This window comes from Typopeltis vanoorti, chromosome 23 (genome assembly GCF_054136105.1).
Source record: "Typopeltis vanoorti isolate ZY-2024b chromosome 23, IOZ_Tvanoo_1.0, whole genome shotgun sequence".
NCBI classification, from domain to species: Eukaryota; Metazoa; Arthropoda; class Arachnida; order Uropygi; family Thelyphonidae; genus Typopeltis; species Typopeltis vanoorti.
In genome coordinates, this window is record NC_143571.1 from 23,687,580 (window position 1) to 24,258,051 (window position 570,472).

Here is a 570,472-nt window from a genome sequence, read left to right on the forward strand (position 1 = left end):
AACCTATAACCATTTTCAGAAATGGTTTAGTCTTCAGAAGAATTCTTTGTAATAATTGCTTATTTCTGAAGTGAGTGTTTTTTGAAATCTAATCTTCCACTATACTTTTATGAAGTGATCCATATTTATAATGATCAGTTGTTCATTTTATGTTCACTCATGCAAAGAGAGAGAGATTAATTTATTAACGTACAGAAAAATCTAGATAATGTTTATAAAGTAGTTTTGGGAGAGTTTTTGATGTCGTGAAAAGAATGAGTAGCAAATTTACTGTAAAATATATACTTTTTATACATATATATTCAGCATATGAAATAATAAATGATAATCCATGTGTGAAGACAAATCTCGACAGAGCATTTTTAACAGTCTGTAAAGATAACTTTTTGCTGAAAGCATAGTGCAGTATATTCGTATTGTGCATATCGAATCTGAATATGTAATTTTGTTTGTGTTTTTGTGAGCTATATAACTGGATACTTTATACATATCTTGCATCGTAAAAGATGTTGAATTAAAATCAAGCAATAAATTATATTTTGGTAATGCCTTGTACAATATTGTAATTTTATGAAGACAATAGTATGCCATCAGATGTTAAGTGAAAAATTAAAATATATTTTTATGCATCAGTTGCCTTTTTAAGATAGTTCTTCTTATAGAATCACACTATTACATCCATTTACATTTTGAAAGTGGAAAAAAAATCAACTGTATTTTCATTTGTCTTATTTTATTTTTGAGTATTTATAAATTTTATAAATGTGCCCCCTCTCCTTTCTTACACACTTAGAATTTTGTTTTTGTTTACTTCCATGTGCACAGATGGTAAAAGGTTTTTCAGGTATTAAACTTGGATACATAATGTTTAAAATGCTACTGATTGCTTGCTTGCTTTCAGATGATGTTTTAAAATATAGTCTAAGTTATAGTGACCAGATTATCCAGGACCAATGCTGGACATGTACCACTGGTTGCATAACTTTTGTTTCCTGCTTTGCAGGTTTGCCTTCCCTCCAAGGACAAATGCTGGACACATTTTACTGGTTGCATAACTTTTGTTTCCTGCTTTGCAGGTTTGCCTTCCCTCCAAGGACAAATGCTGGACACATTTTACTGGTTGCATAACTTTTGTTTGCAGTTTGCCTTCCCTCCAGGCGTATATTCTAAAATTGCTGTATTTCTTCTTATCCCAACAGAAACATAATCATACCTTTTCAATAAAATATTCTGCTTTTATTCTTGTTATTATTACTAATTAATAATATTGTTACTGCTAAACTATCAAGAAATTTTTATTTAAATTCTCAATAATGGATACAAAAGTAAATATCCCCAAAAAACTAATTTTGTTTTATTTATACAATGAATAGATATTTATTAAAAGCAACTTTTATTTAAATTCTTAATAATATATGCAAAAGTAAATATCACACAAAACTTATCTTATACAATGAATATCTATTAAAATTCTCCAAATGAACAATTTAAACATATTTTTCGGAAGAATGAATTATTTTCAATAATTCATCATGCTCTGATATTTCACTCATAAAATCTTCACAGGAATCAACCATATTATATTTCACAATAAGAATGGCCTTTATTGTCTCAAGTTTTAATTGTGTTTTCTCTGCAGTCCATAATTTATTCACAACTGAAAATACTCTTTCTGTAACAGCATTTGTCCCAGGTAAGCAAAGGGCAAATTCCACTGTTTTTTTATATTACAATAAGGCACTTTTTGTTTCTCAAAAAATACAAATATCTCAACCCATCTATCTCCTGTAGGAGTTTTTTTCCTCCTTCCATTCTTCAATTTTTGAATCAATTATATACTTCTTTAAACAAGAAACCTCATAAAAAGGTTATTTTCATATATTCTATGATTTTTTCCAAAATTAGAATCTATATACTCCAACGATGCCTCAAAATCATGCCATGAAATCCTAGTTTTAAGGTTCACCCATTTGAATGTCTTAATTTCCAGGAACTGGGATGACCATATGTCCAAATATTCCAAACAGTTACTGTGAAAAGTTTTAACATGAGAAATAAACAATTTTTTTTATGCTTCCCTCATTTTCTAAAATTCTCAAATCTCTTCTTATGCCAATAGGAACGTAGTTTGATTTGAGACATTCTCTGTATTTTGCTTTTAGCATATCAAGTTCCTCTGAGACTGCCATTATTGTACAATCATTTCCTTCAATGTTTCTGACTACTGTCTCAAATACTGATGCCTGACTATGAAGAAATGTTAACCACAACTGAAGGGTATTATCATTGAAGAAGAGTTCAATTATTAGTGGACACTTATTAAGGGATAAGAAATACGACTTCAATGGACTATATAATGTCAGAATCCTCTCAATCCCAGACATTAAAGCTAGCCATCTAGTTTTACTGTAGCCTAGTATTTTGTGATATTCAATTTCTGCTTTTTCACAGAGTTCTTTCAAAGATTCTACTCTGATAGTGTAAATGTAAAAATGGCTATAAATTTTTGTTACAATAGACTATGTCTAGTGGTAAAAGATCAGCAGAAGTTTGAATAGCATTGTGAACTATATGAGCTGCACAACCTACTCCAATATTTTGCTCTAAACTTCTGTTCAGTATAGCAAAGACATTGTTAATACCCTTTCTAGCTACACCACCAAAATTGGTATTTGCATTATCAGCACAATATGCAACAACCTTCTTAGATAAATTGTTTTTTTCAAGAACATTTAAGATAGAATTGCTGATAAGCTCTGCAGTTTCCTCAGGTAGGGACAAAATCAATAATCTTATTCTTCACACCACTTTTTGAATCAAAATAACGAATAATAGTAGGAAAAAGTTTTACATCTTTATGGTTTGATGCATCAGAAAACACAGATATAAAGTTTGTATTTTGTAATTCCTTACCAAGCTCTTTCAATGCATGTGGTGCTAATACATTCTTGATGATAGCTTCTGCTTTTGTCCTTGCACATGTGAATTTGCTGTCGAATAATTTGTGGATCAGTTTGGATGTACAGTCCATGGATCTGAAAGTTTGATTGTGATATATAGTATGGAAAGAAAACACAGCCTCCGCAATCGCTAATTCTCTTTCTTTCATCCCAAATTGACGTCATTTCAGTTTGACGGAGAAAATTGGTCATCTTTACAGATAAAGAAGCTGCCTGTAGAGCTTTCTTATGCTTATCAGAAGCTAAATGCCTTGTGATATCGCGCTTTCCTCCAGAGGTCACAGAAAATTTTCCCGAACAGATTGTACATGAAACATCCCTCCTATTCATACTGAATAAATGGATATTCTTTTTTCAAATTATCTGTCAGTTTGCAATCCCTTCGTTTTCTTTTTACTGGCATGGTTTAAACCTGATTATTAAAAAAATAATTAAATATTTTAAAATAATTATAAACTTTCCAATTTTTAAACATATAAAAAAAGATATAGCAAAGTATCACTTTTGCGAATACCTGGGATCTATGATATCAAAAACAACAATTGTAATACTATGTCTACAGGTAAAACTTTGATTTTGAAACATACAACAAAATATCATTCTTTAAATTACCATTACTATAACCATGGTCAATATATTGTTTCGTGGTTTCCTTTGCTCCACAATAGATTTTGTATCGACATGAGTGAAGTACTGAAAGACCTCTAACTAACAATAACTTAAATTACCTTTATTATTAAAAAAAAAAGGGGGAAAATACAGCTTTTGCTGTCATGCGCAATTGTTTATTTTATGAATGAAATTTAAAAGCAACAGTATTACGGGCATTATCCCAGTTACAATTTGTTACAGATGATTGTGAATTGCACAGTAAAAATAGGTAAAAGTTTTACAAAACAGAATACAAATTACATGGATTAAACATACACTATGTAAATTATAGTAATAAAAACAAAACATAAAACGTTGGTATTACATAAATTCAGATTACATTGATTGACGATGATAATTTTGTCCAACTTTAAAAGTTTGGCATATAATCAAAAAATAATTTTACATGAGAAAGTTCCTCAGAATAAACAACTAATGTATGTTCATAGTTTACTCTTTCTGTTAAGATGAATAAAATATTTCAAATGCTGTACATTTTGCTGTACACATACTAATGCTGTACAGGACTGGTAAATGCTGTACAATACAGCATAATACTGTACATCTGGTCACAGAAGTCGAAGCAGAAGTATAAAAGTTGGATATTCTTTATGCTCTTGGTTATTAGCACTGTATGTACTTTGACATCCAGTTCACAACTAGTATGATTTGGACCGTTTTTCACGTAGTGGATGTCACAACGCAATGGGAATTATGGATATCCCTTATGCTGTAGCCCAGCCTAAGTGTTCCCACCCATTGGATTTAAACCTTGAACATAATGAGCCAGAATGCTATGTGTGATAGCCTTAATGAATAAGTGCTAAATAGAGGGTAACTATTATAGAATTTTTCCTCCAAAATGTGCATGCATCTACTCCAGGCAAGAAAAATATGTTGCAGAATTGCATTCCACACTGTGCCATTATATGGTGTGAATCTGGAGATTTATCTGGCCATAATATATTCTGTTATTACTCCATGGACTACTGAATGATGTAAGGGATTTACAAAATAGGCATGTTGCTGAACAGTTTTCAGTATGTATTCTGGTAAACAAAAAACAGGTCTAATCGTGTCTGGGTAGTTCTCATTTGGTAGTATCTGTTGTTAGTAAGTGCTTGTTCATACACTTAAGATTTATCAAATCTTGAATCAAAAGAGTATATGAAAGATATTTACTGATACGTATATCTCCCTCCTACTATAAGAGTGTTCGCTTAAAATGTTCCTTCAAAAAAAAAATATATATATATATATAATACTGGGATTGGTGTTGTGAATGTTCATTCTGAATCCTTGCTAAAATATATATATATATATATATATATATAATACTGGGATTGGTGTTGTGCATGTTCATTCTGAATCCTTGCTAAAATGTTTTGCTGTTTTCCCTCTGAACAATTTTGATCAAGTAGCAAATTCTTTTGTAATAAATAGCCTTTTTCATGATTTTACTGGACTTAGTAATACAATGGGTGGGGAAATAGAAAACTTAAAACTACCAAATGATCTTTCTGACTGTACACACTCATTTTACCCACTAATGAAAGTTCAAGTTTACTCTTATTCCTCAAGTACACCAGAAACAGTTGATAATGACTTCAGTGTCACTCATTTCTTACTCAAAGAAAATAATTTACATTTTTTTAAAAAACCAGATCTTCAGGCAGAAGCAACTCTTCTCTTAGTTAATATCCAGCTTTTCTTGATATAAACATAACACATCTATATATGATGCTTTAGCCACTGGAAAATGTTAAGCTGTTGCTTTCATTGCATCTGAAAATTTCTTTACTCCATGGCTCATATGTCTTAGATTATTATTTTGTAGACTTGTTCCGAAATCTTTCCGAGATGTGAGGAACAGAGGTAACAGCTTTATTATTTTAATAAAAAAAAAAGGGGGGGGGAACAAGTAATCAAATTTGGCAACTTATCAAGTTTAAAAACTTCAACATGTTTAGGCCTACAAAATTTGCTGATGATGCTTTTGTATTACATTATTAAAATTTGATTTGCAGCAACGGATTACCTTGCAAAAATCGTTCTTGTGACTGAATAGTTTTGCCATTTGCTACTTTGATCAGAACTCACATTTATGAATGTAATACATGCAAAATACTGGCAGTGTTGCCCATCAAGTAACCAAGTACAATAGTGAATGTGTGAGTTAAAATTTTGAGAAAAAGTTGTTTTTGGGATAGCCAAATGCAGTATATACACATACTGGCCACTGAATTATTATTTTATTTAATATTGTAGGGGATATGTAGGCATGTGACTGCCAATACCAATTCTCTTCAATTCCCAGCGCATAGCTTGCTGAGATATGGGTCATGAACAGTCTTCAATAAATGCTCAGGTCAATTGCTGTACATAGGAAGTTCTGCTTGTCTGTAAAAGCCTTCTCAGACGAGGCCAATCATTCCTGATAGGATTACAGTTATGCCTCTTAGACAAGCAATGTGGGTTATTTTCCCACTGATTAAATACCTGGAATATCTTAGAAACCAGTCAGCTCTATTTTCACAATAGTGATTCCAGCCAGATGAGCATCCACAAATAGACCTTTATTGAACTCTGAAATCTCCTTTATTTTTCCTGTTGTGATCAACACTATTGATGATTACTGATCAGCAGCATATTTTGCATATACATTGTATAAGTGATGTTTACATATATTGCATAAAGATTTTCTAATTCAGTGGCCAGTGTGTGTGTGTACAAGGTGCATAGAAGTAATAGGACAATTTCTTTACTTTTTTGCCAGAGCAGTTATTATTACAGTTATTTTTTTATTACTTTTTTGATTGATGTTATCAGAATCCCCAATAGTAGAAGATTTTGAATGTTTTTTCAGCTTCAGTGTGAATCTTTACTGCCCTGTTACTTCTCGGCCATTCTGTATACACATTTGTGTGAAAATCATTTAAAATTATGTTTTTAGTTATGAATTTCTTTCAAACCATATCTGAAGTTAATTTTGGAAATGCTGAATAATTTTAAAAATGAATCATTGCAAGATGTGGTTGCTTGTCTAGCCTTGAGATGACCTCCAGAACCCTAGAGACTAGTAAGAGAAACGCTATTGTTGCTTTTGATTCTAGTTGTCAAATAGAGGACATTTTCTACACCTTTCTAATCATTACTTAATTGACTGATCTTGTACACAGGTAAGCATGACTTTTTAAACCAGAGAAAGCTAATTCCCCTTTTAACCAGGTTTTAATCCCACCAATTCAGAAAAATCAACTGTGAAATCTATTTCATCATATAAGAGCATTTTTTTTTTTTTTTTGTGCCATACTCTCATCACCTGTAAATGTACAAATCATCAATAATGATGAACTCCACTGTAGGTGAAAACCAAAGATAAAGCTGAGCTTCCTACCAGTTTCCAAAAGTTGGGCTAAAATAGTTTACCCACTCCTTTTTGGATTTGTTTAAAAAGAGAAACAAAGGCTTGCTTGTACATAAAGAGCATGTAATTTGGAAATGGATATTAGGAGGTTATTGAGGAGAGAAAGATAACTGATTGGCGTGTTGCCTGGGTATGATAATGCTGAGTTGAGATGATGAACGAGGATCATGAATGGTTGGCAGAACTGTGTAAGGAGAAGGGAGTGGAGTTTGTGAATGGGTTGGAGGCATTTGAGGAAAGGATGGAAATGTATAAAAGTGATGTTGTATTTGAATGGATTTGGTGTGAATCAGTTAAGAGAGACTTGCTGCAAGGAGAAACAATGAGCGATGTGAGCAAGAGCAGAGGAAGTAAGAGGTGAAGCAAAAGATCAGGAGAGAGGAACTGATGAGAGTGAAGTGATTGTAAATGAGAATAGTGCAACTGTGAGTGATAATGATAGAACAAGAATGCAAGATGGACAGGGAGACAGTATAAGGAGAGTCGATATTGGAAATAATAGTGAACATGTGTATGAAGTTGGTCAGAATAGAATGTACTGAGTGTAGTTGAGTCTGAAAAGATAGGGTAACCAGTGATAAAGGAGTTGAGGTTGGTTAGGTGTGGGGAAAATCACAACCTATAAATGGCATGGGCAAGACTGGTTATAAGCCTAAAAGTGAATTGCTGTTTATTTACAAATGCCAGGCACATCAGTAATAAGGGAAATGAAATGGTTTCATTGATTGAATTTATTCGTCCAAGAATTGTTGAAATAAGCGAAACATGGTTGGATAAGGATATCCTGGTGGGAATAGAAATGGAAGGGCATGTTTTCCGTGACGATAGAAAGGACAAGAAGGGAGGATCGTGTTGTGCTGTTGATGATAGGCGAATTATATCAGCACAAAGTGGAGATGCGAGATGTAAATAGTGGCAATGGTTTTGAGTCAGTGAGGTGGAGGTTGATAGATAGTTGGATGCTATTATGGACCAGAGAATGTGGAAGGCAGTGATAAATGTATAAGCAACTTCGGTTAGTGAACAAGAGAAGGGCGATTATTATGGACGATTTTAATCATGGCAGTATAAGTTGGAATGAAGAGATAGCATTTGAAAATATGAAAAATGAATTTCTTGAGATAAACTATCTTGGGCAACCTGTAAAGGAGGGCACACGAGGATCGAGAGTTTTAGATCTCATAATTTCATCACAGGGTGTGATCCTGAGTGAAGTTTTGTACTTCCCTGTAGTTAGTGATGCCATCACATGATTTCTGACTGGCCATATGAAGATTTCTGTGAGGAAAGGATATATGTGGAATTACACGGCTGGTGATTATGGTTATTTAGCTTAGGAGACTGCCTTGGAGCTATAGCATGCAATGTGATAAATGATACGTGGGAACTGACAAAAAAAAATTAAAAATTAACGACATCAACAGGCAAATGTATTCCGAAGGTGTCAAAAGAGTGAATAAAGTAGGTGTCAAATGGACGAATAAATGAATGAAGCATTAAATTTAGAAAGGATACTGTGGAAGCAGTACACGATGAATAATGATAGCAATCAACTGCATAAGGAGTATAAAGAACAAGCCAGGAAGGTGACTTAGTTGGAAAGAGCAGCAAAATTACAGTATGAGCAGAAATTAACAAATCAAGCCAAGAAAAAACCTGGAGAGTTTTTCAGATTTTTGGAAAGAAGAATGATTATGATAAGATGATAATGGATAAAAATTGTAAATGCTACAGGAGACACTGTTCAAGTGTTCAGTGAACAATTTGTGTTTCGTTCTACTCACGATAAAATTTAAACTCGAGTGTAGAGAACATAGGAGAATATAACTTGATTGTGAGTGAGCAGCATTGGTATGCCTGTTTATTAAAAGTCTTACAACAGCATGGATTCCAAGGGAGTGGAAAGAAGGTAAAATTATTCCACTGCATAAAGGTGATAAAGCTGTGGCTACAAATTATAGGTCAGTGGCATAGCTAGGGAGGGGAGGGTGGAAGGGGCGGCACTTTGCACCTTATCCTATATGACGTGTGTATTGAGAGCGGCGGCGAAAGCTCTAGCAACACCACTGTTATAGGTCAATATGGAATTGTGGTGAAGGTACTAGAGAGATTGGTGAGAAGCAGGATATAGAAATGGATTGATAACAGCAGCATTATCTGTGGATGTCAGCATGGGTAAAAGGAAGATCATGTCTTACCAACTTATTTTATTATTATGGCCAGTTTGTTATGCTGTGCACTCGGGTTTTTGACTTCATTCTCAAAAATCTACAGAACTCATGTTATTACAGATAATAATAATTACAAGTATTAGAGTTAGGACCAGGAGATCGCGGCAACTGTCTGCGTACTCTTTCTCCTGAAAAGCCTTCATTCATTGAGAACTTGGACTCACTATCAGTGGTCTTAAAGAATGGAGTGTCTACTGTCAATGGTCTTTTTCAGATAGTTATGACTAAAAGGAGCTTCACTTACTTCAGTGGGAAAAAATGCGTTTTATTTTATTTTATTTATTATTTTTTTATTTTTTTCGAGTTTCTTTTGAATCGCATGGGACATTATACTGTGATTGGTAGGACCTAGATAATTAACTAATTGTATCTCCTAACAAGATGTTATTTTACAGTGATTTTGGCACTATTTTAATGTTAATGCAATTTAATATCTTAATTTCCATGTACGCTTCAACATTTCTGTAAATTTGAAGACTCTTCCCTAAAATGTTTCCTTAAAAAGTCAAGAAAAAAGGCAACAACAACAAAAAAAAAGTGTATCTTCTTTTACAGTGCCTTAAACATATGTGGTTGTGATCCACTCATCTTTGGAACTTTTAGCTCATTCTGTTGCCGCCTAGTTTAGGATGGTAGTTTCCAAGCCACATACGAAGCACGCAAAATATGGTAGCGTCGATCCTTCATCATTATCTTCATAATTTCCCATTGAGAAGCAATTGCCAAACGTATTGCAAGCAAGCAGTGCTCGCTGTAACTTTAGTTTTGCAAGTAGTGATAAGTTGTGTACAGTTATTTGGGTTGAAATAATACCCTTAACTCTGATATCTAGATTATGATCAATGCAATAACGGAAACTGTATCAATTCCTCACAACTCTGTGAATCAATAAAAATAAAATCATCGATTCACAGAATATTCTCCCTGAAGTTTTTCTACTGGCTATGCCAATATCATTAGTAAAAATTTCACGAGACAGTTGCATTATTAGGAAAAGCCTATTTTGTTGTTTGGATAGTGGGCACGCTGTTCACTCGTCCTAGTACTCTGTTGTACGAGAGTAAAAAGTGACGTCACTCACCAGAATAGCGTAAAAAAATTTAGAAGTATCTTGTGTGAATATGTAATTGAATTAAGGGAACAAAAAAGATTTAAAAGGGTATGGTTGCTATAACCTTAAACTTAACAAGTTGTTTCAGTTTATACACTTTATCTGATGTGTAGGGGAAGGTGGCAAGCCTATTTAATTGAAATAATAATAAAAAAATTAACAAAACAAGAAACGTATGTTTTCTTGCCGTTATGAAATAGAAATTTCTAATGCTTAAAACAAACGATCAGTTATGTGAGAAATTGTAAAAAATTGCTAATTGCTAAAAAAATGTATTATTTATTTAACGCGTAATTTGAGTTTCGTCATTAAAAAAAAAAAAAAACAAGCAAGCAGCGGTAGAGATGAATAATTAATTTATTTTTATAACCTAAGTAAGCTTTTGTTGTGTACGTGCAACTGGAAAAGCAATGTGAAAGAATAAAATGGATCTCATTGGTTAGGGATAACTGCTGATTAAAATTCTTACACGAGGGAGAGCCTTTCGTAAAATAAGACAATAATAAAAACCTAATGAATGAAAAAAAGGATATCGAGACTAATGTTAAATTATTTTTGTGGCTGTAGCTTTGTTGATGTTATCCCGAGGGAAGAGAAGATCAGTGTGTTTTTCTTGATCGATTATTTTCGAATGTTTGCAATTATTATTTTTTTCCCCTACTTAGTTATATTTATCAGTATTGTTGTAGGTATTGAGTTTAAGGATTACGGTATTGGTAGCTTCGAAGAAAGAAATGATTTTTATTACTAAGCTAACTTTTATGTAAGCAGAGAGAATGAAGCGAAATAGAAATAATATAATTAAATAATAAACACTGGATTGAGGCTAAATAACAAGCGTTTGAATTATTGATCTTTTTTTATATGCAGTTATTGCCGAATTAATTTTATTTGCATCGCAAAAATCTGATGTAGTGTATTTGTTAAGGTTTCATTCCTATTTGTTAAGGTTTCATTCCTATTTGTTAAGGTTTCATTCCTATTTGCTAAAGGGGTGTTCAATTATTTTTTTTAAAATGTTTTCAGATATTATTTGGTTAGCTAATTAAAATTAAAATTCTCATTGCGATGCAAAGAATATACAACCTGAACGACAAAACACTATAGAAAAACTATATCAATAAATTATGTTGGAGGTTTAATGGATTTTTTACAACACTCAAAAAGAATTAAAGTAGAATTTAATACTTCCTATATTTCATGCTAGTCACTAGGACATCTACGGGGATTACAAAAACAATTAATGTAACATGCACACAAAAACTTACAATACTAAGCCCAACCACGTGGGTGACACTAAAGTCCTATCTAGGTGGAGCGCCCTCTAAGGGCGGTAGTAGGTGGCCTGGAATGTAAGGTCCTCTGGTGATGAGTGTTTCCCAAATCTTCGGAAGCTTAATACATATTTATTAAGATTTGGTTGGTTACTGAGACCTGCTGCTTCTAAAAAAAGTCTCTCTTTCTTGAATTTGCTGTGGTGGAGCATGGTGGTTTTCTTCCATGATACTCTGTGGGTGGTGTCCAAAACATGGTCAGCCAAGCCTGAATGGCCATAGTTGTGTTTAACGATGTACGACTTGTGTTCCTCCAGGCGGATGGATGCTGATCTGCCTGTCTGTCCAAAGTAGGCGTTTAAATCCCCAGCAATAATGATGGGCTCTAGTATCTAGGAATGCATCCAGATCAGTGTGCAGTGGTGTTTTTTTGCAGTGGGTTGTATGCTGCATAAATTTTCAGTCTGCCAGCCGAGCTAGTAAGAACCTCCACACCAGTAACCTGGAGGTTATTGGTTGAGGGGTTGTTCACTGTATGGTGTTGAATATAATTTTTAATGAAGATTGCAGTGGCACCACCTCTGTAATTTGGCCTGTCAGTTCTGTAAAGGTGATATCCCCTAATTTTGGGGCTGTCCGATGGCCTCAGATGAGTTTTACTTATGAAAACGTCTGGCTGAAGTCTCTGAGTGAACTCTTGGAGCTTCATAATCTTGTGTTTGAGCCCATTGGCATTCCACATCACAATCTGTAAAGAGTCTGCAGTTAGTTCATTCCTGTTCATCAATAATTGCTAAGAGGATTGATCGAGTTTCATATAGGAATCTTTTTTAGCAGCTGGTGAAGGATTGAACATGCTGAAATCCTGTAGCATATTTGCCAGCTAGGCAGTAATAACAGTTGTCAGGTTTGAATGCACTGCTGATTGATTCTGATTTTGTTCCTTTGTTGTCATTTTGGAACGGGCCATGTCCGCATAGGTTTTTGCCTGCCATTGGTAGTTTGTTCTCTTAGGAGCCTTAAACTGAGGCGGTGAGACTTCTTTCACATGTTGTTGAACACTATGAGACTGTGGTGGCAGGTGATTGTCTGTTTTGGACCGTCTGTTATTCGGGTGTTGAGCACATTCTTTATAGTTAGTTGGGTGAGGGCCACTGCAGTTTGCACAACTAGCTGGGGTGGTTTTTGCCTTTGTGCAGGTGATAGTGGGGTGACTCTTGGCACATTTCAGGCATTTATACTCTGCCTTGCAGAGTCTCTGAGCATGGCCAAATCTTTGACACTTGTGGCACTGTCTAGTTGAAGCTTTCTTCCTCAGAGGCTCTGGGGTGATCCGAAGTCCAGAGACTGATCTTAAGTCATATTTTTGTAAGCTTTATGGATCTCCACCAAAACCAGACGCATAGGGGTTTTGTCAACTCTAGTCATTCTACTGGCCTTAATAGGTGGCAGGTCCTGATGGCAGAGGTCAGCCTTTATTTCATCTGTAGTTACAACCTCTGTAACACCTCGGAGGACCACCTTCAGGTTCCTCTCCGAGACGAGAGAGAGAGTGTGGTATTGAGTATTACTTGAATCTAACTCTTTGATCAGTTTTCTATAGTCCATTACGGTAGCAAGTACTTACCTGGATTTTGATGCCATCATCCATGTTCTTAGCTGAGATATATTGTATTTGTAAGTTTGTCATGGTGGACCTTAAATGTGTCCATTTTTTCTTTTCACGGAGGACGATCGGTGGCATCCTCTCTTTGGGAGAGGCTGAGGGATCGGAACAGGGAGTGTCATCTTCCATACTGGAATCCATGGGAGGTTCTGCATCGGTGGATTCGCGCTTCTTGCGCGCACTGACCTCTTCAAAGTTTGGGGGAGTGGAAATCACCAAATCCAGCTTCTCCTCCATCTGAGAAGTGTCTTCGCCTTCCTCAACTTCTCCTGGCAAGGAACAGAAATTAAGGATGCCGTGCCACTCGCGTTCAACTTTTCTTACAATCTTTTTGAGAATGCTGAGCGTTGAGAATGCTCAACCATTTGTTGAGCGATTCAGTATAAGCGTCATCTTCCTCCTCGCTTATGGTGACGATGGCACTACAATAGTTAATCTGTTATTTATAATATACAGGGTGTTCGGGATAAATTTGACATATTTATAATTAATTATATTTTTCCGTAAGTTACATGTATTAACACACACTTCTCTTCATTTAAAAGTTTGGACCCTTCTTCATTCATATACAAGATGTCAGAAAGGATGGATAGCTGGAACCCACCTGAATCATGGAAGAGAATAACTTGTATCATGATGATTCGTGCCCGCCATCAAAATAAGGATATTACGACTGCTGCCCAATTCTCCCTGAATACAGTAAAAACAATCAGGCATGAACTAGACTTGCAATGGTGACTACGAGGATGTAGCAAGAAGAAAGATCCCTAGCAGACGATCTGATTGCGTTCGTACAGCAGAATTCCTCGCAAATCTGCAGGAACAGGTGTTGAAGAACCCTGGCATTGGAATTCGGGCTTTGTTCGTGGAGTTGCTAACTGTAGTCAAGCCCTGGATAACAAGGGTAGCCAATGGTAGGCCGTATGTATGGCAGCAGGATTCGGCCCCTTGCCACACCTCTGGGAAAAGTCAAAAATGGTTGTCTGAAAATTTCTACGACTTCACCAGTCCAAATGTTTGGCCTCCAAACTCCCCAGACCTTAACCCCATGGATTATTTTGTATGGGGCGCAGTTGAAAAAGACACCAATCGCACTTCCAGTAATACAAAAGCCCAGTTAATGGATAAAATTAAAACAGTTTTTGCGGCCCTTCCCAGGGAGACTGTAGCATCAGCTTGTTCGAGGTTCCGAAGCAGAATTGAAGCTGTGATCGATGCTAATGGTGGTTATTTTGAGTAAATCTTGTTGATAGTATTGTAATTAACTCTGCCTGTAATGTTTTTTTGTCAATTCATTAAATTTAATAGATACAAAGAAGATTTTCTTTTTCCTTACGAAACTGTCAAATTTATCCCGAACACCCTGTATATATATATATAAGGCAACAATGTCGATTCTAACGACGGTGTAACGGAAGCAAAAATTAGGCCTAGCAAATCGCCGTATTTGCAATTACAGTTTTCGAGAGCAAAGTACTTACATAGAGTAACCAGAACTGCACGTTAGATAACAACACTACCTCAATCATTCTATGCACATACAAACTCCAAAAAAATGAAATAGTCAAATACTGATCGAATTCACTCACAATTCATAATCGTCGTAATACAATTCACAACTCAAATTCGCCATCTTGTCCAAAAACAGTATCTAAATATGATTTTACTATTGGAATTATTATTATTATTATTATAAAAACCTGCTCCCATATGAGGAATATATCGTCCACATATCTAAGCCAAATTCTTGGTTTTAAACTAAAAGAGGAGATTGCCTTTTGTTCAAAATCCTCGAAAAAAATGTCGGCTAATATAGGAGAGAAGGGGCTTCCCATAGCTAATCCTTTGACCTGTTTATATAGTTTACCTTCGAATTCAAAATAGCCAGAGTTTACACAGTGAGATAGTAGAGAGAACATTTTATTTGAAATTTTGTTCTTTAAAATATGGAGAACTTCTTGTGTCAGAATGTTGGTAAAGAGTGCTACCACGTCAAAGCTCATCAAGATGTCAGAAGATTTGAGTTTAAAGTCCTTGATTTTAGAGACAAAATCTGTTGAGTTTTTAATATATGAAGAAGATTTTCCCGCATAAGCTTTTAACGATGACGCGAGATATTTAGATAATTTGTAGGTGGGTGAGCATGGCATTGAGAATCTTCACAGGTTTCTCAACCATTTAAAAACCTCCATCAGGATATAAAATTGACCATGGAGATTGAAGAAAATAGTTCGCTCTGTTTCCTTGATGTTAAACTCGCCAAGATGCCTGAATCAATAAAAGTCTCTATATTTAGAAAGCCAACACACACGGACAGATATTTGCATGCGTCCTCACATCACCATCCAGCGCAAAAGTTGGGTATTATATCAACTCTTGCGAATCGTGCAAGATTGTACTGTCAGATGAAGAAGAACTAAAAAAAAGAACTACAACATCTTAAATGGACCTTTAAAAGCAATGGCTACTCTTTAAAAAGTATCAACAAACAATTATCTCACCGTCAACGTAGCAACGTAGAGACACAGAACGACTCCAAAGGTTTTATCTCATTGCCATATATCAACACGCTATCCAAAAAACTGAGTAGAATATTAAAGAAATTCAACATACAAACGTGCTTCTCGACTCTTCCAAAAATAAGATCAAGTTTCAGAAACTATAAACAACCTCACAACCTTCTACAATTTCCAGGTGTATACAAGGTCACATGTGAGTGCGGAAAACCTTACTATGGCCAAACGGAGAAATCTATCCTCCTACGTCTCGAGGAACACCAGAGAGACATTGCTTACAAGAGAACCAGAGCTACTGCCCTATCAGGCCATGTCCTGTTTTCAATAAACACGAACAACGAAAGCCGCCAACATGAAGTAAATTGGACAACAACTTCAAACCTACACATTTGCCATGATGAGGTAGAACGCCGCATTGTAGAGTCAAAAGAAATCACCTTGGACCCTCTTCATGTGAACAATAATCTCAGCTATAATTTGCCTGACTCTTTCAGCTCTACTATCAGATACTGGAGATCGCGTGGTTCCACACACGCACAAGTGTACAAAAATAGAACTTTAACACTGACTATAGCACAAGTTCATAATAACTGTAATTTACAGTCGAATATTATGGCTTTATAATTGTATAGCTTTAGAGTGTGTCAATGTTATTTTCAGTGTCTTTTAATATCTTTCTATGTTCTTAACGCCTGATGAAATCAATCTCGACGAAACATGTTGCGTTTGCAAATAAATCTCAATTTGTTATAATTCTCGGGTTTATAGTCAGTTTATATTAAAAATGAACATATTCCAACCCCGAGTTAATAATAGTATTCATCATATATATATATATATATATATATATATATATATATATATATACTGTATATACTGTATATATACAGTATATATATATATATACACACACACACCTAAACTTCTGTTTACGCGATAAATACGTTCCTAAAAATTACGCGTAAATAGAATTCGCGTAAAAAGAACTACTGACTCCATAGAAAAAGTGAAGATTGGTTCCAAATCTGAAATATAAGCAAAATAATGAAAAAAAAAAAAAAAAAAAAAAAAAACATTAAATTCGTTAGGATCATAAGATTTATATTTACATTTCATGGAGAACACACATACATATAATGAAGTTTAATAACTTAAAAAAAAAACATATTCATTTCAGTTGTTTGCTAAGGATTCTATAAAAAAATTGTTATTCGCTATCAGTTTCTGACAATAAACGCGAAAGCTTTGGTTTTCATGAGACTGTAATAGTAATGGTATTATTGTAATGGTATTATTGTCAAACGTACTGAAATGTTCGTCTGACATAATATGTTTTAAAAGTCGCAATTATACCCTGATCTAGAGGTTGTAGGAATGATGTGGTATTGGGCGGCAGAAAAAAAAAAATTGCACATTTGGGTGTTCTATGGCAGGATGACGGGGTGCATTATCAAGAATCAAAAGCAATTTAAATTCGAGACCCTTGTCATTCAAATGGCGTCTAACTTCTGGCACAAAATGTTTGTGGAACCATTCAGTGAAAATATCAATGGTCACCCAAGCTTTTTTGTTGGCCATCCAATGAATTGGCAATTTTTGAAAATCTACGCCTTTCATTGGCCGTAGTTTTAATGATCGATTTATGAGCAGTGGTTTTAACATCCGATTTCCTAAAGCGTTCGAACAAAATAGGAGTGTTATGCGATCCTTTGAACCCACCAACCGTTTTTTGCATTTTTGATACATAACTTCTGTTTGGCATTCTTTTCCAGAAAAGGCCGGTTTCATCCATATTCCAAACCTGTTCACGGGTGTAACCTCCATCTTCAATTATTTCAGCAAGTTTTTGTAGAAATGCTTTAGTAGCTGTTTCATCAGCAGAAGCCGTTTCACCTTTGATTTTTATATTATGAAGAGCATCTTTTAATAAACTTAGCCAGCCAACCATTGCTTGCATGAAATTCATATTTTTTTCCTCGATGCAGCCAGATCGTATCTGGCTGCAGATTTTTAATCTGTTCATAAAATCTCAATGCTGATTGCTTGATGGAATTTCCGTCAACTGGCATTCGTTTTTGTACATTATCTTCTATCCACATCACTAAAGGCTTTTTCGACCTTTTCTAGAACAACATCTCTTGTGTATGATGATAATCTCGCACTCGATTTCGTACCAGAACATACCGCTTTTCTAATAGCCTCTTCAGTTTTCTTTATAGATCTGACAGTTGATTCACGGACTCCAAAATGCTTACACCCACAGCCGTCCCACCTTCCCCAGTTTGAAGACGATCTAAAATTTAAATTTTTATATCCAAGGAAACGGCTTTCCTTTTTTTTTTTTTTTTTTAGTTATCGGCAACATCGTGTGAGGGCTAGATTAAAATCTTCGGTTAATGAAATGAAAGTCTGAAAATTACATATAGCTTATCATTTATTATTTCTTGGCAAAATTATTAATTTTATGAAGCGATTTTTATTTTGATTTCACTTAAAAAATGCAAATACAAAAAATGCGGTAACTGTGTTGTCTACTCAAACACCAAATTCAAACTAGTAAGAACTGCTTTTTTATGCGCAGTCCGTTATGTAATTCGCGGAATTCCCAATAAATGAAATTCGTAAGAATTTAGAATTTTCTTAATTGAAACGAGAATGCAATTCTACAAAATTCTCAGAATTTTCTTGAATTACGGATTGTGTCCTAACTTAGGCTTTAGGTTGATCGCGTAAAAAATTATTTTTAATATCCCAATTCGCATAAAAAGAGGTTTAGGCGTGTGTATATATATATATATACCAACTTATTTTCATTTGAAAAGCCCTTCTAAAAATTCCTTGCATTTTAGAAGGGATTCGAAACCTACATACAGCATTTTCAAATAAAGGACATCGTGCCACTGACTGCGCTAAAAAAGTGCTCAAAATATTTACCTACTAAAAACAAACAAACAAACAAACAAAAAAAAACATGCATTCTGCAAGATGTCTGTGATTTGCTACCTGTTACAAATCTCAATGTCAAGAGAAATGCAAGAAATAGTCGCCCTGTTTTCAAATACGTTTCTGTTTTTATTTCCCTCGTCATATTAAATTGAATTAATATCATTCAGAAAATAAAGCGCGCTAAGAATACCTGAGGAAGGCTGTTATAAGCCGAAACTAGTCGTATTATTCTTATTAAAATCTTTATAAGTTATCTCGCTTTTTAGTCATTAAATCTATGTTTTTAAAAATGTATCACAACAACCGAGTAAAGGCCGATGATCACACACACACACTATATATATATATATATATATATATATATATATATATATATATATATGTTATATATATATATATATATGTTATATATATATATATATATGTTATATATATATATATATATATATATATATATATATATATATATATATATATATATATATATATATGTTATATATATATATATATGTTATATATATATATATATATATGTTATATATATATATATATATATATGTTATATGTATATATATATATGTGTGTGTGTGTGTGTGTGTGTGTGTGTGTGTGTGTGTGTGTGTGTGTGTGTGTGTGTGTGTGTTAGGGTTTTATTAGGGTCACCAAGTAATTTTATAAGCTTGGTTATTTAACTCCTAATCTCAAGTATGCAAACAATAAAGTTTGCGCCTGAAACAAAGTTCAAGTCTAAAGATGGTATAACACCAGATTGTTTCTAACATACATTGTAAAGGTGAGTAAAGCTCTGATCACTATTCTTAGTATTTTCCCATAATGTAAACACATCTCACTAGAAGATGTATACTGCAATGCATTATGGGTGGGGTCACTACCCAAACCGGTTTCAACCTTTTTTGAGGTCTTCTCAGTGAGTAGCTAGACCCTAAATACCAAGGTTTGACAATTGACAATTGACATTTATGTCTTTAGAGGTGAAGCAAGATGCTTTTCATATTCCCCGCTATCTGTTGTGGTTACAGTGAGGGTAAAATTTATGAGCAGCTTGCTCGCCCTGAATGGGCATGGAGATTATGCATCGCTATAGGAGGCTAATATAGCTTTTGGTCTTCTATATTTGAATATGTCCGTTGGATCGTATGCTGCAGCTTGCTGAGCCAAATCGTTGAGATGTGTGGACGTCTTGAGGAAAAACTTGGATGCTAAGGATTGTAGAAAAGAGAAAATATAGGGAATATTTATGTCTCTGTGGAGTTGATTGTTTCTAACATACCACGGGGCGTTCAGAATCATTCTCAAGCACTTGTTCTTCACTCGCTGTATTTTGATAAATTTAGTATTAGAGGTGTGGCTCCAGGCCGGAGAGGCGTAGGTGATTATAGGACGAATCATCATCTGGTATAGTTGCAATTTGATTTTGTTGCTGAGCTTGCTATTTCTATTAATTAGCGGATAGATCTGAGCTATGGCTTTAGATGCCTTTGCGCACGCAGACTTGATGTGTTGGTTGAAAGATAGCTTTTTGTCGAGAATCACACCCAGGTAATTTGCTTCTGTCTGCCAGGGAATTTTAGTATTGAATAGTAACACATCTCCTGCAGGAAACATTGGTCTTTTTGAGAAGAGAACAGCTGAGCTTTTCTGGGGGTTGACTTCCAATCTCCACTTAGAGAACCAGCCCTCCAGCTTTAGAATGTTTTCTTGGAGCTTTCTGGTAATGAGATGAAGTCTGAGAGATCTGGTTAGTATTGCCGTATCGTCCACATACAGGGCCAAAATGGAAGTCATCGGATTGTGCGGGATGTCTGACATGTATATAGAGAACAGCAATGGAGCCAGTAGAGATCCACTGCGACACTCCAGCAAAGATGTGGCGCTGGGACGATGTAGAACCGTTGATTTTCACTTGCATTGATCTGTTCTGTAGATATGAATGGATTATATGAACCATATTTAGTGATGTGCCGGCTGAGATAAGTTTGTGCAGGATACCAAAATGCCAGATTTTGTGAAATGCTTTGGATAGGTCTAGCAAAACAGCTCCCGTACCGAAAACCAAACTGTTATTTAGGGAGGATGTTTAGGTCATTTACTGAGGTTTGGAGACGTGAGAGGATGACCTTCTGTGCAACCTTACCCAGATTAGAGATAAGACTGACTGGACGATAATTTTGCGGTAAGTGTGGGTCTTTGCCTGGCTTATGAATAGGAATTACATCAGCCAGTTTCCAGGTGGAAGGAAAATAGTGAAATCTTAAGATTGCATTTATTATACTGGTCAGGTGCGCTACAGCTTTCCCTGTTTGAGATGCCATCTGGTCCAGGAGCTTTATTGTTCTTAAGTTTTTTAATAATATCATATAATTCAACAGGTGATGTGGGTGCAATATGGTCAGCGCTGGTATCTGGGAGATTTAAAGCGTGTCTGACCTGTCTGTGGATTTTGTACAAGTGATTGAAATCTAAGTTGTTATAAGAGGGTTTGCACTGCTCTTCAAGAGACTTTAGTATGGCTTCTGCCTTATTTACATCTATGTGAACTAAGCCCTGGTTTGAGATTATGGGACGAACTGTTTTTATAGGGGATATAGAGGATAACTTTTTATCCCAAACTTGGTTTCTATGAGTTTTAAGTGCATCTCTTACTGCCACATTTATCCTGTTACGTTGTACCAAGGTTTTAGTAATACAGAGCCTTATCAACTTTACCTATAGAAGCTGCTGCAAGGTGTTTTTATTTTTAATAAGAATCTCTGGAGGAGATATGGATGTAATTAATTTTTTAACTTGGGGATATTATATATTAGGGTTAACAAGTAATTTTATAAGCTTGGTTATTTAACTTCTAATCCCAAGTATGCAAACAATTAAGTTTGCGCCTGAAACATAGTTCAAGTGTAAAGATGGTACAACACCAGGGCAATTCATTGTAAAGGTGGATAAAGATCTGATCACTATTTTTAGTATTTTCCCATAATGTAAAGCGCATCTCACTAAAAGATGTATACTGCAATACATTATCGCCAAGTTAAAAAATTAATTACATCTATATCTCCTCCAGAGATTCTTATTAAAAATAAAAACACCTTGCAGCAACTTCTATAGGTAAAGTTGATAAGGTTCTATATTACTAAAACCTTTTTTCGAAACAATCCAATACCCTTGGAGGGTAATGATGGCAATGCTGCCAATGAAGTTCTAACTGAGTCTCGGCTATTGCTGTTACTCTCCTACCGTGACAGAGCTTTAATAGCTCAATTAATAGTAAACCTTTTTCCAGTTGATGCAACCGGAAAAGGTTAACCTTTTTCGGTTGCATCAACTGGAAAAAAGCCCGGTGATTGGTGCAATACCTATAATGTATTGCAGTATACATCTTTTAGTGAGATGTGCTTTCAATCATGGGAAAATACTAAGAATAGTGATCAGAGGTTTATTCACCTTTACAATGAGTTGCCCTGGTGTTGTACCATCTTTTGACTCGAACTATGTTTCAGGCGCAAACTTAATTGTTTGCATACTTGGGATTAGGAGTTAAATAACCAAGCTTATAAAATTACTTGGTAACCTTAATATATAATATCCCCAAGTTAAAAAAATTAATTATATATATATATATAGTTATAGTTGCTTCAATTCCAACTAAAAAAAACTTCATATATATATTGCTTCAATTCCACTAACTGGAATTTTCATATATATATATAAATATCATCATCATCATCAAATTCCTGCCATGTACCCACAAGGGGTGTACAGGATATGATAGTACTACACGAAAAAATTATATCATTACTAACTTCCTATTTACAATTTTCCTCCAAATCAGTCTGTTACTTGTCAAGATTCCAACATTATCAGATCTTATATTTTTATCGTCTAAGGCACTTTGTACCGTATCAATCCACATATATCTTGGTCTTCCTCTGGGTCGTTTTGCTGCCAACTTCAGTGGTGAAGTATGGAAATTTTAACAAAGGGCTCGCATCGTCGAGCAAAAAAAAAAAAAAAAAAAAAAAGCCGTATTTCACACAAAAACTTATTAATACAGCTTGTGTACAAATGCCAATCAGAAAGTATGAGAGGACAATCAACCTGTAAAGGCTAACATTTTTAAACAAATATTTCATGATTTAACATGAAATATTTGCACACAATCATCTGTGTTAATTTATCTTACATAAGAAAAACATTTTTTTAACTATCAAAATATAATAAGAATAAAATCTTTTATAATCGCACATATGAAATAGTCCGCAGTTTTTATAAACAAAATAAGTTTCTTTTGTTTGCGATAGAAGCTTTTATGACAAACAATCTATAAAGATCAAATAAATATTATCTAAACACAATAATATTGAAGTCCTGTTATATTTCTCTTTTGTTTTTATACTTCAAGTGATAATGAACGGTACCAATCAAGGGGCATTATTTTATAGTCCTATTTATTTATATGCGATTACCAAAGTAAATTCTTATTTGTAAAATGGTTGTAACAGTAACTATAATATTTTATTTAATAAAATCACTTTGTTAGGTTATCGTATGAGTTCGTCGCTTAATATATTTCAATTTGTTGTTGTTTTTTTAAAAAAATAAAAGAGTAAACAAGAAAACAAGGGGTTCGCAAATTTGAGAAAAATTTAACAATGGGCTCGGGGGAGCCCCTTATAGCTCACCACTGGTTGTAGTCTTTAGAGAAGACAGATTTGTTGTATATATATATGCAATTCGTGACTAAGAATTACTGAACGTTAAGCCTATTATTTGTCCCAGCACACGAAATACCCTTTCATAGGAAGTGTTGTTAAAAATGGCTCTTGAGAGAGAGAGAGAAGAATGTCTCGTTTCACTACTATTTAAACGATTTTTTTTTTTTTTTTTTTTTTTTTTTTGGCTTGAAAAATAAAACACATCAACTTGCTTGGACCCTTTGAATGTTCGTTCATATTTCCTCTTGCATCATTAAAAAAAAAAAAACTCTTCCCCGAGTTAAAGCAGAAATATGTGATGTGATTAATGTTGACCTTCTGAATTCAAATATGAGCTTATAATTGCCTAATCACTCTCCAGTTTTTCATTGATTAATATCACGTGTTGTAATTCATAATGAATCCACAGAATACATCCTGATCATCCAAATCCTAATATGATCAGGCAGAATACCCAGACCCAGAGGTGATACCAAGGTTGAAGCAATGAAGAACTCATATTTCGATATGCCAGTTGCCAAAAGGTGTCACAGCTTATTATTAAATTACTCTGGAATAGAGAAAGATGTTGGAAGTTTTTTTTCACTTGGTTAGACTATAAATTATATATTTAGTTTAATCCTTTGTTCATTTCCTTTATACTAAGGAAAGTGATCAGAACTTAGTCCACCTTTGCCACGAGTTTGCCCAGACTTGAAGATACTTCAGGCGCAAACTTTGTTTGCTTACACTTGGATGAAGGATTAAACTAAATATACAATTTATAATATGCTATTTGTCAGAAATTCAATAATGTCAGATCTTATATTTCCGTCTTTTAAGGCTTCAGTCTTCTAACTGCATCAATCTACCTAGAACGTTGTCTTCCTTTGCGTCTTTTCCCTGCCATTCCCATAAAATTTACTTTGCTAATCTTTCCTTTCCCATTTCGTTTAAGTGACCATAGCACCTTAAATTAGTTCTACTCAACGCCTTCTCGGATGGTAACACTATCAAATTCCCCCCTGTTATTGATTTATTCTGATTAGTTAAGGAATTCAGCAAAATGCACTGGATTCATCTATGAGTATTACATTATTTGCATAAAGCAAAGAGCTGACATTAACGTCTTCAATTTTGATATGAGAATTAACATCTCTTTCCTTCATAATGTGCTCCACATAAATGATGAATAAGAGTGGAGATAATGTGCACTCTTGTCTTATACTTGATTTTGCATCAAACCGTTTTCCTTCTCCTAATTCGGTCGTTAACTGCTGATTTACACCTTGAATAGACTACGTATTACTCGATATAAGATCAAATATCATCTAGTCCAGCGCTTCTCAAACTGTGGGCCGCGGCCCCATTGGGGGCCGTAGGTTTTGTTGAGGGGGGAGGGGCCGTGAAATAATGAAAAAAAATTGAAAATGTTTTAAGACTAAGTAGATTTTTTTATCTTAAGAGAAACTTATTTAATTTTTATTATTTCTTTTTTGTTATTTTAATGGGAAAAAAATCACACATTGGTGCAGGTTCACAAATTTTGCTTCTTGTGTATTTCGGCGCTTAATGAATATTAAGTAAATATATGCTTATTCATATAAGTTTCATTTCAAATCAAAAATCTAAGAATTGCAGTTTCAAATATTTCACCTGATACTGACTTTTTTGTGTAGCAGTATTGAAACATATCCATCACATTAAATCGTTATTAAACTTCTTTTATGTTTTTAATTCTTTCTTTATTTTCGTTTTACGTTTCATGTGCTTGTACTGCAAATGTACAATAACAATATATCTATCTATCTATATAAAAATATGAGATAATGTGCCTGTAATGTGTATGTAAGAGGCAAAAAATGTAATATTTGCATTTGATTTTTGCAATATTCGCTGTTTTGTATTGAATATAAATACAATAAAAATAATAATATATGTCTATATTACGGTTTTTTTCGAGGGGGGCCGTGAAATATTTTAATCTTTCTAAAGGGGGCCCTAACATCCAGAAGTATGGGAAGCACTGATCTAGTCCATCTGCCTTCTATTTTTCAAGTTTTCAATGGCATTTTCTTCCTCGTGTATTGATATGTAATCCTGACTGCAATCCTCTCAAAAATGTTCTAGTATTGTTCTGTCACTTCTTGTTTTAATTAACAGTCTTTCAAAATAATTACTTCAGATATCTAGAATATCTTCATATTCAGTTTTCTTTTCACTTTCTGTCGTATCTGATTCCTTGTACTGCACTCTTTCCTTCATTTCTAAGCTTTTTCAGTAGTCTGCTTAAAATTTCGCCACCTTCCTGATATCGATCTTCTATGTTCTCACCGAAGCCTTCCCATGAATTTTCTTTATCTACTTCTTACACACTTCTTCGCTTTCTTACATTTTCTTTGTATTTTCTCAGAGCACATGCTGACTTACTTGCTAGGAACTTTCTATATACTTTCTTCTTTTCCATGACTGCCTCTTTAACTTTCTGAGTCGACCATGGAGTTCTGATTTTTCTATTCTTGTAGACAAACTCACCACAAGCCTCTTTGGCTGAATCAATCAATGTTTTCTTCAGTCTTCCAGTACGTCTCTAAGATTCCATTCTTGATTTCAAACTCTTTTATTTTTTTTTCTCCAATAATATTTATATAGTTAAGTCTTTCGTTCATTTCTGAAATTCGCTTGAATTTGAAGCGTTTTAATTTTTTTTTTTTTTACATATCGTTCTTTCTATACCAGTCTTTAAAAATAAATAAATAAATAATAAAAGTAGGGATACCTCGCCTACTCCGTTTGTAAAGTAAAAGGAGTAACAGATTTTTTTTTCGTAATATTTATTTTTATCTTGATCAAAACCGAATAAAATGTAGTTATCTTCATCACCATCATCATCAAATTCCTGCCATGTACCCTCAAGGGGTGTACAGGATATGATAGTACTACATGAAAAATTTGCATCATTACTAACTTCCTATCTACAATTTCATTCTAAATCAATCTGTTACTTGTCAAGACTCCAACATTATCAGATCTTATATTTCTATCGTCTAAGGCACTTTGCACCGTATCAATTCACCTATATCTTGGTCTTCCTCTGGGTCGTTTTCCTGCCAACCTGGCAGAGAACACCTGGTTTGCTAATCTTTCCTCGCACATCTGTTTAAGTGACCATACCACCATTGATGCCATCTGTTCACGCCTCTAATCTTTCTCAGAACTCTCATATCTGCGGTCTCTAGTCTTTGGTCAAGTATTTTACTTCTGACTCAGCTCTCAGATCCATAAACACCGTCTTGTATACAACTAATTTAGTGTTCTAACTAATTTCTCTTTTATTCCATATGAATTTATTCAGTTGACTTCCTACCTTACCAGCTTTGTTGATTCTGTTGTCTATTTCCATATTTAATTTACCATCTTTACTAAAAATCGTGCCTAAGTAGCTGAAATGTTTTACTTGTACCACAGGTTCTCCATTCAAAACACAGTTGACATTTTCAACAATTCTACCAATTTTCATTGTCTTTGTCTTTTTATTGCTGACCTTCATACCATATCTATTACAACAGTTATTCAATTTAGTCAGGGAATCTTGCAAACTTGTAGCGGATTTATTTAGAAGTATAACATCATCCGCATAAAGCAAAGAGCTGACATTAACATCTCCAATTTTGATATCACGTCTAATACTACTTTCCTTCATGATATAGATAATGCATAACAGAGGGAATAATGTACATCCTTGTCTGACACCAGTTTTGACATTAAACCATCTTCCTGTACTTCCTTCAATTCTAACTGCTGACTTACAACTCATATACAGACTAAGTATTGCTTGATATAATGCCCCATTGACACCATATAAATGTAGTGTATTGAATAGCTTCTCTCTTGGCACCTTGTCGTATGCCTTTTCCAGATGGACAAAACTTAAATACAGATCTTTGTTATATTCCCATGATTTCTCAACTATTTGTCGTAAAGTGAAGATCTGATCATGACAGTCTCTATTTGGCCTGAATCCAGCTTGTTCCTTACCAAGCTTTTCTTCCACAATTCTTCTCAACCGTTTCTCGAGTATACTGACATAAATCTTGCCCGGAACGTAGGGAAATACCTCTGTAATTCTCATATTCAGTTTTATTTCCCTTTTTATATATGGGTATTATTATAGCTCTATTCCAGTCATCAGGAATTCGTCCCTCTGTCCAGGCCTTCTGAACTATGCAGTGCAGCCACTGAAAGACTTTTTTACCACCATACGTCAGCATTTCTGGTCGAATATAATCTACTCCTGCTGCCTTTCCACATTTCAAGCCTTGGATGGTTTTTTCTACTTCAAGTATGGATATGTATTCCCGACTGTATGCCTGTTGAGTGTTTTTTTACCACTGTCTATCACTGCTTGTTTCATTTAGCAATTTTTCGAAGTAATTACTCCATACTTCAAAGATATCTTTTTCTCCTGTTTGCGTGTCACCTTTATCATCTCTAACTCCTTTTACAGCACTCTTTCCTCCATTTCTAAGCTTCAACAAGCTCCAGAATACCTTACCACCTTCTTGATATTTATTTTCAATGTTAAAATGTAGTTATGTATTTAATTTCTGATAACTTATTAAAAATGAAATAATACATTTAGAATAATTAATAATATAAATTTAGAAAAATAAATAATAATATAAATTCAGAATAATAAATAATATCAATTTAAAATAATAATTTATATTATAATTTATTATTATAAATAATATAAATATATTATTATTTATTGTTCTAAATGTGTGTTATTAATTATTCTAAATGTATTGGAGGTGTCACGTAATAGTAATATAATTTATTATTCTAAACTCTATTATGATTTATTATTATTATTATTATTATTATTACTGACTGAGTGGGCAGTTCAATCTCCACTGGTACCAATCAGAGATAGATGGCCCAAGGCTATCACTAATTAAGCGGTACACAGTGAAGAGAGACGGCTCAAATGTGCCGCCATCTCGTGGTCCCTAACCCTAACACAATATATTTAATGTCTGAAATAATGTGGGTTCTACGGTAAGGCGAGGAGTAGGCGATTCTACGGAGTAGGCGAGGCCATTTAGCCTCGCCTACTCCCCGTATACGGGAATAAAAAGGCGTTAGCCGATTTATTTATTTTATTATTATTATTATTATTATTATTATTATTATTATTATTATTATTATTATTACGTGACACCTCCAGGTAGTCCAAGGAGGACTCATCGTGAGAGGGCACATTACTCTACTTCGCTAAATACATCTCATCCACTCCACTACTACTTAATTCTTCAACTACGACACTACTACCATCAAAACTATTGTCCTTCATCACCAACAACAGTATTTTTTGTCTGTAAATTGCGTGTGTTCTGATGGCCAATGTGTCTGTATTATTATTCCGCGATGAGTCTTCTGACTCCATGGAGGCACCTTACATAATAATTATTATTATAAATTTAGAATTTTTGATAACTTATCAGAAATGGAATAATAAATTTAGAATAATAAACCATAATAGGTATAGAATAATACAAATCATTATTATTTAAATAACTATTAATAGATTTGAAATAATAAAACAGTGACCATTTAAGAAGATATGAAAATATTTCAAGGTGGCGCGACAGCTGTTTTACGAAACATATTTGAATTATATTAATTGTCAGATGCGTTTTGTCTAAATAATAAACGAAAAACAAGATTTTATGAAAACACAGAAAAAAAAAACAATTCAATTGGTAATAGCCCCACAAAATTCTTCTTGCTGTCGCCTTTCAGAAAAACATAGTTCTCTGTTTATTATTTAGAATCCAAAAAGGTACAGTATACAATGGGATAAAAAAAAATGTGCATTCTATGCTTCCTGCTTAAGAATAGCGTACCTAAATGGTAAACGTTGATAGTTACTAAAGGTATTATTTCTGAAAAAAAATTAGTAATTGATAATTTTTAATTATTTATTTATATCGACCCCCAGGGGTCGATATAACATTGTTAGGTAGATTCAGGCTTAGGGGTCGATTGGGGTTCTATAGAAAAATATAAGACATCATTGTATGGGTAATATTTAATTCGGTTAACTTGGATTACCTCCATCCTGAATGACAACGCAATTAAGAGTAAATCGTGGGAACAGTGACATGAATAGGACCTGTAAGATGGAGCAAGGTCATGAAAATAGTTACGGAGGCCAATCAAGTAGGCCAAAAGGATGTATTTACCAATAAACGGATGTCGTTGGTTCCCGCCCGGCGGTAGCGAGACTGCAACACGTGCGTGGTTGCTTATTTACTTACACTTACACGTATTCGATCCCATTCTCGACGAACAAGTGGGCGTTAATGTTCTAAAATTCATCAACATACACATTATAATTCAATCGTTATTCATTCACGAACTAAACTTCTCTATGTTGAAGAGTTGAGCAGGGCTGGTAGTTTTGTAAATCCTATATATACCTATAGGAAGATTGTATTATTGTTATTTTGTTATCTAAATTAAAGTTTATATTTTATATATTATTTATCCTTCCTATCAAATATGTAATGTTAAGAAGGACGTCAAAAACAAAAACGTACCCCTTTGACGTTAAGCCAATATAATAATATATACTATATTATATATACAAGAAACACAGTAACTATAAAATAAACAATCTAAAAACTCACATAAGCGTCTTTTTTCCTTGTCCTATTATAATTACGTAATAGTAAAATAAAGGGGGTCGATAAAAAGTCAAGAAACTCTTGAAGGGGTCGACGGTCAAAGAAGTTTGGCCACCACTGGTCTATGCAAACACATCAAACAGCCACCTAACAAAATTAGAAACATTACACAGGAAAATTGTGTCAACAGTGATTTGGACACCTTACACACAACAACCAATATCCAACCAGCACATGGCGACACACAGAATCCTGAGCATTAAAAACCTGAAACACTACATGACATTAACAAGGAATTACTTCAACATCACCTATAGAAACAACAGAGACACATATAGTATATAACACGACCTACAACAACTCTCTACATCCCTACACCCTTCAACAACTCATACGGTTCTTTTGTGAGATCACATCAGATACCAACGCAACTGAACAACCTACCAAAAAATTTAAAACACATAGATAACTACAGAACATTAAAAAACGAACTCTGGAAAATATACCAACAAAGTTAATATACTATTAACACTAATATACACATCACAAATCACCAGCATCCAATGCCTACATCCCATGCATAAACAGTAACAACAACAACATAAATAGTGAAGGCTAACCCAAGCTTCGAAGTAGGTGGGATTAACTTGCCTCACTCATCTACACGTAATCCTTATAATCAAATGCAGAAATGTAACAAAACAGTCAGCAAAGTATATAAAACAATAAAGAAGATACTGATTATTATGTGATAATATCATTAATATAATATTACTATGTAACATCAAAAAAATAATGTAACAAACTATTCTTATTATTAAAAAATATGTAAATAATGAGTTTACATTGTATGTTTGTGAGAAATAGGAAATACAATAGTTTAATTGCACATGTGTAAAAACTGTTGTATAATCACTCTTTCTCAAACTTTGAAAAATAAAAAATAAAAAATAGTAAACTATATGTAATATTATATAACTTGTGTAACTCTGAACACAGTAATAATTGTAAATTATTACTGTGATTGTTATTTTAAAAGATAGCAAAAAAACTATGTTATCATCATTATTATTGAAATTTTATTATATGTAGCACTTAGTGCTGAACCTTATAAAATAATATACTGAATGTTACTCAAGATGATAATTGTATATACACAGTATATGTAAAATATTTGAGAGATCAATAAAAAAAATTTTTTTTTAATTATTATTTAAAATAATATTATTATTACTATTATTATTTATTTTTTTAATTATTTATTTAATATAGTTGATAGTTACTGCGCACAATTAACTGCTTACCTGTTATGCGATATGCACAGAGGTTCATTGAGCTTATCGAGTAGTACTTCCTGGCTCGATATGTCATTCTACATAAGTGTAATTACTGTGTAGTCAGCTTACAAAAAATGCTAATTTTTCATCGAAAATGTCATGCAACCAATCAACAAAATATGCTAAAAATAAAGATGCTAACTAGAGGTATGCTTAAATTATATATCGAAATGTATTTAATAACCAAAAGAAAAATTATAGTTTACTGATAGGAGGAAAAAATAAGTGTTCCTTGCTTCTGATGCAAACATTGGTTTATTGATATGTTCGTCTTCTCCTGTAAAAGCGTTGTTCTTTTCTGCACAAATGCATAATTTTCTGGATTTGAAACTAACTGTATTTAGTATTAGTATTAAAACGTGCTGTATTTAGTATTAGTATTAAAGTGATTCAAGAAAGCAAACCTTATACAGCAGAATGCAAATAAGAATCGTCAATTACGAGACTAACATTGATAATCGTCAATATTAGTCTCGTAAACCCGTTTACTTAGAATGTCTTTGAATTTGTTTATGGCACTGCTGCTAAAATATTTTCTGGAAGTTTAGTATTTCTAATGATTGTTTACTCTTTAGCTAAAATAATGTTTCTTTAAATCTAAACTACAGCGATCCTTAATGAGTTATTACTCTCTGACGTAGTATGCAATTCCTGGTAAAATGTAAAAATATCGCTAGGAATGCAATATTTTTATTCCCTTAATAAGTTGTTAATAAACTTCCCTTGAAGTTTATAAGCTTTATAAACTTCAATATTCTCTTACTCGTTTTGCCTCGAAGGTTCCTAACCTATAAAATCGAAATATTTCAGAGGAATAACCACTCATTCCAGATATCAATCTGCTCGCTTTCGAAACTGCACTTTCGTCAGTATTAGTAACTTCTTATATAGGAACTCCAGGCTTAGCGATTTTATGCAGGAGAATATAGGTAATTATACGTTTGTGTATACTAGCAAAATTCCTGCAGATTATTGAGATTTTATGCATAACCCATTTGTTTTGTCAAAAATGATGATTTTTTGCAACCATTCTATAAAAATATAGTGCAAACTATAGGTTTTGCAATGTTTTGTTTGGACTATCATATTTATTTTTGTATATCCTTTTAGGATATATGCAAAAAATTTTCAAATATACGCCTAGGTAAAGTACATCATTCATGAATCGCTACTGAAAAGAAATTGTAGTAGAATCTTGGGAAAATATATTAAAAAAAAGAGGCATTTTTAAGAATGGCTAATTGAAAATTTAGCTTCAAAATATAATAAAATCTGCAAAGCGAATCGTAGCAAGTTTAGGAATAATTACTTATATATTATAGTTAATATTTCTAAAAGTGAACTATGTCAAAAATTTTAAAGAGTTTTAAACTAATTTATGGACGAATATCTTGAAAGTATTTATCAATTTCTTAACAGGTTTTTTAGTAGGCTTTGGAAAAGCAGGTTACTCGAGATTCATATGAGCTTTGGTATTTTATTTTATTTTAATTTTTTCTGATTATTTGTTGTACATAAATACGATTTACCACTTACAATACTCAGAGTGGTAGAAACAGTTGACATTGGGGTAATTGTGTGCGCTAATTGTGTAATTGTCAACACCATAAAAGGCGCTTAGCTACATAGTTGCAAAGGGCACTGAAACCGTAGTTACGCTACTGGTAATGCTTCAAAGATAATTATCAGATCCAGAATTTGTTCTTTCACCTTCCTGGATGACCCAATCGATTGCCTTCTGTCCTTCAACCAACAATCATGGACAACACTGATGTTTGTGATTGTCTTTAGGCGAGTTTAAGTACCCAGTGTGCGACCACCTACTTACTGGAGATCAGAAGTGGCTTGAGAGAGGATTATTTTGGCCCACCTACTTGATTACTACACTGTGATTTCACTCATGAAAGGATTCCTGCTTTTCATGAAAAATAGTTGTCGTAAGAGATATTGAAAATTTTGATCTCACATTGATTAACAGCAAATGAATTTTATTTTATTTATTATTTTTTTTTTTGTTATAGGACTTATCAAAACAAAACAAACAGGTCCTTATACATGCATTTTGTTTCATGTTTATGAAAACATCACATCTTTTTAATAATATTTCATTCATATGTATTTTTTGCGAGATATATACATTATGAAAATATCTCTAACAGGAATTGTTAGCGTAGCAATGGCGCCTACCGGAATATGGCTGAACGAGCGAGCGCCCTTATTAAGCCGCGCAATGAGGTAGGCTGCCTCTCTATTCTACACCCTGTGGACGGTACTGTTCATAACACACATTCACATTAACTACGCTAGAATTAATCAGCATATTAGATTACTTACTACTGAATAAAAAATAAAGAAAATGAAATAAAAAATAAATAATAAAAAAAAAACCTAATGCAGTAATCTACCGGTATCAACACGGAAGAGATAAGCTTATCATGGATAGAGGTACACACACACTCCTTAATTATTATTATTATTATTTATCATTGTAATTGGACGCACAATGAGTTCAGAAAAAAGGCTTTTTGGTTCCCTTGCTAAAACATGTGGGAAACATCGATGTTAAATCCTAATGCTCACACTATTACGCGAAATAAAATAGATACAATTTAAATGCTGTTATGTTTTTAACGTACAGGATGTTTGATAACTGGATAAACATTTTCTACTAAATGTACGCTTCAAGCAAGGTCGGATGCCACCTCATTTTTTCCAGGAAAGCCTTTAAACCATTCTGCTATCTTATCGGTATTCGCCGTTCACTGTAAAGATAGTGGAGGAGGAGGTGATGTTTGCTTAAGATAACTCTCACACTTCAGTTGACCGTACATTCTTTGCGAACTTTCTTTGCTATTTTAAATAATCTTTTTAGCTGTTTAGGCTTAAAACTTGCGGAATTTCCATTCATATTATTAAGTGACTTTTATCAAATCCTAAGACTGTTTATTTGGAAAGAAATTCTAATTCTTTCAGACTCTTCCAGTGTGGAGCATGCCCACACATAAGTAATACACATCCCGAACAGAATTCTGATGTAACCTACATTTGCAGACAGTCCGTTTTCATGGCTTCTCTATCGACAAAGTATTATACAGAACCACATCATTTGAGCAGTCTATTTTGTCTCTACGCCTGACCAGCCACTCTCTCGATGAGCCTTAACCCTGTGCATGACCCGTGACAGATCTTCTGGATACAGGAAAACCTTTCTTTTTTCTTTTCTTTTTTTTTTTTTTTTTTTTAGCTCTCCTGTTTAACAGTCAGATCACTAGTTCAGATAAGAAGTGGAGTGTTTCGTTCTGCACCCTAGAATGACAAAGACTAAGAGAGAAAGAAAGAGAGAGTTCTTTACAGCTTCACAGACATTTAATGATAAGAAGTAAATACTTTGATCTACTAATGTGCTTCGTCTTCAGAAAAATAGCCCAGAGCACTCAGTATGTCCCATTAACACCCATGTTTCATCAATGGAAGAAGAATTCATATATCCACAAAGCAGTGTTTATTATGAATTTTACAATTTTACGTTGCATTGTACGTTAGAAGCGATTTGTGTAATTTCTATGTTCAGAACCCTTCACCATTTATGCGTGTATTGGCAAAACATTCAACCGTGTCATGACGGGTAATTTAACTCAAGTTTTATGCAGATGAATTAAAAGAAATTCTAATAGTACTGTATAAGCATTTCAGCGACATGGAGTGAAGTGTCAAAATCATTTACGAATGGCTTCTGATTACGTTTTGGTCTGAATGCATAAAATAAAACATTTTTTCAAGTTATATAAATTAAGTGGATATTAAATCCAACATCATTTCAAAGCCGAATACAGAAACTACTGTAAAAGTTTCGTGGAAAATTGACCATAGAGCTTGCGGGAATTTACTCGCCGCCATACTACGAGTTGCCCAAGCCGAACCTTCGAACGCTCAAAGCGCCCGTATATTCGCCTCCTATTGGCCCATTTTGATAAGGTTTCACTGGTCTGACAGCTGTTTCAAACTCATTGGTTTTCGTACTGAGAGTTTTTGCTCTCTTAGGTTTCTACCTAGTCTCTGACGAAAACCAATGAGTTTGAAACAGCTGTCAGACCAGTGAAACCTTATCAAAATGGGCCAATAGGAGGCGAATGTACGGGCGCTTTGAGCGTTCGTGTTTCCTATAAGGTTCGGCTAGGGCAACTCGTATGGCGGCGAGTATATTCCCGCAAGCTCTACGGTCAATTTTCGCACGAAACGTTTGTAATTTCTGTATTCGGCTTTGAAATAATGTTGGATTTAATATCCACTTAATTTATATAATTTTGCATCGCCAAAATGAAGCCTTTTGGCTCTTTATTTTAGTAAAAACATTTTTTAAGTGTTTTCTGTTGATTACTGAAAATCTTGGAACGGAACCTAATGTATTTACATATATTCCCATTACATTTTTGATTAAATTTACACCACTTCATTTTGCGCCCGGAAATCGCAGGAATCTAACCGCCGCGAAAACCCAGTCATGGTGTAAACGAAATGTTTATTTTCTTATGTCTGTGAAAATACTAGTGGTGGTGGTGGTCGGTGGTAGATGGCGTTAATGTAGATGTTGAACATAGTAGTAGTTGGTGGATTGAGTGGTAGAGACGGAAAGTTGTGGAGTAGGTGCCCTCCCTCGATGAGTCTTTGGACTCCCTGGAGGTGCTATGTAATAATAATAATAATAATAATAATAATAATAATAATAATAATATGTATGTAATATCTTTATCTTTAAAGGAAGTTCTAGTGCGCTTTTTTCTCTTATCTTTTCTCATTTACTCTCCTGTATTATGTTTATCCACCTTCCGTATTTATCAGTCGTATGCCTATGAATACTGAATAATTTATTTGTCAGACTGCACCATCAGTATATCATTTAATTAGCATAAAACTCAATAATACGGCCGGCAGATTTCTCTCTCTAACACAAATTCCTTCAATAAAACTTTACACAAACAGTGGTAGTCTATTCTTTTACTTAACTTGACGCTTCAACTATTTGACTTAGTTTCCCGCTCACGTCCAATTTTTTGAGGAACAGTGCAGTTGTAAAAATAAACAATCAGGCATCACTCTTTAACAAAAAAAAATCAAAACACATTTTATTTACATTACTATGAAATATACATATATTAAACAATAGGGAGATTGCTTTCTCTATCTATCTATAAAAATTCTTTAGCACAAATTAGAACCTTTTTACTTCAACATTAATTAATCTCTTTAACTCAAAAACTATTAACTCCCTGCTTACAAATTTAACTTATTAAACTCCTAGTTTACTTGCAAAGAGGTTAGAGTTACTTTTACAAATTTGACATCAATTTCCAACATGCCAATTGACTCTCTTAAGGACACTTCTTATCACTATTAAACAAAAATCTTAAACCTCCTTCTATAACAACTATAAGAGGGAATATACAAAAGTGTGTACAAAGGCTCTGTATCGTACATTTAGTCAAATATCTTTCACTAAAAGTTCTATGGCAATTCTTTCATCTCAGATCTTGAGCTTCCTTCAGGAAATTTCGCTTCAGTAGTATCTCATCGGAAAAAAAGCGGGCTGTAAATAGCGAACCTGTGGTACTCATACAGCTCCAGCAAAATGTTGTTCTCCCACAGTGAAAAGAAAAACTTCAGAGCGAAACTGCTTCGGGTAATTTACATCACCTTTTCTCCTCTGCTTTGGCTTGCCGAAAATGCGTGGACGACTCCCATCTCAAGTAGCTTGAACATCCACCTCTAAGAAACTGTAATTGCCGCTAACTGTCAACTGGGATCCCTCTCTGGCCTGGAAGCTTTTCTCCAGCAATTGAAACTTCTCCTTTCAGCAACTCGAAGCTCTCTCTCTAGACCGGAACCGGGAAGCCTTTCTCTGGCAACTGCTGGAAGCGGAGAGCTCCGTCTGCTGCTTCTGGAAACCCTCTCTCTAGTCTAGAAGTCGTCTCTCTCTAGCGACGTCTTGAACCGGGAAGCTCCTATGCTTGGCTCTGTCCCTTTTTATTATGCCTTCTCTGAGACCTCGTATGAAGTTTGTAACCCCCAAAGAACTCGGCATGACTTTCATCTTCTTTCAAGTTCGGCCCGCTTTCTGTTCTCCTCCGCTTTCTTTTGATTGTAAGTTGCCGGCCATCAGAAAGTTGTTTGAACCTTTCTGACTGACTTCGGAGGTGTTTATGCGCAGAGCTTGTAAGTCTTTGTCATACACAAAAAAAAAATCATAAGCAACCTTTCTTATGCCGTCATGGAGAGCGATTACATAAAGTTCCGGCAGCAAAACATTGCCTTGTTTTTTAACATTTTTAATATTCTTATTAAAGGAGTATATACAGTTAACTTCTAAAGGGTTATTTACAAAAATATCTAGTACAAAACATACAGAGACAAACAAGTTATTTTTACAATCTTCTTATGTTGTAAAAATAACTTGACCTCTGTAAAAAATCGATGTAAAGCACTTTGGTATTTTTAAGCTACATCGAGATTTCACAATGGCTGTATATTAAAATAATTCAATATATAACGTTCAGAGGGCATTCAATATGCAGTGGCAGATTACCCATTAAGGCAATGAGGCATGTGCCTAGGGACCTCAAGCTTTGCGGGCCCCAAAACCAAGACATTTTCCTATAGTGTTTTTAAATAGATTAATGTTTTCATTAAACTTCATAAAAATCTTGATTATTTTAAGCGAAAATTTTTTCAAAACAATTATTACTTTTAATACGTATTTTGAACAGTGCGCACTCTCTACGCTTTAAATAATGCCGCAATACCAATGTCGGCACTAGTTGACAAGCTTCGTATTTTGTATTTTGAACAGCGCGCTCTATCTACGCTTTGAATTAAACCGCATTACCAATGTCTGCGCACGGCGCTGTTGACAGCTTCGAGGTCACGAAAACTGATTGCATTACCGAGATAGGAAGTTTTGCCTGGTTGCTCCTTAACTTCGTTTGTTATTGAATCGTGTTAGAGTGAGGTGTTTGTTTCAAAAATAACTTTTTAGTGTGACTTTTTGTGTTTTCATTATTTGAATGTAGTGCAAGTAAAAAAAAAAAAACTTTGTAAAATTGTAAAACAAACTGATAAAAAAATTTCGAAAAAAAATTAAAAAAAAGAAGTTTTATTATTTATCATCCTTTAACCCTTTGACAAGCAGAAAAATCCATAAGTTCAAAAAATTCAAAAGTACAAAATTTCATTTATTTGCCACCTAACTTTTATTTTTTTAAATTATTATTTTTTTTTGGGGGGGGCAAATATAATTTGCCTAGGGGCCCCAACTATTCTTAATCCACCACTGTCAATATGATATGCAGAATGTGGATCATCTACACTAGTGTTTCCTAAAGTGTGGTAATTATAAATAAATACGAAGCTTAAGTGGTAATCGGCGAAAATAAATCACTAAAATTTTCCAAACAATTAAAATCTGCAATAATTCTGGTAGGCAAATTTTAATTAAAAATCGGTTTCCGCCTTTAAAATGATAAATGATAAGATAGTTTAATGAGGATTATACTTCCGAAGATAGCCCGAATGTTATCATGAATATTACTTGCTTTTTCTATAATTTTCGAAAGTAATTCAATTATAAATCTTTTAAATAAAAAAAATCATTAATCGTTAAATTAAATAGAGACAAATCCATCCTAAAGGATTTTTCTATGGCTCTAATTTTCCATATTATGGTTCTCTAGAAATCTATCAGTTCGTTTCCCAGAAAAGTGATACTCGAGTGTTGTGACTTTGGGAAACATTGACGTAGATGAATGAGAATTCAGAGGAAGCATGAAAAGCAGCGATATTAAACGAAGATATTTCTCGACGAGGATCCTAATTCTTAGGAACTGCATTACAACGAAAGACTTCTTATCTGATTAAGCTTGGGCAAAGCATTTTCAATTTAAATACACATAAAACACATCAGGAAAGCGAAATATTTTGATTCAATTCGATATATTAAAGATAAGCTTCAAAATCATGGTCGTAGATGATCAGCAAATGATGATAGGGGAAATTTTCATTACTGAGGGAAAAAAAATAATGTTATTATTCGCAAATAACAATCTTTGATTCTATCTTCCTTAACAAGATGATTTAGGTATTATGAGACCGAATTAGGGTTACGTCAAGAACTTTCTTAATGCGATAATAATACTCAGGGGCGGCTCGTGCATGGGAACTGCAGCATCCCCAATTTTTCTCGCTATATAAATATTTTTATTAATTTATTTAAATTGCTTGTAATATTTAATTTATCATCAACAATCCTATATAATTCTCTTATTTTGTATAAAAAATAATAAAAATTCATCTTGTAGCAGCACTGTGTTTACCACAGTGTCATATTGCATACGCGCGCAAGCATATGCACATCATAGTGAGATGCGAGCTAGTAAAGTAATGCGGCACTGTCCGTCGCACAGTTCCACTGTTGTTTATATGCAGTTTGCGCCAGTAGTAGAGTGTTCGTAGCGCTTATCGTGTTTACTCCGTCTCTTTAAATATTTGGACATTACAATTAAAGGATTTAATTGTAATGTCCAAAAAGTGTAAATCCATTCCTTTAATTACAATTAAAGGAATGGATTTTATTTTTAAGTAATTTTGAATTATACCAAACTGTATAATTTGATCGATAATAAACAATATTTTTTCATGTTTAATTTTTTTTAAAATTTTTATCATAATTTTGATATTTTATCCAAACACGTATACACTGTACTCACCGTGCGTATGTATATTATGAAAGTTGCACCACTCCCACGATTTCAAGCCACGAGCCGCCAATGATAATACTTGTTCTGTATAATATTCTATTTACACTATAGACTTGTAACCGTTTGAGCAGTTTTGCTCTTGGCACCTTCTCATATGCCTTTTTGACTCCCACTTACACAACATAAATACATATCCCTCGATTATTTTCTCGTAATTTCTGGATTATTCGACTTAAACACAGGGCCGCCCCGTGTAGTAGCACATTTTGCCTCCCCTTCTCCCTTATTTTTCGTATAGTTTATGCCAACCTTGCAGCCCCAAAAAAACTTGTCGCCCAGTACAAATGCACGTCTTGCACCGTCGGTGGAGTCGGCCCTGCTTAAACATCTGATCGTGGCCACATCTACAGGTTGGCCCATAATTCACGAAGGGGTTTAAACATTTAATAACTTTATTTATTTATTAACTGTTTTTTATTCTTTTTTGTTATAATGATAAACAGAACCTGGAGATATTTTATTATTTATGAAAAACCACATTACTTAAATGCTTTCCATTTTCGGCTTCATAAAGACCGACTCTTTCTACAGCATGTTCCATGATAGCTGTTAATGTTTCTGTCTGCAGCGCCCCCTAGTTTCTACACGAATGTCCTCCTTCAGCTGTTGAATTGCCTGGGACTTGTTCACATACATCTTTTCCTCCGGGTAACCACATAGAAAGAAGTCTGAGCTGTCAGATCTGGAGAACGTGATTGCCAATTAATAATAATTGAATGTTTGCATTCAAAATAAAATTGCACGATTTTGGTTGTTGGAGTGTGAACTTTTCCACGATTAATTTCCTAAATGTTCTTTAGAATACCTGTAAAAATAAACTGATAAAATAATAATCAAAAACGTTATTCACATTTTACACCCCCTTCGTGACTTATGGGCCACCTTGTATTCCAACGAATTTCACTTGAACATTTTTCTTAGGCCTCTTCTTGAAGGCTAACAAATCCAAGATTTATGCAGGTATGCTTCCATCAATGTTACCTGGAATGCTCATTAGGAAAATTTATCTGCAATTCTCATATTGTTTTTTTATTTCTCTTTGTTCTAAATGGGCATGATGGGTATTAATCCGATAGGCCTTGCAGTCACTGTAAAATTTATATACTGTTATGTTTGAGTATTTATGGTTGAATATTATCTTCCAATTTCTGTGTTGGAAGTTCCGATAACCAATTTAGAGCTGTGTGTGTGTGTGTGTGTGTGTGTGTGTGTGTGTGTGTGTGTGTGTGTGTGTGTGTGTGTGTGTGTGTGTGTGTGTGTGTGTGTGTGTGAGGTTTTATCTCGTGCTTATGCTACATTTTTGTTGATGCTGTGGATGTGCGTAGACATACGTAGTGTATGATAAAGTTTTTTTTTTCCTTGTCGTGAGAGGCTATATTTGAATAATCCACCTGCTTCCCAAAAAAAAAAAAAAAAAAAGAAAAAAAAAGAAACATTTCAATGTGATAGTATGGAATCGTATCATTTTAGGATTGCCGTATTGAAGCAAGTCGTTTTCAAAAGAGTAATAATCCTAGTAATTGCAGTAAAGCTATACCTTGCAAATTTTCGCTTTCTTAGTGTAAAATCTACCTTTGTTTACTTAAAAATAACTATTGTTCTTCGCTTCTGCAACATTTGCAACCTTTCGGATTAGTATCTTTCAATTGTATACAGCCTGGCGTATTCATAAAAGGAGTATATTTAGTGCACATATGGCCGTCCGAAACGAGTCCAGTGGAATGCGAATCGTGCATTTCTTCAACTAAGTAATAGAATGGCAGAAAAAAGTACGATTCTTTTATTTCTTTAAACTCTGTTTCTTCAAATGCGAACTCTTTTGATGGTTGTGCGAACACCATCCAATATTCTATTCTTGACCGCATGCGACCTGGCATGTCTTCCGTCAATGTCATTTCAGCTTCTGTAATCCTTTCTTTTAGCGTTTACAAGTCACGATTTCTTTCAGCGTAAACAATGCTTTTGACATGAACTCCAAAAGAAAAAAAAAAGTCCAATAGAGTTAAATCTAGACTTCATGGAAGCCAATGCAAGTGGGCAGACTCTTTCAATCGACTGATTCCTAAACTAAACTCAATGCTTCGCGAACAGCTAAAATGTTGTAGAGTTTTATGTGATTTATTTATTCTTAGTACGACCCTTAATTGGTTCATTTGTGTATTTTTTTTTTTTACACAACAAGAAATGAAGTCTTCGATCACATCATAAAAAAAAGCCATTTTTATAGCATTCAGTAAAGAACCAATTTCCGGAACAAGATACTATGTAAACTGTTACCATGACATCACGTGCCTCGTGCTAAAGTGTTAACCAATAGCTGTGCGATAAGTTTTCGTCTCCTTTTGTTGTAAATGGTGTTTTTCTCTTACACATCGCAAAACATCGCAAAAATGCCAAATAAATTAAGAAATTATAGTAATAAATATGAAAATAATCTGAACAAGTAAATTACTTTTGTATATTTTAACCATTTCTCTTTGAGGGAAGATAACGAATTTCGAATTATAAAATATGTACACAAATGAGAGAGGACTTCGAGAAATCTGTATGAATGGGATTTTTCTTATCCTTCCTATAAGAACTCTCCAAATTATTAATCCCTCCTTGAGGGATTATCCTTCAGTGAAATAATACAACAAAATTATTATTATTATTATTATTATTATTATTATTATTATTATTATTATTATTATTATTATTATTTTATTCATATAATTGATACACAGTCAAAACAAGATATCATATAAATAAAAATTTGACTGGTGATACAGAACAATTCAGATTCCGCCCAAGAATCTAAGAATAGTCCGTCAGGTAGCGTTGTAAAATATGAACTGCTCCAAGTAATGCTGTTTTTTGTAGATCATAAGGGGTAACTTTTTGGTGTAAATAGTTGGATAGCTTCTTTGAAATTCCACCAAGTGCAGCCGGCCAACTTCGATTGCCAGACCTCGATATTTAGTAATTTTTTCCAGTTCTTTTTTTGTTTAATGTTGTTATCACTGGGTACTGCAATATCGATAATCCAAACCTGCCGATGTTCGATAATTGTGATGTCAGGTCTATTGTGTTCCAAATGCCGATCCGTTTGTATTCTAAAGTCCCAGAGAATTTTTGCTGTTTCGTTTTCCAATACTGTCTCTGTTTTATGCTACCACCAGTTATCAGAAGTAGGAAAGGCATATTTTTTGCATACATGCCAATGAATTATTTTGCCCACTTGATCTTGGCGGTATTTATAGTCAGTTTGGGCTATTTTGCTGCAAGCACTGATTAGATGTTCTACAGTCTCATCTTTCTGACCGCATAATCTGCATTTGCTGTTATTATTGATGTTCAAAATTTTAGCTTTGATTGCATTAGTTTGTAATGCCTGTTCTTTAATGTTCTTTAATGCCTGAGCTGCTAGAATAAATCCTTCTGTTTCTTTTTTTAATGTATCCGTATTGTAGCCATTGCCGCGTCTTGTTCACGTCAATTTTGTCCTCAGTATCTCAAAGAAATTGGCCATGCAAGGGTTTATTTTTCCAGCGCACATATCGGTTATTTTGTTGTTCCATTTTGTAATCAGATTTGTTTCCTGTTGCTTTTAGAAGGCCCTCTTGGTTCAGAGCTATTATTATTATTATTATTATTATTATTATTATTATTATTATTATTATTATTATTATTATTATTATTATTTTGTCAGAGGGCGCTTTAGCAGCAAGCGGTCGCAAGCACGTTATTTCGATGCTCCCATATTTTAAGTTGCAAAGTAGATTTTTTTCTTGTGAATTAAAATTTAAAACATATCAGTGAATTCCGTTCTTCAAGACGAACATATTGAAGTAAAAACTGTATGTATCTGTTAAGTAATACGTAAAATATAAGTATTCAAAGTTCGAAGTATACGTTGGTCAACTACGCGAGAAGAGAACAAAGGAAGACGCCATATTAGAAATTACAGAATGATCGTCAAACAAGAAATATGAAGTGCTACAAATGCCAAGAAGACTTAATGGAGGAAGAAAACCACATAACATGTAGGAACTGCCAGAGAAACATTTTCTATATTTGGGATTGTCCGAGGCCACTTGGCAGCAAAAATCAAACAAGAATCGTGACGAGTGGAAGTGTCCCCATTGCAGAGACAACAAAGGAATGTGGCCTTCGACCGCAGGCGGAAAACAGTTAATGCAGAAAACAACAGAGGGAATTAAAAACAAAGAAAACAACAATGGAAACCCAGGTGAGCCAAATTTAAATGCATTACTTGAAAATAGATTAAAAAACTTAAAAGACTGCTTAATCGATTTTGTTGGATAACTATCTCAAAAACATACCGCACAAATTACAGAAAAATTCAACCAATATGAGGAATTTATTAAATTTAATAATAACTCGGTAGAAGATGTATTACAAACAGTTAGAGAAATTAAAAACGGCGTTAAAGAGCTAACGGAAAGACAGCATAATGTAATAAAAGAGACAACGGAACTACGACAAAACTAAACTCTTTAAAGCAACAGTACGAACTCTTAAATCAACAGCAGTACAAAAATGATCTAATCATAGATTGTCTCCCAGAAATTGCAACGGAACATCTAAGAGACATTGTAATACAACTAAGCCAAAAAATTGGTGCTCTCGTTGAATCAAAAGATATCCAGTCAGTACATCGGTTACCATAAAAAAGGAAAAGAGAAAATAATTCCCGTCCTCCTCCCGTCATGGTGCGACTCACCAACAGCCCAACAAAAACTACACTTATAAAAGCTAGCAGGATTAAAAAACTAACAGCCAAGGATCTGAAAGGAGACCACGACAATACCCCAATATACCCAAGAATACCTAACACCATATTATCAGAAACTATTCTACCAAGCAAGGAAAGTAAAAACATAAAAAAATTACCAGTTTATATGGATAAGAGACAGCAAAATATTCCTTAGAAAGAAACAAGACGCAAAACTAATCGAAATAAAATCCGTAGAAGACCTCAACAGGCTGCCACATTGAAAGGAATATTGACAACTCGTAAAGAAGGAACAGCACACACCAACCAACATGAATGCAGACCGTCAAGCAGACGTAATCACCCCAGAACATGATAATTGCTACATTCTGAAATCAATAACAGAATGGAAACAAGTGACAATCCCCCAAAAAAGGCTATCTATTCTCCACGTCAACATCAGAAGCATTCAAAAATATTGGCTGACCCTGCAAGCTTATCTGAAGGAAGATATAGACGACATAGACATTTTAATACTGACTGAAGTATCTACGACAAACGAAGAGGCATCCACCTACCAAATGCCACACTTCCAACAACACAAACACTACAGACAAACAAAACGAGACGGTGGTATAATAATATTTACCAAACATAAACTAGAAGTAACAGAAATAAACTATAAATTAGAATACGCAGAAAACATATGCATCGAAATTAAAAACATCAAACAAGAAAACTCCTTGATATTAAATGCAATATACAGACCACCCAACTTAAGCACCACAAAATTTCTAGATGAACTAAACAGATGGCTTTCAGCCACGGAAGTAGGCGCCTCAGAATACTTGATAATAATAGGAGACATGAATATAAACATTAGGAACATAAATAATAACACAGAACGATACCTAGACCTCTTATCGCCATACAACATAACCCCATCCATACAGTCGTATACAGGAGAAGAGATAGTCGGAAACACAACAACCTCAACCTGCACTGATCATATAAATATAAGGACCCCCCTACAAACAGCCACACAGCAGCCGTCATAACATGCAAACGCAGACCATATAAAACAGAGATATAAAACGCAGACCATATTATATACTTTAGACTCTGCTGAAGCTGAGTCTAAAGTATATAATAATCTTAAACTTGCATTTAACAAAATATATAACAAAGCATTAACAAAAATAAAAATACGTCCCCAAACGAAACGAAATCCATTGTTAACAGACATACAAAGAAAAGATGCCCTATGGAAACAACTTAAGAAGTCACCAAACAATATCGCTTTAAAAGCTAAATACAAAAGAAAACGGAATCTCCTAACAACACAGATTAGAACGACAAAAAGAAACTATTACAGCAACAAATTAACAACAGCTCAGAATGACATAAAGGAAACCTGGCACCTGATTAATGAAATGCTGGACAATATACACAGAACCATTGCCTCAGAAACAATAAAACACGGCTTTGCCTGCGATCCCAAATCCCTCAAACAGTTGGCAAACAACTTTAATCAGCACTTCGTGAACTCTGTCCAAAAACTACAATAAACAACCTTTCCTCACACAAACGAACATTCTCCACTGTCCACGAGCAACCCAGTTGATGTGGTTCCCCACACTAACAAAAGAAGAACTATCACTGGCAATTCAACAAATTAACCCTAACAAAGGACCGGGGATAGACGGAATCAGACCAAAAGACATGAAGAAACACTCAACCAACCTACTTCCAGTTATACAAAAACTGTTAAATAAAATCTTCGAAACGGGACACATACCTGAAACACTAAAGACTGCATTAATCACACCCATACACAAACATGGAAAAATAAACATTATAAGTAATTACAGACCCATCACCATGTTGTTTGTAATCAACCAAATCATGGAGCGCATCGTACATCACAAACTCTCCACATGCGTTGAAAAATTTCAAATCATACCCAAAACACAATATGGCTTTCAAAAAAATAAAAGAACAACACTCCTGGAAGATTTCACAGACCTAAAGAACGCTGCATTGGATAAAAACAGAATATCATTAGTGGTACTCATTGACCTAACAAAAGCATTTGACACACTAACACACAAAACCTCGTTAACGAAACTAACGCATATCGGAATTGGAGGTCGTCTACTCCAGTGGTTTAAAGCATACATGAAAAACAGAAAGCACACCACATGTATAGGATCAGCGTACAGCAAAAAGGTACAGGTAACCTGTGGAGTACCGCAAGGAGCTGTCCTATCTCCCATTCTATTTAATATATACACACACGATATAAGCCACCTTGCCCTAAAAAGTAAAATCTTCCAGTACGCAGACGACACGGCCATAGTATCCATTCACAACAACGCAAATATCGCTTACACAAATATGCAACACGACATCAATCGAATCACTAACTGGTTAACCGAAAACGGCATATATATAAACCCTGGAAAAACAAAGCTAATGATATTCAAACCCTTCCCATAGAAACTAAATATCTCACTATCCGACATTCATCTTCCTATACACAAAGCGCAGAACCTAAAACCACAACCATCACACAGGTAAAAACAACACGCTATCTCGGACTTCACTTCGATGCTGATCAAAGTTGGAATAGCCATACAAACAACCTACATACCAAGCTTAGGATAATAGCAAGCAAACTATACAGAATAAAAGACATTGCCTCAACCCACATAAAAATACTAATCTATATATAAAGCATTATGTGATTAAGATATGCAATCACATTATATGCATTCTGCGCAGACTTCAGACTTAACAGGTTACAATGGTTGCAAGACAAAATGGTAAAACTGATATTCTGGGAACAACCCACTCTTATGCAGGCAGCACGGACACAACACAAAATATTTAAGGTGAAACGCTTATGCCACTACTAAGGGGGTTTGTCATAGTAGTGGCATAAGTGTTAAAACATTACTACAGCCCAACCTATAGAATAACCAGAACAACATATCACATAACAAGACCCCAGTCAACAAACTACATAACATATAAGTACAACGATCATTACGGCAAAGCCACCCGAAACTTCTACGTACCTGACATGATAAACAAACTGCCGTTCGACGACAGAATCCTAGAGACATTCAGAGAACTGAAACAGGCGCTATTATAGAGAGAATGAAAATTAGAGCAATTCCTGTTTCTCTCTGTCTTCCCCCCCACAAACCTATGACAAACCCCCTCTCAAAAACCATCACTACAAGAACACAAACAAACAAACACACCATGTCTAAATCCAACTCTACTTGCAAAAGAAAAAAAAAAGTTAAACTGTAATAGCAGTAAAGTCTTCCAAGCACGTACCAACAAACAGTAAAATCAACACCTGGCTTGCGACCAGTATAGAAACATTATGTGAAACACCGCCATCTATTATCTCCCTCGGATAAGCTCTGCTATGCTTCGAGGAAGAAATCAGAAATGCCACCCAAAGAAAGAATATAATACATTATACAGAAAAAAAAGAAAAAAGAAAGAACTAAACCTGTTGTAAATATGTCATATTATGTGTTGTAAATATGCAATCAGAATATACAGTCATAATTTCAATAATAATAATAATAATAAAATTATTATTTAAAAAATATTAAATAATTAACTCCATTTAAAATGGAGTTAATTATTTAACTCCATTATTTTAAAATTTTTATTTATAATAAAAGTTCCATAATAGTGTTCTATAAGAAAAGAATCTTATTAGTGCATGATATAATTTTAAAAGGCATCGTATTATCTATTAAAAACAAAAATGTACTGGACTCTATAATGTCCTAATTTGCTCTAAATTAGGACATTATAGAGGAATGAAGATCAATACAGATGATACGAGAACATATAGAAACTGCAACAACTGCCCCAATACGGAACTGACACCCACTCACATCTTTACCTGTCCAGCAATTACAGCAGCCTTGCAAGAAATAGATCCTAATCCTGAACAACAGCTCTATACAAACAAAATCACAGACATAGCCAAAGCAGTACGAGGAGCGCACGGAAACATCTAAGACTCTTCAAAGGACAAGACAACAACAACAACATATAATTTTAAAAGGCATCGTATTATCTATTAAAAACAAAAATGTACTGGACATTTTTGTTTTGGGAAAACTTCACCTATCTCTATATGAAAAGAGTTTTATTATTATTATTTTAAATGTGAATTCCACCGACGAAAGTGTTACAACGGACTCTAATCCTCTGCTGCTTTTTTAATTAACAGTTTAAATTATTTTTACCTTAAAATTTTAGATTTAGCTTTTAAATACAGTCATCCCTCGACTTACGTCGGGGTTCCGTTCCATCAGGCAGAACGTAAGTCGGTTCGGACGTAAGTTGATACATTAATTCAACAGAGTTTTAGGGGTTAGGAACTTAACCGTAATAAGTTTACTGTTAATTTTTAAACCTTATAAAACTCTGTGCTTTACTGCCACTATAAAACAAGAGAACAATCACCCAAATCTTCCCCCACAATCACATCTTCATTACTTTTGCTATGTGAAGGACCAAGCTGCAGCTCTTCTAGTGTAGCTTTTTTTTTTTTTTGGGATGAAAGTGTCCAATGTGCTTTTCTTATTCCTCTTATTCTTTTCATCATAAATTTGTTTATAGCAAGCAAACACATCATGTACTTTCCTTTCTACTAATAAGTAACGTTCAACATTGGGGTTCATGTCTTCAGCTAATTTGAGAACATCGCTAACTGCAAAAACATTTCTGCAAGACGCTTCACTGTGAATTGTTTAACTATCTCTCTTTGTTTCTCTTTTTCCTCTTCCTTTTCTTGTTCTTCCTCTTCTGCAACAGGTTGTTTCTTCAGTTCGACCAATTCTTCGTCGGCCAACACTTCAGGGGCACTTTCTGTGAGTTTTTTTTCAAAACTTCCAAAATCGTGCACACACCTTTTTAATGTATTTTTCCATATGCCACTCGTATATTGAGAGATCACTTCGTGTGAAAAAGTTCTCCGTGGATAATAAGCCTTAAACACTACAAGAACTCCCTGATCCATCGGTTGGATCAATGAAGTAGTGTTTGTAGGGAGAAACATGATCTTGAACTTGGTAAAGATCACCGATATAAAACGGATGGCATGGAGCATTATCTAGAATTATTAAAATTTTAAATTCTACATTTCCTTACACGCAATAGCTTTCCATTTCACTCGTATTACAGTTGATTAAGGCATCCGCAAACAATTTTTGAGTCATCCACGGCTTCTTATATCCCCTCTAATGAACTGGAAGAGTATGCTTTTGAAGGCTCGTGGATTCTCACTTTTCCATATCACAAATGATTTCACTTTATATCCAGCCAGATTATTATCCCCTAACAGAATCTTAACACGATCTTTAAGAGCTTTTAACTCAGTCATAGATTTTAGCTTTTGTGGATGAATGTCCGCTCGGGCATTTTTTCCCGAAACAAGAAGGTCTCATCCATATTAAATGTTTGCTGTGGCAAATAATTTTCCTCCTTAATAAGTTTATCCAATTTCTCCACAAACTCCTTGGCAGCCTTCTCATCGGAACTTGCAGATTCACCATATATTTTCACATTATGCAGCACAAAACGCTGCTTGAATCTCATCAACCAACCGGATGAAGCGTTGAATTCATAGTCCTAATCGGGTTCTGCTTTCTCCTTCAACGTGTTGAAGAGACTTAGTGCCTTAGCCGTTATGGTCATAGTGCTAAGAGGTACGCGCTTTTGGTTCAGATCCTCTATCCATTCGTCACTATCGGTGAACTTGCAACTTCGTTTCAAGATCAATTGCTCGCCTCTTTTTCTGTGATTCTTCACTAGGTTTTTGAATTGGGCATGTACGGACCATGTTGCACAAAATATCGCGAAATATTTAACGATAAATACACATATAACATATTTTTGAAACACAAAATCAACAGAGGAATTGTTGAAGCCACGTGCCGACTGCCGAGGGAGATTACCACTGAATGGGCTGTTGCCACTGAGCATGATGCATTGTTAGAAAAAAAAAAAAAGAAAAAAAAACCTTTTTACTTTAGGCTCGCTTGTGTCTTGTTGGAAAGTATAGCTGAAAATGTTATTTATTCCATTATGGGATCACGGACGTATCTTCGAACGGACGTAAGTCGACGGATGACTGTATTTAAAAAATTCTTAAGAAATTCTAAAAATATAATATATGCCTTTATTAGTATCATGATATTACAGTTAAAACATTTAGGATATTATTTCAAAAATGTTCTAGGAATAGAAATTATTATTGCTAATAATAATATGCGAAAATAATATGCTAATTTCATTCTTTAAAAAGTAAATACTTTTACTATTAATAGTATTTATTAATTTATTGTATGTATTACTGCCCCCATTTATTTATTTTTATTACTATTGTAGCGGGAGAGAGATTTTATTTTTCACGATTTTAGAGGTTTCTGAGCATGAAGATGAGATTTATTTTTGGTAGTCCTGCTAAAACACTTTGTGATGAGACAAAAATTCCTTTAGACTCATTTAAAGATTATCCTTAATGCTTTTTTGTTTAAATTAAACACCAATATTGAAAATATCATTACTAAAATGCATTTAATATCCTGAATAGCATTTAGGCTGTCAAAGCGAACAAAAAGTTCAAGCCAAGTGGACAAGACTCGCATGAAATACGTACAACAGTTAAAATTTAGAATTCTTAGTCTGAAAAAAAACAAAACAATTTTTTAAAAGCTTTCCCCAACATTACTGCTGTTATTTTATTTTATTTCCCCCCCATAGGGTTTATCCTGTATGATGCCACTTTTACTGCATATGGGGGGGGGGGGGGTCAATGCGATTGCAATAATCTTATTTTATAGTTCGATACTCACGTTTGCTGAACATGCTTCCTTTGTGATTTTATTTTATGGGGTTAAGCGAAGGAAGCAAGATTTAGAATCAAGGTTACCGATATCAGCAATTCGAAAAAATTTATTTGATTAGCACGCGCAACTCAGGTCGTGATGGAAAATCATACACGCCATAAAGATTTTTGGAGAATGCTAAAACGTTCATATCAGCAGCATTTATTTAATCCAATTTTTCATCTCAACAGTGGTAAGAGCATAAAGATTATTTTCCATCTATATTATCATTAGTTTAACAGGAATGTTTGGAAATATGACCTTTTCGAGACAGCTTAAGAAATTCTTTACAAATTAACAACAACAACAACAAAAAAAAAACTTCTTGCATGAAATTAAATAATTTTCACCTGATTCAAATTCTCAGTTTTGTAAAATATTTACAGAAATATTTCAGTAAGATTTGGGGAAAATGATAAAAAAATAATAAAATAAAATCAGCTATCCAAGTAACTGAGTAAAACTTTATTAAAATAATGGTAGACTTTTTCTTCTTTTTTTTATCTTTTAAAACTTTCTCCCGTGTTGAATTTCAAGGAGGAGAAATGTGACAACATACTTATTATTATTATTATTATTATTATTATATGGGTGGAATAATGTCTTGAACTTGGAAGAGTTTTGCTGCGATGATCCGGAGTTTGGTGTGTAGGTATATAGATTCCCACCTTAAATGGACATAACATATTCTATATGTTATGTCCATTTAAGGTGGGAATCTATATAGAGACCGAGGTATTTTGCGTGTGTTACAGGTTTGATTTCGATCACACAACTCAAAAAAGACAAACCACCAACGATCAACAAAAAACTACCGACACAAAGTCAACAACAAACGATGTATTTTCCACCCATAACAAAACAGGAACTGAAAGAAGCAATCCTACAACTAAAACCAAAGACCACTCCAGGAATAGACAAAATAAGACTCACAGACCTTATAACACACTTTGAACAAATAAATCCAATACTTTGGAAATTCGTGAACATAATATTCGACACAGGCATTATTCCACAACAACTAAAAACTGCAGTAATTACGCCAATATACAAACACGGCAAAAGAAACGATACTCACAACTACAGACCAATAGCTACACTACCAGTCATCTCAAAAATTCTAGAAAAAATGACACACACCAGACTACAGAACTATTTACAGAAGTACAACATCATCTCACAAAACCAATACTGCTTTCAGAAAACAAGAAGCACCATCACTTTATTAGAAGACATCGCCGACACAATAAACAAAGCTCTCGACAAAAACAAGTACCGTCCTTATACTGCTGGACCTAACCAAAGCATTTGACACACTTGAACATGACATACTACTCACCAAACTATACTCAATAGGTATAAGAGGAACACTGCATACATGGTTCAAGAACTACCTCTCAAACAGAACACAAGTAACAAAAATAGGTACATGTCACAGTCGGGGTATACAAGTAAAACACGGTGTACCTCAAGGTGCCATATTATCACCCACTCTATTCAACATATACATTAACGATGTTCATAACATATCCATAAGAAGTCAAATATTTCAATACGCAGATGACACTGCACTACTAGCAATCCACACAGACATCAACACGGCTCTCTGCAAAGCACAACAAGACCTAAACGAAACCACAACATACTTCCACCAAAACGCAATTTTAATCAACGGCACCAAAACACAGATGTTGATAATACACAACCCAAGAATCATACGTCCCGCATCACTATCGATACATTGTCACACATACCGCTGCATTAACAACAAAAATACCTGCCAATGTTCCGAAATCAAACCTGTAACACACGCAAAATACCTCGGTCTCTATATAGATTCCCACCTTAAATGAATAAAACATATAGAATACTTACACACCAATCTCCGGATCATCGCAGCAAAACTCTTCCAAGTTAAAGACATTATTCCATCGAACATAAAAAAACTCCTATATCACGGTATCTGCGAATCCTTATTCAGATACGGAATAACAGTCTATGCAAATACATCAAACAGCCACCTAACAAAATTAGAAACACTACACAGGAAAGTCGTGTCAACAGTGATCTGGACACATTACACGCAACAACCAATATCTGACAAGCACATGGCGATACACAGAATTCTGAGCATTAAAAACTTGAAACACTACATGACATTAACAAGGAATTACTTCAACATCACCTATCGAAACAACAGAGACACATATCGTATAACACGCCCTACAGCAACTCTCTACATCCCCACACCCTTCAACAACTCATACGGTTCTTTTGTGAGATCACATCAGATACCCACACAATTCAACAATCTATCAAGAAAGTTAAAACACGTAGATAACTACAGAACATTAAAAAACGAACTCTGGAAAATATACCAACAAAGTTAAGAAACCATTAACACTAATATACATATCGCAAATCACTAGCATCCAATGCCTACATCCCATACATAAACAGTAGCAACAACGCAAATAATGAAGGCTAAATCCCATTCTCTTCATAAAAGCTAACTCCAAGCTTCGAAGTAGGTGGGATTAACTTGCCTCACTTATCTACATGTAATCCTTATAATCAAATGCAGAAATTTTTATGTATAATCACTCTTTCTCAAACTTAAAAAAATAATAATAAATAAATAAATAATTATACAAAAAATTCTGTATAATCTTCATTGTTGATATTAAAAGAACATGCGTTGTAAATACATAATATAAAGGCAAAAAAGTATTATTACAAATTTTAATTGAAATCCAATGTAGGAATTGCAGCACTTAGTGCTGAACTCTGTAAAATTATAAGGTACAATGTCACACAAGATGTTTATTGTATGTATAAATATTTTAGCAATCAGTAAAATAAATACATATGATTTAATAAAAAAAATAAAAAAAATTATTATTATTATTATTATTTAAAAAAATCGGCATTCCACGAGGAGTATTATGACTATTAGGGCGGCAAAGATGTTATTCAGTCATATTTATACTAAAATATACTCAGGTTTATGTTTATAATGGGAAAACCAAAACCAATCCTACAGTCATCGTCTAAGACCGACTAATTTAATATGAAAAAGAAGAAGGGGGGGGGGGAATGAAAGCAGGTGAACATGCTGTCTAATCACTTCTGTAGCCAAGCTTACCACGAATTTTACCACCGGGGCGTGTAGGATAGTGTGTGTAAATTCATTCAGCTTTCTTCTTTTCCTCATTCATTCTCTTACGTTTTTCATTTTTTACAGTTTTATTTATTTATTTTTTCTACAAAGTCGGGTTTTCTCCGGCCAAACAGGATTTCTCCGGCAATCTGGGCAGAGAATATACACACAGTTAAATAAATAAATAATAATAAAACACTGTGCATTGTTTATAGTAAACGGAAGATCGCAAGTGGATTAAGTGTGTAAACATGTATTGCACTGTAGTGTAGAGTGCATCCAGCGATGGCTACTGAAACTCCACAGAAGTGTTATGTAATAATAATAGCATATGTATGTTCAAAGTACTTCACGTATAGTGCGTTAGCCACGTTTAAGTATTTTTAACTTGAAAACCAGCTTTAAAACCGGCTAGAAAACTCAAAGTTCCTCTCGTCGCCGTAACTCTAATGGAACCTTCTAATTCAACAGAACAGTCTTTTAATGAATGGCTTAGCATTATGATATAGGAAATGTTGCGAAGATTATACCGTAGAATGGCAGACTTTATATTACAGCCATTACAATTATCATTATAATATTATTGTCTATTAAATTAATTCCCAAAATATATTGCAGTATAAATTTAATAAGTAACTCTTCCTAACCTAAGAAATGTTTAAACTTTAATTTGTTTTATAATAATTATATCACAGAATTCAGCATCCCGCGAAAAATTTATCATTTTGGCCTCACTTACGAAACATTAAATGGAGTAGATTTTTAATAATAATACCCACAATCCAATTAAATTGTTTATAATATTTATATATCACAGATTTATGTTTTACGTTAATCTCGTTCACAAAAGTTTGTAAATCTTTAATGTATCAATATGATGCATTCTTAACGATAAGTTATGAGTTCAATAATAGTTACTCTTGGTACTATTTATTTTCTTCTAGGTTAATTATGCAGTGAAAAAAAATCTCTGATATTTCGTTTAGTTACTTGATGATTTTGCTTGACCTCCGGACTCCTAACCTGTAACGGTATGCAAGCCAGAAATAGTAACATCGAGAAGGCGTTTTATGTTTCTTACAAATGTTGTTTTTATTGGTTTTGTGATTCGTTTCCACTCGAAAAGTCATGTGATTCAATAGCAGCAAAAGGAAACATTCGAAACAGACGACGGGGGGTGGGGCTGAAAAGTTCTGTTGAACACCTAGAACAAAAATTTTATTAAAGCAACTTTATTAAAGGATTTTAATAATATGGGGATTAAAGGGTTTTAACCCTTTAATCCCCATGTTTCATCAAATTGTAATAATTTGTTCTTTTTTTCTTTTAGGATATATAAGAAGACATATCATCCACCTCAATTCCTTCATGGTGATTATTACAACTTTTCAGCACACCCTCATATACCGCCATCTTTATACTGAGATGCAAACGATAATTATTTCTGTCTGCTTATAAAAAATAGGTCTTAATATTAACCAAAATAAAACAGAATATTTAAAAGTATCTAGAGATAATGATCTCAATAAGCCATCAACTATTCAATTTGCTGACACGATATTGTAAAACTCCATACAATTTAAACATTTAGGTTCTATAATAACTAAAGATAATAAGATCCAAACAGAAATAAAGATGAGAATCCAAGCAGGTAATAAATCTCATTTCTCACTTCAGCACCTCCTCTCGTCTAAAAATCTGTCATATGAATCTAAAATAAATACCTACAGAATGCTAATTAGACCATTCGTATTATATGGTGCAGAGACATGCAATATAACAAAAGCTGATGAAGATCAATTACAACCCTTCGAAAACAAAATCTTAAGAAAAATATTTGGTCCGGTGAAAGATCCTGTGACAGATGAATAGAGAAGGCGAACGAATAAAGAACTTTATGAACTTTATAAGACGTCACTAATAATAAATGAAATCAGAACTAGTCGAATGAGATGGTTAGGTCACCTGGAAAGGATGGAGGATAACAGACTAGTGAGGAGAACCTTTCTACATCACCCAAATGGAAGACGTCCTAGAGGAAGGCCCCGCAGAAGATGGATGAATAGCATTGAAATCGTCATAAAAGAGCTGAAGCTGCAAAACTGGAAGGAGTTGGCTAAGGAAAGGGAAAAATGGAGAACTGTGGTGCTTGCAGCTAAGAACCTTAAGGGTTCGTGAAGCTTAAGAAGCTTATGTGTTTTAATATGACAAAAAGGTTTTCTGCACCAAAAAAGTCACGTGGTTCATAACAACAGGAAAAAAATAGAAACATCAACCACTATCTCTGCTAAGAAAGTTGTGAGCTATGTTATGTTATCCGGATCTACATATCACAGTTCGTATGAATAAAATATTGAAAATTGTCAACTACGGGCTCATGTTCGTACATTTTCGTATTATTAAGTGAAAGTAGGTAAGCAGGGACGTTAATAGAGATACAAAAGAAATAGGAAAGCAACACCACTGAATAGGATCGACAAGCATCAAAGCATGCGGAGGAACTTTCTGTTACAGAAGGAAAAACTTCTCTTAGGGAGGTTTTGTTTCTCCTATAACACAAACGAAGACTGCCATAGTTCGTGCGATGTTAACATAGTCACAAAATAGATTTCAGCAAAACAGTCTTGTTATCGCAAAATTTGATTTATGAAATCTCTTAAATTGTTTCTTGGGGGGGGGGGGATGCTAATGAATTAAAGGCCCATTCTGCAGCCTTTAATTCCTAACTTGACTTTTGTAATTAAAGAGGAACTGTTTCCTACCAATGGAGCACCGTAAATGATTACATGAAGAACAGCACGCAAAAGCCACATTTTTCACGCTTTATAAACTTAATCTTCCTATTTAGAGTTATATTTAAATACTTAAGATAACTAATAAAACAATTCCCCCCCCCCCTTTCTTTTTGAACTCACCATTTTTCGTTTTGAGAAATAATACCTCCCTAAGAGAAGTTTTTCCTTCTGTAACAGAAAGCTCCTGCGCATGCTTTGATGCTTGTCGATCCTATTCAGTGGTGTAACGCTTCTACAGACACCAGGAGGCATAGGGCTAGCCACCTTATCCTCGGGACGGGTACGGCTTAGAAGGGCTAAGGATAACCTGGTAACAGGCCACTAGGCCTAATACGTGAAGGGAAGAAGAAGAAACTATGTATAGAAATATGCTATGTATCCTTACATTATCAATGTATGGAAATAATATCTATTAATTGAGATAACAAGAAATCAATATAATAATAATTATTAGAATTATTGGTAACTTCAGAGGGAGTCAGAGTCAGGAACCTATCGTTGGTCCTTCTTCGATGAGTTCCTGAAGGGTGTAATTCCTCGATACCTATCAAACATCTTAAAAACATTCACTGAACACTCACTAGAACCTCACATTCTTCCTGAGTATCCCCTTAATCTTCCTCAGGGATGATCCTGATTCTTTGCCCCCGCACTTGCCATGAGCTGCAAAATTTCTGTATCTAGAGTCGTGTAAGAACCCCTGACTACTTTGAATGCTGCCACATTATTCTTCTCTTTATTCATCATTATTCTATTATTCTCTTCCTTCTTTTGTTCCTCAAAATTTGAGAAAAAGAAGGAAGCGAGGAGATAATGTAGAAATGCTCCTTCTGTCGATTTTCACATGCAAAGTTCTATAAACAGTTATGAATTTGGTTAGCTGGTATTTGCTGGATCTATTCAACTGTTTCCTCATCTGGATGGAACCTAGGCACTCTCTCCCACTCTAGTTAATCAAGTGTAGTATAATTTGATCCGTATATTTATCATTATCAGTATAATAATTTTATGGATATTTCGTTTTACTTGGAAGTTTTTACATTTCGCCGAAAGATGGCGTGATCATTCAGTGGAAGGACGAGGATATCAACAGAATATTCCAAAGCTGTCTAGCCAAGGCACAAGAACTTAAAAAAAAAAAAAAAGATTTTTTAACATCTTTTATTCGTTGCCTTTTTTTTTTTTTTTCATAAATAATATAAGTATCAAGTTTCTAAAAAAAAATATTCCCGATCTGCATGGATAGCTATGTGAGTAATATTTATTGTATACAATATACCTAATATCATGGCAACTCAGTGTAGATATTATAATCATTAAATTTTCAGTCATATCATTAAATCTTTCCTCCCTTGAATATTTCATTAAATGAACTTCACGAAACGAAGCCCTCCAAAAATGCTTTAAATATTTTTGTGTTAATTTCGCCTTTACTGAATTTTGATTAACGAAAGCCCGAGAACTTTCACCGAGAATTTATATTTTTTAATTTTCTTCAAGATATAAATCGCTTATCTGAATAACTTCGCTGAAGTGACGCACGTGCTAGGCGCGTATCGAACGACATCTGCAGGCATAAACTTACAACAGCGAAAAACTAAAAGATATTGTTGGAGAATAAAGCCGTGTAACTAGAATGGAGTAGACTGTAGCCATTTATGTCACTTTTTTTTTTTCCCTGCTATTTTCTTTCCTCGCCGTTAGCTTGCGACAGAGCACTAAAATTTTATTGGAGTATTTTCTTGTGCTGCCTCCGTGCAATAACACAAGTATATCGGCTCATGGTTTATATTCTTTTCTCTGAGCACTAAAACTATGGATTTGCTAGAACGCTCAGAGCTGTTAGTTATTCGTCTGCTTTTATTTTCAGACGGAGAATGCATAGATTTAATATAATCCATGTCAAATAATAATCGCAAACGAGACAGTAAATAACATACACATACTAGATTTTTTGAATTTCAAATTAAATTAAAAATGGTTATAAAAATTTCTTCATATTGTTAATACTTAGACAACGATGTTAGCTATAGTAGTCAAATTAAATAATGCGAGTAATATGAAAACCAGTTATTCGGATTATTACTGAAGCAATTAAGATCATATAGTGTTACGTGTTTAGTAACCTGTAAAACTACTATTAAATAGTGTTCGAGATCGGTTTTATGTTTAAATAACATAATAACAGTTGTTTCAGATATTTGGTAAGAGATATAGAAGAAAAACTAACAAATAAATTCTGTTCAGGCTACTACGGGCAGAAAGTTTTAGCTCAAACCTTTTTTTTTTTTTCTTTTTTTTTTTCGGAAGATGGACTGAGTCTGACTTTTCATCCCTTCATCTGACTGAAGAAAATTTGTGTTGATGTGGTGTTACTGAGCTATTAAAGCTCTGATCATGGCAGGAGGGTAACAGCAATAGCCGAGCCTCAGTTAAAACTTCATTGGCTACAGCATTGTCATCCGTTACCGCTTTCTAACCTTCTCAAACCTATCACGCAGAACGTAGAACGTTACTGGTTTGATGGATGATGCATGTATGCTTTTCATATTCCCCTTTGTTTGAGAGGGAAGTTCTTTGAGTGGAGAGTTATTGAGCTTTAAGCTCGTCCTGGAAGGGCAGTGAGATTAGTTGTGTTCAGCTGAGCATAAAATTGACTTGGGTCTTTTGTATTTGTAGAATTCTGCTTGCTTGTAGTCTGAAGCTTGCTTGATCAGCAGGTTTGGATGATTGCTTGTCTTGGTGAAGAACTAGATCATAAAGGGGGGGGGTGTGATGTAGGGAATGTTGACTTCTCTGTGAATTTCTAATGAACCATGGGGCGTCCAGAATCATTCTCAGTCATTTATTCTGTTTCCTCTGCAGTTTTTGAATGTTTGTATCCGAGGTATGGCTCCATGCAGGAGATGCGTAAGTGATGACTGGGCTTATATTACCATCCTGTATATGAGTAGTTTGTTCCGAGTATCCAGTTTGCTTCTTCTGTGGATCATGGGGTAGAGTTGCACGATTACTTTGGAAGGCTTCGAGCTTATGCGTTTTATGTGACTGATGAATTGGAGTTTTTTTTTGTCCAGCATCACGCCGAGATATTTGACTTCAGTCTGTCATGGAATCTTGACTCCTAGCAGGTGTATATCCTCCTTGGTCTGGACCTTCGTTTTGGAAAACAGTATGGCTGAACTCTTCTGGGGGTTTGCTTGGATCCTCCAGTCCATCAGCTACTTCTCCAGTGTATGAATACTGCTTTGGGGTCTTCTGATAGCCAGTTTTGGGCTGAGAGCTCTTGCTAATAAAGCAGTATTATCTGCATATAATGCAGTGATTGTTGAACTTGGGTTTTGAGGGATATCAGCTAGAAAATAACAGATAGAAAATAACAGGAGGGCCAAAAGTGAGCCCTGCTTTACACCTGCTAGGATCTTGCGTCTAGTTGATACAGTTTCATTTATTTTGACCTGCATGTATCTGTCTTTGAGGTATGTGTCAATTATTTTTATTAGATGAATAGGTATATTGAATTTGATGAGTTTGTAGAGAAGACCCTGATTCCACACCTTATCAAAAGCCTTCGCAATATCTATAAAGACCGCAGCTGTGGGGAGATTACAGTTGAAACCTTTCGTGATATATTCGACCAGTCGATGTATTTGTTGTACAGTGCTATGGTTTTTTCAGAATCCGAACTGCTCATTTGGAATAATACCTAATTTATCCGTTGCTGATTGAAACCTTGTAAGGACGACTTTTTCCGCAACCCTTCCAAGGCTGGATAGAAAACTTAAAGGTAAGAAAAAAAAAGAACTCTCAACTGTAGCGTTGAGAGTTCTTTCCAATCTTTTTGATTGGCGTGATATCCACCGTCTTCCAAGTTATGGGAAAATGTTTGAATCTGAGGATGGCATTGATGTTTTTCTGGAGACTCAAACCTATCCTTAAAGCCTTAAAAGGACTGGCTAGATGGGCGAAGCAAGAATGCTTTTCATATTCCCCGTTATCTGTAAAGGACAATGTGAGGATAGGGTGTTATTGGGCTATAAAGCTCTGATCATGGCAGGAGAGTAACAGATAGCCGAGCCTCAGTTAAAACTTCATTGGCTACAGCATTGCCATCCATTACCCTCCCCGGAGATACCCATTTTAGTCGCCTCGTTATAGTCCTTATAAGGACTGGCTTAAAAGGGCGAAGCAAGAATGCTTTTCATCTTCCCCGTTATCTGTAGAGGACAGTGTAGGAATAAGGTGTTATTGAGCTATTAAGGCTCTGATTATGGCAGGAGAGTAACAGCATAACGCATAACGGTACTGACTTGATGGGTGAAGCATAAATGCTTTTCATATTCCCCTCCATCTGAAAAGGAAAGTTCTTTGGGTGGAGAATTATTGAGCTTTAAGCTCGCCCTGAAAGGGCAGTGAGATTAACTGTGTTCAGCTGAGCATAGAATTGACTTGTGTCTCTTGTATTTGCAGAAATCTGCTTCATTATAGTCTGATGCTTGTTTGATCAGTGGGTTTGGATGATTAATTGTCTTATTGAAAAACTTTTCAGCTAGATCATGAAGAAGAGATGTGATGTAGGGAATGCTGATGTCTCTGTGGAGAGTAACAGTAATCACCAATCTTTCAAATACATCTGGTATGTAGATTTTTAGAAGGTGTATTAGGTCAAAGATAAACTTCAGAAAATGTAAACTGATTTAGGGGAGAATTTAAAGTACAAATGATCACTAATGTTCATACAACAAACAAGTAGAAAAAAAAAGATGAAAAATTAGGAAGTTTGGAGGAGTTTTTTTTTTTTTAATTTTTGGGACGACCACATCTCTACGTTCTCTGAAAACAGCACACAACTGTATTTTTTCACATCCGACTTTTAATCTAAAATACAGAATTGACTATGCCTTTTTTAATTTTTTACAAAAATTATTTTTTGAATAACTTTTTTTGGAAAGATATGACCTTAAAAAAGTTTTTACATAGTATAAAAATGTAATGAATACAGTAATCTATTCTGCATGTTCAACTGTTGTGATATATTCTCATCGAAAGAAAATTCAGTTGAGTTTTTCAGAGCGGCAAATGTCTTTTGATTTCATAAAAATATAAACAAATAACATCAGTAAAAAAGTGGGAATTCTCTTGTCATAAAAAAATCCATGGAATAGCTCCGCTATTTATGAAGAAATATTAATGAAAAGTCGCAAAAACGCAGTTGAATCGATATTTCCTTCAGATTTCATATTCATATTTGTCATCTGTATATTTTTTAGAAAAAAATATACAAAAGTATCACTTATTTATTTACATAATTGGAGTGTCTAGTAAGACTACTCGCTAAGTGTTCATTGGAATAGCAGACAGCTTATTTTTCTTGACTATATTATTCTTCCACTGTGCATTGTACTTCTATGTTGTTTACTAATTTTGCTCGAATTGCATTTCAAATGCGATCCAATGTCCAACATTGGCCTCTTCTTTCCCTGTAGCTACAAGCATTGCAAGTTATCTAAATTTTGGCTAACATTTTTTTTGCAACTTTTTTTTTTTTGGTAATGAATAATAAATTCGCGTTCTGTTGTTAATGTATAATTGGAATATAATAAAAAATGTATATTATACACATTTCGTTTTCATGATCATGAACATATCCATGGAATAGCGGAGCTTCTTCAAAAAATTAAAAATTAAAAAAAATTAAATATTCATTGCACACATCAAAAATAATAGCGAGAGATCAAATCCATTTCAGTGCTACTACATATTTATTGAAAATTTTCAAATTCAAAATATTTAACAAGCTATTTGAATCTAAAATCACTCATAACGATACTGTTGCAAAAGGTGAAGCTTAACGCTTTTTATATTTCCCGTTGTCTGAATCAAAGTAAAGGTTGGTAAGAATGATTTATGAGCATTTAGCTCCGTCCTGTGAAGGCTGAGGGATTAAATGATATCATTGGAATGTAAAATGGCTTTAGGTCTTCTGTGCTTGTAGAGATCATATTCGCTGTAGTCTGCAGTTTGTTGTATCAGTTGATTAAGGTGCGTAGCCGCATTTGAAAAGAACTTTACTGCTAGAGAGCGAAGGATTGGGGATATATATGGAATATTGGCATCACGGTGAAGCTGTTCAGCCTCTGTAGCTCAGTATAGACGAAGTCCTTTGGTCGGAAAGAGGATTTTTTCCGATACGGAGGTAGAGGGTTTTTCTCCCGGAAACTCGGGTTTTTCGTCCTCACAGAGAACAGGCAAACCGGACCGTGAACGCACGCATATACAGACATAGGACATACCGGGAGGCATAGAGCTATCCTCGAGTTACGGTTGAGGTTGCGAAATCCAAGAATACTTGGAAAGGTCGTGGACGCTTAAATGCCTGTTAGGGCCACTGATAGGATAGGTGAATCTGTTCCTTTCTGATGAACCATGGAGCATCTATCTGATAGAGTAATAGTTTGTTCCTTGTGTTTAATTTGCTGCGTCAATTAATCAAGGGATAGAGTTGAGCGATAGTTCTGGCCAGTAGTAACCCGAGATATTTGGTTTCTGATTGCCATGGGATTTTGGTACCAAACAGAAGCATGCTCCCTTTGGGAGATACCAGCCTTCTGGTCAAGAGTATGGCCACGTTTGTTTGAGAGTTTACTTGCAGTCTCCAGTCTGAGGACCATTTTTCTAACAACGAGATACTGCCTTGAAGTTTTTTGGTTGCAAGGTGAGGACGGAGTGATCTAGCTAATACTGCCGTGTTGTCTGCGTATAAAGCCGTGATGGATCTACCATATAGATTGCAAACAAAAGCGGGGCCAGTAAGGATTCTTGTGAAACTCCAGCCAAAATTGTATTGGGTAGAGCTTATTCCATTAATTTTGACCTGCATTTTTCTGTCGGCAAGATATGACTTGATTAAGCGTATCATATTCATTGACATGTTGGCGGTGATGAGTTTTTACAGCAAACCGTAGTGCCAAATTTTATCAAAAGCCTTCGCAATGTCATGGAATACAGCACCGGTGTGTTACTTCCAATTCTATCCCGTAGTAATATACTCTACTAAACGATGAATTTCTTGAGGGGTATTGTAATTCAGACGAAAGCCGAATTGTTCACATTGCATGATATTTAATCTGTCTGTTGATTCTTGAAGTTTAGAGAGGATACCTTTTTTCGGCAAATTTTTCTAGATTGGATAGCAGGCTGATTCTTGTCAGCAATTTTCTAGGAGGGAGGGAGGGGAATGTTGTATTTTTAGGATTGCATTCATGATGTTGACAAGGTGCAGTATAGCTTTGCGCGGTAGCAAGTTGATGACTTTGTTTGTGATGCCATCCGGACTTGCAGCTTTTTTTAAAATTAAGGTACTTGATGATGTTAATTATTTCTGCTGGTGAAGTAGGGATAATCAGATTTGAATTATTATTAGGTTGTTTTAATGTGCGTCTGACATGACGATGCACCTTGTAAACATTATTGATGTTTACATTTTTATATGCAGGACTGCACTGTTTTTTCAGATTACTTGCTATAGCTTCTGCTTTTTCAGCGTCAGAGTGTGCTAAATCCTGATCTGATTGTGGATGGGGAGGGAGATTTGTGTTTGTTTCAGATATTTTTTTAAACATTTTCAGATAGAATGATCTTCAGGACTATGAGATGATAATTTATTTTCCCACAGCTAATTTCTGTGATTTTTGAGAGCTTCTCTGACTGAACTGTTCAATTTGTTGAGGAGTTGCTTATCTTGTGGAGCACGAGTTATGATATCTTTTCCTGGCTTTGTTCTTCTCTTTAATTTTGTTTATATTATCTTCCGGAAGACGGTTAGGCTTGAATAGTTATAGTTTTGGTGACTGTTGCTATCGATTTGATTAGTGAGGTTTTCTATTGCTTTGTCAATCTCTTCCTCTGATTTTATGTTGGATACTGGACCAATGTATTCAGGGAATCCTTTTGATAATATTTCCCAAGCTATGAAAGAGTGAGTGGGAGATAATTGTTCTTGATTGTCTAATTTGAGTAAGATAGGGTTGTGATCCACGAAAGCTCATTCACAGTTTGTAACTGGTATTGATGTTTCTAAATTGGCAAGGGGACCATGTTGACTATACTCAGTGGAACCAGTCACTGCAATGTAGTTTGACCCTGTATAATTATATAGGAAACAGCCATTTGTATTGGTTGTTTTGTTATTCCAAGTTGGGTGTTTCGAATTCAGATCCCCAGCAATGATGATGGACTCCCTGATGCCTAGAATGGTGTCTAAATCAGCCAACAGTAAAGTTTTGGTCGGTAAGTTGTAAGCAGCATAAAATTTGAGCTTACTAGCTGTGTTGGTATGCCTGTAATCTCTAAATTTGTGGTTGGTGGGTTGGTTATTGAATTGTGTTTAATGTAGTTTTTAACAGAAATGGCAGTGCCACCGCCTATATAACCAAGTCTATCATTTCTGTAGAGCAGGTGTTCTCTCAATTTCGGATTGTCCGCAGGTCGTAAATGAGTTTCATTTATTAGTATAATATTTGGATTTATCTTAGTGAAAATTCTTGTAGCTCAATAGTTTTGTTGGAGAGGCCGTTGGCCTTCCAAGCGGCAATTAAAAGGGAGTTTGGAAAAAAATTATTTTGATTCATTACTAATTGCTGTTAGGATAGAGTGTATTTCTTGAAGGAATCTTTTTGTAGAGGTTAGTGATTGGCTTGATTTACTGAACTCTTGGAGCATGGTAGCGAGAGAGGAATTAATAACCGTATTCAGGTTAGGATCTGTTTGATCCTGGCATGTTGCTTTCTTGGGGCGTGCCTCTTCGGCATACGTCTTGTTCATTTGATGTGTACTTCTTGATTTTTTAATATCGTTTGAGTCTTAGGAAATTTTGTTTCCTTTAACTGTGTGAGGTAAGGAGGAAGTTTGATAATTTCTTACTGCCAATTTATATTTTGGGTAGTAGCTACATCCTTTGTAATTTGCAGAATGAAGGCCCTTGCAGTTGGCACATCTGGCCGGTATGGTTCTAGGCTTGACACAGATGTTAGTAGCGTGGTTCTCTCCACATTTCAAATGCCTGTAATCATCTCTACATAATTTTCGAACATGACCATATTTCTGACATTTGTGGCACTTCCCTGCTGATGTTCTTTTTCTTAAAGGCTCTGGCGTTATCCTGAGTCCACAGATCGATGTTAATTCATAAATATTTTTATGATAGTTATGAATTTCCACCAAGACATATGGCATCGGTGTCTTGTCAGCTCTAAACATTCCTCTCACTTTGACCAAAGGCAAATCATGATAGCTGAGATCTGTGTTGATATCCTCAGTAGCTCTCAGTTCTACCTTTAGTTTTTTTTTTTTTTTTTTTTTTTTTTTTTTTGAGAGCTGAGGGAGAATGTGTGATATTGTGAGTTGAGGTTGTCCATTACTTTGGTTAGATGATGATAGTGTCCGAATCAGGGGCGGCTCGTGTATAGGTACTGCGGCATCTCGACTTTTTCTCGATATATAAATATATTTATTAATTTATTTATATTTGCTTGTAATATTTAATTTTATCATCAACAATCCTATACAATTCTCTTATTTTGTATAAAAAAAATAATAAAAATCCATCTTGTAGTACTTAGGAGAGCGAAAGACGCTAGCAGCTGTGTTTACCACAGTGTCGTATTGCTACGCGCGCAACCATATGCACGTCATAGTGAGATGCGAGCTGTTAGCGTAATGCGGCACTGTCCGTCGCACAGTTCCACTGTTGTTTATATGCAATTTACGCCAGTAGTACAGTGTTCGTAGTGCTTATCGTGTTTACTCCATCTCTTTAAATATTTGGACATTACAATTAAAGACATAACATTTGTTATAATTTTTATTTTAGAATAATTAATGGGGATTTTATAATATAATTTTATTTTAGAATAAATAATTTTATCGATAATAAACAATATTTTTTCATGTTTAATTTTTTTAAAAAATATTACCATAAGTTTGATATTTTATCCAAACACGTATACACTGTACTTACAGTGTGTATGTATATTTCGAAAGTTAGCAGCACCCGCACGATTTCATGCCACGAGCCGCCACTGGTCCGAATCTAGTGGGCTAAATATTTATGCCCTCGTCTGTATATTTTGTCCATGAGTAGGCAATATTTTGATCCTTTATGATTGATATAAGCGACGTTCATTTGCTTTTGTGTCGTAGGATGATCGGAGGCACCTTTTGTTTAACAGAGATTGAAGTATCTGCATTAGGAGTGTCATCATCCGTTTTGTCCTCTCTGCCTACCTCTTCAGTTCTGCGTTTTTTACTTGCATGTACTTCTTAAAATTCTTTTGGTGGTGAGACCACCAAATCTATCTTTTTCCCCCTCTGTTTCCATGCTATCACCTTCAAAGTCACTACTTGTCACTGAATACAGGTTTAAATAACCTGGCCACTCGACTTCAAAATTCTTTAATAGTTTTTTTAAGCAGTTCGAGCGCTAGGTTTTTGTCCAAGTTTAGGATTAAGTCTCTGTATCGAGATTTTCCATAATTTAAATAAGCTACTTTCCTACTTTTCCTTCCTACTTTTTGTTGAACAGCTACTGCTTTTTTCAAACACTGAAGTAAAAATCAACTCACTTCTAGAATATAAAATGAATTATTTCACCTAATAAATTCACATGACGACTGGCCAATAGCACAATTTCACACTAATCTGAAAGAAATTCAGAAATTTTCAGAAATTCGATGAATACAAAATATAAAATATATAAAATATAAAATAATTTGACAATTGACATTTATGTCTTTAGGGGTGAAGCAAGATGCTTTTCATATTCCCCGCTATCTGTTGTGGTTACAGTGAGGGTAAAATTTACGAACAATTTGTTCGTCCTGAATGGGCATGGATAAAATCCATGTCCTGAATGGGCATGGATTTTATGCATCGCTATAGGAAACTAATATAGCTTTTGGTCTTCTATATTTGAATATGTCCGTTGCCTCGTATGCTGCAGCTTGCTGAACCAAATCGTTGGATGTGTGGACGTCTTGAGGAAAAACTTGGATGCTAAGGATTGTAGAAAAGAGAAAATATAGGGAATATTTATGTCTCTGTGGAGTTGATTGTTTCTAACATACTACGGAGCGTTCAGAATCATTTTCAAGCACTTGTTCTGCACTCGCTGTATTTTGATAAATTTAGTATTAGAGGTGTGGCTCCAGGCCGGAGAGGCGTAGGTGATTATAGGACGAATCATCATCTGGTATAGTTGCAATTTGATTTTGTTGCTGAGCTTGCTATTTCTATTAATTAGCGGATAGATCTGAGCTATGGCTTTAGATGCCTTTGCGCACGCAGACTTGATGTGTTGGTTGAAAGATAGCTTTTTGTCGAGAATCACACCCAGGTAATTTGCTTCTGTCTGCCAGGGAATTTTAGTATTGAATAGTAACACATCTCCTGCAGGAAACATTGGTCTTTTTGAGAAGAGAACAGCTGAGCTTTTCTGGGGGTTGACTTCCAATCTCCACTTAGAGAACCAGCCCTCCAGCTTTAGAATGTTTTCTTGGAGCTTTCTGGTAATGAGATGAAGTCTGAGAGATCTGGTTAGTATTGCCGTATCGTCCACATACAGGGCCAAAATGGAAGTCATCGGATTGTGCGGGATGTCTGACATGTATATAGAGAACAGCAATGGAGCCAGTAGAGATCCACTGCGACACTCCAGCAAAGATGTGGCGCTGGGACGATGTAGAACCGTTGATTTTCACTTGCATTGATCTGTTCTGAAGATACGAATGGATTAGATGAACCATTTTTAGTGATGTACCGGCTGAGATAAGTTTGTGCAGGATACCAAAATGCCAGATTTTGTGAAATGCTTTGGATAGGTCTAGGAAAACAGCTCCCGTACACTGGCGCCAGTTATAGCTGATGGTGATGTATTCGACAATTCTGTGGATTTGCTGAGTAGTACTATGGTGTTGCCGAAAACCAAACTGTTCTTTAGGGAGGATGTTTAGGTCATTTACTGAGGTTTGGAGTCGTGAGAGGATGGCCTTCTGTGCAACCTTACCCAGATTAGAGATAAGACTGACTGGACGATAATTTTGCGGTAGGTGTGGGTCTTTGCCTGGCTTATGAATAGGAATTACATCAGCCAGTTTCCAGGTGGAAGGAAAATAGTGAAGTCTTAAGATTGCATTTAATATACTGGTCAGGTGCACTACAGCTTTCCGAGGTAGCAGCTTGATCAATCACCCTGTTTGAGATGCCATCTGGTCCAGGAGCTTTATTGTTCTTAAGTTTGTTAATAATATCATATAATTCAACAGGTGATGTGGGTGCAATATGGTCAACGCTGGTTTCTGGGAGATTTAAAGTGTGTCTGACCTGTCATTGATTGAAATCTAAGTTGTTATAAGAGGGTTTGCACTGCTCTTCAAGAGACTTTAGTATGGCTTCTGCCTTATCTACATCTGTGTGAACTAAGCCCTGGTTTGAGATTATGGGGGGAACTGTTTTTATTTCTGATGTTTCTCAGTAACCCCCAGATAGAGGATAACTATTGCTGAGATAGAGGATAACTTTTTATCCCAAACTTGGTTTCTATGAGTTTTAAGTGCATCTCTAACTGCCCCATTTATCCTGTTTAGAGCTGTTTTATCTTGTGATGCACGCGTGTTACGGAATCTTTTCCTAGCCCTGTTTTTGTCTCTGATTAAGTTCATGATGTCTTCAGGTAAACTATCTACCTTGCGGGCAGATTTGAAGGAGGTAACTACGTTTATAGCAGAATTAATTTGTTGTGTGAGATTTTTAACTGCAGTTTCTACTTCTTTTCTGCTATGTGAGGAACAGGTCGAATATAATCCTTGAGTGCTGCTGACAGTCTTTCCCATGCAATTTAGGCGTGTGAAGGAAGACACAGGTATTCTTGATTTCCCAGCTGTAGTAGAATTGGATTGTGATCGGATGATAGTTCATCCATAGATATGATGCTGTACTGAAGTTTAATATCCTGCAGAATAGCTATATCCAGGATGTCAGCAGTGCCGAACGTACTGAGATGAGTTGGTTCGGTGGGGCCTGCCACAACTGCGTTGCTTGATCCTAAGTAATTGGAAAGGATGCAACCATTCTTGCTTGTGGTTGTACAATTCCACGCAGGATGCTTGGAATTCAGATCCCCGGCAATAATGGTGGTCTCTCTGACGCATAAGATGGCATTTAGGTCAGAGTGAAGTAGAAATTTTTGGGGAGGGTTGTAAGCTGAGTAGATTTTCAGTTTGCCAGTGGAGCTGGTGACTACTTCCACGCCTGTGATCTCAAGGTTAGTGGTTGTTGGATTGCTCACAGAGTGGTGCTTAATGTAGTTTTTAATGAAGATGGCAGTTCTGCCGCCTCTGTAGAGTAGTCTGTCATTTCTGTATACGTGATAGCCCCTTATTGTAGGATTGTCTGAGGGTCTTAAATCAGTTTCACTGATTAAAATAACATCTGGTTGATACCTATATGTGAAATTTCGGAGTTCCAGAATTTTGTTTTTGGGGCCATTTGCATTCCAAGCAACTATCTGAAGAGATGCTGGAATGCGTTTGTTACTATTCATTTATGAGAGCTGTGAGGATGACCTGCGTTTCACGAAGAAATCTTTTAGTGGAGGTTTCTTAGGGTTTGATAGGCTGAAATTTTGTAGCATGTTTGCTAGTGAGGCCATAATAACAGCTGTTAGATTTTTAGGTGCTTTTGGTTGATTTTGTTCCACTATTGGTCTATTTGTACGGGTCACATCGGCATAACTTCTTGTTTGCTTTTGGATGTCTCCGACTGTGGTCGCTGAGTCTCCGGTTTTGATGCCTGGGCCTCTGTTGTTCTGATACTGTAGGAAGAGGGCTGATTTACAAAGATTCTGGGCATGGCCAAACTTCTGGCACCTGTGGCACTGCCCAGAAGATGATCTTTTCCGGAGTGATTCTGGTGTGACGATGAGACCACAGACTGTTTCCAAGTTGTAGATATCCTTGTATATTTTATGAATCTCAACTAGGACTAATGGCATGGGAGTTTTGTCTGCTTTTTACATTCTGCTGACCTTGACTGGAGGCAGATCCTGATAATTCAGGATTTGCCTCCAGAAATTCTGTTGAATTTCCGGAGGCAGATCCTGCCAGCAGAAATTCTGTTGAATTTCTGCTGTGTCAATGTCTTCACAGACACCACGAAGGACCACTTTTAAGTTTTTTTCGGAACTGAGCGCAAAGGTATGATACTGGATGCCTCTGTTGTCCAGTTCTTTGGTCAACCTTCTATAATCTGTCACTGTTGCTGACTGGATCTTTATGCCTTCATCCATGTTTTTGGCCTTATGAAGCCAATGTGCAGATTAGACATTATGGATCTTAAAGCTGCCCACTTCTGCCTTTCTCTAAGGATGATCAGAGGCACTTTTTCTTTGGGAGAAATAGCGGCATCTCCGAACCCTGAGAATCCTGTTCCATTTCATTATTGTCATTGTGTGGTTCTTCTGTTGTTCTTCGATTTTTGCGTGCTCGCATTTCTACAAAGTCTGAAGGAGTAGAAGGCACTGAATCTGACTGACCTTCTGCGATAACGTCTGTGACACTTTCTGGGGGAAATGTCGTACAGTTTCACTTTTCCTGGCCATTCGAATATTGTCTCATTTAGCTGTTTTTCCATGACTATCAATGTGAAGTATCTGTCAATCAATCAAAAAAAAAAAAAACACGCTTACTGTACAGTTGTAGTCTTACCGGCACTGCTATAGGACTCTGTACTGTTTTGGCAAGAGCACTGAATCAAAAATTGCATGATATTTAAGACACATAATATAATAAAAGCACCACAATTCCAAAACTGACCGAGCGGTGGTCATCACTATCCTGAATTACATAGTCACTACCTAATCATAATCTACTTCAATATCTCGCTAACAGCTATCATAATCATTAAAATGGCGAGTTATAAACTACCATATTTTTAAGTTCTTAAAAGAACTGGGCGATGGACTGAGTCCTTGACTCTATCCCGTCATCTGAATGAAGTAAATCTGTGTGGATGGAGTGTTATTGAGCTCAAAAGCTCTAGTCATGGCTGGGTAACGGAATAGCCGAGCCTCAGTTAAAACTTCATTGGCTACAGCATTGCCATTTGTTACCCTGGAAGTCCTAAAAAGGACTTTTGGCGTCGATCATCTTCCGCCATAAAACCGACCCACCATATTTTTAAAAAGCAGGAGGCTTTTATTTGAATAAACTTTTATTATATTAATTTATGATGTATACATCATAAGTTTCATTTTATTCTTATAATTTTAATCAACAATTTCACGTGAATTTACGTATCTTTTTTGAATTATAATACGATTATATTTAAACTGCTTTTTATAAATGCATTCTATGAAATTTATCGATGATATTGATAAACAAGACTGAAAGTTCTGCGAATTATACGCAGTCTATTTCGATTAAGTATATTACATCATATAAGAAAAAAAATATAATTAATTTTTTCCAACGATCAGTTTTATCTCTTCCCCCCCCCCCCCCGGTAGTAAATGTTTGCCTTTTATTTGGCATCGCCATTCTTCAACTAGTTTGGCGATCAAAGGAAGCAAATTCACTTCATTTTTTAGTCCAAAAAAAAAAAAAAAAAAACAGCAAAGAATTCCGAACTGATAGTAAATTTAACATGAAAACTGGAAGATAAGGAGAGAAATGAATCTTCATTTCCTTTTCAGAAATAGCTTATCTTTAACATCTTCGGGTTTGCGGGCGAAAGCCGTGAATGTATTCCAACTTAAATGTTCCGTTTTATTACTGTAATCTTTGCGGCCTCTAGGAAAACAAATAACCGGGCTGGACCTCAAGTTAAAAACATCATTGCAACCAAAGAAATTACTGGAAGCTACAAATTTATTTAATGCAAAATGTCTTCCCTCCCTCTCATGGCTTGCTTGCTCCTCACTGTAATTACTGATACCGAAATGAATTTTGGAGACTTGAATAATGGATCCCTCAGTGCCTACCGAACAAATTATATCGGTAAGTTTAATGATTCTCTGTGATTTGCAACGGTCATAATTAAAATTAATTTTATAACCCTGACAAATCCCGAAAAGTGTAAGACTTTGATTTCTAGGCTTATTTTCTCCATATCGGATTAACAAGGATGAAACAAGGGATTAAGTTAGATATATCGCAAAGTGACAACAAAGCTAAAAGCTAATTGACAAACAGCGACATCTGTAGTCAATAGCAGAAACTATACATGATCGTTTATAATTTGCGAGTGGAAAGTTGTTCACGTGAACTAATTAGATTTAAGAGATATGTAGATTACAAAATACTGATTTTTTTTCTACAAGCTGCATACATTATTGAACAAATAACAATCTTTCCAAGTATTGTAGAATATTTGCGATATACTTACTGAGTTCGCCGAGTTTATAAATTGATTTGCAAAATAATATTTAACTTGAAACGCACTTGTGATAACGATTTCGTAGCCAGTAGCCCTTCTTTTCTTATATTAAAATACAAAAGTATTTTCTGGTATACTTAGTTTCTTGTTGCCATTTTTACGGAATAAACAACACGCGTCAGCAGAAATTTTATTTCCAACATTTCGCCCTTAATCTAGCTCATATCACTAGGGAGATTTCCAACACTCGCAAAATTAAGAGCACGCCACGGCATAGAAACGGGGAAACATATTACAGCATGTAAGTCCAAGAGAAAATACTTTGTCACTTTATAGACTCTTTTCGGAGAAAGAAAAAAAAATGTTTTCATTTCTGTTGAATCTTTAATCTAAACTTGAATTATTGAAGAACTTAAGTTGCAAATTATTATTATTATTTCTACCTGAATTTCGTTTAAAATCTTGTATTATAATCCAATCAGTGAATACATTACAGTTATACTGTTTTTAGTTTGTATGTTTTGCTGTTTTAAACAAAACCAGTCAAATATATGCCTCGAACTAAGTTATAGTTTGTATTAAACTTTATTAAATATCTTCTTCCGTCTCCTGCGAAATTCAACAAATTACAGCAAATACTCAAATCATCATAATAACTCCCACATAATAACTTTCGTTTATCAGCATGTGATGAGCAAAGAGACAGAATATTTTACTCTTAATTCTTGGATCAAAATAATATTATTTTATTTAAAGGATAAACATGTTAAGACAAGAAAAATTAACATAACAAAAATTAATGTCATTTAAGCCAACGCCATCTGTGAGTCTAGTGGTGAACTATTATAGATTTTCTTACTTCGTATAGGCTTAGTTTTCAGTAGGGAATTTTTTTTAATTGGCGATCTCTTTCTTATCCTTTCTGCCATAGGGCAATTTACCGCAATAACAAATATATTAAAACGAATTCATTATTATGGGAATTAAATTCAGGAATTTGATTATATTCTCATTTTTAATATTACACTTCTATTGTACGGTAACTTGCAGCTTACTTAAAAAAAAAAAAACATTTTCAAGGTCGGAACGATATAAGGAATAAAGTAATGAATTTCCGACTATTCGATATGCTATCACGCACATGAAGTAAATTATTGATCTTTCACGACTTTAATTCCAGTTACTCCAATTTATAGGAATATTTTTTCACTTATTATTGAAAGTATATTCATTTTCATTTACGTCATACATCACTGGCTGAGCACCACTATTCCAGAAGTAAGTAATTCGCATTAAATGTTAGTTCGTTAGCATTTAATCCCTCGCAAGGATAAAATGCTCATCAATGTCAGAAAAGATATTTCTCTATAGAAAATACTCTTGATAGTCTCTACTACTAACCATTCCTAGTGAATTAATGTGGAATAAAATAATTGTTCAGAATTTCCTTGAATTCATTTAGAGCAGGGGTCGCAAAAGTCATTTGCCCGTCGACCCCTTCAAGAGTTTCTTGACTTATTGACCCCCTATATTTTACTATTACGTAATTATAATAGGACAAGCAAAAAAAGACGCTTATGTGAGTTTTTAGATTGTTTATTTTATAGTTACAGTGTTAATTGTATGTATAATATAGTATATATTATTATATTACTATTACTACTACTATTACTATCACTAGTAATATCACTGGTATTACTAGTGATATTAATAAACTACTGGTATTAATATCACTGGTATTACTACCAGCGCTGCTCAACTCTTCAACATAGAGAAGTTTAGTTCGTGAATGAATAACGATTGAATTATAATATGTATGTTGATGAATTTTAGAACATTAACGCTCACTTGTATGTCGATGCGCAAAAATGAGACTGGGATCGAATCCTTGTAAGTATCAGTAAATAAGAACCACGCACGTGTTGCAATCTCGCTCCTACTGCGCCGGCCGGCAGGAACCACCAACATCCGTTTATTGGTAAATACGTCATTTTGGCCTACTTGATTGGCCTCAGTAACTATTTTCATGACCTTACTCCATCTTACAGGTCCTATTCATGGACCTGTAAGATGGAGGTACTGATTCCACGATTCACTCTTAATTGCGTTGTCATTACCTCCATATCTTTTGTCATGGAGGTAATCCAAGTTAACCGAATTAAATATTACCCATACAATAATGTCTCATATTTTTCTGTCGACCCGAATCGACCCCTAACAATGTCATATCGACCCCTTTGGCGACCACTGATTTAGAGCATCTTATCCTAAAATACTTTTAAGGAGTTTATTCTTAGTTAATTCTAAAAAAAAAAAACCACGTTAAAACTTATCCGTTTGTACATGGATAAGTTTAACGAAGTAGTTTATTGCTTCAAATTATTTGTTTAACATCTCTATTACCCAAATTCAAATTCTACTCTCTCTGCCTGTCTTTTTTCTAAATTGCTCTAATATGGCCGTGTATGGTGGAAGATAAAGGCAACATGATCATATTCATGGATACGATTGAATATATTAAGGAAATATCTCTTCTCTCACGAGATCACAATACCTTCTCCGTTATCAGCATTGACCTCACTGACTGTCAGATCTCGGAGCGTATACATTATTAGATCAAGTTACTTCCTCGGATCAAGAAAGTGTCAAGAAACCAGGAACATTATCCACTTCATCTCATTATTAGGATTCGATTGGCACTTCCACCAAATGTGTATTCGGTTTCGTTGTTTAAATCCTTTTACATGTTTTACAAGTTTAATTTTTTTTTTAAATTTGACCTCTAAAATGAAGAATATAAAACTATCTCCTTCCTCAAATGCTCATCAGTTTCGACACTGCATCTCTTTTTGGTAAGAATATACCTGAAGTCTACCAAGTTCCCTGTTGGTGACATTTGTCTTACTTTGGCTGTCCAGTCTGAAGAAAAGGTGGAATAATTACCGAACATTAGCATTACACCAGACTTGTCAAAGTGCATAAACGTGGTCATACACAATAGGAAGTGTACAATAGTCATACGATCCTTTGAACAAACATTTAACTACTACATAAAAGAGTATCGGGATATGAAAGTTTATTACATTTATTGTGTTATATTAGATTGTATTAAATGAAGAACAACTTCATTCTAATTCCAATTAATCCGACTTTATAAGTTTGTAGACAATTTATTTTACACAACAGCATTTATTTACTGTGTTATTCGAATAATATTTTTAGTAACTAGCTTACACCATCATGCAGATAACAGCCATTGTTCGCATGCCGCTGTTCTAGACAAAATTTATCAATATTTGTCATTATCATAATTCAGTGATTAAGCTAATTTTCATTCCCAACTGTGGTTATGCGTAAAAGCTGTTCCAGTATGGTTTACCCACAAGGTCATCATTCCTCCTCCGCCAGAAAACCAACTTTACTGGGATTTCAGTGTTCCTGGATAACGTGTGTATCAATTATAAAATTGACAGATCTTCGAGTCCTTATGAGGCTAGTAACTGTCGATATTAACAAGTAAATAATGGAAATTTTGCTTCCTTTACATACATTAATTAACACGACTTCAATTTTTATTAACATTGAAGAGGAACTGACAATGAATACTGACAAAACTTTGACAAACATAATTTCGATGATTTTCATATTAGGTCTCTTATAATTATCACGATGTAGTGGTATGGTATCCTACCTGAAATTCATTTTAATTTTATTCCAAACTGGTTTATCAGAAGAGAATGGAATTCTTAATCTTTAATCTAGTTTTTCGAAATTATGCTCCCAAAAATCAATTTGTTATGCTATCGTTGCAAGAGACCACGGAGTTTTTTTTTCTTTGAGGAAAATATTTTAATAAAATAAATTAAATTTTCAAAATCAATCGGAGTATATTTAAAAAAAAAAAGAAAAGAAAGCTAGACTGTAAAATCAATTACTATGTTCAGAAAATTAACCCTCCACAGGACACACACAAAGAGAGAGAGAGAGAGAGAGAGAGAGAGAGAGAGAGAGAGAGAGAGAGAGAGTGTTTTGCTTTTGAATTGTCTAAAGAACAAAATTCTTCACAGAAATATCACAGGGTATGTTTGCTGTAGTATATGAAATTCATCCAAGAGTATTGGATGAGCATCCATGCAACTTTCTCTACAAAGGTTGTTTTCTTCGTTCTCTCATTATCACAAAAACATTGGATACACGTGTAAGTGTAGAATATAAGAAAATGTAGCCACTATAATAACTAGGAATCGGTGGAATATTCTTCGTCGGCAGATGCATTCCCTGTCATTCAAAATGGATGAGTTTCTGTTACACAAGGACATGCGGTACATCCAAAGTTGTCAGTAGTTATCAAGAAACACGAACAGTGTAAACATATTTTCTTGGAAATAACGCACAGTTGGGCCTACTGATCATTTCAACACAACATTTGCTTGCGTTGCCCATACACGCATTCTCTTACGTTTGCACGCAATATGATTACCCACAAATCCTCTTTCAGAGAATAAAAGAATAGAAAAGCCACTAGGAAAAATCATTCTTTGATTATTCATTTATTCAGTACTAGTAAAATTGAATCGGGTCCTAAAAATAAAAAAAAATTATTAAGAGGCAAATTATCGCCAGAAAACACAGTAGATATTATTATTATTCATACCCAGTATAATATCCACTGGGATATTAATAACAATAATAAATGAGTTCCAATTTTTGAAAGCCATTTAAAAAAAAAACAATTTATTATATTTATTACTAGAGAAATGTAATTGTTATAATTTTGCAGAAAACAAGAAAATTTTGAATTATATGGAATAATTTCATTAATGTAATGTGAATTTTCAATTAAAATTAACATTTTAATTTTTGAACTATTGTATTCCCTATTGTCAGGTAGGATTAAGTGAACGCCCTCTATGAGAACTATAAAACCTCTGTTAGGTTGCTTTATTCAGCTCCTTAATTGAATGCTTTTTTTTCTGACAAGGTAAGATGCTTAGAATTTTAAAATTAAAAGGACCAAGGTGTAAACAAGCGAATGGAACTTGTATGTTGTTCTCACAGTGAGGGAAATATACGACAAACAGACGCAGTACAGTAAAGGTGACAAAAAAAGTGATTTCCCCTAATTTATTTTGTGATAACAACGACTCGAGGAAATGGTAGAAGACTTACTGAATTCTCAAATGGCGCTGATCACAAAAACTTTCAAGAATACGAAGTCTACTTAAATTTAATAAATGACTCATAGAGAAGTATTTAAAATAGTTCAGAAAAATAGTACAGAATTGACAGAAAACCAGGAAAACTTACTTGAATAAAAATTACAATATGAAGTAAACCTAAAAATGCAAGTAGAATACGTAATTCAAAAAATGAAAAGAGAGAGGGAAAAAAGAGAAAAAAACCAGAAACGAAATTCCTGCTGATTAAATAATATTAATAAAGAATATCATTTATGAAAAAAAGATGATGGACTCAAACACAGTATATGTAGTCTGATACATCTCCAATACATTTAAACAACCATCAAACTAATGTTTTCAAAACATGGAAGACTTGAAAGGTCACCATGCATCTATGTGCCGAAATCATCACCATAAGAAGTATCAAGAAAAGTAATCACCATATAAATCTGTAATTTATAAGGCCTTATAAATTATAAAAAACTACCCAGATTAGAAGCTAAAGTAAATGCTCCTTTTACTTTAGCTATTTTTGATTTTATTTCCATAACTGTTGTTCCATCTTCAGTGATCATTACTCCTAAATAATTATAAGCCTTTATAATTTGAACGAATCCTGTTGATACTCTTAAATTTGTATTTTGTTGCTGTTATTATTATTTTTTTGCTTATTACCATAGTTTTAGCTCTATTTAATTTTTTTTATTAGTATTTCAACCACATATTTTGCAACTCAGTTTTTGATTTCGCTATGAACACCAAATCATCAGCAAAGCTAATATTGTTAATTCTGTTGCTATTTATTTTTATTCCAATTTCTTTCTATTCTTTAATCATTATTTCACTATATACACATTGCAAAGTATACGGGATATTTTACACCCTTGTCTCTTTCCTCTTTTGATATCTATTGTTTCATTATTAATGTTTATAATTTTTGTCTTCTGATTCCAGTATAATTCTATTATTATTCTGAGGACTTTCATATCAATTTGAATGTCTTTTAATATTTTTATTAGCTTTCATGGCTTACTGTGTCAAATGCTTTATGAAAGTCTATAAAGTATGGATGTCTTTTATGTTATTATTTATTTCTACTGATCTTTTAATAACAGTTTTTAATGAATAAATTGCATTAATTGTACTTTTTCCTGGCATGAATCATTTCTACTGTTCACTTCTATGGCATTTAATTATAGAAAACATTATATTTTTTATTATTTTTAACAATAGTTTTGAAGAATGGGATATGATGCCAATTATTCTAAAATCTTTCCATTCTACTGCATTATTCTTTTTTTTAGTATCAGTATTTGCAAACAGATTTTATGACGTCTTCTGGTAGTATGACTATATATATTCTGTATTATTTCTAATAATAATTTCTTCCTTTCCTCCCATCTATTTTATTAACTTAGTGATATTCCATCACGAGTTGTCATTTTACTATTAGGTAGTTCTTTTACTGCGTTTACTATTTCTTCTTTAAGTAAACCTCGATTATTTGAGTTAACACTGATCATAGGTTTGCCAGGTCTGAGGTCATTGTATAGTTCTGTTAGGCAATAGTTTCACCACTGTATCTTGTCTTCTGGATTTATAACAACATTCTTCTTCTTATCTTTTAACTGTTGGCTTGTTATTTTCTTTTGGTTATTAAGAAATTTTAATTTTGAATGTAACCCTACAATGTATGTTCTTTATGTAATTTCTCTAATTCTAAGCAATTATTATTGCTTAGAAGTAGAGAAATGTTAATTTCTCTGGTTAATGTTAAGTCCATAACATTAACCCGAACCAAAAGTTCTCAGTAACTAATAAAATCATTCTCGATGATATTAACATAACAGTTCCTATCAACACATCGTCACTATAATAACAACCAAAATTGACGTAATTACTACCACTTCATACAGAACACAATAGGAAACATCCTACACATTGTTCAATCTGAGTAACCTATTCAAGTCTGTTCTTATTAGATCATTTACGATGGATTTTTTTTTTTCAATAGTTTTATCGAGTTATATTAGATAAAGCATCATAGGTGATCTCATCTTTCCATCCTATTTAGGATGGAAAAATATCGGCTACCGAAAGAGGTGGATAAATATAGACCAAAAGGAAAGAGAGGGAGGGAGAGAGAGAGAGAGAGAGAGAGAGAGAGAGAGAGAGAGAGAGAGAGAGAGAGAGAGAGAGAGAGAGAGAGAGAGAGAGAGAGAGAGAGAGAGAGAGCAACTGCAAGATGGAAAGACCAGTGAAGCCCGAACCGGCAAATACCTAATCCTTGAAGAGAAAAAGAAGAAGAAGATGATGATGACGATCTCATAAAAACAGATTTGAAAAGGTTAATCAGATTGGAATGATCCGATAACTTTATACGAAATATTTCTGCTTCTCTTGACAAATATATACCAAAAAAAGTCAACAGAAATATCTGAAAAAGAGAAAACAAATAGTTAATGATAATTGTTAGATGAATAATGATATCTAAACAGCATTTCCTTCCACAAGAATCTATGGAAGAGATTAAAAAAATCACGTAACCACATCCAACCATAAGCAATATATCGATTCATGGAGCCACACTAGCTCGCAGGATCTTTGAACAGTAACTTTGTAAATATATCATATCTCTCAAAAGAGATGTCCTTCCATTCATGCACCACACAAACTCAACACGCCACCAGAAGAGCTGACTTTATATTTTCCAAGAAATGTTTTGTTTATTTATTTTTCGCAGCTGAATCCCAAAATGAGTATGCTGGTATCAAAATCAGATGACTAACAACACACTTTGAGCAACGTCTGATACGTTGAGATAATTAATTATACCTCTCTCTCTCTCTTAAGGATAAAATAAATAATACTATAATTCATATACCAGTTATCATAAACATTCTGAAATGCACGATATTACAAGACTATTTGAAAGAGTACGATCTAAACTCTCCAAAGAAATGCATATTTCGTATAAAAATACAACTAAGTTAGTAAAAGACACCATAAATGTAATCACCGATAAAAGCAAATTGTCATATTGTTAGACCTAACCGAAACATTTGATTTGATGTGCACTTGAACATTAAATAAACAAAATAAATTCTCCAATATTCCTTATTTCCCAAAGTGATAAAACCAACAGCAAACATTGACGAACAAATGATAATTCTTGGAATCTGAAGAAGCAAAATTCGTAATTCAAATGAAATAGAGTCAAGGTACTCAGATAACAAAAGTACAACAAAGCATAGCAAAGATATTTGGAGTCCCTTTAAGTGCAATATATTATCCCTGGATCTTTACAACACATACACAAACGATATTCACAGTCGATATGCATGTATATCGATATACAATTTGTATATACATGTATATCAATATGCACGCAAGATGGCACTTTTAGGATTCCGAACATTTACTCCGCCTTTTCCACAGCACAAGACATAAACTCACTAATGATTTATTTCTACAATAAGTCGATTAAAAAAATAACCAAAACTCAAACGCTAATTACTCATCACAGAAATAATGACCACAGTACGAAATCTAATAGATCATCACACACACACACACACACACACACATTGAATACCATTCCATGGGCTAAACAGATTGAATACCTTCATAACAAATCGTGCCATTGCCGGTAAATTTTCCAAGCAAAATATATTTGTACTGATTCAGCACTAAGAAAATTATCTGAAAATATTAAACAATTAATTCAATAACGATTGCCGTAGAAATAGAGATAAATACCTCGTTATGCGGCTTATCACAAGTCTCTTTATAACAGATATAAAATTCGATATTTTATATTTATTAAAGATAAATGTAAACATTTTGTGCTGAATTTGTACCCTAAATGTCGTTCTAATTGTAATATTGCATACGATAATATATCCACTTTTACTGCTGAAATTATTGTGTTTATATACGTACTTAGCATTTGTGCTGAACCTCAGTCAATGTCAAAATTAATCAGAAGGGCATGTTATTTTGCATGCTGTAACAATTAAAAAAAAAAACATTTTTCCTTATCCTTATAAGGACTGGCTTAAAGGGGCGAAGCAAGAATGCTTTTCATATTCCCCGTTATCTGTAGAGGACAGTGTAGGGATAAGGTGTTAATGAGCTATTAAAGCTCTGATCATGGCAGGAGGGTAACAGCAACAGCCGAACCTCAGTTAAAACTTCATTGGTACAGCATCGCCATCCATTACCCTCCAAGGGTATTGGATTGTCTTCGAACCTACACGAGGAATAAAACCATTTTTATTCCTATCCGTGATTATTATAATTAATATATTCAAGATTATTTATACTGTTTAATGATTTATTAACGAAAAATAGTATAATTTCAAAGCTAACTAAAATTAATTATTTTATTTAATAAAATTATAATAATTGCAGATATATTTTATTCTTATTATAATTGTTTTTTTTTTCTTAATTTTTATTTATTAGAATGATTCCTTTTTTATTTGAATAATAAACACTTTCAATTAAGTTATGGGGATAATAAATCCCTCATTATTTTAAAGCCGGATACGAAACTCGAAAATACGTATCCGGCTTTAAAATAATGAGGGATTTATTATTCCCTTAACTTAATTTACGCCGCCAGAAAAATAGCCTATTGGCTCTTTATCGTAATAAACACTTTCTTTTATATACAGCATTTCACCACAAAAAGGTGTAAAGTCATTGTATATTTAACACGCTAGATGCACTGTAAGTTATAATAAGTTATAATATAATATATAATATAAAATAATATATAAAATAATAAGTTATAATATAATATATAATATAAAATAATATATAATATAATATAAAATATAATATAAAATAATATATAATATAATATAAAATATAATATAAAATAATATCAAATAATATATAAAAGTCCTTTTTAGGACTTCCAGGGTAGCGGATGGCAATGCTGTAGCCAATGAATTTTTAACTGAGGCCGTTACTCAGCCATGCCTAGAGCTTTTAGCTCAATAACACCCCATCCACACAGATTTTCTTCATTCAGATGACGGGATAAAGAGTCAAGGACTCAGTCCATTTCCCAGTTCTTTTAAGAACTAAGTTATATATAATCTAATATAATAATCCAGTTCCCTGATTGTGTCATCTACAGGTCAAATGATGAAAGTCTGTCATAATTTCAAGTTATTGAATATTTCATCATACATTTGTATGTATTTACCGGCTTCGCTGGCCCGCCATTCCCTTTATATTGAAGTTAGAATAATTAATTGTTTTTCCTTATGTTTTTTAAGTTTTAAAAAGTATGTAGTTATTCATTTTTTTTTCTTCACGGATAAAATTTCTGTGTTCTTTCTGCATATTTTAATTTAAAAAAAAAAAAATCCTTAGAAACAGTTGAATTTTGAAGACTTTTTCTTATTAAATCAAGGTCATATTGAATCGTTGCGTTAAGTTGAAGTGGTATGAGCCAAGTAAGTGTCTTTGGTCTACTGGAATAGTACGCTCTTTTATGAGGCCGAGTATTTCAGTCGTGCCGTAGATGCTAAAGAGTCTCGTGAAGAGCATCCTCTCTACGGCACTCTGATATTCAAATTTTAAGTGTGTTGTTGATATCTTCTCCCACGCGCGTGCCGACAGTTTCCTAAACATACCCGTATCTTTTTCCTATTTTAAAGAAGAAAATTTTCTGTTTAGAGTAGCGAATCTCAAGTGCATCCATAGCGGCAACATGAGTCTACCAGGGATTTATCGCAGCACCACTTACCCCTAAGAAAAAAAAAATTATTTTTATAAGTGAAAAGGCATTTTTGGGAGATCACTTTTTATGTCTAACTAATACGATTAATATTTGGAGACACTCATTGATGCAACATGTTTTAAAGTATATCCAAATAACTTTAATGTTTGTGTAACGGGGAAAAAAAGATTTTAATATTTTTTTATTAGTGCAGCTGTTGTAATCAGTTGATTTTAAATTGTATGCTCTGTTTTATTCTTATTTGTTTCTTAGAGATTTTAGAAATGGCGTTAATGTACTATATTATCGGCCTCGTTTTTCCTTTTCATATAGCATTTATTTTTCGATTCTGTCAGTCTCAGAAGAAAATCAGTGGTTTCCAAAATGGTTGTTGTCTTCCCATGTTGTGTATGAAGTCAAGTGTGTTCTCTTCTGTCTGGTTCCAATCGAGAGTTCTCTGTTTTCTCAGAAGTAAGACCAAGATTTTCCTGGAAGCTCAGATAACGCTACAAGGGCTGGAGGAATTGGCTTCATCATAAATGGAAAAGTAACTAAAACTATTATTTCTTGCACAATCCATTCTGAACGATTAGGACCAATAATTATAAAAATAGGAGAATCAGGAACAATAAAAAAAACAGTAGTCTATGCACCTACTTCGACAGCTGACAAAGAAGAAATAGAAAACTTCTATGAACATCTATGAGAAACATTATAGAAAAAAAAAACATACACAATAGTGTGTGGAGATTTCAATGCAAAGATTCGTACAGGATTTACTGAAGAAAAATACATTGGACCGTGGGGGGGGGGGAAAGAAATGAACGAGGTGAACTCCTGGCAGAATTTGTAGAAGCAGAAAGGCTGTCCATTATGAATAGTTGTTTTAAAAAGAGAACCGGAAAAAGATGGACTTGGCAATCACCAAATGGAGAGACAAGAAATGAGATTGATTTCATTCTAACATATGGCAAAAGAATAATAAAAAATGTCGAAGTCATTTGGAAAACCTACTGCGACATTCATTCAGACCACCGTCTAATAAGAGCCATCCTCAAAATACAAAGAAAAAATGAAGAACGCATACGAGCACAGTCCAACCATAAAAAACGTTCAAAACAGATAAACCCAGAAGAATTTAGAAAAAATGTGGAAGAAACTGACTGGAAATTAAAAAATGACATCGACGAAGATTTAACAAACTTTAATAATCAGTTAGCCAGTGGCGGTGCGCTTCGCAACCATATGCCTGGGGAAGGAGTGTCCTAGGTTCGATTCTCGTCGACGACGTGAGGAGCTGAAGGATCTTCCTCAGCCATAGCCAAGTTAGCCGGTCTTGGGCGTGGACAGTAGGGTTTTTTTCCCAGTTTATCCTGGGGTTTTTCATCCCGCAAAGCAGGCAAACCGGCCTGAGAACTCAACACTACAGAACAAAGGATACACCAGGGTGTTGACCACCTTGTCCTGTGAACGGTTTGAGGTCCGATGACTAATAAAACCCTTGACACCGCAAGGTAAAAGAGAGAAAAAGGAAGATGAAGATGATGAGATAATAATCAGTTAATGAACTACAAAGAAAGAACCTCCTATGAAGAAGCATACTGAAAGATACAGGAAAAGACCGCTTAGAATATAAAATTATCTGTAAACAACTGAGGCAGAATATTAAAGACGACTATAACTTATATAGAACGACAAAATTGGCAGAGGCAGCTAGGCTCCGCAGTAGTTTAAAAAAGTAGGAAAAGAAATAAATCTATAGCAACCACTACCGCCAACCTTCATAGACAATTAAGGAAATAGAGGTGAAATGGATAAAATGGTAAAATCGTTTTATTAGAACCTTTACTCATCTAAACAAGTAATCACAGCTCCAGTACCAGACGAAAATTTGGAAAATTTGGAAATACCATCTGTCCTACCTGAAGAAGTAAAAATGGCTGTCCACAATATGAAAAATGACCGATCACCAGGAATTTTCGGTATAAAATCTGATGATATTAAAAATGGGTGGACAAATACTCTTTAAAGCTCTAGCAGAAAGATTTACCTGATATATACAATTAAGGAAAGTACCTACTGAATGGAAAACATCAAAGACCATAATTCTGCATAAAAAAGATAATAAAGATGGCATCAGTAACTACAGATCCATCTGTCTATTAGCGCACACATAAAATATTCGCCAGAATCATCCTAAACCGAATACAAACCTCCATCAACGAAAATAGCTGCAAAGAACAGGCCGGTTCAAAAAAGGCTTTTCAACAATCATTCGAACTATTACTCAGCTAACAGAAAGTTGCAGAGAATACCAGATCCCACTTTGTCTTCTTTTTATAGATTTTAAAAAGGCATTTGATACTGTTGAGCATAACGCAGTATTCCAAGCTTTAATAGAACAAGGCGTAGAAAAAGCATACATCCAACTCAAATCTACAAAGAAGGCACAACAAATATCACCCTTTTCAATCACCCTGTTAAAATTAACTTAAGTACAGGAGTACGTCAGGGTGAGGTCTTATCACCTAATCTCTTCACATCTATTCTGGACAGCATCATTCGAAAAATTGACATGAAAGGTGGAATAAACATTGATGGATGGTGAAATGTTAAATATCCTACTATTCGCCGATGATGTGGTGTATTAATATCTCACTCACCCAGACTCTTAGAATCAATGCTGAATAACATAAGCCAAAACTGCCAAAAAATTGGATTGGAAATACATCCGGACAAAACAAGATGGATGAAAAACAAATACTGTAAAGATTATACAATCACTCTTGAATCCCACACCATCGAAAAAGCTGAAGATTACATCTACTTCGGCCAGTCCATAACATGAATAATGGCATATCAAATGAAATAGCAAGGAGAAAAAGAGCTGCTTGGATAGCCTTCAACAAAATAAATTCAACAATTACCAACCAATTATTTTTTCAATAGTCACATCTTACCAGCATTAACGTATGGAAGTGACACATGGAACACAACTTTAAAAGAAGAACAAAGCTTAATAACAACTCAACGTGCAATAGAAAGAAGAATGTGCAATGTAAATAAAATAGACCACGTAAGACACACAGAAATCAGGAAGAGGTCTGGACTCAAAGATGTAATAAAAGCAATCTACAACAGCAAAAGAAGATGGGCAGGACATCTCGCCAGAATGAGAGACAACAGATGGACAGTGAGCGTGTGGGATTCAAGAGTGATTGTATAATCTTTACAGTATTTGTTTTTCATCCATCTTGTTTTGTTCGGACGTAACAAACTGATATCCGAGAAATACCAAAAGGAAACCTGGAAGACCAGCCTTAAGGTGGGAAGACCCAATGATTAAGAAAGTCAGAAGAAAATGGAGAAGAAGAAGAAAGACAGGAATAGCTGGACTCTTTACGACCTGCAGTCATGGCGAAATCCTGACTGAAATCACAGGTCCATCAAGGTAAAACCAAGAACTGCAATTCTTTGAAAAGACATGGTAATTGAGGCTACCCTCCTCGAACCCAGTTCACTTGCATTTGAGATCCATATAAGGACAATGTCTGCAGTTTCTGAATGTTTGCAACGGCAGTGTATCCGGGTAATAAGAAGTATTAAGCCAGTTTACATTTCTTTATTTACAGTTTTGTGGAACACTGCTTCATCACTCTTTACCACTTAAGTTCATTTATTGATAAAATACAATAAAAAGTAACATATCAAAATATATTAACCAAGTCATGAACTTTGTAATAGGATTAGCATATTATTTATAAAGTAAATGATGTGTGCTAAAGTATACCAAGTCTCTTGTATTGATTTCTGAGATAATGAAAACTAGTTTTCCTTTTACACTTAGAAGAAAGAACCTATTTTATAAGGCGTATTATTTTCTGCAGATATCCAATTGTGTATATCCTTCCATCTATCAGTGACTTTTAACAGGCACTTAAGTGCCCATGGCCTTCCAAATATATCCTTGGACTTCCCAACCTTAATACGAGAATAAGGCGGTTACCCCTATGCCCCTAAGTATTGTTGTCTGTAAATTGCGTCTGTTCTACTGGGGTTTGTCTGTTTTGAGGAACGAAAGCCCCTAGTTTTCGGGAGAAAAACACTCTAACTCCGTGGGAGACCGGTTAACTCACCTAACAAAATTGATCATATAGACTACTTGTTTTGTGTTGTCGAATTAATGTTTTCTGTCTCTCTCTCTCTCTCTCTCTTTTCCTGAATATTCGGGTTCGGGCTTATAATCAACATCATCGTCATATTATCCTAGATCATATTCTCTTGGACGGACACAAAGACGATGTCCAGTAATCTTGGTGGAGCACAGAACGATGTTCTGTTAAATGGGAACAATTCCAAGTTACATCTTTGTCATTTGTGGAATATTTTCAATGTTTCTCATTTGATTTGCTCTTCGTATGGGAAACCTTCCTTCGAATTTCGGAGAAGCCTTCTTTCAACGATAACCAGTGATTCCAACAATTGGAGTAATTAAGAGTATTTATTGTAATTAAAGACGATGGAATGGAAATAATCCCGTATACTTAAACCATTCTGTGTAGACCCAAACAAAATAAAAGAGATGTTTTATTGTACTATCAACGTATTTCAAAATAATTGATAAGAGAAAGTTAATCTAAAATTTTTCGACGATCCCACATCCTGTTCTTCTGTTCTTTTACCCCAACAAAACAAATACTTTACACTCGGAGTTTATTTCCTAGAAATCCAAGAAACGTCGTGTGTTGATCCTTTAATCTTTTCCCCTTTTACGATAAAAAGGTGAAAACCAGAAATTGTGAAGATTTATTAAAAATCTGTATTTCGAATTTCTCAGTTGAAATTGGCTGAAAAATGGTAATTTCTGCCACATACATTTGATGGCGAAATATATTCGAGATTCCATATTACAGGATTTTAAATTTTCTTTCGTTTATATAACTTACAATCATATAGCATTACGTCGATACAATTCACAAGTAATAACATACTCTTGTACACACACACACAACACACACACACACACACACACACACACACACACACACACACACACACACACACACACACACACACACACACACACACACACACACACACACACACACACACACACACACACACACACACACACACACACACACACACACACACACACACACACACACACACACACACACACACACACACACACACAGTATATACCTTGGTGAAAAGATGCCCATGTGATATGGAATGAGCATTAGCAAGTTCCCACTAGACGCAACATACTTATGAGACATCATTACGGTTAAAAGTTTAATAGCTAAAGAAAACATACTGAGTGAAAGAAAAAAAACATCAAATTTTGGATGCTGGAGATTTGATATTATAAAACATTCTCAGCGCTCTTGGCATAAACATATTTGTAATACACTGGTGTCCATAAGGACGAACTATGTTTTTAACCTTGAAACAATTTTCATGACTACAGCCAGTGGTGAGCTATAAGGGGCTCGCGCAAGCCCTTTGTTAAATTTTTCTCAAATTTGCGAGCCCCTTGTTCTTCTTATTTAATAATCTTGTATTTAATTCCATGGCGGGTTTTTGCTTTGCTTCCTGGCAAATCAGAATTAACTTACAGCAGATTACTCAATACCTTGAAGGGCTTACGTTCATCATTAGATCCCGAAACATTAATGGTTGACTTCGAGAAAGCAAATATCAACGCTTTTTCTAACATATTTACGTCAACAACTATAACAGGTTGTTTATTTCATTTGGCACAAAATATTTATTGCGAAATTGTTGCCATTGGTTTGAAGTTACGCTATCAAACAGATGCTGAATTCAACACGAAAATTAAATGCTTCACAGCATTAGCATTCTTCCAATGAAAGATGTTACTGATGGGTTTGTTGCATTGACGATCCGCAGCAAAAAGTTTTATTTACGCAGCATCTCTTTTAATTTGCACAATTTTTAAATGATTTCATTATGTTATGTATCACTGACATTAACCTTAATAAAAATTTGCATTTTTAATGAATTTATAACATCATCCATTGATTATTTACAAAATTTAATTTACAAAATTTACAAAACGAAAATGTCTTACCGTGAAATTTTCGGCGTAAGATATTTCGTCGGCAAATTTTCTTAGAACCATCTTCTCCAATATTTATAGATAAAACACCATTGAAAACGTAATCTACGATGAGCTCTGAATAAAAGGATGCAGACCAGAGGCCTTCGGACGTATAGGCCTCCTTGTTTCAGACGTCTTGGTACAGTTTGTCGAGATATCCGCGTACCTGTGCTTGAATGGGGCCGATTTGTAAGCTGACTTGCCGTGGTGTGTCCGTTACGTTTTGGTGTTATAACCAGAAATCTGTCTTCATGCTCCGTGGTAGAGCGAGGGCAACCTCTTAGCAAACATCTGGAACATATGCTATTAATATGCAACTCTGCCTAGAGCTTGAATACAACGCTTTGTGAGATTCCAAAATCTCTGGAAACATCAGTAATTCTTCTTCAAGCTTTCCAGCAATCATCTAGATTCCAGATGATGTCTTTGGGATATTACAACATCGAAGTTTGCAGCTTTATTCGTTTGCGAAAAGACGTTCCTTCAAACACAATTCGCTAGTGCAGCCTTTTGTCTTTTATTCTGTTGAGTACTACCACGTGACCTGTTTGCACGCGATTTGAAAATATGAATGTGCGTACCCACTTTCTACTCGAAATCGTGTCCGAGCGGTTAGCCTAGTGACTGTGCGCTTCGCAACCATATGCCTGGGGAAGGAGTGTCCTGGGTTCGATCCCCGTCGCCGACGTGAGGAGCTTAAGGATCTTCCTCAGACATAGCCAAGTTAGCCGGTCTTGGGCGTGGACAGCTGGGTTTTCCCCCAGTTTATCTGGGGTTTTTTCATCCAACAAGCAGGCAAACCGGCCTCGTGAACATACGGATCTACAGCCGTAAATACTTCACCCCCCCCCATGAAGGGGCTCAACTCGCCCCAATAGGGACGGGGGAGAAAAAGGGAGGAAACTCCATACGAAGAAATAAATAAATCAACTCGAAATCGTCAGTTATACAAATTGCCACAAGCTGATTTGTGTGAATTTGCCGGTGTAATCTTCAGGAATAGTCTTGGTACAGCAGTGTATGGTGTATATACCTCTTGTGGTTCATTTATAAACATAAATACAAGGAACTTCAGCGTATTTATATGTTCATGCCGAGAGAGAGAGAGAGAGAGAGAGAGAGAGACTGAAGTAATTTCAAGAAGGGAGATTTTCATCTTGTCAAGAAATATGCGTGTTGTCAAAAGTAAGGCTGGAAGTAAAGAGTTCTATTTGCGAACAATAAAACAGGATTGAGTTTTACTAGCATTAAAATTGACAAAGTTATCTCTATCCATTTGGTGATTTGTTTAGCGCAAGGTTTGTCAAATGAGAAAGAGAGGTGTGGTGTACCGTTATCAATAAAATATGTATAGGATTTACAGTCTGAAGAAGATCGTAGATATATTGAAGGAAGAGAGTAGGCCAAAGAACAGAGCCTTGGGGAACACCAGCGAATTAGTTGAAAAGGTTGAGGATAAAGAACCAGCTACCATAATCACGCGTAACTGTGACCAGAGAAAAAAAAGCTGGCAATCTACATGCAATAAGACTTGCTTCAAACCAGAACAGATACATTTGACTTATCATAGAGCTTCCAAAATGTCTATCATATTTGTTTCAGCGTGAGTGACATATGCAAGAAAATCGACATTGGCAGGTTCCATACTGGGGATCATTTATTAATTGATAAGTTTCCAGGTAGCGTAGATGCCAAGCTTTAATAATTTTCTCTGTCTTGGCAGAAATATATTGGATACGATTTAATTTCCAAGATACGAGATGAATACAAACCTTCAGTACATCTGGGGAAATTCCATCAGGACCAAAAGGGTCACTTGAAAACGATTCCTCAGATTTCTTTATGACAAAAGCAAAGGACGAACTGAATTAAATTTGATGTTTACGAAGACCATCTGTGAGATAATTTGAGGAAAAAATAAGAAGTCGGAAGATGAAGAATAGGTGATTATATCCAGCCATTTGAAAGAAAAACTACTGACCGCACATCTTACTTTGGCATCTAGATGTAAATCAATAATTCTTGATTGTTATGTTGATTTTCTTAAATGTGCACTCGAAAAAATGGATTCACAGATCCATGTGGTTACAGTGATGCATAATTCTTATGATGCTGAAGTGAGCACCGGAGATTCGTTTATTTTTAAGAGATGTGCCCACATCCTTAAAGTTAGATCTTCCTTTAAAAGGCAATCAGTTTGACTTTGAAGCAAAAGCATCTTTCAAAAAAACGCCTGTTCAAAGGAAGTACATTTTCAATCTCTAGACATAACTGAAAATAGAGGATATTTCCTAAATTCAAATGCATCTCTGAACTTGTCAGAATTCCAAAACGGCGTTCTTTAAATTTTGTTTTCAGATTCTCCATCCATACCGAATCATATGTGCAAAGTGTGTGAAATCTTGATTTCTTATATGTGATATATAAAGTTTTATCATATAAAATTCCATACGGAACTAGCCAATTACAAATCAACTTGTCCTTCCCCCCGTCAGTATTTCTTTCGTGGGAAGGAATCTGCTTGCAGTTAATAAGTTGAACATTGCATAATCTTCATGATACTTCATAGCATTACCATTAATATAACTGATGAGTACCCTCATAGCATTTTTCAGTCTGTTGCGGATATTTAAGCACAAGGATTCTCATGGATGCATTAGAACCAAGTCAAAATATTCACTGATATTGCTGTTTCCGAACTATGACAAATCAAAATTTTTGTCTCATCATCGTTGGAGTCATCCGTCGTGACAGAAACTAATTTTGTCATAACTGATTCATACTCTGTAGCAACATCTTTTTGACATTAAAAATATCGACACCACAAGTCCGGTCTCTTAGACCGCAAATTGCCAACGTTTTCGTCATGAATCTGCAAGTCTTTTGCAATAAAATGAAAACCAGAAAAGTAGTTGTACAGTGTTTTCGATATCGCATGCTTCGACACTCAATTCTTCAAGTGATCAAACAGTTAATGTTTTAATGTTTTGAGCCAAATCCAGGAATTGTACGTTGGCTCAAATGCAGATTTTGTACATATTTTGCATATTGTCATTTTCTTCCATTTTAAAATTTTCGTCTAAAATCTCAAAAATCTCAATTACAGAGCAGATAACTTCTTTTTACTAGTTCTCCCTCTGAAACGCTCTAAAATTAGAATCTAAAAACAATAAACATTGACGAGTAATTTCGTCTATTCTGTTACTGTTGCCAATAGAAAACTTCCTATCAAAGTCATTGTACATATTTTGATTTTTTTTAAATTGTTTACTTCTTTGATACACGGGAAATTTTTATTGACTTCTATGAGAAACAAATGTAGACCTACGCTAAACCAATTTCTTTTTTCCCCTATCCTGTTAAAGAATTGCCTTCTGCATTACAAGCTGTCCCAGAAGAGATAGCATATTCTCATTTCCAAGATGAAAATTATCCATTCCTAGAAAATGAAGATAAAAACGAATAATCTGATATTTAGTCTTTAAATTAATAACAAAATATGCGAAAACGAAGTATAGACGAACTGGTAGTAGCAAAACCGTGATAGAAGTTGTTAATTATCACTGCCTATGAAGGTTAAAATACCACTGTTTCTTTCTCCATTCCAAACACATCACTACATCACTGCGCAGGTGTGAATTATACAGAACAGAAAATACAATCCGTTACATATGAACATATTGGTATTTTGCTCTTTAGTAGTTGAAAATATAATTTGAAAAATTTATTTTTATTTATTCACGTGTAATGGGTGATTTGCCATATGTAGTGGCGGTAGCTCTTTGGATCACTATTTGGGAACCCCTGTTTTACTGAATTCACAAAGGAGGTCAACCATTGCACGCTGTTTAAAATAAACATATATGGAGAGAGAGAGGGGGGGGGCTGTCATAAAATAATTTGAATTTCAGGATTTAAAAATAATCATTAACTGTTCATGACTTATTTTTCACGGTATTAACAACACCACAAACACTTTTATCAACAAAGATGTTTTATTAACGCTTATATTTCGCTGATTTTCAACTCAGCATCACCAGAGCACAGATGCTGAGTTGAAAATCAGCGAAATATAAGCGTTAATAAAACATCTTTGTGATAAAAGTGTTTGTGGTGTTGTTAATACCGTGAAAAATAAGTCATGAATAACCATCAACACCTAAGCTTATCTGTTAAATCATTAACTGTGCTTATAATCCAGAACATTGAAGATAGAAAAGTGCATTAAGTAGCTACTTCATATCATATTGATATCATATTTGAAGAGTTAAGGGCACTGATAACTTCAGGAAGCCTTATCTGTGCCTCTTAACACTGATTAATACTATGCTAGAACTTATATCTAAGTTTGCTTCATTTTTAAATCTGCTGACATGCCTTTATTTACGAAATCAAGTGCCTAAATATTAAAATGTTTCGCTTTAATAACATTTAAAATATTTACTCAGATGTTTCAATTTTTCTAAATTAAAGTTTATCCACACCCAAACTAGAAATGAAATAACAATTAATGGACAAGTAGTACTGTTATAAATATAAATATATTTACTATGATGTACCTAGTTTTTCAACTGCGTGCTACCTTGTTAATATTTAAAAATATTGAAATTAGTTTACGGTTTTACTTTATTTTGTTTAATATTTTTTGAAGTCTTTAAAAATTTTAAAGTATTTTTGGTATTTTATCTGAAAATTTTAAATGCTAAAGTTTTTTATACACGTTCTTTATCAGTTTAGAAATTACATACATTTTTTAAACAAAGATACCAGTGAATCGGGAAAACAAATTTGTCGTGAAACAAAACAAAATTATAAACGTTATTAATTATAAATTTGCGTATAAATATGAATAATAATAATACTTAATATCGGTCAATATATAAATCAAACGATTATCGAATATCGCAATGATAAATAACACTATATAATTTTAATATAACGCGCTATGCTTTGTCTTCGCTGTTCCATTTTGACCTAAAATATATCTTCCGTTTCAAGCTGTAAGGCAAGGCGTGTATGTCATGGGAGTTTAAATGTGTCATTGTTTACGTTACCGGCGTTTGCTAAGCGGTCGGTTCCTGTAGAATAAACTGCGTAAGTTATAGCGAGACCGACATCACACCGACACCGACTTCGATTGTATGCGACACACCGGAAACTTGCAGTGATGTTATTCCACTTGCAATAACTTGGCTGAACAGTTTAGTTAGAAATCTAACGCTTAGAAAAGCATGACCTTTGTGATGTTAAATGTCTTTTCTAAAAGTTAAATGCCGTAAACTAGAAAACTTAAGTTAATTAGGGTATAATTATCCTCTCGATATACAATACCCATCAGAATTGTTAGCATTCTGTGAGGAATCAAAGAAATTCTCTAAGGATTTTTTTTGTCTCTAGGATTTTGGCTGGAATTACAGCCGAGGCAAATTAGACCAGATCAGTATGCCATATTCTGAAGGTGGTTTTTCTGTTTTGTGGAAATCAAAATCCGAGGCTGTATTCAGTCTAGTCGGTCCAAATTACTTAAGGACAATTTCCGTAGCCTACTGGAGTCAATGTCAAGATGGGTGGAGGGAGTCAAAGGAAGCCCAACATTTTATTAGGTAGGCGGTGGTAATGTTTTGGCTCATGAGTGTACTTCGCAACAGAACCACCTCCAATTTGTTAGAAAATATGGACGAAACACTGTGAAGCCAGTGTTAATGTTGTTAATTACGCTTCTAAATGCTTCTTAAGAATGAAGCGCTTTTTTAAAAAACGTGCGTGTTGTTTAATAATATATTTTCATAGACAACGTTTTCTCATTATTTGTTGAATCATTTTTATTTAACTCATTCAAAAGTTAAGATTGTATGTGTGGTGGATCTTGCTCTTAGCACACCAACTAAACAAAGGTGGGACAAATACAAACTGTCATTTTTGCTGGTACCACTAGCTCACCGTAAATGCATCTATTTAGACTTCTGTGTGGGGTAGTTAGGTTCGTATATAAAAATAAAGTGGAAAGCAGATACGGGGAAGGTAACACATCTGATAAGACTGTTTTGGTCTCACACTGCTATCTTAAGTGTCAATACTGTTCACAAACACTGTCCACTTGAAAATTATCTATTTTGACAGCCAGGGTTAGAAACAGAAGATAAGCAAAACCACAGGATTAAAATGAGCCAAGAGAGAGAGAGAAGAGAGAGAGAGAGAGAGAGAGAGAGAGAGAGAGAGAGAGAGAGAGAGAGAGAGAGAGAGAGAGAGAGAATACCATAAAATTAAGATTCATCCATTTTCATTTTTCAAAGAAGCATTCTTGGTTAAGTTCTCTAATTGTATAGTCTATGTGAATTTCTAGGAAAATTTCTATTTTAAAATATTATTTTCCGCTTAAAGAGGATAAATTAGCTTCGAGAGAAATATAAAAAACAAAATGTTTTTTTTTTTTTTTTTCGGTCTTGAGTTCTATCAGAAAATGAGCTCAACGACACTGGAACCGGCTATAAGCATTGAAAGAAGAAAATGAAAATAAACAATCAGTTATACTAAATTAAACACATTAAAATCCCACACGACATAAGAGTTTTGTTCATGTCATCATCAATTCAAGAACAAATCAAAAAAAAAATCAAAGAAAATGCTCATAGGCAAACAGAAAGTCGTGCAAGATATCGCAAATGAATGTCTAATTAGATGATAAAGTAGATGGTGCTTAACAGACTGAGTTCGAATTAAAATTATTACTATTATATAGTGAAGCTTTTTAAAGACAGTAAATCAATAAACCAAATAAACTAAATACATTTTCGCTCCTTATCGCATATTATTATATTATAACATAATCTATTATATAATTTTCTGTCTTTTTTTTTTATTACGTATCGTATACAAAAAATTAAACGGGGTCAAAACAAACTCGATTCGATTAATTATTTATTTTTACTATTTTTATTATATTTCATCATCATCAAATTCCTGCCATGTACCCTCAAGGGGTGTACAGGATATGATAGTACTACATGAAAAATTTACATCATTATTAACTTCCTATCTACAATTTTCCTCCAAATCAGTCTTACTTGTCAAGACTCCAACATTATCACATCTTATATTTCTATCGTCTAAGGCACTTTGTACCGTATCATTCCACCTATATCTTGGTCTTCCTCTGGGTCGTTTTCCTGCCAACCTTGCAGAGAACACTTGTTTTGCTAATCTTTCCGCGCCCATTCTGTTTATTTGTTTATTTATTTATTTTTACTTTATTTATTTATTTATACCTGAGATTAGCTCTACTAACGCATTCCTGGATGTTGACAATGTCAAATTCTTTCCTAATATCCTTGTTTTTAATATGATATTGCCATTGATGTCATCTGTTCATGCCCCTAATCTTTCTCAGGACTCTAATATCTGCGGTCTCTAGTCTTTGGTCAAATGTTTTACTTCTGACCCAGCTCTCAGATCCATAAGTTAAAACTGGTTTGAACACTGTCTTGTATACAGCTAATTTAGTGTTCCGACCAATTTCTCTCTTATTCCATATAAATTTATTCAATTGACTTCCTACCATACCAGCTTTGTTGATTCTGTTGTCTATTTCCATATTTAATTTAAAATCTTCACTAAAAATCATGCCTAAGTAGCTGAAAGTTTTTACTTGTTCTGTAGGTTCTCCATTCACAATGCATTTGATATTTCCAATATTTCTGCCTATTTTCATTTTTTTTCTTCTTATTGCTGACCTTCATTCAACACTTATTGCAACAGTTATTCAGTTTAGTCAGGGAACCTTGCAGACTTGTAGCAGATTTATTTAGAAGTATAACATCATCCGCATAAAGCAAAGAGCTGAGATTAACATCTCCAATTTTGATATCATGTTTAATACCACTTTCCTTCATTATGTGATCCATATAGATAATGAATAACAGAGGGGATAATGTACATCCTTGTCTCACACCAGATTTAACATTAAACCATCTTCCTGTACTTCCTTCAATTCTAACTGCTGACTTACAACTCAAATAAAGACTAAGAATTGCTTGATATAATGACCCATTGACACAATATAACTGTAGCGTATTGAATAGCTTCTCTCTTGGCACCTTGTCGTATGCCTTTTCCAGATGGACAAAACTTAAATACAGATCTTTATTATATTCCCATGATTTCTCAACTATTTGTCGTAAAGTGAATTTCTGATCCTGACAGCCTCTATTTGACGTACATCCAGCTTGTTCTTCACCAAGCTTTTCTTCCACAATTCTTCTCAACCGTTTCTCGAGTATACTTGCATTAATCTTACCAGGCACACTCAGTAAGTAAATACCTCTGTAATTCTCACATTCAGTTTTATTTCCCTTTTTATGTATGGGTACTATGAGAGCTCTACTCCAATTATCGGGAATTCGTCCCTCTGTCCAGGCCTGCTGAACAATGCGGTGCAGCCACTGCAAGACTTTTATACCACCATACTTCAGCATTTCTGGTCAAATATCATCTACTCCTGCTGCGTTTCCACATTTCAAGCCTTTGATGGCTTTTTCTACTTCAAGTATGGATATGTAATCCTGACTGCATGCCTGGTCAGTGTTTTTTATCACTGTGCTTTCATCACTGCTTGTTTCATTTAGCAGTTTTTCAAAGTAATTACTCCATACTTCAAGGATATCTTTTTCTCCCGTTTTCATGTCACCTTTATCATCTCTAACTCCTTTTACAGCACTCTTTCCTCCATTCCTAAACTTCTTCAACAACCTCCAGAATATTTTGCCACCTTCTTAATATTTATTATCTATATTTTTGCCAAAGTCCTCCCATGACTTTTGTTTAACTAGTTTTACATAGTGTTTCGCTTTCTTACATTTGTCTCTGTATTCTCTAAGAGCAAAAGCTGACTTATTTACCAGGAACTTTTGATATGCGTTCTTCTTTTCCTTCAATTTCCTCTTTAACTTCCTGTGTTCACCATGGAGTTCTAATTTTTTTATCCTTGCAGACAACCTCACCACATGCCTCTCTCGCAGAATCAATCACTATTTTCTTCTGAGTTTGCCACTGAATATCTAAGGTTTCATTCCTGTTCTCAAACTCTTTAATTTTTTCTTCAATAATCTTTGTGTATTTTAGTCTACAGTTCACATCTAAGAGCTGCTCAACTTTTATTCGCTTTAAAACTTTCTTACATGTTATTCTTTTCAATATGAATTTCAATTTTATTCTGCTCAAGACTAAATAGTGATGACTTACAATTTCAAATCCTTTGTACACTCTGATGTCCTTCACCAGGGAGAAAACATCACTATCAACAATAACATAGTCAATGAGACTTTTCTTATTCCTTGCCTCTTCTCTCCATGTGAATTTGTGCACATTTTTATGTTGGAACATGGTGTTAGTAATAACCGGTCCATGTCCTGAGCAGAAATCCAACAGGAATTTGCCATTATTATTAGCTTTGCTCTTTTCTCCAAATTTTCTCAAAATATTTTTGTATGTCTGACAATCATTTCCTACTCTGCTATTTAGATCCCCAACAAATACCAACTTTTCATATTTCACTGTCTCAGTTGCTTTCTCTAAAGCATCAAAAAAGTCCTCCACTTCTACCTTAGTAGAACCTTCTGTGGGACCATAGGCACGAAATGGGGAACTGGACAATATGTCATTGTCCAGTTCCACATTCTGATATTTTCCCACATCACTCTACTTGAGACTGCCTGCCATTCAAGAAGATTAGCCTCGTATTTAGTGTTGAATACTATGGCTACTCCTTCTTTTCCTTGATTGTCATTGCCTGAATATAACATTTTGTATTTATTGCCCAGAAGGATCTCACCAGTTTTTGTCTTTTTTGTTTCAGTCACTCCTATTATGTCGATCTGGTACTTATCTAATTCCTCAGCTAGCTCCATTTCTTTGCCATTCAGGCTTCTTATGTTGATAGTACCGATCTTTAACTCTGGTGATGTTGAGTTGGGGGCGTTTTCAGATTTGTTCCAGTAGCTAACTTTTCGCTGTTCGCCCTGGTTTCCTGCGAAAACAACGGGGGCCTTGTTTAATCGGGAAACGCCCCAGCTGGTATGAAATTTTGTGATGTTGTACCATCATTTTGTATTTTGGTTTAAGCCAATAAGAATACAATTTGGTCGGCTAAATCTGAAATTGTCAGCCCATCCTCGTTCGTTCAGTATCCAGGAAGATACCCAACAGGGTGCACCACGAGAAGGTGAGGATTGGACATTAGGTCAGAAGCCCTGGTCGGTTCTCCGCATTCCTTTAAAGGCTATGTGGAGGTCTCCTCTCTGTTATACAGCTTTGACCCTTAAGCAGCCCTTTTATTATATTTAGTAAATTATTAAAGAAAATAACAATTCCAGTCTTGTTTATGAATAAAAATAATTAAAGAAATTTATAAATAGATGATTGTCGTATAAAAAATCGCACATATTATCAAAACAAAATTTTTCACTTATTTTTTCTATATTACACAAACCAAAAAAAAAAAAAAATCAGTCGAAGTTTTCCAAAACGCGTTTTCACTTTAATGGTATAAATGAGATGCTTTTTTTTTTTTAAAAAAAAAAAACTATCATAAATAGCCTAGTTTATACATAGTAAGCAAATATGCTAGTAGTCAATGTACAGTGATTGTATTTTTTATGATCCTGTACGTCAGTGTTGTGTTTAATTTTTAATTGTTGACCATTAGAACACGATACTACTCTTGGTGACGCTACAAGCGATAGCAATATATTTAAATTCTAAGAAGATTTCATCACATTTGCTACTCAAAACTGCTCCCATAAATATTAGTTTCTTTGTTCAATTCATGGTTATTAAATCTCTCGTGTAATTTTTGTGTTCCAGCTTCCCGATTGTAGCGAATTATTCATCGCAGATATAAAACTGAAAGATAATTAAAATAAGGAAAAATATCTGTCGAGTCAGTACTTAAGGAAATAAACGATTTCACAAACGAACATTTGCCTGAGACTGCGATACCGCACTTCTCAGTAAGATAAGCTATAAGGAAGGAAAAGTCGTTGTTTGTTGAAGATGTCGAGGTCAAGGAAGGAAAGTTTTCATCAAAGGCATCAGCTTCAAGGAAAAGAGAACATTATTTGTGTAAGTACTTTCTAAAAATTCTATAAATCATTCATGTAACAAAAATAATTCGTACTACAGTTTATTATTGCATACAATTCTTAGAAAGAAATACATATCCTTCTACCATTTCTTATTTGTCTCGCAGACCATCAAATTAAATGAATCTAAGTAATCATTGGTACCATGGATTCAGTTGTAAATAACTTCTTACAACTTCACACACACACACACACACACACACACACACACACACACACACACACACACACACACACACACACACACACACACACACACACACACACACACACACACACACACACACACACACACACACGCACGCACGCACGCACGCACGCACGAGAGATATTTAAGACTTTTCAGCTGAAGGTGATTTGAATTTGCAGATCTAATACAGAAGTAGCAGGGTTTTCTATTCCTGAAAATTCTATTATCCCCTTTGCGAAACCGACAGAATAGTGCATGCGCACTAACTACACATACATTGACTGGCTGAGAGTAAAATACAGTATGTGAAAGGTTAGAAGGTGAGAAATGTTAAGGTATAATTCTCGCATTCGACTATAGATGGCAACACTATCGGCAAGATTTTTTTTTCTAAGTTGGTACATCTGTCATAAGCATTCATGTGAAATTGCAAGTCATTCTATCAAGTAGTTTGTTTTATACAGCTGTCTGAAGCAAAAGAGTATCGTTACAAAACAAAATACAATTCTTTGTAAAAGAAGGTTTAACGCCAAAAGAAATTCATTCGAAGTTCATAAAAGTTTATGGGCACTCTTCTCTTTCGTTTTCGACAATTAAGAAATGGGCTGCCGACTTTAAACCTGGCAGTACCAGCCTTGAAGATGATCCACGTGAAGGACGTCCAAAAAGTGTAACAGCACCAGAAATCACTGATCAAGTGCACGATGTGGTATTGGATACTCGGCGAGTCAAAGTGCGTGAAATTGCTGAGACTATAGGCACTTCAAAAGAACGTGTATAATGTATTTTGCATGAAGAATTGCAAATGAAAAAGCTTTGCTCAAGATGGGTGCCGCGCTTGCTCACATCAGATCAAAAACGCACTCGCATGAAAATCTCTGACAGCTCTTGGAGCATTTTAACAAGAATAAAACTGATTTTGTGCATTGATTTATTACTATGGATGAGACTGGGATATACTATTACACACTGGAATCCAAACAGTAGTCAAAACAGTGGACAGAAGCCGGTCGTTCAGCGCCAATGAAGACAAAGTCGGTTCCGTCAGCAAGAAAGGTCATGGCATCGGTGATTTGGGATGATAAAGGCATTTTGTTTATTACGATAATTACCTTGAAAAGGGTAAACCAATAACCGGGGAATATTATTGTGATCTCTTAACCAGACTAGACGAAAAGATTCGTGAGAAAAAACCTGATTTGCAGAAGAAAAAAATCACCTTTCATCATGCCAATGCACCTCCCCACAAAGGTGTTTTGGCAATGGGAAAATTAAGGGATCTGCACTATGAATTGTTGGAACATCCATCCTATTCCCCAGATTTAGATCCCTCTGATTTCTATCTCTTCCCAAAACTAAAACTCTTCCTCGCTGGTCAGCGTTTTTCTTCGAATCAAGAGGTGATTGTAGCTGTAGGGGGTATTTTGCAGATCTTACTCAGTACCACGACAGGGATGGGATAATGGAGCTGGAGCATCACTGAAATAAATGTATTAGTCTTAAGGGAGATTATGTTACGAAATAAAAATAATTTTGTAATTATAAATTCGCTTGTTCATTGTTAGGCCGAGAACTTTTCAGACCACCCTCGTATAATGACTTAACGCTCTAAGTTAACTTTCATTTGGGATAAATACCAACAATATGCTACCTTAGTTTAAGTTCTGTGACACACTGTTTATACATAAAATATTTTATATGAATTTTAGTACTTCGAATTATTCAAGTAAATTCTTTTATTTTTAAGAAATGTTGGTGATCAGTTTCCATAAAATATTTTTGTTCGTTTGAATGTTTAAAAACACAATGTTTCTCTGGCCTAGTATAATATCTAAATAATGTTCTTTCTTGTATTCTTTAGTGAAATCTAGACCCTTGAGGACTTTCTCAAAATGTTTTTCGAGACATAATCGTGTTGTGTAAGAGCGAAACAAAACCGCCATCTTGTAAATAAATAAGGATATATTCTTGGCAGTGGTGAACACTAACATCATTTCTGTGTGGATAGAAACAATATTGCGTTAAAGTTTGATGTGGCTGCAGACCACAAATAAAAGGAAGATGTAATAATGACCCGGTTACTACCTTTCCAAATCTTCAATAATGGAAATTACCGTTAAGAATGGCAACACTAGTATGCTAGATAATAACATGTAAAATTCTTCCAGAATAACAATCGGTAAATGGCTGCTGTTGATATTGCAATGTCCTATAATATTATGCAAACAGTATCATAGACTGTGCTTGATATTACTGAGAATTATTGAAAGCCAAAGATGGTTTTCGTGTCCAATTTATGCTCCACCACTGGTAATTTTCGTATGTCTGCTAGTGCTAATACACCAATAACCCAGTCGTTTACAGTTACCTGCAGTCTATGCTGGTGAATGAATTCTATACAGACATAGGGTTGTCAACAAGTCGCTAACTCTAGTCAAACTGCATTCCAAAGCTGGAATTTCACAGAGAGAGAGGTTTATAGAGCATCAATTTATTTTTGTTATGGCTTACTCTCGATTTACCAACGTACCTTTTCTGAGCATTAACCTAAAATGCATGCGACTCTTTCAGTAGCGCATGGACTTCTAAATAGAACTTATGATCAAGAATTCTTTTATCCTAACGGATAAGAATTTTCCCGCTTCTAAATGAAGCCCTGTTTGCATCATAATGAACTCCTAATACTGCTTTAAATTTGATAATTTTCTTTCTGAGATTAAAATATGGAGAGTTTACCATAACTGTTACCTGGATTCATTCAACCCAACAACGGTCTTTCACAATGTCACTCCAATCTTTTGCCCTTTATGACCCATAGCAATCGATCATGCGTTGATGGGCTCAACCACGCGTTTGTATGGCTACTGACATGAATTTCCACTTTATACCGGTTTGTTATTAAGATGCAATAGCTTTCAGACTTTATCATATTCATTTGTTGTACAAAATAAGTTTTGGTGTTGGAAGTTTTTCGTAGTTTGTTATTTTAAAATCATTAGTTCTTAGAAAGTATAATTAAACCTCATATATAATTATATTTATAGTATAATTATTTACAAACTTACACAGTGTGGATATGCAATCTGTGCAATTGCTTTGAAAGTACCATAAAAGAAACTATTTATTAGCATAGTAAAATTTAACTAATCAAAGTATTTAATCAATTTTAAACTCTTTGTAATTAAGTAAGTGAGCCACAAGCTTTTAAATCTCAGCCTCGGTTTAATGTTAATCCTGAAGGAGATAAAATATCTTCGTTTAGTCTCATGGAAGCGTAAAACATGATTACTAAACTTTTTTTTTTTTGTACGGACATTATTGCAAGAAGGGAAGTTGAAACACTTTACTCAATATTATTATCACACTTTGATTGAAGGGGAATTTTACGGCTTAGTTTAGCAATCTGTTTTCATTTCCATTAATGAGGTTAGTTAAAACATTACTCAGTTTTCTACGAGATTTCACGACATCGGAAATTTCAGACGTTGAAACTGTTATGATTTATTTAATTTAATTTAATAATAAATTGATTTATCTCATATCCACCTTTCTTTTCTTTATCACTTTATTGTTATTAGATATGTTATTAATTTTTTTGTTTCTTTAATGTTTTAATATAATACTTAAATTAATAAGAACATTAATTCTTTTGAGAAATAATAAAATTATTATAATTTTATATTTATTTAAATAAATAATAAAAATAAAATTTGGAGTAATTAATATTTTTCTAATTAATGTTTCATAATTTTATTCCCCCCCCCCTCAAATACACATATACAAAAAACGAGTCACGAACATGGAATTTTAATTGCTCGATACCGCTCAAACAGTTGTACTAAATTTTATCAACAACATTGATAGAAAGGAGACATTGACAAAGATAAGTTCACCAGACGTTCTGTTACTATCGCTTCAATGACAACTCCTTAAAATAATCTAAAACACAAATATTTTCTCTCTGATATATCATTTCCGCTAAATACCAGTACGCTATTAAGCACTTTAAAATGTCTACAAATGATGAATAATTCTATAAGCTAATGAATCATAAGTTGTAACCAAAAAGAGCGATAAAGGTATGACAATAATGGAAGCAATATATACGTATTGCTTTCATTGCGATAAATATATGCAATAAATTGTTGAAGATACAATTGTGACTGATATTCTTCCACTTAGAAATCAAAAGCCCATCAAGTAATTTATTTTATATCAATAATAGTTTCTTCAAGAAGTAATAATGTAATTACTTTTGTAATGAAGAAGGAATTAATGTATTTTTATTTAATAAAAATGAGTAACTAAAAATTAAAATTAAACTGTTTATTTCAAAATATCATATTTTATTATTTATTCAAAATAATTAAAACTAACTTTTCGACACCTATATTTATAACATATCTAGTTAACATTATTTATTTATTTATAATTTAGATGTTTTCCAAGAAATGGCTTTTGTTTGCAGGAAATTTATGTAATAAACTACATAATGTAATATTAATTATCTATGTTGTGTAATATGATGGCAGTAAATATACATTCTTTAAGAAAGCGTTATATCAAAACATTTGCTGAAAATTGCATATTTCCAGCAAATATGCAATTTGCTGGAAATGTTTTTAATAGTGTTAGAAGATATACTTATTGCAATAAGTATATCTTATTTTAGTAGTTTATGCTATATATTTTAAACCTGCATATGCATTTGTTTTCTTTGGATAAAATTTATTTCAGTAGTATTATGTTATGTAACGAGTTATAACGTAAATGTTATGAAAACCAATTAGTTAAACGTAAAGAAATAAATTATTTCGCAGGATATCTCTATAAGTAATATTACTTTATGTAATTAATTAAACGTAAATGATTTATATAAAATATTTCATTAGCGTGTAGATCAATTGCATAAACGTAAATTGAAATAACTTTGAAAGGGAAGAATAAAACTTAAAATTAAAACTTCTCGTCTTTAAAATTACAGTGAAAGGCAAGAAAATGAAGCAGTGTTGATCCGTGAAAATCTAGTTCCGTTTTCACATAATTAATTCAAATATATCCAAAGGTCTCGTTGTATATAAATCGATAGCATTTCTTACAGCAATAACCGATCATGATTAACAGTCCTACAAGTGACAACGATATGAAGAAAGATATTTATGAGATTCCTTGTTAAAAGTATTTTGACACTACGTAAGATGTGAAGTTCTTTCGATCGATATTAATCTATTATGAAATTCCATCTTCTGTTATTTGCAGTAAAGCACATCTCATTCCTTCCTTTTAGTTGCTGATACTGCAATCTCATCTCTCGACTGATTTATTTGCTAATACATTTGCGTTCTAAGCATTGCATGTGCCGTCCTTGAATCCGTATGCACCAGCTTAACCAGATGTGCATTTAAACGCTTCTGACGCCTATTATCGTTCTAGTTAATACATAATTAATCTCCGATTACTTGGAGGGTGAAAAGGATAATCATGCAAACGTATTTAATCCGAAACACCAGATTTGAGTCTTGAATCCTTACGGTTCCAATCTAAAATTCTAATATTGATTGTGTAGTGCTCTTTGTACACGCACCGTTCAGACCAATCAATGACTAGCGTAGAGAACGCCCTCATGCGACCACCCTCATGCGTTTGATTCGACGTTCAGGCAGCGTGACGCTGCAGCTCACGGTCGGTCTCACGGGGGGAGACTGGAAGATATTCGGCGTCACCAAAATGCTCCTGTGTGTTTCGAAGAGTTAAAAACGCTCTTTTTCAAGGGACCAAAAATGTTCTTTGCACGGACATGAGGAACGACATGAGGATGTTTCTCACTTGCCGTTGAGCGATACTTTTTCGTCTACTGTGACTGCTAGCGCAGAGTGAAGATGCCTGGGATAGTGGTGTTTAGACGGAGGTGGTCGGTTGGATCAGACGACTTTGTAGTGCCGGGAATAATCCTCCTGCTACTCCATACAGCATGGTAAGGTTGACAGTGTATTTGTACTGCACGTGAGAAGGATTCTCTCTCTCTTTACGTGTCGGTGTTCTTGTTTTGAGATTTGTTAACATGTTGGAGTTTTTATGTGTATTTAGATGTTAGTGACAAAGTGGTTGCTAGTGGTTGGATTGTCAGATGACAATCATTTTCGTATAATAGTTAATACATTTGATTATTGATATTCTATTGATTATTGTCGCCTGTTATCTGCTTATTTTGCTGTTCAAGTACCTTAATATGAATGTCTATTAAGTAGGCTTAGCTCAATGACAATTCTTCAATGGATTTTCTTGACATTCAACGAAATGTTATATATAATAAAAATTATTCAATATTTTCATTATTTAAGGTTGTAAAAAAATCCCTAAAAGCGATAAGTTGTATTTTTTTATTTTTATTATTATTATTTTTTTTTTGAGTTTTTTTTTTCGTAGTCTGATTTAGAGTATTTTCAAATACCAATGCATTTTAAGTCATACTTATGACTGCAACTAAATATTTCACGTTCCTGTGCTAACCCATTTTTCTGTTATAAGGGGAGATGGGTGGTTGATGAAGAGTTTTAAGAGGGGGGGGGATAAGGGGAAGGCGTGCTGTTATGGATGAGGCGTGTCAGTCAGTGGGTGGCTGCCTAGCAATATCTCGTAGGGTGTACAGAATGCCAGCTATCGAGGGGATCTCTTCAACCTTCCCTCTCATTCTGTATGCTTGCCTCTCCAGCGATGACATCACGCTGGGGAGATTGATAGAGAAAGAACGGACTAATCGTTGCTTCATCTACATGTTTCAAAATCATTTGATACGGAATGACTTAGGGAAGTTCTTTAATGATCAGGCAGGAGAAACGCTGTCCTGGGGAAATGGAAACCTTGTAATATCCAAAGAGGTTCCTGTTTGATCACTTTTGCAATCTTACCGCCTTAGCCGTTATCGATAACTTGCATAACATTATCATTCAATCCTGAATCTTGTATACGAGATGCATGGTATTCGAATTTAATGAAAACACCAGAATAATATGTGACTGTTCTCAATATTAGTGATTCTGTGCATTTTCTTGACTTTTCGGATTCCTTTCAATGAAATTTATACCAAAAAAAATCCTTACTAGATATAATTTCTTCTAATTCATTAGACTTTTAATGGGTGACTCCTACTGAAATTTCAAAATCACAGAAATATTTTATCTGTGACATAATTAATCCCCATGCTTCAAATACTACGTAAGCAATGCACTACACTGATTTTTGATGGCATCAAATTCATGGTGTCTTTTTTTAAATAGCAGTGAGAGTGTTTTAAGATCTTTTCATGTTGATTTCGTGATTAAAGTAACCAGCATGTTATTGCTATATTAATTCTATTCCCATCGAGAGAAATTCACAAACATCAATTTCCACAATGAAATTTGAATCCAGTTTGTTGGAGATCAGGTACATTATCCGCTCCACTAATGACGCCGGAAGCGTGACGTACAGCATATAAATATTACCAGCAATATATTAATTTAATCAAGTTGTCTCCCGATACGAAAATTTCTGAAGACCATTTAAAATAAATGATGCAGTGAACTTATTTTGATTTCCGAAATAAATAGACCATTCTATTAAATTGAAGAACATTTTACATAAAAATAAAATTAAACTAAATATTTAATTTAGAAACAGTCTGCTTTGAATGTAATGATAAGGACGCAGATACTTATATATATTCGCGTTTTTTTATTATTCATACTGCATTATACTTCTTCAAGAGTTCTTATTTTTTTATTTTAAAAATGATTTAATTATCAAGAGATTAAGGAACAATACTAATTGAAGTTATACACTGAATGTCTCTAATACTTTCAGTTCACAAATCAAAGGATCTTCTTTACGTCTTAAGAACTATGCCTTGATTTATTTCTTCTAAACACATTCGTCTGCAACCGTGAACAAAAAAAAAATTAACCAAGCCATTTCGATTTTTATACACTTCATCAAGAAATATATTATAGTAGTCTTATGTCTAGACATAGGTATGTTTGCTTCCAAGATATGAGGAAACGTGTCTAGGACAAAGAAGGGAAAATTAAGATATGAATAAGTAAACTGAATGCAGACAGCTAAATTCAATTATAAATAAATCAATAGAAATTCAGATAAATGGTATACTGCAACCGCAACTGGCATAGATAAACTTATATATTGATAGATTTCTCAAGTTTTCTAAGCAATCAATCAGAAAAATATAACGTAAGGAAATATAAGAATATGATGACTGAATAAGTAGAAATATATAAATATTTGAATACCTTATTTTTAATCGAAAACTGATGATGAAAAATAAAGGAATTGCTATATACTACATGTTACGAAAATTTTATATGATTATTATTGCAAATACTTGAAATATAAAATAACCTTCGAAAAAACTGCATATCATAATAAAAGAAATAAGAATTACTGATGCCTGCTAGAATGCATCAATTTTAACTTTAACCAAAGTCCAAAATATTTGACAACCAAACGGTTGTTATTGTTACCTTTTTTCTAGCAGATGGCGCTATTGTTGCATCCTTGTTTAGATCACTAAAGCAGATTTTAACATGTGTAAACTTAATTATATACTAAATTCAAATACAAAACTGTCGTCAATGGAAGCCAATAAATATTGATTTTTTTATGTTTATTAAAGGAATAGATATATTTAATAGAATTAGTGAGTAATTTTTAAAAATTACTTAAATCATAAATGATTTATTTATATTAACTGATAAACACTTTTTTATAGAACAAATATTATGAATATAAGTAAATTTCAAATATGTTTTGCGTATGTATATGTATTTCTCATTATTTTAATTTAATCAGCAAATATTAAAATAAATCATTCACAAAAGAGTTTTTTACTGCGAATAATCAGAAATAAATTTTATATTCTGTTAGTGGTATTCAGAACAGATGAAGTGAAATTTTTGATCTGCAACGAAATATGTTAAAGTAAATTGCTTTAATGCATTTTTATTTACAGCGATTTCTTTTCCCCAATTTTATTTTTTAAAATCATTTTCAGTTTTTATTTCGTAATGACTGCATTTATGTATTCATTTACTGTAATAACAAAAGTTTTAAAGTGGTTTATCAGTTTTAATTTTTTTTTGTCCTTATAAGGACTGGCTTAAAGGAGCGAAGCAAGACTTAATATATATTTTCTTAGAATTTAGATTTCTGTCATCGTTAAGGTTTTTAGGTGTTCAGTCAATTTTCTGTTGCTATGGCTACCGATACTTTTTATTGAATGACATGAAATTTCAAGGTCCCATTATTTCATGGTTACTATTTTTATTTTATCCTTTGCATAAACCTTTTTTTTTTCTTTCAACAAACTGGGTCTTCTTCATTATAGAGTGTTCTTTAACATGCTGTCGGCGGTTTATTTTTGATATATTTTTTAATAAACTGATTGACATGAACATAGTGCCAAAGTGTCCTGCTTAGCGCAAGTTTTGCTTTGATTAATACATTGTGCTAAACGAAGTATATATTTTTTTTAAATTCAATGAAATATGTACTTAAAGATTCGCCCTTAATTCAAGATCTTTCCAATCTCCCAAATTGCAGCATAAATATCAAACAATCTTTGTAAAATTCCCAGTTAACAATTTTAATTCATGTGATGAAAAATGCACAAATAATATATTCATAACTTGAATCAATCATTTTTATTATTTAAATCAAACTTGGAACCAAACTGAATTATGACATGATTGAGAGCTTGTCTAAGGTATTATGAAGTCAGAGAACCAAAATCCACACTTGGTTAACTGTCTGATATTTCTATGGAAAATGTATGTAAACCGAAAACAAAAAAAAAATTCGTTATAGATTGATCGTGGTTCAGTATTCTTTACTTGTCATGATATAGTTCTTTTATAATGGATAATGACTTACTCTTAAAGATTATTATTGGTTTCATAGGCGCCTTAACACTTTGCAGTTCATATAAAGAATAAAATATTGGATAAATACTACGGATTAAAACAATGTGACAAATGTACTTCAGGTGCATGTTCGGACTTATGTCATATTTGGGCACGAAACTCATGGTCGTAATTTTCAACGCAATAATGAATCCATATAGAACATTGAGCTAGAATCTGCACACCAGAAACGATCGATATGATTTGATTTACTGTTCTGATGAAGAGACAGTTTTATTGTTAGAGAACCATTTAGCTGATAAGAGTAGTGTTGGATTATTACCTTTCCGTAATTATATTGGAACATCTTCGTATTTTATTGGAGTTTATCACACCGATAAACGGTAGTTGGCGTTCACAGATCTAAAATGGTGGATTTCTTTATGATCGTAGACAACCTGTCGTGACCTGTATCATACAAAAATTTGGTGCCAACAGCGGTGAGTATTCTCTATTGTTAGAAGTGCTGGTGCCATTATAACTTTGAAGTTGCGTGCCAGTCTGCACACGACACCAACGGCGCGCGCACACACACACACACACACACACACACACACACACACACACACACACACACACACACACACACACACACACACACACACACACACAAATTGCTTCAGCACTTTCGTTACGAAGAGTGTTCTTTTGGGTACGATCGCTTAGGGATATGTTAGCGTGAAATAAAACAGCAAATGCACTGCACTTTCTTTAGTAAGTCGTCGGAAGGGTACGAATGACTTTTTACAACCACCCTGGGAAATTAGGACAATATATCAGTAGAGAAACGTTACATGTCGCCATGAAGAAAACCGGCAAAGACTTTATGAAGTTGTTTAGCCTCACGAACAACCTGTAGGTGTAGAAATTACGGGGTGGATTGCACCCTTGCATCGTCAGTTCTATTGGCATCGAAGTCGTTTAAACTTTACCACTAACAAGATATCAGTGCCAGGCGATGTTCTTTGATGGACCAACGAGTCGTTCGCTTTTTCTCTCTGGTAACATTCTCAAGCAAATTTCCCCGAAATTAGAACAACGTTTCTTGTGTTTTTTTTTATCTTCCCATTGATAGGATTGCGTCCATACATTTCCGAACTTTACCAACAAAGTCCATATATTCGAGTAGAATTCCGATCTATTGCACAAAAATACATCCACATCGAAAGTTACTTGTACCGTAGAATTTAAGGTATTTTTCCTATTGTTGAGGGCTTTCTTCAGTCAATTTTCGTCGCTATGGCAACAGGCACCTTTCAGGACTGAATGGTATGAATTTGATGCTTTGTATTTGGCAATGTCTGTGTTTTTCATGAGTCGCGTTTCTCCCGGCAGAAGTCCGGGTTCAAAGAAATGTGATCCGAATATGTTTTTGGGAATATTTTTCTAAAATACGCAGTCTGGAAAGCAATGTGAGAACGAACTTTATTCTGAACATTTTTACTTCTCGGTAACTTCAGATATTCCTCTTTTTTTTTTAAAGTAATTTATTTAAAATTCTAATTATAAGTATAGTGTAATGCAAATATATAATGCTATGAAAAAGTTGAAGTTATTTTTTTTTTTAAATTATTTAATGGGTTTAGGTCCCTTTTTTTAGTTCTCTTCACTGAATCAGTATTTAATGGCGATTTTGAATGGATGCAGTGAGCAATATGTTGTATTAATTTTTTTTTTTTTCTAATTGGCAAAAAAAACATGATTTATTAAGATTAAGTGCTTCTATGATACATCCACTAAGTCCTCGATTAGTTTGATCGCTCTGAAAAGGGGATAATTCAATCGAAAGTAATTCTCGCTCTGGAAAGCGATTTAATGTTGAGAAATGACAAAACCGTCCAAAAGAGTGCGCAATTATTCAGAAGTGATTGACGATTAGCTGAGCGTAAGATAGAAAATGGTGTCAGAATTTCCATAGGTTAGTGTGACTCAACTTCAATTGAAAACATGAAGATGAAACGTCTGTCACCATAGTTCGTCCTACGCTAACTCGTCCACAATTTTTTTAGTCCAAAACAGATTATCAAAATGCTGCCCCCCCCCATGTTCATCAAGAGGATTTTTTCCCTTTTAGTTCCCAAGGATAAAACTCTGAAAGGCCTCAGATTTAATGGCCTCGACGTCATCAAACGAAATTCTCTGAGAGCACTTCTGGGTCTTAAATGATGGAAGTTTTTTCACTTGGCTATGATATCAATTACATGTTTAGTTTTATCCAAGTGTATGCAAACAAAGTTTGCGCCTGAAGTATTTTCAGGACTGGGGAAACTCGTGGTAAAGGTGGGCCTAGCTCTCATCACTACTTGTCTTAGTATCTCCCATAACGTAAAGCACATCTGCTTGCGGACATGTATAATACTATGCATTAAGGAAAGGGCTACTACCCAGACCGGTTTCGACCTTTATTGAGGTCTCATCAGTGGGAACTAGATCCAGAGGTGGAAGTGATTCAGAAGTCATATCACCATATACCAGTTGCCAAAAGGTGTCGCACCTTATTATTAAAATTCGCTGGATTAAAGATAGTTGATGGAAGTTTTTTTACTTGGCTATGCTACTAATTATATATTGGGTTTTATCCTTTATCCAAGCAAACAAAGTTTGCACCTGAAGTATTTTTAGGACGGGGGGCAACTAAGAATAGTAAGGCAAGTGACCAGAACTTATTCCACCTTTACGACGACTTCCCCTAGTGCAACTCGAGGTAAAGGTGGATAAAAGATTAAACCAAACATATAATTGGTCTTAAATGAATTTCGATAAATGATTTTAAAAATGATAAACGAAGAGTGACAGGAGGGATTCCTTTTGAAGGGTACTAAATTTCGACACGTGTCTCAATTAGATTAATGTGCATACTTGATACTGATTGAATAGATTCTGTATATAAATGTGGGATAACAATTGCACTTATCCAGTCGACGTGGCTGACAATGGATAGCATTTCCACTCTCCAGTCAACAGGCTGTGGTGTGGGTTTTAATTCCATTTTAATACGAATGTTTGCAATGTTTCATGTGGTAGATGATTTTGATCGTTGGGTGTGATATTACCGATCTTACTTACTGGAGGCCCCTGAAGTGGCTCGAGAAAGTTGGGACTCTGGAGCAGAATCCCAACAAGATACTTTTTTTTTTCAGTATTAGTATAAGGAAGGAAGTTTTTTAAAATTTATTCCTATTTTCCACTTCAACTATTGTGTTACTCTCAGAAGCTGAATAAAAATCGGATGCAGGTTGCTCAGGTTGAATAATGATGTACACAAATACTATATGGACTTCTGTGTCATTTCCTTTGATATTTTAATAGCAAAACTACACTAACAGTGTAGTTTTACTAAAGTTTAATGTAATGTTAGTTAAATATTATTCAAGATTTGCTGGCCGAGAAAAGAAATTCCTGTCGGAAAAAACAAAGATGCAGAAGTGAGGGATTACAATTTGCTACGTCAAATGGTATCCCTTAAAGATCAACCAGGGGCGGGTAGTGCATAGGCACTGCGGAACTGCAGCACCCCAATTTTTATCGATATATAAATATATTTATTTATTTATATTTGCTTGTAATATTTAATTTTATCATCAATAATCCTATACAATTCTCTTATTTTGTATAAAAAATAATAAAAATCCATCTTGTGGTACTTAGGAGGGCAATGGCGCCCAGGGAAGGGGCCAAGGTGCCCTTCCCCCCCCCCCAAAAAAAAGAAAAAAAAACACTAGAACATTTTCCAAAAATTTTTCCTAATTAAAATTCATTTTTTTTTATTTATGTTGTGTCGTGTACTAATTTCTGTACTAATGAATTAGCGATCATTGCAGATGCTCAGTCAGAGATGGTATGCGATGCATAGTGTATTCTCAAAGCGTCTGCTGAACTTGGGCCTCTCTCAAGATTAAATCCAGAGTGCGCTACTGTAGGAGGACTGAGGACACTAGTGGCGCTGTGTTTACCACAGTGTCATATTGCTACGCGCAAGTATATGCACGTCATAGTGAGATGCGAGCTAGTAGCGTAATGCGGCACTGTCCCTCGCGCAGTTCCACTGTTGTTTATATGCAGTTTGCGCCAGTAGTAGAGTGTTCGTAGTGCTTATCGTGTTTACTCCGTCTCTTTAAATATTTGGACATTACAATTAAAGACATAACATTTGTTAGTTTTTATTTTAGAACATTATTAGGGTTATGATAATGGATTTTATTTTTAAGTAATTTTGAATTATACCAAACTGTATAATTTTATCGATTATAAACAATAGTTTTTCATGTTTACTTTTTTTCTTTGATTTTTACCACAATTTTGATATTTTATCCAAACTCGTATACACTGTATTTGCAGTGTGTATGTATATTTCGAAAGTTGCAGCGTCGCCACTGCGATCAACGAACCAAATCGGGTAGGAAATTAACTGAGAACTATAAATCTATCTAGAATTTGGGCACATGATGTCAATCCTCCATTTCAGATACCGATTACAAAATTCCGCTCAGAGTGGTGCAGAAGGCTGAACGCCCATGGCGTTTCTATTATCTAGAATATTGGCTCCAGTACGTGTTATTTCTTTCCTTCCTGTTTTATACTCATTTCTCAAGAATTCATAGCGATAATATTAACAGGTTTTTAATATTTTCGTTCATATTTTATCCTTTTATCCCTCCTCGTTTTCGCAGGAGTTTTATTTTCCCTAAACATCGTATCCGTAATTGGTTTCTTTTCATTAGCACCTTCTCACTTTCGTTCATGACAACGACCGTTGGCACAGTCTCAAAACACCCGCATACAATCCTTTTCGTTTTGTTATTTGTCCCAAAGTCTAATTTCCGATTACTTTGGCTTTCCTTTAAGGATATTCGCAATTTACTTCAAAATCAATAATATTCTTTCCTCTCCCTTAAAAAAACCCTTCATATCTGTAAAATATTCAAAATAATCCCTCATTCATGACCGTTAAAAATAATCACGTTCTGCAAACAACTTCTGTTTACTTAAGAGTTTGAAGATTTCTAGGTATCCGTCATTGATCTGGCAAAGGTTTAATAATTTATACCTGAAAATTCCGTATCAATAATTTTTAGTTAATTATCTGTTTCCATTTACGTGCATCAGCGCTGAGTAGTTTTATATTCTTCATTTGTGAGCACGAAAAGCGGTTGAAGGTGGGCTAATGAGATGCGGACAAACTTCGGTCCTGTTTGCACTTAAGTTTCCATAATAATGTCATTAAGTTCACTTTATTCATCTTTCTTTCGCTAGTGACGTGCCCTGAATTCAAAATCAGTGCGCTGTGTACTAATCCATCTCGTGTGTGTTTGGAGGGGGGGGGTGTCGAAACTTACGATAATTACTTAGCGTCCAAAATGTAACTACGAATGTAGAAATATTTTATCGCAGAACTCGGCTACTTCGGACGTTACCAAATAAACTGAAAGATTTCATTATTTATTGTTTACTTTTTGGGTTTAAGAGAGAATTTCCAGCTGATTTCTTTCTGGTCTTTTAGAAAACGTTGACAAGCATACAAATGGGTTTATTGATTGAATAATTTCTATTGAGGAAAGAGTTGTAATGGTTGGTTAGCCGGTTATCTGGTGTCCTGCACAACGTCTAAAGATATTTAAATCCCTCTTGAGACCTTCCAGATATTATCCGGTGATAGACATCCCATTTATGAGCTCATTACCGTATTCTGAAGACAGAAAGTGGGTCATCAAATTCCTCAACCATCTCGAATGGTGCTCTTAACATACCATAATGTTCCTGAAGATCTACCGTTATAATAATGTACAACGAAGTACAATGGGCTGGCTTGTATAGCCACGGTAGCTTCAGATCCTATTATGATGCATGCTCCACCAACAATGAACCGTGGTTCTCGCGTTGTTCCCAGGCAGCAATATACCCATTGGCCGTGCGTTGACGATGTAGTGTAAACAGAGAATGGCTTCTACTTAATGTGTTGTGATATCTTTTAAATAGTGTAATAGTCAAAAGGTATTTGTGAAAGATATACTTGCCATTCTATGTTAGGAAGCGTGAATAGAAATTCCCTACGAGTGACCATGAATAGAATTCAAACCAAACAATATGCTGTATGAATAGTTGCTACAAGAACAGTAAATGAATTCTTGTATAATATTACCTATAATTATTAAAGGGTCCGAATACCACTTTTTGTCATACATTTTATTCGTTTTATAGGTAGATTTTCTACAGTTCAAATTATAAACGAAATAGAAGTGATGTTAAAAGATTGAGATTCCGTATATACGTTATGCTCTAAAATATCAGTAGATAGTTGCGATGTTCTTGACACCATAGCCTTTATTTTTGACGTTATTGTTTTTCTTTTTATTATGTGAATCCTATCCTTGAAAGATTGCAAATCTATCACACTTTCCTGCTAGCGAAATCACACTGAACCACTGTGCCCTCTAGTACAGTACAGCCTAATGTTGCTATGGAAACAGGGAAGCATAACGTCACATCTGTCTCAATCAATCAAGCGCATGAAAATACAGTATATGTAGAGAATAAGCCAAACACCGCTTAAGTAGTTACTAAAATTATACTGACTCTATTTTCACCAACTTCAGACCATTAGTTAATTTTTCACTGTGATTGTAGATGTCGCTCTTTTGGGCAGAAATTTTTACTAAATATTGATAGACAGAAAAGAATATTTTGATCACTTCTCTACCAAATAGCAATTACTTGATGTGTACATATTACTCTTTCCCTTTTAAACCAGGTTCAACGATTCATTCAGGTAAAGTGCTCCTATAAGTTTTATTGAGAATAGTTTGTTCTCAGTAGATATGCACAGGGTGGTTCAAAATTCAACGTACAAACTTTGAGGGGAGGTACAGAACATGAAAATCAACCATATTCACCTAGGAAAGCATAACCGGAAACGCCAACCGAAAGTGATAGGTGGCGCTGTTCGCCAGTGCTCCAAGGGAGCAATTGGGGCTTCCTCATTCAAGCTTTGGACGTCGTACGAAGAACATGCGTCGTTTTACGAACGCTGAGATGGTAGACATGCATCTCGTTTACCATATTATGTATCCAACTACTATTGAACTGTTCAGTTACGCCTAATAAAGTTTTTTACACTACTTACTGCCTTGTGTTATTTCTGTATCTTTGTGTCCCTGTTAGTACCTTCCTGTGGAGTTTCCGGTCATGCTTTCCTATGTGAATATGGTTGATTTTGATGTTCTCTACCTCCCCTCAAAGTTTGTAAGTGGAATTTTGAACCACCCTGTGTATATCGTTTTCTTATTAATTCATACAGTATCCGAAGACAATAATAGTGAATATATATCGAGAATGCCTTTGAAATTAAGGCGCTATGGATACTGGCAAAGGCAGCTATTGAGGGAATACTTTACTGCAACTTAAATATCATTTAATATTCAGACATTGTCCGTCTTAAACATTCAGAATACTTAAAGTAATGTTCTCACGTGAATGTAAACGACTTCAGTCGTAAACTGCCTGCCATGTGTGGGTTCGAATAGCTTACATTTGCTAAGTAATCGTGCTCTATAATCATGAGGAGACAACTTTCTCTACCCGTCATGCATTTCGGTAACGAATCTTTGAAGGATAAGGGGATATCTGCCCATCATTTACGTAAAGAAAGAATGGACAGTTAAATAAAAAAAACCTATTTTGTTTTAAATGTTAAGTGAATAAATTCAATTTTCAACATATTTTTTTAATCGCTAGATGAAGTATGCAATATAGAATGGCTTTGAAAGCCAGCTATAATTTTCTCATTGGTGGTCTAGAGATTTCAAATGGTAATGCGTGTTCAAGGAATATATAATCTTAAATTTATTCAGTAAATAAGAATAAAGAATTTTGTTAAATATAATATTCTATTGAATTATTAAATTTTTTTCGAAAAACTAATTTAAGTTTAGTATTTAAATGAAATGTGTAAATACACCACTTATTTTTTTCAATATAAATTCTAATAATACAGCTTCTCAAAGACGATTGGTAACTCATACAATAATGTTTGTAATTGGTAATCACGCTTACGAAACTTTAAAAACTTTTGGCATGCAAGTGCAGTTTGATGGACTACGTGTTATGTAATTTGTTCACTACATATATAAACATCGAGGCTGGAAGTCAGATTCAATCAGTTGGCTGAGAGTAGAGATGCTGTTCCAATCATCTCTTCAAGATGATTGTAATAACTAAAGGTCTTCCAAAAAATTAGGTTTTCGTTTTTTCACAAAGTATTATTTCACCATTGAAGACTCTTTATTCTATACAAACCAAACATTCATCCAACCATTGAATATATTTCTCATATTTGAAGTAGTGACCCTAAGAGCTCCGTAAAATATTTAACGCAACAGAGAAGAGAGGGAGATTAGGTTGATTAATGACCTCTCTGTCATCACTTTACCCCATCTACTTTCACACATGCGTTTAGTTTCCGCTGTTTGCATCTTCTTCTACAAATATGTCCATGGCCAGATGTTCATCTAAACTAGCATCAATTACTCCTTTTTAATAAATCCACTGTAACATATGCAGGAGAAGCTATTCCACGCTCCTTTACAGTTCAGTTCCAAACCCACAAAACAAATTTCTTTCACGCTTTAGTTAATCCCTTATACTGTTGCCTTTTGGAATAGCGCAAGGGATGTGATGTGCTTCCCAAGGATACATTCCACACTCTTGATATCAAATGTGTATTTCCTTCGTGCCATCCACGCACTATAGTCTGACGAACCTCTAGTGAATGGGACTGTCATAAAAGCCGCTTTTTTATTAGCCAAGAGATGCTGACAAGCTAATACAAATATTCAAAAGTACACATTTCAAAATCATTGAAATGTCTCACGCTCGGAATTTAGTAAGAATATGTTTATACGTTTGTAATTTATTTAAGAATTTCTATTTTTAATTGCAGAAAATGAGCCAAGGAAGTTAAAAGTACTTGAATTTAAAATTTGGGAAAGTAGCGAATTAAAAAAAAAAATTGCAATCGATTGATATTTCAAGTATTGACGTTCCTATACTTTGGTGAGGCAGTGTACAAAGTAAAGCAACCTCTTTCAATTTTTAGACATCTCTGGAAACGGTTTTTGAAATCTTCTAGTGTGTTATTTCATATAAAGAAGGTCCCTTAATGCACAGGGACTAAATAAGTCTCCTATTCCTTTTTTACATCTCTTTCGTCTCTGTGGAAGAAAGGCACATACAAAGCCGATGTCTGTTTTCTAACGCGCTGTGAAAATAGCGACAGAGTCTCGAAGGAACAAGAGATTTCTCCATTCTGTAAGGATTTGTAAGAATGATCTTAAGTTTGATGAGACGTGACATTCGATTTTCTAAATAGAGTCCAAAACATCTCGCTGGTTGTAGGGCGCGTACTGGGCTATTCCCCTTCCTTTCCATGTGACCAACTGTTACACCGGCCATTCCCACATTTCCGTCCAACTCGTGATAATTTATCATCGATCTCTAACCTCGTCTCCACAGCCATTTTTTTTTCCCTCTGAAATATGTGCTCTGATTTATGGCAATCGATTTGATTCTACTCTGACCACCAAGGGATTGTGCATTGGATGGCTGGAAATCATGATGAATGCCTGCGTGCGCTTTTGGGGAGAGAGAGAGAGAGAGAGAAAGAAATGAAAACAACACACATGTTTTTGCTTCATTTCTCTCTTCAATTAATATTGTGACACAAAAAAACTGAAAGAATGGGAAAAGGGCGTTTTTTCCATACTACTACCTTTTTTCTTTATCATATTTGTTCAATTCTGATCTCTTAAATTCATCCACCGAAGTCGTTTTCTCACGAAATGTTTTTTTTTTTTTGAATTCAAAGAACGCATGAAGTGTATTTCTGCGTGATATGATATTGGAGAACATAATAGGATTATCTAGTTTATTATCCAGATGGCGCCCTGGTTGTGACCTACTTTAATTTAGATCTATGAAAAAATTTAGTGCTTTCAGATGTGCGGCGTTAAATAAATATTTACACCATTCATACTATTTCTTTATGGACGAGGTCAAGTGGATGAGAGGAAGTACTGTGGGCGATAGTCTAGAATCGTATTTTTTAGCAGTTTATGCTCTTTCAGCCTTTTTTTTAAATAAAACGTTTTATTATTGGTCTAAATTTGGAATATGAAAAGATCAACTTATTGCACCCATCATCGGCAAAGTCACTCCTTTAAGTATTATTATAGTCTTTGAGATTCTTCAGATATTTTAAAAATAGCGAAAACTACTTCATATACGAAGGCAGAATTTCAAACTTCGTCAGTGTGGCCTATATTTTCTTGGAATTTTAAATAAAAAATAAACATCATAATTTTTACAATAACTTTAACTCTGATTATGTTAATAGTTTAAGTTTGATGCAGACTTTTAATGCACTTCAACTGAATTAATCATTTGACCATCCAAATATATTCTATTATACGTAATAGAATTAACTAACAATACGTAAGCAAAAAAGGCTTTTATTTCTCAACAATTCCTTCTAATTTAGCCTTGTTAATGTAATTTGTAAATATAAGAGAAGCCATTTTAGATATTTTCTGCATTAAAACATTCACTATTGATCGGGGTTTTACTCAATTAGGATTTAAAAAAATAATCACACTATTTCAAGCGAAGATTTATTTTTCGAGAAACTCTAATTTCATTTTCTCAATTTTAATTAAACATACCGAACCAACTTTACATTTTAATATATTAACAACTAGCTATAATCACTGATTCTAGTTTAATTATTAAACAGACATTCCAAGTTTTTTTTTCTTTTTTTCTGCGAATTGATAGTTTTAGAATTTGGGAAATATGACATCGTGCATAGTTAAAACGGTTGTTTTAACGATATTACTTATTTTATTTCTTAGAAATAATAAATCAACATATTCACTTAAGATTTTAAATATTTTGTTATAAATTAGTTTCCTGAAATTTTAAAAATATCGCATATACATTTCTTAAATATTCCATATTATCTTATTAAAATGTTTACCAAATCCTGGAGTATTATTGCTTATATGTGTATTGTCAATCGCACGTGGCGAAAACAACAGATTTCTTTTAAAAAAAATATCAAACGTTTCCACATCATTTGGTTATTACCATTACCTGATGCGAATGTGAAAATGCCAAACCAGCCAGGATGACCAAAGGGCAATACGAAAACCTTAAATGACTAAGCAGAGGTTCAAATAGTCTACAAGTATTCAGTTTGGTCTGCTGCATATCTCAATCATGGCGATCAACACCGCAGACTGAACTGGTATAAAGACCATCGTGACTAATACGTAGAGATTTGCATGTCTAGGTGACGAATTATCCTTTCTGATTGTATGGATGCTTATTTCTAAGTACAGGATACTGGTTATGAAGTTTTATGTTAGTGGTATAACAGAATGAAGCTGTTCTTGTGGTATGGATTCCTGTGTTGGTTGAATGCTTGGATAGGGAAAAGCAAGCAGTTCTGCAATGCTTCCTAGCAGTTGCACCTAACAGACATACGTTTCTTTGAGTGCAACAATGTACCATACATACTGGGATGGCTGAGTAATTAGCGTATTTATTCTCCAATCAGTAGGATGTGGGTTCGAATCCTGCCATGGGCATTAATGTTTTCGATGGGGGGGGGGTAATGAAATATACCTCTCACTTAAATGCAATGTGAGATCGCCACTCATCACCTATAGTACTAAGATAGATATACTTATTACTAAAAGTAAGTAGTAGTAATAAGTACTGTATATGATTGAGACATCGAGGTAAATCTGATTAAGAAGCTAGCAGCCTTTCATCTGCAGGTTTCACATAAAAATTGAAACATCGAGGGAAATAGTGTGGTAAACTACATAGATGCCGGTCCTTATCCAATTGCATATCTGGCGTAAATCAGACTACTTCATCCAAAAATAGAGCAGCAACATGTTGATGGAAATGATTGACACACTCGAACTCGTATTATCATAAATTGATAACGAATATACCTAGAAAGGTGGAATGTGTGATCAGGATCAAAGTAAAAACACTACAGAGGTGTGTATGCACACGCTCGCTTTAATTGTATTCGAAATATTATCCGGTTCATTATATCATCATAATGTAAGTATGCAGATTAGGAACAAACTCGTCTCTCGTCTAGCACACCTGCAGAAATACTCTCAACTGCTGCAATGATGAAAACTAGAGACTGATGTCAACCGATTTCCTAATTAAAAAAAAAAAGCAATTTTCTCTCTTTTGAGAATGAAATGCGTTTCATTATTTTAATCATGACAATGAAGTCGTTCTGTTTTATGGATAACTTAAAGAAAATTTTCGATTCTAAATTCTATGTACTATTAATTCACGCACCCAAATTCTAGGCTATTTAGCTTATTTCACATCATGTTAATAAGTCTTCTCATTGTTGTTTCGCACATCTCATTGAATGTACTGTCAGTTTCTAATAAAATCCGTACGTTTTTATTAAAAAACATGAATTAATGCCAGTCAAATTGTGAGTACAGAATTGCTTCGTTCAATTATCTTTAGGGTTTGCTTTCTGCCTGGTAGGAAATAATTTAATCTAAAAGTTTACGAATTCTCTTTTGTCGAACTGCTGACCTTTTTTCGGGTGAGTATCATCCGACTGCGGATGTATTCCTTATCATTTTCTGCAGAGGGGGGAGGGACAGGATGAGAAGATTGCAGGACAGTTCACAGCGCACTTGTAATACTCGTTCATGTCAAACGCAGCGGAGATATTTTATCCAGTAGAGCGCCACTTGTTTCTGATAGCTGATCAGTAGAGGCAAGGTTACGCTTCGGGAGATGCAATTGCTTTGAAGAAGAATAAATGATTATGATCTCTTTTGCCTCGCCAGAGTTCGTGTGGGAAGGAAAGAAAAGGCAAGTAGCAGTCCAGATTTGCGTGAGAGAGACGGAAGGTAACAAACTATCTATCTCTTTTCGTTCCACATGTCTGAAACAGTTTAGTTTTCTGTGACAGATGGAATATCGTAATGCCGTAGATAAACGGCAAATAAGAATGCCACGACAGCTGTTTCATTTGGACATAAGCATTTGTGTCGGCCCCGATAACTCACTGTTTGACATTTCCGTAGCAGTTGATAAGGGAAATGTCGCTCTGTGTAGATAATGTAGTCATCTGTTTCGTTAGACACCATTACAATCAGATTATGATGTATTCCAGTCACGTGCTTCGTTCGGGATTAAATAAATCTGTTACACGTTCGGTTAATGACATCGCATTGTTTCCCTGAGGCTTAGACCGTAATTGTTCCAATAGAAGATATGCAAGTCTGTCTTCTATTGCAGCTGCAGAACAGCTTGTTTCGGATAGCTTTTGCCAATTGGACGATGTCGAGCGCTTTGTTGTGATCATAACCAATAAATCCACCGCAGGTCCTGCTTAAGGATTTATTTCAGTAACAAAAGAGAAATCAGATTACCCTTTCAGCGTCGCTGAACTCATGCAGCGAATATTCCGGTGTGGTCAAAGAAACAGTGAATGCACTTAATTCATTGTATTTCGAGTGATATAATACCGAATAGAAAGACTAAACATACGTGCTACTTTATATTAAATTAATTTTTTATTCAAATTCACGGGCTTGTTGAAATTTTATGGCATTTTGTGTTAATATATCAAACTTTTAGCTTACTTTTGTTGACAACCTTTGAGGTATTAAAAACACGGTAATTTCTTATAAGGACTGGCTTAAAGGGGCGAAGCAAGAATGCTTTTCATCTTCCCGATTATCTGTAGAGGACAGTGTAGGGATAAGGTGTTATTGAGCGATTAAAGCTTTGATCATGGCAGGAGGGTAACAGCAATAGCCGAGCCTCAGTTAGAACTTCATTGGCTACAGCATTGCCATTCATTACCCTCCAAGGATATTATTAATCACCGCATCTCACGGTCGATTCCTACTTCAACACGGTAATTTTTTTATAAGGACTGGCTTAAAGGGGGCGAAGCAGAATGCTTTTCATCTTCCCCGTTATCTGTGGAGGACAGTGTATGCTATTGAGCTATTAAAGCTCTGATCATGGCAGGAGGGTAACAGCAATAGCCGAGCCTCAGTTAAAACTTCATTGACTACAACATTGCCATCCATTACCCTCCAAGGGTATTAATTAATCACCGCATCTCACGGTCACCTCCAATTGCCAACACGGTAATAGAAATTGCATCATAAATTCATTTTAATATTATATTAAATAATTAATGGTGTATGCTATATTTTTACAGATTTCGAAGAAATATAAAAGGATTTTTAACGAAATATAATACATAATTTTTATTTCTTATGTAAAAAAATACATATAATTGATATTGTATAACGATAATCGCATAACCAAATTTTTCTCAGATAAATAACACTTTTTACAAATATTTACAGGTTCTTTGATTATAGTGAAATTTTGATTTGCAGTTGAGCCTGCTAACATCAGCCTAGTATGAAGATCATTTACAACCTACCCGTGTGGATATTACCATAAAAAATTAGCCAACCACTCTTTATAACTCACCCAAAAACTGAACAACAAAATCACGATCTGTGTTTTTGTTTAGTGCGAATTGATTAAGCTGACGATTAGTGTTGGTTTTCTTTACGGAAATTAGTGCTTTTTTTTTCTTACTACAAAATTGAATTGTTTGTAATCATTCGCAACCGAAGCTGAGTTAGCTCGTCTCAGGTACAGCGCCTATTTTCGTGAAAATTCAATTTCATCTTCATAAATCATCCAAACGAGCCTTGGAACAGAGGTCCATTGTTGGCTTTTGGTTGTTTCTTTGTAATCATAAAGAACCACTTGAGAGTCTCTAGACGATATACTGCTGGCAATAAATTATATAATATAGTTTGCTGGAAAAAAAATATATATATACACACACACGAGTAACTCAAAAGGACTGCTAGTTGAATGTATTATGGTTTAAGAATCAAATGATCAACTTTAAGTGATAATTATTGATACTGTAGGTTTCATTTAATGTTGGGCTTGACAAATGTTTAAGCGGCTGATAATAAAAGGGATCAGCTTCACATAAAAATGAGAATAGAATCGTTATAACAAGTATTATCACTGAATTAATATTCTTCATCGTACGACATGCATAACGATAAAGCAGCACAGTTCTCTATTGCGAATAACTTGAATACTTATAAATCATTATGAGAAATTGCAAATCTCTTGATATGGAAAAATTCATAACATGTTCTTGGCTGGATCGTTTGCCTATACGTCATTTGACTGGGAAAAACCTCTGCTAATGTCATCAATGATGGGAAAGATTTCATTCAACTTTTTAAAACAGATCGAATCCCATAACATTCAAACTACGTTATGTAAATGCTAACGTACTTTAATTTTGTCTTTCTTTTTTTGGCTAGATGGGTGAAGCAAGAATGCTTTTCATATTCCCGTTATCTTTAAAAGAAAATGTATGGATCGGGTGTTATTGAGCTATAAGTTCTGGTCATGGAGGGATAACGGCAATAGCCGAGCCTCGGTTAAAACTTCATTGGCTACAGTATTGCCATCTGTTACCCTCTGGATCAATTTTCATACTCTAAATTAATTAATTTTTTTGGGGAGATGGACTGAGTTCTTGTCTCTTTATCCCTTCATCTGATTGAAGAAAACGTGTATGGGTTATTGAGCTAAATGCTCTATTCATGGCTGGGTAACGGCAATAGCCAAGCGTCAGTTAAAACTTCATTGGCTACTAAATAAGTAACGCCATCTCTAAAAATTAGGACGATCCCTAGACCACTCCATAGTGACCGAAAGACCGTCCAACTCAGCGTTGGCTGCACTCAGTGACAAGCTCCACCACCACCACCGAGCAGAACCGCTCATGTTCCAGGGAATAGCATCCACCTACACAGCCCCTCACCGGGCCATGCCAGAGAACACCTTCCCCGGAGACTCAAAATGCTCTCTCATGGCAAACCCCCCCTCACCGGGAGCAAATTTCGGGAGAAACTTAAGAGAGCGAAACTCAACGTCCCAGGATAACGGCAATGCCAGGCCTCAGTTAAAACTTAATTGACTATAGCTACTAAAGTCCTCGCCACTATATCACACTCATTGGCTTCAGCTATATCTGTAGAGGACAGTGTAGGGATAAGGTGTTATTGAGCTATATAAAGTTCTAATCATGGCAGGAGGGTAACAGCAATAGCCGGGCCTCAGTTAGAACTTCGTTGGCTACAGCATTGCCATACATTACCCTCCCAGGATGTATTTTTCCTTCTATTTGTCAACCGTCGAAATCCAACCCTTGGCTTCAGCTACTTTCAACTTTATTGGATTAAAGGGTGAAGCAAATGTTTTCATATTCCCCGCTGTCTGATGAGGAAAACTGTGAGAGGAAAAATATTAATGAGCCTGTTGCTCGACCTGAGGATTAATCATTGAGGTTGCAGTTTAAAATAGCTTTTGGTCTTTTGCACTTGGTGTAATCTGTTGCGTCGTAATTTGCAGCTAGTTGAATTAGATTACTAGGATGCGCAGATGCTATTGAAAAGAACTTAGTTGCTATAGTCTGCATGAGGGTATAAATATAGGGGACTTCTGTGTCCCGGTGAGGTTGCACAGTGCATATGAACCATGGTGCGTTCAGGATTATTCTGAGACATTTATTCTGCACACGTTGTAGTTTGAGGATATTAGTGTTAGGCAGTATGACTTCAAGCCGGAGTCATACTTATATATAAGTAGTTTGATTCTGGCGCTCAATTTGCTGTTTCGGTTTATTAGAGGATAGAGCTGTGCACTGATTCTTGATGTCTTTAAACATTGAGACTTGATATGGGAGCTGAAAGTCAATTTTCTGTCCAACAATATGCCAAGATATTTGATCTCAGACTGCCAAGGGATTTCTGTGTTAAACAGGAGAACGTGTCCAGTAGGAAGCATTGATCTTCGTCAGTACGGCTACACTTTTCTGAGGATTTATTTTGAGTCGCTATTTGGTGAAATATTGTTCAATTATCAGTAGATTTTCCTGCAGTCTTTTGATTGCTAGGTGCGTTTTTATAGATCTGGCTAATATCGCTGTATCATCTGCATATAATACTTTGATAGATGATAGTGGGTTGTGCGGAATATCGCACATATAAATGGAGAAAAGAGTTGGTACCAGTAGTGATCCTTGTGGGACACCAGCGATGATGCGTTTTTGTATGGAGAGTCTGCCATTTAACTTAACTTGCATGCGGCTATCATAGAGGTATGATCTGATCAGGTGAACCACTTCCAATGGTATTCCAGATGTTATCATTTTATATAGCAAGCCGTAGTGCTAGCTATATAAAATGATATAATCGAATGCACTGGCTATGTCAAGGAAAACAGCCCCAGTGCATTGACGCCAGTTAAATCCTGTGGTAACATATTCTACCAATCTGTATACTTGTGTGGTACTGTGAAATAGTCCGAATCCAAATTGCTCCTCAGAAAGAATGTTTAATTTGTGCACTAGTTCTTGGAGTCTAGTGAGAATGACTTTCTCGGCAATTTTGCCTAGGTTGGAGATGAGGCTAATTGGTCTGTAGTTTTGAGGTAATCGCGGGTCTTTTCCAGGTTTATGGATTGGGATTACATCTGCTAGTTTCCAGTGGAAGGAAAATATTTGTAGTGTAAGATGGAATTTATAATATAATGTTAGTCAGATGCACAATAGCTGTGTTGGGTAGTAGTAGTTTTATCACCCTGTTTGTGATTCCATCAGGTGCAGGCTTCAGCTCCTTATAAGTAAGGACTGGCTTAAAGGGGGGAAGCAAGAATGCTTTTCATCTTCCCCGTTATCTGTAGAGATAAGGTGTTACTGAGCTATTAAAGCTCTGATCATGGCAGGAGGGTAACAGCAATAGCCGAGCCTCAGCTACTTCATTGCCATCCATTACCCTCCAAGGGTATTAATCACCGCCTATGCGATAAAATGAACCGCTCACCAACCAATCCCCATGCTTCAGCTAGTCCTTATAAGGACTTGCTTAAAGGGGCGAAGCAAGAATGCTTTTCATCTTCCCCATTATCCGTAGAGGAGAGTATATGGATAAGGTGTTATTCAGCTATTAAAGCTCTGATCATAGTCATGGCAGGAGGGTAACAGCAATAGCCGAGCCTCAGTTAGAACTTCATTAGCTACAGCATTGCCATCCATTACCCTCCAATAATATTATTGGATTGAATGAATCAATCACCCTCGCTCTTCCGCTTTCTTATAGTCCTTATAAGGACTGGCTTAAAGGGGCGAAGCAAGAATGCTTTTCATCTTCCCCGTTATCTGTAGAGGACAGTGTAGAAATAAGGTGTTATTGAGCTGTTAAAGCTCTGATCATGGCAGGAGGGTAACAGCAATAGCCGAGCCTCAGTTAGAACTTCATTGGCTACAGCATTGCCATCCATTACCCTCCAAGGGTATTGGATTCTTGATCCACGAAAAGTGAATCATACCTCTCCGCGCTTCAGCTAGTCCTTATAAGGACTGGCTTAAAGGGGCGAAGTAATATTGCTTTTCATATTCCCCGTTGTCTGTAGAGGACAGTGTAAGGAAAAGGTGTTATTGAGCTATATAAAGCTCTGATCATGGCAGGAGGGTAACAGCAATAGCCGAGCCTCAGTTAGAACTTCATTGGCTACAGCATTGCCATCCATTACCCTCCAAGGGTATTATATTCTTGATCCACGAAAAGTGAATCATACCTCTCCGCGCTTCAGCTAGTCCTTATAAGGACTGGCTTAAAGGGGCGAAGTAATATTGCTTTTCATATTCCCCGTTGTCTGTAGAGGACAGTGTAAGGAAAAGGTGTTATTGAGCTATATAAAGCTCTGATCATGGCAGGAGGGTAACAGCAATAGCCGAGCCTCAGTTAGAACTTCATTGGCTACAGCATTGCCATCCATTACCCTCCAAGGGTATTGGATTCTTGATCCACGAAAAGTGAATCATACCTCTCCGCGCTTCAGCTAGTCCTTATAAGGACTGGCTTAAAGGGGCGAAGTAATATTGCTTTTCATATTCCCCGTTGTCTGTAGAGGACAGTGTAAGGAAAAGGTGTTATTGAGCTATATAAAGCTCTGATCATGGCAGGAGGGTAACAGCAATAGCCGAGCCTCAGTTAGAACTTCATTGGCTACAGCATTGCCATCCATTACCCTCCAAGGGTACCAATTTTAGTCGCCTCGTACGGCATGCATTAGCTACATTGGTGCTATTCTTATCCCGGCAACCACACGGGGAACTTACTCAACGTTTTACTTATAGAATATTTATTTACAAGATGTAAAGGTGTTTAAACTAAATTACATTTTTTACAGCTCTTTTGCTTTTATAGTAAAAATAAATAATGTTTTGGCATTATTTATATAAAATATTTATTTTATTTTATAAATGATTTATTTCTTTAGACTATGATATTTAGTAATTCATATTTCACTGCAATAATTAACTATGAGAAATAAATTGATTGTATAAAATGCACGAGTTAAGGCAAATTCCCAAATCATTTAATAACTGTACAGGAAACTTCGCTTATTCACTGAAATCTCGTATACTAGGTGATTCACAAGAGATCTCGATGTTCTTTGTATCCGAATAATTCGCTATGTTCACTTCGTCGTCTGTCTAAGAAGACCGACTTTAAAGTAAGCATGTTAGCAGCTTCAGACCGAATGGGCCTTTATTATCACACCAGAAGGAAGCACATTGAAAGAGACATCCCATGAGAAAACTCGTGTTTGCCTATTTCCGGTGCTTCCTGGTGCGTTCGCTTCTTACGTAGGATATACACCTGTCACAAGGTGGGAGCGTCTTTGGATGTTGCCCAAATGAGATCCTCGGGAGATGTATGCAAGTACTGTGCTTTTCCCTCGGTTTCTTTGTGTCTCCTTCGTCTCCCCGCTAAGTGACCTTTCACCTCTACGGAATGCTCCATCTTATTTTAGACTTCATTTTTTTTTTTTTTAGAATTAATGACATGAAACAAACAGATCTTTCTGTCTTTAAGGTTTCCAGTTACAGTTCGTTTTTCTATCCAAGAAATTTTAACTTGACACATGAGTATGTAGAGGTGAGAGAAAAACTTAAAAATAGATATTCAAGTTGACGTTACTGTCGACATTAATTCTATTTAGTCTTGCTCAATCTTTGTTTTAAAATCTTCGTCTGAAATTTAGTCTCCACATAAAGAATCAAAACAGAAGAAGAATTAATTTTTCAATTGTTCAAGACTAAACCCATAGCACGTAAAGCATATATCTTCAGCCTTTCCTTTAAGGGAAAGATAAGACAATGTTCAAACTAATTTCATTGTGGTATAGAAATGAAACAGTTGATCAAAGTCCAAAAGTTATAAATAAAATTCGAGGCATAAACAGATCTCATCAATAGAGAACCATAAGAAAAATGAAGACAGAAAATAACTCGATATTTATGAATATTCAAGAATGTATAAGCAGAAATAAGCTGACATGTTATAATCACTTTAAAAAGAACTAGTGATGAAAGATTATCAAAAGCCTTGGAAACAAATGACAGAAAAAAATCAACTGAAAGTATGGAAGTTGACGCAGTTAGGAATATTTTTTACAAGACCGAAATATAAGAACTGCTGAAATTAGAAACTAGACAATGGATAAAGAAGACTAATTTTAAAGAAAATCGTAGATCGGAAACTAGTCTTGAAATATTAATTGTGTTGAAAAAGTCGCATCTCTTGAGGGTATACATCAGAAAAAAATGTTGATATATACCTCTAAGTTACGATAATTTTTTTCGTAACGTAGAGGTATATTTCTAAATTTTGTTCCCATTTTAATTTCCAAAATATTCATAATATTTTATACTCGAAGTCTGCGTTTAACACTTCATAATGCAAATTTGAATTCTACTACGAATTTTCACTGCTTTTTAATCCGACATTTTTCACTTATTCGTTAATCTTAGGTACTGTTTTGGTTCGGTAAATCGATTTTATCTTATATTAAACAACTAAGTTTCTGAGATATATCGATAGGCATTGAAGAAGTGAATTAAAAGACGTCAGAGTGAGAATCGATTGTAACTGGTTACTGCTCGAGTATAAAAGGTTCTAAATGGAAGAATTATGCATACGATTCAGCTGCGCAGTGACCACGGAAGTTTCTGTAGATATTTCCATGGTCACTGTTCTTATTCTTCTCTCTGAGAGAATCAATCATTTATATAAGGTTTTCGTGGTATTTTTTAAACGTGGGAACAGTATTCTATAGTTGAGAGAATCTGAAATATGTTGGGAGCAAGGATTTGTTCGAGTTGCTTGGATCAGAAGAGGAAGTTCTAAGTTCTTGGCGCTGAGGCATTTATAGTGGTTTCAATTCAGCAAGAAACGAGAGTTATCAGAGATTAGAGATCATTCACGTAGATAATCGCATCAGATGCCTTCGAATGTAAACATCATTAACCTCGATTTCTTTGAACTTTTTCTATAGCACTTCTCCAGAGGTAAACAACACGGGCAATATAATCTCAAGCTGTTGTGGAACTACTGACAATCAATTAGTTTCTGTAGTGTTGGCGAGGTATAGCTTGAAATCAATGAGGCGATAATCGGATGGTGTACAATTTATCTTGTCATTTTTAAGACGGTTATATGTGTAATAAATTCTAAGTTAACGGGTAGGCTAAGTAGATGGTGTTTTTGCTTTCCAACTAACAGGGCGTAGGTTCGAATTCCACTGTGAGAAGAAATGTTTGTGAACTTCTTTACGTGGTAGATGAGCGTCATTAATAGCTGACAGATCACCATCCATTTTAATGGAAGCCTACAATGGACTTAAAAGGGTCTGTGTTTAGCTTCTGAGTAGAGCTTCTGCAATATCTTGCCTTTAAGTCTATCCGCGGCACTAAAACTGATGTACACAAACGTACATAGGATTCACTTGAGTGAAATTTAAAATTCACTTGAATTTTAAATGTGGATGTGGGAATAGACGCGTAAAAAGTAATATCAGAAGGGGTTTAGAAAAAAATAGAGATACTGATGTCTCTATGGCAAACAGTCAAGTTAGGCAAGTAAAGTGTTTGACACAGCATGGATACAAGATTTTTCTTTGTTATAATTGTAGAAATTTGAAACGTGTGATGCTAGGCGCATCGGTAGCTCGGTCTATAGCATTGATGCACATTGGACTGGGTTTGCTTCCCCATCACAGTATACCACAGGATTCTGTAAGAGGCCTTTACAGCTAAAGGCGAGTTAACCAGTCTCATATGGTGGTGACAGAGATTTCCCTTCAGGGATCTTGTGTTCTTCACTATGTATACAACATCAAACTGGTAAGAAAACACTCGCTGTCTACGGAAGTGTCTTTCAATGGGAATCCAAGAATACCTGAAGAGTCAGATGACTTGAAAGAACAAAGAAACACACGAGCCCAGAAAGTTCGTCTTCTAACGATATCTATCAGAGAGAGAGAGAGAGCAACAGAAGTTGAAAATGTACTCTTTGCGTTTTCATATTGAAGGAAAGACCTGAACTCGTATCTCGTATAGGGCACAAGAACTTTAAGGGCTTATAAACTGAAACAAGTGGAGTCATAGGCAGCACAGTTTTTACTCCCGTGCACTCGCCCCTCCATCCACCTGTTCTTCTTAAATATTCAATTTTAATTTATTTTTGAGAAACTTCGTAGTTATTGTGGTACTGAATTATGAATAATTTAAATTAAAACCATCTATAATTGGATTACAATTACTACCAAGAAAATTATCTTAACTTTGTTCAAAGAAATAGATGTGTATTATTTTTATGCATAGACTTGCCAAAAATAAAGTCAGTTTTCTATAAAACATTTATGAAAAAATGAAACGCGATTTAATAGAAAATTTTTCAGATGCTACAATTGCGAATTTTAATTAAACATATCCGAAATGAGAAAAAAACAGGTGTAATATTCAGTAATTAAATAAACGAGGTCCTTACATAAAGTACAGAAATGACATGAAATTAAAAAAAAAACTTACATTCTGTTTTGCAGATGGTTAATCAATAATGATAATGTATTAACCTCACCCTTCTGATTGAAGGACAGTGACGAGAAAATCTAATTATATTATTAAGCAGAGTAGTAAGTTGTGAATAAATTGTATGGAAAATTCATATTTCATATTTGGTACATCCTTCTGTTAGAACAGCATCGAATAGTGAGTGACCAAATGGTGTCGCGCTTCCCAAAAATTCAGGTTTCATTTTTAAATTTAAAAACCTCCTCACTCAGACATTCCGAGTGTGTTTTAGCTCCCTACATGATCTAAAATAAGTTTGGAAATTACGCCTAATGATAACATTAAGAAAATTATGGAAGAGAAAAGATTGCTGGTCGTTGCTAGTAATTGATTTTGTCACTTAGTTTTTCTGCACTCTTGGTTTAAGATGAAGATGAACATTAATTGTGGTATTGGAAAAGAAATATCCATTCATTTTCGCAAGTTCCTTTTTTTCCTCTTTCAACATTGTTTTATTTACTTTTTTTCTACAATCTCCCAAACTGCATTTACCTTCGCCTGATATATTTGTTCGAAATTACTGTTTTCACATTTGTAGAAGAAATTTCACATTATAATTAAAGGATGCACCAGTTTTCCATGTGTTGAAATTATTCGAATCATTTCCAATTCGAATGGCAAAAAACATTAGAGAGAGAAATGATAAATAAAAGAAAAAGAAAAAATAATGAGATCGAGAAATGAGATAAAAGGCTAAACGCAAAATGGGAAGGAAAGAAAGAAAGAAAGAGACTTAACAAAAGTTGCCAAAGAAAGAATGAGAAAATAGACTAAACGAAAAAATAACTGAGACAAACATTGAACTTTAGAAGCCACTTCAGGCTTGCAATAAGCATCGTCTCTTACCACACATGAAATTCATCTCCTACCTCAAGACAATTACAAATATCCACAACCTGTAGGGAGACAGGATACGTTAACCAATCGGCCAATCAGATTTACGATGAATATAAAAATAAATATATTATGACTTCTTTGTTTGTAGCTGAAATAACTGAACGAGCACTACTACTACTATTATCTTAGTTTCATTACTGTAGACTTTTATATGTAAATAAACGTTGAGAAATAATGAGTATTTCTTGCTATTTCTGTAGCACTTTGAATAAATTCACGAGGTATTGATAAAGGATTCGTAGTTAAAAGTGAATTGAGTGGTCTCTTACGGAGATAGTTTTTTTTTCCTTCCAGAAAATCAAATTTACTCCCTCAAACAAATATGCTACTAAACGAATGCCCTTCTTTACGGTTATCAGGTAGGATATGCCGTTGTAATACTCGTATAAGTCGTATTTCGGCATCAGTTATACTTGTCATACATATTCGAATTTCTTTCTTATGTCATCAATAATCGAATCCTCTCAAAAAAAAGCAGATGAAGAATAAAATCATACACACTTGTAGAAGTGACGTCATTTTTTCTGATTTGCGTGTAAGAAGTGACATCAAATGTCACCAGATATATATCCGAATAGTTGCTCCTTCACATGTAGTAAATATGTTCAGAAAAGCATAAAATTCTGTCCTCGCAAGAAAGTGAATTGTATGAAGGACTATCGCATAACGATTCATACTTCGAATAGGTGGGCATCAGTACTTGAACAGTATCTCTTCAACACATTTTCTCCTAAAGCATTCGTTCCAGTTTCCAATCAAATGTCAATAGGAAATCAGACGAAATGTCATTATGGGTGATTGCTCAAAAAAAAAAAAAGTAAAACCAAAAGGAAATGTCGTCAGCAATTTTTAGTAAGAACATTTCCGAAAATAAAGTCAGCATTCTTTATTTTTATTTTCACTTTCTAAAGAACGCTAAGCCAATCTTCAGTAGCACCGAAGACAGACTCCTCCGCATTGGGATCATAGAAACGATGAGGCATCAGCACATTTCACATCAAGCACTTCCCAATGACTTTTTTCTCCACGGAAGAAGAAGAAAAAAAATTCGTCCAAAAGACACGAAATATCCGTTAAAGTGCTTCCCCTGTAAGTTAGTCGTAATTTTTGCCTTTCCTTTGCCTTCCTTCTTCGTCAAGAAAAATTCTGGCTTCGAGAGAAAATGATCTGCTCTGATCAATACTGCTTAATACACCTTTCTCCTGGCTCTCATTCCCCATAGCGAGTCGTCTTGCTAGGACTGAAATGGTGTCGTAGTCGACACCATTTCAGTCCTAGCAAATCCTCAAAACCACAATGCAGTTCTTTTTTCTCTTCGTATTGTGTCCTAGTTTGTCAACAATATTGGAATGTTTCATCCAAGTTTTGTCATATCTGTAAACTATAACATATTAGCTGTTTAATACCATTTTTAGGTAACATTTAAATGAAGAATTTAAGCTTCAATGCACTTGACGACAACTCATTATCTTAGGCATCTATGGTACAAATGATACTTTGAAACGTATGAAATCAGGACTTATATAAGTCCTGATATGTTTAATTTCATTTATCGTTAGTCACTCATAATTTAATATTACATTATATTACATTATATCCTGGATTGCCATCATTTCTTCATTGTCATCTGTCAGAGCATAATTTTAAGTTATAGTTTGCACATAGCAACAAACCAGTAAGATTTTTTCTTTTAAATGTTTAATATATTATTTTGATCTAAGAAATTTAAAGGTGTATTCTTATATTTAGAATTTTTTAAAAGATTACAAGGCCAAATTTAAGAACATCGCTTGAACATTCATTTCTATTTTGAGCAAGATACATTGTTTACAATAATATCATATTCCTCAAGATAACGAATCTTATTACAAGTAACATATTTATCAAAACCGCCGAGAAAATTCTGGCCATTTCCCGTGTTCATTAAAGATGAACGTATAAGACTGATAGCATTCTCAATGCAAAGTTGGGTTTCGGCATAGAATGTTGATTACGAAAGGAAATTTAATTGCGTAGCTAAATATAGTAAATGTGACTTAGAGATCATTTTCTGTTTCTATGTCTAAACACTATTTTTCTCTGTGTGTGTGTTGTATTATATCCGCTGGTTATTAAAGATTATGAAATATAAAAACAGTACAGAATAATATCCATTTAGCAACAACAAACTCTAAATCTCGCTACACAGCTATCAAATAGGTAACTTTCTGTCGTTTTTTAACTTGAATCTAGAGATTCAAGAGTTGGAAAGGTGTATCTGTTTTATCATTACCATTGGATGGGTTCATTTTAATCACTGTTCGTTCACTTATCAAAACTTCATCGCATATTATTCAAATACGTTGTCTTTTAATGGAAAAAAAATCTATTCCAGGAAAGAAGTATTTCGACTTTGGGTCCAAGTAACTTACATATTTGTTACGATTCGATAATAATATCTTAGATACGTACATTTTTATATGAATCCCACGAAGAATAGTATATACGCACTAAAAGTTCGACGAAATGTTTTATATAAAATTAATATTTCCCTGCACTGGACCACTGACCTTAATGTGAAGATACACCATTTAGTTTTTTATATATGAAGTTTAAAATGAAAATTCTTTACTTTTTACCACTGACGAACCTATAGTATTAAATAGCATGATGTATTTAAAATGCTCATAGTTCAAAGAATATTTTGCTATGAACAGAACTGTTTAATACCATTTATAATGTTGTTGACTGCACTTCATTCAAAACTACAATTTTCGAGAAGTACATTATTAGTTCTGCGAAACTTAACTGAATTAAATAAAACATCTGCAAATAGAATCTCTTACTTCTTTCGGACAAAGCGTTTAAATTTTATCCAATTATGTATTCCAGCTTCTATTATCTTACTCATTGCTCACTAGTAATAATTAATGATAGTTTATTATTGATTTCGCCTCTGGTTATTTATTTACTGTATTTAACTTAGATTATACAATCAAAGGTTTTCTTGGAAGTACAGAACTCGTCATTTGGAATTGTCTGCAAATTTTTAGTCTTATATGAGAATAAAATTTAGTATTTTTTTATGGCTAAGTGGCATTGCGAAATGAATTTTATTAAAATGAAAAAGAAAATTCTTGAAAACTGCCAATGAGTACAAATCTGACATTCAAATCGAAACAGTGCTGTCTGGTAGTGGAAAGTTAAAAATATACTGAATGGTAATTATACGGGATCTTCAAAATCGTAGGTTTTATGCGTTCGCTATTATGACTTTGCATTTCTGTCGCTATTGGTACCCTTCACTGGAAGGTTATATGGCTAATATAATTTTTCTTTATTTTACGTATCATTTAAAAGCTGAATATTTTCATAAATATCAATCACACATGAATTATAAACAATGTTTACTTAAATATTTCAAAAGGATATTTTGAAGCATATTTGAATAGAGATGGATCACGTGCTGTTTTTTTTTAAGATTACCTAATAGAAGTGTCATATTACTTAAATGTAATCTTAATCAAATGTATTAACTGAATCGAAAAATATGAAATTAATCTGGATTTTAAATTTAAAAGGCAATTTGTATATCAAAACGCTTGCTGTTTTAGAATATTTTTCAAAACTCATAAAACCAAGAGATAAAACATAGCAAACTTCTATATTTCAAAATATTTGATCTCTATGCTCACAATATTATGTCTGGGGAGAGGGGAGAAAAAATATCAGTAACCTCCCATATGTTTCCTGGTTAATCCCTCAGGACAGGCGTGCATCATTGGATTTTTTTTTCCAATGGCGCGGGACTTGGTGGTACACGCGACTTACAAAAGAGGCTGTATTCGTAAAACAGAAGTGCCCACTTGGTGGTACTCCATCCTTGTTGGCAACGGACAAACCTTGTGTTGCTTAGGTGTACAGTGTACCGATGTGGGTGTATCACAGATAAAATTAATAAATGCCACTGACAATGTTTGCATTGTATTTTATGTGGCCGTTTGGGATTTGAAAAGGATGCGGTATTCGCTTCTCCCATCACACATCTGTTTTATTCTAGTTCTAATTCGATTGGTGAGTGATTCTTTACAAGTATTTGTGTGCTTGTTAACATTAGGCACAGAAATTATGGAAAGATTTACTTTGTGAATAGTTTTTATTATTATTTTATACTCTTCTAGTTGCTAACTACTTAAAATCTTCATATGTAGAGAATATTCGTATAAGATGCAATAATAATAATAATCTACAGTAGGATAAAGTCCACAAGCTTCCCAAATTGGATTTTATAATAACCATAATTTTAAGATAAGATGGTTAGTCTTATTGTCTAAATACATATTTCTTGCGTGGACTCTTGGCCAGTTTGCCTAGTTCCGGAAGGAAAATCTTGTCATTGCCATGTGAAACGGAACCTTACCGTCAATTGAAAGCTGTAATAATGTCCAATTTGGCATATTTCTTAAACCTATCTAAACCTAAGAACCTAATACGAGAAAATGGTATATAGTTTAATTGGATTTTACAGTATTTCGAATTATACCTGCTATTTTTTTTTCTTTTACTTCTCTTTTTAGTGGACATTGCAATTTCTTTACTTAGCATTCTCTGAAATCAACGAATGGCGTGAAGGCAACTTTAGAAATGACACGCAAGCAGCTACAGTGCTTTCTGACAATCCCAACAATTACTGGAATGTGGGAGTTTTTTTTCCCCTTAATAACAAATGCCCAAATTGGATCGTAGTTATTTATAGATCGCTGTTAGTTTCTAGTAATGCAAATAATCAAAGAACTTTAAAAATGAAACTAATTTCAAAACAAAGTATCGATCTTCATCGTTAACGCAAGATTTCTTCTCTCCAGTTATTTCTAATCATCTTCTTTTATGAGCGTTCTTGGAGCCGTCTTAGATCTTTTTCAATTTCATGTTGTCATTTAGCTGCATTAAGTAATGAGGTGACATATTTTACACATAAATATGAACTAATAATAATAAGTTTGGTGTCATTCCATTAACAATGTCCCACTGCCTTTTTATATGTTTGCTTTTCTCGACTAATAAAATGCGCTATTTGGAAGAGTTACGGAGTTTACACGTCGAACCTTATGCATAAATAAAGTATAAAGGAGAACATAAAATGAAAGTTGCCAACAAGCTGAGAATTCATTTGAATACATAAAAAGAAACATGATCAGAGTGCCTCTACTGCAGTAATGATTTTTATGAACATCGCTAGCAATGCAAAATATTTAAGAACGTTTTTCCAGTGGCACAGGATTCCAAGTGTACTTTGCAAAATACGTCACTAGTTAATCAAGACTACGATTTCTTCCCTTTTGTTGTATGTGTGTAAACTCATGAGAAAAATTTAAAAAATCCGATTTCGTTAATTTTTTTTAGACTTTCTTCATCATGAAGTAATACTAAACAAAACTCCTCATAGCTAAACATGTTTTTATTGTTTATAGTAATTTTATTTTCTTGAACACTATCGACGATGTTTTTGTTTGAAAATACTTGGGTTCGATTCCCATCTAGGATGTAAAGGACCTTCAGTTAAAAATTTTTGTTGGAATTATCAACTGAAGGTGAGTTTAGCTTCTCGTACCTACTAATGTATGAAGGTTTTTCCACCACACTCAGGTGTTTTATCTCGAAAAATTAAGGGGGGGGGGAATAAAAACCGGACCCCTTACTGAGTTTTAAGTTCTGCACCAGAGAGTACTTCAAACTGAAGACGAAGAGAACGCCTTTTGGTGGGGAAAATGTGTATTAAATTCTCTTTGACTGAAGGAACTTTTCTTCCGAAAACAGGCTTTTTCAACTGAAAGTAATTTAGTTCGAGAGTCCGATGCGAAGACGCCAGGGTTTTTCATCCCAGAATCTTCGAAAAACGTGTCACACACAATAGGTTAGGAATATAATTGCCGATTGGGTTTGCTTAGTGGTTAGCGTATTCGTTATCCAACCAAACAGGCTGCGAGTTCGAATCTACCGTGGAAATGGAATGTTATTGAACATTATTAGGAGGTAGATAAATTTCATCGCCCGATGTGAGACCACTGCTCTGCTTGTGGCTTGAAAAAATTCCATGTTTGGTCTCTAGAGAAGAGTTTTCAAATTATATAAAATATATATAAATTAAAAATGAAATGATAAAATTCCTTAGTGTGATCTAAGGGTTGTGGGACTTGGATCTGTAAGAGATAGTTACACTCGAAGTATAGACTAGAATATTGGAAATTTTGTTTTGGGAGAAAGACCAAAATTGGAAACCAGGATTAAGGATTGTAAAAGAACGCAATCTGAGATAGAAATCTTTCAAATCAACCTCGATTAGGGGGGATACGGAGAATCTTTCAGGACCTACATTCAGCTCTGTACAATACCCAACCAACCAAATGAGGACTCATCCTAAGAATTCCTAGTTCGTTGGTTATTTTCACGCAGTTTCACATGCTTTACTTGTAGCAAAAGTAATAGGCAGTTTGACAACGCAATTCTCCATTGTGTTTGTTCATACTGACTAAAAAAACTTTGTTGGATAGGGGTCTCTCAGCAATTAAACAAAAAAGAGGTCTGATTGACTTTTCCGAAAATAGTTGATTGCATATTAATTTCAAGGCCACGTTCAAAATCCAACCTAAAAATAGTGCGGGAAATTCAAAGTACTGTAAAACAAATAAGCGTTTTTCATGGAGTGATTTCTTCTGCTGTGTACGACTGCAGACGGATCACCAATCCTGGTCATCAAGACATATTTTATGTATTAAGATTTGTGTTCATGTATATGTGCGAGCGGGCTTAGTGGTTATATTCGAACATTATGCGAGTGAAGGTTGGCCCCAGTGTGATCTGAATTCTGTTCATCGATATAACATTCAACATTTTTAACCGAATTTAGATACCTAGCTTTTTCAAGATTATATTAAAATGCCTCCTAGGACAATAATCGCATACACTAAATCTCCAAGGTCCCTTGTAGTTAAAAATTCCAGTTAATAATGCTCAATTCTCGTGCTCGAAGTGACTTCGATTGCTGACCCTAGAATTTTTATTTATTTTTAGAGTTCGGCACTATTATCCATCGTTCTATACAGTTTTATCTTGTGTGTGTTTTAACTTTTTCTATGCAATCGGTCAGAGGCTCCAGAAGTTACATTATCATTATTTGGCAACCGTTGAGTGATGGGTTCGCATTTCAAGAGATTGTGGATATACACAGACATTGTTAGTTTGAATGAATAGGATTTGTTTACTGGTCCGATAATAATTAACGTAAAAGCATTCCAAAATTCTTCAAGGAATTTACTAATAATAGATATGAACGAAACAAAAATTCATCGACCACTTAATACACTCTATATGCTTTCATCAACTGGTTGGCTTCCAAATGGCTTTATATACGTAAGGGTAAACAGCTGTCAAGGAAGCTGCAGTTATTGTGACCAAAATAATTTATTATTATTTAGTTGAAATGAATGAGAATGATATTCATTAAAAACTTTAAATATGAACAAGGTGCACCAGATAGTTTGTTCAATGAAGTTTCTAATCCGATGAAAGTATAACTTTCACTCGTAAGGCCCACACCTCTCTATAATAGACTTCTATACATTTTGTTCAAAGACGTAGAAGGTATTTGCTATTAATTATTCAATCTTAGCCCATTGTCTTCATTTAAGAAGACAAAGGTGCGGTTGACAAGTAGATATCATTCGAAGCATGCAAGATTTAAGCATTTCCCATTTCTAGATAGCGTAGATATTCAGTTTTTTAGAAATGTCTAAAGTTCTCATTTGAAGGGCTTAAGATCATCATGGATTGTCAATTTAACCAGAAGAATTCATCTAATGATAAACTGTATCAACCATTTACATTATTGAATATTTATTCCATTATTTCTTTATTTTTAAAATTGATATTTGGTTGGGGATGATACAAACCGTTAAAATTTACTCTAAAATTAAAAGAAACAGCTAATATAGAAGGAGATCATGGTCAAGAACCCTCTACCTCTCCTACTCTGTTCATTTTTCTTGTTTTCATTTCTTTTTACTGCTTTATCATTGTTGTCTCTATCCTTCCTCCGTTAGCGCCCTATCTCCTCAGACGCGTTTATTGTTTCTAACAGGAGTCACATTCCCCCTCCCCCCCTTAGTTCTGTATATCGGTGCGCTATGGAAGTTTAACCCCCGCTATACTGCAAAGAGATGAGAAAACGGTCGGTTCCCAATCGATTAGCGATTGTCAACAGAGATTGATACCTTTTTAAAAAAATAAATAAAATGTCTCAACAATTCTTGTGTACGATACAGTCGAATGAGCAGCTCCTTCTTATCTATCCCCCTCTACCTCCCCCACTTACGATTGTCGTTAAATCACTGAAAAAAAAAGGTAAATGCGAACAACTCCAAACGGTTCTGTTTCAGTTAAAAGCTTATTCAACAGGAAAAACTGGTTGATAAATTCTTGTAGTCCGTTTTGCTAGTACCATTAAGATAATGTTGTAGCAAAAATCATTTCACTTATTGGTCTATTACAGCTACACTTCAGTTTGTTTTATTTTTGAAAAAGAGAGAAAGGAAAATCCCATTACCTGTATTTTATTCTATAGAAGTAATCTGTTTGTAACATTTTCCCCTTCTGGAACAGTCAGTTACGTCCAACACAGACATGCCTTTGATTTCTTTACGCAGCAAAGGCAAAAAAAAAAAAAAAAAATGTTGGAAATATTGAAGCAAAGTTTCAATGGTTTGACGATGCTTATGATTAAGTACAACATTATTTATAAATATGTGCTCATAGAAATATGTGAACGGTACCCGAATATGAAATGGCTTTTATTAAGGAGTCGTTCACACATTTCGTAATGCTTAATAAGGAGCAGAATTAAGTAATTTTTTTCTTTGATATTTCAGGTAGTATTTTCTATTACTCGTATATAATTGTTATAATTTTACAATATATGATTTTGAATAGTTATTGTTATAACCTTAGTTTCAAAAGTTTTCTTTCCCAATTATATGAAGATTTAGTTCTTTAAGTTCTTTAAGAATTATATGACCTAAATGCCTTTTTTATAGATTTATCTTGGTAAAGTATCCGTAAATGGGATCAAAGTAAATAGCATGGTGCAGGTGCGGGTATGAGATAGAACTAAACGGGGTATCATTAAATCCGAATGTTCTCTAATGGCATACACGTGTAAACTGCATCTACCGTTTGTGTGTGTTTGGAAATGCGTAGCGATGTAATCTGGGTTTTCTAAATACCCATGGTATTACAAACAATTAATCAAGTAGCAGAGGATTGCCTAGGATGCAAAAACTCTCAATTCTTTTGTTTATTCCTTTCTCCCACGATTGTTAGAAAATACATTGGATTTAAGTTGCCTTTAAATTTTACCAACCTATCTTAGCAATGATTGCATTCATTTGTAATAAAAACAATTATATTTTATTCCTTATTAATTTTAGCTAGCATTCCTCTGCTAGTTTAATATTCATGAGAATAATATTTTTCTTTACTTGTTGAAAAGGTTTGTGTGCGGATAATGACTGGGGAATCTTTAAAGTTCACGACTGCTTGCTTTTGTATACGATTCTTTCATGGCATTATTAGCATTAAAATGCCATTCTGATGAAGTTCATCTGGTAGATGATTCCCATTATTTTGTTAACAATACTATCAATGAAGATTGCTTGAAGTTCAGTAATTGAGATTGAACGTACAAGAACACCATTCATAGGAATATATCGCTCTATTATACAAGGCATTCGTGCAAGAAGACTGTATGTATCGGGAAGAATATAATATTAGGAAGGATCAATCGACCGTAAGATGCGGTGATTGATTCATTAATGCCCTTGGGGGTGATGGATAGCAACGCAAAGCTGTACCAATGAAGTTTAACTGAGGTTCGGCTGTTGCTCATACCCACTTGGGCGATGAGTTTTTGAGTTCGCTCTCTTAAGGTTTTTGCCTTAAGGGAGCACTTTGAGTCTCCGGGGAGAGTGTTCTCCGGCACGGCCCGCTGAGGGGCTTTGTCGGTGAATTATTTTCCTCGGAATTTGAGCGGTTCTGCTCAGTGGTCGGGGAGCCCGTCACTGAGTGGAACCAATGCTGAGATTAGGACGGTCTTTCGCCCACTATGGAGTGGCCTAGAGATCGTCCGTATTTTTGAGATTTCACCTTTACTTACATAGTCGGTGATTGATTCAATTAATGCCCTTGGGGGTGATGGATAGCAACGCAAAGCTGTACCAATGAAGTTTAACTGAGGTTCGGCTGTTGCTCTTACCCACTTGGGCGATGAGTTTTTGAGTTCGCTCTCTTAAGGTTTTTGCCTTAAGGGAGCACTTTGAGTCTCCGGGGAAGGTGTTCTCCGGCACGGCCCGCTGAGGGGCTTTGTCGGTGAATTATTTTCCTCGGAATTTGAGCGGTTCTGCTCAGTGGTCATGGAGCCCGTCACTGAGTGGAACCAACGCTGAGATTAGGACGGTCTTTCGCCCACTATGGAGTGGCCTAGAGATCGTCCGTATTTTTGAGATTTCACCTTTACTTACATAGTCGGTGATTGATTCATTCAATCCAATACCATTGGAGGGTAATGGATGGCAATGCTGTTGCCAATGAAGTTCTAACTGAGGCTCGGCTATTGCTGCTACTCCCCTACCATGATCAGAGCTTTAATAGCTCAATAATAATACTTTATCCCTACACTGTCCTCTACAGATAACGGGGAAGATGAAAAGCATTCTTGCTTCGCCCCTTTAAGCCAGTCCTTATAAGAACTATATAAGGCTGTATTCTTTTGAGTACTAATTAATGTTTTATTTTGTGATTTTTTTTACCATTATTTATAAATAACCAGTGATAATTACAGCTAATTACATGTTTTTCGGAACTTCGGCTGCTAATTATTATCTTTAATTGTGCATGAATTTTTTTATTTATCAGGTTTAGACTGATCAGTGATTATGACATTTTGGGAGTACTTTGATCATCGTTATTAATAGACTTACAGACCAAACACTATACCATTACTTTGTTAATAGGAAAGATAATTACGCGTGATCATGATTTATGTTACACACACTGCGATACAGAATATCAGTCATTATAGTCTACATCTACCAAATATTAACTCTAATTGCTAATTAATTCTATTAACCTTGACAACACTTAACGAATGGGCGTATTAACATTGATGGTACAAGAAAAACCCCATGGTAGATGAATAATGATAAAAGAAGTAATTTTGGTCAGTTTCAGTTTTCTGCCTAATGGGGTTGATTAAATTTTACACTAAATCAAACATTATTTATTTCATTATATGTAAAATCGATTTTGTTTTCTATTAACCTGTAGAAATTTAAACATTATTTCAGATTGTAATTTATTGCAATCAATGACTCCGAGATCATGTACTGTGGTCTTATTATTAACCAGAATTAGGATTAATAATTCAATGTGCAATACTTTCTTGAGTCAGATTCTGTGTCCATTTTCATGCTCATTCTTATATTATTTCTTAAGTTTTTTTTTGTTTTTTTTTGTACTTTTTTTTTTCTGTCGATAAGAAATCCACATATTGGATTGGTGCCAGGATTCGTTTTTTTTTTTTTTTTTTTTTTTTTTTTTGTCTCTGAAGGGTAAGGCAAGTGTGCTGTTTTTTTTTTTCAATTGTGTTCCGCGTCGATATTTCTTTTTTCTTTCTTGTAATAGCGTTGCCCTTGTTCTTCTCAAATACAGCAGGGGCGCAGATACATTTATTTTTCTTACTACTTTTATTTCTAAGGGCCAGTGTTCTAGTACCATGTGTGTGTGTGCGCACGCCCGCTCTTTTTTCTACGTTAATTTGGAAACCTTGTAATATCCGTACAAAAGAAGCTAATGAAGAACACTTGCAGGCATCAAAATAAGTGAAAAGTATGTTACTGTATGATCTTTGAATTATTATTAAAATCGTATTCGACTATATCAACTATTACTTGTGCATCTGCTCTTGAAGTTCTTGGCGAAAACAAATATTTTCCCTCTTTCTTTTCATTATTGTCCCACTTTTACTACCTTTCTTCTTGCATATTCATTTGTTTCAATTATCTTCAGGAATTGCGTCAGAAATTTACTCTTTTACTATTTTCTTTTATTTTTCTCAATTTATTTCTCTAATTTTTCTTCCTCTTGAAAAGAGTATGTAAAAGAAAAAATAATTATTTTTTTCTTTTACATACTCCGTTTCTTTATTTTTTATATTTCTCTCGGTGTTTCTTCCTTTCTCTGTATTTCATTCTTACCTTCCTATAAATCTATTTATTATTACGTCTCTAATTTTATGTTTCTGCCTTTTTCTTTTCTTCTACTAATGCTATCCTTTTCATCTTTTATTCTGAGAAATACCAATTATGCAAATACGAATAAGCAGCATGTTGTTATATTGAAATCTCTGCTTGTATCATAAACTTAAAAATTCTTGATGTAGTTGAATATTCTGTCACTTCTTCCGGATTCATTTATTCTGCCATTATACGAGAAATTCAGCAAGTAATGATTAATGTTACAAAAATGCGATTCGTTCGAATCAAAAGATAAGTATGAATACATTAAAACTACATCTTAATGTATTTCCATCTCAAAGAGATTTCTTCTGTCTCTTAGGAAATAAAGAAGGTCTACAGCATCACAGTATCGAAAGACAACGTTTGATTATGATCAAAATGCATAACCGACGTTAGCTAGAGATAAAAAAAATAGAAGACATATTACTTGGACCATTTCCAAGAAGTTTCGTTCGCAATAAACGTGAGAAACAACAGACAGAAATGTATTCAATGACGCGGAAATCAGAAGCACGAAATAATTAAATAATTCAGTACACTGGCAATCATCAAAAAGAGATTTCGTCTGTAAGACACACACACAGTGCATCTCCAACTGTTCGCTATTTTCAGAGTAGGAAATCAGCTCAGTAGAGTCCATCTTGTCTTGGTGGGTGGAGATCTTTCGGTTCTCTGTAAACATGTATTTTAAAAGCTTTCACATTATCGCTCAGTGTTTTGCATACTCCGCAGTCCATTGTCTACGAGGAACACCGTTGTCATGTCACTAAGACGTCAAAGGTATTTTTTTTAAGTCGTTATTTCTTCAAAAGGCAAGCTGTTATGAAACTGTTTCCGTTTTTTTTTTGTCGGTCTCAAGAGTGTTACAAAGTTTCCAGCTGATGACATTAAAGCTTACATCTTAGACTATCTCATAAAGAAGTGATGCATCGATGGTTTCTATAGAAATTCGTTATCTTCCTTTTAGGTAGTTTAAATTCTCAATTTGGTGTTGAATACATTGGCTTGTCGGCTTTCTTGTCCGTGATTACGTGATGAGATGGAGGGGGTTGCTTTTCTCATTATGTTTTTATTTTCTCTTTTCAACGTTATTGACTTAAATTCTTTAGAATAGTCCAAGGAATTTGTCACTTTCAACACGTTCCTTTTCTTCTAGTATTATATTCTAGTGTGTGTGTGTGTGTGTGTGTGTGTGTGTGCTTCTTTTGTATGCCTACGGTGTCTTTTTGGTGTTTGCATAAAGGATTACCACAGTTTAGAAGTATCGTATTGTTGTAAGGGGGTTGTGAATCGTTTGGTGACAGCACGAGATTCTCAAGTTTGCTTTAACAAAATGCCTCTGCTAGGCCATGTTGACCAAGTGATCCGACATCACAGTTCTCAATGCGTTAATGAGTTTCACACACACACACACACACACACACACGAGAATTTGCTGCTTCCAATATTCTTCTACGAACATTGGGTATTTGAGAAAAGACGGTTTTAATATCAAAGGAAAAAATAGCAGACTGACACTGCTGATCGTGAAATAAAGAAAAAAGTGAGAGAAAGAAAGATGTGAAAAAACGGATATAAAGTATACTGTGAGATGTAGAAAAGATAAAAAAAATTGCACATAAAAAGAATGGAGAAAAGTTTAAATGACGATGTTACACGAAAATAATGAACATTGTACTGAACGAAGAGAGCGAAAAACAGATGTGAACGCGCTTGAGATAAAAATCGATACGAAAATGCCCTTGAAATGTATTAAAATAATGATGCAGGGCAAGAGTTAGGAAGCAGCTGATGATTCACCGAACTATTTAGAAGCCAAGGATAACCCGGCAGTGAATAAATAGTGAAAGGGATGCTCTGCGTTCCATCTTCACCAAACTGTACTACTAGTTGGGGGAAGGAGGGTAATGGCGTCTGATATAAACCACTTCTGCATGAACATGTGGCTTCGCAAAAATTAACAGCTGAAGATATCCATTTGCCGAATGACATCTTCAGTTCAGTTCATTATTCTCAGCACGTCCGTGAGACGACAATAGACTCTCCGGGAAAGACAAACACAGAATAAATGTCACCATTGGAATTCGTTTTCTTAGACCTTGGAAATACAGCGATTAATCAGTGAATGGATAGAGCTGTGCTACAAAATTGGAATACTCACTCATTGTGACGCAAACGAGTTCTTGTGGAGGATATAAAAATATTCCAATGCCATAAGTAGAAACGTACAAAATATAGAACTAAAGAGATGTTATAGTAATTGGAGATATAAAGTCAGTTGTTATAGCTGACATCATTTCATTTCGTTTCCGGATATTTTTCGAATATTTCGCAATAACTGCCAAAGTCACTCTGACACTCGCATTCTCTGAAAGTATTATAAAAGAGCCGTAAAAAGGCTTCAGTTTGGAAGTGAAAGTTATTAAAATGTTCAATATTTTCATTTGAAAATTAAGAAAACAATAAATATCCATTGTTATTTTAAAAGAAAAAGGGAACGAGAACTTAGGAAAACACATGCCAGAAGTTTGATCAGAAGCCCTAAAAGGCTCATGGATCAGGTCTCTTAAAGGAAATACTGATAGTCCAGCTTAGTCCTATAAGGACTGGCTTGAAGGGGCGAAGCAAGAACTCTTTTCATCTTCCCCATTAGCTGTAGAGGACAGCGTAGGGATAAGGTGTTATTGAGCTATTAAAGCTCTGATCATGGCAGGAGGGTAACAGCAATAGCCGAGCCTCAGCTAGAACTTCGTTGGCTACAGCATTGCCATCCATTACCCTCCAAGGGTATTAATCACCGCATCTCACCTCAGTTTTTCTATATAGTCTCAGCTATAAAATAACGTTAAATATATATCGTAGCTATATTTTAAAATTATTACAATGAATACAAATTGCATTAATAATAGTGGAATATCTCCTTTATGAACATAAAAAGAGAAATAAATAAAATATCTTTATTCATAACACTACTTTCTTAATGAAAAAATAGCAACTTCATCTTTTCAACGATGCTTTTCCGTTCATTAATATGACCAACATCTTAATCGACTAACTTTTAGACATGTTTACTTAAACCACTCCGTTCTGTTGTCTACTTGCTGTCGTTATCACTAGACCTTAATGGCTATTGATTTCTTCTTACGTCACGTATCAAGAAAGCGGCCATCGGTGGCTATTTGGTTAATTCGAGATAAACATTTTCCACCTATCGGACACTTGTTAATCTTATGAATGTTTTCCGTAATTCTGCCTACAAACAAAACATAGCTAAGGAGATCTTATTACTTTCTGTTTATGCCCGATACCTCAAAATATGATTAATAAAAATAGTATTTAATTTAAAATTAAATAATTCATATATAATACAAAATAAAGTTATATTAACATAATATTTTTAATTTAAAACTTTAAAAATAGGGGTAAATTAAATTTTAAAACTAGTATTATAAGTAAACCTTTTTTTATAAAAAATAGAATTTTTATACTAAAGTTGTCTATGAAAATTGTAGTTATGGTTCATTTTAACGGGTGACCTGATTAACCAGTGCAATGTGTAGAAAAGAAATGGCGGTTGGAGTAAATAAAGCAACTATTTGACTCTCTAGATGATACGACGAATTTAATAGTTCCTCAAGAGCTCCCTTAGCAAGTTCATTAGTTTTAATAAATACTTCTAAATATATTCAGGTTTATTAACCAGCATGATTAAAATGCAAATCTTCAGAAATTTAGTCTCATGATTTTAAATGTTTTCTTCCGGAAGGGTTTGCAGATTTCATTTAAATACTCAACGATTTAATCAAAGGTGCATTATCCATTTTTTAAAACGAGAAAACTCTTCTCTCCCAATCGCTTGCAATAGCCAACTGTGGTGCTGTGGTTATCTCATCACTTAAAAATAATGCATGTTTTTTTAAAATAGCTTCCCGGTGTTTTCCAGTAGGATTTTAATAACAGTAACAAATACCACATGACTCCACAGTATTTTCTCTTACCGCCTCTCCTACTTATCCTCAATAGAAAGAAGAGCGTATTACTGCTGCTCATCTCGCTTCTTCCACTTTTCGATTTACTTTTCGACATTAATACCGAAGCAAACCTTTTAAATCACAATTTTCCGCATCGCCGATAAGATTTTTACTAGGAGATGGAGATGCTGCTATTTAGTTGCTAAGCAGAAAAGAAAATGATAATTTACATTTCGGATGACATCACACGAACCCATCGATGCATTTCGTTATATGAAGTAGTTTGTTTAAAATAGCGTAAGACCAAATACCGGTCTAGAAGATTCTTGCTGACTTTTATATTCTTCAAAGTGATCTAAACTACCCATTAAATTAACCCAGAGAGAGACAGAAAGCATAATTATGATTTAACGAGGGATTTATTTGGATGGCATGAAAGAAAGATGGGTGTAGAGTTTTGAAGCAGAAGCGTAAAGGAAGATTTTCAAGTTAAACCCCATAATTACACCGTTAACGGTGTAGTTGGTTACCAACGAAGGCTGGATCCTAGGAGAAAGGAAGGACGATGAACCGGAAGGCTTGTGATTTATCATCCAAATCCATCTTCCTCATTATTTTTGCGCACAATGCGATTACAATGGCAATAGATTTGTGAATAACGATAACATTAATAAGTGCTAGGAGTAGATAGAAAAAAAATTGAAAAAAACGTCAACTCAAGAATTCATAACAACTGCCTGACGAGATCCACTAATAGCGAAACAGTAGATTCGTTCCAATTCTCGTCGTTGATAAAAAATGTATTTTTTAACACCATTCATCTGTAGGTGTTTCAGAAAATCTTCGACGGAAAAGATGTTAATATGGAAGGTCTCTCCACATCATCCAATAACTGCAATTCGAGTGTCTTGAAGATAAAAATGCCAAACTTTGCAACACTTGATCGATAAGTGACTTTTGTCGTGTGACTAAAGAAAAACGCGAAACTGTAAAAGACGAGCAGTAAAAGTGCTTCCACGTTTAAGTACCCCCCTTGCGATAACGATCTTAGCACCATTACGGAACTTTTAAATGGGTTCAGCGAACGTTAAAATGCTGCCAACATTGTTTTAGTAAAGCTTCAGTTTCCATGGTGAATGGAAGGCGGAAGCTGGGTGACATGGTGACAGACGCCACGAATGCATCACAAAGAAATTAATTAGAACCAACCCTGAATGTTTCTGGAGAAGATGAGATTTACTTCCTTAAGAGGAGGAGTGTCATTAAAAGTTAGTCTCGTACTATGAACGGGGTCACGTCTGACAAAATGTCGTCATCGCTGTGTCTCCGTCCATGTTGGAATTGATCACAAGAGGTCCACGCACGTGATATGTCACACATTGCACCACATAGGCAGCCTTGATGAGAGGTCATTTTGTTGTCAAGACAGTTCAATGTGTGGCCGGCAAATCGAAGAAATTATTCTTACATAGGAGACTGGTTTTTGCGTTTATCACATAAATACTAAGTTTGTCCGCCTCAAATGGCGAAAGGGTTTTTCCTTCCGAACATTCGGTATTTTGTTGATGAATTATGCACATAACGATCGATGAAACAGAGTTTTAAACCTATTCCATTTTCTTTTATTAGATCTAGTTGTATGTGCTACTCCGATAATAATAATAATAAGGCTCTCTGTAGCCAGTTTATCTATTTTACTGAAGAACAAATTCAAGTTTTCTGGAGCAAAAGCCTTCTTGTATGCATATGAGAAGATCATTTTACGACCCTTCATTTGAAAAGTCATTATCACTGTTTCTTATACCATACACCGGATTCGAACTGCAACTTTCCAATCAATAGTTCGATGATGTTATTACTAGAGCACTTAATGAATCGTGCACTAATTGACTACAATACAACCTAAAATTCTTATAAGGACTGGCTTAAAGGGGCGAAGCAAGAATGCTTTTCATATTCCCCGTTATCTGTAGAGGACAGTGTAGGGATAAGGTGTTATTGAGCTATTAATTAAAGCTCTGATCATGGCAGGAGGGTAACAATAGCCGAGCCTCAGTTAGAACTTCATTGGCTACAGCATTGCTATCCATTACCCTCCAAGGGTATTGGATTGAAAATCAATCACCGCATCTCCATCTAAAATGTATTTTATAACTTACTTGTAATAATCTGATATGAAATAACTAAAGGTGTATGCCATATATTTCAAAATTTTATACAAATATTAAAGATTAACAAAATTTTAAGCTACATTAAATAAAGAATTATAGATTATAATTAAAATTTATAATTTTTATCTCCAAGAGAAAGTTCTAAAAAAGTATGCATAACGTCAATCTTTTCTCGCAGTCCAAACAAACAAACAAAATTTTAGATATAGACAACGCATGTGTCGGAATATAAGACGATATTTGAAGTTTAAAAAAAAAAATCGCTAAAACCAGGTTTATCTTATACTCATAGTATAAAATTCGATCCTTTTAATTTGGAAATGGGAAAATATTGTAGCGATCGTCTAGCTCCTGTAGTAATGTACTGTAGCGGTATTATGTTAGATGCACGTACTGTGTTCTACTAACCTTTTTGATACGTTAATGTATTGATATCATTAGCATATTAATATATTTTATATATAAATATTTGTATTTAATAAATACAAATACGCCAACGCACTAGGTAAGGAGAGAAGTATCCCAATCTTAACTTGTATTTATTCGCATGGATCCCTGTGTGCTCTTTTAATTTCGGCATAAACGCCCGAATTCTTTTATTTTTCTGAGAAAAGGTTTACTTGTCTGCGTCGAAGATAGACTAATTCTGGAATTAGCTAATAAAGATAACTAGAAAAAAACGAACTTATTGCTCATTCTTCTGTTGCTTTATGCCATTGAATATATAATTTAACAATTACTCAATACAAATAATTTAAAATATTACCATCGTCAGCTATGTGCCTTGCTAGTCATCCAATTCATCCAGCTGGTAGGTTATACTTCCGATATAATTAATGATGGTGTTAAATCTCAACGGATACTCGTATCATCAGTGCCTTTTATCTTCTTTGTTAATTTGAAGTTTCATGAGGGTTACAGGACATATTTCATGCCTCCATTCACTTCTTTGGTCCCAAGTCCATTGCCAGGCTGTACTGATATTTCCTCACTGCATCTAATTATTCGATCTAACGACTCAGTCGTATTATAAATCATTACTGCACACAGTTTACTCCCATCTTCTTATCTTCCTGTCATGGGCTATGATTACTCCGCTTATTACTCCCTTCTAAAGTGTTGGACAATACGTTTTTCCTTTCGCTAAGGCTACAGAGGTATTAAGAATGAAAAGGACATTATTGCCTGTAATAATGATTTATAACCTTAAGGACAAGTTAACATAAGTGAAAGTCTCATAGGATAGAATGCGTAATTTTCTCTTTAGGTTTACTAATGTGTGAAATATTAATGAACTGGTCGATTTAATATCAAGCAAACGACATCAAAAATTACTCATATTTCGATTTAGAAAAGAAAATATACTATATTAGTAAATCTTTGCTTATTGTTAATCTTTTCCTGTTAGATGGCGCTATATGCAAACTGTTACTATGGAAAGTTATATATAAATTGCTATATGGAAAGCAATGATGACAGCTCTGACGATTTAATTCTTATTTCCCGAATTATAAAATTTATACGCTGTCGCAGTTTTTGTTTTGATTAATAACCAGTTTTCATAAATAACATTATTTAAAATACATATTTTAAATAATGACCTTTTAAATAATAAAGACGTTTATAATTTAAAAAAAAAAACTCAACAATAGCTGAAAATTTAATAAACCCAAATAAAATTGATATATTAGTATTTATAATGAAGTGCAAGAAAGGCTTAAGTAACTTGAATGGCAGTGAGAACAAAAAAAAGCCCTTTTTAGGACTTCCAGGGTAACGAATGGCAATGTTGTAGCCAATGAAGTTCTAACTGAGGCTCGGCTATTGCTGTTACCCTCCTGCCATGATCAGAGCTTTAATAGCTCAATAACACCTTATCCCTACACTCTCCTCTACAGATAACGGGGAAGATGAAAAGCATTCTTTCTTCGCCCCTTAACCCAGCCCTTATAAGGCTTAAGTAACATTGAATATTAACGTGATGTGATTTTTTTATTTTGAACCCTTTTTTTTGGAAGTATTAACGACATCATGCTAACGTTTATGAATCTTAAGTACTTTAGAAAAAAATTGTAGCCCGAAATCTGAATGAGCGAAACATTCAAAATCTAATCTGATATATATTTCCAAATAAAGGCTAGTTTTCAGCCTACTGTGATGCAAATATCAAAACTAAAAAGTATAATTACAAAAACTGAAATCATAAACAGGTAGTTAATACAAGTTTTTATTTTCTTTATTCCAAAGAATTTTTCTCTCATCTTTGCTTCAAGAGACTTCCTTAATACGCTAGTGACATTTTTGTTGTTGTTAAGACGACTTTCATTCACACTGCTTCACATTTATTGTGTTGCCTATTCTTAACTGCGACCTTATCCTCAACAGACAAAGCAAATGCTATTTTTAGAGTTGACCTGATTTTGATGTCATAACTGGATATTTGAATGTTAGCCAATTATTTTAAAGAAACGAAAAATACTCAATAAGATTCAGGTCATGTTTCGGATAATAAAGGTTTATTTCTAGTCGAATAAATCATCTCTCCGGACAAATGACCACAAAAAGACAACGTCATTAGTTATAATGAGGTCACAGAGAATAAACGAGTTGAAGGGAGAGCCGAGCTGAGCATATATCTAAAAACGGAATTTTTAAGCATTATTAAAGGGAGCTTGAATGAAACGGTTATTTAAAGAAGCAGCTGAGGGTTTTAATTAATCATTAGACTCAAGGAAAAGACAACACCAACGGTTTTAGTTACAAAAAGGGAAAGACAAACCTTTTCTTTTTAATGTTAAATAAAAAAAGAAAATAAAAATATCGTAATGACTCCGACTGGATGCTATGGAAATACTTGCTTACTTCAAGTGTTGCCAGTTTTGAAGCTTTTATGTGGAACAGATTTTCCTTCGCTTACAATACACCGTCTACACTGATGACATTATGTGCTCTTGAAAGACCTATGAAAAGTAAAATATTGGCCAATTTCCACAGAAGCGAATTTCCATCAAAATATCCACCCCGTTAAAATGCTCTGTTATATGCATTTTAGGCCACTTGCAGTTGAAAGCAGGTCTCGTTCCTTTTTTCTCATCGATCCTGCATAACCCTTAATGGAATACTGATATTTCTGATATATTGTGGTATTCTTACTGCCTTCTCATAGCTTGTTTGCTTGGAATGGGATTCTTCTCTAACATAACAAACATGCTACGGCACCAAATGCTCTCCAATGAATAATCGTTCCTCTCTGGCGAGTTTTCTGATGAGTTGTCATAGCAACAGCCTTTCTTATCGCATAAAACACAGCTTGGATACAGAAGAAGCGCAGGAGGAGAGATTTTCTTGGTCGAAGTAAGGACCAGAGGCAAGTATTTGAAGCGACAGTGCGTAAGCGTTCTGGGGATGGACCCCCATGTTCGGAGCCTGTAAAAGGATTAAATGGTGTTCCGCCAGAACGAACCAATACATCCGCGGCTAGCAGGGAACAGAGAACTCTCGATAGCACTTGAATAGTGGCGTGCCGCCAGTCACCTTCTACAAGACTGTTGATAATTCAGGGAAGTCTTCAAGGATTTTCCTCCACTGCCACAAACCAAAATGCTTTTCTAGCAGTTGAGGTGCTGCTCGGCAAATTACGATCCACGAGGCAACCTAATTTATCTCCGCATAGAAAACTCAACGAAATCGCATTTAATTTCACAAATGACGACTGGAAATCAAATAATAATGGATCTCATTTGGAATAAGTCGAAATCAGGTTTTTCTGCTCGTCTTCTATTTAACTGCACCTTTATTAGGACGTCTGACGTAGTTCAGTCATGTGTTACTTCTAGAAAGATTTTTTTATGTGAGTAGAAGTTTCGGTATTTTTTTTCTAGAATAATTAAGTTATTCTATTCTTGGAGATTAGAAGGATTTCATTTCTAAAAATACTGTTTCTATTCGCTCGCAAAAAGACGAAAAAAAAACTGGTGTACACTTTATATTGAATACGCTCTCTTTACATTACTATCTTCTGTTACATAATACTCCATCGTATATCTTTTGATTGGAAAGATCAGGGATCAAACTACCTCTAAGATGCCGAAAATATTTATAAAAGATTTTTAACTTGACTAGTTTTATATTGTTTTATTGTAAATTTCACTAATAAACTCTTTTTAGTATACTCTGTTTACAAAAAAAATTCATTGATTAAAAATAAATAAATGATAAAAATGAAATAATAAAAGCTAGTAGCAGACGAAAATACAATGAGAGACTAGAGAAAAAAATCCACAAATTACCTTTTTTATCTTATGAGGAGAGAAAGAGTAAATAAATGAATGAAAATTAAATACCGAAATATCAGTCCCGTTATTTTTTAATTCACGTCGACTGAGTTTATAATTAAAACAGCACAAATTCTTGACTATTCAAGCACTGATTTACGAACTAGCCACATCCCAAAGAATTTTAGAAATGTATCGGTTTAATTTATTGTAAACATCACAATGGCACCTGACGTCTTTCCATTAGTCACGTGAGAGTGACGTCACTCACTGTCCACGAAGAAGGCGTTAGGAAAGATACCGTTCAATCAGTATCCACATATATTTTAAACAGTATCGGTCGCAAATGCATCTTTTAAATAATTATTTATTTAAAAGAAATAATTTGAAAGCCTGCTATTTAAGAGAAATAATTCCTTACTGTTGTTTCGCTTATGTTTTAACCAGTGGCGGCTCGTGGTTTGAAATCGTGGGGGTGCTGCAACTTTCGAAATATACATACACGTATACACTGTAAGTACAGTGTATACGTGTTTGGATAAAATATCAAAATATAATTCAAAATTATTTAAAAATAAAATCCATTCCTTTAATTGTAATTAAAGAAATGGATTTACAATTTTTGGACATTTCAATTAAATCCTTTCATTGTAATGTCCAAATATTTAAACAGACGGAGTAAACACGATAAGCACTACGAACACTCTACTACTGGCGAAAAACTGCATATAAACAACAGTGGAACTGCGCGACGGACAGTGCCCCATTACGCTAATAGCTCGCATCTCACTATGACGTGCATATGCTTGCGCGCGTAGCAACATGACACTGTGGTAAACACAGTGCTGCTAGCGTCCTCCAAAGTGCTACAAGATGGATTTTTATTATTTTTTATACGAAATAAGAGAATTGTTGATGATAAAATTAAATATTACAAGCAAATATAAATAAATGAATAAATACATTTATATATCGAGAAAAATTGGGGGTGCTGCAGTTCCGCAGTGTGCACGAGCCGCCCCTGGTTTTAACCAAATTGGGCTCTTGATTTTATTTACGAGTTTCTACAACGCCCTCTCTCGGAGGTTTTCGTCTTAACAATCTGTATTAATAAATTCGTCTGCTACCTATTTCGATGACACCTCGTGAAGGACAAGTAAGAGTTCAAAGTATAATTTACACGTGATTTAACAACTTCAAACATACATTGGCTTCGCTTTCTTACACAACAGGTTTGTTGACAACTCAATCCCCGACTGCCACTCATTGCAAGGACACCATCCAGCCTCAATTCAAATTTGCGAGCACACAAAATGTACACTTTCTGAATATATTCCCCGCGATGTGGCACTTGGTGCATTCGTCATCGCCGGCTTTTCAGATGAGCAGATAAAGGGGTTGGCTAAACGACACGGGTAACTGCAAGCCACAGTTTGATTCATATTTATCGATCGGAGCTGGTTTCCCCCTTTTCTCTTTGATGCAAGCCTGAAGCTAATTGCGGAAGTAACTGCCGCTAGGGAGGTGAGATGTTAGGATACCGAATTCCGTTCTTCTCTGATAGAAAAGGTTGTTATCAGAGATGGGCGGAAGTGGTGGGGATGTGAACTTCTGCGATATCAGCTGTGAATAGGTAAAATGGAAATGGAGGTACTGCATTGGGTTGATACGCGATTCGCAGTTCTATTTTGGGGAACAGAAAGGGAAATAGATAAATTGCCAGTCATCTATTTATTTCCCCTCTCAGCAATCTATGAATGATTGCCAACATTACTGAAAGATATTTCTCATCTCTCTCTCTCTCTCTCTCTCTCTCTCTCTCTCTCTCTCTCTCTCTCTCTCTCTCTCTCTCTCTCTCTCTCTCTCTCCACTCGCTCTCAGCCCAGTTCGAAGTAAGAATGAAAGTAGAATGGATCTTCAGTTGAACTAGGATGATTGATTATATACGAAAATAAAGTTTAATATAAAATATATATGCAGCAGATAAAGATTTATAGCAACAACTCCTCAGATAAATCATAACAATAAAATATCGTCAAATAATACTTTGGTTATCTGAAATGGAAAGATTGACCACCAGCGTGCGCTAGTTTCGACAATGTACAGTATATATTTCAATGCATTTGTACAGTAAGCTATGCTATTAATTTAAATATTCTGTTTGTTTTGTTTCTTATCCATACTGGAATCATTATTCGGAGATTCCATTCACTTCAACTTCATTAAAATATTCCCTCAATTAACCTGAATATTGTTCCGTATTGGTATAAAAAGTCCAAAATGTACCTTATCTGAACATTAAGTCTAACGTAAAACGTTTTTATCAAAATATTTATCTTGTTCGTTCACGCTGAATATTTCGTGTTGTTTCTATTGAATTTGCTGCCTAGCGGATTTACGTGTCCGGGCTTTACCACGACAGTCCATGAGTGCGATGGAGACAAAACTACTAACATTTCGATGCTGCTTAACATACACCTGTCCTTGAAAACTTGTTCTGAGTGAGTGAATGTGTGTTTACACACCGCAGGTACAGTTATTAGCACCATGGCTACAGGCTCATTCTTGTAATATCCAACTACGACAACAACGTTTTCAATACATTCTTACTAAGCCTCGCATCCCATGCGTTTTGGCTTCAAGGAAAGATGTTACCAGTCAATATAATAATAACGGTTTAATCAATGCATGATCAAACCATAATAATAAGCCTTTCACATCTGACAGAAGCACGAAATTTGTTTAATTCACACACATACATACTAATTAATGTTATCTGATATTTTCTCTTCTATCCAGTTGGCTGCAGGACATTTTCAGTTCCTTTATTGAATTGTCAGTGATGTTTGTCTCTCATCTTGGGTCAGAGGTTCAGATGGGATCTGCCGCTTCGTAGAAAGGGAGTTTTGAATTCCAATATACAGTCATACGAGTTGGTTGATTCTTTGGAATCACGACTAAAGCAACCAAGATTATGAATGCGATATATACCTGCTAATTAAGTGCGTTCTTTTAGAGGTTTGTCCATTTGAAAGATGAAAAAATCGGAGTTTATACGAGGAACATCCTTGTCACCACCGTATAAGACAGGGCCGTGATGGTAATTTCAATGAGATCAGTAATGATCGATGTAGATAATATCAGATTAACAATACCAGCGAATTAAAAGGAAATTATGAATATATTCTTGATAGAAAAGAGTAATAATGATTTGGAGCTAAAGATTTCATCACAGATAAAGTATGTGATTCTTTGTCTCTAGTTCTTTTACAATAGAAAAATAAATGCAATTCAGAGAGTTACAGAACGTACAAATAACGAAAAGCACATTGAAAGGAAACTGTTCTATTAAGAATTCAAAGGACGAACTATGTTAAGGCCGAAATTCAGTGCAGGGAACACGAATGGCCAAACTTAAAACCGCGCGAATCTAATACTCAAGAAGAATAATTCATAAGTTCTAATGAAAGTCAGGACGACGTCAACTAAGAAAAAAATACGAAGGCATAAAGTGAGATTGTCGTACCTGACCTTTAATAACCTGCAAAATTTGAGGCGTCGAATAATTTCCAAGTCACGTTAAAAGGGTGTATTAAGTGAACACGTTTGTTTTCGGGGGGAAAACAAGAATGATGCCAAGACGGTGGTAGTTTGTTAGCTAAGATGTACCACGACAGCTGTGCTCCTGACCTTGTGGGAGAGGTCACACGCGACTCACTACGGTTATCCAAGGCTGGTAAAACTAATTCCTCATTAAATATTGTTTGGCCATTAAGGCAATAGAAAACGAATGTCCTGATGATGATAACGACGGCCAGTCACGAAACAACCGCATTTCTTATCTTTTTCAAGTGTTTACCAACATGACTTTGATGGATAATTCAAAGGATCTTCCACCGCAAACCAAGAATTCGATTGATTACTTGACAAGCTGCAATTATTTTGTTATTTAGTGCAGCACGCACCGCGGACATAACTGAAGACCAAATATTCTTTAAAAATAACGATTCACATAGTTTCTGTTTCTTAAAAATGTAATTTTTTATATTAAATATTTTAAAAGAAGTCGTTTTCTCGATGTACTTCAAATAAATGAGGAGGAAATGGTGGTAGATCACTATTTGAAAGGAGTCATATACGTTGATGGCCGTTAAAACTGTGTAAGCTGTTTTCGATTGCATTCATATTGGCATTAGCTGGTGATCTTCCCTGATCACAACTTGATATAAAATTACCATAAATTGTAACGCATGGGTAAATTTGACATTAAAACACAATCAGGAGCATCTGTACCTTCTGCAACATTCAATTTAATTAATTGTAAGTTTGAAGTCAAACTTCCTGTTTGTATCTTTCAAACCTGTCAACATATGAAGCTATTTCTACAGTTGCTGTCAGAATGTCTTGGCAGATATTTTGAGCGATGAACAATAACTACAATGACTCGGAATTCTGACGCAGGAAGTGTAAGGTGTATCTTTTGTTTGGGTCAGAAAATTATGTTTTGTGAAACCGAAAGAAGAAAAGATAAATGACTTTCGTGGGCGATATCTATCATAAGGCTTTCTGGGACATCTAAACCGACCGTAGTACAAATACTGAGGAAGCAAAGGTGAAAGAAAAATAAATAAATGAGACATAACAATATGGTGACTTTCTTTACAATGAATAATGGCGCTTAGATAACTTAGTGAGCAAAAGAAAATGTTGAAAATATATGATTTGGAAAAAGGAAGAGCATTGTGTGAAAAACCTCGCTATTAATACCAGTGGAAAGAATTGGAGTTTGGGAGGAAGGACGGATTGAAATCTCTCATCTCTTTTCGCCCTGTTCCACGTACGTCATATTATAAACCGTTTCAAGATGGAAAGACGCAGTCGTAAGATGCACATCAATCTCATTCCACTCCTTACAGATTACGATAAAAACAACAAATCTGGAATCACTGAGGTTGACTATATCGAAGCTTTTCCATTATGTATCTTGAACTGTATCCATGTGACTTTTCACCAGACTTCTCGTGACGAAAGATGATAATCGTAAGTTTTCTTTGTTGAACATGCATACATTATCGTTATAGATTAGTGCTAGAACTAATGAAGAAAGCTCCTAAACAATTCTAGGGGATCTATAGCGTTTGATACTAGAACTATGCAAACTCGGATTTTTTCTTTGCTGTACGGTATCGTTCTTAGCTGTCTCCTTTACTATATTTTTATTTAATATTTATGTGCTACAGCTGGGTCGTGATGTTGTACTTTGCAGCAATTCAAGAAAGCCTCTTCGATAGAATTCTTTTGAATTTCCGACATTGTATCTAGTGTCTTACTTTTCTGTTAAGCTTCCGTGAATTGCATAAAGCAAGACATCTTTGGAGTTGTAGGGTATCTGATGATTCAATTTGCCGATCTCTTTATTTCCTTCGTAGCCAGTCTCTTGAGAGATTTCAGACTTAGCCACTTTGATCGTTTCTCTTAAAGTAGCCAAACCTTGATTACTTCTGTCTTTAGTTACCCTAGAGCTATTATATCCTTTCTCTTCTGATCAAAGAACAAACTGCTATTCGTTGCTTTAAAAATCTGGTTGATATCTTAACTATAATACATTTTTATTCACAAAAGGACTGGAAATGTGTTCTCAAACATCGCTTAAAAATAAAGTTTCTTACTTGCCCACCCTAATTAGTACGAAATTGCAAAATTTAAAATGACAAACTATAATGGGATGTGAGAAGGTAAGCTCGAGCATCCAAAGTCTTTCTTGCGAATTAGGAACTATAAAATCGATCGAGGAAATTTGTTGGTTTTAGAAAACCAAATAGTCTTATGTCAACCAGGATAGTGTTTGTTGCAAATATCTACAAGCTATATGCTACCGCATCAATAGCAAGTCCCTAAAAGCCAGAGGTTTTGTGTCTCGAGCCACCATTACCAATCTGAAAATCTTGATTGGTAATGGACACATTTTGATTTTATTTATCTACATCGGAAGAAGACAGCACAGAATCACAAGCACATAACTATTAAAGAAATTTCTTAACTGTCTAATCAAATCCAACCGTCTCTTTCTTTCTTTCTTTTCTTTGTACAGACAATGCGGATCATATTGATATTTGCTAGGACTAAAAGTGGGAAATGATAGAATTTGTACCACCACACACCCACTCTGCAACATGCCGGGAATGAATTGCACATATTACTTAAATTTCCATATGAAATGCCTATGATATATTCGTTTCTAAGAAATTTAACATCCTGTGTATACCGTGGATGCAATTAAAGTGCGGAGAAGAAGGAACTAACTGTGTAATCTCCACCGGTACTCCGTAAACCGGTATAACTCCTTTTCATTCGCCAAAGGCAGTCAATCGCCGCCTCCCTGGTCGAGTGTGAGTACAGCTTCCAGACTAGATATGTACTCGTATCTGTTCTGTAAATTCTACAGGCAACGTATCTCTTCATATGACCCATTTCATCCATCCATTTGCGTGGTTCCACTTGTTGATCTAAATGGTAATCTAATGGAAAAATCTTTTCAAGAACTGTGGTATAGAGAAGAGAATCCCAACGATAAGAGGTGATTCCCCCCCCCCCCCCCACACACACACAATAACATTTACAAGAGATTTGGCTATTTCCAGAGAACTCCCTGACCATGGCAATGCTAAATTCCTTTTTCCTGAATAAAAGAAAGGATAAAAACGAAACACGGTAAAGTAATCACGCGTTATCCAGAATAAAAAGAATTCGTGAGACAAAGCTGCTCCAAAAAAGAATTCTAGAGCGAAAACGGATCACCGCCAGTAGAGCGAAGGCAGCTGTGAAGCTGCAGATAAAATCCCACAGCGAGAAAACACTGTGTGCTGAAGAAATCTAACAGTGAAACTATAGGTAATCATCCCGTAGTGAGAGATCCTACTACTAACAACATGACACCCGCTACTAAATTTGCCGGTGAAAATCCCGTAGTGTACTGCCATCTTCAATTATTCGGTGAACAGTTGAGGTGCAAAAGAGAGAAAGTCGCCAACTGCAAAAAGCGTTTTGTGGTCTTTTAGTATGAGAATTTAGTAAGACAAAATGTCCCAAAATAACGGTACAGAAGACACTGAATTGATTGAATGAAGGGAAACAAAAAGACTTCACAAGTGCTTTCAGGGTAAGATCAGAATCTTTAGGATGCTACCTATAAGAATATCCCAAATACAGCAGAGTATAAATTCTCAAAAAATTAAAGAAAGAAAGACTCCCTACTATTAATCAGAAATCACTAGGGATTGATATTTATTAGTATTCAATGACATAATCGAGTGTAGTTTTTTAAAGTATTCAAAACAAATAGTTTTTTATTTTTTCGTAACTAAAGGGAAAGATTATATTTAAGTATAGATAATGCCATTTAAAGCATTTACATACCAGGAGCTTTACTAAAAGACATCTGAGAGAGATTGAAAACAAAGCAAAACATGGTAAGGTAGATTAGGAAGCAAACCAATATGTAACCAGGGGCGGCTCATGCGGCCCAATTTTTCTCGATATATAAATATATTTATTAATTTATTTATATTTGCTTGTAATATTTAATTTTATCATCAACAATCCTATACAATTCTCTTATTTTGTATAAAAAATAATAAAAAAACATCTTGTAGCACTTTGGAGAACGCTAGCAGCACTGTGTTTACCACAGTGTCATGTTGCTACGCGGGCAAGCATATGCACATCATAGTGAGATGCGAGCTATTAGCGTAATGGGGCAATGTCCGTCGCTCAGTTCCACTGTTGTTTATATGCAGTTTGCGCCAGTAGTAGTGTTCGTAGCGCTTATCGTGTTTACTCCGTCTCTTTAAATATTAGAACATTACAATTAAAGACATAACATTTGTTATAGTAATTTTTAAGTAATTTTGAATTATACCAAACTGTATAATTTTATCGATAATAAACAATATTTTTTCATGTTTAATTTTTTTCTTTAATTTTTACCACAATTTTGATATTTTATCCAAACACGTATACACTGTACTTACAGCGTGTATGTATATTTCGAAAGTTGCAGCACCTCCACGATTTTAAGCCACGAGCCGTCACTGATTGGAACAATGATAAAAGGCAATACATGGCGCTTAATTGACATGTGATGAGAAAATCTGATAATATATGGACAAAGAGAATACCAGACCTAGACATCGAAGACCAAGTAGGCCAGCATAAAGATGGGTTGATGAGGTAAAAAGTATTACGAACATTTATGGAGTACCGATACACAAGCTCTGTTGCTTTAATTATTATAACGCAATTGTCTATAAAGTCAACCAAACATATCAACAAAAATTGTTACTGTGGCCAAAGTATACGGAGGCTATTTTCTGTGCACCTCTACAAAAGGAACAATTTTTCGTAACAACTGAAGACGTCTAACTAAAAGATTTTTTTTTTTCTTCCGGGACATTAAGAAATTCTCTAAACTAGTTTCTACCGCTGTACAGTATTTTGTCCACTTTATTCTCGAGTTAGCGCACTTCAAAAGCCATCACCTCCTGAGATGTAATGAAAAGAGCGTCATCATGGCCAAACCACTTATACGATATCTTTGTAGAAGCTCAACAACAGTGAGTGACAGATCTCTTAGCTGTGTGACGTACTTCCATTTCCCACAGCAGACGGGAATGAGCTATTGTAGAAACCAGTCTCGCTTCTATCAGTTGCGTTATACTAACATATAGAGTAGATCAAAGGTCAGTTTGAAGTAAATCAGTCAAAATAATCAATGTTTCTAAAAAAAATTCATTTATAAAAAAATAATCTATATTTAAAATTTTGATTTATAAAATTCAAATTTCATAAATTAATTTCTGTTTTTAATTGTAAACTCATTTAAAACGCTGTTTTTTAAAGACACCTTGAAATATTATTGATATATTATATATACATTGGAAAATTGTGATTAACGGATATCTAAAAGTCCTTTTTAGGACTTCCAGGGTAACAAATGGCAATGCCGTAGCCAATGAAGTTTTAACTGAGGCTCGGCTATTGCCGTTACCCAGCCATGACTAGAGCTCTTTAGCTCAATAACATCTCACCCACACAGATTTTCTTCATTCAGATGACGGGATAAAGAGTCAAGGACTCAGTCCATCGCCCAGTTCTTTTAAGAACTGAGTTTTAGGGAGGATTAATGAAAATCCATACCCTTGGAGGGTAATGTATAGCAATCTGTAGCCAATGAAGTTCTAACTGAGGCTCGGCTATTGCTGTTACCCTCCTGCCATGATCAGAGCTTTAATAGCTCAATAACACCTTATCCCTACACTGTCCTCTACAGATAACGGGGAAGATGAAAAGCATTCTTGCTTCGCCCCTTCAAACCAGTCCTTATAAGGACTAACTGAGTTCTAGGTTATGGAAAGAGCCGGAGGAAAAGTCCTTTTTAGCACTCCCAGGGTAACAAATGGCAATGCTGTAGCCAATGAAGTTTTAACTGAGGCTCGGCTATTGCCGTTACCCAGCCATGACTAGAGCGTTTAGCTCAATAACACCCCATCTCATCCACACAGATTTTCTTCGTTCAGATGACGGGATAAAGAGTCAAGGACTCAGTCCATCTTCCAGCTCTTTTAAGAACTATGATTATGAAATGAAAGCTAAGGGAGAAGATAAACAGGAGTATAATCTAATTGTGATGCAATATTCATTACTCCAACTAGCTTTGTCTTCATTGAGAGTACTTCTTATCTTCATTGAGAGTTCTTCATAGAAAGGAAAAAGCAATACACTACAATTAACTGCTAACAAAAGTAACTTCGGATCTAACAGTACTATTAAGGGTGTGATCATGATGGTGGTTTCTCATTCTCCACAGTTGCATAGCAGTGGAGCTAACATGCTCTTCCATACAAAATTCCATATATGTTTTTTTCCGTTTGCCCGTAATATAGGCCACTACAATCGCACCAAAGGCAGTACATATTTGAGTAATCAAAGTAGCTTTGTTTTTGGTTTTATTGGAGGAAGCAAGGAAAGTACTTTGGTTAGAGGAGTAAATGAGCTTAGGATTTTATGTTTCTTTCGATTCCAAAAGTATTCCAAATCGAACTACAAGCGATCCACTATCCTTGAAATAATTACTATATTATAGTATATTTCTAAAAGCGAAATGCTATCATCAAGAGTTATTATAGTATCATATATGAGATATTGTGTTTCGTATTCATAGAGTAATTATTACATTATACAATAATATTATACATAATATATACAAATGTTTCGTGGCCATCATTATTATATTACATGGGGGATGCCATTATGCGATCTACTGAAGTTGGAGAAAAATTGAGAACTAAGTTTGGTTAGCTACTCTTTCTATTCTATACAAACAAGAAAAAGAAACTACTCAAATCCTTAAATTCTATCAAAGAATAAGTTTGACTCTTCTCTGGTAGAATGTTTTGAAAAGAGTTCTGTGAAGATTTTTTTTTTCAAAAATAAAAAAAAAATAAAAAATCCTCGCCCAAAGAAATGCAACAAGGTGTTACGTTTTTCTTTTCTTTTTCTTAAGACGAACTCACCCTTTACGTTTCATATACCAAGATTTTCATCTAAGAAAAGGCAAAACTTCCACGTTCAATCACCGTTCCAGACTTTCATTTATGTTTGCAATAATAAAAAAAAATCACCTTTTCCTTATCTAATCTTTTCTCATGTCAAATGTCTCCATGTCGACTATCCAAAGAATTTTTTTCCTTTATCATAAAGACACATTAAAAGATTTTTTTTTTCTGAAACCGGAAGGGATGGCTGATGGGAAGCGAGTGATGAATGAGGAAGTGATTGTCTTAGATGCGAACAACTAGAGAAGAGGTTTGTAAGAACCTTTTTTTTTTTTTTTTTTACTGCAGTCTGTTTAAGTTCTCGCAGACAACTCTTGCAACTTCGGAGGGTGTTCAATCCATTTTTTTTATATCAAAGTGACATTTTTTTAATATTGTGGATTTTAAACGTGCCTCAAATCTCTTTGGCAGCTTTCAATGTTTTATATTCGCCATTGAAAGCATCTAAACAAAGGTGAATTTGAATTTCTTTCACAATAAGTTACACCTTTTACTCTTTTCTCGGTAATAAAACTTGAATTTCTATATGGCATTGACTGTTTTCATGAATAGAAATGTAATATATCAGAAACAGGAATTATTCAAAATAATTTCCATTTTAACTGTCTTTTCTTATAAATTAATTCACTTTATTTAATCAGATCAATACATTTTCTTATAATTTACAGTTATAGAACATTCAGCAAATATCATCATTCTTGAAGATAATGGTTATAGAGTTTTTTTAATTCATATAAAATATAAACTTTCAATACTAAATTATGAAAATCATAAAACTTGTATTTTCATGAATATTTGAAAAATTAAAAGTCATTGAATTTTATAATCTTGAAAACAACAAAAATAAAAATATTTAGTTTTAAAAATTAAAGATATTTAAAATATTTAATGAAAATTTTTAAAAATCTTGATATTAAAAAAATATATATATATTTTTATAGAAGTGATAATACACCAAAAATTTTAAACGATGAATAATATATTATTGAAATATTGTAAAAATATCGTACGTTTGCGGTGGGAGGAGAGAATGGAATCAATCGACCGTCAAATGCGGTGATTGATTCACTCAATCGAATGCCTTTGGAAGGTAATGGATGGCAATCTGTAGCCAATGAAGTTCTAACTGAGGCTCGGCTGTTACCCTCCTGCCATGATCAACGCTTTAATTTAATAGCTCAATCGTACGTTTGCCAAAAAAAAGTCCTTTTTAGGACTTCCAGGGTAACAAATGGCAATGCTGTAGCCAATGAAGTTTTAACTGAGGCTCGGCTATTGCCGTTACCCAGCCATGACTAGAGCCTCTTAGCTCGATAACACTCCATCCACACAGATTCACTTCATTCAGATGACGGGATAAAGAGTCAAGGACTCAGTCCATCGCCCAGTTCTTATAAGAAATCGTACGTTTGCCTACAAAAATATTATAGCTAAATGTTTGTACGGATGGTAATCATAATAATTTAAAAATAGCAAAACTATAAAGAATATACAAAAATTAGGTTTACAGTCGGCCTCCCTTATCCGCGGGTTTGGTTCCATCGTCTTACGCGGATAGTAGCGAACCCTATATATACTATGTTTTTTCCTATACATAAATACCTATGACAAAGTTTAATTTATAAATTACGCACAGTAAGCGATTAACAACAATAACTAATAATAAAACAGAACCATTATAACAACATACTGTAATAAAGTTATCTGTATGTGAATGGAATCTTAGCAACCTCAGATGTGTGTAGCATTCTCCACCTTTGCAACGAGTTGTCCTGGTGTTGGACAATCTCTGCGATCAGCCGAACTGTCTATTACTAAAAGAAAGAGCCATACGGCTTCATATTGGCGATGTAAAATTACATAAGCAAAGTGGAGATCCAACATTATTTCAAAGCCGAATGTTTGTAGAGACTATGAAAGTTTCGTAAGTTGACCTTTCGTATGTTAATATCTTCGGACCGGGATTGACCGCGGATACAGGGTTCACTTTAAATAATATCAGCTAAATAATCCTTTGAATATAATTAGCAATTATATATATATATATATATATATATATATATATATATATATATATATATATATATATATATATATCATTCATTTCGTAGTTCTTATAATGATAAAATGAAAAAGTATTTTTTAAAATAATTTACTATCAGTTGAGCCACTTCATGCGTGGTTATTGTTGCCATTCCGATTGGGTAATACCCTTCTTGGTTGACAATAATAGTCAGATGTTTTCCTTTATGCACCTTTTTACTCATTTGTAATTCCAAGAAATGTCAATCCTTTTGACTCAAATCAATACTCCATCGTAGCTTTTGCAAATGCCCAATTCTTGCCAGGTCACTGAATATTAAAAGACTCAACAAAGGATTCGACAAGTTTCCAATAGCGGAAGTTTCTAAAATGCATTATTAGCAATTTTGGATTATAATGCCAAAGACGGATATTGCTTAAATTTAATGCATTCTTCTCTCTTATTCATAAGACATGTGATATTGCACCATCAACAATGAATAAAGATGTACAAATATACTAAATATCCATTATTATTTCCATGACTTGTGTTCCTGTGGATTCATTAATTTTTTTAGAATCATTTGGATCAATGATTTCGCAGATGTTAATGAGGCATAAGATTTTCTATCTATAGGCTCTTAAATTCCATTAAACCAGGTTGATTGCAAACTAAATTCATGGTTAACTAGTCAAATGAATGGATCAGCGGTAAATTCCTCAGAAAACTGTGCTAAGACTTATTCTTCCACGAAAAGCTACTGGCACTGTTTCCCCTAGCAACGCATCAGCCTTTGCTCCTCAGGCATCTCTTGAACGAACCCAAACTTGAAAGACAATCTGTCTTTAACTTTCTCAAACTCCTGCATCATCACAGTAGATAAATATTTATTTGATCCCCATTAACCAAATAATTCAAAAGGTGTCATCGAAATCTAAGTTGTGTTCACTGACTTCGTGGAACTCGAAGAAAGTAAAAAAAAATCAGGTTGATTGCAAATACATTTAATTCAAAGGTTACATGGAAGATTTAAATTTTCGTTAACTATTCATTAACTTCGACTTAGAAGTTAATGGATAATTAAATAGAAACAGTGAATCTGAAAGATAAACTAATTTATCGAAACAGTCAAATGAAATTAAAACGAAACGGTTTCAAAATTCTGAAATGAATCAAAATCGCAACGAAATAAAAATAAGGCATTAAATTAAATCCCCAGCTCTTCAATCTTGTAGATAGGCTGGCATAGTTATAGTTGCTCGGAATGCCATTTAAACTGACTTTGTTTCTTTCGTTTTGTTAGCGAGATGACTTATATTTTCTCTTTTTGCTTTGTCGCAGGTGTTTCTGAAGGCAATAGCTGACGAATCGGATCTTTGTTGCTACCATTTTCTTGGCGAGTTTTTGCATACTTGTTTACGTAGCTCATAAATTGAGAAGACAGTAGATAATATACACGTCAAGCAAGAAATAGCGCTACATATCTGTTGCTGGTTTCTTTACGATCAAAGCACCTTAGAGGTATTTTCTTAAATGTCGCCATATTTCAAACGTTTAGTCGGGTTATTTTCTCTCAGAGTACTGCGAAGAATGATGGAAGAAATATATCACTGACCACAAAATAGAGAAAAAAAAGGATGTTGAGAAGAACCATCTTGTTTTTCGTGAACACGAAGATGAATAACTTTGAATAAAAGTTCTCCGTGGTTTAAATAAAATAGGAAAGGAGTAACTCAAAAATGTTGCTGAATATTCTATTAGTTTATTTACAAAAATGTTTGTACCCTCCGAATAATGGAATCTAAAGGCAATCTCTCTCTCTTGTGTCTTTTTGCGTTCCATAATATGATTATCGTCTCATCAGGATAAAAATATAACGAATATAACTTTAACTAGAAATGTGGGTCCCTTTTACGCCCACATGCAATCCATTTTTTTTTCTTAGTCATTTACAACCGTGTGAAAGGAAACTTGGTAATCAAACAGGAATATTTAACCGTCTTCAGGGAAACACCAGGGATGATGTTCTCATTGGCTACGTAAAAATTGTAATTTACTTATAATAACCAGCCCGAAAGAAACTAGAAACATAACACTTAGTTTTTAATCGGGTTGAATTATTATTTATTGAATTATTCCCAATATCTATCTATTATATGAGGCAGTGTCTGCAAGTACAATCAAAACACGAAGTTCATAATTGGAGTTGGGGGTTAAGTTGTAATCAGGTTCGAAACAATTAATGTTGCGAGGCTCATATTCATCATCATCATCATCATGCCTGTCAAGGATTTAGGCCTACAGTAACCTGTTTCGACCTTAGAAGTCATCGTTGAATCATTTAAGAGGACGTCCTGGTTTTCTTTTTCTTAATGGTTTGCAATTTAAGTCTTGTTTTGGTAATCTTTCTGTTTTCATTCTTTGAACGTGTTCCATCCATTTATGTTTATATTTTTTAATTTTTTCTATTACTGATTCTTGGTTTAATTCTTTCATAATTTCTTCGTTTCTTTTGTGATCAAATAGAGTATTATTTGCAATTTTTCTCATAAACTTCATTTCTGCTGTTGTTAATCTTTGTTTGTCTTTTTGTTTTATTGTCCAGATTTCGCTTCCATACAACAGAAGTGGTAGGGCTAATGCATTGTATACTTTTTAGCCTTGTTCGTTTTTGAACTAGGTTAGGTTTAAACATAGAGTTAATTACACCTGTAATTTTTAAATAATTTGCAATTTTTAGGTTTATATCATTTTCATATGTGATCATACAAACTAGGTAGTTAAATGAATTAACCTGTTCTATTCGTAAAATCTTCTTTTGTATTACTATTTTAGTTCTTATTGGATCTTGTCCTTTAAAGGCCATAGTTTTTGATTTTTCTGTTTATATTATCATTCCATAATCTTTGGAGATCTCATTTAAATTTAAAATACCTTTCTGTAAGTTATCTTCAGAATTTGTAATTATTATTCGGTCATCGGCAAAAAGGAGAGTGTTTAAGTTCACAGTAGGAGAAAGTTTAATACCTTGAGGGAAATTTTTATTCCATTTTATTATTATTTCATTTAGATAATTATTAAAAAGAGTTGCTGAAAGGGACATTCCTCTCGGACTCCTTGGTTTATCTCTCTCTCGTATATGATAGCCCATAATTTAATCTTATTTGTATTTTATTTTCATATATATACTTATGACAGGCTTATATGTCTGTTAACTGTGTGTTGTTCTATGAGTGGTTTTCTATTTTCGAGGGGGGGGGTTGATTAACAGGATTCGAACCCAGGTCTTTCCAATTGAGGGGGAAATGATTAATGTTCTTTTCGACTGCTCTAGAAGCAGTTCTGTTTGAGACTTTCAGTTCGTGTACTATCAAAATGCAAGAATACTGCATATTGTTTAGCCATGGAGTGCTTTAACCATCTTTTATAAACCTCCATCGCTAGTCTGATTCCGAATGTTTTATTTTTTCAAATAATGTCTCAATATACACTTACGAGGTGATTATTAAATGACAAAATATTCCGAATAGCAGTTATTCCTAATTCAAAAAATTACACACTGTGTACTTTCTGAGTATAATTTTGTATACTGAATATATAGCTCTAAATTTATATATTTTATAAATTTAGTACGTGGAAACGTAATAATTGTAATTGACTTATAGCTAAGTGAATTTTCCAGATTCACTTTTCTTTCTTTAAGCTATTTCATTTTATTATTTTTCATAAATTTATTTCCAAGACGAAACTTAGAAAAAATATTAACTTCTGTTCAATGAAATTTTCATTTCGTAATAATTCTACTTAACAGAATTCAAATCTCGCTCGTTTTAGGCACCCAAGTAAATTGACTTTCTTTTGAATGTACTTAGAAATCGTGAAATCTCGTTAATCTTTCTTGCTCTCTCAAATTTTTCGTTTTGTCGTCGATCTTCCTTGATTCTTAATGAAATGCGTTGTGCTTAAACCAGGGGAACTCCACACTTGTGGCCTTCTGCCGTCAACCTCGTCGCTAAAACATTTCATCCGGTATAAAGACCCGCAGGCAGTCAAAGGCAAGTTCGCAAGCACACGTGAGTCTAAAGAAGGGATTATATGAACGAAGTTTTCCCTTCGCGAGATACAGAAAATGTAAAGGTTTAGTGACATTTGTAAACTCGAATTCCTCCGATTCCACTTAAGTTATTTTTTATTTTTATTCCTTTGGATTAATATGGAGTGTGGAAGCAGATTGTTCCGTTAGGACTTAAATTTTCTTAAACTATAAAAGACAGAAAGTAATTTAAGTGAATAGTTATTGAATTTCTAAGGTGTGTTTTTGAAACACACCATGGAAAGGCGCCATCCTACTATCGATTATCATCTCAATTTAAAACAATATTAGCTTTCTCTTTGGAGAAAAAAACGACTTAATTGAATGAGTGGGTAAAAAATCGGAATGTTCTTCTACTTCCTGATCCAACAGGAGTGGGTGTACATTCTGATCTGTTAACCCACTCAACCCATCATTTAGCACGATACCAATATACGTTCAGTTGCTAAAATATGGGAGAGATTGTCATGTTAAATGGAACCCACCAGTTATACAAGATTAAACACGTGGCAGGTACCAACTATAAGTAGCCAATTGCTCCCAGGAAATGGTTATAGTCGTTCATGTGTGAAAATGCGAATACTAAAGTAGTGTAGAGTGTTGTTAGTAGGTTAGTATAATTTTTGAAGTTCATTTTAAATTTTTAAATTGCAAAATTCTTAATGAAATATCAAAAGATATCTGGCCACACAATTTGCAGCTTTACTCTTCGTAACAAATTAGTATCATTTCTGAAACATTTCCAGTGTGATCACCGGCGTGTTTGAGAATTTGTACAATCTGATGGAAGCACACGGAGTCTCACAAAGCCACTTTTGCTTGGCTGAATTGGCGGATAGCATATCCGTTCTGGGCAGGTTGAATTCAAATCCACTGTGGCGTGGATGCTTGTGAATGATTTTAGGCAATACAAGATATTCATCATCTGGTAGTATGAGATTACTATCCTATTAATTGGAGGATTGGAAATAGCTTGAAAATATACACCGTGCTTTGTTTCTAGAGCAGAGAAACATATACACTCAGCCCACCTATGATACATAAATGTCCTAATCACTCGTGGGAAAGACCAATCTACTAAAATTATCAAAGTGTGTGTTGTGAAAATTTCACAATACAGTACATTGGACAACTATCATAAGTACAACGAGTATCTATAATTTCAATAGTTTAATTTCTCATTGAAATACGCGTTTTAGTGTATATTGCTATATGAATCTTTATATAATATTTTGCGCTGTTATATATCGAAAGAATTTGTAACTGCTTGGTGTCAGTGGATACAGTTATAGTTAGCTAAAAACGAGTGAATTTTAATATATTATAATACCATAATTTTTGACACTCTTTACAAAAGTACCACCATTCGATAGGCTTCTTTGAATAAAGTAATTTTGTCGTACAGTTCATGAATGGTTTTAATTTTATTCCAGATAAAGTACATTATATTATTTTACTTAACAGGATTAAGAACCTGGTTGATGAGCAATTTAGAAACGAGTCAAGTGGGTTCAGGAGGATTAGGGACTGTACTGACCAGATATTTTCAATGAGGCATTTTTTTTATTGACTTCAGATAGCTTTCCACTTAGTTGAAAGGCAAAACTGTGATGTTTTATATGATAAGAATAAAGCTTGTGTATAAGGTATGAAGGGAATAGTTTAAAATAACAAGTGGAATAAGACAAGAGTGCGTTTCGACACCTTCTCTGTTTTCAATCTTGTTAATGGATTTCGTGAAGAAGACGTTGTGAAGAGAAAGAATGGGAAATGAAGTAGTCTAAAAATCTTAAAGTATCTCATATGGATTATCCGGTTGATTTAGCTCTATTTATAGACATGAATGCTGGGAGTCATCCTGTTTTGATTATCAATAATGGAAAACGGAGGATAAAGCCACACCATCTCTCCGTAGTAAAGCTGAGACTTAGATAGTGTACAAGCGTGATAAATGGAGATTTGATGTTTTGATCAAGGTGCTTAAGAAGACTCTTGGAATGAAGATGGTTTGACATTTGACTTCCCGAAGAACGTCGAGATACGTCGAAGGAGTTGTTCAGCCACTTCGTAGAGCTCTTATGTGTGAAAGGAAAGGCTACTATAGGTCATCCGTTCATGTTGTCAGAATGTTGTATATTCGCTTGACAAGCAAAATTATGTTGAACAACTCGGAAGGTGTTAGTAAAAGGGGTGGGCTCGAATGTGATGGGATGACAGTATCAAATAGGATCTTAATAGAGCTGACACGCAGTGGCAGGAGAGAGCAGCAGCGGACTCTCAGGACAGATACATTTGGCGTGGGAAGTTGTTCTATTTGGTCACTACCCCGTAACCATTGGATGAATGAGGAGCTGGTATGTTAAGCATGTGAACTATATGTACACAGTTGGAACCTGCTAACAATAATGCTCATGTAGAGTAAATCTTAGAGAATAGGATAGTAGTTTCATTATTTGTCGAGTCCTAAGTTCAATAGTGCTCTATTTTTTTTTTATATTGTAATTCCATGTTTACTGGCAAAAATCTGAAATTATATATATTTTTTTCAGTACAGTGGCAAACGTATTATCAATGAAAGTAATAATTGCTTCCTGACTTGATGAAGTTTAATATAATTTAAGACAGTCTACTTAACTCAGTCAGTATCGAAGATATTCTTTGACTTGGTTCGAATCCGGTCTAGGAAAAACGAATCTTTATGAGCTTTTTCAACCGAAGGTGAGTTACCAGGTCCCATACGGATGTAGAAGGGTTTTCCTCCTGAAAGCACAAATCAATCAAAAGAATACGTGCTATTTGACATACAAAATACTTCAATGGTATAAGAACTACTTCAGAAAACGAATCATGGTTTCGGAAGCCAAGAATACTTGATTAGTCATGGGCCTTAGTAATCTGCAAAGGACCAGCGATGATGTAACAAGGCTATTTAGGACCAGCATTGATATGTATAGCTATTTTATTTCAATAATTTTAATGGCAAACGTAAGAAAATGTCGGCAGTATAAGCTAGTCGTAACTATTCCATGTTCAGTTCATAACTTTTGTAGTTATTGATTGGTATTTGTCGGTGCTTGGAATTTTTTATAATGAACTCGCATCACAAACATTTCTAATCAGAACGTCTTTAAATGTAATGCAATTCTTGTTTTATTTATTCTCCGTACTTGAGATAGTAGATACTCTATTTTAAGGATCCCTGACACCTGTGTTCTGTGCATATAGGGATGACACTCTGACTCCCTCGCATATATATATATCTGCAGGTACAGAATTTGGTTTCTTTCTGCGCATGATATAAATTGACTGTTTTAGTAGGAAATAGACATCAGAACATTAAAACAAAACAGCGACTAGAAATTAAGCGGATAAAAATCCTATGTTGTTATATAGCCAGTAAGTAAAACTCAAGATCGAGGACTACGATCTATGAGTTTCAATGCCGAAAAACTATCGGCGAAGGCAATTCGAAGCAAAGGTGGAGCAAGATCCCTCACTATTCTTCATATTCTCTCATAATGTAAAACACAGCTCCTAGGAGATGTAATACTGTCATTACATTATGAGGAGAGGTCACTACCCAGACCGGTTTCGACCTTTTTTGAGGTCTCATCAGTGAGTAGGTAGACCTGGAAGATATCAAAGCTTAGTGAAAAGAACTTACATACCTTCACTATACGAATGCCATAAAGGTGTGCTTATGTTTTGTTTGGCTTTTCATTTTAATCAAAAAACAGCGACTAGTTATCAGCTTGAGCGAAATATAATTGGTTATGGTATTCACTGAATATCAATAGCTCTTTTTTGTGTTCCTGGCCAAATTATGCAAATGACATGTATTTCGTCAATTTTAACTGTAATATTAAGTAGATAGTGCTTGTTGCTCGTGGTTCCATGTAGATGTTAACAAGCTGTAATTGGAATGCCCTATCCTAAAGCTACAATCTTCGATCTGTCCTATGTCAAGGACTCCTTGATCAGAAATAATTTCGACGCTGGTTCAATACTGAGAATATTAATCCGGCACCGGGTGACACAAATCAAAATTACATTCACAGCTACCAAGGTGATATAATTCTCGCCTACATAAAGCACGTGGTTGCAGACAGTTTATAGTTTGAAGAATAATGAAGTTAAAGAGGAGATTATATTCTTAAAAAAAGGTACATCCTTAAATTACGGGAAAATCACGTGTCCATGAAATTTATTGCACATGTAGCATTTGTTATATAACAGAACCGATGGAAAGAAAGTCGCAGAAGTGAGCATACCAAAAACGTAGAAAAAGTTTTGTTTCCTAATGAATTTATATTTTGATGATTATTCACCTTCATTATAAGTTGGCATATTTCCTTCACGGTTGTCTTGTGACTGAGATACTAAGAAAGCTTGCCATAGGGGAAAAAACCTAGCAAAACTGTTGATGAAATAAATGCAGCGTTTTATATAGATTGGAAATGTTATATTTTTAAAAATTCGCACTATCGAAAAGTGCTGTTGATACTATTAATTAACTACGGTGATTTATTTAATTTTCTTTGATCAGGAACAATTTATTGAGTATGTATCGAAACAAGAACAGATTTTGACCTTTTGATTGTCGTAATCTGCACCTACTAAATGTGAAAAGGTCATGGTGTCACTTATAAGAGGGTCGATAACCCTCTTAGAAATGGAAGCGGAGAATTTTAGAAATGACATAAATTTCAAGTTGCTTCATCTCAGTAACTAGTGGTCACCGAACTGATTTTTTAAAAAAATTCCAATTATTGTAATGACAGAAAATCTGCTAACTTAATCGTTGTCTGCGTTGAAATAACAAAACGTAGCCAAAAAATTAATTAATTTTGTTCTCGCTATGCTGGTCATTTCAGCAACAGAATGAAGGACATGCAGAATTTTATTAATATGACCTCCATAAAATTCTCTGTATGGCGTTTCCTCACCATCTCTCTCTCCATAACCGTTCCTTCCAATGGTGGTATCATTACCTGAATATATGTCAGCAGAGTCGTTGAAAAATAAATCGGTAGTGTCGTAAGAAATTATCGCAAAGCACCAAGGCGTGCTCAATTTTAACCCAAACTGAAAGATCTAAGTCTTAAGAAAAGGTTGGTAAAGTCCTTTATTTTAATGAATCCTTTTTTTAAAATTAAATATATGAATATATCACTCATAAGCAGGCCCTGCTTCTTTTTTGATGGAATTCATTTGTATTAATTTTTTCATGAAATTGTATGTTGATATCCTACTACAAAACATCGTGTGTAAGTAGCCAAACAGAATTAATAAATTGCTTTAAGTATCCTCCGACTCTAATCAAGCATATGTTAGGTAATTAGTACGTTCTGTGACATACTGTTTGTTTACAAAATGTCAAATACAGTATGCCAAAATTATATTCAATTCAGATATAGAATGTATTACTGTAAATGAAATCTATAAATGTTGGAAATATCATTGCCAATATTTCTGAATAGTTTCCTGGAGGAAAAAGGCTCTGCCACCTCCATATGAGATCGGTTAATATCAGTAGTATTCTGTATGGGTGTGCATATCGATAGCGATTGCATTAACTACACAATTTGCGGTTGAAATCGGCGCGGAAATATCCTGAAATCGAATTTGCCTAAAATGTGGCTTTTAATTTATTTTTTCTTATATTTAGAGATTTGCCGAAGTTCTTTTTTTTCTCTTATCCTTTTTTTTGCAGAAAATAAGGATCAGAGGGAAGGAAACATGTTTACACCACGTCATTTTAATAGCCGGTGAGATATTTTAGTTCGAAGTGTACTCCATCAATCCCATAAGCAGATGCTGGTAATCCGTCATGGCCTTGGAAAGAGCGATTGTGTCACGCGCCATTTAACACAACGTGAAAAAAGCTTGGGTGGGAGGGTTGTCTATATTTTTTCGATGCTGACTTTTTCTTGGCAGGATTTTTGTCAGGTAGTAAAAAAAAAAGGTAACATGCTTTTGCTAGTCGTTCTCATCGTTTATATTTGGAAAAGCCTCCGTAACTCGATATAGACGAACCCTTTGGTTGGAAAAGACCTGGGGTTCGATTTCCGTCCTTGACGTGAGGACAGGAATCATGTTTCAATCAAATGGTGAGTTAGTTGGTCTCATACGGAGGTGGAAGATTTCTTTCTCGGAAACTCGTCCCTCAAAATAGGCAAATAATCCCCGTGAACACACACACACACACACACACACACACACACACACACACACACACACACACACACACACACACACACACACACACACACAATCTACAGGCATAAATACTTTTGCTCTTAGAGGTTGCAGCAGAGGAATGGCATGGAGGCCTGAAAAAGTTCCATGTTTGCAATCTAGAGCAAGGTTAGTTTACGGACTATGTAAAAATAAAGAAAAATATTAAAAAATTACAAAATAATAAACATAGAAAACAAAAATCTCTTACTCCACCCACTGTATTAATGTGCTATAGGTTTACACCCTTTCTTTCGGTGGGAGTCACATAAAAATTATAAAATATCTGTCTAGAAAATACAGTATTTATCAAACAGAATTGCCACTTGAAGTTTTATCCCGTTTTTCTTAAAATCTATGTTATCGATGCAGCCAAGTGGAAACAGTGGAAATTTATTACATTTCATCGTCGTTTCCGAGTTTAAAGCAACCCAAGTGGTTGTTCTTGATATTTCAAAGGCATTATTTGATGGAATCTGGCCAAAGAGCTCTCGAAAAAAAGCATTCATACCATAGTCTTCCTTCTGCACTATTCAGCTTCTTTTTGTTTTGTCTTTTTGGTCTTTCGCTGTGGGGATAGGCGGACGACGTTTTATCCTCCAACTTACCTACTAATACTGGAGTTTCTCTAGTTTTTGTTCTTTTACCTATTTTCTTCTTATTATAAATCTCCTTTCACTGACTACAAATCCGATCCATAGCTTTGTTGATGTCAGTACTATGTATGCTTACATCATATAAGAAGCCTCGCAATATACAACCCAAGAGGGAAAAATAACCACCCATTCTACTTCAGTTACCCTAAAACTTCGATTTGCTTTATTTCTTCGCGATCAAAGAATTTTTCAATCTGTTACTTTCATCCAGGATCCCAATTTAGAATCCTTCTTATAATCAGAAATAATGCAATTGTTCTTGAAAAATAAAAATAAACGTTAAAATTGTCTTGGTATAAATATATTACAGTTGTAATTTCTCAGCATCCTATCCAGTGTGATCGAATTGGCATGTTATACATCCAGAAACCAGCAGTGTTCCATTGATAAAAAGACAGTTAATCGGCAACCCAGCAATTAATGGATTCAATACACTCGTCTTACTTCATACTTCCTTTTCCTAGATGCTCATTGCAAACAACCTTATCCACCTTAATGTACTATCGATGGATTCGTTTCCTTTACTCTCTCTTCAGATGTAAGTCTCTAACTGGAGCAACAGCTTTTTGACTCTTTTAGCTGGACGAATCTATCTCAGATCCGCCCAGTAATGAAGTATTATTAAGTGCTACTGTTGCCGTGGTTTAGAAGGTATCTTCAATCTTTCTTTAAAAATCCAGTTGCTGTTCAGCAGAAACTAGTCAATTACCTCCTCCACTCCTATTAACTTACTTAGACTCCAAGAACATAGAGGCTCTCTCTCTCTCTCTCTCTCTCTCTAACTGTCTCAGCAGTAATTCTAAACCGATTTTAAAAATATTTCATACCATCATTACAACTAAGTCAATAAAAATCCGATCAGACTATGCGTGTCAGGTTTAAAATACAATCTTTCTGCAAATGCTTTCTACAATGGTGAATGCCGAGCTATTTTATGTTAATGTATAGCATGTTCAGTACAGAAAGCGAGCTAAGAGTTAGATAATCTAGAGATTCGGATCTAAAGAGACCTAACAAGGAATCATTTCAAACCACTACACGTTTCCAACAATCAGGATGATGGTATTACAAAAATGAACCACTTCTCCTGCCTAAAAACATTCACTATTCACAACCATCCACATCCATGTTCAAAATGAGACGCTCATGCCCTTCTGTCTCCCTCCCCCAAGACTGTTGATTGAATAGCGAAGACGCTACCATCCGGCCAATAAAGTCAGCAATTAGATGTCAATGTATTAGAATTTTGTAATGGGGCTTGTATATGAACATTCAACACATAATGACATTTAAAAGTAAGATAAACATTAAAAATATATTCAAACAAATGACTACCAGGGTAAAATGATTTAAGCAGTATCTGACTATGTCATCCTTACTTCTGTGCGGCAAACTACCCTTCAATTAAAAGCATTTAGAAAACATTCTTCAAGTTCTAAATGTTCGAACTAAGAAATAACTTTTTTTTTTCAAGAATTACTGTGTAAGACATCTGATCCCAAACCTTTCCTATTATGAGCATCTTCCATTGCAAATTTAGGCAGAAACTATATTTGCGAAGCTGTTTTCGACACTTTCATAAAAGCAAAAAAAACGTACAAACCAGTAAACCTAAATTAATACGTTGCAAGAAAAAGTTTCTAGATTTTTCTTTAGCTATAATCTAGAAATTGCTAAAATTGCTGGCACAGCAGTCAAAGAAAGTTATGTTTCTATATTGCAACATTAGGTACTGGCAGCAAGTTATTGATGGTGGTCCGGCTGCTGATAACGGCTTGTTGTGTAGTAGGAACGAAAGAGAAATTAATGAACACCAAGACCCGAGTAGCATGATTCACACCACGCGATCAACTGTTCTACTCTTGACATTTTACGTCTGTTTAATTTCGTAACTCCAGTCCCAGCTGTGTTCCGGTTTCAATAGTCGTGCATTATGAGGGGAAAACAAACGAATAGGCATATAAGTTAAATAAACATCATGACAAATAGAGTGCCAGTCCCAACAAATACACATCATTACACATTTTATGATATCCTTTGGAATTTTTTTCTTTTTGACTGCATATTTTGTGTTCCAGAAAATGCGGAGTTCGTCTTTATTACAAAATTCATCTGCATGGTTGTAATAGCCATTTTAAATTTCTAGTTTTTATAAGTCGCAATTGTGATAGCATCTCTCAAAGTAAAGGCATTTTTTTACAAACAATGCTAAATAAAGTGTGACGTCATGGATTGTCAGCTAAAATGTGCAAATGTAGTCTTCTGTACCCCTCAACATTTTGCATAATGCAATTGGAAGTGATGCGTGCTAAAGTAATTTGTTCTGTGTGACAAATTACTTTTTCTCACTTCCAACTTTCTATCTGTTACGGTCTGTAGTCGAAGATGGTGTCTACCATTCCATACTGCAATGGCGTTTTCCAGAATTTTTGTAATATTTCCTATTTCTTTGCGTATCGAATAAGTTTGATTAAAATGTTATCTTAACAACATAATATTGACATAAAAGAATATTTCTTTCTGTGATGATTCTTGGAACAGAGTCGGATGTATTTTATACTGATATAGGACGAAAAATGGGAAATATTACAAATGCCAAAATTGTAGTCGTAAAAGAAATATCCAGAATTTTTTCTAAAAGAAGATTATCTTAATTTCGGATAAAAAAGTAACAAATATCGCATAATGAAGCACGATTTTAGATAAACACCAAAGCAGATTTTACAAGATAATGAGGAGGTATTATACCAGATCTTTATCTAAAGTCTATTTTTTTTTAATGACAAACAAAGTTGTTTTTATAACAAACTAACGCAACCTTTAACATCAGGCTATTATGAAGAAAACGTGAAGCACTTTCATAGCTTATAAAATGAATTTGTTTTGGAATTGCTGTTATAAATATCGACTATTGCACAAGGTCACGATATTATATTTTGAAAAAACGCGAGGCTTATATATATTTTTCCGAAAAGATAAAAATATCCATTTAGAAGGATGATAAAATCTTTATTGCAATAACTGAAGTCCTATCAAACTTCAATGATGTTATGATGCAGCGTGCACGACATTTGCTATGAGGCATCTTCTTACTACATTCATTAGAAAGATATTCTGTCGTTGGTTAATCATTGAGAAGCCTTCTTTGGAATGTACGTTTAAGAACTTACGGGCTACATCACTTTTTTTTTTTTACTCAGACTACTCCAGACCTTGGATTTCAAATAGTTAATAGTTCGAAAGAGCGCTATCAGTTCATTGAAACGCTAATAAAAAGAAAAAAAAAGTTCTCTTTTGGGCTCGTGTCTTATAAGTAGTACAATACCAATGTAATAATAATAGTAATATAACAGGCTGGTTAGAAGTGACACATAAAACTGGCTAATTTTAATAACGGTTTGGGAAGAAAAGTTTGTAGATTCTAGGTAAGTTCAGAAAAGCGATTAAGGGGAATACTTATGGAAAGACAGGAAGAATTTATTTGGGAAAACAGTAATAATGTTACTGGAATTTATTTGCTTGCAGGGATACCTGTAGCCATCCGATGACGTGGTATTTATGGACAGTGATAACACATACAAAATTTCCTTTTGCAATACTTATTCGAAGGAGAATTACATTTGCTTCTTTTTATTACCGTATTTTCACTCACGATGAAATTGCTGAGAGGAACCTGATCCTCTTGGCAGTTGTTTTCTGTTCTAAAACGATGTCATATTTAAGCAGGAAAGTAATTCTTCAAACTATTTTAATCTTATTTGTCTTCATATAAACCAATCTTCTTTATTTGGTTCTATTATATTAGGCTGTTTAATATTTCTAAGGAACTCTGTGCATTTTTTCCGCTACAGAAGTTAAGATGAGATCTACCGTTGATGCTCTCTTTTTTTTTTTTTGAGCACAACCAAATTACGTCTAATTACAGTGGGTAAGTCATAAAGTTTGCAAAACTCTTACACGAGACGGTAGCGTCAATAAATGTCAGTTTTTTTTTCTTTCTTTCTACAAGTGGGAGAAAATGTACTCCTTTTCATGCAAGAGAAGATTCTTCATCTTTTGTTTAGTCTTCGTTTCAGTGATAAACAAAAATGCTATCTCTGACTGACGAGAAATTCTTCGACCGAAAGAAAAACCAAAAAAAAAAAAAGGGGAAAGTTAGACTGCTGTTTCATATAATCAGCTGAATCTAATTTTCGAAGATTTTTCTTGATTGAGCCAACTGGAAATGTTCTGTTTTTAGAATGAGTTAGTTTGTAGTTCATCAACCACGAGGAGGTGGATAGCACGATAAGGGATGATACATAAAAAGAAAAAAAAATAGTGATTTCATTGTTTCCAAGGAAACGTTGTCTTACAAATCAACTGCTCAAAGCAACCTGGTTGCAATGTACATAATCTCTTTTTAAAACATCGAAATAAATAGAAGTCATCGAGCGCCACATATCGGCATTTGAGTATAATTTCTCGATGACGTCATCACAATTTAATCTTTTATATTTACGTTGTGCTTGGGTGTTTTAAAGCGGATTTGGAATATCTTTCTAAATGTTTTAAAGGAGACAGATATATTTTGTTTTTCTTGTTCAATATGACATATAAAAGTGAAGGAAATATAAATTTATGTCGTAATCTAAACACGGGTTTTTGCTTTCTTGATTGGATCAAATTCTGTTGGTCATAGCGTAGGGTCATGTGAAACTCAACCTTAGAGAACACTCAGTGTTTAATTAAATTCAGTACAACAAGTCAGGAGCTGTCTTGTTGATGTCTGAGTATTAGGAAGGAAATTAGTTTCTGTAGGAAATTTTTACGAAGATAGTAGAAACTCTCCTTCTCTCCATGCAGTCTTGCTTATTGTGTCCTAGTTAGCAAGACGAAGGTACTTTAATGTGGCTCCAAGTGCAGCCCTAGATTTAACTTAATTATGCTTTAATTATCATACCGTCCTCGATGTAATTATACACCCTTTGTTGCCAACAGAAACAAACTCCATCTCGCTCTCTTTTTCTTCTTGGTGGGTGATGCAGAATTATAGTGAAACTCGGTGCCGAATGTATGAAGAAGAATACCATCGAACAAGTCTTTTTCAAGAAACCTTGGCTGATGCGTGTATTGCGATATCGACTTTCATATAACACACATTTTAAAAGCAAAATCGACAGCCAGATTAATTCAATTAATAAAAGGACGTTTGAATGCGTATATGATTATTGAAAGGGCTAGTAATCAGACTTATGTTTTTTTGTGAACTGCATCGAGCTCTTGTCCAGCAGGAAGACGGCCAATGATCATTTGATCAGCTGAATTACCTACTGATTACTGATTCTTAGGACAACATCCCCTTTGGGATATATGATTTGTCTATCTGGTTTCACCAGTAAACACAGTGTTGGTCAGACAACCAATGAACGAACTTTTGCTAGACTGACTTGTTGCTATGAGAAAAAAAAAAGATACCATTCATGGAGATGCAGTTTCAATCTTCATATATCTTCCTAACTAGCATTTTCTGATTATTCACAGCAAATTTCTCTGCTGTTTCAACCTAACAAAACTTATAACACCTCTGAGATATTTCGAATATCTAACATAAATATGAACTGTATTGTTGATCATGTTTTACTAAACAGTAAAGCGACATCTACCGCATGTTTTGATAAGCAAACATTACGTTTCTTGATATATTTAATATATATTATTTGCTGTAATTAATACATTTAATTTTAATGGTTTAATGGAAGTTATGTTGTATATAAAAGTTCTTAATCTTTAATAATCTTGTAAAAATAATAATGTAACATAAAATTGTTTAAAATTAGACTTTTCTTTATAAGATTTATCAAATAACTATGAAATAGAATTTATACCATAATAATATTCATATTTTATATATATAATTTACAGGTTATTATTAAGCCACCATGATTCTATGCGTGGTTATCTGATATTCTGATATCTGTGAATTTGTTAACTGCCTGGTTTCATCGGTTTATTGCATTTACTGATGTTAATTACCAAACTTAACACTAATTTTCTACTGTAGCCAGAAGCTCCTAATTTTGGTATCGCTTACTGTTCTATTTCATATTTTTGCTGACATTCCGACGATGTGTAATTGGTAAAGTACTCGCCAGCACTTAAGAACCATGATTAGTAGTCTTTGTAAGGAAAGATGACACGTAAATATACTCCTCCTCTTCATCAACTCCCTCCTCACATAATAAACCGTATCACGATGTTTGCCTCAGAGTCAGAATGCATCGACACCACCCAGAAAATAAGTAACTCGTTGAGTCTAATAACTTCTTAGTGCTCGAAGCGATGTTTGTGTTTCCATCACATCGATAAAGTTGAGGATGCATCACCTAATTCCTACCCCTTCCACCAGACACACACATCACTGCGTCCCGGAAAATCTCATTTCCGTGGTAACAGATTACCGTGTATTAGTATTCATTTGGTGTGATGTACATATGCGGAGTTCGTGTTTATCTGACAGTTCTTTTCTAAACAAGATTATTTTAAAACAAATGTTTGTTTTTTATGTGTGTGTGTGTGTGTGTGAGAGAGAGAGAGAGAGAGAGAGAGAGAGAGAGAGAGAGAGAGAGAGAGAGAGATGGAAAGTACTTTGATTACTTTCTTGTTTTTCTTAGGATTTTTAATTTTGAAAGTTGTCCACTGTTAGTATCAACTATTTGTTGATTATACGGTTGAGTTTTTTCCTCTAAATACTAGGTGAGAGTCTTTTGGGATTTTTCTTGAGATTTTATGGTGTCTGTCTGTTTAAATGTTGATTCTTAAGGTTTGTTTCTCCATGCCGGCAATAGATATCTTTCTATTAATTCCTCAATAACAGTCAACATTCATTTTTATGCCAACAGTTTAATATTTCGACTTAGGTGTTGTCTCAGATTTTTTGTCAGTAGCTTAGAGTTATGTCCTAAAAGGAAATTTCCCCCAATGAAAGGATACGGTTTTAAATTGGCGCATGCGCGCCATCTCATCTAATAGTACAATGTAATTAATGTCATATTGTACCTGCTTATAAAATGATTCTGTTGCCATGGGAACAGAAGTACGTCGCTGTCTTAGTTGTCAAACCAACAAAGCTATTGCTTTTCGTTAAACTGAAAAATATCAATGCTTAAAGTTGGAAAAGAAAATTCTAAGCTATTTTTGGCGCTGGAGCAATCCCTTTTCAAAAATTAAGTTAAAAAATAAAATTTAAAAATCTAAAAAATTTTTTAAAAAAATTTAAAATCAAGTGATATTTAAATTAAAGCATATTAATTTACATATCTATGTAAACGTTTCTGGAGGTAAAGATGGTAAAATTACTTGCCACAAGATTTGATCAGAGCCGATGCAGTTAAAAGCGATGAACACAAGATAACGAAAACTGAGTGTAGAAATAGCATTCAGATAACCGAGAAACGTAAAAAAATACTGAAAAGATGAATTTGGTAAATTTTGGATTTTGAAAGAACTGAGAATAAAGAAAAGGAATGAAATCTTGTTATGTAAACGGTAAGCCAGCAACATAGATGACGGGTGCTGGCTTACCGTTTGTTAAAACGTCATCAGATATGGAAGCCGAAAACAAATTGTGAGTTAGTTACATGCTTTTTTTATGAAATATATATTAGGATGAGCTTAGTTGGTTCGAGAGTATTTCGGAGTTGGGATGGTTTCAGAGTAAGGGGAGTAATTTATTTTTGTTTAGTTGCCATGATGGGGGATAGTAAATAGTGTTGTTTTGTGTTTATGACATATTGGGTGGTTCAGATGATTATTGCAAATGATAAATACTAATTTGGATTCAGTTTCTTGGAAATTGAATTCGAATTTCGCATTCGAATCCATGTATTTCTACATGAAGATCGAATGTCACGTTGTCCTGCAGAATATGCTGTTGAGCCACTTCCCCCAACTATTAAAGCAGCGCTTAGAAGCCAATTTTACAGGAACAACTGGACAGTTATCAAAGTATTATTTTTTTCTCACTTATTGCAGATTGTTATTTTCTCGGTCTTCTAATATGTTTTCTTTTTTTTTTATTGGACTGGTTCAGAAGTAAATATTCGAGTTCCACAAACACGAAAGTAGATTCAATTTTTTTTTTTTTTCTTCGGATGGGTGAGTGTATGTTGTGAGCACTTCTGGTTGCCAGTTGGATGCATAATGTATGAAGACTAGCCCAACAAGTTTCATCTTGGGAGTTTCAGCGCTTCAGCAATCTGTAAATTCTAAATCGTTACACACTATCGTACATGCACACACGCCCGCGCACACCTACACAACGTACATTTGATTTTGACGATGTACTTAAAGCTAACTTGTTTCTTGCTTTCTAAATAAAATGTTTTGTCCCTTAGGAAAATCTCAAATTTTACTCCGAAGCGAAGCCTTTATTTTTTTTTTTTGACCATTTCAAAGATGATCCCCTAGTTAAAGTTTCGAAATGGATTTTTAGATGTGCTAAACGCGCGTAAATACCGAGGAAAGGAAGGGAAAATAACCACTTCCGTGTAGATTTAAAAATACGCGATTCATACAAGATTTCTAAGATTTTGTTTTCAGTTAATGCAGATCTATACAAAAGGGAAAAGAATCTAATCGCATGCGTTGTTTTTGTTTCACAATATACTGTATATTACCTTTGAAAACGTGGACTAGTTTGACTATAATTATGGCCGAATTGAACTACGGTGCTATGAGGTGTTATTTTTGCTAATAAAATGTGTTCCCCCACGTACGGGTATTCATTTTCCGTGTCCGGACAGTTCATCGCGGGAAAATTGATCGCCGACAACTCATCGCGGGATATATGTGAAAAAAATTTCCCATATAAGAAATATTTCAAAAAATTCTTTTAAAAATATTTTTTAAAAAATTTAAGAAATATTTTATATATTATTTAATATTTCGATTATATTTAGCTTTCTGAAAAATTTTATTCGGTATAAAGTTATTCATCGCGGATATATGTAAAAAAAATGAAACATTTTCCATATAAGAAATATTTAAAAAAATATTTTTAGAAAACATTAAGAAATAACGGCCTGGTTGGACGAGTGAATAAAGTATCCACTCTCCAGCCAAACGGCTGCGGGTTCGAATCCCGCTGTGGGCATGGATGTTGTGATTACCTGTGAATATACTAGTGGTGGAGGCGGGCGGTAGATGGGGTTGGTGTAGTTGCGATTAGTTGTAGTTGATGGACTAAGTAGTGGAGTAGGTGTTCTCCCTCGATGAATCTTTGGACTCCCTGGAGGTATCACGTAATAATAATCATATAATGAACGGTTTGCAGAATAAATATTCTTAAATATGATGCCCTTTCTCCCTATACTTATTCCAGTTTTGTAAATATTAATATTCCATCAGCAGAACCTGCAGAATTTAAGTAATAAAAAATATTTACAACTTTTTAAGACGAAACAGAAATTAGGAAACTCACCGATCAATAAAATATTACTTTCATTGTATAAGAATTAAAATATTATGAAAATCTAAACAAATAATGCATAAATACATAAAAAAAACTATATTTTGTGAAATTTATCTTGCGCTGCATTTACTTTTCATATATCGGTATCAATGTAATATTTCAATTTTCTAGCGAATAACGCTTCCAGCGAATTTTTTCCGCGATGAATTTTCCCCGCGATAAATTGTCCTCTCGATGATTTGTCCTTGAACCTTCATTTTCAAATATAAGGTCTTACGAAGGTTCCTGACGTTCAAGGCGAGATTCAAACTCATGTCTTTTGAAGCAAAGACAAATTTCGCGTTTTCCTCGCGACCGAGCTACGAGGGATCTGATATTAACGGCATTATTTTATATTTCTTAAATGCAATCAATTAAACAAGTCTCTGCTTGATTTCAAATTTATTTTATGTAAGAATTGTAAGATTGTATTAGAAGCCCCGACTTTCTTTGCCACTAAACATAAATACACGATGCAAAACGCTGCTTCATCTTTCAAAACATATACCTTTATTCTCATGAAGTTTCTTCGCTTGTCCGATTCGAACCCAGGTTCGTAAGACCTGAGTTCGAATCCTGTCTATAAACCTAAGAAACTTCAAAAGAGTTTTTTGTCATCTGAAGCGAGTTATCCCTTTCATACAGGGTTCTTCTCCCGCACAAATTCGGGTTTTTCATTTAGACAGCCCGGCAAGAAGCAAACACATGTAATACGTTGACCTGATAGCCCCTTAGTTAAGTCTGATCGAAGCAACATCCAAATACAGAATTAATGTACTTTACATATTTTTGATAGAGTGATGCGTTTAACATACATATCATGGATTCGCCATCATTGTCTTATAATGATCATCGACTATTTTGACTACCATTATCGTTTTGGATAAACTGGTCTCGGTTTAGGAGAAGATTAGTATATTATAGTAATATACAAAAATTGACATGCTTATCACGTGATAAATCGTCTAATGTAGATGGTTTATCACGTTATCGGAAACTGTGTAGTTAAAATATATTCAATTAAAGAAACTAATATTGCATAAATTACGAGTACATTTAATCAAATTTGGTTGCCTTTAAAATTACTGGATGTTGTAAAATCTGGTGAGAGAGAGAGAGAGAGAGAGAGAGAGAGATAAGAAATCAATATATTATCGAGAATTTCAATGAACCAATCCAACTTAATTTCGCTGCTCTGAAATTATTAGTAATTTATTTCCTTTATATCCCAGCTTACGACCCTTGCTCAATCAAACTACTGTTTTCAATTACGTAAGGTCACACTTATGAAACTAACCTCATGGGTCGCGGGAGGGGATCTCTTGGCCTAGTTGCACCAACAACTCATTAATTATGGCGGCTATTATTTGTCTCTTTCAAATCCACCAAGTACGAGTCTGCCATGAGGGATTCACACATTCTTTTTAATTAACTTGTCAAGGCTGATATTAGCTAAGTACAGGATTATAAAGACCAAGATTTTAAATTATGCGGGTTTATGAAGCGGGATTTCCTCCACTCTCTTATCACTCCTGATAATGGTACCAACTGAAAAGGAACTAAAAGATTAATTTGAGTCTATTTTGATCGGTGGGAATTACGTAGTTGCCAGTACACTGCAATCGGTTGGTCCTTCTTATTTCCTTGCTTGTTCAATTTATTGAGCGTGTGCACAAATTAAATAGCTACTATAGAGTGCACTAAACGTATTATTATTTTTTCTCTATGTTAGAACATGTCAGTTTTTGGTGCATGTTGAACAGTCAAAATAAACCAGCAGTCTGTAAAGTTTGTCAGTAGTGAACAGTATTGTTAGAATAATATGATGATAACTCCTTCGGGTTCATGCTAGGAACATGTACTTATATTAAGATTTGGCAATTGAATTCCTATAGCTTCAGCTGGCATGTAATGCTAGCTGAAGTAATGACCTCCAAATTTCATAAGTAATTTTAAATGGCATCTTAGTTTGCAGCGAAAGGAGCTACATTTCAATGCCGGATGAGATGCAATTCAGTCCGGCTAACAAAAACACATTAGTCACCGGTAAAAGATGAGATGTCGCGATGAATTCCCAGTTTCCTCAATTCTTCTGTAATCACAGTTCCCCCTTGCGACAAGAATAAGTGCTGCTGCAACTAACAACAGCCGAACTTTCCCGTGACCTACACTGCGCCCACCAAACGGTCTTAAGCCAGAAATGTAGGCTTAAGAATGTGAGACGGTACTATAGACCTTAAGCCTACAATGTACATTTGTGTAGAATTTCTTTTGGAAATGTGGGATATCAGAATTTCAATACAGCAGTAGATTTCTCGACTACATCTGAGGATTATCATACGAGATTAATTAATACTAATCAATAAAACTCAAATACCTTTTTAGTTCTCGATATGAGATTGAAGTAGAGAGCATTCTCCTCTCTTCAACATGAGCAAATAACTTCGCCCTATGCAGACAAAATAATTTAAAGATTTCTTCTGTCACTGTGTACGTAATTATATTTTTAAATTGGATCTTTAATTTGTGTATGTGTGTGTGTGTGTGTGTGTGTGTGTGTGCGCGTGTGTTTTACCGGAGATACATGCCTTCCAAAATGAAGTGGCAAATTCGAAAAATACGGAATACTGTAACATCTCCCCACATAGCTTTCCTGCGCATGACCGTTCTCTTTGATTATCCATATTTTGAGCATTAGCGACCCATCACGACTTCATCCGTGGTTGGCTTCTACCATTGTCATATTTATATATTTACTTGTTTGCTTCGAATTTTTAAACTCTGTTTTATCTCTAATATTTAGCTATCTTTTTTGCAAGCATTCCATTAAAAATACATATTTTATCATACATTGAATCTTCAACCTTGCTTCTCCATCAAGTAAAAGCAAAAAAACAGAGCTCTTTCGGATAACATCTTTACCCAAACGAGTTATTGCTACTCACAAAATCTTTTCCTAGCTGATATTATGACTTCGTTGAAAGTAGCCATAAAAGGATTTACAACTGTTGATGTTACGGAAATATACGTGGTAAGTTACCATCTTTGTACACCGTAAGATACTTTCATGTGTTGTACGGAGTGATACGAAGGATCAGAAATACCAGAATATTGGAGGGTATAATATTTCATGGATTTCCAACCTACGCATGTGCAGATTTAAAATTTTTTTTTTTATGTTCTCAGTCAACAGTAATAGTTTTGGGCGAAATGCGAATGGAAGCAAAAATCGCGAAGCTATTTTAGTGAGGGGCAGTTTACACAGGTGCATTACTACTTAAATTTATGGGATGAACTGTAGCTAAAACACGCTCATCCTTATCACCTCACATCTGTCTGGATTTATGAGTTCTTGCTGTGGCTTGAAGAGCTCTTTTGCTCGTTCGGTGTGATGTTAACAAAAAATGAGATTTCTTTATGTGTTCGTAAGGCTCTAAGTTATTCATGTATGAATCATTTAAAGGTTTGTTCTGCGTAATATATACAAACTACAATATTCATTACTGTTTCTGAAACAGAATAATATTTGTGCAATAAATTAGTCATATGGTCAGGTTGCAATAACTTAAGATATGTTTTAGAAATAAAATAAAAAAAGGCAATGATAATATCATAGCTAAGTGCCCAGAAAAAAAAATATTGCTCTTGAGCATTGTTTAGTCCAACTAGATGGCGCTTTTATAATAATTATATAACAATATTATGCTTACAAAATTTATAATATGGAATCTACACTGAACTTTATCTAGTCGTTTTAGTTGATTGCTTCACAATTTTCCAAAAATTAAATACTCTGGATCAGAAAGAATTGCGAAAATATTTTTACTTTGTTATAAAGTAAATTATACTTGCCAAAAAATTATATCCTCGTTTGATTCTTTCTCCAAGAGTAGTTAAAGTTTGCACGTAAATTATCTTCACGACTAGGCGTCTTGTATATAGTCTGACTTCACATCAATTGTCTTAATATCCCATAATGCAAAGCACAATTCCTTTCGTACGTCTATTGCTATGCACATTGGGAAAGGTCAGTATACTCAGAGCAGTTGCAAACTTTATTGAGGTTTCTTAAAAGAAAACGAGTTATAGAAGATTTTAACAATATAATTTATCATCAAATATAATTTTAATTGAAATTTATCTAAAAAATCTTTATAATAAAATTTAATTTCAGAATATTTAAAAATAAAACAATACACCTTTATGTAGCTTGTATATAAAATATACGAATTCTTCATTATTGAGGTAATTGCCATCCTTGGAGGGTAATGGATGGCAATGCTGTAGCCAATGAAGTTCTAACTGAGGCTCGGCTATTGCTGTTACCCTCCTGCCATGATCAGAGCTCTAATTGCTCAATAACACCTTATCCTACACTGTCCTCTACAGATAACGGGGAAGATGAAAAGCATTCTTGCTTCTCCCCTTTAAGCCAGTCCTTATAAGGACTACTAATTTATGGAAGATGTAATTTCTTGTCACTCATTTTATTAATTGATTAATGAGAATAGAATAAATTTCGTAGCTACGAACCTTCTTACGATATATTTTAAAGTTTAATTTTACTTTTAACACGATGGTGTTTTATATTTTAAAGTTTAACACGAGGGTGTTTTACAGAGATATTCTATAGGAAAAAAAAAGAAAACGAGTGTCGAACGATCTTAAGCTGTTGTTACGTATTTAGTTTCCTTTCTTCCTACAAACACGAACGTTCATAATAAAGCATTCTCGTCTTTTCCAGCATCGAAAAGGCTTCCTTAATCAGCTATGATTAGTTCGATAGTTCTGCAAAGAAAGTGAAACCTTGCACATTTTACGCCTCGTGAATATGCAAGAAATCTGCAAGGCATTTCACGGTCTCCTTGGATCAGTTTGTTCGACAGATAACCTTCTCTATCAGTTCTCATCTTTATTTTTATCGTCTTTCCAGCGCGGCACACGTGCAGCTATTAATGGCTAAGCCATTCCAAGACATCTCGCAAAATAAGCAAAAAGAGGAAATGACATTTAACTCACTTCAGTACGAACAGATAAATTGGGAGCAAGCACAACACGCATTGATGTATACGTTCTCTAGAAAGAAATCGTACAAGTGGCTGCTATTCATTCTCACATAGAAAAGAGCTGAAGGGCTACGCCAGTTCAGAAAAATAACGAGATTACCGATTTCTATTCATACATAAAAGAAGAAAAGATTTTCGTCTTTCGTGTTGTCTCTCTTTCCCCTTTAGTCTACATCTTTTTACTGTTATATTGTTTTATTCTCAACATAGTTTTTCTTAGTCTATATTTCTTCATTGGAATTTCTTCTTATTGTAGTTATATAAGTTTTTGTTTTAATATATGTTAACCAGTCTGATACGGAGGTAACAGGGATAGAAGACTGTCTTCTATCCCACATAACACACTACATAGATATGAATAATTGCCATATCATAAAATTAATTAGGTTACCGTAAAGCCAAGTTACTTGGCCAAGAGTAGATGTTGAAACAAACATGAGGATGTTAGGAATGCTCCAAATGAAAGTAGTACTGTAGTATAGCTTAGACTAGGGAGGAGAAATACTGAGAAAGGTACAACGCACATTTTTTTTTTAGTTCAAGTCTCTCATTATTGGCTTTTTGAGCATAAAAGTGGCGCCGAGATTCAGCAGATAAAGTGATACAAGAGAGATAAACACCTCATTTGGCCAGTTTCAGCTGTTGATCCACCGGGTACTTCTAAAAGGGTCGTTCGACTTTTCACTCATCAAACGAAAAGTCTCAAAAAAGGAAAAATATACATAAGAGTAAACAGATAAAAATTAATATTAAAAATATTATTGAAACTCCAGTATACAAAGTATAAACGCCTGTAAAATTTAATAAATGGATAAAAACAAGTGAACAAATTTGAAAGATCTGGCCTGGAGATCCCGCCCTAAAAGGGTTCAGCCACCTCGATTGGCCTTCGCAGCCCTAGTTTGTTCACGCCAACCCCCCCCCCCCCACACACACACATTGGAAGAATGAAATTAGACTAATATAAAAAGACTAATAAAATCTGAGTTTAAAATGTAGGAAATATCTAATAACGTATTTAATTAGATTGCCAGATTGGTGATTTGATGCCAATGATGTTACAAATATGTGCACTTTAATTCTCCCCAGTGTAATCGGACACATGGTTGGTGGCCTACACCATTTCCTTGGGAACCGTTCTTTGCCCAAGAAATATCTTTCCTTCTCCAGGGAGTTAGGCAGAGAAGCAGTTCCTAATTCGATGGAACATTCTGTCTTCCTCAGTGAGGAGATGATTTTTACGTACTTTCTATATGTGATTATTTTAGAACATTGATGAAAAAAATGAGGTATTTTTTGTTTTTTCTCACCGGTGGGAGGAACTGCAATAGTACCATTCAGAGAAAGTGGGCAACGGGCTCCTAAGCACTTCAACTAACCTTTGCCAAATGCGCTGCACTGGTAGAAGAGGTGTCCTTACAGTTTCAACTGCATGGCATACTTCGCCAAAGGGGTCACAAGGTCGGGGGCGATATTGTGATTTCACTAGTTTCACCTGGAGTCGGCAGTAAGCGATTCTTCAAGCCATATCCTGTGGAAAGGTTGTCCCCAGCTGTTTCTGAAATTCTTAAAGAGCACCTCTTCATTCGTGCCCAGATCAGGCATCTCAAAACCAAAGAAATCAAAAAGATTCAATGAAGTATTTAATTAGATTGCCAGATGGATGATTTGATGCCAATGCTTTCCGTATGGTTCGAACAGTGTTAGTGAAATAGGAATATTTCAAGATCATTAGGGCAAACCCTCCTTGCGTGGGGGGGAAAGGAGTAAAGCCCTGCGTACCTCGTGTTTCCTGTGGCTCCAGAAGAAGTCGATGAGCTGCCTGTAAACAACTTTATCTTGTGCGTTTGTGAGGGTTGTTAAGTTGATTGTGTGTAACAGCATTAGTATTATAATGGTTTTGATGACTGTTGCTTTTGTTACGACAGCAACTGAGTAGTTTTTGTGTTGATAGCACGGGGCTCGCAAGGAAGAGAATTCCTAATATTGTTAATGGTGTCAAGCCATACGGAAGATTGGTAGGGCCGAATTTTTCGTTACGGGTTCCCACCCACAAGAAAAACACTGGAAGTATTTATCAGATTTGGCTAAATTAATTAACTTCTCAGAAATAGCAAGATTATAGCTGATGAATGTTTCGATTTTTCTTTTGTCAAAAGAAGTCCATTCATCAAAGGAGTTTTTTTTTTTTTTGAGAATTCATTGCGTGAATCTACAGCCAAAGCATTTTTTATAAGATAGTTACATTTAGTGCGTCCACATTGTATTTTCTTAGCAATTTCACTATCAGCAGCAATTGTTTTAAATGGAGTTGGAAGAGCATCCATAAGCCACAAAAGCAGATTGTGTTCGACATCCAGGACATCGTTTTGTGGATTTGGGTCGCCTGAGTGCAAACTTTTTGTGCCCCCCCCCCCGCTTCTATTAAAAATTAAAGGATCCCGAAGTACAATAACACGTTACGAATCATTTTATTATACTGCACATTAAGAGGAATATATATTAAAATAAAGAAAAAAACTTTCTTTTTTATATAATAAACAAACATACTCCTATAATGTAACACGGAACACAACAAGAAAAAAAGAAGAGACTCTCAGAATAACTCAGCGTGCAATAGAACGTAGGATTTGTAACACCAGCAAAATGGAACATGTTAGAAACACGGAACTAAGAAAGAGATCAGGCATAAAAGATATGGTAACTGCAGTATATGAAAGCAGGATGAGATGGACTGGTCACATAGCCAGACTCAGGGATAACAGATGGACATATAGAATGTTCAACTGGCAACAAGAATAAAGAGAAAACCAGGAAGACCACCTATTATACGAATCAATAGACATTTGCTGCCATTAATGCTTATATCACAAAATTTACAATAAGCAGTGTGTGTCCTTTACTTTTACCTGAACTGATCCAGGATTTAAGAATGGGATCTTCTAACCATTCTTCTTTGAATTTTTGCTTATATGATTTTTTCATCTTTTTAGATGAACCTTGTAAACCTGAATCATAACTATTATCACTTTCTCTTTTATCTGAATTACCTGTGTCAGAAGTAGTTTTTTGTGAGTGGGAACGGCTTGGCATTGAGATCTTCACTTTCAATGGCTCGTTATGTACTTTACTGACTGATGCACTACACATTTCCCCCTGAGATTTAGAATCAAATTTAAATTTAGAAAGTTTTTCTTGTCACTTGTCCATGTTTAAAAGGAAAATCTAAATAATAATATTTTCGATGAAGAATTAAACAAGTTTTTGTTAATAAAATCAATGGACTTCTTATAACGCACGAGAAGTGTTTGAACAGCGAAGAATATATTTTCATTGACTAATGCCAGTCGAAATTGCATGGATACGGGATTGGGGGTGGGGAGAGAAGACTAGCGAACAGTGAGAGGGGTAGAAAAAAAAGAGAAATCATATTCTTGTGTCACTGAATATGACATATGGGGAGTGGGAGAAGAGAAAAATATTAAACTCATATGTATAATTTCTCATGTTGTTATTATTATTATTCGGATGGGAAAAGTACTATATCTGTTGGTGAACGTAATAGAACATTAAAAATTTATAAAAAGTACTAGATCTATAATAAATTTAGTTAAATCCTCTATCCAAGTGTGAGCAAACAAAGATTGCGTCTGAAAATATCTTCAGGACTGAGCTAAGGTTGCAAAGGTGGATGAAGATATCATTACTACTATCTCAGTATCTCCCATAATACAAAGCACATCTCCTTGCGGACATGCATGCTGCTATGCATTAGGGTAAGGGCCACCACCCAGACCGGTTTCGACCTTTATTGAGATCTCATCAGTGGGAGCCGGGCCCAGCAGTGGAGATACCAAGACAGAAGCAATGGAGGTCGTCCTTACCTATAGGAGTTGCCAAAAGGTATACCACCTAATTATTAAATTACTATGGATTCAGAGAAAGATGTTGAAAGTTTGGTAATCACTCTGCTACCAAATGTAAAAAAAAAAAAATAGCGTAGAAGAGAAACTAAATACAACCTTACCTCACCTCACGAGAGGCATTCTTATTTCTCTTCCGTGATCTTCATCGATAATTATATTCACATTCTTAACACAAATATCACGATATTCAAAAGAAACGATGCGACTTTTTGCAAAATGCGACACTTTGAATTATCTTCCTCTAAAAAATAAGTTTTACTTTCACTTTCTAAAAAACTATTTGTAGAGCAAATTATTTGTATGGGTTTCTAAATTTGTTATAGTACTCATGATGGCTATTATATTATATAAGCAGAAAGTCCTTATAAGGACTGGCTTAAAGGGGCGAAGCAAGAATGCTTTTCATCTTCCCCGTTATCTGTAGAGGACAGTGTAGGTATAAGGTGTTATTGAGCTATTAAAGCTCTGATCATGGCAGGAGGGTAACAGCAATAGCCGAGCCTCAGTTAGAACTTCATTGGCTACAGCATTGCCATCCGTTACCCTCCAAGGGTATTGGATTGAATGAATCAATCACCGCATCTCACGGTCGATTGATTCAACCCTATCCTCGTTCAATTCCCTAAGCAGAAAGTTTGCCAGCTATGATATTTACATAATGCATTCTAATAAAATAAGAAAAGGTGTATGCTTAGAAACTAAGCGATAAAAAAAATATTACATAATTATAAAAAATTCCTAAAAATAAAATATAAAATAAAAATAAAAAACTAATTTTATAAAATTTTTACAGAAAATATTTTTATAAAATGCTTTATTATTTTATAAATATCTTTGTAACACAATATTTGAATCATCCATCATTTCATACGAATATAGAGGCTGAAAAAGCGATCTCTGTTTACTCTCAAGTTATATCATCTCCTTAAGGAGAAAACGATTCTGGAGAATCTAGTCTATCAAGTCTCTGTTTCACCCTTTTAAGAAGATTTGCGTGTTCCCTCTAAAGAATAAATTAAGCCTCTTTTCTTTAGTCTTGGAGAGAAAGTGCGCGCTTATGGGAATTATTGCGCGGCATTTATCCGAAAGCCACCGCATAATTAGAAAAGCAACGCACCTACACACGTATCATGTCTTACGTACTTCGTAAATTATTCAGCACTTGGACAACAGATTCGCTGCACGTGCGTTTTTTTTTTTTTTTTTTTCATAGAAATGAGTTACACTTTTTGATCACTAATCAGTGTCTATGTGTGTGTGTGTGTGTGTGTGTGTGTGCGCGTTCACCCCGTTTTTTCCCTTTTCTTTTGTGTTTTTCCAAATTTTCTTCGCGTGGAATTTTGCTATGGATGATCCCTCACTGTGAATACGGTTTCTCGACTATTACAGATTACATTAATTGTCAATTAGTTTGCAAAATAGCTATAAATATTTTAGATTTTTACCAAATGAAGCTTTTGACGAAAAAAAAAGGAATACTAATGGCTCTAACCAGGAAGTTAGAAAGAAAAGAAAATTATATATTCTTAAATACATTTCGTGCGGAGATTTTTCCTCCATTCTTTCTCCAAGGAAGATTTGAATTTCTAATGGCCGCAGAGCGATATTACTTCATTTGCATATTTTAACTGAAAGGCTAAACTTTTAAATCTCCTCTGGGGAAAACGGCGAATGCTTAAGAAAATCTCTTTAAAAGAAAAATACCTTTAGGTAAGGATGAAAGCACGTGCAAGTATGCAGTAAGGGGGTAAGACTACCTTGAGTAATGTAATCTGTTCTTGGCCGTGATGCAGCACAGGTATCGTACATAATACACGAGATCTCTCTCCGATCTGTAGCATTCGCGAACTAAACTTTGTTCCGACGAAAGGAATCCGAGATAAACTATAGCAATGAACTTCCTGCCTTCTTACCCCCCCCCCCCCTCTACCTTACAAAAAATACCACAAAAGGAAGTATTATTCAATATCCGATCATGAAGATTGTGCTAGCTTATCTTTTTCAATTAGTATTTCTTCTTTCACACACACACACACACACACACACACATTGTGTGTGCGTGTGTGTGTGCGTGCATATATACAGGTTTGTATACTGGAAGAGACGTTTCATATAAATAAGGCTTAGCTACGTTGTTACTAGACTCCAGCGAAATATTTCTGGGGAGCCTGCTATTTCAATGGCAAGGATAAAATATACAAATATTTCAAAAATATTGTGTTGAAAATATGAAAGATCGTATTGCTTCTTGAGCCTACTATGTCTATAATTTAGCAAGTTTAAAAACCTATATAATTTGAATTATTATCTGCACGTCTTTTTAGAATTTAAATAAATATAATAACACAACTTTAGGCTTTATATTTAATAAAATTATTTTTATAAGTGTTTTTTTTTTAATTCTAAAACTTCGTTAAATATACAAATTATTTGGAAGATTATATAGAAATACACCATTTTAAATTTTATATAAAATTATTACAATAAAAGCTTTACGAATGAATATTTATGGATTGGAATATCCTGTTAGTGCTTTCTTTATATACATTGAACGAGGCAAATTTAATGAGATAAGATAATTACGTAAGATAAGATAAGATATGTGCGTAACTTTGCTAGTCTGTATGATTTGACATCTTTAATAGAAATATGATTTGACATCTTTAATGGAAATACTCTTCCTTGCAAACCCTGTTCTGCCGAATATATATATATATATATATATATATATTCTCACAGACAATGCAGTTTTTCCACTGAGAGAGCGATAGTGTTCGAATCCCCACCCTTTGCTGCCTCTTTCTAGAAACAAACCTACAAAAAAGCTCCATAATGACCCCTATCCCCCTAATGAGGGAATGTTTGCTGACTCTGTTCACCAGCAAGATCGTGTGCTGAACTCCAAAAATAATTGATTATCCGACATTTTTATGACTGCTGGGTGCTATGGTTTCTTTTTAATAGGGAAAGAAATTAATGAATTAGCTGCTTGTGGATCGATAACCGTTCCCACTAATGACTGCAGCGTTACATGTCTCCGATTATTAATTTCTTTGAGCACCTTTGAAGCTTCTTTGCCACGTAAAAATGCTCATGTAAAATTAAGGTAAGCATTACTAAAAAATAATAATATATACGTAAAAAATGAATTTTTCATCACGTGTTTTGTTATTCAGATGAAACATACCTGGATATATTGAAATGTACAACAGTCAGTGAATTTTCAACAATTGAAACTGATACCCAGATTTCATTGTTAAAATCCTCATGCATTTTTGTAACAATGGAACTACTGTTACAATAGAGTTGCTATAGGCTTGGTGATTTTAAAAATAGAACATGGTTATAGATTGCATTGAAATTCTAAAACGTATAGAAAGAGTAAGTTCCTCGAAGTTTCTAAATGGTAAACTTGATGGATCGGAAAAGCCCATTACTGAACCAAGAGGACACGCCAAATAACTTGCCCACCAAGGACACCATACGTATATGTTGACAGAGATGAATGATTCAGATGAGGATAGAGTATCGCCATGACTACCAGCAATAAGAAATCCTACAGCCATTCTGGAAATGTTATTCTTTCTCCTCTTATGCTTTCTCGGTGGACCAATAAGTCTAAGAAAAATATTACTTCCACACATGAATGTTATTAGTCTCTAGTGAGATGTACACACTGCTGTAACCTTGCTGATCACCTCGGTACCTCTGCATTTAGTGGGAATATTTGTTTGCTCACCTACAAATCTCTCTCTTTCTTGCTACCTGTATCTATCTATCTATCTATCTTTTGAATGCCTTTTAGTTTCTTCGTCTGGTAAGTCTTTTTTTTTTTAATCATTTTTGATGATTCTCTTTTTGGACCTTTATATTAAAAGAAATACTAACATATCTAGCGTAGATGACGTGAATGCGAACATTCATAAATTATATTATCATTTTCCATACTATCATTGGGCATAAACAGAGCACTTTTTCCTTATGCTATCATCACATCACAGGCTTCATCTTTACCAGGTTTAATAGATTGCCTCTGTTGGCAATCTAAAAAAGCTGCTGATTGTAAATTAGCATTGGAAATCGTTATCTGTTGCTAATAAATATTATTCGCGTTTGAGAAGGGCATCGCCGATACTGATTGAGATACGAAGGCGCAAGAGTATACGCAATCTTATTAAGGTTTCCAAAACTAGGGATATAGTAGACTTTTAAAGGGCCGAAAAAGGTCAAACGACAAGAAGGAAAGGTTACTGATTATAAGCAATTCATGCTGTATTAACTGGATGTCCATCTAGCAAAACTCCAAATTGCTTTGTTCATTTAAAAAAAGTAATATTAAATTATACCGCTGCAGTTAATCTGTGAGGATGCCTTTACGATAATATCACAACATACTTTTGCAGAATATCTAATAGCATTACATAAAAAACCATCATATTTGAGATACTTTCTCTCAATGTAAACAGCAAATAAATTGCTGTCTCATCAAACGAAAATTCATCTCCTACTTCGTAAGTTCTTTCTGATCATTTCTGTTTGGTGAAAGGTATCGCTCATTATCACTTTCACCATATTCAGTATAAAGCTGTCTTTCTCCTTTCTTCTTAGTACGAATGGTATTTTGGACACTATAATTCTTTGTAGAAGAATATGCGATTTTTGACGGATAAATCACGTTTGTAAATATACTGAGGGGCTAATTAGATACACCCATATTCCATTAGGTAACTGTGATCTTTAAAAAAGGCTTCAATATGTCACTGACTTCATAAATTTCCGAAAACACTTCACAGTATCGCACTATTATAGAACATCTTTGAAATATAGTGGAAGAATATATTCGTGACAGAGGGCCCACCACTACCAATAAATCTAATGGAACTGCAGGAGTTCATCATGTTCCACCCGAAGTAGAATGCGTGTGGGGAGAACGTTCCATTATAGTCAATTCGAATTATGTTCCTGTGCTCATTCCTGGAGACAATCTGCGACATATGACCAGTTATCCTGGTTGTAATTGTCTCTCTCAGGGTAAAATAATCAAAGTGAGTATAGATCTCTTTGGTTAGAAACGATGTTCAGATAGACTGCACCATTCAACCCTTACTCTACTCATAAGAAGACCTGAGGGATGTCATATCGAGTGTTGTGAACACGTGCGATTAATCCATGGCTTCATGTTCTTAACATAACAGGGACTGGGATTCATCATTCTACGCCATCTTACTCCATCTTCAACTGCAGTGCAATGGTGGTTTTCCTTAGCCTAATTACTTATTTTTATTGAACAGGTGGGGTATACCTCACCATGGACAGTGTACGACGCAGGATACTTTCAGATAAACTTTCTCTCAATATATAGTGGTACTACTCAACCATTTAAGCAATTTATCATGAAAATTCTTCGGCTGCCTCCCGCGTTGATCATCATCTGTTTCTCGCCCTATATTGACCAGTGTATTACCTCCTCAATAATCTTTTTTTTTTCTTTTCTTTTTGAAAATCGATTTCAGAGTCTGTCGATCTTTTATCCAAGGCATGTATTAATTTTCTCTCGGAAGATACTGAGATTTTTAATCCAGAAATTCATAATTAATATTAATTGTGGTAAGCAACAGCAGCTATTTTTATTCAGTCTAGCATGCGAGAATGTATTCAACTTAAGAGATGGTGAGAGATGGAGACCAATTGCCTACCGATTTCCAAAAAAAAGGACTAAATAGGTTAAATAGTGGGAAGTGGATATTATTATTATTATTATTATTATTATTATTATTATTATTATTATTATTATTATTATTATTATTATTATTATTATTCGTGACACCTCATCACCTCATCAAGGAGTCCGAAGACTCATCGCGGGAGGACACTCACTGTTATATGCGTTAGATTATTTATTTGTTCATGATATGACAACCACAAAAATGTACATTTCGCAATAAGTTTCTTGTCATTTGTTATGGCTTCAACTGAAAGTCGTTTTTGGTTTATTTGTTTGGAAACATGCAATTTTGTATCCTTTGAAATCATTTTCTGCTAAATTTAATTCGATGGAAACTGAAATGAATGTAAAATGAAATTCCAAATATTCCATTTTAACAAATTTCATCCATCAAAATGCTCCTATTTAAACTAACACTGAGATAGTTCTACAAATGTTAGTAATGATTGCAACTACCAAATTTCAATACATCCATTCAGCTAGTAGAGTGGAAGGATAACAACGTTTTGCAAATATAATTCGTTACACTAATACATTTGCACACGAAATTCGCATGGAAGCGTAGATATTAATATTATTATCGGAAATAATTAGTGTTTTAATGTGAACTTGTTTCAGTTGATTCGATTTCAGCAATACATCTGGAAGAGCATTGCTCATTAGCGAAGATATGCAAAGCATCCCCCGTGATAATTTATCATAAATGTCACTGGTTTTCGCAGGAGGAGGTAGTATCATCCCATTTCATCCTAGAAAATCCGGAGGTTTATTGCAGAAACGGGAAACCAATCTAGAAACGGACATTTGAATGTCACAAAACTATTTTTTAATGATTATACGTCTTACAATTTTAATATCCTCCTGTTTCTTTCCATTTATTCATTTTAATTATATTCAATCAACTATTTTTTGCCTCTCACAGGACTGTACTCAATCTGACACGCATGTAATCCTTCAAATATTCATTCCTTTTTTTTTTTTACTTTCCACTCGATATTGTTTGAAACGTTCGTTCAAGTAATGATAAATTCTTCTTCTCTCCAATATCCTCCCTTCATTTCAATTCTCCTAAGGCCACGATATGTTCTCCGTCAAAATATGTTCTCATCCTTCTCCACGCTGAAGCTGTCGAGTTTTGAAGAAATGAAAAACAACAGGAATCTATCACTAGGAAGCAATGCCTTGCTGTGCCTCCTGATAAAAGGGAGTTACTTTCGGTTCTTCCCCTTTGATCATTTTTTATTACATGTATCGCGCACGCCGAAACGCCTTTGACCCTTCTAGAAGCTCTCTCACTTGCTGAAAATTGATTTCAGATCACACAAGGACCAAGACTGGAATGGACAGTTTGATGCACCGAAATTAAGAACTCTTCAACGCAAGTAATCAATAGGCTTTCTTGTCTCTTTTAGAAGTACAAAGGATTGTGTGACTATTACGGTTTAATAGAGGCAAAAGCTTTGGTAATGAATTATTTCAAAAGCAGCAAAAAATCGAACAAAACAAGGAATTAAGTCGGTAACAATTCTTCAAAGAAATGCGTTTTATTGTTATGCTAGCAACAATAAAAATCTCTTCTCTGAACAGTTTTTTCTCTTATTATTACATTATAACGATTTAAACATTCTTTTCGGATTTTTATTGTTACGTTAGTAACAAGAAAACTGAAATGTTTTCATTGTTAACATATCGACGTAACAATGTTTTAATTGTTGCATCGTTATTCATCGTTACGTTATTAACAATAACGTATCGACGTAACAATGTTTTAATTGTTACGTCGTTATTCATTGTTACATCAGTAACAATGTTTTTATTTGTTACGTCAATATTCATTGTTACTGACGTAATAATGAAAACAAATCGTTCATTTTTTTCTTCTTTTCAACAAAGTTTGGAGAATAATTCTATTTTTATCAATCAGTTTTATTTTATTAGGCATTTTTAAGAATTTTCATGTATATGAGGCATAAAGAAACTCACTTCCCAAAGATATTTCTTTGTTGAATGAAAAGAATATGTCCTTAGTCCTCGTTAAAATTCTTACTTGGAACAAGCCTGAATGAGAATGTCCACAAGCGACTGACTCTCAACCCAGTTCTCTTCATTTCAAGGAAATTAAACAGCTCTTCAAAATTAACCTCATTTCACTGTATCTTCCTCTATAATGAGAATGTTCTGCGTTGTCATGACGACCTCGTTTTCTTTAGTTACTTTCCAGATATGGGCTCTGAATATTTCATTCCAGAGGTAATTAAATTCGAGTTAATGGCTGTGTGCTTTTTATAGAAACTCCATAAAGGGGAGGGGGGGGAAGGCCTCTTTGTGAAACGTAATCTTAAAGAAACTCTTCCTTATTAACACTGTCTTGAATACTGCACAGCTTAACCTTGAAAGGTGAAGTGTCGAATGTTTATCTTGTGTGTGTGTGTGTTGTGTTTTCTGTTCTACGTGCATTAAAATACTCCTAGGCTGTCAGGCCAACAGAAGATTGTGAAACTCAATGCGCTTAACACAATCTGGTTTCTTTCTGGTGATTGGTGGCCTGAAACGCGAATTGACTTATCTGATCTTGCACGTTCGAATGAGAATCCCTTTCATCTTGATAGCTGCTTTTGTTTACATCTTTATCTTAGCATGGAGGTGGGCCATAAATATCTTCTGGAGAGTTAAGTGATCGCTAAGCCTGGTGTGCTTCACAAGGTTCGCTTAGCCGTGCGCCGACAAATCTACAGGAAGCCTGCATCTTTGCGAAGGGAATTGAGATTGCATCCGTTCTCTAACCACTAAAATGCACTTTTCTGTTGGACTTTCTCTCTCTCTCTCTCTCTCTCTCTCTCTCTCTCTGACACTCCTCTTGTAATCTGTGAGTCCTCATCCTTGTTGCATCCGGTATTAATATTTTTTCTACTATTCAATTCTGCGTTTGTTAGCATTTCCTCCAAACATAGCGAAATTGCCAAATTTATCAAATGTTTTCAACATAATCAATACATTTTCTTAAAAAGGAATGGATGTGATCAAAAGTACGATAATTGCATAACGGATGATACTATTAAACATCCATAAATTAGTTATGTTCTTCTGTTTGTTTGTTTATTTTTTCTATTCATATTTAGACTTTTCTTCCGATTGTTTGTTGGATTTTCCTACGCACACAGACACACAACTATGTTTTCCATAAGACATCACTTCCTTCATTCTTCTAATTATCTATCTATTTATGTCTTTAACTATCGGTTTTCTTTCTCTCTTTCATGACAACGTTTCTTAATTTCTTTTTTTTTTATTCGTTTTTGTTCACATAGTCTTTCTCTCTTCCGTTTTTGCAAAGCCGAATATCTTAATTCTCCTAATAAACACTTTTAGTTCATTTGCAGACGTCACAAAATTCAATCCTTGTGAAAAATAATTACGAAGGAGTTTTCAGAGGTTAAATATTTATCTGCATTGTCGTAAATCATTACGATAAGCATTGAAAGAGAGAGAAACTAACGTTCTATTGAATGATGGGAGTGGTGGTAATTAACAGGTGGTATATTTAGAAGACACCGAGGTGATTTTTCTTTCTTTCTTTTCATTTTTTGTTTCTTTTCTGAAGATAATTAAACATCTAGTTTGATTTACTGATACTTCGAGAACAAAAACTTAAAATATATCTTGGACTTAAATACTTATCTCTCCTGATTAAGTGCTTGTAGAATTAATCAAGGCTTTAGAAAAAGAATCATTAATTGTTCTGTCTGGGGAGTACCGAACAGTCTGAGAAGGCGGAAGTGCAAATGTATTCAAATATCCAATGAATGTACGGCAATCCCTGATGTATTAAATATCGATAAGAAAGATCACTGGCCCATGCAGATTTTTAGATCTCCACTTTTTTTAAATTTTTAGATTCTCATTTTAAAATGATTATTCTCTAACCCCCCCCCCCCCCCATCTCTATCAAAAAATTCTCGGCATGTTCCCCTACACTTCAAAATACACTTTCGCCAATACTTCCCATTAGCTCTTTTTTCATGAGTTTTCATCGCTCAACACACACACACACACACACACACACACACACACACACACACACACACACACACACACACACACACACACACACACACACACACACACACACACACACACACACACACACAGCGTGAAAAAGATTCTCGCAACGTTTTCCGTATACAAAAGAAAGGCAACAGACTTCGAAGGTATAAGAATATTTACGCAACTCCGGAGATAGCTAAGGAGCAGGTTGAAAGAAGTCGAATTTTTGCCTTCAACGATGCCATTGAAACGACCTCCATTAAAAAGTCAACAGAGCAGGTCGACTTATCATAGCTGCCACACCACACGTAAGGAATGCTTTAAGATGTGTCGAATGCTCCAGAGGGTTCGGAGAAGAAGAAAAAGAAAAACAAAAATAAAATGAAATTTTTTTTTTCTTCCAAAGCTGTATCGAGCAAAGAGATCGAAAGAGGTTTCAAAGAACTCAGTTCGTAAGATATTGAATGTTTTAGTTGTTTGTTTCTCATTCGTTCGGTAGACTTTTAATTTACCTAAAGGTGTGTTTGTTCATAACTCTTACGAGGCATCCCAAATAACTCCGTTCAATCATTAGTTCGTGTTAACTTGATTAATAGGTTTTCCTTTAAACTAATCAATTGTAGTTTGACGGCTGCATCATCTGTCTTTCACGCAGACAGATAGAATGATTACTGAAGATCTTAAGATGGCTGTTTATTGGCACATGTTGGATTACGTGTGCATATAGCTTAACCAAAATGCACGCGCGCGCACACACACACACACACACACACACACACACACACACACACACACACACACACACACACACACACACACACACACACACACACACACACACACACACACACAGAGAGAGAGAGAGAGAGAGAGAGAGAGAGAGAGAAAGAAATTTCGATATTAAAGCAGTAGATGCAATCTATGAACTAGTTATACAGAATATAAAGATTCCGTTAGACTATTAATAATTCGATCTTTCCTGCACTATCGTCGGGCAATGCTTCAGTACTGCAGTGAACGACGGTTGTGGACTGCGCTATAGAAAAAGAACTCGCCTTTTCCGTAATCCAAATAATTACTCAATTTTATTATCCTTTTTGATATGATTTTCTTTTTCTTTTTCATATTTGTTTTTGCTAGTCTAAGGGAGAAAAAGAGGCTTCAGTTGACCAGTTTTTGCTGTTGACCCACAGGGTACTTCTACAACGGTCGTTTGACTTTTCACTCAATAAAGAAAAAGTCCAAAAAAGTCACCAAATATGCTAAAACCTAACAAGAGTAAAGAGATAGAAAAGAACATTAAATAATATTAAAATCAGTATACGAAGAATAAAATCTGTAAAGTCTAATGAACGGATAAAAATAAGTGAATAAATTGGAGGAGGGGGAAAGATCTGATCTGATCTGGAAGATCCGTCATAAAAGGGCCCAGGACTGCCTCGATGTTGGCCTTCTAAGCCCCGGTTTGTTCAGATTAACTTCTCTACATTGGAATAAAATAAAATTAGACTAAAATGACAATCATAATATTAAAATATGCGTTTCAAACATCATGAAGTCAATAATTTATCTATATGCAAACTTTCATTTTCTCAGTGTGATATGACATATGATTAGAGGACCTACTTAGGAACCGTTCTTCACCCAAGAGGTATCTCTCCTGCTTTAAGAATCAAGGGAGATAGGCAGAGAAGCACTTCATCTTTAGATGATAGATTCGGTGTTTCCTTATAGTCCTTATAAGGACTGGCTTAAAGGGGCGAAGCAAGAATGCTTTTCATCTTCCCCGTTATCTGTAGAGGACAGTGTAGGGATAAGGTTATTGGGCTATTATTAAAGCTCTGATCATGGCAGGAGGGTAACAGCAATAGCCGAGCCTCAGTTAGAACTTCATTAGCTACAGCATTGCCATCCATTACCCTCCAAGAGTATTGGATTGAATGAATCAATCTCGGTGTTTCCTCAGTGAGGAGAAGTTTTTACGTATTTTCCATATATGGTATTTTAGAAGGTTGATGAGAAAAATTATGTATTTGTTTGTTTTATTCTCGCCTGTGGGAGGAGAAACTGCAATAGTACCACCTCAGAGAAAGTGGGCAACGGGATCCTAAGCACGTCAAGCCAGCCTTCCCAAATGCGCTAAACTGGTGGACACTGGTAGAAGAGGTGCCCCACAGTTTCAACTGCTTGGCATACTTCATAAAACGGATCACAAGGTGGCGGTATTGTGATTTCACCTCCGATGCGATCTTCGAAGCTAAATTTTGATGAAAAGGTTGCCCCAGCTGTTTCTGATACTTGTAAAGAGCACCTCTTCATTCGTGTTTCAAAACCGGAGCAATCAAAAGGTTTCCGGTACACTTGCTTTGGAGACTAAGCTGAAGTATCTAAATTTTGAGTGCATTACATATAGTATAATATCACTCTGGCACCACCTACGTACATGGTACACGACCAGTAGTCCCAAAACTGGCTAGGAAATATAAAATAAATTTATATAATGTGAGTTCCATGTGTCTGATTTTATGCTAATACTTCCAGTATGGTTCAAACGTGTTAGTGAAATAAATATTTTAAGATCGGCTGGGCAAATCCTCCTTTTGTGTGTGTGTGTGTGTGTGTGTGTGTGTGTGTGTGTGTGTGTGTGTGTGTGTGTGTGTGTGTGTGTGTGTGTGTGTGTGTGTGTGTGTGTGTGTGTGTGTGTGTGCGTGTGTGCGTGTGCGTGTGCGCGTGTGTGTGTGCGTGTGTGTGAGAGGAGGAGGAGGAGGAGGACGATGAATGAAAGTCCTGCATATATCATGTTTCCTTTGGCTCCAGAAGTTGATAATCTGTCCGTAAGGAAATAAAATATTTGTGACCATGTTTTTGGTTAGCATTCCTAATCGTGATACTTTCATTTTTAAGTAGATTATTTATAGTCATATTTCTTTTTTCTTTTTTTTCATTGGTGTCTACGCTACACATCTTATAATTTGTTAATTGGTCAAAACAAAGAATATGTTTTATAGACTGATTTACTTACAATTGTTTTTGTTAGAACTACTTAATTTATTAAGAATAAATATGATATCCCGATTTTTGTTTAGTTCTGGCATGAAGCCAATATTTCCACACAGTGTATTCTTTTTTTTTAGTACGCTAAGAATTGCGTTCTGTAGATTTGTGATCTCACATAATTTTTTTATTGTTCAAATATGAAAGATTTTCTTCACTGTACTGACTCATTGAATTGTCTCTAATAACACAGTATCGAATATAAGATTTCATTTTAAATTGTCATTATAGGTAATGAACCAAATGAATAGAGAATATATTTATTGTGATATAAGAACAACTCCTTATATGTTTAGATACATTTTAATCATATGACACACGATTAAGATACTATATGATTTTTCAAAAAATACGGATATAAAATAAATTGATTCCGCATCTATCTGACACCAGAAAAGATTCCTGACTAGTACCATTGAGATGTCAAAGTTATATTTTGGAAAGAAAGCGTTTTGACCACACTGTGCATTTCAATCTGTATCGATCGGATATTTGCGATTGAATACCAGAAAACGAAGCAACTGCGGGTGGCTTGGTCCTCTTTGCTAAGCACACAATTGAATTATGATAAAGAAAACTGACGGAAGTAATGCTATTTATCCAAGAACTTTGAACTTCTTATTTCCATCGTGGTCTTATTTGCTTTGAGCTTCTTACAGTTTAGAAATATTTTTTCCAATAATCATTCGACCAATGTTGCAACCTGTATCGCTTTTATTGTATTTATTTCGTGCATGTGTGTGTGAGAGCGCGCACGCATTAGGCATTCCGACATATGGTCGACGAGGATGTGACAGCCAGCCAATCGATATTCCTCACTGATCTGCTTGGCTGTGAATAGCACATCTGAAGAAAAGCGTGCTGTCCATTGTTGCATCAGAGGCACTTGTTAGTGGCTTTTTTCCACAATGCCGTTCCTATCTTGCAAATACTGCCAACTTCTCTAAGGTTCAATAACACCAGACCATTCCATCATTTAAACATTCTTTCTTTGTTTGCTCAGCTCTCTCTCTCTCTCTCTCTCTCTCCAATACTTAGCTTTCAAAGATGAGGCCAATTTGCTGCCAAACTTTCTTAACAGATTTTTAGAATTTTGTCGGTCTTTATTTTAAAGAAAACTATTGCTGCTTACCAGGTCTTGTTATCAGAGGAGAGAGATATAGAGCTGTAGGTTTACTACAATGAACAAACCAAATCAAGTGCAATTCAATTTTCGATTAATTTTTCAGCTACCAGAGATGTATTTGAGTTTTTAGACGATTTATTCATGTATATCCCATAGCAGCTCAACTTTTTAGGTAATTTCTGTCACGTTACAAAATTAAAAAAATACGTTCACGTTTTAAATGTATCATGTATTCATCCCTACCAATCTCAGGGAAATGTAAGGTAAAACTTACAAACCAAATAATCCAATTTGTTTTTAGAATACGACTTTTTACTTTGTTATAGATAGCTCTTACCTTACTTAATTTTCTGTAATACCCTAGCCATGGATACCGGAAGGTATCCATGGCTAGGGTATTACATAAAATTCAATTTTCGATTAATTTTTCAATTCAATTCAAATTTCTTGCCAAGACCAGAGCTTTAATAGCTCAATAACACCTTATCCCTACACTATCCTATACAGATAACGGGGTAGATGAAACGCATTCTTGCTTCGCCCCTTTAAGCCAGTCCTTATAAGGACTATAGGAGTGAATGGGCTTAAGAATCGACCGTGAGATGCGGTGATCAATACCCTTGGAGGGTAATGGATGGCAACGCTGTAGTCAATGAAGTTCTAACTGAGGCTCGGCTATTGCTGTTACCCTCTTTCCATGATCACAGCTTTAATAGCTCAATAACACCTTATGCCTACACTATCCTATACAAATAACGGGGAAGATGAAAAGCATTCTTGCTTCGCCCCTTTAAGCTAGTCCTTATAAGGACAGGAGTGAATGCATGTCGTACGAGGCGACTAAAATGGGTATCCTGGGTGGGTAATGGATGGCAATGCCGTAGCCAATGAAGTTCTAACTGAGGCTCGGCTATTGCTGTTACCCTCCTGTCATGATCAGAGCTTTAATAGCTCAATAACACCTTATCTTTTCACTGTCCTCTACAGATAACTGGGAATATGAAAGCATTCTGGCTTCGCCCATCTAGCCAGTCCTTTTAAGGACTACAGGAGTGCAAGGAAGCCGTCTTGCATTCTTCGTAGACAAACGTTATCAGTAAAAGGGACCGTAGATAAGAGCTCAGTGACTTTTGAAGTGCCAAAGAATATCACATTTGCGAATGACACTATGACAGGATATCATCTTTGCAACAACTCAGTTCGGGAAATTTCTGCTCTGTAAATGATATTATTGTGGAGTGGAAACATATAAGAGCAAAAACAGCACAATAGCTATCTGGCAGGCAACGTAAAATCACAGAACAAGACCGCCGTGTTCTGATGCGCTAGGCATAAAATAATTTTCTGTCGTCAGTTGAAATACTCACTACTGAGTTCGAAAGTCCTCTGCATTCAACGTAAGTACCACAACTATTCATTGGGAGCTGAAAACCATGGGTTTCCATGGCCGCGAAGCAGCACACATGCCTAATATCAGCAAGAACAACGCCAAGTGTCTGGTGGGGTGGTGTAAAGTTCGTCACCATTCAACTCTGGAGAAGTGTAAAAGCTTTTCTGGAGTGATGTATCACAGTTAACTATCTGGAGGCTCGACGGACGAGTCTGGGTGGATGCCAGGAGAACGCCATCTTCCCGAATGTGTTGTGCCACGTATAAAGTTTGGTGGAGAAACATCATGGTCCGGGACTCTTTTTTCTTGGTCTCAGTCAGCAAAGACAGCTTTGTGCAGGAATGGTTTGATGAGATGGAAGTTTAAGAACTTAACTGGAATGCATAGAGTCCTGATCGCAACCCCATCGAACACATGTCGGATGAAATGGAGTGCCGATTGCGAGCCAGGCCAAATTGCCCAACATCAGTGACCGACCTCACTAATGCTCTTATGGAAAAAGTGAGGGGAATGACTGCATTCAACCCATCAAAATTTAGTGGAAATCTTGCAAAGATGCAAAGAGTGGACCAACTGCATATTAATGCCTTTCCTATTCTCGCGAGAGTTTGGATGAAGAGGCGTCCGGATATGTTGGATCAGATGATATACATTCTGAGTTGACACTAAGATCTTCCAGTGTAGTAGGTAGTAGAATAGTAAGATAATGGACACACTAAGATATTTAGGAATAGAATTTGTTTGTATTGGCTACATTGAAAAAAAACTTGGCGGCGCTGAATGTTCTTGTTCTGTTTACACTCTATAGTTCTCATGCAAGTGCATTAGTGATTGTACTGAGTGATTATTTGTGTTTAAAAATTGGAATCCAGAAGACTTATCCAACTTCTTTGAAAAAAGACAAATCGTTGGTGCGCTTTTATCTTGAGCATCATTGCCAACTGCCACATTATTAGGTGTATAGAGATCGACAGTTTCTAAGGTTATGTCGGCATATACAAATCATGGCAAGAAGTCCAACCCCTATACTGTATATACACTGTGTGTGTGTGTGTGTGTGTGTGTGTGTGTGTGTGTGTGTGTGTGTGTGTGTGTGTGTGTGTGTGTGTGTGTGTGTGTGTGTGTGTGGAGATATACTGTTGGATATATTGAGATATATTCTTGCATAAATTGGAGAATATGGGGTTGGGGTATAAACTATTGGCGTGGATAAGAGGATGGCTGCCGGACAGATATAAAACAAAAATTCGTATATGGGGGTGGGGTGAATCTGCAAGATTCAAGCAACCAGTGGTGTGCCTTAAGGACAGTCATTGGTCCACTGTTATTCAATCTATACATTAATGATATTGAGAAGAATTTGACGTGGCATACAGGTATTTGCTGATGATAAAAAGATAGGTAGGGTAATCAGGAATGCTGCTGATATGCAGTACTTGCAGAATGATTTGATATCGGTTCAGTGTCAGTATATGTAAAGTCATTAACTTTGGCATGATTAGATATCCAATGTCGTATTGTATTGGTGTGATTAGGCTAAAAGAAACCGATGGGCTAGGGATCTTGGAGTGTTAATAGATAGGAAGTTGAAGTTCAGAGGCCATGTGGCAAAGATTGCAAATACAACTTAAAAGATAATTGCAATGCCAAAAAGGAACGTTCACATGTAAAGGATGTGAAATGAACAAGGCCTTGATAAGACCTCATTGGACTATTGTGCGCAGGTCTGGTCTCCTGGTTTCCGTTGTGATTCTGAAGAGAGAGTGCAAAGGAGAGTTTTAAAAATGACATCAGGATTGTGGAATATTGATTGTGAAGATAGATTGAGAATTTGTAGACTGCAGACATTAGGAAATAGGAGAAAGAGGGAAGATATGATTGAGACTTAAAATCTGAAAGGATCATACAGGATTTAAACTGATGGAAGTTTTCAATTTATGGAGGGTGGGAAAAGGAAAAGAGGGCATCCTTGGAAGCTGAGAATGAATTCCGCTAAAAAGGGGATGAGGGCTAGATTTTTCTCTCATAGAGTGGTGCATGATTGGAATGGATTGCTATTGGATGTTTTGAGTGCAAGTAGTGAATGAATAGGTATGGCAGCCTGGTACGAATAGTGTGGCCTTCGTGATGAGTTCCTGGCTCCCTGGATGGCTTTCTTAATAATAATAATAATAATAATAATAATAATAATATATATATATATATATATATATATATATATATATATATATATATATATATATATATATATATATTATATATATATATATATATGCTTGTTGTAGATCTATAAAAACTGTAAATGTTAATTTATGGTCATTTAAGGAGATACAAACCAATTTGCCATCCTTCATTTAAAATCACTGGCCGGAAAGAGACTACAATCACCCCATCCTCTCTCTCTCTCTCTCTCTACTATTACTTTTGTGGATTATCCATTTATATTTTCTTTTTCAATCTCGGCTCACACTTCCTGATGTGGTTTCTTTTTTTATTATTTTTCTGTTTTATTTTTCTTTCCCAATCGATGTGCGGTTTGATTCATCTATTCAGGCCAAAGTGTGTTATTTAAGGTTATTCGTAGCCGTGTGATATTCGCGCATAACTCCGAGGGTGTCACTGCAAAAGCGATAAATACCTCTGTGGCCAGAGGATATCGTGATAACAGCCACTAATACAATCCACTCACAATAAGAAATGCTCCGAACCAGAAAACTGCATTTTCGCACATACAACAAAGAATCGCAGCGCGCATTGGCGCCGTGCCTGTAGATGTGACATTAAACTCTCGTGGCCTCGCTCCTGGCCTCACGCCAAAAGGTGATAATGGTAACCGTTACGAAGATGCGGCCGTACACAATCTTTCGTTGGTACCAGCGAATATATTAACGGACACAGGCGCGCGTGTTTGCACACTAAGGTTGGGGGAAGAGGACATTCCCACCACTTAGATGGTAAAATGAACTATGAAGAAAGTTAGCCAAGGAAGTTATTAGAATTAATGATGCAGTCGCCGGAGTTAATTAAGGTGATAATCGTCCGACTGCAGAAACCGTAAACTACACTTTACGATTCGGAATACATGCTTTAATGTAAGTGCAGAAACTGGACAACGTTTACGCATATCTCGCTATCCATTTTTCTTCTTTCATATTTTTCACATTTATTTTCTTTTTCAATCTCTCTCTCGTTCCATTTCTTTCACGCCACTGTGTTAAACTAGATTATTAATATCTGCAGCGTCACCTGTAGCATGTAAACTGTACATTCTTGAAATTTTATTTAATGTGCGTTAACTATTTTCGTTCGGCATTTTAGTGTTTTAATTATTCTTGAAACGGACAAGTTTTCTGATCAATGTTTTGAACATCCTTTAATTTTAACGAGTCATCGGTGATCTCAAATCATCTCACTAAATTAATTAAAGCAAAATTAAATTATTCTAAAATTAAAATAATAACAACGACAAAAAATTGCAATTGAGTTCAATGGCGAATTAATATGTGTTTTCTCTGCAAACGATTATAAAACGTTCTTTATTTTGTGACATATCGATAATGCAAAAAGCGTGGTGTATTATTTATTTATTTATTTATTATGTTTTTATTTATTATTTATTTTTTACTATTTCACTGTATTTGCAAGTTACAGCGTATTCAATCAAAAACATAAATGATTTTTAATAAGAACCGCTTCTAGTTATGCTATAATAAAATCAGAAAGAAATACATTCTTCAACATTCACGAATTAAAAATATTTAACACACAAATTGCGTCTCAGTAATGAGTCCCGAAGGTAAAATGATCTAGAATTCGAGCGTCACAGGGAAGGAACTTTGACGTTTCTCTCCACTAAACCCGAGTTTTTCATATAAAGTCTAATTGCTCAAAATAAACGCAGATAACAGATGTAATATAACCCATAGGTTTAGTTGATTCTGATGTAATTCCATTCAAATCGAAGGCAATAGCGTAAAAGTTTTTTTTTATCCAAAATTTTATACATCACAACCAATACTTATTATAAAACGATGGATATGTTAAAAATTCCTATTTTTTAAACTTTTATAATAAATTAAATATAATTTCATATTTAAATTATAAACATAAATTTTATACTTTATATATTTTTTTAAAAAATTATTTTTCGAGACAAAAATAAAATGACAATAAATACACGTTTATTCACTAAAAATAAATATTTTATATAAATTTATTGTGTGTATATAGGAGGCGGAAGTGACGGGAATCAATCGACCGTGAGATGCCGTGATTGATTCACTCAATCCAATACCCTTGGAGGGTAATGGATGGCAATGCTGTAGCCAAAGAAGTTCTAACTGAGGCTAGGCTATTGCTGTTACCCTCCTTCCATGATCAGAGCTTTAATAGCTCAATAACTCCTTATCCTTACACTGGTCTCTACAGATAACGGGGAAGATGAAAAACATTCTTGCTTCGTCTCTTTAAGCCAATCCTTATAAGGATAAGGAGGCGGAAGGAGATGCGGTGATTAATACCCTTGGAGGGTATTAATGGATGGCAACCAACGAAGTTCTAACTGAGGCTCGGCTATTGCTGTTACCCTCCTGCCATGATCAGAACTTTATTTATATTTATATAGCTCAATAACACATTATCTTACACTGTCCTCTACAGATAACGGGGAATATGAAAAGCATTCTTGCTTCACCCCTTTAAGCCAGTCCTTTTAAGGACTAATATTCGAACAGATACGAGCAAAACTGTTTCTCTTGTATCAAAACATTGGTTTCAGGTTTATTAAAATCGAAGTAGATTGTGTATAGTTAAATATACAATAAAACTCCTGATAATCATATCAAGGTATATACACGGGATTTACCGTTTTCGCTAAAGTGTACTTAATTAGTATATCTCTTTCACCTTTTTTAGTCTTGACAAAGCTAGACAGTCTGTTAGTGAAACTAGTCGACGTTCTTGTACATATGTATATTAAACCGATGGTCTTATATTCAGAATAAGTTTTTGTGTTTATTTAATTAGTATATCTTCGAATGGAGAAATGACGTTTTTGTAGTTTGCATAAATAAAAAAATAAAGTACTTTTGTTTTAATTCTCTCTCTCTCTCTCTCTGAAGTTTCTAAGTGTTAGAAAGGAAGCTAGTGAGGACTGTCAAAAATAAAAGTGAAATAGGAGACCAGAGAATACTTCTGGAGCAATACGTTGAAACTAGCATTGACATCCCACAAGGAAATATCTGCGCTGCATTTGATTGATCCGCTAGAGTCATCGTCAGCTTCACGAAGTGTATCTGCCTTTGACATGTGCGATATTTATGTTAATACACGTCTTTCTTTACTTATAGTCTCCGAATGTGATGTACATTGATGTCATCGTCAAAAACACCGGCAACCAAGTGTTCTGAACAGTTCGCTAGTTCTATTGCTGTCTGTAATTTGCATAATGAAGGCTATAGAATACCGATGGCTCTGTTCTTTTATTTATTTTTTAAAATAATCTCATCTCTGAGACATTGTCATTATTTTAAACCTGTTTACGTTTTACATATAGATAGCCATAGCAAATACATCTGGAGTTTGTCATCTTGTTGAGTGGGCTTGCTTTACATTTCATCCAAAATATAAAATGTTTATTTGGGCTTTACTTGTCGCATAAGATCAAAATTAATTGATAAAAACTATTCGCTTATCTTACGGAATATATTTATTAAATACGATATTTATATATAAAATATATCAGTCTATTAACATGCTGGTTGACATATTGTAAAAGCAGAAGTTTATCAGAACGCTTCAAACTTAACACTGCTACAGTAAGGACATCTCATTAATCGGAAATTAGAGTCTTACACGTGTTTCTAAATATTAAAAGGAAAAAAAAAACGAAAGGAATTTGAATATTAGGCTTAAATAGGTAATCTCAAAATAAATCAATTGTAATAAGTTATAACATATAACTGATTACATATACCTGATATAACACGGATACGTTACATTACCATACACTTATTGATATTTGATTTCTTTTTAAAGTTAGTCATAAAACTAATACACAGTTATTTTCATAAAATATCAAGGTATGCCAGGACTGATCAAAAATATCTGCGAGTGATGTTTTCCCTTCTTAGCAATGTGAAATGAATGTATCGAATGAACAATGTGTGTGTGTGTGTGTGTGTGTGTGTGTGTGTGTGTGCGCGCGCGCGTGCATTACTGATGCTTTTCTGGAGGACCGTCTGTGCATTGCTGAAACGTAAGGACTGAAACCAGAATCACAACAATGGCTCAAACCAGATACAGTGGTATCTCGCTAATCCGAACTAATAAAAACCGCGGTCTTTCGGATTAGCGAATTCCCCCCCTCAAGAGACAACAATAATTAGCGTTAAAATAATCAGATTATTTTAAATAATCAGTTAGAAAATTATACAGTACACAAGTTTATTTTAGTAAAAAATTTAGTTTGTATGTACTGTATTGTTGAGGATTCTGATTTAATAAAATTGCATAGTTTAGTAAGTAACTTAATTTGCGTAAAAAATATCACTTTCTTGCACACAACACAAAAAAAGTTTTATTTCTATGAAAAAAAGTCACTGATTTTCTTTTGCTTCTTTGAAGCTAAACTTTTTTCGAATGCTTCTTCTCGGAGCTGCATTAGCAACAAAATTTTGTGGAATGGCGTATCCTTCTGCTTAGCCCATTCTATATATTTATTAAACTGTCAACCGCTTCTCCATGTTTCACTTTTTTTTATTCGAGTTCTTTATCGTCATCATAGTCTTCTAATTCATTCTGTAGCGTCATATTTATAATTTCAGCATCTGATTTGATTTCGAATTCACTTTCGGTTCTACCTGTAATCCATTCCGTGACATCTGTTTGTGAAATTTCGACATCTGGATTTATATTTTAAACTAAATTATGCAAGTTTTGAATTTCCTCTTTTTTGTGTATCACTGTAGTTATCTTGGTAAATTCTAGAAGGCCACAGTTTTTTCCATGACTCTCGAATTGCTTCAAGTTTTTTTACTCATAGAATTACTTCAAGCAATTTTATACATACTGTACAGTATAAAAAAGCAAACGTTAACACACAATAAATCAAAATACGCCTCCATTATAACCGTGCAATAGACAGTATAAAAAATACTGTACTGTAATAATAATAAAATAAATAATAATAGTTAGAATAATAATTTTTAATTAAAAATAATAGTACACAAAAGAATAATGAGTAATAAATAATTTTTTTTTCTTTCAAACCACAGTTTGGATTACTGGAGGGTTCGGACTAAAGAGGTTCGGATTAGCGAGCTACCACTGTATTCATATTTTATTGAAGGTTCTAGTCTACAAGATTCATTTTTCTTAATTTTTTTCTCTTTCTTTAAGTTATAATATCACGTTCATGAAATCCAGGACGTTCGGCCTCTGGGTATGTTTCGGTACTCAGGACCAAATATAGGAATTCTGGGACTGTCACTGGTAAAGCGGCTGTCCACCCATAGGAGGACCCATTTTTCCAAAGCATTATTACCCTACATAAATCAATATAATCTGGACCACTTTAGAAACAAACGCAAACAAACCCCATTCAAAACACTTCCACTATTAAACCCAGTTTTGTGAATCGTTGAACAGATTATGCACAAAAACTCAAAAATTCACCTTTTCTACAATACACGCAACACAAATCTACGCCACTTCTATAACAGTCAATATAGCACTTGGCAAAATGCCAACGTAATGTTCAGATAAACGATGTTGCTAATTCCTTTTGACATAATGATCTCTTTATTCCAATAAACACGTGAAATTATATGCTCACAGGATGTACATACGAGAACAAAGAGGGTCGTAATTTTCGATAGTTAAAAGTAGGCTCAATAATAATCTGTGGAATATTATTTTAAAGATGGCATAGTAGACCTATTAAGTAATCGTATAACAAGGTATTGCGGTATCGGCCTGCCATTAAAACGTATTTGCGCCGTAGAGATTTGTATTTGGCTTCAAATGGATTTCTTCTTTCTATTTGAAGTGTATTCCGTTCAGATAACTACTTCGAATTGCTCTAAAGGGAATAACGTAGCATACTTACTGATGACTGAGAGATAGATAGATAGAGAGAGAGAGAGAGAGAGAGAGAATTAACTTGTGTACAAGTCATCTATTGATTAAGTTCCGACAGAAAAAATGATTAAGAAGCATAATAATGATTGGAACTCATAGATAAACTTCATGCTGAGATGCAAGAATAGAACAGGAAACAACAAATGAATCTGCTGGGAGAAGAAGGAACAGCAAACACGGCAGAAGACTAATGACGGGCGTAGAAAATGAATGTTCGTCTATCTCCTCGAGAAGTTACTTCTAAAGTACAAATATTGCAGCGTTTCTGAGTTCTGCGTTGATTTTTATTTGACTTATTTGCATTGGGTTTATATATAATGTATTTTCTACTTATCCATCTAGGAAAATATTCATCATTGTTTTAATCCTTCTAGAAAATTACTTTTAGCGAATGCTATTTTTATTTGTAACAATTCCACGTAGTCGAGTTTGCCTCCGGTGTGCAGTGATCTTCATTCAGTCCGAGAAGCATGTAAAATAATTAAATTCAAAAAAAGATAATTACGTGAATCCACAAGAAAGAATAATAAATAATTTAAACCACGTTACTAACAGTGTTTTGTACTTTATCTGATAAACACTGTGATTACGTAAAACCTTGAAAATAAAGCTTAGAAGAACGGTTACTAAAAGATGCCGTCTATTTTAAATTGCTCTCCAGTATGGAAAAAGAAAAAAACATCTTTCGGAAATCTTTATTGGCACAATGCCAACTAGAACAATACCTCTATAAATATATATTTTCTTTTCAGTAAATGAACAACGTTCTCCAATACGCAGGAGTTTTTGATTTTAAAGGGAAGTATAGAGTTTTAAAATAAATCGTAGGCTCACCTCCGTTTATTTGAACAACAAAAAATTAATTTGCAAAACTATCGAGCAGGAAAGTTAGATGAGCAAAAGAACAATATTAAATGAAAGCTGTCACTTCGCTAACCAAACGAATTTTTGCGCTTTCTTACGTAAACATGGAAGTGCACGCGAATATTTCAGTGATGCAAACGATAAATAGTAGTCTCTCACGCTATTTAAATTGGGAAGCGTATACAACAACAACAACAACAAAATCTTTTGGATAAGATGGAATAAAAAATTACCTTCTTTTAAATTGAAAGTTGAATTTCTTTCTTTTTTTTTTAATTACGTCGACTAACTGATAGAGATTATGATAATGTGAGAAAAGTCGGTTTGCCACACTTGATTTACATATGTTGAAAACATTTTGACAATGGGTATGTTTCATTAAAAATAGTTATGCATTTACGACGAAAAATATGTGAATTAAAATTATTTTGGGAAGTTGGAGCAAACTGATTACCTTGTAATTCCGTAAATAACATACTTAAAGAAAAATGAGAGAGAGCGAAAGCAACACAAAGAATTTATGCACCTTCACTTCTCCAGTGACGTCATGATTTGAGTCATTTACGACGCTACCTGAATTAAGTAAGCATTCACCACAACATCCTTTCATGAATAAAGGAGTGGTTTATGACGTTCCATTTAGATCTGCATTCATTTAATAACCATAATAAAGGCTTTCAACAAGCCTCCCATTACTTGACGTAAGATGCTTGATCCAGATTGGCATTTCTTTGCAAGCGACGCTCTATTAAATTCCAGCTTAGGCCTACCAAAAATATCTTTCCCCGCGCAAATGCTTTATTTCTTTTTTTAAAGTCATACGAACGACTTTTCGTACCGAATTACCAAAATCTTATAAATTAAACATGTAATCTATCACAAGAGGGAGCTGTGATCGATGACATATCTTTTAGGTTTTGGCGATAGTTAATTTGGATTTTAACGAAGACAGTCGAGAAGGTCCGAGGTGGTGTTGTCATCTATCTTCATTTTGACCACCCAGTCACTTACAGCATCGTCACTCATTATGGGCCTCCAACTTCTTAACACAACGCAAGTGAATAAGCACTAGGGTGGTTTGCAGAAAACGCACAGTGTAAAGCTCTTGTAACATTCATGAAAGTTGAAAGAATGACAGCGAAAATCATTTGTCTTCTGCGTGTATTGCATTCGATCAATGTCTACATGTGGAGCGTTCGCCACTTGAATACATCAATATCCATATTATAGTTGCCATTAGGGAAGCACTTCTAGATGACATTTACAACCGTCCCCTGTTTTATATCACTTTTTTTTTCTTGCTTCTACTAAGTAATGATTTTCAAACCCTATCTGATTTTTCCGAGGCAAAAGGAACGGTGAAAAAAGAGGGGAATAATTCACACCATTTTTAATCTCATATCTTATGGCTACAAAAGATTTCCTATTCATATGTTCATGTTCATATCTACCATCTACTAAACAATTAATAGTGTAAATTTGATTTGGTTTAATTGGATGATTGTATAAATAAATATCTACTATCTACCAAACAATTAATATATACTGTAAATTTGATTTGGTTTAATTGGATAAATAAATATAAATATGAGATGGTTTGTTATTCTTATCATACACTACAGAGTAACTAACATCCGTATTTTTCTCGTTTCGAGATTTAATGAGTAAAAACTATTCATACAGTTAAATAATCAGTGTTCAAGCCTGTTGAGTTCTATAGTATAAAGAGTTAAGGGAAACGTTCCTGTGCTGAAAGAAAATGAAGCATTTTTAACACTCCTATATCATAGCATAAATGTAAATGTATTTTATTACTTTTTATTTGTTTAATTAAGCACATACTGTATTATGACGACGTATAGACCAAAAGGAAATGTAAACTTTGGTTGTACTTGAATGACGACGGGATGTATTTTAATTTTATTTTAAACTATAGATTAAACAAAAATATACATATTTATAAAATATAAAAGTATATAAAATATAAATTAAAATCACAATTAAAAATTTATAATTTTAATTTATTTAAAGTTCTTTTTAAATGTTTTATATTTAAAGATTTTTTTAAATTTCAAAATACACCATTTTATTTTTTATATACAAAATAATAAGATTGCTAAAGTCGAAAATCAGTTCGTTTAGATGTTCATGGTAAGGTCTAAAATTTTAGTATGAACATGTTGTCGAGACATTGATTTATCCATAAAATATAATGCAAACTTCTTTAAATACTTTTTTGTTATTGCCTGGCAGGAGATCACAACAGTTCAGAACACCTATTTTAAACACAAAAACAAAAGTAGACCAACAAAGAACATACGATGCAAATAAAGTTAATTTACACCTTATGAATTATACAAACAGTGGAAAAGTCACTTAATACATAGCTAATAAACGAAGATATTTAGATTAAAATAAAGAAATATGTGTTCTAAATAGTTAAAAAAGTTGATCACCAAAAAATAATAAATAAATAATAAGTTAGACTACTTTACGGAAGCTTTTACCAATACAGTATTATTTATCATTATTAACATGAATATAATCATGTAGAGAATTCTAGCTTTCTGTTTGATTCTGATAGTTAATGTATGAGTTGAGAGGGTTTATCGCGTTTCTAAGATGTTTTTCTCTCCTTAGTATCAGTAGCTGTAGTATTTTTTTCATTCGTGGTTATTAGAAGGAATTATTTCACGCATATTTGAACGCGATTAACTGATCTCAAAATGATAACAGGGAATATTTCCTATAAGAACTTTGACTCCTATTATCTGTCGATACAAAGGGACCGAATACGACACCTTTGTGTCGTATGACAGTCCAATAAACCGAATGAAGGAATTTTTACTTTTCTCCTGCAGGAATCCAACAGATCGATTAAATCAGATTAATCTATGCCTTTAAGAGTGAGTTCCTAATAAACTGTAGGCAACAACAAAGTTCGTTAACTGTGTAAGAAATCGGAGGATTTTTTAAACAAATGGGAACGGACAGTCCTGTGTGATCGCACAGAATCTCTTGGTATGGACGTAGCTATCTTAAAAAAGGTTTGGTGGGTAAGTCAGAAATTTGTGTTATGTCTCTCAACTGCGAGAACTCTACAATCGTTGTTGAGGAAGAAAAATCCAGCTCCTCTTTTCATCTGAAGATTAACATGGTTTGTCTTCTCGACAAACTGAACTAAAAACAAAGGAAAAGTCCATCTTGTCCTAAATTGAATCCAACTGAGGTCTTTCTAATTAAACAAAACTGACCACACATATGGGGTACGCAGTAAGCAAATATATACACAACTCTTTGTATTTGAATAAAGATTGAGGATTTATAGGACTACTGGAACATTTTTAAGGAAAATGGGGTGGGAAGAATTTCCAAAAAGTTATGGAAACCATTTATTTTTATGTTATGATCACCTGATACACATGCGTCTGTTCATGCTATAGTGCATTAGTACGGTAGATGAACAGACATTCGTTAACATTGAATATGAAGACCTGCAGAGTTTACGAAAGGATGGCTTTTTCCAAAGAACAAGAGGAAGAAAAATTTGATCTCCGAGTTTGAAGTTGAACTGTGAAGGTGTTGAATAGCTGATGAACATGTTTTAACATTTAGAACAGTACTGTGAGAGCCTCCGTAGCTCAGTCGGAAGCCCTTTGGTCGGAAAAACCTGGGTTCGATTCCCGTCTATGGCCTGAAGAATCTTTATCTGATCTCTTTCGACTAAACGTGAATTAGCCGTCTCTTACGGAAGGTAGAGGGTTTTTTCTCCCGGGAACTCCGGTATTTCGTCCCTCAGAATAAGCAAATCCTCCCCGTGACCACACACGGGTTTACAGTCAAAATACATATTTAGAAGTCCTTCATTGGAGGGCATAATCTTAACCGGTCCTAAGGGACGGGTGAGGAAAACTGGTGTTTGTTTGTGAGGGGGGGGGGGGAAGAATCACACACGATGACAACAGCAGAATTGTGAGAATTATTGATGCCAAAATTTTGAAAATCAGTGACTGCAGAAATATCTGCACAAACTTGCACAAAGTAAATGTCTTATGAAACGGGTGCGAAAGATGGTTCATCGATCAAATTAAATGATTCGTGGATTTTTAGGAACATTACTTTAATCGCAAGAACAGTATTCGATGGCGATTCTAGCTAAGCGATTGAAGTAACAATCGTTTAGCTAGAATACTGCATAAAAAAGAGAAAACCTAATATTTTTGATGCCCACGATAATGACACTTCTGATGTGTTTATGTCAATAAACGTTGGATCGAGTAAAATACCCCTTCCCCCCCCCCCCAGACACCAAGAACATAAATATAAATTTTTATTACACAGATTTGATATTGCCGAAAGTAAGAATGGAAGAACTGACAAAGACGGTTCTTTTTTTTTTGTGAGGAATAAGCCCAGATTGAGAAAGATGTGCTATCAGCACTGGAACTACGGAATTGGTTTGATTAAATGAAGCAGGTCTTTGAATCGAAGAATTAAAGCGAATTCTTTTCGAATTCTTATCCAGAAGGAAACCAAATGGATCTTATTCGTTGGTTATATTACAAACCTGATGAAAATGAAAACTTGAACTTTAAAACAGCTAAAATAAACAATTAAACAAACAAGCTGGCAGAATTCTTAGTGTTATTTGCTCTTTTTGCCACGGATGCGTACCCATCGCTAGCTGCCTCAATATTTCACTTCCCACTATTCAATCGCCAGGCCTGGTGGGCCGGTTGGTGACGTATCCACTCTCCAACCAATAAGCTGCAGGTTCGAATCGTACCATGAGCATGGATGTTCGTAACTGTGTTAGTAATTCTGCGTGAAAAGGGAGTTGCGATCCTGTCATGCTTTTCTTTCAGCAGAGACGTCTCCCAAAATCCTATGAGGTGGCTATACGGCTCCGAAAGAGAAGGCAATGGCGACAGAATAAAGTCATTCATCTGTGAAATCTTTATTCTCTTTTGGAAATGCATAGAAGGAGGTATATGATCATACGTATATATGACTTTCAATTAGATGGAGAAATAAATAGACGAATGATAAAAATGCTGATGATGATGACTATATATTCTGTAAGTACGATGGAAATTACTCTGGAATTTCCAATGTAAGAATTTCACATTTGCTCCAAGCGTATAAACAATGCAAACAAAATGATCGCTAGTACGCAGAATGTGTACAGTATGCACATGTTGACAGAAATGATTTTTTGGAGGAAATTCATCGCATACATTTGGTGGCAAATCCCAAAGGTGGCACACTTTATGGTTCCTCCACATCCAGTAAACCGTACGTCACAAGCAGGAAAGGGGGGGGGTCGGAAAAAGAAAGGGAGGAAGTACAGATTGATGTGAAATTCATACGTCACCGATGCGGCACACTTCCGGGTGCTGGCGAGAAGCGTCGCCCAGTGGCACAGTCGTTGCTGAAAATCATTCGCTGTAACGACAGCCATAAAAGGCAGAGTACCTCGGGTTTCGGGGACATTTTATGTAGGTTTACAGACGCCGCGTTCGATGGGCACTCGGTCCTGTTAGAATTGCAAATTGCATGCAGAGAAGAAGAGATATACAACTGTACAGAAGCCTTTCGAGTTGAACAGCTGCGCATAACCTTCGCATTGCTATAAAGTATTTTGTGTTTCAAATGTTACGCGAAGAATACACAACGATCGGATAACTGTGTTCTAGAAAATCATCTTTGCATCAATATTAAATCGACTTTGAATATGCTTGCTGGCATAAAAAAATGCGTGACATTTGCCACTGGGTTACTTTTTTCTGTAACCATAAAGCGAAAACCATTTTCGAGAATTGTATTTGGCAGACGACATTCAACAATGGAATTTGCTATTTTATAGTTTAACAATCCATCCATTGTTAATAATGAACTATACATTTGGTTTGCTAATAATGAAATATACATCTGTAACTGTTTCACAAACGGATTTCAACAATGTTCTATTTTCATAGTCTAACAATCAATTCTCGATAATGAAATTTGTATTTGGTTTATTAATAATAAAATATACATCTGGAGTCGTTTGTTGCAAACGAAATTCAATAATTTTAACAATGGAATTTTCTATTTTCAGTTTAGCTAGCAATTCTTGATAATGAAATACACATTTAGTTTGTTCTTGGTTTTATTCGTTGACCGGATATTGGTAAATGATATGCACAAATTGTCAACAAGTTTCACCAGCTATTCTGTCTGGCTTCTTCAAGACAAGTAAAACATACACACTAACGTTTGCTAGTAAAAAAGAAGAATGGAGTAACACAGTCAAATAAATTAAAACTGACGCGTAACATCATAAGACTGTGTTACTCCAGTCTTCTTTTTCACTAAAAAACGTTAGTGTGTACGTTTTACTTGTCTTGAAGAAGCCAGACAGAATAGCTGGTGAAACTTGTTGACAATTTGTGCATATCATTTACTATACATTTAATCTATTAATAATGAAATATACGTCTGGAGTCGTTTGTGGCAGACGAAATTCAACAATTTTAACAAGCGAATTTGCTATTTTCATAGTTTAACAATCAATTCGTGATAATGAAATATACACTTGTTTTATTAATAAAGAAATATGCATCTGGAGTCGTTTGTGGCAGACTAAATTCAACAATTTTAACAAACGAATTTGCTATTTTCATAGTTTACAATCAATTATTGAGATTGAAATATATTTGTTTTATTAATAATGAAATATACATCTGGAGTCGTGTTTCTCAGACGAAATTCAACAATTGTAACAATCGAATTTTCTATTTTCATAGTTTAATCAATCAATTTCTTGATAATAAAATATACATCTGGAACTGTGTTTGGCAGACGATATTCAACAATGAAATTTGTTAATTTCATAATTTAATAATTAGTTGTTGGTAATGAAATATACATCTGAAGGCATGTTTGGCAAACGATATTCAACAATGGGATTTGCATAGTTTAACAATTGTTAATGAAACATACGCCCGGTTTTGTATGTAAATGAATTTAGATTAACTTTGTTATAAATTTCTTACTTCTTTCTATGAAATTTAATCCCTCGGTCATGTACTTCATTGTTTAATAGTTTTAATTGGCAGCCATCCTTTCTTTGAACCTTAATAAGCCTAGAAACGATATTTTTCTGTAGAATCGCTTTATAAACGCACGAGGGTGAAAGCATTATTTTTGGCTTACAGTGAATCCTTTGGCTGTTAGTGGAAGCGATGCAAATTAAAAGATGAATTTTTATTATAATATTTTTTTTGTTTCTATTATCCCTTTGTTAACCTCAAACTTTAAATAATTAACTACACAAACTTTTAATACTTTTAGAAGTAAAAATCCATTTAATGACTTTATGGATTGAGCAAATTAATTAACAAAGCGATCACTTAATTATGTCCGCATTTAGTTTAATTAAGTTCTCTAGGATGCTTTAATTTTGATCGCAGCTCACTAAAAAAAAAGAGATGGAATGAAGTGAGAAGAATTTTTTACACTACATGTGTCAAGAGCATAATGTGGGCCAAACAAAATATTACAAGCTGTCTTTTCAGTGGCGTAAAAAACTACACAAGCTCCCACCGATGGCAAGAAAATTGATGCGGAGGTTGCACGCGGAAATTGATTATTTTTGAAAGTGCAAGAAACAAGAAAGATTCGTTAACATCAAGGGGATCTTGAAAGTGCACGTGAACATATTCGGGGTCAAAGATCTTTGTCTGTTGTCAACATGTTTGTTTGTTTGTGTGTTTTGCTTTTATCTATTCATCCCCCTCTTTCATTGCTCTCCCACATGGGACTTATTTGACAGGTGCCCTTTAGAAAGAAAATTTCACCTTTTTCTTTTTCTAACTATGCGGTCTCTCACCTATCTACACACGCATCCCGCTTTATATTCTACCTCTTTCTTTTAAGCTGTATCGTTTGACGTCACAAAATGCAAGCATGCTCATCGTGTCTTCCTACACTTTTTATGGAACCAGGAAACGACACCAATGTTTCAAAACTGAAATTTTGATTACACATTAGTGTAAACAAGGATCGATTCTGAACTAAAAAAATCCACTGATTTTTTTTTTTTTTTTTTTTGTAGCCTTACTTTCTTTTGTTTTGGTGTTAACTCTTTTAGCCACATTTAAAGGATTTCAACAACTTATTTAAAAAATAGTTTTTCAATTATTAGAGCGTTCCAATGAATCTTTTTTTTTTCAGCAGACTTAGGCGCAATATGTGAACACGATTTTGCATTAGTGTTGTGAGATGTAATATACGTGCTTCCGTACATACACTGCGATAGAGATTTCGTCTCTTGTTTGAAAAGACTAAGGTTCGATTCCCGCCATAATAAGAGAGAAAAATATTTATAAGGGAGGATTTTCAACGAAGCGTAGCTTAATTAGTGTAAAATGACGATTGTAGGGTTTTATTTTCCTTCTTCCTGAATGTCAAATAGAGCCTCCGTAGCTCAGTGAGTATAGAGGAAGCCCTTTAGTCGGAAAGACCTGAATCTCTTTCGACGAAAGGTGAGTTAGCAGGTCTCATACGGAGGTAGGTTTTTTTTCACCCGGAAACTCGGGTTTTTCGTCCCCCAGAACAGCCAAATCGGCCCCATGAAGACATGCATCTACAGACATAGGACACGCCGGGAGGCACAGGGCTAACCACCTTATCCTCGAGTTACGGTTACGATTACATGGAATTAAAAACCTCGACACTGTAGAGGATTAAGTAAGTCATAATTGCGTATGGGGAAGCTTAGGCCTCCAGATGTGTTTTTGTAGCTACTAGATAATGTTTAAAATTAATTAATAATATATAAAATGATATATAATTTAATAAGTTATTTAATAGATTTTAAAATAGACTCAGATTATATTTCTAGTTCGCAGTTCTATGTTTTAATAGCGCTCATTTCATACGATAGTCAGAATATTTTAAAAGAGGATAGTAAGGAGAAATGGAATCTTATCTTGCTTTTGATAGCCTTGGATGCTGCTGGGAGCAGATGAATCATTGAGAACTAGTGGGATGATTTGTTTGGGAAACAATGTAAGGAAGAGATCGGAGATGAAAGAAAAGAAGACTGCTCACTACTTTTCTTATCTCTGACGTTTCTTTACAATGTTAATCTCTTTAAACATTTCAGAAAATTTCATTTTTTTCCAAACATAAAACGTTGGTTTGTTAGGACTTGAAATTCTATAATGTGCATTGAATTTGATTTGTTGCAAAACCTAACTAGTTCTATTCGTGTTTCGCATGAACAATCCAATCCAGGCTGTCCATAATGGCCTTTCGAATTTGATTACACCAATTCTGTAAGCTCTTCCGTCATATTCTAAGTAGCGCTACTCGTTGAAGCTCATCCAATTCATTCTAGACGGGTTGAATGAGGATGAACAATACGGAGTGTAGTGAGCAGCATGTCCTTCCTCCTGAAGACATACTGGAAGAGGAGACAACAGCGCGCGCACGCACACACGCACACGCACAAAGAAGTGGTTTTGAGCGAGCCGTTAGACCACTAACACAGAATGACAGTGGCCTACCACCGAACGCATTATAAGAGATTAGCAATTAGCTAGGACTTCTAGAGTGAGTGGAATAACGGAACCGGGCAGTGATGCAGAACACTCGAGGTTAAATGCCTACCACGCTAACGTGTGCAAACCTCCAAAACAGATATACGTCAGAGGAACAGTAAAATATACAACGTATCTATGCATCTACGGAATTAAGTAAGGAAATAGCTGACCTATGAAGGTAAAATTTCTACAGAAGTTTTCTCTGTTAAATCAGAAATCGCTGCGATATAAAGTCTTATTATAAATCTCCTTCGAAGCGAAGTGACGTTGTTTCCAAGTTTCCATAACAACCAGCATTAAGTACTAGTTGTTTAACAGCATACAAGTGAGCGCACAGACATTGTTGCTGCTTCCATAACAACCAGTGTTTGTTGCCAGTCAGTTGTCAATTATTTAGTACCTTTCAATGAGCACTTTGCTCGTTCCAAGTCTTCCCCGGCTGCTGAGTGTGTTCTAATTGCACTAGAGTCTGTTTAGAGGCGTACAAATGACACCTTCTAAGACATTCTCTGTTTCAAGACCCGGCGATTACCTTTGGCCTTTCCTAATACGCGCCTTCTCTATTGATTGCCCGTAGTTTTCTTGCGTTTCAGCGTTGTTACCCGGTTAGATTCTGTGAGTATCATATTCTTCTGTTTTTCCTCTCTATGTATTACGTAAGTCGTTTACTGGATATTTCCTAATAGGCTGCAAATTGCAGTGTCTTACAAAATGTAACGTTAAATTGTTCCGTATTACCGGCACTGCCACGCTAGCAGACGGATCTCTCCCTCCCTCTCCCCTACCTCTGGATGTCAGATGTTCGTGGGGAGATGTCATCTTCTTCATAGTGAATAATCGTCGTGCTCTCCTGCACTTCCTCACTTGTTACCATAGTAACAGTGCTTCTCTTATCACGTTGCAGCTAAATGCAGTCTGATGGGGAGGAGACAACGGGGGGGGGGAGAATAGGGCGAGCGGGAATGGACAGCCTATTTGTGGGCAGTAGCGCGTGCACATTGAAGAGATGTGGCGAGTGGCAACGACGACCAAGAGATTAGCGGCATTCTTCCAGTACTCAAGCTATGACCTCGTATATGTTCATTCCACCTTGATCGTCTGACGATACTGCATGTCGCCGAAGAATCAGTAAACAGCTCTTCCTTCCTCCGATCATGAAAATACAAATCACATTTTCTCTCTACACATACTGTTAATTTTATTCAAAGAAAAACATCTTCCTATTAACTAATAGTTAACAATCAATACGATATCAGCACATATTCTATGAGGTGCCGGATATTTTTTGCCGTCAGTGTACACAAGTAGAATCTTTAGATTCATTTTAATGAGATATTTATGTGTCCATTGCAGTGGCGGCCGGTAAAAATTTTAAGTGGGGGTGCTGCATATAAAAATAAGAAAAATAATTCCCTTTTTCGTAATCAGTACCAATTTCTTAATAAGTAAATTTACATATTAAAAAAACTACTTTTTTAAAAATATTTCACCCTCACCACGAACACACACCAACAATAAAAGTTTCGTATCTCACAGAAATAACGAGAGCGCAAGCATTTATCTGTAGCGACACTATTCAACGAGCAGTGTCGGATTCACTTGTTATGCAGTGACAAGTGCAAACGGATATTGGCGAGTCTAGCCGCAACTGACCGAACGTGATAATTCTGACACTGCGTTAGATCGCAGTGCATTTGTTTCGTAATCTAAAGCGTTAATCGAACAATTCCAATTATTAACTATTCAATCACTGTCGAAACATATGCTCTAACCTTTAACATGTTGTATTACATTTATATAATGTTGTAAGCATTGTTATATATTAATTTGTTTCGTTTTTTCCTTGGGGGGTGCTGCAGTGCTTATGTATGGGCTGCCACTGGTCCATTGACAAACATATATACGTTCCTTTGTGTGTGTGTGTGTGTGTGTGTGTGTGTGTGTGTGTGTGTGTGTGTGTGTGTGTGTGTGTGTGTGTGTGTGTGTGTGTGTGTGTGTGTGTGCGTGAGAGAGAGAGAGGGAGAGAGAAATTCATCATATTAGATCTAGGAAAACGATCAAAGATTCCTTTAATATTTCCTACACGAGGAATCTATTGAATGTACGATGAACTCAATCACAGGAGCACTTTCTCTCCAAGAGATCGCATATCAAGTCCCCAATGTCTAATCAGAAAATCGATAAGCAACATTAGTTACGGTCGTTTAACTCCTGTAAGGATATAAAAGTGATAATTAAAACAGCCTAAGCACACCGATACTACAATATACCCTGCCGTTATGAATACATTGCATTAAATGAAGTCTGCCAGTTGACGTCTCTTTACAACCCATCTTGTCTTCAATAAAGGAAAATAACCTTCTCCACAGAGAAACGTGGTTCACGATCTTAGAGAATCCATTGGAAAAAGGGAGAATTCGTAATAGTTATCATCCTTATTTCAGAAACTGTCACTAAATATGAATATTCGTGTCAGTCAAACTAGTATACTAGAAAAAGAAAAAGAAGAAAGGTTATTACTTCGTAATGTTGTGTTACTATAAATTCGGAATTTCACCAGAAAAATACACAGCTACTGTCGCCTCAAGTTAAGGTGTGTAATGATACCAGTAGAACTCACACTACTGATATTGATCTACCTTTCGTATTGCTCAAACATCGTAGTGTCACAATATTATAAAAATGACTCTAAAGCGTGTTATATGTTTCACAATTTTGTTCAATTATGTTTTAAAGAACTGGCCCGTGATGACTGACGTGTTTGCCACAGTGGCATTAATAAGTGGGAAACTATTGCTGGTACTTCGAGGTGCATTTTAAGATAATGATCGCAAACATAAGAGGTTTGTCAACTCAGTATGTTAGTACCTCGGATGGATAATTTGATCCCCTTCTGGAAGACTGAAAAAAATAGTACAATAAATGAAAATATTTAACAATAATAACGATTATATAACGATAACTTTGATACAATTAGGGAGATTTTTTATATATAACTAAGATGCTATAGATATAAATAAAATGTATTTATTTATTTCATATCCTACAGGAAATACCTATCCTAATACTGGAGAAAATAATAAATATTATTCTGCTTATTGATTTAAAAAAAAATTCATTTTTCCCAAATCGATACTACGCCATCTTATACAAGTCATATATACACTTTGAAAAAGGTCATATTAATAAATTAATATAAATATTAAAGGCTGTACATTATTAATATATTAATACATACCTCCTTTAGTACATATTAATATTAAAACTTATTATTAATTAATTAAAATAGCAATATAAATATAAATATCTCCCTTCGTAGACTACTATTAAAACTATATTCGTCTATAAAAGGTTTTTACAATATTTTTAATATTTTTTTACTTATTGATTTTGTTCATGATTCAAGCCTAATAGCGTGATGTGCATTGGTTATAATTTAATAAATAATAAGGTTGTTTATAATCTCTAACTGTGTACATTATATTATAGAGAAATGTTTCAATAAGATGGCAATATACAGAAAGAAAAGTCATCATGAATTATTTACTGGAATCACTGAACAGCTCCCAGTCATGTGGAAATTTTTAATATCTAAATTTTACATTGATCGTCACCAGCAACAGACCACACGCACACACACACACACAGAGAACGGAAACAAAGTTGCTGTTTTTTACATCAGCCATACATTGTTCCTTTATATTGTTGAAGTTTATTTTGGCACATACCGTATTTTGCGATAAACTCCTGTGTGATAGTCCATCTATTGGCTCCATTTCCTAACTCTTATTCTTTTTCTGCACGACTAAGTCTGAGTAATATCATCCCTTGCGATATTTGCTCTTTTTTTATTCCCCCATTGACTTTCCCCTGTGTCCTTCATGTGTGGCATAAAGTTAGTCTCTGTTATAGGATTCCTACGTCACACCATAGCGGACGAAAGTAGGCTTAAGTAATGATCAGCTAGCGTGTCGTAGATAGAGAGGCCCAGAGATGTGACCGGGAGATAAGGGTTGATAGTGGTAATCATTATAAGCAGGATAGAAGCTGGTGAGTCAGGATAGACTGGCATTCCTTCCGTCGACAGCGTCATCCATCGTTGGAGCGGTGATTCAGTAGCTCGCTTGTCGAAACGTCCAAATGTCAAGCAACCAACTAAACCAGGAATTACACTTGGATTTTGGAAACTCCACGAGGACTTTTTTCATTAGGAGACTGGCTTAGATAAATAGGACGCTTACAAAAAAGTTTCAGAAATTATATCTGTACGAAATGTGTTTTTTTTTCTTCAAACATATGATATGTAAGTGTCAAATTTGTGGTATGAAAATTTGAAAGAGAGAGATAGAGAGAGGGGGGGTACTGGGGGAGAAAGATGAGAAGAGAAAAAGAAATAAACAAAAAATGAAAGAGGAAAAGTGCGAAAGAGACTAAAGAGAAACTGCTGCTGACTTAAACATGTCTTTGTTGCTGCTGTGGAGGATCAGCTGGTAGCGAACGGAAGACGCAAATGATTCGTGTGAAGAATGAGGCAAGGAAGTTGTGCCAGTCTCAGAACACCTGCCTCTGTCGATCAGAGTGGTGTTATGAATACACCTTAATGTGTTCATTCTGTAGAGTCGTCTGTGTGCGTGTGGTGGAATTTGCTTTCGTTATAAACACGATGTTCGTCTAATGAAGCATGATTGATTGAGGAGAAGCGTCGAACGATTAGTCTTGTCATTTGCACTCCTGCACGGAAACAAATCGGAGAGATGTCGATAGACACCATTGTGAGTAATTAGTCAGAGAATAGATAACTTTTGAGTTATGTGGTATCATGCAAAAGACTACCTGTTTATTATTATTATGTAAGACTGTCGCACCCTGTACTCTTCTTACATTTTTTCAGGGAACTTAGTAAATCATCCAATAGAGGTAATGAATATTATATTTATTACGCACTATATAACAAAGAATGCCAAAATTTACTAATTCGAGAATGCATATTTCAATTTTGACTATCATCATCATCATCATCCGTCGTCTCTTCATCCTCATCTGAACAGAAGAAATTTGGCTAGTTGACGACAGAGCGAATTAAGTGTTCATGAAATAGTTTAACTGTTAGTAACTCAAGTTTGCTGGACACCAAAACAAGATTTAAACAACATTTTTTAAACAACAAATAATATTTAAACAAAAATTTGACTGGTGATTCAGAACAATTCAGGTCCTACTCAAGAATCTAAGAATAGTCCGTCAGGTAGCGTCGTAAAATACGAACTGTTCCAAGTAATGCTGTTTTTTGTAGGTCATATGGGGTCACTTCGTTGATGTTTAATTGCTGTAAATAGTTGGATAGCTTCTATGAAGTTGCACCAAGTGCACCAATAACTATTGGGATAACTTCGGTGTGTTTAAGCCACAATCGGCCAATTTCGATTGCAGATCTCGATATTTAGTCATTTTTTCCAGTTCTTTGTTGTTAATGTTGTTATCACTGGGTTACTGCAATATCGATAATCCAAACATGTCCATGTTCGATAATTGTGATGTCAGGTCTGTTGTGTTCCAAATTCCGAAAAAGTTCCGAAAGTTCCAGAGAATTTTTGCTGTTTCATTTTCCAATACGGTCTCGATTTTATGCTGCCCCAGTTATCAGATGTAAGAAAGCCACACTTTTTTGAATTTGCCATCATAGCATTTGCCAATGAATTATTTTCGCCACTTGATCATGGGGGTATTTATAGTCAGTTTGAGCCATCTTGTTGCAGGCACTGATTAGATGTCCTACAGTCTTATCTTCCTGATCGCGTAATCTGCATTTGCTGTTATTATTGATGTTCAAAATTTTTGTTTTCATTGCATTAGTTTGTAATGCCTGTTCTTGAGCTGCTAGAATAAATCCTTCTGTTTCTTTTTTTAATATATCCATATTGTAGCCATTGCCGAGTCTTCTTCATGTCAATTTTGTCCTCAGTATCTCCAGAAATTGGCTATGCAGAGGTTTATTTTTCTAGCTCACATATCGGTTAGTTTGCTGTTCCTTTTTTAATCGGATTTGTTTAGATGTAACTTTTTAAACTAATTTCTTCTTCCACAGTCGGTCTCACTTGCAGCAGGCACCGTCCATCTATTCTTCTTAGTAGGTGCAACCGGTCAATATCACTTCGTGAATGTAATGCATGATGCATAGTCATTAGCTTTCTAGTTTTGCGATCCAGTTTGTCCAGGTGTTCTTTTGTCCAATCTATTATGCTTATGCCAGTTGTGTATCCGATCACTGGAATAGCCCAAGAATTCATTGCCCTAATTGTGTTCAATCCATTTAGTTTTGTTTTCAGAATATTTCTAACTCTTTTGGTGTATTCTGCTGCTGCCTATTGTTTAACTTTCGAGTGGAGAATATCACTGGCTTCTAATATTCCTAGATATTTATAGTGTTCGTCAGCTGAAATTGCTTTTATATATTTCTCTTGATCAAAATTAAAATTGCTGGTATCATTAATTTTTCCTCGTTTAATAGATAAAATTGCGCATTTATCTAAACCAAATTCCATTTTGATGTCCTGACTGAAGATACGAACTGTGTTCAGTAAAGAGTCTATTTGATGGATCGATTTTCCATATCTTCAAGTCATCCATATACAACAGATGGGAAATTTTTATATTACATCTGATAAGTAGTGGTTCATGGAATTTGCTATCATTCACCTTGGAAAATTTCACGTTTAATGCCGATATCTCCGAATCGTTCGTTATTTACTATTAAAGTTGTTTTCCATGATTTCATAGCAGCAGCCAGAAACGAACACATGTTTTTTTGCTAATTTCAGATATTTCTAGTGATTTTAGGATCCAGGAGTGTGGGAGGGAATCGAATGCTTTCTTATAATCTATCCATGCCTGTTTAAGTTAATGTTTCGATTTTTTGAATTTCTGTGAATCATTTTATTAATAAGGGTTTGGTCTTTTGTCCCTCTGGATTTTTGAAAATTGTCTTTTTGTTCATTCGGATAAATCTGATAAGTAGTGGTATGTGGAATTTGCTATGATTGCAGTGAACAGCTTAAGCATAGTTGGTAGACATGTTATTGGACGATAGTTACTTAGGTCTGCACCCTCATCGTTATCTTTCATGAAGAGAAAAGTGCGTCCCGATATCATTCAGTCTTCCACTGAGCCAGACTGCAACAAATAATTAAATTGTTCTCATTCTATCATGTAGGCTGGTTAGATGTTTTAACCAAAATTCGTGTAGTTCGTCTTTGCCAGGTGCGCTCCAGTGTTTTAATTTTCTAGCTTGGGCACTGATCATTTCTTTAGTGATAATGACATTTTGCATTTGTTTTTGTTTCATTTCTGATTCTATTTCCTTAATCCACGAGGATTTTTATTGTGTTCAATAGGATTATCCCAGATTGACTTCAGTAAATATTTTGTTACGGAAAATGAAATTCTTTTGGTCCATAAGCCTTTATTCTGTTATTACATTTTCTGGGAATTTTTGTTTCCAAATTAAATGCATACGCTTTCTAAAACTTCGTTTTTCTGGTGTTGATCTGTAAAAATATTTCATAACTTCTCCGTTTTCTTCTACAGCCCATTTTTTACATTTGGTTTCTTCCAGTCGCTTTTCAGCTTCCTGCCCTGATTGCCCAGCAAGGAGAGCTGGGTTCTGTAGCCCACTTGTCACCTGATGCCCAGGATCCCCAACATCTGACGCAGTCCTTGATGACCCATGTGTCGACTGATCCGCTATGGATCTCTTCTTACTTTTCACCATTAAGATGGGGATGGAACACTGTTAGTTTGGCTTCTCATTTGAGACCCGCCTGACAATGGTGGTCCTACTGGGAGCTACGCTACCACCAGAGTAGCTATCAACATCACTGAAGCACACAAGCCCCACCGCCACGACAAGGCCTTGTTCTTTCGGGGGGGGGGGGGATTATAATAATAATAATTATTATCTCATCTTCCTTTTCCCCTCGCGTTTATTAATCATCGGACCTTAAGCCGTTCACAGGATAAGGTGGTCAACCCTACGCCCCGGTGTATTCTATGTTCTGTAGCTTTGAGTTCTCAAGGCCCTTTTGCCTGCTTTGCGGGATGAAAAACCCCAGGATAAACTGGAGAAAAAATCCTACTGTCCACTCCCAAGACCGGCTAACTTGGTTATGGCTGAGGAAGATCCTTCATCTCTTCATGTCACCGACGGGTATCGAACCTAGGACACTCCTTCCCCAGGCATATGATTGCGAAGCGCAAAGCCACTAGGCTAATCGCGCGGATTATTATTTATTTATTTATTTTTCAAATAACAGAGTTCGTAGTGAAAGAGTAACAAGAAACATGTTATTTTTCTTGTTACTCTTGGATAAGAAAAAAAATAATGAAATCTTTGACTCGCTAATTAGTTCAATTCGAGCCTTATCCAAAGGCCTGATAATCAACTAGAACTCGTCGTAAAATGTGACATGTCCCTAAAGGTGCAGTTTTTTGGAGTTGAATGGTATTATTCTGGAGGTTCAAATTTTCCAGATGTTTCATAAATATGCTTAGTATTTCTCCTAGGCCTATGACAATTGGAACTATTGTCACTTTTTTTTTTGTTCCACAGGCCATTGTATTTCAATCTCCAGATCCCTATACTTAGTGTAGTTTTCATACATTTTTCTTCTAGTCTACCATCCCCTAGTATCGACATATCAATAAACCGCACATGTTGTTGTTCGACTGCAGTGATGTCTGGCGTATTATGTTCCTGATGTCTATCTGTCTTAATTTTAAAGTCCCATAATATTTTAGTATTTTCATTTCAATAACATTTTCGATTGGATGTTCCCAAGGGAGTTTACAAGTTGGGAAATCATATTTTATTTACAAGCTACACAGATTTCGTTTCTCGATCATGCCTTTGTTTATAGTCTGTACGAGTAATCTTATTGCAAGAAATAATTAAATGGTCGTTCGCTGTCTCTTTTTGTATCTCTACACAGTTGGAAATTTGCTATCGTTACGGATCTTTTGAAAATCTTCGCCTTGATTGCATTTGTTTATAGTCCTTGTTATTGAGCAGCAAGTATCAGATTTATTATTATTATTATTATTATTATTATTATTATTATTATTATTATTATTATTATTATTATTATTATTATTGTAGCAATAGTAGTAGTAGTGTAACCGAGAACGGTTTCTTGTAAAAAATTCTTCCTTATCCAACTTGAAGTCCGCGCAGTTAGCCTAGTGGCTTTGCACTTCGCAACCATATGCCTGGGGAAGGAGTGTCCTAGGTTCGATTCCCGTCGACGACGCGAGGAGCTAAAGGATCTTCCATAGCCAAGTTAGCCGGTCTTGGGCGTGGACATGGGTTTTTTTCCTCAGTTTATCCCTTGGTTTTACATCCCGCAAAGCAGGCAAACCGGTCTTGAGAACTCAATACTACGGACGTAGGATACACCAGAGGGTAGGGCTGACCACTTTATCCTGTGAACGATTTGAGGTCCGATGATTAATAAACCATCGAAACCGCAAGGTAAAAGAGGATATAATGAAGATGAGATGAGACGAGATCTAACTTGAAAACACAAATTTACGTACGGCCCATTCCATGCGTCAATTTCTAGGTAAATGTAAGATAAATTATAGCGTCTTTAGAGTCATTTTTAAATGATAAATAAATAATGCGCCATTTGTATTATTTTGAGAACACTATGGATTCAATATCATCCAATTGTGTGGTGAATGAATGAGGTGTTATCTTTCATTTACCACCTGCCAATCTTCTCAATATGTCTTGAAAGTAATTTTAACTGAATTGCTTATAGTAAAACACACACGCAAAAATGTTATTGCATGGGTTTAATTAATCGCACTGTGGTCGATGACATTCTCATAATATTGCTTAAAACACGATGTGAAGCTATCCCATTGTTTAATTGAAATGTCATTTTTTTTTGTTATTGAGTTATAATCTAGTGCAATGGATATTTCCATTCTGTTTTTGCTATTTCAGAAAATGTATAAAATTAAGAATAGAATTTTATGTTAATATTAATATGTTACTTAAAAAAAATAAACATTTTTGCAAAATTTAAAACATTTTCTCTAATAATTGGAATAACTTAAAACACCTTTTATTATTATTCATATGAACTTAATAAGTAAAATTAATTTTTTTGTGTTAAGAATTTTGAATTTTCTATTGTTTAATTCTTCGAATTTTGGTTTGCAGTAAATTAAATTTAAGATATTCGGAATTATAAGTAGTAATAAGCAATGTTAACTTCCACGTGTTCTGGATTAGAAGCGACAATTCAGGAGTCCAAGAAGTTTGAAACCGTATGTGATTTTTGTCTGAAATCTTGTGTCTGTAATACAACAAAAAGAGTATTTAATTAGGTTTGATGCCATTGTTTCTTGTGCATCAATCAAATTCATCTTCGGAGCTAAAATAATGAGTGAATGGCGTCCCCTTTCTCCAACTTACAAGCTCTCGGTTCCAATCTCACCGTTGCCATGGATATTTGGGATTGTCTTTAGGTGGTAGATGAATTTCATCCCAAGATGTGAGACCATCCTGCTTACTGGAGGCCTGAAGTGTTTTTAAAAAAATGTCTGTCTTTGTTCCCTGCACAAGCTACTAATCTGTTGTAGGTTTACAACCTGTTGTGGTGGAATTAAAAATGAACGTCCATCAATAATTTAATATTAATCACTAACTTTGAGTATTTGGCATAAACAAGCTCTAACATATTACCTTTGACAGAAAGGTAGTAGCATTTAAGTTAATCTAAACCTAACATTTATTTATTAATTTGAAATTAGCGATGCTATTTATAGTATGAATTTTATGGGATCGCTTCTCACTTTCATCTAAATTCCTCAACTTCTTACTTCGCTATCACTTTTTTCTTCTTCAATTCTTTCTAAGTTAACTTTTCTTCTTGATTTGTTTTTTTGTCCTAGTGACGCAAAGTCAGATGGTTGGCACATGGCTCGCCCGTTTTTGCCTACCTAACGACACCAGCTGCTTTGCCATTAGTAATAACAGCGTCTGCTTAGGGTACGTATTTTGCATTTTTAACTTCAGACCTCTTATCCTGATTTCTTTAAGATGTTTCCTCTTTTTTTTCCCGAGTCTGGAAGACGTTGTTGTTGTTTTATTATTCATTCATTTGCTTCTTACCCTCAAAGCACGTTTTTGCTGTTTTTATAACTGGAAGTTCTTTAAACTGTAGCAACTTATACTGGGCGATAAAAGCTGTTCAGAACTAATTAAGATTAGTTTCCTCGGACATAATAAAACGGAAACATTTTGTTTCCGTTTGATTATGCCCAAAATATAAAGTCAGTATTGATTATTGACACACCCAAATTCGTGCCATTCTATCTTCCATCCACAATTGGAAATATTTACTTGCATTTCACAATGATAATGAGGGGAGAGAGAGAAACAGGTGAAGGAAAGAGCACGAAAAAAAGATGAGAATAAAAATAAAGAAAGAAATAGAGAAAATACAGGAAACAAAATAAAAACTTAAAATAAGTATAAAGAATTTTAGAAGTTGTTTATATATTTGGTCTTATTTTAAATATTTTGTCCTCGTTTGTCTCTTGTAAAAAGTCTTCGTAGATATCTAAAAATTGCCTGTTTTAACCATAATAAGAAAAATAAGTCAATACGCTGTTAATTTTCTTACTGCATCTCCTATAATTGTGTAAAATATAACATTAATTGTTGGGTGTGCTAAAGAAATACACTCGATATTTCGCAGATGGTTCTGGAGCTTTTCCGAACAATTAATCCTGAAAAGATATATCTGGTGATTGAGGAGCAATAGTAGTAATCAGCACATACCCTTAGCAATAATAATAAGGAATCTATTTTATCCTGTAGTTAATTTTGGCTGAAGCCAATTCATCAATGCACTTAAACTTTGATTTTTGTTGAACTAAATGAGTGATTATTGCGATATTATTTTCAACTATTTTATAAAGAATGTGTGTGTGTGTGTGTGTGTGTGTGTGTGTGTGTGTGTGTGTGTGTGTGTGTGTGTGTGTGTGTGTGTGTGTGTGTGTGTGTGTGTGTGTGTGTGTGTGTGTGTGTGTGTGTGTGTGTTGCTACTATAATATCCCTCTGTGTTCCGATGAGCCATTTGTGGTCCCAACCAGTTAATGGGAAACAAGAAAGCTACCGTTCCATCAATGCAATGGGACACCTGTAAGTCTTCAAATCGTTACTTGCTTCAGTAACTTTCTCATGCACCAGTGACTAAAGACAATTTAATTAAACGCAGACAGATGTCCTTCCATGCAGTAATGAATTCCTTATTTTCTCTTTTTTTTCCATTCACACCAGCGAAAGATGCCAGGGATTGCGACAACGTGCTTGGAATGAACATAAATCTACTTATTTTGTACGATTAAATGCACCCGAAGTCTTCGCTACGGTTTAATCTGCTCACTAGCGTTTTAATTACACAAGTTCTTTTAATTGGTTAAGTTTTGTAGATAGTAATAAGTCTGTGCGTGGAGAAGAACCATTCTTTTCGTGTGCTTCTTGTCTCCGTTTCGTATTTTTCTGTAGGATGGTTCTGATTCATCATTTACAAGGTTTTCTTAGCCTCGTACCCATAATTTGTTGATCGTCTACGATTTAATATGATCACAATGTTAATAAATATAACACTATATGTAACTTAAATATTCAAAATCTTATTTAATATAAGTTTTCACTAATATTTATTGAAATACTTAAATTATTTTAAATAAAAAATTAGTACATTTGAATTACTAGGTGTAATTTTTATTTTTAGCTTCAACACTTTTAGTTGTTAGGTATATTTTCTTAATTTATTAAGACACCTTTAATTTTTTCATTGAATGAGGAATGACTACTCCGTGGAAGATAGAATCAGTTTATACACTGAGGACTTCCAGGGTAACAAATGGCAACGCTGTAGCCCATGAAGTTTTAACTGAGGCTCGGCTATTGCCGTTACCCAGCCATGACTAGAGCTTTTTCGCTCGATAACACCCCATCCACACAGACTTTCTTCTTTCAGATGACGGGATAAAGAGTCAAGGACTCAGTCCATCGCCCAGTTCTTTTAAGAACTTTAAGAATCAGTTTCCACATAGGTGGTTTCTTTCTTTTTATTTTGTTCATTTTTGTAGAATTTGTCGAATTTTAGTCAATTCCTGATTGATTAATACACAGATTGCGAACACACTTTTCAACCACCAAACCTAATATTGCAGTAAATCCTGAGTGGGTTATGTAACCTCCAAGTCTAATTAAGATAAAAGAATCCCGACTTTCTCTCATGTGAGTTTGGGTGCATTCTGAGGATTACAAGGAAAGATTGGGAAAGGGCGATGACCGTCATTATCAAGAGTATCATTGATGTAATGTAAGATTTGATGGATCATGAGATTGTCAACGGGGCCTGTAATTAGGTAGCAATTATTGAGAGAGGAAAATGCATTTATATGGCAGTAGTGATAAATGCACCAGAAAATTCAGATACGTAAAACCTTCATTGGTATCTATTCCCAATTACGTCTACATTGTGTAATAAAGAAATTGCCAAATGAATTGAGGCGTATCTATTCCGCAAGTATTTTTAAGGAACAATTTTCTACTTCATCAATTTTATACTCAGAAAGAAACATAAAATCTCTTCTTAATTTATCAGTTAAAAACTGGCACTCAGACTTCATTTTATTTTTTTCCTCGTTCATTTGTATTTCATTGCTTTTCCTCATAACCTGAGCAAAAACTTAAATTAATATAATACAAGGCCTTCTCTGCATCTCTTTTCAAGAATGAATGCAAACAAGTTATACGCATCATCTGATGAAAGACAAACATGACTCAGTGGTGTGTTACAGGTTCTGAAAAGTTGCAGAGAAAACAGGGAGAACGTCTTATGCAAATATGTGGAGAACTCAAGGTATGCATCACTTTAGCTGCTGCAGAATGTATACTTTGAAAATACATACAAATAAAAATCAATTGTTTCGACGCGTCAAAGTAAATATGAAACAAAAAAAAAAAACAAGTGCACATATTTTACTGGATTTTATTTTTCTATTTTATCAATGATAAACAAGGGAAAGAAAGTATCTAGCTGCCTTAAATTACGTGGGCTTTTTCCTATCTCTTTCTTAGATGAACTAAATACGTGTATTGTTATGGTGTTACGTTAAATATTTTGATTAATTAATTAAACTAATTTTAATTATTATTAAACATTATTATTTTAAGCCATTAATAATTATGAATTTTATTTTAATTATAAATAAATGAGTAATTTTTATTATAAATTAATATGTTGTCATTCAGTTCTTGCTTTTTGGTGATTAGCATTTTTCCAGTTCGATTCAAAATTTCCTATAGTTTTCAGAATTAGATTTAAATTAACAATCTAGCTCTGTCTCTCGCAATATTCTCGTGTTAGACTTCTTTGTTAATTTACGATAGTAAATTCAGAAAGGGAAATTGACTAGGAAATGATAATCTAGATTTTGTCCCCCTAACGCACTGGAAGACCGTTGCAAAATCTTGCGACTTATATCCGATTTTTCAGTGAAGAGAATTGAAGTTGTAAAGAATTTTTTTTTTGCTTCCGAAAACCTTGCGCGCGCACACATGCTCGCAGTTTACAGACAATATTACGTTTCTGGAGTGGATTATGTATAGGGTAGCCTACCGCGATGAATCTTCAGATAACATGGAGGTGTTATATCATAATATTTTTTTTCAATCAAACTTTATTATTTATGCATAATATTTTATGAAATTGTTTAAATACTACTACTACTACTACTACTACTACTACTACTAATAATAATAATAATAATAATAATCCTATGAAAGACAAACATGACCCAGTGGCGTGTTACAGTTTTTAAGTTACTGTGTTCAGTATATATACAATAACAATAGATATAATTTCTCTATATAATAATTGTTTTAAATAATAATATTTTTATTATTGTTCTACAGGATATTTTACATATGTACAATTAAAACATATTACATTTTCTGCTCTGTACAAAATTCTGTACACAGTTTAGAGAATTTTAATTTCTTTTTAATATTTTTTTGAATATAAATACACAATATTTTTCATATCAGTATCATCTTTTATTATTATACATCGTAGTAACATATACATTACAATAATTTGCAGTTTTTGATTACGAGGGTTAGTTGATTGATGCGTGCTAATCCCGCCTACTTCGAAGCTAGGGTTAGCTGTTTTGAAGAGAGTGGGATTAACCTTCACTATTTATGTTGTTTGGTACTGTTTATGGATGGAATGTAGGCGTTCGATGCTGGTGATTTGTGATGTATATATAAGTGTGATTGCTATATTAACTTTGTTGGTATATTTTCCAAAGTTCGTTTTTTAATGTTCTGTAGTTGTCTATGTGTTTTAAATTACTTGGTAGGTTGTTGAGTAGCGTGGGTATTAGATGCAAGCTCATAAAAGAACCGTATGAGTTGTTGAAGGGCGCATGGATGTAAAGAGTTGTTGTAGGTCGTGTTATGTGATATGTGTCTCTGTTGTTACGATAGGTGTCGTTGAAGCAATTCCTTAGTAACATTATGTAATGATTCAGATTTTTAATGCTCAGGATTCTGTGTATCGCCATGTGCTGGTTGGATATTGGTTGTTGCGTGTAAGGTATCCAAATCACTGTTGACACAATTTTCCTGTGTAATGTTTCTAATTTTGTTAGGTGACTATTTGATGTGTTTGCGTGGACCGTTATACCGTACCTGAGCAGAGATTTATTATTATTATTCGCAAACACTTGATAAAGGCGATTTTTTATGTTATATGGAATCATGTCTTTTATTTGGAAGAGCTTTGCTGCGATGATGCGGAGTTTAGTATGTAGGTATTTTATATGTTTCGTCCATTTAGGGTGGAAATCTATGTAAAGGCCAAGGTATTTTGCATGTGTTACAGGTTTGATTTCGGGACATTGGCAAGTATTTTTGTTGTTAATGCAGGGTATGACAGTGTAGCGATAGTGGCGCACGACGCATGAATCTCAGGTTATGTATAATTATCATCTGCTTCTTGTGCCGTTGATTATAATTGAGTTTTGGTAGAAGTAAGTTGTGATTTCATTTAGGTATTGTTGTACTTTGGAGAGAGCCGTGTTGATGTCTGCGTGAACTGCTAGTAACGCGGTGTCATTTACGTATTGAAATATTTGACTTCGTATGGCCAGGTTATGAACATCGTTAATGTATATGTTGAATAGAGTGGGTGATAATATGGCGCCTCAAGGCGCCATATTATCACTTCGTGTTTTATTTTATTAAGGACACCGTGTTTTATTTGTATACCCCGGCTGTAACGTGTGCCTATTTTTGTTATGTGTGTTCTGTTTGAGAGATAGTTCCTGAACTAGGTATGCAGTGTTCCTCTTATTTCGAATGAGTATAGTTGGGTCAGCAGTATGTTATGTTCAGGTGTATCAAAAGCTTTGGTTAAGTCAAGAAGTATAAGGGAAACATACTTGCTGTCTTCTTTTCTTGCTTTCTTGTTTTTATCTAGGGATTTGTTTATGGCGTCGGCGATGTCTTCTAATAAAGTGATAGTGGTTTTTGTTTTCTGAAGGCCGTATTGGTTTGTGAGATGATATTGTACTTCTGTAAATAGTTCTGTAGTCTGGTGAATCATTTCTGTTACCATGTTTGTAGATTGGCGTGATTATCGCAATTTGTAGTTGTGTAATAATACCAATGTCGAATATTATGTTCACGAGTCTCAAACGTATTGGATTTATTTGTTCAAAGTGTGTTAAAAGGTCTGTGAGTCTTATTTTGTCAATTTCTGGAGTGGTCTTTGGTTTTAGCTGTAGGAGTGCTTCCTTCAATTCCTGTTTTTTACTGGTGGAAAATACATGGTTTGCTGTTGACTTTGTGTTGGTAATTTTTTGTTGATCGTTGTTAGATTATCTTTTTTTGAGTTGTGTGATATTGTTTGTGAATACGTGGTTGAATACATCTGCTAGTTCCTCTAATTATTCATATACGAATAATAATAGTAATAATAATAACAAATTTGTTATTCCTCTAAGCATTCTAGCTAACTTATAACAAATTAATGGTAAAAGTTTTTTTTTCAGTTTGCCGGCATGATTGGTCGAGTTGTTAGCATATTCGCTTCCAAACAGGCTGTGGGTTCGAATCCTGTCATGAATGTCTTTAGGTGGGAGATAAGTTTCATCCACTATGATATATCACAGTTCCTCTTTGGTCGAAGTGGCTTGAAAAATATTGCATGTTTGGTATCCAGGCCAGAGTTTCTGGATTACGACAAGATAAAGTGAACATTTTACCTCACGCATTATAATAATATATTATAAGTTAAAAAATTTCGTAGCTGGGAGTCATCACCGAGAAATGAGAGATTGTAGCTATAGTAGCATAATTGCATACGAATCAATGCTATTCCATGTGTTTCTCCAGTCACGGTTACTGTATTTAGATTCTTGCAATAGAGAAAAGTAGTGTTTTACGTATACGAAGGTATTCATTGAGAATTATGGGAAAAGGTTATGCCCTCTTTAACAACTGATAATGCACTTTAGCTGATCTAAAAAGATCTTGCCAGTTTGCACATCATAGACAGGTGTCATTCCTTTTTTTGTCTATTCACTAATGGTTTTGATATCAACTAGATAATTCTTTAAATTACGCTAATTGTTTAAAGTTTTGGGCATAATTTCTTGTCAGCGGAAGAGAATGATTCGGAGGAATGCGCATGATCACGAAATTGATAAAGAGGCTAAAAATAGACAGTATTAATGGTGTGTTTTTTCACTGAAAGGGATGTAGCGTGCCCCTCATTGGTAAAGAAATTGCATACATTGAATGCCGCTATTAATATTTAACTGTCTTTTGTGGATAATTATAAATAAACACCCTTCTTTCATTTGTTTATTTAGTTGCCTTTATTTACAATTTCGTGGCTGAATTAAGCATATTCAACTACGACAATTTTGGAAATCTAGGTATTTCCACTATTATGTTATTAGCGATCAAATTTGAACACAATAACTGACACGGACACTTGCTGAGGAGTAGCAGTCTCTGCTGTGGTAAGTAGAAATCCATTAATTGTGAAGTTATGAGATAATAAACAAAGGCTATTTCCCCGCATCGCACCCAACACCTCACTGCTGCTCATTCATTTTGATAACCGAAAATCAGTGACCGAAGTTCATCAGTCGTAACTAACCCTTCATGATCTTTGGTTGGATTCGTATATGAATGTGCAAACAGATGTCAGCGAATGTTTAATACATTTCAGGATGCAGTGTAGCTTGTTTTCCAGTTAAGTCGGAATCAGACTGTGTTTATTATTCCGAATGTGGTGAATAGAAATGTGCGAAATAGGAGTGGTCGTTCGGCTATTAGTAGCATCTGATATTGAAGTTGGGGACTCTTTGGATGTAGTGAACATTTTTAAACACACGAATTAATTTTTCTTATAAGTATTTCATTAGAATTATTGGTTTAGTTTGATGGAGGTAGGGGTGAGGTCACTGTATTATGCCGGCTCATGACCTGTGTTCCAGTTTTCAACAGAAAAATCTTTCCATCTCCATCAATACATAAACTCACTTTGAATCGAAAATTAAAGGTGTATTAGCTTAGGTTGTTCTTTCTACCGTATTGTTCTCAGGATACGAAGATGTGATACCTATTGTAAACATGCATTGCAAGTTAGAATACAGAGAAAGAAAATATGTTTCAGTAAATATTAGATTATATTTCTTTTACATTATTATCATCTACTTCATTAACTGTAAACTTAATTTGTATATTATCGATGACATGTACACTCCCATACAAAAGTTATTATGGCAACGTTCTATTGAATTCATAGTACATATAATTATAGTGATTCCAAGTAATATAATACTAAACACACACACACACACACACACACACACACACACACACACACACACACACACACACACACACACACACACACACACACACACACACACACACACACACACACACACACACACACACACACACACACACACACACACACACACACACACACACACAATAATAACTAATAACGAACAGTATTATTTTAAAATTAAAGAATTTAATTCCCATTTTCATTTTTTTTAAACTTAGAGTTATATTCAGCAAAGTTAAGCAAAATAGCTGGAATACATTTTATAAAAGAAGCGAAATAAATAAACTTCGTGCAATTACTTAAACAACTTGGATATTCTTTTGATTGACATGCATTTAATTTTCGATGTAATTGCATTTCCAACTATCAGTAATTTAAGAATAAAATCCGAATTAGTCGTCTATCAGTCGTTAAGAATTCCTTCTTTGTTACTTAAATTAAAATGTATTAAGTAATATTTTATACTGCCTGAAGGATTCCCTCTGGTATCTCTTTTTTATTTTGTATATTTTTTTTTCATCACCTAGATTATAATAATTTCCAGAACCACACAGCTTTAACGCTATAAAACAGACATTTCTCCCCTGAACATTAGTAATCAATAACCACCGCCATACCGCTATGGTTTGCAGTGAAGTGTGTTTTACAGGCGCTAAAGTTATAAAGTCATGTTGTTAAAAGCTTTCATGAGTAATGACCCAAACTCCGCGTTTTCACAAGGATATTGCTAATTGCTGTCAAAGCATTAAGCAAAAAGTTAATGAAATTTATCTTCTTTAGAGTTTTACTGTCAAGTGTTTTATTTTCTACTTAAGTCTCTTACATTAAATGTGGTATATGCAATAAAACAAAAGACGGTATCGAACATGGAATTTTAGGACTAATTGAAGCTGTCAGATAATATGGAATTCGCGATTATAGGTTTGTACTTTTATGCTTTGTTATTATAAACAACAGATAAACTAATAGGCGATTTTTTTCATATTCGTACTCCACAAATTATTCGAGGAAAAAATTTAATATTAAAATTTACCTCAGGAAGTTAAACAAAATTATGAATAAATGAATTTTGATTTAAATGTAACGTAATTAAATATTTCGAATATTCAGATATATTTGAGATTATATACATATCTTCAATTAATTTATAATTAAATTAATTATTTATAGTAAATCTTTATGTAAGGATAAATTGTGAGTTTAGAAAAAAAAATAATTAAGCATTCCTTGAATTTTTGAGGTTTATTTTTATATTAACTTTTTATAATATAAATAACAATAATTAAATTTTAACAATAGTTTTTTTTTAAAAAAAACACATTTTTGTCTAATTTTGTTGATATAATACGATTTTCACTCACAACTACGCATTTTATTGAAAAAAAAACAATCACAAAAATATGAAATAAATAAATAAATACATGGACGCAAAAATTGAAGGAAAAATACAAATAAAGAAAAGATTAGCTGAAAATGTAAAGAAACTCATTGATGCCTGCATCCATGTTTTGTACAAATATTGATAAATCCTTTCCACTTTTACTCAGTGGTATTTTCATGATTTCAATGAAACTTTTAGTGACTTCCCTCATGATGAATTATAAGCATGCTTGGCTACAGTCGTAAATAAAATAACTTCTAGTCACCTAACTCAACGAAGAAGTGAGACCTCTGAATAGATGATTCAGAGGTCCTACTTCTTCTTTATGCATTCCTCATTGTTGTTACGAGAAGGAAGAAAGCATAAAGAATATATCTGTAATGCCAAAGCATATAAAACTACGTCTTGAGCTACAACTTGTATAAATTCATATCCATGAATAAGGAATATGTAATTCATAATCCAGTAAAGTTTTGCAACAATTTATGAACAAGTGAAACGAAAATATGACATTTACATTTATAATATTCTGGGAAGAAATATTATAAATAGTTAGAAGAAATAGTTAAGAAGTTTCTCTAAAATTACTGTATAATAATCCGAAATCCATTCTCTAACAAACGAATATGAAATTTTTGCACTTCAGATCTCAATAAGCAAGAAAATTATGAACATCCTTTCTGTCTTTTTTCTAGAATACTGTGTTAGAATGTTCATCTTAATTTGCATTTTTTGATTCCCTTTAGATATATTTCATTTTTGCCTCGATTTTTTCGTGTATAGCTTCTCATAGCTTTTCTCATTCGCCCAAAGACAAACCTCTTTTATTTTCTTGTTATTCACATCTTCATCTAGTGTCTTTCTGACATCACGTCCACTTATTGTAAAGTTAATGATGAAAGATTTTACCTAGCTGGTCCAAATCCCTTAAGGGAGTTTTCTTGGCGCATGTTGATAATAACTGGTGTCCTAATACTTCGTTCCATAGCACATTTCTGTCTCATATTGCGTCGCTCCCGAATATTCTCTGACAGACGGGGTTTCAATGTGTCGGCCTGCTGTGATGTCAGCCAAGGACGAAGCGCAACAGAGTACTGGGAATATTCTCGTCATCGGTATGTGCCAAGAACACTCAAGTAATCCTGCTTCATCTCCGTTTCAGTATCGCCTCATGTTTTCGTTAACTTAAAGTATTAATGGGATATGGGGTAGGCCGGTCACACTACTAATCGATACGCAGCGGCCGTCAAATGATGGCTTTATAGAATTTATTTGCTCTTGTAGGTAGAATTTTCTTGTGCTAATATACCCTTTGATAATGATTTTGCATCTTTATTATCGTTTAACTGCGTATTCCTGTGAGATAATTGATTTAGATAAGAAAATATACCCGCAAGACATATTATTTTATATTAGATATTATATTAATATATCAGATGTATTATTCTAATTACAACTCTATACTCAAATTGCATAAGAATCTATCCAGCCAGAAGTTTGGCATTGCTGCGAAATGCAGCCAGTCGAATGAATACATATTCATTATTATATTTGTGATAATTATGATAGACAGTGATAAATATTTGTCACTGTCTGGAAGTATAAACTAACAGACTATCTTCAGTGGCTACATAGGAACAGTTTTTAACAAGGTGGAATACCAACAATTGATCATTCAAGAGTAGAACGAGTCGCATGATGTTATGTTGCTAAGCATTAAAGAGAGGAAAAATTTCATCAGAGTGATGATTAAATTATAGTTATAAATTCACAATTTCATTAATAATCTTAATTTATAAATAGCATTAGACTAATATAGGAATTAAAAGTCTCAATTAAAAAAAAAGAGTAAAATACACATCTCTGTTAATATATAGTTTTGTACTGTCTCATTTGACTTTCAGAAGACCATGATCCATGTTTAGAACCAAAATTTCGATTCGCGACACATCAGATGTTAGATATCTCTTCCAACATCATAACATCATACTTGTCGTGTTTCCAAATAACATCGCTGCATTGCAGTGAAAGAAGCTTTCAGTCGAATCGCATATTCTGTATAAAGAGTATGGAAAAACACAGCACGATTTGAAAAATATTTGACAATGCCGAGTCCAAAATTATAATCAACCCTTTCCCTAAAGTAACAGTTACATTTCTAATAGGTCGAACATTTCATGCTTTGCTAACTTATATCACAGGCATCGTTTGCCATAAAGGTATTTATTGATGTTTTCTTCCTTTTTGTCTATTTTTATTGATAAATGCTAGCAATCCAAAACAGTCATTTATATGTTTATTTTGGTCGATGAGAGCATACAATATTGTGTCGATGATACGTGCGAATTTGGCTATTTATGAGGTTCTAAACAATGAGCAATTATTAAGATAATGCTATTACAATTGCACACCATATCCGATTCTAAATATTATTATTATTATTATTACTTGACACCTCCAGGGAGTCCAAAGACTCATCGAGGGAGGACACCTACTCTCCAACTCTCTATCTCACAATCCACCAACTACAATGAACCACAACTACACCAACGCCATTTACTGTCCACCACTACCACTAGTATTTTTACAGACAATCACAAACATCCAAGCCAATGGCGGGATTCGAACCCGCAGCCTTTGGCTGGAGAGCGGATACGCTAACCCACTCTGCCAACCATATCGGCAATGAGCAATGTCTTCTAAATATCAGCACATTACCTAACGAAATGACTTGAACTTCTCTATTTGCAGGTAGCTCGGTTCGTATTTTTTTAATCACGTTACTAAAGGAAGCATAAAATATTTATTTATTATATTTACATTTCCTGCGAATTGCCAAATTGCTTAGCTAATAAACGAAATTAGAAATATATACATGTTTGCACAAGAATAATGTTTAATTTGCAAAATATTTCGGTCTGAATATTACAGACCATCTTCAGTGGCTACATAGGAATAGTTTTAAAAAACAAAGTGGAATATCAACAATTGATCACTCATACATAGAACGCGCCGCATGATGTCATATTGCTAAGAAGAGTAAACATAAAAAAAAAAACATAATTAAAGATATTAATTCAGCAATTCATATAATGATCTTAAATAACATTATACTGATAAAAAATTAATGTGTTATCCTGATTAAACTTTCCCAAATTTTTGATAGAGATATACAGTCATTACGATTCAAATTAGGACGTTGAAGTAAGGCTTCTACACTTTCTTTAAATAAACGTTCAAATTTGTAGCGACATCTGTGTAGGAGGAGAGTCTTGGACCACAGGATGTTGTGGTTTGTTTCTAATCCATGCTGAGCTAATCCAGATTTCTCAGGTTTGTTGTGTTGAATTGATGACTGATACTCTTGAATTCTTTTTTCTATGGAACGTCCAGTTTGTCCAAAGTAAGAAAGATTACAATTACAAGGAACTTGATACACACCAGGTAGAGACAAGGTTGAGCTTTTATCTTTAGATGAAGGAAACTGGGTGGATAATTTGTTAATAGTTGTATAAGTGGCTGTTAGATCACATTTCTTTAGAATTCTCGAAATTGGTTCTGAAATCCTGGAAATGTAAGGAATTGGAACTACGTATTAAATCTTTGCTGTTCTGTGTTGGTTTGTAAGAATCGAAAAGATGTTGTGTACTCTTTTCGGAGAAGCCATTTAGTTTCATGTGATGTTTGATAGTCAAAAGTTCCTTCTGTAATAAATGAGAAGTTGAACAGTTAGTTTTGGCTCGTCGGATTAAACATTTCGTGACCTCCGTTTTTTGAATGAGCAGATTCTTTGAGAATATAACGACCTGTGAAAGTTGGTTTTCTGTAAACTGTTGTTGTAAAAATACCAGAAGGTGAACGGATGAGAAGGACGTCTAAAAAGGATAACTTGTTGTCTTTTTCAATTTCCATGGTAAACTTTATATGAGGATGCAAGGAATCGATACTGCTTAATTTTTCCATATTTTTTCGGCAAATTATTCTTGTGCTAACGTGTATATAATTCTAATCATTATGTCACAAGTATCATTAAAAAATCTAATAAACGAAATAAAAAGGAGCAGAGATTCTAGATTTTAAGGCAAATATTTCCTTCCTCTTCTTCGTTTTGAATTCAATTAGCAGCGATGATAATGAAATTATTAAACTGAACAATATACTGCTATACTACTAAATTTTTTCCACATTTTTTAAATCTCCTATTTTTAGTAATACATATAGGAATGCATCTTTTCTAATTTCAAATTGTTAGAAAAAAATATTTTAATGCACTATTGAACTATTAAAGCTCCGATCATGGCAGGAGGGTAACAGCAATAGCCAAGCAAGCCTCAGTTAGAACTTCATTGGCTACAGCATTGCCATCCATTACCCTCCCTGGGTACCAATTTTAGTCGCCTCGTACGACATGCATTAGCTACATTGGTGCTATTCTTATCCCGGCAACCACACGGGGAATTTTAATGCACCAAAAAATTTAATAAAAATATAGAATTAACATTTTTTTAAAAAAATGGTGTAATTTAATTTTAATGAAAATAATTTTTCTAGCAAAATATTAAAAAAGTTAAAATATAATATATAACTGATGGAATTATTTTCAACTTTATTATTAAAACAGAAATCATATTGAACATTAAAGAAAAACATTAGCAAACAAAAATTTAGAGAGCAAAGCAAATTGTGTTCTCTAGGTAATTAAAAACATTTCTGTCTCGGACTTGTGTATTCAGAAAAATGAAGTTGAATTTATTCTTCCGTAAATATTTGTTATCTATAAGCTTAAAGCTATCATGTAAATACGCATAGTTAAGGTTAATTGGCTAGATAAAAGATCTGTTAAGTGCTTATTTCTGCTAGGTCGGGCAAGAAAGTTGTATTTTAATATGCAACCTATTAGTATGCTTCAAAAAGCCAGGAAAGTAGGGGAAAAAGATTTTTTTTTAAAACAAAATTTCTTAATTAGTTGGAGTTACAAGAGGATCAGTGTATTCTTGAATTGAAGAGGAAGTGTTCTTTGCTCATATGAATCTCATGTCTTAAAGACAAGAAATTTTGTAATGAACGTATGAGAGTTTTTCTGCCAGAGATGCTCTTAAGTTTTGCTTTTCATCTATGCAACTTGAGTGTAAAAGAACGACGAAGAAGAAGAAACCATTAGTAATGAATATTATGCTTGACTTCTCGTAGATGTAATCCCTGATTATAACGTATTCCAGATAAAGATTTAAACTACTTTAGTCTTATAAGTTTATTTTAATACTACGCTATTGGCAAAAATATTGGAACTTCGTTTGCTACTGAAGCACATATGATGAAAAACAAACATGCAAAGAGGTCTGCAAGTGATGTAGATTGCATTTTAGAATGATACGCATACGAAGGATAATGTTAGTAATCTTTGAATTGCTCACTTTGAACTAAAACAGTATACGAAGATGAGTTAACTTCCAAATGGACAACAAAAACTTCGTTTTCTGTGACGGTTACGATAGTGCTTTAATCAAAAAAACAGTATTCTGGACCAATAAAAATTAATATCTTGCAGTAATCAATCTCAATGCAGTCATTGGATAGGAGAATCTGGATCTGACGGAACCGCATGGAACTATCAATGAACAGGATTGCATTGTCTTAATTCTAATGCATTGCGGTGAGAGTCTTACGATGTTTTTCATTGTCATCATCATCATCATCATGCGTATCAAGGATTTAGGCCTAGCATGGACTGTTCCGGCTTTAGAAGTCATCGTTGAATCGTTTAAGAGGACGTCCTGGTTTTCTTTTTCCTAATGGCTTGTCCTTTGAGGCTTGTTTTGGTAATCTTTCTGTTTTCATTCTTTGAACGTGTTCCATCCATTTATGTTTATATTTTTTAATTTTTTCTATTGCTGGTTCTTGGTTTAATGTTTTTGATGTTTTTCCTGGTGTGTAATTAGTTTACTGGTTTTTATTGACGCTGCTATTAACGGACAGATATTCCTACATGTTCTGAATACCTGCACTTCTTGCTGGCTAGTGTAGAAATATGTCTCTTCTCATACCGATAAGTCTGTTAGGACTTTATATAAGATTACAACGGTATTCTAGTTTATTTCATTCGTGTGGGATTCCCCCCCCCCCCGGTTCCTCAACCGCCACTTAGACTGGTTGAGCCTTCCTAATGAGGGATTAAGTATGTATTTGTGACTGTAGCAGCGTGTGTTCACGGGACCGGTTTACCTGTTTGAGGGATGAAAAAAACACAGATGAACTGGTGGAAAAAACTTTGCTCCACCCCCAAGACCGACTAACTTGGCTATGGCTGAGAAAGATCCTTAAGCTCCTCACGTCGTCGACGAGAATTGAACCTAGGACACTCCTTTCCGAGGCATATGGTTGCGAAGCGCGTAACCACTAGGCTAACCGCACTGACGGGATTCTAATAAAATGGCGAGTTCGGAGCTCTGATCTAAACTCGTATGATCAATTCTTGAATGAAGAGGATATGTGTGTGAGGAATTGTCCCTGAAAGCAACGTCAATGGCAGCACTTAAGACAGTCCTTCATACGGAATAGGGTGGTTCATTTTCCCCGAAACGTGTCACAAGTATGTGGAATGTTAACCACATCGAGACTAAATACCAAGATGCCATGAGTGAGCTTAATAAAATGGTAATACGTTCAGTAAAAGTCACAATGGTTACATGGCTCTATAGCTTTCGTAAAGGTTGTTTACAAAGTCAAGTAAGGAAGTTTTAGGTTTTCCAGCTAATCATTCCATCTTCTTGAAATATCAGATTCATGGATGAACTGTGAGCAATTTATTTGAATTTGATCTTCTCAGCAAGTTGAAGTGGTGTCACTCCTACCCTTCAGTAATCATAATCTTTTCTTATTCCTTCTGTCATCTTGGATCAGCTTCACGAAGATAGTTTCCTACAAACATTTTTGGTACTCTGCTATATGAGTGGGGATCGTTACATTTTAAGATGTTATATTGATAGTTTGGTTAACCCTGTCGTGTAATTTTCGACATTCTTCTTTGATCTCTGAGGAAGGAACACAATATTTACTGCCATAGCCAATAGTTTCCGACACACTCATCGTACAAGAGACGAACCCAAATACGTTAAGTACTATAATTTCGTATCAACTAGAGAATCATCGAAAAGCCAAGTAAAAAGAAAAATAAAGTAGTTTATTCCCAACTTCCATTAAAAATTTAGAAGAAAGAGAAAGCACCAAAGAAACAATAAATACGAAACAAAAGAGCAACAAAGGAATATCGTTAGAATGGTTAATAATAAATCGCCACTCTTTAAGTCGAAACGGCTGCGATAACCCTGCTGACACGTAGAAGGTCGCACACAATTTCACCAGCATGAGCGAACAGCTGCATTCGCGCCATTAAACTAACGTTCAAAGCACGAAACGAATACAGCGGGCTGGGCGACAATAATGAAAGGTTATAAGCCATCCGTCTCCTCAATGATTCGCAGCAAATTGTAATCCTACCAAACTAACCCTAGCCCCGATTCAGGCTTCATATTCCTCCAATGGATTCGCACTTCGTTGATGTTTTTTCTCTACTTGAGAGAAAGAAGAGAAAAATTGTTTTTCTTCCGTGGAAGAGCACGCACACACACACACACACACACACACACACACACACACACACACACACACACACACACACACACACACACACACACACACACACACACACACACACACACACACACACACACACACACACACACACACAATCTGTTACTTCTTTTTTACTTGATTTCTCTTTTAGATGTTTCTTCCAGTTTCGTTTTTTTATGTTTGTATCTACTTTTCATTCTTTTCTTTTCTTTTTTTTTACTTTCAAGAATTTTTTCTCGTATATTTCTTATTTCCTTCCTTGCTTACCTTTCTAGGGGTCGTTTCTGCTTGCCAAATATCCAGACCGCCCTATAATTTTACGTAACGGCCGTAGAGCAATGAGAGTATATTTACTCTGACCAAGAAACGGCTGTCACTGTCCTACTGTAAATATCCCCCTTAATTGGTCCCCACTAAAATCCATCCACGGTTACTGTATCCAAAGGCCCTTCATCCGAGATGCTTAAGTGTAGTGAGCGTGTAGTTTTTTTTTATTTATAGACCGCTTTAGAACGATGCGACCCATAGAAGATCTTAAGTCCGAGGGACATAAAATGGACCATTACACCAGGTCCGAAAAACCACCATAAACTCGAAACAGCTGACAGATGATTGCCGACCAGGCAATGCATCCAACAAGATCAAAGAAAGGACGTTCTTTTAACATCCCTCTCCTCATACAAACTGTCCAAAAAGGAGACAAACAAAACAAAAAATGTTTAATCATCACTGATGACTTCAGATCCGGGGTAATCCGACACATTAGAAAAAATGAGCAGTAATTCACCAATTAAACACTCGTTTCCCCATTTCTTGTCCTGTATATAGAACAGAACTTGATGTTCAGATGAGCGGTAGCAAGTAATGGCCTGAAACGGTTATTACAGCTTCGTTAATGTTCTTCAATGCCTGATTTTGTCCACATTACAAGCTGAATGGCTTTTCCTGTTACTGCTCTAAGGGCAATCGAATCTTGTGTGTACGTCAAATTCCACCAGAGGGCCTCTTTCTAATATGTACAAAAATGTTTTGGAACGACAGAGAGCAGTGGGGGATTGCAAAGTGGGAGGATGAGGAGTTACAAGCGTAGATTCCACGCTGTGGCGATGAGGCCTATAACACAGTAAACATGTTGGGAGCAATAATTAAGGAGCAGTGACTCATAGCGCTTTCGATCGATGAACGTGAGTCAAATAATATCACCCTCGTCTAACAGCGCTCTTTCCTTAGCTGCTGAGGGGGTTTCCGTCGGGCGGTGTCAGCTGATAAAGGCTTCTGACGGCACCCTCGGGAGCTTCATATCCAGCTGACATGAAGCGGTAGTTAGTAGAGTTCGTGTGCGCATTCTTTAGCTCGTATTAGGATGAGGTTCCGAAACAGCGATTTCCTACCATCCTCCGTTTTCGTTTTTTTATGTTCTCGCGAGTAGTTCAGGAAATTGAGTTCCCCATCCTCGGCTTCCCTCCTGACATTGGCAAAACATCTTGCTAGGAAGGTAAATCATTGATAAATCTCAAGGCGAAAGTACAGTCCCCAAATAATATCACATTCGATGTAAAAGTAGCTGAGTTTTGGTTGTAAAATGAACTTTAATTTGACTGTTTTTTGATTAACCCAAAACGTATTTCTGTTTATCGATTTTTTTGCTAGTACAAAACGTCATAATGCTTTATTTCCTTTAATGTATCATGTAAAGAAACGTATCATATACCAAAGTATAAATTGTGGCATCAAAATGAACCACTTTAGATTTATATTTCCTAGAAAACGTGCAGTTGGGTCTACTGTACACTTTTAATGATTCGCTGTTCCTTTTTTTTTGTTAGCAGCGTATTTGGAAGAAGAGCATAAATCGGAAAAACTGAAAGATGGATGGGAGATGTAATCCATTTCCATCGAAATTAAGATAGTCTATTTCAAACAAAGGCAGAAATCCCCTCTCAAAATCCATCAAGGTGGAATTATACACATTCATCGAACAGCCTCCTACTAAGACTTCGGGAAATATCATAGAAATAATTTCAGACATCCAAATGTCCTGTAAATTAGTTTGTGGAGAGTTCACGATCTTATGTTATTTTGAATGATATATGTTTTGGCGTCCTATGGCACTATTGAGTACCGTAGGTAGGCTCAGGATTAAATAATCCACAAACTGTGCTCTCTAGCTTGTCGCTTTTTTCCAAGCAGTTTCAGTCCGCCAGTAAGCCGGATATTGTTTTCCAATGAGACAAAAATCATTTACTACTTAAACACATTTAAAAAATCGTTTGTGTCACAATAGGAATGAACCTATAACTTGTTAATTACGAAATGATGATACTATCAGCATATTCAAGTAGGCAAATTTTATAAACTTGGTGCACGATAACCATGTTAAAAGAGTTACGAAACATGACTGTCGTTATTTCTTTCTCTTTCTCTCTCTCTCTCTAGACGTTCTTGTGTTTCTTTTAAGACATATTAAACTGATATCGCTGATATCGTTCATAGCATTCATGCATTGCTCTTGATCAATATTTCCTATTAATTTCATCTTCTATTGATCCTTTCTATACAGTCTGTACTATCCTTGTACAGTCTGTTATCTGCCTTAGCTATGTAGAGACCGTCTGAACTCTCACCTTTAACTGAAAAATCCTTATGAATGTTTCTCGAGTTCTGGATCTAGGACTTTCTAAACAAACTGTACACGTCATCTTCGATCTTGCTACAGAGGTGCTCACAATTGTATGCGAATAGACGTATCGTCACCATATGACAATGAAATTAAAGGTATTCAAATTAGAGCTGAGATTTCTTCAGTTTAATCTGCAAGATTAATAAGATTTAATAAGTAATGTTTACGACCCGCTCATTTCATATCCTTCAAATATTAAATAAATTATTTGGTGTTATTCTATACTAATTACAAAAGTTTTTACATTATATGTTAATTTATTTACTACGTTTTTGGAAGAATTTTCAGTTTGCACCCAACTTGTCATGGTTACTGAGTATGAAGCCATTGGTCTTGATGATGCAACCTAGAAAAATCTCACGCAATAACATTGGACTAGTGAACCTTAATAACGGACCGCAAAAGAGTAAAACGTTCACGAATATGTAGCCAATAAGGGCATTTTATTAAAGTGGGAGACACATCGCATGGAGTTATGGGACTTTGGATAACGTGTGATTACTACGGTAATAATAAATACTCGGGGGAAAATCAAGAACAAGGAAGTAGTTGTAAGCAGCTGCGGGTGGGTGGAGTGCAACCCTCAATATGCAATAACAGCAACCCGTACATCAATAGTATAAGAGATGCATGCAATCCCGACTCTCCGCTAACTCATTACCAACGATAAAATCACTTTGGCTTCAATCTGCACTACTTAACAGAGAATAACGTAATCACACTTTCATCTCCCAACGGAGACACGCCCCACAGGCCTGCAGGTTGTGAAAGGAGGGTGAGTTTGTTGTTGAACCCTATACTTAGCATCAATAATAAGACATAAATCAGAGCACGTAAATCCCAGGGATCCAGGTGGGCACTAGGGAGGAATTCAACAAACTTATTTCCGGGGTAAAATCTAAACTGGTAATTAGGTTGACCACGCAAATGAGATGTTACGAACTATTTAAGTTGTTATTACAGCAGACACACTCACACAATAGATATTGGGCCATCATTATTGTTACTCTGTGCGCTGTTAATAACAGAACAATCTGTAAAGCAACGATGATGAAAGAAAGGGGAAATATATATAAGGAAGAACAGAATAGCTAAGTATCTATATATCACTTTCTGTTATTATTTAATAATACAAGAAATAATCTATGGCGATGTGTTGGTACTTAGTCTCATGTCCACTTGAAAATGTTTTCTTTACAAAATAAATTGTAAGCTAAGAAACTTAAACCAGGAGCGGGAGAAGGACTTAAAAATGGATCACCACGATTTTTTTTTGTTTTTAATTTGATTTAATAAGTCATTGATATTCACCGACCATCGTGTGATTTGCCTTCCTAGTATATTTTTGGGTGGATGGACAAGATGATTGGATTCTAAAATCCTTTCTGACTTCTTCGCAAGTCTTTCGCAACAATAAGAAAAGTCGGGTCAAAGAAAGGAAGAATAATGAATGACTGTGTGTCAGAGGTGAAAAATGTTGTGTAAGCCAAAAGAGACGCTCTTTCGCTCTCTCCATCTAATGACGAGCGTTAGCCATTTTCAAATATTTTCCGACTACCATGAAAAATCACGACTCGAAGTTCCGTGACGTTCGCAAAATAATGGCCACAGGTCTTCCAGAAAAATAAGAATTAAGGCTCAAGTTAAAAAGAATGTCTAAAAGTTTTCTTCAAAAAAGTGTACCAATTTATCACAAATGTACGCGATCAGTTTGAGAAGGATTATAGCCATGATCTCTGGATGTGTTTATAGTCGATGTATCTCAAGACTTTTCCTTATTTTTAATTTAAACTTTTGATATAATTAATTTATTGAATGCACAGCAATAAGAGGAGAAATAATGCTTTAAAATGTTCAAATTGAAATCTAAATTTTGGGAGACAAAAGGAATTTGCGATATTGTTCTTTAAAATATGTTAGTGTTCCGGATCGTTCATTACGTAAACCAACGCTGATTATTTCGTTAACATTTGATTCACTGAGAATATACCTTAATAATCCCCACATTACTATCAACCTCATACAAAAGACAAATAGCAAAACATGTGCGCCAATGACATAACATCGTATACTATCATTTCGTTAAATGATTTCCAGGCAACAGACAGCTTAACTAATTTAATCCACTTCTCCTTTAAGAGGATTTAAGACAGTCGTATGACATCTGATGTTGGGAATGGTGGAGCTAAAACTGATGTCTCATTAAAATTCGTACATAGTAATAGAGTTTTCTACATAAAAGTGTAATCGAATGATGCGGATTACCAAATGATATTGGAGTTCATCTGTCATTATACCGAAATTAGAGGATAATTTAAATATTGCAATTTAATGCATTGAAGCAATATAATTCAAGTTATATCTGAAAAAAAAACTATTTTTACAGTTTTCACTAAGTTATGTAAATATGGATTGTAATCATTACAATTATTTTTTACTAAATATAAAACCAAGAATTCATACTTTCTCATCACTCTAATACCAATAATTTCCACTAAATATATTTTGAAGAAAAGAATCTCAATTTATAAATACCTCAGTAGATGCTTTTTACATTTCCTATTGGAAATATTTCGATCTGTTTCTCTGTGCATTAATGTATGAGATTTAATGATCTGGAATATTCAGGTAAAAAGAAATTGCCCACATCGATTTTGTCAAAAATAATTATATAAATAAATTGGGATTCGAACACATGATTGAAACTAGTGTTCGAACTAGTTATGAGAGTTCTAGTTTATACTGTCAGAAGCATTATTATTGTATGAATCGTTAGATTAACAATGTTGAAATCCCGGAAAATAATTTCAGATAATCATAGCAATACTTAAAACCCTTGCACTGTGATAAAAATCTTACGAAGAAAAGATTACAGTATATTGACCTATAATAAGAATTCGCGCAAATTTATATTTCCTGTGCGTTTTGGAAATTTTCCACACTAAAGCACTTAGGTAATTATTAATAACCAATATTCTAGAAAAAACACAAATGCTATTTCAATTGTCTTATTTCTTTAACAATTATAGTATAAACTACGTAATCATTCTTGTTAAACAATAACGGTATAAAATTGAATGCCAAAAGATTGATAATATCTAGAAAATTTGCGCTTGTATTACAGTTTTGGATCTTATTTTAGTCCACATAGTTAATTAGCATCATTTAAAAGAAGAAAAGCTACTTCCTTTGTAACCTTTTCGTTCCACTGCCAGATTCTACTCTTAATAACAACGATCCACTGTGAACAGGTAAGCAGGGCTTTATCTGCAGGGCAGTTACGATGAAAGATAATCTAGGAATTCTAGGAAGGATGGCGAACACTCCGTTGAAAATAATTAGCCAGCCTTTTATCTTTGATAGTACCTGCAAAGATTAAGTCTCTCTCTCTCTCTCTCTCTCTCTCTCTCTCTCACCATTTCCTAATTGTCATTAGGTGCAGTTACTTCTGATTCCATCTTTATAACGAGAAGCCAGTAACAAACATTTTTTTTAAAACTAATTAAAGGATCTTCCATAACGTTAGGAACTCTTTCAGGTACATAAAGTTATATAAAGGTGTTCTCACTTTTAAAGGTAACAAAACCAGTCACAGTAAAAAAACGGAGCCTTGCCACCTCATTCCTGGTTTGGTTCAACTGTTGACAGGTGATTGGCAGTGGAGCTGTTTTTACAGGGGTTTGTTTCCCGAGCCGGAAAACTCGGGAGACTTTTAAACTCGATTGCCTCTAAATAAGGTGTGTCGATATCGTATTAAAGAGACAACACGTCATTTCTCTTCGCATTTCAAGCGACAGATGGCGTATTTTGAAAGAAAAGCGGAACTGTTCTTATTCGGAATAACATGATTAGAGTTTCTGATAATACATGAAGAATACCGGAAAAGAAGAGTGACGCTTCCCTTAATAAAAATGGACGCAACGTAGATGGCCCATTTCGTAATTTAATAGTAGAGAGAGAGAGAGAGAGAGAGAGAATAAATATGCAAAATCGGAATGCCTCTCGCTTTCATTTTAGCATAACTTAAAATCTTTCCATGTCTATAGAAATGTTTTGAATTAATTATTATGAATTTCTTGCCTCCCTCTTTAAATTCCCCTTCTGCAATATTGACCCATCTTTTAGTTTACTCTTCACCTTTGCCTCATCTTTCATTGCTTTATACACAGAATAAAAGGTTTGTTTTAGTATTTATTTTCTTTTTATAAGGAGTTTATTTAGGAGTACTACTATTTTTTATTCATAAAGTTGTTCAAGACATTAATTTCACTGATTTGATTTTTAATTTTTTTTATTTCTGTTTATTTTGCCTTTGATTCAAAGTCTGTACATTCTTAGTTGAGCTACTATAATATATCTTAATTGTATTTTCGAATTGTTTCTAAAATTTGGAATTTGGAATTAAAATAGAGTTCCAGTTGTATTTTCGTACCAAATTCTTTCGTTTTCAGGTCGTCTAGAGATGTTTGTCAACCTAAATTACACGAAAAGTGTCTTTCATGTTTGGAATAATTCGACGAAAATAGCTCAGATCTTTTGATTCACTCCATAAGTAAACCAAACAACACCACAAATTCTGAATACTTGGGTGAAATTGAAGAAAGAGTCGAAAAATGAACAGAATTTACTCGGGTATTTAGTTCACTTTCTCAGTTTTACGATAATCCCGAGCAGGGTACTCTAGGAGGAACTTATTAAAGGATTGTTTTCTTGAAGGTTTAAGGAACCAATTTTTTTATGAACGTAGATTCCATTTCGTACACTGTGTGTGTGGTGGGGCGGTAAATACGACCATTTTACGAGTTGGCCGCTAGCAATTGCAGTGCTACTCGACTGAGAACGTATCTGACCTAGTTATGTAGTTTAGCTCTCAAGACGTTCTTGAATATTGTAAAAAGATATGTTCAGTTGTATGTTACATACAATCGAACACGTCTTTTGCTGTACTTTTACTGAAAAGGTGCTAAGTTTTGAAACAAGGAATATTGATGTACATCTTACTTATTTCGAAGATAATTTCAGGACTGTAAATAATCTTAATAACCCCATTTTCACGTTTTTATTAATGTAATGTAGGAGAAAAACATTGCAAACACTTGTTATTGTAATGAACTTTATTGAAATGTATTCTAATAATTTATTAATTGATTTTAACCGATGTTTCAACTCACATTTCCTGATGATACTAAAACATTGCGACTAAATATTAAGATTATATTAATTCCATATTCCAGTTGTAAAATAAACCTGTAATATAATATTTTAATTTTTGTCAAAAGTACCTTCATCGTACTAAAGTTGATAGAATTTTTTTTTCTTAAAATCTCTCAAGGAATGAACCCCAAAAGGTTGTTTGGAGATAGATTGAAATGATTTTATACCTTTTATTTGTCCATCTAGACTATGCTTTATACTTTAGTCCTTATTCTTATGTTATTTATTTGTAGATTATAAAATTTTGGTTTAAACAATGGATCCAAGATGATTTTATTCGTCCGGTGTGATACCACAATCCCTTGGAAACTTCAAGTTTCCAAGCGACATTATGTCTCTCGGTATAGACTGATATTAGGCTATCATTAAATAAGCACTCTTGGACTGTCATTAGATAAGGTTGTTCATCTCTTTCCCCTCTCCTGTGTCGTGTATAAAACAGCGAACCATGTCAAGAAACTTTCGACAGGGGTCTTGTATCCATCATAACTTTAATAGCGTCTTTTTAACCTTTCGAAGTTTTGTTTTTCATTTACTTTTAGTTCGTGTACGCTGCCAAATTTTAGCATAACGGATTTCACAACTGATGCATGAAAGAAAAAAAAACAACTTGCAACTCCTCTAGCGGTGTTTGTACTTTATATTTAGGTCTCCAAATTCAGTTATTTCATTTTTTGGGGGGGTAGGGAAGTTATATATCGATAACGTCATTATGTGGATGGCAGCATTTTAAGATAATGTCATGATTATCCCCTTTACATAACCGATTAAACAAAAAAAAGAGAAATGGTTTTAATTTAAGTCATTCCTCTTGCCATTTTGCTGAAGGGATGAAAGAGATGCCCCCTATTTGCTGCCACTTCTGTCAGAACTGCAACAGTGATGGGAGCCAGGTGGGACCCACACGTCTTCAATAAATGTCATGCGAATAATGTCAGTTTTCATTTCTCATTATTTTCTAGCAGTGTAGCATCCCTATAGATTATAAAACGTAGCAGATTAATTACATTAATTCTCATCACTTTTGCATCGCAGAAGTCCAATTCAATTTAATGGTTTGTGTTACTGACAAAACGAATAAATCATCACTGCTTTTTTTTCTCGTTTTTATCGTGATAAACTTAGGGACATTTAATACTGCTGCGTCATAGAATATTAAGTTCAACATCCGATCAATCTTGGAATTCTTTCAATTCTTTATTCGCCATCGCAATGCCAAATACTTTAAGTTAATCTTTAGTCATTAGCTTCATACCTCTTTCATGATATTCGCTACATTAGCGATCTTTTGGAGCATGGATTAAAAAGAAAGAATATATTAATATAATTATCAGTACGACACTAGATGGTTCTGCACAAACTGTACGATAAATCCTTTTCCAAAACAAAACTGAATGACTTTTCGCTTCCAAACAGAATGGCCGACTTTTGAAGTGCAGCACAAGATCGTTTATTTCCAAAAGACACATTAAACTTTAACAATCTGGACTTGCTGACATCCGAAGGAAGAATGGCATAAATCATCCATTTGCTGTGGACATTTTGACACCTTATGTTTGTATTTTTATTGTTAGATGACTACATATTTCACTGTTTTCCCGATGTCACTGATGGCTAAGTGATGCATGGAAAATTCGCCAATGTCGCATATATACAAGGATTGCACGGATCATTAATCAGGTTTTGTTTTAGACATGGTGCCAACAACGTCATGTTCTTGTAGAATATGTTTACAAGACATCATTTATCATTATCAGTAAGATCTAAAGAATATATGCTTGTGTGGGATGCCGTAATCCACATTCTAAGCCACCAGAAATGCCCGAAATGCACGTATTTGTTGTCTTCTTATACATCTTCTCTGACAGAGCAACATAGTTATTTTTTCATAGCGTTTTCAAAGACAATAGCCTCATTGCTATATACAAAACTCTCTGTCAAATATTACTGTTTTTGGATATCGTCCCTTCTGATAATTAGCATTATCTATCGAATCGAATTATTCTTTCTTGCTGATACATGCCTAAGATTTTATTGTACGCCTTTTCCAGTGCCTTATACTATGGTGCTATATATTGTTCACGCTGTCCAATGTAACTACTGCATTTAATTGCTTCTATACTCTTCAAAACAGCTTTATTTTATTGATATTTTGAGAGATTAATAATAATAATAATCTACAGGACTTCCACATTCTTAAGGACAGGATCTTTTGAGATTCCTTTTTGTAATTATCATTTTTATAATAAAGTAGTTAGTTTCACACCTAGAAGTAATTCCCATGTGTAAATTATGTGTTTTCTCTTGATCGGTTTACGTGTTTAGGAAGATGAAGGAAAACCCATTCACCTTCATCATAAGACCGGTTAACTTATTTTTAGTGGAAAGCATTGATAAAGGTTATTTGCGTCCAAGACCGAATTTGAACCCAGGTTTTTAGAACGCAAGGGATTCACCGAAACCGATTGAGCTACTGAGAGTGTGTTGTTAATGAATTAGAGTTGATAATTATTATCACCATGGTTTTTATTAAGTGTGTAATCGAGAAAGTTTCTCTCCAGTTGTTTTCAGTTTTAACATCACTAGCCGTTACTGCGTTATTCAATATGCTGAGTGCTCAGACAGGTGTGATTGCCTTGTAGGAGACTAATCCTTCTTCTTCCTTCTCCTGAGACTATTTAATTTATATTTGATTATATAGTCGTAGTATTTCTCCTTTTGACCGAATTCAAACGCGAGTCCATTTCAGTAAGTGTCATGTGACAGATCCACTAAATTATGTAAATTAAATATAATAGTTTTTGAGTTTCATACCTAATGCTTTTGTTATTATTTGAAATTACAACGAAGAGAAATCAACTGGGAAGACAATGTATTATATCTGTTCATTACGTGTGTTTTATCTAAGTAGTTTGTCTGTTTTTCGGGATGAAAAACCCGACGATCTCCATATGAAGGCGTTAACTCACCTCCATTGAAATCCCTCTTAAAGTATCTTCTCGTCAGAGGCAAGATTAGTACACAGGTATTTGCAAACAAAATGCATCATTGATCTAATTTCTACGTAATTTTGCAGAAATTATAGTAAAGTAGAAGCTACTAGAGGGAGGCTGCCATAAAAGCCACACCTCTCTCTCTCTCTCTCTCTCTCTCTCGCTAAGTGTGGAGCTTTAAGTATACATTGTCATTTATTTCATGGTAAGATATCCGATGCATTCTTCTATATTTTGCTGTCTTCGTATTTTAAATTTATCCAACTGAATTTTGTATATCTTTTCCTTATCAAAATCCCTAATGTATTTTAATAGCTCCAAGGATGTCCTTGAGAAATAGCAAGATGCCTTTGCTATCGTAACAGGATCTCTAGAATAAATTGAATACTCCATTTCGTATTTATACCTTACATGACGAATTCCCTTGTTCCATTATTGTACAATACATTTAGGATACAACAATGTTTTGTGTTTCGTTTTATGTTTTTGTATTTTCTCTTAATTGATGAAAATCGAATATCACTTAGATTAGCGGTTTTTGTTATTCTCTGGGAAATAATATATGAACAAAGAAAATAACGTGAATTCCTTTTCACTTATACGAAGGTTGAACTATCACACAATGGAAGTATTTTTTTCATAAATTTGGTGAGAGAGAGAGAGAGAGGGAGCGAGCATTTTCCATAACTTTCTCTATTACTCTTCCCGTATCACTATACATAGTAACTTCATAGAAATGACAAATAAATCCACTTTAAACACATTCCCTTTTGAGGTTACTATGGTAACTAGTTTCCTAGTGCCACGTGTTAGGAAAATTTATTTTTATCGACGATACGGTTGCCTTCTGCTTTTATTCTTTCGACCACGCCACTTATTCATCGTCTCCCAATTTCTCCGCTTCAAAAAATGTTCGCCATATTCTTTCCATTAACCGTTTTCTGCCTCCAACTGTATTCCAGATGAAAGAGATAAAGCCACGTGACATAAGAGGTATGGGTAACACTCAATCAGACCGTTCTTTGTGTCAGTGACAAGTTTCTTCGTTTACAGCACGAAATGAGTGCCTCTCCTTTTTTTTTTCTTCGGAGCTTTACCGAAGTGAATATTTTCGAATTATTGAAGCGAAATTAGATTTGCCCAATGGAAGGAACACAAAAGAATTGTGAGACGTCTTCTTGAAGATGATTTTTGTGCCATAATGGAGAGAAACTGCAGTGCGCCATTGCTTTCAGATTCTCCGCCTTGTTGGCCCCATTAAGTTGAAAGTATTGACATACAATAATCTTCTTATTTATTTCTTAATGTATAAGAGAACATCTAGATTTCGTTTGGGCCAAGAATGCTTTAATATGACAATAGTGCTTCATATGTCGCATAATATGGAATGGAATTTGTATATCATGGATTGTTAGTCACATTTTGATTTCTGTAATCAGAAGTTACATAATGTGTTTTTTTTTAATAGTAGTTTTTAGTAGTTTATTTGAATCTGACATTTGCTGGCAGATGTTATAATTTTACAGTTCCGTCTTCACAGCTGCTAGAACTATTTGTCTTCAAGAAAATCCAATATATACTCTAGCTATTTCCCCGATGCTTCCTATTAGGTCTACTTTAATCTGAAAAAACATATACATAGTTTATTATATATACATATATATCAAGTAAAAGAATATCAAGTAAAATCTTTAAATGAAAATACAATGCAATACGTAGAATATCAAAAGTAAAGACAAAACAATCGCTTTCAAAGGAGAAAACCGAATAAGCAATAAAATAGTGATAGATAATAAAATATTAGAACAAGTGAATACTTTCAAATACTTGGAATGAGTTATCATATGAAAATGAAAAAGATATAGACATTAAAATATCAAACTTTATTCAAATACAGGGCATGATAAACAATATATTTAAGCTATCCTTTGGTACAAAAACTCACCAGACTATATAATGACCTGCCTAAACCAACTTTATTATATGGAAGTGAAACATGGACCATCAAAAAGGAGAATGAAAAACGGATTCAAACAGCAGAAATGAAACTTTTCAGAAACGCTGCTGGATATAACAAGTGAGACCATAAAACAAATGAAGAAATTTTACAATCCCGAAATATAAAACCAATTAACAACTATATAAGTAAAGATCAAAAAAAAATGTTAGAAACATCGGAATCGAAGCGACAATAGCAGACTGCCAAAAATACTGTACGGATATAAAATAAATAGAAAAGGAAGAATTGGAAGACCAAGAAAGCGATGGCATTGGCCTCTTCCTAAAATCCATGATAGGAAGAAGAATTCGTTTTGATACGGTGGATTATGTTTCCTTTATTTTCGTATTTATAGAATAAAATTTTATTATTGTCTTTCAAACTTTATGTTTTATTTACTTTTTCTTTTTTTTATTGTATATAGTTGATAAGTAAAATAATATACATTTTTGTAATACTCGATAATTTGTTCTGTTGTTAGAATCATCGCAATTGATTGTTATTAAAGCAACCTAGAAGTGTTGTCTATGTATCTAAACATATTAGTGTTTTTTCTTTATTATGTGTAACGATAAATTCCAAAATTGTTTTGTATAACTAAAATAAGTCCTCCCCCCTCCTCCTAAAAGTCAGTAGTTCTTGAATCATTTGTTCAAAATCATTCTTTATTTCCTGCCCGAATCCATCTCTAACTTTTCTTGCATCCACTATTTAGACTGATTATTTACAATCAACAATGGCTACGAAAGTCAGCGCATGCGTCATTGTGAAACATGAACTGTGCGAAATGTGTGAACATCAGGCCGAATCCATTCGTGTAATGCGAGTCCCGGTAGCGTTAATGTCCTAATATCTCCAGGGATGTGTTAAACCCGAAACCGGGAAATGGGGATTTGATGCGGAGTCATTTATACTGCTTACGGTAGACAGAGACTCGCTTTAAACAGCGCAGGAATCTTGTCTTACATCATAAGAAATGCCAAATGTTGTTTTGTTCCTATGTTCGCACTTACCAGCGAGGAATTAGGTACTAGCGAGCACGTGACTGAAGAAACGAACGCATGATTTAAGAACAGAAGGAGGTTTAATATTACCGCCCCGAGTGTAATCCTGGATTATTGGAATGGTTCTCGAGCGTTCGTTCTGTGTTAGGTTAGGGATGTCAAGGGCCGTTTCGAGAAGCATGGATCATTGAGGGGGAAAAAGGGGCGCAGGGATTGCCTGTCAGATTCATGACTTTACACATTACTCGAGGCCTTTAACTTACTTTTTAAGCTTTCTTTCTTTCTGCCTTGCGAAATCAGACCTCTTGGGATAAAAGAAGAATTCGCGTAGTAAACAGACTGATGGACGAGATAGACTGAAAAGGCTATCTTATACAGCACCTTAAAGAATTTTGCGAAATATATCATACTTTCTCTATGCCGAAATGTCATGCGAAGTAAGAGAGTAAATCAAAAAGTTTATATTTTTGTTATTTATATAAATAACAAGGTTTAATTGCTATATTTATCTAATCTCCCATTAGATAAATCGGTTCATAAACTTCTTTTTTTGTAAATGAATCGTACCTGTGAACTCATCAAGGGAAGCTATGCATCACTCAAACCAGCTGTTGTACCCTCTCTTAAATTCATTCACATCATATGCACTCACAACCCCTAAAGGCAAACATTCCACTCACTCACTGCTCTGTGAGAGAAATACTTAGCTTTCACCGCTTTTCTAACTGTGAACAAACTTAACTTCTGTAGATGCCCCCCCCCCCTCGTGTTCTCTTCCCACCTTCCATATAACAGAAAATTTCATCAGACACTATCCTATATTACTCCTTCAAAAGTTTATAGACCTCTATCATATCACCCCTCTTTCTCCTGTTAACCAGAGTCTGTAGACCACATACTCGCAATCTGTCCTCATAATCTAAATCCCATAATCCTGATATTATCTGAGTAACTCTTATTTGCACCCTTTCCACAGCTTTGTTATCACCTTGGATCCAAAGAGACCAAATCTGCGCACAATAGTCCAGTATCCAGAACCTTACATGTCAAGGTTCGCTTCAAATGGCAGTCATCATCTGAATTGTATTTGTAACTTTTTCCATATGACCTTTGAACTTCAAATTCCTATCTCCATTATACTAAGATCCATAGCCTTATCAGTTTCTTGTAACATAATACCGCTTATACAATATAACATGCTGCTGGAAATTTCATCAGACCAAAGTGCATAACTTTACTCGTACGTCATTCTTGATTATCGAATAGGCTATTATCCTTTACATTACATTTTAAGAGACATTGTACTCGAATAAGTACGATACAAATAAATAAAGTTTGTTTTAAAATGAAAAAAAAATTGCATGCCGCAAATTCATTTAATAATAATTAAATCACAGTAATACGTTGACCTTTGACCAACTGTGAATCAATGGCAGAATATTTTCTTATTTCTATCTTACTATCTACCAAAAAGTACATCAAATTTAATTAGTGCAACTATAATGAATAGTTTGTGGCAAAGCTACATATCTTACTGTTAATGGTTTTCTTTAATGTTGAGTATTACGGCATGATTTCGTTTGACTTCGCAGATAGTACAAGTTCCTGTGTTTTGTTTACGATTATTTGGTGCTTACCTTATGTCCTAACCAGTCATGAAGCGGATCTGTGGGAAACTGGTCTGCTTCTGCATTCAGGTCACATCCTAGAAAAAAATGGGATAAACACACTACACCGATTGCCAAAGGTGATACAAAGATAACACAGAAATTACATACAACTACTATAGACAACTCAAAATTCAAAACATAGATTATAGAAAGCAATAATAAAGTTAGAAGAAACAGAACTACTCCCTGGCATTCCTTCAAATAAATCTTCAATGAAGGCTGTAAATAACTTAACAGAACTCATAAATAGAAAAAATATAGGACTAGCGTTAATATAAGAACCTTACAACATCAACAATAAAAAAATACGAGTATATTAAACTGACAGACTTTTTTCCCCAAATTTCCAGCCTATTCAAATCATTCTGTAAGTGCTAGATATCAGTAGCATCCCTGATTTACCTGCCTATCTTTACATCATCAGCAAATACAATGACAAGTGGTGAACCCTGAGGTACACCACTGGTCACCTTAAATCTGGCAGATTCACCCCCCATCGTATACCACTTTTTGATACCTGTCTGTTAACCTTCCACTTATAGTCAAGACTTTAATCTTCCAATCCCATATTCTCCAGTTTATGCAACAACCTTTTGTGTGGTATCCTATCAAATGACTTACAAAATCCGACAGTATCATAGCATATCCATTCCATTTATCCAACTCGCCGTAACATTGTTATAAAATATGAGCAAATCGCTAAAATATGACCTTCTTTTAGTAAACCCATGCTGCTCCTAGCAGAGTATAGCTTGTCTAAAATGTATAACTTCTCTAAAATCTTCACCACCACACCAGAGATACTAATAGGTCGGTAGTTAGACACATCAATTTTTGCACCACCCTTGTACAATGGAACTATCATACATTCGTTCCATTCCTGTGGTATCATTCCTGAACCGAGACTCAAGTTATACAAACATGTGAAAGGCTTAGCCAATTCAGCCGAACATTCCTTTATCAAATATGTTGATATTCCATCTGTCTCTATAGACAACTTTTTATCCAGATTATGCAACAGATCTTCACCCTCATTCTCATGTACCTCTAACTCTTCATCCAATGCAGTAGTACGTGCATACTACTGGTTGTTACATACACCTGGTTGATATATCTTGGCAAAGTGATCTGTAATTAATTGAACAATCTCATTAGCTTCTGTCACTAGATTACCATCTGCATTCAATCAAGTTATTTTCCACATTCATTCTTTATTTTGCTTGCTTGCGGCAGAACGATAAAATTCTTTTGGATTGCCTTTAGCTTGCATGCCCAATTTCTTTTCATATTCCGTTTTAGTTTTTCTCACAATACTCCTTACTTTTCTGGCCTGCGAGTTATATATTTCATAACTCCTCCCACTCCTGTTCTCACTATATTCTCCCCACATCTTCTTTTTGTGGATCTCTTGCTTAATAAAGTTGCACATCCATTTCACTACCAACCTAATGATTCTTTGAACACTAGGGATACATTCAGATACCGTCTCATTTAAGCATTTTTTCAAATGATTCCACGTATTGCTAACATTTTCCTATTCAGTAACTGATACCATGGGACCAAAGATAGTATAATTTCCAGCTTTTAGTTCAGCATGTAACTTGCTCTAATTGGAACTTCGATATAATCAGATACATCACAAGAAAGCACGGCATGATTACTGTCACCAACTGGTGGTAAAACTGACGTAGGAACAAATCTAACGTTCTTCGACCTATGATATTTCTCTTCTATCCGATGAACGCTTGGATAATTAAAGCCACCCATAATGATCACTCTTTTAGTATCCATAAGGCTAACTTGACGATGCATTTCATCATGCCAGGTCTGTAGCAACACCCCACCATATATTTCACTCTGTTAGCCTCCACTGCACACCATATAGCCTCAAACTCACCAGCCGCGTGGAACATTGATGCCACTATTATTTTCTTGCTTTTCTATCCTAAATGGACTTAAATCGTCTGATATCATTAGTGGCACTCTTCCTTCTCTCCTATCTATTCTGTCATTCCTAAAAATAGTGTACCATTACACTCGATCCCACTTACCATATCTGATTCTGATAGCCAGGTTTCACCAATGCCAACAATCGTGGGCTAGAAACAAAGGGGTTGACTTCGTTGCTTTATTGAATACAATGTAGTCAACCCCTTTGTTTCTAATGCTCCTGGCATCTGTGTATAGACATAACAAATTACCACGTAGCCTATTCTTATAATTAGATATGCAATCTATTTGGCCTTGTTGTAAAACTTTCTCTTTTCCCTCTCCAGACATACTCCAAAGATCCAAACCCAAAGCGTACATTTCCATCCCTTCGCCAGATGCATAACCATGTTCAAAGCGATTCGTATCGTTATCATGTTTGCAAACCAGAGCTGAACTTTCGCACACTTTTTTCCATTCCACCCTTGATCTAATTTCCCTGACTTCATTAGGTCTCATCCAATAAGTACTTTTTCCAGGCTCCTGATGCCAAATGGATTCAACTGCAGACCGTCCCTCTTACACAAGTCTTTCCTGCCATCAAACACTCAACGCATCCATTTACTCGACACAGCCAGCCTGTCGTATTTGGGTAGCAAACCTACAATTTTTATTCTCTCATATATTAGTGCCGTGGGTAGTCCGGAATCCATGCTCATAAGGAGAAACATAGAACGTTCTCAACTCGAATTTCTCCTGTAAGCAGTATTATGGTCTCATATGAGGCAATGAAATTCATTTACCACTTAAAGACATTCACAAAACGTCCATGCCCACGTGAAATGGGAACTCACTGTCTGTCGGTTGGAGAATGTAGATAATAAACCACTCAGCTAATCAAGGCGGACTTCTAAATGTCATCCGAGAGGAATGTTTTCTATTGTTTCTTCAGCCAGATGTGCACTGTTACTCGCTTCCTTCTCACATTGAAAATGCTTTATAGAAGACCAAAAGGGAGGATAATCACATGAGAAAGAATTTTAAGTTTATGAATTTCAATTGGCAATCGGCTAAATGAGGTCGCGCATGGTTTTAGTGAAAAACAATAGATTTTAACAGGCAGACATTCTCTGTATTTACTACAAATAGGAAGTGTTTCTCTTTTGAACTACTCCGAATATTCTTTCTGTGATTTATACACTTCTCACCATACTTGTGCACATCTCGAGTGATTTGGTCCCTTTTGACAACAAAATCTAACGATATAACATTGTTCACGTGCGTTTCAAACGGACCGAGATTATATATATATATATATATATATATATATATATATATATATATATATATATATATATATATATATATATATATATATATATATATATATATAGGGATTAGGGCAGCCGTATGTATTCGTGCAATTAGACTTTGGAAGAAGGTGATGCGGTACACATCACACGTGCTCACTGGAAGATTTTAGTTTCTTCATTAGTTAGGATGGTCCTAGTTAGGAATGAAGAAACCAAAAAAAAAAAATTACCCCAGCAAAATCATGCAATTTCTGAGTTCGCAATCATTGAAGAAGGGAATCGGTTTTTCCATTCCAATTCCAACTCCATGTGGTTGTCTTTTTTATAGGCGACTGTGCTTCAAGTAACATGTATAGACGGATGAATCCTGCACATTATGTAGGAAATGAACTTTGAACTAGAGGGTTGTCTTCTCTCAATTCTCTTCTTTGGAACATACATCTTTTCTACTTAACTTAAAGAAGTGAACTTTAATTCAGCGCTCCTGGATGAGAATACTTTTCAGTATTCTCATCATTCAGCTGATTGGCCCATCATTTTTTGATGGGCCAATCAGCTGAATTATCCATTTGCAATCAGCCAATGCAAGTGACTCAGCTGATATAACTGATTCACTTGCATGAACGTTTACGAAGAATATCTGCAGTTCTTGTGGCGATACTTATGAGATCTTAGTTATATATTAAGGATCAGCTTGATATAGCTCACCTTCAGACTGTCCATATGTTTGCTGAGCATTAACAGATGCAGTATGGTCACTCCGGTGCTCAGTGATGTTCCACACCAGGCCTCACCATGTAGTCCTGTTGTTTGCTTTTCTGGGAGCTTCAACACCACACACACACACACACACACACACACACACACACACACACACACACACACACACACACACACACACACACACACACACACACACACACACACACATGCGCACGCACGCACGCACGCGCCATCCATCCATCCATCCATCTCATTGACAGTCTATCCCTTTCCCGGAACTTTACCTTCTATTACTGTTCTGAGAAGTCATCCTTCCAATGTGTACAAAATATTTTAACTTCCTTCTGCACGCACTTCCTTAAGGAGCCTTAAAGTTCCACTGATTTTTTCTAATATCCATTTATTTGTACGCTTTTCAGTACATGATATCCTCAACAGCCTTCGGTAACACCACATCTAGAAAGCAGCTATCCTTTTTTCTCATCTGACTTCTTTCGGTTCCAAGTCATCTGTCAGCCATCTCTCATGATATTAAAAGAGTCTTATTATGTCGGTAATTATTTTGATCTTATCTTTCAATCAGTACTGGAAGATAAGATCAGATCAAAATCGATATTGAATTAAAATGCAATTCTCATCTTAATTTTTGCATTGAACAGTGCGTAATATTTTATACGACTTTCATGTAAGTTATTTGAAACAAACTAGTATAATCTTAAAGGATAACCCTAATGACCTTAATATGGTGCGATTAAGGCTAGCCTTAATGAATTAAAAGCCACTCTATAATGGCTACGTAAGGCTACCCTATAATGACTTCGTAAGGCTCTTCATTAGTGAACTATCCTATAACGATTTTAGACTCCCTAGACTCGAATCGAGTGTGGGACGGGAAGAGCCTATGTAGGACTTTTTCAAATGAAAGTGAAGTAGCTCGTCTATCTCATATGGAGATAGAGGGGATTTCCTCCTGGAAACGTGGATTTTTCACGCAAACCAGGTATTTATGATCTGCCAGAAGAATTCACACAATTAACAAACATAATTTTTCACAGTTAACATAACAAACAAATACTCTGGCTTTATACCTGTAGTTGTTTTGACCACAAATGTAAACAATCACTAACTGATACATATGATTTTGGTCAGCGTGATAGTTCCACCTGCTGCAATAAAAAATAATAGATAGAGAAACAAGAAAAAACCTAGATCGTAGGTGATAGCCAGCCTATCTAAGTAGAGAGAGAGAGAGAGTTATTACCGTTTTTCCTACAGTAATTAACCCAAAATGGATGAAGTATCATTAGTCAAATACTTCTCTATGGACACTCCAGAATGACTTTTTCACTGTTACAAACAATCCTTCTAAGGCGCAATGTTAAACAAACGGTACGTGATAAGAACATCTTAATGAGCCATGTCGTAACTTGAAGTATATTAGTGCATGGAAATAGGCTCGCGATCCAGTACAGCATTTGGAGATGGGAAGGAAGGAAGGAAAGAAGGTGGAAGATATCGTTAATACTCGACAGAAAGAAAGAAGGAAAAGCCGTTTATATGATTAATAACACGCACGTACGGTGTAATTAGCCGAGTGATGCTCAGAGGTGTTGACGAGAACACGGGCACTTCAAATGCTTCCGTTCGTTCGCTGTCTCCTCCTTCTCCGCTGCTTCTTCTTCGGCAAACAAACACGTTTCTTTTTCTTTGCAGCATCAAAATCAGTGAGAAAGTTTGAAGTGAGAGAGAGTGTGAGAGAGTGAGAGAGAGATAATTACTGTTGCTATGGAGCATAAATTGATGGCTTCATTGCCTCACTGAGGAAGAGGATGGAATAATTTGAAGCTCTCCATCTGTTTGCTATTTCGGTTGTTCACCTTGATAAGAACTAAAACTCGATATTGTCAAAGGAGAAATCGACCTTCCCATACATCCCTCGTCAAGTTAATTTAATAAAGTTGGAATTTGTTAAATTTAAATAATTTGTATGACTTGTTTGGGTAATATGTTGACGTTTTAAGTTGTGGATGTAAGGTTGCCAATTATCTTATTGTTTTTCATGAACTACTGGTGGATTCAGAGAAGAAAATTTGTTGAAGATGGTCTAGTTATCTAATTGTGATAAAAATATTTTCTCTTCTGATTAACCGCCCTGAAATATACAGGATGGTAAATCAGAACAGAGCCTTCTACTGGCTGCTTGTGTATGTGTATGTGTGTGTGTGTGTGTGTGTGTGTGTGTGTGTGTGTGTGTGAGAGAGAGAGAGAGAGAGAGAAGTTAATATTAATAAAACTTACTGAGAAATGACAAAACGTACTGAGAAATAATTTGATTTTGTTTTTGGATGCATGAAATACAATCTTTGTACATTTAATTTATTATCAGATGCTTTTGTCTGTCTGGTTTTCTACCTACAATGTTCTTACTTTTTAAGAGTTCTCTCATCCTTATATACTATTTTTAACCTTTGTCGACAAATTTTCTTCTCTGAATCTTAACCAACTCTTCTCTCATACATAATTTCTTACTTCTATTTATAATAGAATAAATTTATACATATTCTGTGTTTATTCGAAAAAAAAGGGATCGAAATATATGTCAAATCGGGATTTGAACCCCCCCCCCCAGCTGTTTGTTGACTAAATTATCAGTTTTTCTCACTATTCTTCGGAAGCTCAAAATGAAGAAAAATGGAAGTTCTCTCTCCGATTATTTTCGAGTACCAATCCAAATCCATGGATTTGCAATTCAGCGGTGAATCGCCAAAGATTTTAATTTTTAGCTAATCACTGACTATAAAGAATTCGTAATTAGTCAAAAACGTTTTAAAACTTGAAGTTAATAAAATATTAAAGAACAGTTTAAAGTGTACGTGCATAATAGTTACTAGGAACTTGATCAGTTGATTGAACTATTAAAATAATTTTATGATTTTTTTTTATTAATGAAGATTTTTTAAATTAATGTTCTCTTCTAATAAAGCAAGAGCCTTTTGGAAATTATTTTCGAGTCACACAAAGACGTAGTAGATATATATGTGTCTTACTTTTTGACCCTTTCTTAAGGCTCTTAAAAAAAAAAGCGAGTTAGCTAATGTCGGTCTCTCTCTCTCTCTCTCACACACACACACATACACACGCGCGCGCGCGATAATTTGGTTCTCGTTCACTGTAATAAGATAATTTTGCTTTCTCAACACAGATACTTAGTTTCAATCCTTTAAGTGGAAGGATAGATAGTTGGTCCTATGCATATTTGAAATCCAAACATTTAAATTTCTAACATGATTGATGACTAACATTTATCCACTGCGACTGCTTTACTCTTTGAAATTACAAACCATTGGACGTGTTTTTTAAACCGTTTTCTAGTGAAACCTTATAAACTCATGGAACTGTACAACCTCATAGAAAGTCTATTTTACAAACATCCATACTTGACGAGAACTTCGAAAAAGCAGCTTTGAAATTAAAAGCCAACTTTTACCAACTAAGCAATTGCTTTGGAAGATTGCTTTATTTTTAATATCTTCAATTACCTGTTTAAGACTCCACTTACTACTTTGATAATATTGCTTCATTCATGTTAATTATATTTAACACAATAATTATCGAAAAAATACTACATATCAAGATATACCTAAAGTCGACTGCTGGATGTACTACGTATCTTCTAATACGTCCGATTCTGTTAAGGCTACATATCAAAGCTCTAAACCTGTAAACATATAAGGGCCACTTTCACGGGAATATCCCCACTCCCATTTTATATCCTCACAAAAATATTTAATTTTGAGAGTATGCTTGACATTATTATTATGGACGCGAGATTATACTGTAATATTAGATTGCGAGATTGGTTGTTTCTTTCAGCTTTAGAACTTGTTTATCAGAAAATAATCTCTACTAATCTCTTTCCTAAACTCCGCTAGCTTGGAGATTAATCTGTAAACTCCAAGGTTGTTTGGTGAATGATGATAATCCTTTCTTTTTAATTTAAGATACAGAATAACAAACTGGTCATTGCACAGACAAATCGCTATTTGTAGTTGTTGAAGGAAATTAATTCCAAATATTCATTATGTTAATGTACGTAAAATCTTCCCATTTGACCTAACAAGAGTCCTCTAGCAATTGAGGACGCAATTACGTGTGCAAGGTAAGATAACTAAGCTATAACTGGATACAAGCGCAGAATTCCAAATCATTCAGTACGTTACTATATTTGGCCAGTATCAGCGATAACACTGACGCTCTTTCAAGTATTAGTATCATCATATATCATTGGCAGTAATCTCAGCTACCATTCCCTGTTTCTCTTATAATCTATACTTACATTAAGCTATTCCACACCATAACATTCTTTCTCTCGCATTTGCACAGCTATAGTTTAGAAAATAATTATCTTTGTATTTCATTGAATCTATCCAAGTTCTATAATTCTGTAAGCTTGTGTAAACAATAAGCTATAATTCGGTTGCTTTCATATAGCATTCACCCAAAATAAGGACTCAAGAAAGAGAACGTTGAAATTTATGTGGAGACATGTAAATCTTTTCCCAAACCTCTATAGAGAAACAAAACGATTCAAAATGTTCAGTAGTATAATGAACTTAATTGTTCATAGTATACTTAACTGTAACTACTTAACTTACATTAACCACTACTGGAAGAAAAAAAGCTTCTAAATAAAGTTTCCTATAAAGGTTTATTTATTTTCTCTATAAATCTTTTTTGTAATATCTTAAATTACATAAAATATGAGATCTGAGGACGCTTGTGGAACTTGTGGCCAGTCCAATGTGTGTCAGTCATTCATTTTGGTGCGACTGTTATGGCCAACCATAATTTATCAGTTTTTCTCTCATAGTTGATACCAGCTGGTCTTCCAACAAATCAAATCGGCTGTCTGTGCGCTTTATTAGTTGTCGGGTCTGCCTTCAGCAAACACAAAAGTATACCTTTCTCTAACTTCCTGTAAGATAGCGCACCCTCGTGTAATTTATCAGAAATGTTTACCATCTAGCAATACCACGGACTAAAGTATTGATTTGCTTCTTACAGCAGAACAACTGTCACCTCCTGTTTCTCATAACATAGCCACCTATAGAGTTTATATCGTCCTCTGTTAAATTATCTACAGAGTCGTGACTCTTGCTTCTACAACTGCTGTCAAAAGTATTGAACTTTCCTCTGACCATTTCTGTCATTTTTTTATTTTTTTTATTTATTTTTCTTCTTCCATAGTAGTACATCGATGTTCCCATGTAAGCTTTTGGTACGATGCGCTTCTCTGTAATACACCAAAGTATATCTAGGCTGCAAGATTTACAGGGATGTGGCTGACAGGTTTTGTCACATTGTTATAAAGTCCAAACCACATTGAACGTACTTCTGTAAATTTTTAAAGAAAAATTGGATTTATTCCTTTGCGGTTTTTTGATATATTGTGATATTCTGGAATAAGACACAAGACAAAAAATGAACTTCGATAGGCGACCGCATTTTAGATATTACATTCGACTTGTTATAAACAAGAAATCATTTTAAATTTACTATAAACGGAAATGTGCGATCTTTTAGCTCAATATTTTAAGCAAAAGTATTTCCTTCAAAATTGCACATAAACTTTTAAAAATATTCCTCTTCCTTTTATATATGCCATATTTCTCCTGAAGCATTTTTAAATACAATGCGCAGTGCTTTTGAATTAAGCATTTCAAGTTTATTTACTTCCTGGAGTTAATCACACTATCCATGCTTAAAATAAAAGTCTAGTGCTCGATTTCTTTGCTGTTTGTAATTAGATGGAGCTTGCTTCGAGTGTTCGCAGTACATGCCTAAGAGATAGATTGAAATGTTCACCGTACAGTAAGTGTACTTATCAAGAGTTAGGACAGGTGTGGGCAATGCAAACCAGTGATTAATTTATTAATTAGAAGCTGGCATCTTCACTTTCACTAATGAATAATAATGACCAATCGTCACGCACTGGTTTGCTGCAACAGGATCGCGCAAGAAAATTAACACAATCAACCCAGTTTACAGGTGATAGTGTCGAGTCTAGGAAAGCGATGCCTAAATTTATTTCGAAATTCGTTTCTTGTGCTTTAGTTTGCATTAATGATAGAAGCACGTTAATGGACCAAATAAACTTAAAAGACGAGCGTTAACTGTAGAGAAATCACTTTGTCTTCTTCCCAGAAAACTGGAAGAATTTATTTATTACTTTCTTTTTTTCCGAAAATAATTTTTAATTGATTACTAGGGATCACAGTAATTGACTAGCTAATGACCGTTGAAATTGATCTCAGCTGGAGTTCCATTGCTTATTCTTATTTAAATGTATAAGTTCCTATTCATTGTCCCTTCACCCCTTATAATAATAGTGTCTAGTCTCAATAATGTTATTTATATTAATGTATTCCCTTTCTAATACGTATCGAGTTTATTTATTTATTTATTTGTGTTTGAAGACTTCTTTAGTAATAGAAATTGTTAGAATAAGTTGCCACCCTTGTCATAAAATCTACATATAAGAAAGGCAGGTAACTCTTGTATTCAGGAGCAAATGCTTGAGAACATAGCGGAGAGCGTATGCACTGGGACATTGCGTCTTTTTTTCATTTACAGATATTATACATGATTAAACTTATAATATTGTTATTGCTGGTTTTCATATTTTGGCTAAACAATTGCCTGCATTGCTTAAACGCAAATATTGCCCTGCAGTTTAGTTAAACGAAGTTCAACACATTATTAGATTTAATAAATTAGCCCAAGGAGAACAAATGTTTGACATAACAAATTATTATATAGTCATCACTTTTACATTTTCGTCCTTTTATTCAGAACTGACATTTTTACTTCACTAAAAACGTAAAATATAAATATCAAACATTATTCTATTTTATCATCATTTGATAAGTAAAAATAGTAATTTCTTTTAAAACATTATCTAAATTTGTAGTGCATCCGAATGTCTACATTTTCGAAAACAGGTACAACTAGATAGGACTTCCGTTTTTTTATCACTAATATTAGCCTTCCTCATTGTCCTCTAAGTGAACTGGTGTTACTCGTAAATCAGTAGATTGAGTAAAATACCAATGGCTTATTCGAAAAACAATAATGTAGCTTCTAATTCTGGTTAGGTATTTTCCCACATGGCTTGTTATTGTTAAAACAAAACAATTATTCCTAATTGCGTTTCAGAGAAATATTAGCGTTACTTCTAGCAAAAAAAGGTAAACGGTGTGAGAAATGATTTGAGTAAAAGAATATTATTACTTATTATATGAATATTAGTATAAATAGTATTGTGAAGAAATCAAGTCAGATGAGTGGAGATGAGGTATCATTTTCCTTGTCATGATATGAATATTATTGAGGACAGAAGGAATCTATTATTCTCGTAATTGAGAGCTCGATTAGTTAACAGGCAGTGCTCTCTTATATAACATCATTTGTATTTATTGAAAATAAATAATACAAAACAGAAGCAGTTTGGGATTGGATGGGAAGTTAAGTATAAAATCTATCTATCGTTTAAGTCCCGAAGTTGACTGTATATTGGCCAACAGAAAGAAACGAATTAATTAAAGCATAAATTAAATAATTTACACGACTTCGAATAAGACCAAAATTCTGCTATATTTGATGCAGCAGAAAACTGGTGATGATCATAAAATTCTGTCTAAAATACGATAAACTTGCTAGACATAATTAACTTTTTGTTTGACCTCTACTACTAAATTATTCATCAAAAACCATTAAGAATATCATAAGTTCGACATGAACTTTTACAAAAGATTGATAGCAACTACCATTATTATTATTATTACAAGTACTTTATAATTATTATAATTATAATTATTATTATTATTATTATTATTATCGTCTCCATGTGGCAGTTCAGTTCAATTATTCTGAAGGATATCAACTTATTGATATAAATCTTATCGATCCAGTGCTCTAATTTGATCCGGACGGAGATTAAATATAATTAATCAAATAAATTAGACAAGAAAATACAAGCAATGCGAGTTAGAAATCGCCAATCTAAGTTTTTGTTAGTTTTCAGAAGACTGATTCTATCACAATTTCCAGGTTAATACCCAGATAAGTTGACAATGGAACAGGAAAATAGTTTTTATATTCTATTCATTGTTTTCCATCCTTTAACAGGGATTTGTTCGATATTGATTTCCCATATTTTATTTCGCTGAACACGTCACACAATTCAGATAGCTGTTATTCTTTTATTGTCCTGCTTCTGTTTTTATAGTCGTTCTAAAACAGATAAGATGGCTGAGCTTACACAATTTTTTATACTCAAATATCAAAAAAAAAAGACGAACTATTTCTTTCTTTTTTCTTAAGCGGAAATCAAATTAAGGGCACACGGTTAAAGATGAAGGAGAGACGTACTTGGTAAAATCTTAGCTTTTGAGATAAAGCAGAGTGCGATCATTTTTCACGGGTTCCATCAATACGGCAACTCGCTATCTAACAAACAATAACCTAAAATTCGATGCGTTTCTAAATATCTTAGCTTGGCTTTAGTATCGCAGTCATATAAAAAAGAGTATCTTGTAACAAAGGACTTCCATAACTACATCCCTTCGAAATATTCAATAAACATAAGCCACATAATGCCTATAGATGATTTATGTTACTATATTTCTGTCTACGTAATTCAATCTATTAGAGATGTAAGGCAATCTAAAAATATATTCAATGCTGATACCACTCTCTCTGAAGGTAACATGTTACATGAGATGAAAGAGTATTTGATAAAAATTCTGTGGATAGTGTTCTATACCCGATTATATCACCTGACTATGCTGTCAGGAACGAGATAATAGAATATTGTTTGGACTAAGAAATTCTTTTCAAAAATAAAATATTAAACAATGAAATTCATGAAGTTTAATAAACTTGAGCGAGCAGATTGTAGTTAGCCTAGGTTCAAAGACATTATTAAACAATAAATAACGACAAAATATAATATTCAACAGGGATAATATTAAACAAAAAATAACAATCAAATATAATATTAAGAAAAGCAATATTAAACAATGAATAATAAACAAAGATAATAATAAACAATGGACAAGAATAAGATCAGTTTTAAACAATGACCTCTACATAATTAATTTCCGGGATTATTATACATTTTAAATACAAAGCATCAGATAATACAAAACTTCCCGAAATGCCATATTTTTGTGAGTTAATCAATTTTTCTCTACAAGAAGATCGGCCTTCTTGTTAAGTACAAAAATCATCGGAAAAAGAAAGCCTCTAATTTTATTATTAGAAACCATTAAACAAAGGGATATTCACCGATAAATAACCAATGTATAGCAGGCATGGAGGAGTTTAAATAGTAACGTTTTCTTTGTCGTTCTATTCCCCACATACTGATTAATTTATGTTACTGGTGATAACTAAAATCTCCATGGAAAGGCGCACCTTAATTCTTAAGACAAAAGACGAACATCCACTTCGCACAGTTGACATTCGCTGCTCTGTGAATTGGGCCATCTTTCGCTCTTTACCCCATCCATCAGCTGTGCTGCTTCTCCTTTCCTCGTGTGCAGGCTAATCGAATGAAAGGTGAAGCGTTTCACGGACTATTTGTTGCTATACCTTAGAGACTCGGGAACGGAGTCTTCCAGAGTTCTCACGCGCAAAGAAAAGCAGGAGATTTTGCCTTCCAATAATAATATAAAAGGCTTATACGTAGATGGCCTTACTCAGTATACTCTCTAACCCAGCTCGTTAAATAGCAAAAACGAGACATAAGTAGCGAATCATGTTGACAAAGCCTGAAGTTAAGAATAGGCGGAGTAACTCAAAGCGAAGCGAACAAAAAAGAAATCGAAAAATAAATAAAGAAACAAGCTAACGATTTCTACTTGTTCTTCAGACACACGCTTAATAAAAAATTAAGAAAACAAACAGCGCAAAGAGGATCTTACAAGCGGTCTTCTCTCCGGTACACAGTAACCAAATGAGGGGGTAAATGAGGGGGGAAGGATGATAGCAAAGCGCAGGAGGATAAGTCATTGTGCCCATCGCGGGCGCTAAGTGAAGGCAGTGGTTAAAGACAAAAGACCTGATGCGTTCTAAGTGGATCTGATTAGCTATCGTCTCGATATCGGCTGGGAGCAAGACAGGAAAATAAATGGATCAACGAGATGAGGAAAAAACATTTATTTTGTGCCTTCAACAGCTGTGCTTACTATCGAGTAAACTATGTTTTAGTGTAGAACAGCTCTATCGTTCGTAGTTTGTTTCTGTGTTGAAAATGAATAGATGTGAATAATGCAAAAAGGTTCTAGAAAACACCTTCATTGATTTTATATCATTTGTTTAGAAAGTCATTAAATATACAGACACAGTATCGTTCTCTCTTTCAGTTGTATATTTTTGTTGCTACATTTATAATTTTTCTTGTAATCGAGTAAATTCTCTGTAAAATGATTATTCTATTTTGTTCTTAATATTTTTAAAAAAAAATTTAATTGGAATCAATCTCACGTTTCGAACGTTTTCTTGAATACTATATCACATATGAAAACATTGCTTTCCGAGAATGCTAAAATCAGCATATTTACCACCAAAGGATTATTATTAAACTGTAATAAATGAAATATTAATTTTTTGCTGTACTTTTTATATATTATTTTATTACTTACATGTGGTAAACAAAATATTACAAAAGTATATACAAAACTGCAGCCGATTACAGCACTTGCTATGATTGCGAATAATTTACAAACTGTGTTATTTGAATAAAATTATATTACAATACCTTTTTATAGAAGTGCAGTTTTTTTTTTTTTTTTGGCTAAGTGGGTGAAGCAAAAATGCTTTTCATATATGGATAGGGTAATATAGAGCTGTAAGCTCTGATCATGGCAAGAAGGTAACAGCAATCGCTGAGCCTCAGTTAGAACTTCATTGGCTACAGCATTGCCATCCATTACCCTCCCTAGGTACCCATTTTAGTCGCCTCGTACGACATGCATGGGCTGCAGTGGAGCTATTCTTATCCCGGCCACCACACGGGGATAGAAGTGCAGTGAATAGCTTAATTTTTTGTTCTATACTTTTTATATGTAGAAAAGTAAAAAATGTGTTGTATTAAAAGTAAAGTTTCTATTACGTATTTAGAGAATGATGTGTTTTCAATTTTTTTAAGTATCTTATTAAAGTGTGTACAATAGACTGTATTCTTATATTGGCTGAAATTTAAGAAAAATCTGAATACGGATCGAAATACTTTGTAGATATTACAATAATGCGTTTATTTCTTCATAAAACAGAACATTTTTATCTTAACTGCTCACCACAATTTTTAAGCGCTTTCTTCAGTTTTTCAGGCTATGACTAATGGAACATGTGTTTAAAAATAAGAGTGTTTTTCATTAATCTTCTTGAAGTAATGGAATCTTTTAGTTAAGTCTAAAAGATTACATTGAAAGAAAAAATAGTGTTAGGGAATTTATTTATCATTTATATTTAGAAATCGATATTGTTGAAAAGCAGCTGGCTGGTGTTCACCCTTGCTGATAGCGAAGTTCATGACTACCGATGATTTCGAAGACGGCAGTCATTCTGTGTTCCTAACCTCTTTACTAGTATATTATTGCATGAAATATAATGAGTTTTAACGAACTTCCTCTATTTATCTTATTTATCTTCTCCAACTACAGACTAACTCGGAACAAGAAAAAAACTAGAAAAAGTTCCTCTATCCACTACAATCTAAAATCCATCGCTATAAGTGCCTCAAATTTGTCGGCAGGCGTAGAATTATATAGAACCCGAAACATGTTGCTTAAAGGTCTAGTTTTGCATCATCTGAAAACAATTGTATATTACCAGTTGAGCCTATCCCAATATCATTAGTATACAAATTAAATAACAGTGATTTCAAAACGGAGCTCTGTGGCAAACCACTAGTGACTCCTCTTTCGAGATAGTTCCCCCACTCCCCAACAAAACTTGCAGAAGATACCTATTTGATAGCCAGTCACACACACACACACACACACACACACACACACACACACACACACACACACACACACACACACACACACACACACACACACACACACACACACACACACACACACACACACACACACACACACACACACACACACACACACACACACACACACACACACACAAATTTCCATCATTAGCAATTTCGTTATTCGTTTACTATTCTTTTGTACTAGTGATAGTATCATTCATCAATAATGTTATTAATAATTCAATTGTAACTTTATTCCAATGATGTTTTCGTTGCAAGAATAGTTTAGTCAACAATCAAAGAAACAATGAATGTTGTTATTTATCATGTGATCAATTTTTCAATTAGTTTATTGGAGGAAATAAATCCAAACTGTTGCGAACCTGTTAAGTGATATGAACCTTGCACTTCCGCACATAATTGCAATCGATTTACTTAGTGATGGAAAACATGCCTGAAATTTTGATTGACTTCGTCACTTTACAATTACGTAAAGTAGAGCAACGAGCTTCCTCCTGTTAAGGTTGATGAAGAAATCTCACTATTACAACGATTAGACTGCTGTTTACGAGTAGAGAATCGATTTACTGTAGAGAATCGATTTACTGTTGACTTGGAGAGGTGTGATTGCCATTTAGTTCAATTTATTTACTTCTTTACTTTGGCTAAGGATTTCCAGGGATTCTTTATCTTTAAAAAACTAAAGTGAGGAGGAATATTTAATTAGCTTCAACCGTATTTTATCTTGAAACAGATTTATGGACACCCTTTTATTGTAATTAGGGACACGGTAGCAATCTCTCTCTCTCTCTCTCTCTCTCTCTCTCGTAATTTCTTCAAACTTATCTCTTAGACGTGATTTAACTTCCAAATTTACTCAGTCGCCAGCTTATGTTCTGCATTGAATTTAAACTGAATATTGTAAAATGAATAATTTGGTGTTTAAAGAAAATCAATTATTTACAAAATATTTCAGCAAAATACATCTTACTTCTATTATACTTATACAGATCACGATAATTCATGAGATAAATTAATCAAAGAATAAAATCGTTATTCTTTGAATAAAAATCCCAAACCAATATTTTAATCGGACAGAAATTTTCCGTTTTTTTTTTCACCTAACAGTTTCCCAGAAAGGATGTGCATTCGGTTCATTTTTAAAAATCAACGAAACTTAGGTGATAGTTGGATAGCAGTGAAATATCGTGTGAGTGAAAGTAAAAAAAAAAAAAAAGAGAGAGATGTTTCTGACCAGCTGCTATTCCCATTCGGAGCAGAAGAATAAAGAGTACATTCTCTTTTGACATTTTAATTAATGAGTGCAGAGGTGGAGCAATTTACATCCATTGAAAAGAATGGCACGAAATGTTCATCTTGTTGTCAGAAAGACTCAAAGAAGAGTGAAATCTTAATAACTGTCTTTTCTTGAGAGTTCATATTTAATCCATCTTTGTACAAAGATGACTATACTTCAACTAAATAAAAATAGTAATTTTTAAATCTAAATACGCTCAGCATTAGAAAGAAAAATCAAAAGAAAAATGCAGTCACAGGAAGCGCTTAGATGGATTTCTGTGTTGATTTTCTCTTTGTGTGTGTGTGTGTGTGTGTGTGTGTGTGTGTGTGTGTTAATAGTGTATTAATTCATTAGGAAGTGAAGAAGTTTTCTAAAATAAACATAAAAGCAGGAATATTTCTCACTATCATATATAGAAGCATGCATTTTCTTGATATTTTTAATATCCTGTGATAAGCACGGAATTTGATGTTCTTGACCGAAGAATCCCAAACATGAAATTCAATGTTCTTCAGTCAATGTTTTCAGTGATACCTTTCAAATAGGAGTGTCCTGGCCAATTTAAAGCAGCCGAAAATTTTTTAAAATTACACTCGTATAGAGCCACAGTAAAAAGTCTCCATTTAAAAGCGAAAACACACATTAAGTACTGAATTATGATTAAAGTAAGGAAAAAATTTGATTTTAAATAATCAATAAAATATTATATTAGCAAAATAAAAATATACATTTTAATTAGTCAATATGAATTGACAAAAAGATTAATTTTTTCAGAATTATAAAAAAATGTTTGACAAAAAATAACGGCCTTAATATATTTTTAAAGAATAATATTAAAATTCAATAAAGGTTTATTTTTTCCCAATATTTTTCTTGGTTAGTCGAAAAAGGCTCGCATTACTTAGCAAAAATCAATAAATAGATCAATAATAATATAAGGGCCATGAAAACTATAAAAAGACACAGATAATTATCCAGCTCTGAGTGAGCGGGCAATCTTATATGCATATTGTAAAATTTGTGTAAAAATTTAATATTTTTTATAGAATAAAATAGAAAGTTATAAAATTAAGTGTAAAAAATGCAGATTTTCTGAGAATTTTTAAAATTCTTAACTAGATAATAAGTTGTATCAGTACACCTCTTAATTCTTGGTAGAAGACGGTAATAATTAGAGAAAATATTTTAGAGAACCCTGTATATATGATACAGATTTGATTGAACAATCGACCGTGAGATGCGGTCGATTGGTTCATTAATGCCCTTGGGGGTGATGGATAGCAACGCAAAGCTGTACCAATGAAGTTTAACTGAGGTTCGGCTGTTGCTGCTACCCCTTTGGGCGAGGAGTTTTTGAGTCCGCTCTCTTAGGGTTTTTACCTTAAGGGAGCACTTTGAGTCTCCGGGGAAAGTGTTCTCCGGCACGGCCCGCTGAGGGGCTTTGTCGGTGAATTATTATTTTCCTCGGAATTTGAGCGGTTCTGCTCGGTAATCGAGTTTCACTGAGTAGAACCAACGCTGAGATTTGGACGGTCTTTCGCCCACGAATGAGTGGCCTAGAGATCGTCCATATATATATATATATATTTTTGAGATTGAACCTTTACTTACATAGTCGATTGGTTCATTAATGCCTTTGGGGGTAACGGATAGCAACAATGCAGTGCTGTACCAATGAAGTTTAACTGAGGTTCGGCTGTTGCTGTTACCCCCTTGGGCGATGAGTTTTTGAGTTCGCTCTCTTAAGGTTTTTGCCTTAAGGGAGCACTTTGAGTCTCCGGGGGAAGTGTTCTCCGGCACGGCCCGCTGAGGGGCTTTGTCGGTGAATTATTTTTCTCGGAATTTGAGCGGTTCTGCTCAGTGGTCGGGGAGCCCGTCACTGAGTGGAACCAACGCTGAGATTAGGACGGTCTTTCGCCCACTATGGAGTGGCCTAGAGATCGTCCGTATCCGTATTTTTGAGATTTCACCTTTACTTACATAGTCGGTGATTGATTCATTCAATCCAATACCCTTGGAGGGTAATGGATGGCAATGCTATATAGCCAATGAAGATCTAACTGAGGCTCGGCTATTGCTGTTACCCTCCTGCCATGATCAGAGCTTTAATAGCTCAATAACACCTTATCCCTACACTGTCCTCTACAGATAACGGGGAATATGAAAAAAAGCATTCTCGCTTCGCCCCTTTAAGCCAGTCCTTATAAGGACTATAAGAAACCTGTATATATATATATATATATATATATATATATATATATATATATACACACACATCAAATTCTGTTCTATAGATAAAGGGGGATGTGGAAAGCATTCTTGCTTCACCCATCTAGCTAAACTTAAATAAATAACCATTATATGTTTCTAAATTTATATAAATATAAATAAACATTATATGTTTCTAAATTTATACGCGTCGTTCTGGATAAAATGTCTTCAATGAACGACCCTAAGGCTTGTTAACTTATTGTAGAAGAGCATTACTAGGATGAATCTTACACATTTTATAATCTGATGCTCTCTTTCGTATATTATAACAATTATAGTGATGAAAATTTAAACGTCGTTCTGTGAACACATTAATAAGGTATAATAAACTAAAATATTTAAAAAAATTGTTAATTAGTAATATATAGTATTTAAGTGAGGAGAAATCACTCCTTATAATGTAAAGGAATCGATTTCAAGGACATAATGTAAAATCGAGGCCTCAATAAATTGAATTTCTCATTGGAATCTTAATAAATCCTGATAATAATATAGTAATAATTATTATTATTGTGTGATAAAAATAAAAATAAAATTTTAATTAAATGAACTATAAACACTAGTAACCTATCATCACACTAAGTAAAAACAATGATGAGAATATAAATAATAAATTATAGAATGATAATAATAATCCAGAAAGAATAACAGTACCAAAATATATAAAAGAAATTCCAAGAATGGTAATCGATTGAAAATAACCGACTTTTACACAGAATAAAATTTTGTTATAGACTAAACAGATGTACAACAATATTTCATACGAAAATGAGACTAGACTGGAATTGCCTAGCAACAGTAACAATGGAATAAAAGAATATATTTCTATATACACGTAGATATGACATAACAGGTTTGCGTAAAGTTGCTGAGGAGCGAAACCTCGCTAACGCAGCACCGTAACAAGAGAGAAACATCCGAGTCATTAGCAGAATAAAACCATAACGCTGGCTAATGAAATCACACCATACCTGACCCAAAAGTTTATGACCTGGGTTGAAGAATGAGGAAAATGAAATAATTAACGATGTAACATTGAGAAAATGAAAAGAGTGTGTTGGATAAACGAGTTTGCGGTAATTGATAAAGTAAATGAATCTCGTTTCTCTCTGAGATTATTTGAACATAAAGAAAATGGCTGGTATAACGTACACTCCTAAGTGGCTGGAGATGGTCTCAAAAGAAACGCCTGTTCATAAATAAATATCGAAGAAAGAAGAACGAAATATCTAATTAGAAAGAAGTATTGGAGGAAAATTAGAAAAAAATTACCTTTTCTAGAAGAATGAGAACAAAATGACGTACGAAGGTGAGTTGAACGTTCTGCTAGTATGAAAAAATAAAAATAAATTGAAAAGAAACCGTAGGAAGGTAAAAGAAAACGCTGCTTGAAATGCAACTGAGTTGAGGACTAATGCCGAGAAATGGAGCAAGAAAGGGCAGCGTATGAGAATGATAGATTACCTGTCATGTCGAGTGCTAAATGTTCGGATGTACTTGAAGAGGAAATGCATTAAGAAAAGAGGAAAAATAAATCTAATTGCGATTCAAAAAAAATCTATATTTTATTAATGGAATGCACACACAAAAATGAGGTTTTGAAAGAACGCCTCCTGGTGTAAAATGTTGGAAATTTATGTTGTATAATCAAACAGATGGCCTCCTTGCTTGTGTTAAAGAAATAATACGAGAAAGAGGAGTAATATGAAATCCGATATTCCTTTTTTTTTTTCATTTCGGAACACTCTCCAAATTCTTCGTTGGGGAAATCGGAGAAGTATCTCAATTTCCCAAACGTCTTTCACATTGCGCGGGTACCTGTTTTCATCAACGAATCCCTTTCTTCAAAGACACTCTGGGGACTTTTTTTTCCTTTTTGTACGTTTCTGTTCTACTTCATTAGCACAGGTCTTTCTGACACTTCTTGATACTCTCTTTATTTTGGGCACGTGCGGTGAATACAGTCCCATGTTTATTTTCTTCGAAATCACCAATTTTTCTTTTTTTTTGTTTATTATTTATTCCTTTCATTCCATTTATATTTATTTCTTCTCTCTCTCTCTCTGTAAAATGAATATTTCGGAGGAATATGATGGCAAAGCATACGAGTATTTTAAAATTGTTTCAAAAGCGCTTCTACGGCGCAATTTCCAGTTGTAGAACTAGAAATTCTACAACTGGAAATATTGAGACCAGGGAAGGACCCAAACGGTTAATACTGCCGAACATATTTAAAAAAATAATAAAAATGAGTATGTAATGTGAGTGCATTCTTCTCTCTCACACATACAAAAAAAGAACGAACATACTGTTGGATGGAGAACACAGAATTCATTTAAGTGTGCAAAACCTGTTATGGCAAAAAAATGTTAATCAATTTAAATCATCAGAACATAAAAAGTGATTTCACTTTAACAGTGATAGGTTTAATTAGAATTTATTGTAAAACACAGAAAGAATCCAAGTTAACAAAAACAACATTAGCTTCCTCTGTATCTTTTTTTCATAGATTTAAACCCCACTCGTTTCCGCCACTTTTCTCACAGAAATTAATTATCCACGATGCGAGAAACCGAAATGAATATTTTACTGTTATTTTCGTAGATCTCATTAAGTGAAATTGGAAGGGAATAAATATCTCCCGCAAGAATGCATCTCTGGAGACAGCTTAAGCTTTAGAGCGTATCAAGATAATCTTATAAGTGTAGAGCAGAGTAAAAGAGATAATTGTGTGGTTTTGTTTCATTTTCTCCGCATTTTCCCAATAAATGTAGCATCAACGTGGCGCTGAACTTATAGGGAATCGTTCGCAAAATTCACTTGCGATCTCTCAGATTAAAACGACACTTTAATTTCACAATTAGTACTTTAAAATTAAAACGAAAGTCTCCTTAACTCCATCAGTAACAAGAATTTTCTTTGATAGGAAAGATGTGGTTAGATTCCTGGATGTGAACCTTTATAAAATCACTGACGATAAGTAAACCAATCTCATATAGTAGTCCAGAAATTTGTTTCCTTTTTTTTCCCCGAAATTCAAGTTTTTTTATATCAAAAGACCGACAAAATACCAACCAGAAAATACATTCAGTAACACGCTATACAGGTAGGATTAACTACCTTATCATAACTTTAATTAGGTTTATCTAAAGGCAAGTTATTTGGTCGTCACGGGCCACTGAACCTAACACTTAAGTGGAAGATGATAAAATAGGTAATCTTTTAATTATGTTGTCTATCTTAGTAAACAAGGCTTGAAATAATCCACGCTATTACATCGACCAATTAACTGGTAAATTACATGTACTCTGCTGCGTGAATTAGTTAAAAAAAACCTGATGGTTTCGTAATTTTTTTTATCATAAACTAAAATGCATCGTTGACCCACTTTTGGTAGCGATTTCTGATGCAGCTCTTCTACATCCATTATGCGATAAATACACGTACCCAGTTTTGGGGATGATGTTTCACTTGTACTCATAATCTCTTTCATTTGTAGCTGTGGTTCAGTATTTAGTGTCCTGTAGCAAACCATTATAGCTTGTCCCTTTCAATCAGTTTATATTGTCTGACTATTTCTTGGGTTTCTTTTCACCATCAATTTTTCTATCTTTTAAAGAAGCCATTCGCAGTTGATTTCGAATTCTACAACCGTGACGCAATCATACAAACTGATTGGCGACTAAAATGATAGCTTAGGATAGGTTTTAACCGTGTTATATTCACATAACAAAAAACGAAGAAATTATAAGAATCCAATATCCATCTGAGGATTGGTATACAACTTCAGGAAACCTTCTCATTTAAACAGAACAAACAACTGTTCAAAAATGTACGTTTAAAAAATTATATCATAACTCAGCGTTTCAAAATTTTAAATAACTGGAACAATTTTTATTTTAATTTTACTTTTTTTAGTATATTTTCGGCGTATCAGATACACACCCATATATGCATGTATGTACAGTGTGTATATATGTAGCTTACTGAATTTACATAAGTTAATTTGAAATACCAGACCAAAATATATGCTGTTTTACTGATATCGGTTTGACCAAAGACTTAGAGTAACTGTATATTTTCTTCATCTATGCGTATGCCAGTAAACTTCAATAAACAACAGTAGCACATTTCTGTTGTTTATTTTTTATTTAGCTGACAATACTGAGTTTCATAATTAATTCGAAAGGAGTGTCTAAAAATTTCGTATGTAAAATATATTGCGAATTTCGCGAATTAACAATTATAAACGTAATGACATACGTCATATATATATATATATATATATATATATATATAGTTTTATGAAGAATTAAATGACTAGAACCGAGATTTAAGTAAAAAGATTTTAATATAAACACACTACTAGTTTCGGCCTGTAACAGCCTTCTTCAGGTGACATTATAAAAGAAAAAACACTCAACATTATCAAGTCATATCCTTTTCTCGGCTAATCCTAATGATGATAACCAAAGTCACAAAGTCTGCTGGGAAAAATCTACTAACATCTTCCGTTGCAGTGACGAAATAGAGAGAAAAATTGTGGAATCGAGAGAAATCATCTTCAATCCTGTTCATCTAAATAACAACTTAAGCTACAACCTCCCAGATAGTCATTCAGCTGTAATCATGTATTGGCGTTCACGTGATGCAGCAAACACGCAGTCTCCCAACAATGCAATAAACGAAAGAACAGCTTCAAATACAACTACAACGTTTTCATGCTAATTATGTATAAAGACTGTCTGTGTTGTTCATAGTCTTTTAACCCTCAATGTTTAGTGTTGTTTCTTTTATAATGTCACCTGAAGAAGGCTGTTACAGGCCGAAACTAGTAGTGTGTTTATATTAAAACCTTTTTACTTAAATCTTGGTTCTAGTCATTTAATTCTTCATAAAACTATGTATGTTAACCGAGTCAATAATCATTATGTCATATATATATATATATATATATATATATATATATATATATATATATATATATATATATATATATATATATACTATTAATTTAGTATTTAATAACATGTTTCGTCGGAATGCCGACTTTTTCAGGCGTGAGAACATTAAAAGCAAACATAAAAAACAACGTAATGAAACATTGTACCACTATAATAACAGACTATGAACTGGAATTAAGTTTGAACTGAAGCTACAGTCCCGGCTAAAGTTCTATTGTTAGGCATATGTGAGTGTGTGACGTCACGAGTGCGTCAATATCTGATGGCACAGCAATGTGAGTCTGGCAAACTATAACTAAGGTTACTGTTTATGTGAGAAGAGTCTAGGATAATTTCTTTGGATTCAACTATGTGGCGTTCTACTTCATTGTGGCATATATGAATGTTTGATGTTGCATTCCAGTCTATTTCGTGTTGGCGGCCTTCATTATTTGTGTTCACTGAGAACAGGACGTGGCTTGACAGGGCGCTTGCTCTGGTTCTACTATAAGCGATGTCTCTCTGATGTTCTTCGAGACGCAGGGGGATAGACTTCTCAATTTGGCCATAATATTGTTTCCTTCACAAATAATGGCTACTTTTCAAAAACTATCAATAAACAACTACACCGCCGTCCTCAAAAACAACACAGACACAGGACAACCCCAAGGGTTATATCTCTTTACCGTACATCAGCTCGCTCTCCCAGAAACTAAGAAGAATTTTGAAAAAATTTAATATAAAAACGTGCTCTTCCACTCTTCCTAAACTCAGATCAATTCTCAGCCAACCAAAACAGGCTCACAACCATCTTCGGTTTCCAGGTGTATATAAAATCATATGTGACTGTGGGAAGCCATATTATGGCCAAACTGAGAAGTCCATCCTCCTGCGTCTCGAAGAACACCAGAGAAACATCACTTATAGTAGAACCAGAGCAAGCGCCCTCTCAAGCCATGTCCTGTTCTCAGTGAACACAAATAATGAAGGCCGCCAACACAAAATAGACTGGAATACAACATCAAACATTCATATATGCCACGATGAATTAGAATACCGCATAGTTGAATCCAATGAAATTATCATAGACTATTCTCACATTCTCACATAAACAGTAACCTTAGTTATAGTTTGTCAGACTCGTATGGCTATGCTATCCGATACTGGAGCACTCATGAAGTCACACGCTTGCAGATGCCTAACAATAGACTTTAGCCCGAACTGTAACTCAGTAGAGTGGCGTTTGCACTCTACAGCGCTTGACCGCACGACGAAAGGCGTTCGAATCTAGTCGCCGACTAGAGGAACTTTTTCTAAGCCTTTTCTCGACCGGTTCCAGAGTTAGTCGATCTCTGGCACGGACTAGCGGGTTTTTCGTCCCGTAAACTCAAGAAAATTGGCTGTCGAACCCACACTATTTTCAGACATTAAAAATATTGTGTTAGGGTTAGGGACCACTAGATGGCGGCACTTACTAACTGCCTTCTTCACTGCGTGCCGATTAATTAGTGATAGCCTTGGGCCAGCTATCTCTGATTGGCTACCAGTGGAGATTGAACTGCCCACTGAGTCTCCAAGTTAGATAGGGCTAAAAAAACGGCCTCGTCTACTCCCTATACGGGAACAAAAAGGCGTTAGCTGATTTTTTTGTTTTTTTACTTTTTTTTGCTAGATGGGTGAAGCGAGAATACTTTTCATATTCCCCGTTATCTGTAAAGAAAATGTATGGATAGGGTAATATAGAGCTATAAGCTGTGATCATTGCAGGAGGGCAACAGTAATAGCCGAGCGTCAGTTAAAATTTCATTGGCTACAACAGTGCCATTACCCTCCCTGGGTACCCATTTTAGTCGTGTCGTACGACATGCACGGGCTGCACGGGCTATTCTTATCCCGGCCACTACACGGGATTATATATACTTCAATTTCATCTACACTTGTAGTAGTAAATATATAATAAGAATCAATAAGTGTATTTCATTTTAAAAAAATAATTAAAATATTTCTTAAAAATATCTTTTTTTATTAAAATAAAATAAATTTTAATTGTTACAAAGAAAAAAGTAACATATTTATACGATTCTTTGAATAAAGCATCGAATATTAATATTAATTGTTTATTTAATATAAATTAATTGATATTGTTTAATACAATTAATTCCTATTTATAAAGTTACCATTATTTTCTTTAACTCAACATTGATAATAACAAAGAATATTTTAAAACGTAAATAAAAATGAAAGAAATGTAAAATGAAATAATGTTTACGAGGGTTGAAGAGTTGATCAGTATGTTTAATGTTTTGAATAATTAAGGTTATCGCTTGTTTCTCATCTAAAAGAAAATTCAATTACTTGAAAAAAATTATAATTGCGTGCCATCTAATTGTTACAGATTTTAGTGACAGAGAATATCGTTTAAACAAAGGAAAAGGGAAATGAAATGAAAAAAAAAATCATTTTCTGAGTGCTGAAATTCCATTTTAGCACTCCTAATGAAAATCGTCAGCAGATAATTTTCAGAATTGCCTGTTTTTTTTCCAAATGGTTGATTCTCATCCGTATGTTGCTGAAATGGCATTTTTATTCCAATACATTAAGCAGAGTTCTGTGAATCCCACGCTTTGCCTCACTTGGATTAGGATACTCGCACAGTGAGAAAAATCTAATATAGAGAGCATTCGCTTTTCGCATATGACTATCAACCGCAAAAATGCTTTGTTATGAATTGCTCTCTCCAGTTTTATGAATTCGTATAGGGATAAAAAAAATACGAAGAAAAGTCGTTTATGCCTTCTTATATTTGTGTTACTTTTCTAAAGGTTTCCTTGATGGAGTTGCATTTTTTCGTTCAGAAATTGGATCATTTTCATTGGGTAATTATTTCAGATTGAATTTAGAGACTGTGGTACATACAGTAGCGTCGAGTTTCTATTTGTCTTTAAGAATGAAGTAAGAAAATAAACAAAGAATTGGATGATTATTATGAATATGTAGATTTTTCGATCAAATATAAAAACACCTAAAAAACTAGTTATAATGACATCCTTATCTTTACATGCGAATGTTCCTTTCAGCATTGCAATTATCTTTTGAGTTGTATCTGCAATCTTTCTAACCTGGCCCCTGAACTTCAAATTCCTATCTACTAACACTGCAAGATCCCTAGCCTCATCAGTTTCTTCTAGCATAATCCCACCAATATAATACGACATTGGATATCTAATCACACCAAATTGCATGAATTTACATTTACTGACACCCATTTTCCCATGCCCACAATTTCAGCCTGTTCAAATCATTCTGCAAGTACTGCATATCAGTAGCACTCCTGATTACTCTACCTGTCTTTGTATCATCAGCAAATAGTTGTATGTCGCGTGTCAAATCCTTTATTGTATGTTTTATTGAATTGTAAAATTACTGATTATTATTATTATTATTAAAAGTACTAAAAGTACATCATTATATATTACCAATGATATATGATATATGTATAATTATTACATATTGTTATGATATATAATGATTATTAAAAAATTAAATTAGATTAATAATACACTGCTTAGAAAGAAGTCAACAGACACTATAGTGTGAGGAACAAATGGCCATGGCGTCCACTTTATTAAGCCTCCTTTCGCTGCGATGATTGCAGCAATCCTACGGGGCATACTTTCCCCAAGCGCAGGATGGTGGTCAATGGGAATTTTGGATCATCATTCTTCCTGTAGATATGTAATGAGGTGCTGAACCGTTGTGGGGAGGACGTCCCTTGACCTCACCGGACGATCCAATTCATTCTACAGATTTTCAACAGGGTTGAGATCAGGGCTCTGTGCAGGTCAGTCAAGTGTGCTGACGTTCAGTTCATTTCAGTTCAAAGTACGAAGCATTGCATTCTCCAGAATGTTTAGATACCTTTCAGAGTTCAATATTCGTGACACTACAAACAGAGGTCCAAGGACAAGCCAGGAAAAACGGGAAATACCATACTATCACACCTCCACTTCCGAATATCATAGTTGGGGGTTAGACACTGATATGAGACGTTCACTGGGAATACGCCACAACGACACTCGTCCATCTGCTCGGAAGAGAGTGTAGCATGGCTCGTCTCTCCATAACCCAGCTTTCCAAGCTTCCACGTCCCACTGTACACGATCTTTGCACCACTGAAGATAACTCTTCGTATTTGTTCGGGTAACGTGGCGCTTGAATATTGCGGTCCTACCATGGAAATCCATGTTGTGAGCCTCGGTTTTAAATGTTTTTTGCAGATTCGTGTTCCACTTGATGCCCGAAACCCCGCATTCAGTGTGTCGGCGAAAGAATCGTTCGTATCACTCTACGGTCACGAGGGAGTGTGGTGGGTCGTCCACTGCGAGTAGCACTTGCAGGTTGACTCCCTGCGCTTCTATCTCAATACGCTATCACTGATTATTGAACTGGAATGGCCTAATGTGTCAACAAATTGTCGAACAGACAGGCCTGGAACATGACATCCTATAACAACGCCTTTCAAACTCAGTCCGTTCCCTTCTCGCAACCATTTCAACAGGATACAGTTGCACTGACTTGGGAGCATCATATTCCTCCAATTTATACCGGCTACAAACACGTGACTCGTTACATTGCACGATGCACTCTGCCCATGGGGATGTCCGTTGACTTCTTTACGAGCACTGTATCAAAAAAATTAATAAGCATCGATAACAATACTTATTAAATTGAGTAAGTTATGTAATATCGTTATGAACCCTAAATCTCTATACACCCCTGGCAGTACTAATTACTAACGGTGTACACAACTCTCAGTTAATTTCATACAGCAAAACATTTGACCGACTCGTCGTTGTCATCTAGTTTTTCTTCTTTTGTATGCGTTGTTTTTAGACATTCAAGCGCAAAGCGACTAGCAAGAGAACGCATTTGCTTCGCAGCAGCAAAAGTATCATAGAACATCCTCTCTCTCATTTCTAGGAAATGAGAGAGAGGATGTTTAAAAATAGATGCAAGATTTCCTAGTCAGATGATTAGTATTGTGAACAGTTTATTTGAATCTATTTGTTTAATATTTTTATATTAACAGCTACACACGAGGAGTTTTATAACACATCACTGCTGTATGTGAACAATATATGGGGGTGATCATCAACAACTAAATTTATTTTAGAAAGTCTTCTGTCGCTAAGTGTGAGTCATGTAGAAATGTTTATGCGTCAATTAACAGTTATCGGTGTTTCATTCAAATGCTATAGAAGTGTAGATAGATTTTCATGAGATCTAATATCAGAGATAGCAGCCAATTGGTATAAGATACTTGTTTATAGTGAGTGACTTTCAACGCGAATTGGTTTGCAATATAGTTTGATCTGTAGATTAAATTAGTCAACTGAACTAGAAGTTAAACAAAGTCAAGAGAGTTTTTTTTTTCAAAAAGAGTAAAATGTGTTTGAATGCTTCGTGTATTTCCCTTAGGTATTTTGCCTTCTTGTTTATTTTATGCAGACTTTTGTAAGCATGTTTTTATCTTTCTCTTCATTTCCGACCTTTCGAAGAAGCCAAATCACTGTGGAAACATAAGTTATTTATATATCTGATCTTTTCACATGTTAAAATGCACTTTCTTCACAAAGAAACATCTTTGAAACTGAGATCACAATCTAATGTAACTGCTTTTGTTTTTTCCCTACACCATTTATTATTTTTAAAAGCATATATAAATAATTCTGAGAATATTGCTTATTGATCAGGTTGTTCTATTTCCAACCAACAAGATGCACGTAAGATTCCAACCTTGGGAATAAACGTTTTGAATTGCCTTTAGTTGGTTAATGAATTTCAATTACTGGTGTGAGATCGGCTCGCCCACATTTTGGAGGTTTCAAACGACTCCAAAAACGTTCCATATTTGGTTTCTACAAAGTAGCTTTCGTGTGTATCTGTTCCAAACTAACCTACGAAATAAATGTGCTATTGAGTTACAACCTTTTATAGGTTGGTTTCACGTAACAAAAACAATAACATCATTTCATCACTCATTTGTATTCATATTAAACAGATAATTTCAGAGTGAAAGTCATAGAAAACAGAAATTATTTTGCATGTTAACGGTGTTATAATCATTATAATAAACCAGTGATACTTTACAGAATGGTTATAATGCAGTTAGAAGAATGACTGGAACGTCCATGTAGAAGATTTAGTTCACATTCTCGTCAGAGACATCAGAAAGTACTTTTTTCCAAATGGAAGTTAACTAAACGAATTCACATGGATGTGCTGAATTTTATTTCTCTTCAATTGGGATTCCTCCAAAGCTTTAAGCACACTGCAGGCATTTGTAGTTTTTAGATAAAATTGAATTCTGATCTAATTTGCAAACTCTGACTTGGAAAACATCGATTAAGCTTCATCTTAGATATTTCCATTTTTTTTGAAAATAACCAACTCTCCAAGAATATGCTGCACCATCTTTTCTCCAAATTGAATCAGGAACTTTAGTGGGATTTCGCGAATATCACTGTTCATTATTCTTCTCTTGTAATTCATACTTTGCAATATTTTTGCTATTTGTGCCTTCATTCCTAATTATAGACCTTAAAACCTGTTCTGTACATTCCAAGTACATTCCATCCATAAGTGGCTTTTATCAGGCACTTAAGCGCCCACAGCCTTCCAAGTATCCTTGGACTTCCTAACTGTAATACGAGGATAAGGCTGTCACCGCTATGCCTCTAAGTATTCTTGTCTATAAATTGCGTGTGTTCTGCTGGCCAGTTTGCCTGTTTTGAGGGACGAAAAACCCGAGTTACCGGGAGGATAAAACCTCTTCCCCTCCGTATGAGACCGGTTAACTCACCTTTTCGTCGAAAGAGAAGAAACCAGATAAAGGTTTCTCATGTCACTGACGGGAATCGAACCCAGGTCTTTCCGACCAGAGGGCTTTATCTATACTGACTGAGCTACGGAAGTTTGCATCAAAGTAACCATTCGTTCTTATTTCTGTGTGTTCTGTTTTGAAGACAATTTTCAATTTGCGTCTTTTGCCAAGTTGACAAAATCATATCTGCTTCTACGCGCTTTTTTCCATTTTTTAAGCAAACCATCCGTGTCTTTGTCTTTTCAATACCTTCTCAATCTGCATGTCATATCGGCTGATATTCCATCCATTATGGCTTTCCATTCATTCTTTCCTTATCTTCTCTCGGTGGACTTTTGGAATATCGCATCACTGACATGATACACAATTTACATGTTTGCTTGTTAGAATGAAAATTAAGTTGGATGGCATCAAAAAATTTACCATTTGAGACAAGAACAGAGAAAGACAGAAACACATAGATTGTGTTTTGGCACAGAGAGAGAGAGAGAGAGAGAGAGAGAGGCACCATCTTCCAAAAATGTGTCGTCTATTAGCCTTCATAAGGACATTTCTTGTCGCTTAGTGCTAAGTGAATCGATAGTGTGTGCTTTATGAACACAAAAATGGCACGGGCCAGAAGAGATGAATATTCTGTCAAATCGAGAGCATCGTTTATTACGATTCGCATTAACCCCGCGAAAATAATGGAGACACCACTAAAGTTGGCGGTATTAGCTTGTAGCTTTCCATCTGCCAAATTGTCTCCACAGTGGCAAGGTGATGCAGTAGGCCTAATTACCATGTTCCAATACTTTCCTCTTAAGTGGTGGCTGTCATAAGATACCGTATGAATAACTCCTTGGCTTGTTTCCAGCACGACCGTTGTCACGGAGACGGGCTCCTTCAGATAGACTCTCTGTTGCTAAGGGCAATATGGTGGCTACCGTTTTCTTCCGCTACTCGATAATTTATTTGCTATAACTAGGATGAAAATTGATCCAAATGTCAGTAAAACATTTTTGGGTCTCAGTGCTGACGACCCCTTTTTGTGCTAATTCTGAGGGAAACACAAGAATACTTCAAGAGCCATTCATGTCATTATGTTGTTCATGAAATATTGTGTGAAATTTATGTTTGTTTGGGGTGGTCACACAATACTATTTTAATCCAAGATCAACGTTTACTTTAAGCAGCACAGGGTTTCAGAAGACATATTTCAATATGTGGCAAGTCCATCCTTGGTATGAGTAATCTTTATATGCAAACTCAAGACTCTACTGAATCTTGTATTGATTGTCAGAAACTTCGCGTGTTTCTCATTGTACAGATTTATTTTAATGTACTTTGTGAACTTCGTTGTTCTGTTTTTTCCTCCTTTCTCGTTTATCATTTCAAAACCCACCCTATTCTTTCGTTTTTTATTGTACACTTTGTGGTTACGAATGCGAGAGAGCACCTCTAAGAGCTTACAATGTTTTCAAAGATGGTTCTATCACGAGAAGCTATTAAATAAATCCAATCGCTACACACTATTATGTATTGGTATAGCACGTTGGTATGGGAAATCTAAATTGCGCATATCTCAATAAGGAGAGGCCCTTCTGTTCCTGATCACATTCTGATAATGAGTTTGCCATGCTGATTAAGATATTTTGGATTATGTTTCTTTCAACATTACTACCAGTTCGTGTACCGTTGCTCAACATACTGGTCTGACACGCATCCAATATCCAAGTTCGTCAGAAATTGACCTGTTCGGATGAAATCCTGATTCTGAATAGATCAATCAAGTTTTGTGACATTCGTTTTCCCCAAACTATTTCTCAACTGTAAGTGCATTGGGATCTGATGCATTTTTGTGTTAAATGAAACATCTGCCACAATGAAGGAAGCATTGCAATATCAATAAATGCTACACGACAAACAGTAGCCATCCTTCCAAGAGTTACAACCAGAAGCCCAACCCTCATACCAAAAGAAAAGCACACAAGAATATTACACCTGTTCAGCCAAACTTCGCAACTGAGATGATGCACTCGGACACAAGCGATTCTCCAAGCATTTGCGACATCCACACAACGTATGAGATCAAGAGAGAGAGAGAGAGAGAGTAACGTGATTCATTGGTCTCTACACCAACTTCTAACATTATTCAAACCAGGTACAGTGTGCTTTATTCAGTGGCTCTTTTAATTGTCATCGCCGATGTTTTTGGTTTGTCCGTTTGTAGAAATGAAACTGCGCAACTCTTTACGTAACGCCTCATTACTAACTTGAAACCCCTGTAATCTCTTTGAGTTCCTTTGATAATTGAAGATGGTCATTTCCAAATCTGAATGTCGATATTCCCATACCATCATGTCTAATCCTTGTTCGTCACCTTGGTGTTAATTTCCTGTACGTCTTTCTTGGAAGATGTTCCATCCTCACATTTCCGTCGGTCAGCCGGCTGATAATGTAGTCTACAATTCATTTTGGATGATTTGATGCAGTCTTTTACCATTGTTACAAACAAATAGTCCACTGATATAGCATTATACAAAACCTGGTTTTCAAAGTCCGTAAATTTTCCACGTGCCATTAACAGTATACAGATGTATATTTCCATTTTATAACAGCATAGACCAGGGATAACATGAGGAATATACCTACAGTTTATTCTTATAGTTTTTGTTTTATTTTATATGGATCCCACTCACAAAAGACTCTGAGTTTGTTGCACATTAGTACATTTTAAGCGACTTCACACTTCCAATTAGCAGGGTTTCTGGCACCTGGGAATAAAAAATCATCTCCCAGGAACACTTACAGATATCCATGGCTATAGTGGGATCCAAACCAACGGCCTCTTGTCTGTAGATTGAGACGCTATCTACACTGGGCATAATCTTATCCCAATACTGATATTTTTATATGTAAATTGCATCTGTTCCGGACGGTTTCCATATTACGAGGTGAACACCCGAGTTTCGGACAGGAAAAATGCTCTACCGTCGTATGAGCCTGACTAACTCATCTTCAGTTGAAAAGCCCTTAATAAACATTCTCTGGGTCGTAGAAGAAATTCAAATCCAGGTCTTTCCAATCAAATGGCATTGCCGATATCGACTGAACTATGGAGTCCGATCTGACAGATTTTTCATCTTTTATTTTAATCCAAATTAGAAAAGTTTAATTCCTAACAGGAAAGAAATTAATGAGAACTGAAATGCATACACAGTATTACACGTTTGCTGGTATAAAGAACTTAACGCAGCAATACACAATATAAGCATATGCCCTTAGTAAATTTCTTCAAAGGGGCGTCTTAATTTGTGTGTATGGGAACGGTTAGCAGGTTTTAATAAAAGAATATGATTATCAGGCAAACAAATAAAATTAGGATTATAAAACCTGTTTTTTGAAGTCAAAATATTCGATGTGTTCTGTTTTAGAGATTTTGATTTAGGGATTTCTTCCTATTTTTTATTTACGAGTATAAAAACGTAGTGTACAAATCGTTTTCAGGGGAAGTCATTTGATCGTAAGCGAAAATTTGAGAGAATTAAGCTTGCTTCAACAGATGACATAGATGTAAAATATCATCCTAATTCGATTAATTCTATAGGCATTTTAAAAGGATAGTACATTAAAAGCTGATGCCTAAATTGGAGGATATAGAACTACTGTTGACTTGGATAACTGGATGGCTGACGGACAGGAATCGGAAAGTAGTAGATAGAGATGTGGATCTTCCAGATTTAAGGTCACTAATCGCCTGCTCCAGGGATCAGTCCTCGGACTATTGTTCGCTCTATACAGAACGATATTGGGAAGGATCTGACAGAAATGTTGAGTTGAGGCTTCAAGGACACCCATCGTGTCTCCTCACCACCTATAATAATAATAATAATAATAATAATAATAATAATAATAATAATAATAATAATAATAATAATACGTTATTGTTGTTGTTGTTGATATCATTATTTTTAAACGGAACGACTCTAAGAAACTCCACGTTTTACATTTCCTACGACTTTAATACGATCGTAACGTATCAAACATTCCTTCCGTTTTTAAAACTGCATTTAAAAGATGCGTAATGATTTTTTTATTCCATTTCACTTCACGACTTATTTATGCAAAGTTTTGTCGGTTATTTACCATTCTTATTCGATCGGATGAATGTTGACAACTACACATCTCGTGTTCAATACGACAAAACAGACTCAGGTAATGCGTACTATCGGAAAAAATATTCAAGTTATTCCGACTTCAGTACTGCGGCTACCACAACTCTGAATACGAAAAAACCTGCTTATCTAACGGAATATCGATAACATCTCTGCAATGAAATGCAGTGTGCGATAATCTTTTATCAATATCAGCAGTCATACGACTAAGGAGGAGTTATCGACAAAGGGATTTCTTAACAGTCGTCACATTTCACAGAAATCACCTCTCTTAGCAAGAATGATTATTAATTCTAGGCCAAAACTTTATCGATTAGTCTCAGTAATAAATGTATATTCTTACCACAATTACAGCCTGACTAACCGCTATCTTGTCTTCCGTTTATTTATTGTAGTTCCATTTCTGGAAAGGATTAAATAAATTCCACTTTGGAGAAGATCTAAAATTCCTTTCGATTCCTCGCTGGTAAATTTTGCTCTTCGTTTTGAATATTAAATTCACAGAGAGAAACCGGGATAATCCATGAACAATAATTAAGGATTAGCTGAAACATTTTACTGAAATAGAAGCTCTGATTCTTCAGCGTACGCTGCACGTTTGACCATTCGCGCGCGCGCGCGCGCGCGCGTGTGTGTGTGTATGTGTACAAGAAGAGGACAGTTTTTTTCTTAAAGAGTTCCTCTGAATCATGGGTGTTGCTCCTTCAATATTCATACATCCACATTTATCAACATCATCAAATTCCCGAATGCCCCCTCAAGAGAATACTACGTTATTATTATGATTACCATTAAAATGTAAAATATTCCATCAGGTAACATTTGTATATATATATAGGATCCCAGTCATGAACTGCACGATTTCAATATGTAAGCTTAAACTTAGTATCGAAAAATATCTTCGAAAAAAATGTCACTGTGATAAATGTTTGCAGAAGTGGTTTAGTTGTTTTGATCAAATTTTGTAGGCTTACGGGCAGGTTGTTAAGAAGGTCAAACATGCAAAATCATCTAGCTATTCTTTCTTATATTTATCCAGAATATAAGCTACAAAAGTAGTAAACAATTGCTATCAGAAATTATATTTATATGATTTCAGTTAGGCAGATGTTTCAGTAATTGAATCTAGATTCGATAGCAAAAATTCCTTATTGCACTGTTTAAAGAACCAATTTACTGCAAAACAATTTGGTAATAACAATAATAATAATAATAATAATAATAATAATAATAATAATGGATCATCTATATATTTGAATCGGGCTACTAGTCAAGTTATACAGGAACTTTCGCCATCGACAGAGGATATAGATGTTATTATAATTTATCATTTAAATTTAAGAAGTAAAAAATCTAGGTAAATATGTGGGGCAGATTACATTAAAATATCTTTAAAATTATTACTTTTAATTTTAAAAATTAATTTGAATAAAAAATAACATTATAAAGTTTAACATAACGCTTATGATGAAATATATATTAATATAATGCAATTTCTGAAAGAAAAAAGCATCTGCCCTCTCACCTGACATCCGTTAACTAGACCTCCCTTTAAATGTGTATTTCTTTTTATTTTTTATCCTTGAATTGACTTCTTCTCCAAAGGAGAAACGGACGTCATTCTAAATATACCAGACACGTACCACTGAATCTATTATTGAAATAGCAGCTCTGTTGGTAGAAGATGGTTGTAAATATTAGCACAAAATTTCATTTCATACTTGGGAAAAACTGCATAACTACTTATTATCAGTATTATATCTATTAAATAATAAACAATATAATAAATTAAAAACATCTTATCTAATTTATAGATTTCTTTTAAGTAATTTTGAAATAACAACAATAAACTACTATACACTTTTTTTTATCTTATTAAATATTTTCTTTTAATTAAATCATTCGAAGTTGATTAAACTCGAATAAACACTAGCAGCTCCTTATGTAGTTGAGGATTTTAACAGAGATTGTACTGATTGATGATGGAGCAAGTCTGATCTCAGCCAGCGGGATTCGCTGACTTCAAGTAATTCTGTTGAATAGTTATCCATTTCCTCTGAGGAAGCGAGCTCCAACTTTCATCTAAGTGTGTTCAGTACGTTCTTCAGACAACCGATTTTTTTTTCTCCAAGAAGCGAACGTGTAAGCAAAGCCTTATTCCAAAGACAGAAGGAAAAAATCGCTGCGCTGTGTTTTTATCTTTTTTTTTTCTTCAGTAGAAGATTTTAATTCGAATTCTCAAGCGGCTCTCGCAGAAAAGCTGAAGTTCAAATTGCTTCTTAGTTTCTTGAGACGTTTGTAGCCTCTGGGGAAAAAAGATTGGGTCGTAAATACCTGTGAGTGCCATTACATGTTTTGCTAGCTCAAATGTATACATTTTTTTTTATATCCTAGCTCAGTACTTTACGAGTAATGAGTAAAAATTATATAAAGATCGATTGTACCTTGCTGGTTGCATTTAAGCAGACTCTTTCTCACGTGTTTTGTTTTTTTTTTAGTCCGAAAATAAGTGCATAAAGCATTTTGTCATTGACAAATCAGCATTCCGTTCTCGTAGTTACTTTTCTAGTCCTTCGTACGGTAGGGGGAAAAATAACCAAGATGGCATTTGTATTTATATCGAATCTCTTGATTTTTAAGTGCCCTTACTTCATATGTGCATAAGTACAAGACGAATACAAATGCATTTTATGTGCTTCTACATGAAAAATTGGAATGTTCTATTGGTTTTAGTTTTGAGCACTGTATATGGAAATTGACAGAAACTGCACAGCGTGGGGAACATAAATAAAAGAATTCTAAGCTAAAATTATTTTTAGCCTAGAATTGTATGATGTACATTATTGATTAATCCTCGTTGTTTCTAATAATACATTATCTTAGTAGATTTCATGGAGTAACAAACATATAAATGCAAAAATAAATTAGTTAAATACTCCTTATCAAAATATTCCTTGGCCTGTTTGGCCAAGTGAAAAGCTCTCTACAAATAGGTTGCGTGGTCGAATGTCACTTGTTGTAATGGATATTTTTGTGAATGTCTCTAGGTGGGAGATGAGCTTCATCGGCAGGTGTGAACCACTTCCGTACTTATTGGAAGCCTGACGCTGCTTGAAAAAGTTCCATGATGGGTCTCTTGAGTTTCTGGATTATGTAAAATAGTGGCTGTGCGCTTCGCAATAATATGCCTGGGGAAGGAGTGTCCTAGGTTCGATTCCCGTCGATGACTTGAGGAGCTGAAGGATCTTCCTCACACATAGCCAAGTTAGCCGGTATTGGGAGTGAACAGCAGGGTTTTTCTCCTCAGTTTATCTGGGGGTTTTCATCCCGCAAAGCAGGCAAAAGGGCCTTGAGAACTCAACACCACAGGACATAAGATACACCTTGGCATAAGGCTGGCCACCTTATCTTGTGAACGGTTTAAGGTCCGATGATCAATAAACCCTCGACATCGCAAGGTAAAAGAGGGAAATAGGAAGATGAGATGACATTAGTAGCATCTAGGGAACTAATGTACTATATGTTTATAACCTTTCATGGTGGAAGTTACATAAAATGCAGTGAAATTAAAATAAAATGAATGGAGACAACTTTCATCATTTTTAATCCAAATGTAAAGGATTTAACTTGGTGAACATTTTAGCTCTTTTATAGTTCATTAGTAACGGGTACGTTTAGGTCATTTCCCAATAATAGTACGTTCTTTTTTGTGCCGAAATGAGGAGTAAACTGAGCCGAATGCTTAGCGAGGTCAGAGCGATCAGATAAAGCAGGAGAAAGCCAATACCATTCCATTACCGTCCATCTCGAAGACGCAACACGGCCAAGGAGATAGCAGCTGTATAGGTTTACAGTTATTAGCAGCATCGCTGTGTCTTCGTGACATTCTACTGTTAGCAAGAGATTACTTCCGGATGAGTCGCTCTGATAAGGTCATTTCTCCAAACAGCTGAGTACCACACATCAGCAAAGGGAGGTGTCGTCTACATCAAAATCCTCGTTCTTTTTATTTTCTTAAACCCTGCAGAATTACGAATTTGAAGCTAGTTGCAATGAGGTAAAAAAAAAAGAACAATGGAAATTATTGAGAAAAGAATTTCTTTTTCTAAAATGGACCTCTCAAATCATTTATATCTTAACAAGTTTGAGTCTTGGAGTTTTATTCTTGCAGTTCCACTCTTTTTAATTCGCTATTGATCAATACTATAATAACAACAATCTTTGATATTATTTCCGCAGATTTGATTGTTAATAGTATTTTTCTGAGATACAATCACATGAATTAAGACTTTTTATTTTATGTAATACAGAATATCAGGAGGAGGAGGAGTAGATGATATTATTTATATATATATATATAAATAATTATATATATATTACTATTTATAATATTTTATAATATTTTATCTGGTTATTGTAAATTTATACGGAACAGCTGTCTAGAGTGTCAACTAGTGGAGAGATATAAAAGCTTGTCTATAATCTAGAATATATAGAAAAGAATAACGAACGATACTGGATTTTTTTCTTAGAAGTGGCGCAGTGAGATGAATTTTGCATGGATGTTCTCAGACCTAAAAGATGCTTCTCTTATCATTTCAAAGCATATACTAAGTAGGAAGCTGTATTATGAGAATGATAGAAATGCTCGAAATGCAATTTGGTAGGCGGATGGGGGGGGGGATGTAACCTCTGAAGATTGCTGTGTACGTCGAGATTACAGCAATCTTTAGCCTTACGGTCGTGTTCTATTATATTGCGTCTCATGTAAGATCTTTTTGATATAACTATTTTAATTAGGAAACCACCAAAACAAAAAGAATTTGCCATAATTTATTTTATTTATAATTACTGAGGATAAACTGGTATATTGCAAAATATAGATCATTTTTGTATGGCGTATAATTTTCAAAAATAATCTATTTCAAAAGCGAATGTGTATCAAATCAGGTTTATATGTATTAGGTCTCTCATGTTTTTAAATGTTCTTTCCCAAAGGTGTGAAATATGAATCTTGAGGATCCTTGAATGAATGTATTTTCTTTGTTCAATTTAATTTTCTTACGTCTTTCCGTGAATAAAATAAAGATCGGTGAAAGACGTATTATATAACTTAAACGTAATGTACGAAATGATCACTGTAATACTTTTTCTAACTTTTGTTACTTCTAATTGGAACAAAATCAGATCAACTAGTGCGTTTCCACTTCAATTAGTGCCACTAGAACTGACACAACACCAGGTGAAGTAGAAAAACTCTGAGTCATAAAACATAAAGATTTACTTGGGTGTCTGCGTATAGGTCATGATACCAAATCATCAGAAGAAAGATTCACATAGGTTCGATTCCCCTCACCGATAAAGAGTAACTTTTACGCCTTCGTTTATGTAACTGCAGTTTGAAAAAATAGTCGATCTTTTGTGAAAGTAATTACAGTTTGTTTATGATGAAAACTGGGATCTAACCCCCCCCCCCCCAACTCAACAACATTAACTTCGGAACTTGTACATTTCACACTAATAGAGTCAGTTTCAGAAAAAACGCGAGACAGCGCAGTTTTCCGTTTTATTTGTGAGCTTTTGTCTACACAAAGCGGGTGGAGACGACACATAACGAAGGTGGAGACTGCTAACTAGTTTCCAAAAAAAAAGTTAGGATAAGAGAGTACAACATATCTAAACAATTCAATAAAATTCAAATACTTGTAATGTCCAATACGTGTTTTTTTTATTAATGTAAGGTTACATGAAATTTCAAATTAAAAACATTCTTCAAACATCAAGCAGGTGCAGTGGATTACAAACAAAAAAAAATAAAATAAAATCCTTTATTCACTTTGCCAGTTCAAACTGACATCGAATACATTAAGATAACGTTGAACAAAAATTGAAAGCGACGCTTCAGCCACTATCCACCCTTAAAAAAAAGTGCGCAAAATATGCTTACATTTCCCGACACCTGTACTAACACACATGCGAACGATCGATCAACAATTTTAAGTTATTGTAGACGATATTCAGGTATTATCCGCACTGCAGTTTCTCTCCGTCAGTATCACAGCTGGGATCCATCGAACACTATTTCTGCTGCTAACGCTGTCAAACAATTTTTGTCAGCCTGCGCAACGAACGCTTTTTACCCAAATTAAATTTTGAAAGAAGTGTGCGATAAAAAAAAAAAAAACAGAGGTTATTCCAGTGCATCGTAAGCATCTGTCCGTATGACGAATAATGTTGTAAAAAAGAGAATTTCCTCTGGCTCTTTATAGATGGGACAGCTAATATCTTCATCCACTTTCTAGGATATTCACCACTTGCGCGAGGGCTGAAAATCGTTAGGAAACGGTGCGACAAACTGTTTGCTGCTATTAAATAGCCCATTGGTGGTTGTTCCTTCGTGCATGGAGCAGAAAATTGCCTTCTTATGTTTTTATTTCCACATTAAACATTTGCACATTCCCAAGAACTGTGTTTCGACTACCCATAACGCATCAGACGGGCATTAGTAAGGTTTGTAGCATTTCCCCAAGTCTTTGCGAGCAATGACCAAAACATTAAAGTAATTATCTGTTGTGTGGAATGACCAAATCACAATTAGAGAAAATAAAGGAACACGGATTGTTACATAAAATTGGAACGTGATTTCACGTCATAATAATCACGTGAAATAATGTAACGTGATTACTATCAGTCGAAAGAAGTTAATACGCATTAGTATAGCTCATTAGTTTTCCTAGTTGGTTTATGGATTTCAGGATGCACTTAGTTCTCATTACTACCCTATGGAACATTTTCTCTTCAGTTGTGAGTCAACTGGTGTCACATTGTGCTTATAGATTCATCTTGGATTTTTCTCGCCTTCATAAACAAATAAACAGTTGTTGCATGCATGCGATATTAGAAAAACTGTTAAACCTGAGGAATGAAGAAGTTATGATTAATTCCCCAAACAAAAAGAGAGGATGGAATATTAATATTTATTGAACATAAATTAATAGCAAAAGAAAGTATTTATTAGTTTGGGCACGCTGAAGCCCTTTGCATCGAAATCACTAATACCACCAATTCAAATGTTCACTTCAAGTAAAATCAAATAAGTTCTATAAAAAAACTATTTCTTATATAATAACCTTCATTTTACACATTGTTTTAATTTAAATATGTTTATAATTTTTATATTTGAAAGGAATTAGGATATATGAATGCTTTCTAGCAAAATCGTAAGTTACGTCTACCCCTCCCCTGCATGATGTTGTGGATGTATAAAGCTATAGCAACATCAGTAGTTCTATTTACGTCTATACATTCTTCTCTATCTGATAGAAAGAATATAATTTTGGAATTTTTTAAGCAAAGGAATACTTCCTGTTTTTTATGGTCTTTTTGACTTCTCGCACAACATAGTTTTCAAACAGTCCTGAAGTAATTCCTGTCATTCTTGTATATTTGAACGTCAATATACATGAAAACAGGATTTCCTTTTAGTCTATAAATCATCGATGTTGCACACAGAATATTATTAATATTTTGTATTTATGATGATTAATCATGTTACCACAAAATAGGAAAACCGTCATCCGACTGTTTCAATCTTAAATCAACTTGTTTTTCTTTAAAATAAAAAAAAAACATGAATTTAAAACGCATAAGGGTAATAATATTGCTTCTACTCAAAAGCACTTTTGTATTTAAAAAAAAAAAAAAAAAAAATCAGTTAACGCCTTTTTATTCCCGTATATACGGGAGTAGGCGAGGCCATTTAGCCCTATCTAACTTTTGGAGACTGAGTGGGCAGTTCAATCTCCACTGGTACCCAATCAGAGACAGATGGCCCAAGGCTATCACTAATTAAGCGGTATACGCAGTGAAGAGAGACGGCTCAAATGTGCCGCCATCTCGTGGTCTCTAACCCTAACACAATATATTTACTGGCTGAAATAATGTGGGTTCTACGGTCGATTTTCTTGAGTTTACAGGACGAAAAACCAGAGTTTCCGGGAGGAAAAACCTGCTTGCCCGTGCCAGAGATCGACTAACTCGGGAACCGGTCGAAAAAAGGCTTAGAAAAATTTCCTCTAGTCGCCGACTAGACTCGAAACCAAGACTTCCTTCGTGCGGCCTAGCGCGGTGGTGTGCAAACGCCACATCCACTGAGCTACACGGGCTCATTTAATTTTGTATTTAATTTTTCGTTTTTATCAGTATTTGTCAACGACCAACCAAGTTATTGATTTTACACTGACAGGATTTGTTGTTGATTCAATGTTAGTTTTAATTTGCTCCCCATATTAGCACTTTCGTTGCTAGGATGACTGAACATTTGTCCTTCTGCTGTAAAGACCTGGATTTGAATCCAGTGTAGAAAGCGGGGTAACTGTAATAAGAGATTTTCAGTTGAACGTGAGTTACCAATTTCATTATGGGATTAAAACCAGAACATACAGTATATGATTAAGAGAGATAAAACAATGGACTCGTATTTATCGCCAATCAATCATTCACCGTAGCCCTTTAAAACATTTTTATATTCATGTATAAAAACAACAAAAATTGTCTACGTCCATGGGTTGAAAAGTCAAGCATTCGATTTCTGTGGCAGTACGGGAGGAACCATTATACTCACATTTCTACTAAAGGTGAATTAGCTGGTGTTATTCTTCAGTAATTCGGGTTTTACCTCCCTTTATGGTCTTTATGACTTTTCGCACAACATAGTTTTCAAACAGTCCTGAAGTAATTCCTGTTATTCTTGTATATTTGAACGTCAATATACATGAAAACAGGATTTCCTTTTAGTCTATAAATCATCGATGTTGCACACAGAATATTATTAATATTTTGTATTAATAATATTAATATTAATATATATATATATATATATAGTGTTATATATCCGCTAACGTATCCGCTCTCCAGCCAAAAGGCTGTGGGTGCGAATCCTGCCGTGGGCATGGATGTTTGTGATTCTCGGTGGAAATAACAGTAGTGGTAGATGGAGTTGGCGTAGTTAGTGGATTGAGTGGTGGAGACAGAGCTGCTGTACAGCTCTGTCTCCACCCCTCCCTCGATGAGTCGTTGGACTCCCTGGAGGTGTCAAATAATAATAATAATAATATCTAAATATATATCTAAAATTATTTCTTCGCTTTTGATTCTAAGACAGTATTGTGAAGATTAGAAATCAAAATTTCTGATAAGTTATTGACTCCATCACACATTAAATAAGAATCGAGAAGTAGCCCAGTTTGAAAAAAAAAAGTCCTGTTTACGAAGCGTCTCTCGTCATAGGATTTTAAAGATTATCAGAAGAGATCTGACCTATATCTGACATTATTAAACTCATCATCAGAAATAATGTAAGAATTATATCAAAATTTGTATCTAATCATCAGAATTCCAAATATTAGTTATATCTAACTGGTTAGCCACGTTGACAGCGCATCTGTTTTCCAATCAACAGGCTGCAGGTTTGAATCCTACCATGGGCTTGGATATATCATACATCTCCTTGAGGAGATATATGATGCTATGCATTAAAGGCATGGGGCCACTACCCAGACCGGTTTCGACCTTATAAGCTCTGTATTACTTAACCTTGGTATTTCTAAGCCTGGCTCCCACTGATGAGACCTCAATAAAGGTCGAAACCGGTCTGGGTAGTGGCCCCATGCCTTTAATGCACAGCATCATACGTCTCCTCAAGGAGATAGGCTTTGCATTAAGGGTAAATATTAAGAATAGTGATCAGAGCTTATTCCACCTTTACCACGAGTTGCCTAGACTTGCACTACGTGCAGGCGCAAACTTGACTTAATTGTCTGTTTACTTACTTAGGAAATGGAGTAAAACCAGGTTTAAAATAGCTTGGCATCTATAACATATATTATACCCAAGGTAAAAACTTTCTACATATATATATATATATATAGTTATATAGTCTCGGTTTAAGTCATTCAACTCTATTTTACAATATGTATTTCATCCGAGTCACACACACACACACACATATACAGGGTGTTCGGGATAAATTTGACAGTTTCGTAAGGAAAAAGAAAATCTTCTTTGTATCTATTAAATTTAATGAATTGACAAAAAACATTACAGGCAGAGTTAATTACAATACTATCAACAAGATTTACTCAAAATAACCACCATTAGCATCGATCACAGCTTCAATTCTGCTTCGGAACCTCGAACAAGCTGATGCTACAGTCTCCCTGGGAAGGGCCGCAAAAACTGTTTTAATTTTATCCATTAACTGGGCTTTTGTATTACTGGAAGTGCGATTGGTGTCTTTTTCAACTGCGCCCCATACAAAATAATCAATGGGGTTAAGGTCTGGGGAGTTTGGAGGCCAAACATTTGGACTGGTGAAGTCGGAGAAATTTTCAGACAACCATTTTTGACTTTTCCAAGAGGTGTGGCAAGGGGCCGAATCCTGCTGCCATACATACGGCCTACCATTGGCTACCCTTGTTATCCAGGGCTTGACTACAGTTAGCAACTCCACGAAACAAAGCCCGAATTCCAATGCCAGGGTTCTTCAACACCTGTTCCTGCAGATTTGCGAGGAATTCTGCTGTACGAACGCAATCAGATCGTCTGCTAGGGATCTTTCTTCTTGCTACATCCTCGTAGTCACCATTGCAAGTCTCTAGTTCATGCCTGATTGTTTTTACTGTATTCAGGGAGCATTGGGCAGCAGTCGTAATATCCTTATTTTGATGGCGGGCACGAATCATCATGATACAAGTTATTCTCTTCCATGATTCAGGTGGGTTCCAGCTATCCATCCTTTCTGACATCTTGTATATGAATGAAGAAGGGTCCAAACTTTTAAATGAAGAGAAGTGTGTGTTAATACATGTAACTTACGGAAAAATATAATTAATTATAAATATGTCAAATTTATCCCGAACACCCTGTATATATAGTGCTGTTATGGATCCATTCGGAATGCAATCATGAACTGAACTTTATGTTGGCTTCACTAACAAAAAATTTTCAGTCTGAGAAGTAGACAAAACGACATCTTTAAAAAAGCTAGCAGGAATACATTTGGTGAGGAATAAATTACTTTCTGTTAGTAAGTCGTATATTTTGTGAATATGTTTTAGGTTATAAGTTAACTGTGTTTTCTTATCGTTTTTTGTCCTAATTCAACAAAATTACCATTTTTTTTTCTCGTTTGGTAACCTCATTCAAACTCTTATCCATTTTCAATACATACACAGTTTTAAAAAATTCATTCGACTCTTTTAGGCCATTGAAAGTGCTGAATAACAGAGAACAACTAAACTAAAGCTTGGTTCCTTATACGCATGTATCCTTCTGATGATGACCTCGATACAGGGGTCGAAACGTCCAATGTTATTTTATTAATAATTAATAAAATAATCTTTTCAACACGTGTGTTTTTGTATCCCTAAATTTATCAATATAAAATAAATACAAACTACGACAAAATAAAATATATATCGAATAAATAATCTTTGAATTTTTCCCTCCAAAATGTACTGATATTTCTGTCGTTACATAAAATCGAAGCTGTTATAGTCTCGTAAAGCCTAGAGCGTGACCTGATCTTTACGGTATCTGGAGAGTTCATAGCATTGTTTGGCTGTCTGCTTTGACTATGAAAACGGTTTGTTCGTTGGTTTAAGACGGATGTCACATAATGCTTTCATTTTTTCATGGCAACAATAATTTACGAAGAATGGGAAAAAAAGGTTCGTAGCTCAGTGGTAAAGTGCTCGTTACTACTTCCAAACTTTTACCTTCGTTAAACGTAAGTCACAAACGTGAAAACTACGCTTTCAACCGGCAGCACGTTTTAAGAGTGATTGAGGAACTTAGTCACTCTTATAAATTGAAAAGCGTGTGAAAATAGTTATTTTTGACTTAAAAAAAATAGAAAAAGAAAAGAAATAGTTGATGCTTAAGTGCGTCAAAACTCTAGATGCATTCATAATTTCAAATCAACTGTTTGTTGAAATGAATTTCGAATGGCATTACAACCATGACGATCGGAATAGATTTTCTTGGCACGCTATTCCAAACTGATTTCGTGGATGCATAAAAAATCATCAGACCAGCAATGCAATAGAAAACGCACTTCACCGTAACCGACTTCATTAAATCATCTGAAGGGGAAAAATGAATTTTTTTTTCTTAAAGACCGTATATATTGTAGTTTGTATATTCAAGACGCATTCTCCACGTGACCAGCAGTGCGAAATGCGTAATGTGGGACAAAACGGCGAGCTCATTTACTACATTTTAGTACAAGATCACGCATGCACCCGCACGCACACACACACACACACACACTTTGATCAGCGAACAGTGTGTGAGCTGCTTCCATAAAATTCATGCTTCCAAGGTGATTCATGGCTCTCGGAGCGTGACAGTTTATCTGAGGTGTTTTGAAGAACAAACAAAAATGACACCATGGGATTAAAGGCTAAATAATCATCGTCTTTGTATTAGAAGATCCTCAGTAAATCCGACACTTCATAAATAATCTAAATCGCATCCCGTTGTGAATCTATTATTTTGCTTTCTGCTTTCAAACCAAATAGCTTGATGTTAGACGTCATCATTAACCTTGAGCAGTGCCATATTTTCAGGCACTGCTCAAGGTTAAGCATCTACCTATGGTGCCATCTATCTTTTAATTATATATATATATATATATATCTATATATATATATTTAATTATATTTAATATTATATTTAATTATATATATATATATATAATTATATATATATATATATATTTAGTATATGACTTTAGTTTAACTTTATACTCTTAGTATTATATTATAGGGAGCAGATAATCTGAACAATTTCAAAATTATAGTAATACAGTAGTGAGATTGAATTACTCGTTACTCGAATGTATTGAATTACTCCAATATGAAATGACACAAATAACAATTGTATATTTATTATATTTATAAACATAAAATGTGTATTGAAATTTACTGTCTATACTGGTCAAAATTTTAAATTAGGCTTTATTTTTCAGGAGTTATCTAGTGTCAAAATAAAGTTACACTTATTTTTCTTAAAACATTTTTTTTGTCAATGATAATCGTTATTTTCTAATAAGTGTTTTTGTATTAAGAAGAAGTTTTATGGTACGAGCATTATTTTAACGTATAATGTACTTGCAACAAGAGCAGGCAAAGATCGACAATGAAAAAAAAAAAACTTTTAACATTTGATTTCATTTGGAGAAATACATAAGGAGAAAGGCTCTTCCAAACTGGAGCAGTATGGAGTGAACGAAGAAGAAGAAATGTTTGTTATTATATTTTTTGAGCAAATAACAAGGTTGAGTTTTATTAGTACGGAAATTGACGAAAGGTCTTGGGATCACTAAAGAATGGTTTGAAGAACTGTGGCTCGAAGAAATTGTAATATGTGTAATTTCGAAAGACAGTCTTTATTTCAGAAGATTTGTTCATGTGTGTAGTGTTAGATTTCAGAGCACGTTAAGAAGACTTGCTATACAAAAGTAGAGGAGTAAACGAAAGAGTGCAGTCCTGAGATACTCCGGCATTAGTTGAGTTCGAAGATAAGATTTGCCTATTCACAAACATTATGCGCAACCTGAGAAAATACTGACGACCGACAGTGAAAGAAAAACAAAACAAAAAAAAAAGACAAGCGAGAATCATTTATGGTGTATGACAAAGCAGATTAAATTCCTTAGAGAACAACCATTTCACTTTCTTCAAACATTTCCAAAGCATTTGTGTAAATGTGTATGACATAAGCAAAAAAGTTCCGCTCTGAATTGAGTAAAGTAATCCATGCTGATGATTATTTATTACTTGAGAAGTTTCTAGGTAATCGACTTTGGAAATCTTCTATTAATGGATTTTTTCGTTGTTTCAGAATTGAAATAGAACGATGAGACGTATCATTTTTCTTATAAAAGGAAAATATATTATGACTGAATTTAGCAACACTAGTTCTTAAAAGAACTGGGAGATGGACTGAGTCCTTGACTCTTTATCCCGTCATCTGAATGAAAAAATCTGTGTGGATGGAGTGTTATTGAGCTAAAAGCTCCAATCATGGCTGGGTAACAGCAATAGCCGAGCCTCAGTTAAAACTTAATTGGCTACAGCATTGCCATTCGTTACTCTGGAAGTCCTAAAAAGGACTCCTTACGACCATATCAGATTTTTTCTCTTAGCAACACTACAAAATAAATACAAATATATGTATTTTACTTATCTTAAATTATAAAGATTTCTAAACTAAATACTATGAAATACTATCAATTATTTTTAACTTTTGTTATAATCATTAGTATTAGTTCTCTTTTAAAAAGAAATTTATAATTTTTAACTTATAAATTAATTATTATAAACACGTAAAAAAAATTATAAATAACCAAAGTTGGTTACTGAAAGACAGAGATGAGTCATTTGGATAAGCTCTGTATCTGAAATAAAAGTAAAATTCATTCAATCACAACTCCATCTTTCAACAGACTTAGATGCTGATATGCTAATCTCAAAACTCCATCAAAATCAAGCTATTTATTATTGCCTGGAAGCTGACATTCACTGTGTAGTTTAGCGAGGACGATAACCTCAAATATTTGTTTTGTGACTATGAAGGGGCTTGTCGCTCAAGTAAAAGATGGAACCGTTCATCTTGTGCAAGGGAAGAAGAGGGGAGGGGGAGAGAAAAGGCTTTGTATCTGTCGTATTTCAACCCCGTTCCTACGAATGTGTTTTCTCTTTTACCACCTGGTAACAATGGATACTAAAGGAGGTCTGCGATATCTGTCAGCAAAGGGATATTAGCGTTCACATCTCCCATCTCGTTTCCTGTGCTTTGGGAAATCTGTGTCGATGATGATCACAATAGGGAACCTATTAGCCAGGCATGTCACGTGGTAAGAGGCGAATGTTCCCATTAGCCGTTGGTTAGATACACGTGTTGCCAATCAAAATAGTTGGATTTGCATTTCAATTCGCAACGACTCATTCCATGGAAGAGGCAGTGGGATTTACATGTATTCAAGTGGCTGCATTTGGTCGCATCATCATTAATTACAGTGCCGTCTAGCGGAACATAACGAACCATGTAGAGTAAATGATAAATGGAGAAACTAGTAGTAAGCAGAATAGTGCAGTTTTGGGACGTTGGAAAAATATATAAAAATGAGCGGAGAATTTTTTAAAATCCGATTTCTTTAATGATATTTTTTCAATCAATATACAAGTGCTGAGCAATTCAAATAAATACGAATAACCGATCACGTTACCTATAAGATGTAGGAGAAAAACATCACCGTCAGCATAATTTGTGATCCATACTGAATCCATCTAACAGGATTGTTCTGATTGAAATTCCTGTTTTTTTTTATTATTTTTATTTTAGAATCGATATTTCTCTTTAAGGTACTGCTTTTTCTATAATTGTATTTTAAAATAAAAATGATATCTCTTTCAACGCAAATTTGCCTTACTAAATTTCATCATAACGAATCAGGAAGTCTAGAAACGAAATTGAAATTGGAATTCTGTTGTGGGGGAAAAAAGATTAAATTCACTGTAAAAGAAGATATAGAAGTTTTCTGAAAAGACCGCAGAAAATATTAAATAACTCATGAAACAAACATGCACAAAAGTTTGCAAAGAATTTCAATTAAGGAAAGTATGTATGGAGAAAGAGATGGAAAATGAGATTGCAAAATAAATTCGTATTTCGTAATTGTAATGAAAACATGTGTCTTGAAGAACACAAAAGGATTACAAAAAACTGAGGGAAAAAGCTGCACGTGTATTTCTAGATTAAGGAACTCCATAATAAATCTGCTATATTTGTTTCCATCCTCTCTCTATATATGTAATGAAATGTCGTTTTTATATTTTATTTATCAAGTAAAATCGAACAAATTGAAATCACAATTTAACGATCCCATACAAGATAATAGATTTTTTTGAGGATAGACTGAGTCCTTGACTCTTTTATCCCTTCATCTGATTGAAGAAAATGTGTGAGTGAGGTGTTATTTAGCTATATGCTCTGGTGATGGCTGGGTAACGGCAATAGTAGAGCTTCAGTTAAAACTTCATTAGCTACAGCATTGCCATTCGTTACCCGTCATCTCAAATTACGTATCACAATACATTTTTTCTTATAAGTTAGTTCTTATAATAAGAACGCTGGCGATGGAGTGAGTCTTGACTCTTTATCCCGTCATCTGAATGAAGAAAATCTGTGTGGATGGAGTGCTATTGAGCTAAAAGCTCTAGTCATGGCTGGGTAACGGCAATAGCCGAGTCTCAGTTAAAACTTCATTGGCTACAGCATTGCCATTCGTTACCCTGGAAGTCCTAAAAAGGACTATTCTCCTTTAGTAGGGGCGAATCAAAAATGATCTTTAACAATACATTTTTTCATATACTTCATGTAATATGTTAAAAAGTTATACTGGTAAATAAATGGTGTATTTGCACATATCATTGAAAATGTTTAAATTTAAAAAATATTTAGTACTTAAATTTTTAATATTATATATATATATATATATATATATATATATATATATATATATATATATTTAAGGTGAATCTTTCCATCTGATTAAATTTACACGCAATCGAAGACAAAATATCCGTTAAAGAAAAATGTAAATTTGAAACCATTTTATATTGGCCTTATGGAATGTACATCGAGAAACAAATGCTAGATTGAAATTTATAATAATTTATAACAAAACTGCATATTTTTAAGATTTTTTCCCCTAAACGTTCGATATTTTTTATTTTATTCTCTCTCTTTTTTCCCCTCTTCATTCCACTCTTTTTTTCTTGCTTCCGTTACCGATCTACTTTATTTTTTTCTTTCTCCCACTTTATACTTCTGTATTCTCTTCCCTCTATCCGTATATTGTTTCGCGTGCTAGTTCCTTTAGTTGGTCCGATGACAACACACCAAACCGAAGTCTTTTTCTGTATATTGCATTCTTCAAGAGGTGCACATATAAACACAGCGATCCTCTGAGTATTTTTTTTTATCTCTTGAGGCAGTAAACTGTTGGGAGCCAAGTGAATGTGCGTCTTAGAGACCGCTTTTCGAAAACACTGTTTGACGGTGCAGAGCTCACCAGAACAGCTGCTGCAATTGATTTGTTGTTGGATGTGACAGTGTTGTAACTGGTCTGTTGTTTACGGCTTTTATACTACTCCTTCCTCTCCTTCTCCTCTTCCTCCTCCTCCTCCTACTTTCCTCCTTCTGCCTTACCTCCAGGGGATGTGCGAAATCAGTTCTTCGCTTTCCTCTATTGCTATACCTTATGTTTTAATAAAGATGGAAAGAAAAAGTTCTTTAAAGATAAATGAAACATAAGTTAAAGTACTACGTGGACAGTCCTTAGAGCTCAGCGTAGAAACTTTTAAGAAGAATTAAAAATATATATATATATAATAAAGCGTTTTGTTTGTCGCACATGGGAGTGGTTTCCATCCTGGTTGTCATATCTGTGAATCGAAGTAGTGTGTGAACGCATACCCACGTGATGTTGGGACAGTTAACTCAAACGCATCCTTTTAGCAGATTATCTCTCAAATCTTTCATCTTTTTCTGTCATCCTTTTAGTTTTTTTTAACAAGGACGCAATACAGCGGAGGGATTTTACACTGCGTATGAACTATATGGTGGGGAAACTAAACGGATCAAATGAAAGCACTTAGGGAAGACAAAAATATCATAAGGAAGCCTTTGAAGCTCTCCGAGGGTGGGGAAATAAAAGCATTGTTTGAAGGACCGAAAACGTTTCCTCATAGTGGGGAAATCTGAACACATCATAGTTTCTCAACCAGTGTGCTAGATATTTTTTCTTTAATTTTACACAGGTTACTTATTCAAAATAGAATAATAATGCTATCGATAAACATCATGACGTAATTGCGTTTTTTATATAATAAGATTTATGTTTTAGAAATGGAACTATTTATATAGTTTATATTAAAAGGCACTTAAAGCTCTGCCGCGATATATTAATAATAATTAACTAATGAACAATAATATAGCGATATATTTTTATGTAAAATCTGATTTAGGCAAACACTATAACAAAAGTGTTATTCACAAACATTAAAAGTTATGATGATCGCGAAACATTACTTAAATTTACGACAGCCTAATAATTATCATTCAAATAGTTTTTGTTTGGTCACAAGTGGTTAACTAATGTTGTATTGTTTAAAATATAAATTGAATTTATACTAAGAACACTATCAGCATTGACTCTATGGCATGGAGGAAAGTTGAGAGTATTAGAAGAGTATATCCTGTCTGATAAACTGTGTGCGTTCTCTATGTTTTCTATATTCTTGTGATACAAACACAGCCACATCGGTAGGAGGTTGCAAAAAGGAAGCTATGACCGTTAGCACAGTGGCCGTAAAGAAACTTGACGAAATTATGAATTACACAACGTCGCAATCACCCTGATATAGATCAAGTCGGAGATTTGTCTCGAGGACAGTTGAAGTTAGAAATGAATCATATTCTTGGATGAATTAGAATGTACTGTCTAAGCACCTGTAGTTTTTTTTTAATTTATTTATTTGTAAAGTAAGGCGTTATTAATTTATTGTGTTTATATTGTAATGTGAGATATTTTGTCCTTGTCAGAAGTGGTTAACAGGAGCTGAAGTTTGTTACTGTTTAATCTAGTAGTGGAGCTGATTTATTTCTGTAAGTTATCATGATAATGAAACAGTGTTTTTCTTGTTCATGTATCCTTTTCTATGATAGGTTGCATAAGTGTTGGATACAACACTTATGCAACCGTAGTTTGTCATATAATTTTTCCGTATAGAAGAAATAGCACCCTTTCCTAGTAGCGTTTGTAAATAACTGCCTGCGGTACTGTAGAGGTCAGCGATCCTATCGCGTTTGCTTGCTGAGGTGTGAGTTTTTTATTCCTTTTTTTTTTTTTCTTTCTTTCTCGTGATCGTTAGCTATCAAGTAGGGAATGTGCTTCCTGCAATGAAACCTAAAGCAAATTACTTGTTGGGAATTTCAATTTTATTATTACGCTGTGTTCTCTATAATTAGACAGAAGGTGTGATTTTTTTTTCTTTTTTAAGTGATGTGCTATCTTTTAACCCCTTATAGAAATATAGAGGTAATTTCGTGTGAGTTTTTCTTAAGAATTTTGTGGCTGCTATATTTGTCAAACTTGTGAGTTCAAGAATAGCAGCGGGAAATTTGTCCACGTGTTTGTTCTTCGGTCTCTCCATGACGAAGTTCAGTTGGCACTATTTCACTTGACCTGCCCCTGCAGTAAAGGTCTATGGAAAGACAGGAAATGCGTCGATATTTTCAATTTACTTGTACACTTCCTGCTGCGAGTTGTTGTATGGTCTCTTCCTTCTCTTCCTACTCCGTTTCTTTTCCGTTCACATAGATAGTACTGTGGACAAGTGATTCTCGATCACTAGGACGCGACATGACTGACTCCAGACTCACTTGCTAGACTGCGATATGACTAACGCTTAGTAACACCGCTCTAGATGCTGCTTCCTTTGCTTGCGCGTTTTGTTTTGAGCCACTTGTGATCCGCTTTTGTCAGGAATTGCCTCATCGCTATTCTGTATATGATTTTAATATCTTAATACAATGTTGAGAGAATTATACTGACTTATATACTGAACAAACAAACCAATTGAACAAGTTAATCATTTTAATTATCTTGTTTTAATATACGCTACATTGAATGAACAAATCCAAAAGATAAAATTAATAAACTCACCAAAATTATGGTGATGATTAGCGATATCTTTAAATTAAATTTAGTACAAAGAAATACAAGATTAAGAATATTCTGTGTTTTAGCTAAACCCATTATATTATATGGAAGTGAAACATGGACAATGAAAAAAAAAAAATACGCAACAAACAATAACATCAACAGAACTAAAATTTATAAGAATATCGGAATACATTAAACTGAATTAAATTTTTTTAAAAAAGAAACAGAAATTTTACAAGAACTACAACAGGAATTAACTGTATAAATAGTGGATAATTATATCAATAAATAGTTCAACTTGTGAATAGAATGTCACCTAATAGGCTAACAAAATTGATAATAAATTTAAACAAAAGGAAAAAGAAACAGAGGAATACTCTTAAAGAGATAGCACCAGATCGAAAAGGCCAGTAGGCCTAATATCGAGAAAGAAAAAAAAAAAAAAGAAGAATTTATAAATTGTATTGCCATAGGTAAACATAATATAAAAATATTTAGTAATAAGAATAATTCCGGAAAGAATAGAGTTTCATTAAGAAAATATTAAATAATAATTACAGTTTTAATTGTTGACATCGATAAAATGCCCAAGTTTTCAGTAAAATGTGGAAAAATTTTACTGAAAATAAAAAAAATCATGATGTCCATTAAATGAAAGGACAATTAAAATGAACAACAGAATAACACACGTGAAATTTCATTAATAGCAATCAAATTTTCATTATTTTATTACATAACTAATATTAGATTACTAACAAATATAGAAAAACACTTCAATAGGACTGTTTTGTTATATTTGTAAAGCAAGTAGGATTTCTTAAACACTTGGGCTTAAAAACTTCGCAACTCAGCTAAAAGCGTATTGCACTCACACGAATACACGAACAGATAGTAATTACAATTAACAACTTCGCTTGTTTTCAAGCAGGCAACCAAATTACACTAAAATGAAAAAGTGTGTCGGCTATTTCATTGAGGAAATGGAAAATTTATTTTTAAATAGTTGATGTCCAGATGGCTAGAACTCATTTATAAATAGTTAATCTATAAAATGGCTTCCTTTTTAAGCCCGGAAAAAATGTCAAAATTTCTGTTTACAGTAAAAGAGTTACTTGTAGATTTTGCAGTATTTTACAGAATCGATTCTGCAAAAATTAATAAAATTAGTACACAGATTTCTACAATATAAAAAAGCGAAAAAATGGTTTTAAAATCCGAGAAAAAACAACAGAATAATATTTTCGGAAACAAATGAAATGATTTGTATTTTTTATAATTTTTAAATCTCACTTTCTTATAGAAAATTTCCTATAGTTTTTTTTTTTCTTTTTCATTTATCACTGTGTTATTTTTTTCTTACAGGTTGGTGGTTCTTTCGGTAATTCTGAGTATTGTAGACTTCGGCTACCATTCTGCCTGCATGAGTGACTTGTATGAACACGTTTTAGGATATATTGTTATACTATCCGGGTGTATCGTCGTGGAGGGTTTCATTTCTTGGGTTAGCATGCGAGGGACGATACTCTACACTGCCCCACGAGCGTCCATGCAGTATCTTCTCTACGTCCGATTAGGTAAGTAAATTAGCAAGCGAATTAAATTCGGATGGTTTTATAAAACAAAAAATTAACGAAAAGCAGATATTAAAATAAATAATATAAATAATAAATAAAAGTAAGATGAAATCTGAAGATGTACATATCGACTTTTTAGTACTACTATGATATGATATAGACTTTTCAGTACTACATGAAATTGGTAGCAAAACTTTGTTATTTCTATGATTTTAATACAAATAACGTTTTGGTGTTTTTTGACCTTTCGCTATTCGATATATAAAAATTTCTAAAAATAAAATAAAAATATAGAGTACATTTTGTATTTATGCTAAGTTTCCTTTTTTATTTAAGTTGAGGTCATATCTCTCATCGTTCAATGTCCTCCAATATTCTGGCTGTACGCCATGCAGAAGCTGGCAGACAGCCATGATGTTTCCAGGCAAACGGCTTATCGATAGAAGGAACGGAAAGTATTACATAATGTCAAGATTGCATGCAATGAAGTTTCTCTCGTATCTAGTGAAGCTTATTTCTAGAGTACCTACAGATTTCAATGGTTATTGGGAGATTCTTCGGTTTTTTTTTTTTTTTTTTTTTTTTTTTTTTTTCGTTGCTGAACCGAATGCCCAAGCATTGGTTGGTCTAGTAAAAATATATCACATAGTCAAGAATATAAATCAAATAAAACAATATAAAATATTTTTCGGCTGATAATTTGTAATTTTCGTGGTACGAGATACTCACGTTAAATTTCTCGTGTGGGGAAATGGCTATAATTAACTTCTGAAAAACATTTATTAATGTAATTTTTATCGAAATAAACAGAAAATAATAAACAGTTACTAAAATAAACAAGAATAATAAATAAATACAAATTTTGTAAACAATAAATAACCAATAATTTATATAAAAAATCATTTGTAGTGCTGTATACACAAACAGTAAAATCAAATTATTTGCTGAATGTACATTCATTTTCATTCACTCATCTTGACATTAAACTTTATTTATAAGAATTAAGTTATAACACGATTTGCAAAGTAAAGAGAAGACTTAGTGAAAGGAGATTTATTATTTCTCTTAAAATTACAGTTTAAAGACTGAAATGTTCGTTCAAACACCATTTATATTTCTATTTACCACCGATTTAATTTTTCATTTATATTTGTTTCAGCATTTCGAGTTCTCAATTACTGAACGTTTAGTCATTCAGCATATTAGCTGCTCTTATTAGGGAAGAAATATATAGCTAATTATTTTCCATTTGTCTTCCTTCTTCGTTTAATAGAGATTAATAGGTGAGTAAGAGAATGTCAGAACAAAGAGATAACTCGATTAGAGACTCGCATACAATGAAGCGTTACTTTGTAACCACTCAGTTGTTTTAAATGGGCTGCTCTTTAAATCGAAATGTGCATCAACTAACCCCAGAAAGTTTCTTTATAAACTTCTCGCATATCGATATCTACTTCATATAGATTTCTTATTTTATCATATTAACTTTTCTCGTGCATTTTTAACCACCTCTCAGTTCCATACTTTCTAAATATTCTGTATCTTTATTTATAACGATATAAAATTGACTTACATTTTTATATTAAAGTGAATTTTATTTATTTTTTTAGGAATCTTTTTAGTTGAATTAGCATGGTTGATAGTCGGAGTAGTGTGGGTGGGTCGTCATTACAACACCTGTCCTATGGGTTTAGCAAAGAAAGCTGTTTTGGGTAAGTAGCTTGTAAAATTTAATTATCTTAAAATATTTGTTTCGTTTTTACTAGTTTATTAATTAAATCGAAATCAAGTGTATGCTAAGCGTATGCAGAAAGCTACTGGTGCCTAATGGTCGGGAAGATCTGGGTTAGAGGCCTGTCTAGGGCACGAGAAACATTCACATGGACTTTTCATTTAAAGGTGGGTTAGACAGGTCTCGGATGGAGATCGCAGAACGAGTTCTCTTCAATAACAGACAAACCAGCTATGGAACAGAACACACAAATTTCGCTGATAACAGAAGACCTGTGAAGGTAGTATTAATTACATTCAGTGATTATTATTAATTTAATGATGGTGCTAAGAGTTATGAAGAGATAAAAAGGAAGTCACAAGACAGGATGTTGTGATGTGCTGCTTTATTTACCAATTTTCGGATGATGCACCAAAGAAGAAGATTATTATTAAATCAGTTCGCATAACCGTAACAAGCCATTAAATCTAAAGAAAATAAGCTAGGTAATTAAATAAACATTAATATCAGTCATCTTTAATAAAACCTTTTAATAATTAATAATAATAATAATAATAATAAAACTATTCAGATTTGTACATTACTCTCATTACCTTGGGCTTCAGAATATAGGCTCCTGTTATTTAAATTCAGCAATTTTAGGGTTCGCTTTTAGTACACTACCCAGTTAGCTGTTTCAGGTACAGTGTTCTCTGTAGAAAAGGTCCGCATTTTATGACATATTAGGCATAAAATGCGGACCTTTCAAGAAGTTCCAAATATGCTTTAAGATTTCTGAAAGCGTCAGTCCAAAATTCTGCAATCATTCAGTTCAAAGATTTAGGTCAATTATATCCTGTTCCGGTTTCAGATACTATTGGTGTCTTTAAAGGATTATGTGGTACTAATTCTTTATTATCATCATTATTTTTTTAAAATATTTAACTCTTAGTAGAATGTTTATAGATTTATCTCGGAATATTTTTCCGTATACACTCTACTTTCGTATTTTGTTCTCAGGATTCTCTTGAGTTAAACATTTGTGACACGCACACGGAAAACTCACAAGAAAAATTCCGCATTTCCACATTCCACGCAGATATCAAAAATCTCTGTTCTCTTTTGCCACGTACTTCGTTGCATGTGGACATGTGACAGGGTTGCACGTGTGCTGGTCGCTAGAGAGAAATTAATGAGAGAGTGAAGCAAAGACGGCATTTTCTATCAAAATGGGTAGTTCTTGGACGCGATGTGGAATTCGAAAGATGACATTTTAGACACGCATTTTGTGAAATTCTGTACTAGGATTGCTGAAACAACAGCCGCTTCTTCTAAAACTGGAAAAATAGATAATGCTATACTAAGAAAGGATACATTTTTTTTTAAAACTTTCAACTTCAATTTTGGATCCCAAACCGATGCATTTGTTACATTATTAATACACCGTCATCTTTATTGCAATATCGGCTTGATAAATAGAATTGATGTTTAGTTAAAAACAAACTAAATGAAAGTAAATAATCACCTCTGGAGAATTCTTATTTATTTAAAACCGTCTTTTATCGCTGTAAAGAACAAATTGCTCCTAGGAAAAGAAAAAAAAAGTATTTTTGTTGCGCATAATAAAATAGTAATTAACAGTTTTTCAGTGTGCTATAAATAACTAAGTATAAGTCTATTCAATTTTTTTAAGGGAACAAACTGTGTAGTCTATGAGTTCATTGGCAACTTTTTTTTGATATTTGAGTTTTCGATGCCCCATATTTTTTTTATTTTCATTTTTGTAAGAATTGGGTCTAGTACATTAACAAATCGTACGTGGACAAAGTATCACACACACACACACACACACAAATAAATTACACAAATGGCTACATTTTAATTGTTCATCATTTATAATCCTTTCTTAAGCTGTCTTTAAGAAATGGATGGTCCAACCATAATCTTATTACATAACCAAGAAAGTTACTAGTAACAGCAAGCTCTTAATCTCCCTTTATTTGTCATTTTTTTGTTGTAAAACCTCTTCATTATTTTATCTTCGTCATTTTGAAGGATAGTGTGCATAAGAAAGTTTACGGTACTGAACATGAAGGATTTGTGCTTAATAACGTTTTTACGATTTCACGTTTTTGTTTTCAAAATACTTCCATATTTCATCTGAGGCAAATGCTTTTAAGCTGGCAACTTTTTTAAAATTTTAAACATCTACTTTTGAAACAGTTTTCACAGAAAAATAAATTTATTTTTATTATTATTATTATTATTATTATTATTATTATTATAAAAATAGAAATAATAATGCGAATAAATTGAATTATTTCAATCGATATTTTTTTTCTTTCTGTATCGATCCACTTTGACAATTTACCTTATAAATGCATCATTTTCTAATCTAATCTAATCCTGTGTGTTCCTCTTTTGAGGGGTATGCAGCTGATCAACAGTTTTCTTCCATTCCACTCTGTCTCTTGCTCCTGTAAGACTCTTGATACAAAATTAATAACGAACAAAAACTCACGTACAAAGATTATTTAATAGTATAATTTTCGCCTGTGTGTCACAGGCATCTTCAGTACATTAAGCTCAAATTAAACAATAACTGACAATTCCAAAAAGCGCCACCTAAGTAGCTGGTGTAAGATAACTAAAAAGGTCAATAACTTTCCTAAAAAAATCAATACAATAAAAAGTTAAGAAAGATTAGCTGATTTGTAAAGTACTATCTCCCATAAAGGGAATAGACGTAAGCCGACGGATCTGTTTAAGTTAGGAGAATGAAGTAGAGTTTCACATGTTTCTTTATAAAGGCGTTCCATGAGAAACTGACTTTTGTGAAGAACTCTTGTCTTTCTCCAATGAACTCTGTGTCTAGTGAAGATGGCATATTCTGCAAGTCCAGACTTTTCAGGTTTAAAGTATTCAATATAAGATTGGTGTTCTTCTATAGAGGCAGATCTTCCCGTTTGTCCGAAATAAGATAATCCACAAGAGCACGGAATCTGGTAGACACCTGGATGATTAAGATGTGGAAGCTTGTCCTTAGGAGAAGTGAGAAAGGTGGAGATTTTTCTAAACGGTCGAAAGGCAACAAAAATATTCAGTGGTTTTAAAACTTTTGCTATACGTTCACTGATGCCTTGTACATAAGGGATAGTAATGCGCGTTATTTCTTCTGTGTTTGAAGAGGAAGACATATTAAAACTACTCAAAGTTCTTTTAATGAAGCAATTCTTATAACCATTAGATAGAAAGGAAGAAGTTATATATTGTAGTTCTTTCTGTAAATGATCGTCTGAAGAACAAAAGGAGTGGGCCCGATGAACCAATGTTTTAATAGTTCCTGCCTTTTGACTGGGATGGTGATCAGATTCCGCATGGGTATAATGGCCTGTATGAGTCTTCTTTCTATAAACTGAGAAATGTAGGTTACCATCTGGTTGGCGAAGAATTAGAAGATCTAAAAATGCTAACTACTTATTTGATTCTACTTCTAGGGTAAACTTGATCCTAGGATGAAATGCATTTAACTTAGTGAGAAATTTTTGAAGTTCATCCGAAGAGCCATTCCATACAGCAAAAATATCATCGACATATCTGTACCAATGAGTAGGTCTAGAAGAAATGTTGTCAAAGATACGTTGTTAAAAATGTTCCATAAAGAAATTGGAGATAGCAGGAGAAAGAGGATTACCCATTGCCGTTCCTTCAATTTGTTGATACAACTTATTTTTAAAGGAAAAATAACCAGAATTTATTGCAAAATGAAATACGTTTACAATGTCTGAAGGAAATTCCTGTTGTAGTAATTCAATGCTTTCCGAAAGAGGCACATTTGTAAATAAAGAAACAACATCTGAACTGATCATGATATCAGAAACGTCCAAATGAAGATCTGAAATTTTATTTTTGAAATCCAAAATATTTTTTATATAAGTATCAGTCCTTCTAGTTGAGGAGGAGAGTAAATTTGATAAAAAGTTTGAGATTTTGTAAGTGGGGCAACTTATACAATCTACGACTAGTCTTAACGGAATGCCTGGTTTATGAACTTTCGGAAGACCATACAATCTAGGTGGACGACCGAAGAATGTTTTAAGTTTTTTCTTTTGATCCTCATTCCATGTAGATACATTATCTATAAGAGAATTAAGTCTCTTCAATGGACTCCGGGTAGGATCCGATGTAAGAGGCCTATAAGTTGAATAGTCGCGAAGTAAAGGAGACATTTTTCTCTCGTATTCCTTCCTATCTTGAATCACTACAACCTTCCCCTTATCAGCTTTCGTAATAATTAAATTATTGTTATTCTTCAGTGATTTCAATGCATTAAACTCAGAGTAACAAAGATTAGGACGAGGAGGCTCGGCATCAAAAAGAATTTGGTCGCATTAAAAACTAATCTGTTGGCTGTTTTTTGGGGATAAGGATCGAATACCCCTGTCTATGTTATGAACAAAAATCCATAAGTGGCACCTTATTCGGCGTAACAGCGAAATCATGTCCTTTTGATAAAACAAAACGTTCACAGTCTGTTATTGGACATCCGGAAACATTTATAACTACTTTATCTATATCAATAGTATTATTACTGGATCTAGGTATGCTGATCAGTGATTCAAATTTGCGTTTTAGCTTGTCACGAGAATCATTAAAGACCTTTAAGTAAGAACTCGAAGATATGCACATTACAGTATTAAAAGTTTCAACTGTTAAAACAGATTCCAGAGCATTTTTTATATCCATAATTTCTCTATTTAAGAGGGCAAGAGATTTTTTAGCTTCGCATAGCTGATTATTTAAAAGAGACTAGCTTTGAAGTAGATCCGACGAGCTTTTGGGGACCTAAAAACTTCTTTTATTTTACAACAGGTTGGAATAACCTGGGCCATCTTACATCGTTTAAGGAATATTAATCTGTTAATGCATTTGGCCTTCTTTACCGTATCTAGCAGATTGTTTGGAAATAGACTCTCCGTGAAGTCTAGCAATAAGTTTTAAAAGAGGTATATCGTGAGTAGACATATCGATAAAATTAATAACGGAAAAAAACTCACGTACAAATTATTTAATAGTATAATTTTCGCCTGTGTGTCACAGGCATCTTCAGTACATTTTAAGCTCAAATTAAACAATAACCGACAATTCCAAAAAGCGCCACCTAAGTAGCTGGTGTAAGATAACTAAAAAGGTCAATAACTTTCCTAAAAAAAATCGATACAATAAAAAGTTAGGAAAGATTAGCTGATTTGTAAAGTACTATCTCCCATAAAGGGGGATAGACGTAAACCGTCGGATCTGTTTAAGTTAGGAGAATGAAGGAGAGTTTCACATGTTTCTTTATAAAGGCGTTCCATGAGAAACTGACTTTTGTGAAGAACTCTTGTCTTTCTCCAATGAACTCTGTGTCTAGTGAAGATGGCATGTTCTGCAAGTCCAGACTTTTCAGGTTTAAAGTATTCAATATAAGATTGGTGTTCTTCTATAGAGGCAGATCTTCCCGTTTGTCCGAAATAAGATAATCCACAAGAGCACGGAATCTGGTAGACACCTGGATGATTAAGATGTGGAAGCTTGTCCTTAGGAGAAGTGAGAAAGGTGGAGATTTTTCTAAACGGTCGAAAGGCAACAAAAATATTCAGTGGTTTTAAAACTTTTGCTATACTTTCACTGATGCCTTGTACATAAGGGATAGTAATGCGCGTTATTTCTTCTGTGTTTGAAGCATTGAATTACTACAACAGGAATTTCCTTCAGACATTGTAAAAGTATTTGCTTTTTAAATAAATTCTGGTTATTTTTCCTTTAAAAATAAGTTGTATCAACAAATTGAAGGAACAGCAATGGGTAATCCTCTTTCTCCTGCTGTCTCCAATTTCTTTACGGAACATTTTGAACAACGTATCTTTGACAACATTTCTCCCAGATCTACTCATTGGTTCAGATATGTCGATGATATTTTTGCTGTATGGAATGGCTCTTCTGATGAACTTCAACAATTTCTCACTAAGTTAAACGCATTTCATCCTAGGATCAAGTTTACCCTAGAAGTAGAATCAAATAAGTAGTTAGCATTTTTAGATCTTCTAATTCTTCGCCAACCAGATGATAACCTACATTTCTCAGTTTATAGAAAGAAGACTCATACAGGCCATTATACCCATGCGGAATCTCATCACCATCCCAGTCAAAAGGCAGGAACTATTAAAACACTGGTTCATCGGGTCCACTCCTTTTGTTCTTCAGACGATCGTTTACAGAAAGAACTACAATACATAACTTCTTCCTTTCTATCTAATGGTTATAAGAATTGTTTCATTAAAAGAACTTTGAGTAGTTTTAATATGTCTTCCTCTTCAAACACAGAGGAAATAACGCGCATTACTATCCCTTATGTACAAGGCATCAGTGAACGTATAGCAAAAGCTTTAAAACCACTTAATATTTTTGTTGGCTTTCGACCATTCAGAAAAATCTCCACCTTTCTCACTTCTCCTAAGGACAGGCTTCCACATCTTAATCATCCAGGTGTCTACCAGATTCCGTGCTCTTGTGGATTATCTTATTTCGGACAAACGGGAAGATCTGCCTCTATTCGGCTAGAAGAACACCAATCTTATATTGAATACTTTAAACCTGAAAAGTCTGGACTTGCAGAACATGCCATCTTCACTAGACACAGAGTTCATTGGAGAAAGACAAGAGTTCTTCACAAAAGTCAGTTTCTCGTGGAACGCCTTTATAAAGAAACATGTGAAACTCTCCTTTATTCTCCTAACTTAAACAGATCCGACGGCTTACGTCTATCCCCCTTTATGGGAGATAGTACTTTACAAATCAGCTAACTTTTTATTGTATTGATTTTTTTTAGGAAAGTTATTGACCTTTTTAGTTATCTTACACCAGCTACTTAGGTGGCGCTTTTTGGAATTGTCAGTTATTGTTTAATTTGAGCTTAATGTACTGAAGATGCCTGTGACACACAGGCGAAAATTATACTATTAAATAATCTTTGTACGTGAGATTTTTTCCGTTATTAATTTTGTATCGATATGTCTACTCACGGTATACCTCTTTTAAAACTTATTGTAAGACTCTTGGCCGTTCAGTCTTTGATGTTGCCTTTTCATTGCAGTCGGGATCTTCTTCTCCTTCCCTCCCATCCCCTGCAATACTATTCTGGGGAGCTCTCCAGAAGAATCTCTCCGAAGAAAAGAAAAGAAAAGAATCCCTGTGGAGAAAAAAAAATAGCAAAAGCTATTTTTCTTTTTAGATAATAGCCATACAGTCTCTTTTCACCTTGAATCTTTTAAGAACCTCTTCATTGCTCATTCTTTTAGTCCAGCTGATACGATCCATTTTTCTCACGCACCAAATTTCAAACCCATTCAATCGGTCACTCATCTCCTTATTGATCGTCCAAGACTGACATTCATATGGCCACATGCTCTAGATTATTGTCTTGAGGATTCTTACTTTTAACTGTTTCTTCAGATTTTTGTTTCCTAATATGTGATATATTTGGAAAAATGCTGCTTTTCCTTTTTTAATTCTGTTCTTAATTTCATAGTTTGATCTATTGTCAGCTGTTATCAAGCTTTCAAGGTATTCAAAACTTTTTACATTCTCTATTCGTCGTTGATTCAAGGTGATTTCGATCCCATTATTTCGTTGAAATCTTCATCAAGTTTGTCTTTTGAACATTTATTTTCATTTTATATCTCTCATTTCCAAACCTGTTCAAATTTCTTTGCAAACTTTCCTCTGTTTCGCTCATGAGTACAATATCACATGCGTATCTTATATTATTTATCTGATGTCCATTTATCTTTATTCCATCCTTCAGGTCTTTCAAGGACTCTCTCATCATCCATTCACTATAGACATTAAAAAGGAATTGGGACATCTCACACCCTTCCTTATGGGATCCATTCAGTATTCTCTCCTTCAAATCTTACCCTGGCTTCTTGAGTTTTATATATTCTGTACAGCAGTTTGATAATTTTTTCATCTATTCCTATTTTATGCAAAATATCAAATAATACAGAGCGATTAACATTATCGAAAGCTTTTCTATAATCCACAAATATAGATATAAATCTTTATTGCAGTCGATCATTCTTCCTCCCAATATCCGTAGTGTTGTGATAGCTTCGCTATTTCTCCTGAAACCAAACTGTGCTTCATTTAATTCTCTCTCTCTATCATCTATTCCGTTCTTCTATATATTATGTTGATTAGGACCTTTGCAACGTGGCTAATCAAGCTGATAGTTCTATGCTTATTGCAATCCGCCGTTTGTGTAGTCTTGGGAATAGAAACAAAAGTAGATCTTACAAAGTCTTTAGGTATTCTCTCCTCCAGACTTCTATTAAAGATGATAGATAGAAGTTTTATTCCTTCCTTTCCCAATGCCTTTAATAGCTCCCCTTGAATATCATCCATTCCCGGAACTTTCCTATCCTTTATTCTTTTAATGACTACTTCGGTTTCCCATTCCTTAATTTCTGGGGTGTCATTATTTTCTATCTGATCACATTCCAGATTATCTTCATCTCCATCAAGTTCTGTTACGTACTTCATCCACCTTATCATTTTCCCCACAAGATCTTTCATCCTTCAAAGCGCTGCTTTTTGTCCTTCTCTTCTTCCTGAAATCAAGTTCAAGCCTTCACAGACCTTTCTCATATCTTGTGCCATATCATTTCCATCTATTTCTTTCCTTGCAGATCTGATTGAGTCAGTCTTCCTCTGCCTTTTAGCCAGAATTTTTACTTGTTTATTGATCTCTTTATATCTGGCATAGGCGTCGTCGTTTCTCTTATTCTTCCATTTTCTTCTTTCGTCCATTATTTCTATCACTTCGTCAGTAATCCAACGCTTCCTCCCCCTCCTTTCCGCCTCACCCAGAAGACCTTTAGCACATTCTTTGATTTTCTCTCTTAAATCAGTCCATATTACTTCTAAGGGTCTATCACTATCAATATTGCCGATCTTATTTTCTAGTTTAGTTTGATATTTCTCTCTGATATCTTTTCTTTTTACTCCATCAATTCTCATATTTCTAGTTGCATTTTCTTTATTTGTTCGTTGTAATCTGATTTTTATCATTATTTTCATTTTAATATTTATGACAAACAGTTGAATGTATGCACATTTGTCATTTAAGAAGAAGATAAAAAATGTGAAATGTCTCATCGTTTTCTGAAATTTTACTACCTTCAAGTCAGCGCCTCTACCGGGCATTTTATTGTTATTATTTGAAATGGACAATGCTATTGGTTGCAAAGGCAGATTAATTTGAATCCTGAATAGTGATTTTCGTTTATGCTTTTTAACAGAAAATAAAGTTTTAAATTCTTCAAAGTACTCAAGGAACTTTATAGACTTTTCTATGAAAGATCAGTTAACCAACCTCATAAAGGAGTTACAAAGATTTCCTCCCTTCAAAACAGGCAAACATGCTTGAAATGATAATTTAGACGATAAACTTCGTTAACTGCTTTTGGTGTGCTTGATACAACCAAACGCGTTTATACAATAGTTACCTCGTTACCACACATATATGCTTTTGTCCTTATTTTAAGATTATAGAGACTATTGTATATAAAAACATTTGTTACCTATAATATTATATTCAAAATCTTAAATAAAATTGTATAATTAAAAACATTTGAGAATTTATTTTAAGTATAATAATATACCATTAACTATTGCATATAAGATCTATACTAGAATTACACAATATGCAAAAAATTGCGTGGGGGAGTTCAATTGAGGGAAGAGAGCCGAATTAATTCATTCAATCCAATACCCTTGGAGGGTAATGGATGGCAATGGTGTAGCTAATGAAGTTCTAACTGAGGCTCGGCTATTGCTATTACCCTCCTGCTATGATCAGAGCTTTAATTGCTCAATAACACCTATCCCTACACTGTCCTCTACAGATAACGGGGAAGATGAAAAGCATTCTTGCTTCGCCCCTTTAAGCTAGTCCTTATAAGGACTATAAAATTGCGTGGGAGTTTTGAACTTCATTACGATTATGAAAAGGATCGACTTGTCAGTTTTGGAATTGTGGTGCGTTTATTACACTATGTGTCTTGAAGATCATGCAATTTTTGCAGTCTTACCTGCAGCAGTGCCGGTAAGACTGCAACTGCACGGTAAGCAGTTTTTTTTTTTAATTTAATGTCAACTTTAGATACTTCACATTGATAGGCATGCAAAAACAGCTAAATGAGACAATATTTGAAGAGGTATATAGAGAATTTATAAGACTAGGTGAATTACTTAATAACAATTGGCCGGGAAAAGTGAAACTTTACGACACGTTTCCCCCGGAAAGTGTCACAGACGTTGTCGCAGAAGGTCAGTCAGAATCGGTGCCTTCTACTCCTTCAGACTTTGCAGAAGTGCAAGCACGCAAAAAGCGAAAAGTAGCAGAAGAACAACACAATGACAATGAAATGGAACAGGGTTCGATCGCTGCTATTTCTCCCAAAGAAAAGTGCCTCCGATCATCCTTAGAGAAAAGCAGAAATGGGCAGCTTTAAGATCCACAATGTCCAATCTGCACATTCGCTTCATTAAGGCCAAAAACATGGATGAAGGCATAAAGATCCAGCCAGCAACAGTGCCAGACTATAGAAGGCTGACCAAAGAACCGGACGACAGAGGCATCCAGTATCATACCTTTGCGCTCAGCTCGGAAAAAAACTTAAAAGTGGTCCTTCGCGGTATCTGTGAAGACATTGACACAGTAGAAATAGCTGCTGACCTTAATTCTCAGGATCTGCCTCCAGTCAAGGTCAGCAGAATGTACAAAGCAGACAAAACTCCCATGCCATTTGTCCTAGTAGAGATTCATAAAATTTACAAAAATATCTACAACCTAAAAACAGTCTGTGGACTCATCGTCACACCAGAACCACTCCGGAAAAGATCATCTTCTGGGTACTGACACAGGTGCCAGAAGTTTGGCCATGCCCAAAATCTATGTAGAGCAGAATATAGATGTTTGAAATGTGGGGGGACAGCCACCCAACCAATACCTGCACAAAGCCGAGGACCACCTCGGCCAACTGCGGTGTCCCTCATCCTGCGAACTAAAAAGGATGTACTCAGCACCCAAAGAACAGACGGATGGAGGCAGTAAATCAACCCTCCTCCTACAGTATAAGAACTCCAGAAGCTCAGACATCAAAACCGAAGACTTAGTGGCCACAGTCGGAAACTTCCAAACATAGAGACACCAAAAAGCAAACAAGAAGTTATGCCGATGTGACCCGTACAAATAGACCAATACCAGAACAAAATCAACCAACAGCACCTAAAAACCTGACAGCTGTTATTACTGCCTCACTAGCAAACATGCTACAAGATTTCAGCCTGTCAAACCCTACTGCAACCTCCACTAAAAGATTTCTTCGTGAAACGCAGGTCATCCTCACAGCTCTCATAAATGAATAGTAACAAACGCATTCCAGCATCACTTCAGATAGTTGCTTGGAACGCAAATGGCTTCAAAAACAAAATTCTGGAACTCTGAAATTTCACATATAGGTATCAACCAGATGTTATATTAATCAGTGAAACTCATTTAAGACCTTCTGACAATCCTACAATAAGGGGCTATCACCTATACAGAAATGACAGACTACTCTACAGAGGCGGCGGCACTGCCATCTTCATTAAAAACTACATTAAGCACCACTCTGTGAGCATTCCTTCAACCACTAACCTTGAGATCACAGGAGTGGAAGTAGTCACCAGCTCCACTGGCAAACTTAAAATCTACTCAGCTTACAACCTTCCCCAAAAATCTCTACTTCACTCTGACCTAATGCCATCTTATGCTGACCATTATAGCCGGGGATCTGAATCACAAGCACCCTGCGTGGAATTGCACAACCACCAACAAAAATGGTTGCATCCTTTCCAATTACTTAGGATCAAGCAACGCTGTCGTGACAGGCAATACCGATCCAACACATTTCAGTACGTTTGGCACTGCTGACATCCTGGATATATAGCTATCCTGCAGGATATCAAACTTCAATACAGCAGTATATCTATAGATGAACTATCATCCGATCACAATCCAATTCTACTACAGCTGGGAAATCAAGAATACCCGTGTCCTCTTTCTCACTCCTACATTGCATGGGAAAGACTGTCAACAGCACTCAAGGATTATGTTGGACCTGTTCCTCACATACGCACAAAAGAAGTAGAAACTGCAGTTAAAAATCTCACACAACAAATTAATTCTGCTATAAAGGTAGCTACATCATACAAATCTGCCCGCAAGCCAGATCGTTTGCCTGAAGACATCATGAACTTGATCAGAGACAAAAACAGAGTTAGGAAAAGATTCCGTAACACGCGTGCACCACAAGATAAAACAGCTCTAAACAGGATAAATGGGGCAGTAAGAGATGCACTTAAAACTCATAGAAACCAAATTTGTGATAAAAAGTTATCCTCTATCTCACCAATAGTTATCCTCTATCTGGGGGTTACTGAGAAACATCAGAAATAAAAACAGTTCCCTTCCCCCACAATCTCAAACCAGGGCTTAGTTCACACGGATTTAGATAAGGCAGAAGCCAAACTAAAGAATCTAGAGGAGCAGTGCAAACCCTCTCATAACAACTTAGATTTCAATCACTTGTACAAAATCCACAGACAGGTCAGACACGCTTTAAATCTCCAAGATAACAGCGCTGACCATATTGCCCACATCACCTGTTGAATTACGTGATATTATTAAAAAACGTAAGAACAATAAAGCTCCTGGACCAGATGGCATCTCAAACAGGGTGATCAAGCTGCTGCCTCGGAAAGCTGTAGTGCACCTGAACAATATAATAAATGCAATCTTAAGATTTCACTATTTTCCTTCCACCTGGAAACTGGCTGATGTAATTCCTATACATAAGCCAGGCAAAGACACACACCTACCGCAAAATTATCGTCCAATCAGTCTTATCTCTAATCTGGATAAGGTTGCAGAGAAGGCCATCCTCTCACGACTCCAAACCTCAGTAAATGACCTAAACACCCTCCCTAAAGAACAGTTTGGTTTTCCGCAACACCATAGTACTACACAGCAGATCCACAGAATTGTAGAATACATCACCATCAGCTATAACTGGCGCCAGTGCAGAGGAGCTGTTTCCTAGACCTATCCAATGCATTTCACAAAATCTGGCATTTCGGACTCCTACACAAACTTATCTCAGCCGGTATCTCACTAAACATGGTTCATCTAATCCATTCATATCTTCAGAATAGATCAATGCAAGTTAAAATCAACGGTTCTACGTCGTCGCAGCGCCATATTTTTGCTGGAATGCCGCATGGATCCCTACTGGCTCCATTGCTGTTTTCTGTATACATGTCGGATATCCGGCACAATCCGATGTCTTCCATTTTGGCCTTGTATGCGGACGATACAGCAATACTAACCAGATCTCTCATACCCCATTTCATTACCAGAAAGCTTCAAGAAAATCTTCTAAAGTTGGAGGGTTGGTTCTCCAAATGGAGATTGGAAATCAACCCTCAGAAAAGCTCAGCCGTTCTTTTCTCAAAATGGCCAATGTATCCTGCAAGAGGTGTGTTACTATTCAATACTAATAAAATTCCCTGGCAGACGGAAACAAATTACCTGGGTGTGATTCTCGACAAAAAGCTATCTTTCAACCAATACATCAAGTCTGCGTGCACAAAGGCATCTAAAGCCATAGCTCAGATCTATCCGCTAATTAATAAAAATAGCAAGCTCAGCAACAGAATCAAATTGCAGCTATACCAGATGACGATTCGTCCTATAATCATCTATGCCTCTCCAGTCTGCAGCCACACCTCTAATACTTACATTATCAAGATACAACGAGTGCAGAACAAGTGCTTGAGAATGATTCTGAACGCCCCGTGGTCTGTTAGAAACAATCAACTTCATAGAGATACAAATATGTCTTATATTTTCTCTTTTCTACATTCCTTAGCATGCAAGTTTTTTCTAAAGACGTCCACGTACCCCAACGATTTGGTTCAGCAAGCTGTAGCATACGAGGCAACGGACATATTCACATATAGAAGACCAAAAGCTATATTAGCCTCCTATAGCGATGCATAATCTCCATGCCCATTCAGGGCGAGCAAACTGCTCACAAATTTTACCCTCACTGTAACCACAACAGATAGCGGGGAATATGAAAAGCATCTTGCTTCATCCTTAAAGACATAAATGTCAATTGTCAATATAAGGTAGGAGAGATACCCTTGGAGGGTAATGGATGGCAATGCTGTAGCCAATGAAGTTCTAACTGAGGCTCGGCTGTTGCTGTTACCCTCTTGCCATGATCAGAGCTTTAATAGCTTAATAACACCTTATCCCTACACTGTCCTCTACAGATAACGGGGAAGATGAAAAGCATTCTTGCTTCGCCCCTTTAAGCCAGTCCTTATAAGGACTATAAAATTGCGTGTGATTCTTGGGATGAAACCCTGGGAGGTAATGCAAGGCAATGCCGTTGCCAATGAAGTTCTGAGGCTCGGCTGTTGCTGTTACTCCCTGGGACGCAGAGATTCGAGAGTTTGAGTTCGCTCTCTTAAGGTTTTTGCTTTAAGGGAGCAATTTGAGTCTCCGGGGAAAGTGTTTTCCGGCACGGCACGGTGAGGGGCTTTGTCTGTGAATGCTTTTCTTCGGAATATGAGCGGCTCTGCTCGGTGGTGGGGGAGCCCGTCACTGAGTGGAACCAACGCTGAGATATGGACGGTCTTTCGGCCACTATGGAGTGGTCTAGAGATCATCCGAATTTTTAGAGTTTGCCTTTACTTAAACATCGGCAATGCTGTAGCCAATGAAGTTCTAACTGAGGAGCGGCTATTCCTGGTATCAGAGCTTTAATAGCTCAATAACACCTTATCCCTACACTGTCGTCTACAGATAACGGGGAAGATGAAAAGCATTTCTGCTTCGCCCCTTTAAGCCAGTCCTTATAAGGACTATAAGGAAAATTGCGTGTCTCTATAGCGGATTAATGCAAAAGTTAATCTTTATGCTTCTTATAGCTAATCTTTAGATTAGCTACAAAAAGGTGGTTTTTGCCTTTGAATTTTGCATCACATAATGTTTTTTTATCTAGCGAAAGATCATATAAATGTCATTTTTTGGGACACTGAAATTTCTCTCTCGTATTTTGTCCTTTTTTTCATTATATATATATATATATATATATATGTAGAAAGTTTTTTTTACCTTGGGTATAATATACGTTAAAGATACCAAGCTATTTTAAACCTAGATTTAATCCATTTCCCAAGTAAGCAAACAGACAAGTAAGTCAAGTTTGCGCTTGCAAGTAGTGCAAGCCTGGCTCCCTCTGATGAGACCTCAATAAAGGTCGAAACCGGTCCGAGTAGTGTCCCCTTGCCTTTAATGCATAGCATCATACATCTTCTCAAGGAGATGTGCTTTGCATTAAGGATAAATATTAAGAATAGTGATCAGAACTTATTCCACCTTTACCACGAGTTGCCTAAGACTTGCACTACGTACAGAGTTGCCCAGACGTGCACTACTTCAAGACGCAAACTTGACTTACTTGTCTGTTTGCTTACTTGGGAAATGGATTAAATCCAGGTTTTAAAAAAAAAAATATATATATATATACACCAATCAATGCAATTTCAAATTCAGAATTTAATTTTAATAAGGTCAAAGTAGAATGTTGTATTTATTGCATCCATTTAACTTATACGATTTTATGATTGGTATTCATCAGCAATTCGGTATCTCCTAAAGTCTTGTTGTGTCATTCTTTGTTTTTATTCTCCGGTATGTAATTAATAACAAATAATTGTGTCAAGCGTATCATATACTTCTACGACAAGTTCTTTGTCGAATGTTTATTGCAGAATTTGCCATAGAATTTCTCCTCTAATTCCACGAGCCTCTTTTAGCCTGTGGCCAGAATAGTATATTGATGTAAGCATGTGTCTCATCAATCATGGCGTGGTCACTTCTGTGTTTACGATACTACACTACTGCATTCTAATTACCAGCTCTCTGTGAATATTTATCCATATTTCAGTTAGACATGATTAACTCGCTTTCTAGAAATTCCAGCCGTCAACAGAGCGACCACTTTGGTTGCATCCATTGCGAATTGCCGGATTAGTTCATAACCAGCGTTGCTCTATAAAACGGAGATGCGCAGATATCAATTATAGCAGCATCTGGAACAATATGTAGAGACCATATGCATCTGTTTAATATCATTCTAAATGACTGAGTTCTTTTGAATTAGTTGAAATAATTCCAATAGAAAGTTTGGGCTTTTGAAGGAGGATGAGGGCGCTGAAAAGGACATGAAGTACACAGTAGAATTTTAATAATTAATTTGAACTAATAAAAGTTTTGTGTACTAGTTTTCTGTGAATATCTTTAGACGCTTTACATTGCCTTTTTGAGTCCAGCTCTTGCCGATGTTGATCTTTAGAGCTGGGAAAATGTTTTAGCTATTAGTCCACCCGCTCTACTAAACGTAGATTTACAACCTTTCATGGTTGAAATTCACATAAAAAATAATTTGTTATTTGTGTTATTATATTATTAATACTAACGAGCTTGCAATAAGAACTGAATTAAATATAACTTAAAATTACCTTCTGTTTTTTTTTTTTTTTTTGGACTTCATTCTTTAATTATTTATTTTAGAAAACAAATAAAATCCATTTTACAAAATGCAAAGCAACAAGCTTTGGCATTCCAATAATAATATTAAAGCACTGGTACACCAAACTATTCGTATAATTTATAAGCGATAGGTATTTTTGAGTTATAAGTATGTCTAAAAATCTTAGTATATCTATTGGAAAATTAATTTTACTTTAAAAATTTTATTTAGCATTATTTTATTTTATAAATAACGTTTGATATTGATAACGTATTTCACACACCATTTATGTTAAAGATATAATTATTCTACAAAGAAGGAGTATGGTACTTCTAAGCCAGTCCGGACGAGGGGGATGGAAGAAATCATTCATCCTTGCATACCCTTAGAGTACGTACTTGGAGTACTCAGATAGCAGGGATTAAAAGCATTATGCTTCACCCTTATAGACAGTAACGTTCTGCGTATGATACTTGTTTCACGTTCTGAGTCGTAATGTTTCTGAGATGTAAGGTATAAATTAAAATCTTAGAAAATCTAGTGTAGAATTAATTTTGCTTGAAAAATTCTATTTACTATAATTTTACTTTAAAAATAACTCTTTGAAATTGATAATATGTGATATACACCGTTTATTATTTTAGCTGTTAAAGTTATAAGTTTTCTACAAAGAGACAGTATATTGATTTAGATCCTTTTTAGGACTTCCGGGTAACAAATGGCAATGCTGTAGCCAATGAAGTTTTAACTGAGGCTTGGCTATTGCCGTTACCCAGCCTGACTAGAGCTTTTTAGCTCAACAACACTCCATCCACACAGATTTACTTCATTCAGATGACGGGATAAAGAGTCAAGGACTCAGTCCATCGTCCAGTTCTTTTAAGAACTTTAAGTATATTGATTTACAATGCTGTAAGTTTATTGTTTTGAGTCATTGCAATAAATATTAATAAATTTATATCTTAAAGTTGTAAAAGGAATTAACTGATATTAGTGATAAGCAGGTACAAAAAAGAGGAGGCGTTTTTCCATTACAAACCAAGTATCCGATAGAAGAGGTTTTGTTAAAATAGAAAATGCGAATGAATAACATAAAATCAAAATTTATTATTATTTTATTTTTTAAATATTAATTCACTACAGGCTGTTGCAACATAAAAATGAATAGCGATTGTGATCATCCTAAAGAAACGCTCGTGAAAGACGCTCCTAAAATATACAAACCAGCAGATGAACACACAATGAATTGATTTACATAATACGTGCTCTTCTGTTATTTCTAGGAGCGATTACTTCAGATGGCTGACTCAGAAAAAGAAAACAATACAGAAATCTTTAGATGTCTTCTTAATATAATAATTTCAATAATTATCGGTTTTGAAACATATCATTGTACACTGGATTTTCAGAGGCTTGTCTTGGATTTGAAACTGTAAAAAGTTGCAGAAAGAGAAATTAGTAAATTAGCGATGAAATAATTCAGATGATAAGCCCAGTGCATCCCTTTGACAAAGGGCAAAGACATTCTGTTTCTGCCTCATTATGAATATTCATTCTCATACTACCAAACTAGACTGCGTGTAATGCTTACACATATAGATGAAAGGTTACTAATTATCATAATAATTAGTAACCCTTGGCCTTTATTCTGCTTAGAATAATGGAATTGCTTTTAAACAAGGCAGATTGGTTAGTTCAAATCTCTCTGAGTACTACTTTTAGTTAATGGCCAAATATATCAGAGTAAGGTCACTTCTGTTCTGCTTATAATGGACACATACTGATGAGTGTTCGAATGGGAGGAGGGATGAGGGGCTGGTGAATTGTTTACTGTATCATTTATTGAAAATAAATGATACAGTAAACGCCGCTCGACGGTGATTTTAGCAAGTGGCAAATGATGTTTTTTATCGTCATAAAACAGATATATCAGCATCGAGAAATTTAAAAGACATGCCATATTCGCCTCATAGCTTTAGCTGCCTTGACGTCATGATGAACAACAGCAACCTTGGCGCGATTAATTCTTTGTTGTGTCCCACGAGGGACTCAAGTCTCTATTTGCTCGAAACTGTTTTTATGAAGATTAATTCAATTTTATAGTATGTCGTTCGTAAACAAATTTAAGAAATTGATATACATTTTCTTTCTTGTCTTTATCTGTGATTATTTCGTTTATCTAAGAGTAGGATTACGTTATTTCATCAGTAAAATTAAAAACGCTGCAAGCTGTTTTTTTATTGTTTTATTATTATCGTTCTCTGTGAATACAGACTTCCTTTTGTTTGCTTGACCTCATTAATCAAGAATTTGTCTTTGTATCTGTTAGTTTCTATTACCTCAATGTATACTGTGAATATCTTCAATCACTCCGTAATATTTTGATTACTTTTCTTGTCACTACGTTGTCCAAACAGTGTCAATATATCCGAACTGTTCAGTTGTTTTGATATCCGTGATTTTTTTTTCTTGTACAAAGACTGTGGTTGTTTAATTAACTTTAAACGATGTCTAAGTATGAAGCTGTTATACTGTTTTCTCTAAAGATATTTGATTGCCTATGAGGCTGGCGCTTAGAATAGCAGATTTAATAGCAAAATTCCAAGGAGTCTTCAGTTTAACTTAGCAAGTTGTTGGTGAACATTTGAAGGAGGTACAGTTTTGTCTTTTTTATCCACAAGAAATGGCATTTTTGTGTTTACATTTTATGAGCTGAGAGTGATATGCGGTGCTAAAAAGTAACATCCTCAGAGGTTCTCGTTTTTCTGTAGTTTTGTTTTTCGAATTCGACCAATTCAGTTTACAGACCTTACATTCTAAATTGCTCTATAATTTCCTTTGCAACATATTTGTCCTCTGCAAAGAAGTTGGATTATGTCTGTGTTAATTTGTAATTTACTTCTTCAATATCCGTATCTATAATTTCAACTCTATCATATGTAGAGTTACTATATTGAAATTTCTATTTGGTTTTTAGTGTTGCCATCTATTTGGATCTTTAGATAGACGTAAGCATTGCAGTTGAAACTAAGGTTTCGATGTGTTGTTGATTTAATCGTTGTTTTTTTTCTTCATTTAACTTCTGACTTAAATTTCAGACCTGAAACCTCATACTGTTTGTACTATCCAATAGTATAATATACTAGTATATACTTTCATGTTAACATATTTTCAAGCTCAGCATTCCAGAAAATGTTCTGCTAAGAAAACCGTGGAATTTCTTTAGCATAACTTACATACCTCCAATAGACAACAGCATTCGTGTGTTAAACTTTAAGTTCTGGGAGAAATTCATGTTAAAAGTTTCTTGCAGTGGAACAGGAAAATGTTAATTAAATCTAGGAAAGGATTGAAAATTGTATCTAATTCTTCCAATATTTCGTCTCAGTTACAGAGACATCGTCACGGAGTACAATATGAGATTTGTATTTGTAAAAATGTCCCATATTTTGGGACAATTTTTACAAATTGTCCCAAAATGTGTGTGTGTGTGTGTGTGTGTGTGTGTGTGTGTGTGTGTGTGTGTGTGTGTGTGTGTGTGTGTGTGTGTGTGTGTGTGTGTGTGTGTGTGTGTGTGTGTGTGTGTGCGTGCGTGCGTGCGCGCGCGCGTGTGTGTGTGCGTGCTTGCGTGTGTGTGTTACAAGTCTCATATTGTACTCCATGATGATGTCTCTGTAACTGAGACGAAATATTGGAAGAATTAAATATTATTTTTAATCCTTTCCTAGTGCTCTTTCACTCCATCAAACTTTTAACATGAGACAACAACATTCATGTTAACCACTGTGTTATTTATGGTTTACGCGTTATTTTTTTTCATGAGACTAAGCCAATAAGATTACATGAAATATAAATGGATCCCTAGTATAGAAAAGAATTAAGAATTACGTGGCATATTAACAATTCAAAACATGAAATTAATAATCTCAAACTGATTTATCCTTATTTATTTATTTCAGTAAACTTGATAACATCCAATCTGAAGTACTGTTAATTAGCCACATATTACGATACTCCACACTTTAGGAATTTCTAATAACCGAGATTTCTAATTTGTATTCTATTTGCATCAATAAAACTTCTCGAACACTCCGGAGTAATAATTTCTTACATTGGTTGAGAAGAGTGGAGAGTTATAAAGTGATTTCAAATTATTAACATCTAGCAACATATAAGACCTTGCTAAATTTATAAAAAAACGTAATTAGTGAAATTTGTAATAAACTTTAAATTAAATTATTGTTACAAATTAGAATTAAGGTAGATAAATCATCGCACTAAGTGAAACAAAAAGTCTCTCATGTTAGATTTTTTTTCGGTGATTCTGAGATATTTGCTTCCCTTCGACCATCCAGGTGACTAAGTTTGTAATAAATTGGAAATTCTCACAATTCGGCTGAACTGCTCATGAAAATCGGAAAATTGAATAGCATATTTATGAAAAGAAAATAGACGTTAAATTTACTTCACTAATTCAATATTTTGATTATTAAATTAAAATGATTCCAAAACACCAACTGACCACTTTCATTTAAATAGTATAATTTAATAAATGTAAACGTTTAATTTATAAATAATATGATATTTCTAAATATATAATGTTGAATTCTTACAGTATTTCTAAAATAATAAATTGTATTTAAAATATTATGTCCAAATAATATTTCTGAAATAACAAATTGTATTTAAAATATAAATATTTGTAAATGAGGAAAAGGCACGAAGCAGGTGTCAATGGGCATCAAATCTTAAGTCAACGACCACTGCCTTATATAAATAGCTGTTTTTATAGTTTAATATCACGAGACCGTGCATGGAACATATACTTTCCAATTATAAGAATTAGTATAAATTAGTTTTATCCAGCGTGTGAACTCATATACTATGTAAAATCAAATCGTAAATATTACATCTCATGTCATGAAATATTTTGTGATTTGTACAGAAACCACGGAATCATACACACTTTACGTTCAATATTTTCGGTAGCACTTTTATCTATTGAACAGAATCTGTATCCCCCCCCCCCATTACACTCCCTTACCCCAAAAATGGCACAGTAAGAAGTTGAAGTAACGTTTAATTCTATCCTCGTCACAAAGCTGCTAAAGTTCTAATCACCTTCGATCCACTTTCTAATCTCTTTAATCACTTTACTGTGTGTGCTAGTCATTGGATGCGCGTCCCGCCAGAGCGAACAAAGTGAGCTCTTCAAACATCAAAGGTGATTGAAGCTATCACTTTCAACTCCCGCTAAATCTAACAGATTACAGTGTTTTTAATGGACTGCAGTGAGGAGAAACTGTAAAAGCCGGAAGGGAAGAGAGAAAGAGAGAGAGAGAGTTCCAAAAATACCCAACCACTTTTTTGCGCAAAAAAAACTACCGTACCAACAGTACTTGTGTAACAATAGTTCTCAGAGATTCGTTGTGTTACCACAGGAAATTTCAAAGCATAAATGATTAACCAGCAGCTATTTTGAATTAAATACTTTTTTTTTTACTTTCATTTTTTTCTGGTCTCTCTAAACTACTGCGCATACGGTTCCACATTCAAGTGATTTTGAGTAGACTCAACCATGTTTGCAACAAAATGCTTTCGGTATAATTGCCTTAGCTTTTTTTTAAGATCCAATTACTTTCTCACATCTTTGATGTTTTCTCTGTGTTTACTTCTTTTTCTTTTGGGTGATAGTAACGATGTTTCAGATAACAAGTGCGTCAGTGGGTCAATATTAGTGGTTTAACGTAAGAGTTTTAAAATTTTATATGCATCAGGTAGAATGAATAATTTATCTGAGATTAAAATTATTACAGAAAAAAAAACTTAAATAGAAACCCTCAAGTGCTGAACCATATATAAACAAATGTCTTTCCCAAATACTTGGGCTAATTTCCTACTCATTTACACGCTATCTTACTTTAATCTTCAACTAAGACGCATTGACAATACATAATTAAATTGGATTATGGATTAGTTACAATATTTATTAAAAATAATGTATCCAAAGAGGATTTTTAACCAACTCCGTCAAGATTATTGAATAAAAAATGAGAAGAATATAAGCATGGCTCACTTCCCTAGTGTTCCTATATCTGCAGTTTAATCCTCTAAATCCACTGATAATTTTGATCTCTAGATTCTTCTGTAAAATCTGAAGATTTTTCTACTCAAAGATATATAGAATAAAAAAATTATAAAAAATGTATTCATTAAACCTTTATACCTTTTACAAAAATTTTTAATTCTATATAGTCTGTGCATCATACTGTATAACAACTTTCTGGATGCAGTGAGTATTCTAATAATAAAGGACATTGTTCTCTGACGTAGAGGAACATAAAATAGAACCACTAACACTTGGTGGCTCGTATGATATTTATTCATTGTTATATTAGTAACACGTATATTTAAATTCTGTTTACATGATTAGACAAGCACGTGGATAACGTTGAGTGTTGGTTCCGAATGCTTCAAACTGCACATATATAGAATTTATATTTAACCCAATCTCTGATTGGCTGCCGGTGGAAATTGAACTTCCTCTTCGGTCTTCCAAAAAGTTAGATAAGGCTACAGGCCTAGCCTACTTCCAATAAGGAATAAAAGGGGTTAGCTGATTTATTTTTTTAATTTAAGCTTAAGATGGTTAAATTTCGTTTGTTTTCGATTAAAAAAAAACCTGATTAGATTAGAATATTCATATATTAATATAAAAGTATTTTATTAGAATATTGAAATAAGAGAAAAAAATCTGTAGTTCTTTCATATTCTATAGTATTCTCAAAATTCATTTGACTGTTGGGGAAAAACTGAAAGTTATCATGATGACTTTCTTCAGCCACTTCGAGAAAGGCAAGAAACGTATTATAAGGAAACCTACTTTGCGTTGTATGTCTTGGAATTGGTACCCAGAAAGGAAAGGGCAAAAAAAAAAAAAAAAAAGCTGAGTAGAAATGAACCCCACGTAGAGAGAATAATTCCTTCCTTTCCCCCCCCCCCTCTACTGTTCGTACTATTTTAGTTTTTCATCTTTGCTGTTTTATAAATTAGGTTAGGCGTTGGAATCAAAAACAATAAACTCTTTTTTTTTTTAAGTTAGAGAGGAAAAGGTATGATGGTCTAAGGAAGTATGTTACCAATTTCAGGGCTTTGGGCCTTTTTTTTTTTTTTTTTTTTTTTTTTTTACACAAGCACATACTTTTGCATCCTGAGCAGACAATACCTTGAGTAAACATACTTAAATAGCGCGTATAAACACAAACGGAAATTTTTGAAATTCCAAAAAACTAAAGTAAAAAACGATTTATAGAAGAATCTTAACACTTTTTTCATTCTTATTGCGACAAATTTTACTAATGCGATATTAATTACCACAAAGTAAAGCTTTTCATATCACAAATACACATATAAGAATCAATTTTCTTTCAAACTGTAATCTTTCTAACCGAATCTTTATTGTAAGAATAAAACTAAGCGTAAGTTTCAACCATTACAATGTTTTCTTCAATTGAATGTGATATTTTGATTATTTTCCTTGTCAAGGAGAGAGAGATGCAATCTTGCTGGGCGCTAATTATCCAAAGAGCTTCAAACCAGGCGGAAAATTTTCACGGCCGACGACTACCTGACTGTCGTAATAGAATTACTTTTGAGACAGTGCACACAAGCAACAGCGTTAACTACTAACTCCATTAACAACTTTTCGTACCAATGTGACTTGCAAAATATGTTCAACAAAAGGAACGTAAAACGGTTTGTGTGATGAAATTAGTCTCGATTCGGTTCTTTAGTTCTTATTCATTGTCAGTTCAGTCGAGAAACAAATACAAAACGAAGTATGAAAAATCTTAAGGGATATTTATTTACGGTAATTAGGACTTGGAGTAGGCTCAGCAAAATTGTTACAAAATGTATCTAATTGTATACTTCCTGAGGCAAGAATAATTGCCACTACGCGCTTGGGGTATTTAACAAACTAACTTATAGAAATGAATCTAAAAGTCTTGACATATTTTGAACATTCCTGCGAGCAAAGAACGCAAAATAGACGTGTAGACGTGTTTTTTTTTTTTTTTTTTTTTTTTTTTTTTTTTTTTTTTGCTAGCAGCATTTTGATAAAGAAGCCAAGACAACACAAGTGTATGAACATGAACAGAAGAACATTCGAATAACTCATTATTAATCTTAGTCCTTATAAGGACTGGCTTAAAGGGGAGGAGCAAGAATGCTTTTCATCTACCCCGTTATCTGTAGAGGACAGTGTAGGGATAAGGTGTTATTGAGCAATTAAAGCTCTGATCATGGCAGGAGGGTAACAGCAATAGCCGAGCCTCAGTTAGAACTTCATTGGCTACAGCATTGCCATCCATTACCCTCCAAGGGTATTGGATTGAATGAATCAATCACCGACTATGTAAGTAAAGGTGAAATCTCAAAAATACGGACGATCTCTAGGCCACTCCATAGTGGGCGAAAGACCGTCCTAATCTCAGCGTTGGTTCCACTCAGTGACGGGCTCCCCGACCACTGAGCAGAACCGCTCAAATTCCGAGGAAAATAATTCACCGACAAAGCCCCTCAGCGGGCCGTGCCGGAGAACACCTTCCCCGGAGACTCAAAGTGCTCCCTTAAGGCAAAAACCCTAAGAGAGCGAACTCAAAAACTCATCGCCCAAGTGGGTAAGAGCAACAGCCGAACCTCAGTTAAACTTCATTGGTACAGCTTTGCGTTGCTATCCATCACCCCCAAGGGCATTAATGAATCAATCACCGACTATGTAAGTAAAGGTGAAATCTCAAAAATACGGACGATCTCTAGGCCACTCCATAGTGGGCGAAAGACCGTCCTAATCTCAGCATTGGTTCCACTCAGTGACGGGCTCCCCGACCACTGAGCAGAACCGCTCAAATTCCGAGGAAAATAATTCACCGACAAAGCCCCTCAGCGGGCCGTGCCGGAGAACACTCTCCCCGGAGACTCAAAGTGCTCCCTTAAGGCAAAAACCTTAAGAGAGCGAACTCAAAAACTCATCGCCCAAGTGGGTAAGAGCAACAGCCGAACCTCAGTTAAACTTCATTGGTACAGCTTTGCGTTGCTATCCATCACCCCCAAGGGCATTAATGAATCAATCGACTATGTAAGTAAAGGTTCTATCTCAAAAATATGGACGATCTCTAGGCCACTCATTCGTGGGCGAAAGACCGTCCAAATCTCAGCGTTGGTTCTACTCAGTGAAACTCGATTACCGAGCAGAACCGCTCAAATTCCGAGGAAAATAATTCACCGACAAAACCCCTCAGCGGGCCGTGCCGGAGAACACCCTCCCCGGAGACTCGAAGTGCTCCCTTAAGGTAAAAACCTTAAGAGAGCGGACTCAAAAACTCCTCGCCCAAAGGGGTAGCAGCAACAGCCGAACCTCAGTTAAACTTCATTGGTACAGCTTTGCGTTGCTATCCATCACCCCCAAGGGCATTAATGAACCGACTATGTAAGTAAAGGTTCGATCTCAAAAATATCGGACGATCTCTAGGCCACTCCATAGTGGGCGAAAGACCGTCCTAATCTCAGCGTTGGTTCCACTCAGTGACGGGCTCCCCGACCACTGAGCAGAACCGCTCAAATTCCGAGGAAAATAATTCACCGACAAAGCCCCTCAGCGGGCCGTGCCGGAGAACACCTTCCCCGGAGACTCAAAGTGCTCCCTTAAGGCAAAAACCCTAAGAGAGCGAACTCAAAAACTCGTCGCCCAAGGGGGTAAGAGCAACAGCCGAACCTCAGTTAAACTTCATTTGTACAGCTTTGCGTTGCTATCCATCACCCCCAAGGGCATTAATGAACCAATCACCACATCTCACGGACGATTGATCCATTCTTCTCCAATTCTCAACCTTATTAATCTTCAATTATAAAATAATTATAAGTAATAACTTTTACTGTCTTAAAACATTTGAATTTATTTAAAAAACATTTAAAAATATACTATTGTTTAAATAAAAGTTTTAAATAAATTATAGTTCCATCTTTATTATATATAAATATTTAAAATTAAAGATATTATGCTAAACAAATAATAAAACCCTTTAAATTTCAGTCGAAAAGTGTCCAACTGATATAGTGAAATTGCTCCATTCTCTAGAATGTAAATACTTCCATTTGTTAACACGCTGCTACACTTCTGAATAGATGAATGTAAGGATACATTGTATATTACACAATAACTTACATAAAAAGCGTCGCGTTGAGGACAATATTTCTAAACGTTTCATGCAGGTATCGTTTCTTACTTTATCGGACCGCGTTTAATAATACTTACAGGCTTTTCTACAAAACATTACATGGGTAATTTAAAGCAGTAAAGCCCGAACACTTTTTGCAATATCATTTTTTGTTTGCGCAATAAAAATATCATTAAGGTCCTGTTTACGAAAATGCGTGTGAGTTACGATCACAATGAGTTTTATTGGAACAAAATGTCAGCATTCCAGTTTGGCGCCTTATTATGTTCAAAGCAAGTAAAGGATTGACTTATGGCTAGGCTTAGTATATACAGGATCAAGTATTATTTAAGTAAAATACAAGAGGACTTCCTAGAGATAGCAGTCTAATAATATTTTACGTCTCACATCACCTACAAAAAGCACTCGACATGAAAATAGTTCTTGGAAATGCAATGTTTTTTTTTTTTTTTATATCTTTATAGCGATATCTGAGCCACGTTTTGATTAAATAAACATGAGTCTCTTGAGGGAAGACCAGAACAAGAAAGAGATTTTCCATTTTAAAATATTAAACCCTAATAAAAATACAACAGTACTTGTAGCCAATGATGGTAGGGGATGTGCAAAATTGCTCTTATGGCAAAAGAGGGAAAGATTTTTTTCCTACATTGTTCTGTTTATTATTCAAGAATATCTCGTACGTTTTTTTTTTTTTTTTTTGAAGTGGATTGTTACACTTGAGGCAACAACCCCGTTAGTCTAAACAATGTTCCTTGTCACTATAAAAATTACGGTCACCAATATTTTATGAATAGAAAAGTCGCCATTTTATTATGAAGATTTTTGTGACGATTTGTTTTTCTTTTTAGTAATTCATTATATTTCATTATGTGTTTTGCTGAAGCAGTTTCGATATTACTTTGCATTTATCGTCAGGGGATAGTACATCAAAAGTAGGTATTGTAAATGAGTGTCTGTTTAAAACAGTAATTGTATTATCATAAAAAAGTATTATTATTATTATTTGTTATTAAAGCTTGTGGATAACGAATATCAATTTATAATTATGTTGTCTCTCCTGACACTTTCACGTGTTATATAGAAATACCAGCTATCACAGCTGTCCGGCCAGTGAAATCTTATCTAAACACTAATAAAAAGCCAACAATGCTAGGAAGAGCTCGTGTCTTATAAATAGTACATACCAAAGCAACTGTAATTTCCAAAGATTCTGTTAAGCTATCTGGTAATTTTTCAGTTTCTGTAGCTATTAAAATGGATCCATAATATGCTCTAATTTCCTATAGAGATACCTTTTCAATATTCTCTCTATTATTTTACTCGCTGGTCTGTAGAACGTCTTGAAGTTCAAAGATCTTTTCTTTAATTTTTAAAAAAGTAGTGCTGTATAAACAAACTCTTTTTCTTTTTTTTTTGGTAATCACTAAACTCTCAAGTAACAAATTTCATTCACATTCTCTTTCTGTGGACGATATTCAATACATTTTATATATATTTTAGCACTGGGCGGGCGTATGAGGAGTTTACTACCATTTCTAGGCAGAAAGATACAAGAAAAACAAACTGTAGATAATGGTTTTATACTACTGCTAAAAGTATTGCAACCTCCTAAATTAATTAAAATTTAAAATTAAAAAAATAAATAAAGTGTTAGCCCAAGTTTGAGAATATATATCTTCGATTAATTAGCCGATTAAATGCATAAGAATTATAAAGGAAGTCCAGAAGTATACCAATTAAGCAGTAGAACATCAATAATCATGGAACAGTGGCAATAATGGAGCAGATACTGTGTTCTTTTTGCAAAGAGTGCACATTCGTTGAAGCACATTATAAACTCCCGAAATGCCCCTAACGAATGCTATTTAGCACATTTATTTTCGTAGCTGCTGGTTCATGTCATTAATTTAAATTTTTTTCCCTTCCGAATCTTATTGAAATACATAACGAACCAAATGAAACGTAATGACCTCCAGCCACTCGTTCTACTTCATTTACACCAATGGCATTCAACTCGTAGAATAAAAATATTATGTATACTTTCCAAAATTATGTTGTTGTGTGAATGCCTAATGAGAGAAAATGAATAACTATAATCCACCTGGGTTTAATCATGTAAATATGCCACATTAGCACCTATAAAATTACTCAAAAAAAAAAAATCATAGACTGACCAACGAATACAGAAACCGCCATTTGGAGCTTAAGAAACCTTAAGCTCCAGCTGGCAAGTTGCCAATTTCTTTCTAAGTTGGATATGTGGGCACCACCTTGGTACTATACCGCTTAATGAGTGCATTATGCCGTAGAATAAAAAATAAAAAAAGAAAACAAAGTGATCTGTGTTTGTTATGACGGCATATGTTAAAATAAAAATACAAGACCGACTTTTGTCACTGAGATAAACGGGAGACCATTTTATTTATTCTAACAATAAGATAAGCTGCATGCAGAAATTCATTTATTCAGAATACTTCTTTAAATCGGAAAGAGATTTCCGTGAAACTATTGAAGAGTAACAAGGAAAATAGTCTTAACAGAAATCATAAAACTTCAGGATATTTGAAAATAATCAAACGAAACTGCAATACTTCACAGCGATGTTACATTAAGAGACACGTGATCATGATATTCAACAATCAAAAGCAGATTGGATGGCGTCTGCATAAAACTAACTTCAGTTGTTTGAAACAATGGTCACTTTGTTAGTTATTTGCAAACATAAATGGTATTGTTCATATTAAATAGTCATAGGAAGGAATAGTCTCGAACATAATATATAATAAATAACGTAAATTAAACTCGGATTTCTCTCTCTCAGTATTCATTTCATTTCCAGGTATCATCATTTGCAACTGGTGCGTCCTATTAATCGTGCTGGTTACGACGTGGTGTACATTTGATGCTGCCGGCAGGTCATGGGTGAAGATGAAAAGGTATCAACGTAGTCTACGGGAAGGAAGGGCGAAATTTCGATATAAAAGGTCCGGAAGCGGCCATCGAAATTGGAGACACAGGTACGGATCATCTGTTGAACGTAACCAGGAAATATTTCCGTAATAACCATATCAGATGATCGACATTAATTAAATTCGCATTGAATTAATTAAATACGAATTTAATTTAATTAATAAGGTCGGTTGTCTTGTATTCAATATAACGAGTTACTAACCTAACTTCTAAATCTCAGTATTGAGAATGATTTAAACCTAACGACTAGAGAATGTAATTTATTGAAAACCTTTGTAATTACTAATCCTTTAATTTTTTTTATTTTTTATTTTGATGCATTGTTACAGGAAAGCAATAAGAGAATATCAAAACAGTTGGAACAAGAGGTGTAGATTGTTGTTCTGTTGCATGGGAAGGTCTGACAGGCATCGAGTAAGTGTTTTTTATTTATTTATTTTAATATTTATATTTCCCCCCTTAGCTTGCTTCAATAGCATTTAGTACACGACAATATAATTAACCCTATAATTGAGCAAGTAAAACAATATCTCAGAAATATAAATTGATTAATACCTAGTCATGTGACTGAAATTAAAAGTGTTCAATAGGCTCATTTAAAATTTAGGCTTCGTTTTATTTAAATAGATTTTCAAAGAATGAAATTGATTTTAAATTTTACGTACATTTAATTGCTATAAGTATATTAAACGTGATAACCCTAATCCTCATAGAATAACATTAAAAATTATTAATCCTAACTACTATAGAATACTTTTAACCTAGTATTATAGTAAATATGATACATTATATTGGATTTATTGGACTATGGTTTAGATAAAACATATGTACATAATCGTCGACAAGTTTCGCCAGCTGGGGTCTGTCTGGCTTTATCAAAACGGGTAAGGTTATACTAACATTAATGGCTAACAAAAGAATGCAGTAACGACTTAAAAAACATATGATAAAAAAAGAGCAAAAATATCATCACAGAGGAAAACGATGTACTTGCTGAGCTCTCACTTATATCAAAAACTCTATCAAAAATGGTTATTCATAAAATATAATTAAAAAGATCTTCTATAAAAGCAACAATCTCTAGCGACACAGTACGTATCGTCCATTGTCATACCTTATGCAGGCTCAGTCTCCATCAAAATAGCAAGAATCATGAAGCCTTTTAACATCAGAGTTGCTTTTAAACCTATTTTAACTACACGGCACTTATTAAGATCTCCTAAAGACATCATCTCTTTCTACAAATACGCAGGAGTTTACAGCATACCGTGTTCGTGTGGACTGACTTACATAAGCCAAACTTCACAAAGCCTAGAAACCCGAAAGAAGGAACATATCGGTGAGGTAAATAATAACAGAACAGACACCTCAGGATTAGCACATCATTTCTCAATTTCGAACCATTCCATTGATTGGGACAACAGCTCCATGCCATACATTGAAGAAGATTTCAGATGGAGAACCATTAAAGAAGCTGCAGTAGTACTACGGACAGGAGACAACAATATTAAAAGATATTTGGAAAAACTTAATTCATTATGTTTAGCAAAACTCAATTACGCGAAAAATTATAAAACGCGGTTTAATAACAATGAGTAAGTCTCCACGCTTTATGCTTTTGATGTCACGCGTGCTCTTCAAATTGTTTAACTGTTTTTTAAGTCGTTACTGCATTCTTCTGTTTTAGCATTTAATGTTAGTATAACCTTTCTCGTCTTGATAAAGCCAGACAGACCCCAGCTGGCGAAACTTGTCGACGATTATGTATACATATGTTTTATCTAAAGCATGGTCCAATAAATCCAATATAATTTATCATATTTAGTGAAAAGGACCAAATATTAACTATCAAAAAAAAAATAGTATTATAGTATAATACTATAGTATATAGCATAACTAAAATAGATTTCTAAATAAACATATTCGCTGTTATAGAATCAATTGGAAAATAACTGGATAAGCATTTCATAAAAGAAAAAATATATAAAGTAGATATGAAGATGCGTTAAGATTTAAAAATGAGTGCTAAGGAAATTCTCCGAGATCCAATTTAGAACAGTAACGATAAGCTTGAATTTGAATTTCTTTTAGATTTTCAAAGAAATGTATAAGTCTTAAGAAATATAAAGATACAAACCGTTACATTTGTGATGTTGGAAGTTAGTCGCACATCACTTAGTCGAAAAAAACAGAGGTTCAAATCTAATTAAAAGGACTACAAAATTCCTTTTCAGTATAACGCAGGGTTAATCGATCCTAACACAATATCTTCTTCAAAAACTTTTTTTTTCCTATCGCAAAAAATCCAACCTTACTGAGAACATACGCAACTTACAGATATAGTGGACATCAACGGAGTGCTAAATTCGTCACACATCCTGCAGATTGTCCAAGACAGTTCTAGCAGGCCTACTAACTACTTAAGTAGGTAGGATACGATAAATTATCTTAATCGTTCCACAAGAAAAAAAAATCTCAAAACATGGTATTGAAATGTCTAATTATTCAAACGGAACATTTAAAACTAGAATAGTTTCATTAATTATTTGAATAGCGAGTGATCATAACTATCACAACCCGTCATTCTCATATTCCAAGTTATAACTATTAGAATTATGTCAAGGTCTATTAAGTCATGATTTTAAATAATTTCTAATCGATTTTCAAGCGTCCCCATATCGAGAACACGCTCCATCGGATGATATCATGCGGAAATCCATTAAAAAGAGCGATAAAACTTAAAAAAGATCATTATAATAAATTTAAGTGTCACCAGAAGAAGGTCAACACAAAAAACCTGTCGTTTAGGGAAATCTCGGAGTTCCATCGTTGATAAGGGACCTAATACACGCTTTGACATTTCGATAGCAATCTATCCTTGCAGCAATAGCTCGGTTGAAAGTTTGTGTGGATCAAGAAAAAGATTCCAAAGGAGAGAGATAATTCTTAGACATGTCAAACCGTAATTTATGAACTCGAATTTTTTAAAAAATATATAATATAATTGTAAAATACCAGCATTTATGTTTTCGTCAAAGTTCCAGTTTAACATGATTTTATTTTGAATTTTAGATTCTAGTTTACTATTTAATATTTGGCAAAATTTGCCAACAAAGTCGCAGTTGAAATGTTCAGAGATGTTTGTCTTCTTCTTAGAATTCCTTCGCGGAAATTGCCAAATTACTTTCCGAGTTTTTTCGTGATCTGGATGTGGTTCCGTCTGACGTGGTAGCAGGCCTCGTATTGCTACGTAAATACCAAAGACTTGAGAGGCAAGCAGTTGTAAATCAGGTAAATCACAAAAGTATTCTACAGATAGCTATAATGTTACGCTAAAGTTATCATAGAAAGGCTTAAGTGAGTAAACAGCCTTGATACTTGCATAATGATTTTGTTCTTGCAGCAAAATGATGAAACTTACCAGTTCCTGTCCGGAGTTCCCATTACCCCATCTACCAAGTTCCTGGACATCACTCATGCAGTAAGTGACTCGTGTCATCAATCATAGCTAAAGTTGAACTCTCTTTATTTCAATCAACGTTACCCTCATTGTTGCTTTCGACTGTTCTATTTGAATTATTATTTCAAACAATGGCTCAGTGTTATTGTTGTTGTCTCGAGTCATCTTTTAATTGTTACTTCCAACAATTATCGCACCATTGTCGCTCTTAAGGTAGATTGCTTTTACTAAATAAAAGAAACCATAAATTACTCTTTCAAAGGTTTAGTGAGCTAATTGTTATTTCCTAAGAATGAAAGTTTAATCTATGTTTTAATGAAATTACGTAACAGGAATCGAAATGAAGGTAACCAGCATTACTTTCTCAAAGGAAACTAATTACAAACTTAATAAGAATAAAATGATTCTACATTCCAACCAAAATTAGGTAACAAGTGTAATACGACTTGAACCATATCATTCTGTGAGAATAAATTGTTTATCGCACGGAAAGTGGAGAGAGGAGACAAGCCACTTCTTATACTTATATACTCTAATCGAACCAGTTCAATGTCGTATAATGTTTAAACACTGCAGCCTGTTTTCTTTATTCATTTTGTGCTGTGTTTCAATTGTTGCTTCTAACCAAGCTTCTATTGTTCCCAACTGCTTTTTTTTATCGTTCCCATTGTTAAGCTAACAATTACTCATCCCATTGTTGAGAAAGGTTTTCCATTTCTCTTCAATAGTTTATCTACGTGTTTAATTATCATTTCCATTGATAACGAATGGTTTCCTTTTTGAAAGAATGTACAGAATATGTTAACTCTTTTACATCGATCGCTAATTTTAATTTAATCTTATCTATCATAAAAAAAAAACTAAATCATTCAGAGAATCATTTTTGCATCTATTCACTATGAATTAATTGTGTAACTAGAAGATGCTACTTTTGTGGATATTTAATGTGACTCTTTTGTATGGACAGGTTTATCGACTATTGAAAAATGTTTGATAGCATCAAATATTTTTGCAATAAATAATTCTACTGCGGTGTAGCTGGACGAATAACAAATGCCGTTTGTTTGGGAGAGAAAATAAACTGACTTTGGTCTTCTTTTATAGGAACATCATAAGATTAGTCACAAGTCAAAATTTATGACATTAGTCACTAATGTCATAATACTTCTAACCTCCCACCCCTTTCATGTGACGTCATTTTCTAAATATATAAATACAAGAAGCTTTTCAGATAAACTGGATTTTTAAATTATGTTAAGTTGCTATGTTTCTATTCTGAAAATTTGATATTTTTTCTAAGAAAACAATTATAATTGTAGTGTGATATTCTAGATGTATCCCTCCCTACTCATTCTCCCGAATTCCTTTTCCCAACGTTTAATATTATGTTCTTCAGACAACTTTAGTTTTGTCTACTGAAGGGACAACTTGTATCCCAATTCAAAGAAGACTGGTGAAATAAGCTTATCATTGAAGATCTAGAAAGAATATATTTCGTACCCTTGACCTTGATGATTTGAGGAGGTTTTCCCAACAAATTTGAAGAGAAAGGAATGGTTATTTTTCTGCAGAAATGCTTCTGTTTATTAAGTCAGAATTGTCAGTTGCCTGAGGAAGAATGTGAGCACAAATCGTGAATATTACGCATTACAACCTCACAATAGTCCTCTTCTTTGCTCCAAAACGCCTTGAGTTTGTTTTATCTCTAATCACAAGCTCAAGGACCCACTAAAAGACATGGAAAGTTGCCAACATGGAATCAATGAATGCACGTAGTTGGTGATAAGTTCATCTACGCTTGGTCTCAATAATTTTCTTCAGAAGAGTTAAGAACTGACACTCTATGATCCAATAAGACTTCTCAAAACTTTCGAAACGTAGACTGGAAATGTTGGAACATCAGTGAGGATTCTAAAGATGATCCCAATGAAAATGAAGTTAATATTTACAAATAGGGTCCGTTCTTTCGATTTAAAATCAAAGTGTGGCAAAAATAGATATGAAAATATCATTAGTGTGTGTTTAATATTACAAATTCATTAAAGGCGAAATGTTGTGGCTGTCGATAAGCGTATTTTTCATGAAAAAATAGCGTTTGATTAAGACTAATTGCACACTGAATTCGCCGCATCCAGAGAATATTGTTGGAACGTCCCACTTAACTGACTGTTCCATTTTGGTCTGTTAATCTTATCTTTACCTCTTTAAATTCCATTTTTATTCATTAGTTGTTGATTGATGCTCATCTGAATATAAAGAAATTTATATTATACTGCGCCACCCTATATTCAGATTAGTCTAAATAATATAGAGGAATCAATCATCAACTATACTTATATTATCACTTTTTCTTGAGGCCGAGGTTATTAATAGCTTTAAGGCTTCTGCAAAGGTCCGATTAATTTTATGAGCGCTGCAATGAAAGAAAATCAGGCAAACACCAAGTTTAACTCAACAAAAGAAAACATTTAATGTGGAACAGTACAACATATACATTCAAGTATAACTATCTGCAAATGGTTATCAAATTGAACAATTGCAAAAATTCGTATTCAGATGTTAGTAATTTTTATTTAGGTTTGAGGATTATAGCTAATGTTGGCACTTCTTAATTCTTAAAGCATCAGTAATTCTTTCACATAGTTCTCTCTATCCAATTAGATGAATTAAATCATAAATATATTAGTTCAGTTTAAAGTATTCAGAATAATTACAATCCATTAACTATCAAACATTCATTTTTCAGTTTTCTTTATGCTCAGTCAATCAAGTCGAGATTAGTTCTTAAAAGTTTAACCTTCCAAATGTTACAATAACTAATCTTATGACAGGCTACACTATATTCTTTCTCAGTCAGCTAACACTTAGATCAACATAACACTTATTATTTCGAGGGGAAATACTTCAGTACATCTAACATGCGACCATTAATTGACATAACATCACAGCTAAGGTCAAAATATATCCGACGGAGTTAACTGTCATAGCTTCACAGATTATAGAAAGGACAACTCTTACCGGGTTACAGCTTCTACACGTCGAATTCGCATAGGCACATTTGAAATTCTGGTTGACTTCTACTTTATGGCAACACAATTCAAAGAAATCTTCCACTATAATAACTGAATTATCGACACAGAAATACACAAGTCTTGATGCTCTTGGTTTAAGTTCTCTACTAATTCCTTATTTTCTTCTATGTATTAACTTCCGTTCTGCACTATTCTTCCACTAACCATTTGGAATTTATTGTAGTATCAGAACTGCCATAGAAGGAATTCAAAATGCCTATTAATTCCTTGTCCTTTCTAGTCGAATATCGACATATATTAATTCCCTTCTGCCACTCACTACCTATCTCTGTGCTTGGCTTCTGCTTATATCTTACTTTCGTTTTCTAATTAACTCTATTCTCCTCTTTCCCCCCAAAATCCGGTTCTGACCAGTTCAGCTCTCCCTTTGTATACAGTACTCCACGCTCCAATCACGCACTACCTAAAAATAACTCCGTTTCCTTGACAGTGACCAATCAAATCTCATTAGCAGAATTCCTTAAATTTACTTTCCCTTTCATTTACAATAATAAAAAACACAGTTCACAGTTCACATAAGGCACATAAAAGTTACATATTTCTTATAATATTATTAAAGGAATAAAGTAATAAAATAAATGACATTTAATACAGAGCCTTTTTATTATTATGACATATTCTAAAATTATATAATTAAATAATAACTGACAAAATTCAAGGGAAATACACGAATAACAAATTTTAAGCAAGAGACTAACAACAAATAATATTTATAAGTCTTGCTTATGACATGGAGGATTATTTTAAACATGAATGAAGTATTATAATTTACAAAATACTTTTATTCACAATTTAACAATATGAAACAAGACCCGTAAATCCATTATAATTTTTTCTAACAAGAATAAATTGCTGTCTAAGAGCAAAAAAACAGTCGATGAACGATTGGTATGAGAAAACGATCGATGCAGAAACAATAGAAGCATTCTCTTAATATATACAGTACTTGCAACCGCAAAAGAAATATCGTATACCGAAAGGGCAGAGTGTGATATTTTATACAAAAGAACCCCTCTGAAATACTTATCATTCGCAAGGTGGCGCGATTTCTACAGCCACTGACTGTGTATAGAGTATCTTAATCCATTCCTCAATAGCTGCTCATATTTCATTTTTATTCCATTTTTTTCTTTCTTCTTCGTGCATTTAGATCACGTTTCTTTTCTTGCACTCTTCTTTGCCCGTCTATCAAACTCATCTTCTACCTTATAGTCCATATTTCAAAGTTAGTAAGAATACTTTCAACTCGCTTTTCCACTGTTCTTCTCTATATTCCACACACGTGCCTGCACACACACACACACACACATACAACAGAATCTCGTGATATAAATACTGACGAAGAATGCATGCCACCACAGGGCCATGGACAGCTCGATAAAATGTTACGAACTAAAAAGGACACAACTTTTTACACCACTGGGGCTGTGTCCATCAGAAATGCATCAGAGATGTAAATTCTTTTTTCCTTATAGAAATGTTTCGATTGAAAAAAATAGTATAAACTCGAAACCTTAAAGTTCGATATGATTGTATTTGTATTGGATCTCTCTTTTACCATGTTGGGACTTTGACATCAGTGTTAATATCCCAAATGTCCTACGCTGTCTGACTTACTTCTGATTGAATATTTCTCTAGTTTTACAGATAGCTTGATCATCATCATCTAAACTTGAACGAAGCTTAGATCCGTATGCAGCAAGCAAGTGTTACAACCAGTGGAAGATATTCTCACCTCCCTCCCGAAAAAAAAAGCGAGACAAGGCATGTAAAACGTCACGTGAAGCTGACCACTTTCCTTTCTTGGATACGTAAATTGTTGGGAATAATTTTCTCTCTCCACACGGATCACACCATCTACACAAGATATTTCTGGTTATTTGTCTCGTTCCTTGACTGAACGACATAACTTTTCGTGACCCTGCGGTGCCTTTCCTTTGATCTGTTCCCCACCTTGATCAGATACATTCGAATTCATTTGGACTTACGCAATTTCACTTTTCACTGTTTATTTTTAATAGACATGGTTTCATTTTTATCCCTTGGGTATATTTCTTCGCGAGTATTTATGACACCTGTGAACGTCACAGCTGCGGTGCATGCTAAGAGAATTTCCACGTCGGCTGAGCAAAAGAAATTATCCTTGTGATGTTTGCCTAATGCAGTAACTTCTTCGAGTATTCTAATGCACTCATATTTGTACAAGCGCCGACTGTGAGTGGAATGCTAATGTGCAGCGTATCTCGACTCGCTCTCTCTCTCTCTCTCTCACACACACTATTTTCTTAAGAACTTGAGAAAGAGACAGAGAGAGAGAGAAAGTGTGTGTGTGTGTGTGTGTGTGTGTGTGTGTGTGTGTGTGTGTGTGTGTGTGTGTGTGTGTGTGTGTGTGTGTGTGTGTGTGTGTGTGTGTGTGTGTGTGTGTGTGTGTGTGTGTGTGTGTGTGTGTGTGTGTGTGTGTGTGTGTGTGTGTGTGTGATTGCTAAATGCGTGCGATGGTTACATTGCAAGGTAAGACAAATACCGGTTCGAGATTAAGGAAAATCTTAGTATTGGCTTCTTTGTAACTAAATCTTATCTTCAGTTGAACAGAATCCTTGGCGTCGATGATTGAAGTCCAATGAAAGAATAAAAGCTGATTTTGTAAGATGTCCAATGAACAAAGCGTTTTACATCTTTTTCTTTGTTTTATTATTAGGTCGTAGCTGAGGAGGTTCGCACCATTACCCACTATTTTCATTACGCCTTAGCAGTTTATGGGTGGCCCATGTTTATGATGGTGAACAGTGGAACAGGATGTTGCCAACTCTGTCCGTATTTAAGGTAAATCTCTTTCTCAAATTCCTCTCCATCCTTAGCCTTATTGTTAGTTGTAGGGTGCTGTAGTCACAAAAGAACAAATTCAAATGAAATGCTAGCCATGATTTATATTCCAAAAGAAAAGTATGTCGTCACTTTCATCTAATAAAAAACAAATAAATGAATTTCTTTAATTATTAAAGAAATTCATTTATTTCGATATTTATTTTTAATAATTCGAATCCATCGGATTTTTGTATCTTGTTTGTGACGTGAAGAACTTTTATAAGGGCTTTTCAGCGAGAGGTAAGTTAGCCAGTTTCATACGGAGGTGGCATGATTTTACATCTGGAAATTCAACGTTTTTTATTCCTTAAAATCAAGCAAATTTGAGGAGAGATAGCATACGAAATTAGCAGACATAAGAAGTTGGTATATACACCCTCTGTGTATATACCAACTTCTTGGTATATACACAGAGGATGTATATACCAAAAAAGAAACCGAACTTCTCAAAAATAGAAGAAACTAATGGTGCCACCTGTTCTACCTTTTTTGTTGACGAAAGCGGCAACCTTCATTAGTGTTGTGTCAACTGGCTATGATATTTGTTTCATTAAAAGCCAAGTTTTGAGTTTTGGTGCCAAGAGTGACAGTGTGTTTTGACAAACGGTCGGAAAATGAGTTTCAAACAAAGAGCTGCGATTGATCTGTTATGTTAAACTTGGTAAACGTTTAACCGAAACGCATCAAATGCTTCAAAAAACATACGGTGATGAATGCTTATCCCGTACTCAAGTTTACGAATGGTTAAGCGATTTCAAAGTGGTCGTGAGATGCTTGAGGACGACGAAAAGCCAGGCCGTCCAAAAACTGGACTGAGCGAAGTTAACATCCAAAAAAAGTGCGTGATATTATCAAAGAAAACCCGAAATCGTCCATGAGATTGATTAAAGGTGAACTGGGGATTCCAAAGTGAACTGTGCACAACATTTTGACCGAGAGTTTGGGCCTTCGTAAATTGAATTCGCGATTTGTTTTCCACAAGTTGACCGACGACCAAAAAATGTATGAAATTGAACCCTGCAAGGACCTCATTAAAACGGCTCGTAAGGACTCAAACTTCCTTGAAATGATCGTTACTGGTGACGAAACGTGGTGTTTTGCGCATGAGCCCGAAACAAAGCGCCAAAGTCTGAGTGGAGGCCACCAGAAGATGGGCATCCGAAAAACAATCGCTTGGAGAAGTCAAAAGACAATGCTGATTTGTTTCTACGATTCCAATGGTGAGTTTTATTTCGAAGTTTTGAAGTGATTGATAGCGAAAATTCGTCGCGTGCGGCATGAATATCGTGGGGCAGGGGCGTCCAGTTATAATAACTGCGAACTTGGTTTGATTTCAAAATTTTCACCGGGGACTTAAAGGAATCAAATGCAATGAAAAGAGCTGTTGAGTTTAACGACTCAAGGAATTAGCAATATACAAGCATGTTATTGTTTATAAATTTCAATGGAAGCAACAAAGGCTGTGAGGTAAGTAGTAGTGGTCTATAAATTGCGCGAGTTTATTTGGCCGTTTTGTCTGTTCTGCAGAATGAAACTCTACAGTTTCTAGAAGGATGAAATCCTGCCATGTGATACGACTACGTCAACCTCATACACAATTAAATCAACAGCAATTTCTTAAAGATATATTATTGATATCTGACTTTATTAACAAAGATCGTAAACGACTAGATTTAGTCAATGAAAAAAAAAAATAAATAAAAGTTATAATGTACACGTGTTCACATTTATTGGATATTATTTAAATTTTTAAAGTCTTGATATCGAATATTTTAAAAAGACTGATATTAGATTAAAATTGTTGACATCGGACTAAGTAGGATTTCTGAAGTTGGATGTTTTCAACAAATATTTGCAAATCTACTTCTAACTGTAGAAATGCTGGGAACAAAATTTCATTTTTTTCCCCGAAACAACCAGAACACTTGCTTCCAGTTGCGTGCGTTACGAATTTCTTTATTTTTTTTATTTTTTTTAAATTTGAAATCTATCAAACCGTTAAAAATTTAAAACCTACTGGCAGATATTATTATGCATCAAAATGTCATAGACGGATCACATTTTAATGTGTTCAAACAACATTTTGTAGGCTTCCTAAAGTGAATATTTAAAGATCGCAAATTGATTAATGTTAATAACAAGACAGCGACCTAAATCACCCAAGCTCATTCTCGACTTAACATTTGAGCATTCTTTCCACATCTTTCCTATTTTACACGTTGTCTCATGATAGAACTATGACTGAACATACTTCTATGACTGAACAATTTTCACTGTAAAAGCCTGTAAAGTGCAAGTGATGATAAGAACCAAATAAGCAGATTCACTACTAAACTGATCTAGAAGCTGTAAATTCTGCAATTGTACAGTTTCAGTCCACAGAATTGGTTTTAATTACCAGATTTCGTTTTAACTGTGAATGTCTTTTCGATGATAAATGAGAGTAGGATTCCTGGATTACATTCCTTACCTTATTCATAGTTCTAAGGGTGCTATACGTTTAAAACGTTTCGTGGATAGGATTTACATTAAAAACATAAACAAATAAATTACAATTTGTCTGATGAAAGGTGGAAGTGTCTCGAAATATGGAGACATTATGCACTCCCTCGTTGCATTCGCGCATTATGCATGAAATCTCAAATCACGTGCATTGCCCAAACATATGTGATGATGGTGACTGTACCTAATCGATATTCAACACTTCATCTAGCGGGCTGCAAAACCGCCGATGTCACTTAAGTTTTCAGAGTCAACCGATTGTATCGTTGCGATAACAATAATAAAAAAATGTTTGGCAACTACTAAAAGTAGTTCCCAAACTTTTGCCACGTCGAAGGCTTGTGAATCAAAATTGAAGGAGACTTTGCGAACGCTACTTGGAGCAACTCGCACGCGCCCACACACAGACACTGTTATGTAGAATGCAGTGAGAATACACTCCCATCTTGTATTTGTCGTTGTATCAACTCCCGTGTAAATGACGACTGCTTCGAAACAAGTGTGAGCGTGTGTTAGGCTTTTGAACATCATCATCATTCTCTGGTGTCATCGTGTGACAGATCGACGCCCAAACACTGTTTCCCTAACGAATTGTAGACGGACGTGAATTATTCACGGTACATGACGCTTCGATACGACTGAGTTGTGTTTTAGTTGCCATTATGAAGGAGGTAATGAAACTGATAGAAGCAGTTAGGATTTCTCCATTGGGCATATTTAAGTCTTCGTATGAATTATCTTCAGTACAGTTAGCATATTGTGAATGTTGTAATGAATTCTGGAGCATAATCCAGTGGTAAATATAAGGAGAAATCAGAAGGTACTTGTAGATAACGTCGTAGTGGGTTGACTTGAAATGAATAGTAATGAAAACAAAGGAGAGTATCAGAAATGATTCCATTTGCAACAGAAGCTTAAAATACTCGTATATATACTTCTATAATTTTATTATCGCCTTTATTATGTTTTATAAATAGTATAAGTAGGAATACCACAATTGTTATTGCTCTTATCAAATCCTTTGACGTGATTATTGTTGTATATATTTAGTTTAATTCTTCCATTTTTATAACTTGACCATTTCCACATGTCTCTTTTGTAACTTTCTAGAAATTCTGTTGTTTTTAGTTTACTTTCAATGCTTCGGAATTATATGCATTTTGGGTATTGTTTTTTTATATGTCGTCTACACGTATGCAAGAAGAAGTATTTTATCCACAATCCTAATAAAATCCCTTTACCCTGTAGAACTAATTTTTGCCAAATGAATGGACCATTAAATTGGAAAATAAAAACTTTTGTGACTAATTTTAGGAAATTGTAAATAAATATTATAGAAACAGTAAGATGAGGTAATGAATGACTCAGATAAATCGACTGTCAAGCAGAGTTTACTCATTTAATTTTTTCTCAAATGTATATCCTGTTAACGTAATTTGTGTTACGTCCTATATACATATAATAAATTTTTTTAATAAATTTAAAAAATATATTAAAACTTAAAGTAGTTACATTTTTAAATTTATTTCTTAGAATATCTCGCTTAGTTCTTAAATATTATATTATAAGCATAAGATTCTGTTAGGCTACCATTTTAAAAAATATATAATTGATATTGTCTAACATAATCTATGCAAGCCCTGCAGGACAAAGCAACCTTAAACACTTTGAACAGACAGGTGCGAGAAGCCCTCCAGATTCACAGGAACTCCAAATGGGAAACCAAACTCAAAGAAATCAACCCAGAAGATAACTCCATGTGGAAGTTTGTAAAATCTCTTCGTACCAAAAGACAACCACTTCCCCCTTTAAAGACCAATCTTGGAATTGCACACACAGATGAAGAAAAAGTAGAATCCCTAATTGACAATCTGGAAAATCAATGCAGCCCATCTTACGCAAATTTAAATGTCAATCTCATTCACAAAGTTCATCGTAAAGTTAGAAATGCACTAAGTCAGCCTAAGGATGATTCAGAAACCATCACCCCCACATCACCAACAGAAATAATGAATATCATTTCCCATCTGAAGAATAAAAAGGCCCCCGGCCCTGATGGCATTACCAATAGAATAATAAAGCTACTCCCACGGAAAGCCATAATTCATCTAGTTAATATTACCAATTCCATCTTAAGATTCCAGTACTTCCCCACAGATTGGAAAATCGCGGACATTATACCTCTGAAAAAGCCTGGCAATAACCCACAACTTCCCCAAAGCTACAGGCCCATCAGTCTTCTTTCCTGTCTTGGCAAAGTAACAGAAAAGGTCATCCTATCAAGACTACAATCAGCAGTGAACAAACAGTAAATAATCCCAAATGAGCAATTTGGGTTTCGCAAAGCTCACAACACGGTGCAACAAATTCACCGACTAACAGAACACATCACTCATGGTTTTAACTGGCACCTTCACACTGCTGCTGTGTTTTTGGATGTTGCCAAGGCCTTTGATAAGGTCTGGCATCAAGGCCTTATCTTCAAACTAATTGAAAACAATATCCCAATTAAACTAGTGAAACTCATATATTCATATATCAATGAAAGATACATGCAAGTAAAACTCAACAGAATTGTTTCTTCAAGGTGCAAAATTCTGGCGGGAGTACCTCAAGGTTCTCTTCTGGCCCCAATACTTTTCACAACTTACATGGCAGATATTCCTCTCAATCCAAGAACAACTACTACGGCCCTTTATGCCGACGACACCGCTATTCTAGCTAGATCACTCAGCCCTCGCCTAGCAATCACTAGACTCCAAGGAAGTATCAATGAGCTAGCAAACTGGTTCACCAACTTGAGGATTCAAGTGAACCCCTCAAAAGCTCAGCCATAATGTTTTCAAGAAGAAAAATCTGCAACAAAGAGGACATCCTGCTCTCTGGTCAAAAGATTCCATGGCAATCAGAGACCAAATATCTTGGGTATTAATGGATAAGAAACTCTTTTTCAACAAACACATCAATCTCATTTGCTCCAAATCTTCCAAAGTCATAGCTCAGCTCTACCCATTGATCAACCGTAAGAGCAAATTGAACCTACATAATAAATTGCTTCTTTACCGGATGGTAATACGTCCAGTCATTACCTACGCCTCACCAGCATGGAGTCACACTTCAAGATCAAACATTTCAAAATTACAGAAAATCCAAAATAAATCCCAATGCCTTAGGATAATCCTGGATGCACCGTGGTTCGTCAGAAATTTACAGATTCGCCGTACATCTCCTCCCTTCTTCGTGATCTTGCAGAAAAATTCTTCGTAAAGTCAAGTTCACATTCAAACCCACTAATCGTACAAGCTGTCAATTACAACGAGACTGATTACTACAAACACAAAAGACCGAAGGCTGTTCTTCTCTCAACCGTTCATAGCTAACACAAGTGCCCTCAGAGGGCGAGCTTAATTGCTCACAAATCTCCCACTCCCAAACAACTCTCATTACAGATAAAGGGGAATATGAAAAGCACTTGTGCTTCACCCATCCTGTCAGTAATGTTATTGGTTATTGGAGCTATGCAAGTACCGGAAAAGATGCTGCTAGTTTATTCCTTAAAATTTTATTTTAGTCACTGCCTTGGCAGATTATTCTTTTTTTGCTGTCAATGAATACTGTCTTCCTCAGAGTAAATGAAAACAATACATAGAGAATGAGGAAAACAGAATCAAAATGCAAAAATAGTAAAAATTCCATATATAAAGTTCTTCATAAAACTTCAACAAAAAATACATATAATATAGATTACAGTAAAACCATAGCTATCCCATACATTAAAGGGTTATCAGAAAAAATAAATAGAATTCTACATCATTATAATCTTAAAGCCACTTTTAAACCATCTATAAAATTAAAAAAACATATTCAACTCCTCTAAGGATCCTCTCTCCCCATTGACCCACCCTATTGCATCTGTAACTTACCTTATATTGGGGAAAGTGGACATACAATCCCTATTCATAAAAAAGAACACAAACGACACATTAAATTTAACAAGTTTGGTGAAGCAGGCCTCTCAGATTACACTTTTAACACCCTACACCAAATTGATTGGAAAAGTACTTGCTCTTTACATCATACAAAAACCAGGTATGAATACGAATTTAAAGAAGCCTATGAAATTTTGATTAACCATCCTAATCTTAACAATAATAGTGGCATAAAAATCCAAAGAATTGTTTGACATACCTTTACCCACTTGGTTCTTCAAGTTTTTCAGCAAACCCTGACTTTAGGACTCTAAGCAATTATTTCATCTTTTATTGATCGCCATCCATACTGTTTGGTTTTAATTTATATGTATACTTATATGAGTAACTTTATGTGAACGAGTTGCTCTGTAGCTTAATTTATTTTTGTAACCAAATAGATAATAATAATAACAGGACGCTAGCGTTGATGTGGTAAAGTTTTTTTCACCAGAGGTCAGGCCAATAGTTTTAACCGTTAACCAAATCAATGTAACTTTAGCATACCATGTAGATTGTAGTGTAGCTTGTTTCTTTGTGCATGTGTGTATACTCAAGATGATGACCTTAATGTGAAGGTCGAAACGTCGAGTGATGAGTGATTATGTTGGTTTATATTAAACAGAAGTTTTACTATAACACGGTAATTATTGTTTCCATAATTTTTATGATGAATTCTGATCACCGTGTAACCATACAAAAAAGGAGGCTTGCTATGGTTAGCTTAACAATTGTTAGAATAAAATAAATAAAGAAAGAAAGTGTCTACATTGAACTGAGAGAAATGTTTACTAATAATTAAAATATGAGTATATACATATATAATTAATATTATAATTGTGGGTGCAATTGTACATCATATAATGGCTAACACGATAATGATTAAAAATACTATTATGAAATGAGTGTTTATATAGGTTTTGTATGTGTGTGTGTGTGTGTATGTGTGTGTGTGGTCTTTAGCTCGCGGTATCCTGGTACAACACGCCACATCTAATATATGCAGTGCTGTCCGTACACAGAATTCTGCAAACGACTAAATGAAATTGTTTTCCATGCAGGTGCTACTGCTTCACACAGAGCGAGAAGCGGAAATATGACTCAGCTACTGTGGTAGCGGATAACTGTTGTTTTTGTAATTATGCTGCGCTTCGCAAGTTATGCAGGATGCATAACATGGAAGTGGTTTACGCAACGTATCATGTCGAGGTAAGTGGAATGCAAACAAAATCAAAATAATAATTCTGCAGTAAGCAAATATTTATTGGATTATAAATTAAATATTATGACGTAGTTCGCGTCAGTTATGAATGCAAGGTACATGTATGCTCATTGCTGTAATCGTGTGTGGCATGTTAATACGTGCAGTGCAAATAATGAAAGCATAATTTAAATAATTTGAATATAATAAGCCATAGCCAAGTTAGCCGGTATTGGGCGTGGACAGCAGGGTTTTTTCCACCAGTTTATCTGGGGGTTTTCATCCCACAAGCAGGCAAACTGGTCCCGTAAACACACACACGGTTACAGTCATGAATAACGCCCTTAGGGGGATGCAACAGAGGAGTGGCGAACTGGCTGCATTAATACGCTGGTCACCCCTCATTAGGAGGCGATTGAACCAATCAGTTCTAGACGGATGAGAAGGATAAGATAGATAGAACCTTACTACTAAATTTAGAGTTTTGTACTTCACCCAGAAACTCAGTTAAAGAATTTCTATATCAAGTTCAAAGCATCCAAGTTTAAAGCATTCAGTTCGCTGGGGATTTTTATTTATTATTCCAGTTGATCATTTCTGAAAAAAAAAAAAAATCTAGTTCGTTACCTTTTGATATACTTCCAACGTTTCTGAATGCCATTTGTCTGTAGTCATTATTATTAACCTGAATATGTATTCGTCAATACGAAAATTGAAGTCTAAGTAAACAACACACATTTAGATAAACTGGATTATTACAGATTATCGTTAGATCTGCTTCGCTAATCAATAGTTGCAACCATTTTAATGAGATGCGTTCTGTTGTAGATGGCTATAAGAAGTGGTTATCTGTCATTCTTGTTCTGTATTTGTTTTTCTATGAATCTAATCATTTAAAAGATCAGTTCACATAGGCATTCGGAAACTGCGAAAATGTTCATTTAAGTGTGACATTTCTTATCGCACTATATTTTTCTTTGCTGACAAGGTCCTAAAAGACTTTGCTGATCGACTGATAATTGAGTTCACAACCGACCGGTCGATCATAACAGACTTGCTGCCGACTTTTGTTCCAGTAATTTTTCTCAGAGCTCGAAATTCGCTGTGAATTTATCTGCTGGAGAAATATTTTTAAATGCCAGACGCCTAAGAAACTTTTTAAAGATGATGAAACATTTTTTTTTTACTTTTTCGAATTGTTGTTGAATAATGCTTGAAAGGTGCGAACAGGATAGGACCGTTCACTGAGGATTTTTTTCCCAATGTTTTCTGTTGTATAACGCATTACACCAGACTTGCAATTTTCTTTCATGTTTTAACAAATCAACTTGTCCTACTTTTCACGTTCTGATTTTTAAGAAGACGTCTCCCTTCCAGTCCCCCCCCCCCCGCAACGAAACAAGCAAATATCAGCCAGTGTATACTTGCAATCGATAAACGTCCCACATAATTTCGCCTTATCCTTGGTAATAATTCTAAATAACTGTGACTCTAGCTTAGTAAGAGAAAGCAAGGAAACATTTAAAATTTTCAATTGAAATTGCAATATTTAAAAATATTATTCAATTAAATAAAAGTTCCGACTGTCATTTTCATTTACTCATGACTTGCATTCGTCAATACGAATAGGTGCGCCCTCTTTCGTCACATTTTATTGATTCGTTGATAATATTGATTATAGCTGCGTTTAAAGAGTTTCTCATATTGAAATATTTTTTCCAGATTGGAGAGACGCCATTTTTTGTAGCGTTGGACCATGAAAAAAGGACTGTGGTGATTTCCATTCGGGGAACTTTATCTCTTCAGGTAAGTTCTGATTTCTTTATTTTTCTCTTTCAAGAAGTGAAAGGCTTAATTTTCTTCTCATACTATATGATTCTATGTAATGGATTTCTGTTGGAACATTTCAATTTCGCAAAACTCTTTTTGTGTTTTGCTGTTAATTGAATGACGTTTGACTGAGCTTATTATTAATCTCTTTTTATTTAATAAAAAGTGCGAAACATTCGATTATCCCCATTCACAATCATAATATTTACTCATCTTGGCGAAACTACATATGGTGATATAGTTTACATATAAAAAGCTGGTAGATAACAAAATATGCAAACTATATCACTAAACAGTCTATTTTCTTCATTGATTAGAAATCAATGGCTTAGTTCTCTTCTCTTCTTGAATCAAATATGTGAAAACCTACGAAGATATTAAGTACTGCCCTTTAAAGCTGTCAATTTACAAAATTTTATTCGAGAAAATATTTAACTTTAACATATCGGAGACTTTGCTGTTTGTCTCCCTGTTTTGTAGCATAATGTTTATCTACTTAAAATAACAAATAGGGTTATTATTTATTTATAATGTGTGGCCGTTTATTAGGATTATAAACGATAACTGCTTTTTCGTCTTTGAGCTATTCAGCGTCCTACAAGACAAACATCATCTTCAGTGCGATATGAGAAGAAAAAGGGGACCATTCAATCATATATCCTACAAGTTCTAGAATTAACTGCAATTCTTCAATTAGGAGAGCATGGAATAGTGTCCATCGCATTGGCAATTGGTATACAGAGCAGCCAAATTGTAAATATTTTATCGCTCTAACAAAGTAAGAAAGATAAAAATTCAAATAAGAATTCTTCAACATTTCAAAATTGTTTAGTCTGAAGCATAGTCCACCGACACTCCTGAACTACCTACCTACCTCCAATCCGGACACAGTGTTTTGGTCAAAACACTTCTGAAGACTTCTTTGCCTACGGTCTTTGATTCCCATAATTTATTATTTGCAGATTTCATCACATTGTCTGAATACGAATGGGTGGTGATAACCCTGAATCATTTGTGTGGTCGATTTTCTTTTGGAAGACTAATTTGATTTTAAAAACTCTAATAAGCACATCTTGGAAAAGGAACTGACTATGAATATGATAAGATTATCATCATCATCAGTGGTCCTAACAGGTACTTAAGCGCCCACGACCTTTCCAACTATTCCAACTATACTTCACAACCGCAACCGTAACTGGAGGATAAGGTGGTTGTCCCTATGCCTCCCGGTGTTTCCTATGTTTGTAGATGCGTGTGTTCACAGGACCGGTTTGCCTCTTCTGGAGGACGAAAACCGGATGAAAAAACCCCTTACGATTAACTCACTTTGGCCGAAAGAGATCGAATAAAGTCCTCACGTTACCGGGAATCGGACCTAGGTTTTTCCGACCACAGGCCTTCCTCTATATCGACTGAGCTACGGAGACTCAATAAGATTACTTCTCATATTCATATAAATCGGAGCTAAGTTGTAAAACCCAGTACTAAACTGCAAAATCTATCTCATTTTTGGAATAATTAACTATATAACAATCCATTTTTATAGAGCAAAACAAACTTTTATCTATGGTTCCAATTATAAAGCCTTTCTGAAATGCCGCAAGAGTATCGTTTATTTTTCTGACTTGTGTAGACCCGAAATTACGAGTAACTGGTGTACTGTATGACCACTTTATAGTAATCTCCTGATGATAACAAAAAACTGGTAATATTCTAAATGTACAAATATAATCAAAACTTGCATGACTTATATGCATGCGTATATATACCCTGAAAAGAGGAATAATACAGTGAGTTTGGTAAACGATTACAAATGCTTGTATCTATAATACTATTCAAATTCTTCCTCTTCACGTATACTGCTACTGGATTCGTGAATTAAACAAAATATGCTACTCATTGAAAAGAAATGATCTTCGAGAAAGAAAAAAAAATAGAGTATAAGGGGTCCCCCGACCTTATACCACTAGACTTCTTGTATGTTTGTCACTGATTCATTTGCAAAGTCTTCACATCAGCGTATGCGAATGTGTTAAGTGGTACTTGGCAGAAGTTTAAAAACACGCTAGCTGTTTGCGGTGTTACTATAAATACTCATTTGGAATCTTTGTAACGTGTAGCACTTGGAACAAAGACTTGGTATTGTGCCTGTTAAATGGTGTTTGATTGTTTACTGTCCGCCTAAAACAGCTTTAGAAATATACGCGGGTAATTGGCCAGATTTTTAATGAACTATCTTGCTAATCTTTCGGGAATATAACAACAAATGTATTGTTTTCTGAAATCGATACTAGCGAGCTGAATCTCTGACTATGGAGAAAATAAATATCGTTAAAAAGAACGCATTCCTTCGTTAAAAAGTGTCCGTTCGGACCATTTTCAAACGGTGAATAAAAGAAGATAAATTCTGCAATTTCTGTAGCTAAAATCACGTTTCTTGGATAGTCAAATCTGGTGAGAGGAGAATAAAACGTTTTACTGATGTCCATTTGGAATTTTCTTTGGTTTTCTAGGTCGTCTTACATCATAAGGAAACGAAGTTCTTCATCACACTATAATTTAATCGAAAGTAAATGATTATCTTAAAATATTACGCCCAATAGATGCTTTTTACAATCGGTATAGCATGTTTATCGCATTTTGTTTTTCTAGGATGTGATCACAGACTTGAATGCAGAAGCAGACCAGCTTCCCACAGATCCGCTTCATGATGACTGGTTAGGACATAAGGTAAGCACCAAATAATCGTAAACAAAATAGAGAAACTTGTACCATCTGCGAAGTCAAACGAAATCATGCCGTAATACTCAACATTAAAGAAAACCATTAACCAGTAAGTTGTGCAGCTTTGCCACAAACTATTCATTATAGTTACACTAATGAACTTTTGATGTACTTTTTGGTAGATAGTAAGATAGAAATAAGAAAATATTCTGCCATTGCTTCACAGTTGGTCAAAGGTCAACATATTACTGTGATTTAATTATTATTAAATGGATTTGCGGCATGTATTTTTTTTTTTCATTTTAAAACAAACTTTATTTATTTGTATCGTACTTATTGGAGTACAACGCTTCTTCAAATGTAATGTAAAGTATAATAGCCTATTCGATAATCAAGAATGAAGTAAAATTATTCCCCTTAAAAAGTTTGAAGTTATTGAATTACTTTGTTATTAAATTGGAAATTTTTTCCTAAAACCATTTCTTTTTCTTACCAACCATTACTACAGAAAACATCAATTTTGAACTTTTTGGTTGCTAAGAATAATGAGTTTATGAAATCACTCAAAAGCTCAATTTAATTCATTCTATTTATAGAGTTCGCCAAGATAATCTAATTAAAATTATGCTTATAATAAATTCCCAAAATATTTCATTTAGATTCGTCTGTAATTTAATATTATTATTTTCTATTTATCATTATTTAAAATAAAAAAACGACAATATGAATACACCTGCACAACGTCCCACGCGATGTGTTTGTTTACTTCGAATATTCGTAATGCCTGTGTTGCCCGTTGGAAATTGCATCAGTCTCCATAGCGCTAGACTTCTAGAAGAAAGACCGTTATAGGTTCAATTCTAGCTTAGCATTTACGACCATACGAGATGATGGCACTTGTTTGCGGTACCCCCCCCCCCCCCCCCGATGACTATGAAATCACTGATAGCTTTGAGATCAGCCATCAATGATATGGTTGGTAAGGGTAAAAACCGAATATTCCACTAATCTTTCAATAAAAGGCGTTAGAATGTTTTTTATTTTTTCCTTGTTTTATTGATATATTTCTTTTTCTTATATTATCTCAACTGAAATGTGTTGTTTTATTTATTTTTTTAAATCATAATTCCATCGACAAAAGGTTTACAACTAATTTTTCCTTGTGGAATCATAGTACATTGTACTTAGATGCACTACGGATTGAACAATCCCGAAAGTCTCTTCCAGTGACCAAACAATAAACTTTATTTAAAGTTCCTCTGGTATACAGTAAAGAAGAGGATAATGCTCTTACGATGAAAGTCATCTACCACTTAAAGATGACATACAGTAGGACTGGAATACACGACCGCTTGGATGATGGTAGCGGAGACAGTACCACTACTGGACTGACTAAGCCAGCATGGATTCGGTACTAGAACATACCGTATGGTCTTGTTTGCATCCCGTCATTGTCAGTTTGCTTTTTCAATCGGTAAATGCTTTCTATTTTCCAAAAGACTTCATATACATACACAGTACCACAAAATCTGACGATGGATTTTATTCATTAAGACAAATGAAAACAGTTTCCAACTTTAGTAAGTGTAGAGACAAAATGTTAAAATAATTACGAATGTTCAAACAAGAAAATGACAAGTGCAAGTTAACATTTTATATGACAACATAGACTCTCGTAAATGATACGATAACTATTCTTTACCGCACACAAAATTCCTTCTCATATTAAAAATAAATAAATAGTAATAATAATAATAATAATAATAATAATAATAAATAACAATCCCAAAATTTTGCGCTGCGATATCAAGAATGTTCTCCATTAAGCCACGATTCAGAAATCCCTAGAGTATGCAGCTTAATTTCTTCAATTAATAATTTAAGCCATACGAACTTATGCTTTTAGCTTATACAAGAACGTGATACCATTCATTTTAATATCGATTTTCTCCTTCAATTAATGCAGATACTGCTCCTATTATTACATCAAATACCCTTCGTTCCTACTTTCAATCAATTGCCATAAATTTCTCTTGGTTTTTTTTTTATATATGTTATTAAAATGTTGCTGATTTTATGTTCTATCCAACTAGGTGGATCCACCAGTATTTAGATAGATACCATTGCTACCAAACCATTTCCGCTTATTAAAATTACTATTCCCATAAATTTAATAAAAGCGGAAGTAATGTAAAGCACACAGTCTACTTTGAATCACAATAGGATCCTCGCTATCGAATTTGGGCATTATAATAATGAAATTAACTTTCGATTTTTGAAAGTTAATTCAACCAAACACTACCAAATAATAATAATTTTAATTAAGTAAAACAAATAACTATTTATTTTATTAAAAATTAAGATTAAACTTCAGAAAGTGTATTTTCAATAATATCTTAAATGAAGAAGAAATAAAACAATTATAAGATTCGATAGGAATATTTTATTCACTTCCTTCTAAAAATGAATGCCGACATTATTCAGATTTGTTTATTTCGCAACAGAAAGTTTCTTTTCATTTTGTTTTATTTATTTTTTTAATATATTTTAACCTTATTTTCTCTAAAAACAAATGTGGCCTTTTAGTCGTCTTTGGACTGCTTGGAGGTGTCATGTTGTAATAATAATAATAACAATAATAATGATAAAATTCATCGATGAGTTAATCATATTAAATGAATGCGTAATTACAGTAAATAAATGGAAATAAAATTTAAATTTCTGTTTGATTCATTCGAATGTTTATATGATTTCCTTTTCTTTTCTCTTATTTATGTTGCATTTTTTGTTTAGAAAATGTCGTATTTAAAACATTTTCTAAATGTGTGAATTATCCTTTTCAAAAACCATTGCTGTCATTATATTTGGGATAGGAATATATATACACTGTGTAAGCTTATTGTATGGATTGTATTTTAAACATTATATACAGTATAACTTGTAATTATAGATATATGTTACGACTTTTTGAGTATTTCAATTAGTAGTGATATTTCAATTCATTGCTAACTAAAATACTGAAATACTTATATTTACTAACGTACATTTTTATAAATAAATTTTATAAAATATCTTATTTGAAGAAAAAAGAAAACTTAAAACAAAACACACCATTATTTTGATTCGTTATTTTTGGTATAAAGTAATGTGAAACAATCATTTTCTTGTACGGAGGGAAGAGAATCCAATATCCTTGGAGGGTAATGGATGGCAATGCTGTAGCTAATGAAGTTCTAACTGAGGCTCGGCTATTGCTGTTACTCTCCTGCCATGATCAGAGCTTTAATTGCTTAATAACACTTATCCATATACTGTCCTCTACAGATAACGGGGAAGATGAAAAGCATTCTTGCTTCGGCCCTTTAAGCCAGTCCTTATAAGGACTATAAGGATTTTCTTGTACAATGAGGTGGAGTGAAAGTGATTACCCTTGGAGGGTAATGGATAGCAATGAAGTTCTAACTGAGGCTCGTACCCTCCTGCCATGATCAGAGCTTTAATAGCTCAATAACACCGTATCCCTACACTATCCTCTACAGATAACGGGGAAGATGAAAAGCATTCTTGCTTCGCCCCTTTAAACCAGTCCTTATAAGGACTATTTTCTTGTAGTCGGAGGATTTAGTCCTTTTTATGACTTCCAGGGTAGCGGATAGCAATGCTGTAGCCAATGAAGCTTTAACTGAGGCTCGGCTATTGCCGTTATCCAGCCATGACTAGAGCTTTTAGTTCAATAACACCCCATCCACACAGATTTTCTTCATTCAGATGACGGGATAAAGAGTCAAGGACTCAGTCCATCGCCCAGTTCTTATTAGAATTATTAGAACTTTTCTTGTAGTCCTTATATATATATATATAAGGACTGGCTTACTCTTACTGTATATATATATATATATATATATATATATATATATATATATATATATATATATATATATATATATATATATATATATATATATATATATATATATATATATATATATATATGTATGACTCGCTTACTCTTACTGTATTGGAAAACGAAGTGGAATCTGAATCGACCGTGAGATGCGGTGATTAATAATACCCGTGGAGGGTAATGGATGGCAATGCTGTAGCCAATGAATTTCTAACTGAGGTTCGGCTATTGTTGTTACCCCTCCTGCCATGATCAGAGCTTTAATAGCTCAATAACACCTTATCCCTACACTGTCCTCTACAGATAACGGGGAAGATGAAAAGCATTCTTGTTTCGTCCCTTTAAGCCAGTCCTGATAAGGATCTTCTTGTATTATACCTGGGTGTAATTCTCGACAAAAAGCTATCTTTCAACCAACACATCAAGTCTGCGTGCGCAAAGGCATCTAAAGCCATAGCTCAGATCTATCCGCTAATCATAGCAAGCTAAGTAACAGAATCAAATTGCAGCTATGCCAAATGACGATTCGTCCTATCATCACCTACGCCTCTCCAGTCTGGAGCCACACCTCTAATACTAACATTATCAAAATACAACGAGTATAGTACAAATGCTTGAGAATGATTCTGAACGCCCCATGGTATGTTAGAAACAATCAACTTCATAGAGATACAAATATTCCCTATATTTTGTCTTTCCTACAATCTTTAGCATCTAAGTTCTTCCTAAAGACGTCTATACACCCCAACGATTTGGTTCAGCAAGCTGCAGCATACGAGCCAACGGACATATTCAAACATAGAAGACCAAAAGCTATTTTAACCTCCTGTAGCGATGCCTAATCTCCATGCCCAATCAGGGCGAGCAAACTGCTCATAAATTTTACCCTCACTGTAACCGCAACAGATAGCAGGGAATATGAAAAGCATCTTGCTTCACCCCTAAAGACATAAATGTCAATTGTCAATTTTCTTGTATCTCAACTGCTGTTTATATTTTTTTTCTTGTATCTAGAAGATCAATGCTTCCTACAGGACACATTCTCCTATTTAACACAAAAATCCCATGGCTAACTGAGATCAAATACCTAGGCATGCTACTGGACAGAAAGCTGACTTTCAGCTCCCACATCAAGACGCTCTGTATAAAGACATCAAAAATCATAGTCCAGCTCTATCCTCTGATTAACAGAAACAGTAAGCTAAACATTAGAATCAAACTACTTATATATAAATTGATGGTTCGTCCTATACTCAGTACGCTTCTCCGGCTTGGAGCCACACCGCTAATACCAATATTCTCAAGTTACAACATGTGCAAAATAAATGTCTAAGAATGATCCTAAACGCCCCATGGTTCGTACGAACAGTGCAACTTCATCGGGACATAAATGTCCCATACATTTACACTTTCATGCAGACTATAGCAACTAAATTCTTCTCAAAAGCATCTGCGCACCCTAACAAACTGATTCAACTAGCTGCAAATTAGGACGCAACAGATTACTTCAAACATAAAAAACTAAAAGCCATCTTAAACTACAATTTTCTGACGACTAATCTTCAAGCCCACTCAGGGCGAGCAATTGGCTCATAAATTTTTCCCACTCACAGTTTCTCTCCAGATAGCGGGGAATATGAAAAGCATTCACTTCACCCTTTAGGTCAGTAACGTTGTATATTGTATATTTTCTTGTATCTTAATCCCCGGGTAACGGATAGCAATGCTGTAGCTAATGAAGTTTTAACTGAGGCTCAGCTATCGCAGTTACCCAGCCATTACCAGAGCTTATAGCTCAATAACACCCCATCCACACATTTTCTTCAATCAGATGATGGGATAAAGAGTCAAGGACTCAGTCCATCCCCCCCCCCCCAAAAAAAAAAAAAATCTTGTATCTTGTATATCAGGCATTATAGGCATAAAATGCTGTTTTGGAACGATCTACGTTTTGAACAAAAACGGGGCACTCCAGCGTATTATTCTAAGCAGATATGCATATAACATGACGAAATAAGCCCAACACCTGCAGTGCTTTCATGAGTAAGCAAGAGTTTTTTATTTTCTTTTTTTGAATGTCCCAATGTCCGGAATTAAAATCAAATGTTTAAAGCAGTTTTCGAGGATAATGCGTGAATTTATTCGTTCAAAGATATTCGAATGATTCAAAAGATTTAAACATGGTCAAACTTCGACTGAAGATGATCCTCACTCTCAACGCGAGTTGAAAGAGCTCATTCATTTCTTTCATCTCGAGAGTTTCTGGTTCAAAAGAACATCCGTGATGTTCTTTTGAACCAGAAACTTTAGCTTACGATATCGATGGTGTCATCCTTCATTATGCAGTTACTGAGTTCTGAACTCTCAATGAGGAGTATTCCCAAATGTTTGCGGAGCATCATTTGTGTACTACAGCGAGACAAAAGCATGAGCACTTCATTACTGGTTCTCTACCACGTGATCAAGGCAGATAAAACAAAAGTGAGTGAAAGTTATGATTTACTGAGGAACAGAATAATAAATGATGGTCTGGTCGATGTAAAGATGAAATTAAAAGAAGGGTAGCTGTGCGGGGGGGAAAAGGTATGTTAAACTTGACAAAAATTACGAAAGACAGAGATATTAGTACGACTAAGAAAGTTAGAATTTTTAAAAGCAATGGTGTTTCCAGTAGTAACGTATGGTTGTGAAATCTGACCCATTAAGAAAAAAGAAAAACAAAAAACGAATTGATTGATTTGAATTATGAACGTGGAGGAGATTATTAATAATCCTATGAACAATAAGAATGAATGACATTAAGGTTTTATAGACCAAAAACCTTAATGGCATTGAAGGCGTTGATTAAGAAGAGTGTTAATGTAAGCAGATAAATCATTGGAAAAATCAATTATGTTAAGAAGACACTGAAGGAATGAGAAAGAGACAGCGAAATGTTTCGATGGATAGCAGAGCTGGAACTTAATAGCGTGGAAATCATAACTGGTGAAAGAGGAGACGAGAGACAGAGAGTTATGAAGAGCCGCAAGATCGCCAAACATCGGAAACGAATAGATGGCATAGAACAACAATAAGAACTTCGTAATTTGCGCTTCATCGTTGTGCATGTGTGAGGACCCTTTGGAAGAGTGACAGGATGAAACGGATAAATGTTATTTGCCAACATGTACCACATGAAGACAAATTTAACAAGTGGTACATGTACCACATGTATCACTTGTTGCTATTATTTTCATTCATCTCCCGTACATTGAAAATAATAAATAAATAATAACATCCCTGCCTCCTCATTCTCTAAACATATTTCTAACAGTAAAAATTCGGCTTACCATAGATGTTTTTTTTACAAGAATTTGAAAAATGGCCCACTTGCTTGACTTTCTCTCTTCTAAAAATCTACGGCAGACATGCTAAATACTCAAAGTCATCACCAGTATGACCAACTCTAATCAACCTATGTTTTCTCGAACCAAAATTTACTTATAGATAGTAATGAGTCTTAAAATTAACTTCGAAATACTGTTTTAAATTACTTCGAGTAGTTTTATGGATCGAAAACAAATTTAAAGCTAAACAGACGCAAAAACTAAAATCTGTGAACAAAACGAACCAGGGGAGTGGGACTTCATTTTTCCAGTTTGGAAGAATCAAGTCCCACTGGATGAATAAATTACAAGCTATACTTGTCCGGATTATCTAATCATTAGCCGCGATGATACTAATATATGATCATAACTGGAATCGTCTAAGAGTTGTTTTTTCTCTTTACGTAGGGGATGATTCAGTGTGCGGAATACATACGTAGAAAGCTTGTGGAGGAAGGGATTCTTATCCAAGCCTTTAATTACAGCCCGGTAAGTATTGCTAGGCGATGGCCTTTGCTTGTTGAAGATTAATAATGTAAAAACATTTGAAATTTAAAGAGTATAAAATGGTTAACTAGTCAGTATAACAAGAGAAAGATTTTCCTGGGACGATTTAACAGACATTTGCATATAAAATGCTAAAATTCAGATATAAATAATTCACATACGATGCACTTATGATAATCCTATCTTATCCTTATCCTAATTTACGCTCACGCGTACACCTACACGTTTTACTGTGTAGGCATTCGGAACCGAAATCCTACGGAATAGGTTGGTTACTCCTTATTCTTGGAGGTGGGTTATGTCTGTAGAAGCGTGTGTTCACAGGGCAGGTTTGTCTGTTCTGGGAGACGAAAAATCCGAGTTTCTGGGTGAGAAAACCATTTACGAATTAGTCAAAAAATGTGTGAAGTGAAAAAACTCCCTACTACCGTATGTGACCTGCTAAATCACCTTTCGTTGCAATCACCTTTCGTTCCCGCCCATGACACTATCATGGGCGAGAATCGAGCCCAGCTCTTTCTGACTCAAGGGCTTCGAATATACTAACTGAGCTACGGAGGCTCTCAGTTATGTTATGGCAATAAAACAATAAAAGATTGGTTGCTGAAAGACATGAAGTCAGGTGTTGATATTGTTACAGAGACCTGTCATTTTGTCCACGACCACTTACGGATAATCTGCTTCTGATTCGCATGAGTTGAGTTTCACGTTTGTTCGGTGTTGAAACAAATAGATTAAGTGATTCCTGCAAGTAAAGATGTACGATTTGTTTCCTGCATTCCTTAGGGATGGCGTGGTAGAAGAAATTCTCGAATATAATTTGCTGGCAAGATATATATGGAGATATATTCGAATATCGTGACATTGTTTTCCTTGGGGAGGCCAAAGACACAGCATTATCATAACTTATCATTCTAGAAAATAAAGTAAAAATCAAAGTATTTTTTGTAGAATTACGGACCACTAAGACCACGAGAGCCATACTTGCAATTAGAGACGGCATTGTTTTTGTTTTGTTTTTTACATTTTTTGAGTAATAGGTATACTGAGTGGAAAGATAGTCGAAAAACGTTTTTTCCAGTCAATTTTCAATTCATTCCAGTAAACATTCTTCAACAATATCACCCAACAGTAACTGAAAGTTCAATGATCTTATCAAAGGATTCGTGAGAAAGGAACTTAAAGCATTCGAAAATTAAATCTCACGTGTTTTGTCCTTTTATCATATCGAGGTAATATACTTACTATTTTTACTTTCTCACTCTTCACTCTCGCCTCTTCCCACAATCCTTTCATGTCCACTCTCATACTGAACTAATCGCTAATTAAGTCATTAGCGCCTACGACAATTATGATCTCGTTCACTTTTCTTTTCTGTTTCTGAATTGCTTCCTTTATATTCTTAATTTTCGCTCCAGGAAAACTCGAAATTATAACTCGCTTGGCATTATGTTAATACGAAACAACCGCTTAGTGGTTTTGGTTGCCATGGCAACCGTAGTAATGATACTAATAAAATTGTGGAGTCCAAAAATGCCACTACCTTTAAATATACATATTAATTGTAACAAAGGCTAGAAAAATTAGCGTTATTTTTTAAAAAATAACAATTTGAGATTTTCTAAATGGGTTTTTATAGTATAATTGTATTTCCTCAAGCAGCATGTGACAGAAAGAACTCGAGGTCAAAGAGTGTTAGATTTGATTATAGTGTCAGAGGACGTTTCAGTTAAAGACGTAACTATTTTGCCTCCGGTTGGTGACAGTGAACATGCGGTACTCACTTTAGAAGTGGCTACGTTTATGAATATTCCATTCAGAAAAGGTTACATGCTGAACTACAAACCAGGAAATTATGACCAACTGAGGAGTATACTGAGTTCAGTGGAATGGGATCGGTTAATGGATGGAAAGAATATTGACAGTGCATAGGAAGGATTTAAAGAATACTTAAAGGATGCGATATCACAATGTGCCCCAAAGAATAAATAAAGTAGAAGTCAAATGAATGTGCAATCTTATTAAGCAAGACATTTGAAAGAAAAGGATGATGTGGAAGGAATGTCGTTTGCATTAGGATGATGTCCGTTATGAAAATTATAAGCAGCAGGCTAGAATAGTCACAACTGTTGTACGGAAAGAAAAGTCTGAGTATGAAAAGAAACTGGCTCTGCGTGCTAAAGACAACCCACAAGCATTCTTTCGTTATGCAAGTAAAAGAAAGAATGAATATGAAATAATAAGTCTTCTAAATGCAGATGGTGTGAGGATTACAGATGCAGAAGAGGTTGTTCAAGTAATGAGTGCTCATTTTGTTAAAAGCTATCAACCTGGTGTATGCGACACTGAGCTCACTGCTACCTCTTCACTGGATAAAGAATCTCAGGTGTATGAGGATGAGGTATTAGAGCTGTTGCACAAATTGTTTAATATGAGTCTCAGAACAGGGAAGATTCCGCAGGAATGTATGGTAGTTCCATTACACAAGGGTGGTGAAGAGATCGATGTATCCGACTATCGACTAATTAGTATCTCAGGAGTGGCGGTGAAGATTTTGGAAAAATTTGTTAGGTCTCGCATTCAGAAATGGGTTGACAGAGAATCTCTGCTTTGTAATGAACAACATGGATTTACTGTTTTAGCAACTTGCGCATATTCTATAACAATTTTACCAATGAACTAGACAAGGGAATGGATACACCATGATATTTTTGAATTTTGCTAAGGCTTCTGACAGAATACAGCATCGTAGACTGTTGCGTAAATTAGAGAATATGAGTTTGGATTATAGAATATTAGCATAGACGAGAGGATGACTGACTGACAGATATCAAAAAGTGGTATACGGGGGATGTGAATCTGCAAGATTTAAGATAACCAGTGGTGTACCACGAGGATCAGTGCGTGGTCCACTGTTATTCAATCTATACATTAATGATTTTGGGAAGGATTTAATAGGCGACATACAGCTGATGATGCAAAGATAGGTAGGGTAATCGGGAATTCTGCTAATATGCAGTACTTGCAGAATGATTTGAATAAGCTGGAATTCTGGGCATGGGAAAATTGGTGTCAGTTCAATGTGAGTAAATGTAATCATTCACTTCGGCGTCGTGATTAGATATCCAATGTTGTATTATATTGGTGAAATAAGGCTAGGGATCCTACAGTGTTAGTAGATAAGAAATTGAAGTTCAGGGGCCATGTAGCAAAGATTGTAAATACAACTCAAAAGATAATTGCAATGCTGAAATGAACGTTCATGTAAAGATAAGAATGTCATTTTGCCACTTTACTAAGCCTCGATAAGACCTCACTTGGACTACTGTGCTCAGTTCGGGTCTCCCGGTTTCCGTTGTGATTCTGATGTATTGGAGAGAGTGCAAAGAAGAGTGCTAAAAATGATATCAGGATTGTGGAATACTGATTATGAAGACAGATTGAGAATTTGTAGGCCGCAGACACTAGTAACCAGGAGAAAGAGGGGGTGATATGATTGAGACTTACAAACTTCTGAAAAGATCATAATAGATTTCAATTGATGGAAGTTTTCAATTTATGAGTGGGGAAAGGACAAGAGGGCTTCCTTGGAAGCTGAGAATGAAGGCTGCTAAGAATAGGGTGAGGGGTAGATTTCTCTCAGAGGGTGGTGCGTGATTGGAACGGATTGCCATTGGATGTTGTGAGTGCAAGCAGTGTGAATGAATTCAATAATAAGTATGATAGCTGGTGCGTGTAGTATGTCGCCTCCCTCGATGAGTCTCTGATTCCCTGGAGGTCTCTCTTAAAAAAAATAAATAAATAATAATAATAATAATTCTTAGGATTCTAATTGCACTAAATGTTGGAACTAAGACTTATTTTCTGAAATCTACTGGCGCAATGGCTTATCAAGGACAAGCAAATTAACTTAACTTCTGATTTATGTTACAATAGGGTGGTTAGTTCTATCCACATAGTGTGCTTATGTTTGTCAAAATATGCATTTTCTGGACGGTTTGTCTATCCTGACAGATGAAAACCCTAGTTTCATAGAGAAAAAAAAACTACTCCATCTGTATGAGACCAGCTAACTCACCTTCAGCTAAAAACCCTTATGAATGCTTTTCGTATCCTAGACAGAATTGACACCCATTTCTTTTCAGTCAAAGCACATCGTCATTACTATACAGAGAAAAGTTTAATGTGTTTTTCAAATTAAATCAAGTAGAAAGTCAGTTTAATATTTTTTTTTCTTAAAACTATAGAAGAAATATCTGCTACATTAAGCATTACTTTTTTTATTTACGTAAAAGTTCTTGCTTGGTGAATTCCATACACCTTAAATAACACACTTGTTCCAATTGCATTAATTAAGGTCAGTCCATTTCGAATTACAGTAAAAACATTCCTTAATATAAACACTCTCTCATTCCACTCTTTCCACTCTCTGTCGACAATGGTTTGTTGGTAGGCAATTATTTCAGATTCAATTTTTGTATTCATTTTTAATTTGCTTCAGAAAAACTGAAATTTTTTCTTCTGCACAATATTGAACGGTTTTTGGAGAGGCTTCCATTTCATTTTCAATATACAAAATAGAATGATTTGTCCTTTTGGAAATGCCACGGTATTTTCATCGTTAGAAAAATCGTGGAATCATCTTTTCGGCGAAAGCATTTGCATTCCATAAGCAAATATTGGAAAACTTCTTTGGGAACATTAATAGTATCATCATTATGTATTTGGGGCCTGGTTGACAGAGTAGTGAGTGTATCACTTTTCAACTAACAATCTCTGGGCTCGAATCGAAACGTGAAGTGATTTGAATATGTTCAATGTTTGGTCTCTCGAAGAGTTCAGGATTATGTAAAAAATACATAAAAAGCAGCCAAATATTATTATCATAAAAATCCTCACGCCTCGTATGGTACTAATGTACAACCTTACTTGGGTGGGAGTTACATTTAAAAAAAATGATGTTCATTCGTTGTTCTTCAATCCTTGGTAAGATTACAATTATATCTTATGCTGGTTCTGTTTCCTGTTTTTTTTCTTGAAGATTTTTAATCGAAAATTAAGAATTTTTTCAGCAGCCAAGAAAGTGGCAACTCTACTATTTAATGCTAAAATTGCAACTTTGAAAAGCATGAGAACTTCTAAAAATTCTTCCAAAATGGAGAGAGTTTATCAACTCCTTTTTTTTGTCAGATAACCAAGCCAATTTAAGCCTTCCTAATACAGCTTCAAAGTTTAGAACCGATCATTTTTCTTTCGATCATGAAATCGATCAACGTGCGAGATATGTTTCTAAATTTTCTGAACATCTCAATTATTCTTCGAGTCTGGTGAGCATTTTTCAAACTTCATTTCAACTGTTCTCTAACATGTTCATCGATGCCATTTTTTACCGAAATTTTCTTTAATCCCAATTTTTTCTTCCTAATTTTCATTGTACTATTCGTCATGATCTTTTTCGTATGTTCATTTAGAGAACGGTTAGGAAACATCGATGTCATCCGACTAGTTTATGGTGATTGAAGCAAAACTATATTTTTGTTGTACACTCTTTATACCACTTGTCCCATCTCTTTCTGACGCTGCCATCCCAGTTTAAAAGCCATTTTCTCAGTTATGTTCAAAAACGGACAAAACTAGGAAACAGAACTAGAAAGACGAACCCTTCTCTTCTACTCCCCTACTATCCCATAACCTTCTCTCCATCTTTCCCATAAGGAAATAAAAAGAATAATTTTATATAAAATCTTTTCATTTTCTTATTCCTTCATTCTATTGCTGATTCTGTGTTACTCGCTTCTAATAATCAAACTTGATCGCTTAAAACGGCCTTTCCCAAATGTCCAAATTCTTGTTCGTTACATTTGGCGCTAATAACAAGTCGTCTATAAAGTGCACCTTCACTCTGTTCTCTTTTCCTTTTTCTTATCAAAATCGCTACCAGTGACATTTAGGACGTAGTTGCCTTGTAATTATGCCGTGAACATTTGATCCGTGGGCGGACTTAACACGCGCACCGAGTATACGTATACTTGGAGCAGTGACACAACCTGGCCCGCCGAATCATCGATCTTTTGTTTTTCCACGCTTCTTACGGACGAAGGCCGACAAGGCACAAAGTCTTCTGGTCGTGTTTTGCATTCTCAGGAGAGGAAAGGAGGAGTGGAAAACTGTCTGTTGCCCAACCCTTGCACTGTAGTTGGATATCTTTACTGGTTTACAGGTACAGCAATCAATAATCATTTTGGCCCATAGGACATTACTCGTACAAAACCGTCGCTAATTATCTGCCTGCTTTGATCCAACGAAAAGGAAGATAAAAGATTCTTTTCTCTTAGCATCCTGACGGTTCTCAGTAAGCACTAAAGCCGATATAAAAGTAAAGTGAATTGTTACTTTTTTTTTAAAGAATCGATTATTTCTTTGTTGAAACTGTTGCTGTTCACTAAGACAATAACTTCTTCACAGAACGAAATATCTTGCAAGCTGAAAAATATCAACTTCCAGTACATTAAATATTTTGTCTCGGTCATTATTCTCTTTCTCTCTCTCTCTCTCTCTCTCTCTCTCTCTCTCTCTCTCTCTCTCTCTTTCTTTCTTTCTTTCTTCCTCTTTTTCTTTCTCTGATATTCTCTACCTTACATTCGGCCATCTTCATTCTCTCTATCTCCACTTACTAGCCCTCATCCCTCCAAGAATACGAATTCCTTAGGAAGAATGAGACTGAATTAGCAGTCTAAAGGGCGTGATAGGAGGATATTCTTTCCTCAAAGAATCAGCCCCATTGTGTCGAAAACACGTTCAACTGCAGGTGATAACTATTGATGACTTCAACTGCCCCCCCCCAAACGCAAACCTGTAGTTACGTTTATGGGGCGGTTGAAGGAACAGAATAGAAGGAAGAGAATATCGAATGGATATTACAATAGATTTTTATTATCCATTCTATTACTCTATTCTCATTCATTCTTTCCAACTTGAAGAGAGAGAATTAAACAGACATTCGAATTTCAGAAATACTTATAAGCTATTAAATTCGAGGAATTATTTTGGTTTACGTTCAGAGAACAATAGACTTCTTGGATATCAAGTTTTTATTTCATTGATGTCTTGTGTAAGCTAGTCAAACTGTTTGAAAGCACCCGTCTTAATTTCTTACTGGTATTTCTTTATGCCTCTGGCTATCCGTTCCTAAATAGCATAATATTGTATATCATAATCCTCTAAAGATTCATATGGAAGTTGGAACGATTTACATGCTAAATTTGATAAATAAGATGAGTCCGTTGAGAGCTCACAAAAAAGAAGTCAAGTGCTATGCATTCAAATGACTCTCTCTCTCTCTCTCTCTCTCTCTCTCTCTCTCTCTCTCTCTCTCTCTCTCTCTCTCTCTCTCTCTCTCTCTCTCTCTTCTTTTATTCTTTTCATTCTTTCTTCACCCTGTAATCAATCCATAAGACATTATTAGAGAAATACTAATTTAGATACGTGTTTCGAATAGCTTGTTAAAATAGAATTCCTTTTTTTTTCTCTACTTCATATTTTCAAATGCATGCTTAATAACCTCAGTTTAGTTTTTTTTTCCACTTCTTTAACTTTTATTCATTTTCCTTAACATAACGATGTTAATTTAGATGCCATCTGAGCTTCATAGATTCACGAAGTCTTGGGTCATTAACTTGGTTCTCAGAAATCACTACGTTAATATCTTCGGATTCCATCTTGCAGACATTAATCACATTCGTTGTTTTACTTCTTTTTAATGGCATTCAATGAAAATAATGTAATAAGTTGTACAAATAAATTATGACATTCCGAACTGTCTCATTATTAAGAAGATTTTAGTTTTGTGCTGTGGAAATCAGTAACGTTGTTACTCTATAAGGAACCTAATAAGAAAATTCATGAAATTAAAGTGGAGCTAATCTCGATGGTTGATGATCCAGAAAAAAATTGATTTACGGTTTAAAAAAAATCGTCTCAGTAATTTGCGAATTATCAAAAAATCTGAATATTATGAGGTCGTTTCACAAGGAAGAAAGAAAATTTAAAAAATAAAAAAAAACGAAAGCAGGATCAGTGTAATTATCTTCGACTTTTAATTTTCTTTGTGATGTGAGATTCATTGTTATTTTCTTAAAGTGTTAATTACTAAAATGTCACATTAGGATAAAAGAATAAAACAATAGCCAATGCAATGTTCACGGTTTGGAACATTAGCCAAAGTTAAAAAAAAGAAAAAAAAAGAAAAAGAGGAAAAGGAAAAAGGAGAAAATTTAAAACTTCACGTGTAAAATTACAAAATGCTAATAGGGTCAGTTCAGAAAGTCGTGCAACACTTGGGTAATTAGTAATGCATGAAGAATTGTTAGAAAACTCTTCCGGAAGTTCCCAAGAGAGAGAATGAAATGCAAAATGATGAAATTAAGACAATACGACCTTCTTACAATCATCAAGAAATAATTCATGCAAAAGTTTGGGGGAAAATTGCTCTAATGGTTGCCTAACATGTTAAAGGTTATCAGTGTGATGGAAACGGACTTAAAAAGATGCTATTCGATCATATCACTGCTCTGCATACACATCTCCGAATAATAGCTTTATTAAGTGGGTTGACATTGAATAATACAAAGGACGAATCTACTTTTGTCGTAATATGGTAGAAGTGCGCTTATAAGCCAGACTGGTTCCAAAACCGTAATCAGTCTGTGAAATATAAGTAGATTAAACTTGTAACATCGTACAGTGCGAACGCCCTCGACATTAACTGGGACTTATATTTAGCTGTCTAACATGTATTCGGGTATGACAAGAAGACAGTTGGAGTGACAGTCTTATCCATTACTGTAATGTGTGATATGTAATCACACCTTCTGTCAACACACGCCACCTGTAGATAGACTGTTTATTGTCCACTCCGTAAAGTAGTCGACTCATGCAGTAGGCAACTAATTAACAACTGGCTCGCTTTAGAACAAGCGAAACCAGTGAATATTAGCAATTGATTTATCCTTTTCAAACAGCTGCATTACAATTATAGTTAGAAGTTTATTATTTGATAGTCACCATCTTGATAAAGCATAGCAATAATTTAAACTAATAAGTTCAGTTGCTGATATCTCTTTATCTATTCTTATAATTTACAAGACAAGCTTATTACATTTAATCTTATTTTTCAGACGAGAACGTAAAGGTTGTCTGTGTTACGCTTCTCGTCTTTACTTACAATACTGCGATGATATTGTGAGAAAGCAATTTGTTGAAAACCTGGACTTAATTGAATCTCTCTCTCTCTCTCTCTCTCTCTCACACACACACACACACACACACACACACACACACACACACACACACACACACACACACACACACACACACACACACACACACACACACACACACACACACACAGCACGCACGACTACGACAGAAAATGAATGATTTGCTATGAAAGATGCAAACTGCAGTAAAATATCATCAGAGTTGACAAAGCATTAAGTGAAATTGAAAAGGTAATCTTATGCAGCTGTTATTCGTTGTAATATTAGAGTTCTCTTTTTGTTTTCAAACTGAAAGTTATTCAGCATGTTGCATACATCGTTTCAGATTAAAAAAAAAAAAAAAGAAGAAGAAATAATTCGCAATTGTTACGTCTGGCCAGAAGAGACGATGAATATAAACATATAAATACAATCGGGTTCAATATTTCTTCGTATCTGTGACTTAAATGGGTCATCAATAAGCACTTTTCAATAAGGATCTCTTTTCCAATTTAGATGGAGACATTTTTTTTATTTAAAAATAACAATCTTATGTACGATTAACGGTTTGGTTCTCTGCAGTCAGACAGAGGTTACATACTCATTGATTGTTAAGATTAATTACATAAGAATAGCAGTTGTTATAAGATGTTATTACACTTTTCATACCAATGTCAGTTATTATAACATGACACTACAACTTATACGAAAATAGCAGTTGCCCTAAGACAATATTACATATTTACATGGAAGTAACAGATAATTCATTCACGCTGTTAAGCACGAAAACCTATTTCTTCTCCCTTTTTTGGTGAGGGGAAATAACAATCTCACTCCTAGGTTGGAAAGTGGATTGGGATGCAGTCGCCCTGCTCAGCCAGGAGTTGATTCTGTGGATTCTAGTCTTAGTGGAAAAGGTCTAGGGTGTTTTTCTGCCCGTGGTGGTGATGATGATGCTTATGTAGGATACATCTTCTCGCCTTTTTGTTTGAAGGATCTGCAAGGAGAATGATCAACGCATTTCTCTCCCTGTGAAACTGTTGTGCTGTCTGGTCTTGTGTGAATAGGTAGTTGCAGTTCGAATGGTTTTTTGACTCTGCATGGAAAATATTGAGATATTTCTCTTTTGTATAAAGACAGCCGCGGGTTAACACTGCTGTATCCCGAGATGAACGGATTAATTGGGTGTTGACGGAGTATTCTAAGTAGATATGCCGGACTGTTCCTGCTCGGTAGCAGAACAGACAGTTATCTGAAACATTCAGGATTGAATTTCCGTAATATAGTTGGAGTGGGTAATGAATTGTGCCACATTTTCCACTGAATATCTGGGTCGTGTTTTGTGACTCTTGTGCGATGTGGTAAATCTCAGTGAAATAGTATTTGGTGTGATGATGCAGGATTTTCCAATGAAGTGCTTTGGTTGGACTGTCGTATTAGAGTGCTGGGGATTTTGTTTATATTGCAGGGTATAAGTCTCTCTCATGCATTGTTGGTTTTTATCAAAAAGAGAGGCATCGTATCTTTTGCGTCAGGAGGACTGAGCCTCCTCCTCCCTTATGCTGTCAGTCATAGCAGCTGGAAAAGCAGATTTCACAGTGTGTATCTGCTCGGCCTGATTTCCGTATTCCAAGTTTGTGAGTGATTTTTGGAAAGTGCCAGGTGAGACTCAAAAAGAATGTCACCCAATACTCTCACGCCTCGCCAGTTCCATTGAGAGAAGAAAATATCTTTCTGAGTGATGGGATCCTTACCATCGTGTTCTGGAAGATAAGTTCTATGAAGATTTCAGGAAGGGTGCTGTTTTCATTCTGTGCTGGAGGTTTAGCTTCTTCCATCTTCGAGGGGCATCTTTGTAGAAGTTTGTTAGATTCATAGGCATGAGCGCTGTTGTCATTCTTAAGATTGTGGATAGAGAGATCCAGTGGCAGAACTGAAACGATATTCGGTGGGGCGTTTGTGTGCTATTTTCTGTTGTAAGATATCGAGGAAAAAGCGAGTATTGAAGGTTGTTATCCCATGATCAATGACGGTCAAGTTTTGTCCTCCTTCTTTAAGAGAAGTACTTGAAGTACTTATCTTGGAGTAGGAAAGTCAGTTTGTTTGGTTCTTACTCTACTTTGCGTAGAGTAAGCAGCATGCTTACTCTACGCAAAAAGGGCTCTATGGCAATTGTGTAAAGAGCACCTGAAAATAGACAGCCTTGTTTAATACCTCAACTGTATGGTACAGATATGGTGAACCTGTTGTTTATTTTCATGCAAAAGTGTGCTTTACCATATAACATCTTAATGGATTGAATGATGCCTGAGCCGAAGGCTTCAAGCAGTTGAATAGATAGTGATTTTTAATGCAGTCGAAAGCTTTTACTTGGTCTAGTGTTACAAGGCCCATTGTTTCACTGTTGTTGTTAGCTATTCTAGGATCCTATTAGATCTCTTATGACGTGTAGTTGCAATTTACAGATACAATTTACGGTTTTCGTGGATAGATCGTCCAGAAATAGAATAGTTATGGTGTTTGTCTATTATTTCGTTCAGCGTGGGTTTAAGTTTGCTGGCAATGGCTTTTGATATTATTTTACAGTCGGTGTTTATTATGGAGATGGGTCGCAGTTTCCTAATTTTGTAGCGTCTTCTTTAACGGATAATAATAACGGATGTTGTCGTATTGGGTGGAAAGCCATTGCTATTGGCTTCGACATACGAGCATTTTCTGTAGAAGATAGGTCCAAGTTGTCCCAGAAAGACTGGTAATATTCAATGGTGAGCTTATCTATGCCAGGAGATTTATCTTTTGGTAAAGAGGTGCAGGCAGTTGTCAAATCGTGTAGCGTGATTAGGAGTTGTATCTTATGTGTGTGTGTGTGTGTGTGTGTGTGAGAGAGAGAGAGAGAGAGAGAGAGAGAGAGCAATGCTTGCTTATTAAATGTTTTTCTGTAGACTGCATTAAGTTATTCATAATAGAAGTATAATTTCGTATAGTATCATAAAACAAGTATAATATATCATAAGAAAAGTATCGTAACTTTTTTACTCGATTTCGAAGAACTAGTATCTCCTTAAGAACCTCCGTAGCTTAGTCGGTATAGACGAAGCCTTTGTTGAATTGAACCTTCATCAGGTATTTTCAACTGAAGGTGAGCTAAGAGGTCTCATACAGTGGCATAGTTTTTCCTCCATGAAATTCGGGTTTTTTCGTCCCCATCCAGGCAAACAGGCTAGTAGAACACATGCAATTTACAGATAAAACCACTTTATCCTGCAGTTATGGTTACGAAATCCAATGATACTTGGAAGGTCGTGGACGCTAAAGTGCTTGTTAGAGCCACGTGTTGATGATGGTAACTTCTTATTTTTTATTTGATTGACTTAAGATTTTTGAGACTCTCCAAAACTTTTTCTTCTTTTTCATTTCGTAGAGAAAAGTGAAAGACAAATTTGTATTGCAATAGCTAAAGAACAATTCGATTTTGTTCACTTCATTAATGTTAATACATTTATTCTGAATGATTTAATTTTGCACGCTTCATTCCACAGGTATTTACGCGCATCTTTATAAAAATGACCTTGATTACTCTTTCAGACTGCGTAACTGGACGAAATTAATGCAACCAATAACAGAAGAAATTCAATCATGCTTAAAATTGCTGCCGGAAAGAGAAATATTATCGTTTCTTCAATTTAATCAGACAGCCCACCGTCCTTCCATTTTTAGCTACTTAAGCCTTGTTTTACATGCTTGTTGTTTCGTTATTAATGGTTGTAAGTGAAATTTAAAACAAGGTAATGAAATAAAACGAGTTTCGTAATGAAATTGCTTTCATCTATTCGATATTCGTTTTAACCCTTTTATATGTTAAGAATTGCTTTACTTTTTGGTAAACTCTGTAAAGGGTGCAGAAACATTGCACGTTAATACTAAATTATAATCTAAATGAATTGTTCAATAATATTCAGATTTATCGATGATTTCTGAAAAATCAACTATTTTCAAACGACTTATGAGCAAATGCATCAGTTTGATTAGTGTTGATGCATTGCTCAACAGATATCTGTTTTAAACATCTATTTAAAAATACCACGTGACATTTTTGAAATAACAAAATGAAACAATAATTTTTGGATTGTTGCTTTGTACGCTAGAGGGAGCTCGAACACTTTTGATACCCCGTATGGAAACATCGTTTGATGCACAAAGGAAACATTTCGAATTTAATTTCAGGAAATTGTTTTAGTGGAAATTTAAGATGTATAAGCTACGTAGGCTCATATATCAATATGAGCCTACGTAGCTCAGCCAGTATTGATGATGCCTTTTAGTTTGAAAGACCTGATAGACTTGAATTTTAACTTGAATTATTAGAACACGAAGAATCTTTATAAGGGCTGTTCAGTAGAGATGATTTAGCTGCTCTCATACGGACAGACAAACCGGACAGAGAACGTGCACATGGGCATAGAACAAACACTGTACAGATAGGATTAACCTCCATATCAGAACACTGATGAGGTTTCTAAGATGCCGAGTTACTTAGCGTCGACAGGAAGATAACTACTCAAATATATTTTTAAAACTTAATATTTGTTATAAATCTTCTCATGTTCAACTATCTTCGTACAGAGTCATCAGCTAGCACAGTTAAATCAATTCAGTTTTTTTAGTTAGTTGCTAGCGCGCGCGCACCCCCCCCCCCACACACACAGTATGACAACTCCTATGATTCTGATATAGTTAAATGGCTGCTTTGTTTGGTTGCCGTGCTAGTTCGGCATTCTCCTATGTATGCATGTGCGTATTTCAATATCTGTTTATACTGGCTCCTACAAACTCGTAACTCATTGGTGGATCAGTCCGATGTAAGTACAGTATATGACATTATTACTGTATACACATGTTTGTTTAAAATTGTATTGTGCAAATGTTTTCATACAGGTTTAAATATAAGTCATGTACAATACAGTGTATTATTTTACATTTTTTCATTATTATTTGCAGTGTGGATATGAAATTAAAAAAAAAACTGATATAAGCGATACGTAGGAGGGAATACGTACAGAGAAGTATTTTAACTTGCAAATCGTTCACATGTTAATGGGATTGGTCTGCAACCATGGTACAGTAAAATGTTTACATTACTTTACACTGTCGTAAAGATGCGTGAGGAGCCTCCGTAACTCAGTCGGTATAAACGATCCCGTTTGGTTGAAACAACTGAGTTCGATTTCCATTTAGGACGCGAACGACCTTTATTACAGGGCTTTTTAACAGAAGGTGTGTTAACCAGTGTTATGCGGGGGGGTAAGGATTTTTATTATTATTATTATCTGAGACCTCCAGGGAGTCAAGGACTCATCGAGGGAGGCTCTAAATCACCCAGTTATCATACCGTCCCTTAAATTCATTTACACTAGATGCACTCACTACCCCAAAGGGCAAATTATTCCACGCACTCACTGTTCTCTGTGAGAAAAACCTAGCTCTTACCCCTTTCTTGAGTGTGAGCAAACTTAACTTCGATGAATGCCTCCGTGTTCTCTCCCCGCCTCCCATATAACGAAAAATTTCATCAGTTGAAATGCTATAACACCCATTCAAAAGTTTATAGACCTCTATCACATCACCCCCTCTTTCTCCTGTTAACCAGAGTCTGCAATCCACATACTCGCAATCTGTCCTCATAATCTAAATCCCATAAATAATCCGGATACAATCTTTGTAACCCTTCTTTGCACCCTTTCCATAGCTTCTTTATCTCATTGGAACCCAGGAGACCAACTCTGCGCACAATAATCCAGGTGTAGTCTTATCAAAGCCTTATAAAGAGACAATATGACTTCCTTATTCTTACATGTCAAGGTCTACTTCAACACAGCAATTAGTCTCTGAGTTGTATTTGTGACTTTTGAACTTTAAATTCTTATCCATCAATACGCCAAGATCCCTTGCCTCTTCAGTTTCTTGTAGCATAACCCCGCTAATATAATATGCCGCTGGAACTTTAATCATGCCAAAGTGCGTAACTTTACACTTACTTACATTAAACTGAGAGCCATTTTTGTTTGCCCAGATTTCCAGTCTATTCAAATCATTTTGTAATTGCTGAATATCAGTAGCATCCCTGATTGCCTTCCCTATCTTCTCATGATCGGCAAACAATTGCATATCTGATGATAGATCCTGCTTGATGTCGTTAATGTATAGATTGAACAATAATGGCCGAAGGACTGAACCCTGAGGTACACCACTGGTTACCTTAAATCTGGCAGATTCGCACCCACTGTATACCACTTTTTGATATCTGTCTGTCAACCATCCCCTGATCCAAGTCAAGACTTTATATTCCAATCCCATATTCTCCAGTTTATGCAACAGCCTTTCGTGTGGTATCCTATCAAATGCCTTAGAAAAATCCAACATTATCATAGTGTATCCATTACCTTTATCCAACTCGTTCGTAATTTTCCAACCGAAAAAAAAAAAAAAAAAAACTCAGTTTTTTTCATCTTGCAAACTGATCCCCCTGAACAGACAAAATACTTACCTTTAGATTAATGCAGCAGAAGAATGGCAAGCCGGCTGTTAAAAAATTGCCTAAAATCCCTAATCAGGGGAACAAAAACCGAATGGAGAAAAGATAGTGATTGTTATTTACAACAAAGAATTAACATTGACTTTTTTGTGTCGATTCTGCGAATTATACTCTCAGCTGGGAGATACATAAAAAATACAAAAAATAACGGATATACACTTTATTCTGCTCTCCCCTTCCTTCGTTCATTTTGTAACGTACTGCTGATCTGGTTCAAATTTTGCCGAAATAAATTGGTTCCACTGTATAGGAAAAACGCAAAACTTCAAACATGTCACAAAGGATACAATAAATTTAAAGCATAAAAACTTCTGTTTGCAAGGAAATTCGTCTTCATCATTAAGTTGATTTCAAGAGAGTTCATTAAGTTCCATCTACAATGCGAATATACTAGGATCTTTCTCATTTACGATCACCGTGGTATCTCATTTTTGTTTCCTCTCTGTAAACTGTGAAAGTCTCGCTTCAATGATTGATCATTTATATAAATTTAAGGAACTATCATTATGGATAGAAGAGTAGAGAAAGTCTCCACCTGTGAAACCCTTGTAAAGGTACATTGTGTCGTATAAGATTTGAATCCTGGTTTTCCTAACTAAATGTCGCAACGTCCTCATGACTGAGTTACTGACACTGCTTTCTTCGAGTTACATATTAGTTACACAGTGATAATGAGTGTGTTTTGATGATTTAGTTCTCAGTTCATTTGTAATTCTGATTGTAATAAAAAAAAAACTTTCATTTTTTTTAATTACTAACAAGCAATGAAGTTGTTGTTATGTAAATTATGTCCTAATTGATAGCGTAATTGCGATTCCTAATAGAGATCGTTACTGAACCTAACACCACTTATTTAGTTTGTAATGTAATGCTGCATTTGTAAATATTATGAAAACAGTTGCTTTGAAATAAAAAAAAAACAGTATCTTAGCTGATATTATAATAACAGTATAACAGTATATAACAGTATATATAAAATATAACAGTATATTTAAAATATATCTTATAGGATAAAGGTACGCAACATTATGATCTGGTCCTTGTGGGACATTCGCTTGGGGCAGGAACTGCCGCTATCCTAGCCATTCTACTCAGGCAAGAATTTCCGAACCTCGTCTGTTATGCCTATTCCCCGCCAGGGGGACTCCTAAGGTAACATTCGACTATTTTGACCATATTAAAATACTGTCATTGAAAACATAATGTTAAATTTTAATATAACATTAAAATTATATCTTAATTTTTTTTAAATGTTCATATATTGTTTTATTTTTAAATAGTTCAAAGATGATTGATTTTACCTTTAATTTGATCATTTAAAATTCCGATAAAACTGCGTATAGTACATCAAAATTTTATTTATACGACATCAAATAGTTTTAAGATGAAATACAATTATACAGACAATAGACCCTATCGTGAAGGAGATTAACATTTTGTGTTTGAGCATGGGGAAAAAACTTACAGAATGCGTAGATAATCTGTTATTGAATCCATACTTGTATTTGTGCTTTGGGAAAATCAATAGGAAAGGATAGACAGAAATTTATGAACAGCATAAAGTAAATAAGTTGGTTTATTCTGACGTCTTCAATTAAGCCATGAATAATGCAGTAGTTTGTGGTCTTCTGGCAAAGCTACAGTGCACCATTCATTATCTAAATATAATTATCGTCTCTGGTATGTATATGAGTACTTTAACGTTCACTTATACCTGCTCTTTACTTAGTAACACGCTATCAGACTAAAACATCATCGTCGAAGTATGCAATAGTCGAAAGAAGATCCTTTCACTGCTGGTTTATATATAAGAAAGACTGAAGATAGTTGGCACAAGTTTCTGTTTTTGATTCTTAAAATAAGCTCATTTCATTTTTCTGATATATACAGTCGAAAATTAATAACATACTGTACCTTAAAAGAGTAGCTGGTAAGCAGGAATTTGCAGATGTGTATGTTCATTTATTTATGGACGGTTTCGTATTTAAAATGGTTTTCAAGCGTTTATTTTCCAGTAGTTCGAGGTTACTTCAATCCAAATAACAACTTCTATGCAATTATTATGGTACAATTTCTTTTCTATTCTAAGAAAATAAATCAAAATAAATTTAAATCGCGCGAGAAATTTAAATCTAAGCTTGGATTTCTGTTTCACAGAAAGATGCTTTATTCATATTAATTTCACATTTCCATATTCTTTCTCTTACTTTCCTCAATATTATAGACACTGATAACAGTTTATCCTCAGATCAGGCAAATGGCTAGAAGATCACGCGTAGCTAGCTTGTTTTGTGAAATTATAAAAATTAGACGTATTAATTTGGAAGAAACACAAAGGAAGACTCCATTTGAGAAAATAATGGTAATAACTAGGAATATGCTTGTGAGAAAGTAGATAGTAATTTGAATTAGGGACTAAGCCACTAAAGCTATGGGGCTAGTGTATCTTAGACCGTAATTCAAACTACCATCCACTTATTCTTCCAAATAAACAAGTATAATATTTATAATTTGACAAACCAAGCTTCATAGTAAACGAATAGTTTGTTTGTACTCAATTTTCTACATATGGTAAATTCGTAAACACTAGGTCTGAGTTATTTTACACTCCCCAATACATGCTAATAAAGAATAAAGCATTAATGTCTATTTGATTTTACATCGGAATCCTTTATTAAGTGAATCATTGTTGGTGTCTTATTTATTTATTTATTTTGTGATAATCCTACTCGCGAAAAAGGTTGTAAACTTATATTACATCTGTTCTACATTAGGACTATGAATGAACTGTGAGTTAGACATCCCTCAAATCCTGCTTTACAGACCAAACATGGATTTTTTTTCAAACTGCTTCAGGCCTGCAATAAACAAGATCATGATCCTGCACCTGACAATGAAATTCATCTAATTTATGTATATACTCTAGTTAAGTTATCAAAAACATGTCCGGCGGTTAGCCTTGTGGCTACGCGCATCGCAACCATGTGCCTGGGGAAGGAATGTCCTAGGCTCGATTCTCGTCGGTGACGCGAGAAGCTTAAGGATCTTCCTCCGCTATAGCCAAGTTAGCCGGTCTTGGGCGTGGATAGCAGGGTTTTTCTCCCCACTTTATCCTGAGGTTTTTCATCCCACAAGCAGGCAAACCGGCCCCGTGAACACACACGGATACAGTCAGGAAAACTTAAGACAATCCCTCCTGCCATAGGTCTGAATTGTCAGCTATGCTGGTTCCGAGCCCGGATAAAAATAGGGGAGGGATTGAGGTGTTGCCGTATCTCTCCGTAAAAGGGGCTCAAGGCCGTTGAATCGCCATACGAAATGAATGAATGAATGAACCAAAAACATCATTTGAAAGGGCTCGAGGGGACCTAAGTCCCAGTGGCCTGTTGCGGCCCCATTGTATCTTTTATTGAAAGAACATATTTCAAGAATAGACAGTACAAGATTCACAAAAAGATACTTCGGTACTAGCGTTTGGATGTTATAGAAGTCATGGACGACCAAGTAAAAGATGGAATGAGGCTTAAATTATTACAGGACCAATATATCTGCTTTTCTAAATGAAAACAGTGCAGTTTTATTTGACTAGTTAACTCCGTCTCGAAATATTAAATGCAAGTTCCTCTTTTATTGAGTGGATTCAAACTCCCTATATCAAAAGCAAAACATAAACTCAAAGCATACCAGCTACACTAAATTATTCTAACCAAGCAATTTGAATCTTTCGAGGTACAACGAGGAACTTCCAAATAAATAAAGAAATAAATAAAATACAGAAAGTGAATTTTCAACACACACACACACACACACACACACACACACACACACACACACACACACACACACACACACACACACACAGAGAGAGAGAGAGAGAGAAACGAGTTTTATGAATTGTTCCGTTGTCACAGAAAAAATAAAGCTCTTGTTCCTTCATAGATTTCCAATTCCTGTTCTAAATGATAAAAATTTAATAGACGGGTTTAGTAATATCATAAAATATCCAGGTTTATTTCAACAACTGCAAAATATAAAACGGAGCTGTTGTCTTCCTTTTACTCACTGCATAATCTTTGAAAGCAGCATTATTGTTTACTTAATAGCATGCCAGCTGTAGAATACACCAAGTCCTTCATTACCTCTGTTGTTCTCGGAAAGGATGTGGTCCCTCGTATCGGTCTTCATCAAATGGAGTCTCTTCGATCAGATCTCATCAATGCCATTAAACGAAGTCAGGATCCGAAAGTAAGTTGTGCTGTTATGTGATAAAATAGAGTGGTGACAGTCTTAGAAGGAGTGTGTTTGTAATATTAAACGCCATGAGTCATTTAATCGAGAAAAATAATACCTGATGTGAAACGATCGACAAAAATACATCAGCAGTTAGGGAGGGGACGGGCTTTGGTGTTGTAGAGTTATTGGAAAGTGACTAGTTTATTTAACAGATGCTTGAATTTTGTTTCTGTTTGTACTTTGAATGCCAACGAATGCATGATTTGGGCACAGCCACTGAATTCCCAAAATAGATCTTCAGTATGATAATTTCCTGGAAAGGGATACAGGGATTACTTTTTTAGGATAACATTCTCGTTATTAATCTCATTTAGATTATTATCTGGTTCTTGTGCGACATCGTACAACATGTAAAAGTGGGATGTATAAATATTCCATTATAACTTAAAGCTTTCCGAAAATAAAGAGTACTTAATCCTAAATAAGCTCCTAAGTGGTATAAATCAACCTTAATCCTCCTTAATGATTTTATTAAATATTAAACCACCTAATATAATATACGTTCAAGATTAATTCAAGTTTCCATTTTATGTCTTATACCTTTTGCATTTAAAAGCAGAACTTGGAGGATAACCTTTATTGCAAAACAAAAGCTTCTTTATGAAACTTCGCAATTAATTTATTCTTAAATACCACTACTGTGGGAAACCTCTAGTATGTATTACAATGTATACTCCTCATGTTTTGGAGTTTTTCTCCACACCTTATCAGTCATGTGCAAAGCATATCTTTTCTCATGGAGGGCTCACCATTCTTAGTCCACAGGGTGTACACTTCCTGGTTATACTTGTTTTCTGTATACCGTAAATGTTTCATCATTTCAGACTATTGCTTATTTAAATACATCATTAGTATCACTAGCGTTTATTTTACAGTTATAGGTTTATAGATTTCCTTATAGAATTATGGTACACAGTTGAAATATTCTGCCTGATAAAGTTGACTCAAGATTTGTATATCTTTTGTATTATTTCATGCACGTTTAGTGTAGCTCATTGTGTAGCTCATAGTATCGTCGTTTATAAAGGTGTATCTATCGAAAAAATAAGCAAATTAGTCACGAACAAATATTAGATTAATAAAATGCAACTGTTTTACCATTAGCAGTTGTGACATCAATGTCATTCATAAGTTTTAATACAAAATATATATTTCATTAATTTTTAATTGGAATATTGTTATACATATTAATACTTAATGCTAATATATTAATAATTAATTTTGGAACTACAGTGTGATAATTCATGTTTCGTATGCCAATTCCCATTCCTTAAAATACTTCAAAGATACTTTCTCATTAATTGCATTGCTAAACAAGATTAATCTTCAAACAGCTTAGTTTTGATATTTTTATTTATTATTATTTATTTATTGTACTCAAAAAAGTTCAAGCAATACGCATCGATAACATTACTGTTCTACCGACAAAATTACTTTTGCTCAGATCAAATACGTGTTAAATTCAATTGGACTTAGTGACATCTACCGGTGAGCTCGCAAGGAAATCAGTTTTTTATTGGATTTGATTATCTGCGCAGCAAAAAAAAATGTATTACATAAAAAGTTCAAACATTATCTCGCATTATGTTATTCACGTCCGTATATTCTCGGCATCCAAGAAATGAATATTTTAATTACATGAAGTAAAATCTATAATGGACTTGACTCTGTAATTTCTTCTCGTATGTAAGTCGCTGCAAGTTGATCTAATTAATTATTAAAATATGGTAATGGCATTGCTACATATGTAGATTTTGCGTTGAATAATTCTGTTATATTTTCTTCTCGGAACAAATAAAACATTCATTCTTTATTTACGAAACACAATCGTGTAAATAAAATTTACATTGCTCCACACCGTCCGTATTACTTATGTCGGTTTTCCTCAGCGAACGCTCCTTGCACACGTAATAATAAATTAAGTAAAATGACACTAAATGGTAGTAATGAGAACAAATGCGTGATTTTAAGTCTCGCTGCTAGCTGAAATCGTGGGAAGAGTATAATTAATTAATTAATTAGCCTTGTTTGTATAAAGTTGCTTTTATTTTGCCGGTTGAAACGTGGTGGTAGTTTTAAATCTAAGAATGCGGTAGCATAAAAATGCCTTTCATTTACGTTGATTATGCCATACTTTATTTTCCACTGTTTGGTTTTTTGCAATGTAATTAATGCAATGCTTAATGCGAGAAACACAATTTTCAAATAGTGGACTTCGGGCATTTATTGTTTGGCACTTAATGTTTCATTCGCTGATTTTAAATAAACGTTCATTACTTTATTTGTAATTTATGAGAAACGAAAGTGAATAATTTAGATTCATTTAAGGATTTTCTATAGCTTATTCAAGAGGTTTGCTTATGTTAAACTCAGAAATAACAGGAATAATAAGGAAAGGGGAAAAGCAGAATAAGAGGTTGTGATGTTTAGAATAAATGAACACACTATCGAATGAAGATTAGGCAGCTAAGTATATCTTATATAGTGTCAATTTTCAACGCAAAAGCGTATTGGCGATGCTGCCATTAAAACAAAAGTCACATTTTAAAAAGCATTATCAAACTAATAAAAATAGTTTATTTTCACTTGACCAGCAATGAAAAAGAAACCTCTTCGACTATGATATTTCTGTGAGCGGTGTGTGTTCTCCGGCCGTTTTCTATTTTTCGGAGGTTAAAAGCGAAAACAACTAAATATAGAAGTAAATTTCGCCTACGATTTATGAGGAGTGCTGCTAAGCTAACATACATATAGTGGAAAAACTCCTCTGCTGTATCCCATGTGTGTGTGCGTTCCCTCAACCCAATGGTTAGTGCCTTCCTTGTTAGGGCCATCAAGCAGGACAAGGAAAAGTTCTATACTAATAAATGTGAACAGATAGAATTCCAGATGAGGAGGCACAATTATAAAAGAATATTTTATTTAGTTCATGACCTAAAGCACAAGCTTAAGTCCCAATTGAGTGTCATCAAAGAGAGGAATGGAACATTACTAACAGAAGAATTGGAAATAAAAATAGATGGAAAGAATACTGCAAGGAACTGTACAATAGAGTGGATAAAGAAAATTTGGAGGAGCCCTCTCACGGGGGAAATTCCGATTTGGAACCTCCTCCATATAGGCATGAAGCTGCAAGGGCAGTTAAGCAGCTTAAGAGCAATAAGGCCCCAGGTGCAGGTCCAATCCCAGCAGATTATTTAATTAAGGCCACAGGGGATAGAGAGATAAGAGTGGTTCATAGATTGATTACAAGGATATGGGAGACAGGATCATGGCCAGAGTCTGTAAAAAAGTTGGTTTTCATACCACTACATAAGAAGAGAGATATGAAGGATTGCAAGAACTATAGACCTATTAGTTTAATATCTCATGCAAGCAAACTCTTATTGAAGATCATGCTAAATACGATTGAGGTCAAAGTTGAGGCAGAGAAGCCCGAAGAACAAGCAGTAAGAGCACCAGAGATCAGATCCTTTGCCTTAGACAGATCATAGAAAAATATAAAGAATTCAGACTCCCTCTAGTAATGTGTTTCTTAGACTACTCTAAAGCTTTTGACTGTATTGAGCATGTGAAACTGTGAGAAGTAATGAAAAGAATAGGTTTTCCTCAACACACCATCAGGTTGATAGCCAACTTGTATAAGGAGCAAGAAGCCACAGTAAGAACATGTGTTGGATTGACTGATTAGCTTCAGGTTGGAAAAGGGGTTAGGCAAGGATGTTTACTTTCTCCTCGCCTGTTTGGTATATATGCGGAGGACATCATGCGTGAAGCATTGGATACGCTCAAGACAGGAATTACGATAGGAGGTAGATTGATCAGTAATTTGAGGTATACTGATGATACAGTACTCCTTTGTAATGACAAGGAAGAAATAGGACAAATTCTTGACAAATTTAACAAGATCAGTAATAACAGAGGACTTTGACTCAATCTTAGCAAGACAAAGATTATGGTTCTCAAAGGAAATACAAACATGGAATCTCTTGAGAAACAAGTGTACCTTAATGGAGATAGAATTGAGGAAGTCGGCAAGTTTGAGTACCTGGGATCCATTATTAATGTGAAGTGAAGAATTGCTGTTCAAAAGACGTCAGAAGAAGATTAGAAATGGCTAAACAAGTCACAGACTTGTCTGGAAAAAATCTGGAAAAATGGATCTATCTCTATGGGAACAAAGTGGAGGATGTTGGATGCAGTTGTTTTTCCAACAGCGATTTATGGATGTGAGACTTGGAACCTAAAGAAGTCAGATAAGAAACGGATATCTGCTTTTGAAATGTGGTGTTACAGAAGGCTGTTGAGGATATCATATACTGATATCCTGAACATATGAAAGACGTGCAAATGAATGGGTGTTAGAAAAGATCAGTAGAACTTTAAGGTTCCTTAAGGATATTGACAGAAGAAAGTTGAAATACTTTGGACACATTGAAAGAATGGAAGGAGGATTTCTCAGAACAGTAATAGAAGGTAAAGTTCCAGGAAAAAAAGGAAGGGATAGACAGAAGGTAAAGTTCCAGGAAAAAAAGGAAAGGATAGACCATGAGATGGATGGATGGTGTGTGTGTGTGTGTGTGTGTGTGTGTGTGTGTGTGTGTGTGTGTGTGTGTGTGTGTGTGTGTGTGTGTGTGTGTGTGTGTGTGTGTGTGTGTGTGTGGAGTGATCTTCAGAGAGTTGAAGCATCCAGAAAAACATACAACAGGTCTACGTGGCGAGGCCAGGTGTGGCACATCCCTGAGTATCGGAGTGACCATACGGCATCTGTGAATGCCCAGTGAACATCTGAATGGATGTATGAATGGACAGACGGGGCTGGTTTGCTTCTGAGAGACGAAAAATCCGAGTTTCCTGAAGAAACCCTCCATCTCCGCCTAAGACTGGCTAACTTACCATTTGATAACGGTTCCTAGGTCTGTCCAGTCAAAAGGATTGCCAACTGAGGCAGAGAGGCTCCAACTGTAAGTCTCGAATTATGTTATTCCACAAAGTTATATTCTTATAAAATTGAGTTTAATACAAACAGAATATAGTTATTGTTAATAATATATTGATCATTATTATATGCAATTATTCAAGTTATAAAAAGATATAAAAATTGATGTGAAATTTTTAATGGAAAAGCTGAATGTCCGAGATTTATTTATTACTATTTTTTTTTTTTTTAATTTTTGGTGCGAATGTACCTGAAACTCCGTTACCCTAAGGATTGGAGATACACATCCCATCCCGAAAAAAAAAATGTCACATGTTGTTTTCGAGATGACCTCTTATATTAAAACATAAAAATACTTGAAATTTTAATTTATCGTGAGTTGACTAATCTAATGAAATAAACATATTTGTTATTTGGATTTTGAAGATGTTGAAACTTAATGTAATATATAGCGGCATTTCTGACTAGTGGAAGATTATCATGAGCGGAGTTTTCTGTTGTTGCCCTGAAGACCTCGAATTTGATACATCTGACGGAGCTCTTGATAAGGCCGGATCACGTGACGTTACCTCCCACCCTAGTGATTCTTCCATTGCCCTTACAGTCCATCAACCGCTTTACCCTCCTGGTAGGATCATCCATATCGTTCGTAACCATCCTAAGAAAGAAGAGTAAGCGGTATTTTTTCTCCATTGCTTTATATACTTAATTATAATGTTACTAGTATGAGTTTCACTTATTTGTTTGAGAATTTAGTATATTATTACAAGTAAATGATAATGCCACTGAAGTATTTTGGAATTAAAATACAGTAATATATTATTTCAGAATTCATATCGCATCTGCGTATATTTGAACAACAGAATATCTTTTGCTGAGTGAAGTATTCTTTACTAGTTTAAAGCTTTTTAAGTCTCGTATATTCAACTTCCAATGCACGCTGAGATTGCTTATGCGATCTAGAGTTGTGAGGAATATCTAATGTTTCACGACATTTTTACAAAGCTAAAATAATAACAGTCTGTGGAATCATATGAAAGTATGAAACGGTTGCCGAATATGCGAAGCTGCTGTAGATAGTCTGATAGACAGGCCACTTGTCATTGAGGAATAGAAATATTATTGCATTTTTAAATTTTACACATGATGAAGAAGTTAAGGGAGACCTAGATGATTTTAACCTAGTCTAAAATGAAGCCTTTCCAGCACAAAAAGAACGAACTATTTTTTAATTCGAAAGGGAAAACAAGTACTTCCACGGTTATAGACACGGTTTGCCCACTGCTTCAATGCGAATACTTTTTCAATAAGATTTCATTTAGGGAGCCCTTCTGTAATGTCTATGAAGAAAGCACCTTTTGACAGAACTGGATTTGGATTCCATTTAGGATGCGAGACATTTATAACTCTGCAGCAAGAAAATCATGAAAAATCCACACGGTAGGTTTATTAGATTTTTTTGTTTGTTTGTGTGAGCTGGCCAGGTTTTGCTTTCATTATTTTTTTTTCCTCTGGGACATCATTCATAGACAAAAAAAAAAAACGTGTCCAATCGGTGCCGCATACATTTTTACAGTTCCTTTTAGGTATCTAATTTAACTTGACCATTACGTTTTGTGTCGTCCGGTCTTTCAAGTTTTATTTCGTTTCGATTTTTCAGTCGGAAAAAGAATCAAACAGAATGCAAATACCGTTTGTCTGATGGCCAGCAGGGTCTCGGAGATTCTAGAGTGTGCACAGACTTCAGAAAATAAGACTGACAAAAGACTCTTCACGCTAGGTTACTGGTGACGCCAATTATCAGAATGCGATTTGGGAAAGTTTGTAGCCAAATAACTAAATGAAGAGATTTCCATATGATCAACTTTGGGAAAATATTCAAATGTAAAATTATTCTGGACATGAAAGAGATCAAAAGGCTTAAGAAGAAAAGTACTTGACTGACGCAAGCAAGAACACGAGAATAAATCAGAATAAAAGAAACGAAGAGCATGCTTCAATCAGTGAACGCTAGACTTTGTGGAGTCTGAGAGTACAATATTCCTTTTTTTTTCTGTTGTCTCTCTACGACAAGGGAAGGCAATATTCATGCATGTTCCATTTAAATTTAGTCTAAAAGGATCTCATGGAGTTGTTTGTAGGAAGTCAGGAAACATCACATTTGCACTGTGAATAACCAAACTCAATTCACTTGGATTTTATATTGTATTTAGATTTTTGGATGGTTCTATTTAGGAGAAGAAAAAAAAAGTATTGAGCTTCCCGAAATAAAGTATTTATAAATTGGAAAGTAGTATTACAAATAAAATGGTTGAATATCCCTAAATAGATCAGTATTTGTTTTGCTGAATTCATGTTTGTAATATTGGGAAATATTATTTTTAAACATTCATATATTGTATAAATATGGAATGTGTATTTACTATTTTATTCTTTATTTTGCTCACATTTTAACGATTGAGTTCGGATCTTTCTTGTGGCTATCTGCTGCATGATGCTGATAAACTATTGAGTTAAACTCTTTTCCAAATAATCTCCACTAGAATCGAACTTATGGCCAATCTTAGACGATCATAAAAGGCTTAACGGAATTTCATGGAAATTTCCTAATTGGAATCGTATTTAATAGGCTTAAAGTCTCTCCATAAATGGCATCTGACTACGGTTTTACATAAAAAAATAGTCAGAAAACATGCAAAATATCTGGCAATTACAAACTACAATTTTATAAACTGTTCGGGTGCTAGTTCGAAATATTCAGACTCGACACTTCTTAATAGGCTCAGAGTAGGCTTTTAAACAACAGGTTAGACAACAAAAGCAATTAGAATTCTTAAGTCGTTGCTCAACCACATTTCTTATGCAAGCTGGTACTGTTTCTGAATTAACTACAATCAACACGAAACGAAATCGATTGAAACTGAAGGCCGAAAGTAATCTCATCATTCGTCTTGCAGCGAATCCTTGAAAGTAAACGATAGCACGCTTATACAGAAGCAGGCTTAACTGTGTATCGTAAGTGTATTAGCTCCCTTGTAATGAAATATCAAGGATTCTTTTTGTTCCCGCGAATAAAGACTGATTGAACGAGTAGTAAAAATGCCCTCCTTCGAACCCAAGTAAATACAGTACTGTCACTTAAGAACTTTAATTAAATTGAGATATCATTTGATTATATGCTCTTAAAACCTTTCTTGGACATTCCTTCATGAATAATGCCCCTCGAATTGCATCATTACACATCTGGAATACTAAATGAGGACAGTCGATAGAGGGAGTTTTATTTTAAAGAAAGTTTAAATAAAGTTTGTTTCTAAGGGTTAGATTTGAATCGAATGCTGTATTGTATTATACATCGAATAGAAGAGTTCAGATGTTTATGGCTTATTCTATATGAACATAACAAAGTCCCAGATCACCCAGACGGAGTTACAAACAGGGTAAAAATACCAACTGTGTGTGTGTGCGTGTGTGTGTGTGTGTGTGTGTGTACGCAACAGTTACTTATATTTGTTGATCTTAATTTTATCAAGCGCATCATATATGCAGCATTTAAAAATTCTACGTAATAAAAAATATTATCGTAAAAATGTAAATTTATTAAACTGAAAACAAACAAAGCAAAATAACAACATTTTACCTTCCCGCGCATTCATATAATACTTTGAAAGTCATTTATGTTATATATGAGTGTCAACAAAATTTAAGAAATGTATTAAAATTTCTTTTAAATATAATAACCATATAATTAAAATCCCTTAAAACTAGAACAAACTGAAATTGTATCTCTCCTGAACAAAATAGTTTAAAGAATTTATTTAGAAGTAGACTTAAAGATTTGTTCTTTCACATATTTTCCTTAAAGAATATCCTATGGATATCTTATAAGAACTTTCATAACTGTATTCCAATTTTTCTTTTAATGCCAGCCAAAAATATGAGACCAGATGGAGGTGAGTGGTACTGCAGCTTAAACTAATAAATTCATTTCTGTTTGGATAATGCGGGAAAAAATAGAATTTTTTATTATAAAACAAATCCTGAATTGTTTTCATGCAGTTTTTTATTTGTCATATTTAAAAATTCCTTAAAGGTAGAACCATTTAAATGTAAACATTTCGTTGAGATAAAAGTCTTTTTTTGTTGGGCAATAGTTCGTGAGTTTGCCATACAAGTAATTTCATGTAAGGATTGCCAAATGATTCAGCTGAAATCTACACGACATTTATTACTGCATTTGTGTATAGATGATGTTTATACATTTTTCCATAAGATTATTTGAATTTTCTTTAATCGCATGTAAATGCTTGCCACGAACTTAGTGAAAAGTACAGTGCACCAGTCATAAAAAGCAATGCGATTTTTTTATGCTATTTGTGATCTGGTCTGTTTACTTATCCTTAAAAAAAGCTTTATTTGTATAAATTATGTCAATTAACTTTTGTTATATTATATTTTCAGACTTATTCGACATTTCCTTCGAGTATAGGAAATATGACGTATTTTCTAATAAATATTTAGTAAATAATAAACTACTAACATATTTATTTTTTATAATTTTATTTAAAAATGCAAATCAAAATCAGAGACTGAAAAATCCTTTCTAATTGTAAACTTTATGCATCGTTTACATCGATGCTAGAAATTCAATTCGCACATGAAAAATCAAAATATTTTTCATGATTTCCATTCGGTGCTGAATGGTGTTAGCTCATAGTAGTTATACAGGGTGGCCATAAAATAACTTTCCCTCTTTGGAGGCATCTGTAGCTAAAACCAATAAACGGAATGAGACCAAATTTTATATTGAGACTTTTCAAGGCATGGGGAGATGATTTCCGCGAAAAAAAAAAAAAAGATTCAGTACCAAAAGTCGCCGATAGAGGAAATTTTGGCGCTGGCGGAGCCGAAAACTAGCGGATAATTACATTAAAAGCAGATAAAATGGAATAATAACATTTCGACGGTGTAAGCGACAGTTGCGTCACTCATTCCAGCTAAATATGTGGCGCGTTATAATAATAATAATAATAATAATAATAATAATAATAATAATAATAATAATAATTAAACTACAGGATGGCCATAAATTGACTTTCCCTCTTTGGAGGTATCTGTAGCTAAAACTAATACACGGAATGAGACAACATTTTATATTGATGAATTCCGCGAAAAAAAGATTTAGTACCAAAAGTCGCCATAGAGGCTGTAGAACATGTACGCTCAGCTGTAGAGCATGTCGCACACTGGATGCAATTTGTTGTACACAATAAAGTCAGCACATTGAAAATCGTGTATGTGGTCCAGGGGACCCTGATTCTGATGAATAAAACATTATTTTCTGTGAGTTCAATCACTACATTCATTTCTGTGTCTCTCGCAAATTGTTGTTTTAGTTTAATTATTATTATTCTTATTATCATTGTAATGCGCCATATATCCAGCTGGAATGAGTGACGCGGCTGTCGCTTACACCGTCGAAATGTTATTATTCCATTTTATCTGTCTTTAATGTAAGACGGACATTTTATCTGTCATTTCGGCTCCGCCAGTGCCAAAATTTCCCCTGTCGGCGACTTTTAGTACTAAATCTTTTTTTTCGCGGAAATCATCTCCCCATGCCTTCAAAAGTCTCAATATAAAATTTGGTCTCATTCCGTTTATTGGTTTCATCTAGAGATGCCTCCAAAGAGGGAAAGTTATTTTATGGCCATTTTACTTATATGTATATAAGTAAATTTCTTTACAGTATGTGTGCGTGTGCGTGTTTAGCTTACCTATATAAGTGAAATAAATTAATTTATTTGCATACTAAACTGGTAAACGTAATCGCGTATAATCCGATTTAGGATATGTTTTCGACCTCTACAAGGAATAAATTCATTATAGCTATAGGTGATTTCCGCTATTAAATTTTATTTCGAGGATAAGGTGGTTAGCTCTATGTCTCCCGGTGTGTCTTATGTCTGTAGATGCGTGTGTTCAGGCGCCGGTTTGCCTGTTCTGGAGGATGAAAAACCCGAGTTTCCGGGTGAAAAAAAACATAATAATAATAATAATAATAATAATAATACACTTTTAGAATCATATAACTATTATATTCATCAACTCGTCATTTATTAAAAGCAAGTGGCCCTCTCCCTCAATCTCCAAAATTTAAGGCCAAAACGGCCTCGCCTATTCCCTAAAGGGGAAGAAAAGGCGTTAGCAGATATTTATTTATTTATAATCTTTTGGTATAATTGCCGATACAGTCAAAAATTACTTAAACTGATTTCAGATTATAGTGGTTAACTAGATAAGAATGACAACTTAAAGAATAATAAAATTTGCTATTTTTTTTTACTATTTTCTATTGCTTTTTTTTTCCTGAAGTTAATTTTATCCTTTCATTATCACGTGCGAACTTCAGTACATATTTTCTAAAAATTCTGATTATCTTTGTGTACACCAAAGACTTTTAATGAATGACTTTTCAATTAATTTTAATTAATACATTTCAATTTTGCGATATCTAGCCTTTTCAGTAATTTCGAAAAGGTCTATCATACAAGCTAAAGTTTTGAAAAATCTCTTATTTTGTCTATCGTTTTATCATATTAAATAATGTTATATTCTTTATGATCTACAACTTTGGCAGATTGTACATCATAGTTGTCGATCCTAGATCAACAGTTCCGAATCATTAATCTTTCAATAATAGCTCTTCCAATGGAGGAAAGGATAGTGATAGTGCTTAAAATAAATAGGAGATAGCAAACTAACTTAATAATAAAAAAAACGGAGTACTGACAGCAGTTTGAATCCAGAAGGGTTGATTAAAAATCAATCTTCTAGCATTTCAAAATGTCCTTTCATGAGGGAATTTATTCCCTTTTCCTTCTGTAGGCCATCAAAGTTTATATACATAAATATCGGTCAGCTTATTAATACATTTGAAATAGTAACATCATTTATTATCACAACAAATTAAAATTTGCAGCCGTTTCTTACTATATCATAGACATAATTTTGTTTCTCTATTTTGTCATTAAATTTATTAATCATAGCTAAAAACGTTAAAAAATATTTTCAATCATTGAATTACAAAAACAGAAAGAAAAAAATATTTTTTTTACAAATAGTTCTCGACTAAGGACAATGAAAAAAATGCTACTATAGTATGTAACCACTCCATCATTTTGAATTTAGGAAAAAACCCACTTTTAATTGTTTATATTTCCTACGTGTTCTATTGATTAGAAATGTATCTTCTACTGCTATGTCTTCGTTGGTTTCGCCTAGACAATCACAATATCTGCGTGACAAAGTTATATCATTCTAAAAATTCTGAACTTTTGTGAAAAACTGAAGAAAAGTCTCAAAAATTATAGAGTGTTTATGATACATCAACCCGTTTTTGACTATAGATAATATTGTTTTGCCTAATTAGTTTTCAGAGTGATATGGACCATGTGTCAAGTTTAAGGCGTTTTAGACGACTTGGCAGACCAAAGCTTTAATCTTGATACCTGAAAATCGCCACTATGTAGGTTGAGTAGATGAGGATAGCATCTACCTCTTTCCGGAAGTTCTAAAATGCTTAGCCATGGATCAACCGCTAACGAGAAATAATGTCCGTACTAGCCAATTTGTTGAATGGAGATAGTAATGTCCCTTTTCGTAAAAAAGCATGAAAATTTAATTTATGAAAACGTAAACGGATCGCAAATAAAGAATCGATGAACAAGGCAGTTCTGTGATGAGATTTTTGCGCATTTTCCACTTATGCTCCTGCTATCTCCAGTTAGCATAACAGAATAAAAATATGAGACAATATTATCAATTCTCTTAGAATTTTTGATTCAAAGTCATCGTGTTAAGAGAATTGATAATATTGTCTCATATTTTTATTCTGAAACAATAACTATTCTGATATTCGGGAAGTGATGCTAATCACATTGGATGATTTGAGTTCAGATAAGGTAGAAAGATATGATTGCTATGCTAATAACAATTTTCCACGGCAGTGAATTTGAAGCCATCTGGTGTGAAGTGGAGTCAAACAAGATCAAATGCACGGTGTGGTGTTGTTACAGACAACCTAGCGGATCGGTTGCTGGTAACGACGAAATGCATTATCAAATAAACATGATAGATGCTAAACGAGTAATTATTATGGGTATATATTCTCCTCATGAGAAGAATGAAACCGAATTTAATGAGCTGTTGCTAGATAATACTCTAAATTACAGAATGTATTCAAAAAATTAAGATTTTTTCTTCGTATCTTTTAGTGAGGAAATTTTAAAATGTTAATGGGATAGTCTTATTTTTTCAGTGAAATATTTTATGCATATGGTTGAATTATAGAATAATAAAATAAAATCCCTTAATGTATTTTCATTTTTCCCAAACTAGGCGTCCCTCATTTAGCCCTGCTTTTTTTTTCTTTTAATCAGTGGACTACTTGTCTCCACCATTCATTATCGCGACACTTCAGTACATTTGTGTGATATGCTAATAGAGACTAATCTTCCTAATCTTACTTAACTGTTATTATTCATATTGTGTGTGTGTGTGTGTGTGTGAACTTCAAGGCCTTTATAACGCCATTTATTCACTCTCTTTTATACTTAATAATAAATACAATGCACCGTTCCCTTTTGTTCCATTGATTTTCTCTCGTATAGTATTTGGTCCTTATCCACAATAAAATTTGAATTTTAAAAGGTGCTAATAGTATTAAATTTCATTCCATGTAATATAATTATATGTAATTCGTTACATAGAAAGAAATGAAATGCACAGTCTTTATATTAAACAGTGCTCTACTGTAAACATTTGAACTAAATACTTAAAAATACGGTAAAGACTCGAATAATGTATTAGAATAGACATTCCTACTGTAATATTCTTTCCATTCTTCTCATATATTATGATATTTAAAATATATCGATTATTACAATTTCGGAAAGATAATTAAAACTAATCAATAGTTATTATAGATATCATATTGACTACTAATAACGTGAGGATTTTTAAACATATTTAAACAATTTCAAATAACTTTTTATGATAATACCATACACGAGAGGTTATTCCACATATACTACCTTATTGACGTTGGATTAGAACAGTAGCAGATTATAATCTTTAGGCAATATTTAAGAGAGAGAGAGAGAGAGAAAGAAAGAGAGCAGTAGAAGAAATGAAGAGTAAGAAAAAATATGGTAATTAAATTTGGAGTTGAACCGGGAAGATGCGCTCAATAGTTGTTTATGTTTTTACCAGATTTAGAGGAGAGCAGGCTGATGCTAATTTTGATTAATAGTAACCATGGAAAAAAATTGGCGAAAATATTTTCATGGTTGCTATTCATCTACATTCAGTAGAGTTATCCTATCACATTCATTCTTTCTTTGGCTTGCAGCATGATGACAGAATTCTTTTTGGTTGTCTTTTGTTAGCTATGCCAGTTTCTTTTCATACTCAGACTTTCTTTCCTTACAACAGTTGTAACTCTTCTGGCCTTTGCCTTATAATTTTAATAACTGTCATCATCTTTATGCGCACGGCATTCCTTCCACATCATATTTTTTAGGAAAATCTTGCTTAACAAGATTTACACATCCATTTCACTCCTATCCTATCTAACTCTAGGGGATACATTCTGATATTGCATCAATTAAGTGTTTTTAAACGTTTCCCATCCAACAACCGATATCATAGCACACAGAACCCAGCACACTCCTCAGTTGTTCATAATTTCCGACTTTGCGGTTTAGTATAACCTTTTCTGAATGGACCATCCATAAACTTAGCCACTTCCCGAGTCAGTACTGCATGATCACTGTCACGACTCTAAAAGCAGGACAGTCACGTCTTAAACTGAATATCCCTTTCTGACACTATAATCAGTTCAAACTCTCTGTCCTCGAGTTCCTTCTGTCACATGCTGCTTGAGGAACTTATCTAGCATCATCTCATTAAATTCGGTTTCATTCTTCTCATGAGATTTCACCCTTATCCAATCAATGTTCGGATAATTAAAGTCACCCATAACAATTACTCGTTTAGCATCTATCATGTTTATTTGATAATGCATTTCGTCGTTACCAGCAACCAATCCGCTAGGTTGTCCGTAACAACACCATACCATGCATTTGATCTTGTTTGACTCTACTTCACACGATGGCATCAAATTCACAGCCGCATGGAAAATTGTTATTAGCATAGCAATCATATCTTTCTACCTTACCTGGACTCAAATCAACCAATATAATTAGCATCACTTCCCTCTCCTCTTATCCTATCCTTTCTAAAATATTGTACCGTTTTACACTCGATACCAGTCAGTATATCTGCCTCGGATAGCCAGGTCTCACTAATGTCTATAATCCACGTGTCTATAATATGCTTTCTTGTGTACTCCCTTCTATAGTGTGCGTAACACTGTTGGCTAAATTGCAGATCTCTCTTCTTGTCCAATATCTTACTTATTCAAACATCCTTGCACATGCTTAATAAGTCCGAACTTGACGAACATATAACGTTCATTTCTCATAATAATTTCTGAGAATACACATTCCAATCATTAACAGTTGCATAACATGGTTGCTCTTAGGTGTACATTCTCGCCATTCCTTCCATTATAATGTACTGTACCTGACTCTCTGTGTTAGGTTTCATACCAGTTAATAATTCCTCAGGACTCCTGATACCAAACCTACCCGTCTTTATAAATCCATTTGTACCGCTTTACAAAACCCCATTCTTCCCTCAAATTCACTCCACACATCCCAAAACTCACAATCATTCTATGCAAATAGAAGCGAATGAATGCGTCTATTTGCATAGAAGCGAATTCATTTGATTGCAAACGATTGATGGCAAACCATTCACTGAATCGTTTGCCATCAATTCTGGAGAGCAAATTCGAGGAGACGTTTTGGTATAGAGTTTGGACAAAATTCTTCTTATTATCTATTTCTGTTTAAAAATTAAAGAGATATGCAATGCTCATGTTTGAAATGGTAGAAGGATATTTACTAGGATCATCAATGCAAGACGTGTAAGAAAAGTAAGAAACTAGACGATCCCCCCCCCCCCCAGTAGATAGCAATGAACTACCCTAGTGCGAAAGTGATGAAAATGAGCTCTGGATGCGTTACTAATCTACAATTATTTCGAGATTTAAAGTTAGCAGAAAAGAAAGACGAAGATTTCAATTAAAGCTAATGACCCTTGCTTGTACAGCCTTGATGCATTTTTGAGAGAACAAAGGCTTAAATAAAGGAGGAGGATTTAAAGGGGAATGGGGAATGGATATTTCGATATCAAAAAAAAAAAAAAAAAGAATTGTTTCAGTGATGCGATCAATTGAGAAGACTAAAAATGACAATATAATCATGGAAATGAAACATAGAAATCTGGAAAATCATTCGCTTGGCATTTTGTATTATGCCAGACAACATACGGATGAGAATAGCTATGTGAACATTTTTCAAGAGGAGAAGAAACCATTACTAATTGTGGTCAGAATTACTGAAAGAGAAAAACATCCGCATTATATGCAAAGAAATCAGTGAGGAAGAAATCAAGAGTCTTTGGATGATAGTTAGATATATTTGGAATTCTGGAAGACATGTGAACAATTTGGACGAAACCATTGGTGCTCTACCTGCTAGATTAGCATTTGGGAAGCGGAAAGCTAGTTGGCGATATGAACACAAAAATCTCCAAGAAAAATCGCTTAACTATTCAATCAATAGACCGGAATGAAGATCAACATTTGAAGAAAAGAAATAAAAAATGGAATGCTTGGTGGTGTTAGAAAAACGACAACAAATGAATTTCGTAAAATGAGGCAAAGAGAGACTTTCATCTAAATAGGAAACCAAACAGATGAGATTATAAGTTGCAAATTCACTCGCTTGGTTATAAGAGTGTATACGAGTGTATATCTCGTATATACACAAACGACACATTTCAGAATTAAAAGAATTAAATTGTTAAAACTGAGATGAATAGTGCTGGAAGAAGAAGCTGAAATTTGGTTTCTATTATAAAAAGTAAGTGCGATTTTAGATTGCAAATGACATTGGACATCGTTTAGGCTGAAATTACAGCCATATATATTTGTGAAGTAAATCTGAAAGGTTTTGAAAGATATGCATTTTTCCACATGTAATCTAGTTCTATTTGCTTGACTTATCGTGGTTGTTATTTCGTGCTTAATTCTGAGTTGAAATTGGGAAGGACATGGAATATACAATAATGGATTCTTTACTAAGTCCTTAACATACAACTCACGTGCTAAATTGTGGTTTCCGTAGTATCCCACATACCATTACTGGATTCCCTCTAGGCATACCTAGCAGCATAATTGTAGCCTTCCCATTAGGTTCTATGTAGCGCATTGCAGAAGTAACCGTTTTAAAGCTGTAGCCTCTAAAATGAATCGACTATTCTTGGCACCAAGCCAAGCGAAGCTCTACAAAGTATGGGCGTACTATAATCTATGTTATCGTATCTGACTTATGAAAAGTTGTCAACTTTACTTAGAGTTGATCCTCACTTTATGTTTCAGAAATTCTACATTTCATAGATTCGCCTCCAATTCGCATCATATAAATACAACATTACTTGTCAAGGTGATGAACGTGTTTTTAGTCAACCCAAAAGACAAATGCGTGTGGTTACGTTTCCCACAATTCTTTAAGTATAAATGTGGCAATTTTTCGAGCTGATCTCGGGAACAGCTAGAACAGTGCATCATAAAATAGAATCAATCTATTACCAAAATTTCTGTTTCTATCTTTTGGTTCCCACTTCCGTTTGGTTTCTTAAGTGAACATACTAGCAATTAAAATATCTTTTAATTTCAATGACAACGCATCAGCAAACACTTGAATTTCCTTTCCATGTGAATGCATTTCTGTGAATTCCATTAATATTGAAATACTTCAAGATTTCAGACACATCGTTAGTTTTAACTTAAGAAAGTTTTTTTTTCTCTACTCTTTCCATCAAAACATGCCCTTTCAGAAGAGGTAATTAGTTCCGGAAACAAAAAAATATGCCTCATTAATTTTCCTAGGTGTTTTTTATACGGCTGCCAACAATGTCTCCACTTATCACAATGGTATCGTTACTCCTGTCTTACCACCTTAACTCCAAATTAAATACCGTACCACATCCTAAGATCCAAATGGCCACACTCTTTACTAATAGGAAGGTTCTTCCTTGCCAGGTAAAACTAAATGATAAAATATTATTAATATTACGTAGCTTCGAATGAGAAAATAAAGAATAATGATGTCTTAAAAATAAATAAAATAAACGGTATTTACAGATTAAGAGTCTCGATAAATCCATAAGTAAAATAATTCACGAAATTGGTAACTTTAATTTCATTTAATATTCTTCAGACGCAACAAAATGTTTAAATATTGTCATTGGGATGATGGTTTCTCACTTGTTTTATGTAAAATTATTCCAATTTTATAATTTTCTTGTAAAATTGTCCTCCACGAGGAAAACAGTATTGCACTGTACTGCTCTGATAATAACATTGTAAATATTACCGATCAATCAAATTAGACAGTATAATAACTGCCTTCTGTAAACTTAATCTCCGCTGAAACAACTAAACTACCTTTGATGTTCTGGCAGTAATCTACTCTTTTCAAGAGAATTGTAGCAGTATCCATAAACGTTATACCTACAGCAGAATTTTTCGTTGAGTGCAATAATGTTTACATAATGTTCTATTCATTCTGATGGTTTGCTTTCAGTGTATTATTATCTGGGATCCATGGCTATATTGTGAATCCAATGCGGTGCTTGCCACAACTTCAAGACTATAAGCAGAATTCAAATTTCAGTTGAGTGACAGTTATACTGTCTCCATTGATTCCGAGATTTTTCGAATTAGCTCCGTAATAAGATTGGTCGAACTTCATCGTATCTTAATCCACTTTATGTCAGCTTTTTGTGACAATGGTTAGTTCATCTTTTGAAATTGGATACTACTCATGAGTTACTCTTCACGATATTCTGTAAATAAATTTCTATCCAGAAACTCCGAGTTTTTCATTCCACAAACAAGCCAAAATAATTCATGCCATTAACAAATATAATAGATTCATAATAGTTTTAGAATCCTGGTGGCTTAATCCTTTACTAATGCGTAAACAAAGTGTGCGCATGTGTCACAACTAGTCTACTGAAGATATCAAGGATTCATTTTGTTTCACATGAGTTTAGAATGGGGTAACGTAGCTCTGAATTACTGAATTAGTCAGAATTACAGTCATATTTTACATTTTGTAAGTGTAAGTGCGTATCAATATGCTTTTAGTAGACACATTTGTAATGCAGGAAGGCAAATCTGTGAAATATATAAAATCATACATAATTCATTGGCTAACTGCATTTAATTTATTTCAGCAAAATGGTGAAAAAGCACGAGCCAGTTTATCAAGCACTGTGGGCTAATAACACTGATTTCGATGAAGTCCTCATTTCACCGGTTATGGTACAAGACCACATGCCTGATAAAGTACTAGATGCTTTGGAAAAGGTGAGTTGTTCATTTTTACTGTATCTGCGAGCACTTCGCACCTAACACGTAAATAGAAAGATATAGAATGTTAGAAATTTTGAAACGCTACTTTTATGCTATAAATAACTGGTTGGGTTGAGGCAGTAGTGACTATCTAGATTTGCTATTCTAATTAAAAATTTCAAAGAAAACGCTATTCAAAATGTGAATAAGTCTATGTCAGAGGGGCGTTTGAACAGATGAGCATATGAGAGAACTCACCGATGTGTGGGTCATTAAAATTTTGATACATTATGAGTTCATTCCTACACTGTACTGCAAATGATTGATCTGGGATTTAAGCCTCTTAAGTTCCTTATAACAATGTTCAGGATACAAGGCAGACAACGAACGCCTTGTTATCAAGTAAGCTATTTGAATCAATTGTTTTAAAGGTTGGCCAAACAATAATAGTGTAACGGCTAAGTTTATTATACTGCATTGGAATGTTCCCATATAATATGTAAAAGAATGTAGATTTGCGTTTTGCATACTAAAAGCAGCTGATTTCAAACGTTTCCTAGAAAATCGTGTTAAGTATTCACCAACAAGATTTGATTTGCTTTACTCCCCCTCAAGAAAATCTTGAGTGGGAGTAAAGTTCAAAACAATAATAGTATTCTTGTTTTTGAATCCTATTTTTAAGAAGGGAAATTTTCAAAAAAAAAAATCAGCAAATTATTGGATAAATTTAAATTCAAAGTTTAATTTCGAACGAGAGTTTTTTGGGAAAAAAAATTAGGGGAGTGAACAGATAGCATCAAGGCAGAATTATATAAAAAACAAAGGTATTAAGAAAGAACTTGACATTATTATCATTCGGAAATGTGTGAGCTAATCTCAGATGGGCACATAAACAGAACGAGAGAGAAAATGCTATCAAAAGAAGTGATTGAAGCTAGGGAGAAATACTCAGAGGAAGACCAAGATCTGTAGGTGGATCGATGCAGTTTAGATCCATCCACCTTAGAAGACTGCAGTGTTAGACATGGCTAGGTTGGAGGCCTGACAAATAATAGATTAATTTGAATAAGATTGTTGATAGAAAACCAGTAATGGTGCAAATTAATCATGCTCTACTTGTCATAATTGAATAATCCACGAGCATGCATATCAGGAATTTGATGATGAAGTTTCAAAAAATATTGGGAATGTTTTGGAGGAAGCAGTTAAAACCAACATGTCTGGTGCATGCATTTTTGAGGGGGGAACCTAGTTTTGGGAAATTAAAATCATACCATCCCCTTATTAGATCAGCTCACTCACTATTGGTTGAAACCTAATATAAGTGTTCGTTGCTTTCTAGACGGGATTGGAAAGTCAAATATTTTTGACTGTTTAATGGGGGTCAATTACTTTCTATACTGTTCTTTGCTGTGATACAAATATATTTTTGTATATCAGTATTTTTCGATTTTATTATATAAAATAGGAAGTAATATGTTTTCTACTAATCGAGTGCTTAATATTTAATTCTAAAAGATGATAATACTTTTTGCAGGATTAAAACAATTTTAATATTATTAAATTTCGTAATAACTAAAAAAAATAAATGAATAAAATACTTCTATTATTTTTAAAATTGATATAATATTAATTTTGTTTCCTAATTAATGAAATCAATTATATGCAATTCATTTCCCATACTTCTTTTTTCCTGTAAAATAATCAGGCTTTTAATAACAGTAGTTTTCCCCAAGGTTTCTGTGCGGTTAGCCGAGTGGCTATGCCTGGGAAAGGAGTGTCATGGGTTCGATTCCTGTCGCCGACGTGAGGAGCTTAATGATCTTTCTCAGACATAGCCAAGTTAGCTGGTCTTGGGTGTGGGAAAAATCCCAGTTTTTCAGGGGTTTTTCCTCGCACAAGCAGGCAAACCGCCCTGTGAATACACACGGATTACAGTCAGGAATACTTAATCCCCAGCCAAGGTCTGATTTGTCAGCTGTGCCGGATCCGAGCGCGGATAAAATTTGGGTGATTGAGATGGTGCCGTACTCCTCCGTAAAAGGGGCCTCACTGCCGTTATATTATCATACGCTAAATAAAATAAATAAATACGACCGAATTCTGTGAACCCTCTATAGTAAAAGGGATTCTGGAAATATTTCTGATGATAACTTTGGTAATCCAGGTATATAGCTAGTTATGTTTCTTTGAAGCTTAATATTTTGCGCCCTAACGCATTCGTTAGCAGAAGCCGTATTCTTAGAAACTGTGATATAACTGCCTCCCCCAAAAAAGAATATTCGAATTTCATAATTGCCGTTATAAATTTAACACGAAAACCATGTGGTGTATGAAAATATAATCAAGGCATTTACTTATTAATGATTTTTTTGCATACCTACTGTAGTTAATTGTGACTGTGCACAGAAGAGTTTATCACATTAGTATACTTCATGAAATGAATTTTGTAGTTCAAATTTTGCAGTTAAAATTGTGTATTTAAAAATCGAAATCGAAATGTAATCTGCCGCAAAGCAAGCCTATATTGCATAATTCCTTGCCTGGTTACTTTATCAGAAACTTCATCAATGGCAGCGACCCCTTTCGCTTGGGGAACTTAGGGAATAGATTGAAGTCTGAAGGGCTTATGTCACGAGAATACGGGAAGAAGAGGACGCACTTACTATCCGTCTTTTTCCATAGGATAAGATACCTCACTTGAAACGTAGTCTCGCACAGTCAGCCAGAATTTGAGAAATTCAACCTGAGTCACCTTCTTCTTCCGTTTTGAAGTCTTATTTGGCGGAACAAAAATACGAGAAACAAAAATCGAGCCTACGACGTGTTTGCTCAACCTATGACTTATAAGTGAACTTTTGAAATGACCCCTCTTACATATATTTGCTTTTTGTTTTAACTCGACGTAATCTAACATACAACTTTGTGTCACTCTAAGCGTAGTTATTTTAGAACATATTTCTAAAAATCGTCTGTATAGGCTGCTATATCAGATGTTCCCTATTTGGCTTCTATATGTGCAAATGTTCTTAAAATATACATGACGAGATTCTATAAATGGTACGTCAAATAATGCTAACATCAGCTACTTTCAGTTTCTGCAAGTTCTTTAACATTCCAAGTAAAACTGCCAACACAATAAGTCAGTCGATGTTGACATCTTTCTATGTCGAAAGACAAAGTAATTTAACTTCAAAAGTTCACTCCGAAATAATAATATCAATACTTTGTTGAGCAAAAACAAATCAAAATTTCTTCAGAGCAATTCTATAGCCCAAGGAATACTTTCAATGGCGTGTAAGTATTAAATGTATCCATATTCGCAACTTGACTTCTCAATTTATACTTGTAAAGAAGCTCCGAAAAGGAAGTAGAGCAAACCTATTGCTTCAACCAGCTTTCTTACAGTCTTCATTTTACACAAAATGCTCTTTACTGCATTATCCATTGGTTTCATTCATTACAATTCATTTCAAAATTAATTTGCACATTATTTTAATCAATATCGAATTCAACAGCTCTCTAGAGTTCTTTTACCTGCAGTTTAAAACTATATTTTAAATAAAATTTTTAAAACGAATAATGTAGTTAGTCTTGTCAGTTTAATTATTCTTCTAAGTAGTAATGTCTTACTCTATGATTTGTAGTAGCAAAATTGATTGGTGCATAGTTGCAGTTCGAATACACTGCTTTGTAGCTATTAGCAATAGTAGCTTAGATTGCTTCAAAGTGAATTATTTAACCATTTATTTACTTTAATATTTTGCATTCTTTAGTTGTTAATCAACACCGGTCCTGCCAAGCCTCAACGAAGACTGTCCGAGACAGAACGCCGCCAGTTGCTCAGTCCCAGTGCCGATACGTTAAACTCCACCGAAGATCGAACTCCGCCCCATCGACTTGTCCTGGAAACCAGCTTTACTGACCTCCAGCCTGAAGGTGCTGGCGGTGAGAATGGCTTCACCGCTGACGGTGCTGTTTCTTCTCACGGTTCGGTGAAACACAGTTTAAGCTGGGAATACAGCAGTGCTGTAGCAGCGGCATTGGATAGCAGTTACCAGAGTAGACAGCAACGGCTGCCACCTTCTAGTGGTCAAGATGGTGCGACTTTGGATCCAGGCAACCGATTGGATCTTGTTCATGATGAATGGATGGGTATGGCTCCTCTAGCTTCTCCTGAAACATTATCCGATGTCTCCAGCATTTCCTCAAAAGGCAGCCATCAACGGATAAGTAATGGCAATATGGCTAATAGATTATCTTGGGGTGGAGTTCCTACTATGGAACCAATAGCTCAGTCTCCTGCAGTGCAGCGGCCATCTACCGACACTCTCGGAGTGTATGATGACCGTTCGGATAAACACCAACCTGTAGAATTAGTGTACCACATCATGGAGGACGCCGAGAGGGGATCGGGCGTAATGCGCGATAGTTCTAGTGCTAGTTTGTTAACAAATTGTTTTCCTCAAGCGGTGAGTACTCCCATGGGACACAAAGTGATCACAGAAGTAACTGTGGAAATAGATCCTGACAGGACTCGGCATCGAGATGATAGCAGTGCCAGGATGGATCCGTCACGTCTTAGTTTGAACATTGAACCTTTAGCTCAGGGAAGTAAATCCAGTAGTGGGAGATGGCAATCGGGTGGTGACAGCACTTATGCCAGCACCAGCACGGATAAAACCACTGACCGTCTCTTTACACCTCACGAAACCAAACGTGTGACCTTTGACCTCTACGACAGTCAGGAAAGCCACGAAAATGGTCGAGAGGAGTCCGAGGACAGTTTATATAACTCAGGTGAATCATTTGTCCCTACATATCCTGAGTACAGTACCCAACAGGAGTACGGCAATCATGTCTACATGTACTCTCACCACAGCTACTCAGACCTCAGTCCCCTTGACTCCCCCACCATGGAACAGCCCATTTCCAAAAGCCATCTCATATCCTTGTCCGAGATGCCAACCATTCATCGACCTCCTCAAGAGCTTGAAGCTACTCACCTCCAAGAAGTGTTTAAAACTGCTCTATCTTCGTCTTCTCCACAAAGCGTTCGCCAGACACACGTGGAGGTTGAAGTGCTTACATCAACACCGAAACATTCTCCATCTATAGAACACGTTCGAACATACGGTCAACGTGATCCTCCAACGGAGAGTAGTTTATAGTGTAATTGAAAATTAATGGGTCCGGTGCTCGTTTTAAGGTGCCATATAGGGGAAGAATTTTTTTTAATTCTCCCCCTAACTATTTTTCAGCATCTTCCACATTCTTCCAAAGAATCAGCATCAGCTGATCATGTGATATAACTCAAAGTGTAAACTTGACAGCCAGATTGTACTGAACAAGAAAAAGACGCCAGGGAAGGGGAAAAGGGTAACATTTTTTGAATATTTGAAGACTGAATTTTTGCCCATCATCAAAAAGTTTCGGGAAAAAAAGTTTGTATACAAAGTTTTCTTCTCTCTCTTTACCGAAAAAAAAAAAACAAAAACAAACAAAAAAACTGTCATTGTATTAAACAGCTGGTCATTTCTATCAACTTGTTAGAGCAAAGTTGGCTCTGATTGAATTTTGATTCAAAATTTGCTAAAATTTTTAATCTATAATATTTTTGAGCAAAAACCCTTAAAATTTTGAGGAGAAAAAAAAAGACACGCTTTAATAGCAAATGCCATTAAAAATAATGTTGTGTATTTAAAATATACTGTATAATTCCATCAGAATTTAAACAAACGAGAAATTGTCTTCTACTTACATTAGAAGAACTCCAAAAAAAATCTAGTCATTGCAGCTAACTATTTAACTGTTTTTTAAACGATGTACATATGCTATATTGTGATGCACATTTTGGTATATCTTCAAGTTATGGTGCTTTAAATAAATTACCGTATGAAATGCAAACATTCCTGAAGTGATCTAACGAAAGATAAAGCGACCTCTATGGCCAAAAAAACACAACTTCGAGAATTCTGAGATGTAAATATTTATGTGTTTTCTGCTGTACATAATAATAAAAAAAAAAGTTCAAGTTGTGTGCTGTTATCATCCAAATATAAAACTTTTATCTTTCCTTCTATCACACAGATATCATTGATGGCTTACGTTTATGCTTGAGCGCCACCTATATCTTTTCTACTATTCAGTGGGCATCTTGCCGTTGTCTTCATATGTCATATAATGTTAAACACAAGCGTAAAGGTTAGCCATCTGAATGTCTGCATTTCGTGCTGGAGAAAAAATATACGAGCTCAAAAGCAATATGTGGTATGAGATGGCTATTGGCTATGTCGTACTGGTGTACTCCAAAAATATAATAAAAGCGTATGAATATTAAATATCGATAAAGATTTATATTTTGTTTATGTAGGAAATCCAATATGTAAAAAGGTCCCATCTCCACTTTCTTCCTATAGCGCAGTTGTGCTATTTATTTATTTAAATATTTATCTGACTAGTTACAGTTCAACTGATCCACAGTCTCAATCTCCTTTTTTTCTGAAACTCGCTTTGGCGATATTCATATGTGGGGTGGGGAGGGGAACACGAATGGGGGAACATAAATACTACAATTTATATAGAAATATTGCACACATTTTATTTTCATTTACACATTTTTTTCCCTAAAAACTTTTCTTATCCCTAATTTAATGGAGGTTTTGGCTGCTAAAGTCACAGTAAATTTCGGAATTTTCAGGGGAAGAGGAAGCTAAACAGAGAAATACTTGTACTTACTAACATATTTTGCCTTTTATTTTCTGCTAGGAAAAGATAATACCACAGCTGAATTTAACTGCGTGTCATAGAAAAAGAGAATTTGGTGGTTCAAAACAGTGATGGAAGGAATTTTTATTGTCTTTTTTATACAAGGCTAGTTAACTAATCTTAGATGACGGTGGCACAGAATTTTCTCTCTCTCTTAAAAAAAAGAGAAAAAAAACTGCACATTGGCTTGAGAACATGCAATTTACAGACTTAATACACGGATGTTGGCAAGGCGCCAATATTCTAAATCTAGTACTACACAATTATAAATTAATTTTCCAGGTTTATAACGAGCCTTAATCATCAAAATTCAACAAAAATTTAATTCAAAAAAATTATTTAAGAATTAAATATTTTTACAGAACGGCATTAAACTAACCGAAATTCGTTGAAACACCACTACACAAATAAATAGTATTTGAAATTGAACACATAAATTTGTTTTTTTTTTCTAACATATTTTTCTAACATCTTTAACAATATCCCTGAACTTAACATAGAAAAGAAAAGCAACAGGTTGGTTTCCAGACCATTATCCAAGGCAGAGTTCCATTCTTTTTTTATCATTCTTTTTATTTAGGATACTAAGAAAGAAATTATATCAAACAGTGGCGCACTCAGGATTTAATCTTGGGGGAGGGGGGGGGGAGTTGAGAAGACGATTTGAGAATACACACTACGTATTGCAGACGACCTATGACTGAGCATCTGCAGTGATCGCCAATTGATACCCGTGATCTCCTCTGGCCCGGCTATGCAAACGAAGTAGCGCTCGGTCCGCCCAAGCACTACTTCGTTCGCCTTGTGTTCACAGCGGCCGTGATTCCCGAGCGCTATAGGGTATTCCCACCTTATGTGACCGCTAATTCATAAGTAGTATAGAAATAGAAGACACTACATAACATAAATAAAAAAATGAATTTTAATTAGTTTTTTTCCCTTAATGTTTCCTTAGTGTTTTTTTTTTCTTTTTCTTTTGGGGGTAGACCCTCCCCCAGGTGCGCCACTGATATCAAAGCTAACACACAAACTAAACTGCCTCTATCATAATAACCGCATTGTAATTCTCGAAGAAAAAAAGTCGATAACGATTTAGTCACTGTGAAAAGTGTCCTGCAAGATAGCGAAGATAATCCAAAAATATTTAATTTTATGAAATATACACCCCGCGTACTACACACCAAGTTTGATTAACTTAGCGAGCAATAATTTGATGCCACATAATTAAGACTAAATTTTGTTCTGTGGCAGTGTAGATGCAAACAATATATACATCGCGCATACTCCAATGGCGTATTAAACGCTCCTTTGCTACCATCATACTTTCAACATTTTGGGCATGCTCTCCTCTGGTTAGTAATAACACAAGTTAAGTATTTTTGAATACTTTCTTCAACATGACTCAGTTCGTATCATAATTGAACGCACTCGTCTAGCCACATCTCCAGTTCACTGTAATGCTCTGTTAAATTGAGATGCCAGGATTGTGTTTAGGCTAAACAAATTTTTCGACATAATTTTTCTTAAATCATGTTAATTAGTATCCGCAGTGTGATATGCTTGTTCTGTTGAAATATTTGGGATCTGTTCAAAAAAAAAAAAAAAAAACTATTCAAATTTAGGAAGCATTGAATTAGCGTTTATCTTTCCAGGCATTATAACCTAAGGTCCGAGTTTCTTCCGCCACCAAGCTTTTTAGATGAAATGATACACTAGACAAGAAGGTGGTCTCTAGGCTCCGCCATACCTGCATTCTTCCAATTGAAAAAGGATTTAGTGTTATTTGTTGCTTCATATCACGGACTTCCAACAATCTACTGACCATCCACGATATTGGACTGTTGATTTTCTATGGTTGATGTTTAGTTTACTTGCGTTCGACTTACCATAGAAACGAGATTACAACACTTTACGGAATGTCCTGATACTAACGTAAACCCACTTTTTAAATTTCTGTTTAATTGTTTCACACGGGAGACTGCCAAGGATTCCGTGTACCATTCAGTATCTTGTTTGTTTGTTGGCTGAGATGATGCTCCCACGTTTCTCCATCAACTGATGATGCAATCTTTTCCAATGTCTTGAATGGATAGGTCAATGACGTGCCATCATACTTCTCTCGAAGTCTGTAGGTTATTCCCCAAGCGACATTAACAGTCTACACGTGAAATAATTAAACAAATCAGTTCCTCCAAGGGCCAAAAGCAGTTGTGACGACAGAATATACATATGAGAATGTTTCATTCTAAAGCAGTAGGGTTCCCCTCATCACAACATGATATACGCACATGAAGTAATTAGTTCATTAACTATTATATTAAACGTCTTTCTTAAGTATGAAAGAAATATAATCAAAAAAGTCATCGATCAATAAATTCACATTTATTGAAGAAACCATTAAAACATGTTTTAAATATGGTATATAGACTTTTTTTTAGCTAACTATACAGCAGAAAAATCAACTAGAGCAAAACAAACACATATTTCCTTAACTCTTAGTTTACTAATCACAAACTTAGTTAAGTGAGCTGCAATATTAAGCAAACCGAATTCTTACTCTGTCTGGAACACTAGCTGTCAATGAACCATCGAATTCTCAAATCCTTCATTCGTTTGAAGTATCTTGGTGCTTAGAAGATTCCAGCTCTTATCAAATCCCAAATTCTAGTTAACTAGTCTTAATGGAACTTTTTTTTTTGCATTTCATCCGCTGATGAAATTATAAAGTTGTTTTATAATTATACCTACACAAAATTCAAATACGGATGAATGACACTTCGATGTTTTAAATGTTTTAGTGTGTTATTTGAAGGAGAGCGATAGCTATTGTCTCCGCATTACATTAGACTGCTATTATTATTATTTTATTCACATAATTGATACATAATCAAAACCAATTATTATTATTATTATTATTATTATTATTATTATTATTATTATTATTATTATTAATTTGCCACTTCTATGAAGTTCAATAACTCACGAGGGAGGAAAATACATCACAAAATCTGCTTTCATTATTTCGCTATCTATCGCACATAAGTAGTATTTTTACTCGCTAACTGTGTCATTCTTTGGTGAGTTCGACACACCGTAGTTGTCCTCCAGCAAGACATTCAGACGAAATGTGTTGGAATTAACCTGTGAAGGCGCAAAGCTTAGTGAGTCCTGAAAACTAAACAGGGTACATTTTTAACCCACTTCACCTCTTTAATAAACGAGCGGTGGTATCACACCGGATGATGAAAATCATCTTCTCTTAGACATTTACAACATCCATACCAGCGGTGGCATTCGAAGCCACAGCCTGTTGGACAGTGGTTATGCTATCTATTCGGCCAAGTAAGGTAATTCTCACAGAATTAAATCTAAGATGATCAGTGACTTTCTTTTAAATGCTAAAAATGAGCATCCAGCTCAACAACTGCCAGATTGGAGATATTTGCTTTATTGTGTAACAAATATTTGCAAATATATACTCTCCATCTACGCTCCCATGTGTATAATAATCGGAAAAATTGCCTATTTTTGCATAAATCCAAACGCATATACCGCTATTTATGTACAGCTATTCATTACAACCTCATCACATTACCCAGTAGTTTGACACCTTCCCGCCGACTTCTTTCAACATGAATACAATCCTTCAATGTCTCGAATTTTGGTATCCATAAAAGCTTACCACTTACCACTACTAACAAATTTTCAACATGACGACATTATAGTATTAGCATTACTTTCAAGCCTCCATAAAGTCCGAACACTCACAGACCACAATGACTTATCATACTTTGCCTTAAACACACTCACTACCCACTCTGCTAGTGACCTCTTCCGGCTGCCATTATACAAATATCCCACTACATTCTTACATTCGAAAAATACGATACGGCATGATATTCTATTTTATTTTAATATATGATAACAAAAAAAGCACTTATTTAATATTATTTATTGCATTTTAAAAATTATATTGTTGTTAATTATATGTATTTAAAAATTGTTGGGTCTCCCGCGATGAGTCTTTTGACTTCAGGAGGCACCTTATAATAATAATAATAATAATAATAATAATAATAATAATAATAATAATATAGGGCGGTGGGAGGATGGAATGATCAATCGACCGTGAGATGCGGTGATTGATTCATTCAATCCAATACCCTTGGAGGGTAATGGATGGCAATGCTGTAGCCAATGAAGTTCTAACTGAGGCTCGGCTATTGCTGTTACCCTCCTGCCATGATCAGAGCTTTAATAAATAATAATATAGCGACACTAGGACACAAATATAATCACATCTAAAATTAATATACTCGTATTATTATTATTATTTATATTTATTTGTACAACGCAATGCTACATTCATTAAATTTTATTTCACTAAAGATACAAATTTATACATTAGCATAGCAAATTTGTCTGCCATTTGAGTTGTTTGGCGTGAAGTGCAAAACAAATATTGTTTATTGGCAACGAAAGTTATTATGAAATTGCGCTGGAACTTCCGTGATAGCACCGATGACTAGTCAACCTCATTAAATTATGATGTACTTATTGTTTTCTAATTTAATTTTACTGTTTCTATTTCTTCGACCTGCGCTACTGACTGTTTGATAGTAATCAATATTCAAGATGGAATGATTTTCTATTTCTCCTTTACTAGGAAATGGGAAAATTGCCTAAACATATACTGGTCTTAAATTTGCCTATCCATTTATTGTTTTCAATTTATCTTCTTTCATAGACGGCTGCAGTCGACATAATAGTATTTCTTAATCTGCACTGTAATAGTTTTTTTTTGGGGGGGGGGGTTCTTTATTCCATTTTCTAACTTTTTCTATTTTGATTATACCTGTCAAATATCACGTGAACATGAAATGAAAATTCAAGTAAAATTCTGAGTTTCAGTACTAGGCGATGTACGAATTCGTCACCAACACGCGAAATCGAAATCACGTGGTTTACACGTAACATTTTCCAACTGTTCAGCAAAACAGTACCCACTTCTCAGACGCAACTAAGCTACAAGGCCAGAAAATACATACAATTGTTCTTTGGTAGTCGGAAGTTTCTTTATTCTTCTTAATATTGCCTTACATTATATATTTAAACCTATTACCCAATTTATCATTAGTATAATCATTTTTTTATTAACATTATTACTTGGTAACTTGTGGATTTTTAATTAATCATCAGCCGATTCACATAAAAGATCTGCTTCATCTTACCGACTTCATTTTATGTAATTTATGTAACCAATGTAACCATTTATATACACTATTTGTGTAATTTGTTCTATACAAGGAAACATATAAGGATATAATTTATCCCATTGTTTATTTTTTCTTTCATAATTACCTACATCGTTTATTTTGTTTCTTAAGTATGACTCGAAATTTCTTCAGATTTTCCCAACATTTGGCTGGCATTCTATTATTTAGATTTCTACACCCTCCATACTTTGTGATATTATTATTATTAGATTTGTTTCCTATATATACACGGGTGTTAATTTTTTTTTTACTGTCGTTTCTTTTTTTAGTGAGTAAATATTTATAGTCTTATTTCATATTCATATTTCCCGATTGCTTTTATTTTATTATATTTTTATTTTTTGACTCTCTGCTTTCTGTAAGTTTTTAAATGTCCTTTAGTGAGGGAAGAACTAAAATTGCTATACTTGAAGACTTGAATTACCTTGTGCTTAAAAAGCCTATCACTGCGAATTTTTAATACATTATCTCCATGCATTTTGAATAACGTATTTCTTGTTTATAAAAATCTTCTGAAGCACAAATATCGTCTGCCCTAGCACTTTCTCCTCATAACTGTCATTCTATTAATATTTAATGATTGGCTTATATTGTGGCGCATGTCTGTTTAGTTAAGTAGCGCCATCATATCGCCGACTGCTATTCTAGAAATTTACAGTTGCCGTTTATTTGAATTTGCCCTTGAATTCATGAATCTCAATAAACATTCTGTTTTCTAATGCGCCACTACATATGTCTTCTTCCTTAATATCCATTTTATTTTTAATTACTACGTTGTCACTACACACACATTTAGTTATGCTTTGAACAGTGTCATCAAACTTTACACTTTTATCATTTCTTTTTTTCTTTTTCTTTTCTTTTTTTTTTGTCTATCTATTATTAACTGACCATAATCTTCCCTCATCATTTCTAGAACTTCCAAAAATTTCTTTTACTTTTCGTTCCTATTTTTCATTTTCTTTTATATTTTTCTCGTCATTTCTTTTTCCTCTTTTTAAAAGATTCCTTCGTTCTTCTTCCATTTCTGCTTTGATGTTTTTTGTCTAATTTTTTACCTTCTAATTTCTGAGGTTCATTTAACTAAGTCCCTTTCTGTGGGATTCTGTGTTTTTCCTTAATGTTTTGATCCGTTTCAATTACTGGGATAAAGTTTTGTTTTGGAAAAAAGTGCTGTTGTAATCTGCTTTTTTTTTTTTTTTACTTTTCTACAAAAAAAGGGCCCAAAAATGGAAAGTAAAAGCATACAAATTAATTAAGTGAGTTATCAAGACGATCTTCTCTAAGTATATTTCAGAATTGACACACACACACGTAATGTCAGTTTTGCAAACGATTCTGAAATTTTCATTACGAAGAGCTCATTGAAAGAACAGTTGATTGAACCATATATGTTCTCAAATACATTTACTTTGTTTATATTACCAAAATGTGCAGCACATGTTTCATGCTAATATCATTTGTAATCTGTATTGTACAATTCAGCAAGGAGCATCATTCATGCATTAAAATGTGTAAATAAGTGTAGTCTGTCTTTATTTTTAAGAGGCATATTTTTTACAAAGCTTGCTTCATCACTGTTTGGTCGCATTAACAGATTTCATTTGCGCATTACTCACTTTAAAAGAAAATTTCTCAAATCATTATTTTTCTTGCATAATAAATAATAAATGCTAATATTTGTTGGCATTCTTGACTTGAGGTGGGGGGGGGTTGAATAATAATGACCTATAAAGAAAAAATAACGAAACAACGGCATTTCAATTAAGCAAATTTCTAAAAAAAAATTATTTTATTTTTATTTGATATAATTAATTGAATGCTATTAATCAAAATAAATTAATAAATTAAGGATTTTATAATTTATTAGTTTATTCTTAAGCAGCAAATTAAAATTACATTTAATTTATTAAAGGTGTAAAAATGCCAAAAGATTCTTCCAATTTTTTTTTCTTTTAAGTAGATTTTTGTCGGTTCTTGTAAACATATCGGTCACAACTACTAGACACTTTCTTCACTGTTATATAATTTTAAGCTTGTTTCATTCTTAAGAAAGTCTGTTATCCTTAAAATTAATATCATGCTTATAATGCTATTTATATTAAGAGGGGGGGAGCGATCTGCCTCTAGGGAATCGAACTTGCATGTTAAGATCTTTGTGTGTGATGTGACTTGAAATTGCGAAATCCGATAGCATCTTTCAAGAACTGGTAATAATATAAATACTTATCAATCAATCAATGCAGAATAGCTGAAGATTAGCTGAGGACAAGTGGCGACCTGAGAAAATTTTAAATGGGGGTACTGCATATACAAAATAAGAAAAATAATTCATATTTTTCGTAATCAGTAACCAATCTTTAATAAGTAAATTTACATATTAAAAATATGCTTTATTAAAAATACTATTTGAAAATAAAATCCATTCTTCTATTTTTGCCTTGATAAAATTTTTCAATAACCTTTTCATTAAAATTTGTAAAAATCATGTTTTTTTTTTTTTTTTTTTTTTTTCAATTGAAATCATAGACAGTACTGTTAATCGCTCTTGGTTCATAGTATTCCTTAAATATGATTCACCCTTTTTAAAGTAGAAAAACATCTTTCCAGTTCTGCTGTGATCATTGGAATTCTTACTAAAATTTTTATAAGTTTAATTATTTCACTAAAAATATTTGCTAAATTTGATTATTTGCATTTGATTATATAATATCTCAGCATGAGATATGATTTTATGAAACAATCCTAGCCAAAATATAAGCGTTTCATTTTTCAATAAATCTAAAAATCCTGAGACGCCTGGATAGTTTTATCGGTGGGTTCATAAAGTCAGCAATTCCTCAAAACATTTAATAAGTGGATCCTTATACTCAAAAATTGTATTAACTGTTCTTAAATTAAAATTCAAACGCGTGTTTAATGATCTTGGAATGAGTGCATTTATATACTTATCTAATATTGTTAATCTCTGTGGAGATTTTGAAAAAAATGTTGCTATTCATGAGAGATTTGCAAAAAATGACCATACAGACTTAATTGATAAAGTGGCATGTTTCATTATAAGATTTAGTTGGTGGGCATAGCAATGAATAAAATGAGCATTTTTAAACACCTGTTGAATTTTATATTGAACACCTCCTTGCTCACCTTTCATAACATTAGCTCCATCATATGTTTGTGCTATTCCTTATTCGAATCATTTTTCAACATTTTGTTCATTTCGTTAAGTAAAAATTTTGACAAACCATCTACAGTTGCATTTTCCGGAGGGAAAAATCCCCCAAATCGTTCATAAACTATACCTCGAAGTACAAAACGGAAAACAATCACTGTTTGTGTATGCTCAGAAACGTTTGTTGTATCGTCGGCCATGACTGCTACGTACAATGTTTCATTGAGTTCTGATGCTGTGTGATCGTGACAGACTTCTAACATGCACTGTAATAATTCATTCTGAATAGTTTTTGATGCCCCTTTAAACACCGAATTATTATTTAAATGTTTTTGCAAAATATGATCAAAAGTTGCAATGAAATTTATTAACCCCCTTAAATACTCCCGGATTTTCAGACGAATAAAAGATTTTCCGAAATAAAAGTTTCGTATCTCACAAAAATAATGCGCGCAAGCATACAATTAATCTGTAGCGACACTGCTCAACGAGCAGTGCGGATTCACTTGTTACGTGCAGTGACAAGTGCAAACGAATATCGGCGAATTTACCCGCAACTGACCGAACATGATAATTCCGACACTGCGTTAGATCGCAGTGCATTTGTTTCGTAATTTAAAGCATTAAATGAACAATTCCAATTATTAACTAACATAAGCTGTAACCTTTAGCATGTATTGCATTTATATAATGTTGTAAGCAAACAAAATTTAATTTTTTCGTTTTTTCCTTGGGGGCGCTGCAGTGTCGCAGTGCTTACGTACAAGCCGCCACTGCTGTGGACTTTCTGATAAAAGTTCACCAGAGTGATGTAATAAGACTTAATGAGAATAGAAAAGTCTGGTCTCATCCTCCAGGTGCAAGTTTAGAAAATAACACACATACCCAGCAAATATAGTTGAAGTTTCAGAAAATTAAACGTAATCAAAACAATTTGAGATTATTAAGTAGACAATGTCTAGTCAACGCGACAGCTTTGTCCATCAGATGATGTATACTTCATTAATAATCATATAACTGAAATATCTGCTTTAGTAATCAAAGCAAACATCTACATTTCAGTAGTTACGTCATGCAGCTAGGATGAAGTGAATGTGTCACGCTTGAAATATTTTGAATTGGAAATATATCTGTATTAAGGTTGATCCATGAATAATCAGTGAACATCATTTCTAGATTTGTGTATTTTCTAGATTCGTTTAACGTAAAATCAAGAAACAACGTTCCACATTCGTGAGTCAACCTTAATGTTTAAACTGACAACGAGGTATCCGTATATTCTGTTCGCTACTTTCATCCAACGAACTAAATTAAACTTTACTAAACTAAATAATTCTGTTCGATATTTCTTAATATCTTACTAAACCAAAAGAAACATTTGTCCTTTGTATCTAAAATTCACTAAGATTTTATACTTTTTTTAATGCAATCCATTTCATCGTATCTCTTCAAAAGACCTAGCGTACCCCCAAAGATATGTGTAATATATCACTGTTGAATATCACTAATGCGTAAGATAAACATGTCTGTTTCTCTATATATAATATAATAGTAATTTAAGTTAAGCATTACGATTTCGAGGCCTGAAATTTAAAAGAAAAATAGGTAAAATAAATAAAGAAATCAGCTAACGCCTTTTTATTCCCGTATATAGGGAGTAGGCGAGGCGGTTTAGCCCTTATCTAACTTTTGGAGACTGAGTGGGCAGTTCAATCTCCACTGGTACCCAATCAGAGATAGCTGGCCCAAGGCTATCACTAATTAAGCGGCACGTAGTGAAGAGAGACGGCTCAACAAGTGCCTCCATCTCTTGGTCCCTAACACTCGTATTTAATGTCTGAAATAATGTGGGTCGATTTTCTTGAGTTTACGGGAAGAAAACCCCGAGTTTCTGGGAGAAAAAAACCGGTTTGCCAGTGCCAGAGATCGATTAACTCGAGAACCGGTCGAAAAAAGGCTTAGAAATATTTCTTCTAGTCGCCGACTAGATTCGAAACCAAGAAGTCTTTTTTCGTGCGGTTAAGCGCCGTGGTGTACAAACGCCACATCTACTGAGCTACACAGCTTTCTCTGTCGATAAATAATATTATTAGTTATAATTACAACTTTTGTATTCGAATTTGAGTTACAATTACAACTTTGTTTCGATAACTTCAACATTAACTTTTGTGTAAGAGTCGAAGAAATGATATTTGCCAAGTTTGGGGGAATTCAAAAATGTCATGTCTTTCATTCGTTTGACTCCTTTCAATCTTTTTGGACCGTTCTTGTCCAACCGTGCGGAGTTTAGGGCTGAGATTAAGTTTCTCGTAACAGAGACAAATTTATCCAATATTCAACCATAATCGCAAGCATTGGTTAGATACTGGAGAGCAACAATCCATGCAAGATAATATTGCACCGTCATGGGATGTATATGATCACTTACCACTGTAGATTATACTTACCAAAAAATTATATTCTTGTTTAATCCTTTACCCAAGAGCAAGAAAGTAAATATGTGAAGTATCTTCACGACTAGGTTACTTTCATATAGAGGCCGTCGACTTCACATCAATTGCCTCAGTTTTCCAGGATTTAGAAAAGACAGAAGTACTGTGCGCCAAATACCAATGTTAAGATTAATTGAGGAGAAAGCCTTACGTAAAAATAAAAAAAAAATTATACCTGATTTGTCGAGTTTCAGAAAGCATTCAACAGTATAAATCAGAAAGTGGCATGGGCTGCATTCGAATCTTATGGAGAGAAAACAGGAACCTGATATGTTGATTGCAGAACATCAGTGACAATGCAGAAGCTGCTGTGAGAAATTGTAAAGAAATAGGAAGATGATTTCGGACAACAAGAGGCATGAGACAAGGAGACCCAATATCCCCAAGCATCTTCATCATGAGTTTGAAAAGAACAATGGATACCATAAAGGATAATATAAGGGGAATTTCAATTCAAGGTATAAAAATAAATAAATTATGATTATCAGATAAAATAGTCATCGTTGAAGAAGATGAACTAGATAGAACAGTGCTGAAGGTGAAGAAGGAAAGAGATATGGGTTGATGGTGAACATTGAAACAACTAAAACAATGATATTCGGAGAGAAGAGATCAAAAAGCAAATAAAAATGGAAGAGATTAGGAACGTCACTTATCAAGGGCGCAACATGACACATGATTTAGACTGTAAAAGAGAGATAAGATCTCTGATAACAAAATGCAAAGTAAACTTACAGTCAATGGACAAGACAAGATATAGAAAAGTGAAGCAGTGAGCCTTCTTCCCATAAAGATGAGACTTCCGGATACGCATTTTCACAAGCGCTCTCTGTGGTTGTGAGATGAGACGTGTACGAATATTGGCTTTCGAAAGAAAGATTCTAAGAATTGGTTGGGTGAAAAATGCGACAAATGAAGAACTGTATAGCAAACTAAACTGCAAAGAGAGCCTATGCAGAAAATAAATTGAAATAAAAGTGAAGCTTTTTGGACATACACTAGTGGCCAAAATTGTGGAAACTTTTTGGAAAAAAACTTTTGTTTGAGGTTGACGGCTCATAACATAATATAATAAAATTATATATCAATGAAAAGATTATTTAATCGAGAATCTAACGGAACAAAGTTTATTCAATTATCTGTATTCTATGAAAAGTTGTAGCCAAATAACCAGAAAAAAGAAGCACAACTTGCTTAGGTTGGTATGAAGTAGCTTTCCTTCATTTGAATGTAGCCAATGAGCATGAGTATTTAGAGAGCCAATCAGGTGTCATCTTGTTTTGGCAACGAGCCAATACGATCACAGTATGATTCAGCTATTGATGTCATGTATCGGAGCTGAGAGAAGGATATTTGTCAGTTTGTGTTATGTGATGGATTTTTTTTTGTGTTCTTTCATTTAGTGAGCTTGTAAAACGTAATAAAATTAAAGAAATTGCACAAAGAGTTGACTGGTCACCCATAAGGCGATGTAAAATAGTACTATTAAGTGAACAAGGCTACAGTTACGAAGAAATTAGAAAAATTGGTGGAAACTTAACCAAAGGTGGCATTTCTAAATTTTTGAAGAGATATAAGGAGACAAATCACTACAAATCCAGACTGGTAAAGGCAGGAAAAGTGCACAACAGCAAGTGATGATGGAAGAATTGAGAAACTGGAACTGTGCCTATGTGACAAGAAAATCATCTGGGTGTATACAAAATGAAATGACACAGTACAATGTGAAGTTGAGTGCAAGGACTGTTTGGTGCAGACTGCAGGATTTTGGTCGAAATGCTAGAATTCCACGAAAAAAAGCCATTTTTATCTCTCAAACAAAGTTTGAAAACATTAAACTCTGCTAAAACCCATGTTAACTGGACAGCAGAACAATGAGACAGTGTTATTTGGAGTGAGGAGACCAAAATCTCCCTGTTTGGTAGTGATGGCATAAAATACGTAAGGAGAAGAATCGGAGAAGATTTGCATCCTGATTGCATTACACCTACCATGAAACACCCACTTAGTGTTATTATCTGAGGTTGTATGACATCAAAAGGTGTGGGCAGAATTTGCGTGATTAATGGGAATATAAATGCTCAAAAATACATAAATGAAATACTTGAGCCCAAACTAAACCTTTCTGCACGTGATCTTTTCCAAGATAATGAAGCATTTATATTTCAACAGGATTCAGCTCCATGTCATGTTGCTGCTGTATGCAAAAATGCAAAAATTGTTTTCAAGATAATCATATTCCACTGCTGGAATGGCCTGGGAATAGCCCAGACCTTAACCCAATCGAAAATCTATGGAGCCGACTAAAGAAACTTGTTAGTCATAAGGAACCCACCAATAAAACCCAATTAATAGAAGCAATAATTCAATCTGGGTTTCACATTATAACAGCTGGAGAACTAAAAAAATTGGTTCACTCCATGGGAAGGGCTTGTAAGGCAGCAATTAACGCTAAAGGTTACCCAACTAAGTATTAACTCACATTGTGAGAATTTTTGTATATCTCATTTTTTCTGTGTTTCAATTTCTTCTTTATAAGCGCAGTTCTAATAAAAAATCCTTCATAAAAGTTATTGCATTACATTTTTGATTAAAGTATATTTCCATTGATATATAATTCTATGGTATTACTCCAAGGATCCCGTCCATTGTACCAAGGATCAAAACCTTGATCCTTGGTACAATGGATGGGATAAGCAAAAGAGGACGGATGGGTAGGTGATGTGAAGGAGTCGTGTGGAAAGAGTTTGTAGGATTTGATGGATAGAGAGAATAGTGAAACAAGCATAGGACACCAACGGGCATTGGACCCATGGGTGCTGATGATGATTATATGGAAAATATGACTTCTGCATTGATTCAACGTCGGCATCTACTTTGGTATAGCTCAACTGCATAGAGTATACATTTCAGTATCCCATAATACTATTGAGGCAACTGATGTGATGTCAGTTATATACAAGTTATCCTCTATATACAAGTTGCCTAGTCGTGAAGTATTTCAAGTGCAAATTTTTCTTGTTTGCACTTGAGTGCAAGATTAAACAAGACATTGAACGGGACAAATCATTGTCCTGTTCAATGCTCTATGATTCCTTTGACAATAAATTCTTCGGGAAAGAGTTGCATCGACCTTCTCAGACGAGAAGAATTTCCAAGATCTTTTTGAACAAAGCTAATTTCGTCGGTTTGAAAAAAACACTTCTCGAAATGTGAGTCCACTTGTAACTTTTAAATTAAAAAAAAAAATCTTTCATATATGCCACGAACAAAAACCGGTCAACTGCAATGTGTCAATGTCGCAGCAAAAAACAATGGAATAAATAAAAAGTATAACAGGTCTACATTTCTCTGTGAATATGACAAGTATTACCGTCGTCATTATTTTTTTTTTCACGCTTTTACTCGCAGATCTACAAACGAAAGCATTTCGTAATCACTTTTGACCGAATCTTATCCTTAGTCATAAAGTCGTCAAAGGATGAGAATCGCATTGGATGAATTGGTTTCCCTGATTGCAAAGGGGACAACAAAATTTTCGTTTTTTTTTTTTTGAAATTCAGAAAAATTAATAAAATACATTCTCTGGCACTTTTTTTACTTCCTTTTAAAAGAGACAGACGTTTTTTTTTTTTTCATCTCTCTCTCCTTGATTTTATAAATCAATAGGTCGGCCTTCACCTCCCACCATCTACCAGATTGCTTCTTATGGCATGTTCCATGATGATTTTAGCATAAAATTTAATTTAGAATTCATTGAAAAAATATAGTTTCAAGTTTACAGATAAATTGCATGATATTAAAGAACAGTTTACTCACAAAATAATGATAATATTTATGAGGGGAAATGAATTTCTTAACTGAAGGTTCTTAAATTACAAACTGCTCATCTACTGATAAAGCTTACCTTAAAATACTTTCATGTTTCTTAAATAAAAACTAGCATACTCTAATGTTAAAAATTTGTTTGTCTATTTATAACGATATTTTAATCCTAATATTTATTTTAATGTGAAAACAACAATAAATTATTAATAAAAACTATTATAATATTTATAAAATGCAAAATTATTAAAATAGGTCTTCCGAGCATGTAAAAATATATGTATATGTAGTTGGAAGAACGAAAGGACACGTGCCTTTCGATTGGATAAGATCCCCGCTTGATTCTCGTTGTGACGAGAGGAATATTTGCATGGGCTTCTTCAACTGAGCTGAGGTAAGCTAGCTAATCTCATACGCTGGTAGCAGGATTTTCATACAAAGTAGTCAAATCGGCCAGAGGACGCTCATCTACCGACCACTACATAACAGACAAATGCTATGTAGTGACCGGTAGATGGCGTAGTGAATTGGATTGTGCAATGTTACGGTGGGTAATGTGGTGTAGTGTCCCAGCAATGACTCTTTTGACTTTATGGCTGTGTCATATAATAACAATAATAATATAGTTCCTATATTGTCGTTCCTGACTAATTTATATTATTTCATTTTATTTATTTTTGCTTGTTGCTCTTGTATAAAAGATTTTTGTTATGAAAATCCTGGTAGCAGGATTTTCATACAAAGTAGTAAAATCGGCCAGGGGACACTCATCTACCGACCACTACATAACAGACAAATGCTATGTAGTGACCGGTAGATGGCGTAGTGAATTGGATTGTGCAATGTTACGGTGGGTAATGTGGTGTAGTGTCCCAGCAATGACTCTTTGGACTCTATGGCAGTGTCATATAATAACAATAATAACATACTTCCTGTATTGTCGTTCCTGACTGATTTACATTATTTTATTTATTTTTGCTTGTTGCTCTTGTATAATTCAGGTGTTTACTATTTAAGTAAAAAGACGTACATTGAAAAAAATTATTTTGCTTTTATTTATTTATTTATTTCTTCTTCTTCTTATCGTCATTTATTTCATTTTTTTTTTACATATTTTTCTACAAACTTTTCTTTTTTGCATTCCATTTCAGGTCTCGAAATTTCCTCCGTTAAAATTATTGTAGCTGAAAGTTCAGTTTGTTGAAGAAGATGATCCCATAGCATCATCAGTAGAGTAATGCCTCCATGTTTCACATTCCCCCCCCCCTTTTTTTTAATTTAATTTAATTTATACAAAACCCCTTTGAAATCTCATACGTGATACGTTATTGATAGGATAACGATAAAATGTATAAATGAAATGACTCCCATGATAAACTGTCCCATCTCATTAGAAATGAATAAACTTATAATGATTAAATTTATTAATCCCCGAACTGCTAAAGTGAATTTATGGTAGATCGTTTGGGTCACATTGGCCGACATGTTATTAATGTATTCACTGCCAGCAACATCCATCCACTGTTATTGAATATGCTGTTCAGCGAGTATTACGTTACTGGCAAAAAAAAAAAAAGAGGAAAAAAAATAATAATAAAAGGCTAATGTGTACCGTACCACAGTAAATAGATTTTCTTCGAAAACAAGATATAATCCATTTTAGAAGAGTAATTGCAACAAATAATAATTTACTTGCATAAGTTTATAATGTATTTATTACCAAATACATAAAAGCATGCATAAATCCGATAAAAGTAATTAATTTTCAAAAATGGTTTCTATACAAAGCAAAATTCCGCGCGCGCACACACACACACACACACACACACACACACACAATAATAATATAATTAAGTATCAAATGACTAGACATTATCGTGTAACGAAACTGTCGATATTTAATCGAAATTTTTTTTATACTTCCGTTAACGATTTTTTATACAGTCAAGCATGTCGACTAACTTTAACCGATACATTTCAATTATGAACAGAATACAAATATTAGAATTATAATTAAATTTTTTTGAACAAATGTCTTTCCTTCTTTCTCTGATAGAGATTTAACAAATCACTAATGTACTGTTTAAATTTTTTTGCAAATGCTATTTTCTTGTTGATTTATTTTATACTAGCTGAAATATTCAAACGATGTGAGTTTAATAATATGGACTAATTAATAATAATAGTAATAATAATAAAATTTCGTTTACTGCTCAAGTATAGCTAAAATATCACATGGTCTCACTTACATCAAAGCCATTTTTTTAAACGGCATTAAGTGTACTTGTCTCCAAGGCAGATATATGAAGATCTTTATTGCCACTCATCCTGAAGCGGACGACATATAGTTGCCCATTTGAAAAACAGTAGGATGGATCTCGAATCAACGGCTACATTTCGGAGCATGTCATTTTGCAGGGCTTCTTCTGTAGCCAAGTACTGCTATATAAAGGTAGTACTCTCGCGTTTCTCATCAGCGTCGTTGGCTCCTCGATTTTCAGGCTGATTTTATGAGTATCTCAGGAGCAGTGGTGAAATTCAAAAATCTACCGGGTAGTTCACTGCTTCATCCTGATTTGTAACACTGGTGGATCTGTAGACTCTTGCTTCAGATTTACTTAGCACAGCGCCATTGATCATTTGCATCTGGTTGTTCTGAGAGTTGCCATGATGCACTTACAAAGCACCCATGTAATTTCCTACTGGTATGACGCTACTGTCGAGAGAACAACTCGAAAAAGCAAGAAAGCAAAGTACTCACAATTTCATGGCCACTCAGTAAAGTTAAATCGTGTGATGTATTAAAAGATTTATGTCAATACTTTTAATAAAATTCCTAACAAATAAATATGCTTAATTACCTCATCTTCAGCATTTTGCAATGGTGAATTATCCAAGTGAAGATATTATAGTAATATACTGAATATGACAAGGATTGATGTAGATGTTGCAATAGAGGAAGTTTAGGTGTATAGGATATTACAGAATCTGGACATGAATACAAGTATAGGTTTGGATGGGATGTTAGCTAGTGTATATGACGAGAATGTGCCATGGATCTGGTAGTGCCTTTGACTAGATTGTTGAATCCAAGTCTCAGCTCGAAGGTAGAGTCCCAAGGGAATGGAAGGAGGGGGAAATAGTTCCATTGCATAAGGGAGTTCCAAAACAGAAGTAGCAAATTATTGACTAATTCGCATTTCAAGAGTAGCGGTCAAGATATCGAGAAGTTGGTTAAATACAAAATTCATGAATGGGATACTGCATGGGGGAGGGGGTAGCATGGCTTTGTGAAAGGTAGGTCATACTTCAGTGATTTACTCACTTTTTATAATAAAGTGACAGCTAAGTTGGGTAAAGGAAATGGCTAAATGATATGATACTGTCGGACTTCGCGGTTTGACAGGACCGCATGGAATTCTGATACATAAATGACACCAAATTGGTAGGGACATGAAGCTGGTGATGTGGATAAGGTGGTTGATGGAGAAATAATTTATTTATTTAGGAGCAGTCTCCTGTAGAAGGCACATGACTAGTGGAATGCCACAGGACCCCTTACTTGGGTCACTGCTATTTAATATTAATGATACAGGAAATGATCTGAGAAGTGGTCATTGAGAGTGGTAGGTATACAGATAACGCTGCCTGAAAGGATTGTAAGCATACAGATGATGAATGAGTTTAAGATGTGAAATAATAGACCTCTTGCAATTAGTCTCTTAATTTCGTGTAGGCGTAACCATCAAAGACCATCATTCTTTAACCATCAAAAATAATCTATGTTTTTAAATATTTCAGCTGTTTTTAATTCCATATAATCATCAAACAGGATTAACCGCACTGAAAATAAAACAGTTTGGGTATTTACCATTGGCTTCTGCTTATTTTTACAGAACTTTGTTATGCTGGCTTACAACAAATAACAGATTGTTGATATTCAGTAAAGAGCCTGTGTAGCTCAGTGGATGTGGCGTTTGCACACCACCGCGCTAGGCCGCACGAAGGAAGTCTTGGTTTCGAGTCTAGTCGGCGACTAGAGGAAATTTTTCTAAGCCTTTTTTCGACCGGTTCCCGAGTTAGTCGATCTCTGGCACGGGCAAGCAGGTTTTTCCTCCCGGAAACTCGGGTTTTTCGTCCTGTAAACTCAAGAAAATCGACCGTAGAACCCACATTATTTCAGACATTAAAAAATATATTGTGTTAGGGTTAGAGACCACGAGATGGCGGCACATTTCAGCCGTCTCTCTTCACTGCGTACCGCTTAATTAGTGATAGCGTTGGGCCATCTGTCTCTGATTGGGTACCAGTGGAGATTGAACTGCCCACTCAGTCTCCAAAAGTTAGATAGGGCTAAATGGCCTCGCCTACTCCCGTATATACGGGAATAAAAAGGCGTTAGCTGATTTTTTTTTTTTTTTTTTTTTGATATTCAGTAAAGTACCATAATTCAGATTCTTGGAAAAAAAACTAATAAAATGGACAATAACTTAGCTTTTCATGTACAGGCAGACATTCTTAAATGAGCAATTTATTTGCTTAGATTTATTAGCTAAAAATATGAACAGCAATAAACACGTTTGCATTTAACATGTGCTATGCATTTTATAAAACACTGAAAATGTTACTTTAAAAGTATTTCTCCACACCATGAAAATATTTTTAATGGGAACTACAAGCTGAACTGAATAAGGTGACAAAAAATGGATCTATGCAATAAAACACTTAATTGGTACAACGTTTTGCAAGTCAATATGAAATCATTGCCTGACTTACTGACCCTGGAAATGAAGCCATATTAGATTTTAGAGGAAGATTTCGTTTCCAGGTTATCTGAGCCTTAGTCTACCTTTATTATTACTTTTTAATCTTGCACATAAAAGTGTTTCTCACACAAAATATGAATATTGAATTATAGATGTAATTACAGTTTTTTAAACTACTCAGACAGAACCAATAACATTGGGAGCATAGTCAGATGTTATGCGATTTTTGTATCTACAAAATTAATAAAGACGTTTGCATTTGAAACGTTATTGTGGGAAAGAAAATCTCTTTAAGGTTAAAATTAGAGGATGAAGAGAAGACCTCCACATGGCCTTTTTAAGAAATGCATGACTGGGGCACTGTGCAATCCTCGCCTTCTTGTGGTATACCCCATCAACATGAATTTGGTGAATACTGAATGAACGAGATTGGGATAGCAATTTGGATTTGGCTGACCAGCCCGTAGTCTGCATTGTCTTAAACCAAATGACAATCATGGTGCAACAAAATTAAATGAAATGTCACGTCAGCTAGGGCGTCACACGTTTAATCAAGGACCTGCAGTTTTTGTTTGGGAATCGGGACAAAGAGCGAAAAGGCAGATACTGGAACAAATCAAACTCAACATCAGTAGAATTCAAGATAGGTATCATCAATATACGAGTAAGAACAACAACAAAAAAACTGGTAGTGTTCTTCTATACGAACTACGATATTCTATATATATATATTCAAAAAAGAATGATGAGGGTAAAAAAGGAGTAGCTGTAGTATTCAACTAAACACTAAACACGAAGATAATCTTGAATGGTAGACAGTTTTAAGTAGAATGATGGAAGTGAATAACAAAATGGGGAATTGGACAAAGACACTGATGTATTGCTGTGGTCCCACAGAAGGTTCTGCTAAGGAAGAATTTTTCGAATTGCTAAAGAAGGCGGTTGACAACGAAAAAGGCTTGTCCTTGTAGAAGATCTAAACAGCCGAGAAGGAATTGAATATCAGATATATAGAAATCAATTGGGAAATGGAGAGAAGAGCAAAGTTAATAATAGTGGTGAGTGGATTTCCGTTCAGGATAGGGACTAGTCATTACTAATGCCATTTCAGCATAAAGATGTGAAAAAATACACATGGAGAGAGGACACAAGAAATAAGAAATGTCCTCGACTATATTATGGTTAATAGGAATATCTTCACTCTGATTCAGGACACAAGTTATACAAGTAATTTGAAATAGGAAATGATCGTCATTTGGTTTTGAAGATAAAAATGAATTTCGTGTTGAAAAGATGAATGTGTACAAAACGATTCAAAGATTAAAAGGATTCAAATTTGAGCAGAATTCAGAATTCAGAATTAATATATCTGAAACAGCAGAATTCTGCTGTTTCAGATATATTAAAATGATCATGAAGAATACATTGATTCAAAGAGGAAATTGGTGAAGTTGTATGTAAGGATAGAAAAATGAGAAAGTAGAACATAAAATAATATAGGAAAATATAGAAGAGGAAGTCACAGAAAAGAAGAAAGCACATTAATAGTTCCTAGAAAACAAGTCTGTATAGAGTTTTATAGAATGCAGAGAAAAATATAACAAAGGGAAATGTGTAAAAGTAGTTATACAAAGTCATGGAAGATTATCATGTGACAATTCATGGGAACAGATGGTAAAAATACACAAGATAAATATCAGAGAGGTGGCAAAACGTTCCAGAGGCTATTGAACATTATAAGAAAGTATTATTTCTTGGGGAATCTCTATCGTGGGAGACACAATCTAACCACTGTTCAAACAATACCCATACCTCTGCTTGCACTCATTTATCGATGAAGCATGCACAACCACCTCTCCTGATCCATTTCATATATTAATCACCCTCCAAGTAAAAAATCTGGTGCAAACACTCTTGCTTACAACCTACACAATTTCGAAGAGTGATTCCCTGTTCTCTCCCTTCCTGCCATGTACTGAAGAAACGTCTTCTGCGTCAATCCTACAAAATCTCTTTAATAACTTATATGATGTTATCATGTCTCCTCTTATTCATCTATCAAGTAATTTTTGGAACCCACAAACCGGCATCTATTCTCACAGGGACTACTCCATAGATCAGATACAAACTTGGTCACTTTCCTCAGTAATATCCACAGCTTCATCCTCCCATGGAATCCAGGCGACCATCTGCACGAAGTAGACCAAATGTGACCTTAGTAAAGTCTTGTAAAGGAAGAAACCTTCTTCTCCTGTTCCTCAACCACATAATCTGATTTACTGTTTAGGCTACTTTTGCCATAATCTCCAAATCCCTGGTCTCTTTAATTTCCTACTGTTCATTTCCATAGCAACAAGAAGAGATTATTCTTGAAGAAAACTGAAGGCTGTAGTTAAACATGAGGAAGGCTGCACGAGAGGACCTGATCCTGTCAACCCCTATTTGGCCTGAACTTGTTATCGTTTTCCTTTCCACAATATTTCTTTGCCTTTTCTCATGTATTCTTGCATAAATATAGAATATTATCTTTATAATTCTCGCATTCAGTTTTCTTTCGGTTTTACAGATAGGTACTGTGATCTCTACTACAATCATTTGGAATTCGACTTTCCTTTCCTTACACAAACTATGGACTCTACAACCGTGTTATAAATAATTATTTTAATTTCCCGACGTTTCGACCTTCTTATTAATCTGGAGTATATATATATATATATATATATATATATATATAATGATGAGTCCACACAATGATTTGATCAGCGGTTATTCTACTAGCCTGACTTCTAGTGAAAATAAAATTACAAAAAATAATGAAATAAATTAACTACATCAAAGCTATATTCTATTTAAGACATCAGAGAAACATTCTTTCATATAGATAGTTTTGTTACAGTAAAATGATGTCCTAATTTAACATGAGAATTGTTATATTAGATTTAGGATCCTGGATTACCTATGGTCCTATTTATAATTAACTCTTAGGGAGAAAGGTTAAGTGAGTAGAATACGTGCCTTCCATATTCTTGGGATTTTTAGACCATCATTATTGTTCAGATTAGGGTGATTGATAAGAATATCACAGGAGACTCCTTAAATTTACGTTCATACCATGTTTTGGTGCGATGTAAACAACAGGTGCTTTTCCAGTCAATTCTATGTATAGTGTTCAGGGCATGATCAGAAAGACCAGCTTGACCATAGTCATTATATTTAATGTCGTTTATGTTCTTTTTTTCTGATAGGAATTGTGCATCCTGTTTCCCCTATATAGGGTAAATTACAGGTGCAATGAATATGGTATACTCCAGAGTGGGCCAGCAGGAGTAGATCCTTGGATGAGCTTGTTCATTGGAGTAATATTTGCTCCAATGAACAAACACTTAAAGATGAATTAAAAGTTATCAGCAGTTCCTTTCATGTATGGAATGGTTACAGTTTTATTGGTCTTGTTTATTTTTGTTTTTAAGTGAAGTCTTGTACATAATTTTGTTGATAGTATTTTGGCTGTAACCATTTTTAGGAAGGTATTGCTAACTTTTAATTTATCTTTAAGTGCTTGTTCATTGGAGCAAATATTCAAAGCCCTGTTTTTAGTGTATTACTGATCCCTAGTTTTTGTGTATATATTGGCCAGTATGTCAGTTTCCAGTAAATAATGAAGGAAGACGTGACAAGCGTATCTAGAAAGGAAGTGTTCTGCTTTTCAATCCCAATTGTGAATTGTATGCATTTGTGTGTTGGTTAAGGTGGTTGAGGAAAGTGTCTAATGTCTGGCGGCCATTGGGTCAGATCGCAAAAACATCATTAACATATCTAAGCTACTTTGGGTTTCCAAGGAGAAATCTAGAACACATTGTTCAAAATGTTTCATGTAAAAGCTAACAATGGGGGGGGGGGGGGGGTAATGGTGAGCCCATGGCAGTGCCTTCTTTTTGTAGGTAGAAAGTGTTTTGCTACACAAAATAGCCAGAACGTAATACATGCACAGAGTGCTGTGATATCAGGAGGGAATTTGTCCTGCAATAGGATTGTCATTGATTGGGACATTTGAGAAGAGGACAGAAACGGCAAAACTGACTAATAAATCATCTTTTTCTAGTGTGATGTCTTTGATTTTGTTTACAAAGTGTTGTGCGTTTTTAATATAGGAGGGGGCATGACTTACCAACCCCTTGAGTGTTGATATTAGTTTCTTGGCTAGGTGATAATTGGGGCTGTTTATACTTTCGACTATCAGACGGAGTGGTGTGTTTTGTTTGTGAATCTTTGGTAGACCATAAATTCTCGAAGAACGAGAAAAAAAATTATAGGAATTCGACTTTCTGATCAAGTCTTCTGAATTAAGCAGTGCAGCTACTGTCAACCATTTATGCCTCTAATTGAAAATTTTCTGTTGAATATTACCTGCACCAGCTGCCATTTTCACATTTGAAGCTTTTTGTGTTTCCTACTTCATGTATTGATATTATTATTTTAGAGGTATCTCCATGGAGTCCGAACTCATCATGGAAGATCCATTTATTCATATACTAGCCATCATTCACAATAGCTATCGTACACCTTAAACTTATTCACTGATGAAGCACCTACGACCGCCTCTGGCAACCGATTCACCACCCTCCAAGCAAAAAAAAAAGACCCAGCCCTAACACCCTTGCTAGCCACTCTTACATAACTTCCACTGGTGATCTCTTGTTCTCTCCTCTCGTCATTTACTGAAGTCTTCAGTGTCAATCATAAAACTATATAACTTAAACACTTCGAACATGTCTCCTCTTTCAGTTAATTTTTGAAGCCCACAGGCTGTCAATCTATTCCTACAGGAAGCATTCTACAGAGCTATCTCACTCGCCTCTGGATCCTCTCCAGAACTTCATCCCCACAGAATCCAGATCTGTGCATAGTTCAATGCAGCCTTATATATAGCTGCATTGAACTACTGTGCACTATCCCTGCTTGTTAGTGTGTTCTTCAACAGCCATGTAATATGATGTGCTGTTTGGGTTATCTTCACAATATGCCCTCTGCAACTCCCTGTCCATAATAATACCCTAGTCTATGCTCATCGGTTTCCTGCAGTTCAGTTTCATCAGCTTTTAATATCTTCCCAAAGTGCATTTTGTCTTTAGGGAATAGCTGTGTTATGTTTTTCCCGTTTCACCAATGCAAAGAATGAAATGTTTATTTTAATTTCATTTTTTGGTCAGAAAGTAAATTATACTTGACAATTATATTCTTGTTTTAATCTTTTAACACAAAAAAAGAGCAAACAAAAAGTCTGCATGTAAAGTATTTTCAAAGTAGCTTATTTGGAGAAAGAGAGAGGTTGTTGAATTCACATTAAACTGCTTTAATATCCTGTAACACATCCCCTTTTAGACATGTATATTGCCATACATTATGAAAAGGGGTGTTGTGCTACAAGATATTAAGGCAGCTTAATGTGAATTCAACAACCGTTCTACAAATAACCTAGCCATTGCACAAAGGTGGTGCAAAGACTGACAAGTCTAAAATGGGTTCACAAAGAAAGAGGTTAAACTTGAGTAACTTATCACATTTTATGTTACAGTTGAGCTAGACAAGTGGAATGGTTATACCATGATACTTTTGGACTCTGCTTGAGCTTTTGACAGGATACAGCATGGAAGGCTTTTGCATAAGTTGGAGGATATGGAAATGGAGTATAAACTATTAGTCTGGATAAGAGAATAGCTGATTGACATATATATCAAAAAATGGTGTATGGAAAATGTGAGTCTGAAAGATTTAAGGTGACCAGTCCTTAGTCTATTGTTATTCATGCTTTATATTAATAATACCAGGAAGGAATTGACAGGAGGCAAAGTTATTTGCTGATGCAAAAATAGGCAGTGTAATCCAGGAATGCACTACTCAGAATGATTTGAATAAGCTGGAATTGTGGGCATGTGAAAATGGCTATTACTTCAATGTTAATAAATGTAGTTAGAGATCAGGAGCATGATAGCAAAGGTTCTGAATACAACTCAGAGAATAATTGCAATACTGAAATGAACAATAACATGTAAGAATAACAAAACCATTTTGCCTGTTTACAAGACTTTGGTATGACCTCATCTGGACTATTGTGCACAGATCTGGTCTCTTGGCTTCCGAGGCAATGCAGATACAGTGAAGAGGGAAGTGCATAGGAGAGCATCAAAGATATCGGGACTGTGGAATTTTGATTATGAGAAATATTAAGAATTTGCAGGCGACTAATGCTAGTAAATAGGAGAAAAGGGATGATATGATAGAGATCTACAAACTTTTGAAAAACTAGAAATCTTTCAGAATTATATTTAAATATATAAAGAGCCAACAGGCTTCATTTTGGCGATATAAACATTAAATTAAGGGGATATTAGATCCCACATTGTTTTAAAACCGAATAAGAAACTCAAAGATTGGAATCAGAGTTTCATGCTGAATATAGTATAAAAAACTATAATAGTATCGGCGAATACTAGCGTGAGCTAAATGCAAGTAGTCCTAGAATGTAGTACAAACACAGGCAACTCATTGCAAAGGTGGGGAAAGTTCTGATCGCAATTCTTGGTATTTTCCATAATGTAAAAACACATTTCCTAGGAAATGTATGCTGTTATTACATTATGGTGGGAGGTCACTACCAAGACCGGTTTCAGCCTTTATTGAGGCTTCAGCAGTGAGTAGCTAGACCAAATTAATACCAAAGGGTATGGTATAAATTTGGTCTAATTCGGCATGAAACTCTCTGATTCCAATCTTTGAGTTTCTTATTCGGTTTTAAAACAATGTGGAATCTAATATCCCCTTAATTTAATTTAAATAATATTTAAATTTTCCTCTAAACTTAGAAATTATTTCAGCTAATGTAGGGATCTTTTTCTTCCTTAGCCCACCTGGGAATGTACAAAATCTTGAACCTGTTGTATTAGTGAAACAGGAAGAACAATTTTAATCAGAGAACAGGAAAAGACATGAAATACCTATAAGCACAGAAAATCTATCAAATGTTTTGCAGTCAGCTGATATTTTGCTGGATTCTAAACTAGCATCTTTGAACTACAAACGATTCAAATTGTAACAGATAAAAAAATTAAGGTCCTAACTTGGCACCCTTTAACATGACATTGCAAATTATGGAGCCTACAGCCTTTGAAAACCAACATTATCTTTCTGTGTCAGCAATATCAACATACATGAAAAGTTACTTTCATTTTTGTATGAACTTCAGTTGACATGATAATTGCAATTTCTACATATCTCCAATAAGATTATATCACATAATCAACCATGTATTCAATTTCTCTGTCATTAAAAACGTGATTTCAGATTTCAACATCCTTACACAAAGAGAATGTGCTCCAGAGCTAGTTAAATGCTTCATTTGCAGAATGAAATAATGCATCAGCTGCATCTTGTTTCATTCTGCAAATTTAAATGAATTAAAGGTTTAGCCACCATTCAATGTTTAATGAAGATAAGTGTTTTAAATTAATCTGTGATAACTGACAAATTATAAAAAAAAATTATGTTGAAATTTTTATATTTGTATCTTAAGGACAAATTATGGGGATCAATACTAGGAATTTTCCTAATTTTATTAGTAATATTAGCCACACGTTACAGCAATTCATTTCCCCTGTCAGATTTTTTATGATTTGCCTTGTAAAAATGATAAGAATAATTATGAAAGCAGAAAATGCTTCAGTATCACAGTGTTATCTATAATGTGAATTGTGAGAAGCTACTGAATACATTCATAATCTGATGTGAACTGTCTCTCTGCATGTAACCAAGAGACAACACTCATGTCCAAGGCTAGAAAAGTTTTGTGCAATTCATCAGTAGGGCAAACTTTTACCTTATGTAACTACCATGTCATCATCATCATCAAATTCCTGCCATGTACCCTCAAGGGGTGTACAGGATATGACAGTACTACATGAAAAAATTACATCATTACTAACTTCCTGTCTACAATTTTCCTCCAAATCAGTCTGTTACTTGTCAAGACTCCAACATTATCAGATCTTATATTTCTGTCGTCTAAGGCACTTTGTACCGTATCAATCCACCTATATCTTGGTCTTCCTCTGGGTCGTTTTCCTGCCAACCTGGCAGAGAACACTTGTTTTGCTAATCTTTCCTCTCCCATTCTATTTAAGTGACCATACCATCTGAGATTAGCTCTTCTAACGCATTCCTGGATGCTGACAATGTCAAGTTCTTTCCTAATATCCTCATTTTTAATATGATATTGCCATTGATGCCATCTGTTCACGCCTCTAATCTTTCTCAGGACTCTCATATCTGCGGTCTCTAGTCTTTGGTCAAGTGTTTTACTTCTGACCCAGCTCTCAGATCCATAAGTTAAAATTGGTTTGAACACAGTCTTGTATACAGCTAATTTAGTGTTCCGACTAATTTCTTTCTTATTCCATATGAATTTATTCAATTGACTTCCCACCATACCAGCTTTGCTGATTCTGTTGTCTATTTCTATATTTAGTTTACCATCTTCGGTAAAAATCGTGCCTAAATAGCTGAAATGTTTTACTTGTTCCACAGGTTCTCCATTCACACAGTTGACATTTTCAATGATTCTGCCTATTTTCATTGTCTTTGTCTTTTTATTGCTGACCTTCATACCATAACTATTACAACATCTATTCAATTTAGTCAGAGAATCTTGCAGACTTGTAGCGGATTTATTTAGAAGTATAACATTATCCGCATAAAGCAAAGAGCTGACATTAACATCTCCAATTTTGATATCATGTTTAATACCACTTTCCTTCATAATGTGATCCATATAGATAATGAATAACAGAGGGGATAATGTACATCCTTGTCTCACACCAGATTTAACATTAAACCATCTTCCTGTACTTCCTTCAATTCTAACTTCTGACTTGCAACTCAAATAAAGACTAAGTATTGCTTGATATAATGCCCCATTGACACCATATAACTGCAGCGTATTGAATAGCTTCTCTCTTGGCACCTTGTCATATGCCTTTTCCAAATCGACAAAACTTAAATACAGATCTTTGTTATATTCCCATGCTTTCTCGACTATTTGTCGTAAAGTGAAGATCTGATCCTGACAGCCTCTATTTGGCCTGAATCCAGCTTGTTCTTCACCAAGCTTTTCTTCTACAATTCTTCTCAACCGTTTCTCAAGTATACTTGCATAGATCTTGCCAGGAACACTCAGTAGGGAAATACCTCTGTAATTCTCACATGCAGTTTTATTTCCCTTTTTATTATTTTTTTTTTTAAACCAAAATTAAAAATGATGGTACGATATAGGTGGGATTCAAAATTAAAAAATAAATAAATAAAAATTACTTTTAAGTTGATTTCAACAAAATGAATAAAGGAATTGAAAACTTGTATGCAGATTACAACAAATTTTAAATAACTTTATTTACATGTTAATTGTCACATATAAAGATATACAGATCTATCTACACTCTTGTTTTTATATCAAGCTAAGATGACACACTAAACATTAGAAGACTCTTCCTTTTATCCCTTCTTCTGGTGGAAGATTATTCACAAGGTCAGTAAATTCAATGCTATTGATTCGAAGCATAGTCAGAGGAATTCTTTTAACTGAAATTCAAAAATCAGTGATTAGTTTTAATTTATGAAGATTAAAATATTTCAAAATGAATAATAGCTAAGGACTATATATGTAATGTGCAGTAATGAGATATATAATGAAATATATAAGGTAAAACAATATACAGGTGATACCTGCTTAGTATTATAATCTTGAAAACAGTCATTAACTGAAATGCCATTTTATCCTTAAAAAAATAATGGTGCAGAAGGAGAGGTGATGTTTCCAGCATTTATAATTCTGATTTATGAGATACCCAAAAGTAATAAAATCAGAGCATACTAAATATATGATGGTAGTAACATTATTCTGCTAAACAATGAAAAGTCCAGCAGATGGATGCCACAATAACTCCAAAATTTACTGCAGCAAAATGGCTGCCAATGACATACTGTCTTGACATGCCGTGGATTGAATATCTTGTGAGGCAGAACAATTCAGCTTCAGACATTATATGGAGGATTTTGTTTTTCCATGGGCACAAGTAATATCAGAAGGTGGATGAAACATTTTAAAATGAAAATATGGAGCTGTCAACCAGCACAAGGATGACTAAAGAAATCTCATAAGAAACAACATGCAGACATATTGAAGATTGGCTGATGAAAAGGAAAATAGAAATCTGGTTAAATTCTATGGTCAGCAATTTCACAGTTTTTTATCCTACAATGCACAAGGTGTGATATCCTACATTTGCTACAAACACAAACAGAGTGTGAGTTCCCATTACTGGCTCAGTAACTGCTGTTCTCCCTAGTACCTACAATCCCGCATTTTCAAAGTCCATCAGATCATGTTCTATGTCAATCAGTAACTTCAAACAAACAGTATGTCACATACTGCCAGTATCCCATATACTGGCTATTAGAATGATAATAAGTGCTACCTGGCAGGGTGGAATGGCTGGTTGTGATATAATGGGGGGAGGGGGTCATAATATTTTGACCGGACTGGGCATGCACATTGCTGACATACTGTTTTCACCAACTCAAACGTTTTTTAAAGGATTTCACTGAAAATTCAACCATAATATTATGAGCAACTTAATTTATCCAAAAATCATGATCTAATAAAAATTTAAAATATACTGTTTCTATATATATTCTGCTGGCATGGTAAGAAAGACTGACAGAAGAAACAAGAAGTGAAGTCTAATTCTTCACATACCATAAAGAGAACCACTAATGGATGTCATTGGAAACTTGGCCATTGGGAAGGTGTAAGGATGAGAGTTACAGATATGCAGCAATTTATTTTGCATCCGAATTTATTGGTGATTACTTATGACAGAAGCAGATTCAAGAAACAATCTTTTAAGTATGTATTTGGCTTCTTTGAAGTAATGTGGTTGTTTCAACAGTTTGACATTCCTGACTATCAAAAATGGAACTTTTTCTAGCCACTTTAAGCCTCAAATAAATAGAAGGCAATGGTCATACACTGCACAATGAAAGTCTTGCCATGAAATGTTAGAAATCTAATAGCATATTTAGTACTATGAGAAGGCTACAGATTATTATCATCATCAGTTTCCTGATATGCACCCCAAAGAGGTGTTCAGGTTACTATAACAGCACTACATGATTAAGTTTACATAATTATTAATCTCCTATCAACAATTTTCCTCCAAATCAGTCTATTACTTGTGAACACTCCAATATTGTCATATCTAACATTTTGTGCTTCTAAGCCACTTCTGACTGAATCAATCCATCTAAGCTTGGTCTTCCTCTGGGTCTCTTTCCTGCCATTTGGCAAATACCTGTTTTGCTAACTGTTCCTCACCCATTCTATTTAAGTGGCCATACAATCTTAGATTAGCTCTGCTGACACATTACTGAATGCAAATAATGTCAAGTTCCTTTCTAATATCTTCATTTTTAATACGATTCTGCCAATGGCATAATCATTAAAAGAGAGACCTCATATCTGTGGTATCAAGTCTTTGATCATGTGCTTTATTTTTACAGATCCATAACCTAAAACTGCCTTGAACAATGTCTTGTATACTGCTATCTTGGTGTTTTGACTAATTGATGAAATCTATACAAATTTATTCAGCTGGCTATCCACCATACCAGCTTTACTTATTCTGTTGTCTATTTCCAGATTCAACCTGCCATCTTCACTAAAAACTATGCCTAAATAGCTGAAATATTTTACTTGTTCTATAGGATCTCCATTCAGAATGCTGCTGGAAGTTCTATGCTCCTGCCTATTTTCATAGTTTTGGTCTTTTTATTGCTGATTTTCATGCCAGATTTGTTAGAGCTGTCATTCAATTTAGTTAAAGAAACCTGGAGACTTGCACTAGATGTTCAGGAGTACAACACATCTGCAGCAAAGAGCTAAATTTGATATTCCCAAATGCTACTTTCTTTCATAACGTGATCTATATAACTAGTGTCCAAAATCTAAGGACAAACACTATTTCTGAAGATTATAACTGCAAATTCAGATTCAGCTTATGGAAATTTGTATAACTGACGATTTCAAGTAGAAAGCAAGTACACATTCAAGTTTTCGTATCAAACAGTAGCACTCAACAGGATAAAAGGCAAAAGAAGTGAATTGTGTTTGAAGTAAGCTCTCTTCGTGGAATAAAGGAATAAAGTTGCAAACTTGGATGTCTCGTAATGTCTTAAAGATATCATATAGATCAGTGCTTCCCAAACTTTGGAAAAATTAAAATATTTCACGGTCCCCATCGAAAAAATATCCTAATATAGACATATATTATTATATTTATTGTATTTATATTCAAGATTTTGCATTTGTAATCTTTTTTGTGTTTCTTATAAATACCTTTGAAATGAAACTTATATGAATAAGCATATATTTACTAATATTCATTAATCGCCGAAATATGCAAGAAGTAAAATTTGTAAACCAACACCAATGTGTGATTTTTTTCCATTCAAATATAAAAAAGAACAAAAAAAAAGAAGGAAATTATAAAAATTAAATATGTTATTAAAAAAAAAAAAATCGACTTGGTCTTGAAACATTTTAAATTTTTCATTATTTCACGGCCTCCAAGGGGGCCGCGGTCCACAGTTTGGGAAGTGCTGATCTAGATGATTTCACGAGGGAAGTATTACTGGAAAGCTTGAAGAAGACTGCAGAATTAATGATACTGCCAGAGAATTTGGAATCTCATATAGTTAAAGTTTTTGTCGTAAAACTTCACTGCCAGCTCTAGCTATGATATGAGTCAAAGAGAAAATGATATAAGGGCTAGGGCGTACCCCTTAAGCGATGCACAGCCACATTGCCCTACAGCTGCGAGAAGTGGACGAGGTCTACCGCATCAAGGGCAGGTGCGGTTAAAGAAGCGAGCCCAGCAGGTGGAGAAGATGTTGCGAGTGGGAACACTGAATGTTGGAAGCATGACTGGAAGGGGAAGAGAGGTGGCAGACATGATGAGGAAGAGGAAGTTGGACATTTTGTGTGTGCAGAAGACAAGGTGGAAGGGGGGGAAAGGCAAAGGAACTGGGAGATGGATATAAATTGTTCTACTCTGGAGCGAATAACAAGGGAAGAAATGGTGTAGGAATTGTGGTGTGTGGCAGAATGAAGGGCAAAGTACTGGAAGTGGGTAGAAGGAATGACAGGATCATGCAAATGAAATTGGGTCTTGGAGAAGAGCGGGTGGTCATATTATGTGTATATGTCCCGCAAGTTGGCTGTACAGCAGAGGAGAAAGATGAGTTCTGGAACGTGTTAGATGAAGAAATGAGGGAACTGGTGATTGTTGGAGGAAACTTGAACGGACACATAGGGAGACAGAACAGAGACTGTGAAAGGGTGCATGGTGGCCATGGAGTGGGAATGATGAACCAGGAAGGAGAGAAGGTTGTGGACTTTGCAGTAGCGTTTCATTCGGCAATTGTGAACTCGTTTTTCTACAAGAGGGAAGAACATTTGATAACATTTAGGAGTGGTAACAACAGTTCACAAATTGACTACATTTTGACTAGAAGAAAACATCTTAAGGTTGTGACAAATTGTAAAGTAATTCCAACAGATCAAGTGGCACAGCAACACTGACTGCTGTGCGCAGACTTTAAAATAAGATCAAAGATAAGAACCTCTGGAAGCCATGGGATGAAGACAATTAAGTGGTTTCGCTTAAAAGAAGAGAGTGTGAGGAATCATTTTAGGGGGAGAGTGTTAGAGAGGATTTCGGATGGACTGGAAAGATTGGTGGAAACATAATTCAAAAGTAATCCTGAGCTGTGCAATCGAGGTGCTTGGTGAGACATCTGGAAAGATTAGAGAGCAGAAGGAGGGTTGATGGTGGAATAATAATGTACAAGTGGCAGTGACAGCTAAGAGGAAGGCAAAGCAGAAGTGGGATGAGTCAAGAGTGGAAGAGGACAGAGAGGTGTACAGAGAGAGAAAGCAAGAAGCCAAGAGAGTTGTGGCACAGGCAAAGGCCATGGCATATCAAGATCTGTATGGTCAATTAGAAACAAAGGAAGGACAGGGAAAAATTTACCAAGTAGCGAAATGTAGAAATAAAGCAGCAAAGGACATCTTACATGTGAGGCAGATCAAAGACGCTGAAGGAAGAGTATTATGGAGGGATGTGGACATAAGAAACAGATGGAGAATATACTTTGAGGGACTTTTGAATGAGGAAAATGCAAGGACTCACAGAGAAGACGGGCAGCTTTCTGAGGGGATGGTGCAGAACATCAGTAGAGTGGAAGTGACGGAGGTCATGAAGAGAATGAGGAATGGAAAATCGGTGGGTCCCGACAGGATTCCAGTGGAGGCATGGAAGGCACTGGAGGAAGAGGAAATTGACCTGCTGTGGGACCTGTTCGTGAAAGTTTGCCAACAGGAAAATATACCCGAGGAATGGAGGGAGAGTACTCTTGTCCCCATCTACAAGGGTAAAGGGGATGCACAAGACTGTAAAAACAGAGGAATAAAGTTGATGTCCCACACAATGAAAATCCTAGAAAGGGTTCTTGATGGAAGATTGAGAAAGGAGGTGGAGATTGCAAAGGAACAATTTGGCTTCATGCCTGGTAGATCAACAACAGATGCTATCTTTGGGTTACGGCAGATGATGGAAAAGTTTCGAGAGAAACAATGGGAGCTACATCGGACATTTATTGATCTGGAGAAAGCATACAATAGAGTGCCAAGGCATGAAGTCTGGAGGTGTCTGAGGGAGAAGGTTCTGGAGAAATATGTCAGGTTGGTGCAGGAGATGTACAGAAATGTGAAGACAAGTGTTCGGACCTGTCTGGGACAGACAGAAAATTTTCAAGTAACAGTTGGCTTGCATCAAGGGTCAAGTCCGTTTCTGTTTAACACTGTGACGGAGGAGGCGAGAGAAGATGCGCCTTGGACAATGTTGAATGCAGATGACATCTTGCTGTGTGCAGATTCAAGAGAAGAAGCGGGAACTAAACCGGAAAGATGGAGAAAAGTACTGGAAGAGAGAGGTATGAGACTGAGCAGAAGTAAGACAGATGTGTTGCACAGTGGGCGGCCAGGAGACAGATCTGGAGCTGGAAGGAAATGTCGTCAGGAAGGTGAGGGACTTTAGATACTTTGGTTCAACAGTGGAAGAAGATGGAAGAGCTGAGAAGGAAGTGGGATGCAGGATACAAGCGGGTTGGAGGAACTGGAGGGAGATGGCTGGAGTGTTATGCGATAAGAGGGTGCCGATCAATCTGAAAGGCAAAATCTATAGGACACTAGTGAGGCCAGCTATGACGTATGCTATAGAAACTGTGGCCCTGAGGAAAAATAACATCAGCAGGATGGAAGTAGCAGAGATGAGAATGCTTAGGTGGATGTGCGGTGTGACCAGAAAGGATCGTCTGAGAAATGACTATGTGAGGGAACAGTGAAAGTTACGAACTTAGGAGCGAAGATACAGGAGGCAAGGTTGAGATGGTTTGGAAGGAGGAAGCGTGGGCAGCCAAAGAAGAGATGGAGGGAGCTGGTAAAAGAGGACTTGAGGATGAAGAACTTGGATGTGGTGACAGCCCAAGACAGAAGGATGTGGAGGAGACTCATCATCAACAGTGACCCCACTTAAGTGGGAGAAGCTGCAGAAGAAGAAGAAGATATAGCATTGTATCTGGGCTTTGGCTAGTGTTTCAAACAAATGGAATGTATTCTAGGCATTTGCTAAGAGGTCACCCTTGCTCTACCACGGAGCATAAAGACATTTTTGGTTATAACAGTGAAACGTAATCAACACATCACAGCAGGTCAGCTGGCAAGTTGACTCTACTGAAGCACAGGTATGCAGATATTTCAACAAACTGTGGCAAAACGTCTGTAACACTGCAGCTCATCATATAGAGTACATTTTCAGTGGTGTTGTATCCATAAAAATTGAGAAGAATCCCAAAACATTAATGACTGATTTCGAGAAAGCAACTATCAATGTTTTTTCTAACATATTTACATCAACAACTAACAGTTGTTGATGTAAATATGTTAGAAAAAACATTGATAGTTGCTTTCTCGAAATCAGTCATTAATGTTTTGGGTTGTTGATGTAAATATGTTAGAAAAAACATTGATAGTTGCTTTCTCAAAATCAGTCATTAATGTTTTGGGATCTAATGATGAACGTAAGCCCTTTAAGGCACTGAATAATCTGCTGTAAGTTAATTCTGATTTGCCAGGAAGCAAAGCAAAAAGCCGCCATGGAATCCTTAGGGGTCTCATGCCAGTCCCAAGCCTGGATAAAGGAGAAGGATCGGTCAGATGAATGTCAATGCTCTGACCATAAAGAAAAAACATGATTGCTATCTGATGCCTATACGATCAACAGCTACAACATGCAGGCTCGGAAGTCACCTGGATCAACAAGGTCTGCAATACCAACCAAGTGATTCCATATCATACGCATTACTTGGTGATATCTGCTTCAATTTTTCAGTCAGTTTCCTAACGCTATCTAAATCTAGTTTTTTTTTTCCATATAACTCACTACAGTATCTTGTCCATCACTGTACAATTTTATCTTTATTCATCAATACTTTGCCTTTTTCATCTTTAACTGTAGTCTGCTTTGGTTGCCACCTTCTATTAATGGTTCTAATCATGTTGTACACCTCCCTAGTTTTATGCTCTCCATAGTACTGTTCTATATTATTGCATTGGGCTTCTAACCATTTCATCTTATCCAGCTAATTGCTTTTTTCCACCTCATTACACTTTCTTCTATATTGCTCCTCTATTTGTTCTGATGTATCCCTTCTTATCTTCAACATTCCCTTCTCCTGTACTAACTTTAGTGTCTTCACTCTTAAATTCAAATTTTTTTTTCTTTGTCCATACTTTTAAGTTTCTTTAACATTGTTCAGTACCTTCTTTGTATTTCTGCTTCACTTATTCTTGCTCTCTTCATTTGATGATGGGGTTTATATTTTCTTTTTAGTTTCAACTTGATGTTTGCAATACTAAACTATGATCTGACTCTATATCTGCTCCTTGAAAAGTTCAACACTGCTGTACTGATGTTATCCATCTTTTAATCGTAATCATATCAATCATGTTCTTGGTTTTCTCATCATTTGATCACCACGTCCATTTTCTACACTCCTTTTGCTGAAATCTTGTGTTACAGATCATTCTCATGGTTCACAGCAAATTCTAACATTTTTTCACCTCGTTCATTTCTTTCTCCGAAACCATATTTTCCCATAACTCTTTCCCAACCATCATTATAGATTCTGACTTTGGCATTCCAATCTCCTTCAATAATTAGTACATCTTACTTTGCTATTGTTTCTATTACAGCACAGATGAGGATATTGTCAGATTTTTGTAAAATAAGACAATATCCTCATCTGGGCTGTCAGATGTGGGTTCATATATCATTCGTTCTCTCAATGAGTCTCTAACTACCTGCAGGTCTCTCATAATAATAATAACAATAATAATCCTGCTTCATGCTTGGTGTCATGCCATGATTATATGACTTCGCATCTATTTATCTTTCCTGCTGATGTCTATTGCAACTCTTCCAGTCCTAGTATATTACACCGATATCTCTTCATTTCCTTGCAAAGTAATTCTAGTTTTCCTAACATCCTAAGTGTCCATACATTCCATGTTCCTACTGATAATAGTTCTGTTAGTTTCAGTTTCCTTTCAGTGTCCCACTTTTCAATCCAACCCCCGATCGATCGATTGGTATGGCGGACCTTGTTGAATCGGGCGATGTCCGAGCCGGCATGTTGTAGCTGTTGATCAAATAGGCATCAACAGCTACATTATGGTCAGAGCATCAACACTCATCTGACTGATCCTCCTCCTTTATCCAGGCTGGTAAGTGTAAAAGTGGGACTGGTATGAGCCAGTCCCAAGCCTGGCTTTTTGCTTTGCTTCCTGGTAAATCAGAATTAACTTACAACAGATTACTCAGTGCCTTAAAGGGTTTACGTTCATTAGATTCTGAAATATTAATGGTTGACTTCGAGGAAGCAACTATCAACACTTTTTCTAACATATTTACATCAACAACTATAACAAGTTGTTTATTTCATATGGCACAAAATCTTTATTGCAAAATTGTTGCCATTGGTTTGAAGTTACGCTATCTAACAGATGCTGAATTCAACATGAAAAGTAAATGCTTCAAAGCATTAGCATTTCTTCCAATGAGCGATGTTACTGATGGATTTGTTGAATTGACGATCTGCAGAAAAAAAAAAGTTAATTATTTATGCACATTTGCACATTAGACTGTTTGCCCTAATTCCTTGAAGAGAACAGCAGACTTATTTAACCAGGTGATGCCCCAGCTGGAATGACATTTAATCTTGATGTATCATCATTGTCTTTTGGTTTAAGCCAATGGAGAATACAACTTCATTCTAAATCCCAAACCAACAGTCCATTGCTGTTCATTCGGAGTCCTGGTAGTACCTACTATCAGGATGCACTACAAGACTGGACATTAGGTCAGAAAACCAAGTTAGTTCTTCGCATTCTTCATAAAAAGGCCATGTGGTTTCCTCCTAATTATCTGGTTTTGATCTTTAAGACAACTCTTCCTCTCTCACAATTCTATTAAAATGTCAGAATGGAAGGAAATTTTACATCATATTTTTATCTTTTTTTTGTTGCAGCTAATCCTGTAAGAAGAATTACACAGCCAGTCAAAATGTATATGCCTGTTCTGTACTGTTATATACACTACACTTGTTAATATAGTGTATAGATTCTCATAAACTAACATTCACAACTCCCAGTGTGTGTGAAATATGAAACACTACAAGAGTAAGATGCTCTATACACACATCCAAGGTAAGGAAAGGACTGGAGGACATAATCTTTGACAGAACAAAGAAAGGAATCAATTCTCTAACCATTAAAGTGAGTTGCAAGATGTATTTCTTTAAGTCCAGCACTTTACTCTAATGTACTTAATGTAAGGAATGATGACTTATTATCTAAAACAGGTACTGTGGAAGGTAAAGAGAGAATTCTTTTTTAATCAGAAACAATATTTGCTACAAAAGCATTTTTACAGTTTACAATTCTTGTTGGTTTGAAGAACAAATATTAAAACTAAAAATAATGAATTCTTTATAAAGACATACATAAATATACTTAGGCAGCAAGAGGATGGAAATCAATATTAGATTATTTTATCTTAAATGAAAAACAGAGTTTTCGTTAGATGTTAGAGTTCACAGAGGATATGAAATAAGCAGTGACCACATCCTTGTTAAAATAAAATTAAGATTACCACCTAAATGGCTACAAGTAACAAGAAGAGAAAGAAAATTTAAAACATTTGTTTATAAAACTAGACTATTAAATGACACAAATATACAATGGTTATATGAAACAAAGACTTAACCAATAACCAGATAAAATAAAACAAAGTGAAAAAATAGGATGGCTTAATATAAAAACGATACTAAATGCAGCAGCAAATGAAAGCTTAGGAAAGACCAAATTCCTGACAGGTACCCTCAAGAGGTGTACAGGATATGATAGTACTACATGAAAAATTTACATCATTACTAACTTCTTATCTACAATTTTCCCCCAAATCAGTCTGTTACTTGTCAAGACTCCAACATCATTATTAGATCTTATATTTCTATCGTCTAATGCACTGTGTACAATATCAATCCACCTATATCTTACTCTGGGTCGTTTTCCTGCCAACCTGGCAGAGAACACTTGCTTTGCTAATCTTTCCTCGCTTATTCTCTTTAAGTGACCATACCATTTGAGATTAGCTCTGCTAATGCTTTCCTGGATGCTGATAATGTCTAGTTCTTTCCTAATATCCTCGTTTTTAATATGATTTTGCCATTGATGCCATCTGTTCACACCTCTACTCTTTCTCAGGACTCTCATATCTGCGGTCTCTAGTTAAATGTTTTACTTCTGACCCAGCTCTCAGATCCATAAGTTAAAACTAGTTTGAACACTGTTTTGTATACAGCTAATTTAGTGTTCTGACTCTTATTCCATATGAATTTATTCAATTGACTTCCTACCATAGCAGCTTTGTTGATTCTGTTGTATATTTCCATATTTAATTTACCATCTTCGCTAAAAATCGTGCCTAAGTAGCTGAAATGTTTTACTTGTTCCACAGGTTCTCCATTCACAACACAGTTGACATTTTCAATGATTCTACCTATTTTCATTGTCTTTGTCTTTTTATTGCTGATCTTCATATCTATTACAACAGTTATTCAATTTAGTCAGGGAATCTTGCAGACTTGTAGCGGATTTATTTAGAAGTATAACATCATCCGCATAAAGCAAAGAGCTGAGATTAACATCTCCAATTTTGATATCATGTTTAATACCACTTTCCTTCATAATGTGATCCATATAGATAATTAATAACAGAGGGGATAATGTACATCCTTGTCTCACACAAGATTTAACATTAAACCATCTTCCTGTACTTCCTTCATTTCTAACTGCTGACTTGCAACTAAAATAAAGACTAAGTATTGTTGATATAATTGTCCATTGACACCTTATAACTGTAGCGTATGGAATAGCTTCTCTCTTGGCTCCTTGTCATATGCCTTTTCTAGATCGACAAAACTTAAATACAGATCTTTGTTATATTCCCATGCTTTCTCGACTATTTGTCGTAAAGTGAAGATCTGATCCTGACAGCCTCTATTTGGCCTGAATCCAGCTTTCTCTTCACCAAGCTTTTCTTCCACAATTCTTCTCAACCGTTTCTCAAGTATACTTGCATATATCTTACCAGGAACACTAAGTAGGGAAATACCTCTGTAATTCTCACATTCAGTTTTATTTCCCTTTTTTATATATGGGTACTATTAGAGCTCTACTCTAATCATCAGGAATTCGTCCCTCTGTCTAGGCCTTCTGAACTAAGCAGTGCAACCACTGTAACTTTTATACCACCATACTTGAGCATTTCTGATTGAATATCATCTACTCCCGCTGCGTTTCCACATTTCAAGACTTTGATGGCTTTTTCTACTTCAAGTATGGATATGTATTCCTGACTGTATGCCTGTGGAGTGTTTTTTACCACTGTGCTATCACTGCTTGTTTCATTTAGCAATTTTTCAAAGTAATTACTCGATACGTCAAGGATATCTTTTTCTCCTGTTTTCATATCACCTTTATCATCTCTAACTCCTTTTACAGCACTCTTTCCTCCATTTCGAAACTTCTTCAACAACCTCCAGAATATCTTACCACCTTCTTGATATTTATTTTCTATGTTCTTGCCAAAGTACTCCCATGACTTTTCTTTAGCTAGTTTAACACAGTGTTTAGCTTTCTTAAATTTGTTTCTGTATTCTCTAAGAGCACAAGCCGACTTATTTGCCAGGAACTTTTGATATGCTTTCTTCTTTTATTTCACTGCCTCTTTAACTTCCTGTGTCCACCATGGAGTTCTGATTTTTCTATTCTTGCAGACAACCTCACCACATGCTTCTCTGGCTGAATCAATCAGGGTTTTCTTCAAGGCTTGCCACTGAATCTCTAAAGTTTGGTTCCTGTTCTGAAACTCTTTCATTTTTTCTTCAATAATCTTTTTGTATTTTAGTCTACAGTTCACATCTGAGAGCTGCTCAACTTTTATTCGCTTTAAAACTTTCTTACATGTTATTCTTTTCAATATGAAATTCAATTTTATCCTGCTCAAGACTAAATAGTGATCACTTCCAATTTCAAATCCTCTGTACACTCTGGTGTCCTGCACCAGGGAGAAAACATCACTATCAACAATAACATAGTCAATGAGTCTTTTCTTATTCCTAGCCTCTTCTCTCCATGTGAATTTGTGCACATTTTTATGTTGGAACATGGTGTTAGTAATAACCAGTCCATGTCCAGAGCAGAAATCCAACAGATATTTGACATTATAATTAGCTTTGCTCTTTTCTCCAAATTTTTCCAAAATATTTTTGTATGTCTCACAATCATTTCCTACTCTGCTATTTAGATCCCCAACAAGGACCAACTTTTCCTTTTTCATTGTGTCAGTTGCTTTTTCTAAAGCGTCAAAAAATTCCTCCACTTCTTCCTTAGTAGAAACTTCTGTGGGACCATAGGCACAAATAAGTCTCATTGTCCAGTTCCCCATTCTCATATTTGCCCACATTACTCTACTTGATACTGACTGCCATTCAAGAAGATTAGCCTCTAATCTTATTTTGTGTTTTGTGTTGAATACTATGGCTACTCCTTCTTTTCCTTGATTGTCATTGCCTGAATATAACATTTTGTATTTATTGCTCAGAAAGATCTCACCAGTTTTTGTTTTTTTTTGTTTCAGTCACACCTATTATGTCGATCTGGTACTTATCTAATTCCTCAGCTAGCTCCATTTCTTTGCCATTCAGGCTTCTTATGTTGATAGTACCAATCTTTAACTCTGGTGATATTGAGTTGGGGTGTGCTTACAGATTTGTTCCAGTAGCTGACTTTTTGCTGTTTGCCCTGGTTTCCTGGCGAAAACAACAGGGGCATTGTTTAACCGGGCAACGCCCCAGCTGGCATGAAATTTTGTCATGTTGTACCATCATTTTGTTTATTGGTTTATGCCAATAAGAATACAATTTGGTTGGCTACCAAATTGCCAGTCCATCCTCATTCGTTCAGTATCCAAGGTAGATACCGAAAAGGGTGCACCACGAGAAGGTGAGGATTGGACATTAGGTCAGAAGCCCTGGTCGGTTCTCCGCATTCCTTTAAAGGCTATGTGGAAGTCTCCTCTCAGTTATACAGCTTTGACCCTTAAGCACTCCAAGAAATAATCAAAATGAATAAAGAAGCCTATCATAAACGGTTAAGCAGTAAAAGATTAGAAGATGAAATAGAATACAAAAGAATACGAGCCATTGCTACAAGAGAAGTCAGAAAAAGGTATAGAGAATCATGGAACAAACTTGTTTCTAATTTAGAACATGATTTATATGAAATAAGACCTAATGTATATAAGATTTTGAAACACTTAAATGCAGATACTAAAGAAAACATAAAATTAAACACCGAATTGAAATGAGAAGAATTTCAAAATTTCTACACAGAATTATGGACAGATAAATATTTTAAAAAAGACAACTAGCAAACATTTATTGAAAATGAAAAGGAAATAACTAAAGAAGAATTAGAAATCAGCCTGAAAGAAACAAGAAATGGAAAATCACATGGAGAATATAAGCTAGGTTCAGAACTATATAAATATACAGAAACAAGATTCAAAGAAAGACTCCTATTATTTTTAAATAAAATTTATTCAACTGGTAACCCCTGAATAGAATGGGAAAAAAGCAATTGTGATTCCTATCTTTACAAAAAGGTAGTAGAGATAACACTATAGAGGTATAAGTACACTAACCCTTTCTTTTAAGCTTACACGGTGATCCGAATGCATTTTTGAAAATTATGGAGACAACTACTGTGTTTGAATAAAAACTTTAGTTTATCATCATCATCAAATTCCTGCCATGTACCCTCAAGGGGTGTACAGGATATGACAGTACTACATGAAAAAATTACATCATTACTAACTTCCTATCTACAATATTCCTCCAAATCAGTCTGTTACTTGTCAAGACTCCAACATTATCAGATCTTATATTTCTGTCGTCTAAGGCACTTTGTACCGTATCAATCCACCTATATCTTGGTCTTCCTCTGGGTCGTTTTCCTGCCAACCTGGCAGAGAACACTTGTTTTGCTAATCTTTCCTCTCCCATTCTATTTAAGTGACCATACCATCTGAGATTAGCTCTGCTAACGCATTCCTGGATGCTGACAATGTCAAGTTCTTTCCTAATATCCTCATTTTTAATATGATATTGCCATTGATGCCATCTGTTCACGCCTCTAATCTTTCTCAGGACTCTCATATCTGCGGTCTCTAGTCTTTGGTCAAGTGTTTTACTTCTGACCCAGCTCTCAGATCCATAAGTTAAAATTGGTTTGAACACAGTCTTGTATACAGCTAATTTAGTGTTCCGACTAATTTCTTTCTTATTCCATATGAGTTTATTCAATTGACTTCCCACGATACCTGCTTTGCTGATTCTGTTGTCTATTTCTATATTTAGTTTACCATCTTCAGTAAAAATTGTGCCTAAGTAGCTGAAATGTTTTACTTGTTCCACAGGTTCTCCATTCACAACACAGTTGACATTTTCAATGATTCTGCCTATTTTCATTGTCTTTGTCTTTTTATTGCTGACCTTCATACCATATCTATTACAACAGCTATTCAATTTAGTCAGAGAATCTTGCAGACTTGTAGCGGATTTATTTAGAAGTATAACATCATCCGCATAAAGCAAAGAGCTGACATTAACATCTCCAATTTTGATATCAGGTTTAATACCACATTCCTTCATAATGTGATCCATATAGATAATGAATAACAGAGGGGATAATGTACATCCTTGTCTCACACCAGATTTAACATTAAACCATCTTCCTGTACTTCCTTCAATTCTAACTGCTGACTCACAACTCAAATAAAGACTAAGTATTGCTTGATATAATTTCCCATTGACACCATATAACTGCAGCGTATTGAATAGCTTCTCTCTTGGCACCTTGTCATATGCCTTTTCCAAATCGACAAAACTTAAATACAGATCTTTGTTATATTCCCATGCTTTCTCGACTATTTGTCGTAAAGTGAAGATCTGATCCTGACAGCCTCTATTTGGCCTGAATCCAGCTTGTTCTTCACCAAGCTTTTCTTCAACAATTCTTCTCAACCGTTTCTCAAGTATACTTGCATAGATCTTGCCAGGAACACTCAGTAGGGAAATACCTCTGTAATTCTCACATTCAGTTTTATTTCCCTTTTTATATATGGGTACTATGAGAGCTCTACTCCAATCATCGGGAATTCGTCCCTCTGTCCAGGCTTTCTGAACTATGCAGTGCAGCCACTGTAAGACTCTTATACCACCATACTTCAGCATTTCTGGTCGAATATCATCTACTCCTGCTGCCTTTCCACATTTCAAGCCTTTGATGGCTTTTTCTACTTCAAGTATGGATATGTATTCCGGACTGCATGCCTGGTCAGTGTTTTTTATCACTGTGCTGCCATCACTGCTTGTTTCATTTAGCAGTTTTTCAAAGTAATTACTCCATACTTCAAGGATATCTTTTTCTCCTGTTTTCATTTCACCTTTATCATCTCTAATTCCTTTTACAGCACTCTTTCCTCCATTCCTAAGCTTCTTCAACAACCTCCAGAATATTTTGCCACCTTCTTGATATTTATTTTCTATATTCTTGCCAAAGTCCTCCCATGACTTTTGTTTAGCTAGTTTTACACACTGTTTAGCTTTCTTACATTTGTCTCTGTATTTTGTAAGAGTAAAAGCTGACTTATTTGCCAGGAACTTTTGATATGCTTTCTTCTTTTCCTTCACTGCCTCTTTAACTTCCTGTGTCCACCAGGGAGTTCTGATTTTTTTATCTTTGCACACAACCTCACCACATGCCTCTCTGGCAGAATCAATCAATGTTTCATTCAGAGTTTGCCACTGAATCTCCAAGGTTTGATTCCTGTTCTCAAACTCTTTCATTTTCTTTTCAATAATATTTCTGTATTTTAGTCTACAGTTTACATCTGAGAGCTGCTCAACTTTTATTCGCTTTAAAACTTTCTTACATGTTATTCTTTTCAATATGAAATTCAATTTTATCCTGCTCAAGACTAAATAGTGATCACTTCCAATTTCAAATCCTCTGTACACTCTGGTGTCCTGCACCAGGGAGAAAACATCACTATCAACAATAACATAGTCAATGAGACTTTTCTTATTCCTAGCCTCTTCTCTCCATGTGAATTTGTGCACATTTTTATGTTGGAACATGGTGTTAGTAATAACCAGTCCATGTCCTGAGCAGAAATCCAACAGATATTTGCCATTATTATTAGCTTTGCTCTTTTCTCCAAATTTTCCCAAAATATTTTTGTATGTCTCACAATCATTTCCTACTCTACTATTTAGATCCCCAACAAGGACCAACTTTTCCTTTTTCATTGTGTCAGTTGCTTTTTCTAAAGCCTCAAAAAATTCCTCCACTTCTACCTTAGTAGAACCTTCTGTGGGACCATAGGCACAAATAAGTCTCATTGTCCAGTTCCCCATTCTCATATTTGCCCACATTACTCTACTTGAGACTGACTGCCATTCAAGAAGATTAGCCTCGTATTTTGTGTTGAATACTATGGCTACTCCTTCTTTTCCTTGATTGTTATTGCCTGAATATAACATTTTGTATTTATTGCTCAGAAAGATCTCACCAGTTTTGGTCTTTTTTGTTTCAGTCACCCCTATTATGTCAATCTGGTACTTATCTAATTCCTCAGCTAGCTCCATTTCTTTGCCATTTAGGCTTCTTACGTTGATAGTACCGATCTTTAACTCTGGTGATGTTGAGTTGGGGTTTGTTTTCAGATTTGTTCCAGTAGCTGACTTTTCGCTGTTCGCCCTGGTTCCCTGGCGAAAACAACGGGGGCCTTGTTTAACCGGGCGACGCCCCAGCCGGCATGAAATTTTGTCATGTTGTACCATCATTTTTTATTTTGGTTTAACCAATAAGAATACAATTTGGTCGGCTAAATCCCAAATTGCCAGCCCATCCTCGTTCGTTCAGTATCAAAGTAGATACCCAACAGGGTGCACCACGAGAAGGTGAGGATTGGACATTAGGTCAGAAGCCCTGGTCGGTTCTCCGCATTCCTTTAAAGGCTATGTGGAGGTCTCCTCTCAGTTATACAGCTTTGACCCTTAAGCACCCCTTACTAAAGAAAGTATACTTTAGTGTACTTTAATAAGTACACTAAATTCCTGTTACAAAATATATAGCAGAATTTTAAATAGCAAACTAATGAAATATTCTGAAAACTTTATTTTAGAAGTAAAGAATGGATTTAGGACGATCATGTATAGACCTGGCCTTTTGCCTAAAATTAATAATAGAGAAAAGAAGAGAATACAATTTAGAAACACATATTGCATTTATTGACTTTGAAAAAGCATTTGACAAAGTTAAAAGAAGCATTTTATTTAACATATTAAAAGAAAGACAAATACCAAATAATATCTTAAAAGCTATCATAAGTATATATGAAAATAATGAAATACAAATAAGATTAAATCATGAGCTATCATATACGAGAGAGATAAACCAAGGGGTTCGACAGGGATGTCCCATCTCAGCAACTCATTTTAATATATACCTAAATGAAATAATAATAAAATGGAATAAAAATTTCCATCAAGATATTAAACTTTCTCCTACTGTGAACTTAAACACTCTCCTTTTTGACGACGACCAAATAATAATTACAAATTCTGAAGACAACTTACAGAGAGCTATTTTAGACCTAAATGAGATAGCCAAAAATTATGGTATGATAATATCAACAGAAAAATCAAAAACTATGGCCTTTAAAGGACAAGATCCAGCAAGAACTAAGATCATAATAGATAACAAAATCTTAGAACAGGTGAATTCATTTAACTACCTAGCACGTATGATCACATATGAAAATGAAAAAGATATAAGCCTAAAAATTGCAAAATATTTAAAAATAACAGGTGTAATTAACTCTATATTTAAACCAAACCAGACTAAAAGTATACAATACATTAGCCCTATGAGAAAAATTGTCAAAGTCTTATTGTATGGAAGTGAAATCTGGACAATAAAACAAAAAAATAAACAAAGATTAATAACAGCAGAAATGAAGTTTATGAGAAAAACTGTCAAAGTATGCTCTATTTGATCACAAAAGAAACGAAGAAATTATGAAAGAATTAAACCAAGAATCAGTAACAGAAAAAAATTAAAAAATATAAACATAAATGGATGGAACACATTCAAAGAATGAAAATAGAAAGATTAACAAAACATTAGAAAAAAGAAAACCAGGACGTCCTCTTAAACGATTCAACAATGACTTCTAAGGTTGGAACAGGCTTAAATCCTTGATATGCATGATGATGATGAAGAACAATGTGGTCAGAACACTAGTGTATGCACTAGTGTTCTGACCACACAGTTTCTGAAAAGGGTAGTGATCTTAGGTGTCTTCATGGATATAATAGCTGGAATTGGTTGGTTTCCAAATATACTTTGAAAGTAAAGTACCAATTGATTCATTTAAGATATCTAGAAATGGAAGTGTTTTTGTTCTCTGTGGTAAACCTGAAACAATGTAGTCTTAACCCAAAAGTGTATTGGAACAAATTTATCAATCTAATCTAAGTTTGTTATAAAGATTTCCAATTAACTCAATTTAACTCAATTTTTAGGGTATTACTGATGTTTTAAAGACAGATACAACGAGGGTCAAATGTATAGATATTAGCATGCAATAATATATTAGAGCTGTCTGCAGTTAGTAAAAAAGAAATACACAGCATGAATAATAATCTTAAAACTAAAATTTAATGCTGTGCGTATATATAAATAAACAAAATTTAGAACATCCACACACACACACAGAGAAAACGAGAGAAGACACTCACATTTTATTCTTTTATGTCTCTTTCTGGGAACCATAAAAAAATTAAATAAAACATGAGACAATGTTTTTTCAATAACTGTAGCTTCTATCCTTATGAGATCTTTCCTTAAAAAATAATAATAATTATTATTATTACAACTGTGAAATAGACATAAATAGAATAATATATATCCTTATTTTGCCTATTTTTATAAAATAGGCAAAATAAGGACATATATACTATAATAACTGTAGCTTCTATCCTTATGAGATCTTTCCTTAAAAAATAATAATAATAATAATTATTATTACAACTGTGAAATAGACATAAATAGAACAATATATATTATTTCTGGAACATTTTCCATGTTACTCCTCTAAATAAATATTAATTTTTATGACTTATTTTGCCTATTTTTATAAAATGGGCAAAATAGCCTCTTTTATAAAAATAGGCTATTTGCCTATTTTTCTTTAGGAGTATCCCTTTTATGATGTCATTGGCTTTTAAATCAATTTTTAGGGTATTACTGATGTTTTAAAGACAGATACATGAAGAATATAAGGAAGGAATAATTTTGGACAAACCTCTGTAGGACATACCAGGTTGTCTTCTAATTGAGCAACATCTGGCTATGGCAATAAACATTTACATCACTGCTGAATGTATGAGTGAAAGAAGGGGGACAGTGTTGGAAATGGAAATGTAGAGATAGAGATGTGGGAGAATTGCAGGTAAGACAAAAGGTATGTGAATTTTAAACCTGGGTTTCAAGGGTGGGCTGTGAATTCTTTGGGAAGAAGGTGAAAGATAGAAATTTTTGGAAAAAGGTGAAGAACAAAATGTGATGAAACAAGATTAGGAGTGGGAGTAATGGGGTGTGAGCTGTTTCAACTGTGTCGTCTTTGGAGCTTGTGGGAAAAGTGGAGACTATGTCATGTCAGCTTGGTATTTTTGTCTTGAGTATATCTTGTTTTCTATTGGTCAGAGTCATGACCTAATTTTTATGTTTTGGAGTTTGCAAAACATAAAAAGATTATATAGGGGTGGTGAACATTTATTGAGCTTTTGTCACATTTTATGGCTATTGTTTCTGATATTCTAAGCATCGTTTTGTTTTCCTTTATGCCTACTATTATGGCTTTGTCGATTTGCAAGTATGCTTCTGGTCAAGAGCGTGGGCTGCTATTTCTATTTTTCCTGTATTTTGTTTTTCTTTTGGTTATTACATTTCTTATTCCTTAAATGTTCTGGAATTGGTATGTTGCAGTCATGGAAGTGTTCCTGTAGTCTTGCTCATAAAGATCTGATCATGGAACCTGTGTAAGTGATATTACAGTCTTGTTGGCAAGGGAATTTGTATACTACATTGCGGTGTTCTAGTATTTCTTTGTATGTGTGAGATTTTGTAGGTTTTAAAAGTGCTGCCAATTTTTGGTTCGTGGTGAACACTAATTTACAGTCAGTGTTTAAAAATGCATTTGTAGGCTTGGTATGTGTTCTGGACATATGGCAATTCTCGTGGAAAGGCTTAGACGTTGGTTAATGCATTTTTACTAAATAGCTTAAGGAAATTACAACATATACTAGGATATACATTAAAATAAATGTTAATACACTTCCAATATTTCGGCAACGTCATGTTGCCATTTTCACAGGAACTTAAAAACAAGACACGTGCACGCAAGCACAACAAACAGTAAATGAGAACGAAGCAGGAAGCTATTCTTTCTCCTAAAAGACCTGATGGCGCCACCTAGCAGGCAATGTTGGTATTCTTAAGTGATTGGGCTGAAGTTCTTCTGGTGTAGGTTTCCCAAATTTGGGGCAGTCACATGCAACCAAATTTGTTGACGTTTGGATTGCTTCTTAGGGCTGAGGCTGATTCCATGAAAAGCCTTTCGTATTTGAATTTATCGTGGTGTATTATCGTGGCTTTCTTCCACTATTCTATGGTGGGTATCCAGCGGATGGTCTGCAAGACCAGAGTGGCTGTATTTGTGAAACCGGATGTAGTCCTTGTGTTCTAAAATTCTGATATTAGCTGTCTTGCCTGTTTGGCCAAAGTAGGACAGCTTACAGCTGCAAGGGACCTGGTATACACCAGGTAGGTGTAGGGGGGAGGTTGGTCTTTAGCAGAGCGGATAAGGGATGCCAATTTTTTTATATGGTCTGTAACAAGAAATTAAGTCATGTTTTTTTAGGATTTTTGTAATTTTTTCCGAGGTGCCTCGGATATAGGGTATGGTGATGGATTTAGAATAATCCTTGTTGTGAGATGGGGAAGGGGAGTTGTGGTTTATTGGTTTCTTATTTTTTGAATTTTTTTTTTGGGGGGGGGGGGTAGCCATTGGCTGAGAAAATGTTGAGAATGTGGTTTAGTTCTGTGGTTAGGGCATTGTCATTTGAACAGAGAAGTTTACCCTGTTGTGTAGTGTCTTAATGACTCCATATTGTTGTGAGGCAGGAAAAATTCTACAAACAAATAGAGGGGACAGCCATGGGTTCTCCACTCTCCCCACCCTTGGCCAACTTTTATATGGAGACTTTTGAAGAGGAAAGCCTTAAACTCTGCCCCACAAAAACCAATCATATGGCTTCACTATGTTGATGATGTGTTTGCTATTTGGCCACATGGTTTCGATGCATTCCTCTCCTTCCTAACACACTTAAACAACCAACACCCCAGAATCAAATTCACCCTGGAAGAAGAAAAAAACAACTGCCTTCCTTTCTTAGACACACTAGTCACCCGCTAGCCTGATAGAACCTTGGTTTTCTCAATCTATAGAAAACCCATCCATACAGGCAGATACATTCACCAACAATCCCCCCACCCTCACAACAATATGGAGTCATTAAGACACTACATAACAGGGCTAAACTTATCTGTTCAAATCACAATGCCCTAACCACAGAACTAAACCACATTCTCAACACTTTCTCAGCCAATGGCTACCCCCCCAAAAAAATCCAAAAATTAAGAAATCGATACTCCCCCCTCACAACAAGGATTACTCTAAATCCATCACCATACCCTATATCCGAGGCACCTCGGAAAAAATTACAAAAATCCTAAAAAAACATGACTTAACTTCTTGTTACAGACCATATACAAAATTGGCATCCCTTATCCGCTCTACTAAAGACCCCCCACCCAGACCTACCTGGTGTATACCAGGTCCCTTGCAGCTGTAAGCTGTCCTACTTTGGCCAAAAAGGCAGGAAAGCAAATATCAGAATCTCAGAACACAAGTACTACATCCGGTTTCACCAATTCAGCTACTCTGGTCTCGCTGGATACCTGCCATAGAATATGGTGGAAGAAAGCCACGATAATACACTGTAGTAAATAATACAAATACAAAAGGCTTTTCATGGAATCAGCCTCAGCCCTAAGAAACAATCCAAACCTCAACAAATTTGGTTGCATGAGACTGCCCCAAATTTGGGAAACCTACATCAGAAGACCTTCAGCTCAATCACCCAAGAATACCAACATTGCCCGCTAGGGGGCACCATCAGGACTTTTAGGAGAAAGAATAGCTTCCTGCTTCGTCCTCATTTACTGTTTGTTGTGCTTGCGTGCACATGTCTTGTTTTTAAGTTCCTGTGAAAATGGCAACGTGACTTTGCCGAAATATTGGAAGTGTATTAAAATTTATTTTAATGTATATCCTAGTATATGTTGTAATTTCCTTAAGCTATTTAGTAAAAATGAACATATGGCAGTTTGACACAAAAAAAATCATTAAACTGCCATACATCCAAAACACATACATACAAAGAAATACTAGAACACCACAAATAAGTATACAAATTCCCTTGCCAACAGGACTGTGACATCACCTACACAGGTTTCATGACCAGATCTTTATGGGCAAGACTACTACATAAACACTTCCATGACTGCAATTCCAAAACATTTAAGTAAGAAATGCAATAGCCAAAAGAAAAGCAGAATACAAAATACAGGAAAAACAGAAATAGTAGTTATAGACATAGCTACTATTTCTACAGAAATAGACATACAGGAAAACGAAATAATGATTAAAATATTGAAACAATAGCCATAAAATGTGACAAAAACTCAATAAACATTCACTGCCCTATATAATTTCTGGAAGTTGGAAGTAAGCTCCAAAACAAAAATTAGGTCACAAGTCTGACCAATAGGAAACAATGCAGATACACCCAAGACAAAAACACCAAGCTGACATGCCATAGCCTCCACATTTCCCAAGAGCTCGCAATCAAAATAGCTCACCCCAGTAACTCTCACCTCTAATCTTGTTTCATCACATTCTATCCTTCTCCAAAAATTTCTATCTTTCACCTTCTTCCCAAAGAATTCATAGCCCACCTTGAATCTGGGTTTTAAATTCAGATACCTTTTGTTTTACCTGCAAGTCTCCCACATTTCCACTACCCCCTCCTTTCAGTAATAACTTCAGCAGTAACATAAATGATTATCGCCATACACTGGATGCTGCTCAATTAGAAGAGAACCAGGTATGTCCAAAATTATTTCTTCTTATATTCTTCACATATCTGTCTTTAAAACATCAGTAATGCCCTAAAAATTAAGTAAAAAGCCAATGACATCATAAAAGGGGCACTCCTAAAGAAAAATAGGCAAAATAGCCATAAAAATTAATAAATAGAACAATGTTAAGCTTTTATAATAATTGTTTGGAAGTATAGACATTAATATACACTTCCAAAAACCATATACTGCTCCATCTTCTAAAGCTTTGCCAACTTGTATGTAAATTGGTGAAAATCTTTATTTTTGACTAAAAAAAAATAAGCAAATTCTAGTTTGTAACAACATAACAGAAAAAAATTTTTTTTTTATCTTTACACACACACACACACACACACACACACACACACACACACACACACACACACTGCTTGGAAAAAAGTCAATGGACACCCCCAAGAACAAGGTGGTGCATCGTGCCATGTAACAAGTCACGTGTTTGTAGTTGGTATAAATTGGAGGAATATGATGCTCCCAAGTCGGTGCAACTGTGTCTAGGTGAAGCAAGAAGAAAACTGATGGAGTTTGAAACAGGCTTGTGATAGGATGCTATGTTGTAGACCTATCTGTTTGGCAATTTGGGCCATTTCAGGTCAACAACCAGAGATATCATACTGAGATGGAAGTGCATGGAGTCAACTGCAAGTGCTACCGCAGTGGATGACCTATCACACTCACATGTGACAGTAGGGTGCTACAAATGATAATATGTAAAAACCGCCATTCGTCGAGTGACACGAGAATGTGGAGTTTTGGTCATCAAATGAAACATAAATATGCACAAAAACATTCTGAACTGTGGCTCACAACTGGATTTCCATGGTAGGACAGCAATATGCAAGCCCCACATTACCCAAACCAAAATGCATCATAATCTTCAGTGTTGCAAATAGTGTATGCAGTGAGATGTGGAAGATTGGAAAGCTGTGTTATGGAGTGACAAATCCTGCTACACCTTCTACCGAGCAGATGGATGAGTGTGAGTGTTGCAGATGGCCTGTGAATGTTTCTTACCAGAGTGCATAACCCCAACTATGAAATTCAGAGGTGGCAGTGTGATGGTATTTCCTGGCTTGTCCTCGGAGCTCTGTTTGGGGTGGTAGGAACATTGAACTCTGAGAGTTATCTGAACATTCTGAACAATACAGTGCTTCCTACTCTGTGATTTTCTAATGAACTGACCATTGTCTCTTTCAGCAAAGACAACTATGTGATTTGTGGTCATGAATGTCACCACACTTGACTGGCCTCCACAGAGCCCTAATTTCACCCTACTGACATTTGTGAGATGAACTGGAGTGTCAGGTGAGGTCAAGGGACATTCATCCCATAAATGTCCGAGACCTCATTACATTTCTACAGGAAGAACGGTCCAAAATTCCCACTGATCACTTTTGTATGCTTGTGAAAAGCAACCCCATAGAATTGCTGCAGTCATCACAGAGAAAGGAGTTCGTACATCTTATTAAGATGGGTGCCATGGCTGTTTTTACTTCACACTATAGTTTCTGTTGACTTCTTTCCAAGCAGTGTGTGTGTACACACACACACACACACAGTTGACCTTTGAACAACACGGGGGTTAGAGACACCGAACTCCTGCACAATCGAAAACCCACGTATAACTTTTGACTCCCCAAAAACTTAACTATTAATAGCCTATTGTTGAGCAGAAGCCTTACGGATAAAGAAACAGTTGATTAATACATATTTTGTATGTTATATGTATTATATTCTGTATGCTTACAATAAAGTAAGCTAGAGAAAATAAAATGTTATGAAGAAAATAATAAGGAACAGAAAATACATTTACAGTACTGTACTTATCGATACCATAAGTTTATGACGTCTGTTTTGTCTGTCTGTCAGTAGCTACATCAATATTATCTTATAAGATACAAAACACTGTACATGTTATACATATTACAAACACCAAACACTAGACATCAAAAATGAAAAGATATAAGTATAATGATTATATAAAGATATAAGTTTACAAGTATAACGATTCATGCATGGATAATGAGGCAGGCACACTCGGTGTAACTTTACAAAAATGCATCATAATTTCTGTCTGACTTTTTTGCTTTTTCATTTCTCTAAAAAAATGTTTCAATATGCTACCAATTCTTCTTCCCTTGTTTGCTTTAGTTTTAAATAGATATAACACTTGAGCTCACCACAATAGCAACAGGAGATGACTAGAAAATTATTACAGTAGTACAGTATGTACTACAGTCAATTTTATGCAGTTGTGATTTAATACTGTATCTTTACATTTCTCTTGACCATGAATGGATGTACGGTCTGTAAGTGTTTCTGTGCATAAGTTTGATAAATTTTAACTTTTTATAATAGATTTGTATATATATTTTGGTAGTAACCAATAAAATACACTAGCATCTACATATATTTTATGCATTCATGACATACATAACTTTTTCTTAATTTTTTCAACATTTCTAGGCTATGCAGTTCATCTGAGTGTTTTCAAATTGTAACAAATCTCAAAAGAAATTTTCCAATATAATTATTGAAAAAAATCTGTGTATAAGTGGATCTCTCAGTTCAAACCTGTGATTTTCAGCCAGAAAAAAATCCAAAATCGGAAGATTCCAGGTTGGGCACTCTGACACGGCATGTGGGAGTAAACACGTGCACAAAATCCGACCTTTGGGATGTAAACAATCAAAGAGTGTATAACTAGAAAAGCTCAGGTGAGTAGTACTTGGGCGAATAGAAATTTGGGTTATGTGAGGAAAACTAAGTGGGGTTTTGTAGACTGGAGATGGGAAATGGGCATCATTGAGGTTTGTACAGAGGCCATGTATATTATTATTATTTCGGGCTACTCCAAGGAGTCCTTAGACTCATCGAGGGAGGCCCTAAACATCATGTCCACACAACTATTCGACATTCTCACAGAATCTATCATACCTTGCCTTGAACTCGCTCACTGTCATAGCACCCACAATAGATTCTGGCAGCTTATTCCACTCATTTACCACTCTAAAAGTAAAGAACCCAGCTCTAACACCACTGCTAACCACACTCTTGCCCAGCTTCCATAGGTGTCTCCTAGTTCTCCCACCACCAGTCCTGATCTCAAAAATATCCTCTGAATTAATCCTATAGAAACCTTTTAGCAATTTCAATGTCTCAATCATATCTCCCCTTTTCTGCCTATCAACCTATCAACCATATTGGTGTGGTGTAATGTAGTGTAGTGTATTAGGAAAGTTCTGTGAGGTTAGCTGTTGATTAACCACATTGGTCACATATTCCCTATGCAGTGATAGAGTTTGAGTGTCTGCACTGACTGGTAGTAGGACTGCATTTCTACATTAGTACTTCTTTATAATTAATTGCACATACATCACCTCCACTTTGTCATTTTCTTTCCAGTTGTTGCCATAATTTTATATTTTGTTCCAGCTGTGATTAAATGATGATCTGGCTGGGCTTATATACGTGACATGGAGGTGGAATTCTGAACAAAACAGATAATCACCACTCCTACCAAACTCCTAAAAAAAGAACATAAGGTTCAATTCTGACATGTAGTTATGAGCATGTTATCTGACATGTTATTCATGGCAGTTATGAGCATGTTATCTGACATGTTATTCATGGCAGTTATGAACGCTGATCTGCTCGATACATATCACAAGTCACTTTGACTAGGCAAGAAAGATTTGTTCCATCACTTCATATGCCTGTAGTGGCGATTGATTTTCCTGGGGTAAATTAGCACTGTTCAGGAAACTTTTCAACAAATTGACAACAGATGTTATCAATTAGCATTCTGTCTGATTTGGAATGAAAGTTCATTCCAAACATTGTATTTTTTATTCTCTGCCTCCACAGTGTATTGGACTGATATAGCAATGAGGTTGTGAAGTTCGCTGGCATTTTTGATGGTAGGCATGTCAAGTCATTGATTGTGAATCTTCTAGTTTCTTTCTGGTGCACTGACTTTATGTGAGAAAAGTATTATCAAGCTTAATAATTTATGTGAGAAAAGTATTATCAAGCTTAATAAAGCACTGCTTTAAGCTGTCCAAGCACTTTCTGAGATTTAGAAACTGTTAACGGAAGAGATGCACAGAGGACAAAAGAATGACTGCCTGAGGTTGATCAAGAGTGTTACCAGATTCATCAATCTTTGCGCAATTAGCATGCATTGATCAGCAACAAAAATTGCACTGAAGGCTGTAATGTTTAGCTTGCAGCTATGGCATTTCTGAACTTCAGCTGGCTTGTCAGACTTGGTGAGATTTGTAGCACTCTGCCGATGCTCAGCTTTGTTTCTGCCATCATTGTTTCATTCCGCAGGCTTAGATATATGTAGCACACGGGCACCTACTTAGCTGATGTTAAAGTAGAAAAAAATCTTTTTGTTGAAAGCTCACAGTATTTACAATTGTCTCGAGTTCTTTAGTTCCTTATGTTGAAAAAGCACTACTTAAAGTATATAGAAGCTTTGAATAAACAATACTCATCACTCATATAGATTTAGTATCAATCATTTTTTACTAATAGTCTCAATAAGATAGATATTTATGTTGACACAAACACATATCCAACTTTTATTCCCACCCCCCCTTCCCCACCAGATATTTGTGAGTGAGCTCTATAAGCACTGTCTAATCAGGTTATTTGAACTCAGGCAACCAGTTCTTATAAACAAACTGAAAGTGCAACAATAATTTGTCACCTTTTTTTTTTCTTTTTTTACACTTAACTAATACACAGAATCCTTTAAAACTAATGCGAATTCAGCCCCTCCCCAAAGTTTTAGAACAGGATTCTGCATATGGGCTTTGAAGATATTTTTTTATAGTGACTGAGCTTATTATAATGGTGTTCCTAAGCACTCCTGACTTTTCAGCAATCTCCACCCTAAATTATATTTGTTTTCAAGAGAGGAAAAAGAAAGGACTTCAGTTTTTCCCTTCAAACTTTTACTGCAGGGTGCTTAAGGGTCAAAGCTATATAATTGAGAGGAGACTTCCACATCGACTTTAAAGGAACACGGAAAACCGACCAGGGCTTCTGACCTAATGTCCAATCCTCACCTTCTCGTGGTGCACCCTGCTGGGTATCTACCTGGATACTGAACGAACGAGGATGGGCTGGCAATTTGGGATTTAGCCGACCAAATTATAAAATGATGGTATAATATGACAAAATTTCATGCCGGCTGGGGCGAACGTCCGGTTAAATAAGGTCCCTATTGTTTTCACCAGGGAACCAGGGTGAACAGCAAAAAGTCAGCAACTGAAACAAATCTGGAAAAAACTCCCCAACTCAACATCAGAGTTAAAGATCGGCACTATCAACATAAGAAGCTTGAATGGCAAACAAATGGAGGAATTAAATAAGTACCAGATCAACATAATATGGTAATAGGGCACAGTGGTAAAAAAACACTCAACAGGCATACAGTCAGGAATACATATCCATACTTGAAGTAGAAAAAGCCATCAAAGGCTTGAAATGTGGAAAGGCAGCTGGAGTAGATGACTCTTATACCACCATACTTCAGCATATCTGGTCGATGATATTCGACCAGAAATGCTGAAGTATGGTGGTATAAGAGTCTTACAGTGCTGCATTGCATAGTTCAGAAAGCATGGACACAGGGATGAATTCCTGATGATTGGAGTAGAGCTCCCATAGTACCCATATATAAAAAGGGAAATAAAACTGAATGTGAGAATTACAGAGGTATTTCCCTACTGAGTGTTCCTGGTAAGATATATGCAAGTATACTTGAGAAACAGTTGAGAAGAATTGTAGAAGAAAAGCTTGGTGAAGAACAAGCTGGATTCCGGCCAAACAGAGGCTGTCAGGATCAGATCTTCACTTTACGACAAATAGGGAATATAACAAAGATCTCTATTTGAGTTTTGTAGATCTGGAAAAGGCATATGACAAACCAAGAGAGAAGCTATTCAATACGCTACAGTTATATGGTGTCAATGGGGCATTATATCAAGTAACACTTGGTTTTTATTTGAGTTGTAAGTCAGCAGTTAGAAATGAAGGAAGTACAGGAAGATCGTTTAATGTTAAATCTGGTGTGAGACAAGGATGTACATTATCCCCTCTGTTATTCATTATCTATATGGATCACATTATGAAGGAAAGTGGTATTAAACATGATATCAAAATTGGAGATGTTACTGTCAGCTCTTTGCTTTATGCGGATGATGTAATACTTATCAATAAATCCACTATGAGTCTGCAAGATTCCCTGACTAAATTGAATAACTGTTGTAATAGATATGGTATGAAGGTCAGCAATAAAAAGTCAAAGACAATGAAAATAGTCAGAATCGTTGAAAATGTAAACTGCATTGTGAATGGAGAACCTGTGGAACAAGCAAAACATTTCACCTACTTAGGCACGATTTTTAGTGAAGATGGTAAATTAAATATGGCAACAGAATCAATAAAGCTGGTATAGTAAGAAATCAATTGAATAAACTCATATGGAATAAGAGAGAAATTAATCGTAAGACTAAATTAGCTGTATACAAGACAGTGTTCAAACCAGTTTTAACTTATGGATCTGAGAGCTGGGTCAGAAGTAAAACACTTGACCAAAGACTAGAGACTGCAGATATGAGTCCTGAGAAAGAGTAGAGGTGTGAACAGATGGCATCAATGGTAATATCATATTAAAAACGAGGATATTAGGAAAGAACTAGACATTATCAGCATCCAGGAATGCATTAACAGAGCTAATCTCAGGTGGTATGGTCACTTAAACAGAATGAGCAAGGAAAGATTAGCAAAACAAATGTTCTCTGCCAGGTTGGCAGGAAAACGACCCAGAGGAAGATATAGGTGGATTGATATTGTACAAAGTGCCTTAGATGATAGAAATATAAGATCTAATAATGATGTTGGAGTCTTGACAAGTAACAGACTGATTTGGAGGAAAATTGTAGATAGGAAGTTAGTAATGATGTAAATTTTTCATGTAGTACTATCATATCCTGTACACCCCTTGAGGGTACATGGCAGGAATTTGATGATGAACTTTTGTTGTAAGGCAGGTGTACAATAACATGACATACTTCCTGTTCCTCTTTTTGTTGTCAGGATAACATTGTACCTGAAGGAACAGCTTTTTTTAATTTCTGAATAAAACAGATACATCACCACTCTACCAAACTCCTTAAAAAAAGAACGAAAGGTTCAATTTTCCCAAGTATATTAAGTACACATCACTTATCTTATCAAGGCACAACACAGATGAACTAGTGTATCATATGAAACGTTACAAAATTAGAACCATTTACAAATCACTGGATTGAGGCAGATCATAAACAACAAGCATCTTGTATCCTGCCCTGGGAACATATAGCATTCCTGTCAATATGGAACCCAGCATTTTGAACAGACAAGACAGACTGCCATATTAGAAGAAAAGAGCACACAAAATATACACGACACAGTCAACCTTAAAGTGAACTGGCACTGCATGCTCTGGAAAATGATCACTTCATTAGCCAAACAAAGACAAAGATATTACATAAATCTAGTTTTCAAATCAAAAGTGATTATAGACTGGATACTGCTGAAGAAAGTTAAGTGAATTCTGTGACTCTCAAATCAGAAAGGACTTGGGAGTAATAGGGCTGAGTTCGATGTCAAAGTTTCAAAGAATTCCATGCATAAGTTAGTGACAGTAAGTGAAAGTAGCTCACTGCTAAACCTTCAGTTTGTTTGTAGGGATGTTGTGCCACATTGAAACTGGCAAAACAGGCACTCTGAACTTTTTAACAAAATGGATAAAACAAAAATCATCTTTCCAAACTCCTGGGGGGGGGGGAGGTATACATTTCATTATTAATACATCATCTCTCTACCTTATATTAAAAGTCATACACATAAATTGGGCCTCTTCTGCAACATCACAAAATCAAGAGTGTGATATACCACGATAAAGAAAGAAAAAATTGCCAAGATCTTTCCCTACTGAAGGAGTCGTCAAGAATCTTCCTAGTCAATACAGAACCCCAGTATTTTGAACAGACAGGATGGCCAAGCAAAATTAAAAGAAAACAAACAATATACAGGTATCCCTTGCTTAATGCGGGTTTTGATTGACACGGCAAAATTAATTGCGACAATCCCTTGATATATGTGACAAGAGTTTTGATTAATGTGCCTTTAAATTTACCACGCAAAAACATGCAAGCCTAGAGGCGCGAGCATGATGATGTCGTTCCTCCCACGCAGCCATGTTCCCAGAGCCTGAGTGCCAGCCAGTTACTTCGATGCCAGCATTAAGAGTGGGTGTATTACAAGCTCCAGTTGTTCTGCTGTATGTATTTACAAATTACGTTCTTCATAAATTTTACAGCCTATTAATCATGTCGAAGAATAAGAGCAATCCCGCAACCGAGGTCATTAAGTGAAAAAAAAGAAGAGGAAAGTAATTACCTTAGGTACAAAACTTGATATAATTAAAAGATTTAAACGTGGTGAAAGTAAAAGTAAGATTGGAAGCAAATTTGATTTTAATGAGTCTACAATATGGACTATTTTATCCAAAGTTGATGAATATTGCAAGCAAGGTAAAGTTGCATCTACAAGTATGCAATACACATGTAACCGGAGTGCTATAATGGTTGAAATGGAAGATCTGTTGATTATTTGGCTGGAAGACTGCAATTAAAAGAGAATTCCAATTAGTGCCTATAATATCATGGCCAAAGCTCTAAGCCTGTTTTCAAGACTTAAAGAGACTAAATATAAAGAAGACAATTCAAAATTCGCAGCTAGCAAAGGCCGGCTTGAAAATTTTAAATCTAGGGCTGGAATGTGAAAATAATAGGTGAAGCTGCAAGTTCCGATGAAGATGCTGCATTTACATTTCCTGCTGAGCTGCAGAAAATTATCGAAGAAAATGATTACGATTACCACCAAATTTTCAATGTAGATGAAACTGGCCTCTATGGGAAAAAAATGCCATCTAGAACTTTTATATATATAAAAAAAAAAAAAAAAAAAAAAAAAAAAAAAAAAAAAAAAAAAAGCAGCAGCAGCACAGCCTGGCTATAAAGTATCCAAAGATCGCTTAACTGTTATGCTTGGAGGAAATGCTAATGAAGATTTTAAATTGAAGCTGCTGCTTGTCTATCGAACTCAGAACCCAAGGGCTTTAAAAGGATGTAACAAGAACTCTTTATCTATAATTTGGCGGGCGAATCGGAAGGCTTGGGTTACCCAAAGTCTATTCGAAGATTGGTTTAAGTCTTATTTTTGCCCGACAGTTGAAGCTTATTGCAAGTGAAATAACTTAGCTTTCACAGTTCTTTTGCTTTTAGATAACTCACCTGGTCATCCAAATTCTCTTAATGATCTGTGTGAGAACGTGAAAGTTTTATTTTTCCCACCAAATATGACATCATTGCTACAACTTATGGACATGGGCATCATTGCAACTTTCAAAGCCAATTTCTTAAAAAAGACATCCTCAAAGTCAGTAGAAACAACAAAGGGAGAAAATGCGATTACGCTCCAAGAATTTTGGAAAAAATTTAACATTAAACACGCAACTGAAAATATTCATGACTTGTGGGAGTAAGTGTCTTCTAGCTGCATGAAATCTGTTTGAAAAAATCTTTTGCCAGAATGCGCTAATAACTTAGGTTGTTTTCAAAATCCTGTGAACAACATGATTGAAGAAATTGTTGCAATTGATGAAGACCTTGGTTTTGATGGTGTCGATACAGAAGATGTTAAAGAATTAACATCTTCTGCATCGACACCATCAAAAGAAGAAGAAGATGTTAGAGAATTATTGGATTCAAATTCAAAAGATTTCAGTGACAACGATCTTCTTGAAATTGAACAACAACGAATAAATGGAATGTGAAGATGAGGTTCCAAAGGAGATAACAGTCAAAGAACTGGATGGAATATTTCGCAGTTTAGAATCGTTAAAGAGCAAGTAATGGATATGGATCCAGATGTTAACCGAAGAATGCTTGTTTGCCGAGGTCTGGAGAGTCATTTTGATTGTTATCATAGAATCTATGCCGATAAGAAAAAAACTAAAACTGTTCAAACGACTCTTGATAACTTCATTTGATAAAAAAATTGCAGTAATTAATGTAGGTACAAGTATTTATTAAACATTTACTTTGCATTCATTTTTTCATCTTTCCTAAAAGAGTACCATAAAAAACAAATTGTTAATAGTAATCGATCATAGACAAATTGTACTTTTTACCATTGTTTATTATATTTGATGAATGCGATTTTGATACACGCGGTAACGTCGAGGTGTTAATTAACTGCGTTAATCGGGGGATACCTGTACATGATGTGGACAACATGGACAGGCTCAGCATCGCTAGAAAATTATCACTTTGCTGATAATTTTCAAATTAATTTCCAAAATCAATTTGGAAATTAATTTGAGCACACAGAGGACAGTAAAGTGTGTGTGCATAAATTTAATTTCAAATTAATTACACTGTTTTCTGAAAGGTAAGTACTCAGATGTTATAAAATTCTGTGAATTACAATAGAAATTATAGATTATCTAAAATAAATTTGAGCACATTGCTTTAACAACATATTACAGAAAACTGCCACAAGAAGTGCAACAATCACATATTTTGCATCCAATATGTGATTTGATGCAAAACTACTTTACTTTCAATTTTCAATCCTCATTGATTTCAATACTCATTGATTGAATACTTTTTTAAAGCGCCTAGATAATGCTAGCTTGACAGTGGAATGTTGGCATGTAAACAACTAGTCTGGTAATTAAACTGAATGATACATTTCTGTTTAAGTAATTTATTCACAGAAAACTGTCAATGTAAATGTTTCTAACAACTATGGAAATTTAAATATGAAAATACAATCACATCCAGCATCAACCCTCTGACTTTTAAATAATTGCTTTTAATATAATTAGTTTCTAAAATCCTAGTCTGATGTAGTATATTCTAGAAAAGTGTGATGTAAAACCATACCACACATACATATGAAGAAAGATACAAGCAAGATGCATTTTTTGTAATGCAAAGAAACCTAGATCACCAGCAAGTTTGCAAGAGCAAGGTGAAATAGTTTGTCCTAAGAAAGAAAACATGGTAGCATTGCTCACTGATCTACAGTGTGCTGAAGAGAGTGATAATCATTGCCAAGGATAAAATATGAAAGATCTTCTAGTCCAGAACTAAAATGGAATTAATAGCATGAAAACATTCTGGTTCTATCAGCTGAAAGTGCAAGATGACACTAAATATAAGAATGGATTTTTTTTTCTTTTGGAATAAGCACGGAATCATGCAGTGGATTTCATACTGCACTGATGAATAAACTGATGAAAATTATTTATATATCCCCCCCTTTAAAATAAATCATATGTCTGTTTTAAATTTAAATCGGATGTAAAATCTATGAAAGTCGATCAATATTTTTTTTTTGTTTTTTTAATAATGGAATGAAGAAGGGAAGTAATTTGCTATAAGTTGAAGTGTTTTTTAATCCACTTTGGATGATGAAATCAAAAATACTAAATTTAATTTCTGAAAGGAATTCATTCTATATAAGGTGTTTTGCTCAACAGAATGTTTAAACAAAGATAGAGCATCAAAATTAACCATGATGATTTGTTCTTTAAAATACAGCTGCAATTATTTTTATTTTCAATCTAGAGAGTTCTTAAGACAGAAGAGTTCATCATTGTCATAGTATTTCATTTGTGACACTACACTATGTACAGATTTTGTTTTTCTCATACTTCATCATCATCAAATTCCTGCCATGTACCCTCAAGGGGTGTACAGGATATGGCAGTACTACATGAAAAATTTACATCATTACTAACTTCCTATCTACAATTTTTCTCCAAATCAGTCTGTCACTTGTCAAGACTCCAACATTATCAGACCTTATATTTCTATCGTCTAAGGCACTTTGTACCGTATCAATCCACCTATATCTTGGTCTTCCTCTGGGTCGTTTTCCTGCCAACCTGGCAGAGAACACTTGTTTTGCTAATCTTTCCTATCCAATTCTATTTAAGTGACTATACCACCTGAGATTAGCTCTGTTAACGCATTCCTGGATGCTGACAATGTCAAGTTCTTTCCTAATATCCTCATTTTTAATATGATATTGCTATTGATGCCATCTGTTCACGCCTCTAATCTTTCTCAGGACTCTCATATCTGCAGTCTCTAGTCTTTGGTCAAGTGTTTTACTTCTGACCCAGCTCTCAGATCCATAAGTTAAAACTGGTTTGAACACTGTCTTGTATACAGCTAATTTAGTGTTCCGACTAATTTCTTTCTTATTCCATATGAATTTATTCAATTGACTTCCCACCATACCAGCTTTGCTGATTCTGTTTGTCTATTTCTATATTTAATTTACCATCTTCAGTAAAAATCGTGCCTAAGTAACTGAAATGTTTTACTTATTCCACAGGTTCTCCATTCACAACACAGTTGACATTTTCAATGATTCTGCCTATTTTCATTGTCTTTGTCTTTTTATTGCTGACCTTCATACCATATCTATTACAACAGCTATTCAATTTAGTCAGAGAATCTTGCAGACTTGTAGCGGATTTATTTAGAAGTATAACATCATCCGCATAAAGCAAAGAGCTGATATTAACATCTCCAATTTTGATATCAGGTTTAATACCACTTTCCTTCATAATGTGATCCATATAGATAATGAATAACATAGGGGATAATGTACATCCTTGTCTCACACCAGATTTAACATTAAACCATCTTCCTGTACTTCCTTCAATTCTAACTGCTGACTTACAACTCAAATAAAGACTAAGTATTGCTTGATATAATGCCCCATTGACACCATATAACTGCAGCGTATTGAATAGCTTCTCTCTTGGCACCTTGTCATATACCTTTTCCAAATCGACAAAACTTAAATACAGATCTTTGTTATATTCCCATGCTTTCTCGGCTATTTGTCGTAAAGTGAAGATCTGATCCTGACAGCCTCTATTTGGCCTGAATCCAGCTTGTTCTTCACCAAGCTTTTCTTCTACAATTCTTCTCAACCGTTTCTCAAGTATACTTGCATAGATCTTGCCAGGAACACTCAGTAGGGAAATACCTCTGTAATTCTCACATTCAGTTTTATTTCCCTTTTTATATATGGGTACTATGAGAGCTCTACTCCAATCATCGGGAATTCGTCCCTCTGTCCAAGCTTTCTGAACTATGCAGTGCAGCCACTGTAAGACTCTTATACCACCATACTTCAGCATTTCTGGTCGAATATCATCTACTCCTGCTGCCTTTCCACATTTCAAGCCTTTGATGGCTTTTTCTACTTCAAGTATGGATATGTATTCCTGACTGCATGCCTGGTCAGTGTTTTTTATCACTGTGCTGTCATCACTGCTTGTTTCATTTAGCAGTTTTTCAAAGTAATTACTCCATACATCAAGGATATCTTTTTCTTCTGTTTTCATATCACCTTTATCATCTCTAACTCCTTTTACAGCACTCTTTCCTCCATTTCGAAACTTCTTCAACAACCTCCAGAATATCTTACCACCTTCTTGATATTTATTTTCTATGTTCTTGCCAAAGTACTCCCATGACTTTTGTTTAGCTAGTTTTACACATCGTTTAGCTTTCTTACATTTGTCTCTGTATTCTGTAAGAGTAAAAGCTGACTTATTTGCCAGAACTTTTGATATGCTTTGTTCTTTTCCTTCACTGCCTCTTTAACTTCCTGTGTCCACCAGGGAGTTCTGATTTTTTATCCTTACACACAACCTCACCACATGCCTCTCTGGCAGAATCAATCAATGTTTTCTTCAGAGTTTGCCACTGAATCTCCAAGGTTTGATTCCTGTTCTCAAACTCTTCCATTTTCTTTTCAATAATCTTTCTGTATTTTAGTCTACAGTTCACATCTGAGAGCTGCTCAACTTTTATTCGCTTTAAAACTTTCTTACATGTTATTCTTTTCAATATGAAATTCAATTTTATCCTGCTCAAGACCAAATAGTGATCGCTTCCAATTTCAAATCCTCTGTACACTCTGGTGTCCTGCACCAGGGAGAAAACATCACTATCAACAATAACATAGTCAATGAGACTTTTCTTATTCCTATCCTCTTCTCTCCATGTGAATTTGTGCACATTTTTATATTGGAACATGGTGTTAGTAATAACCAGTCCATGTCCTGAGCAGAAATCCAACAGATATTTGCCATTATTATTAGCTTTCCTCTTTTCTCCAAATTTTCCCAAAATATTTTTATATGTCTCACAATCATTTCCTACTCTGCTATTTAGATCCCCAACAAGGACCAACTTTTCCTTTTTCATTGTGTCAGTTGCTTTTTCTAAAGCCTCAAAAAATTCCTCCACTTCTACCTTAGTAGAACCTTCTGTGGGAAAGTTCATAGGCACAAAATTCATAGGCACAAATAAGTCTCATTGTCCAGTTCCCCATTCTCATATGTGCCCACATTACTCTACTTGATACTTTCCTGCCATTCAAGAAGATTAGCCTCGTATTTCGTGTTGAATACTATCGCTACTCTTTCTTTTCTTTGATTGTCATTGCATGAATACAACATTTTGTATTTATTGCTCAGAAAGATCTCACCAGTTTTGGTCTTTTTTGTTTCAGTCACCCCTATTATGTCGATCTGGTACTTATCTAATTCCTCAGCTAGCTCCATTTCTTTGCCATTTTTCTCATACTTGGGTAAAGGAATCAAGAATGTAATTTCTGATCAAGTACAATTTACTTTTCAAACAAGTGAAGAAATTTGCTACCATAAATTTAGTTTAATCCTTTATCCAAGTGTGAGCAAACAAAGTTTGCACCTGAAAGTATCTTCAGGACTGGGGTAAGGTGGTACAACACCAGGCACTCCTTGCAAAGGTGGAGCAAGCTACCAACTCTCCTATCTCTAAATCCAGAGTAATTTATTAAAAAAGGGTGGCACACCAATTGGCAACTCCTATAGGTAGAGATGACCTGCTAATGCTTCTGCCTGGTATCTCCACTTGGGCCTGGCTCCCACTGAAGAGACTTCAATAAAGGTCGAAACTAGTCTGGGTTGTTGCCTTTCCCTTAATGCATAACATTAGACATATCTGCAAGGAGATGTGTTTTGCATTATGGAAGATACTGAGATAGGAGAGTTAGTAGCTTGCTCCACCTTTGCAAGGAGTGTCCTGGTGTTGTACCACTTTACCCCAGTCCTGAAGATATTTTCAGGCGCAAACTTTGTTTGCTCACACTTGGATAAAGGATTAAACTAAATTTATTATACTCTAACCAAGTGAAAAATAAACTTTCAAAAAATTTGCTACCAGTGTTATAATAATATGGCGATACACCATTTTGCTACTTGTCTGTGGAAAGAATTGTATCTCCATGAGTCTAGTCTCCTCGAAAAAGATTTCAATGCTTGTCTGGGTACTCTTTGAGGATTCCTCTTGATCTCTTAGCAGAAGTAGGTGCATGCTGGTTGGTATCTACTGCTGAGTAAAGCAGAGGCTCGGCATGTGGAATTTTTGTGTGCAGCCATGTAGAGCTAAGGTTTAGCATAGTTACAGTTTTTCTTCCTGTTAGTGAGTGGAGTCAGTGTTTGGTGCATGGTAAGATTGCATGTCGCTGCAGAGCTATGGTTTGGAATAGGTGGGCTTTTGCCTGCATCTGCAACATGCTGGGGTTGGGCTTGGCATTTTCAAGTGCAGCCAAGGGATTCATAAGAGATCAATTTTTACAAGAGAAAGAATGACCTTTTAGATATTTTTTATACTCTGGTGATTTGAACACCTTTATAACCCCCATAACAGTCAAAAAATGGTCTCAGTAATGATCATTCCTATAATGCATCTGAAAGGGAGTGTGCTGTGCAGCACGAGATATCAAAATTTGATGCGAAGGCATCTCATGAATATACAAATAGCCTGGTTGCGATGTTACTTCCAATGTAATTATTTTATTATTATTTTTAAATATTTAGTACTATGATTTAATATATTTGATATGCAGTTCTTTCCTACCATCACTTGGGGAAAAGAAAGATACCTTATATTATACTTCTTAATGATCTAAAAAAAATGATTAGCTAGAAAATAAGTTCTACTTATTTTCTAGAATAGCAAATCCACCGACAGTTGTAAACAAAGGAATATCATTTTTATCCATTTAAGATCATATATCCAGGGATGAGCATCCATAGCTCAGTCATTATAGAGGAAGCCCTTTGGTCAGAAAGACCTGGGTTCGATTCCAATCAGTGATGTGAGGAAACTTTATCTGGTCTCTTTCTACGAAAGGCGAGTTAGCCGGTCTCATACGGAAGTAGGGAGTTTTTTCACATGGCAACTCAGGTTTTTTTTGCCCCCCAGAACAGACAAACCAGTCCCGTGAACACAAATGGATTACAGTCATGAATATCGCCCTTATGGATGCAGCAGAGAAGTGATGAATTGGCTGCATTAATTCATCATGAGCCCCTTAACTAGGGAGGACTCAACCCATCCTAAGGGATGGATGGGAAGGATAGAAGATATCCAGGGATATGCATGGGAGGATTAAAACAAAGCTTAAACCTTGCAACTTTCAATCAACTTCCCTTTTTTCATTTTCTTTATAACAATGGCCTTCTTTCTTTCTTTCTCTCTCTCTCGTTTTTCCAAGAATTAAAGTATATTCCCAAAATGGTATGTATTTAAGTTCTGCAATGTTTTGTGTATAGGATTAATTATGAGACATGTTAAAAAATAACAAGCTTGTTATATATTTGCATTTCATCAGAATTTTTAAGTGATGTGTAAAACATGATAGCCACCAGTAGTAGTGCAATTTTGTCATTAAAAATCTTATTATATCAATAACTGTCTTAAAATATCCATATGTTCTTTTGTGAGATCTATTATGATACTTATGAATTGTAAAACTGATAACACTCCACTCAAGTGAAAATGTCAAATATAAAATTTAATTGAAAAAATCCTAAATAAACTTATTTAAAATTTTCTGTATTTTAATTAAATTAACATTTAACAGAATCAAATTTAGCTTTGTTTGTGCACTTCTGGGATAAGGTTGAATACAAAGACAGTCTTTCACAAAAAAAAATTAATTAATTAAAAAAATAAATAAAATCTGCTATTTATTTAAAATATTTTTTTTAGAATAACCACGTTCATTACCAATCTTTGAAACCAGCTGATCTGAAGAACAAATAACTCAGTTAATGGCCAATGGGAAATAAAACTTTAATTGTTCGTATTAGTTTTTTTATCACTATAAAGTTATAAAAAAGCTACTTAAGTATAAAGAGCTAATAAGCTTCATTTCGGCAATGAAATTTAAGTAATGTAATTAATTTAATTTAATTTAAGTTAATTTAAGTAATGTTATAAAAAAGATTTTCATATATGTTTCAATCTGTACACATAAAAACTTTAAAAAATCGCAAAGCAGGAAAAAGTTATTCATATGAATAACTTAAGTGTTAGCAACTATGCATAATCAATATCATAAATATTTTCAAAACTTGAATTCTATAAATAAAACACACATACTCTGAATATTTGCTTTTAATTACATTCTACTTACCCCAAGACTGGTCTTCCTACCAATGTAAAATCTTTACTTCCAACAAGTAAAACCTAAGAACAAAAATCATAAATAAAATGGAATGGAAATAGTAGAAGAAATAAGAGAACTGATGAATAATATTTGACCTATTCAGAAGCTGTCAATAACAAACTAGTCATAAAATCATAATTCTGTTAAAATATCATAATACCTGGCATGCTTCCCAAGGATACATACTAAAAATCGTCATCATAATCATGAAACAAAAACTGAAATGACTCTAAATGTTTACAGAGATCCTTAATTTTGATTCCATCAGCGAGACATTGTTATCATAATTTTAGACTGTTGTCATATCATACCAACAAAAACTATGTGGTTATAGCAAGAGAAAATTTTTTCAACCAGTTCTTGAACAACTGGTTGAAAAAATTTTCAACCAGTTCAAGAACTGGTTGAAAATTTTAGACTGTTGTCATATCATACCAACAAAAACTATGTGGTTATAGCAAGAGAAAATTTTTTCAACCAGTTCTTGAACCTTCGAGTGAAAATTACTGTGCTACAATATACATTATGACTAAATATAGAGATAGTACAGTAGCAGACTCATAATATACACTTGGAACCAGTCTAATGAAGAGCATACTTACATAAAAATGCAATGAGTGTCAAAAATTGCAGTTTTTGAAATATAACATTTTGTATAATTTTAAACTATAAATGGTGTTGACTAAAACAAAAATTAAAATGAAAAATTTTAAATATATTGTGAATACTAAACTTTATTACATTTTCACCAGTCAGTCAAGAATTATTACTGTCAATCTGAATCATTACGTAAAAAAAATTGAAACCAAAGCAAAATTAAGCCATAGATTTATTAAATTTCATCTATAGAGAAAGGGGTGGTACTGTTATATCAGATAGGGATCATGCTGTACTGAGCTAGAAAGTGGATAAGTGTATCAATATTCCATTTAGAAAATGGTTACATATTGAACTTCAAAACAGAAAATTATGACCAACTGAGAAGAATGCTATGTTTGATCCCATGATATCAGTTGCTACATGAGAAGGATATCTGCAGTGTTTAAAGAATGAAGTTTAAAGAATTAACAGAGTGGGAGTGAAATCGATGCGATGTGCAATTTTACTGAGTGAGATTCTGAAGAAAATGATGATGTGGAAGGCCAATACATCAAAGATTGTGAATATAGCTTAGAAGGATAATTGCAATATCGAAACAAACATTGGCATTTAAGAATGAGAAAGTCATTTTCCCTATTTACAAGGCTTTGATATAACCTCATCTGGACTACTGCACACAGATCTGAATCTCAAGGTGAGACAGATGTAGTGAAGAGAGAGAGAGTGTGTGCAAAGGAGAACGTTACAGATGATATTGAGACTGTGGAATGTAGATTATGGGAAGAAACTGGGATTTTGTGTGCAAAACAGGAGAAAAATCAATGATATGAATGAGACCCTATAACCCTTCTGAAAGGGTTATACAGGATATCATTAAATGCAATTTTTCATTTTATAGAGAGTGGAGAAAGTACAAGAGGGCATCTATGGAAGTCGAGAATGAATGCAGCCAAGAAAGGAGCAAGAGCTAGATATTTCTCTCAGCGTGGTGCATAACTGGAATGGCTTGTCTTTTGAGGTTGTGAGTGCAGATAGTGTGAATGAATCCAAGAGAAAGTATGGCATGGTATGAGTGATATGTGGCCTCCCTCTATAAGTCCTTGACTTTGAGGTCTCTTGTAATAATAATAATATATGCAGCAATAACCATTCACAGTACTAATGTGTTATAGGTTTACAATTTCATGTCACACAAGACTTTTCTCTATCTGCATAGTGAAATTCTGCCTCTCCCCCTTTTTTTTTGTAAATGGTCTGATTAAAAATTAAGATGGCAATAAACAATATCAAGCAGTAGCAACTTGCATTTGTCAACAATATGCAACTGTTATCAGCATACTGATAACAGTTCAGAAGCTTTTTATCCCTCATGCTAATAAACAGGAAGTGAGAGCAGTTCTCCGGGGTTTCAGCAAGCTACACGATTTGCTTATGTTTCATAATACACTATGATATTATATATCAAAATATATCCAGTGAAAATGTTAAAGAAATGAGTAACAATATGAGTCAATTAAAAAATTTTTAAAATAATTAAAAAAATAAAAGTAAAAAAAAAGTTTTACCAATTCAAATAATATACAAAGTCCTACCTTTTCTAAATGTATCTTTTCTCCAAGATTTATATCAACAAATGACTGCAACACGATAATATCTTCAGCAGTGATTTTAAACTGTTTTCCAGTTATGTGAACAACAGCAAAAAGGCGACCATGACTTCTATTTCTGATTTGGTCATTTACAAACTCGATAACATCTACAAAATAAAAAATTTACTTAACATTTATAACATACCATTTCAAATTAAGGAAATTATGTGGAAATTTTAAAAATTAACATTATTGGGCATGCCATTAATGATATGTGATATGCAATGCAAAGTTTCTCCCAACCAAGTCAACTTAGCTATTAAACAAGTCATACCCATGATTCACCTTTCTACAAAACAACTGTAGATCAGGCTGATACTGCCACCTTACATAAGCATATTTTTCTTAGAGGAAATGCCAACTAGACTGCTAGTGGAAGATGACTTTCACTGTTCAGTGAAACTATTACCCTACTCACTGGAGGCCTGAAGTGGCTTTTGCCATGTTATCTCCAGAGTAGAGTCTCTGGAGATAGAGACCTCCATGCATGACACCATTCATGGGCATGCTCAACACACCATAATTAATAGTAAAGCCAATATTGCCAGCCTGGTTGTCCAAGTGGTTAGCATATCTGGCCGTGGGTTCAAATCACACTGTCAGCTTAGATGTTTATAATTATCTTTAGATATAAGAGATAAATTTCATTGTTCCACTTATTGGAGGCCTAAAGTGGCTTGAAACTATGTTTAGTTTCTAGAAGAGAGCTTCTGGACTATGTAAAAAAAAAATTTTTTTTTTAAATTATAAAAATCAATAAAAATAAGGAGCACTGCCAAGAACAAGCAGGATACATGGAGTTTCGGCACTTCTTGTCATGTCTACAAGTCTTTCACTTTCCTACATGTGTTTCTGACATTTGAAAGTTTTTCAAAAAACTTTCACATAAAATAAAAACAAAAAAAAACTGCAAAAAACAAAATCCTATGCAAAATAAAAAAACCTTTTGCATCAGCTTCATCAACATCTGGATCCTCAAAATAAACATCCATTAATGACGTACACCACCACTTACGTGCACCAAAACCTCAACTACAGTTGAGGTTTTAATGACTGTATGTGCCAATGTTTCTTTCAACATAGCAATGATCTTCTGAGTTGTATCTGTAATTTTTGCTGTAACCCTTCAACTTCAAATTCCTATCAACCATAACTTCAAGATTCCTAGCCTCATCAGTTTCTCGCCACTGGAAATATCATCAAACCAAAAGGCATAACTTTACGCTTCCTAACATTGAATTGACAGCCATTATCATTTGTCCACAATTCCAGCCTATTCAAATTGTTTTGCAAGTGCTGTATAATAATATCCCTAATTGTCCTACCTATCTCTGCATCATCAACAAATAACTGTTAGGTCCTTCCCTATATCATTAATGTATTGATCGAATATGAATACCAAGAATGGATCCCTGGGGTACACTGGACACCTTAAATCTGGCAGATTTTCCCCTCCTCCTATATACCACTTTCTGATACCTATTCATCAACCATTCATTTAATCAACAGTAGTACATATTCCAATCCTATATTCTCCAGTTTATGCAAGAACCTTTCATGTGGTATCCTATTAAATGCCTTAGCAAAGTCCAAAAATATCATAGTGTATTCATTTCTGTTATATAAGCTCAGCACATTATAATAAAATATGAGCTATTACTAAAACATTATCTGCTACACTCTTTACACTAGATTCCAGTTACTTCATGGCTTTTTTCATATACTTACATCTGCAATTGCAGGAATGTCAGAGAAATTTAGTCTTACTCATGATAGATGCCCAGTTGGGCACCCAAAAGATCTGAATGCAAAGTGTACAGGTTAACCCATTCAGCAGATTTATAACTGTGCTCACTGACATTCATATCATTCTTGCTTTATTAAAATCCCTTCAAGCCTAAAAAAAGAATGAGTTATATACTTTCCACTTTTAATAGAAAAGAAAAGCAGATTTAGTGGAATCTTTGTTAAATATAAGTAAGATGGTTAAAATTAAGAAAGAAGATAAATAACTAGTGGAGGAGAGGAAATCAATAAAGATTTAGTACATGGCTGCTGTTGCTCAGTCATTAATGACAATGTAATTTGGTTAGAAAGACCTAGGTTCAAATCCTGCCTAGGAGGCAGTATAAAGGCAGAAGGGGTTAACTTGTCTCAAGGATGTTTTAATCCCATAAAATGAACAAATAAAAAATATACATATATTATAAGCAATTCAGAGATGTGCAAAGTTTACACATCTCTGAGATTTCTGAGAAGATGAGATGAACAGGTAATTCAGTTCATTTTTTAAAAATTTAACATTTCCATTCACAAACAACAATATAGCAGGCAGGACAGATGATTTGATGAATTTTATTCACTAATGTTATCAATGATAATAAATCACAACAGCACAACATATTACTGGCCAAAATAAATATTTATTTAGTATTTTCTAAAATAAAGAGCCAAAAGGCTTCAGTTTGGTGATGCAAAATTATATAAATAAAGTGGATATAAAATCCAGCATTATTTCAAAGCTGAATGTAGAAACTATGAAAGTTTTGTAAAAAAGTTGATCAGAGAGCTTACAGGAATAAATACACTCACTGGCATTCACGAGTTGCCTTAGCGCGGACCACTTAGAAGACAAACACTGCACAAGCATCTATATATTTGCCTTACACAGATCCATTTTGATAAGGTTTCACTGGCATGACAGCTGTTTCAAACCTTAATCCACACTAAGGCAACTCGTGAATGCAGGTGAGTGTATTCCCGTAAGCTCTCTGTCAACTTTTTTTAATGAAACTTTCAGTTTCTATATTCAGCTGTGAAATAATGCTGGATTTAATATCCACTATTTTTTATATAATTTTTTATCGCCGAACTGAAGCCTTTTGGCTCTTTATTTTAGAAAATATTTTCATGCACTGACCAAGAGTTTGCTTACGGAAAATACACCTCTACAACATTTCAAGTTCGTTAGTACTGAACAAGAGTTTTTGCTCTCTTAAGGTTTCTTCCGAGTCTAGCTCTCGGTGAGGGAAGGGGAGCTAAAGATTTTGGGGGGTTGCCTTGAGAGAGCAACTTGAGTCTCCAGGGAAAGTGTCTTCCGGCGTGACTGTGTGAAGCTTTGTCGATGGATGCTTTTCCCTGGAATATGAGAGTGGTTCTGCTCAGTGGTAGAGTGAGCCTGTCATCGAGTGGAACCAACGCTGAGTTAGACGATCTTTCGGTCACTCATAGGAAGTGGTCCAGGCAATCACCTAATTTTTAGAGGGCTTTAACCATCTTACTGGCCATTATGGATCAAATACGCATCCTCGTATATTTCGATGTAATATCAATGGTATTACAATTTTAATACGCACGTCATATCTATGATAATCTTGATGTCTATAGACGTCTTGGCAGGTAGCATGGTTAATTAAGTATCTGCCTGGTCTATGAGGAGAACCAACCAGTTTAAAACAATTGTCAGACCAGTGAAACCTTATCAAAATGGATCAATAAAAGCTGAATATATAGACGCTTGGAGAGTGTTTGTCTTCTAAGTGGTCCATGCTAAGGTAACTTGTGAGTGTATTCCTCTAAGCTCTCTAGTCAACTTTTTTTTTTTTTTTTTAATGAAACTTTTATAGTTTCTACATTCGGCTTTGAAATAATGCTGGATTTAATATCCACTTTATTTATATAACTTATTAGTAGTTAAAAACACTGTTCGGATTTGAGGATATTTGGCAAATGTTGATTCATAACGCTGCAGAAAGTAAGTAATTTTTTTCAAATTTTTGATAATAATATGAAGTAACTGTTTTATAAGTTTGCAAGACAATGAATTATTTAGAAGTAAAACACGTATATTTCCTTAAACTATATATTGTTCATATGGCACCTATGTGTAGCAAAATAATGGCAGCTAAAGACGTCTTTGTTGGGTGAGTTACATTTGCATGATTTTGTCTAGTGTAAAATTTGCAAAAGTTTCATTGCAAAAGTTGAAAGATTTGTGGAAGGAGAGTGAAACTGGTAAGTGAGTGTGTAATGAATGTTTTGAGAGTGAATGCAGAGAGAACAAATTATGAGGATATTTGGTAAATATTGATTCATAATGCTGTAGAAAGTACACAATTTTTTAGTAGAGAGTACTGATAGACCAGAAAATGTAAATATCGATGAAAATACTGAAAGTGCAGTGATGGAAGTTCAAGAAAACTTTTCTCAATTCAATTAATATTCTCGGTCTCCAGAAGTATTGCCACTGCTTGTGTACAATGTAGTGTGACACTGTCATCCATAAAAATAAATTATTTGCCTACAGCACCACAGAACAATCACTGCAAACATTGAAGAACTTTGTTGCAATATTGTTCATCAGTCATAGTCCCTTTTTTCAGCACCTGTAGTTCAGTGTTTGTCCATTAAGCATAAGGTCTCACCACACCATGGCCCTAGCATTGCCATATCTATCCCTTTGCAGAACATTCTCATGATGGTAAAGCAGTAGCACTTTCACGCCAGATCAAGTGATGAGAAATGGAGGAAAGACTAAAATGACAACTGTAAAGAGTTGTCTTGGTGTCTTGTCCAATTTTTATGGATACAACACTGCTGAAAAACATGCTCTATGATGAGCTGTGAATAAAGGGATGCAAACTACAAGCATTCGGCATATAGGCTTACTTGTTGACTTACAAGTTGACATGCTGTGGAGTGTCAATTATGTTTTGTTGTTATCTGTCTTCATGCTCCATAGTAGAAAGAGTGGGCAACCTCTTAGTGATCATCTGGAAAACATGCCATTAATTTGAAACACTGTCCAGAGCCTGGATACAACACTATGCCAGATTCCAAACTCTCTGGCAATATCGTAATGCTGCAGCCTTCTTCAAGCTTTCCAATAATTCTTCCCCACATGAAATCATCTAGATGATGTCTTTGAGACACTATAATACATCAAAGTTTGCAACTTTATTCCTTAGTGAAAAGAGCTGCTTCCAAATACAATTCGCTTAGCACAACCTTTTGCCTTTTATCCTGTTCAGTGCTACTGCTCATCATCATCATCAAATTCCTGCCACGTACCCTCAAGGGGTGTACAGGATATGACAGTACTACATGAAAAAATTACATCATTACTAACTTCCTATCTACAATTTTCCTCCAAATCAGTCTGTTACTTGTCAAGACTCCAACATTATCAGATCTTATATTTCTATCGTCTAAGGCACTTTGTACTGTATCAATCCACCTATATCTTGGTCTTCCTCTGGGTCGTTTTCCTGCCAACCTGGCAGAGAACACTTGTTTTGCTAATCTTTCCTCTCCCATTCTATTTAAGTGACCATACCATCTGAGATTAGCTCTGCTAACGCATTCCTGGATGCTGACAATGTCAAGTTCTTTCCTAATATCCTCATTTTTAATATGATATTGCCATTGATGCCATCTGTTCACGCCTCTAATCTTTCTCAGGACTCTCATATCTGCGGTCTCTAGTCTTTGGTCAAGTGTTTTACTTTTGACCCAGCTCTCAGATCCATAAGTTAAAATTGGTTTGAACACAGTCTTGTATATAGCTAATTTAGTGTTCCGACTAATTTCTTTCTTATTCCATATGAATTTATTCAATTGACTCCCCACGATACCAGCTTTGCTGATTCTGTTGTCGATTTCTATATTTAGTTTACCATCTTCAGTAAAAATTGTGCCTAAGTAGCTGAAATGTTTTACTTGTTCCACAGGTTCTCCATTCACAACACAGTTGACATTTTCAATGATTCTGCCTATTTTCATTGTCTTTGTCTTTTTATTGCTGACCTTCATACCATATCTATTACAACAGCTATTCAATTTAGTCAGAGAATCTTGCAGACTTGTAGCGGATTTATTTAGAAGTATAACATCATCCGCATAAAGCAAAGAGCAGACATTAACATCTCCAATTTGGATATCAGGTTTAATACCACATTCCTTCATAATGTGATCCATATAGATAATGAACAACAGAGGGGATAATGTACATCCTTGTCTCACACCAGATTTAACATTAAACCATCTTCCTGTACTTCCTTCAATTCTAACTGCTGACTCACAATTCAAATAAAGACTAAGTATTGCTTGATATAATGCCCCATTGACACCATATAACTGCAGCGTATTGAATAGCTTCTCTCTTGGCACCTTGTCATATGCCTTTTCCAAATCGACAAAACTTAAATACAGATCTTTGTTATATTCCCATGCTTTCTCGACTATTTGTCGTAAAGTGAAGATCTGATCCTGACAGCCTCTATTTGGCCTGAATCCAGCTTGTTCTTCACCAAGCTTTTCTTCCACAATTCTTCTCAACCGTTTCTCAAGTATACTTGCATAGATCTTGCCAGGAACACTCAGTAGGGAAATACCTCTGTAATTCTCACATTCAGTTTTATTTCCCTTTTTATATATGGGTACTATGAGAGCTCTACTCCAATCATCGGGAATTCGTCCCTCTGTCCAGGCTTTCTGAACTATGCAGTGCAGCCACTGTAAGACTCTTATACCACCATACTTCAGCATTTCTGGTCGAATATCATCTACTCCTGCTGCCTTTCCACATTTCAAGCCTTTGATGGCTTTTTCTACTTCAAGTATGGATATGTATTCCTGACTGCATGCCTGGTCAGTGTTTTTTATCACTGTGCTGTCATCACTGCTTGTTTCATTTAGCAGTTTTTCAAAGTAATTACTCCATACTTCAAGGATATCTTTTTCTCCTGTTTTCATTTCACCTTTATCATCTCTAATTCCTTTTACAGCACTCTTTCCTCCATTCCTAAGCTTCTTCAACAACCTCCAGAATATTTTGCCACCTTCTTGATATTTATTTTCTATATTCTTGCCAAAGTCCTCCCATGACTTTTGTTTAGCTAGTTTTACACACTGTTTAGCTTTCTTACATTTGTCTCTGTATTCTGTAAGAGTAAAAGCTGACTTATTTGCCAGGAACTTTTGATATGCTTTCTTCTTTTCCTTCACTGCCTCTTTAACTTCCTGTGTCCACCAGGGAGTTCTGATTTTTTTATCCTTGCACACAACCTCACCACATGCCTCTCTGGCAGAATCAATCAATGTTTCCTTCAGAGTTTGCCACTGAATCTCCAAGGTTTGATTCCTGTTCTCAAACTCTTCCATTTTCTTTTCAATAATCTTTCTGTATTTTAGTCTACAGTTTACATCTGAGAGCTGCTCAACTTTTATTCGCTTTAAAACTTTCTTACATGTTATTCTTTTCAATATGAAATTCAATTTTATCCTGCTCAAGACTAAATAGTGATCACTTCCAATTTCAAATCCTCTGTACACTCTGGTGTCCTGCACCAGGGAGAAAACATCACTATCAACAATAACATAGTCAATGAGACTTTTCTTATTCCTAGCCTCTTCTCTCTATTTGAATTTGTGCACATTTTTATGTTGGAACATGGTGTTAGTAATAACCAGTCCATGTTCTGAGCAGAAATCCAACAGATATTTGCCATTATTATTAGCTTTGCTCTTTTCTCCAAATTTTCCCAAAATATTTTTGTATGTCGCACAATGATTTCCTACTCTACTATTTAGATCCCCAACAAGGACCAACTTTTCCTTTTTCATTGTGTCAGTTGCTTTTTCTAAAGCCTCAAAAAATTCCTCCACTTCTACCTTAGTAGAACCTTCTGTGGGACCATAGGCACAAATAAGTCTCATTGTCCAGTTCCCCATTCTCATATTTGCCCACATTACTCTACTTGAGACTGACTGCCATTCAAGAAGATTAGCCTCGTATTTTGTGTTGAATACTATGGCTACTCCTTCTTTTCCTTGATTGTCATTGCCTGAATATAACATTTTGTATTTATTGCTCAGAAAGATCTCGCCAGTTTTGGTCTTTTTTGTTTCAGTCACCCCTATTATGTCGATCTGGTGCTTATCTAATTCCTCAGCTAGCTCCATTTCTTTGCCATTCAGGCTTCTTACGTTGATAGTACCGATCTTTAACTCTGGTGATGTTGAGTTGGGGTTTGTTTTCAGATTTGTTCCAGTAGCTGACTTTTCGCTGTTCGCCCTGGTTCCCTGGCGAAAACAACGGGGGCCTTGTTTAACCGGGCGACGCCCCAGCCGGCATGAAATTTTGTCATGTTGCACCATCATTTTTTTATTTTGGTTTAACCAATAAGAATACAATTTGGTCGGCTAAATCCCAAATTGCCAGCCCATCCTCGTTCGTTCAGTATCAAAGTAGATACCCAACAGGGTGCACCACGAGAAGGTGAGGATTGGACATTAGGTCAGAAGCCCTGGTCGGTTCTCCACATTCCTTTAAAGGCTATGTGGAGGTCTCCTCCCAGTTATACAGCTTTGACCCTTAAGCACCCCTTTCTACTTGAAATCATCAGTTATACATATTTCCACAAGCTTATTTATCTGAATCTGCAGCTGATCTTCAGAAATAGTATTCATCCTTAGGTTTTAGACACCAGTGTAGTTAATCAAGGTGATGAAGAGTTTGCAGGATGATTTAAGGCTTACAGTATGGGCAAAACATAATGGATGTCAATTTAACGTGGAAAAGTGTGAAGTTATGAATTTTGGTACACAAAGATTACAAGCTGTGTACAACACTGAGGTAAATGTATACCCCAGGAATTGATGAAGCCAGAGATTTGGGGATAGTAGTAGATTGAGAGTTGAAATTTATATAGCATAGAGCTAAAGTAGCCAGGATAGCTCACAGGATTACTTGGTTGTTGAAGAACACATTAAAAAGCAGAGATAAGGTAGTTATCCTACCTCTTTATAACACCTTGATATGACCACATCTGAATTGGATTACTGTGCTCAGGTCTGGTCATCTGGGTTTCTTGGGGATGAGGAAGTGGTGGAGAGGATCCAAAGGTGAGTGGTCTGTGGAATGCTCCCTCTGAGGATAATCAAGAGTTTGTGGATTGCAAAACTTTGTGGGGGAAAAAAGGGGGGATATGATGGAAACATTTAAGTTACTAAAAGGATTTTATAGGACTGATGTAGGAGAAATATTTCAGCACTTGACTAAAGGGGCAGAACAAGAAGTCATCCCTGGAAGTTTGGTAAGAGTGTGGTTAGCAAGGGCATGAATGGAATGGATTACCCTGAGTGAGTTGCGAGTGCTTTTTCATAGTTTGGGTCTCCCACGATCCATGGAAGCACCTGTGCAATAATAATAATATGCACACTATAAACAAGTATGGTTCTGTCCTTATGATGGTAACATTATGGAGAGCTGTATCTGAAAATATTCAAAAGCCACACATTGCCTGAGTCTGGTGGAATTTATCAGTACACACCTTTTTAGTACTGAAAAACAAATCACATATTGTATCCTCCTATGTTATAATAAATCTCTTCCCATTTCATAATGTAAGGGATATTTCTGAAAAGATAGCCAAGGCATGTACAGAAATATAATCTGCACACCATTAATAAACCATTTGTTTTCTAAGGATCCATCTTTTGTGCATTCTAATATCTCTTGCCAAAGGATACCTAACCTAGAATCCCACCTTTTTGACCTTAAAATTTATTTGCAACATTTTGTTTCATTAATCTGCTGCCTTTGCTGTTCTCCCAATTCTGAAAATCATTCTGACCTATTTGACTTCCTATCTTTAAAGCTTCGTTCAGTCAAAATTTCCAAACACCAAAGTCATCCTTCTTGGTGATTTCCATGTCCATAATTCTAAATGGCTCCCTTTTTCAAATTTCACTGACCAAACTTGGTGGCGCAGCTAGAGCTTTTGTTGCCTAGGGAGTTTCCTGAGTTTGCCACCCCTCTCAATACACACCAAAAAATTACAAAAAGTCAAAACGACATTTAGGGAAATAAATTAAAACACTATGTTTATTTTAGTTGTAAGTATAGTTGTTAAAAACTAATTATTAAGTAATAAAAATTACTAAGTTAACATAAATAAAAGAATCGTCGAAAAATAAAATTATGTCTCAGATGAAAAGTGGCACCTGGGGCAGATTCCCCCCCCCCAGCTATGCCACTGACCAAACTGGAAGAGAGACAGAGATATTTGCTGTAAGCAATGATTTAAAATAGATCATTGAACTCCCTACCCAAATTCTTGACAATCCTCTTCATTTACCCAACACTATAGATCTTTTCTTAACTAGTTCTCCTTCCAGGTATTCTGTTCAGTTGACTGCTCCTCTTGACAATTCAGATCACAATCTTATCCAAGATTTCGTGTCTGGTGGAATGTCGTTCCTTCAGCCATTCACAATCTAACATGCCCTAGCATTACAACAATGAATTGGATGACTTCTACTCCTCTTTTTCATGGTCAGACTACTGTTTTTTCTTCAGATCCAGATACTTGTTGTGATCTTGTTACAGAAATAATCCATATTGGAGTGGAAACTTTCATTCCTCACTCTGTTTAATTTCCTCAACCCCTATCCAAACCACGGTTCTCCAAAAAGTGTGCCAAGGCTGTTAAAGAGAATTAAACAGCCTTTCACAAATGGCTTGAAACCAAAATCCCAGCTTCATTCACAGCCTACACATTGTCTGCAACACTTTTAAAATCACCATTAGAAGGACAAAGTCTAAATTCAACAAGGATCTGCATCATAAAATGCAGAAAACTCGCATGCCTTCTGGTCCCTCAACAAAGCTGTTGAACTCAACCTTTGTCCATCTTTGTACCCTAACAGTAGCATTGTAACATCACCTAAAACAAGACAGATGTTTTAGCTTCATTCTTTTCTGCCAATTCCTATATAGATAACCCTGGCAAATTACCTCCTTCCTTATTACCTAGAACATTGCATCTCATTCCTTCTATGACTTTCCATCAGAAGAATCTTGAACACCTTGAATACTACAAGTATCCAAGGTGTTCAAGATTCTTCACTAAACTGTGCTCAGCTGATATCTACACTTCAGCATGGAAGAAAGCTAATATACAACCAGTTCCCAAAAAAAAAAAAAAAAGTTATGTTTATTATCAAGCTACTGACCTATTGCACTCACGTCAGTTTTCTAAAGTAATGGTTATCAACAGTCAACTTCTCCAATACCTTGAGAACTGCTACCTAATTAGTGACTGCCAGCATGGATTTCACTACTCCAGATATACAGATCTCCTGCCTACATCATTCATATTTGAACACATTCCATGGGAAAAGTTTGGAAAAACCATTGCTCTTGACGTCCCCAAGGCTTTTGATAGGGTCTAACATCGAGGGCTCCTCAACAAGGTATCATTATTTAGACTGCCTTTGTTCTTGTGTAAATGGAATGCCAATTTTCTCTCAGATTGATCCCTATGTGTAATGGTGGATGGTGTTCTCTCCTCAGACCTTCCTGTCAATGCCAGTGTCCCTCAGGGCTCTGTCATTTCACCTGCCCTCTTTCTTATTTATATAAATGACCTGCTCTCATTGAATGCAAATCGTCCATAAGTTTGCTGATGCAAACTTATGAATAGGCTGATGCCTAGCACACTTCCTCATCCTACTCATATGACAAGCTATGCAATGCACAAACATCTGAAGCTTCAATATCAAGATCATCTATAACAAGCACCCTGAACACAGATCACAGTATTCTTGATTGGGGGTGAAAACAACATTGTCAACTTCAATGCTTAAAAAACAGTTTTGCTTATTTTCCCATAAAAAAAGGCTTTAGATATTCTTCATTTACTTTTGATAATGCTCAGCTAAACAGTCGAGACTAAATCTCTCTTCTCAGACTGACTCTTACTCCAAACACTTCCTGGCACATCATATCACTTCTATAGCATCAACAGCTTCCAAAAACTTGGCATCCTTTTCCAGTCAAGACATTACTTCTCTGCTGAACAGGTACTTACTCTGTATAAATCCCAAATCAGACCACCTTTGGAATATTGCTCTTATGTATGGGGTGGTGCACATAAAATCTCCTAAATTCTTGATGCTGCTTGGAAAAGGGCAGTCCAGTTAATAAATGATATTTCTCTCATAGATTCTCTTCAGCCACTTTCCCATAGAAGATCAGTTTCTGCATTATGTCTCTCTTCTACAGATATTTCTATGGTCATTGTTCAGATCTACTGGAACTCATGTTACAGCCACTGAACATCATTTTACAGTCGAACTGCATACTCACTGAACTTGCTACTCTCAGTTATCTTTCATTCCACCTCAATTCTGTGGAACAGTCTCCCTCATGAAGCATTTCCAAAGCACTATAATCTTGTATTTTAAGAATATCAACAGATTACACTATTCCTAACCCTGCCCTCACATGATATCCATTTGCTATAGGCCTTTCATGTATGGGATATATATATATATTCTTGTTTAATGCTTTATCCAAGTGCAAACAAACAAAGTTTGTGTATGGAGTATCCTCATGACTAGGCTACTTGTAATTATACACACCTCTCTCATATTTGCATCATCTTAGTATCTCATAATGCAAATATGAGAGAGGTGTGTATAATGCTGTGAATTATAGGAATGGCCACTAACCAGGCTTTATTGAGGCCTCATCAGTGTGGGAGCCAGAAGAGACACCTAGGTTTGAAGTAATGAAGAAGTCACATATTTCCCATATACTAGTGGTGAAAAGGTTTCACACTTCTTTATTAAAATACTCTGGATTAAAGCTAATTGTGGAAAGTTTTTTTCATTTGTATATTGCCCTTATATATACAAAGATACATCATGTGCAACCTTTGTTTGTTTACACTTGGATAAATGATTAAACAAGAAGAAAGATTTCTTCATAAGTTTCATTTAACTTATAACCAAGTAAAAAACTTTCTACAATTAGCTCTAATCCAGAGTTTAATAATAAGGTGTCACATTTTATTATTCATAATGTTCATCTTTAACTTGCTTACTTCCTGAGAATTAGAGGGGTTCTGCTTGGTGGTGGGTTTTTGCCTGTCATAGCGAGTCACTGCTCAATTCGGAAAAAAGAGCAGGCCCAGATTCCTTCATGACGGTCTTCCTCAGGGCTCTGTGTTATCCCCTATACTTTTTAACATCTATGTGTATGATCTACCTCATACCAGATCAAGCAAGTATATGTACACCGATGACTTAGCGATCTTACATCAATCCACCTCCTTTACCAACCTAGAATCAACCTTAAATACAGACCTGAACACCATGGAAGAGTACTTCAAGCAGTGGTACTTGAAGCCAAATCCAACGAAAACAGTGTCCTCAGTATTTCACCTGTACAATGCAGAGGCGAATTGACAACTCAACTTTTCCTTCTGTGGAAAAATGGTAGAACATGAGCCTCACCTAAAATACTTTGGAGTAAGCCTGGACAGAAGCTTAACCTATAAAAGGCACATCATCAACCTCTCCAATAAAATTAAAACCAGAAATAACATCATTTCAAGGCTTGCTGGAACAACCTGGGGTTGTGGTGTAGAAGTCCTAAGGTCATCTGCACTAGCCCTCACATTCTCTGCAGCAGAATATTGTGCCCCTGTCTGGGAAAGAAGTACACACACTAACATTATAGGCACCCAGCTAAACTCTACCATGTGCACAATTAGTGGGACAGTGAAAAGCACCCCTCTCTCCTGGCTGCCTGTTCTATCCAACATTGCTCCACCACACATATGGAAGACAAGCCTCGATTAAAGAATTTAATAAAGCAATGAGCAACCCACCTCTACACCAGACTCTCATAAGCCCACCTAGTCTTCGCCTCAAATCTAGAAAGCCTCTCTGGTCCATGGACGAACTCTCTTCAGCTGCGCTGCCATCAATATCTGACATATGGAGAGAATACTGGTCCAACAATCTCCCAACAAACGGCTTCCTGGTAGAAGATCCACGTGCTCCGCAGCCTGGTTTTGATCTTCCTAGGAAGATTTGGTCATCCATAAACAGCATCAGAATTAGTCAGGGCAGATGTGGCTATCTTCTACATAAATGGGGGCTGTCAGATCACCCTTATTGTGATTGTTCTCCCATGGCTCAGATGATTACTCATATTGTGTACGACTGCAGAAAGCCCCAATTTCACGGTGGTGGCCTAAAAGACATCCACAAGGTGAGTGACGGATGAGGCCTTGAATTGGCTTTCCAGCCTGGACCCTGACCTGTAGTTGGTATGATGGTGGCGGTGGTTATGGAAGAAACAGAAGATTACGGTCCCGTCTCACTGTGAAGATGTTATTCTCGTAGTTACTCTCATAGTCCTCGTCATAGTATCAGCAGAACTCCTCCTCATGTTAGAAGATGATGATACAGTTTGAAACGGACCCTCCTCTAATGGATCAAGTTTTCTCACACACGACACAACTGCTCTGTACTTAAACCTTGGGTACAGCTACTTTTGTGTTGTGAGAACATGCAGCCTTGTCATACTTGGTGCAGCAAGACGATAATTGTCCCTGGCTTAATTATGACAAGTTACTTTTGCTTTATATTTTTTTTTTAAAAAAAGGAAAGACTTAGAAAGCAGGTTGTGCCTTTTATGTAATGAACTTTTATATGTTAAGATTTTCATCATTTGTTTCTGGAAATTGTGATTGTACTTTTCACTTACCAGTTTTCATGTAGCCATAAGCTTAAATAAATAACTGCTCAATTGACGAGTTTAGTAGTGATTTCTTTAAGGTTGCTGAGCGAGATTTAGAGTGATCTTAAAATTTATAAGACAATAGTACCATATATTTTTATTCAACAAAATAATCTACTTTCTATTTATTATTTTTTTCTTTTGTAACTTTTCAAGCTAGTGAGTCGCAGTGATGTATTCTTCGAAGGCTGAAAATAGCTTCTGAAATTATTGTAAAATAAATTATTTCTGTCTTGTTTTAGAATCAAGAAGATGCAACATTCACAAGGACAGATAAATACTCTTCCCATAATAGGCACAAAAACTTTTTTAAAACTAAATCGTGCAAGCTGTCAAAATACAAAATTAATAGCACTTTTCAATAATATAATTACCTTTTGAAATTTTGTCATCTAAATCATCAGTATTTACAACCTCAGGAACCAATGCACTTGCATGGTAAGACTTTTCTTCCTTAATAGAAGGCTGTGGCCTTGATCGCAAAGCTCTCAGTTGAAAACATGGACTTAAAAACTGTGATGATTTGATGATTTCTAAATAAATTAAAATATGTACCAAACATAAGTAATATCTAAATTTAAAAAGATATAAGCAAGTGATCATCACAAAAACTATTGCCAGCTAAACATATCTTTTTTTTTTTAAATAAATTCTTATTCTTACTTGAATAAAGATAAATTATCGTTACACAATTCTTGTTTGGCTAAACAAAAGTGAAGATAAATATAATAATGCAAATTTGAAAGCTAAGTTTAATAACCAAATAATAATAATTATTATAATAAATAAATAATAGTAAATATAATTAATAATATAATAAATAAAAATAATAATCAGAAAATTTAGTAACATGTAAGTTTAGTAAATAAATTCAATAACAGTCATCAATTTGAAAGGATCTATCATCCAAGTGAGGATATTGCTGTGACAGCTGCAACAAGAAATGAAGTGAAAATAGAAGTTAATGAATTGGAGAAGTACTTAGGATATTGCAGAATTCAATGCAAATATGGCTGTGGGATTGGATGGCTGACATATTATGATAATATACGAAGGAACTGGCATTGAATCTGACCAGGCTGTTTAACTTATGTCTCAGCTTTGTAAAGTCAAAAGGAAGTGGTAGAAGGGCAAACTAGTTCTTTGGCATAAAGGATGCTCCAAGACCACAGTAGCAAATTATAGACCAATCAGTATCTCGAGAGTGGAAGTAAAAGTATTGGAAAAGTTGGTCAAAGGCAGAATTCAGGAATGGGTAGATAAGAATGATATGAGGGGGAGGAAGACAGCATGTGTGAAGGATAGGTCATGCATTAGTAAATTGCTAACTTTTTTATGAGAGAGTAAGGACTAAGTTGGATAAATGGAATGACTACATGACAGTGCTAAATTTTGCAAAAGGCATAAGACAGAATACCACATGGAACTCTATTACACAAAGTGGAACAAATGCAGATAGATGTGAAGCTGACAATATGGCTATGAGACCGATGGTGTGGTATCTAAGAACAATGTACTGAGGAGCAAATAATCCACGAGAAAGCAGGCTAAATCTAAGAAATTGCACAGTAGGAGCTCAATAAAATTCTTTCACTCTCTCTGACTCAGTTAAATAGAACTCTGAAAGATAACATCAAATCCTTTACTAAACAAACTGAACACAGCATTCAGCTTAAAGTTCTGTAGTTTCACATGACCATCTGAAAATTTCCTTTGCAACATCTATTTTAATGTTTATGTTCATTCATTCATTGATTGTCTTACCTCTCAAATTCCTTAAAATACTACAAAGAGCATCATTAGCATAAACTGTCTGAATGACAGGATTATGGTGGTAAAATTGAAGGCACCGGTGGACATAATAATAATGCAGGTATATATGCCAATAAGTGACCATTCGGATGAGGAAATGTATGAACAATTACAAGAACTAATTAAGGAAGAGAAAAGAAAAGACTATATGATTATAATGGGAGATTGGAATGGAGTTGTAGGAGAAGAAGAGGATGGGAGTGTAGTAGGAAGATAAGGACTAGGTAATAATAGAAATGAGAGAGGGGAAAGTTTAGTGGAATTCTGTAAAGAAAATAAGCTAATAATTACGAATACTTGGTTTTAAAAATCTAAGAGAAGACTATACACATGGAAAAAACTAGGAGATACAAAAAGGTATCAAATTGATTACATTATAATAAAGCAAAGATACAAGAATAGTGTAAAAAATGTATGCACATATCCTGGAGCTGATATTTACTCTGACCGCAACCTACTATTCGTAGAAAAAAATGTGAAACTAAAGAAAATAAAAGAAGCTATGAAAAGGAAAAAATGGAACTTAGGGAAATTAAAAAATACCAAGGAATTTGGAAATAGATTGAAGAAAGGATTAGAGGAAACAAGTTTTGTCAAAACGGAAGATCCAGAAAAGAAATGGGAACAAGTTAAAGAGAAAATAAAGAAGACTGCAGAAGAAGAAATTGGATATGTAAGAGCTAAAAGAATAAAAAAACCTTGGATAACTAATAAGATGATTTCTCAAATGGAAGAAAGAAGAAAATGGAAAAATAAAGACACCCCCAGAAGGGAAAATACAATATAGAACACTGAATAACAAATTGAAAAGGGAAGCAGAAGAAGTAGAGAAGATTGACTTAAAAAACAATGTGAAGAAATGGAAAATTATGAGAGAGAGAGGGAAGGTATGATCATTTATATGAAAAAGCAAGAAGCATGAATCACAAGAGAAACGGAATTCGAGCTAGAGGCATAGAAAATAAGAATGGAGAAATCATAACTGAAGAAGATAAAATCCTAATCAGATGGAAGGAATATATTAAAGATCTATATGACAAGGAAAATAGACCAAATGAGTTGCCATTAGAAGATATAAAGAAGGTAAATGAAGATGATCTAGGCCCAGAGATTTTGAAGACAGAAGTTGAAATCGCCATTAAAGAACTAAAATGTGGAAAGGCAGAAGGAATAGATGAAATACCTGCAGAATTTCTCAAACAACTTTAGAAGAAAGGAACTGAAGAAATAACCAAAATAATAAATATAATTTATAACAAAGGAGAACTACCAAAAGATTTTATGACTTTAATATTTATACCTATACCAAAGAAAACTAATGCAGTGAACTGCAAGGATTTTAGAACAATAAACCTGATTTCTCATACATCAAAAATATTTATGAGAAGCTTAACACAAAGAATTGCATCTAAGGTGGAAGAATTTCTTGGAGAAGATCAGTTTGGTTTCAGGAAGGGTAAGGAAACAAGAGATGTGATTGGATTGTTAAGAATAGTAAGTGAAAGATAGTAAGTGAAAGAAGTCTGGAAGTGAATAAAGAAGTTAATATCTGTTATATAGATTTTGAAAAAGCTTTTGACTTTGTAAATGGGATAAGATAGTGGAAGTAATAGAAAATATTGGTATAGATTGGAAAGACAGAAGGCTAATTATTTCGTTATACAGGTATCGCTCGATGTTACCGCACATATCAAAATCACGTTAATCAAATCTAATAATCAACGGTAAAAATTACAATTCGTCCATGATCGATTACAGTATTAATAATTCGTTTTATATGGTACTCTTTTAGGAAAGATAAAAAATGAATGCAAAGTAAATGTTTAATAAATACTTGTACGTACATTTTTTTTTATCAAAAGATGTTATCAAGAGTCGTTTGAACAGTTTTAGTTTTTTCCTTATTCGCATAAATTCTATAACAAGCAAAATGACTCTCCAGACCTCGGCAAACAAGCAATAAAACATAAAGAAAAAACACTGCATATATAATGGTACAAATTAAGTGGATATTGAATCCAATATTATTTCATAGCAGAATACAGAAACTACAAGAGTTTCGTGCTGAATATATAGAAACTAAAAGTTTCGTCAGATGCAAGCATAAGCAACCTTATAGGCAACTCGTAGTAAAGATCTTAGTATTTTCCATAATGTACAGCACATCTCCTAGAGGACATGTATGATAAATAAGCCTTTGGCTCTCTATTTCAGTAATACATGATGGTTTATTTATTTTCAGTTACAATCTAGAAATTATTGAACAAAGAATAAAAAAACAAACAAAAAAAAAACCATACCATACTGACATCGGAGGTCGCGGTATCTCTCAGATACAATTTACTCTCAAATATCACAAACCGTTACATAATGTGTTAAACCAAACCGACAGCAAAAACAGTGCGGAATATCACTCGTAACATATGAATGCACAGCTACTCATGACCTCCAAGCCATACACTGAATTGTGTAAGAATATCAATATTAAACATTTTGCATGTATCTGTCAGATCAGCTGCAAGCTCCGCAGGGTTAAAGGCGCGTTAATCAAAACTCTTGCCGATTATATCAAGGGATTGTTGCAATTAATTTCGCCGCATTAATCAAATCCCATGTTAAGCAAAACTGCGTTAAGCAAGGGATACCTGTATATCGGACAAACTGCCATGGTGAGAGACATATATGGTACAACAGAACCAGGTATCATTGGATGAGGAGTAAGACAAGGCTGTTTTCTGTCACCAATTTTGTTTAACATGTATTCTGAAGCAATGTTTAAAGAAGCACTGGAGAATTCAGAAGAAGGAATAAAGATTGGAGGTAGACAGATATTTGCAATAAGATGACAAGGCATTATTTAAATTAAGGGGATATTAAATCCCACATTGTTTTAAAACCGAATAAGAAACTTGTGATCAGAACTTTTTCTACCTTTGCTATGAGTTGCCCTAGTTTGTACTATGTACTTGAACTACGTGCTTTAGCTTACGCTAGTAGTCGTCGATACGTTTATAGTTACTATATTCGACATGAAACTCTTTGATTCCGATCTTTGAGTGTCTTATTTGGTTTTAAAACAATGTGGAATTTAATATCCTCTTAATTTAAATAATGTTTACATCGCCAAAATAAAGCCTATTGGCTCTTTATTTTAAATAATTTATGGGTGCACCTTTTTGACAACTCATATAGCAGAGTATATGAGTTCTTTTCACTATACCCTTAGTATTATACTTCGGTCTAGCTACTCACTGATGAGATCTCAATAAAGATCAAAACCGGTCTGGGTAGTGACCTCCCACCATAATGTATAACATCATACATCTCCAAGGAGATGGGTTTTACATTATGGAAAATACTAAGAATAGTGATCAGAACTTTCTCCACCTTTGCTATGAGTTGCCCTGCCCTAGTTTGTACTACGTACTCGAACTACGTGCTTTAGTTTACGCTAGTAGTCGTCAATACGTTTATAGTTACTATATTCGGCATGAAACTCTTTGATTCCGATCTTTCAGTTTCTTATTTGGTTTTAAAACAATGTGGGATTTAATATCCCCTTAATTTAAATAATGTTTACATTGGCAAAATGAAGCCTATTGGCTCTTTATTTTATATAAATGACAAGGCATTATTATCAAACACTGAAACAGGACTACAACACCTGTTGAACAGATTACTGGAATCCTGTATCAATTATGGAATGAAAATCAACATCAGAAAAACAAAAGTAATGAAAATAGCAAGGAAAGAGGCAAATAGGGATTAGAATAAATGGGGAAAAATTGAATAAAGTAAAGACATTTAAATATCTAGGTAGTGTTATTAGCAGTGATGGAAGATGTAAAAGTGACATAAAAGCAAGAATAGCAATGGGAAGAGATGCCTTTAATAGAGAATGGAATTTATTCAGAAGTAAAATGGATAGAAAAGACTAATAAAATGTTATGTATGGAGTGCTGCCCTCTATGCAGCTGAAACTTGGACATTGAAGAAAGAAGAAATTAAGATTTTGGAAAGCTTTGAGATGTGGATTTGGAGAAGGATGGAAAAATCAAATGGACAGATAAAATAACTAATGAAGAGGTCTTAAAAAGAGTAGAAGAAGAAAGAAAGAAAGAAGTCTGTTAAAGAGGATAAAAAGAAGCAAGGGAAACTGGATCGGACATGTTCTGAGAGGGAATGGAATCATCAGAGATGCCATCGAAGGAAAAATAGATGGGAAAAGATCCAGAGGAAGAGTAAGGAAAACAATGCTAGATGACATGCTGAATGGAGACAGGTAAATAACCTTGAAAGAGAAGGCTCAGAACAGAAGAGAGTGGAAGGAAAGTTTATGCTACTAAAAGAAGAACCTGCTCAATTGCAGAATACTCAAGAAGAAAAAGGAGACTACAATCAAAGTTAAAATGCCCTTAAATAATATACTTGCATATGTCTTCTTTCTGTGAGTAAGTTTCCTTATACATCTTTCTTTTATTTTGCTGAATTAGGCATGAAAAATAAAGCTCAGGCAACGGGAATACATTTAATCGAGCAGTTCCAACTACACTTCCAATAAAAGGAACTTTACTGCAGATTCCGTCTTACTCCTTGGAATATCATCATCATGTTTGTCAAGGATTTAGACCTAGAGTGGCCTGTTCTGGCCTTAGAAGTCATCACTGAATCTCTTAAAAGGATGTCCTGGGTTTTCTTTTTCCTAAAGGTTTATAATTTAAGGCTTGTTTTGGTAATCTTTCTGTTTTCATTCTTTCAATGTGTTCCATCCATTAATGTTTATATTTTTTTTTATTTTTTTCTGTTATTGATTCCTGGTTTAATTCTTTCATAATTTCTTTTGTGATCAAATAGAGTATACTTTGCAGTTTTTCTCATAAACTTCATTTCAGCTGTTATTAATCTTTGTTTTATTGTCCAGATTTCACTTCCATACAATAGGACTGGTAGGGCTATGTACTGTATACTTTTAGTCTGGTTTGTTTTTGTACTAGGTTTGGTTTAAATATAAAGTTAATTACACCTGTTATTTTTAAATATTTTGCAATTTTTAGGTTTATATCTTTTCCATTTTCATATATGATCATACATCCTAAGTAGTTAAATGAACTCACCTGCTCTAAAATCTTGTTATCTATTACTATTTTAGTTCTTACTGGATCTTGTCCTTTAAAGGCTATTGTTTTTTATTTTTCTGTTGATATTATCATTCCATAATCTTTGGCTATCTCATTTAAATTTAAACTATATGTAAGTTATCTTCAGAATTTGTAATTATTATTTGGTCATTGGCAAAAAGGAGAGTGTTTAAATTCACAGTAGGAGAAAGTTTAATACCTTGATGGAAATTTTTATTCAATTTTTATTATTTCATTTAGATAAATATTAAAAAGAGTTGCTGAAAGGGAACATCCCTGTCGGATTCCTTAGTTTATCTCTCTCTCGTATGTGATAGCTCATGATTTAATTTTATGTGTATTTGATTATTTTCATACAGAATATTATTTGGTATTTGTCTTTCTTTTAATATGTTAAATAAAATGCTTTTTCAAAGTCAATAAATGTAACGTGTTTCTAAATTGTTATTATTATTATTACATAACACCTCCAGAGAGTCCAAGGACGGGAGGGCAGACTACTCTACTTTGCTAAATACATCTCATCCTCTCCACTACCACTTAATTCTCCAACTATGATACTACTGCTATCAACGCTACCTATCGTCCATCATCACCAACAACAGTAATTTTTGTAAATTGTGTGTGTTCTGAAGGCTGATCTGTCTGTATGCAGGATGAAAAACCCAAGTTTCCAAGAGAAAAAACCCTGCTACCACCATATGAGATCGGCTAACTCACCTTCAACTGAAAAAGCCCCATATAAGGATTCCCCTCGTCAGGATGAGAATCGAACCCAGGTCTTTTCCAATTGAGAGTGCAATGTTCTGCTATTCTTCCAATTGCGCTATGGTGGAATTGTATTCTCTTCTCTATTATTAATTTTAGGCAAAAGGCCGGGTCTATACATGATCATCCTTTTCTTCCATTCTATACTTCGAAAATAAAGTTTTCAGAATATTTTATTAGTTTGTTATTTAAAATTGTGCTATATATTTTGTAACATTGTAACAGAAATTTAGTATACTTCACCTCTATAATTTTTAAGGTTATCTCTACTACCTTTTTTTAAAGATAGGGATCACAATTGCTTTTTTCCATTCTATTGGTGGGGGGGGGTTACTAGTTGAATAGATTTTATTTAAAAATAATAAGAGTCTTTCTTTGAACCTTATTCCTGAATATTTAAATAATTCTGAACCTAATTGATCTTCTCCAGGTGATTTTCTATTTCTTGTCTCTTTCAGGCTGATTTCTAATTCTTCTTTAGTTATTTCCTTTTCATTAAATGTTTGCCAGTTATCTTTTTTAAAATATTTATCTGTTCACAATTCTGTATAGAAATTCTTCTAATTTCAATTCAGTGTTTAATTTTATGTTTTCTTTAGTATCTGTATTTAAATGTTTCAAAATGTAATATACTGTACATTGGGTCTTATCTTATATAAATCGTTCTAAATTAGAAACAAAGTTGCTCCATGATTCTCTGTCTTTTTCTGACTTCAATTTTAGCTATGGCTCTAAACCATTTATGATAGGCTTCTTTTTTCATTTTGATCCTTGGGATATCACTTGCTTTTTATTAAGCACAAAATATTCTTACTGATCTATGAAGGTTTGATACATTATACTGTCCCAAATTATTAACTTCACAGTTCTGCATCCTTGGAGAGTAATTAAAAATGCACATAAAAACTTTTCTGAGATTAGAAAACTGAACTCAATAGTTTACTGAAACAGAAGTTATCATTCCTCTTTATAAGGCCTTGATACGACCACACTTGGATTACCATGTTCTGGTTGTCACCTGGGTTTCAAGGATATGGATATGGTGGATAAAATCCAGAGGCAAGTGATCAAAATGGGGAGTGGTCTGTGGAATGTTGCTCACTATAAAGATTGATTGAGGGTTGTAAAAGTTTGTTGATAGGAGTAAAAGGGAGACGATAGAAACATTTAAGTTACTAAAAGGGTTTTAGAGGACTGATGCAGAGGAAATATTTCAGCACTTGGATTGATGGGGAAGAACAAGTGGCTTATCTCTGGAAATTCAGTAAAAATGTTATCAAGGGTATGAGAACTAGATTTCTTGCTTGTTGGTGAATGTCCTTCAGACAGGATGCGAACAAGGAAAGTGGTATATTTCAGAACCCTGGTTGGTGAAGTACAAAAAAGACCAAAGCAAAATAAACAGCAATAATATGACAAATGACATCAAAACAGAAGAATATTTCCCGAGTCCTATACAACTCTCACCAACTTTTCTACGATGGCAGAAAAGAAAAAGATAGAGTCAGGGGTGCTAACAATCCTGCAGATGAAGAAAGGCCATCTTTTGGCTTTTCTTTTTACCTTGAATACCTGCACTCTGACAAAATGATTCCCAAATTGACTTCCTACTTAAAGAATTAGGCAACAAAAAAATTGACATTCTGGGCATAAACGAAACGAAAAGATCAAAAGAACTAACAGCACGATGGAATGATGGCCCATTAATTTTCTTAGGTCCAGCAACCAACAAGGCAGAGTAGGATTCATTATAAGGAAAAGACTAACAAAGAAAATAATTTCTTGTAACATTCTCTCTGGAAGAAAGGCTACCCTTAAAATTAACATGTTATGCTCCTACATTTGCCTCAAGTGATAACAAGACAAATGAATTCTAGAAGAATCTTGAGAGGAGCCACTACAGAAAAAAATCTATGTGCTTTTGTCTGTGGTGACTTAAATGCTAAAATTGAGAAGGGGAGAAATCAAAAAAACTTTTATTGGTCCTTTTGGACTAGGTAATAAAAATGAAAGAGGACAGAAACTTCTAGAATTTGCAGAAGCAGAAAAACTTTTTATCATGAATATCTTCTTCCAAAAAAAAAGCAGGAAAAAGGTGGACTTGGGAATCCCCAAATGGCAATATAAGAAATGAAATAAGACTACATTTTAACAGACTGCAAAAGAACAGTTCAAGATGTAGGAACAATTGGCAGAAAGTATTTTGGCATCCATTCAGATCACTGACTACTAAGAGCCATCTACAAATTGACCAAAATAAAGGAGGAAAAATATGGGCAATCTCAAACCATGCAAAGCAACTCAAGCATTTAGATCCTGATTTGTTCAAGCAATCTGTTGATCAAATAAAATGGAATATTACTGAATATGACAATGACAAAAATTATGACATGCTCCTGAAAAATCTATCTAGGTGCCTGGAAAATTCTAAAGTCAATCAAGAACACCCCAAAAAAGAAAGACTCTACATACAAACCTTGAATTTGCTAAAATAAGAGAGAAGAGAACTGAAAAATAAACTAACTCACAACTTGAATATAAAATTATTTGCAAAGCATCAAGAAAGAAGATCCCAGAGAACTATCAAACCTAAGGGAAAAAAGGCTGAGAAATGATGCTGAATCTAAAAAGTTTTAAAAGAGATAAAAGAGAATTAATTATGAAAAGGCTAATTCCAACAACACTATTAGATCAAGATGGAAGAAGACACACAAACAGACCAAAAATGGAAAAGATAGTACAAGACTTCTACAATGAACTTTTTGCATCAAAATATCTTTTACTGAAACCAAAACTTGATAATATATATATATACGATGTACCAGAAATGCTCCCAGACAAAACAGAATATGCATTCAAAAATGTGAAACCTAATACAGCCCCTGGCATTGATCATATGAAAATTGAGAGTACTCAACAAGGAAGACTCCAACTTTATAAAGCTCTCTGGCTAAAAGATTTACTTGGTACTTAGAAGGAAAAATACCATCAAAACGGAAGACATCAGAAACAGTTCTTCTCTTCAAAAAAAGGTAACATAGAAGACATCTGGAATTACCATCCTATATGTCTGTTATCACATACAAATAAATGACAAAAATTATATCAAACAGAATCAAAACCACTCTTCTAGAAAACAATAGTAAAGAACAAGCAGGTTTCAAAAAAAGTATATACTACAATACATCACATACACAGTCACCCAACTCAGTGAATGATGCAAAGAATACCAGATCCCCCTCTGCTTTCTATTTATTGACTTTAAAAAACCCTTCAACACCAGAGAACATAATGCAGTTTCACAGGCACTACTATAACAAGGCATCGATTTAATTAAAGAAATTAACACTGGTAGTTCTACACAAATAACCTTATTCAATGACCCTATAACTAATCACCATAAACCAAGGTGTGCAACAAGGTGTCATATCACCAAAGCTTTTCTACATGTACTCTGGAAAGCACTTTAAAGAAAATTGACTTATAAGGTGGTATAAAGATCGATGGAGAGCTGCTCCAAATACTAATGTTTACAGATCATATAATAGTTATAGCTCAAGTCCCTCCTCAACTTGAAACAATGCTTCACCAATTGAATGATGCCTGTAGAATAGGACTAAAAATTTACCCCTGACAAAGTTAAATGGATGAGAAATAAATACTGCTATGTTCAATTAAATAATTTCACCATAGAAAGTGTAGAATCCTACACATAGCTTGGTCAAACAATTAAAAATAGACAATGATATTTCTAAAGAAATATCTAAAAAGAAAAAGAGCTGCATGGACTTCCTTTAACCATATCAAATCCATAATCACAGATCCTAAGCTAGAAAATATCAAAAGATATCAAAATAAGAGCTAGCATGCTCAACAGCTGTGTCCTCCCATCCTTAACCTATGCCTTTGAAACCTGGAGCACCACACAAAAAGAGAAGCCTAGTCTTCAAAGCACCCAGCATGCTAAGGAAAGAAGAATCTTAGAAATAAGTAAAACCGATCACATCACAAATATAACGATCAGAAAATTAACTGTAGTAAAAGAAGTAGTGACAATCATATATGAAAACAAGGCACAGCGGGCAGGTCATATTGCAAGACTACCCTGTCTACCCACCCTGTAACTGCCTCTCAACAGTTTAAAAGTCTCGATCATATCACCTCTCCTTCTATCCACCAAACGCTGCAGTCCACATTCCTTCAGTCAATCCTCATAACTCACATTGTACAATCCTGAAACCATGTCTGTCATCCGCTTCTGTACCCTTTCTACAGTCAATTTATCCCCTTCAAATCCCAGGGACCAAACCAGAGAAAAAGTTTCATAAGTCATGTGACACATTTACATGTCACATGATTTATGAGATCAGAAATGATGTTATTAGCTGGTTTACATTACGCTTGCTGAGGTGTTTCTTTTTTATGTTCCAAATTGTCCAGTATTAATTTTTTTTCCCCCCATGAAGGCAATGTTATTCATTCTTTAGTGGTTCCTGATATAGCAGTGTTTCTGGAAATAGGTTGGCTGTACTATTATGTGTGCACCATTGTTTGTAGTGATAGTGTGTTTATTTTAATTAATTTTTCTTTTTCAAGAGGTGGTGGTGTAATATCATGCTTTTTTGCGTTTATTTTTTAAACACAAAAAATAATACCATTGCTAATCACAAAAAAAGTTGTCTATTTCTTTTTTTTTGTGATTAGCAATGGGAGTTCATTCATTTTTAAAGTGAACATGCTATTATTAGTGTGTGTTTTTCTTCTCAGCTAGAGGCATTTGGTAGTATGTTTGTGGTTTCTGGTACTAGATATTATCCATTTGTGGTTGTTTTTGATTCCATAGTAGATGATATGTTGGTTTCAGTGAGTTTAAAATGCTGGGTTAGCATTGAGGATCACAGGCCAGATGTTCTTGATGCTTATGTTTTTGGAGTTTTCTTATTTGTGATTGTTTTATGTTACTGTGGAGATGGTGGTATGTTTCTTTCAGTTACTTTAAAAGCTTAGCTTGCAAAGGCTGGGGGGGAGGGGGGGTTGATTGGTGCCTGTGTTTCTAGTAATGCTGTGAGTGTACTGGGATAGTTATTTTATGTGTTGTTTATTTTTATGTTGTTTTATGATATGTTTGTTTATTCTGTTTTATATTTATTTTACACATGTTGACTTTAAAAATCACATTAACTTTTGAGGGACACAAGCCAGAGGTGTGGTGTACTGTTGGTTTCTGATACCAGTTTCTAGTGGCAGTTTTGCTGTAGCTATTTCTATTTATGAAAAATCTTTGATTTCACTGAATTTTACATGAAGTCTGCTTTTGAGGTCTGGAAGTGAAGTGTTTCATAAAGTATTTTTGGCTCCTCATAACAGGCTTGTGGGCAGTTTTTTATTATTATTATTTGACACCTCCAGGGAGTCCAAAGACTCATCGAGGGAGAGTGTGCCAACAGCATCGAACGACTGAACCGCTTAGAGCTACTACCCGCGCTCAAACTTGCTTAACTTTTTGCATGAGCCATTAGTAGCAGAGGCTCTACCAATCGACCAACCTTTGCTGGTTATTTTGATATGTTTAGGGTTTTTTTTATAACACAAGACTGTTATGTTGCATTCAATAAATTCTTGTGATTTTCTTGCACTTTGTTAGTGTTGTTGCTATTGCTGATGATACTAACAGTTTTTTTTTTTTTTTCCTTGTGTCAGTCTTTGCTTTTGTTTTCTTCTTTCCCTTTTAATGTTTGTGCTGAGATTCTTGTTGCTGTTTTCTTTTCCTTCATAATGGAGAGTATCAATAATTATAGAATCACATGTACCACAGTAAAAATTAATTTTTTGGTACAGATATTGAATCTTACATATCATAAGGCATCAGTCTTAAGATATGTAGTCAGAGTTACATTGGTATCCCTCCATATATATGCAATCACATGTTCATAAGTTAAGAACTATTAGGCTGAAAATTAGGCAATATGAGTTTGAAAATTAAACTTAAGACAAATTTATTTAATACAGTTAAGGATAACAGTTTCCCAAACTTTAGGAAGGTAAGGCAGTTTTCATTACGATTGAGGTTGAGTTGATGAAGTGGAACTTCAATACTTTCTTTATGTAAAACGTCCATGTTTATACATGGATCTATGTAACAGTTTAGTGTTTTTCCATTGGATCCTGTGGCTTCAGTCCCATCTGTGCTAAGCCATATCTGTGAGGTCTGGCAAGTTGGATATAGGTCCTGATGTTCCAAAATACAATTTTTTGATGATCTTTCCATTTGCTATATTAAAAAAGTTGTACAAACATGGTGCTTGATGTATACCACATAACATCACTGGTGAGAGTTTGTCTTTTGGAGAATATAATATTATGAATTTGTTTGAGGGATTTGTAGGTAGCAATGAGTTTATATTTTTTATTAGGGAAAAAATATAAACCCATTGCTACTCACCAACCTATCAACCAAATTCATAATATGTTACATTTTCCAATAGACAAATTCTCAACAATGATGTAACTTGGCATATACCAAAGTACCAAGTGTGGGCAATTTGTCTTACTACAGGCAAAGCAGGAAGATCAGTCAAACATATTTTGGAACATCAAGACCCATATCCAACTCATCAAGCCTCACAAACATGCCCTAGCACACTAAAACACTAGCCACATGATCCAATAAGAAAACACTAAACTATTACATAGATCCTTGTATAAACATGAATGTTTATATAAATAAAGAAAATGCTGAAGCTCCACTTCATCAATCTAATCTCAATCATAATGACTACATTACCATTCCTGAAGTGTGAGAAATTGTTATCCTTAACTGTATTAAATAAATTTGTATTCTTAAGTTTAATTTTTAAACTCAAAATACCAAATTTGATTTTTAGCCCAGTAGTTTTAAACCAATGAATGCATGCATATCTATAGTGATTCCAATATAATGCATGCAATCTACTGTTTCTTTTATTCAAACTCCCTCCTGTTGTTCTCTGCTCACACTAGTAACTTACGATACGAAACATGAAAGATCTGTACAATAAATTATTTTTTTTTATTGTAGTACACATGATTCTACAACTTGTGGATTGTTCATATTTATTTACTTGGAGGTTCCCCTTTTTCTTTAGCCATTTCTGTTCTGCTTCCTTGCATTCTCTTGGTATTTTTACTTGTCTCAGCACAAAATAAATATTTATAAGTGTTTGCTATATTGCTTGTCATTTCCTTATTTTGTGATCTGATTTTGTGTTATTATATTTTATTCACTGTTTTGTTAATTTTATTTTAATTATTGCTGTATGTTTTGCATGATTATATATATATACATTTTTGAAGTCCGATATTGTTTTTAACTGTATTATGTTTTCTTAACTCCATAGTGCAATATTACATGAACGGCATCCTTCCAGTCATGTGGTATTGTTGACTTCGAGTTTCCGAAGAACAACGTAGATGATACAACTACTTTCATTTAGTTGTATCATCTTTCAAGAAAGAACACGGCTTAAAAGATATATCCTTCTTTCAAACTTTTAGTTTTCATTACAATTCAAAATCATATTTCTGTTTTCTAAAAGTTTACAAGTTTAACTTTTTGAGGAACTATTTCACCCTCCATTTACACAAACTGATTCCACTATTTAAAGATGAATGTTTTCAGATTATATGTTTTGAAGTTGTTCATTAAAACAGTGTGCAAATTTTATATATCATGCCCACACATACATGAAACATAGCAAAACCCAGCACATCAGTACCATGCAAGCAAAAGATAACCAGTTGGTTGTAGCCTTTGGGGAAAGAGTGAGAAAGGCTGAAGCAACTAAGGCTATGAGACCAATTCATTCAGGTATATTGATGTCTGTGGTGTCAGTGCAATAAACATCATTTCCTGGAATTTTCAAAATTTTCTGAACAAGCAATTCCTTACGACTAGACTACGAAAGAACGGGGGGGGGGGGAAATAGCTGCTTCTTTTTTTTTTTTTTTTTTTTGTAAAGATATCGAACGCTGATCTGCCATGTAATCCTCTGGGAGATGCTGAAGGGTCCTTGTCATTCTTTCACAGTCCGGAGGTACAGAATTGCCTAATGTGAAAATTCTGAATTTCCAATAAAATAATCTGTTCAGCAATGAAAACACCATGTCTATTAACGGTACTTGGTCTTCTGGCTAGTTTATTGAGATGAAAAAAACCCTAATGCCTCTATATAAGGAAAAGAGATAGTAACATGGAAGTCGTAATTGAAAAAAAACATACGCAGAATATAAATCACATCACAGATGAAAACAAAAACTTTACCTCTAGTAATTGGAATTTGCAATATAGGACTCAAAACATTCACACGAGGTAATAAACGTGATATAGTCGAAAACACGTGTGCAGCCATATTATTGATGCAACAGCGCCATCAAGACAAAAGCACGCTGAATCACTGTCAGGGGATCAATCATTAAATCTGGTCGAGTGATGGTATTCAATATAGTGCGAAAAATTCATAGAAAGATTATTATTATTATTATTTTAATGAAATGCCTAATTTTTCTGGAGTAGGGCATTATTGCTACCCCTAAGGTATATTATTTAATAAATATTCTTCCGAAGCTATTGATGCTATTGAAGGTGAGAAAACCCGCCGAGATTTTTTTTTTTTTTTTTTGGAAGAATATAATATCTTACAGATGCAGCATGACTTGTCTGGAGAGCAGAATGTATGAATGGTGTTTGGAAGAAGCCGCTAAAAATATGTTTTCATACATTCACATAGTTTGACAAGATTTACAAGAGATTGGTAACAAGCACTACAAGCTAAAGAGCTGGAGTTGGAGGTTGACAATGAAAATGTAAAGCATGTTTTGGAAGCTATGGAAGAAGGGCTCTCAAACAAATACACAATTAAATAAAAATAAAAAGAGATCCCCCCCCCCATACACACAAAAAAAAATGCTTCCAGTGGAAAAATTAGCAGCGGTATTTGCTTCTGTTAATAAACGTGTTGGCTGTTTGAAGAAATGGATCTCGATGGAGAAATTTAGAAAAGTAAAAGACTGATGATGCAAACCAGAGCCTGTGTAGCTCAGTGGATGTAGCTTTTGCATACCATGGCGCTTGGCCACACGAAGGAAGACTTAATTTCGAATCTACTCGTGGACTAGAGGAAATTTTTCTAACCCTTTTTTCGACCGGTTCCCGAGTTAGTCGTTCTCTGGCACGGGCAAGCGGGTTTTTTCTCCCTGAAACTCGGGTTTTTCGTCCCGCAAACTCAAGAAAATCGACTGTAGAACCCACATTATTTCAGACATTAAATATATCGTGTTAGGGTTAGGGACCACGAGATGGCGGCACTTGTTGAGCCATCTCTCTTTCTCTCTCTCTCTCTCTCTCTCTCTTCACTGCGTGCCGCTTAATTACCCTTAGACCAGCTATCTCTGATTGACTGCCAGTGGAGATTGTACTGCACACTCAGTTTCCAAAAGTTAGATAGGGTTAAACGGCCTCTCCTGCTTCTTACACGGGATTAAAAAGGCGTTAGCTTATTTTTTTATGCAAACTATAACTGTTTGTTACAGAGAAATCTGTGCAGAAAAGAAAAGAAAACCTCTGTCGACTAAGTTGGACGTAATATACAAATTTTTACTCCATCCGCATATGCATCTGATGAACAATCTTCAGAACATAAGTAGTCATAATATTTTGACTTTTATTTATTCTGATAATTGAGAACGGAAAGGAATGGGGTATCTATGTAATCCTTGTACAGAAAATGCATTTCAAGAGCCCAAAGAAAACCGTTATGGGTTAAATCTAGATGCCAGCTAGAGGAACTTTCTTTGCGCATGTCCTCGATCAGTTTTCGAGTTAGTCGATCTTTGGAATAAGTAGAACAGAAGCCTGGAATTTGAACACCTGCTGGCCATATCAAAAACGAAAAGAAAAAATGAAAGGTACAAGTGCTAACAATACGTACTCTGGATGAGATTTGAGATCGGTGTCAGCGAAAAGATTATTTATGTGCAGGAAATGGGATTAACAAAATCGCAAATGTTGTCTTGGTGTTATTTTTTGGAATCACTGCAAAACCACCTAAATTATGTGGCTGTGTATTATGTCTGCAAACTGCGTGGCATAATGTAAATTACTGAAAATTCCTCTGTTTGCCTATTTTGTGTGATGATTAGTCATATTTTTTGGGAGGAAAATATCTTACATTTTCTTCAAGAAAGCCACAAAAAAGATTCCTGGAACATTCTTGCACTGATGGAGAAATCTGAAGAAAGAGGAAGCTATAAACTGAATTTAGCAGAAAGATACGATCCAGTGGAATGGAATTGTTTAGAGTAATGCATTGTACAAGCTTACTCCCAACATGGCATGTGCTCAGAAGTGGATGAAATAAATTAATAAATTAGATCGATGTGGGGGTTATAAAAGCAGAATCAGTGTGGCAATTACTGATTAAATGTTAAGTTTCCAAGTGGTGAAGGGACAAACAATCCAACACTGCCAGCCTGCCTGTATTATTTTTGAGGGGCTTAAGGAGAGGTAATAGTGATTTTCATGAGGCATTATTTTAGTTATTAAATTTCTAGTAACTTTTCTATAATAAAAAAGTTATATAATAACTTTTAATTATTTTTAGTTATAAATTATTTTTGGAATCAGCTAACCATAAGCTTGCTTCCATGATTTAGGACAGATACCAGCTGAGCAAGTAAAAATAAATACAAGATATAGGAGCGGCATTAGTTACCGAAAATGAGTCAGGTAAGGTAAAATGCGATCTCTAGCTCTTGCATCTTGCTGCAGGTGTGTATTATTAAAACTCTGGAAATTCCATTTATTCCTACCAAGTATGATTTATGCATGTCCTTACTGAGCTCCTGGACAAAAAGAGTTTTTTTTTTCTTGGCTAGGTTATAATAAATGGGTAAAACACAAGTTCTTGACGCTTTCAAATTGGGAGCAAACAGTTTTATCTGTGCATCCACATTCTTCAGCTGAAGAATAGGAAGTTATTGAAAGGATTTCCTTTTTAATGATTTAGATACGCTTTACGAGAATGACTAAGGAGGAATATTAAAATTATTACTGATTAGAAATTTGCTTTATTTCTTCAAGAAATATGATTATTTGCAGTACATTTAAAGATAGCCACAAGCCGGTATGGAGATCTCCTGACAGGAACATCTTCAATAAGTAGGTCGATCATCACTTAATAGACAAAAGGAACTTGTTTAATTTGATCGATATTAGATATGGAAAGGGAAGGTATCGACTTTTACCCTTATTTAATTATATGAAAGATCGGAGGAGCAGCTGATGAAAGATCAAAGGAGTAGCTCAGTCGATATAGACGAAGCCCTTTGATCGGAAGGACCTGAGTTCGATTCTCGTCAGTGACGTGAAGAATCTTTATCTGGTCTCTTTCAACAAAAGGTGAGTTAGCTGGTCTCATACGGAGGTAGGGTTTTTTCACCTGGAAACTTGGGTTTTTCGTCCTTCAGAACAGGCAAACCGTCCCCATGAACTCCTGCATCTACAGACATATGACATTCCAAGAATAAGAATTGACCGACCGATTCCGTGGGATTTCCGATTTCAGATTGTAACAGACCACTAGGCCTAATACGTAAAAAGAAGAAGATGATGATGATGATGAAAGATCAGAAGCAGAATGTCAAATGTAGTGGAAATGTATTTATCCCATGCCAAAAGGTGAATAAATAAAGGTTCGAGGAATCAGAAATTGAAATTTTTTTTTAAACATTAGATTATGTTTTTTTTAAACGTAATGTAATAATAAAGCAGTAAAGAAACAAGAGATAAACATGACCCAGGAAAGACCCCTACTCCAAAACAACGTTATGTAGGGAGAAGGAAGTATAATCTTTATTAGGAATTAAATAATCAGCAATACCTTCCTGAAAATGGCTGCAGCCAAAATACTATTAACATAATTCTTCACAAGAACTTACTTAAAAAACAAAAATAAACTGGATTACAATAACACTATAACCATTCCATACATTAAAGGGATATCAGATAAAATAAAGAGAACACTACAGAAATACAACCTTAATGCCACCTTTACACATCCTGCAAAATTAAAAAAACTTACTCAACTCATCCAGGGATACACTTCCTTCGCTGGTCCACCCTAGAGTATACCATATTCATTGCACATGTAATTTGTCATATATAGGTGAAACATGACACACAATACTTATCAGAAGAAATGAACATAAACGGCATATTAAATTTAATAACTGCGGTAAATCCAGCCTTTGTGATCATGTCTGACTACTTCACATAGAATTGACTGGAAGGGCGCCGGTTGTTTGCATCACACAAAAAAGTGATAAGAACGTAAATTTAAGAATTTACGTTCATATAACGATTGATAAGAATTTCACAGAAACCTGTGAAATTCTTATCAATCACCCTAATCTTAACAATAACGATGATCTAAAAATCCCAAGAATATCGAAGGCACATATTCTATCCACATAACCTTTCCATCCAAGAGTTAATTATAAATGTGTAATCCAGGATCTTAACTCTAATATTACGCTCATGTTAAATTTAGGGCACCACTTTTGCTGTAATAAAACCATCTATATGAAATTGTCCTCTGATGATGTTATAAATAGAATAGAGCTGATGTAGTTATTTTATTTTATTTCTTTATTTATTATTATTTTTTCACATATATATATACGTATATATATATATATATGTGTGTGTGTGTGTGTGTGTGTGTGTGTGTGTGTGTGTGTGTGTGTGTGTGTGTGTGTGTGTGTGTGTGTGTGTGTACTCCAGATGATGACCTTCATATGAAGGCCAAAACATTGGGAAATTAAAGTAATTATTTCTAAAACGGCTGTATTCTCCATAATTTGTCTGAAATAAGCAGAATTAATTAAAAATGCAGTTATAGAATATTTCAAGCAGTGGTGCAAATTAATTTTAAAAATAAGATTAACCTCCCTATCCACCAAAGTGAATGAAATAGCCAGACCACCCCAGCATTTTTCATGGATTAAAACTTCTTCAGCATTCTATCTTTTATCATGGAATTATTCCCCTCCACCGTTAATCCCTGAACGGCAATTTTAGAGCCGTTAACGGATTAACTGTGGCGGAGCTTCCTTTTTATCACTTGGAATTTCTTTTAATGTGCTATGATATTTGACCCTTTATTGCTGTACAAATTTTTCAGAGGCCTCTAGTTTTTATATTGTGAATATTTAAAAATAAGTATTTTATTTTGCAACTATAACTAGGCTGTCTTTTATATTCTTGTTGTGAGGAGTAAAGTTTTAAAATGTGGCCCCATAGAGAGAGAGAGAGTGAAGCACCAGCTTGCTCTTAATGTGCCTTACGTAAATGCGGCCCTGCTTATGGTAAGGAAGGCAGCAGGAAATCATCTTGCATCATATCTCCATAGTAATTAGTTGCAACCCTCTCAAAAAGAGAGGGGACCACAGGATTAGGATACCGTATTTTTCTGTGTATAAGAAGATACTTAAGTATAAAGAGCTAATAAGCTTCATTTCGGCAATGAAAACATTACTTAAATTAAGGGGATATTAAATCCCACATAGTTTTAAAACCGAAAGAAACTCAAAGATTGGAATCAGAGAGTTTCTTGCCGAATATAGTAAACTATAAAGTATCGGTGACACTAGCGTTAGCCAATGCAAGTGACCATAGTACGTAGTATCATACCGGACGACTCGTTGCAAAGGTGGGGGAAGTTCAGATCGCTATTCTTAGGTATTTTCCATAATGTAAAAACACATTTCCTAGGAAATGTATGCTGTTATTACATTATGGAGGGAGGTCACTACCCAGACCGGTTTCAGCCTTATGAGTAAGTAAAGCCGTCTCTAAAAATTGGGACGATCCCTAGGCCACTCAATCGTGGGCGAAAGACCGTCCATCTCAGCGTTGGCTCCACTCAGTGATGGCCTTCCACCCACACGCCACCACCGAGCAGAACCGCTCAAATTCCGAAGAAAATCATTCACCGACAAAGCCCCTCACCGGGCCGTGCCGGAGAACACTTTCCTCAGAGACTCAAATTGCTCCCTTAAGGCAAAAACCTTAAGAGAGCGAACTCATAATATACTCTGCGAACGAGTTTTCCAAACAGGTGCAACAATTAAGTTACTTAAGTATAAAGAGCTAATAAGCTTCATTTCGGCAGTGAAAACATTACTTAAATTAAAGGAATATTAAATCCCACATAGTTTTAAAACTATGTGGGATTTAATATTCCCCTAGTTTTGAGTTTCTTTCGGTTTAAAACTATGTGGGATTTAATATCCCCCTAGTTTTGAGTTTCTTTCGGTTTTAAAACTATGTGGAATTTAATATCCCCTTAATTTAAGTAATGTTTTCATTGCTGAAATGAAGCTTATTAGCTCTTTATACTTAAGTAACTTAATTGTTGCACCTGTTTGGAAAACTCGTTCGCAGAGTATATAAGTTCTTTTCGCTATACACTTTGGTATTAGGTCTAGCTACTCACTGATGAAGCCTCAAAAAAGGCTGAAACCAGTGGGGGCTATTATGAGTTCGCTCCCTTGGGGTTTTTGCCTTAAGGGAGCAATTTGAGTCTCCGGGGAAAGTGTTCTCCGGCACGGCCCGCTGAGGGGCTTTGTAGGTGAATGATTTTCTTCGGAATTTGAGCGGTTCTGCTCGGTGGTGGCGTGTGGGTGGAAGGCCATCACTGAGTGGAGCCAACGCTGACATGGACGGTCTTTTGCCCACGATTGAGTGGCCTAGGGATTGTCCGAATTTATAGAGACGGCTTTACTTATTCATAAGGCTGAAACGGGTGGGGGCTATTATGAATTCGCTCTCTTAAGGTTTTTGCTTTAAGGGAGCAATTTGAGTCTCCGGGGAAAGTGTATTCCGGCACGGCCCGCTGAGGGGTTTTGTCGGTGAATGATTTTCTTCGGAATTTGAGCGGTTCTGCTCGGTGGTGGCGTGTGGGTGGAAGGCCATCACTGAGTGGAGCCAACGCTGAGATGGACGGTCTTTCGCCCGCAATTGAGTGGCCTAGGGATCGTCCCAATTTTTAGAGACGGCTTTACTTACTCATAAGGCTGAAACCGGTCTGGGTAGTGACCTCCCTCCATAATGTAATAACAGCATACATTTCCTAGGAAATGTGTTTTTACATTATGGAAAATACCTAAGAATAGCGATCTGAACTTCCCCCACCTTTGCAACGAGTCGTCCGGTATTGTACTACGTACTAGGGTCACTTGCATTGGCTAACGCTAGTGTCGCCGATACTTTATAGTTTACTATATTCGGCAAGAAACTCTCTGATTCCCATCGTTGAGTTTCTTTCGGTTTTAAAACTATGTGGGATTTAATATCCCCTTAATTTAAGTAAGAAGATACTTTTTTCTAAAATGTTAACACCAAAAATTAGGGGGTCGTCTTATACATGGGGGATAACCAGTTGAGAGACCTGTGGTCCGTAGCGAAACTGCCGGAACCTTGTCTCTGGCTTTCGCTAATCACTAGCCTTTGTTAACTCGGTCGAATGACATCATTGATTGCTGATTCTGAATAAACCAATAACTAGCCCATAAAAAAATCAGGAAAAAACACGATTGTCATATTCTTGAAAATTAAAGTTAAAAGTCATCAACTACACAAACGAACATGGAAATAAAGCTTCATTGACACAGTTTAGACATCCTCCCATTGAGTTTATGATTAGACAGTGCAGAAAACAGAAAGCGCAACTACTCAAGATGCCAAAAAAGAAGAGGGCCTTAAGAGGGAAAACCAGCAAAATGACCAAACTTGGGTTTAAGACTTGGATTATGGAGCAGCACCAGAGTGGGATATGTTATAAAGTTGAAGATCAACCAAGCTTATTCAATATGAGGCAAAAAAGGTTTGCAAGAGAAATGAGCATCGTTGATTTCACAGGAAAGGCAAAATTGATCTTCAACTTTATGAGGAGAGAAGGGTTGGCCATGAGAGCACGAACCAAGTTAGCCCAGAAAATGCATCTTAATGCACCCCTAAAAATGCATCTTAGTATGTATCTTAAAAATATTACATAATTACTAAATATACTTTGAATATTTAAAAAAATATCAATTGTGTTCTGTTTTATGTTTAAAATATTGATTTCTTAATTTTGGGTAGGGTTTATCTTATACATGGGGCGTCTTATACACGGAAAAATATGGTATATATATATATATCTTATTTCCATAATGTAAAACACATCTCACTAAGAGATGTATACTGCAATACATTATGGGTGGGGTCACTACCCAGACTGGTTTCAACCTTTTTTTTGAGGTCTCCTCAGTGAGTAGCTAGACCCTAAATACCAAGGTTTTAGTAATAGAGCCTTATCAACTTTACCTATGCAAGTTGCTAAAAGGTGTTTTTATTTTGAATAATCTCTGGAGGAGATATGGATGTAAATAAGTTTTTTTACCTTGGGAAAATACTAAGAATAGTGATCAGAGCTTTTCCACCTTTACAATGAGTTGCCCTGGTGTTGCACCACTAGGGCAACTCATTGTTGAACTCATTGTCGACTTGAACTACGTTTCAGGCGCAAACTTAACTGTCTTACTTGGGATTAGGAGTAAAATAACCAAGTTTATAAAATTACTCAGTAACCCTAATATACATTATTCCCACGGTAAAAAAACTTATTTACAACTATATCTCCTCCAGAGATTATTCAAAATAAAAACACCTTTTAGCAACTTGCATAGGTAAAGTTGCCAAGGCTCTGTATTACTACATCCTTGGTATTTAGGGTCTAGCTACTCACTGAGGAGACTTCAAAAAAGGTTGACATGGTCTGGGTAGTGACCCCACCCATAATGTATTGCAGCATACATCTCTTAGTGAGATGTGCTTTACATTATGGAAAATACTAAGAATAGTGATCGGATTTTTATCCACCTTTACAACGAGTTTTCCTGGTGTTGCACTACCTTTAGACTTGAACTACGTTTCAGGTGCAAACTTAACTGTTTTGCTTACTTGGGAGAAGGAGTAAAAAAACAAGTTTATAAAATTACTTGGTATCCTTAATATATATATATATATATATATATATATATATATATATATATATATATATATATATATATATATATATATATATATATATATATATATATACAGCGCTCAATTTCCTCCTTCAAGGCGTGGGTGGTCGTGGGCTTATTGGCATAAACCTTAGACTTCAAAAAACCCCAAAGAAAAAAGTCCAACGGCGTTAAGTCACATGATCTGGGCGGCCAATTCTGATCACCAAAATGGGAAATTACACGACCAGGAAATGACTCATGCAGTAATTGAATTGTTTCTCGGGCTGTATGGCATGTGGCACCGTCTTGTTGAAACCACATGTCATCCACATCCATATCTTGCAATTTAGGCACAAAAAACTGGATTATCATGTCGCGATAGTGAACACCATTAACTGTTATTGCCTTATCAGCCGCATTTTCGAAGAAGAATGGACTGATGATGCGTCCAGCCCAAAATCCGCACCAGACAGTGACACGTTGTGGATGCATTTGTTTCTCAACAATCACTCGTGGATTTTTCTGAACCCCAAAATGCGACAATTTTGTCTATTAACGAAGACATCAAGATGAAAATGAGCCTCATCGCTGAAGATGATTTTGCTCGAAAAATAAGCAAAGCATCCACTTGTTGTTGTTCCATAATCCATTAAACGAACTCTCTTCGCTGTGTGTGGTCATTTTTAATAACCCTCAACTGTCAGCTGTCACGCTGTCTTTTTTTTTTCGTTTGCGTGAATTTTTGGACACCCTGTATATATATATATATATATATATATATATAATATAATAAAATAACATAACATAACATAACATAATATAATATAATATAATATAATATAATATAATATAATATAATATAATATAATATAATATAATATAATATAATATAATATAATATAATATAATAATATAATATAATAATAACATAAAATATAATATTTATAAAGAATTGAATGATTAGGACTGAGATTTAAGTAAAAGGGTTTTAATATAAAAACACAACTAGTTTCGGCCTAACAGCCTTCATCAGGTGAGATTATAAAAGAAAGAAAAAAGAAAAAACATTAAACACTGAAACTTAAATAAACTATGAACATCATAGAGAGTCTCTATACATAGTTGACACTAAATCGTACCGGTTGTATTTAAGCTGTTCTTTCGTTAGTTGTATTGTTGGGAAAGTGCGTGCTAGCAGCATCTCGTGAACGCCAGTACATGATTACAGCTGAATGACAATCTGGGAGGCTGTTGCTCAAGTTATTATTTAGATGAACAGGATTGAAGATGATTTCTCTAGATTCCACGATTTTTCTCTCTAGTTCATCATTGCAACGAAAGATGTTAGTAGATTTTTCCCAGCAGACTTTGTGACTTTGGTTTTCATCATTAGGATTAGCCGAGAAAAGGATATGACTAGATAATGCACTGGCTCGCTGTCTCTTGTAAGTAATGTCCCTCATGTGTTCTTCCATACGCAATTCGATAGATTTGTCTGTCTGTCCAAAACAAGGAATATCACAATCACACAATATTTTATATACACCAGGTTATTTGAGTTGATGATGACAAGGTTTTGGGTGGCTTATTAAGAAACGGATCTTTGGAAGTGGAGTGAATAAGGTTCTGATATTGTATTTTCTTAGAACTTTTGCTAATTTATGTGAAACTGTACTTATGTAAAGAATAGATATATTGCCTTTGAATCTATTTGTTTCTTCTGAGTGATGTCTAGGATTAAGAAGGAATTTTTCAATGATTCTCTTGGAATATCCATTAACTTCGAAAGAACTTTTCAGATGGTTTATTTCTGTAAGAAGTTCATTTGGGTCATCTAGAAGAGAACGGGCTCTATGTCCCAAGGCGGAAATTATTCAAAGTTTATGAGGAGGGAAGTGATGGGACTGACTATGCAGATATATTTTGTATGTGTGGGCTTTCTTATATCAATATTTTGAGTTTACCAGAAGAGCAAGTCAGTTTGACATCAAGAAAAGGCAAGGAATTATCTGTTTCAAGCTCGGCAGTAAACTTAATACTTTGATGTCGGCTATTGAGATGTTCGAGGAAAACCATAAGAGAATCATGTCCATGGCTCCAAATAATGAAGACATAATCAACATAACGTTTCCAAACTTGATGATGTCTTCATTATTTGGAGCCATGGACATGATTCACACTGACATTCACACGATTCACACATGAGCTCACACTGACCAAGAAAAAGCAGAAGCTTTGGTTGACAATTTGGAAACTCAGGTAACCCCTCTTACAAGAATTTAAACATCAATCTAATCTACACGATTCACCGCAGAGTCAGGCAAGTTATAACAGAACAAAAGGAGAAGGCACAACCCATCACACCCACATCTGCAGCAGAAGTTATAAATATCATAACCCACTTGAATAACATGGCTCCAGGTTCAGACGGAATCACAAACAGAACAATCAAATTACTCCTCAGAAAAGCCATTGTGCACCTAGTCAATATTTACCAATGCTATCCTCAGATTCAAATATTTTCCCTTAGCAAGGAAAATGGCTGACATCACACCAATCAAAAAGATTGGAAAAAAACTCTCAACTCCGCGAACGCTACAGACCTATCAGCCTACTGTCCAGCCTAGGTAAGGTTGCAGAAAAAGTCATCCTTACAAGGCTTCAATCAGCAACAGATAACTAGGTATTATCCCTAATGAGCAGTTCGGATTCAGAAAAAACCATAGCACCACACATCAGATACACCGACTGGTTGAATTTATCACCACAGGTTTCAACTGGAACCTTCACATTGCTGCAGTCTTTATAGATGCTGCGAAGGCTTTTGACAAGGTGTGCACCAGGGTCTTCTCTACAAACTCATCAAATTTAACATGGCAACTAATCTAATAAAAATCATAGATAGTTACCTTAAAGACAGATTCATGCAAATAAAAATAAATGAAACCGTATCAACCACACGCAAGATCCTGCAGGTGTGCCGCAGGGTTCTCTTCTGGCTCCCATGCTGTTTTCTATCTGCATAGCTGATATTCCACAAAATCCAAGTTCAACAATCACAGCATTATGATACCGCTTTATTAGCAAGATCTCTCCGTCCCAAACTAGCTATCAAAAGACTCCAAAACAGTATTCACACATTGGAGAAATGGCTGATGGACTGGAGGATCCAAACAAACCCACTGAAGAGTTCAGCCATCCTGTTCACCAAAAAGAAGTTTCAGATCAAGGAAAACATACACCTGCTAGGTGTCAAGATCCCATGGCAGAGTGTAGTCAAATACCTCGGAGTCATGCTTGACAAAAAACTTCAATTCACCAATCATATAAAACACATAAGCTCGAAGATATCCAAAGCAATCGCCCAGATCTACTCCATGATCAATAGAAGAAGGAAACTAGATTTCCGGAACAAACTACTCATATACAATATGGTAATACGCCCAGTCATCACTTACGCATCTCCTGCATGGAGCCACACCTCGAATACAAATATTCAAAAACTTCAGAGGATACAGAATAAATGCCTGAGAATGATTGTGAATGCCCCATGGTTTATCAGAAACTTCCAGATTCACCGAGAAGTCAACACTCCCTACATCGCATCCCTCCTCCATGATCTAGCAGCAAAGTTCTTCACCAACACAAACAATCATTCAAACCCACTGATCAAGCAAGCTTCAGACTACAGTGAAACAGAATTCGACAAATACAAAAGAGCCAAGTCAATTTTATGCTCAGCTGACCACAGCTAATCTCACTTCCCTTCCTGGGCGAGCTCAACGCTCAATAACTCTCACTCAAAGAACTCCCCCTCAGACAAAGGGGAATATGAAAAGCATTTATGCTTCACCCATTAAGTCATCAACGTTCTGCGTTCTGGGACTGTGATTTATTGGTGCAGCTAAAAGTTCGTTTCATTAATCGCATAAGAACAGAAAATTACGTGAAAACATTAATAAACTTTTAAATATTCAAAAAAAAAAAAATGAAAATGGAGTTGCAAATACCGCGTTTTCCAATGTGAGCGTGAAAACTATATTTAAATAATACGTGCGCAGGAGTTTAAAAGTGTTGCAGATGATATTAGCATAAGATTAGACAAAGAGGTATGGGCTGGATTATGAAAAATTCACTTAGGAGCAATATTCACTTTTTGAGAGAGCGTTGAAAATACTGAATTTTAATGGTCATTTAAGCACTTAATCTCAGCATTTATTTAGTTAGCACAGTAGCAAGATAGTCGCAGTGTTCTTTCTAATTTGGAAAGATTTATATCCGAATCCCTCTCTGGCCCTCATGAAAAGTTATAAGAGATTTTCAACTAAAGGTGCGAAGTTCGAGGTCGAAGGTTAAGAGAAAAGATTTGCATTTTGCTTTTTTAAGAAGAAAAAAAAGAAAAAAAAAACTAAAAATACATACTATTTGATCAGTTGGAACATCTTTCAATTACACCTGAAATAACTACAATTCTGCGGTCAACGAATCATGAGTGGTAACTCTTTTTTTTTCTCGATGTGCTTGATGCTTGATATAAGGGGTATTAAAGTCTGTTCCCTCTGTATCAGACCATCAAAGTTCATATTAATTTGAAAAGTCCTTATATAAAGATTCTTTGTGACCTTTACGCGATTTGGTTCCATGTCTCTCTAAGAACGCATAGTTACCAGTTAAGTAATACAAGCTCAATTAGCAATCATGTGACAATTAACTGATATTACTGACCTCATTATCTTCATTATTTCGACACTAATTGCAACAAACCAACAAGAACCCAGAGAGAGAGAGAGAGAGAGAGAGAGATCTTTAACAAAGCATATCTCTTTATGTAGTGCAATACCTAGACCATAACCAGTAGCCACTCAGGATTTAATCTTGGGTGTGGGGGAGGGGGGCGAGTTGAGAAGACGACTTGAGAAAACACACTACGCATCGCATACGACCTATGACTGAGCATCTACAATGATCGCTGATTCATAAGTAGTATAGAAATAGAAGACACGACACAACATAAATAAAAAAATGAATTTTAATTAGGAAAAGAATTTTGGAAAATTTTCTAGTGTTTTTTTCTTACCTCCCCCTGGACCTGGACAACTCTAATCAATTATGAAACTCTTCTTTTAAGCTCTTGTTCCCTTTCAAAGCATTATACAATCAACATTAAACCTTTATTCATCTTCTTGGTGTAATATAATAAAGGATAATGGATGTATTAGGAACAACACAAGTCAGAAATTTCATTATGAATAGAAATAACTGTCTGTTTTTACTTCGTGAATAATTTTTTTGCTTCAATTTATTTTCAACATTCTTGACTAGATTAAAGACACTTTCTTTTTTGCCTTTGTATCTCCTTCATTTTTCCATTGGGGTGGGGGGGAATCTGAAACTAGAACAGATTATCAGGGTGTTATGAATAGAGAATTTTTAAATTTTATATTCTGTTTAACTCTTACAACAAAGAAGACAAATCTACCATAAGCAGACTCGCAGAAATTCCACCCCCTCAAACACACATACACACTCCAGATAGATTTCTAATGTTGTTAATTAATTCAACAGAAAACATTTTATATATGGTTGTTTGCTGATGATGGAAAAGTGAGGAAGCAAATAGACGAATGGTGATGTAGACACCCTGCAGAATCGTTTAACTGAATTGCTATTAAGCAATTCAGTTAAATTGGCAGTGTGGACAAAGGATATTCGTTATCAATTTAATATTACAAAATGTAAGGTTATGCATTTCAGCATGAACATTTTTCCATACCGTGTATGACTTCGACAGTATACTGGATTTTGGGAAATTGACAATGCTAGAGATTTGAGGATGTTTGTGGACAGAGAGTTCATAAGTTGGTAAAATAGATCAAAGACTGCTTCAATACTGATAAGTAAAAATACAGAGGTTGTTATTATCCCTCTTTCTAAAGCTATTTCTCTTTATATGGCTGAAAGTTGACTACTGTGTTCAAAAAATATTTAATCTTGGGGAATAGAACTGGAATTTTTCGTTTGGAGAATGGTGAAAGAGTGGAATTCCTAGACAGTAAATGATTTTAAGAACAGAGGTATAATACGCTTTGTATGTAGAAAGGTTAGTGTGGGTTTCTCACGATGAGTACATTTTCAATTCATTATACTTTCAAACGTATTTCTGCTTATGGGTGAATAATAAAAATTGTTCAACTTTCAGTTTTAAAATTTTAGAAAAACTTAGAGAAACACGAAATCTCTCTGATATAAAAACCGAAAAAGGTCTAATAAACTTTCTCTCTCTCTCTCTCTCTCTCTCTCATCGAATGCAAATATCTGAAACAATTGAATAAATGCAAATAAGTGTAAATAAATTTGATCTACTCCTATCTAACTAGAGTAAGGGTAGGAAAAGGCATTATTATTATTAAGAGATAACTCCATGGAGTCAGTCTTAATTAGTGATAGCCTTGGGCCAGCTATCTCTGATGGGGGTACCAGTGGAGATTGAACTGCCCACTCAGGCTCCAAAAGTTAGATAGGGCTAAATGGCCTCGCCTACTCCCTATATACGGGAATAAAAAGGCGTTAGCTGATTTTTTCATTTATATTATTATTATTATTATTATTATTATTATTATTATTATTATTATTATTATTATTATTATTATAAAAATACCATAATGATAATATACTATTATAGTTCACAGTTACACAAGGAAATATGATTGCATGTCAGAACCATGGAACCATGGAAGTTTACATCTCCTAAAGTTTAACAAAATATGATCATACAGAGTATCACAATATATACAATTATCACATGATATTTTATTTTAGTGCAATTTTTTTTCCACAGGAAATTTATTATTCGAACCGACTACTATATTTCCAATATATACATGTGTACACCATCCACCAATAATTGTCTGGACACTTTTTAGCAATTTTGGCTTTAATCATCTCCTTCATCCTTTGAGAGGCTTTCCACCAATGTGCTCCAGACATTAGGTGGAATTTGTCTCCATTCCTCCATCAAAGAGGCACTGAGTTCAGCGACAGATCGAGGACGTGCTGCTCTGGACCTCAATCGCAATTTCAATTCGCCCCCACAGGTGTTCGATGGGGTTGAGGTCAGGATCCTGCACAGGACAGGGCAATCGTTTAACACCCATTTGTGGCATGGGGAATTGTCGTCTTGATAGTAAGAAGGGGCCGTTCCTTAAAAACTCCACACTGTGGGCAGCACCTGATTATCCAGAATATCAAAGTTCTGAACTGCCTTCATGGAACCATGGAAAATGTCCAGTGGGTGCACCACAAACCACCTGAATGCATCTCATACCATTACTCCTCCACCACCAAACTTTACTGTGGATACAACATTCTGATAACAAGCGTTCACCAGCTGCCTCCACATGCACACCTTGCCATTATACAAAACAGGTGAACCTTGATTCAGAATACCGTTTTCCACTGGTCAATCGTCCAGTTCGCACACGCTTTGCACCAGGCCAGATGAACCGCCTTGTTCATTGTTGTGATGTTCGGCTCTATGCTACTGCTCTTCTGTGGAAACCCAGTAAATAGAGTTCTTTTCGTACAGTATGCTCACCATGGTTCTACTGGCACTCTGGAACTCATCAAGGATCGTCTGCATGAGTTGTAGCCGGTTTTTGAGAGTAACCCGTTTTAACACCCTCCTGTCTCTGTCAGTCATGTCAACAAATAGAGACGTTCTGTTATCAGTAATGCAGGAAAACGTCTCTATTTGTTGATCACATCGCCAACCGTGTTGCCATACCACCTGTATTCAAATACTACAATGAAATACTGCTTCTTACTATCTGTACACCAGTTTTAATGTTATTAACAAACCTGGAATGTTCCATAACTTCAGATAACAGGGGTGTGTTTGGATAACTATTGGTAGATAGTATATATTTCTTACAAGAACATAATGTATATAGTTATATACATTTACATGCATCTGAACTTGTCTATATAAAACAATGAATATTAGGTGTGCATCTACTGTTTACAACCTGTGTGCTAAAAATGATTGGACATGGCTTATATATTATGTATATACTACAGATATTTAACAACATTAATAATAATAATAATAATAATAATAATAATAATAAAATTAAATTAATTTAAATAAATTACTTTTAAATAAACTAATTTAATTAATTAAACAAATTAATAATGAATTAAAAATAGATTGAGAAGAAAACGGAGACAGTATGAAATGTTTTTACAGATCAACACCAGGAAAACGAGGTTTTAGAAAGCGTATGCATTTAATTTGGAAAGAAAAATTCCAATCTGCAATAACAGAACAAAGACCTACCGACCAAAAGAATTTCATTTTCCGTAACAAAATATTTACTGAACATGAACTGCAAGAGTTACATAATAAAAACAACTCCAGTAACAGCAAATCATCAGGAGGTAGCTATATCTAACTTTGGAATTCAACTCAGTAATCATCAAGCTGATGATAAGAGTGTTTTGACAGAAGTGCAGTGTAAAATGAATTCAGGGATACTGGAACATATGAACTCCATAAATGATCGTTTAATACTACCACTATTAAAAAAATTACATAAATCTAAGTTAAAACAGCTGCTGTTAGACGCAAATGCTGTGATAAGTACCCTTGTGTCAGTACCCTTGACCATTTTGTTTAATTTGAGTCTCGGGTCTGGGTTAGTCCCGAGCGGGTGGAAAGAGGGGAAAATAGTTTCACTGCATAAAGGTGGTTCCAAGACTGCTGTTGTAAATTACCGACCGATTAGCATATCAGGAATCATTGTCAAGGTCTTAGAGAAAATAGTCAAAAGGAAAATACAAGATTGGATTGAAGAAAATGGGATACTGTATCGGGGACAGCATGGTTTTGTGAAGGGTAGGTCATGCCTCAGTAACTTGCTCACGTATTATAACACAGTGACGGCTGAACTGGATAAGGGTAATGGGTTTACGGTGATTCTACTGGACCTTGCCAAGGCCTTCGACAGCATTCCACATGGAATTCTAATCAGTAAATTGCAGCATATGGGAATGGACATAGGGTTGGTGAGATGGATAGGAGGGTGGTTGACGGAGAGATATCAGAGAGTGGTTTACTCGGGAGTAAAGTCCACAAGACGGCCTGTGACTAGTGGTGTGCCACAAGGATCTGTTCTTGGACCACTGCTGTTTAATTTGTTCATAAATGATATAGGAAATGATCTGAGAGGAACAGTTCATTTGTTTGCGGATGATGCGAAGTTGGGTAGGGCAATAGTGAATGCAGATCACGTCAAAATTTTGCAGGATGATTTGGATAGATTGGAGGTCTGGGCTAAGGAGAATGGATGTCAGTTTAATGTGGCAAAATGTAAGGTTATGCATTTTGGGGTGAAAAGATTGGCGGCAGTTTACTGCATTGGTGGAACCCTGCTCCAGGAAATTGATGAGGCACGAGATTTAGGAGTGTTGGTGGATAAGGAATTGAAATTTAGGGGACACATTGCAAAAGTGACCAAAACAGCTCATCAAATCACTTGGTTGCTGAAGAATACGTTGACAAGCAGAGACAAGCAGGTTATTGTTCCTCTCTATCGAGCCTTGATAAGACCCCATCTAGACTACTGTGCTCAGATTTGGTCACCTAGGTTTCTTCTTGATGGGGAGGATGTGGAGAGGATCCAGAGGCGAGTGACCAAGATGATAGCAGGTCTGTGGAATGGACCGTATGAGAACAGGTTGAGGATTTGTGGGTTGCAAAAATTGGTTGATAGGCGGAGGAGGGGAGATATGATTGAGACATTCAATTACTGAAGGGTTTCTATAAAATTAATTCAGAAGATATTTTTGAGAACAGGGCTGGTTGTGGGAGGACTAGGGGACATCCATGGAAACTGGGCAAAAGTGTGGTTAGTAAAGGTGTTAGAGCTGGGTTCTTTACTTTTAGAGTAGTGAATGAGTGGAATGCGCTCCCTGAGTCTGTAGTGGATGCTGTGACAGTGAATGAGTTTAAGGCGAGGTATGATAGATACTGTATGAATGTCAGATAGTTGTGATGAATATGAATTGGGGCCTCCCTCGATGAGTCTAATGACTCCCTGGAGTTGCCTGTAATAATAGTAATAATAGTAATAATAATAATAATAAAAAACATCACAACTAACAGCATAAAGGAAACAAATCAACTGCTATACATTACAGCCTATATCATTACAGTGAAGCTTGGTTGCAAACATCAAGAACAAAATCAGAGGATGAAACAATCCGCACCATGAAAAATCCAGTTCCAATGAAAAGTCACTAAACTTTGAACTCATATGAGCAACTTAAAGAGTTTTAAAGAAGGACCGCTGAAAAATAATAACATCAAAAACTAATTGATTAAAACATATAATTTGACCAACAAAACAATTGCTGAAGTTACCAAAGAGCTAAAACAACGAATTATAGCGACTGCACAGAAAATTAAAAGATATGAAGCAAGAATAAACCAATATGTACAAAATATGTAATTTGGACAGAACCAATCAGTTCTTTCAATCTCTCGAGAGAAATACAAATGCAAACAATCATTCACCAGAAAAAGAAAAAAAACCCACTCAAATTTTGGAAGTCAAACTGAGATAATCCTGTCGAACATAATAAAGATGCCTCATGGATTAAAGAAATAGAATCAGAAATGAAACAAAAACGAATGGAAAATGTCATTATCACTAAAGAAATGGTCAGTGCTCAAGATAGAAAATGAAAAAAACTGGAGTGCACCTAGCAAAGACGAACTACACGGAGTTTGGTTAAAGCATCTAACCAGTCTACATGGCAGAACAATTTAATTATTTTTTGCAGTCAGGCTCAGTGGAAGACTGGTTGATATCTGGGTGCACTTTTCTCTTTATAAAAGATAAGGATAAGGGTGCGGTCCAAAGTAACTATCGTCCAATAGCATGCCCACCAACTATGTTAAGCTATTCACTGCAATCATAGCAAATTCAATATACGACCACTTATCAGATAATCAGATTTATCCGATTGAACAAAAAAGACAATTTTCAAAAATTCAGAGGAACAAAAGACCAGATCCTTATTAATAAAATGATTCTCAGAAATCCAAAAAGACGAAAAACTAACTTAAACATGGCATGGATAGACTATAAGAAAACATTCGATTCTCTCCCACACTCCTGGATCCTAAAATCACTACAGATATTTGGAACTAGCAAAAACATACGTTCGTCTCTCGCTTCTGCTATAAAATCATGGAAAACAACTTTAATAGTCAATAATGAACGATTCAGAGATATTAGCATTAAACGTGAAATTTTCCAAGGAAATTCCTTGTCACCATTACTCTTCAACATTACTTTGATACCTTTGTCTATGATTTTGAAAAAAAAATAAAACATGGAGATGATATTACCAAATATAATATTAAAATTTCCCATCTGTTGTATATGGGTGACCTTAAGTTATACGGAAAATCGGCACAACAAATACACTCTTTACTGAAAACAGTTCGTATTTTCACTCAGGACATCAAAATGTAATTTGGCTTAGATAAATGCACAATTTTATCTAATAAATGAGGAAAAAATTGATGATAGAGATTTTAATTTTGATCAAGAGAAATATATAAAAGCAATTTCAACTAACGAACATTATAAATACCTAGGAATATTACAAGCCAGTGATATTCTCCACTCGAAAGTTAAACAACAGGCAGCAGCAGAAAACACGAAAAGAGTTAGAAATATTCTGAAAACAAAACTAAATGGATTAAACACAATTAGAGCAATGAATTATTGGGCTATACCAGTGATCCGATACGCAGCTGGCATAACATTATGCATTACATCCACGAAGTGATACTGACCGGTTGCGGTTGTACCTACCAAACAGAATAGACGGACAGGGTCTGCTGCAAGTGAGATAGACTGTGGAAGGAGAATAAATTAGTTTAAAACGTTACATCGACAATAGCTCTGAGCCAATGCTTCAAGCAATTACACAAGAGGGTCTTCTAAAAACAACAGGAAACAAATCCGATTACAAAAAGGAACAAAAATAAACGATATGTGCGCTGGAAAAATAAACCCTTGCATAGCCAATTTCTTCGAAATCCTGAGGAAAAAATCGACGTGAACAAGACGTGGCAATGGCTACAATGTGGATACATTAAAAAAAGAAACCGAAGGATTTATTCTAGCTGCTCAAGAACAGGCATTGCAAACTAATGCAATCAAAGCAAAAATTTTGAACATCAATAATAACAGCAAATGCAGATTATGCGATCAGGAAGATGAGACTGTTGAACATCTAATCAGTTAATCAGTGCCTTATTACAATTTTCCACTACTACACTGCCGGACCATCAGAAGAAAAAATTGTCATACAGTAAGCTCATTTCTAGTCACCACCTAAAGAAATGTTTCCTATACATTTTTGTAGCCGATTCCTCAGTAAGACTATCTCTGGCATAATTATCTATTCCCCCCCCCCCCTCCCGTCTCTCATACAATATATATTTTTCCTACTTCTGATAACTGGTGGCAGCATAAAATAGAGACAGTATTGGAAAACGAAACAACGAAAATTCTCTGGGACTTTAGAATAGAAATTAATCAGCATTTGGAACACAATAGATCTGACATCACAATTATCGAATAATCGATAGGTTTGGATTATTGATATCGCAACACCCAATGATAATAACATTAACAACAAAATTATTAAATACCGAGATTTGGCAATCGAACTTGGCCGGCTGTGGCTTAAACACACCAAAGTCATCCCAATAGTTAGCAGGACACTTGGTACAATTTCAAAGAAGCTATACAACTATTTGCAGCAATTAAACATCAACAAAGGCTAAGTTCGATTCTCGTCGGAACGGGAGAAATCTTTATGTGGACTTTTTCAATCGAAGGTGAGCTAGCCGATCTCATACGGAGGTAGCAGGGTTTTTCCTCCTGGAAACTTAGGTTTTTCACGCAATTTACAGACAAAAAATACTAGTTGGGGTGGTGGGCGGTAGATGACGTTGATGGAGATGATTGGTAGAGGTTCGGTGTAGTGGTGGAAACAGTTATATAGTAGGTATCCTCCAGCGATGAGTCTTCGGACTCCTTGGAGGTGTCACGAATAATATTTTTTTTTAACATTTTATTATTTCTCAGATAAATTACATACATTACATGAACACAATTGTGCATAACAGATACTTCCACGTACATAATGTTTTTAAATAATAATATTTTTTATACTAATAATAACACTTTATTATGTCTCAAATAAATTACTTACATATAATGTAAAATAATATTTATGTAATAAATATAATAATACTATATTTTCTTTTGTGTGACTCAAGAACAGAATCTAATTAACGTAATTGTAATTTGCATAATGCGCAATTGATATAACAGGATAATTCATGAATTATTATTAGTAGTATCAATAATAATTTACTGTTATAGTTTAGATGTTACACAAGAAAATATGACTGCATATAAAGTTTGGATTTTTTTTTCCAAATTTTTACAAAATATAACAATAACAGCATATATACAATTAAGACATAATAATAATAATAATAATAATAATAATAATAATAATAATAATAATAATAATAAAAGCGATCCCATACGATCTACCAAAAACAGCATTATTTGGAACAGTCCATAGTTTGAGACGTTCCTGACAAATTATTTTTAGATTCTTCAGTAGAATCTGAATTGCTAGGTATCACCAATCAAATTGTTGTTTTAAATGATATATTTTTTTGACTGCCTCAGTTATGAGAATAAAGTAATAATAGTTTTTTTTAATTATTATTTCTCAGATAAATTACATACATTATATGAAGACAATTATGCATAACAAATACTTTCTCGTACATGAAGTTTTTTTTTAAAATAATAATAATAACAATAACTGTTTACAACATATGTAATTATAATATCCATAATGATGATTATTACAGATGTTTCTTTGCAATTTTACACTCTATATATACAATATCAATGGATATAATCACTCTATATTGCATACTTTTGTTACAGTTATTACATACATTACATACATTTGATTACATATGATACATTACTTACATTTGCTTACATATAATACATACATTACATACTTTGGCTTACATGTGATACGTACATTACATGCACTTGGTTACATATGATACATCTTGGATGAAAACTAATTTCTCTGCTTTCATCCTCGAAGCTTATCTGAGGATGACACCAGTTGGTTATTATTTATCGGTTTTTTTTTTTTTTTGCTATGTTGGGAAGCTACGAAATCTATGATTGAAAAATTCGGGCGCGCACGCACGCACACACAATAAAAGAAGTGTCCTTGATTCTCTTAAGGACACTTCTTAACCTTATTAAACATTAAACATATATCTTAAAAGTCTTTCTAATACAACTATAAGAGGAATTATATGAAAGTTTTGAACTTACAAAGGCTCTGTATCTCACAATTAGTCAAAAGTCTTTCACTAAAAGTTCTATGGCAATTCTTTCATCTCAGATCTTCATCTGGAATTTTGGCTTCGGCTATATCAATTGGGAATGTAGCAGGACTCGTACAGTTCCAGAAAAATGTTACTCTCCCACGGCGAAAAGAAAAACTTACGAGCGAAGGTACTTCGGGAAATTTGCCTCGCCTTTTCTCCTCTACTTGGGCTCGCCGAAAATGCCTAAACGACCGCCGTCTCAAGTAGCTTGAATTGCTGCCTCTAAGAAACTGAAAATGCTGCCTCCAAAAAAATAAAACTGTTGTCAACTGTCAATCAGGATCCCTCTGGACTGGAAACTTTTCTCTTCTACCGCATTTGGGACTTCTCCTTTCGGCAATTTGAAAGCCCTGTCTGGCCTAGAAGTCGTTTTTCTCTAGCGACTATCAAACCGAGAAGCTCCTTTCTGGAAGCGGAAAACTCCTCTCTCAACCAGCGTCTGGATCTGGGATGCTCTCTGACGATGTCTGGAACTGAGCAGCTCTGTCTCTCTTCAGCAACGTCTGGGACCGGACAGCTTTAGCAATGTCTGGAACCGAGCTGCCTCCTCTTTGACAGCGTCTGGAA

General features: G+C 34.8%; 2 protein-coding genes across 2 annotated transcripts; one reads left to right on the plus strand and one right to left on the minus strand.

Moving 5' to 3' along the window:
• The first annotated feature begins 108,604 nt into the window (after positions 1–108,604).
• inaE (inactivation no afterpotential E) lies at positions 108,605–425,995 on the plus strand. Its single transcript, XM_090413252.1, has 20 exons — positions 108,605–108,699; positions 124,085–124,090; positions 168,103–168,139; positions 223,228–223,251; positions 335,782–335,926; positions 337,537–337,638; positions 367,409–367,586; positions 367,869–367,953; positions 370,696–370,830; positions 370,943–371,031; positions 371,140–371,212; positions 376,790–376,914; positions 384,488–384,635; positions 386,350–386,433; positions 389,110–389,187; positions 396,859–396,939; positions 413,816–413,958; positions 416,910–417,051; positions 422,507–422,709; positions 425,968–425,995. The coding sequence occupies exons 1-20, from the start codon at positions 108,605–108,607 to the stop codon at positions 425,993–425,995; spliced, it is 2,001 nt and encodes a 666-aa protein (XP_090269378.1).
• A 46,309-nt stretch (positions 425,996–472,304) lies between these two features.
• On the minus strand, positions 472,305–546,702 carry mRpL21 (mitochondrial ribosomal protein L21). Its single transcript, XM_090413136.1, has 6 exons — positions 546,596–546,702; positions 530,953–531,111; positions 515,926–516,089; positions 513,701–513,753; positions 491,548–491,651; positions 472,305–472,518 (listed from the first exon to the last, which is right to left on the minus strand). Exons 1-6 carry the CDS (start codon positions 546,681–546,683, stop codon positions 472,415–472,417), a joined length of 672 nt encoding a protein of 223 aa, XP_090269262.1. The 5' UTR covers positions 546,684–546,702; the 3' UTR covers positions 472,305–472,414.
• Between the last annotated feature and the right edge of the window lie 23,770 nt (positions 546,703–570,472).

What these genes read in the sequence shown, in the direction of transcription:
- inaE (XM_090413252.1), top strand. Translation starts at nt 108,605, where the DNA reads ATGCCTGGGATAGTGGTGTTTAGACGGAGGTGGTCGGTTGGATCAGAC. An exon ending in CCGCCAGGGGGACTCCTAAG is followed by an intron (nt 413,959 to 416,909) that starts GTAACATTCGAC and finishes TTTACTTAATAG; the next exon opens with CATGCCAGCTGTAGAATACA. An exon ending in AACGAAGTCAGGATCCGAAA is followed by an intron (nt 417,052 to 422,506) that starts GTAAGTTGTGCT and finishes ATTTCTGACTAG; the next exon opens with TGGAAGATTATCATGAGCGG.
- mRpL21 (XM_090413136.1), bottom strand. Translation starts at nt 546,683, where the DNA reads ATGGCTGCACACGTGTTTTCGACTATATCACGTTTATTACCTCGTGTG. An exon ending in GCAAATTCCAATTACTAGAG is followed by an intron (nt 531,112 to 546,595) that starts GTAAAGTTTTTG and finishes TAATTTATTTAG; the next exon opens with AAATCATCAAATCATCACAG. An exon ending in GTAGGAAGACCAGTCTTGGG is followed by an intron (nt 491,652 to 513,700) that starts GTAAGTAGAATG and finishes TTATTTTTTAAG; the next exon opens with GAAAGATCTCATAAGGATAG.